The sequence below is a fragment of the Coregonus lavaretus genome (assembly GCF_964263955.1).
Source record: "Coregonus lavaretus genome assembly, chromosome: 2".
NCBI classification, from domain to species: Eukaryota; Metazoa; Chordata; class Actinopteri; order Salmoniformes; family Salmonidae; genus Coregonus; species Coregonus lavaretus.
Window position 1 is genome coordinate 5,905,393 of NC_139989.1, and position 553,592 is coordinate 6,458,984.

Here is a 553,592-nt window from a genome sequence, read left to right on the forward strand (position 1 = left end):
TTAGTGGGACTATCATTTGTTTTTCAACAGGACAATGACCCAACACACCTCCAGGCTGTGTAAGGGCTATTTTACCAGGAAGGAGAATGATGGAGTGCTGCATCAGATGACCTGGCCTCCACAATCCCCTGACCTCAACCTCAACCCATTCCAGGTGAAGCTGGTTGAGAGAATACCAAGAGTGTGCAAAGCTGTCATCAAGGCAAAGGGTGGCTGTTGAATGAGTAGGTGTGTCCAAACTTTTGACTGGTATTGTATATTGAGCATAAAAACCAACAGAATCATTGAGAAAAAAACATTAAATAACAAAAGAGAATGACAATTTTTATATACACTGCTCAAAAAAATAAAAAGGAAAACACTTAAACAACACAATGTAACTCCAAGTCAATCACACTTCTGTGAAATCAAACTGTCCACATAGGAAGCAACACTGATTGACAATACATTTCACATGCTGTTGTGCAAATGGAATAGACAACAGGTGGAAATTATAGGCAATTAGCAAGACACCCCCAATAAAGAAGTGGTTCTGCAGGTGGTGACCACAGACCACTTCTCAGTTCCTATGCTTCCTGGCTGATGTTTTGGTCACTTTTGAATGCTGGCGGTGCTTTCACTCTAGTGGTAGCATGAGACGGAGTCTACAACCCACACAAGTGGCTCAGATAGTGCAGCTCATCCGGGATGGCACATCAATGCGAGCTGTGGCAAGAAGGTTTGCTGTGTCTGTCAGCGTAGTGTCCAGAGCATGGAAGCGCTACCAGGAGACAGGCAAGTACATCAGGAGACGTGGAGGAGGCCGTAGGAGGGCAACAACCCAGCAGCAGGACCGCTACCTCCGCCTTTGTGCAAGGAGGAGCAGGAGGAGCACTGCCAGAGCCCTGCAAAATGACCTCCAGCAGGCCACAAATGTGCATGTGTCTGCTCAAACGGTCAGAAACAGACTCCATGAGGGTGGTATGAGGGCCCGACGTCCACAGGTGGGGGTTGTGCTTACAGCCCAACACCGTGCAGGACGTTTGGCATTTGCCAGAGAACACCAAGATTGGCAAATTCGCCACTGGCGCCCTGTGCTCTTCACAGATGAAAGCAGGTTCACACTGAGCACATGTGACAGGCGTGACAGAGTCTGGAGACGCCGTGGAGAACGTTCTGCTGCCTGCAACATCCTCCAGCATGACCGGTTTGGCGGTGGTTCAGTCATGGTGTGGGGTGGCATTTCTTTGGGGGGCCGCACAGCCCTCCATGTGCTCGCCAGAGGTAGCCTTACTGCCATTAGGTACCGAGATGAGATCCTCAGACCCCTTGTGAGACCATATGCTGGTGCGGTTGGCCCTGGGTTCCTCCTAATGCAAGACAATGCTAGACCTCATGTGGCTGGAGTGTGTCAGTAGTTCCTGCAAGAGGAAGGCATTGATGCTATGGACTGGCCCGCCCGTTCCCCAGACCTGAATCCAATTGAGCACATCTGGGACATCATGTCTCGCTCCATCCACCAACGCCACGTTGCACCACAGACTGTCCAGGAGTTGGCGGATGCTTTAGTCCAGGTCTGGGAGGAGATCCCTCAGGAGACCATCCGCCACCTCATCAGGAGCATGCCCAGGCGTTGTAGGGAGGTCATACAGGCACGTGGAGGCCACACACACTACTGAGCCTCATTTTGACTTGTTTTAAGGACATTACATCAAAGTTGGATCAGCCTGTAGTGTGGCTTTCCACTTTAATTTTGAGGGTGACTCCAAATCCAGACCTCCAAGGGTTGATACATTTGATTTCCATTGATAATTTTTGTGTGATTTTGTTGTCAGCACATTCAACTATGTAAAGAAAAAAGTATTTAATAAGATTATTTCATTCATTCATATCTAGGATGTGTTATTTTAGTGTTCCCTTAATTTTTTTGAGCAGTGTATAATTTAATTTTTTATTTGGCTTTTCATAACATCTTTTTTTATTAGATTATCACAGGGTAAGCACTGCCTACCCTGACTGCACTTCACTGTTTTTGAGTAAATCTGGCTTTGATAATAGCCAGTGCCTACCCAGCCACACGTCACTGGAGGAATGAGGTCATCATGCAATAGATGGGATGGATCCATCATATCTTTGAGGAGTGGGATGGCAGCTTCCTCTCGTTTTCTTCCAGTGTTCGCAAAGGGGGAAGTATAAGAGGTAATTGTACCTCTTCCATTTGGAAAGGTTTACTCCCGTTAGCACCCAATTAGTGAGAGCCCAGCTTGAAGTAGCCTTGCTTCAAATAAAATTATATGCATGTATAATATACAGGTTATGAAAATGTACTTTTATGTGTTTGTTTTTCATCACAGATAGAGAGTTCATCATAAATAATTAATCAGCCAAAGTGTGGTTTTCAGTAGGTTCTATGAATCCATTATTCTCCATTAGCAGTAGAAACTGCTTTGACATGCAGTGACCGTACTATGGATGCTTGGATTCACATTTGTTATGTTTTCAAAAGTGAAATGAATATTTCATTCAGCTTTGGGCTGTGTTGACACTTTCTTTCATTTTAAACTAAAATAAATATGACAGTCTGTGCCATGATGCTATTTCCTGCAATGCTGCCAATTTAGGCTATTTCAATGTGACCCCTCTTCCCCATCTTCCATCGGCCACTTTAGTTCACTTCTCTTGATTTTGGGACTTATTGAGTGTTTGATACAATCCCCTTCCTCCCCTGAGGAGCCTCCACTGTTATTGAGTGTTTGATACAATTGTCTACACAATTTTTTAGTAAGTGCTTTATGTGACACAGTAGGTTAAAGTCCCAGGCAATAGGACATTGTAGCCTTAAATATATTCTATTTAATTCTGTGATTGTACCTTTGAAAACGTAGTCCCACTCCCAACACTTAAAGGTAGTCCCACTCCCAACACTTAAACGTAGTCCCACTCCCAACACTTAAAGGTAGTCCCACTCCCAACAGTTAAACATAGTCCCACTCCCAATACTTAAAGGTAGTCCCACTCCCAACACTTAAACATAGTCCCACTCCCAATACTTAAAGGTAGTCCCACTCCCAACAGTTAAACGTAGTCCCACTCCCAACACTTAAACGTAGTCCCACTCCCAACACTTAAAGGTAGTCCCACTCCCAACACTTAAAGGTAGTCCCACTCCCAACACTTAAAGGTAGTCCCACTCCCAACACTTAAAGGTAGTCCCACTCCCAACACTTAAAGGTAGTCCCACTCCCAACACTTAAAGGTAGTCCCACTCCCAACACTTAAAGGTAGTCCCACTCCCAACACTTAAACATAGTCCCACTCCCAATACTTAAAGGTAGTCCCACTCCAAACACTTAAACTTATGTCTCTATTTGCATGTTCAGAGTTCAACTAATTAGCGGTCTTGCACAGTAAGTTAAGTTGGTGAGAGTGAGGTCAAGTGTTCTTGTTTCAGGTCAATTTCTTCAACTGTTGATGAACAGATTGCCTTCTGGTTGACCCCACTTCAAAGACAAACTGATAGACATCATCCCACTCTGGCTTACTGTATAATCGACATGTTTTGACTGTCCATATGACCACACAAAAGAAAGGTGCTAAGCCGTGAGAGAGCAGTGCTATTCAGCATGGGCACTGAGAGAGAATGTCTCTGAACGCAACATTGATCAGTGCCTTAGTGTCACGCTCGTCGAACAGAGATGAGGACCAAGGCGCAGCGTTGAAGGCGAACATATTTATTTATAGAATGATCACACGATCAAAACAACAAAACGATGACGTGACAGTCAATGGTAATACACAAACCAAATACGAACAAGAAACCACACCAAATGAAGCCTAACGGCTACCTAAGTATGACTCCCAATCAGAGACAACGAGCTACAGCCGTCTCTGATTGGGAGCCACCCTGGCCAACATAGAATTACAAAACCAGAAAGTGAAACCTAGAACACACATAGACTATACACACCCTGGCTCAACATATTAGAGTCCCCAGAGCCAGGGCGTGACAGTACCCCCCCCTAAAGGCGCGGACTCCGACCGCGCCCACCAAATACCACAGGGGAGGGACCGGGTGGGCACTTCGCTTAGGCGGCGGATCCGGCTCCGGGCCTGATCCCCGCTCCCTCTCCAACCCCCCAAGGTACCCCTGGTCCGGTCTGGCCCCGCTGGCCGGAGCTGGACTGCACACTGGTGGAGCGGATTGCTCTAGCTCCGGCGTGAAGCATCTGACCGGTGCCGGACCAGCCACCGGTGGAACAGGCACGGGCCGTGCCGGACTGACGACGCACACCACTGGCTTGGTGTGGGGAGCAGGAGCGGGCCGAGCCGGGCTGTCGAAGCGCACCCCTGACTTGGTGCGGGGAGCAGGAACGGGCCGAGCCGGGCTGACGAAGCGCACCACTGACTTGGTGCGGGGAGCAGGAACGGGCCGAGCCGGGCTGACGAAGCGCACCACTGACTTGGTGCGGGGAGTAGGAACGGGCCGAGCCGGGCTGACGAAGCGCACCACTGACTTGGTGCGGGGAGCAGGAACGGGCCGAGCCGGGCTGACGAAGCGCACCACTGACTTGGTGCGGGGAGCAGGAACGGGCCGAGCCGGCCTGACGAAGCGCACCACTGACTTGGTGCGGGGAGCAGGAACGGGCCGAGCCGGGCTGACGAAGCGCACCACTGACTTGGTGCGGGGAGCAGGAACGGGCCGAGCCGGGCTGACGAAGCGCACCACTGACTTGGTGCGGGGAGCAGGAACGGGCCAAGCCGGGCTGACGAAGCGCACCACTGACTTGGTGCGGGGAGCAGGTACAGGCCGGACCGTACTGGGGACACACACCACTGGTCCTATGCAGGGATCTGGAATGGGCCGGACCGGACTGGTAACACACCCCAGTACCTCTCGCCGTGCCTCTACACCTTCCACCCCCTCTTCGACCAGTGGCCCCCGTAACCTGGCGGCCTCCTCTGCCAATCCGCTGGGCCGCGGTCTCCTGCTGGCCCGTCGTCCACGGCGTTAGCCCCCCCCTAAAAATTTTCTGGGCGTCTCTCCTACCCGTGGACCAGGTCTCCATGTCCCTCGCCAGCCTTTCGCCCTTCTGCCTCAATGTCAAGCCCTTCTCTTCCTCACTCGGCTTGACCCAGTCGAGGAGGCGAAGGAGATCTGCTAGAGATCTCCCTGGCGATGGCTCCTGGACACGCTGCTTGGTCAAGTCTTGGTGGTTTCTTCTGTCACGCTCGTCGAACAGAGATGAGGACAAAGGCGCAGCGTTGAAGGCGAACATATTTATTTATAGAATGATCACACGATCAAAACAACAAAACGATGACGTGACAGTCAATGGTAATACACAAACCAAATACGAACAAGAAACCACACCAAATGAAGCCTAACGGCTACCTAAGTATGACTCCCAATCAGAGACAACGAGCTACAGCCGTCTCTGATTGGGAGCCACCCTGGCCAACATAGAATTACAAAACCAGAAAGTGAAACCTAGAACACACATAGACTATACACACCCTGGCTCAACATATTAGAGTCCCCAGAGCCAGGGCGTGACACTTAGCTATTATGTAATCTCTTTGAATACATTTAACTAGTCACCATCCACCCCAATTAAATGACAAAAGACCCCCATGTCCTGTTGTATGACTGAGGTATGCCTGCGTGGCTTTACACTCTCATCAGATTTAGAATTGGTGTCCTGTATTGGTGTCGTATGTATTTCTCCTTTTGGCCACAGAGATGTGATTTGTCTCCCAGAATGCATCATAAACCTGGGGTAAATATTCTTGCACCACATTTCCTATATTGTCACCCTGGGCCACGTACACACTATTACTCAGAAAATGTCAATTGGGCACTCAATGCAAAAGGAGGACAATTGTGGTCTTACTAATTAAATGGCTTTCAGCTTGAGGTATTGGGAAATGGTAGACTTTTTACACACCCCTGGCCCTGATCATATGTTTTTTTGTTTTCTTAATATTGCAGGTAGATTGTAACTTCCATCAATGTAATTGTCTGCATCACTTCCAATCCCCCATGTTTTTTCTTCTTAATATTGCAGATAGATTGTAACTTCCATCAATGTAATTGTCTGCATCACTTCCAATCCCCCATGTTTATATATATATATATACAGTGAGGAGAACAAGTATTTGATACACTGCCGATTTTGCAGGTTTTCCTACTTATAAAGCATGTAGAGGTCTGTAATTTTTTATCATAGGTACACTTCAACTGTGAGATACAGAATCTAAAACAAAAATTCAGAAAATCACATTGTATGATTTTTAAGTAATTCATTTGCATTTTAATGTATGACATAAGTATTTGATCACCTACCAACCAGTAGGAATTCCGGCTCTCACAGACCTGTTAGTTTTTCTTTAAGAAGCCCTCCTGTTCTCCACTCATTACCTGTAATAACTGCACATGTTTGAACTCGTTACCTGTATAAAAGACACCTGTCCACACGCTCAATCAAACAGACTCCAACCTCTCCACAATGGCCAAGACCAGAGAGCTGTGTAAGGACATCAGGGATAAAATTGTAGACCTGCACAAGGCTGGGATGGGCTACAGGACAATAGGCAAGCAGCTTGGGGAGAAGGCAACAACTGTTGGCGCAATTATTAGAAAATGGAAGAAGTTCAAGATGACGGTCAATCACCCTCGGTCTGGGGCTCCATGCAAGATCTCACCTCGTGGGGCATCAATGATCATGAGGAAGGTGAGGGATCCGCCCAGAACTACACGGCAGGACCTGGTCAATGACCTGAAGAGAGCTGGGACCACAGTCTCAAAGAAAACCATTAGTAACACACTACGCCGTCATGGATTAAAATCCTGCAGCGCACGCAAGGTCCCCCTGCTCAAGCCAGCGCATGTCCAGGCCCGTCTGAAGTTTGCCAATGACCATCTGGATGATCCAGAGGAGGAATGGGAGAAGGTCATGTGGTCTGATGAGACAAAAATAGAGCTTTTTGGTCTAAACTCTACTCACCGTGTTTGGAGGAAGAAGAAGGATGAGTACAACCCCAAGAACACCATCCCAACCGTGAAGCATGGAGGTGGAAACATCATTCTTTGGGGATGCTTTTCTGCAAAGGGGACAGGACGACTGCATCGTATTGAGGGGAGGATGGATGGGGCCATGTATCGCGAGATCTTGGCCAACAACCTCCTTCCCTCAGTAAGAGCATTGAAGATGGGTCATGGCTGGGTCTTCCAGCAAGGTCCTGGAGTGGCCTAGCCAGTCTCCAGACCTGAACCCAATAGAAAATCTTTGGAGGGAGCTGAAAGTCCGTATTGCCCAGCGACAGCCCCGAAACCTGAAGGATCTGGAGAAGGTCTGTATGGAGGAGTGGGCCAAAATCCCTGCTGCAGTGTGTGCAAACCTGGTCAAGACCTACAGGAAACGTATGATCTCTGTAATTGCAAACAAAGGTTTCTGTACCAAATATTAAGTTCTGCTTTTCTGATGTATCAAATACTTATGTCATGCAATAAAATGCAAATTATTTACTTAAAAATCATACAATGTGATTTTCTGGATTTTTTCAAATACTTGTTCTCCCCACTGTATATATACACACATATACATACACACATACACAGATACACACACACATACATACCCACATACATACACATACATATCCTTTAAAAAAAAATATATATTCCCCTTTATTACTTTCCAACCCCGCCACCCTTTCCCTACTAGTGAACAATGCTTAGGCCTCTACTTCCAGCTTATACTTACTATCTACATTTTATGGACACAGTCAATTTTACAATAATAATATTTTGTTCGTTTTTTTCTCCTGAACTTCTTCTACTCTCAACCTCTCCAATCATTTTCATGATGTCCATCCGGTTTGCTTCTATATGCCATATCTTTCTATGGACACAGTATGCTTACATTATTAGTTATCTTGTTATTGTTTGTTGTTAGGCCCTGATCATATTAATCCATACCTCGGAAATGCAAACATGGTCCCTGCCTACCCTCATGAAAAAGTACTACTGAATTACTACTCATCACTACTACACATGTCACGTTCGTTGTGTAAAGGATCGGACCAAGGTGCAGCGTGGTATGCGTACATAGTTGTTTATTTTAATAAACACAGACAAAATAACAAAATCCAACAGAACGTGAAGTTCAAGAGGCTAAACATCAAACAAGCCAAACAGAAACAAGATCCCACAACTAAGGTAGGCAACATGGCTGCCTAAGTATGATCCCCAATCAGAGACAACGACCGACAGCTGCCTCTGATTGGGAACCACACCCGGCCAACATAGAAATATATAAATTAGATTTCACACCCTGACCAACCCAACTAGAGATCTCAATGTCAGGGCGTGACAACACAAGATCTACACAAAACCTACTGGTTTTATTACTTGATTGATATTGAGATGTGTAGTAAACCAGTAGTAATTTAGATAGTAATGAGTGATACATTGGGACATTTACAGTGGGGAAAAAAAGTATTTAGTCAGCCACCAATTGTGCAAGTTCTCCCACTTAAGAAGATGAGAGAGGCCTGTAATTTTCATCATAGGTACACGTCAACTATGACAGACAAAATGAGATTTTTTTTCTCCAGAAAATCACATTGTAGGATTTTTTATGAATTTATTTGCAAATTATGGTGGAAAATAAGTATTTGGTCAATAACAAAAGTTTCTCAATACTTTGTTATATACCCTTTGGTGGCAATGACACAGGTCAAACGTTTTCTGTAAGTCTTCACAAGGTTTTCACACATTGTTGCTGGTATTTTGGCCCATTCCTCCATGCAGATCTCCTCTAGAGCAGTGATGTTTTGGGGCTGTCGCTGGGCAACACGGACTTTCAACTCCCTCCAAAGATTTTCTATGGGGTTGAGATCTGGAGACTGGCTAGGCCACTCCAGGACCTTGAAATGCTTCTTACGAAGCCACTCCTTCGTTGCCCGGGCGGTGTGTTTGGGATCATTGTCATGCTGAAAGACCCAGCCACGTTTCATCTTCAATGCCCTTGCTGATGGAAGGAGGTTTTCACTCAAAATCTCACGATACATGGCCCTATTCATTCTTTCCTTTACACGGATCAGTCGTCCTGGTCCCTCTGCAGAAAAACAGCCCCAAAGCATGATGTTTCCACCCCCATGCTTCACAGTAGGTATGGTGTTCTTTGGATGCAACTCAGCATTCTTTGTCCTCCAAACACGACGAGTTGAGTTTTTACCAAAAAGTTCTATTTTGGTTTCATCTGACCATATGACATTCTCCCAATCCTCTTCTGGATCATCCAAATGCACTCTAGCAAACTTCAGACGGGCCTGGACATGTACTGGCTTAAGCAGGGGGACACGTCTGGCACTGCAGGATTTGAGTCCCTGGCGGCGTAGTGTGTTACTGATGGTAGGCTTTGTTACTTTGGTCCCAGCTCTCTGCAGGTCATTCACTAGGTCCCCCCGTGTGGTTCTGGGATTTTTGCTCACCGTTCTTGTGATCATTTTGACCCCACGGGGTGAGATCTTGCGTGGAGCCCCAGATCGAGGGAGATTATCAGTGGTCTTGTATGTCTTCCATTTCCTAATAATTGCTCCCACAGTTGATTTCTTCAAACCAAGCTGCTTACCTATTGCAGATTCAGTCTTCCCAGCCTGGTGCAGGTCTACAATTTTGTTTCTGGTGTCCTTTGACAGCTCTTTGGTCTTGGCCATAGTGGAGTTTGGAGTGTGACTGTTTGAGGTTGTGGACAGGTGTCTTTTATACTGATAACAAGTTCAAACAGGTGCCATTAATACAGGTAACGAGTGGAGGACAGAGGAGCCTCTTAAAGAAGAAGTTACAGGTCTGTGAGAGCCAGAAATCTTGCTTGTTTGTAGGTGACCAAATACTTATTTTCCACCATAATTTGCAAAGAAATTCATAAAAAATCCTACAATGTGATTTTATGGAGAAAAAAAATCTAAATTTGTCTGTCATAGTTGACGTGTACCTATGATGAAAATTACAGGCCTCTCTCATCTTTTTAAGTGGGAGAACTTGCACAATTGGTGGCTGACTAAATACTTTTTTTCCCCACTGTACATTACATTTACATTTACTCTTATCCAGAGCGACTTACAAATTGGTGCATTCACCTTATAGCCAGTGGGATAACCACTTTACAATATGTTTTTTTTATTTAAAAAAATATTTGGGGTGGGGTAAGGGGGGGTAGAAGGATTACTTTATCCTATCCCAGGTATTCCTTAAAGAGGTGGGGTTTCAAGTGTCTCCGGAAGGTGGTGAGTGACTCCGCTGTCCTGGCGTCGTGAGGGAGCTTGTTCCACCATTGGGGTGCCAGAGCAGCGAACAGTTTTGACTGGGCTGAGCGGGAACTGTGCTTCCGCAGAGGTAGGGGGGCCAGCAGGCCAGAGGTGGATGAACGCAATGCCCTCGTTTGGGTGTAGGGACTGAACAGAGCCTGAAGGTACGGAGGTGCCGTTCCCCTCACAGCTCCGTAGGCAAGCACCATGGTCTTATAGCAGATGCAAGCTTCAACTGGAAGCCAGTGGAGTGTGCGGAGGAGCGGGGTGACGTGAGAGAACTTGGGAAGGTTGAACACCAGACTGGATGTGGCATTCTGGATGAGTTGTAGGGGTTTAATGGCACAGGCAGGGAGCCCAGCCAACAGCGAGTTGCAGTAATCCAGACGGGAGATGACAAGTGCCTGAATTAGGACCTGTGCCGCTTCCTGTGTAAGGCAGGGTCGTACTCTCCGAATGTTGTAGAGCATGAACCTACAGGATCGGGTCACCGCCTTGATGTTAGCGGAGAACGACAGGGTGTTGTCCAGTGTCACGCCAAGGCTCTTTGTTCTCTGGGAGGAGGACACAACGGAGTTATCAACCGTGATGGTGAGATCATGGAACGGGCAGTCCTTCCCCGGGAGGAAGAGCAGCTCCGTCTTGCCGAGGTGGTAATCCATCATCCACACTGATATGTCTGCCAGACATGCAGAGATGCGATTCGCCACCTGGTTATCAGAAGGGGGAAAGGAGAAGATTAGTTGTGTGTCGTCTGCGTAGCAATGATAGGAGAGGCCATGTGAGGATATGACAGAGCCAAGTGACTTGGTGTATAGCGAGAATAGGAGAGGGCCTAGAACTGAGCCCTGGGGGACACCAGTGGTGAGAGCACGTGGTGCGGAGACATATTCTCGCCACGCCACTTGGTAGGAGCGACCGGTCAGGTAGGACGCAATCCAAGAGTGAGCCGCGCCGGAGATGCCCAACTCGGAGAGGGTGGAGAGGAGGATCTGATGGTTCACAGTATCAAAGGCAGCAGACAGGTCTAGAAGGAGAAGAGCAGAGGAGAGAGAGTTAGCTTTAGCAGTGCGGAGAGCCTCCGTGACACAGAGAAGAGCAGTCTCAGTTGAATGACCAGTCTTGAAACCTGACTGGTTTGGATCAAGAAGGTCATTCTGAGAGAGATAGCAAGAGAGTTGGCTAAAGACGGCACGCTCAAGAGTTTTGGAGAGAAAATAAAGAAGGGATACTGGTCTGTGGTTGTTGACATCGGAGGGATCGAGTGTAGGTTTTTTGAGAAGGGGTGCAACTCTCGCTCTCTTGAAGACGGAAGGGACATAGCCAGCGGTCAAGGATGAGTTGATGAGCGAGGTGAGGTAAGGGAGAAGGTCACCGGAGATGGTCTGGAGAAGAGAGGAGGGGATAGGGTCAACGGGCAGGTTGTTGGGCGGCCGGCCGTCACAAGTCGCAAGATTTCATCTGGAAAGAGAGGGGAGAAAGAAGTCAAAGCATAGGGTAGGGCAGTGTGAACAGGACCAGCAGTGTCATTTGACTTAACAAAGGAGGATCGGATGTCGTCAACCTTCGTTTCAAAATGGTTGACGAAGTCATCTACAGAGAGGGAGGGGGGAGGGGGAGGAGGATTCAGCAGGGAGGAGAAGGTGGCAAAGAGCTTCCTAGGGTTAGAGGCAGATGCTTGGAATTTAGAGTGGTAGAAAGTGGCTTTAGCAGCAGAAACAGAGGAAGAAAATGTAGAGAGGAGGGAGTGAAAAGATGCCAGGTCCGCAGGGAGTCTAGTTTTCCTCCATTTCCGCTCGGCTGCCCGGAGCCCTGTTCTGTGAGCTCGCAATGAGTCGTCAAGCCACGGAGCAGGAGGGGAGGACCGAGCCGGCCGGGAGGATAGGGGACATAGAGAGTCAAAGGATGCAGAAAGGGAGGAGAGGAGGATTGAGGAGGCAGAATCAGGAGATTGGAGGGAGAAGGATTGAGCAGAGGGAAGAGATGATAGGATGGAAGAGGAGAGAGTAGCGGAAGAGAGAGAGTGAAGGGTGCGACGGTGCATTACCATCTGACTAGGGGCAGAGTGAGTAGTGTTGGAGGAGAGCGAGAGAGAAATGGATACAAAGTAGTGGTCGGAGACATAGAGGGGAGTTGCAGTGAGATTAGTAGAAGAACAGCATCTAGTAAAGATGAGGTCAAGCGTATTGCCTGCCTTGTGAGTAGGGGGGGACAGTGAGAGGGTGAGGTCAAAAGAGGAGAGGAGTGGAAAGAAGGAGGCAGAGAGAAATTAGTCAAAGGTAGACGTAGGGAGGTTAAAGTCACCCAGAACTGTGAGGGGTGATCCATCCTCAGGAAAGGATCTTATCAAGGCGTCAAGCTCATTGATGAACTCTCCAAGGGAACCTGGAGGGCGATAAATGACAAGGATGTTAAGCTTGAATGGGCTAGTGACTGTGACAGCATGGAATTCAAATGAGGAGATAGACAGATGGGTCAGGGGAAAAAGAGAGAATGTCCACTTGGGAGAGATGAGTATTCCTGTGCCACCACCCTGCTGACCAGATGCTCTCGGGGTATGCGAGAACACATGGTCAGACGAGGAGAGAGCAGTAGGAGTAGCAGTGTTTTCAGTGGTAATCCATGTTTCCGTCAGCGCCAATAAGTTGAGGGACTGGAAGGTAGCATAGGCTGAGATGAACTCTGCCTTGTTGGCCGCAGAACGACAGTTCCAGAGGCTGCCGGAAACCTGGAACTCCACATGGGTCGTGCGTGCAGGGACCACCAGGTTAGAGAGGCAGCAGCCACGCGGTGTGAGGCATTTGTATAGCCTGTGCGGAGAGGAGAGAACAGGGATAGACAGAGGCATAGTTGACAGGCTACAGAAAATGGCTACAATAATGCAAAGGAGATCGGAATGAAATGAACTAAACATCTGGGAAAGCGAGAGAGCGGGGCCTCCCTCACTTACGTTTCACTGAAACACCCAAATATAACTCTCCCAACTTCCACCTCAGAAACTATAATTGATGTAAACTACAGCGGTTCAATTTTTTCTAGGAATTGACTAACTTAGTTTATTCAGCTAGCTAACTTGGTACAGTATTCTTCCGTGAAAAACCGTCCAGGGCACCAAATCCTATGACGCCACAGCCAACTAGCATGCCAGCCTCCAACAACACGGTTTAGCACCAATACTCGGCCACAACAAACCACCAGTGTGTCAACACGCCAAGCAGATCATACGTGTCCGTGTCTAACGTTGTGGGTTAGTCCCGACAGCTTGAGCGAGTCCGTCGTCAACTTATTCAGCCAGTTAGTTAGCTAGAATAGTTAGCATACTAGCTAGCCATTGCTTTCTGCCAACGAAAAAAACCCTCCACCCACGGCACGAACACACAGAGAGAGCCAAGCTAACGTTAACTAGTCACCCATGTCCCGAATTCCCTTGAACGACTCTGGCTACCAGTATGTAAAAAACAAAACACAAATGTAGGTTTTAACTTACCCCTAGCAGCTACTGTTAGCTAGCCAAGTGCAAAGCTTGCCACTGAATTGACTCAGCCAGTTTGCGTCTGTTCTCTAGGTCGTTCCAGCTATTGTTTAGTTAGCTATCCAGGTAGCAACAAGCTAGCTACATTTCGAGCACAGTAGCTACTTACTACCTAACGTTAACGCTTCAGACAATGAGGTTAGAAAAACAGCTGAATGGTAGGCATTATTGTATGTAATTATTGTAGGCAGCTAGCTGGCGTAATTACAGGCACTCTCAAGCGTGAAACAACTATCCACAGTTGCTAATAGTTACCAGTAGCTACCCGCTAGCTAGTCCAGGTAGTGGGTTAGCTAGCCTCGTGCTTCACCGGGCTCAGACGAATACAAATTCACTACTGGTGAATACCACATATTTCCATTTAAAATCACTACATAATTCTCCATTAATGACTACTATGTAACTACTGAGCTTTTGGGTATCTACTACTTAAAACCTAAACATACCTACACAATTCCTACATGTTCATTATTGAATGACAACATAATGCCTACACATTAGTGCTGTATGCCTACTCAATCCCTATTGAATTGCTACTGCCATTGGTGTGTAGTGTTGTGTCTACTGATCACTATTGAATTGCTCCAGATCCTTTTTCATTTCCTACATAAACCCTTTTGAATTACTATTGAAAACTGACACATTTGCTATAAAATCACTATTGACATCTTCTTGGTTCACTACTAGACTAGTGCACATGTTATTTCCTCAAGTTTCTAACTATAGTTATATCATCAAACAAGAAATACTAAGATTATACAAACATAATTGCATTTTTTAAATTAAATTAATTACATATTAAATTACATATTTACACTTTTGTTAATCCCTTTGAGGCTTTGTCTTTATTCAGCTTTGACTTAACTATCTTCAGATCTTATTTTTTGTTGCAGCCACATTTCTCCACCACATAACCTTTTAGAAAATAAAGACAAGCACAAGAGACAACCAATTATAAGCCATTATCAATCATCTGCTAACAGAGGTCACGTAAGACGACACAGAAAAACATTTGATAAACAATTTTAATCTTACCAACAATGGCCTCCAGTCTTCTTATGTCGAGGGCCTCCTTGGCAACAGGTCAAAAGAGGTAAGTAGAATGGGTAAGTATACCAATATGAACCTACTGTCATTTACATACAAACACATGTACTAATTAGCTAGCATGACAAAAATTGAGGTTACATAGATACATTTCAATGGGGCTAGCAAACAGCTAGGCTAAACACGAGACGGTTTTGGCTAGCAATCTTTTTGATCTGGTAAAAAGTTATATACAGTAAACGGCTAAACAACGACATGAAGTATTCATAAAACATAAAGGAAAGTTAACCTTACAGATGGTGCCAGCGTAAGGGCTATGAAAGCCAGGATGCTGAAGGATGGATTGTCAAAAACAGTAGTTAGCTAACAACAACCAACTACTTCCTGTTTTGACTTCTTCTGCAGTCGTCAAACACTACAAAACTCTAATTGTGTATCTTGAGTAGTGCATAAACTACACATTCACTACACAATCCCTACAAGTCTATACATAGTCGCTACTGCACGAATAGGTTTTGTGTAGTAATTCAGCAGTACTTTTTCATGAGGGTATACTGCCACTGGCCAATCGATCGCTGTGGTAGAAACTCTAGCCAGCCAAAGAGCAAATACATGACTCAAATCGTTGTAAACTGTACATGTGTGAGAATAAGCAGGATGAGAGTGAAATGGGGAGGTGGTGAGAAGCCACAGAGTTCACATTTGATGCCTTCCCTCTTCTGTTTGGTTCAGTGAAAATATGAGATAGCTGCTGTTTGCAGCAAAACAGAGGTTTTGTTTTAAAGGGTCAGTGCAGATGAAAACGTGATTTTCCTGTTTAAATTTAAAAAATATTTCCACACTATGAGGTCGAAATAACACAGAAATTGTGAAAATGATGATAATGCCCTTTTTATGTAAGAGCTGTTTGAAAAAAAATCCTGGAATTTCAGCCTGTTCAGGTGGGATATAACTTTGGGCCCACATCATGACATCACAATTGTGATCTGATTATAATAGACCAATAACTGTTCATTTTGTAACACCCTGGCTCTGGGACTCTATATGCTGAGCCAGGGTGTGTTCTTTCTATGTGGTGTATTTCTATGTTGGGAGTTCTAGTTTGTTTATTTCTATGTTGGCCTGAGTGACTCCCAATCAGAGGCAACGAGTGTCAGCTGTGACTGGTTGTCTCTGATTGGGAGCCATATTTAAACTGTCTGTTTTTCCCTTTGTGTTTGTGGGTTCTTGTTCCGTGTTGGTCTATGTTACCTAGGACGTTACGAGTCGTTTGTTGTTTTTGTTGACTGTCCGTGTTTATCGCTAATGATAAATAAACATGTTCGTTCATCACGCTGCGCCTTGGTCCTCCTCTCTTAACGACGATCGTGACAGAAGAACCCACCATACAAGGACCAAGCAGCGTGTCCAGGAGCAGGCAGACTGGACATGGGAGGAAGCGCCGGGAAAGGAGATGGAGAGGTTGGCGATGGCCCAGGTGGGCAAATCGTGGTCCTGGGAGGACATGCTCGGGGGCAAAGGGCCATGGGCTAGGATTAAGGCCCTGGCGAGAGAGGAGCAGCGGCGTCAGCAGTGTCATCGTCGGACGGACGAGAGGCAACCCCCAAAAACATTTTTGGGGGGGCACACGGCATGGGCGGCTGGGCAGCAGGAGGCTGCCACAGGGCGATTTGGAGAGGAGGCCACCGGGTTTGGGGGGCCAGAAGGCAGGTTGGCGGAGCCTGGATGGAGAGCAGAGCCAACTCCCCGTACTCAGGCATGGCAGCATGAGACTGGTCAGGTTCCGGGGTATGCGGAGCTGCGTACTGTGCCACGAGTGGTCCGGCATAGTCCGGTACGTCCTGTGCGAGCACCCCGCACGTGTTGTGCGAAGGTGGGCATGCAGCCAGGACGGAGTGTGCCGGCTCAGCGCTCGTGGCCTCCAGTGCCTCTCCTCGGTCCCGGATATCCTGCGCCGGTGTCACGTGCTGTTATGCCAGTACGGGTACACAGCCCTGTACGTCCTGTGCTGATGCCTCACACATAGTGTGTGAAGGTAGGCATTCAGCCAGGACGGGTTGTGGCAGCTCTTCACTCCAGGTCTCCTATCCGTCTCCACAGCCCGGCCCGGCCTGTCCCTGCTCCACGCACCAAGCCTACGGTGTGCGTCGCCAGCCCGGTCCGGCCTGTCCCTGCTCCTCGCACCAAGCCTACGGTGTGCGTCGCCAGCCCGGTCCGGCCTGTTCCTACTCCACGCACCAAGCCAGGGGTGCGCATCGTCAGCCCGGCCCGGCCGGTCCCTGCTCCTCGCACCAAGCCTACGGTGTGCGTCGCCAGCCCGGTCCGGCCTGTCCCTGCTCCTCGCACCAAGCCTACGGTGTGCGTCGCCAGCCCGGTCCGGCCTGTCCCTGCTCCTCGCACCAAGCCTACGGTGTGCGTCGCCAGCCCGGTCCGGCCTGTCCCTGCTCCTCGCACCAAGCCTACGGTGTGCGTCGCCAGCCCGGTCCGGCCTGTTCCTACTCCACGCACCAAGCCAGGGGTGCGCATCGTCAGCCCGGTCCGGCCTGTCCCTGCTCCTCGCACCAAGCCTACGGTGTGCGTCGCCAGCCCGGTCCGGCCTGTTCCTACTCCACGCACCAAGCCAGGGGTGCGCATCGTCAGCCCGGTCCGGCCCGTTCCTACTCCACGCACCAAGCCAGGGGTGCGAGTCGTCAGCCCGGTTCGGCCCGTTCCTACTCCACGCACCAAGCCAGGGGTGCGAGTCGTCAGCCCGGTCCGGCCCGTTCCGGCTCCATGCACCAAGCCAGGGGTGCGCGTCGTCAGTCCAGCACAACCCGTGCCTGGGTCACCGGTGCCTGGTAGGGTACCGGTCAACTGATCCACTACGGAGCTGAAGCTAACCGCTCCTGCTACGTCCAGTTCAGCTCCAGCCAGCAGGGCCAGACCGGACCAGGGGCGCTATGGGGGGTTTATTGGAGGGTGGTGGGCAAGGCCGGAGCCAGAACCGCCGCCGAGGAGGAATGCCCACCCAGCCCTCCCCTGTTTTGCTCTAGTTGAGGCGCGGTCGCAGTCCGCGCCTTTAGGGGGGGGTACTGTAACACCCTGGCTCTGGGACTCTATATGCTGAGCCAGGGTGTGTTCTTTCTATGTGGTGTATTTCTATGTTGGGAGTTCTAGTTTGTTTATTTCTATGTTGGCCTGAGTGACTCCCAATCAGAGGCAACGAGTGTCAGCTGTGGCTGGTTGTCTCTGATTGGGAGCCATATTTAAACTGTCTGTTTTTCCCTTTGTGTTTGTGGGTTCTTGTTCCGTGTTGGTCTATGTTACCTAGGACGTTACGAGTCGTTTGTTGTTTTTGTTGATTGTCCGTGTTTATCGCTAATGATAAATAAACATGTTCGTTCATCACGCTGCGCCTTGGTCCTCCTCTCTTAACGACGATCGTGACACATTTGGGTAAGGGGTGGGCTCTAGACCAGTGTGTATGTAAATATCTTCAAATTTGTTTCCTAATGCCCACACGATCAGACTGAGCATTTCAAGGGCCAAAGAGGCTCAGGGAAATAAATTATACAAAATATGTTTTGCTGTTATTTTCATTAAATAAACACGCACAGTGATGTATTAGACATACAGTGAAGATTAGCCAGGCTTAGCCAGGCTGTTGAGGATTACTTCAACAACGGGTACGGACATCATGTGCCTTTCATTGCCATGATACTGACAAGCCACCTTACTCATAGACTTGTTTCGGCCACTAAATTGCCTCACACACTGGTGCCAAGAGAATGTGCTTTGTTGTGTTGATTGTTGCCCTCACATAACCCTGATGTGGCTACAAATGCAATGAAACACGGATGATTGACACCTTTGATTGTGTTTAGATCACATTTAATTTGCATTACAAAACAAATCTGTTCTCATTAATTCACATTCTAAAATCGAGCACCTATCCTTGGAGAGAGGGAAAGTGATAGATGTTGACAATTCAAGCACTCATTTGGAATTAAAAAGGTGTTGGGATCATCTCCAGTGGGAGATAAGTAATTAAAATCTGTTTTGAGAATGCTTGTCAAACATCACAACTTTAGAGTGTGGGTGTAACCTCATCTCATAAAACTAACATGGACTGAAAAGGAATACATTTACATTTACATCATTTATATCCAGAATACCTGTTTAAATAATTACAGAACAACAATTGTCTGCAAGGTTCCTCTTGGGTGCGAACCAGTGTGAATCCAGACATTTCCCAATGTGCTTTGCAGTGGGTGATCACAATTGTAAGGTGCGGCTGAGTGGATTTGTGCCAATCATAGAGGAAGTGAGAAACAAACAAACAAAATGAAACCGAGAAGTCCGTAGAGGGAATGGGAGGCAAATTGATTTCATTGTTCTGTGAAGCACAACCATGGGTTAACAGATGGTGATCTGGGTTCAGAACATTTACATTTTAGTCATTTAGCAGACGCTCTTATCCAGAGCGACTTACAGTTAGTGAGTACATACATTTTCATACCGGCCCCCCGTGGGAAACGAACCCACAACCCTGGCGTTGCAAGCGCCATTTCTCTACCAACTGAGCTACAGGGCACTACACAAAGCATACCACCATTGTGGCTCTGTTTTTTTTATCACTTTGTGTCTGTGTGTGTTCACGTGCATATGACACTGAAATAAATAAAACAATTTAATCAATCATAGTATACAAGCCTTGAAAGCCGAAGGTCACAAGTTTGTTAGCAGCTAGGGACTACAACTTTAACTCCCAAAATCATAGTGCTCTGGTCCCAGTTCCATAAAACATCTTAAGTGTTTCCCTTAAGGAATAATTTCCTCTTACCCAAGGGAATTGTTTAAGGGCGTTGCATAGAGACCCTCAAATATTTCCTTAGGTAAGGGCATACTTAAGGGGTTTTATGGTAGTTTGAAGGCATGTATGGCAGAAAGAGTATCTGGTTACCATGGAGATGGCCTGATTCACTGACAAAAAGACATGATAACCAAATTGCTTCAGAAGATAATAAACCACGTTTCTTGTAGTTTATTTTTTCTCAACTTGTTAATATTACTTTCTAGTACGTCAAGCTAGCTTACAGAGTAGCTATAGCTAACTAGCCAGCTAGCTTTGTAGCCATGGATCGTGCACCTTCCATTGTTTAGCAAAGTACAGTAGCTAGCTAGCTGGTTGATGTTTTCCTTTTGTAACCAGAGCAAATGAAAGCAACATTCACCTCCACAAATGCTGTTTACATTGATATCCATACTGAATGAAGCAGTTAAGGGACTTAATGGGCACCCTTAACTTCTTCACTTAATTTAAGGGGGAAATTCACCTTAAAATGTTTTGTACAACTGACTTAAAGTTAAGGAAACTTTAAGGGAAAAGAAAAGGGGAACATTTACTTAAGGTGTTTTATGCAACCGGGCCTTGATCCCGGATGAGCCCCCAAATGATCACACTATGCACTGTACTAAAATCCTTAATGTTAGTTAAGAGAGAGTTATAGTTCCGGTAGTTTTGTTGTGTTTCCTCCAATACACATTGACTATATAGTCAGATTACCTAAAATTGTAAGATCTGTGATGCAGGGACTATGTTTTTTCCCACACCGTGGTTCTAATTGAATTCCAATCAAGGTACTGCTGATCAGTCAAACTAATTAGAGTTGTGCACTGCAGTTTATTGTCCTACCTTGTGAAGCCTGAGGGTTAACATAGTCCAGTGATAATCATCTTAATAGGTATTTATAACGGACAGGCGATAACAGATTTAATCACAACCCTTATTTACAAACAATGCACTGTGACTGAAGTGTCAAAGCAATCTGCACACACAGAAAAGGAGGCACAATCTTATGAACATTCAATTTGTCTACTTTCAGGGGCGGATTCTGTATTTGAATAAGGATCACTATCGACAAATTATTAGCAAGATGGAGAGTAAAAGCAAAACTGAACTAAAGGTGTTCTCAAAGTTGTATAATTAAGCAATAAGGCACGAGGGGGTGTGGTATATCTCTCCCGCTACTTTCTCCTCTTCCATCCTATCATCTCTTCCCTCTGCTCTAGCCTTCTCCCTCCAATCTCCTGATTCTGCCTCCTCAACCCTCCCCTCCTCCCTTTCTGCATCCTTTGACTCTCTATGTCCCCTATCCTCCCGGCCGGCTCGGTCCTCCCCTCCTGCTCTGTGGCTTGATGACTCATTGCGAGCTCACAGAACAGGGCTCCGGGCAGCCGAGCGGAAATGGAGGAAAACTAGACTCCCTGCGGACCTGGCATCTTTTCACTCCGTCCTCTCTACATATTCTTCATCTGTTTCTGCTGCTAAAGCCACTTTCTACCACTCTAAATTCCAAGCATGTGCCTCTAACCCTAGGAAGCTCTTTGCCACCTTCTCCTCCCTGCTGAATCCTCCCCCCCCCCCCCCCCCCTCCCTCTCTGTGGATGACTTCGTCAACCATTTTGAAAAGAAGGTTGATGACATCCGATCCTCGTTTGTTAAGTCAAATGACACTGCTGGTCCTGCTCACACTGCCCTACCCTATGCTTTGACTTCTTTCTCCCCTCTCTCTCCAGATTAAATCTTGCGACTTGTGACGGCCGGCCGCCCAACAACCTGCCCGCTTGACCCTATCCCCTCCTCTCTTCTCCAGACCATCTCCGGTGACCTTCTCCCTTACCTCACCTCGCTCATCAACTCATCCTTCACCGCTGGCTATGTCCCTTCCATCTTCAAGAGAGCGAGAGTTGCACCCCTTCTCAAAAAACCAGGTGGCGAATCGCATCTCTGCATGTCTGGCAGACATATCAGTGTGGATGACGGATCACCACCTCAAGCTGAACCTCGGCAAGACGGAGCTGCTCTTCCTCCCGGGGAAGGACTGCCCGTTCCATGATCTCGCCATCACAGTTGACAACTCCGTTGTGTCCTCCTCCCAGAGTGCGAAGAGCCTTGGCGTGACCCTGGACAACACCCTGTCGTTCTCTGCTAACATCAAGGCGGTGACCCGATCCTGTAGGTTCATGCTCTACAACATTTGGAGAGTATGACCCTGCCTTACACAGGAAGCGGCACAGGTCCTAATCCAGGCACTTGTCATCTCCCGTCTGGATTACTGCAACTCGCTGTTGCCTGGGCTCCCTGCCTGTGCCATTAAACCCCTACAACTCATCCAGAATGCCACAGCCCGTCTGGTGTTCAACCTTCTCAAGTTCTCTCACGTCACCCCGCTCCTCCGCACACTCCACTGGCTTCCAGTTGAAGCTCGCATCTGCTACAAGACCATGGTGCTTGCCTACGGAGCTGTGAGGGGAACGGCACCTCCGTACCTTCAGGCTCTGATCAGTCCCTACACCCAAACGAGTGCATTGCGTTCATCCACCTCTGGCCTGCTGACCCCTCTACCTCTGCGGAAGCACAGTTCCCGCTCAGCCCAGTCAAAACTGTTCGCTGCTCTGGCACCCCAATGGTGGAACAAGCTCCCTCACGACGCCAGGACAGCGGAGTCACTCAACACCTTCCGGAGACACTTGAAACCCCAGCTCTTTAAGGAATACCTGGGATAGGATAAAGTAATCCTTCTACCCCCCCTTACCCCACCCCAAAGAAAAAAAAAACAAAAAAAAAAAAACATTGTAAAGTGGTTATCCCACTGGCTATAAGGTGAATGAACCAATTTGTAAGTCGCTCTGGATAAGAGCGTCTGCTAAATGACGTAAATGTAAATATAAATGTATATACCACAGCTAAGGGCTGTTCTTATGCACGATGCAACGCAGAGTGCCTGGATACAGTCCTTAGCCGTGGTATATTGGCCCTATACCAGAAACCCCCCAGGTGCCTTATTGCTATTATAAATTGGTTACCAACGTAATTAGAGCAGTAAAAATAAAAGTTTTGTCATACCTGTCAGCCAATCAGCAGTCAGGGCTCGAATCACCCAGTATATAAGTGTGAATATATCTCACAACTCTTGGAAAGTTAAAGTTAAAGTAATCTTGCTCACTCTGTTGATTCAGTTTGATGAGAAAAACACCATGGTGTAGGTTTGGGGTGAACATGGCTTCCGGTAATAGATGTCATACTTTCTCTGTCATTCATCAACTGATGTAACACAGTGAAGGAACACCTATTGGGTTAAATTAGGCTTTGATTGATAACACAGAATAATAAGTCATCTGGGTTCTCTGTCTTAACCCCTCCCATCACTGGTCAACATTGAAAAACATTTTATTGACTTGATAGAAACCAATATTTTCAGATCCAGCAATCACAATCCAATGGTCTGTTAATTCCAAACGCACCATATGAATAATTAAAATAAAACCTTATCAAATTCATGCCATCACTGGCAGAGGGATCTGAGATGCTATGGGACTAGCCCTGACAGGCATAAATATTACATACAGGGGGATTAATTTTTTTCCCACAAAAAATGTATTTGGCAAGGAATGAATTTGGTCAAAAGAAGAACCATTGGAAGTGTTCATTAATTGAGGCATGGTCTAATTAGATGAATTTCATGAGATCTGTACTCATGGACAAATGACAGCAAGCCTACTCTGAGCCTTTCATCAAATGTTTACAACAAACAGCTGAAAGAATGACTGGTCAGTCTCAATTGTTGTCATGATATTAGCTTTTTTTTTGCCGTAGCTGGTTTGTGTTGGGGGAACAACAAGGCATTGAAGCTGAGCGGGGCTCGGGGTCTTTCTCTGTCCCTTTGATCAATGACCAGTCTTTGGCTGCAGTACTAAGCCTGAAAGGCACTCTGGGGAAGTCATAGAGGCCTTCTGGAGAGCAAACAATTGATCAACGTACAACATAGATGCCTTCATTTACACATCTTTAGTTTGAACCATTGAGGTTTAATGCTAACATGAGCTGATGAGTGTTGCGTAAGTTCTACAAAAATTATTGTAAAGTGAGCAATATATGGAATGCCAATGTCAATTTGTGGTCCTCTGTAGCTCATCTGGTAGAGCACGGCGCTTGTAACGCCAAGGTAGTGGGTTCGATCCCCGGGACCACCCATACACAAAAATGTATGCACGCATGACTGTAAGTCGCTTTGGATAAAAGCGTCTGCTAAATGGCATATTATTATTATTATTATTATTATATTATTATTATTATTATTATTATTATTATATTATTATTATTATTATTATTATTATTATTATTATTATTATAATTTGCAATTCAATGAGTATTGTACTCTACATAGAAATATCTGCATATACATGTGTAAACCTCTAGCCTTGTTTATGCATTTAATTTGATTTCTTCTGGTCCGATGAGTTGAATTTCAACAAATAATACTGTCAAATATATAAAAAGGAGCATAGGGCAGCCTTGAGCGTTGAGATAAATCTATAAAGTTTTTCATAAACTCAAGTCATTCTACATGTACACTACTTTTCTAAAGAAATTCAGTTCCCTCCATGTCTTTATTGTTTGCCTAATAACATTTGTTTTATTGTGTTCTGACTCTTTTGGTGTGTGGATTCTAGAAATGGTTTGCCTGGTTTTCCTAGCGTAGAGCTGCACACCTTGGCCACTCAACGATGAATCTATTGATACTAAAGGCATAGATTCTTGGTACCAATATGGCAACGGTGCAATAGGTTGGGAATGTTTAATTGCCTCTGTATATGCAAGTAGCTGTTGTGGAGCTAAAGAGATTTTCAAATTATGAAAATTAGGTCAAGGAAGTGGTCAATTTACATATATTTAGTGTATGACCAAATTTCTTGGAACACAGCAAATTTCCTTCTACCTAAATGTAAGCAAAACAAAAGCAGAAAGTTGTTCAGACAAGAATATGGCCTCTGTAGCTCATTAGTGATAAAGGCAGTTATATTGTTACCCAGCATATCGGTTTCCATGAGGATGAGGACTCTAATGATATAAACGAGGCAGAAACGATGATCAGCTTGTTAGACACCCAATTGATTTGATTCTGAAAAAGACTTGAAACCACAGCAATAATTAAGCCACTTATGGTCTACCTTTTCACTTAAAAGCCTATCACAGTATGGCTAGAGCAACATTAAAAGCAACTTCAAAGTAAAAAATTAGGAAAAGTGACATGAAACATTAATGACCTAGACTTCATGTACTTCATGTTACAAATTAACATGGCACACTGCACATCAGAAAAACACCCATAACATCAGACCTGCAGAGGAGGGTATGTAATTAGACCTTGGAGTGCTCGTTACGGTTGTATAGAAACGTCCTTGGCACAAATCTAGAGCAGTTATGGTGTATTCAGTAGCGGGTTCCAATTTGATTCTGAAATTCTTTAGAATGACCACTGGACACAGCTCTTTGACATTGAGCTATCATTTACCAAAATTCTAGTCAAACTTCAAGAAGCACTTTAGCGGAAGTTAGCGTCTTTCTAACTGAAAACGATACATTTTTACTGGATTATTATGGATACCCCATTTTTTTTATTTGTCCTCTCCACACACCTAAGCAAATGGACTCTGTTCTCCCAATAGAAAGATTAAGGGTTTGAAGGAGATGTAGGCTTCTAAATGTGCACAACAGTGCATGACCCAGTTGTGCTAGTTATGACCTTGTGAGTTCAAGGCACAGCATGCTGATAATAATAATAATATGCCATTTAGCAGATGCTTTTATCCAAAGTGACTTACAGTCATGTGTGCATACATTTTTATGTATGGGTGGTCCTGGGGATCGAACCCACTACCCTGGCATTACAAGCGCCATGCTCTACCAATTGAGCTACAGAGAACCAAGGTTCCCACTGGTGTTTAGGAGAATGGATTGGAGGTCCACCTGGGACTCAATTCGAGCTCCTAGGATCGTTGACTCCACCGTTGGAAGAGAGGTTGTTATGTATGGAGAAAGAGTCTGGATGAAGGATTCTCAAAAGCACTAGCTATTTTGAGAGAGAGGAAGACAGAGGGAGAGTGGAGCATGGGAAAAGAGCTACCACAGCATTTGCAATATACAGGGGTAAATGTCATATGACCAGTTTTTACAGAAAAGAAAAACAACCTAGTTTACAATACGTACACTCCTTTCAGCTCTCTTTAAGAAAATATACATTACAATGTAACATGACCTTACTGTAGATTTGAGCAAGAGTTGATCTTAAAAGTGGGATTTTAAGAATAGCAACTTAAATAGTTGACTTCAAACTTCAAATAAACCCTTTTAAATGTATATGTTATTCAAGCAAAGTATTGCAACTGGCAAACCAGTGTTATAGAAATAAAGGTTTTACTGATCAATATTGAGGAATAAGCCATTTTGGGATCCCAGGGGTTAGAACATTAGAACCTGACATATCACCTTAAGAGGTTGCAAAAATATGTATGGACGGCTCTGCGGTTTGAGACCTATGGAAAGGTAATGAATTATAGATTACTACCATCATATAGGTTAGTGTGATTGTATGGTTTACTATAAGTGCTCAAAATAGCCCACGTTAACATATGTAGCTTAAGAAAAAAGGTTCATTAAATCAATGATTTGCTAGTAACAGATGACATTCATATTCTGACTATCTCTGAAACTCACTTAGATAATACATTTGATGATACAGTGGTAGCAATACAAGGTTATAACATTTACAGAAAATATAGAAATGCCAATGGTTGAGGTGTTGCTGTTTATATTCAGAACCACATTCCTGTGAAGATTAGAGAGGATCTCATGTTAAATACTGTTGAAGTAATATGGATGCAGGTTCATCTGCCTCACCTAAAACCAATTCTGGTGGGAAGCTGCTATAGACCATCAAGTGCTAACAGTCAGTATCTGGACAATATGTGATTGATAATTGATAATGTATGTGATATCAATAGAGAGGTATACTTTCTGGGTGATTTAAATATTGACTGGCTTTCATCAGGCTGCCCACTCAAGAGAAAGCTTCAAACTGTAACCAGTGCCTGCAACCTGGTTCAGGTTATCAGTCAACCTACCATGGTGGTTACAAACAGTACAGGAATTAAATCATCAACATGTATTGATCATATCTTTACTAATGCTGCAGAGATTTGTTTGAAAGCAGTATCCAAATCCATTGCATGTAGTGGTCACAATATAGGTGCCATATCAAGGAAAACCAAAGTTCCAAAGGCTGGGCCTAATATTGTGTATAAGAGGTCATACAATAAGTTTTGTAGTGATTCCTATGTTGTAGATGTAAATAATATATGTTGGTCCGTGATGTGTAATGAGGAGCAAACAGACACTGCACTTGAAACATTTATGAAATTGCTTATTCCAGTTACTAATAAGCATGAACCCATTAAGAAGATGACTGTAAAAACGGTTGAATCCCTGTGGATTGATGAGGAATTGAAAAATTGTATGGTTGAGAGGGATGAGGCAAAAGGAATAGCAAATAAGTCTGGCTGCACAACCGATTGGCAAACGTATTGCAAATTGAGAAATCATGTGACTAAACTGAATAAAAAGACGAAGAAACAACACTATGAAACGAGGATAAATTACATAAAGAATGATAGTAAAACGCTTTAGAGCACCTTAGATGAAATTTTGGGGAAAAAGGCTAACTCAGCTCCATCATTTATTGAATCAGATGGCTCATTCATCACAAAACCAACTGATATTGCCAACTACTTTAATATTTTTTTCATTGGCAAGATTAGCAAACTTAGGCATGACATGCCAGCAACAATTGCTGACACTACACATCCTAGTATATCTGACCATATTATCAAATCAAATCAAATCAAATGTTATTGGTCACATGCGCCGAATACAACAGGTGCAGACATTACAGTGAAATGCTTACTTACAGCCCTTAACCAACAGTGCATTTATTTTTAACAAAAAAGTAAAAAATAAAACAACAACAAAAAAAGTGTTGAGAAAAAAAAGAGCAGAAGTAAAATAAAATAACAGTAGGGAGGCTATATATACAGGGGGGTACCGTTGCAGAGTCAATGTGCGGGGGCACCGGCTAGTTGAGGTAGTTGAGGTAAGATGTACATGTGGGTAGAGTTAAAGTGACTATGCATAAATAATTAACAGAGTAGCAGCAGCGTAAAAAGGATGGGGTGGGGGGGCAGTGCAAATAGTCCGGGTAGCCATGATTAGCTGTTCAGGAGTCTTATGGTTTGGGGGTAGAAGCTGTTGAGAAGTCTTTTGGACCTAGACTTGGCACTCCGGTACCGCTTGCCGTGCGGTAGCAGAGAGAACAGTCTATGACTAGGGTGGCTGGAGTCTTTGACAATTTTGAGGGCCTTCCTCTGACACCGCCTGGTATAGAGGTCCTGGATGGCAGGAAGCTTGGCCCCAGTGATGTACTGGGCCGTACGCACTACCCTCTGTAGTGCCTTGCGGTCGGAGGCCAAGCAGTTGCCAAACCAGGCGGTGATGCAACCAGTCAGGATGCTCTCGATGGTGCAGCTGTATAATTTTTTGAGGATCTGAGGACCCATGCCAAATCTTTTCAGTCTCCTGAGGGGGAATAGGCTTTGTCGTGCCCTCTTCACGACTGTCTTGGTGTGTTTGGACCATGATAGTTCGTTGGTGATGTGGACACCAAGGAACTTGAAGCTCTCAACCTGTTCCACTACAGCCCCGTCGATGAGAATGGGGGCGTGCTCAGTCCTCTTTTTTCTCCTGTAGTCCACAAGACAAGCGTTGTAATTTTGAATTCCGTAATGAAATAGGTGAACAAAATTATTGTTCTCTGTTAACAATGACAAGCCACCGGGGTCTGACAACTTGGATGGAAAATTGCTGAGGATAATAGCGCACGATACTGCCACTCCTATTTACCATGTTTTCAATTTAAGCCTACTAGAATGTGTGTGCCCCCAGGCTTGGAGGGAAGCAAACATCATTCCGCTAACTAAGAATAGTCAAGCCCCCTTTAGACATTACAGTGAAATGCTTGACTTTTTTTTCCTGTAGTCCACAATCATCTCCTTTGTCTTGATCACGTTGACGGAGAGGTTGTTATCCTCGCACCACTCGGCCAGGTCTCGGACCTCCTCCCTATAGGCTGTCTCATCGTTGTCGGTGATCAGGCCTACCACTGTTGTGTCAACAGCAAACTTAATGATGGTGTTGGAGTCGTGCCTGGCCATGCAGTCATGGGTGAACAGGGCGTACAGGAGGGGACTGAGCACGTACCCCTGAGGGCCCCCCATGTTGAGGATCAGCGTGGCAGACGTGTTGTTACCTACCCTTACCACCTGGGGGCAGCCCGTCAGGAAGTCCAGGATCCAGTTGCAGAGGGAGGTGTTTAGTCCCAGGATCCTTAGCTTAGTGATGAGCCTTGAGGGCACTATGGTGTTGAATGCTGAGCTGTAGTCAATGAACAGCATTCTCACGTAGGTGTTCCTCTTGTCCAGGTGGGAAAGGGCAGTGTGGAGTGCAATAGAGATTGCATCATCTGTGGATCTGTTGGGGCAGTATGCAAATTGGAGTGGGTCTAGGGTTTCTGGGATAATGGTGTTGATGTGAGCCATGACCAGCCTTTCAAAGCACTTCATGGCTACAGACGTGAGTGCTACGGGTCGGTAGTCATTTAGGCAGGTTATCTTAGTGTCCTTGGACACAGGGACTATGGTGGTCTGCTTGAAAGATGTTGGTATTACAGACTCAGTCAGGGACATGTTGAAAATGTCAGTGAAGACACTTGCCAGTTGGTCAGCACATGCTCGGAGTACACGTCCTGGTAATCCGTCTGGCCCTGCGGCCTTGTAAATGTTGACCTGCTTAAAACTCTTACTCACATCGGCTACGGAGAGCGTGATCACATAGTCATCTGGAACAGCTGGTGCTCTCATGCATGCTTCAGTGTTGCTTGCCTCGAACCCTAAACCTCAACTACATCTCGTAATGAATAATGTGGAAATTGAGAAAGTTGAGGTGACTAAACTGCTTGGGGTAAGCCTGGATTGTAGACTGTCATGGTCAAAGCATATTGATACAACAGTAGCTAAGATGGGAGAAGTATGTCCATAATTAAGCGCTGCTCTGCCTTCTTAACAACACTATCAACAAGGCAGGTCCTACAGGCCCTAGTTTTGTCGCACCTAGACTACTGTTCAGTAGTGTGGTCAGGTGCCACAAAGAGGGACTTGGGAAAATTGCAGTTGGCTCAGAACAGGCAGCATGGCTGGCCCTTAAAAGTACACGGAGAGCTAACATTAATGACTTGCATATCAGTCTCGCCTGGCTCAGAGTGGAAGAGAGATTGACTTCATCACTGCTTGTTTTTTTAAGAGGTGTTGACAAGCTGAATGTACCAAGCTGTCTGTTTGGAATACTGGCACACAGCTCGGACACCCATGTATACCCCACAAGACATGCCACCAGAGGTCTCTTCACAGTCCCCAGGTCCAGAACAGACTATGGGAGGCGCACAGTACTACATAGAGCCATGACTACATGGAACTCTATTCCACATCAGTTAACTGATGCAAGCAGTAGAATCAGATTTTAAAAACAGGTAAAAATACACCTTATGGAACAATGGGGACGGTGAAGAGACACACACAAGGGTATAGACACATGCATATGCACACATTGTGATATTGTTGTATGGTGGTATTAACCATTTTGTATTGTAGATAGGCAGTGGTGTAATAATGTCATATGATGCATTGTTTTATATTTTGTTTTATATGCAATGTAAGTGCTTTAATATGTTTGGACCCCAGGAAGAGTAGCAGCTAATGGGGATCACTAATAAATACAAAACTACAAAAATATGGTACAATACATTTTTGATGATGACCACAGATTTAGCTTTCTGGACATACTATCTGTTGGTGCTTAAGAGGAACAAGGGGTCGTTAATGTGGAAATTGGAAAAGTTGGCAATGTTGTTCCACTGTGGAATAACAGATGATAACCAGGATGTGAATAGTGGTCGTAAACAGTTCCATCAATCTTCCTGTGAAGTATCCCATCTGACCTGGCTGGCAGCATTCCAATATTAGATCAAAACCATTTTTCTCCATAGCAAAATCACATTCCATTAACCAACGCAGAAAGGTTGTAGGCTTATGTACTGTCACTAAAATAAATACACCAAGACCTATCCACGCTGCTCTGTTCAGAGCACATAGGGAGCACCACAGGAAATATCGCCACCGTTTAATGTTGTTGTGTGTGATTTTAAAGGAATTACACCTTTCTTTATTAATGAGGGATTTACTGTACATTGGCTTCCATCTAGTGATGAAAGAGGCCACTGGTGTGAAATCTAAAGAAATCTTGTAGCCTGTCATTGGATTTCAAGCTTGCTGAATTGACAAATACAGCGGTGATGGTGAATTCCCAGGGAATTAGAAATGGGATGAAGGAGTGTGTGTGGGTGTGAGTGTGCGTGCTTGCGCACGTGGCAACATGTATGGCTGAATGAACGTGTGTGTATGTGTGTGTTTGCACATGACTGAGTGCATGTGTTTGTGAGTGGCGGTTTCAAATGGACACCACTCTTTTGGGGCTGAAATGGACCATGCAGACCTCCTTCCTTTTATCAATAATGTTTCTTGTTCATGATTTCCCCTGACAATGTTTCATAGGTTCTTTCCAGAACCTCTTCATTTTCAGTGTCAGTCCCAATAAGCTGTGCCATTGTCTGTCCTACACTGCTTGTGGAGGGACATACAATACGTAGCAGTCATTTTCACATTGTCACAGCACACCAAGAGAAAGAGTAGTGCCTCTTCATTTTGCTGACAGCAAAACAGAAAATAGATGGTTTAGCCAGCAATTTTGTTTACATCCCACTGGGCACACCACGTCAATTCAATATGGAAATGTGGATAATATTTGGTTGAGACGTTGATCAATGAGATTTCAACCTTTATTCACCCACTCAAAAAGGACAGGCAGAAGTATGTTGAATTCCCAATGTGTTATCATTATGGTTTCAACCATCTAAAAGCACAACAAATTCCAGTGGAAAAACAACGTCTGATTTTTGGTTTAGTTGTCACCATGTGTTATCACTGTTCAACAAAGTAAAAATGGGAATACAATGTCAGATATTTTGTTTTTATACAACAACTTAAATGTGTTATCGCTGTGCTTCATCTATGAGCACAACCAAATTACCTGAATTGTAGTTGAGATTACATTAAAAGTAGATGGTGCAAGTGATAAATGCTGTTCAAGACTCTGCAAAGATTATTATAGTAACTGTGAAAATCTCCACAGACCTGCAACCTTTGCATGCTATGTCGAACATGCATGCTTTCTATGATTACATAAGAAGATATTTTTAGTTACAGTAACCTCAAAATGTGACCATGGATGTGTTACTCTTTTTAAGGTTGAATCAATTCTGTTACATTAGTTTGTAAGATAGCCTTAACATTAGGCTATTTACTGTATTGCAAAAGTGATATTGAATTGTGTTTGGTTGTCAACACAACCAAATATCAACATATGAAGGAGATGTATCTTTTGTGCCACTGACTTAGTCTGGCTTTAATTCCAGTTTGTCTACAAATGAATAATTTATATGTTTGATTCATGTCTCCATCTCAACCAAAAATCAAAGTTAAAGCATAGGACTAAAGTGCATTTAAAGTTTGATTTGATTTAGTCCTATTCTTTGGTTGAGATGGAGAAGTGAATCAAACAAGTTAATTATTAACCTGAAGATCAAATTAGAAATCAACCAAAGCTTGAAACCTTTTTTACCCTAGGTTGAATTTAAAACAACAGCAGTTGATGACATCGCAAATGCTATATAAGCCTATGTGACTAATAAAGTATGGTTACATTTCATTTGCTCTGTTAAACCTACCCTTTGGAATGACTTCGATAGCAACAGTGAATCTATTTAGTTATTAATTAAGAGAGCTCTCAATAATAATTCTCAAGATAGCACATTGGTAGTAGTCAGTGACAAATATCAAAGCTAAGCAGGGCTGGGCTTGGTTAAAATCCTGGATGGATAGCTGTATGTAGATTACTCTCCAGTAGGAGTTGCTGCCCCGACTGTTATTTATTTCTGATAGTGGATATAACGTTGAAGATCTGACGTTGTTTCAAAGGTACAAATTCAACATATGTTCTACAAGGTTTGTCTATGTTGACAATTGGTTCCCATGATGACATAATCCTGTGGTTGAAATTTCATCCTCAAAACAAAAGTTGATGACTTTTTTCAAATCCAATCTATTTTCCACATAGATTCTACGTCACAATACGTTGACGAATTACGTTGAAACAACATTGAGTTTGTATATATAACTATTCTCATCGACGGGGCTGTAGTGGAACAGGTTGAGAGCTTCAAGTTCATTGGTGTCCACATCACCAACGAACTATCATGGTCCAAACACACCAAGACAGTCGTGAAGAGGGCACGACAAAGCCTATTCCCCCTCAGGAGACTGAAAAGATTTGGCATGGGTCCTCAGATCCTCAAAAAATTCTACAGTTGCACCATCGAGAGTATCCTGACTGGTTGCATCACCGCCTGGTATGGCAACTGCTTGGCCTCCGACCGCAAGGCACTACAGAGGGTAGTGCGTATGGCCCAGTACATCACTGGGGCCAAGCTTCCTGCCATCCAGGACCTCTATACCAGGCGGTGTCAGAGGAAGGCCCTCAAAATTGTCAGACTCCAGCCACCCTAGTCATAGACTGTTCTCTCTGCTACCGCACGGCAAGCGGTACCGGAGTGCCAAGTCTAGGTCCAAAAGACTTCTCAACAGCTTCTACCCCCAAACCATAAGACTCCTGAACAGCTAATCATGGCTACCCGGACTATTTGCACTGCCCCCCCACCCCATCCTTTTTACGCTGCTGCTACTCTGTTAATTATTTATGCATAGTCACTTTAACTCTACCCACATGTACATTTTACCTCAACTACCTCAACTAGCCGGTGCCCCCGCACATTGACTCTGCAACGGTACCCCCCTGTATATATAGCCTCCCTACTGTTATTTTATTTTACTTCTGCTCTTTTTTTTCTCAACACTTTTTTTGTTGTTGTTTTATTTTTACTTTTTTTGTTAAAAATAAATGCACTGTTGGTTAAGGGCTGTAAGTAAGCATTTCACTGTAATGTCTGCACCTGTTGTATTCGGCGCATGTGACCAATAAAATTTGATTTGATTTGATTTGATTTTTATAGTGAGGGACATGTTTGACAGCTTGAGTTTATGTCTGATTTATCAAAGTTGTAATGTATGAGTGTTATGATTAATGTGTTTCTAAAAAATTTATTGAATGTAATTTCATCCACTTTCATGTTGTCAAAATTTGACATTTTTCTATTCAAGTTATTTATTTTTATTATTATTATTATTATTATTATTATTATTATTATTATTATTATTATTATTATTATTATTATTATTATATCTATTCTAGTTATTTTTATTACTCGTCGATCATACTGATTGACAAAAGTGACTCGTTGTGTGGTACTTGGACGGAACAGAATTAAGTTAGATTTACAGGTATGAGGCTCTTTATCCACGTCTGTTCCTACCTGGCAGGTAGCTTAGTGGTTAAGAGCGTTGTGCCAGTAACCGAAAGGTCGCTGGTTCTAATCCCCGAGCCGACTAGGTGAAAAATCTGTTGATGTGCCCTTGAGCAAGGCACTTAACCCTAATTGCTCTGGATAAGAGCGTCTGCTAAATGACTAATTATTATTATTATTATTACCCTCTATCCTATGCTCCACGAAACCCAATGTCTTTCCTCTGGCAATCACAAGACTGGGTTAGGGAAAGCTTTGCCCTTGCCAGCAGCTGCAGGGGAACACCATATAGACCTCACCAACACAGACACACAAGATAAAAAGACAGTGAGTTCAATATCTGCCAATCCAACAGACAGGAAGCCATTTCAAAGGATAGGGGAAAAACCCTATGAAGCTAGGTGATAAAAGGCAGACTAGAAATGAAAGAGGAAGGGTGGATGTAGGGAGGAATATCAAATGTGTGTCTCTGGGCCAAAGTTACAAACCCTCTTACATGGCTAACAGGATATTCTACTGGGACACAGGGCTGGAATCTTATTCTGCTTGGGAGTGCCAAAGTTAATGTGTCTAAATAAAAACTAAAATGTCATATTAAAAATCTGTTCAGGTGGCTAGAATGGTATGATTAACCTGGGGTGTCCAGTAAAGGTGTTGTGTTCGAACCAAAGGCTAGCAGCTGAAAGCCTGCTAACCTGATTAGTGACTCTAATAGACACTCCTGGTGGAGACAGATGGGTGAGCTCTCTCTCTCTCTCTCTCTCTATCTCTCTCTCTCGCTCTCTCTCGCTCTCTCTCTAACTCTCTCTCTGTCTCTCTCTCTCTCTCTCTCTGTCTCGCTCTCTCACTCTCTCTCTCTCTCTCTCTCTCTCTCTCTCTCTCTCTCTCTCTCTCTCTCTCTCTGTCTCGCTCTCTCTCTGACTCTCTGGCTCTCTCTCTGTGTCTCTGTCTCTCTCTCTCTGTCTCTCTCTCTGTCTCTCTGTCTCTCTCTCGCTCTCTCTTTCGCTCTCTCTCTCTCTCTCTGTGTCTCTGTCTCTCTCTCTCTCAGTCTCTCCGTGTCTCTGTCTCTCTGTCTCTCTTTCTGTCTCTGTCTCTCTTTCTCTATCTCTGTGTGTTTCTGTGTCTCTGTGTCTCTGTCTCTCTCTGTCTCTCTCTCTCTTGACAAATGGTGGCTGCTGCCTCTGAAAGCCTAAGGTCAGGGATTCCTATTTGCAATAGAGCTGTTTCATTCTGCTTGTGTTTTGGAGGTGTTGTTGAATCTAATTCCATGTTTTTCCCACAGGGTATTTCAAAAATATCTGTTTATCAGTGGGTGATATTAAATCCCATTAATTATCCCCCTAAGTGTAATAATATTGTAATCAAATAATAATATACAAGGTGTCACGTTCGTTGATGAACGGGTCAGACCAAGGCGCAGCGTGATATGCATACATGTTTATTTATGCTGAATAAACATGCGACAAAACAACAAATGAAACGAAACCTGAAGTCCAAGGTAGACAAACAACATACCTCACACGGAACAAGATCCCACAAGTCAATAGAGCCCATAGGCTGCCTAAGTATGGTCCCCAATCAGAGACAACGAGCGACAGCTGCCTCTGATTGGGAACCACACCGGCCAACATAGAAATACACATACTAGATAGAAAACATAGAAAATACAACATAGAACATACACACCCTGACTCAACATATACGAGTCCCCAGAGTCAGGGCGTGACAGTACCCCCCCCCAAAGGTGCGGACTCCGACCGCGCAACATAAACATAACAGGGTAGGGGCCGGGTGGGCATTCCTCCTCGGAGGCGGATCCGGCTCAGGGCGTGACGACCACTTACTCTCCGCCTCCCTGTTGCGCCCCTGGTCTGGTCTGGACCTCGGCGCGCTGCTTCCCCTCTCCTTCCTCCCACGAAGTACCAAGCCCTGTCTGGACCCTGGTGTGGGAGACCCCAAACCTGGAGAGGGGCTGACATCTGGGTCTGGACTGGAGCCGCTGACTGGAGCTGGACCCGACGACGGTGGAGCGAACTGCTCTGGCTCCGGAGTGGAGCCGCTGACCGGAGCTGGACTGGACCCCGGTGGAGCGGATTGCTCTGGCTCCGGAGTGGAGCAGCTGACCGGAGCTGAACTTGGCATCGGTGGAGCGGACTGCTCTGGCTCCAGAGTGGATCCGCTGACCGGAGCTGGACTGGACCCCGGTGGAGCGGATTGCTCTGGCTCCGGAGTGGAGCAGCTAACCGGAGCTGAACTGGGCACCGGTGGAGCGGACTGCTCTGGATCCAGAGTGGAGCAGCTGACCGGTGCCGGACCAGGCACCGGTGGAACAGGCACGGGCTGTGCCGGACTGGACACACGCACCACTGGCTTGGTGCGAGGGGCAGGAACAAGCCGGGCCGGGCTGGCGACGCGCACCACTGGCTTGGTGCGAGGGACAGGGACAGGAACAGGCCGGGCCGGGCTGGCGACGCGCACCACTGTCTTGGTGCGAGGGACAGGAACAGGCCGGACCGGGCTGGCGACGCGCACCACTGGCTTGGTGCGAGGGGCAGGAACAGGCCGGGCCGGGCTGGCGACACGCACCACTGGCTTGGTGCGAGGGGCAGGAACAAGCCGGGCCGGGCTGGCGACACGCACCACTGGCTTGGTGCGAGGGGCAGGGACAGGAACAGGCCGGGCCGGGCTGGCGACGCGCACCACTGGCTTGGTGCGAGGGACAGGAACAGGCCGGACCGGGCTGGCGACGCGCACCACTGGCTTGGTGCGAGGGGCAGGAACAGGCCGGGCCGGGCTGGCGACGCGCACCACTGGCTTGGTGCGAGGGGCAGGAACAGGCCGGGCCGGGCTGGCGACGCGCACCACTGGCTTGGTGCGAGGGGCAGGAACAGGCCGGACCGGGCTGGCGACGCACACCACTGGCTTGGTGCGAGGGGCAGGAACAGGCCGGGCCGGGCTGGCGACGCGCACCACTGGCTTGGTGCGAGGGGCAGGAACGGGTCGGTCCGTATTGGGAACACGCACCACTGGCTTAGTGCGGAAAGCAGGAACGGGCCGGACTGGACTGGCGACACGCACCACTTGCTTGGTGCGAGGTGCGGTACTGGGTTCCTTTATTAACCCCCGCTCCTTCTGCTGCCTAACCAGCTCCTCTCGCTGTGCCTCTACACTCTCCTTCTCCCTTATAGCCTCCTGTAGTGCCTCCCTCTGACCGAATAACTCCTGCTCCCTCTGAACCAATAGCCCCCGTAACATGGTGGCCTCCTCTCCTAACCTGCAGACCCGCCCTTTAACGGCCTCCTGCTGCCTCGTCGTCCACACCGTGTGCCCCCCCCCAAAAAATGTTCTTGGGGTTGCCTTTCGGGTCTCCGTCGTCAGCACTCCTCCTCCCGTGAGGACTCCTCCGGGAGCCCCCACGAGTTAGGGAACAGAACCTCGTCGTCGTCGTCATCCTCCGACTCCTCAGTATAATACTGTTCCCACTCCTCTTCCCATGGTCGTAGGGACCCAATCTGAAAACCGACCGGGTGCAGTGGTCGGGGCTCTTCTCTCTCGCTCCCCGACCACCCCTTTAGCCCCCCCAAATGTTTTTCTTGGGGCTGTCTCTCGGGCTTCCTCCTCGACCGGCGTCCTCTGCGTTGCCATTGCTCCTCTCCTGCCTGGGTATCTACCTTCGCCCATGGCCCTTTCCCCGCGAATATCTCTTCCCATGACCACAATTTGCCCACCTGGGACATGGCTATTCGCTCCTCCTGGGCACGCTGCTTGGTCCTCGTTTGGTGGGATCTTCTGTCACGTTTGTTGATGAACGGGTCAGACCAAGGTGCAGCGTGATATGCATACATGTTTATTTATACTGAATAAACATGCGACAAAATAACAAATGAAACGAAACGTGAAGTCCAAGGTAGACAAACAACATACCTCACACGGAACAAGATCCCACAACTCAATAGAGCCCATAGGCTGCCTAAGTATGGACCCCAATCAGAGACAACGAGCGACAGCTGCCTCTGATTGGGAACCACACCGGCCAACATAGAAATACACATACTAGATAGAAAACGTAGAAAACACAACATAGAACATACACACCCTGACTCAACATATACGAGTCCCCAGAGTCAGGGCGTGACACAAGGTCAGGTCTAGATATTTCATTCTAACCTCTCATAATAGCAGTGTGATGCATTCTGAAGACAAGTTATAGGATGTATTATATGAAATGTTTATGAATTCCCGACCTGGGTTCATATTCAATCATTTCAAATACAGTACTTCAGCTCTGCTTGATTGAGCTTGCCTGATGCATTCGAACCAATATTAATTTTTTTACAAATGCAAACCCTACCCTCATGCCATTCCAGGCAGACTTACAACATGTTGTCTCTCTTTGTAGCAACCCACTGTGCACAGACATAATTTCAACGTCTAGTTTTGATTTACATTTGGTTGAATTGTCAACTAAATTGAATTCAACATGAAATCAACAACAAAAATCACCATGTCATTGGATTGGAGTTGGGTGAAAAAAAGACAACATTTCCTTACGTTTATGACGTTTTGCAAATCCAATTCGTTTTCCACTTTGATTCAACATCATCTCATAGACTTTTTGTGTTAAAATTACGTGAAAGCAACATTGATTCAACCAGTTTTTGCACAGTGGGATGCTTTCACCTGACTCCACATTTGCTGTTTGTATTCAACAGCCACATACCTCCCTAACATGTATTATTAATGAAATCACATAAGACAAAATATCAATTTTATTTGTTGGCAAAAGCTAAGTTAAAATGGTACCCGATGGCAAGGTCTTGAGGGCATCCCAGCTTTTATACACAAACAGCATTGGGGAAATATTAGAAATCACAACCACATTAACATTGAAATATCTCTGTGGGACCATGTCCTAATTTAAAATGTGATCATACCAGTGGCGGCTCCTGAAAAAATTCTCAGGGGGGGCAATTTTTCTGATGATTTAGGTGACCTACACACATTTTAAAAAAGATATGTCCAGCAACAACATGAAGACAGGGGCAGCATATAAGTCAATACCAGAAGCATTTATTGACTGATCTCAAAAGTGTTGGCTTACCAGGGTTGGTGGAGCCCTCAGTTTCATCTTTGCCTCGCAAAGCTAACTCAAACACTCCGCAAAACTTCACACACTGGATTAGCCGGCTGAGGATGTGGCGGTTCTTGCTAATGTCGTAGTAAATATATTTGTTATAGTGAATATGGAATATGATATGTTGAGTAAAATGTTGTGCTAAGATCTATTTAGGTCAGGAGCTGGTTATAAGTTCTGTTCCTATCCAATAACAATGGACAAAAGGGTCCTATCTTGTCAGCCTTGTCAGCAGGTGGCCAAGGACAACACCCACGCCATAGGCCTCTCAGTTCTTCCAACTCACGAGTTCTTGCTCTGAGGACACACACACACACACACACAAACACACACACACACACATCATCACTGTTAAACACACACACACACACACACACACACACATACACATCATCACTGTTAAACACACACACACACACACACAAAAATCCCCTCTCTTAGGCTGAACATTTGAAGACAGAGAACCCGACTCAGAGCCAATGCAACAGTGACAGTAGCCTGGAGGGGACCTCGCCCAACTCATCAGGACCAATCAGAAGATCAGAACTACTAGATTCAACCTACTTCATTTATTGCATAAAATGTCTGCACACAATGTTTCGGGGCTCTCTTCAGATAATAATAATAATAATAATAATATGCCATTTAGCAGACGCTTTTATCCAAAGCGACTTACAGTCATGCGTGCATACATTTTTGTGTATGGGTGGTCCCGGGGATCGAACCCACTACCTTGGCGTTACAAGCGCCGTGCTCTACCAGCTGAGCTACAGAAAGTGGATACTCATGGATGCGCATCGCAATTGTAAAATGTCAACACAATTGGAGACACCACGTCATTTTTGGAGACATGTTATTGACAGTAAACTATTGTAGATGCGACTGCTAACTAAATAAAACATTTTAGCTGGCTAGCTAATCATCTTAGCTAAATGTGGGGCAAACAATTCAGTTATTTACCGTTAATTTGAGGGATTGGGGTGAAAGAAATCGAGTTACATAGTGATACTTTACGATATACTGTATTGACAATGTCGCAATATTTTAGCGCTAGTTGGCTGTACCTGCACCAAAACACCATTATTGTTCCTTCATAGCTTGTTCTCAATCTTTTCACATTGGGAGCCAATTTGTTTTCAGCACTTTTATTTCCATGACTGATCAAAACTCGTTCTCATGGCTTTCTGATCCCTCTGCAACAGACATATGGTGCGCAATAAAATCACAGTATCGAATCGCAATACGTATAGAATCATGAGACTCGCAATGCATATATCTTATCGTGAGGTTCCTGGCAATTCTGCCAGGATGTAAAATATATGTAGCTGCAGCAATTTCTCTTATCTGATATGGTAAGTAATGGGGCTTAATGTATAGCTCCCTAAGAGTTTGACGAACGGGTCCGTGCACGCGATTCCAGATATCTTTACCTCTGAATAAACTGCCTTTATTATACCATATCCACCCTGTCCAAAGTCTCTACTTGGTCTCAGTTCTCCAGTAAACTTGTGATTATCAACACTAACCTCATCGTTGTGGCGGCGGACAGCTAGCCTGTATCCCTCATCCAGTTGAGTGGCAATGTTATTTTTTCGTTCGTACCAATTTTTGGAAAATCCTCGGGTGTAGGACTTTCCGCCTTTAGTAGAAACCTGTTGAATTATTAAATTTGGTCTGGGAGGTCCTAATTGTTTCGTTGCCAATTTATCTTCATTTGTTCGCCGACAAAAAGGAACTTCTTTCAAAGACACAATCCGCTCTTTTCTTAGTTACGTTCATGGTTACGTTACGTATGACGAAAGCGCGTAAGTGCAAGCCCTCAGACACCCATAGAGATTGTATTGAAAGCTCTGAAATTTGAAAAAAATAGATTTTACATGGGAGTCTATGACAGACTTCTGGGCGATTTTCAACCTGACTGAAATCGCCCCAAAAGGGGGGGGGAGCCATTTGAAGCACGACTTTAGCCTGATTGGACATTACAACACTGATAACTACTGTTGCCGTGATATAATTGATTAGAAAAAAAATCCCTTCCTTTTCCCGTTTGGCAGTGCGTCGCCCATATCGCCCTATTGAACACACCGCCCCTGGATCATACTCCAATAACATTCATCATACTCAATGATATTAAAATCAATCAACTCAAATGTATATTAAAAAAGTATTCAAGCTCCTTGACCACAATAAGTACTTTGCTAGTTAAATGGCTATACAGTAGTTTAACCAAACAAAAAAGTATACTTTGGGGCCACCTAGACTGAGCAGAAAAACATTGTCCGTGTTTCTATTATACAAGTGGATCATTTCCCTCACACCTTTATCCCTTTGGAGTCGTGCCCAAGGACCCATTGGAGTGATTTCATATGGGCAGTACAAGCTCCATTCTGTTACTATGTCTCTGTTACAAAGGATTCTTCTTGCTGAATGGTGGATGAATATCAATGCTAATGTATATAAAATAACACAGTCTACTGCTTTTATTAATCTCTTTCTCTCTCTCTGTCTTGCACAGTCTGTTAAATCCTGTGAGCAAAACACAACCAGTTTATGGAAATGTCTTGCTATAGTGCCATATTGCTTTTTCTACTGTACAGAGTGAGATGTAAAACCTGTCACGCCAGGGTCCTTGGGAATTGTATGCACAGTTGCCATCAATAGGAGATGGTGGTCTGGAATGTTTTGACATTTTTTGAAATGCAAAACATGCCACTGCTTTCATCAGTCAGATATGGTTTTGAGTCTTCTCTTGTTGTTGTTGATATGATTATGTTTAATCATCGGTAGAAGGGTATGAAAACATATTTGTCTAAAGCATCACATACTGTAAGTAAATAAAATATAACTTTAATGGTATGCATATGGTCTTGGCATATCTTGAAATGTATATGAGTATGCAGAATCTACTAACAGTATGTGATTTTTTAGACAAATAAGTTATCCTACCGTTGCATCAAGTGGATCAAAGCCACTATGCTCCAAACTCAGAATCTCTCCCAAGGCATATACAGTGGCTTGCGAAAGTATTCACTCCCCTTGAAATGTTTCCTATATACAACCTGGAATTAAAATGGATTTTTTTGGGGGTTGTATCGTTTCATTCATACAACATGCCTACCACTTTGAAGATGCAAAATATTTTTTATCATGAAACAAACAAGAAATAAGACAAAAAAACAGAAAACTTGAGCGTGTATAACTATTAACCCCCCCAAAGTCAATACTTTGTAGAGCCACCTTTTGCAGCAATTACAGCTGCAAGTCTCTTGGGGTATATCTCTATAAGCTTGGCACATCTAGCCACTGGGGTTTTTGCCCATTCTTCAAAGCAAAACTGCTCCAGCTCCTTCAAGTTGGATGGGTTCCGCTGGTGTACAGCAATCTTTAAGTCATACCACAGATTCTCAATTGGATTGAGGTCTGGGCTTTGACTAGGCCATTCCAAGACATTTAAATGTTTCCCCTTAAACCACTCAAGTGTTGCTTTAGCAGTATTCTTAGGGTCATTGTCCTGCTGGAAGGTGACCTCCATCCCAGTCTCAAATCTCTGGAAGACTGAAACAGGTTTCCCTCAAGAATTTCCCTGTATTTAGTGCCATCCATCATTCCTTCAATTCTGACCAGTTTCCCAGCCCCTGCCGATGAAAAACATCCCCACAGCATGATGCTGCCACCACCATGCTTCACTGTGGGGATGGTGTTCTCAGGGTGATGAGAGGTGTTGGGTTTGCGCCAGACATTTTCCTTGATGGCCAAAATGCTCGATTTTAGTCTAATCTGACCAGAGTATCTTCTTCCATATGTTTGGGGAGTCTCCCACATGCCTTTTGGCGAACACCAAACATGTTTGCTTATTTTTTTCTTTAAGCAATGGCTTTTTCTGGCCACTCTTCCGTAAATCCCAGCTCTGTGGAGTGTACGGCTTAAAGTGGTCCTATGGACAGATACTCCAATATCCGCAGTGGAGCTTTGCAGCTCCTTCAGGGTTATCTGTGGTCTCTTTGTTGCCTCTCTGATTAATGCCCTCCTTGCCTGGTCCGTGAGTTTTGGTGGGCAGCCCTCTCTTGGCAGGTTTGTTGTGGTGCCATATTCTTTCAATTTTGTAATAATGGATTTAATGGTGCTCTGTGGGATGTTCAAAGTCTCTGATATATATTTTTTTATAACCCAACCCTGATCTGTACAACTTTGTCCCTGACCTGTTTGGAGAGCTCCTTGGTCTTCATGGTGCCGCTTGCTTGGTGGTGTTGCAGACTCTGGGGCCTTTCAGAACAGGTGTATATATACTGAGATCATGTGACAGATCATGTGACACATAGATTGCACACAGATGGACTTTATTTAACTAATTATGTGACTTCTGAAGGTAATTGGTTGCACCAGATCTTATTTAGGGGCTTTATAGCAAAGGGGGTGAATACATATGCACACACCACTTTTCCGTTATTTATTTTGTATAATGTTTTGAAACAAGTAATTTTTTTCATTTCACTTCACCAATTTGGACTATTTTGTGTATGTCCATTACATGAAATCCAAATAAAAATCCATTTAAATTAGAGGTTGTAATGCAACAAAATAGGAAAAACGCCAAGGGGGATGAATACTTTTGCAAGGCACTGTATGTGAAAAAATATATTAACCAAGTATTATCCCGTTTTCTTAGCTTATGGCTAGATGCCTCTTGTATTTCAAGTCCCAAAACGACATCAACCATGATAATACTCTTCAGATGATGGGGATTGTTGACGCATCATAACCGAAGGCCTTGGATCTGCAGATGCTTGTTTCTGTTTTATCTACCAAGGGTATATCTATCCTCCCACACTATCATAACATAGTATCGTGAGATTGTAAACATTCCCGAAGAAGAACATTTGTTGAGGGCTCTACTCGTACTATGAAATCTCACCTCACCATGGGATGCACCTCAGTGAAGGAATAACATTATTTGCACGGGGGAGGAGGGAATTGAGGCTTCAGAACAAGACGATCTTGTATATTACTTCAGGGTCTTCATTCTCACGAACACATACATGCACATTCATGAACGCACACGTACACACACACACACAAAACAACAAATATTATTTCTCTCTCTCTGTCTCTCTTTCTTTCTTTCTCTCGCTCTCTGTTGTGAGAGAGACACAGAGAGAGCAATAGACAGAGACACATACACACAGAGTGGGAACATGGCCAACAACAGGCCAGAAGGTAAGCTCCGTAGAGAATTGGCTCTGTCTGTGTGACATTTGGCAAAAGTGAGAAATGTAACAGGCCATATGGCACAAACTAGAGAAGGACATTGGGAGGGTCAGAGGTCAAACTAGAGAAGGACATTGGGGGGGTCAGGGGTCAAACTAGAGAAGGACATTGGGAGGGTCAGAGATCAAACTAGAGAAGGACATTGGGAGGGTCAGAGATCAAACTAGAGAAGAACATTGGGAGAGTCAGAGGTCGAACTAGAGAAAGACATTGGAAGGGTCAGAGGTGTGTCACACTGTCATAATGTTACAGTGAAACATCAACAGGATGCTTAACACAACACTAAACAATGTTGGGCTTGAACCCACCCCTTTTAGAGGACACTTCTCTGAGTTACAGTTGACATTGACTGCACACATTCTGCATTTTTACAATTTAGTCATTTAGCAGAGCAACTTACAGGAGAGCAACTTACAGGAGCAATTAGGTTTAAGTTCCTTGCTGAAGGGCACATCGACAGATTTTTCATCTAGTCGGCTCAGGGATTTGAACCAGCAACCTTTTGGTTACTGGCCCAATGCTCTTAACTGCTAGGCAACCTGCCGCCTAACACCTAACACTAACCTTTTTACAGCGGACATGCTCACAAATGACTTATTGGATTACATGACACCATTATACTGTACTACAGTTAACATTAATTAACTACTTTCACACAGCGAGGCTCTAACGAGTAAGTACTATTTAAACCTCCCGCTTTGGGCTGGATGTGTCAATGTGTAGTTCATACATGCATAATCTATGAGCAGAATTACTGTCTTACCTGAATTAGCCACGAAATCCCTAGTTTGAAAGCGACTGTTTACTAGAAGCTGTGCTGCGCCCTTTTCCCTACATTTCCCTCCACGTGGGCCAGCCCCCTAGCAAATCGAGTTCTAGCCAATGAGCTTCAGCCCCTCGCCAATTGAGTGACAGCTGTCAAGATGCACACACAGCAGAGTGAGAGAGAGAGCAATGACGAGGTGCACATATGTGAGGTAGTAGCAATTTTCGGGTTCCACTTTTGGCTCATGAGCACTACTTTCAGAACTACTGGCTAAAAATTCTTCAAAAATACCGGAGAATCTCTTTAAACTCTGAAATCTCATCACTCTTCATTGAATACCTCGGGACTGACTGACTCCGAAGCATGACTTCAAATCTGTGTGTGGTTCATTTAAAGGACACCTTTTGTCTATCATTGGTTTCTGGTGGAAGGTTCCAAGAACAAAGGTGGACACAACCTTTGAAATACCTTTGCTACATTTAAAATGAGACCCAATCGGTTTCACACAGACAGTTTCCAACGTGTTGTAACCTTGCGCCAAATCAAAGTGACAGAGACAGACAGACTTTGAAGTAAGATCGGGAGTGAACCAATGCAATGACCTTGAACAACGTGCTATAAAGCACTCCATTGACATCCAACATGAGAGAGAGGGACTGCAAAAGGGACGGATGGTGTTGTTTAATCAAATGGTGTGCCTTTAGGGCTCTCTTTCCTTCTGCGGCTACTGGGTGAAACGTAGTGCTTGACTTGGGCAGGAGCTCACCGGAGCTCAGTACTGGCACCTCAATTGTTCTACTGCTTATGTTATTCTTACAGAATATTAGCTCAAAAGTGTTGTGGAGCTCCTGCACCTAAATATAAACAGTACTGGCACCCAAAATGTGTACCGGCACCTATTTCAGTCCAAGTCAAGCACTGGTGAAACGCTTCTCATTAGGAAGTTGGGAACATCAGTTGGGAACACAGAGCAAAGACAATGATACTGTAGGCCTTCTGAGCAAACCTGGGTTCAAATAGTAGTTGTTTTCTTTCAAATACTTTGAGTGTCTGCTGAAGCGTAGCCTGGAGTTTCAGATATGGCAGGATTTACACTTTTGGGACTGTTACATTGGTTCCGTCGCTTTAGGCAAGCTCAATCAAGCACCACTAAAGTATTCAAAATAATTAAATTACTATTTGAACCTAGGTCTACTTCTAAGGGGATTTAAGGGGAGATCCATTCTCAGTGGGGAGTACAGTGTACATTTTAGTACACCAGCAGCATCAAGCCTCACACCTTACCCTTTGTTGTCCAAAAATGTACACCGTAGGAGAGAGAATTGGTAGAGTGAATGTGTCCTTAGTATGTATTTGTCAATAGAGAAAACACTGTGGGATGTAAGCCCTGTGGGGGTGTTTGTTTTCCCCAGTCTGTCACAGTCACACTGGGGAGGGCTGTCCCTGGAGAATGTCTGAAAGGGGCGATGTCCTAGTTTATCTCTGTTCTTTCCCTCCAGAGAATCATCATAACATATTTGGATTGTTTATGGCACCAGGTAAAGCATGTGTGGTAATGCTGGAATCTAATGTGGGGCTTCAAAATCTCACTGTACATTTAGCCATTTTTGCCATCTAGTTTTTAAAAATTATTTCGTAAGATTATTTTGGCTTAATCTCTTGTCTTGGTCAGCCAACAGTGTTGATAAAAGATGCAATGCATCCATTGAATAGATTCACATTTAAAACCATGTCATTATTTTATGGATATAGCATCTAAGGCTGCACCAGTGCCACCAACCAAAGCATGTCAGTGACAACATGAACGGGAAATGGAGGTGTAGCAATGCAAGATGCCTACCCTTCAATATAATGTCAATGTATATATGTGTCTTTGAGTGAGCTTGTCTGAAGACTAAATGCTTTGATATACAGTGCATTTGGAAAGTATTCAGACCACTTTACTTTTTCCACATTTTGTTACGTTACAACCTTATTCTAAAATTGATTAAAATGTGGGTTTTTCTTACCAATCTACACACAATACCCCATAATGACAAAGCAAAAACAGGTTTTTAGAAATTTTAGCAAATGTATTAAAAGTGAAAAACGGAAATATCATATTTACATAAGTATTCAGACCCTTTACTCAGTACTTTGTTGAAGCACCTTTGGCAGAGATTACAGCCTTGAATCTTCTTGGGTATGACGCTACAAGCTTGGCACACCTGTATTTGGGGAGTTTCTCTCATTCCTCTCTGCAGATCCTCTCAAGCTCTGTCAGGTTGGATGGGGAGTGACGCTGTAAAGCTATTTTCAGGTCTCTCCAGAGATGTTCGATCGGGTTCAAGTCTGGGATCTGGCTAGGCCACGGCAGGACATTCAGAGACGTGTCCCGAAGCACTCCTGCGTTGTCTAGGCTGTGTTCTTAGGGTCGTTGTCCTGTTGGAAGGTGAACCTTCACCCCAGTCTGAGGTCCTGAGCGCTCTGGAGCAGGTTTCTGGACCTCTCTGTACTTTGCTCCGTTCATCTTTCCCTCGATCCTGACCCAGACCCTGCCGCTGAAAAACATCCCCACAGCATGATGCTGCCACCACCATGCTTCACCGTAGGGATGGTGCCAGGTTTCCTCCAGACGTGACGCTTGGCATTCAGGCCAAAGAGTTCAATCTTGGTTTCATCAGACCAGAGAATCTTGTTTCTCATGGTCTGAGAGTCCTTTAGGTGCCTTTTAGCAAACTCCAAGCGTGCTGTCATGTGCCTTCAATTGAGGAGTGGCTTCATAAAGGCCTGATTGATGGAATGCTGCAGAGATGGTTGTTCTTCTGGAAGGTTCTCCCATCTCTACAGAGGAACTCTAGAGCTCTGTCAGAGTGAACATCATGTTCTTGGTCACCTCCCTGACCAAGGCCCTTCTCCCCCGATTGCTCAGTTTGGCCGGGCGGCCAGCTCCATGAAGAGTCTTGGTGGTTCCAAACTTCTTCCATTTAAGAATGATGGAGGCCCCTGTGTTCTTGGGGACCTTCAATGCTGCAGAAATGTTTTGGTACCCTTCCCCAGATCTGTGCCTCAACACAATCCTGTCTCGGAGCTCTACGGACAATTCATTCGACCTCATGGCTTGTTTTTGTCTCTGACATGCACTGTCAGCTGTGGGACCTTATATAGACAGGTGTGTGCCTTTCCAAATCATGTCCAATCAATTGAATTTACCACAGATGGACTCCACATCTCAAGGATGATCAATGGAAACAGCACCTGAGCTCAATTTCATGTCTCGAGTCTGAATACTTATGTAAATAAGGTTTTTCTGTTTTTTATTTGTAATACATTTGCAAACATTTCTAAAAACCTGTTTTCGCTTTGTCATTATGGTGTATTGTGTGTAGATTGCTGAAGATTATTATATGTTTTAATCCATTTTAGAATTAGGCTGAATGTCAAGTGTCAGTGTGCAGCGGTAGGAAGGAGTCAGGCGCAGGACACAGAACTGAGTAAATAACGAACTTTACTCGGAAAACAACAAATCTAATAAAAATAAAAAATCTAATAAAATATATACAACTGTTAAATTCAAATGTTTAGGTTAGTTGATTGAGAACCCAAGAACAGGATCTCTCTCAGGTGACTATTCAAGTTCTGACAAGGCCCCTGCCCTGCAAGTCTCTAGCTAGAGGGTGGTATGACTGCAACTGTCACCACTCCACTGCTACACTATAAATGTACGTTCGGTTTCCAAAATAATATTCGTAAGGTAGCATGTTTACAATAAATCTATCTCACACTTAAGAGACAGCATGGGCATACACTAAGCCAACTAATGAGGCCCTAACAGAGGCTTTGACAAACAACAAATAAGACTTGCAATAATCAAGCAGGTGATGAGATAATTGCTTCCTCTATATAAGTCAGTCCATGACCTAACTTTCCATCAAGGGGAGAAAAAACATGCAGCCCTTGTACTTTCTCATTTAACGCAGTGGCACTCTAGTGCTGAGGCTACCAGATTGGAACATACCATATGTTATTTAAAGGCTTCTCTTAGGAGGACACCTGAAGTGCTCAGATATCTATTTCATCTGATTTTGCCTGTGGTAAATCAACACAGTGGTTTATCATGCACACCCTATTTTGGAGTCTACTCTATGGTTTTGTGTACACCCTTCCAGAAAAACCACATGATTTCACATGTGGAAAATCACATGAGTTCACATGAAATTTCAAATGAAATCATGTGAAAAAGTGTTTTTGGAACACTTCACATGTGAACACGTTTGCACATGTGTAGTTTCATGTTATCACATGTTGCTTTACATGTTGTAACATGTTATCACATTAACTTCACATAAGATCACACATGATCACATGAAAACATGTTTTTGGAACCCTTCACGTGTTCACATGTGAAATTCATGTGTTTTTTCCATAAGGGCAATGTGAAACTTTTATGACCTTTAGTATACTCTAAGAAGAACACAGCTACACCAACATTGACAAACATGAATGGTTATAAACTCTGACCTCTGATACAAAGTCATCCTTCACAAATACACGAGGAGGAGGCAGAAACAGGTAGTTTTTCTGCAAGGTGTGTCATTCTCATGCTCAAGCCTCTTCTCCTACTGTGTACAGATTCACAGTCAGAGTAGAGCTTTAGAGTTTTATCAGAGCCCTGTCCCACATTCCTTCTCTCCTTTTTATCTTCTCTCTCATTCACTTTCTCTTTCTCTCTCTTTTACAGGCACTGCAGTCCCTACCCCACATTCTTTCTCTCCTTTTTACCTTCTATCTCTCTCTGAAATCATCCACTAGCATGGGATGGCAGTATACATGTGCAGTTCTGACATGGTGGAAAGCCATAACCCCAGTTTTAATGAGGCCCCAAAGGACCTAATGTCAGGGGCCTAGGGGCCCACTCCATCTCCAGACTCTCCGACCTCTCTGCAAATAGAGCAGAATAGACACACACTGTTTTTACATGTGTTATTTGAGAGGCCAGGTGGAAAAGAAACTAGTGGTCAGTGGCATTCAGTAAACGTCAAATCAGACCTATCAAGACTGGGCAACAATATAATTGGGCAAGATTGTATTTAATTAAATGAAAATAGTTGTTTTTCTTTCTTTCCATAGTTCTTCATTTCTTCATTTTAATAGAATTCAGTTGGAGAATCTATGGCTTCCACCATGTAATAGCATAGGAAAACTGTCAATAAAATGCACGTGTATTGAAAAGAGTCAACTGGTTTGCCTCCGAGCATTCCAATTGGTAGGAAAAGATACACTGCGAATTTCTTGTTGACCATGACAGGTTGGGAATTCATAGTGACAGATACATGTGAGTTATGTGTGTAGACAAGGATCCGGAAGCGCAAACGTCAAAGCCATTTTGTCATGTTAGCCTTTGTGAGTGAAGAGTGTTCACACTTATAGGGCACGTACAGCCATTAAAATGGTCACATTGTCATTCACAATGGATATTCGCATGAACTCGACACAGACAAGGGATAAGAGGGGCTTTAATTATCAAAGAATGATTGAGTAGCTGTGATGAGATATTTCAACATCACTGCCTTGACTTTGCTATATGATACAGTCATATGAGTTGTCTTAGAGATAACCACTCATTGTGACCTACTAGAGCAGAGTTTTTGTTCAATCTCCTGAAACTAATACGGTAATGAAAATTAATTCCAATGTTGTAATTTACCGAAGGCCAGAATGAAAAATGCCTTAATCAATAGAGGGCTTGCTAATATAATATGTATGATATTATTCACAGTTGATTAAAGTTCCCATACAGGTTGTCAGGTGTGAGTTGTATTGGGTTAACAGTGTCTCCCATATAACTTCCTATAACTGCCTACTGATGTAGGATCTTAATTGGATCCAGTTTGCTACAGCAGGAAAATAATCCTGCAGCAACAGGAAATGTTAATTGTTATGTGGATTATAATTAATGGACATTTCTTGTAGAGGTTGATACATTTTTCATTTGGGCAAAAAAAGTCTGACATTTTAAAGTGGAAATTACAAACTTTAGAAGCCTTTTTAAACCTTGAATACACTACAAGTTTGCATTTCCTGCTGTGCAGGAACAGTCTCAGCAACAAAAGAGTGATAAAATGAAGATCCTAATTCTGTACTGTTCTACACACTGCCTCATTTCAATGCAGCAATTCACGACCGTTTCCATGAGAAATTTGAAACCATTGCTTAACATATCGATTTTGTTTCTTAATTAAAATGGCTGTTAACCCATAATGGCACAGCAGTCCAATATTTCGCACCCTGGGGGAATGAGTCATTTCTTATAGTTGAAATTAACACAAATCAGTATACTCTAATTAATTTGAAGGGTTTGTGTGCTTCCTGAAGGCAGTTATTGTACAGATTGGTATTCAAGGGTCCCTGGTCGCTAATGGCATCCTAATCTGTCAAGATTAGACATGTGGGTCATAAAGTTTATAAAAAGTAAATGGAGAGAGAGTGGAAAAGAAACCCAGCACCTTCCGGTTATTATAACGTTTGTATTTTTGTACATGTCATATTCTGTTTGAAATGAAATGGTGAGCATACTAAAACGTTGTTGAGAAGATGTATAGCCACTAAAGCAGACTGTATGCTACAAGATTTATGTATGATACTTAAGTTATGATGACTATATGATGTGATTGCAAATAGGCCATGGCACCTGTCTTCACTATTCATGATAATTCATGTCTGTTCATGACGGATGGCTTCTTATTCTACATGTCACACTCAAAGGCACATCTGAGTTGTGCAAATTGGAAGGACACACTCATACACATGCAATACGAATGCACAAACTGTCTCTGCTACTATTGAAAGGGGGGAGGGGGTACACAGTGGATATTCCCCATGTACAACACAGTACATCACTTTCACTCACTGTGGAACAGCATGCAACTGAAGAGATTACAGGATGATTTTGCCATTGCCAGGGAAGTCAAGCTTCGGGCAGAAGCTGTCCATATTTTCATGCACCCCAAAGATCTGAGAGGGCACAAAGCTTTTTCTCGCAATCTAGAGTCATAATCATTATGCTTAATTCTAAGTAAAAAATATGTATATTATTCTACATATCTAAGCATACCTTTTGAGCTGTCTGTATCTTCCTGACTGGTGGTTTTTTTTTTTTTCTGTGCATCTCTGCTCAAATCTGGGTAAAATATTGAAAGGAATGTGAGTCTTATTCAGTACATTAAGTTATTGCTTGCTTTTCTAAAGTCTACCAACCTTGCCAACAGGCATGCCAGCTAAGATAGCTAGCTACTCTAACATGATTGATAGCCTGAAAAGGCTACTTGGGAGCTAGTTAAGAGGTTTGGAGATTGAGAACCTCTCTCGGCTAGCAGAGAAACAACAACAACAACAAAACACTTTTTTTAAATGTTTTTTTTAAAACAGGACAAATCTGAGGGTGCACGTGCCCCTGTGCCCGCTATGTGCATGACTCCTCTAGATATTTTATATCTTAAACTAAGAACTCATACAACCAATACTAACCACTCACTTGCATAGATTATCTTTCTCTCTCTCTCTGCATCCCTCCTTCCCTCTCTCTCAGAAGTCTTCCTTCCACACTAAGTAAACTTCTTTCTTAAGTGGATGCCATTGGATGGGTTTCAAATTGATGGATTATTTTTAGTCTGAAAGCAAAACTGCACAAGGGATTGGACAAACCCCATTTTAAAAGCTTTGCCTGAAGTTAATGCATTCAAGGGGGAGATAATGCCACTGTATTATATGGGAGGGATTTAGGCTGAGGCTTTTAGCTCTTATTTATAGCTATGTAATGTCTTGCTCGAACTTGAACTTGAGGTTATAGGAAGTTATGACTAAACCAGTGACACATAACATACTAAACTACAGTTTTGCTCAAGGCTTTGGATTTGTATTCCAGGTGCAGTAATGCTTTGCTTGCCTCATGCAGAGCCCTGGGTATGTTCCAATGACGCTTTCTTACAGCCTCCTACAGATACTGGCCTTTTGAGGAATGTTTTACAAAATATGACTCAGAACAGAAGGACATTAAAGCACTAAGACAATAAGGTGGACTATCCCTTTAACCCTTGGCTTGGTTACTGATCAAATGGGTGCGATTACAATACACTGAACCTAAAATAAAACCTACAAAATGTACTTTATTAGAGTATTTTTTATATAATTTTGCATGTGTATAGCATAACATAATTGATCATTATCGTTGGGAAACGGATCAGCTATATGTAGACTTTCCCAAATGAACAATCTCCAGACTCCAGGATTTCGTCATGTCATTATGTCGTGGTGATGGTAATATCTGCTGTTTTAAAATAGAATGTATTTGGTTAGTTGAGGATCAATCCAAACAAACCGGAAGTGAAATTAAGTGTTATAGAAGAACATACAGTAGCTCTGAGAAAGCTCACTGTTTGTCACTTGGTTCACTAGAGGGGAACGTCAATGTCACCAACCACTTCCCTCTCAATGCACCAACCACTTCCCTCTCAATGTCACCCACCACTTCCCTCTCAATGTCACCAACCACTTCCCTCTCAATATCACCAACCACTTCCCTCTCAATGTCACCAACCACTTCCCTCTCAATGTCACCAACCACTTTTTTCTCAATGTCACCAAGCACTTCCCTCTCAATGTCATCAACCACTTCCCTCTCAATGTCACCAACCACTTCCCTTTCAATGTCACAAACCACTTCCCTCTCAATGTCACCAACCACTTCCCTCTCAATGTCACCAACCACTTCCCTCTCAATGTCACCAACCACTTCCATCTCAATGTCACCAACCACTTCCTTCTCAATGTCACCAACCACTTCCCTCTCAATGTCACCAACCACTTCCTTCTCAATGTCACCAACCACTTCCCTCTCAATGTCACCAACCACTTCCCTCTCAATGTCACCAACCACTTCCTTCTTAATATTACCAACCACTTCCTTCTCAATGTCACCAACCACTTCCCTCTCAATGTCACCAACCACTTCCCTTTCAATGTCACCAACCACTTCCCTCTCAATACCACCAATCACTTCCCTCTCAATGTCACCAACCACTTCCCTCTCAATGTCACCAACCACTTCCCTCTCAATGTCACCAACCACTTCCTTCTCAATGTCACCAACCACTTCCCTCTCAATGTCACCAACCACTTCCTTCTTAATATTACCAACCACTTCCCTCTCAATGTCACCAACCACTTCCCTTTCAATGTCACCAACCACTTCCCTCTCAATGTCACCAACCACTTTTATCTCAATGTCACCAACCACTTTTTTCTCAATGTCACCAAGCACTTCCCTCTCAATGTCACCAAGCACTTCCCTCTCAATGTCACCAACCACTTCCCTTTCAATGTCACCAACCACTTCCCTCTCAATGTCACCAACCACTTCCCTCTCAATACCACCAATCACTTCCCTCTCAATGTCACCAACCACTTGCCTCTCAATGTCACCAACCACTTCCTTCTCAATGTCATCAACCACTTCCATCTCAATGTCACCAACCACTTCCCTCTCAATGTCACCAACCACTTCCTTCTTAATATTACCAACCACTTCCCTCTCAATGTCACCAACCACTTCCCTCTCAATGTCACCAACCACTTCCCTCTCAATGTCACCAACCACTTCCTTCTTAATATTACCAACCACTTCCCTCTCAATGTCACCAACCACTTCCCTCTCAATGTCACCAACCACTTCCCTCTCAATGTCACCAACCACTTCCTTCTCAATGTCACCAACCACCTCCCTCTCAATGTCACCAACCACTTCCCTCTCATATACAGTACCTGAGTCTACATGGCTACCAGATACCAAGGCTGCCCTTGGTGTTAAATATCAAAGAGGTGATGGGGGGAAGCTCTTCTTGGGATAAGAAGGAATGTAAATGAGATTGGAGAAAGAGCAGGTGACAGATTTGTGTCCTTGTCTCTGACTGTCTTTTTCCCTTGAGATGTTTTTTGCGTTGTGGCGTGATGAATGTGCACGTGGCAAGACAGCACTGTGTTGTTGTGCTTTCTAAAGGGCAAAGGTCAGGTATGGAATAAAGGTGAATTTTATAGCCGAGGGGAAGTGTTTGTTTGGATACAGAGGATTTGATGAAACACCATTCAAGCACTGTTGAAGTATGGAGAAGTGAATGTTAATATGCTGGTGTTGTATTTGTTTTTTTTGCAACAACCTTGGGACTGAGTGCACAGCAAATACCTAATCATAGCATGCTCCATTTACTGTAATTCTCATAGGCTTTCACATGACTTGTGACTTGTTGGGTCTGTGCATATAAGCTCAGTGGAGGTGTCCTTAATGAAACTTATTTTGAGGGCAGCTGTGCCTAGAAGGGGAGAATGAATGTGATTGGTTGGATGAAAGCAAGTTTACAACAGCTGGTGAAAGTGAAATAAGGCTTGCTAGTGGAGGGTGTAACACGTGGCTTGTCATAAACAAGGTTGCTGGTTTGAGTCCCATCCCAACTCTAAACTTTAATGTTTTACATTTTACATTTTAGTCATTTAGCAGAGGCTCTTATCCAGAGCAACTTACAGGAGGAATTAGGGTTAAGTGCCTTGCTCAAGGGCACATTAACTGATCATACCAATTTGAATGACTTGCCTTAACTTAATCGTCTTTGCCCTCTAGGCAAAGCTGCCCTTAAAACAAGATGTTGAGTATCAGACGGTGTTTACAGTCTACAACAGTGCCTGAGGCTTTTAGCCGGCAGATAATTTTAAAACAATCTTTGCTGCCTTTCAGGCAAATTACCCAAATGACTTCATCAAATAACCCAAGTAGCTTTGGGAGGAACCCCACTGTTACTGTTTACACAGACCTAGGCATTTAAATGCTGTAATGAGTATCTAACACTGGCTCTGAGAGACACAGACTCTCTCAGTAAGCCCCACGAGTCCAGACATCTCTAAAACCTGATCAATGCACAGCCATGTAATCAAACAGGCTTGTGCTGTGATGGATGCCCTTATAATATATGCAATTCAAGTGTACAGCTGAGCAATAAGGATAATGTAATTTCCGAGGCCTTAAACCAAAGTCTTGTCATCAGAAAGTAGAAATATAAATTTGATAGCTTCGACTTCGAAGTTCTGTCTTGAAGCATTCTGGCTTGAAGCATTTTATTCTGCTTGAAACTGGGTTGTTGAACTGGGTGTTTTGACGAGGCCACCCTCAAACACTTAAATAAGTCTCTTAAAATAGCCCGAATACACTGAAAAGATCCGTCAACTTGGCAATGTGTGTGTGTACGCATGAAGTTGCCTCTCTTCAAACATCACTGACAGATTAAATAAGTACCTATGTAGTCTTGATATATATTGGGCTTCTTCTTCTTCAGTGCCATGATTGGAAACAGAGCAAATTTCCTGCATTATAAATGGCATCAATGGAATACATGTTAAAATAAATAAAAATTGGCCTCTTTCCAGATCTGTTGAGAATAGTATTTCCCGTCTGTGTACACTACTTCCAATTGGCCGATTTGATTTGATTTGTGTGATGTACCATGGCACCAACCCCAATCCAATAGGACAATGTCATAGGCCATTTAGGACAAACAAAATGTTACTCATAGCATGCTGATGTGGGGCTTTGGAGGATTACTATTGTAGCGTAGGCAGGGGAAGTCTTCAATCAATGACCATGCGTCTCACAGCCAAACATAATCCACCCATTGGGAAGCATACATCTGAGCTTCATCATATAAAAAAAGGGGGTTTCTACTAAGCTAACATATGTAATTATTTTAAGATGGTCATACCATGGACCATTTAAGTATTATATTTTTAATTCAGGACCCCTGTAGGTATGAAATAAATATACGCAAAAATTGTGTGATGAAACATTGAATTTGGCCTATAGAAACCTATTGAATATCACATTCATACATGGATAAACAGATATTCAAAAAATAAATAAAAAGGAAGTATGTTTTGAAGTGTCTGTCCTATATCTGAGATATAAGATTTGTATGTTATTAATTTTTTACCCATATTTAACCAATATTTATGGGGGCACAAAACTATTTCCATACTTCCATTTATTTTTTAAACGGGTCAAATTAGTTTGTAGCCCAAACCGTTCGGAGGCTACAGACGTTTTCATGAAAAGACCGGTTTTTCGGAATGTCTCCTGATCTGACAAATACTGCTGTAGCTCTGCCACCTTCCACCGCAGATTACTGAATGCCAACATCTGCGGATGCGGTGGAATGAGACTCAGACACAGATATCTCTAGTTTAATCAGACAGACTAGGGGGTTTATCTCTCTTGATACTCATCTAACGTCCTTCCAACGTCCCTCACCAAACGTCTTTCCACTACCGCACAGAACCTCTAAGAGAGGACCACAGTGAAACTTAATGGAACTCAGTCATAAAGGACAATTTAGACACCAATGAAAAACTGAACAGACATTACTACATACTGTAATGAATTCAGTAATTTAATGATCCAGGGATTGGAGGCAGAAACCCATAGCTGTACGCTGTAAACACATTGGCCAGGTCGCAGTTGTAAATGAGAACTTGTTCTCAACTGGCTTACCTGGTTAAATAAAGGTGAAATAAATATAAAAATATATAAAAAATTAAGACAAATCTCTAAACCACAGCATATGTTGGTTCAGGCCTGTTATTAAATTGCCCTCATGGACGCGCACAACACATTTTTACATTTAGCAGACGCTCTTATCCAGAGTGACTTACATTATCTATTTTAATTTTTTTCATACTGGCCCCCCGTGGGAATCGAACCCACAACCCTGGCGTTGCAAACGCCATGCTCTACATCCCTGCCGGCCATTCCCTCCCCTACCCTGGACGACGCTGGGCCAATTGTGCACCGCCCCATGGGTCTCCCAGTCGGCTACGACAGAGCCTGGATTCGAACCAGGATCTCTAGTGGCACAGCTAGCACTGCGATGCAGTGCCTTAGACCACTGCGCCACTCGGGAGACAACACATATCCCTTTACTTCATGATGTACCGTATGCAATTATACCCTGAAAATAATGATATGCAAATAAATCAAGTCAATAACACTGAAAGCCCTGACATTCAACAAGGGAAGTGTTAGTCGTATGTGTGTGTGTCTGTCTGTGTCTGTGTGTGTATGTGTGTATGTGTGTGGTGTGTGTATGTGTCTGTGTGTAAGGGTTGGTGTGAGGTGTGACCCAGGTGCGGTACAGGATATACAGTAGGCAGAGATGGTGAAACAAGGATCTTTACTAGTGGTCCCGAAGCCAGGATACAAAATAACGGACTTATCACGATAAAAGAAAGGCGGAGCAAATAAGTCTCCAAAAAACATCTGACAGCCAAAGTACGAAATACTACCAACGACTGAAACAAATAACGAAACAGGGAGAACACTTCTCAAGTACCTGTACATAGGGCTCCGATCAGACACTGAGTAGTACTGCTGGACATAGAGAAACTAACATAGAAAACTGAGCAAGGGAACACAGGGAAGTGAGGGCATAAATACACAGGTGAACAGGTAGACACAGGTGACACCAATAGGATACTGATTAGTCCAGACTGTGAGTGAGGAGGTGCCTAAGGTTGTCGGAGGATGACACCTAGTGGGTCGCTCCGGAACTGCTACCCCCTCCTGTAACAGCTGTTTATGTGTGTGTGTGTGTGTGTGTGTGTGTGTGTGTGTGTGTGTGTGTGTGTGTGTGTGTGTGTGTGTGTGTGTGTGTATGTGTATGTACTCCTACAATGCCTGAGGCACATCTAACCTTGGTGTGTATCAATATCCAGGCAAAAACTGTGAGTTTTTAAGGAGCAATCTGCAGTTGCTACATTTATTTTTAAACATGTATATTAATGTTATACTGTATACCCATTGATTCTTGAAGAATATAACTTATAATTGCCTCATGAGCTTAGTTCAACTGTCATACCCCATCAGATCCCAAAATATAAGCTTGTTTTACTCCAATATTTGTAAGCAATGTAAACACCAACGCACTCCCACCTGTTCACTGCGCTCCTCTGACACTGGCCTCACCACCCTCGCACCAGGCTCTGCATCATGGGAGACCAGGCTTTTAGCAGTGCAGCTCCCCAACTCTGGAACTCCCTCCCTCTCCATGTCAGAACCTCACAATCCATACACATATTCATATAAATCCACACTAAAGACACACCTCTTCACACAGGCTTACCCAGATTCTCTGTTGTATTTTATCCTCTGTCTAGTTCACTTCCCTGGTTAGTCTGTCATCATGTTTAGTGTTCTCACTGGTTAGGAGAGGTCGGGAGAGGTTGTGTTTTCTCTAGCAGGAGGTAAGCTTGGCTTCTTATATGGTGTTGAGTAAAGCTTAAACCATGTATTTAGATTGTAGGTAGGTATTGTAGTTAGGTATTATAGGTAGTTTACTCAGGTAGTTATTGTAGGTTATTGTAGGTAATTATTGTAGGTAAGGACTGTATTCGGCGGACCCCGGCGAAGCACGAGGCTAGCTTACCCACTACTTGGACCAACAAAGCTAGCTAGCTAGCTAGCGGGTAGCTACTGGTAACTTTTAGCAACAGTGGTTAATTGTTTCCAATGTTATTTCACGCTTAAGAGTACCTGTGATTGAGCCAGCTAGCCGTCACCATTCAGCTGTTTTTCTAACCTCATTATCATTAACGTTAGGTGGTTGGTAGCTGCTGTACTTAATTACGGCTACTGATTGCAGTCTGCCAGTTTGGCTTTATACATAGCTTGGGCTTTGTCGAGTAAGGCTTAAACTATGTATTAAGATTGTAGTTAGGTATTATAGGTAGGCATCGTGGGCTGTATATTATTAAGTAGTATAGGTAGGCATCGTGGGCTGTTGTGGGTAGCTGTTGTGTAGTTATTGTAGGTTACCTTTTGTATTCGGCGGTGCCGGGTGTAGCACGAAGCTAGCTAGCTAACTCACCTCCTGGATTAGCTGGCGAGTAGCTATTAGCAACGGTAGCAACTAAAAACAATATCCTTTTAGCCAGCTACATTCGTTCGCAGCGACGCCGTTTTTCAAACAAAGTCAACACAGCAGCCATTGCTAGCCAGCCAACACTACCAGCTGGCTGTACTGTGGTAGCTAAATACAATATCTTTGTGCTAGCTACCCAACGTTTAATCATTGCTGCGTTATGAAAGGTAAGCTTGGCTTCTTATATGGTGTTGAGTTAAGCTTAAACCGTGTATTTAGATTGTAGGTAGGTATTGTAGTTTGGTATTATAGGTAGCTTACTCAGGTAGTTATTGAAGGTTATTGTAGGTAATTATTGTAGGTAAGTATTGTATTCGGCAGACCCCGGCGAAGCACGAGGCTAGCTTACCCACTACTTGGACCAACAAAGCTAGCTAGCTAGCTAGCGGGTAGCTACTGGTAACTTTTTGCAACTGTGGTTAATTGTTTCCAATGTTATTTCATGCTTAAGAGTACCTGTGATTGAGCCAGCTAGCTGCTACCATTCAGCTGTTTTTCTAACCTCATCCGAGGCATTAACGTTAGATGGTTGGTAGCTGCTGTACTTAATTACAGCTACTGATAACAGTCTGCTGTAGTTTACAACAATTCTAATTTCTAAAGTGGAAGTTGGGAGAGTTTTACTCGGGTGGTTCAGTGAAACAATTATAGTTTCTGAGGTGGAAGTTGGGAGAGTTATATATATATATATATATATTATTTTATTTATTTTTTATTTTTTGGTGAGGGAGGCCTGCTCTCTCCTTTCCCAGATGTTTAGTTCATTTCATTCCGATCTCCTCTGCATTATTGTAGCCATCTGCTGCAGCCTGTCAACTATGCCTCTGCCTATCCCTGTTCTCTCCTCTCCGCACAGGCTACACAAACGCCTCACACCGCGTGGCTGCTGCCTCTCTAACCTGGTGGTCCCTGCACGCACCACACACCTGGAGTTCCAGGTCTCAGGCAGCCTCTGGAACTGCCGTTCTGCCGCCAACAAGGCTGACTTCATCCCAGCCTATGCTACCCTCCAGTCCCTCGACTTCCTGGCGCTGACGGAAACATGGATTACCACTGAAAACACTGCTACTCCTACTGCTCTCTCCTCGTCTGACCATGTGTTCTCGCATACCCCGAGAGCATCTGGTCAGAGGGGTGGTGGCACAGGAATCCTCATCTCTCCCAAGTGGTCATTCTCAATTTTTCCCCTAACCCATCTGTCTATCTCCTCATTTGAATTCCACGCTGTCACAGTCACTAGCCCATTTAAGCTTAATATCCTTGTCATCTATCGCCCTCCAGGTTCCCTTGGAGAGTTCATCAATGAGCTTGATGCCTTGATAAGTTCCTTTCCTGAGGATGGCTCACCCTTCACAGTTTTGGGGGATTTCAACCTCCCTACGTCTACATTTGACTCATTTCTCTCTGCCTCCTTCTTTCCACTCCTCTCCTCTTTTGACCTCACCCTCTCACCATCCCCCCCCCCCCACTCACAAGGCAGGCAATACGCTTGACTTCATCTTTACTAGATGTTGCTCTTCTACTAATCTCACTGCAACTCCCCTCCATGTCTCCGACCACTACTTTGTATCCTTTTCTCTCTCGCTCTCCTCCAACACTACTCACTCTGCCCCTACACAGATGGTAACGCACCGCCGCAACCTTCGCTCTCTCTCTCCCACTACTCTCTCCTCTTCCATCCTATCATCTCTTCCCTCTGCTCAATCCTTCTCCCTCCAATCTCCTGATTCTGCCTCCTCAACCCTCCTCTCCTCCCTTTCTGCATCCTTTGACTCCCTGTGTCCCCTATCCTCCCGGCCGGCTCGGTCCTCCCCTCCAGCTCCGTGGCTTGATGACTCATTGCGAGCTCACAGAACAGAGCTCCGGGCAGCTGAGCGGAAATGGAAGAAAACTAAACTCCCTGCCGACCTGGCATCTTTTCACTCCCTCCTCTCTACATTTTCTTCATCTGTTTCTGCTGCTAAGGCCACTTTCTACCACTCTAAATTCCAAGCATCTGCCTCTAACCCTAGGAAGCTCTTTGCCACATTCTCCTCACTGCTGAATCCTCCCCCCCACCCCCCCTCCTCCCTCTCTGTGGATGACTTTGTCAACCACTTTGAAAAGAAGGTTGACGACATCCGATCCTCGTTTGTTAAGTCTAATGACACTGCTGGTCCTGCTCACACTGCCCTACCCTATGCTTTGACTTCTTTCTCCCCTCTCTCTCCAGATAAAATCTTGCGACTAGTGACTGCAGGCCGCCCAACAACCTGCCCGCTTGACCCCATCCCCTCCTCTCTTCTCCAGACCATCTCCGGTGACCTTCTCCCCTACCTCACCTCGCTGATCAACTCATCCTTGACCGCTGGCCATGTCCCTTCCGTCTTCAAGAGAGCGAGAGTTGCACCCCTTCTCAAAAAAACAACACTCGATCCCACTGATGTCAACAACTACAGACCAGTATCCCTTCTTTCTTTTCTTTCCAAAACTATTGAGCGTGCCGTCTTTAGCCAACTCTCTTGCTATCTCTCTCAGAATGACCTTCTTGATCCAAACCAGTCAGGTTTCAGGACTGGTCATTCAACTGAGACTGCCCTTCTCTGTGTCACGGAGGCTCTCCGCACTGCTAAAGCTAACTCTCTCTCCTCTGCTCTTGTCCTTCTAGACCTGTCTGCTGCCTTTGATACAGTGAACCATCAGATCCTCCTCTCCACCCTCTCCGAGCTGGGCATCTCCGGCGCGGCTCACTCCTGGATTGCGTCCTACCTGACCGGTCGCTCCTACCAAGTGGCGTGGCGAGAAGCTGTCTCCGCACCACGTGCTCTCACCACTGGTGTCCCCCAGGGCTCAGTTCTAGGCCCTCTCCTTTTCTCCCTATACACCAAGTCACTTGGCTCTGTCATATCCTCACATGGCCTCTCCTATCATTGCTACGCTGACGATACACAACTAATCTTCTCCTTTCCCCCTTCTGATAACCAGGTGGCGAATCGCATCTCTGCATGTCTGGCCGACATATCAGTATGGATGACGGATCACCACCTCAAGTTGAACCCTGGCAAGACGGAGCTGCTCTTCCTCCCAGGGAAGGACTGTTCAACCTTCCCAAGTTCTCTCACGTCACCCCCCTCCTCCGCACACTCCACTGGCTTCCAGTTGAAGCTCGCATCCGTTACAAGACCATGGTGCTTGCCTATAGAGCAGTGAGGGGAACGGCACCTCCGTACCTTCAGGCTCTGATCAGTCCCTACACCCAAACGAGGGCATTGCGTTCATCCACCTCTGGCCTGCTGGCTCCCCTTCCTCTGCGGAAGCATAGTTCCCGCTCAGCCCAGTCAAAACTGTTCGCTGCTCTGGCACCCCAATGGTGGAACAAGCTCCCTCACGACGCCAGGACAGCGGAGTCACTCACCACCTTCCGGAGACATTTGAAACCCCACCTCTTTAAGGAACACCTGGGATAGGATAAAGTAATCCTTCTACCCCCCCCCCCCCCAAAAAAAAAATAAATAAATAAATAAATAAATAAAAAGTATAATTGTAAAGTGGTTATCCCACTGGCTATAGGGTGAATGCACCAATTTGTAGTCGCTCTGGATAAGAGCGTCTGCTAAATGACGTAAATGTGCCCTTGAGCATGGCACTTAACCCTAATTGCTCCTGTAAGTCGCTCTGGATAAGAGCGTCTGCTAAATGACTAAAATGTAAATGTAAAATGTAGTCTGTCATCATGTTTAGTGTTCTCACTGGTTAGTCTGTCATCATGTTTAGTGTTCTCCATGGTTAGTCTGTCATCATGTTTAGTGTTCTCCATGGTTAGTCTGTCATCATGTTTAGTGTTCTCACTGGTTAGTCTGTCATCATGTTTAGTGTTCTCCATGGTTAGTCTGTCATCATGTTTAGTGTTCTCCATGGTCAGTCTGTCATCATGTTTAGTGTTCTCCATGGTTAGTCTGTCATCATGTTTAGTGTTCTCACTGGTTAGTCTGTCATCATGTTTAGTGTTCTCACTGGTTAGTCTGTCATCATGTTTAGTGTTCTCACTGGTTAGTCTGTTATCATGTTTAGTGTTCTCCATGGTTAGTCTGTCATCATGTTTAGTGTTCTCCATGGTTAGTCTGTCATCATGTTTAGTGTTCTCACTGGTTAGTCTGTCATCATGTTTAGTGTTCTCACTGGTTAGTCTGTCATCATGTTTAGTGTTCTCACTGGTTAGTCTGTCATCATGTTTAGTGTTCTCCATGGTTAGTCTGTCATCATGTTTAGTGTTCTCACTGGTTAGTCTGTCATCATGTTTAGTGTTCTCACTGGTTAGTCTGTCATCATGTTTAGTGTTCTCCATGGTCAGTCTGTCATCATGTTTAGTGTTCTCACTGGTTAGTCTGTCATCATGTTTAGTGTTCTCCATGGTCAGTCTGTCATCATGTTTAGTGTTCTCACTGGTTAGTCTGTCATCATGTTTAGTGTTCTCACTGGTTAGTCTGTCATCATGTTTAGTGTTCTCCATGGTTAGTCTGTCATCATGTTTAGTGTTCTCACTGGTTAGTCTGTCATCATGTTTAGTGTTCTCCATGGTCAGTCTGTCATCATGTTTAGTGTTCTCCATGGTTAGTCTGTCATCATGTTTAGTGTTCTCCATGGTCAGTCTGTCATCATGTTTAGTGTTCTCCATGGTTAGTGTGTCATCATATTTAGTGTTCTCACTGGTTAGTCTGTCATCATGTTTAGTGTTCTCACTGGTTAGTCTGTCATCATGTTTAGTGTTCTCCATGGTTAGTCTGTCATCATGTTTAGTGTTCTCCATGGTTAGTCTGTCATCATGTTTAGTGTTCTCCATGGTTAGTCTGTCATCATGTTTAGTGTTCTCCCTGGTTAGTCTGTCATCATGTTTAGTGTTTCATCATGTTTAGTGTTCTCCATGGTTAGTGTTTCATCATGTTTAGTGTTCTCACTGGTTAGTCTGTCATCATGTTTAGTGTTCTCCATGGTTAGTGTTTCATCATGTTTAGTGTTCTCCATGGTTAGTGTTTCATCATGTTTAGTGTTCTCCATGGTTAGTCTGTCATCATGTTTAGTGTTCTCACTGGTTAGTCTGTCATCATGTTTAGTGTTCTCCATGGTTAGTCTGTCATCATGTTTAGTGTTCTCCATGGTTAGTCTGTCATGATGTTTAGTGTACTTTTATATACAGTGCATTCGGAAAGTATTCAGACCCTGTTACTTTTTTCACATTTTGTTACATTACAGCCTTATTCTAACATTGATTTAATTGTTTCCCCCTCATCAATCTACACACAATACCCCAAAATGACAAAGCAAAAACAGTTTTTTAAGAAATTTTAGCAAATGTATTAAAAATAAAAAACTGAAATATGACATTTACATAAGTTTTCAGACCCTTTACCCTTTACTACATTGTTGAAGCGCCTTTGGCAGCGATTACAGTCTCGAGTCTTCTTGGGAATGACGCTACAAGCTTGGCACACCTGTATTTGGGGAGTTTCTCCAATTCTTCTCTGCAAATCATGTCCAATCAATTGACTTTACCACAGGTGGACTCCAATCAAGTTGTAGAAACATCTCAAGGATGATCAATGGAAACAGGATGCACCTGAGCTCAATTTCGAGTCTCATAGCAAAGGGTCTGAATACTTATGTAAATAAGGTATAGCAGTTTTTTATTTTTAATACATTGTCACGCCCTGACTCTGGGGACTCTTATTTGTTGAGTCAGGGTGTGATTTTCTATGTGGTGTAGATATATGTTTAGAGTCTAGTATGTCTAGATCTATGTTGGCCGGTGTGGTTCCCAATCAGAGGCAGCTGTCGCTCGTTGTCTCTGATTGGGGACCATACTTAGGCAGCCTATTGGCACTAGTGGGATCTTGTTCCGTGTGAGGTATGTTGTTTGTGTACCTTGGACTTCACGTTTCGTTTGTTGTTTTGTCGTTGTTTATTCGGTTCAAATAAACATGTATGCATATCACGCTGCGCCTTGATCTAAAAACCAGTTTTCGCTTTGGCATTATGAGGTATTGTGTGTAGATTGATGACAAATATTTTTTATTTAATCAATTTTAGAATAAGGCTGTAACGTAACAAAATGTGGAAAAAGGGATGTGGTCTGAATACTTTCCGAAGGCACTGTACTTACTCATTTAATATGTGATTTTATTGCTTTTTATCCTGCGGATTTTCTTGTGTAAGTAAAGTGACTTTGGGTGTCGTGAAAAGCGTTTAAAATTAAATGTATTATTATTATTAGCCTCAAAACTATAATTTTGATGTCATGGATGTTCCTTGCATCCATAGCTCTGTCTATGAATTTGAGAGTGATAACATTTCTCCAGCCCAGTTATTGTTTCAACTACGGATTGACCCTTAACATGAGTCAGATTTTGTGAGGGGAGCTTGCGGCTGACACTGATGCATCATACTGGGAGCATAAATCGATCACTTCAATTACAGCTAAGGATAAATCATGGGAACACTTTATTTGAAGGGTCCATAATAAACCATTTATAAGGCATTTATAAACTGTTTGTTCACCATTTATTAATCATTACTCCCACATTTGTAAATGTTAGTAAGCTAGTTATTCACACCTGTACCGTGCCTTCAGAAAGTATTCACACCCCTTGACTTATTCCACATTTTGTTGTGTTACAAAGTGGGATTAAAATTGATTTAATTGTATTTATTTTGTCAACGATCTACGCAAAAAAAAAAACTAAAAACTAAAACACTAATATATCTTCATTAGATAAATATTAAACCCCCTGAGTCAATACGTTAGAATCACCTTTGGCAGTGATTACAGCTGTGAGTATTTCTGGGTAAGTCTTTAAAAGCTTTCCACACCTGGATTGTGCAACATTTGTCCATTGCTCTTTTCTAAATTCTTCAAGCTCTGCCAAATTGGTTGTTGATCAATGCTAGAAAACCATTTTCATGTCTTGCCATAGATTTTCAAGCAGATTTCAGTCAAAACTCTAACTCGGCCACTCAGGAACATTCACTCTCTTCTTGTTAAGCAACTCCAGTGTAGATTTGGCCTTGTGTTTTACGGTATTGTCCTGCTGAAAGGCTTATTCATCTCACAGTGTCTGGTGGAAAACAGACTGAACCAGGTTTTCTTCTAGGATTTTGCCTGTGCTTAGCTCCATTCCATTTCGTTTTTATCCTGAAAAACGATTATCCAGTCCTTAACGATTGTAAGCATACTGCTTTTTATATTTTTACCCATCTACCAATAGGTGCCCTTCTTTGCGAGGCATTGGAAAATCTCCCTGGTCTTTGTGGTTGAATCTGTGTTTGAAATTCACTGCTCGACTGAGGGACCATGCAGATAATTGTACGTGTGGGGTACAGAGATGAGGTAGTCATTCAAAATTCATGTTAAACACTTTTATTGCACACAGAGTGAGTCCATGCAATTTTTTATTATGTGACTTGTTAAGCACATTTTCACTCCTGAACTTATTTAGGCTTGCCATAACATTTACATTTTAGTCATTTAGCAGACGCTCTTACCGGAGCAATTAGGGTTAAGTGCCTTGCTCAAGGGCACATCGACAGATTTTTCACCTAGTCGGCTCGGGGATTAGAACCAGCGACCTTTCGGTTACTGGCACAACGCTCTTAACCACTAAGCTACCTGCCCCCAATAACAAAGGGGTTGAATACTTGTTGACACAAGACATTTCTGCTTTTCATTCTTTATTAATTTGTAAAAATATCTGAAAACATAATTCCACTTTGACATTATGGGGTATGTGTGAAAAAATCTAAATTTAATCCATCCAATTCAGGCTGCAACACAACAAAATTAGGAAAAGGTCAAGGGATATGAATACTTTCTGAAGGCACTGTATATCTATGTCCTTAAACATCCTGTGTTGTGTGCTTATTCTTTACCAGGTACTGCAGGAATGTCTACCAAAGGCCATCTTTTTGTGAGAAATTATACTGGTCACTCAAAACATTTATAAAGTATTCATAAAGTATAAATAGCACTCACTTTAGGGACTGCAAATATACTTTACTAATGATTAGTAAATCGTTTATTAATGTGGGAGTAATGTAAATGGTGAACACAATTTATAAATGCCTTATAAATGGTTTATTACTGACCCTTTAAATAAAGTGATACTGAAATCTGTCACAAGCCGGGCTAGAACTCCGGTCTCAGATGTGTAGAGCTGGGGGTACTACCCCTTAGCCACAGAGGAGATGTTGTAGGACCCAAATGAAACACCCAAGGCAATACTCCAGGCAAGTAGATTTAATGTTCCAAAACAGGAGGCAAAACAAAACAACTCCACGAGGGGAGAAAAACAAACTAAAGATAACTTCGAACAACTTACTAGAACTGACACGGTGGGACAAAGCAGGAGATACATAGTCAGGACGCAATAACCAAGTGAGAAACAAGGGGAAAACACACAGCTAAAATACTAAAGGGAAAACAAGGCACAGGTGACCTGGATCAAACTAATGAGGACACATGAGGAAGAACAAAGGCAGAGGGGAACACAGCTGACCTCTAGAGGCCAGGAGACGAACAGGAGAAGCAGGAAGCTGACAGGACCCCCTCCTCTAGGAACGACTCCTGACGTTCCTTCCAGAACACCCTGGCCTCAGGGTGCGAAAATCTCGGACCAACCCTGGATCCAGGATGTCCCTGGCTGGAACCCAGGAGCGCTCCTCTGGCCCGTAGCCCTCCCAGTCCACCAGATACTGCAGAGAGTTCTGGACCCTCCGGGAGTCCAGTATCCGGCGGACTGTGTAGGCTGGCTGGCCGTCAATAATCCTGGGAGGTGGCGGGGGTCTGCGTGGGGGGGCAAAGGGAGAAGACAAGACAGGTTTAATAAGTGAAACATGGAAAGTGGGGTTAATACGAAGGGAGCGAGGGAGAACCAAACGATAAGACACAGGGTTAACCTTTCTAGCAATGCGGAAAGGGCCGATGTATCTCTGGGAAAGCTTCTTGGATTCGACCCGGAGGGGCAGGTTCTTAGTGGCCAACCAAACTCTCTGACCAGCTCGGAAACTAGGGGCCGTCCGGCGGTGGCGATTAGCCTGACTTTGGTATCTCTGGGAGGTCCGAAGGAGGGCACGCCTGGCCTTCTTCCAGGTCCGCCTACAGCGTTGGACAAAGCGCTGGGCCGAGGGAACACCAACCTGCGCCTCCTCCTCTGGAAATAATGGAGGGTTGTAACCGAACTGGCATTCGAATGGGGACAATCCGGTGGCTGAGGACTGGAGGGTGTTGTGGGCATATTCAGCCCAAATGATATAGGTGGCCCAAGACGTGGGATTACTGGCCGCCATACACCGCAGGGTGGTCTCCAGATCCTGATTAATCCGTTCTGTTTGGCCATTAGACTCTGGATGGAACCCCGACGATAGGCTGGCTGTGGCCCCAACAAGCCTGCAGAAGGCCCCCCAAAACCGGGACGAGAATTGGGGACCTCGGTCAGAGACCACGTCCAGGGGAATACCAAATATCCGGAAGACATGGTTCATGAGGAGCTCAGCAGTCTCCTTAGCCGAGGGCAGCTTGGGCAGGGGGATAAACCGGGCAGCCTTAGAGAACCGGTCTACCACCACTAGGATGACGGTGTTGCCCTGGGATAGAGGAAGTCCCGTAACAAAGTCCAGAGAAAGGTGTGACCATGGCCTTCGAGGAACAGGTAAGGGATGGAGCAGTCCCTGGGGTCGCTGGCGTGTCGACTTTCCCTGGTTGCACACAGGGCAGGCCTCAACATAGACCTGCACGTCCTTCTTGATGGACGGCCACCAAAACCGCCGTCGGAGGAACTCCAGTGTGCGAGCACTGCCTGGATGGCATGTCAAGGGCGACTCATGACCCCACTGCAAGACGCGGGCCCGAACAGAGAGAGGAACGTACAGGCGACCGGCAGGACCACCGCCTGGATCGGGCTCCTGGACAAGAGCTTCTCGTACCCCTCTTTCTAGTTCCCACTGAAGAGGTGCGACGATCCTAGACCTCGGAATAATCGATGCCAAGGGCTTCTCTTGTACCTCGGGAGAGTAGACTCGAGACAGAGCATCCGGCTTGACGTTCTTGGTGCCAGGTCGGTAAGTCAGGAGGAACTGGAATCGATTAAAGAAAAGAGACCATCGTGCTTGCCGAGGGTTCATCCGCTTAGCCTGTTGGAGATATTCCAGGTTCTTGTGGTCTGTGAGCACCTGGAAAGGGTGCTGAGCCCCCTCAAGCCAATGGCGCCACTCCTCCAAGGCCAGTTTTACCGCAAGCAACTCTAGATCCCCCACGTGGTAGTTGCGCTCGGCCTCAGACAGGCGGCGAGACATGAAGGCACAAGGGTGTAATCTCCCATCCGCACCCCTCTGTGACAGGACGGCTCCTACCCCCACTTCTGAGGCGTCCACCTCCACCACGAAAGGTCTTTCTGGGTCAGGGGTCACCAGAATCGGAGCAGAAGTGAAGCGGCGCTTGAGATCCTCGAAGGCCCCTGCTGCTTCCGGACCCCAGTGAATCTTGGTCCCTCCTCCCTTGGTAAGCGTCGTCAAGGGGGCTACCACCGAGCTGAAATTCTTGATGAACTTCCGATAGAAGTTAGAAAAGCCAATGAACCGTTGAACCTCCTTGACCGTGGCAGGTGTGGGCCAATCGTGGACCGCATTGACCTTCTTGGGATCCATCTCTAGGTGCCCGGGAGTGACAATAAACCCGAGAAACTGAGTCTGAGAAACATGAAATTCACACTTCTCAGGCTTAACGTAGAGGTGATTGTCAAGGAGCCTCTGGAGAACCCGGCTAACATGCCCCTCATGCTCCTTCAGTGACCTCGAGAAGATGAGGATATCGTCCAGGTACACGAAGACGAACAGATTAAGCATATCCCGGAGAACATCATTAATCAGGGCTTGGAATACTGCGGGGGCATTGGTGAGCCCGAACGGCATCACCCGATATTCATAGTGCCCCGTGGGCGTGTTGAACGCCGTCTTCCATTCGTCTCCTGGCCGGATCCGCACGAGATGGTAAGCATTGCGGAGATCCAGCTTAGTAAAAATGGAAGCCCCTTGAAGCAGCTCAAAAGCCGTGGCCATGAGAGGAAGGGGGTATCGATTCCGAACCGTGATCTTGTTGAGTCCCCGGTAATCAATACAAGGCCTAAGACCCCCGTCTTTCTTTTCAACAAAAAAGAAGCCCGCCCCAGCCGGGGAAGTAGAGGCATAGATGAGGCCGGCTGCCAAGGACTCCTTAATGTAGGTGTCCATAGCTGCGTGCTCGGGGGAGGACAAGGAAAAGATCCGACCTCTAGGAGGGCAGCACCCAGGGAGTAGATCAATGGCACAGTCATACGTGCGATGAGGCGGTAAGGCAGTAGCCCGGGCCTTGCTGAACACTGCCTTGAACCGATGGTAAACACTGGGGACTCGGGAGACGTCAACAGACTCTTGAAATTGGGTACTAGGGGCTGAGGGACTCTGAAGCATGCAGGTGAGTTGGCAAGTGGGACCCCAGCTTAGAATAGTGCCAGTAGGCCAGTCGATCTGGGGATTATGTCTGCATAGCCAAGGGTGACCCAGGATAATAGGATACTCGGGAGAGTCAATGAGATAGAAGGTCTCCTCCTGCTGGTGTTGAGAGATGGTAAGTCGCAGGGACTGAGTCGCCTCAGTAACCTTTCCTGGTTCCAGAGGTCTGCCATCTAAGGCTGTAACTGCCTGGGGTTGAGGAAGTAGTTGGGTAGGGATCTTAAGTTCCTTCGCCAAGGTTACATCCATAAAATCACCTGCGGCACCGGAATCGATCATAGCCTGGACCCGATGCTGGTGGCCCTCCCAGGACAGAGTGGCTGGAATAGCTAGGACCGCGTTAGTAGGAGGAGCTCTAATTTTCCCCATCACAACCCTCCTGTAGCTGGGCGGGGACAGGCGTTTCCCGAAAGCTCGGGGCAAGTGGAGCGGAAGTGGCCGGCAACCCCGCAGTAGAGGCACCGACGCTCCCTCATGCGACGTTCCCTTTCGTTGGGAGAAAGCCTGGAACGGCCTAACTGCATGCTCTCCGGGGAATCCTGGGGCAGTTCAGGAGCCGGGGCAGCTCTGAATGACGGAGTCCAAACAGGAGAAACAGAGCTGCTCAGAGGAACTTGGGACTGAGACACCTGACGGCGAGCCGTTCTCCGCTCTCTTAGACGATTGTCCAGGCGGATGGCCAAGGCTATGAGGGACTCGAGATCTCCAGCTGGTTCTCGGGTGGCTAACTCATCTTGAAGGGGCTCAGATAACCCTCCCTGAAAGCAGACCCTCAGCGCTTCATCATTCCATCCGCTCCTTGCTGCTATGGTCCGGAAATCAATGGCAAAATCTGCCGTGCTTCGGGAGCCCTGACGGAGAGACAGTAGGCGCTTGGAAGCCTCCCGCCCACTGACAGGATGATCGAACACCCGCTTGAACTCTTCTACAAATGCAGCGTGGGAGTCACAACAGGCCTCCTGGGACTGCCACACCGCAGAAGCCCAGGCGAGCGCCTTTTCAGAAAGAAGGGTAATGATGTAGGCAATCTTGGAACGGTCTGTGGGAAAACTTGAGGGTTGGAGCTCGAAGGTGAGGGAGCATTGGGTGAGGAAACCCTGGCAAGAGCTTGGATCCCCAGAAAAGGGCTTGGGAGGTGGTAGTCGGGGCTCCGCCAACCGAGAAGGCCTGTCGTCACTGGGGGGTGACCTGGGGGAAGGGAGAGGACCAGGGAGGCGTTCAAAGAGCCGGCGAAGGGCACTCATCATTTCGGCCAAGAGTTGAGAATGACTAGCCATCAGCTCCTCTTGTCGGCTGAGAACGACTTCATGGCGCTGGAAAGAAGCCTCATGTCGAGTGATCACCGCCAACAGGTCCTGGGAACTGAGTGTTTCTGGGTCCATGATTGTCTTGGTTATTCTGTCACAAGCCGGGCTAGAACTCCGGTCTCAGATGTGTAGAGCTGGGGGTACTACCCCTTAGCCACAGAGGAGATGTTGTAGGACCCAAATGAAACACCCAAGGCAATACTCCAGGCAAGTAGATTTAATGTTCCAAAACAGGAGGCAAAACAAAACAACTCCACGAGGGGAGAAAAACAAACTAAAGATAACTTCGAACAACTTACTAGAACTGACACGGTGGGACAAAGCAGGAGATACATAGTCAGGACGCAATAACCAAGTGAGAAACAAGGGGAAAACACACAGCTAAAATACTAAAGGGAAAACAAGGCACAGGTGACCTGGATCAAACTAATGAGGACACATGAGGAAGAACAAAGGCAGAGGGGAACACAGCTGACCTCTAGAGGCCAGGAGACGAACAGGAGAAGCAGGAAGCTGACAGAAATCATTACATCAGATAGTTTAAGCACTGAAACAGGACTCATTTCTAATGAATGAAATCCTGTGTTAAAATGGGAACCTTTTTCTAATCTGTGAATTTTGCATTCACAGTATTGATGGAAACTTCTTTGATGAAAATAATGTTCCTTACTCACATGTACTTAACAAGAACCTGCTAATCATGAATACATTTCTTACACAGACCCATTCTGAACAAAAACGTCTGATGAGGAGATGTTTGTAAGACCCCATTGTATTCGCAATGTATATGTTGTCAAAATGAAACACAGTAAGGCTAAAATGGTACATTTGGCTCTATACTCCAGCATTTGGCTCTATACTCCAGCATTTGGCTCTATACTCCAGCATTTGGCTCTATACTCCAGCATTTGGCTCTATACTCCAGCATTTGGCTCTATACTCCAGCATTTGGCTCTATACTCCAGCATTTGGCTCTATACTCCAGCATTTGGCTCTATACTCCAGCCTTTGGCTCTATACTCCAGCATTTGGCTCTATACTCCAGCATTTGGCTCTATACTCCAGCATTTGGCTCTATACTCCAGCATTTGGCTCTATACTCAAGCATTTGGCTCTATACTCCAGCATTTGGCTCTATACTCCAGCATTTGGCTCTATACTCCAGCATTTGGCTCTATACTCCAGCATTTGGCTCTATACACCAGCATTTGGCTCTATACTCCAGCATTTGGCTCTATACTCCAGCATTTGGCTCTATACTCCAGCATTTGGCTCTATACTCCAGCATTTGGCTCTATACTCCAGCATTTGGCTCTATACTCCAGCATTTGGCTCTATACTCCAGCATTTGGCTCTATACTCCAGCATTTGGCTCTATACTCCAGCATTTGGCTCTATACTCCAGCATTTGGCTCTATACTCCAGCATTTGGCTCTATACTCCAGCATTTGGCTCTATACTCCAGCATTTTGGATGTAAGATACAAAATGTCATATGAGGCGACAGTATAGAATGTCACCTTGGTACATAAAGTGCTTTCATTTCTAAACGGTAAAACATAAATGTATGTAAATACCCTTAGATAAAAGGTGACATTCTGTTCTGTCACCTCATATGAAACATTTGTTGTCAAATCCAAAATGCTGGAGTACAGAGACATATTAAACATTTTAGCTTCACTGTCCAAATACATACGGAGGGGAGTGTAAATATTGCTATAGGCTACTTAAATGCAAATCGTTACCTAACACTATATATTATTGTTATGGCACGTTTAAGTCTTATCTGAATGTTTCACTCTGTCATGCATTTATTTATTTAACCTTTATTTAAGCAGTCATGCTGAGACCGCGGTCTCTTTCGCAGATGAGTCCTGCATGAACACATCAACAAACAACAATTACACTATACATACAGTGAGGGAAAAAAGTATTTGATCCCCAGCTGATTTTGTATGTTTGCCCACTGACAAAGAAATGATCAGTCTATAATTTTAATGGTAGGTCTATTTAAACAGTGAGAGACAGAATAACAACAAAAAAATCCAGAAAAATGCATGTCAAAAATGTTATAAATTGATTTGCATTTTAATGAGGGAAATAAATATTTGACCCCCTCTCAATCAGAAAGATTTCTGGCTCCCAGGTGTCTTTTATACAGGTAACGAGCTGAGACACTCTTAAAGGGAGTGCTCCTAATCTCAGCTTGTTACCTGTATAAAAGACACCTGTCCACAGAAGCAATCAATCAATCAGATTCCAAAGTCTTCACCATGGCCAAGACCAAAGAGCTCTCCAAGGATGTCAGGGACAAGATTGTAGACCTACACAAGGCTGGAATGGGCTACAAGACCATCGCCAAGCAGCTTGGTGAGAAGGTGACAAGAGTTGGTGCGATTATTCGCAAATGGAAGAAACACAAAATACCTGTCAATCTCCCTCGGCCTGGGGCTCCATGCAAGATCTCACCTCGTGGAGTTGCAATGATCATGAGAACGGTGAGGAATCAGCCCAGAACTACACGGGAGGATCTTGTCAATGATCTCAAGGCAGCTGGGACCATAGTCACCAAGAAAACAATTGGTAACACACTACGCCATGAAGGACTGAAATCCTGCAGCGCCCGCAAGGTCCCCCTGCTCAAGAAAGCACATATACAGGGCTGTCTGAAGTTTGCCAATGAACATCTGAATGATTCAGAGGAGAACTGGGTGAAAGTGTTGTGGTCAGATGAGACCAAAATCGAGCTCTTTGGCATCAACTCAACTCGCCGTGTTTGGAGGGGGAGGAATGCTGCCTATGACCCCAAGAACACCATCCCCACTGTCAAACATGGAGGTGGAAACATTATGCTTTGGGGGTGTTTTTCTGCTAAGGGGACAGGACAACTTCACCGCATCAAAGGGACGATGGACGGGGCCATGTACCGTCAAATCTTGGGTGAGAACCTCCTTCCCTCAGCCAGGGCATTGAAAATGGGTCATGGATGGGTATTCCAGCATGACAATTACCCAAAACACATGGCCAAGGCAACAAATTAGTGGCTCAAGAAGAAGCACATTAAGGTCCTGGAGTGGCCTAGCCAGTCTCCAGACCTTAATCCCATAGAAAATCTGTGGAGGGAGATGAAGGTTCGAGTTGCCAAACGTCAGCCTCAAAACCTTAATGACTTGGAGAAGATCTGCAAAGAGGAGTGGGACAAAATCCCTCCTGAGATGTGTGCAAACCTGGTGACCAACTACAAGAATTGTCTGACCTCTGTGATTGCCAACAAGTGTTTTGCCACCAAGTACTAAGTCATGTTTTGCAGAGGGGTCAAATACTTTTTTCCCTCATTAAAATGTAAATAAATTTATAACATTTTTGACATGCGTTTTTCTGGATTTTTGTTTTGTTATTCTGTCTCTCACTGTTCAAATAAACCTACCATTAAAATTATAGACTGATCATGTCTTTGTCAGTGGGCAAACGTACAAAATCAGCAGGGGATCAAATACTTTTTTCCCTCACTGTATCTACTGTATACAGTATACACATCAAGTACACAATACATGAAAAGCAAACACAAAACACGAAAAGCAAAACAATCATATAAAACAGACACATTCTTCAGTAAGAAGGCCCTCTAACATCCGCTTGAATTTGCATAATTACATATTATACTAATAGCTGTTTTTCTAAGCCCCACAATGTGTCTGTATTAAAACAATGAACATTCTGCTGAGTTTGAGTTTTTAGCCGAGCCTGCTTCCTTCCTCAACATTTTATTTAAATATTTGGCCCATTGATTTATGATTCCCTGTGGACAGAGCAGGTCATGAAATTGCTCCGCTACCAAAAGAATTTCTGCTGATGTAAGGGAATTTGTGAACAACATAATAACCAGCTTTATTGGTGTGGGAGGAGGGAGATATGACAGACTAATCGCTACACACACTGAACACACATGCATGCACGCACGAGTGAACACGCACGCACACGTGCACGCACACACACACGCGCACACACACACACACATACTCTCTTCAAAAGTCAGCTGTTGGTATGTCAGATATCAATGTTATGATCTGTAATGACAAGTCATAATAGCTGTCATTTCAAACGTCTGATGGCATCATCCCAATGGGTACAGACATCATTCCATCATCTAGTTTTGATTTACATTTGGTTGAGTTGTCAACTAACGTCAATTCAATGTGAAATCAACAAAACATTTCACCATGTCATTGGATTTAGGTTAAAAGTTGGGTGAAAAAATACGAAATGCCCTGACGTTGATAACTTTTTGCAATTCCAATCAGTTAGTTTTCCACATTGATTCAACGTCATCACATATTATTTATTTACGAAATGACGTGGAAACAACGTTGATTCAACCAGTTTTTGCCCAGTGGGATGTCGGCTATGTGGTGAGTGCAGCCAACCAGTGATGTCCTATTTTCGTTGAGCAGTGCCTGTATGTATTACTGGGGATTTTGCCTTTATGAATTTGTCATCAAAACAATTGGACAACTAAGTAAAGAAAATATGCATAAAATGTAATCAATTACTCAAACAAAGAAATCAATAATTTCCCTCTCCGGATATGGATCCATGTCTGAATTTCCAGATACTGTACACACCTGATTTATGAACTCTTTATGCTAGATCGTGTACATTACTCTAGTTTGACTATATGGAAATCCATTGGCCTCAATTTCCATTTCCCCAACTCAGTGTTCAGGGTAACAGTATGTCGGTAGGGGGTGATTATGCCCTAATTCTAATTAGATATGAGCTCCAACCCTGGGGTGACATCCACCCAGACACTCCCTTCAGTAATGAGTCTCCCTGGACTGGAACATCCACACCTCTTATAGGAATAGAGGAATATTAAGACAGGCCTGAAAAAGGTGGGCAGTGAGGGCAGGGGAAACAAAATAATGGAACGACTTTGGTAACACTTTACTTAAAGCTGACAGGAATAATGTTTTATTTTAAGGCATACAGTGCATTCAGAAAGTATTCAGACCCCTTGACTTTTTCCACATTTTGCTACGTTACAGCCTTATTCTAAAATGGATTAAATTGTTTTTTCCCCCTCATCAATCTACACACAATACCCCACAATGACAAAGTAAAAACAGGTTCTTAGACATTTTAGCAAATTTATAACAATTAAAAAAATGGAAATATCACATTTACATAAGTAGTCAGACCATTTACTCAGTACTTTGTTGAAGCACCTTTGGCAGCGATTACAGCATCGAGTCTTCTTGGGTATGACGGTACAAGCTTGGCACACCTGTATTTGGGGAGTTTCTCCCATTATTTTCTGCAGATCCTCTCAAGCTCTGTCAGGTTGGATGGGGAGCGTCGCTGAACAGCTAATTTCAGGTCTCTCCTGCATTGTCTTGGCTGTGTGCTTAGGGTCATTTTCCTGTTGGAAGGTGAACCTTCACCCCAGTCTGAGGTCCTGAGTGCTCTGGAGCAGGTTTTTATCAAGGATCTCTCTGTGCTTTGCTCCATAAATGTTCCCTCGATCCTGACTAGTCTCCCAGTCCCTGCCGCTGAAAAGAATCCCCACAGCATGATGCTGCCACCACCATGCTTCACCGTAGGGATGGTGCCAGGTTTCCTCCAGACGTGACGCTTGGCATTCAGGCCAAAGAGTTTAATCCTGGTTTCATCAGACCAGAGAATCTTGTTTCTCATGGTCTGAGTGTCTTTAGGTGCCTTTTGGAAAACTCCAAGCGGGCTGTCATGTGCCTTTTACTGAGGAGTGGCTTCCGTCTGGCCACTCTACCATAAAGGCCTGATTGGTGGAGTGCTGCAGAGATTGTTGTCCTTCTGGAAGATTCTCCCATCTCCAGAGAGGAACTCTGGAGCTCTGTTAGAGTGACCATCGGGTTCTTGGTCACCTCCCTGACCAAGGCCCTTCTCCCCCGATTGCTCAGTTTGGCCGGGCAGCCAGCTCTAGGAAGAGTCTTGGTGGTTCCAAACTTCTTCCATTTAAGAATGATGGAGGCCACTGTGTTCTTGGGGACCTTCAATGCTGCAGACATTTTTTGGTACCCTTCCCCAGATCTGTGCCTTGACACAATCCTATCTCGGAGCTCTATGGACAATTCATTCGACCTCATGGCTTGGTTTTTGCTGTGACATGCATTGTCAACTGTGGGACCTTATATAGACAGGTGTGTGCCTTTCCAAATCATGTCGAATTAATTGAATTTACCACAGTTGGACTCCAATCAAGTTTTAGAAACATCTCAAGGATGATCAATGGAAACAGGATGTACCGGAGCTCAATTTCAAGTCTCATAGCAACGGGTCTGAATACTTATGTAAATCTATTTCTGTTTTTTTTTGTTTTTTTTATTTGCAAACATTTCTAAAAACCTGTTTTCGCTTTGTCATTATGGGGTATGCCTGTAGATTGATGAGGGAAAAAAGTTATTTTATCAATTTTAGAACAAGGCTGTAACATAACTAAATGTGGAGGGGTCTGAATACTTTCCGAATGTATAATATGTTATGTCTCTGTACAGCCTGGTCGGCAGCTATACTTAACGTATCTCCAAGATATGCCAGGAGGTAGCATAGCAAATGCTCAACTGACTCCAAATGGCTGTTCTTTAGTCAGGTATCAAGTGATTATGGACACTTTTAACGCGTATATTGAAACAGCCATCCTCCAATGTTGAGTAACTCCCCACATTGTTCTTTCCACTGAGTTTTACAGGGTAGGGAAAAAATGATAGTGCAGTTTGACACTTTGCTCACTGGCCAGGGCTACATCCCTCTTGACTCACATCACGCCTCGGCTTCCCTCTGCACTTTCCATCCACTGTGATTTCAGATATACTTTTTCTATGTAATAAGCTACAAAAGAGAGACTTCAACATGGATAGCGATTCCTGTTTTTCAGGGTACATACCACACTGATGGTGGAACTCATTTCTCAAAAGCCATGCTCAAATACTAGATGATTATTTTGAAAGATACTGTCGTGTATTAGGATTATGCCTTTGTTAAATGTTTTAAGTGGAACCGGAGAGGACGTTAATTTTAGTATCAAGAGGGAATGTTTTAGTGTAACGCCACATACAACAGACAGGAAGTGTGTTGTAGATAGGGGAGACTGGTGATTGGCCAGAAGAGGGAGCACCCATCTTTTTGCATTGTTTATAAGTAGGGGCTAAACGAAGAAGAAGTCAGAGCGGCCATTGCAATCTGAGGCGTCGCTCTCCGGGTGGGCATGTCACCTGTAACTTATGCTGAAAGCTTGTGATCTGAATAAACCTTATGATCAAAGTTCAGTATGAGCGGACTCCTTTGTTTATCAGCAATAATTGCCAGCACTTACGCGATACGACAATACAGTATTTGATCTGTGATACTTCAGTGGGAGATTATTGCAGTGTAATAAATAGTAATGACACTGCTTCTTAGTGTACAACAGGGCTATTTTAAAAGACATGCTTTATGAGTTGTGGCAGCATGCATGCATCTTCTCTTGGTACAGTATGTCTTACTTAACATGTAGAAACCACATCCTTAGTACAACGCCAGCATTCACTTTTGATGACACCTATGTGAAAGATGATGTTGGATGACGTTGTTTAAAATGTGACTTCAGTTAAAAGTGCATTTCCCAAATCTCTGGAACCTAATTCACCAGGGAGCTGGACTGAAACTGGAATTTGATTAGAGGACTCTGCCTCAGACTAAAATGTTGCCTTGTTTAAACCTGAGGAGGTGTACAGTAATACACATAATACACGCCACGCTAAAGGTCAGTAGGTCACAAGGTTATTTTTCAGGTAAGCTGCAGAGAGTACAATTGACACATGACACCCACAGATTTACTCTGGATCAAAGCGACTGTGTCCCAGGAGAGGTGTGCCAAGTTCACTCAGAGAACTCCTAGTTCCATTGTAATGCCTTCTGAGCATTCATTAAAGAACAAAAGGACATATTTATGGTATACGGAAGCCGTGTTGGCCTCTTACCTTTTCTAAAATTGAGCTTTTAAAATGGATTGAACGCTGATCAGGAAAAATACGGTACCGTGACATGGGCTTATATCAAAAAGAATACCACTGCTATTAATATCACATGGAGAAAAAATGAACCCATAAAACCATTTTAATGTGTGCCATTGGCAATAGAGATTGGATACAGTGACTGAATAACAATAACTTTGCAACTTTGGCAACCCCAAACAATACAGTCAGTTTAATAGTAATGGGCTGTATACAAGTACAAAGTGTGCATAATACCCTTTCCAGAAATGGACACAATAAACAAATTAATTAAATGTTTCCTGGTACTAAAGACAGTCATTTACTGTCTGTCTTGGAAAGCATCGCATTAGCTATCAATCAGAAACAACAAGCCATGAAGGTGCCAAGTACCTTTATTCACATTAGCCACATACAGCAGTTTTATTTTTTGTGACCACAGTTCCCTATGGAAATAACTTCCAGATACACAGAAATGTATAAATAAATACTTCAATATTATTATATACCTTAGATAATTTGTGGCTGACAAAAACAATTAAATAAATACTTTTGGACCTAATAAAACTAAATATCTCTTCTTTCACTTTACACTATTTCACGTCAATGAAGTACAGCGTACGATCTACATCTGTTCATACCTGTTCTGATAAACTATCTTTAATACAAATATAAACACATTTTAAATATGTTATATTATAATATATAGTATCTTTATCTATATATTCTATATACAATTTCAAAGCATGACATTCTATGGATGTTGGACAAACGTAACTTGAGCTACTCCAGAAGTAGCATTGGTTACCTTCCCACATGATTCATGCAGCCTGGGATAGGATCTAAAGTTAATCTTAAGAGCGTACAGCGAAATAAAGAAAGTAGATGCAAGAAAACCGTCTTAAGTTTATCGCTTCAACCAAAGTGTTCCAGTTTAGATTCGTTTCTTGTTTAATTTTATTAAATAGTCTGCAATGTTGCTTCAATGAGAATATTGAACATTCACTGTATGTGTGCTATAAGAGGTCTGAGTCTAATTAAATTACTTGTATCATTCACGTTCATTCTAAGTAGCCTATACTGATTGTACAATATACTGTAGTTGACAAATTCAATTGCGCATCAACGTCTAAGGGGTTCTTGTGTGGTAGGTTAAAGTGCTATGTTAGTAAAGTAAGGACAACAATCACGATGCATGGACTGAACCCAGGCCGGGGTCAACAGCAGGTTCTGTAGGTGTGGGTTCTAGCCTTAGGACATGGTACCAAAGACTGGGTTATGGCGGCAGATGCTGGGGCCAAACTCATCGTAGTCCTTTTTTGAGTGACAAACTTGGAGAAACTCAGGCTGTGAAGGAAAAAAACAGAATACAAAAGCAAGGAGCAACAGGGGATTCATCTCAGTACTCAAGGCAGATCAAAAAGGTTGGATAACACCAGACACAGCATTATTACAGATGTAGGAACTTAATTTGAGCCAGTTTGCTACAGCAGGAAAATAATCCTGCAGCAACATGAAATGTGAATCATCATGTGGACGTTTTTTGTAGGGGTTGATACATTTTTCGTTTGGGCAAAGTCTGACATTTTAAAGTGGAAATAACAAACTTTATAAGCCTTTTTAAACCTCGTATACACTACAAGTTTGCATTTCCTGTTGTGCAGGAAAATTCTCATCAACAAAAGAGTAATCAAATGAAGATCCTACATCTGTAGGCTGAGTCCTGTACAGTGGGGGAAAAAAGTATTTAGTCAGCCCCCAATTGTTCATGTTCTCCCACTTAAAAAGATGAGAGAGGCCTGTAATTTTCATCATAGGTACACGTCAACTATGACAGACAAAATGAGAAAAAAAAATCCAGAAAATCAAATTGTAGGATTTTTTATGAATTTATTGCCATATGATGGTGGAAAATAAGTATTTGGTCAATAACAAAAGTTTCTCAATACTTTGTTATATACCCTTTGTTGGCAATGACACAGGTCAAACGTTTTCTGTAAGTCTTCACAAGGTTTTCACACACTGTTGCTGGTATTTTGGCCCATTCCTCCATGCAGATCTCCTCTAGAGCAGTGATGTTTTGGGGCTGTCGCTGGGCAACACAGACTTTCAACTCCCTCCAAAGATTTTCTATGGGGTTGAGATCTGGAGACTGGCTAGGCCACTCCAGGACCTTGAAATGCTTCTTACGAAGCCACTCCTTCGTTGCCCGGGCGGTGTGTTTGGGATCATTGTCATGCTGAAAGACCCAGCCACGTTTCATCTTCAATGCCCTTGCTGATGGAAGGAGGTTTTCACTCAAAATCTCACGATACATGGCCCCATTCATTCTTTCCTTTACACGGATCAGTCGTCCTGGTCCCTTGGCAGAAAAACAGCCCCAAAGCATGATGTTTCCACCCCCATGCTTCACAGTAGGTATGGTGTTCTTTGGATGCAACTCAACATTCTTTGTCCTCCAAACACAACGAGTTGAGTTTTTACCAAAAAGTTATATTTTGGTTTCATCTGACCATATGACATTCTCCCAATCCTCTTCTGGATCATCCAAATGCACTCTAGCAAACTTCAGACGGGCCTGGACATGTACTGGCTTAAGCAGGGGGACACGTCTGGCACTGCAGGATTTGAGTCCCTGGCGGCGTAGTGTGTTACTGATGGTAGACTTTGTTACTTTGGTCCCAGCTCTCTGCAGGTCATTCACTAGGTCCCCCCGTGTGGTTCTGGGATTTTTGCTCACCGTTCTTGTGATCATTTTGACCCCACGGGGTGAGATCTTGCGTGGAGCCCCAGATCGAGGGAGATTATCAGTGGTCTTGTATGTCTTCCATTTCCTAATAATTGCTCCCACAGTTGATTTCTTCAAACCAAGCTGCTTACCTATTGCAGATGCAGTCTTCCCAGCCTGGTGCAGGTCTACAATTTTGTTTCTGGTGTCCTTTGACAGCTCTTTGGTCTTGGCCATAGTGGAGTTTGGAGTGTGACTGTTTGAGGTTGTGGACAGGTGTCTTTTATACTGATAACAAGTTCAAACAGGTGCCATAAATACAGGTAACGAGTGGAGGAAAGAGGAGCCTCTTAAAGAAGAAGTTACAGGTCTGTGAGAGCCAGAAATCTTGCTTGTTTGTAGGTGACCAAATACTTATTTTCCACCATAATTTGCAAATAAATTCATTGAAAATCCTACAATGTGATTTTCTGGAAAAAAAATTCTCAATTTGTCTGTCATAGTTGACGTGTACCTATGATGAAAATTACAGGCCTCTCTCATCTTTTTAAGTGGGAGAACTTGCACAATTGGTGGCTGACTAAATACTTTTTTCCCCACTGTATATATATTGATTATATACACACATTACTACAGTAGACATTTGTGATAGTGAATATGATAACAATAATAATAATAATAATAGAACTTGTTAACCTTCCCATTTACCCCCCAAATAAATTATATGAGTATGACCATGTAGAAAATGTAGTGTGCATCTGTGTGCATGCGTGGGTGCGTGCTTTCGTACGTACGTGCATGCTCATTGTGTGTGAGTGTGTACATGGGCACTGTGTGGGGACTTACCGTAGAGGCAAGCATGGATCCTCCAAACCACACAGCGTAGCGCTGCATGTGGTGTGTGACCACCAGGACCTCCATGGGCTTGGGCTGAAAACAACAGGAAAGTAGACAGATTACCATCCATCCCCTGAGCCCAGTTTCTACCCTGCATCACAATAGCCTGGACAATGCCAGATCTGTATTGCCATCTCCTATGATCGTTGTCATGCCAAACCATAGGAGGCAGGAAGGCATGAACACACACATACCTTTATCCTTCCTCCACTGAGCTCCTCACTCAATTTGAGCCGGGCGTCTACCGACCGCTTCAGGTCTCTCTGCAGCCGCCGGCCAAAGTCTCTGAACATGGTGGAACCGCCGGACAGGACAATATTCTGCAATGTGTCAGTACACAACACGACTATAGGGTGTCAGTTTTCTAGCCCATCAAAACAATAACAACACCTTCATTCACCAGGAACTACTCAATCTGGCTAAACACACAATAATCAAGAGACAGAAAAAATACATAATTAGTGGGCGCTTATATTTGTCCTTTTTTACACATGTACAAGTATGTAATTTATACGCAATTAGGGTTAAATGCCTAGCTCAAGGGCACATCGACAGATGTTCAATATTTTTGTGCATGCTTTCTGTGACTAGTTAGGCTTCAATGTCATCACAGCATTAGGGGTTTATCACAAATTATAAACTGGGTGGTTCGAGCCCTCAATGTTGATTGGCTGACAACCGTGGTATATCAGACCGTATACCACGGGTATGACAAAACATTATTTTTTACTGTTCTAATTACGTTGGTAACCAGTTTATAATAGCAATAAGGCACCTCGGGGGATTTGTGGTATATGGCCAATATACCATGGCTATGGGCTGTATCCAGGCACTCCGCTTTGCCTCATGCGTAAGAACAGCCCTTAGTCGTGGTATATTGGCCATATACCACACCCCCTCTGGCCTTATTGCTTAAATAACAACCCTTGAAAGTTGCTGATATCAAATGTGTAAAGGCTATGCTGGTCAGGTCTCAAACCCTAACACGAGAGAGAGAGAGAGAGAGAGAGAGAGAGAGAGAGAGAGAGAGAGAGAGAGAGAGAGAGAGAGAGAGAGAGAGAGAGAGATCGAAAAGGCTCAGGGAAAACCGGACACTCATTTGACCTTAATTAAATATTGACGTTCAGCGATAATAGGGGATCAACCAGCGATTCTCCGTCATTACAGGTCGAGGGGGTTAATCGTTTGTTAACAAACTTTGGAGGCTTTGGGAGGAAATGTATCCCATTGTTTAGATTAGGATGAGCTGGAATAACCTCTGGGGCAATACAAAAAGTACCGTTCTCCATCTATTTTTCATCCCTCTCTCCCTCTATGTTTTGCCTTTCTGAAATGAATCAATTTATTACCAGTGTCAGAGGAGGAGATGAGAGCCCAGCAGCGAGCGTTTTACTGCAGATGACCACCTTTCAATTTGTGAAGAAGATGGTTTAAGCTTAAAGACCACCTCAGGTGTTGTGACTCGTGGGTACAGTTAGGATGCTCAATGAATTGTTAAATGTATTCAATTGCCCAGAAAATTGCAAGATTTGGTTCACTGGGCTATTACAAGTTCAATGACTTGTTTCAATGTTTTTTCGTAAATGCCCCTTTTTAAGGAATACCTGGAATAGTATAAAGTAATCCTTCTACCCCCCCCCCGTAATCCTTCTACCCCCCCCCCCCCCCCTGTAATCCTTCTCCCCCCCCTGTAATCCTTCTACCCCCCCCCTGTGAATGTAAATTTTATATGCAGATAAGTGGTATGGGGATAGACATGAGAGCAAGACAATTTCCACTCATTCTGTGTTTAGATTAAATATACAGTACCAGTCAAAAGTTTGGACACACCTACTCATTCAAGGGTTTTTCTTTATTTTTACTATTTTCTACATTGTAGAATAATAGTGAAGACATCAAAACTATGAAATAACACATATGGAATCATGTAGTAACCAAAAAAGGCCAACATGAATCTGCCGGTAAGATAACAAGTTGTACACTGACACCTGGTGGACAAAGGATGAAAAACTATTCTGAATCAAAATAACCAATTCTCCTAAATGTATTGCAGAGCAAGTCTAACATATTTATAAGAATCTTGCAAATCTTATTCTTTCTTAAATGAATTGTTAGACTGGAAAGATATGCGTTTCCCCCATCACACAACCCACTGCAGAATGTGGTGTTGAAGCCATACCTTATATAGAGGTCTTCTGACATCTATTGGACAGTTCATTATAACCTCGTCAACTATATCTGAGATGGGCTGCGTGAAGTCTGGGTTGGCAAACTGTAAAACACAGGAGCAGATTTACTGGGTATTAAAAGTGAATGTTTAAAGCAAGGTCCAATGCAGCTGTTTTCATCTCAATATCAAATCATTTCTGGGTAACAATTAAGCACCTTACTGTTATTGTTTTTAATTAAAATGGTCAAAAATAAACACAAATATCTTCTTAGCAAAGAGCAATTTCTCAAGCAAGAATTTTGCTAGGACTGTCTGGGAGTGGCCTTGGGAGGGGAAAACTGAAAACTAGCTGTTATTGGCAGATAGGTTTGGAACTCTTTCTTATTGCTCTATTAAGTCTATTAACTAATTTACCGCCTGGTGATGTCACCAGGCAGGCCAAAACTTCATCCCACCAAAACAGGCTGAAATGTTAGGCAATCTTTTCAAACAGCTCTTACACTAAAAGGGCATTATCATAACTTCACAGTATAATTCCAACCTCAATGTGGAAATATATATAAAACACAAGAAAATCATTTTTGACTGCACTGGGCCTTTAAATTAGAATAATCCTAAATTTGGCATCTTTATTCTGCATAACAATTATTTACCTTTTTTTTTTTTACTGATATCTTACATGACAACAATTGGTGCTTTCTTGAAGATACTCATTCCAAATGAGTAATTAACTCAATTGGATCCTTATTGGGTAACGACACTGACTGATAACGGTTGTCATGTTAGTTCTTATAGATAGTGTAGCATAAAATAAACGCTACCCATTATTCAGAATATCAATAAATACCTCTGGATGAAAGAATATTTCTGGACCTAGAAAGCGTTCATATCCAACATCTATGTGGAATTCAGATTTGCTGATGGCATTGATGCCTTTGTACTGCTTGATCCATTTCCCAGGGTCCGTGTCATATTTGGCGAATTCCTTCACAATGTCCGGACAGATGTAGCAGTACCTCTCCTAGGAAAACAAAACAACAAACAAAAAATAAACAAGTGTTAGCTTACATTGTCCATTTATGTACATAATGTAGCGTATTCGTAGGGTAGTGTCGATCGGGAGTCAAACCCGGGATCCTGCGGCTGTCAGTCCAACAACCATTACACCAATCAAAACCTCTTAAAGAGGTCACTAGGTGTTGTACAAAAGTAGCTTCACTACTATTCTCCTCCTCACCTTGACTGCCTTGGCTGTCTCCATGGACTGTTCCGGGGGGATACCCACCTCCCTCTCTCTGAGGAGCTGCTGGATGAACAAGGTGATGTCTCGACCTGCTATGGGGATGTGCTTTATACAGCTCCCAATGACGTAGCCTTCGGCCTAGCACAGGACACACAAGTTGCAATGACTCAAACAGCTAAAGTCAAGAATCCTAAATATCAAGTCAACAATAGGTTAACATAATATGATCCTGATCATGTCTCAAAGAGCTACTCTATACCTGCAGCATAACTATGAATTTGCACAACATTAAACACTTAAAGCTGCAATACGTAAATGTCTGTGCGGCCTGACCAAATATGTCAGTTATAAATCTGTCATTGTACACCAGCTTCAAACAGCTGAAAATACAATATTTTTGGTTATGGAAAAGATATTTCCCAGCGGTTTAGATGGTACAATGATTCTCTACACTATACTTGCTTGTTTGTCACATAAACTGAAATTAGGCGAACTACAAAGATTTTAGCAACCAGTAAATGGTGGAGCGATTTCTGCATAGTGCATCTTTAGTAATAGCAGGTATACCAGTGACTTTTCTATTAACCAAAGTCTATGGAAGTCTATGGAAACAAATGGGGTGTGGGCATTTAGAAACCAGCTGACAGTGAAGAAGGCGTCTGAAGAAGTCTATGAACATAGGAAATTGTGATATGTGCTGGGACTTTTACGTTAATAAGTTCCAATATATCTCAATATGGGTACAGCACTTGTTTTTCACTCTATGGTATTCTATTTTATGGTATCCAATTCGATTTTATATTATATATAATCTATAGCCATAAAGAAAAACTCCACATACAGGATCCCAGCAATCATCAAATTTGACACAGCATTTTACTCATCATAAACAACAGACATAGAACTTCATGCCACATCGCTTTTACAGAGAGGGAGTCATATATACTCAATAAGCTAAATTGGCTACTTCTCCTTGTTTCCTCTCTGCCAGCAACCCTGATTTAAAAAGACAGGATAGCAACCCTTATTTAAAAAGACAGGATAGCAACCCTTATTTAAAAAGACAGGATAGCAACCCTTATTTAAAAAGACAGGATAGCAACCCTTATTTAAAAAGACAGGATAGCAAGCCTTATTTAAAAAGACAGGATAGCTAAAAGCAATATTCCGAAGGCCCCCAGGGGAATTTCCTTCACCTGGAGGAGGGAAAAGCCACTTTGGACTGTTGAGAAACAGCATGGGAGTCTTAGGCTGAATTTACACAGGAAACCCAATTCAGATCTTTTTTTCCCACTAATTGGTCTTTTGACCAATAACATCAGATCCTTTCACATCAGCTCTTTTTTTAGAGCTGATCTGATTGGTCAAAAGACCAATTAGTGAAAAAAATTGCCCCTCAGAATTGGGCTGCCTGTACAAAGGCAGCCTAATGCACACAGGGCACAGGGGGTTAACCAAGTTTTAAGTTGAAGCATGTCCTGGGGTGGGGCCAGGTTCTACCCATGTTACAGGGCTGTTTCTATCAGGGAAGGGATGGGATGGTTATAAAACTTCCCCTTACATGCCTTTCCTCATTGGATCCTCCCATTAACCCACGATGTCCTGGATCATGCTGTATATTGACATTCCTTTGAATTTGGACAGACATACAATCAAAACAGGTCAATGAAGGAGTTAAGTTGGGCTTGCTAGTTCCTTCCACTCACAAGAAAGGCATTTCTGTTTTGTTCCCACAATAAAAGCTAAGCAACCAAGATGGCCTAGCTTTTCTTGAGGAATGACAACACATATTGAGGGGTTATAATGCCTTCATAAGGTTGGCATAACACTTCTGTCATTGAAGATTATGGCAACCCCCAATGTTGATGGACAGTTTCATTAAGTTTAACGTGACATAAGACAACATTAAGCTTTCATGACAAGTGTGATTATAAGCCTCTATGACCTATTAGGCCTGCGACCTATTATGTCATAGTGTCTTTTAACAAAAAAAACTATGGATATGCTTTTGTTACCACAGGTATGGCATGGGTGACTCCATCTCCGCTGTCAATCACGATTCCTGTCAGTGTTCGCTCGCCTACTTGTCTAGACGTCCATGATGCTGCCAGGGCCAGAACTGCCTGAAATGAACCAGTACAATCATTGAGAGACATATTTCAATGTGATTGGATTTAGGGCTGTGGCGGTCATGAAATTTTGTCAGCCGGTTATTGTCATGCAAATATTTGCCTGTCTCACCGTAATTGACCCGCAATTAACATAAACATCTTTAGAATCTCCAGGCCTCCACGCATACAAGCCGCTGATGCACGCCTTTGGAACATCTACATTGAAAAAAGTCTAATAAATCCATTTAATATACACCACCACAATAAATCCATTATTTATTTTAGGCAGGTCTAAAGAAACATTATGATTTGAAGAAAATGTATTTCAGAGAACAGAATATGAGTTGGCCTACTGTATGTTATCTGGCTATGCGCCATGCCATAGGCTGTAGTCTAGTTCATTTAGCAAACAAGATATTCTTATAAGTCCCGTGCCATTATTTTATATAATATGATTTTATAGTAAGAAGAATATAATTGAACTTGGCTGAATAAAATTGAAAGGATACTTTATATTTCATTTGAAACAGGTCCTATATGGTAGCCTAGATTTTGAATTATTTGGCTAATTTAGTTGTGAATGATACAAACCTTAGAATGTCTTAGAAATCAAAACATATTTGGGCTGCATGATGCGACTATAGGCGATAAAAAGTCGCAAAAAAAAGCTTATGCTCTGTTCCTTGCCTCAGGCTGCACACCCTGTTCTCTCATCAAGTGGGCATATTTTCAACCATCAGACTATTCTCAATGTAATCTTGTCTTTACTAATATATAAAAAATAAAAAAAATTATTTAGAATGTCCCAATATCAAATGGTAGGAACAACAGGTGGCTGCCGAGGGGAGGACGGCTCATATTAACGTACGGAAACTGCGCAAATGGAATGGCATCAAACACCTGGAACGATGTGTTTGATGTATATGATACCTTTTCACTAATTCCGCTCCAGCCATTACCACGAGCCCGTCCTGTCCAATTAAGGTGCCACCAACCTCGTGTTGTAGGAACAGGGGGCAGGGGAAAAAAGACGTCATCGGTATTCACTCGAATAGCGAATGGAGGCTGCTTTCCCAGTTTAAATCATGCCGAGGCTACTCCGGTTTTAATGCGGAGCAGCTGAGAAATAGGCCTAAATATAGTAGCAGCAGGGATCCTCCTCTTTTTAGTGGCAACCATCAAAAACTCTGGTTTCACACGGGATTGCATTTAGAAATGTCTGGGCTTATAAAAACACTTATTTCACTTCATGCATCAACCACTGTTTGAGGAGCATGCAACCTCACCGCACGAGAGGTGATATTCCGCCCAAACTCTGTATGCTACAGGCTCTCCAACCATGTTCCTGCATCTACCCAGTGCTTAATTTGGGAAACCAAGTGAAATCTGTTCGGGAATAGCGATAGTAACGAAAACACAACGAAACGCATTTAATTAACTTAAACAGTTGACAGCCCCCATCTCTGCGTGCTCGAAAAAGGAATGAAGGAGAGGAGATGGACAAATTCACTATAATTGTAGGCTAACTGTAAGCCGCCCTGCACAATCAATGAACCAACAGCATCGCCTAGGCCTATACGTTCTCTCCCAGACTCATGGATAGAAAGTTTGGAGCGTAGCATAAGGTAACCAGTCCATCCAGTATGCATAATAATACAGTCCACACTCAAAGGTGATTACTAGAATCTGTTTAATTTTGAAGTATAGGCGAGACCAATTATGTACCAAAAACATCTTCAATCTATATATGTTTTTTTTTTTTTATGTTTTTCCATCTTGCATAATATGCAGTAGGCTATTCGGCTATGTGTTGTATAATGCCACAATCATTATTTTAATTCAGGTTTATTTTTCGGCCTTTGGCTCATGTACTGTATAGGCCTATGCGTATGCATAAACTCGAATATGTGTATGGGTGTTCTACATGCAATGTCTTAAATGCTTTGAATTAATCATCACCTTATAAAGAGCTGTCCATTTCGTTCTGTTAGGCTTTGAAACAACATCCACAACGACCATGTTTTCCACTCAGTTTCAACCTGTTGTTGAACTTCTTTCTTCAAATTGTTCATCACAGTGAGGTCAAAAAATGTAGCCTAACGGTGAGTTTTAAAAGCATGATACGGTTTTAGATGATAACTGTTTGATGTGATTTTCGATTGCATTTGCATTGATGTCAGAGTGGTAAGAGGTACAATAGAGCACTGAGTACCAGGTCATTAGCGACCTGATGGTCGTTAGCAAGTTGGGTACTACCAACTAGAGGTCTTCACGGATCCACCTGTACCCGAATACCCGAGTCCGGATCCGGATTCCGGATCCAGAATTCTAAATAATGTCACGGGTCTGGATCGGATCTGATATGATTGTCATGGGTCTCGGGTATGTGTAATTTTAACTGACTTGTCCAGAAGGACCCGTACAGATCCGAACGTGACTGCTGCAGTAGAGAGAGTACTTAGTATTCTGAATGGAGTTGTTGTTATTTTGTGTAGGATGAGAAAGCTGATGCACAGCTGCAGCCTCAATTAGCCTAGCTAGCTAATGTTAGCCAGCTTAACTAGCTTCTCCCAGTTTGATGAAGTCAAGACAGGTACTATGTAATCATATCTGATGATAAATAACCTAGCTATGGCAGCCAGTAGTCTACTATAGCGGGAGTCGGATTGATTGGTTGCTGTCGCTCCTCTCTCCCTGCTCTGAATGTAATTCGCTCACTGTAGGGCCCCTATCCCGCCTGCTAGAGCGGCACCTCTCTCTCCCTCTCACACTTTATCAGCTCCAGTTAAGAAAGTAGCTTAAAACATGACTTTTCTGCTGCTTCCCTCACTCGGATCAGACCGGACCAGGTCTAGTTGTCCTCGGGTCCGTTCAGAACGGGTCTCTATATTATTATATTTTATTTATTTATTTATTTATGCATATCTGTTCTGGGTGGCAAAGCCCCAGGTCCATTTTGGAACGGGTCCAACGTTTTTGACCCGTGAAGACCTCTATTACCAACGTCTATATCCAGAGTGTATAAAAGGAGATTACCGTGACTCAGTGGTCATGTGGAATTTGTCTGCTGTTATGACTCATGACTGCCAGTGTGGCAGTAATATGGTCACCACAACAGCCCTAATTGGACCTCACTTTCATCAACATCTTTATGCATCTACTGATCTATCAAGTGTTTAAACATATATTGCTATCTAGGCTTACATGGCATGGATGGATGCTCATATCAAATACATTGTTATAATAATAAGACACGCTAAATACTTATACTATATACTACTACTGTTATCTAACCATACATGAATGGGGTCATTGGGGTATTACACCTCATTAACACTACTGATAGTGAAAAGAGAAACACAACAAGAACAGGTGAAAACCACCTCAGATCAATAGTGTGAATGCAACATTATTTCTGTTGTACCTGCACTGCGATGTACAGGCCTGGGACATTAAAGGTCTCAAACATGATCTCAGCCAGATACTCTCTGTTCTCTGGCGTGTTCAACGGAGGCTCTGTCTGGGGACACAAAGATAAAAAACACTGTACAGTCCAACTGACGCAATCTAAGAGCAATAACAGCAAAGCTATAAAATTACAATTAGGTATTACAAAAACCATGCAGCTATTGACTGTAAACGTTTTCATTTAGAAAAACATAGACTAAATTCAGAAGGGGAAATGGGTGTATTCATCGGTATTTATAAATACTGAAATACCAATATCAAAAATAGAAAAATAAATACAAATGTCTATTTCACTCCCATATGTTACGACAAACAAAATACGTGTTATGGTGTATAGTTAAGCAAAAAAGCCAGAGGGAGTGTGGTATATGGCCATTATACCACGGCTAAGGACTGTTCTTAGGCACGACGCAACGTAGAGTGCCTGGATACATCCCTTAGCTGTGGTATATTGGCCATATACCACAAACCCCCAAGGTGCCTTATTGCTATTATAAACTGGTTACCAACGTAATTAGAGCAGTAAACATATGTTTTGTCATACCCATGGTATATGGTCTGATATACCACGGCGGTCAGCCAATCAGCATTCAGGGCTCGAACCAACCAGTTTATAATGGGGTATATAATACCTTTACAATAAACTGTCTCTCACCATAAGGAAGCTATGGTCTTCAGGCTCTGCCCGTAGATACTTGAATATGATCTGCTCCATGAACTTTTCCATCAAATCCCAGTCTTCCACCATCCCATGTCTGATGGGCCACTTTGGAGACAAAAAGCCACATGGTTACAACTCAAAACCATCCCAGTGGGCGAAAACTGGTAGAATTAATGTTGTTTCCACGTCATTTCAACCATGTAATGACGTTGAATCAACGTGGAAAACTGATTGGATTAGCAAAAAGTAATAAACGTAAGGGCATTATGTATTTTTTTCACCCAACTTTTAACCTAAATCCAATGACATGGTGAAATGTTTTGTTGATTTTACGTTTAATTCACGTTGAACTAGATGTTGAACTGACGTCTGTGCCCAGTGGGACAGATCCTATGAGTAGGACCAATCACCTTGGTTGCATAGTTGGGCTTATCAATGCCTTCATCTCCTATGAAGAAATCCAAGTCATCCACTCCCTTCACAAGTCGCCTCTGTGCCTGGTCTCCTACACCGGCTGACTCCCGTATAGCGATGCCTGAAATGGAAACACATAAGGGTAACAAACAGGTGTTACATTCCTCTCTAGACCTCCCGTCCATCAAGTCGATATACATGGACAGATGACGTACCAAGGCCCATATGTTCACACAGCCATCAAGCATATTTTAGACCTCTGTGGTCTACAAAGAACAGATCAAAACAGTCTGAAACTCATTTGTTGTCCGTTCCCTTGAGAAATGAATTGATGGTAATGAGTGAAATGGCAGCTGGAGTGCAGTACCTTGCTCAAGGTTACACAGCCGTGTGATGAGATGGGAGGCTACACTGCCTTTAATTAGTGCTTTCCCGAGGCGGAGCTTGATTCAAATCCAAAAACAAAAAACCTTCAACTCCAAAACTGATGTAAATAAAGCCATCTTCAAGTTAGAAGTCAATAGTGTTTGACACTGTTGCAACATAAGCTATACAGTATACTTACAGGACGGCATGATAAACTGTGGCTCTGTGTTTCCAGCATATCCAATCTTGGTGTATCTGCATTCAAAGAAAAACAGCACAAAGTCATCATAACACAGCAAAGATTACAATGTTTTCCCCTAACCATTGTGCAAATATACAACTGAATCATTTATTTATTTTCTGTACCATGGACGAAGCAGAATGCATTTGTCAATATTTTCTCTACTGATCAATTTGCAATTAACCTTTCAGAAACAACCAAAACTTTTAGCAATAAGTTCCCTATAATAAATTCACAGCATCAGGTTCTGTCTCGACCCCAGCCTTTCTGATTAAATAAAACTTCCTGTTTAACCATACTAATTCATCATGGAGGAAAAAGTAATCTCCTCTCAAATGTATATTGTTATCCAAAACATGCAGCTGTTTAATTAATAGAGACCTCTACTAATGTACTGCCCACAGGCTGAGTTATTCATCAAGTTAATCACACCTGTGAGTTTACAGGCCTTCGGATTCAGAAAAGTTAACAGTAGGCTCCTCTAGGGCTAAAATAGTGTACGTTTTAGAGGACCCTACAGCAGTGGCCAATGGCACTGTATTTACATTAACATCTTAGCTATAGACCTAACATTACAAAGTATTTATTATTATATATTATACATTATAATATATTATTTAATCTTATTCTGAAGTAAAATGTGCAGGCAGGTGCTTTCCACTTGGGTGGCAAAGGTTGTCTTGATTGGTGGCACAACATAGCCTAACGTTAGTAAATGCCCTTTTCAAGGCAGATCACATACTGTATCTTCAGAGCAAGCGCAGCTGTTTCGAGTAAACGAACTCACCCAGTCCCACAATCTATCACGCAAGGAGGTAGAGGGGTTGCCATACTCGTGTTGACGATTGTCCTATCGATACTAGAACACCATAGATTATTTGCAACAACTGTATCAGCTAGTTTAAATACAATGTATCATTAAAGGTTGGCTACACGGCTGATTGAACTGCCCCGTGCTCGCTTATTTCCCTGTAACGTTATTTCTATTACAGATTCTGCATTATATTGACCAGATACTCAAGTGGACACTCTAACAATGAAAATAAATGTCTTCAAAAATGGAAGGCAGTTGGGAGGAGGCAAGATTAGGTGGGACCATTCTAGCCAATGAGAGGGCAGATACGCGCAACAACAGGCATAACTACAATATGAAGTGTTTTTTCTCAAAGTTGCCGGGATGTCACGTGTCCTATTTAAATCAGTACACTCGTAACAACCTAAGCATTACAAAACTTCTAGTCGATCAAATAAGCCATACGTAGAAAATAAGCCATTCAAATTTTTGTTAACCAAATTCGACAATCTCTCATTGACTTCCATACAAAAACTCCTTGCTTCGTGAGCGAAAAAACACAAAAACGCCACCTGCTGGAGAAGACCGCTTTTGGGCCTAGTTATCCCTCTCGCTTCGCCTCTTTCTCTCTGTTTCTATTTCTAGTAGTTTGACAGCGAGAGTACTTCCCGAGTCAAAGGGAAAATTGAAAAAATAGAAACATGCTGGCTGGCTCCGTTCCCCACTTGAGCTTAGTAGGGAATGGGAACTCGCACACCTGACCGTGAGTCAGTTTCTCATACCAAAATGCTCTGTCATGTAGAGTGATTGCTAATACAGGATCAGCTGTTAGGCTACAGAAAAAAATGTTTTATTGAAACCTGTGAAAGTATTCCTGAAAATAATGTTTCGCTAAATGATATGGCTAAGGAGTATGCAATTAAATAACCTTGTAATTATGTGAAGAAGCTGCAAAAAACTAAATGCCACGGCTCCAATGTATTTCAATACACACCGCAAGGTGGCATCTGAATCCCACTGTTTCCTCTCGCCACGAGTTGTTAGGCAACCTTGTATGTATTCCTCACGCGCCCAATGAAAAGCAGGTGATGGATATTCTGTCACACAAGCTAATAGCCTTTTATTGATAACGTTGAGATTAAGAGCAATTATACTAAACTATTTTTCATTATGTATTTCATTATATCTACCAGAGAGGCACGATAACGATCCGGTAACAATTTCAATAGCTCATCTATGCCAGATATTACGGTAAAATTCCAAAAAGCAAGGAAGACTATTTGAAAATGCGCGTTATATTTTCCTGACAACATTTTACATTTACATTTTAGTCATTTAGCAGACGCTCTTTTCCAGAGCGACTTACAGTTAGTGAATACATATTTTTTTTATACTGGCCCCCCGTGGGAATCGAACCCACAACACAACAAGCAAGAGAGGATGGCAACAACCACTACAAAAATGACAGAGAACGGTGCATAAGTATGTTGCAAGATACTCTATGTGTAAAAAAAAGTATCTAACGAAAGGTTTGTAAGAAAGTAACTTGATGTCTGTGTTACGGATACAGGTATCCTGTATGTATTTTTTTTGTTTTTCCTCTCCTTCTGCCCTAATCACAGGTGTCCTTTGTGTTCCTGATTGGTGGTTGTTGGGGTGTCCCACCTGTCCGACATCCGTTTGTCTGCTGATTGCTGAGGTGGACCAATCAGTGGACATTCCTCTGCATTGCACCACCTGTTTCTGGTTTTTCACTCACACCTCCCATTGTTTTAAAAGCCAGTCAGTTGTGTTTGCTGACAGACTCTTCTCGTTTGTGAGTATGGATACTGTGGTGTCCTGTTTTTTGTGTACGCACTCATTTGCTGGTTACTCTGTATGGTAACTATATTGTGTGTTCCTGGGAAAAGGGGGATTTAGCAAGTTGCCCTTGTGCATACATTACCCGTAGAAAGAACATTGTCTAAAAACGCTAGTTAGACCTGAGTGGACCACCCACTGTATTTTTTGTATGGTTAGCAGTAGCTTAGTGGTTCTAGATGCAGGCAAGATCAGTTTAGTTTTTTTTTACATTATTGTTTCATTCCTTGGGTCCTGCTCAGCCCTTTTTCCCAAACCTTTACCGTGTGTTCATAATAAACATTTTGTGTTTGACATTTACATTTAAATTTTAGTCATTTAGCAGACGCTCTTATCCAAAGCGACTTACAGTTAGTGCATACATTATATATTTTTCCCCCTGTGGGAATCGAACCCACACAACGCCATGCTCTATCAACTGAGCTACATCCCTGCCGGCCTTTCCCTCCCCTACCCTGGACGACGCTGGGCCAATTGTGCGCCGCCCCATGGGTCTCCCGGTCGCGGCCGGCTATGACAGAGCCTGGATTCGAACCAGGATCTCTAGTGGCACAGCTAGCACTGCGATGCAGTGCCTTAGACCACTGCGCCACTCGGTTGTCTGTGTATTTGGTTGTCTGTGTATTTTTGTTCTCACTGTTTCCATGTCACGATTCTAATTTGCATGAGTTATGTTACGGGTCTCTTTTCCATCCACCCTAGACTTTTAAAGCCACGGGGTTCGTAACAGTCTGTGACGTTATATAGACTTTGCCAGCACGTCACGTGTGCATTTCCAATCAACTGTGCACCATTCCATCAAGTCTTTCCCCAATGAACACTAGCTAACTTTTACACCAGCATACACCTAATAACTACTGTTTGTTACATTGTTTTGTCTTCAGTAACATTGCTACGAGCTATCAAACTTTACTGACACTCCATACCGGTTAACGAGTACGTAGATAACTGTTTACAATTTATTCTGTCCAACACGATCTAGTAATGTTAAACACAGACACATGGCAGTTACTTAGCTACATGCATTTTATAACTAATCTCATACTATTCTACACATTTTGGGGAGGGGGTACCTCCAGGGGTTGCAGGAAGCACTCTGGGCCCCTTATTGCGGCGCCTGCAGGGTTGTGTCCTACACTAGTGTTCTGATCTTGGTTGAAGATACTCTTTATTTTCAGTAGCGGTGGGTAAAATCACTTGGGAAGCCAAGAGCTTATCAGTCCATATAAAGAAATAACTACAGTAGTCACATAGTTGACATCTCTCCAGGTGACATAGTGGAGTTCCATGGCACCGAGGGCAGTGGGAAGACGCAGACCCTGTTCCATCTGGTGACCCACTGTATCCTCCCAGCCGACCGGGGGGGCCTGGAGGTGCAGGTCATGTACGTGGACACCGACTACCACTTTGACATGCTGAGGCTGGTGGAGGACGCCAAAGGGGAGGATGGTGTCGCGGCAGTAGAGCCAGAGGAGAGGGTGCAAGCCTGCCTGGGCCGACTCTTCGTGGTCCTCTGCTCCAGCTCGGTCCAGCTGCTTCTCACACTGCACTACCTGGAGAATATCTTCTGCAGCCGGCCCGCCCTGTGCCTATTGGTCATCGACAGCATCTCAGCCTTCTAGTGGATGGACTGGAAGAGTGTGGCCAAGCATGACGCCATCCTCAGGAAATATTCAGAGCTCCTGGCCCGGCTGCTGAGGGACTACCACATCGTGAGGAACTACGAGCACTCGGATCAGGCTGACACGGCGGCCATGACACCTGGGCCCTTTGAGCCATCCTCATCGTATTCCTCCTGGAGACGGTGGTCCTACTCCTATGCCTCAGACTTTGACAAGGCTTACCTCAGCAGGGCTTGGCAGAGGCTAGTGACACACAGGGTGCTGTTCTCCAAAGGAGAGGTGACCAAGGACAGAAACCTGGGGCCTCATGTACAAAGACTTGCGTTGAATTCATACTAAAACATTGCGTACGGACAAAGCCATAAATGTGCGTACGCACCAAAAAAATCTGATGTATGAATCTCTGCGTACGCAGCATTCCACATACATTCTCTTTGTACATCCCAATCAACGCGAAATTGAGCGCACATGCACGAGCACCACACCACACCCTGTCTCCTCCCTCAATTAAATCAATTTAAATATGGTAATTAGTCCAATTTGGCAAAAGAAACCTGCAAGAACATGGCTAAAGCAAGCAAGAAACGAAATTTCACTGAAAACGAATTAGAGGTGCTACTATCAGAGGTAGAAACAAGAAAAAATATTTTATTTGGAAATCTGTCCTCTGGAATTAATAACAAAAGAAAGAAAAAAGAGTGGGCGAGTTTGTCTGATGCCGTCAACGCGGTGGGATCTGAGAGTCGCACCGTAAATGAACTGAAGAAGAAATGGTCAGACATAAAGGTGGAAGTTAAGCGGAGAACTGCTGCGCACCGACAAAGTGTGGGCAGAACAGGCGGTGGTACAGGGACCGATGAACTTGCACCCTTTGATCAGAGAGTTGCCTCTATTGTAGGAGACACGTTCATCTCTGGAATCGTATCCGCTGATGTAGGAGACTCGGATATACTACAGGACTGCCAGCAAGGTGACTCAGATTTATTTCCTTAACTTTGATATACATAGCCAGCCACCGTTTAATTTTAAAATGCATGCAATATAGCAAAAGGTACACCAGAGATTTCACGTATCCACTGCTTTTATTGCAAATGCGTGTACCCATTAATAAGGAACAGACTCAAATTACTGTTAAGATGTGCCTGTGTTTAATTGGACTTAGGAACCGCAGGAACGTCCACTGGCACGCACTCAGAGTCCGCACCACCTGAGCAGCCAGAGCCCATTCAGTCCAGCGTCTCCCGTGTCTCTAATGTTCCCCCCAGTGCTGAAGCCCGTCCATCTGGCCGTGTCTTGACGCATGCTGTTCTGGAGTCACAACAACAAATTGTTAGGGCCATTGAAGAAATGAACAGTCACCTTAAAAATGTCACTGACGCACTCACAGAAATAAGCCATTCATTAAAATAATTGGTCAAAAAATGAACTTTGTGTCTGAGTACCATTTATATTGTCGCAATTACACGTTGACGGGCCTGAATGGCTTGTTGATTGTGCTGCACATATACTGGTCCTGGGTCAGGGTCATCTGGCGGTGCCCCCACCTCACCAAGGGGTATGCCATGCCTGTGCGCGACATTGTGCAGCACTCCACAGGCCAGTATGATGCGGCAAACCTTGTCAGGGCGGTATAACAGCATCCCCCCGGTCCTGTCAAGGCAGCGCCACCGACATTTCAGCTGCCCAATCGCCCGCTCCACAACTGACCGAGTGCGGGAATGGGCATCATTGTATCTGCGCTCTCGGTCAGTTTGTGGGTTGGTGAGGGGGGTTAACAGCCACGTCTTTAGTGGATAACCACTGTCTCCTGATGGGCAGTAATAATAATTACAGACACAAACATTTTACTTTTAGATAGAACCATACATTTAAATGCATAACTTACCAAGTAGCCACCCATCGCGCACCCTGCCAGCTTGGAGTCTCATCCCAACCATGCTGTTTGTAAGGATATATGAATCATGGGTTGACCCAGGCCACCTTGCCACAATATTTGTTAGGCGCATTTGTGCATCACATATAATCTGCACATTTATTGAATGGAAATGTTTCCGATTCACATATGCAAATTCGTCTTCAGATGGCGCCTTTATAGCAATATGTGTGCAGTCGATCGCTCCGATTACATTAGGAAAACCGGCTATCGCTGCAAATTGCGCTTTGATGTTTGGCTGGTCACCTGCATCGTATGGGAACGTTATATACCTGGTAGACAAGCGGATGATGCCGTCCCATACAGGTGGCATTGCACGGCTCAAACACGACTGGCTTATTCCTGAGCGGTCTGCCAGTTCTCTTTGGAAAGAACCGGTTGCTAGGAAACCAAGTGTAGTAAGCACCTGTAAAGGAACGGGTAATGCGTGGCTCCTCACTGTCTCTCTTTCCAAATTCGGACCCAACTCAGCGCAGAGCTCCAAGAGTATAGCCCTTGGAAATCTGAAACGGCTGATGAGCCAGTCATCGTCGTGGGCCAGAAAATCACCGTGGTCCCTAAAAACTCGTTCTCTCCGGATTTGTCCATTGAAAATGTCTTCTAATAAAGCCAAAGCTGCCATTGCTAGACGGGTTGTATCAATTTTCACATCCTTTATATATGTTCTTACTTAATTGCATAATTAATAGAATATTCTAATAAGACCCGTGTGACAATAATATGGCAAATCATTTATCAATTACAAATTATAAGCTATATCTGGCAGGTGCGATAGAACAGTTCGTAGTGTAATGTTTGCCACTTCACTTTATTGCCTCTATGAGTCGCCAACGGACAAACATCACAAAAATGTACGTACGCCAGGCCTGAAGTTTACGTGGAAGAACGCACATTCTTACGTTAATTTCACTGTTAGTACATCTGACCGTGAATGTGAAAGCTGGCGTACGCCGTGTTTTCGTGCGTACGCAAGATTGATACATGAGGCCCCAGGTGTTTTCAGCTGCATGCACCACCACAAAGACAAGAGGCGCTAAACACTCCTCCTTCTGTGTAATAGAAGGGGGTGTTCAGTTTTTATGAAGATGTTGTTGAACTCATTTGATTAAATTCAATTCCAATTCCGGATGTGTTCAACTGATAGAATAATCATTTTGAAGCTACAGCAACTTTTAGTGATTTTATTTCTTATATTTGTTAGATTATTTTAAATCCACCAAATGTGGATGGTTATATTGGATGTTATTTCGGGTTATTTGTAGTTTTTTTTAAGAAAGGAAAAAATAAGAAAGTAAGATAGGGCAACTGTTATACACAGTTGCAAATGTTTTGAAAATAAATCACACCAATAAAGTTCTGAGAACTTGCTGTTAATAGGAAGTATTCCTCTGGTCTGGTCCGGAATGTCCGTAGTATGTCAAAGGGAAGTCTATTATGTTATAAATCCTGTAGCAAAAACGTGTCTTTGTTTACACACACTCCCTCCCTCTATCCCTACCTCGGACGCATCCACCTCCACTACGAACGGTAGTGATGGATCGGGATGGGCCCGTACCGGGGCTGAGGTGAACAGAACCCTCAGGTTACTGAAGGCCCTGTCAGCCTCAGCAGACCAGCAGAGCCGGGACGGCCCACCCTTCAACAGAGAGGTGATGGGAACTGCGACCTTGCCAAAGGCCCGGATAAACCTCCGATAATAGTTGTCAAAGCCAATAAAGCGCTGCACCTCCTTTATCGTGGTTGGAGTCGGCCAATCACGCACGGCTGAAATGCGATATCCCTCCATCTCTACACCTGAAGTGGTAATGCGGTATCCAAGGAAGGAGACGGACTTTAGGAAAAACAGACACTTTTCTGCCTTGGCATAAAGGTCAGCACTTTGCGAACAAGGGACACATGCTCGACGCGCATAGTGGAATACACCAGAATGTCATCGATGTAGACCACTACACCGTGACCAAGCATGTCCCAAAACACCTCGTTCACAAAGGACTGGAAGACGGATGGAGCATTCATCAAACCATACAGCATCACCAGGAATTCGTAATGCCCGTGGTTGTGCTGAATGCTGTCTTCCACTCGCCCCCCTCTCGGACACGCACCAGGTTGTACGCACTCCGGAGATCTAATTTTGTGAAGAAGCACGCCCCATGCATTGACTCGATTACAGATGGAATGAGGGGTAGAGGATAACTATAACATATTGGCCCCTTGTTCAGTGCTCGGTAATCAATGCAAGGGCGCAGACCTCTGTCTTTCTTTTTCACAAAAAAGAAACTTGAGGTGGAGGGCGAAGTGGAGGGACGTATGAACCCCTGGCGCAGGGACTCGGAGACGTATGTCTCCATCGCCTCTGTGTCAGCCTGCGATAGGGGATATACATGACTCCTGGGAGGTTTATCGCACAATCCCCCGCCCGATGAGGTGGTAATTTGGTCGCCTGCGTTTTGGAAAACGCTTGTAGCTAGCAGGTTGTCCAACCGGATGGCCATGTCCACCAGCTGGTCAAAAGTCAACATTGTATCCCGGTAGGCTAGCCCTCATCGTACGTCCTCTCGCAGGCTGCACTAGAAGCTGTCGATGAAGGCCCGCTCGTTCCACCCGGACCCAGCCGCTAGAGTACGGAACACCAGGGCAAAGTCCTGCGCGGTCCTCGTCCCCTGCCTCAGGTGGACCAGCTGCTTGCCCGCCTCTCTACCTTCGGGCGGGTGATCGAAGATGGCCCGGAAGAGGCGAGCGAACTCCCCGTAGTTGTCCAACGCGGCTCCTCCCTCACTCCAGACCACGTTGGCCCACTCCAGGGCTTTCCCCGAGAGGCAGGAGATGAGGGCGGACACCTTATCCCGCTCCGATGGAGCCAGGCTGATGGTGGAGAAGTATAGGTCCAGTTGCAGGAGGAATCCCTGGCAGCGGGCAGCTGTCCCGTCATAATCCCTAGGTCGGGATATATTAATTCCTCTGGTTGCTGGGGTGTGGGTGGCTGGATCCGGTCGCTCAGTTATGTGCTCTTCTCCTGCTGACTCCATGTCTTGGTGTGTGATTCTGTGGTGGGTGATTTTAAAGGAGTCAGGTGCAGGAGGGTAAATCCCAGAATAAAATAGTTCATTCCGAAGGCACAGCGGTACGCAGCAATGCGTCAAACACTCCAGTGCGGAATCAGTCGCACTGGGAAACAACAAGGCACACGGCTGAAATATCCCGGCGATACAAAAATACAAGGAGCTCCACCGAGCTCAACTAACCTCCACAATAAACAATCACACACAAAGACAAGGGGGCAGAGGAAACACTTATACAGGTACTGATGACGGGATATGAACCAGGTGTGTGTAATAAACAAGACAAAACAAATGGAAAGATGAGATGAGGAGCGGCAGTGTCTAGAAGGCCGGTGACGACGAACACCGAAGCCTGCCCGAACAAGGAGAGGAGGCAGCTTCGGAAGAAGTCATGACATTTACTCTGTAGCGATAGCTGTAGGTGAAATATTCTCATGAAAGCCTATAGGCCTGAAATATTCAATGTAATGTTATATCAGTTTCCGCACAGTAAATCCCACATACAGTAAAACCTTTAGGGATGAGCATATTTGACAGAGACAGAGAGAGTTTTCACAGACAGTTCAAGGGTAGAGTGGATGGAGCAGAGCATCTACAGCTCAGTAATCCAGATTCAGGTTTAGTCTGGGGTACAGTAAGTGTTAACCAAACTCACCCTGTATAGGACTTCCTTAATCTCTATTCTACTAATCTTTTAGGGTGATAGTTTTACATTTTCCATGGGCTGTTGGTCTCCCATTTTGATGCACAACATAAATTCCCAGGTTCAGTGCTAGCTTGTAATATGGGGAGTGCTTGGTCAAACTAGCAAGCACTGCTATTTAAATGGGATGTTCGTGTTCAAGCAGGACAACTCTCACCCTACCCAATTATCGTTTGACACCCAGCCAGCATCCCATATTGATGCCATAGATAAACAACAAATTACACAGTCATTGTCAGTCACGCATCCCGTGGAACCAAGGCTAGTAGCTCATTGACGGAGCCCAGCTGTACTGTACATAATAGCAGGGTTTTGTTCCCTCCCTGTGGATCATTGTATTGTTTCACGGCTCTCTGTTCTGTAAGGCAAGCCTTACATAGTAATTAGGCACTGAATGGTTTGTTATTACTCAAAGAGGAGTTGGTAAAAGTACCCACCCACCCCTCCTCCAACCAGCAGCAGCTGTTCACTCTGGTACTTCATTGTCCCATGTCATGTGACCAAGGTTATTATAGTTTTTTATTTAATATTCGTTCTTATTTCTATTCGTTTTGAGATTTTATTTGAAATTCAGTTTAGTTTAAGTTAGTTTTCAGACTTGATTTACTAGTTTTTATTCATACTGAACAAAAATATAAACACAATATGTAACATGTTTCATGAGCTGAAATAAAAGATCCCATAATTTTTCTATACATACAAAAAGCTTATTTCTCTCCAATTTTGGGCACACATTTGTTTACATCCCAGTTAGTGAACATTTCTCCTTTGCCAAGATAATCCATCCACCTGACAGGTGTGGCATATCAAGAAGCTGATTAAACAGCATGATCATTACACAGGTGCACCTTGTGCTGGGGACAATAAAAGGCCACTCTAAAATGTGCAGTTTTGTCACACAACACAATGCCACAGATGTCTCAAGTTTTGAGGAAGCGTGCAATTGTCATGCTGACTGCAGGAATGTCCACCAGAGCTGTTGCCAGATAATTGAATGTTCATTTCTCTACCATAAGCCTCCTCCAACGTTGTTTTAGAGAATTTGGCAGTAGTACGTCCAACCGGCCTCACAACCGCAGACCACATGTAACCACGCCAGCCCAGGACCTCCACATCTGACTTACTCACCTTTGGGATGGTCTGAGACCAGCCACCCGGACAGCTGATGAAACTCAGGAGTAATTCTGTCTGTAATAAAGCCCTTTTGTGTGAAAAAACTCATTCTGATTGGCTGGGCCTGGCTTTCCAGTGGGTGGGCCTATGCCCTCTCAGGCCCACCCATGGCTGCGCTTGTCACGCCCTGGCTCTGGGGACTCTTATATGTTGAGCCAGGGTGTGGATTGTCTATGTTGAATTTTCTTTGTCAGGTTCTAGATCATGTATTTCTATGTTGGCCGGGGTGGTTCGCTATCAGAGGCAGCTGTGGCTTGTTGTCTCTGATTGGGTACCATACTTAGGCAGCCTGTTTGGCACTTGTCTTTTGTGGGATCTTGTTCCGGAGAGGTTTGTGTTTGTTAACCTTAGGACGTCACGTATCGTTTTGTTGTTTTTGTATTTGTCATTAAGTACTCATTAAAAGATGTACGCATGTCACGCTGCGCCTTGGTCCGGTTCTTACGACGATCGTGACAGCGCTCCTGCCCAGTTATGTGAATTCAATAGATTAGGGCCTAATTTATCTACTGTAACTCAGTAAAATCGTTGAAATTGTTGCATGTTGCGTTTACATTTTTGTGCAGTTTCAGTTTGATAAAAACATTTCTATGTTGTTTTTATATTATTTAGTTTTAGTGTTAGAAAGTAGCCTATGTGTGGGAGGCTAGGACACATTTATGTGTTGTAGGCCTATAGTTATTTTTTTTGGGATGTCACTTCTTGCCTTTGGGGGAAAGTCATACATAAGGTGATGGGCCAGGACATGGGTTTGGTTAGGTTTAACTATAAATCGATCCTAATGTGACTTGGATTTAAAAGGATAAGCTCCTAGACTGGATAAGTGCCATGTTTATAACAATCCAATGCTTTTAAAACTTTAGTAGTAGATGTAAGAAAAATCAAGTACCTTTAACTTTATCTGACAGAAATAGCGAGGAAAAAACAACAAATGAAGTCATGGCACATTTGAAGTTCTGTTTATGCAGTGGAGGCTGGTGGGAGGAGCTATAGGAGGACGGGCTCATTGTAATGGTTGGAATGGCATTAATGGAACGGAGGCACGTGGTTTCCATATGTTTGATGTGTTTAATACTGTTCCATTTATTCCTTTCCAGCCATTACAATGAGCCCATCCTCCTATAGCAGGGGCAGAAATCAGATCCAGTGCCACAGGGCACAGCTTTGAATAAACAGCCATCCTTGCCTGCCAGAACTGAAGAGGTGACTCTGTAAACATGCCACCCTTTACCTCTTCCAGAAATTTCCGCAGCTCACACGGGCAGGGCTCTACAGTGTGACCATTTTACTCTCATATATGGCTAAATAGTTTGCTGTGCTACCTGGATTTTTTATTTAGGAGCACCAGTGTGTCTAGAAAAATTAAGGATTCTAGCTTTATTACCTCAAATATTTTTCATTGTGCTCCTAAATTTATTTGTGTGAGCCTACATTTTCCAACTTAGATGCGCACATGCTCCTTGTAAAAAATTTCAGCGTAGAGCCCTGCACGGCGCACTTAGTGACCTCAGACACAATCTTCGATGTGAGGAAGCTATATTTCTGAAGCACTGTGGTCGAGATCCCTGCTGGATTCATCGTGATGGCATCTTACTGGGGTCCTGCTGCTCCATGGCTGTACTCTCTGATTTGCTGAAGTACAAAATATTCTGCTTCCCTCATCAGTGGCTCCATCTCTGTTGAGCGAAGTGCTAGAGGAACACTGGGTCCATCTGGCAAGCTGCTGCAGGGGTTGGCTGCCAGAGGAGGTAGTATGCATGCGAAGCACTCACGCAGTGACTTCAGTTGGACCTGTGCCAACTGTTTTGCAACAGTAGTTGACTGCAAGTGTGCTTCAAGGTTCAGAAGGCACAGCACGGCACAACATTAGACAGCAACTGGCTGTCAGTTTCAAGTTGATCGGTGTGGATTGCGAACGGCTCCAGCAACTTCACAAGGTGCTCTAGCTTGGCCCAGTCACGCTCTGCACTCGCCCTCAGATTTCTTCCCTGTTAGCTAGTGATAGCTAGTGATAGTGATACACAAGCTAGGCCTATTTGAGCATTTACCCGCCAGATTCAGAAGCTCGAAAACCCCATAAAAAAAAGCTTGAAACTTTAAAATTGTATATTCTGAGAGCATGACAACCATGTTCTATGTATGTTTGGTTGAACATTGATGGAATATTCTTCTAACTCTAAGAAAACTGGACACATGAATGTTCTTGCATTGTCCCTTAAAACGCTTCTAGAAAATACCAAACACTATCTTTTGGTATTTGTTTCATTAGTCTATTGTTGACATAGTCCCAAAATGTTTTGCTTGTCAGCATTCAAAATACAGAAATCATCCCTGTGTGATGCATTTTGCGAGAACATTGTAACCACCTTCTAGATAAATTCTGCTTGACATTCATGGAATGTTCTCCTAACTTTAACACCAAAACATGCTAAGAAGGTTCAGCAGCTTTTTCTCCCCAATTTCATGGTATCCAATTGGTAGTTACAGTCTTTGTTCCATTGCTGCAACCCCTGTACGGACACGGGAGAGGCAAAGGTCGAGAGTCCCAACCCAACCGAGCCGCACTGCTTCTTGACACAGTGCCCACTTAACCCGGAAGCCAGCCGCACCAATGTGTCAGAGGAAACACTGTACACCTGGCGACTGAGTCAGCGTGCACTGCGCCCGCCACAGGGGTTGCTAGTGCGCGATGGGACAAGGACATCCCTGCCGGCCAAACCCTCCCTACCCTGGACCAATTGTGCGCCACCCCATGGGTCTCCCGGTCGCGGCCGGCAGCGACAGAGCCTGGACACTCAAACATTAGGGGAACATTACGGGTAAGATTACAAAAATGTTCTCTCTCCCTATAATTGTTAGCTGGGAATGTGTTGTTGTTTTTTATAGCATTTGCTGGCTTATATACAGTGCATTCGGAAAGTATTCAGACCCCTTGACTTTTTCCACATTTTGTTATGTTACAGCCTTATTTTTAAATGGATTAAATTGTTTTTATTCCTCATCAATGTACACACAATACCCCATAATGACAAAGTAAAAACAGGTTTTTAGAAATGTTTGCAAATGTATCTAAAATAAAAAACAGAAATATTACATTTCCATAAGTATTCAGACCATTTACTCAGTACTTTGTTGAAGCACCTTTGGCAGCGATTACAGCCTCGAGTCTTCTTGGGTATGACACCACAAGTTTGGCACACCTGTATTTGGGGAGTTTCTCCCATTCTTCTCTGCAGATCCTCTCAAGCTTTGTCAGGTTGGATGGGGAGCATCACTGAACAGCTATTTTCAGGTCTCTCCAGAGATGTTTGATCGGGTTCAAGTCCGGGCTCTGGCTGGGCCACTCAAAGACATTCAGAGACTTGTCCCGAAGCCACTCCTGCGTTGTCTTGGCTGTGTGCTTAGGGTCGTTGTCCTGTTGGAAGGTGAACCTTCGCCCCAGTCTGAGGTCCTGAGCGCTCTGGAGCAGGTTTTCATCAAGGATCTCTCTGTACTATGCTCCGTTCATCTTTCCCTCGATCCTGACTAGTCTCCCAGTCCCTGCCGCTGAAAAGCATCCCCACAGCATGATGCTGCCACCACCATGCTTCACCGTAAAGATCGAGCCAGGTTTCCTCCAGACGTGACGCTTGGCATTCAGGCCAAAGAGTTTAATCCTGGTTTCATCAGACCAGAGAATCTTGTTTCTCATGGTCTGAGTGTCTTTAGGTGCCTTTTGGAAAACTCCAAGCGGGCTGTCATGTGCCTTTTACTGAGGAGTGGCTTCCGTCTGGCCACTCTACCATAAAGGCCTGATTGGTGGAGTGCTGCAGAGATTGTTGTCCTTCTGGAAGATTCTCCCATCTACAGAGAGGAACTCTGGAGCTCTGTCAGCGTGACCATCTGGTTTTTGGTCACCTCCCTGACCAAGGCCCTTCTCCCCCGATTGCTCAGTTTGGCCGGGCGGCCAGCTCTAGGAAGAGTCTTGGTGGTTCCAAACTTCTTCCATTTAAGAATGATGGAGGCCACTGTGTTCTTGGGGACCTTCAATGCTGCAGACATTTTTTGGTACCCTTCCCCAGATCTGTGCCTCGACACAATCCTGTCTCAATCAAGTTGTAGAAACATCTCAAGGATGATCAATGGAAACAGGATGCACCTGAGCTTAATTTCGAGTCTCATAGCAAAGGGTCTGAATACTTATGTAAATAAGGTATTTCTGTTTTTAAAAATCTAAAAACGTGTTTTTGCTTTGTCATTATGGGGTATTGTGTGTAGATTGATCAGGGAATTTTAAAAAATGTCATCCATTTTAGAATAAGGCTGTAGCGTAACAAAATTTGGAAAAAGTGAAGTGGTCTGAATACTTTCCCGAATGCACTGTATACACTGGCCTTCAACTTGAATGTCCCTCAGCATGAATGATACAATTGTGCATATTCATATTATCAGACATGTTTGAAATGTTCATTAATAACCCATACTCTCCTTCATAATCAATATTCACAAGGTGTTGCTCTTGGCTGTAAAGGCATCACCTTGATTCTAGTTTGCTGAAGCACCAGTAACAATACTAGTTCACAAAATCCCACTCAGAGGCCGGATAGCTCAATCCTTTTTCAGAAAATGTGAATACATTTTGTCGGCACAAGCTATCAATCTATTTTTATGTAATGCACGTTACATGATGCCACACAGGCTCAATATCAAATGAATTATGCCACACAGGCTCAAAATAAAATGGATTATGCCACACAGGCTCAATATAAAATGGACCCGAACCCCAAATTATCAATTTGTTTACCTACTGATTGTAACAGGGTCCCCATGCCCACAATAAACCGGCAGCCTCAAAGACCACGACAGCACAGCAGTCTTTAACTTTGGTTCAGAAAACCAAATGAATGCCTAGCGGTGCACAAATAGGAGACAGTTCCTCTTAATTGATTTATTTATTGCTGTTGATTTTCTGTTTGTTCTTCAGCAGTTAACAAAAGGCTTGATGCCTGGGGAGGACTTATGGTTCTGAATGATATCATTTAGTAGTCCAAGCCTGGGATTAAGAAGTAGAATTGTTCAACAACATATCCCTAATTAGAAGACATGAGACCAATGATTCTTAGTTCATTATTTGGCTGTGTGTTTAGTTGTAAGACAAGTGGGTATGGTGTGTATGTGTGTGTATGTTTTATTTAGGCTTTGAGAAATAGTATAATATAAGGTAAAACATAATGGAAGTTGCCACCTAACCTAACTCCATGAAATCCAAAGTGAATGGTCTTTAGTCTCCTATGTGGCATTCATTCGTCTTTCCATCTCTGCAATTACTGACTGTTTTAAAAATAATAACAGATGGCAAAGTTGCAATATATTATATGCCGTTTAGCAGACACTTTTATCCACAGCATCCTACGGTCATGCATGCATACATTTTATGTATGGGTGGTCCTAGGATTTGAACCCACTACCCTGGCGTACAAGCATCATGCTCTACCAACTTATATACTGTAGGTACAAAGGACCGAAGTTACCATGGTGTTAATGTTTCATGAATAAAACCTCACTGCAGTCATGTATCAACGCAGAGTAAAAGTTGACATTTGTGAGGATGGATACACAAAGAATACAATCAGTATATTCTACTAGCCACTGCCTAAGCTAGGCTATCTGGCGGGTGTGAGCCAGTGGTAACCACAGGGTTGCTTCAGCAGAAGAACTCCAGCTGGGGTAATTTGTAAATGTATTGTCCAAGTCACAGGAGGTTGGTGGCACGTTAATTGGGGAGGACGGGTTTGTGGTAATGGCTGGAACAGAATAAGTTGAACGGTATCAAATAAATCAAACACATGGTTAGATGCCATTCCATTCTCTCAGTTCCAGCCATTATTATGAGCCGTTCTCCCCTCAGTAGCCTCCACTGGTCCAAGTCTCTCAAATGTTAAACCACTGCAGAATGTGACACAAAGAAGGGCTAATTAAGACCAATAGATTGGCGCATGTTCAATTATGAATATTTTGTTCTTTTCAATTCTCAGGTTTCAAAGGGCTTGGGTTGTATAGGGAGACGGGGCTCCATTAGGATTGCATAATATGACAGGGAAGAGAGCGGCGCGGTCCCCTTCAAGGTATATACAATTGAGCTTGAAAGAAGAATGCCTCGCATTAGCAATTCAAAATGAATCCCATATTGTATCAAAATATCACCTCCCTGAATTAATTAGAAATTATTTGGGATGGCAAAACGTAACATTCGAATGAACCTGTAGCTTGAGCTGGGCTGTATAATTGCAACAAACCCAGCTAACAATTTTAGGGAGAGAGAAAGTTTTTGTAATGTTACCCGTAATGTTACCCTAATGGTTGAGTGTCCAGTTTTCTGTTAGTTAGGGGAACATTCTATCTCTGTTAGCAAAAACTTTCTGAGAACCTTTTTAGCATGTTTTGGTGTTAAAGTTATGTCAAGCAGAACTTATCTTGAACATGGTTACAATGTTCTCAGAATATAAAACATGAATTTTATTGACACGTTTTATGGGACGTTGTAAGAACTTTCACGTGTCCAGTTTTCTAAGGGTTAAGAGAATATTCCATCAACGTTCCACCAAACATACACAGAACATGGTTGCCATGTTCTAAGAATATAAGATATTAATGTTCTAGACATGTTTCATGAGAACGTTGCAAGAACATTCCTGTGTCCAATTTTCTGAGGGTTAGGACAATATCCCATCAACGTCCCACCAAGCAAGAACATTTCTGTGTATCAGTTGTTAGGACGTCGCCTGATGGTCCCAAATAAAATGTATCCCAAAATGTTTTATTTCATTACACCTTGTTAGTATTGCCAAGCCCATCAAGGCCCTGATTTGTGAACCATTCACAACTTTTTTTGTCTCTTGGCAACATTAGGGATGTTCACAGTGCTTTTAACATACAGTGTTTTCTATGTTTGACACACGATTATGTTCATTTACACAATTATTATTATTCAACATGTTCTCCCCTGGGATTTGAACTCACAACCTCTTGGTTCACAGCATTCAGGTCTTCCTGCTACACCACCATGGTTGTGTCAGTTATCACTTCATTTGACTATTCTCTCATCATTTATTTGATTTATTTATTTCAACAATTTAAGGGCTTTCTGTATAGTTGTCTAATGTTGGTAGGGCATATTAACCTGTTTTAAAGATATTCCTGGATCACTATGATCAACGCAAGTATTTATTGAGTGTACTTTTAACAGAGCTGAGATTTACTTCAAAGTGTATTCACCCTATTGCTTACACCTATCAAGTTGTTTCAGATCTACACAAGTGCAGGGAGGAGGGGTTAGGGTTTCTTCAGGACAGGGCCTAACTATACTGGCCCAATAAGCAGATGCTCTAGAGATATCCCTTATTGGGACAGTGGTTAGGGTGTTTGTCATTGGTGCTGGTGGCCTGGTTTGAGACCCACTAAGTAAGTTACCCTACTCTCACCTTTTTAGCAGTATATGTTAATGTAATTATTTGGCAACAGTTACAACACACCTTAATGATCTAATTAAAATGAGTTTCTCATTGAAAGATGGGAATCTGTAGAATTCTAGATAGATGAGCATCTCAAAGAGAACTCTATCATCTTTCTGAAATCCACACCACATATGCAGTACCATGTAGAACAAACGTGTCTCTGATAAGGAATCACATCAGCTCTCATCATTGCATTTCTATCTGGAACATTCCTAATGTGTTTCTGAAGCATGGCCCAGGTGGTAGTGTTCAGACAGAAACGTACTCAGAACATGGTGGCCATATTCTCAGAATATCAGAAATGTGTCTATTTACAGTAGCATGTCTCTCACATTTGGCATTTAAGCAATGATGATGCCAGTTATACCAAAACAGTACACAACACAGAGTTCCATCTTCAAGTTTTAATGTGAACAACAACAACAACAATTTGCAACAGAATCACTTGGGACCAGTGTTGGGGGTAATATTTTACTTTAATGAGTAGTGGAGTAATATACCAAGTTACTGTCTTCAAATATTGTAATATTATTAGTTACTTTTCCAAGTAACCCGTATATTACTTTCAGAAGCATATCTCTACAAGCGTGTTACATATTTTTAAAGCCTTGTCACATATTTTTAAAGCCTTGTCTCATGCTAATGGCATTCATCGTTTAGGCTAACCCGTTTCCAATAGGCTATCATAAAGCCAAAAATCTAAGAAAGATGGCAGCTGTGTTGTTATACCGCTTAATATTTTCCTTGTGGAAATGCTGCCATTATTTTTGAATTAATCGAGGGAAGAAAGAGAACATTTTAGTCAAATGCAAACTCAGCAGTGATCTCTTCATCCAGAAACACCACATCGAACATGAAAATAATCTGGAGGTTGTGCACAAAGGCACAAAGATGGTAGTTACAGAAATGTGTGAAAGATAATCTGGAGGTTGTGCACAACGGCACAAAGATGGTAGTTCCAGAAATGCATGAAAGATGAGAACCCCACCCCACCCACCCATCACACACACACACACACACACACACACACACACACACACACACACACACACACACACACACACACACACACACACACACACACACACACACACACACACACACACACACACACAAAGTGAACAGTTGGGAGTTGGTGCCAATTTCATTTTAAAACATTTCCTTGGTGTTAAATACAGTCTGTGAACAAATGTAATAACATGTAAAAATTGATGGTTCGGATTACGGAATGCCAAGGTCATATTTTTCCATATTCTGTTCCAGTTAAAGGGTTGTTCAGATTCAATTAGCTCTGTGGACCATAGTTTTGTAAAGGCTAGCTCAGAATGAGCTTTCCAAAAGTAGTTGATATATTACAGAGATCAGTCCTTTCAGGAGCCCTGATAATCTATTTATAAATCCCATCATTGGATGGTTCGGTAGTTGGGTTTCCCAAGGGACTCCATAGGCCATCATAGCTGACTTAAATTGTAAATATAGAAAAAAGGAATTGCTTGGTAATGTGTATATATCTTTCAAATCTTGGAATGTTCTCAAACCATTACTGTCCATGATATCGGTAAGGGTACGGATTCCACATTTGGACCATTGGGGGTATGCAAAAGGCCGCCCTCCAGATCACAAGGCATTATTGTGAAATATTGGAGTATGGGCATGCCATTTTAATTCCCAGTTACATTGTTTTTCAATTTTGTAACAAATAGAAATTGTGTGCGCAATAATAGGACCAATGCGTAGTTTACATTGTTCAAGGGATATAATTTATAAGTGAAGACCACCTCTTCCAGGGCAATTGAAGACACCACATTTCTCTATATACTCAGCAAGAGGGCAGAAGAATCATGTTTAAACCAATTTAGAATGGGGCGAAATGCTACTGCCTGGAAATACAATTTAAAGTTTGGTATGGATAGTCCTCCTACATCTTTCACTCTTTTTAATTGTGTTAATTTTATCCGGGATCGTTTACCTTGCCATATACATTTTGAATCCGTACTATGAATATTATCCCAATAGCCAGAAAGGGGAGCCATAGGACGTATTGAACTACAGAAATTCAGCCGTGTCAATATATTCATTTTGACAATAGATTTTCTCCTGGTTAAAGCAACTGCATATATTATTCGATCTACTGAGGTCGGATTGAATTGATGGTTTTATCTAAGGAAGTAAATATATCTATCTCAAATATTTAAAATGGGCAATATTTAGGATTCCATAAATAGAGATGGAGTCCTCCATCGGGGTCTTGAGAGGCAGTAGAGCTGATATGGTTAGATTCATTTTCTAACTTAAGAAGCTGAATTTATCTTCAATGCGTTTGGGAGCGATTAAGAAACATTGTGTAGATATAGTAAAATATCATCTGCGTATAATGAGATGAAGTGATAAGTAGATTTTAGTAAAATGTGTTTTATTTCCTTCGATTGATGAATTGCCTGGGCCAGCGCTTCCATGGAGAATAAGAAAAAAGTGATCGCCTTGTCTGCTGCTTCTAGTGATTCTGAACTGAGCAGAGCAGATATTGCCTCATAACTATGCCTGAGGGATTGCAATATAGTATTTTAATCATATGAATGAAATTGGAGCCAATTCCCATATGTTCCAAAACAGACCAGAGATATGACCCTAGTCTATCAAAAGCTCTTTCCGGATGAAGCATCTAAGATATGTAATAGTCTACGGAGGTTATCCGAGGATAAACACTTTAACAAACCCGCTTTGGTCTGTCTCGAGAAGGGACGATAACATTTTTTAATGTAACTTCCTGACAGGGAGTCAGGAAGTAGATGCAGATGGTAAGTTCAATAATAACTACATAGCGCGTTAAAAACCAAGCGCAGCGTCTGGACATGAAAACAGAACCAATACTGCCTGATGACTGAGGTTGGTGAGGGCTATGAGAAGGGAGAGTAATCAGGGTGGTGATGAAGTCCAGGTGTGCTTAACTATGGGGAGAAGGTGTGCGTAATGATGGTTGCCAGGTGTGTGCATGGGGGTTGCCAGGACTGGTAGTTAGTAGACAGGCGACGTCGAGTGCTGGAGGGATGGAGCAGGGGTAGGCGTGACAGGAAAACTGTTTAATATCTGTGTTATTCAAAGATAGAGAACACTGGGTGGCATCCTTACCTTTTTTGAATAAAATCAAAATGAATGCTGTATGCACATCTCTCCGAAATGAACCTTTGTGAACGGCTGGCTGTATTAATAATTTTGAGCAATGGTGGACCTAATTGATTCCAACATTTTAAAATAGACCTCAGGAGGAATACCATCCCATCCAGGTGATTTGTCGTCCAGGGTAGGGGAGGGAATGGCCGGCAGGGATGTAGCTCAGTTGATAGAGCATGGCGTTTTCAACGCCAGGGTTGTGGGTTCGATTCCCACGGGGGGCCAGTATAAAAAAATATGTATTCACTAACTGTAAGTCGCTCTGGATAAGAGCGTCTGCTAAATGACTAAAATGTAAATTTGCCTGTAATCATGCTATCCAATACCCTTTTGAGTTAATTGAGAGAGATTTGGGCTCCCAGCAAGGTGGCTTCCTCTGTTGAGAGAAGAGGAGTTCTTAATTATTTTAGAAAGGACTTAGTGGGGACCTCCCGAGTAGTCACAACCGGCCGTGATCTGGAGTCCCATAGGGCAGTGCACAACTGGCCCAGCGTCGTCCGGGTTAGGGGAGGGTTTGGCCGGGGGAGCTTTACTTGGCTCATTGCGCTCCAGCGACTCCTTGTGGCGGGCCAGGTGCCTGCAGGCTGACCTCGGTCATCAGGTCAAGTGTTTCCTCTGACACATTGGTGCGGCTGGCTTCCGGGTTAAACACGTGGGTGTTAAGAAGCGGGGCATGTTTCGGAGGACGCATGACTCGACCTTCGCCGCCCGTTGGGGAGTTGCAGCGATGAGACAAGATCGAGAATAAAAAAATTAAGGACTTAAAATTGATTTTTGGGGGATTTGTATCATTTGATTTACACAACATGCCTAACACTTAGAAAATGCAAAATATTTTTTCTTGTGAAACAAACAAAAAATAAGACCAACAAAACTGAAAACTTGAACATGCATAACTAATCACCCCCCCCCCCCCCCCCAAAGTCAATACTTTGTAGAGCCACCTTTTGCAGCAATTACAGCTGCAAGTCTCTTGGGGTATGTCTCTATAAGCATGGCACATCTAGCCACTGGGACTTTTACCCATTCTTCAAGGCAAAACTGTTCCAGCTCCTTCAAGTTGGATGGGTTCCGCTGGTGTACAGCAATCTTTAAGTCATACCACAGATTCTCAATTGGATTGAGGTCTGGGCTTTGACTAGGCAATTCCAAGACATTTAAATGTTTCCCCTTAAACCACTGGACTGTTGCTTTAGCAGTATGCTTAGGGTCATTGTCCTGCTGGAAGGTGAACCTCTGTCCCAGTCTCAAATCTCTGGAAGACTGAAACAGGTTTCCCTCAAAAATGTCCCTGTATTTAGCGCCATCCATCATTCCTTCAATTCTGACCAGTTTCCCAGTCCCTGCCGATGAAAAACATCCCCACAGCATGATGCTGCCACCACCATGCTTCACTGTGGGGATGGTGTTCTCAGGGTGATGAGAGGTGTTGGGTTTGCGCCAGATATAGCATTTTCCTTGATGGCCAAAAAGCTCATTTTTAGTCTCATCTGACCAGAGTACCTTCTTCCATATGTTTGGGGAGTCTCCCACATGCCTTTTGGCGAACACCAAACGTGTTTGCTTATTTATTTCTTTAAGCAATGGCTTTTTTCTGGCCACTCTTCCGTAAAGCCCAGCTCTGTGGATGTATGGCTTAAAGTGGTCCCATGGACAGATACTCCAATCTCTGCTGCGGAGCTTTGCAGCTCCTTCAGGGTTATCTTTGGTCTCTTTGTTGCCTCTCTGATTAATGCCCTCCTTGCCTGGTCCGTGAGTTTTGGTGGGTGGCCCTCTCTTGGCAGGTTTGTTGTGGTGCCATATTCTTTCCATTTTTAATAATGGATTTAATGGTGCTCTGTGGGATGTTCAAAGTTTCTGATATTTTTTTATAACCCAACCCTGATCTGTACTTCTCCACAACTTTGTCCCTGACCTGTTTGGAGAGCTCCTTGGTCTTTATGGTGCTGCTTGCTTGGTGGTGCCCCTTGCTTAGTGGTGTTGCAGACTCTGGGGCCTTTCTGAACAGGTGTATACATACTGAGATCATGTGACAGATCAGGTAACACTTAGATTGCACACAGGTGGACTTTATTTAACTAATAATGTGACTTCTGAAGATAATTTGTTGCACCAGATCTTATTTAGGGGCTTCATAGAAAAGGGGGTGAATACATATGCACGCACTACTTTTCAGGTATTTATTTTTTTATAATTATTTGAAACAAGTAATTATTTTCATTTCACTTTTCCAGTTTGGACTCTTTTTTGTATGTCCATTACATGAAATCCAAATAAAAATCCATTTAAATTACAGGTTGTAATGCAACAAAATAGGAAAAACGCCAAGGGGGATGAATACTTTTGCAAGGCACCATATGTACTGACATATATGTGTAACTAATACATGTTAATGTTTTTAAATATATGTAAATTGTAAAGTATTTTGTCTGTAATGTCTTTTTGGTTATATGTCGGAACCTAGTAAGACTAGCTGTCGCTATTGGTGTCGGCTAATGGAGATCCTAATAAATAAAATAAAATATTTATCAGCTGATCATTACTGTGTAGCTTGTTGGCCAGTAAACAACTGGGACGATTACCATGGAAGTAATGGCTGAGTCCTACATTTACATTTTAGTCATTTAGCAGACGCTCTAATCCAGAGCGATTTACAGGAGCAATTAGGGTTAAGTGCCTTGCTTAAGGGCACATCGACAGATTTTTCACCTAGTCGGCTCGGGGATTAGAACCAGCGACCTTTCGGTTACTGGCACAACACTCTTACCCACTACGCTACCTGCCGCTCCTACTTGATGGATGGCAAATTCTGCTCTCTGTCTAATCAATAAATTAAGATCTGTCTTGACTTTGGAAAGACTAATAGCTACCTGGTCTGAAAATAATGTTTTCTGAGAATGCTCTTACACAGTTAACAACATTTCTTTAATAGTTATTCAACCTAGATTCAAATGCAGTAGCATAATTTTTTATAAAACCTTTGGTGGCATCCCTAACAATCCGGGGGTCATCGACTGAATTTTAATTTAGTTCAATTTTAAATTGTTCACAGAATGTAGGATTTTGTAGTAATGAAACGTTTAAACGTCATCTTGTGGCTTTTTTAGGAGATTCAAAAATTAGAAGTTGGCAGTAGTAAGCATGGTGGTCAGACAAGCTCATGGCGAATTTATATTTTCTTGATTAATGAAAATAGAGGTGTAGATAATAGTATGAAATCGATTTGTGAGAATGGTTATTGTCTGTATGAGTACAAAATGTACTCTTTTGCTTTAGGATTAAGTGCTTGCCAGGCATCAATGAGGTTGTAATCAGAGAGTATACAGTGTGCTGGAGAGCCTTGGTTATGTGTGGATAGTAGTCAGTCTTAAATTTGTCCCGCATGTCCAAAATGTCATTCATGCCTGTCCCAATAACGAAATGGATTAAGTTAATTCAAATAATATGTTCAGAGAATCCAAAAACTTAGGATCATAGGAATTTGGAGCATACACATAAATAAAGGCACATTTTTTTCCATTATGGATACATTTAAGGAAAGTGATTCTTCCTTCTTGGTCTTCGCCTTTACCCAAGATGGTAGTTTTGAGTTTTATATATATCATTATAAAAATACCTTTAGTTTCGTTTGGGGCTGATGAAAAAGCAGCCAGTTCGTACAAATGGTTCTCTATTCTATGTTAGTCCTTTTGAAGCAGGTGTGTATCTTGGAGCACTTGCTATATCAACATGGCTTCTTGCTAGGATATCAAGACAGCTGGAACATCTAATAGGATAGTTTAGGACTTTCAGATTCCAAGACAGAATAGCTAGCTTTGCCATTGTAAAAAAAAAAGAATGTACTATTAATGATCTCATTGTTATCTTTAGTGTTGATAAGCCCATGGATGTGTAACAAAAAGCAGGACCCACAGGGAAACCCACCCATTGGTCATTCCCCACCCAGAACTCCACCCATGTGAACCATAGATAACACTGTATGTTAAAAGCACTGTGTGAGTATCCTTGCCAACAGACACAGGAGCTATCAGTGGTTCACCAACCAGGGCCTTGACTGGCTGTGTAATTAATATTTCTTTGGACACATAAATGTTCTTCCAACGTTCCCATGAAAAGTGTCTAGAACAATAATATCTCATGTTTTGAGAACATGGCAACCATGTTCTCTGTACGTTGGTGGGACGTTGATGGAATATTCTCCTAACCCACAGAAAACTGGACACATGAATGTTCTTGCAACGCTCCCATGAAACATGTATAGAACATTAATATCTTATATTCTGAGAACATGGCAACCATGTTCTGTGTATGTTTGGTGGAACTTTGATGGAATATTCTCCTAACCCACAGAAAACAACAACAAAACACTGTGAACTGTTTGAGTCCTACCCCCACTCAACACACTTAGACGGGCTCTCATGGTAGAGAAGAAGCACACTTTCATTGACACAAATGCACACACACACAACTGAGGACATAAAAGGAGGATATAAGTGAGCTCTGTGGGACTCAGCGAATCAGTGAAGCACTGTCCTATTAGACAGTGGAACCTCTTTCAACCCATGAAGCTCATTTCCTCCTGCACCTGGACCAGTCTGGACTTCCTCCATCCCATCCTTGACCCTCAGAGAGCATCCCACTAATCAGTGAGAAAAATAAATCTAACGAAAAGGGCTGAGCAGAATCAATGGATATAGTAACACTATAGTATCTTTGGCGGATGTTGAATGTATGGGAAGCCTTATTTGTCCCCTAAAGGAAGTTGATGCATGGTGATTTAATGTAATTTTACTAAAAATAAATGGATGCCTTATACCGTGCTATAAGTGTGTGTGTGATACCTTAATGTTTAATAATCAACTTATAATATGTTATGCCATGTACACTCTTCATAACTCTATCAGAACTCCCACAGTTATTTTTATTTTTATTTTTTGTCATTTAGCAGACGCTCTTATCCAGAGCAATTAGGGTTAAGTGCCTTGCTCAAGGGCACATCGACAGATTTTTCACCTAGTCGGCTCGGGGATTAGAACCAGCGACCTTTCGGTTACTGGTACTATGCTCTTAACCACTAAGCTACCTGCCGCCCTAGTATCCTAATACGTTTCTGTAGTATAAGACAAAATGCAATTAATTATGTTATGCATTCCTGCCAGCTAGTAGAGTAGACAGTTTATGTTTTGTATTTCAAATTAATGTCATTTAGCAATAGACATTACCAATAATAATCTATTCCACAATGTGATAACTCTGAGAATAAGGACTGTTGTAGCAATAGATATAAAACAATTTACTGACTTGTCTGCAACCATAATAACTTAACACAAAATAACAGTTATGTTGCCTCTGTGCACTGTTGAACAAAACCAGCAGATATTAATCGAAATTGAGAGAATGCACGGCTAGGCGAATAGAATCCCATCCACTCTATTTAAGAACTCCAGATCCATGTTTTGAGAGTTCTTGGCTGATGACTGAGAAGTCTCTTTACCTGGATAGTGCTCCAATGTATCATTCCGCAGGGTCAGTGAGAGTTTTTTCATAACATGTATTACGCGGTCTGACACAAAACGCTACAATTTACATTTGTTTTTATTTATACCTTTGTATAAGCTTATTTTTTTATACATGGTTTATTCCTGTTGGACCATTATTTGATCTAACACGTCTTACTTCATGTTTAATTGGACCTATTTCCGCGACAAACGTTGACAGGCAGTGCTCAGGTCTATCCTAAACATGGCCACCATGATGGAGTAAAGCGTCAACTTTAAATTTCACATTTTTAGAAGAAAACTTATACATTTTCTGTATTTTGACAGGAATGTTTCAACGGAAAAAATTATATCAATCATCTTATCCATATGAAATCCTTGGATAAAGTTTCTTGTTGGATTTAATACTGGTTTAAGTTGTCTGGAAGCTGGAAAGGAAAAAGAGAATTGCATCAATTCCGTAAGCGTTTTCTTTTCTCTCGATAGTTTTAAAGCTTTTACAAACCTTTTGTGGGATTTTTCAAGTTGTGGATCTATTTTAATTGGAATCATTTTGCTGCGAATAATTGAAGAAACGAATGAGATGTATTTTATCATTTTTATGCGTTTTCCAGTGGAAAGTGAATCTTGGTGGTCGAAGGGAGAGTAGTAATGTTCACTGGTTGACGTACTTTTTAAGAAGCCAAGAAACTGAAGAATACATAAAGGGATATAACAGTTTTATGTATGGTTTTGAGGCGCCGAAAGTGCACCGGTCATTTCCCCCATATTTTTGAATTGGTGGATGAACGAGTTAGCTATACCCCCAACCCCACTTATACTAAACGAAAGTATTACATTTCTCATATGGCTTTAAAGGTCATGAAGGAAATACATCTAAACTTCTAGTTTATAAAAGGTAAGTTGTAATGTATATCTCGACATTTTACTCATAGTTGTGTGTTTTCAGACGTGCAGAGAGAACCAGCCACCTTCAAGATTTCCGTGTGGCCAATCATGTCACCGTAGAGCGCTCGGTTTGTTATAATTTTGATGCTAATATGGCCTTTGAAGAGCGCCGCTTTTCGCTAAAACAATTTCGTACTTGAATTCAACTTAACGGCCGCCAATTCAGCATTTAAATTTCAGTTTTAATATGAGACTTTAACCCTATGGTTTGGCTACTTACTCAAGAAGATCAAACAATATCAGTGTTTGGCAGGGTTGTGACTATCAAATGATGCTGTCAAAAAGTTGTGTGTTTACAGAGCTTTGAACAACGTACGTTCAATCCCAATGACCACTCTTGAACTGCACCTATGGGTTTTGACATAAGCATAATAGAGCCTGAACGTTCTTCAACTCCAGTCCAGGATATTTGGTGTACATGCTTTCATTCCACGCCTTTAGTAACACCTGACTTTGCAAGTTATGGCCCAGACTGAAGATGCATGATTGGTTGACAATTTTAATCAGGTATTGGTGATGGGCTGGAATAAAGGCTTGCACACCCAGTAGTTCTCCAAAACTTAAATTGGAGAACCACACGTGTTATGGCTCTTGATAGGACATGAGGAGAGTCCAGCGTTTGTTATAACCATGAATTGCAATATATTTTCTCAATAACTATGCACAACTCTTGGTGTGGTTTTTGTCATGTTTCTTATGCATTCAACCTCAAGACAGTACTGCATGCAGATCCTTCCATTGACAACCAAGGAATCCAGTTGTTATTATAGACAGAAGTGCAGCTGATTTTATTCGATATGGTCGTCTATCTCAAATCAACGAATAAGCAGTGTTACCTACCTAGTGACGTACAAGTAGTTTCAAGTTGTAATGTCATGTGCACAAGTACAGTGAAATGCCTTTTTTGCAAGCTTTCAACCCAACAATGCAGTAATCAATATAAATGTAGTACTAAAAATAACATAGTACAAAAACACACACGAAATAAGAACATGAGATGTAAGCTAGCTATATACAGGGTCAGTTCCAATACCATATTTCCAATGTGCAGGGATACTGGAGTGATGGAGGTAGATAAACTACATGACCAAAAGTATTTGGACACCTGCTCGTTATACATAGTGTGCGACTCTCTTTATTTATTTTTATAGCTTACAGTTTATTCTCTGTTAGTCAGCACCTCTACACTAAATAATGTGCTCTGGGTGTGCGCCAGCTCATGCTTTTTATTAAACACCTGCTCATCAAACATCTCATTACAAAATCATGGGCATTAATATGGAGTTGGTCCCACCTACCTTTGCTGCTATAACAGCCTCCACTCTTCTGGGAAGGCTTTCCACTAGATGTTGGAACATTGCTGCGGGGACTTGCTTCCATTCAGCCATGAGCATTAGTGAGGTTGGGCGATTAGGCCTGGCTCGCAGTCGGCGGTCCAAATCATCCCAAAGGTGTTCGATGTGGTTGAGGTCAGGGCTGTCTGCAGCCAGTCAAGTTCTTCCACACTGATCTCGACAAACCATTTTTCCATAGATCTCGCTTTGTGCACGGGGGCATTGTCATGCTGATACAGGAAAGGGCCTTCCCCAAACTGTTGCCACAAAGTTGGAAGCACAATCATCTAGAATGTAATTGTAAGTTGTAGCGTTAAGATTTCCCTTCACTGGAATTAAGGGGCCTAGCCCAAACCATGAAAAACAGCCCCAGACCATTATTCCTCCTCCACCAACTTTGCAGTTGGCGCTAGGGTTGCACGATATTGGAAATAACTGACATTGCGATATTTTGTTTTTCTGCGATATATATTGCGATGTGAAAAAATACAGGAGGTATGTATGATCCACTGGGAAAAATGCAGTTTGCAAACAGCGACTTTTCAGGTGGAAGTCCTGATTAATAAAGTGTACGGTCAGACTTATGTAGGGCTCTGTTGTCCGGCAGGACCACAAGTCCGTTGTTGCTGTATAATATTCCACTTGTGACAGCTCTGTTTCAAATTGTGCCTTGCATTTCTCGTACAACTCTGGGATGGCAACTTGAGAAAAATAGTTGCGTGATGGCATTACATACCTCTTGTCAAGAGACCGGATCATGTTTTTACAACCCTCTTTGGTAACCGTGTTAATTGGTACCATGTCTTTGGCGACGTGAAATGTTATTGAATCTGTGATTTCTCTCTGCCGTTTGGAACCTTTCTCGTATGGTGTAAAACTGGCAAAGGCATCTGAAATAGATTTTTGCTTTGGAGGGCATTGAGATGCTTTGCACTCGTCATACGAAGATTTGTGGTGCCGCCTTAAATGATCGAACAAATTGGTCGTGTTGCCTTGTTTTGTGGCAACAATTGCAAGGCACTCTCGACAAAGTACCTGTTTTTGGTCAACATCATCCTGTCTGTAGCCGAAATAGTTCCATATAATTGACGATGGATTTCTTTTTGCAACCAAATTCTCAATTTGTCTTTTTATGCCTGTTCCTCGCTCATCATTTCGTCACGTGCAAGCAGAGCCTGCATGTCAACCACATGCAGCAACGAACTCCGTGTTTAAAATAAAAATAATACTAATAAATTCTGTATCCAATAACCCATAAATCTGAGTAAATTACATTATATCAGACAGATATAATGCTAGTTTAACATAAAAAAAATATATATTGTGTCTTGTTTACCTTACTAAATCGCACGTTCTGCGATGTGACTATTGCGGATGCATACATCGCAATGTCGATGCTGAAACGATATATCGTGAAGCCCTAGTTGGCACTATGCATTGGGGCAGGTAGCGTTCTTCAGGCATCCGCCAAACCCAGATTCACGCTTGTGTGTCCTACCACTTCGCGGCTGAGCGATTATTTCTCTTAGATGTTTCCACTTCACAATAACAGTACTTACTGTTGACCGGGGGCAGCTCTAGCAGGGCAGAAATTTGACGAACTGACTTGTTGGAAAGGTGTCCCACGTTGAAAGTCACTGAACTCTTCAATAAGGCCATTCTACTGCCAATGTTTGTCTATGGAGGTTACATGGCTGTGTGGTCGATTTTATACACGTCAGCAACGGGAGTAGCTGAAATGGATGAATCCACTAATTTGAAGGGGTGTCCACATACTTTTGTATATATAGTGTATATATGAGCCAATTTAGCGAATAGGATTCGTTATCTGTAATGGTTATGCTAAATTAGGCATTGTTGGGATATAGATAAAATCACACAAAATCACTGCCTTGTGTTCTAAAAACAGATTTTATTTATTTGAGCGCCCAAAAAAATCAAGCGAGTACTCGAACAGTCAAATGTCAAATGCCCATCCTCCTGGTGACACAGGGAAGTTAGTTTGGGGCTTCACTCCAATAGGTAGAACCAAGAATAACAAGGTGATGTCTCATTTCATATTGAACGATTTTTGTTTCTGTGCCACAGCATTATGTAAAAGGTTCTGCATGGTCAATCCGACGTCTGCATTGGCCGTACAGCATTTACTGCGACGCAGCCTCCGCAGACGTCAGGGCTTTCATACTTCTTGCGCTTAGGGGAGCAGAGCTATTGTCAAGGAAGTGAGTTTGTGTTTATACAGGACGTACCGCCCCCACCTACTGTCAGCCAATCATGTCAATGTTTAGCTATAAGGAGCCCTCCACATTGTTACAAAACGAGAGACGCAAAGCGATGCGGTACAGAGCTTGATTTGGCCTCTGCATGCCTCCAGAGGTTCCGCAATTTCGTCACACACTCCATACGAAGCCTCCGACCACATTTTTGGATCAAGCATAAATTGGATTTAAGACAGTAAAGAGCTTAGGAAAATGTTATGAGAAGCTATGTGCATTGTTTGTCAGTGAAGGAAGACTGAATGCTGTAGACAGGTAAGAGTGGAGGACAGTGTGCAGAAAGCGAGAGGAAGAGGACTGTGTCAGAAGTGAAGGACAATGTCAAGGAACACACACCAGGAAGCTTTTGTTGATAAGAGTTGAGAACATCAGTTGTCACTTACAAACTTCAAAACAGTGTTGTCCGTGTTCCAGGTGTGATGCCATCGTCATTAAAATGTGAGATGTCTGACTTGGACACGTTGGCTTAACGTTATGTGTGAATGTAGACAGTTTGTGGCTATTGTTTTAAGGAACTTTGAAGGCTGGTTTCTTGGATTCAAATTAATCTTTGTTTGGGAAACCGATCCTGAAGTTTTCATAACTGTCGTGTGAAAGAGTGACAGGATGGAATGGCAGGGACATTCAGAGAAGATCCTTGAATATAGGACATGGAATGGCTCAATTAATCTTCATTTCACCACAGCAAATGCAATCAGTCTGAAACATGTCATGGTACTGTAGTGCTTACTAGGAACCTAGCGAAGATGAGAGGGCTGGAAAAAAGTCAGTCCTCCCTGACATGATGGGTCACATTACCCCACTTCTTATGCCCTGAATATTTGTTTCGGAGACCATTGGGCCACACAGGTGAAGTCTGAGGCTGCGTTTACATGGGCAGCCCAATTCTGATATTTTTTCCACAAATTGGTCTTTTAACCAAGACACATCAGATCTTTTTCAGAGCTGATCTGATTGGTCAAAAGACCAATTAGTGGAAAAAAGATCAGAATTGGGCTGCCTGTGTAATAGCAGCACGAGGGTTTCAGATTTGAGCTTGATTTTTGCTAAACTCAAAGGACAGCTTAACGTCAATAAGGAAGATTATTTAATATCACTATTTTCACTGTTTGAAGGGTACCTATTACATAAGGACAAAATACCACCTTCAAAACACATATTTCTATGTCACTTACAGTGCAAATTCTGTCTGGGCTCCATATAAACAACATAACTATATCTGTGAGGCTGTTATGACACCAAAAATTATAAGCAGATTATGTTGTGCTTGGTAGCTACACTTAATGGGGAAGATTAACCTATCAGTTGGAGAAATTAGTCATCCTCAGGGTGTCAGATAACTTTAAATATAGGCTATGTAGTGGATTCCAGCAAATCTTTGAAAGGCATAAAATGACATTCAGGAAGCCTTGAGTTTTAAAAATGTGCATGCTGGTCTTCCATTCTTAAGAGCCTATAGTCTGTTGGCATGTTCGCAGAAACGGTATGCAAGCTGTTGTGGCAGTGATGGTCGTGGTTATTAAATTAGCTGAGAGAACCGTCAGCACCCACTTAGCTTCTTGCATGCCACTCCTAGTCCTACTAATGCTTGTGCAACCTTTGCTGCGTTCAGTAGGAAGAAATGGGTGATTTTGAGGAGCCTGTTTAGGAGGGTTCAACGTTACATAACTTTTAGGTAGACGGTTAGGCCTATAGTGTAGAACAGGTGTTATGGTCTGTAATGTGCACTATGAGTACGGTTACATGCACACAATAATGCGATTTATTGTGGATAGTCAGATTAATATAATAGTTCGATTAAAACGTTTACATGCTTTGCAAGAAGAATGATTTCCCTAATAATCCTGTTTTACATGGACACATCTTGAAGTCAGGCTACCTGATAGCACTCTGATAAATGCAAAAAATGACCAAATCAAAATAAACGTTATTCCACAGCGACCATGTTATTTTAGGGAAGCATATTTCAGTCTGAGTTCGAACATAAAAGTTTGTATGTGTGAACTACTTCTAAGAGGCATACAGTCAGTTGTTCTGAACTCACTTAACTCGCGCTAAAGAGGGTGGCTCGCTCGGCTGGTGGTAGCGCATGCACAGATAAAAATACACTGCTGGAACATCGATTAAGGTGTTTTATATGTCCTAATAATTTGAAATGTTGCTCAGAAAACTAGGTGTTTTAATCGGCGTATGTTTACTAAGATTTTAATCTCACACTGATTTAAGATAAGCAGAGTAAGGTGTTTACATGACTTGCATAACCTGCCTACTGCCATAATCGGTTAAATATCTAATTATTAGTGTGCATGTAAACGTACTCTGTCTCATAATTGTGTCAGTTCTATTCATTACATTTGACTGCAATGTTCCTAACATTTTGTTTCACTTCACTGAATACATTCCAGAACGTATCCAATAAGAAATTATTTTGTTTTTACATTTCAAATATTTGTTCCTACAATGAACACAACAAACTTATCCTGACCATCCTTCACGACAACTTGACAAATTACAGCACTTAATACATAAACAAAGATTTTTTCCCCCTAAGTTTGTGGAATAGCGTTTACTCTCCCTGTGGCACCGACCTCTTTTGTTGGCCAAGCCTACAACACTACCTCAGATAAGAGCTGTGCAGACTGAGCCAAGGAGGAACATGAGCAACATTACTGCACTCTGATTGGCTTGGAGGCTACAAACAGATGCAGATGGGGGTGTGGCTGACTCGAGCTACACAGATTCACAAGGGTGAGAGAGGGGTAGAAAAGGAGGGAAGAGGGTGTGCACTGTGGGCTACAACGGCAAATGAGCAGGGCCAAGGCAGCCACGTGTCCCGAGCAAACCACATACACTACATGACCAAAAGTATGTGGACACCTACTCGTCGAACATCTCATTACAGTCGTGGACATTAATATGGAGTTGGTCCCCCCTTAGCTGCTATAACAGCCTCCACTCTTCTGGGAAGGCTTTCCACTAGATGTTGAAACATTGCTGTGGGGACTTGCTTTCATTCAGCCACGAGCATTAGTGAGGTTGGGAGATTAGGCCTGGCTCGCAGTCGGCGTTCCAATTCATACCAAAGGTGTTCGAATTGGGTTGAGGTCAGGGCTCTGTGCAGGCCAGTCAAGTTCTTCCACAACGATCTCAACAAACCATTTCTGTATAGACCTCGCATTGTGCACGGGGGTGTTGTCATGCTGAAACAGGAAATGGCCTTCCCCAAACGGTTGCCACAAAGTTGGAAGCACAGAATCGTCTAGACTGTCATTGTATGTTGTAGCATTAAAATATTTCCCTTCACTGGAACTAAGGAGCCTAGCCCGAACCATCAAAAACAACCCCAGACCATTATTGCTCTTCCACCAAACTTTGCAGTTGGCACTATGCATTGGGGCAGGTAGCATTCTCCTGGCATCCGCCAAACCCTGATTCGTCTGTCGGACTGCCAGATGGTGAAGCGGGATTAATCAGTCCAGAGAACGCGCTTCCACTGCTCCAGAGTCCAATGCCGGCGAGCTTTACACCACTCCAGCCGACGCTTGGCATTGTGCATGGTGATCTTAGGCTTGTGTGCGGCTGCTCGGCTATGGAAACCCATTTCATGAAGCTCCCGACAAACAGTTCTTGTGCTGACGTTGCTTCCAGAGGCAGTTTGGAACTCGGTAGTGAGTATTGCAACCGAGGACAGACGATTTTTACGCTCTTCAGCATTTGGCAGTCCCGTTCTGTGAGCTTGTGTTGCCTACCACTTCGCGGCTGAACCATTGTTGCTTCTAGATGTTTCCACTTCACAATAACAGCACTTAAAGTTGACCGGGGAAGCTCCAGCAGGGCAGAAAGTTGACGAACTGACTTGTTGGAAAGGTGGCATCCTATGAAGGTGCCATGTTGAAAGTCACTGAGCTCTTCAGTAAGGCCAATCTACTGCCAATGTTTGTCTATGGAGATTGCATGGCTGTGTGCTTGATTTTATACACCTGTCAGCAACTGGTGTGGCTGAAATAGCTGAATCCACACATTTTGAAGGGGGTATCTGTCCTTAAATGTGGGAACCCATGTTTTTATGCTCAGTGATGTCCCAGAGATTTTGCTGTTGGGAGTGGGAATGGGTCTGTGATGTGAGGTGGACACTTTGAAATGCCAACACTCAAGTCATAAACGTGTACATATCCACTTCCGTTTCTGGTGCCATAGGCAAATAGCCTACCCTTCAAGCAGGCTCATGTTTGTGGTCTGCCCAGCGATGGTGTGAGGCTGAACAGCAACTTGCCTCTAACAGTGCATTCGAGACCTAGTAAAACCCTCTGGTTAAATCAACATTAAAATAAGCTGGTTCAAACGCACAGCAGGGGACCCTGCTATTTATTTTTTTATTCTCTCCACCCCAGCATGACTGTGCTTGACAAAATGGCTAAATTAATTTAAGCAGTAGAGAGCGGCGCTGCCACGCAGAGCACGGAGAGGTCCCCCAATGCCAGGCTTCGCACAGCTGGTCTCGACGACATTACAGATGAGTCAACGGCCTGCTTTCTTCCTTTCCCCTCTTCCTTAGCTCTGCTAAATCGACACTGGACTGTCCACTGTACAGTTGTGCCTTTCAACAAGCAGTTGTTGTAGTTGCTATTGGCCATTTTCTCAGTTATTAGAAGTGGAGACTAGATCTGCTGTAATCTGTGGTAGTTGTAGGTGGCCTAAGTGGTGGTAAACAGAGTTAATTTGCTAGTCAAAGTTGAGCGGGAGTGCTGTGACAGTGACAGCCATCCTGGCCCCTCTCCTTTGTGTTTCTGCATGCTTTGCATTGTGAGGTATGTGAAAGAAAGTGGAGTTGTGTAACTTTTGTGTTGTTACACGATGTGTTGTAACTTTTGCACAAGCATGCCTGATTCAACTAGTCAACTAAACATCAAGCTCGGGCTCCCGAGTGGCGCAGCGGTCTAAGCCAACTTGTAAGTCGCTCTGGATAAGAGCGTCTGCTAAATGACGTAAATGTAAATGTAAGGAACTGCATCTCAGTGCTTGAGGCGTCACTACAGACCCCCTGGCTCGATTCCAGGCTGTATCACAACCGGCCGTGATTGGGAATCCCATAGGGCGGTGCACAATTGGCCCAGCGTCGTCTGGGTTTGGCCGGTGTAGGCCGTCATTGTAAATAAGAATTTGTTCTTAACTGACTTGCCTAGTTAAATAAAGGTGAAATAAAATTGAAAAAAAATAAAAGCTCTTGGTTAGTTGAATCAGGTGTGCTGGTGGTGGAATCGAGCAAACGTGGAATGGCTGGGCTCAAGCGCGGGTCCAAGCGGGTTAGGAAATGGGATGCGTTGCATTGAAAAGATCCTTATGTCATCAAATTTTGGCATTCGTAGGCAATATCAATGTGCCTACTAGTGGACAATTTTATATATAGTACCAGTCAAAAGTTTGGACACACCTACTCATTCCAGGGTTTTTCTTTATTTTTACTATTTTCTACATTGTAGAATAATAGTGAAGAAATCAAAACTATGAAATAACACATGGAATCATGTAGTAAACAAAAGTGTTAAATACATATATTTTATATTTGAGATTCTTCAAATAGCCACCCTTTGCAAACTCTTGGCTTTCTCTCAACCAGCTTCATGAGGTAGTCACCTGGAATGCTTTTCAATTAACAGGTGCGCCTTGTTAAAAGTTAATTTGTGGAATTTCTTCCCTTCTACATGCGTTTGAGCCAATCAGTTGTGTTGTGACAAGGTAGGGTTGGTATACAGAAGATAGCCCTATTTGGTAAAAGACCAAGTCCATATTATGGCAAGAACAGCTCAAATAAGCAAAGAGAAACGACAGTCCATCATTACTTTAAGACATGAAGGTCAGTCAATGTGGAAAATTTGAAGAACTTTGAACGTTTCTTCAAGTGCAGTAGCAAAACCATCAAGCGCTAAAAGGAAACTGGCTCTCATGAGGACCGCCACAGGAAAGGAAGACCCAGAGTTACCTCTGCTGCACAGGATAAGTTCTCAACATCAACTGTTAAGAGGAGACTGCGTGAATCAGGCCTTCATGGTCGAATTGCTGCAGAGAAACCGCTACTAAAGGACACCAATAATAAGAAGAGACTTGCTTGGGCAAAGAAACACGAGCAATGGACATAAGACCGGTGGAAATCTGTCCTTTGGTCTGATGAGTCCAAATTTGAGATTTTTGGTTCCAACCTCAGTTTCTTTGTGAGACGCAGAGTAGGTGAACGGATGATCTCCGCATGTGTGGTTCCCACCGTGAAGCATGGAGGAAGTGTGATGGTGTGGGGGTGCTTTCTGGTGACACTGTCAGTGATTTATTTAGAATTCAAGGCACACTTAACCAGCATGGCTACCACAGCATTCTGCAGCGATATCCCATCTGGTTTGCGCTTAGTGGGCCTATCATTTGTTTTTCAATGGGATAATGACCCAACACACCTCCAGGCTGTGTAAGGGCTATTTGACCAAGAAGGAGAGTGATGGAGTGCTGCATCAGATGACCTGGCCTCCACAATCAACCGACCTCAACCCAATTTAGATGGTTTGGGATGAGTTGGACTGCAGAGTTAAAGAAAAGCAGCCAACAAGTGCCCAGCATATGTGGGAACGCCTTCAAGACTGTTGGAAAAGCATTCCATTCCTCATGAAGCTGGTTGAGAGATTGCCAAGTGTGCAAAGCTGTCATCAAGGCAAAGGGTGGCTACTTTGAAGAATCTAAAATATATTTTGATTTGTTTAACACTTTTTTGGTTACTACATGATTCCATGTGTGTTATTTCATAGTTGTGATGTCTTCACTATTATTCTACAATGTAGAAAATAGTAAAAATAAAGAAAAACCCTTGAATGAGTAGGTGTATTAACTATTGACCGGTAGTGTACGTGCATGCATGCATGCATGCATGCATGCATGCATGCATGCATGCATGCATGCATACATACATACATACATACATACATATATACATACATACAGTGCATTCGGAAAGTATTCAGACCCATTGACTTTTTCCACATTTTGTTACGTTACAGCCTTATACTAAAATTGATTAAATAAATCAATTTCCTCATCAATCTACACGCAATACCCCATAATGACAAAGCGAAAACAGGTTTTTAGAAATGTTTGCAAATTTATTAAAAATAAATTATTTACTTAAGTATTTAGACCTTTTGCTATGAGACTCGAAATTGAGCTCAGGTGCATCCTGTTTCCATTGATCATCCTTGAGATGTTTCTACAACTTGATTGGAGTCCATCTGTGGTAAATTCAATTGATTGGACATGATTTGGAAAGGCACACACCTGTCTATATAAGGTCCAACAGTTGACAGTGCACGTCAAAGCAAAAACCAAGCCATGAGGTGGAAGGAATTGTCTGTAGAGCTCCCAGACAGGATCGTGTCAAGGCACAGATCTGGGGAAGGGTACCAACACATTTCTGCAGCATTGAAGGTCCCCAAGAACACAATGGCCTCCTTCATTTAATGGAAGAAGAGCTCTTCCTAGAGCTGGCCAAACAGCAATCGGGGGAGAAGGGCCTTGGTCAGGGAGGTGACCAAGAACCCGATGGCCACTCTGACAGAGTTCCTCTGTGGGGATGGGAGAACCTTCCAGAAGGACAACCATCTCTGCATCACTCCACCAATCAGGCCTTTATGGTAGAGTTGCCAGACGGAAGCCATTCCTCAGTAAAAGGCACATGACAGCCCGCTTAGAGTTTTCCAAAAGGCACCTAAAGGACTCTGACCATGAGAAACAAGATTTTCTGGTCTGATGAAACCAAGATTGAACTCTTTGGCCTGAATGCCAAGTGTCACATCTGGAGGAAACCTGGCACCATCCCAACGGTGAAGCGTGGTGGTGGCGGCATCATGTTGTGGGGATGTTTTTCAGCGGCAGGGACTGGAAGACTAGTCAGGATCAAGGGAAAGATGAACGGAGCCAAGTACAGAGATCATTGATGAAAACCTGCTCAGGACCTCAGACTGGGGCGAAGGTTCACCTTCCAACAGGTCAATGACCCTAAGCACACAGCCAAGACAACGCAGGAGTGGCTTCGGGACAAGTCTCTGAATGTCCTTGAGTGGCCCAGCCAGAGGCCGGACTTGAACCCGATCGAACATCTCTGGAGAGACCTGAAAATAGCTGTGCAGCGACGCTCCCCATCCATCCTGACAGAGCTTGAGAGGATCTGCAGAGAAGAATGGGAGGAACTCCCCAAATACAGGTGTGCCAAGCTTGTAGCTTCATACCCAAGAAGAATCGAGGCTGTAATCGCTGCCAAAAGTCCTAAGTAAAGGCTCTGAATACTTATGTAAATGTGATTTTCTGATCTGTAGTGACGCCTCAAGCACTGCAGTGTCTTAGGCCTCCCGAGTGGCGCAGCGGTCTATTTGTGTATACAAAATCTAAAAACCTGTCTTTGCTTTGTCATTATGGGGTATTGTGTGTAGGTTGATGAGGGTGAAAAAAACAACAATGTAATCCATTTTAGGATAAGGCTGTAAATGTAATACAATTTTGAAAAAGTGAAGGGGTCTGAATACTTTCAGAATGCAGTGTGTGTGGATGGATTTCAGTAGAAGTCCATTGTCTCATGGTGTGCTCAAATAGGGCACATTACAATACAGGTTGTGTGTTAAGAGAAAATAACGTCCTGTTTGGTTTCTTTTTATCTGCTTTGGTATTTGATTGTTATCTTACCTAGCAAGACACATTTTGTATACCCGCAGCTCCAATCCGATGTCCATGGTTCAATAAATAAAGTAATCTCTCTCTCCCCCCCCCCCCCATGCTCTCCATCCTGGTCCTCAGAATGTCATCAGAGGACAAGAGCCTGGATCCATCTGACTACGGACCGTCTACTCCCCTGAGCAGCACCCCCTCAGACAGCCCCTCCCCTGCCCCCACAGACAAGCGCCCCCGCGGCCGGCCTCGTAAGGATGCAGGATCCGGCATACCCACACCCAAAAAGAAGTAGGTCCCTCTGCGCTCTAACCTTGGTGTGATGCTTAGTTGTTATGCATGTACTGAGGGTTGACGCCTTGGCTAATGGTGTCGCCCTCTGTGGTTTCATTGGGACCTGTGGCATTTGGCAAGTCTTATGATGTTCTACTGGATGTATTTTACTAAGCAGTTTGATTGTTTTTGGGGGTGGGGGGAATCTGCATTTTGGGTGGTTGTGAGTTGTAAAGGTAGAATTAATTATTATCGTAGTGGATAAAAATGCCTTAAAGTCTACCGACAGATGTCTCTGGCTGGTTCAGGTTTATTACTTACTCAACTCATGCAATTCTTCAGTAATCTTGCCATTTCTTTCCAAGCAGACCATTTATTTTTATTTTGAATTGCTAATACTCATTCACATCATTCACACAGTCCCCTCGGAACAGTTGATGTATGTTACTTAAACTCTGAAGCATTTATTTTGGCTGCAATTTCTGAAGCTGGTAACTCTAATGAACTTATCCTCTGCAGCAGAGGTAACTCTGGGTCTTCCATTCCTGTTGCGGTCCTCATGAGAGCCAGTTTCATCATAGCGCTTGATGGGTTTTTGTGACTGCACTTGGAGAAACTTTCAAAGTTCTTGAAATGTTCCGTATTGACTGACCTTCATGTCTTAAAGTAATGATGGACTGTCGTTTCTCTTTGCTTATTTGAGCTGTTCTTGTCATAATATGGACTTGGTCTTTTACCAAATAGGGCTATCTTCTGTATACCAACCCTACCTTGTCACAACACAACTGATTTGCTCAAACGCATTAAGAAGGAAAGAAATTCCACAAATTAACTTTTTAAGAAGGCACACCTGTTAATTGAAATGCATTCCAGGTGACTACCTCATTAAGCTGGTTGAGATAATGCCAAGAGTGTGCAAAGCTGTCAAGGCAAAGGGTGGCTATTTGAAGAATCTCAAATATAAAATATTTTGATTTAACACTTTTTTTGGTTACTACATTTACATTTTTTTACATTTTAGTCATTTAGCAGACACTCTTATCCAGAGCGACATACAGTTAGTGAGTGCATACATTTTCATACTGGCCCCCCGTGGGAATCGAACCCACAACCCTGGCGTTGCAAGTGCCATGCTCTACCAACTGAGCTACACGGGACTACATGATTCCATATGTGTTATTTCATAGTGTTGATGTCTTCACTATTATTCTACAATGTTAAAAATAGTAAGAATAAAGAAAAACCCTTGAATGAGTAGGTGTGTCCAAACTTTTGACTGGTAGTGTACATCTACAGAAATAAGACAGATCCTGCTTCTGTTGCCAGTTTGAGTGTTTGTTTAATAGCATACTGATTCCGTGAGCACCAAGCCTCACGCCACATGTCAAGTAAACAATTTCACAAATGTAGCTGTTTGTAATCTTTGCTCTAAAGGCTTTACACTTTGTTTCGATAGAGCAGCCTCTCTGGTATTAGTTCTAATTTAGTGTTTACACTGTTCCAAATTGTCCGAAAAATAATATTTATAATAATAACGCACCTTTTTCTTGATCTCGTTGTTGTTGTTATTATTATTATTATTATGATGATCATAAGTAATGTCATTATCATTAGTAGGCTTAGTATAGCAGCCTTGTATAACCACAATTGAGCTGTAGGCCTAAGAGCACATCCTGTTTAGTCTTAATATCGTAACTTACTTAGGCCTATATTTTAATACTTATATAGGCTACTGAATCAATCATTCATTCGTTGTTCATGTCCTTACACAGCATATGAGTCATTAATGATTTGAAATGCAATCAAGCATTTTTAGTTTAAAAATAAAGCGAGCCTTGAATAATTAGCTTAAACAATAAATAAATAAATGGTTCCATTTCGGAAATTGCGTTCACGAATGAATACGACTGTTTTTAGTCTTTGCTGTAATAAAGGCTTAACAAAAAAACAGTACAACAGACTCTCTGGTATGCTTACTTATTTAGTGTTTACATTGTTCTAAAAAGGACAGAAATTATATTTGTATCTACACAGTACCTGTTTGGCACACATAATATTTACGCAGCGCTTGCTCCTTACCTTCAAGAAAAAGATCTCCAGTATTTTCCACAACTTGTCAAATTTATTCCACACATCTGACTTTCCCTTTACCTCCTGAGCAACCAGTAAACATTCCCCCGTTTTCGAGTTTTTGTCACGTCCTCAGCATTCATTTACCTGTCACGTGTTTACGGTTTTCAGAGTTTGTTATAACCTATTTATTGATGTGATTATGATAAGCTATAGGTCAGGCCCTATTGTGCCCTATTCAGACAGGATTTGTTTTACTGGGGGAGGTCGGTTCATGTAATTTATGTGTACGAGCACAAAACACTACATCTACATTTTAGTCCTGTCCGAATCTGCCATGTCAGTAATTTTTACATCGCAGGAGAGTAACAATTCCAGCCAGAATAACCTACTGTTTTTTGGGGGGAACTCCAATGTCCTCTGATAATACTAGTCCCGTGCGAGTCGACATCCCTCTGTTTTGAGAGAAATGTCTGTTTGTTAGGTGTTGCTCGCGGTTTGCCCAAGAAAACAATAACTGATTCGATAAATTGAACTAAGTGCTGTGCATAAGCTATATATGAATCGCCTACATGTAGCCTATCAACTTTCACAGTGAATGCTTTTGTTTATAAGTTTTGTGTGTATGAATGGAATATTGCCAAATGTATCAGTAAAAAATATTGAGCCTAATAATGCAACCTTTGCTGTTAATAGATCGCAAAGCAGCGTTCAACTGACCTAAACGTTTGGAAATGATAAGTTAAATTTCTCATCCATAGCCTTAAAACGCATCTCAATTGCACTGTTTAGCTCACCTCTGAAGGCTGGGGGGCATTTAGGTCGCTAAAATATCCTAATGATTATGATCATACTTCTTCAATTCAAATATTATGGCGACACTATACCGAAGATGGTTTGGTATGGTTTAGAATCTTGGGAACCAAGCTCGAGCTGTCAGTGTGGCCCTATCACCTGGACATGTTGAAATACTGTATCTTCATGCCTAGAATAAAAACCTCCAGGCTTCCGGCATAACTGTCCATTTATTTAAAAATAATGATCACAGGGTGCAGTTTGGGGGAAAAAAACTAATCCTGTCTGAATCGTCCGCTGGAATAACAGACATTCTGGAGTAATATTTTACAAAACCAACGTTCTCAAGTAAAACTAGTCCCGTGCGAATGCATACGTGTCACGTAACAGAACTTCTGTCAGAAATGGCTGTAATTATGTTGCAGCTTCAGCAACACGGACAGCGTGATAAACACTTTGATGTTCTGTGATGGACGCTGCAGCAGGAAGGAGAGAGAGACAATGGGTGCTAGTCACAGTCACTCGCTGTCTTTCTATTTTTTACACAGCGCAGCAGGTCTGAGCCTGGCCCGGCACAATCAAATCAATTGCTGGTCGGACTCCCTCTGGTCATTTGTGTGTCTTAATTATTTAATCAGTGTGCTTAATGTCAAAGTAGAATGACGTTTTTAGAAATGTTTACCAATTAATAAATGAAAAGCTCAAATGTATTGAGTCAATAAGTATTCAACCCCTTTGTTATTGCATGCCTCTAAGTTCAGGAGTAAAAATGTGCTTAACAAGTCACATAATAAGTTGCATGGACTCCCTCTGTGTGCAATATTAGTGTTTTAACGTGATTTTTGAATGACTACTTCTTCTCTTTACCCAACACATACAATTATATGTAAGGTCCCTCAGTCGAGCAGTGAATTTCAAACACAGATTCAACCACCAAGACCAGGGAGGTTTTCCAATGCCTCGCAAAGAAGGGTACCTATTGCTAGATGGGTAAAAATAGAAAAAGCAGACTTTGAATATCCCTTTGAGCATGGTGGAGTTATTAATTACACTTTGGATGGTGTACCAATACACCCAGTCGCTACAAAGATACAGGCGTCCTTCCTAACTCAGTTGCCGGAGAGGAAGGAAATCACTCAGGGATTTCACCATGATGACTTTAAAACAGTTACAGAGTTTAATGGCTGTGATAGGAGAAAACGGAGGATGGATCAACAACATTGTAGTTACTCCACAATACTAACCTAATTGACAGTGTGAAAAGAAGGATTCCTGTACAGAATAAAAATATTCCAAAACATGCATCCAGTTTGCAACAAGGAACTAAAGTAATGCTGCAAAAAATGTAGCAAAGCAATTCACTTTTTGTCCTGAATACAAAGTGTTATGTTTGGGGCAAATTAAACACATTACTGAGTACCACAATCCATATTTTCAAGCATAGTGGTGGCTGCATCATGTTATAGGTATGCTTGTAATCATTAAGGGGAATTTTTCAGGATAAAAAAGAAACGGAATGGAGCTAAGCACAGGCAAAATCCTAGAGGGAAAACCAGGTTCAGTCTGCTTTCCACCAGACACTGGGAGATTAATTCACCTTTCAGAATGACAATAACCTAAAACACAAGGCCAAATCTAAACTGGAGGGGCTTACCAAGAAGACGGTGAATGTTCCTGAGTGGCCGAGTTACAGTTTTGACTTAAATCTACTTGAAGATCTATGGCAAGACTTAAATGGTTGTCTAGCGATGATCAACAACCAATTTGACAGAGCTTGAAGAATTTTGAAAATAATAATGGGCATATGTTGTACAATCCAGGTGTGGAAATCTCTTAGAGACTTACTCAGAAAGACTCACAGCTGTAATCGCTGCCAAAGGTGTTGTTACAAAGTATTGACTCAGGGCTATGAATACTTATGTAAGTGAGATAATTCTGTATTTAATTTTTCAATACATTTGGGAACATTTTGAAAAACGTTTTCACTTTGTCATTATGGGGTATTGTGTGTAGATGGGTGAGAAAATATATTTAATACATTTTGAATTTAAGGCTGTAACAACAAAATGTGGAATAAGTCAAGGGGTGTGAATACTTTCTGAAGGCACTGTAGCTGCCTCGCACAGGGGAACACTGGGGCATTCGCTTTGAGATTGAGTAACTAACGTTCCTCAAATACACACTCTGCTGAAATAGGCCAGATTAGCATGGCAACTGACACCGCAGGTAGTAACACCACAGGGCCGACGAGCTGCTGGCTATATGCACGGTAACACCATATGTACTCTGCCATGGTGGTGACTGCTTAACGGCCTTTCTGTATTTTCAGTTTGTTGCCTATAGCCCTTCAGATGCATAGTATTGGATGGAAAATCCGACTGAAAGTCCGCAATCCTAAAGTTATTTTTGCCCCGTCACTTGGTTTGGTATAAAGCTGAGGGATGGGGCTGGAGAAATGTAACCACACTCAAATTCATGAGCTATGGATGCAACCGACAGTCATAGTAATGATTGGGTCCGACAGCTGTACTAAGCTAATGAGGTATTTCTAAGGTATTTATTATGTATATTATTTGAAATTGCCATTGGACAGCTGGAAATATCCCATATTGTGCCTTTTTTAAACGCCTCGGCGCTACTTAGTGCTATTGAAAACTCAGGACAGCTTGGTTGGCCTAGTCAGAATGTCACCTGGCTGATTATGGACCATAAATGCATGGCTCGTGTTCAAATGATGTCATCACTGACTTCCTGGAAAATGTGTGTATGGGTGACACTGTGCTCCTTGCCTGTTTGTCCATTAGCATTCTTCTATACATACAGTGTAATGTATACGCGCCGCTGTATGGTGTTACTGCTGTTATGTGATCTGTCTGCCACTTCCTAGAGGCTCTGTTCCAGGTAGTCCTTGTTTTTCTTCACAAGGGGTGTGTGTGTGTGTGGGCGGGCATGGAGCGTGGGTGTGGGTGTGGGTGCGTGTGAAACAAATACACGCTCACACAGAGGTGATAGTAATACGCCCCAGATGGGGAATAAACAACGTATCCTTGAATAACAATGAGTTATAGGGCTCAATCTTTATCTGAATTATTGCCTTGGCCTTTTGCAACTCATACCTTTCTTTTTATGTCAGAAATGACCAAGCTTGATTTCTATCTAGAAGAACCCTTTTTCAGAGGAAATTGCACAATTTTTCTGCCAAGGCTTCGCTTCCCTCTTCCTCCTCATAGCCCCTATCTTTTTTTGAAGGCAAGCTTGTCCCTAGACCCACTGTGCTTGTGTCACTGAAGTGTCTCGGTTTTAAATATATTTTTTTACAAAGACTGCAAGAGCTTAGAGTACCTCCTTGAGACTGCTTGCATAACCTAATGGCTGCTGCATGTGTTCATTTCTCCTGTCACGGCAATGCCCAAGGGGTCTGGGCAGTGAATCACCAAAACTGTTACCTGACCGTCTAAATGGCTGGCATGGTTTGTTCGGAACAGCTGTCAATCATGAGGGTGCATTACAAATAGCTTTGACAGAGATACTTATTTGCAATATGGACACCAATGGCTCCTTATAATTTTGAAAGGTATACCAGAGCATTAGTATTTCTTAAACGTAATTGGTGGCATGGACTCATGTCAGCAGTGAAATAGGGGTGGAATGCAGTTAGTTGATGGCTATCAAAGAATGTGATTTAGTAAATCTCAAAATACACCAGACAAGGAACCCTGGTTGTTCCTGGGTCTACCGTTACTGTATTGTATAAGGGGCTTAATACACATTCAATATCTTGGCCTTATGGATGTATCAATACAATAGCCACATTACATTTGGTCCCTTTAGTGGTCAGACCTAGTCGCCATTGATGTTAGCCTAAAAAACCTCCATGCTCTCTCACAAGCACAGTTAGATATCCTCCTGCTGTCGAGGCAGTGTTTGTTGTACTTTAGCTGTCTGACAAACTCACACTGACAAACGTGAGCTATGTCTCTATGCCTCTGTGTCGCAGTAGTGCACAGTAGTAGTTTTTGTGGTTGCCAGATCTCAACCTAGTTTCTGAGCAGGAGTTTAAACAAAAATCCTAGGACTACTTATTTGCAATACTGCTCTTGCAGGTAATGAATAGGTTGAAGGTACATTTAATTGACCGTTGTTTGCTTTTGGTTGGAGGGAAGAAGGAATGTCCTGTGATGAGTCAGCATATCAGAGGTTTCTAGCACCTAGCATTGCGTTTGTTTGAATCTGGTTTAGCCAATTGCTTGGAAATGTAAAAATGGAGAGGAAATGATTAAATGGCATGCTGGGAAACATCAGCGCTAATGAGAAGGGGGTGTGCCCCAGCCCAGCCAGGAAGTCCATGCCAGGATTTCGCCACTGCCTTAGGAGCTGGAACTACTTGCAACAACAGCATATTATTTTTTTTGCCTCTCTTTCTCTCTCCCTCTCTCTGTCCACCACTACCTGCTCAGTTTCTCACTGTAGTAGAATTGTGGCCTTAAGTTTCTGGATGTGTGTAAAAAAACAATAAAAACTAAACTTCAAAATCATATTTCTGTTTTTGTTCAATACCACATGCTTTTGAGTGGTGCAAATGTGAAAGATTGCATGGAATTGCAATAAACAAGAGTAGCACTTTGCTTGGTCCTGTATTGGTGTTTCTGTGGGGGGGCTCTGTTTATGTGAACCAGTAAATATTAATTTGAATTATTAGCAGAATAAGACTAACGGTAGCCTGAACTTAGAAAATTGTAAAATGCCTCTACTTTATGAACACTACATTGACCCATATTGGGGTAAAGGTGGCTGATGATGACGATGACAAGCCTACTCCTGTAAGACTGTAACATGACAGTTTTCTAAGAGTTCCTCTTGGGCCATATGACCGAGAGATGGATGCTACACCGGTCCCCTTGGGCTGGGCCATCTCTTTGGGACCATCCTCACCCCCTCTTGTCTCTCTGACTAGCGGGTGGTTAGAAAAATGGTATTGTTCAATAGGTTTGCACAAAATTGACAATTCTTTGGGGCTTTTGGCATTGAAAAGAGGGTAAAACAGACATAGAAACACACACATTGAGCATTTACATGTCAGTTTACCATAGCCTTATTGAGGATTGTCGCTGTAGAGGGGATGAAGGATATTTCTTTTGGCCGTTTTTCTGTGCGAGTGTCACCTTTTAATCTCAGACCGGACTGCAGCATGTGGAAGGATCTGCCTTCCCTGCCTTATCTGCCTTCGGGTTACTCATTAGCCAACATTTCATCACTTGTTTACCTCTGTGATGTATGGGAGTTACAACGGGTACATGTAAAATCCATTTAGGTACCCCCGCTTGGCAAAACCCGTGGATTCTTGGAAGTGGGAAGTCAACATAGCCATGATAAGATGTATTGTGCAGTGCCTGTCTAACAGTAAGCATCACTGTACTTCTGTTTTTCTTCTCGTGGCGTTGGGCATTGTTTGGCTTCATGCATGGATTACCCAACGAATCCCTACGAGGACGTTGAGAGGCTTTTTTATTTGTATTTTTTATATCAGTCTTCTTGTCAGTCACTTGACACTAGAACATTAATTGTCTGGTGGTTGCATACATTGACCGATATGTTTCTTGTGACTTAAGATAAGGGTCCTTGCATTCTTTTTGCAAACATGGGTTACTTGACATGGTTGCTGTTCTAGCCAGGGGTTAAAATGGACCACTGTTCCACCACCATTGGAAAAACAAAACAGTAACCGCTAACTTAAACTGTCAATTGGAAATCCCTCAAGTGTGATCCATTCTATGGGCAGCCGCAGCTCCACCACCTCCTGAACTGTCATTCATGTCCAACATATTGCTAAAATAAGTACCCTAGAAAACCTTCCCTTCCTCATATATTTTCCTTCATGACTTAAAGGTCTGGTCTGGCTTCCACCATTCCACTTCCACCAATAAGTCCTTTTACTTAATCTGTTTGGGACAGATTTGGAGACAACCTAAAATTAACACCCGCCACCCGTCAGATTTTGTTATTGTAAAATGTCTATTTCACCAGCCACAGTGCGTTTTTGTTTCATAGCAGGTACATTCATCGCACAAAGTCAAAGAACTATGAATCCTATATAGCCTATAGACTGTTCACAAAAAATGTAAATGAAATATTAAACATTACTTTACATTTTAAGCATTACTTCTAACTAGTAATACATTTTATTGTTTTAGAAACATTACAAAGCATTCTCAACTAACTTAACTAAATCTACCTGCTGTGGAGACAACCTTCCTGAGTATAACTGAGAATGTTGTGCAGTGACCATGTCAACCATAGCAACACCAGAGTGTTGCTCAAAACCTAAACAGGTATGTTGGTTGCCATCAGCCATTTTAGAGGAGTCGTAGACTTGGTGTTTGCGGTTGGCATGAATCTCTGACAAGTAAAACCAGTACCATGCAGTGCAGGCTGTATGAAAAATGCTGAACAGTGGGTAATGCTACTAGTTACTATGCTTGGTGTGGAAGGGAGACCTGGATTAAACCAGTTCCAGGCCACAATGGCCTTGCATTTTCAATGATGTAGGTCATTGATCAGAGCACTGGGATTCGGTTGCCGACGGCAGCGTCAATAGCGTTGTCCGTCTGCATCCCAGAAACCCAACCCTGGTCACCCGATGCCTCAGCCCCTGACCTCGCCACTGCATCGTGCCAGGGAGAATAGGCTGCAAAGCCTCACGATTGTTTGCAGTGGAAACCCAATATTTCCCACCACAAACCTTATGTTTGGGTGGTTTACTTTCGAGGCCGCTAGTTGTTGCTTTTGCCGTCCAATGAGTTTTGCCTTTGAAACAGCTTATTGCATTGCTGGAATGTTTTTTTTTCTTCCACTGAGCACAAGCCAGGAAATGTCTTCCTTTGACGTGAATGTCCCGGTTTCTGATTCTGCTTTTGCTTTATGGTGGTTAGGCTGCTTCAAAAGAACCTATGTTATTTGGACCAGCTCAGGCTTAGTCATAGTGTTCTGAATCGGTCTACATCTAGGCTAGTCCTTCTAAAGCAGGTGTGTCAAATTCATTCCACAGCGGGCCGAGTGTCTGCAGGTTTTTGGTGTTTCCTTTCAATTAAGACCTAGACAACCAGGTGAGGGGAGTTCTTTACTAATTAGTGACCTTAATTAATCAATCGAGTACAAATGTGGAGTGAAAACCTGTAGACACGTGATCTAAAGGATAAGGCCCTTTTGGCCCGGGTTGTAGGCTTTGAGTTTAGTGAGCCACACTGGTCAGTACTCTGAATAGCACCTCTTTGTTCTTGTGCAACACAGAGCGAGCGAGAGGGAGCGAGCGAGAGCCAGAAAGTGCCAGAGCTTTTTAGAAGCTTCATTTGCACAGACCCACCACGCATGAGCTGTTCTAGATAGTCCAGCCAAGTTTTCAGAACTAGACAGAGGTGTGTGTGTGTGTGTGTGTTTTTCTCTCCCTCCAGCTTTCTCGCCCTAGTCCTCTGCCCAGTCCTATCCCCCTCTCCACTCCAGGGGCTTGTTTTGGATGTCCTGGTTTGGTGCCCTGGTTTCCATTGCATGTTCGGTCTGCTACCACCACAGGGTTCATGACACTGGGTTTGCTTGGTAAAGGGAACTGATATGGGCACCAAACCCCTCTCTCCCGGTTCATGTGGGAATCATGTAGAAAATTCGGTCAAGTGTCAATTTCTTTCACTGTTATTTAGACTTTTTCTGAAGAATTAGCCTGTCACAAAACATCTTGTAGTCACTGTTTAGAAAGGATTTTGGGCTGTAATTGCAATAGTTGCTGGAAATGTTATGGTCACTGCTAGTGGAATAATTTAGATTTGATCTTTCATCTTTATATTTTACACAGACCCTGAGACTGTTGTGGCGTGTCTACTTACTAAACTTATTTCAAACAATTATTCCCTGTTATTGCAAGTATTAGCTTATTTTCATTGTTTCCCAATCTTTGCTTTCCTATAAATGTACTTTTGCTGGGCTTGCAGCTCGGGCCTCGATAGTAAGAAGCTCGACCGGTCACCAGCAGCTGAGCTGTAGCCGTGGGTGGAGCGATGCGTCCCATTTGGCTGCTATGTGTCAGTCTGTAACACCAGTGTTGACAGTGTTGGTTAGGCCTATTACAGACCGGGAGGGAAGGGGAGTGGTGAGCTGTGGACTCCACTGCTCAGTGCTCCAGAGAGACGCAGAGAGAAGTGAACAGAAACAAACCTTGGTCCGGCACACTAACAAATGAAATGTTACTGAAACAAACACGGAGGGAGCTTTCGCTGGAGTCCAAATTTGAGATGAAGTTATTGGCAACAAGTATCCTGTTTTTTAAAGGGCTTTGAAAATATATACACTACCGGTCAAAAGTTTTAGAACACTCATTCATTCAAGGGTTTTTCTTTATTTGTACAATTTTTTACATTTGTAGAATAATAGTGAAGATATCAAAACTATGAAATAACACATATGGAATCATGTAGTAACCAAATCAAAATATATTTTATATTTGAGATTCTTCAAATAGCCACCCTTTGCCTTGATGACAGCTTTGCACACTCTTGGAATTCTCTCAACCAGCTTCACCTGGAATGCTTTTCCAACAGTTTTGAAGGAGTTCCCACATATGCTGAGCACTTGTTGGCTGCTTTTCCTTCACTGCGGTCTGACTCATCCCAAACCATCTCAATTTGGTTGAGGTCGGGGGATTGTGGAGGCCAGGTCATCTGATGCAGCACTCCATCACTCTCCTTCTTGGTCGAATAGCCCTTACACAGCCAGGAGGCTTGTGGTCCTCTGTAGCTCAATTGGTAGAGCATGGCGCTTGTAACGCCAGGGTAGTGGGTTCGATCCCCGGGACCACCCATACGTAAAAATGTATGTGCACATGACTAAGTCGCTTTGGATAAAAGCGTCTGCTAAATGGCTTATTATTATTATTATTGTCCTGTTGAAAACAAATTATTGTCCCACTAAGCCCAAACCAGATGGGATGGCATATTGCTGCAGAATGCTGTGGTAGCCATGCTGGTTAAGTGTGCCTTGAATTCTAAATAAATCACAGACAGTGTCACCAGCAAAGCACCCCCACACCATCACACCACCTCCTCAATGCTTTACGGTGGGAAATACACATGCGGAGATCATCCGTTCACCCACACCGCGTCTCACAAAGACATGGCGGTTGGAACCAAAAATCTCCAATTTGGACAATTCGACCATGAAGTCTCCTCTGAACAGTGGATGTTAATGTGTCTGTTACTTGAACTCTGTGAAGCATTTTTATGGGCTGCAATTTCTGAGGCTGGTAACTCTAATGAACTTATCCTGTGCAGCAGAGGTAACTCTGGGTCTTCCATTCCTGTAGCAGTCCTCATGAGAGCCAGTTTCATCATAGCGCTTGCTGGTTTTTGCGACTGCACTTGAAGAAACTTTCAAAGTTCTTGAAATGATCCATATTGACTGACCGTCATGTCTTAAAGTAATGATGGACTGTCGTTTCTCTTTGCTTATTTGAGCTGTTCTTGCCATAATATGGATTTTATCTTTTACCAAATAGGGCTTTCTTCTGTATACCCCCCCCCCCCCCCCCCCACCTGGTCACAACACAACTGATTCGCTCAAACGCATTTAGAAGGAAAGAAATTCCCCAAATTAACTTTTAAGAAGGCACACCTGTTAATTGAAATGCTTTCCAGGTAACTACCTCATGAAGCTGGTTGAGAGAATACAGTGTGCAAAGCTGTCAAGGCAAAAGGTGGATATTTGAAGAATCTCAAATATGAAATATATTTTGATTTGTTTTACACTGTTTTGGTTACTACATGATTCCATATGTGTTATTTCATAGTTTGATGTATTCACTATTATTCTACAATGTAGAAAGTAGTAAAATATAGAAAAACCCTTGAATGAGTAGGTGTTCTAAAACTTTTGACCGGTGGGGGGGGTGTGTGTGTGTGTGTGTGTTTTTATATATATTTATTTATTTTAAGATGAATATGTCACTTTTTGGGTGACCTGACCAAATTCACATAAAAATTTGACTTATAGATATGTAATTCTCATTGAATGCAAGTTTAAGAAGCGGTAGATCTGTTCTATGTTCGCTATTTCTATGCTTCCCGTTTTTGCATCTTTTACTTTTGGCATAAATGACTGAAATCAGCTCAAAGTGATTTTAATTACTATATCTGTTTGGGATTCTTGCAGTCACACTGACTTTACGGGCTGTTCCTCTTTGCCACACTGACTTTACAAGCTGTTTGTCTCTGCCACACTGACTTCACGGGCTGTTCCTCTTGCAACAAAGCTTGCAGACTTATTTTTTTCGTAAATTTCTATGATGTTGAACTCGAAGGCTGTTTACCTGTTGTTGATGCCTGTAATACTGTTCATCCTCATTCGGTGAGGCAGACCTGAGTAACAATATTGCTCCTCCTTGAGCAGAGCCTGAAAGGCAGATCAGATCAGTGACTGTTTCCTCTCCCTGTGTGTCTCAGGGGCCGTAGCAGAGGCCGAGCCCAGGCTGAGGATGAAGACAGCATGGACGGGACGGAGACTGCCGAAGCCGAGAACACGCAGGATATGGGTGAGTTGACTGTCTTGGTCGTCATGGAAATGTTTGTGTGTGTGTACATACCTGTATCAGTGTGTGCCTCTTGTTTTGTGTGTGTGCACCTTCATGCGCGTTCATCTTTTAATATTTGCGTGCTGTTGTCTTCATACATGTGTGCTTGTTTAGGCTGCTGTCACTGATAGTGGGGTGATGGTATTCGGGGGAGATTTGATCATTTTATCGAATGCCTCTTTCATCATTAAGACTTAGTTCTTTGGAGCTGTTGCACGACCACTACCTCCTCAATACAGACCACTACCACCTCAATACAGACCACTACCACCTCAGTACAGACCACTACCACCTCAGTACAGACCACTACCACCTCAGTACAGACCACTACCACCTCAGTACAGACCACTACCACCTCAGTACAGACCACTACCACCTCAATACAGACCACTACCACCTCAGTACAGACCACTACCTCCTCAATACAGACCACTACCACCTCAGTACAGACCACTACCTCCTCAATACAGACCACTACCACCTCAGTACAGACCACTACCACCTCAGTACAGACCACTACCACCTCAGTACAGACCACTACCTCCTCAATACAGACCACTACCTCCTCAATACAGACCACTACCTCCTCAATACAGATTGTTGCCTCTCAGTACAGACAACTTGAAGGGTATCTACCAGTCTTTTTGTTGCATGTTGCGCCACCCTCCCCCCACGTCTTTTTGAGGTATCAATTGCTAAATGGTAGATGACTAAAGGCCAGTTCATACTTGTATGTCCACAGAGCCAAAATGTAGGCCTAATCGCTGGCTCGTTATGGGATGTTTACAAAGCCATCTACAGCTGCTGTCTGCAGGGGTCTCGCCGGCCCACCGTGCACTTCCCCAAACATTTCTAACCCGATAGCTCTGTGGATGCGGCTTTGTAAAGGCAGAACGTCCTTGGAAAACAAGCTGCCATTCGGAGAATGCATTATGTAAATCAACTGCCAGAGGGCGGTCTAATATTTGAGATAGAATGTGGTCAACTCCCCTGTTGGCGGTGTTGTGTTGGTTCGCTTATCGCTGCTGGCATTTGGTTGACCTGTAAATGACTTCACAAGCTTGGCAAATGCCACACAAAGAGGAGAGAAATAAAGTCCAAATCATTTTAACTGCTTTTGTGCTGCTGTCACAGGGTTTCCTTTCTCCTCCATGATCACTAGGTTTAAAGCCTATCCAAACCTTTCACCTGTTTGTGGTAATGGTAGATAGGGGAGGAAGAAATGAATTGTATTGAGACCCACGCCTAGTCATGGTGATTTCCCTAGTTTTCCTCAATGCACGATGAGACCAAGGCTTCAGAGGACTAGTCAAAGCCTAATCTTGGGTCGAAGACGATCACACCAGCAAACATCATTAGCATCACTTGATCTGTTCCACTTCTAAAAAGTGACCTAACCACATTTGCTGCCAACCCTTACCAACGCACGAACAGACGCACGCCCAACCCCTTTCCAACAAGGGTGGCTTAAAGTTCAAGGCACCCCCTGTCTTTGAATGACTCAATCATGCTCCCCCCCCACAAAAGCCTCTTGCCGGAGATTAATTTCCTAGTTATTAATCGAAATCCATGGTCTGTCAAGGCTTTTGACGTGGGATTTTCCTAGGTGGAATGCTTTAAGAAAAATAAACAGACATAAAAACGGAAAATAATTTAGGCCGAGTCAGTGTCAAAAGGGCAAATTAGGTCCCTTTTCTACTTGTACCCCACCTAGTTGTCTCCCTTTGCCCAGAATCTGCATTAGAATATTGGCCTATCTTGTTTGTATTCCTTCTTAGTTATGCAGAGTGCTACCAAAGACCAGGGTTTGCTTTGGCTCCAAGAATGGAGTTTTGTGTCTAAACAATACAGAAAATAAAGATGCAGTGTGTACGCTTCAGTGCTTTTGCGAGCTACAACAAGGATATTATTTTATCCCCCCATTTCCAGAGTGAAGGAATGTCGTCGCTGGGAACAAAAGAAAAGTCCTTTATCGCTCTTTTTTAATGAGTGGTTGAGAATCACGTCCGGGTCAACGGTTCAAAATAACACATTTTCGGCTTTTCAAGTGGTGCAGCAGAGCGAAAGGGGGAGCGAATGATTTATGAAAGTATTGTGAATGCCTGACTGAGGGTTGTGGATACCCTACTGTCTCAGGACTTCATTTAACCCCATAAAAAAAAAAAACAGCCAAGAAGGAAATGGATCAGAATCTGTGGGTTGTATTTCATTAGCTCTCTCTGGGAGGTCTGCCAGATCAGGCTTGAGAAGTCCGCTCCACCCCGAGACTGGGGCTCCACTGTGATCGAGGGGTGTTTTCTTTGTGCCATAAACAATTACTTAAATTCATAGTGTCCAAGTAGGGCCTTATCAAGGCTCTTGTTGTTATTGCTAAGTTGTTTTATCCAAGAGGAAATGTAACCATTTGAGATTCTCATAATTACAATGGTATTAGACTACTCATTCTGGAAAGAGGTGTGTCCGTCCAGAACAATTGCAGATCTTCATTTTGTGAATCCACATATTTCATATGTATTTCTCATGATGTTATAATTTTTAATTAAATGTTACAATTATGTAAAACCCAGAATGACAGTAACTAGCCTAACCACAAGATCAAGGTGTTAAATACAGTTGAAGGCGGAAGTTTACATACACTTAGGTTGGTGTCATTAAAACTCGTTTTTCAACCACTCCACAAATGTCTTGTTAGGACATCTACTTTGTGCATGACACAAGTCATTTTTCCAACAATTGTTTACAGACAGATTATTTCACTTATAATTCACTGTATCACAATTCCAGTGGGTCAGAAGTTTACATACACAAAGTTGACTGTGCCTTTAAACAGCTTGGAAAAGTCCAGAAAATGTTGTCATGGCTTTAGAAGCTTCTGATAGGCTAATTGACATCATTTGAGTCAATTGGAGGTGTACCTGTGGATGTATTTCAAGGCCTACCTTCAAACTCAGTGCCTCTTTGCTTGACATCATGGGAAAATCTAAAGAAATCAGCCAAGACCTCAGAAAAAAAATGGTAGACCTCCACAAGTCTGGTTCATCCTTGGGAGCAATTTCCAAACGCCTGAAGGTACCACGTTCATCTGTACAAACAATAGTACGCAATTATAAACACCATGGGACCACGCAGCCATCATACCGCTCAGGAAGGCGATGCGTTCTGTCTCCTAGAGATGAACGTACCTTGGTGCGAAAAGTGCAAATCAATCCCCGAACAACAGCAAAGGACCTTGTGAAGATGCTGGAGGAAACGGGTACAAAAGCATCTATATCCACAGTAAAACGAGTCCTATATCGACATAACCTGAAAGGCTGCTCAGCAAGGAAGAAGCCACTGCTCCAAAACCGCCATTAAAAAGCCAGACTACGGTTTACAACTGCACATGGGGACAAAGATCGTACTTTTTTGAGAAATGTCCTCTGGTCTGATGAAACAAAAATAGAACTGTTTGACCATAATGACCATCGTTATGTTTGGAGGATAAAGGGGTGGCTTGCAAGCCAAATAACACCATCCCAACCATGAAGCATGGGGGTGGCAGCATGATGCTGTGGGGGTGCTTTGCTGCAGGAGGGACTGGTGCACTTCACAAAATAGATGGCATCATGAGGAAGGAAAATGATGTGGATATATTGAAGCAACATCTCAAGACATCAGTCAGGAAGTTAAAGCTTGGTCTCAAATGGGTCTTCCAAATGGACAATGACCCCAAGCATACTTCCAAAGTTGTGGCAAAATGGCTTAAGGACAACAAAGTCAAGGTATTGGAGTGGCCATCACAAAGCCCTGACCTCAATCCTATAGAAAATGTGTGGGCAGAACTTAAAAAGCGTGTGCGAGCAAGGAGGCCTAAAAACCTGACTCAGTTACACCAGCTCTGTCAGGAGGAATGGGCCAATAATAATAATATGCCATTTAGCAGACGCTTTTATCCAAAGCGACTTACAGTCGTGCGTGCATACATTTTTTTTTGTGTATGGGTGGTCCCGGGGATCGAACCCACTACCTTGGCGTTACAAGCGCCGTGCTCTACCAGTTGAGCTACAGAGGACCACCCATTCACCCAACTTATTGTGGGAAGCTTGTGGAAGGCTACCAGAAACGTTTGACCCAATTTAAACAATTTAAAGGCAATGCTACCAAATACTAATTGAGTGTATGTAAACTTCTGACCCACTGGGAATGTGATGAAAGAAATAAAAGCTGAAATATATAATTCTCTCTACTGACATTTCACATTCTTAAAATAAAGTGGTGATCCTAACTGACCTAAGACAGGGAGTCTTTACTAGGATTAAATGTCAGGAATTGTGAAAAACTGAGTTTAAATGTATTTGGCTAAGGTGCATGTAAACTTCCGACTTCAACTAACTGTGCTAGATGTTTTAAGTTGTATGGCTTTTATAATTGGTAGAAAAACAATCCGCAAATGCTAAAAATGAGACTGTGCATTCTGCAGTCTGTGCTCTCGTGTGGTTAATTAGTGACAATGTTTTGACCACTTCATCAACCTTATCCCTAATAAACCACATGGGAGCATAGATGGCAGTGTGTGGAGTTTTTATCATTTGCTGAACATTATCTGATATCCAGCACCTGCTCAAAGTCATTGGATGTGCATATGTTCTCTTTCTCTATAGAAACAACAAATCTTAATAGAAGTAACAGTGTAGTTACTAGCCGAGGTATCAATTCTTACACAACTGATTTACCAGAAAGCAAACAAATGTTGCCCATACACGCCAACAGTGGTAGGCATTGTTGATAAATGTAATTGGTCTGTCCCATTGATGTAAAGTTTATAAACTCTAAATTATTTGGCCTGCCTTTATTTCCCCTGAACTGGTGTGTGGGCAACTCTTCAGTGAAAGAGTGCCACATTTTTGTCGCTTTAAAGGTCAAGGTAAAGGTCACGTCATCTCTTTATGCCCGGACGCGTTGTGACATTTTCGGCAATGCTTTTGTGATTTTTTTTTTTTCCTCCAGATTAATTGACTGGAGTTCACAGCCCTTCTCCTACTGAAAGGGTTGCTAGAGCTCAAAGCATTCACTAAGCCCACACAATCTCAGTGTTGTTTTTGGTAACACTAGAGCAGAGAAAAAGTTTGCAGGGTAATGTTCATTAAGGCATGCAATGGAAAATGTTTTTAAATGTTTTGCAACAGGAAAATGAGCACTTCTTATTGGACAAGTCCAGGTAGTTCTCTCAGTGAGTTTTATTCCTTTTGGTGCTTAATGAACACAACCCAGAGGTGCCAGTTGTGCTGAGCCTTTGACTGGCAGGTGAGGGGTTAGGACTAATCATTTTGCTGTTCAGCAGAACTCTGTTTTTCTTTGGTCTTAGACAATGGTTTGGAATTGTAAGCGCTCCGTGTTTGCATAGTGTGACAAATCGTGTCACAATAAATAAAAAAAATCAGACAATGTGTTCCTAAAAGAGTCCTGAGTGAAACTAGACCCGGTTTATTCTGAAAAGGTGTTGTTGTCTATGTCAACTGTGTTACCAAAGACACACGCACTGTCACCCTGGATTATGCTAGTTTGAACTCATTTGGTAGTGAACACTGCTGCCGTCCAATGGCTAAATGGTCTGTTCTAGTCAGTAAACATTCTAAAGTGCTTTAATGAGATGTTTTAAGTAAATAACAGTGTAACCTCTACCCCCTCTTTCTCCCACAGAAGTTAAGGAGCTGGTCCTGGATGTCGAGGAGATCATGGTGCCCAGCCCCGTGCCCAGCCCCATTGACGACAGACCACTCTTCCAGCGCTCCGTGTCGGAGGACTCTGCAGGATCCTCCGCCTCGACCCTGGTGCACGCCAAAGTCCGGTAAGAGGGGGAGACGGTGTGTGTTTGGAGTAGAGTAGGGATGGAGTGTGATTAGGGGAAGAGAGTGACATAGAAAGAAGTGTGTGTGTGCTAGATGGACAGAATAAGGCAGAGCAGGAGATGGCGGCAGGGAAAGGGAAAATGAGATTCCAGTAAGAGAGGCAGAGAGAGTAAGACTGACATTCTAGAATTCTCAGAGGGAGGGAGAGTGGGGGGAATATAAATGATATTGGTGAGCGAGAAAATTACTCTGACATGCTGAGTCACAGCTGTGTGTGTGTGGTTAACAGTGGATGGAGTGCAAGGCGTGTGTATATTTCTGTCTCAATGCACACACAGTGGTGGTGTTTTTGCACCCCCAACAAAATGAGTGTGGGCCGAGAGGGAGGCGGAGTGTGTGCGTTGCGAGAGAGCGATAGACAGAGTGGGAACAAGCAAAGGAAATATGGAGAGGGTATTTTCAGGGAGTGTAAAGGATGAGAGGATGTGTGTGCTTGCACGCTCGAATGAGCCACCATGGTGGGGATGGAGGACGGGGAAGGGGAAGGCGTGCAGGGAAGGTAAGCGGGGGAGGTAGTGAGGCGAGGTGGGGGAGGGGAACGAGCAGCAGAGATAATTAAGCGCTGGGGATTGTGGGTAGCGGGGAAAAGCAGGCTGGGTAAAGAGGTCTCGGGGCCCTCGGTGGTAGCCTGGCAGACTGCAGACTGCAGGGCTGCTACTGTAATTAGGAGAGAGAGCGAGATGGCTTTTTCTTTCTAGTTCCAATTTGTAGAGATTGTGCTTCCGCTAGTGTACAGTAGAGGCCCCGGCAACATGTGGAGGGATGCAGGAAGTCACACATGCATACAGACATGCACATGCACACACATCGTACACACACACACTAGAGCCCTGCACGGCCATGAATTTTAAGCCCGAGGCCTACTCATGCCCACGACGTTCAGGACCTACCCTACCCAGATTTAAGGCCCGACACTGCCCGAAATCAGAAATAACTTCCTCCGTTAGTAAATCCATTAGCTGCTCCTCTCTGTCTGTCATTCGTTCCCTGCGCACTGCTTGCTCTGCAAGCGCTTACTCATGGGGGCTCTGGGTCTGTGAGGATCCATAGCAATGGCTCCACTTTGGCTTGCCTGCTCAATGATGAGACATGAGAGAGCAGCATTTAGCTAATTTTAGTCACACTAATCTCAGACAAAACTCTTTCTGTGAAATAATCTCTCCTGTTTTATATCCATGGCCCAGTGGTGGGACCCTCTGCTATTGTCAGGGGGCTCCCATGGGCTGAGTTGTGTCCTGCAAGGTGATCACGACAGACGCATATCCCCTGAGGATGGGGTGCGCTCTACGAAGGCAACTCGATTTGGGGGGTATGGACACTGGTGCGGAGCGCACTGCATATCAATTACCCGGAGCTCCTAACGGTGTATCTGGCGCTCAGGCACTTCCCCATGCTTTTGTCGGGCCGGCTTTTGCTGGTCAGAACCAGCAATATGTCAGTGGTGGCATGCATTAATAGAGGGTTAGAGACTCTCTCTGCCTCCCAAATTTGGCTCACTCCCTATTGCTGGGGAACACTGTGCACATGCTCTTGCTTTGGGCGACGCATTGCCCCGGTTGCCTCAACTCAGGTGAAGATATTTTATTCAGGTGTGACCCTCTCAGGAGTGGAGGCCCAGGTATGGGAAATGTTCAGCCGGGCCGACGTAGATCTTTACGCATAGCGAGAAAGGTCCAGTGTCGTCTATTTTTCTCTGAGTGACCCGAGTGCTCCATTGGTAACAGACGCTCTGGTGCACTAGTGGCCTTGGATCCTCCTTTCCGTGTTTCCGCTAGTGGTTCTGATTCATCCTAAATTGGAGAGGGCGCACCGGGAGGGCTTATCATTGATTATTGTGGCTCCCTGTTGGCCCAGACTTTGTTTGCGGAGATCATTCGCCTTTTTAGGCAGGGACCTGTGTCAACTCCCATTTGCGTATAAGTGGCAAGTGTTTGAGCTCTGGTGCCAAGATAAAGGACTTGTTCCTTTTCAGTGCTCTGTGAGGGACATCCTTATGTTCCTATAGGAGCTTTTCGAGCAGGGGCGGGCATTCTCCAAGTTAAAAGTTTACATGGCCGCTATCTCAGTGTGATATGTCGGAATTGATGGAGCCTCACCTGGGGCCCACCCCCTGGTTGTGCGGTTCCTAACAGGTGTACGTCGTCTTAGACCGGTCTCTAAACCTATTGCGCCCACATGGGACTTGGCGGGGGTTTTGGAGGCACTGTGTGCGGCCCCCTTTGAGCCTCTAGAGTCGGTGGATCTGAAGATCCTCTCCTACAAAACCTCCCGCCCCTCGTGGCTTTGGCCTCGGCTAAATGTTTTGGGGACCGCTGCGTTATCTGGTACTCTGTTCACCCTGGGCAACTCTAAGGTGACTTTGCATCCAAATGTGGCCTTTTCACCAGAAGTCATGGCTATGTCCTACAGGGCTTTAGCTTTTGAGTTATTTCCCTTTTCGCCTCCTTTTGCTTCTGAAGAGCAAGGTTCCATGCCCTGTGTTCGGTGCGAGCTTTACGCACGTACATTGAACGGACCCTGGGATATCTGGTTATGTGACATGCTTTTTGTCAGTGACATCCAAGGTTTTATCGCTTGGATGTCACTGCTCCCAGTGTAGCCCATACGGTGCTTACGGCTGGGACAGGCGAAAGTAACTAGGCAGTGCGCCGTGTGCAATACCCAGACTGCCACATCTGGCGGGGTCAGGTCTGGGTGGTCAGCATGGGCCGTTTTCATTTAGTATCCATTGGGGTCGGCTTGGGGCGTCATTATATTTCCCCATAGTATGTTGTACTGAAATTGACTGGCTAAAAGGGAACGTAACGTTATGACTATAACTACTACTGTTCCCTGAAGGAGGAAAACGTGGCCCCGTGCCGCCCGTTCCTGGGCTCGGTGAAGAGCAGTATTAAATTGAAGGAATGAAACTGAGCCTTACGCTTATTACCTGTGGAAGGCGGGGCTTCCAGCGAGGTGTAGATTTCAGGCGTGATTGTAGATTTTTCTACCAAAGTCACGAGTGCGACTCCCCATAGTATGTTGTACCTTGTTTCCCTCCTTCAGGGAACAGTAGTTATAGATTTGGAATAAAGTACAGCATGCAAAGGGGCCCTATTAACAACCTGATTTTTACAAAATAAGTATCTAAATATAGGCTGCATCTCTCTAATTCCTTTTGGATTCTTTTTTTGTTTGTTTTAGCTGTCAGCATTTACCTTACAGGTTGGCAGCATGTCAGTGTATCAGATTGAAAGAATATGGCTGCTCAGTGTGTGGATGTTGTCAACCGATACTGTCTTTTATTGGTGTTTTCAACCCCTTTTGGTACGTAGGTAGAGCTTGTATTTAGCGCAGTGTTTCCCTACAACCCCCACCCATCAAAAATACTTATTTGGGTTTCAGTTTTGGGAAAAACTGGTACAGAGAGCAGGGTCGTGTTTGAAACGTTTTGCAACAGAAAACGACAAGTCACTCCCCTTTTCAGTCCATTTTCTTCAATTTGGTGCCTAATGAACACTACCCTGTGTGTCTCCTATGTGGCCCCTGCAGTGAAAAGCTGTGTGCCTTCTGCTACTGTGGCGAGAGGAGTTTCCTGGGCCAGGGTGACCTGATGGTGTTCGGCCCCACGCCGGGTTACGTGCCACTGCACATCCGCAACCGCCGAGGCAGCTCGGAGAAGGACGATGACTACCACGAAGAGGACTTCCAAGACGACGACCACGACACCAAGAGCCCAGGGCTGCGCGACGGCGGGAGGGGCCTTAAAAAGTAAGTTGCCTCAAACATTGACGTTACGTAGTTGTTGGGTAACGCAACAAGTTGTTGGGTTGGTTTACACTGCCGATTTTGCTGTGATGGTGGTGTTTATGATAGCTTGACTTGGCAATATTGATTCTCTTAGCGGTATTAAATCTCTTGAATCCATTTTGAATCGCTCAAATTCCCGTTCCCCAGCTTTGACCCAAGAGTTGCACATTTCTTGGGAGAAAGTGTTAGCTAAGTACATCATACTAGTCCAGGGTGTCATTGGGACCTAGACACGTCTTCATTTTTAACTGGCTGCTCGACTCACTGTAGACGTAATGACCGTTTCAAGGCTACACTTTGATTTCACTATTGCCATTGATTTGGTTGGAGAGTAAATGACAGCTGAGATTGCACCAGGGAAGGTGTCTATTCTACTTCAGAATTGTGTGGGTGGGATGGACAGACACTGAGACATGCACACACGTTTCTTGTAGTTGGCCACCAGGTTTGCACACATCTCAGGAGGGATTTTGTCCCACTCCTCTTTGCAGATCTTCTCCAAGTCATTAAGGTTTCGAGGCTGACGTTTGGCAACTCGAACCTTCAGCTCCCTCCACAGATTTTCTATGGGATTACTATGCTGGAATACCCACCCACGACCCATTTTCAATGCCCTGGCTGAGGGAAGGAGGTTCTCACCCAAGATTTCACGGTACATGGCCCCGTCCATCGTCCCTTTGATGCGGTGAAGTTGTCCACCCCCAAAGCATAATGTTTCCACCTCCATGTTTGACGGTGGGGATGGTGTTCTTGGGGTCATAGGCAGCATTCCTCCTCCTCCAAACACGGCGAGTTGAATTGATGCCAAAGAGCTCCATTTTGGTCTCATCTGACCACAACACTTTCACCGAGTTCTCCTCTGAATCATTCAGATGTTCATTGGCAAACTTCAGACGGGCATGTATATGTGCTTTCTTGAGCAGGGGGACCTTGCGGGCGCTGCAGGATTTCAGTCCTTCACGGCGTAGTGTGTTACCAATTATTTTCTTGGTGACTATGGTCCCAGCTGCCTTGAGATCATTGACAAGATCCTCCCGTGTAGTTCTGGGCTGATTCCTCACCGTTCTCATGATCATTGCAACTCCACGAGGTGAGATGTTGCATGGAGCCCCAGGCCGAGGGAGATTGACAGTTCTTTTGTTTCTTCCATTTGCGAATAATCGCACCAACTGTTGTCACCTTCTCACCAAGCTGCTTGGCGATGGTCTTGTAGCCCATTCCAGCCTTGTGTAGGTCTACAATCTTGTCCCCGACATCCTTGGAGAGCTCTTTGGTCTTGGCCATGGTGGAGAGTTTGGAATCTGATTGATTGATTGCTTCTGTGGACAGGTGTCTTTTATACAGGTAACAAGCTGAGATTAGGAGCACTCCCTTTAAAAAATCTTTCTGATTGAGAGGGAGTCAAATACTTATTTCCCTCATTTAAAATGCAAATCAATTTATAACATTTTTGACATGCGTTTTTCTGGATCATTTCTTTGTCAGTGGGCAAACTTACAAAATCAGCAGGGGATCAAATACTTTTTTCCCTCACTGTACATACATACACACACACACACACACACACAGAGAGACACACACATTACCAGGATGTTAGGGGGATAACCTTGGTGACCTCTGCACCCTTTATAACAATGGTCAAAGCCAAATTGGTAGGCATCCAATTATATGTGAGGCAGTGTGTAATTGATTTGGATGATCAAACGCTGGCATTTCTACATGGGGTGGGGGGGGCAGAGTGTTGCGTTGACTCCTAGCTGGACTCGCTGTACACGCTGCCAAGGAGGTAATCGAACAGGCATAGAATTTTCCATACAGAGTTGTCAGTGTTAGTTCATTAATGTGGTTGTTTTTTAAATGCAACATGGAGGTGTTGATGGTTACATCATGATTATATATGGTAGAGGCATTACTTAGCTTGAGGCGGTGGAGGCATTACTTAGCTTGAGGCGGTGGAGGCATTACTTAGCTTGAGGCTGCCACCTTGTTTTATTGTGAGCGTGGACGGGACGGAGGGGTGGACAGGGTGGAGGAGAAAAATCCATGAAGAAAGAGAGAATTTCACTGGCAGGCCCCGCTGCTAGCTTCTCTAGCCCTGCGCTCTCTCTGCTTTCTTTTCTCCCTGTGTCTCTCTCTCCCCGTGTGTCTCTCTCTCCCCGTGTGTCTCTCTCTCCCCGTGTGTCCCTCTCTCCCCGTGTGTCTCTCTCTCTCCCTGTGTCTCTCTCTCTCCCTGTGTCTCTCTCTCTCCCTGTGTCTCTCTCTCCCCGTGTGTCTCTCTCTCTCTCCCCGTGTGTCTCTCTCTCTCTCTCCCCGTGTGTCTCTCTCTCTCTCCCCGTGTGTCTCTCTCTCTCTCTCCCCGTGTGTCTCTCTCTCTCTCCCCGTGTGTCTCTCTCTCTCTCTCCCCGTGTGTCTCTCTCTCTCTCTCCCCGTGTGTCTCTCTCTCTCTCTCCCCGTGTCTCTCTCTCTCTCTCCCCGTGTCTCTCTCTCTCTCCCCGTGTGTCTCTCTCTCTCTCCCCGTGTGTCTCTCTCTCTCTCCCCGTGTGTCTCTCTCTCTCTCCCCGTGTGTCTCGCTCTTGCTCTCTCTTGCGCTCTCTCTCTCTGTTGCGCGCTCTCTCTCTCTCGCTCTCTGTCGTGATTTTCAGCTTCACGTGATCCACTGTTGACATAGACGTCCCGTCAGAAGACACCCAATCGAGCGCCTCCTCCCTCCCTGCGGGGGCGGTGACGTAATGCTCTCACCCAGGAAGGTTCCTGGCAGTGGGCCAACGTGTCCCAAGCACCCTGTTTCGTTGGAGCCCCGTGATTGGTCAGTCAGTCCAGGCCTGGCGCCGTGCCAGTTCTAGACTGGGAGCTGAAGAATGAAAACAATAACAAGCGCACCTGAGAGAACTGTTAAGGTGGACCATGTGAGAGAACTGTTAAGGTGGACCGTGTGAGAGAAGGGTTAAGGTGGACCGTGTGAGAGAAGGGTTAAGGTGGACCATGTGAGAGAAGGGTTAAGGTGGACCGTGTGAGAGAAGGGTTAAGGTGGACCGTGTGAGTGAAGGGTTAAGGTGGACCGTGTGAGTGAAGGGTTAAGGTGGACCGTGTGAGAGAAGGGTTAAGGTGGACCGTGTGAGAGAAGGGTTAAGGTGGACCGTGTGAGAGAAGGGTTAAGGTGGACCGTGTGAGAGAAGGGTTAAGGTGGACCGTGTGAGAGAAGGGTTAAGGTGGACCGTGTGAGAGAAGTGTTAAGGTGGACCGTGTGAGAGAAGTGTAAATGTGGACCGTGTGAGAGAAGTGTTAAGGTGGACCGTGTGAGAGAAGGGTTAAGGTGGACCGTGTGAGTGAAGGGTTAAGGTGGACCGTGTGAGTGAAGGGTTAAGGTGGACCGTGTGAGAGAAGGGTTAAGGTGGACCGTGTGAGAGAAGGGTTAAGGTGGACCGTGTGAGAGAAGGGTTAAGGTGGACCGTGTGAGAGAAGTGTTAAGGTGGACCGTGTGAGAGAAGTGTTAAGGTGGACCGTGTGAGAGAAGGGTTAAGGTGGACCGTGTGAGAGAAGGGTTAAGGTGGACCGTGTGAGAGAAGGGTTAAGGTGGACCGTGTGAGAGAAGTGTTAAGGTGGACCGTGTGAGAGAAGGGTTAAGGTGGACCGTGTGAGAGAAGGGAAAATGTGGACCGTGTGAGAGAAGGGTTAAGGTGGACCGTGTGAGAGAAGGGTTAAGGTGGACCGTGTGAGAGAAGGGTTAAGGTGGACCGTGTGAGAGAAGTGTTAAGGTGGACCGTGTGAGAGAAGGGTTAAGGTGGACCGTGTGAGAGAAGGGAAAATGTGGACCGTGTGAGAGAAGGGTTAAGGTGGACCGTGTGAGAGAAGGGAAAATGTGGACCGGGGACAGTTCACATGAACTAATTAGGGTCTCGTTAAGGCAGTGCTTCTCAATTATTTTCTGTTACGCCCCCCCTAGGAAGAAGTAAACATTTCGCGCCCCCCAACTCTCCGCCGCGACTGTAAATAGTATAATTTGTCTATAAAATTGTTATAAGTACACCTCTGCATAACATTGTATCCTTATTAATATTAAAGAAAACTAAAAAATAAAGTAATATAGTTCAACTTACAACAAAGAATAACTTTATTAACATTGTTTTTAGTCTGTAACAGAAAATACTTAAAGTTCATCAATTTGCCTGAAATAAAATAAAAATTTCAAACCTTATTAACTGTAAAAAAATTAAAAAAACATTTGATACTGAAAAACTAAATTAAATATAATCAATACATAATAATAAATTCAAATTGATCAGCAACATTAACTCAGGAGCACAATATATGAAACACTTTGACCTATAAAACTAAAATGAATAAAACAATTTGTGCTGATTTTTTTTTTATAAAAATGAGGAAGTCTGGATTAATGGCTACAATGAGCACATTTTGCAGTGCACAGCTTTTCGAAGCGGGGTTTGAAGCATTACATTTACATTTACATTTGACATTTTAGTCATTTAGCAGACGCTCTTATCCAGAGCGACTTACAGTTAGTGGGTGCATACATTTTCATACTGGCCCCCCGTGGGAAACGAACCCACAACCCTGGCGTTGCAAGCGCCATGCTCTTCCAACTGAGCTACACGGGGCCAAGCATGATACTGCAACTCTCAGCTCCTGCTCAATGTTTAGCTGGGACCTGTACTTGGTCTTCAGTACAGCAACAGCAGAGAAGCCAGTCTCACAAAGATAAGATGTTGCAAAAGAGTGGAGACTGCCTCTCTACACTCAGCCAGAATTCACTGTGTCTGTGATGTGAACCTCAGTCTCAATGTGGAGTCAGACGTCATATCAATGAACTGGTCCTCCTCTGCAGAGCTGAAACCAGTTGGAGCTGGTGCATTGAAATGATCTCTCACCCAGTCATATTGGGAACTGTTTTCAGGGAAGTACTTTTTAAAGAATCCCATCAGTGATGAAATATGCTCCTTAATATATGGAATCACTGAGGTGGCATCATAGTCAGTAGTGTCAACAAATTCATGCAGGTTCTCGAATGAATCAGTATTTCCTTCATGAAGTCGCCTGCCCCACATTGCAAGCGTTCGAGTGAAAGAGCTGATCTTGTCTGTGACCTGAGGTGTTTATCTTTCCCTTGAAGCTGTAGATTTAGTTCATTTAGCGTTCCAAATATGTCACTCAGGTAGGCCAGTTTTGCCAGGAAGTTCTCATCACTAAATTTTTCTGCGAGGTCATACTTGTGCTCCTGCTCCAAAAACATTCTTATCTGCTCTCTGAGCTCAAAAACTCGGGACAATACTTTTCCTCGTGACAGCCACCTTGCTTCACTGTGAAACAGCACAGCTTGATGTTCAGCTCCCATCTCCTCACAGATAGCAGAGAAGACTCTCTTGTTTTTAGTGGTCTGGTGATTGGGGTGTATCAGCGTGATTGGGGTGTAATGTCTTTAAGTGACGCCTTAATTTATTTGGCTTCATGCTGTCCGCTGCCAACATTTTTAGACACAGTAAACATACCGGTCTTTCCTCGTCTCCCACCGTAGTCGCAGTGAAGCCAAGCGCTACATACGCTTCGTCATATTTCCTTGTATTAGCTTTCGGGAGACTTACGTTTGTCTCATCTCCGTCTCTCTCCGCCTTTATTTTCATCCCTGTTAAATATTTTTCCATGGTGTCTCTTAAGGGTTTGTTATCTGCACTTCATATCTCCTGCTGTGTGCTCTTGTTCGGTGCAAAAAAAACCTACTTCCTGCGGCAAAAAAAAAGCATGTTCCCCGGGGTCACACGCGCCCCCCCTGGCATCGCTCCGAGCCCCCCCAGGGGGGCGCGCCCCACTATTTGAGAAGGACTGCGTTAAGGGGATCTAATTGAAAGTAGCTTTGACTGACAGGCCCAAAGTAATCACAGGCCTAATGAAACACTGTTCTGTCTAATGAGAGGCATCTGTCCCAGGGAGAGCGAGTAAGACCACGGTGTATTTACACTATTTACGCATGGAGACAGCACATTTATCGAGCACCAAGGTGGGAGATGGGCTTGGTTTGGATAAGACAGAAAAATTGGGGTTGCGTTCACTACGCATGAAAAGGAACAAAATGGGTAGGTACTATCTGAAACGTTCCTTTTTATTTTCCGCTGCACAACGTTTTGAAACGTTTTCTTACGGTGTGCCCTGCTGAATATGACTTGGCTTCATTTTAAAGCCTCATGGATACTCAGTGGTTGGACGCTTAAGCAAACAGTTTGGCCCGACTCAACAAATAGTTTTTTGATTGAACACTATGATTCTTTATGGTAAATTAACACATGGAAAAGCTGTTGATCACACGAATAAGCTGCTTATACAGTTAATTCGGAAAGTATTCATACCCCTTGACTTATTCCACATTTTGTTACGTTACAGCCTTATTCTAAAATGGATTAAATACAAATCTACACACAATACCCCATAATGACAAAGTGAAAACAGGCTTTTAGAAATTTTAGCAAATGTATTAAAAATTAAAAACAGGTACCTTATTTACATAAGTCTTCAGACCCTTTGCTATGAGACTCAAAACAAATATTTAACCTTTATTTAACTAGGCAAGTCAGTTAAGAACAAATTGTTATTTGCCTACCAAAAGGCAAAAGGCCTCCTGCGGGGATGGGGTCTGGGATGATAAAAAAAAAATATATATATATATATATATATATATATATATATATATATATATATATATATATATATATATATATATATATATATATATATATATATATATATATATATATATATATATATATATATATATATATATATATATATATATATATATATATATATATATAGGACCAAACACACATCACAACAAGAGAGACAACACTACATAAAGAGAGAAATTCAGCTCAGGTGCATCCTGTTTCCATTGATCATCTTTGATGTTTCACAACTTGAATTGAGTCCACCTGTGGTAAATTCAATTGATTGGACATGATTTGGAAAGGCACACACCTGTCTATATAAGGTCCCACAGTTGACCGTGCATGTCAGAGCAAAAACCAAGCCATGAGGTTGAAGGAATTGTCCGAAGAGCTCCGAGACAGGATTGTGTTGAGGCACAGATCTGTGGAAGGGTACCAAAAAAATGTCTGCAGCATTGAATGTCCCCAAGAGCACAGTGACCACCATCATTCTTAAATGGAAGAAGTTATGAACCACCAAGACTCTTCCTATGGCTGGCCGCCCGGCCAAACTGAGCAGTCGGGGGAGAAGGGCCTTGGTCAGGGAGGTGACCAACAACCCGATGGTTACTCTGACAGAGCTCCAGAGTTCCTCTGTGGAAATGGGTGAACCATCCAGAAGGACAACCATCTCTGCAGCACTCCACCAATCAGGCCTTTATGGTAGAGTGGCCAGACAGAAGCCACTCCTCAGTAAAAGGCACATGACAGCCCGCTTGGAGTTTGCCAAAAGGCACCTAAAGACTCTCAGACCATGAGAAACAAGATTCTCTGGTCTGATGAAACCAAGATTGAACTCTTTGGCCTGAATGCCAAGCGTCACGTCTGGAGGAAACCTGGCACCATCCCTACGGTGAAGCATGGTGGTGGCAGCATCATGCTGTGGGGGTATTTTTCAGCGGCAGGGACTGGGAGACTAGTCAGGATCGAGGCAAAGAGGGATGGAGCAAAGTGTACAGAGAGATCCTTAATAAAAACCTGCTCCAGAGCGCTCAGGACCTCAGACTGGGGCGGAGTTTCACCTTCCAACAGGACAACGACCCTAAGCACACAGCCAAGACAACGCAGGAGTGGCTGTCCCTGAATGTCCTTGAGTGGCCCAGCCAGAGGCCGGACTTTAACCCGATTGAACATTTCTGGAGAGACCTGAAAATAGCTGTGCAGCAATGCTCCCCATCCAACCTGACATTGCTTGAGAGGATCTGCAGAGAAGAATGGGAGAAACTCCCCAAGCTTGTAGCGTGATACCCAAGAAGACTCGAGGCTGTAATCGCTGCCAAAGGTGCTTCAACAAAGTACTGAGTAAAAGTGCTTTGTTTAATTTAATATTTCTAAAAACCTGTTTTTGCTTTGTCGTTATGGTGTATTGTGTGTAGATTGAGGGGAGAAAAAAACAATTTAATCAATTTTAGAATAAGGCTGTAACGTACCAAAATGTGGAAAAAGTCAAGGGGTCTGAATACTTTCCGAAGGCACTGTATCATTCACATCAATCCCTCACCAAAAGGCATACTAATTTCCAATGGAAAAACAAAATAAAAGTCCAATGTTTGGGGCCAAAAGATCTGCATATGATCAATTGTCTACAAGACGCATTCATAACCTCCTGAAGGTTATTTAGCTTTTGAAAGCAGCAGCGTTTTCACGCCAAACATGCAATTTACATGCAAATATGCTCTGACAAAGATGTACGAGCCACAGCTGAGCAAAATGAGAGTGAACACGAGAGGGAGAGAAAGTGGAGGAAAATGGATAGGAGATTGCATATTAGGCTTTTTGGCTCTGGCCTACGAGGCCAACCCTCATTGCATCCTTCACCACCAAATCCTCCATTTGGAATGCTTTCCCTTTTTAAGGTTCAATCTGAAATTTGTTTTTGAGCCCAACGGCAGCCCTGCAACCTCATTTGCTATAAAGCTGAGGGATGGGTCTAGTACGGCAGTGTTTCCCAACGACGGTCCTCGAGTACCCCCACCAGCACACGCTTTTGTTGTAGCCCCAGACAAAAACACCTGATTCAACTTGTCAAGGGTTTTGATGATTAGTTGAGAAGTAGAATCAGGTGTGCTTGTCCTGAGGCCACAACAAAAATATGTACTTGAGGACTGGAGTTGGGGGAAACACTGTAGTAGGGAAATGTCAAAACTCTTAAATTCATAGATGGAGCTTTTGATGCATGGTTTGGTTGCATGTGAGAGAGGGAGCCAAAGCCCATCAGTGTTTGATCGTCCTCCATCCTCCTCTCATCCCCCCCATCCACAGCTTAGATTAACCTTAATGTGAGTGTGTTCATTAGGCATCAAATGGAAGAAAATGCACTGAAACCCTAATCTGTTTAGTTGCATAGTGTTTTAAAATGTTTTCCGTTGCACGCCCTAATCAACACAACCCTATAATATAGTTATTTTTATTAAGGCGTATACAGATGTTGTGGTAGGGGGAGGAGGAGTATACAGTAGCCTTTCATCCCCAGTACCCTACTGCTTCCCGGCGCTGGGAAAAGAGCTTCCTCCACACTGCCATTCCCCAAATTATGGAATAGGCTTTATCCGGTGGGGATGAGAGAGGGAGAGATTGTGTGTGTGTGTGGGCTCGAACAGCTAGTTCTTGTGCATTAGCCAAGGGGCAACTTCTGCCCTGATGCTTTCTTACTGAGGGAGAGAATGGTGGTGATTTACAATGTCAATAAGCAATACTTGTCCTTGATACAGTGAAGGGAAATCTTAACGCTACAGCATACAATGACATTCTAGACGATTCTGTGCTTCAACTTTGTGGCAACAGTTTGGGGTAGGCCCTTTCCTGTTTCAGCATGACAATGCCCCCGTGCACAAAGCGAGGCCCATACAAATATGATTTGTCGATCGGTGTGGAAGAACTTGACTGGCCTGCACAGCCCTGACCTCAACCCCATCGAGCACCTTTGGGTTGAATTGGAACCTTGACTGCGAGCCAGGCCTAATCGCCTAACATCATTGCCCGACCTCACTAATGCTCTTGTGGCTGAATGGAAGCAAGACCCGCAGCAATGTTCCCAGAAGAGTGGAGACTGTTATAGCAGCAAAGGGGGGACCAACTCCATATTAATGGCCATAATTTTGGAATGAGATGTTCGACGAGCAGGTGTCCATATACTTTTGGTCATGTAGTGGATCTTAACGGGAAGAAAAAAAAAAAAATCCATATCTACTCTCGTGCGGTTTGTTGATCACACATTCTGTACCGAAGCGCTCATATGGGCAGCAATACGAGACAGCGCAGAGAAGGGGGGGAAATGTTATAGCGGTATTTTTTACATGCATCGGCGAGACGTGCTTTGATAATGCAACCTATGGATTACAGAATAAAGTTAATTTTCATGCAAGTCAGGATTTTGGGTTTCAGTGGAATTGGGACAATAGAAAAATACCCTAGGCTCTATATAAGGCTACTATGTGAGTCTGGATTGAGGCTACATTATAGCATGCTAAATGTTTCTGATCAGTGATAGATGAGCAAATGAATAAATTAGCTACCACTTCCACTTGTCCAGCCAGAGATCAGTTAACTAAACATACAGACAGATTCAGTGAAAAAAAATCGTCACAGGCTTTTGGTCGGAAGTAGGACATGCTACTACGCGAGTGAAGAGCAAAATCCACTTGTATGATATGCTAGCAAAATGTTCTAATCAGCTAATATATGATCAAACTAAAATAAAGATGATCATGAGCAATGTTCCCTAAAAATAAATTTGGCACTGAGCAAATTTCAGGTCTGCTGAGCGCAAACTTGAACGTTGTGAAAATTCTCTGCAACTTCCACTGTGAACACTGCGGCTGTACCCACTTTAAGTTACAATTGTAACAGTGGCCAAGTAGGCTACTGTGGCTATTTGATCATAATGTAGGCCTACCAGAGTGGCCTAGCGTCAAAACAATGGAGAAAATGTATTAACATGGAAATAGCTGTTCTATCATTCAGCCTACAATAGCAGCCATTTTCTGGTGTTCAATGTAGGCCTACATTCCATGAGAGGGCTTGATATTAACCTGTTTATCCACTTGTCCTTCAGATAAGGAGGTGACTGAACATGTTTTAGTGTTTGATGCAAGAAACCACTTTACAAAATAAAATGTATTATTATTTCCTTACCATGATTATAGAGAATCAGACAAATCATGATACCCTCTGCCTATTGGCTACTTGGCTTATTCAAGCCTGTCTCAAAATACAACACTGCCCCTTTAAGACGAAATTTTTTTATTTACCTGACTCGCTTTTCAAAGAGGTCTAGAAATGTACACGTTTTGTGCTCTTGTAGGAAGCAATCACTCCCTTATTGCTATGGCTGGCTACAAATTATCTATAACTGGGCTAATAACTCACTAACTAGCAAAGGATATGAACAAAATGTGCACACGTGGCTACATGCAGCTTTTGCTTTGATCTCAAAACAAGTGCATCTACTCACAACCACAGTCCAGTTCAAAGTAAATGGCACAGATCCATATATGGTAATGGTCTATTTGCATATAGGCCTACTGCAGCTCTGATTGGTTATGCCGCACAGGTCTGTGTATAGTACAGGCTGAGTCTTGCGCAATAGAATCCTACTCCGATGCCTTCTGCCTACAACAAAATCTCTTGCATAGTTAGTTTTGTTTCAGTATTTTGCATTGAATGTGGCGCCATTGCGTTGATCCGATCACAATTGCCACAGTAAAGGGAAACGTTGATAGTGTTAACTAACAGGGAAAACAATCAATATAGCCTACTGTTTTCTAGAAACCTGGCATTTTTTCGGATTCGGGCTCATTTAATTTCTGTGATGTGGGACCAGGCCTGGGCTTGGGCTTCAGCTCACCGGGCTTGGGTCGGAGTGGGATCGAATTTTCAGTTCTGATGAGAACTCTAAACTGCATTAAGGTCTTTTGTGCACTCTGGCAGTGTCAATTATGCGTGTGCTTTGAATTTCTTTCGACTTTGTGTGAAGTAAATACACTAGGCTAAAGGTTTCCATGCGACAACCTGTTTGGCAAAAAATAAAATGGCAAATATTTCAATCTGCTGCTGCACATGTTGTGTATTTTGTGGAATTGCAGTAGTGCGACATTGGGGGAAATGTGAAGAGTAGTCCTGGGACAGTCCCGGGATCCCGGTTACCCAGGTTTTAATCCCTACTATGGACTGCCACAAAGCTATCCCCATAAATTGGATTCCAGGCTCTCTCGTGGTTCTTTTTCTATTAGCCAGTTTGTTCTTTGGTGCCATACCTGATGTTTAGTAGTGTTAGGGTAGGTCCTTTGTCTGTCCTTTTCATACATTTATGCCATTTACATTTCAGTTTGACTGCTATGTGGGTGAAAATAAACTTGACCATGAACATGACCTGTCCCCCCGCCCCCCTCCCCAGGGTCAGCTCTCCAGACAGTGGTCTTCACTCCTCCTCGGCACCCGGCAGCACGGATCCCTTCGGCGAGGAGCCAGCCCCTAAGTTCTGGGACAAGCTGGGTCAGATCGGCCTCCCCGACGAGATCAACGTCCAGTCCCTGTTTGACCCCACAGGCCAGTGCTGTGCCCACCTGCACTGTGCCGCCTGGTCCGAGGGGGTGTGTCGCGGCGAGGCCCAGGACTCACTGCTTTACGTGGACAAAGCCATAGACTCAGGGAGCACAGAGGTGAGTTGTAACAGACAATCCATTGGGGTGTGGGTGTTAGGATTCAACTGTGTGTGTGTGTACATGCACATGCCCCCGATCTCTTTAAACCAAGTGACCAGCAAATCAGCAACGCTTTCTTTGTGAGCTCTGTATTTGTGTACATTCCCAACAACAAGAGAACGACTGATATGAATTTTTTAGGGCCGATACTGATTTTTGGGGGTCAAGAAGGCCAATGGCCGATTATTATAGGTCAATATTCAATATCATTAAACTTGAAAATGTTTGTAAAAAAAATTTTTTCCCAGAGACAGACTGACGTCAAAAAATGTAACTTTGCTTTTACCAATCTAACTGCATAACATAATGGTCATCATTTTATTTGAATGGTAAACTGGGTAAATTAAGATGGCGTAGGCCTACTCACAATACAGGTGAATGCATATTCCATTAGGAGTGTGTGCCTGCATTGAGTTATTGAGCTTATTTTGGCTGATCAGTGGAGTCTATGACAAACAATCGGTTTGCCTGCTGATCAACAACATTTGCAAAGATTCAGCACTCCAGCATGTCACGCTTTATGGACGGACGTGCTATACTGTAGGCACTGCTGTTAGTTTGAGAATATAAAATAACATACACTGCTCAAAAAAATAAAGGGAACACTTAAACAACACATCCTAGATCTGAATGAATGAAACAATCTTATTAAATACTTTTTTCTTTACATAGTTGAATGTGCTGACAACAAAATCACACAAAAATGATCAATGGAAATCAAATTTATCAACCCATGGAGGTCTGGATTTGGAGTCACACTCAAAATTAAAGTGGAAAACCACACTACAGGCTGATCCAACTTTGATGTAATGTCCTTAAAACAAGTCAAAATGAGGCTCAGTAGTGTGTGTGGCCTCCACGTGCCTGTATGACCTCCCTACAATGCCTGGGCATGCTCCTGATGAGGTGGCGGATGGTCTCCTGAGGGATCTCCTCCCAGACCTGGACTAAAGCATCCGCCAACTCCTTGACAGTCTGTGGTGCAACGTGGCGTTGGTGGATGGAGCGAGACATGATGTCCCAGATGTGCTCAATTGGATTCAGGTCTGGGGAACGGGCGGGCCAGTCCATAGCATCAATGCCTTCCTCTTGCAGGAACTGCTGACACACTCCAGCCACATGAGGTCTAGCATTGTCTTGCATTAGGAGGAACCCAGGGCCAATCGCACCAGCATATGGTCTCACAAGGGGTCTGAGGATCTCATCTCGGTACCGAATGGCAGTCAGGCTACCTCTGGCGAGCACATGGAGGGCTGTGCGGCCCCCCAAAGAAATGCCACCCCACACCATGACTGACCCACCGCCAAACCGGTCATGCTGGAGGATGTTGCAGGCAGCAGAACGTTCTCCACGGCGTCTCCAGACTCTGTCACGTCTGTCACATGTGCTCAGTGTGAACCTGCTTTCATCTGTGAAGAGCACAGGGCGCCAGTGGCGAATTTGCCAATCTTGGTGTTCTCTGGCAAATGCCAAACGTCCTGCACGGTGTTGGGCTGTAAGCACAACCCCCACCTGTGGACGTCAGGCCCTCATACCACCCTCATGGAGTCTGTTTCTGACCGTTTGAGCAGACACATGCACATTTGTGGCCTGCTGGAGGTCATTTTGCAGGGCTCTGGCAGTGCTCCTCCTGCTCCTCCTTGCACAAAGACGGAGGTAGCGGTCCTGCTGCTGGGTTGTTGCCCTCCTACGGCCTCCTCCACGTCTCCTGATGTACTGGCCTGTCTCCTGGTAGCGCCTCCATGCTCTGGACACTATGCTGACAGACACAGCAAACCTTCTTGCCACAGCTCGCATTGATGTGCCATCCTGGATGAGCTGCACTACCTGAGCCACTTGTGTGGGTTGTAGACTCCGTCTCATGCTACCACGAGTGAAAGCATCGCCAGCATTCAAAAGTGACCAAAACATCAGCCAGGAAGCATAGGAACTGAGAAGTGGTCTGTGGTCACCACCTGCAGAACCACTTCTTTATTGGGGGTGTCTTTCTAATTGCCTATAATTTCCACCTGTTGTCTATTCCATTTGCACAACAGCATGTGAAATGTATTGTTAATCAGTGTTGCTTCCTAAGTGGACAGTTTGATTTCACAAAAGTGTGATTGACTTGGAGTTACATTGTGTTGTTTAAGTGTTCCCTTTATTTTTTTGAGCAGTGTTTATCGTATCGGCACTTAAGTACTGTGATAATATCGTATCGTGAGGTCCCTGGCAATTCCCAGCTTCTAGTAGCTGCTGCGATTTATCTCTCAGTAGAACTATCTCATTAACACAATGTAATGTGGGGGGCAGGGGAGGCCACATTATAGGTAATTAAGGGACTCTATTTTAGCTTGTACTTTGCTGTCTTGAAATTGACTGGTGGTTGAGGCAAAATAAAACTCTGAACTAATACAATGACTTCATTGAGGAAGTGGAAATGTTGGACTTGCCCAACTATGATGACTTATTTGGTGGCGAGCACTTTCTTGCTGTTCACTCTGCAGTCTGCATGGTCAGATAGATTTGGTGACAACGATGCTGCTTTCTACAAGCGTTCTACAACTACACTATTAGTTTGTGTATCTTTCTGTCTGCAAACTACTGTCTGCTAGTTTGTCCTTTCATAGCAAGTTTTGGTTAAAATAAATTGTTAGCTGCCAATCGCTTGTTAGCTGGCTAGCTAGCTTGCTTAATGTACTAAGAGTCAGCGCAAACATAGCTAGCTTATACAGCCTGGTACCAGTGCTGGTGTAGGCCTAGATAAGAATGTTTGTGCAACGGTATTTATGAAAATGAGTGAGTGTGAGTGTGTGTGTGCCAGCTCTAGGGGGCCCTGTTAAAGGTTGTCCCTGGCACTACAGCAAGGCTCATTGGGGTGTAAAGCAGAAAAGGTCACGGAGCTCAGGAGACTGCACCTCTGAAGGTTAACACACTGTGACAAACCACACACTTTTATTCGCACATGTGCACTCGATGCACCGACACCCTGCTCTGAAAGTCAAACACAGGCACACGCACACATTGCTGACGCGCGCACTACCCACACACACACTGCTGACGCACAAACTACCCACACTCACGGCATCCTCACCTCCATATCATGTTCGCCGGATTGCATTTACATCCTAAATCAGCAAAACAATTCTAAATTTGCTCTCTGTGTGTGAGCCTGTGTAAAGGAGTGAGCCTGTGTACAGCGCCTTCAGAAAGTATTCATACCCCTTGACTTATTCCACATTTTGTTACAGCCTGAATTCAAAATTGATTAAATATACTTTTATCTCACCCATCTACATACAATACCCCATAATGACGAATTGAAAACATGTTTTTAGAAATTCTTGCAAAGTTTTGAAAATGAAATGGAGATCTCATTTACATACGTATTCTCAACCCTGAGTCAATACTTTGTAGAAGCACCTTTGGCAGCAATTACAGCTGTGAGTCTTTATGGTTTTCAATTTGCCCATTTATTCTTAAAAAAAAAAATCAAGCTCTGTCAAATTGGTTGTTGATCATTGCTAGAAAACCATTTTCAGGCCTTGCCATACATTTTCAAATAGAACATTCACTGTCTTCTTGGTAAGCTACTCCAGTGTAGATTTGTGTTAGGTTATTGTTCTGCTGAAGGTGAAAGCAGACTGAACAAGGTTTTCCTCTAGGATTTTGCCTGTGCTTAGCGCCATTCCGGGGTTTGTTTATATCCTGAAAAACACCCGTCCTTAACGATTACAAGCATACCCATAACATGATGCAGACACCACTATGCTTGAAAATATGGAGAGTGGGACTCAGGAATGTGTTGTACTGGATTCAGGACAAAAAGAGAATTGCTTTGCCACGTTTTGCAGTATTACTTTAGTTCAGGATGCATGTTTTAGAAAAAATGTATTCTGTACAGGCTTCCTCCTTTTCACTCTGTCAATTACGTTAGTATTGTGCAGTGAACTACAATGTTGTTGATCCATCCTCAGTTTTCTCCTACCACAGCCATAGAGGCCCACAGTGGACGTGTCATAATACCCATAAAACCTAGCGGTCAAACGGGGAAATGATTCCAATCGTTTTTCCATCAATCATTCTTTCCGTAAGGGATTTTAGAAACACTTAAATTAAGGGCTGTGTTTCGGGTAGGCTTACCCTGGCGTGACGTTTTGATAACCGTGTAAATCTCTCTCGGACCAGGTGACATTTTTGAATCTGTGTTTGAAATTCACTGCTCGACTGAGGGACCTTACAGGTAATTGTATGTGTGGGGTACAGAGAAGAAGTAGTCATTCAAAAATGATGTCAAACACTATTATTGCACACAGAGTGAGTCCATGCAACTTATTATTTGACTTGTTAAGCACATTTTTACTCCTGAACTTAGAGGCATGTAATAACAAAGGGCTTGAATACTTATTGACTCAATAAATTTTTTGTGTACTTATTGACTCTACGTTTCAACTTTTCAGTTTTAATTCATTTGTAAAAATTTCAAAAAACATAATTCCGTTTTGACATTATGGGATATTGTGCCTAGGCCAGTGACCAAAAAATCTAATTTGAATCTATTTTAAATTCAGGCTGTAACACAACAAAATGTGGAGAAAGTCAAGGGGTATGAATACTTTCTGAAGGCACTGTATGTGTTAGCCTGTGTGTGTATGTGTGACAGAGAGTCAGCCCATACACTAGTATCTTTGTGTGAGTATCGTATGTATGAGAACGTAGGCCTATCCTATGGATGAATGTGTCTAACTACACATAGTGTAGGCCTATCTACTGTACTGTATGTGTGTGATAGATATTGTGCTGATAGCACTAGAAACAGAAACAGCATTGTTTTTCAGCAGAGGCGGCATGCAGGCGGTTGGTTGCCTAGTCAGAGCTCTCCCTCCCACCACTGGTATTCTGCCCTTGATGTGTGAGGTGACAGCGTCTGGCAGCGAGCCATGAAAACCCCAGGCATTAGGACAACAGGATAACCTTTCAGCCCCTTACACTGTAGCCCTGCATTTAAGGTGCTAACACCTTATCTGCTGTTGAAGTGCCAGATGTTTAGAGGAAAGATAATGTCTGACTGACTCATTGATAAGATGAAGCAAATTTGTCTGCCAACACGACACAGGCCTGGTTCTTCTTTCTATACTATGTGTAACAGTGTTTTGAATTTGTCTATTGAATTTTTATAGACAATGGGATATTTCATAATTTTGCTAGATATTTAAATGTTAAATCGACAGGTTTCTAAGTTTAACTCAGTTATTCTACTCTCTGTGCCTGAAAGGACGGGGCTATTACCCTTTTCACACTACTGAGCTGACTATCCAACATAGTGGCTGGAACCACCCTGGAAAGGACAATGTGAAAAGAACATTTCCAAACCAGTACGGTTTGGGTTGGCACAAAGGTGGGAAAACGGCTATGTGATACCAGTCTGGTCCAGTCCCCATAAGGCGTTGTTCCATTCTCAGTGGCACTGGACCAGATATCCATCCATTGCAATTCCTCTCAGGTTTGCTCCATTTGGACGGTAGCCATTTTGGCTCTTTGTAGAGTAGGGAGGGTTTGGAGGGGTGGGCCACTATCCTTCTTCCTCAACAAAGCCTATTTCGGGCTCAAACATTAATCGGTATGGCAAGATGGAAACTCCCTTTTTTTTAATGACATTTTTCAATTTTTGCTTGGAGTGGATTAGGAAAGAGAACCCCGAACCACACTGTAATGTGATTACAGCAGTCGTGTTTAATTATTATTTTCAACAAAGCGACAGAGGATTATGGTTTGAAGAGAGGGGGTGACATTATTTTGAAGGGGTTACTTTTCTCTTCATTACTCCCTATGTAGTCTCGGAGGAGTTGATGGGATGAGTTAATGAGCATAAAAATAGAATTATGGAACATTGACTTGAATGGGAATGTCTGTTCTATTCATTGTATTTCTATGGTAATACGTTCTTGTCTGGGTCGTCCCGCGCCAGGATTGGTCCCGTCTGTGACGACATCCCACAGAATATCCTTCCCATGATGCCCCAAGGAAGCCGCTGGTGCATGGGCGGTAATTGCCCAACGCTCGGTGTAAAAATGTATTTGCAGGTTTTTGCATGTTGGTCCCCCGGCCAAGGGTTTCTAGAACGAAGGGGAGGGAGAGGGAAAGAGAGGAAGAGGGAGAGGGAGAGGAAGAGCGAGACGGGTAGAGAGAGTGAGCAACATAAAAGTGCTGACTTTAGTCATTTTGACTTCAAGGCCCCATTCTTTCTCTGCTCCTGACAGCTTTCATTATTCAAAGACGAGCTCTTGTTCTCGGGCCGCCATTTTAAACGTCAGTCTATATTCCGGTGCTAGTGCAAGGTTCGCTCGCCTCGTACCAGAGCACTTCATTTAAGCAGTCTTTTTTTACCATAATAGCAATTCTCTTCTATTACCTAGGTCGGCTTCAATTTCAACCTGGGTTTTGAATCCAATATGCATTTTGCTTCTTAATTTCAGTGACGATGCCTGATGAAAACGAATGAGAGATTTTATGTGGAAAAGCACCAATGCTTTTTAGACTGGGAGGGGTTAGAGCTAAAATTTGTCAATAACTTGCGATTGTCGTAAGCACGCGTGAATTGAATTTTAAAACTCTTTTAAGCTTTTAGTAAGTGCCAAAACGGGGGTAAGTGCTTAGTTGGACGCATTCCATGAAGCAAGTGTAGATCAAGCATAGGGCCTCCAATGACGGTGTCTGACTAAAACTGAGCAGCTAAACTTGGGGTCTTTTCAGGAGGATGCAACTATGCAGAATGTTTAGATAGAAACGTATTGTTTGGAACAGATATGATTGTCTGTCACTGTTTTGCAGTGCTGTGCATACTGTAAGCGCCTTGGAGCATCCATCAAGTGCTGTGAGGAGGGCTGCTGCCGCTCCTACCATTTCCCCTGCGCCGCCGCTGCTGGAACGTTCCAGGACCTGCGCCGACACACCCTCCTCTGCCCTGATCACCTCCAGCTAGCCTCACAAAGATGTGAGTATAGACCCTGTGTTGCACTGGGAGAATGATAACTAGATTTCACTATAGATGTCTAGTAGACAAAAGGCCAACTCTAGACACAACACAAGGCTTATGATAAGTGACATAATATTTATGTCAACTGGCAACTCTTATCTATTCTGATTCTAACTGAAGAACCAACTCTAACTGATTCCACAACTGATATTTCCCTTGGTCAGAAGCAGCCATGATGACATGCTGCAGAATCAGTGTCACGTAGGTTTTATGAAATTCACTCCGTCTTGCCAAATCACCCTTTTTATGTTTTAGACAGTATGTTAAATTGTCAAAGTGATGTTACTTTCTCATTGAATGAAATGTCTTTACACATGATGATTCCAGAAAAATCTGGAGAAAAAATGTAAGCAGTCTTTAAAAAAAAACCATAATAGCAATTCTCTACTATTACCGAGGTAACAATTCTTTTGACATAAACAGTTGCATTCATGAGTTGTACTTTGGGATCTGCCCTTGTCTCACCAAACACCTCTATAGCTCAGCCCACGTTAATCACACAGACTGATGCAGAAGAAATGGACGAATCCAATGGTACAACCCAGAAGTCTGTACCTCAAACACACAATGTTTAAAAGGGGTTAGAAATCCAAAACACGCAGGCATTACTCATTGGGTTAATATGATTTTCCTCCTTACCTACAGCTAAAGAGGAGGTGAAGTGCTTGTTGTGTGACAGTGCTGGAGACCTGCAGGACCAACTCTTCTGCACCTCGTGTGGGCAGCACTACCACGGGGCGTGTCTGGACGTGAGTGTCACCCCCCTGAAGAGGGCCGGCTGGCAGTGCCCCGAGTGCAAAGTCTGTCTGACCTGCAGGTAATGGTCCACTCTGTAGCATAACGTACCATATGCATGCTTGTATGCGCTAGAAGCCATTGCGCTAGAAGCCATTGCGCTAGAAGCCATTGCGCTAGAAGCCATTGCGCTAGAAGCCATTGCGCTAGAAGCCATTGCGCTAGAAGCCATTGCGCTAGTTAGATGTGTGCTAGTAGCCATTGCGCTAGTTAGCTGTGTGCGCTAGTTAGCCGTGTGCGCTAGTTAGCCGTGTGCGCTAGTTAGCCGTGTGCGCTAGTAGCCATTGCGCTAGTTAGCTGTGTGCGCTAGTAGCCATTGTGCTAGTAGCCATCATGTGGTGTTGTCACCCTCCCGAGACCTGAAGTAGTGTCGCCCAACCAAGACAAGGGCATGATAGGGTAATGGCTAGCAGCCAACCAAAGTGCCATTGTTTGGCGTTTGTGTCACATAGCTGACTAACAATGAAAAAGTTGTTGTTTAGACGGTTACCTAAGTTGACTGAGTTGACACCAAATGGACCCCATTCCTAACTCTGTCACTCCCATGAGCCATAGTCCACTCACCATTCATCCGCATCCCGAGTGGAAAAACTCCATTAACTTTTGAGATTTCTATCAGGGATAGCTATGAACGAATAGGAAAAAATGTCTGGTTCTGCACCCAGCTGCATATAGCCAGCCGACTATATATGTTTTTGTGTTTCAAAGAAATCGAAAAAAGAGAATTGAGCCATTGGGGAGTCAGTTTCGAGCTTGTTGGAGTTTTCTGAAGGGTCTATAGGAAGATAAAAGGGGAAAAGAGAGAGTCTTATTTTTTTTGCATGTGGAATTAATAACAACTGTATTTTGCAGGAGCATGGGAGCATTAAAAGAAAAGATAAGAGAGCTGGGGAGATTTGTGTGCATACTGTGTTTGATCAGCCCCAAGCTCCCTACACATACAACCAGCCAAGCAAAGTCAATTCCTTCGCAAGGCTGTCTGCTTTAATGTAAACTGTTTTTCTTTGTGGAAGGGTGTGTGTTGTGTGTGTGCTGTGGAGGTGTGTGTGTGTTGTGGGAGTGTGTGTGTGGTTGGGGGGACTAGGTGTGTGTGGAGAGGTATGTGCTTGTGAAGGAGTCACATTTTGGGGGAGTATAGTAAAGAATAGATGAAAGACGGGGATGACTAAATCTGAGAGCTGATGATTCAAAGTGCTCCAGGAGTGGAGAGTTGAAGCCAGCAAATTAAGTAATCGAAAAGCAAAAGAGCATGACCTACTGGTGTCTCTTTTGAAGGCAAGCTTTTAAAGATTTTTATAGAGTTTGCTTAACTCTGAAAGTGTTGATTTCATGGAAGTGAGCTCCCCTACCAAGACCATGTTTTTGGTAGCGTAATGATTAGCACGCTAGCCTCTGGGGAGTGAAGTGGTGTTGTTGATTTGAGATGGAATCCTGCGTGTGACATGCAGGTTTATTTCCATTGCATTGGCTTGTCATGGGCTGTCAATCATGGACAGAATGTAACAGAAGCTCTTTATGTTGAGGGAGATCACATTTGAGATTATGTGGGCATTGAAAGCCTGCTGCCTATATGTACTGTATATATTAATGAGGCCTACTGTAAAGCCTGTATATAGGGATAAGAGGCCTACTGTAAAGCCTGTATATAGGGATAAGAGGCCTACTGTAAAGCCTGTATATAGGGATAAGAGGCCTACTGTAAAGCCCGTATATAGGGATAAGAGGCCTACTGTAAAGCCCGTATATAGGGATAAGAGGCCTACTGTAAAGCCCGTATATAGGGATAAGAGGCCTACTGTAAAGCCCGTATATAGGGATAAGAGGCCTACTGTAAAGCCTGTATATAGGAATAAGAGGCCTACTGTAAAGCCCGTATATAGGGATAAGAGGCCTACTGTAAAGCCCGTATATAGGGATAAGAGGCCTACTGTAAAGCCCGTATATAGGGATAAGAGGCCTACTGTAAAGCCCGTATATAGGGTTAAGAGGCCTACTGTAAAGCCCGTATATATGGATAAGAGGCCTACTGTAAAGCCCGTATATAGGGATAAGAGGCCTACTGTAAAGCCCGTACATAGGGTTAAGAGGCCTACTGTAAAGCCCGTATATAGGGATAAGAGGCCTACTGTAAAGCCCGTATATAGGGATAAGAGGCCTACTGTAAAGCCCGTATATAGGGATAAGAGGCCTACTGTAAAGGCCGTATATAGGGATAAGAGGCCTACTGTAAAGCCCGTATATAGGGTTAAGAGGCCTACTGTAAAGCCCGTATATAGGGTTAAGAGGCCTACTGTAAAGCCTGTATGTAGGGATAATAGGCCTACTGTAAAGCCTGTAAATAGGGATAAGAATCCTACTGTAAACCCTGCACCATGGTGTTGAGCTGAGCTAAGCTTCCAAGGAGCTAGGATGGGAGAGAGTTGGAAAAGATCAGTGAAAATATAGAGTGCAGTTTTAACAGATGGGGAGCTGGGGAATTGGTGGGGGGAGAGGGATGGGGGCCAGGGGGTGTTGGTTAGGCAGCAGCACTCAGAGTGATATAGGGACGTCTCTGTGTGTGTGTGTGTGTGTGTGACTCCACTGCACAGCTGTAAATATCAGATGACGTTCTCATTCAGGTTGGATTTGTGTCATCTGAAAAACAGGCTACTGGGATTTGATAGATCTCTGGGCTCTAGCCTCTTTCCTAATACCATAACCCCCCACCACACACACACGCCATAAATCTTACATTTAGGTCTCTTGATTTATTCTTCAAACAACATTAATGCATCCAAAATCTGCCACGGAGGGACGGTTCTCGATGGCGGGTGCCGTTTTAATGGTGCGTTTGATTGGCTGGACCAATTTAGAATCTTGAAGTTCAGTGAATTGTATTCTATGAAGGAAACGTGATCTTTTCTCGTTCCTATAAGTTATGTGTACCAGGTAATGGAAAAAGACGTAATGTTCACAATGTGGTGTGTGAGATCATTTGTGTGTTATAAAATGTACTGCATTGAACATAATCAGTGAGAGGTTTTTTACCCCCGATTGACAAACCTAATTTGAGTTCCCAACTGTCTGGCTGGCTTTCTTTTCTTCCTCGTACTTTATTGATAAATGAATGTAGTTCCTTGTCTAATTCCCAAACACTGATAAAGAGCCTATAGACACTGTGAGACCCTGGAGGACCAGACTCAATAATCCCTCTCCTGAACCACACAGATAAATACCAAAGTGACACTTGGACAAATGGTTTGGGTGTCTGTCTTTGCGGTTGGGAAACACAAACCCTGGTGCTGTCCATACTACAGTACTCCCATGCTATTTTTCTCTCTAGTCTAGGGTGTGTGGGTTACATTGGGTGTGTATTGGGTGTGTGTCGTATATTATTGTGTGTGTATAATCTTTCTCTTTCCTGTGTGTGTGTTGCAGGAACCCGGGGGAGGACAGCAAGATGCTGGTCTGTGACACGTGCGATAAAGGCTATCACACCTTCTGTCTCCAGCCTACCATGAAATCCATCCCCACCAACGGTTGGCGGTGCAAGGTAAGAAACACTCCAAACACTTTTCACAACACGGAATATCGTCTGGCAGAGACAGGAGAGTATGTATGTATATAACGTGCTGTCAATTTACCTCACGGGGGGGGGGGGGGGGGGCGGACGGACGGACGGACGGACGGGGGGCTCTGAAGGAACGCGAGTGAAGCTCTTGTCTTCCGGCTGTTTCACCGTACCCCCATTTCTCTGTCTCTCTGTCTCTCTCTCTCTCTCTGTCCCCAAAGAGTCTCCCAGCTGTTTTTATCCGGCAGTTGAAAATAGCTTTTGGGGCTTTTAGTGCCTTTTTGGGCTGTGGGGGGGGGGGAGATACAGCCCTCAAACATGGGCAATAGCTTTTGGGGCTTTTAGTGCCTTTTTGGGCTGCAGGAGGGGTGGGGGGGGAGATACAGCCCTCAAACATGGGCAATGAAGTGTGTTTCCCCCGGCTTTGCAGTGGGGGCACGCAAGCATGCAGGCTTTCATCTCCACTATTGTCATAAAGGGAGATTCTGGGCTTAGTGTGGTTGCTAAAATGGAGGGAGGAAATACTGTGGATACATAAGAGTAGAGTGCCAAAAGCTGAGATGGCCCCCAACCCTTTTACCTTACTGTAAAGGGGAACAGTTTTTCTTATTGCATTCTGGAAGACTCGGGACATGTGAGGATTTCTTAGTTTCAATCTTTTATCTTTCAAAACAAAATGTAGGTTTTCATTCACCCATTTTACTTAGTTGCTGTGTGGTACAAAGGGGAGTAGTCTAAAATGTCTCCCCAAGACCTGCACTGCTGCTGTTTTGTATCCACATTTTATTGGAGGAGAGATTCCTCATGTTGCTCCATTTTTAAAGGGAAAATACACTCAAGAAAAACAATTGTAAAAAATATATACAGTGCATTCGGAAAGTATTCAGACACTTTTTCCACATTTTGTTACGTTACAGCCTTATTCTAAAATTGATTAAATAATTTTTTCCCCTCATCAATCTACACACAATATCCCATAGTGACATTTTAGCTCATTTGTTAAAAAACAAAAAACGGATACCTTATTTACATAAGTATTCAGACCCTTTGCTATGAGACTCGAAATTGAGCTCAGGTACATCCTGTTTCCATTGATCATCCTTGAGATGTTTCTACAACTTCATTGGAGTCCACCTGTGGTCAATTCAATTGATTGGACATGACAGAGCAAAAACCAAGCCAAGAGGTTGAAGGAATTGTCTGTAGAGCTCCGAGACAGGATTGTGTCAAGGCACAGATCTGGGGAAGGGTACCCAAAAAATTCTGCAGCATTGAAGGTCCCCAAGAACACAGTGGCCTCCATCATTCTTAAATTGAAGAAGTTTGTAACCACCAAGACTCTTCCTAGAGCTGGCCGCCCGGCCAAACTGAGCAATCGGGGGAGAAGGGCCTTAGTCAGGGAGGTGACCAAGAACCCGATGGTAACTCTGACAGAGCTCCATAGTTCTTCTGTGGAGATGGGAGAACCTTCCAGAAGGACAACCATCTCTGCAGCGCTCCACCAATCAGGCCTTTATGATAGAGTGGCCTGATGGAAGCCACTCTTCAGTAAAAGGCACATGACAGCCCGCTTGGAGTTTGCCAAAAGGCACCTAAAGGACTCTCAGGCCATGAGAAACAAGATTATCTGGATCTGATGAAACCAAGATTGAACTCTTTGGCCTGAATGCTAAGCGTCACGTCTGGAGGAAACCTGGCACCATCCCTACGGCGAAGCATGGTGGTGGCAGCATCATGCTGTGGGGATGTTTTTCAGCGGCAGGGAGACTAGTCAGGGTCAAGGGAAAGATGGACGGAGCAAATTACAGAGAGATCCTTGATGAAAACCTGCTCCAGAGCGTCCAGGACCTCAGACTGGGCCGAAGATTCACCTTCCAACAGGACAACGACCCTAAGCACACAGCCAAGACAACGCAGGAGTGGCTTCGGGACAAGTCTCAATGTCCTTGAGTGGCCCAGCTAAAGCCCGGACTTGAACCTAATCGAACAACTCTGAAAATAGCTATGCAGCGACGCTCTCCATCCAACCTGACAAAGCTTGAGAGGATCTGCTGAGAAGAATGGGAGAAACTCCCCAAATGCAGGCATACCCAAGAAGACTCAAGGCTGTAATCGCTGCCAAAGGTGCTTCAACAAAGTACTGAGTAAAGGGTCTGAACACTTATGTAATTTTATTTTATTTATTTATTTATTTTCATTATGGGGTATTGTGTGTAGATTGATGAGGGGGAAAAACAATTTAATCCATTTTAAAATAAGGCTGTAGCGTACCAAAATGTGGAAAAAGTCAAGGGGTTTGAGTACTTTCTGAATGCACTGTATATATATTTTTTTTTATTAGTCCACTGTTGAAACAGTCCCAAAATGCTTTGCATGTCAGCAGTCAAGTTTTAAAAATATTGGACTTTCAAGAAGCAAAGTGTCACCGGCTACATCATCATGATGATGCAAAACATTTTGGGACTGTATCAACAGTGGACTAATGAACAAAATATTGTTTTTGAGTGGAATTTCCCTTTAACATTTGAATGAAGAATTCTGCCTAATTTCACTGTAAAGGGTTTGCCTTAGGTCCATAGACATCCATGGTCATTTTGACCCTTATTGAGATACTGCCAATAGAAACCCACAATTCTCATTGACATCCGCATTGGGGTGAATTTACAAGTCTCGCTGCGTGTGGAGGCAGGACATTGAGACGTAATCTGAGCTAATCCATCATTTTACATCCGATGGAGGGATGAAGAGGATGGATAGATATGTCTCTGATCCCATTCCTCTGATCATCAGCTGGCCACCAGCTCTACCTCTTTCTCTCTCTTTCTTACTCTGTGTCTGTCTGTGTGTTATTAATCCCTGTCTGTCTCACGGTTACAGCACACTGCGCTGCCAAGGCAAATGTAGTTATCCGAGGCCTGCTAGCGCGCGCACACACACACCTCCTCTCCCCCACCTTATCCCCATCTCTTCCCAAATCCCAGTCAGGCACTTATTTTCTTCAGGATAGACGTGGGGCCACTCTCTCTCCCTCCTTCCTTCCTTCCCCTGGCCCACAGGGCCACTCTCTCCCCCCACTGTTGGACATGAGCTGGCCACTGGAGCCAAGCCATAGGGGTGGCTTGTCTCTAATAGGCCAGTGGGGGTCTGGACTTTAGGGTGTGTGGGTGGCGTTTGGTAGGTTAGGGGGTTGTACAGAGAAGCTTTAGATTGAGCTTGTTCCTCCTCACCCCTGAAAGCTCGGAATACCACTGCTCCTTTTGAACGCTACTTAATGAGCCTGAAGTGGTACTTTTGAAGGTGTAATGTAATTTCCACCTGGCTGATCATAGGCTCATTGCAAAGGAGGCATATTTTTTATATGGGTTGGGAAATGTATGTTAATTATTATCTTTGCGTAATCCAATAGTGATCACGTGTTTTGAAATGGCTGTCATAAAGATGTTGTGTTTTATCCGTTTTAATAACTGACATAATGTAAATGGCAATCAGTTTAATCCTCTGATGTGACATTTTCAACCAACATTTAAATAGAACAGTTTCATGCTTCATAACAAAGTGAGGTCAGTTGGCAAAAGTTTAAAGGTGGTTGGCAGAAATAAACACACTACTTTCTATGGTATGCATTGTCATTCTGGTGCCATGTACAGTGCCTTGCAAAGGTATTCCTCCCCCTTGGCGTTTTTCCTATTTTGTTGCATTACAACCTGTAATTTAAATGGATTTTTATTTGCATTTCATGTAATGGACATACACACAATAGTCCAAATTGGTGAAGTGAAATGAAAAGAATAACTTGTTTCAAAAAGTCAAAATAATAAATAACGGAAAAGTGGTGCGTGCATATGTATTCACCCCCTTTGCTATGAAGCCCCTAAATAAGATCTGGTGCAACCAATTACCTTCAGAAGTCACATAATTAGTTAGATTGCACACAAGTGGTCTTTATTTAAGTGTCACATGATCTGTCACATGATCTCAGTGTATATATACACCTGTTCTGAAAGGCCCCAGAGTCTGCAACACCACTAAGCAAGGGGCAACACCAAGAAAGCGGCACCATGAAGACCAAGGAGCTCTCCAATCAGGTCAGGGACAAAGTTGTGGAGAAGTACAGATCATTAAATCCATTATTAAAAATGGAAAGAATATGGCACCACAACAAACCTGCCAAGAGAGGGCCGCCCACCAAAACTCACGGACCAGGCAAGGAGGGCATTAATCAGAGAGGCAACAAAGAGACCAAAGATAACCCTGAAGGAGCTGCAAAGCTCCACAGCGGAGATTGGAGTATCTGTCCATAGGACTACTTTAAGCCATACAGTCCACAGAGCTGGGCTTTATGGAAGAGTGGCCGGAAAAAAGCCATTGCTTAAAGAAGAAAATAAGCAAACACGTTTGGTGTTCGCCAAAAGGCATGTGGGAGACTCCCCAAACATATGGAAGAAGGTACTCTGGTCAGATGAGACTAAAATTGAGCTTTTTGGCCATCAAGGAAAACACTATGTCTGGCGCAAACCCAACACCTCTCATCACCCCATGAACATCATCCCCACAGTGAAGCATGGTGGTGGCAGCATCATGTTTTGGGGATGTTTTTCATCGGCAGGGACTGGGAAACTGGTCAGAATTGAAGGAATGATGGATGGCGCCAAATACAGGGAAATTCTTGAGGGAAACCTGTTTCAGTCTTCCAGAGATTTGAGACTGGACGGAGGTTCACCTTCCAGCAGGACAATGACCCTAAGCATACTGCTATAGCAACACTCAAGTGGTTTAAGTGGAAACATTTAAATGTTTTGGAATGGCCTAGTCAAAGCCCAGACCTCAATCCAATTGAGAGTCTGTGGTATGACTTAAAGATTGCTGTACACCAGCGGAACCCATCCAACTTGAAGGAGCTGGAGCAGTTTTGCCTTGAGGAATCCCAAGAGACTTGCAGCTGTAATTGCTGCAAAAGGTGGCTCTACAAAGTATTGACTTTGGGAGGTGAATAGTTATGGACGCTCAAGTTTTCAGTGTTTTTGTCTAGTTTCTTGTTTCACCCGCAACATTTTTTTGCATCTTCAAAGTGGTAGGCATGTTGTGTAAATCAAATTATACAAACCCCCAAAAATCAATTTTAATTCCAGGTTGTAAGGCAACAAAATAGGAAAAATGTCAAGGGGGGTGAATACTTTCGCAAGCCACTGTAGCGAAGCATTCTATAGCCACTGGGTGTTGTTGAAATGTATTTTTCAAAGAATGTGTTTTCACATGTAGTTTTGTCACTCCAAACTTTGGTTGTTGACCATGGAAATCTAAATATTTCAGTGTGCAATGAATCCATATGTAGAAGTGTAACTAATGTATCATGTCTCTGGCCTTCCCTCTATCTCCAGAACTGTCGGGTGTGTTCTTTGTGTGGGGTCAGGCTGGCGGGCCAGTGGGCCCACAACATCACACTGTGCGAGGGTTGCCATGGGCAACCGGAGGAGCCCGCCCCCACCCTGCAGTGCTCACTGTGTGTGAGGGGCCAAGGCCCCGGTGACGCCCCTGGAGACGCCCCTAAAGACGACCACCTCACCTGCCGCACCTGCAAGAGGTACGCTTCATTCTGTCGCCGTGATTACTGTTGATTATGTTAACGTCCCCAACACTGCTGATGGATGCCGTGCAAGACAATGAGCTGATACACAGTAGAACTACAATATTTATTTAGTATGTGATTAGCCTGTTCCCAGATCTGTTAGTGCTGTGGTCATTGTCATGTTTGGCATGAGGGGTCCTACAGCACAAATCTGGGACCAGGCTTACATGTACCAGTCTGTGGTAGGGATGGGCACAGTTATTTTAATATCCGAACAGACGTTAGTATTGAAATACTTGCAAGAGTATTCATTTTTGAAGAAAAATAAATCATAGGCCTATTTTAACAATGAAAAGGCTTTGTCTAAATGTAATTTAATTATCTATGTGACATTCCAACACACAAAGATATACCATGACATTTGAAATTCTTAATTCAATAAAACAAGACTGTAGTTATGACGTGCGCCCCATAAAAATACGTACCGTAGTCTACACGGGTTTCACTCGTTTGTTGTTATTGTTGGCCATTCAGTTGCAAGCAAGCGGCACCCAAGTCGCGCATGCTAGGCAGCAAGCCAGTTCCCAAGTTTAAGTAATCCGGATATCCGAAAACATGTAATGATATTATTTGAATAGTGAAAGTATTTCAAATGCCCATCCCTAGTCAGTGATATATACTGTATATGCCACATGGGGCCTCTTTCAGTGTCCCTGTGTACGCAGGTTGTATCATCTGTCTCGTTACGTGTGATTGAGCTATTTATTGACTAACGATGTGGATTTGACACCCCGCTGTCGGGGTCATCTAATGAATTGGATTATAATATGGTTTACAGCTAGAGACTGTCACACAGCCAAAGTGTTAGCTAATATGTCAGATGGATTATAACTGAATTGGTTTTCAAGCTTTACAGACCGGGAAACTTAGCATTACAGTGTTGTAGCCCAGTAGGTTAGTTTAGTTGGTTTTTCACATGTTTCACAGTGTACAAATGGTCAATACCAAATGGAATCTCCAGGTCAGCAACTGGCCCAGCGATCCAGCCAATCCCGGTCACTTAAAACGTTGAATAGGTAGATTAATGGCTACGTGGGCCTCTATACCAACTACTATTATTAACCAATCACTGAGCTGGATTTGGCAGCTCTGCTGTGGGCTAAGGTTTTTCCACAACAGAGCGATTGTTGCCCACGGCGACCACTGGGAGGTCGTTACGGCAACCCAGAGCTCATGCAGTTGGCGGCATGGTGATGCCTTTGTGATGAGGGGTCGTGTAAGTAAAGACCACTGTGGCGAATGGATTGGTTATCCAGGTCCAGCAAGTCGCCTTAGGGTCAGCCAATATCGTTCACCGTAGTGGACACTTCCTGCCGTCCAGGGAAGTAAATAGGAGCTGCAAACCCCTAGGCCCCAAACTTAAGTCTGGACCTCGAAGCCAGTTCCACTGCATTTTTTCATTGTTCCTCTCTAATCAGGGACTGATTTTAGACCTGGGACAACAGGTGTGTGCAATTTAATTATCAGGTCGAACAGAAAACAAGCAGGCTCCGGGCCTCGTAGGGTAAGAGTTAAGGACCCTTGGCCTACAGTGGCTTGCGAAAGTATTCACCCCCCTTGGCATTTTTCCTATTTTGTTGCCTTACAACCTGGAATTAAAATTGTTTTTTGGGGGGGGTTTGTATCATTTGATTTACACAAGATGCAAAATATTTTTTATTGTGAAACAAACAAGAAATTAGACAAAAAACCAGTACTTGAGCGTGCGTAACTATTTAATACTTTGTAGAGCCACCTTTTGCAGCAATTATAGCTGCAAGTCTCTTTGGGTATGTCTCTATAAGCTTGGCACATCTAGCTACTTTCAAGTTGGATGGGTTCCGCTGGTGTACAGCAATCTTTAAGTCATACCACAGATTCTCAATTGGATTGAGGTCTGGGCTTTGACTAGGCAATTCCAAGACATTTAAATGTTCCCCTTAAACCACTGGAGTGTTGCATTAGCAGTATGCTTAGGGTCATTGTCCTGCTGGAAGGTGAACCGCTGTCCCAGTCTCAAATCTCTGGAAGACTGAAACAGGTTTCCCTCAAGAATTTCCCTGTATTTAGTGTCATCCATCATTCCTTCAATTCTGACCAGTCCCTGCCGATGAAAAACATGCCCACAGCATGATGCTGCCACCATCTTGTTCTCGAGGTGATGAGAGGTGTTGGGTTTGCGCCAGACATAGTTTTCCTTGATGGACAAAAAGCTACATTTTAGTCTCATCTGACCAGAGTACATTCTTCCATATGTTTGGGGAGTCTCCCACATGCCTTTTGGCGAACACCAAACGTGTTTGCTTATTTATTTTTTAAACAATGGCCACTCTTCCGTAAAGCCCAGCTCTGTGGAGTGTACGGCTTAAAGTGGTCCTATGGACAGATACTCCAATCTCCACTGTGGAGCTTTGCAGCTCCTTCAGGGTTATCTTTGGTCTCTTTGTTGCCTTTCTGATTAATGCCCTCCTTGCCTGGTCCGTGATTTTGGTGGGCGGCGATGTTCAAAGTTTCTGATATTTCTTTATAACCCAACCCTGATCTGTACTCCACAACTTTGTCCCTGACCTGTTTGGAGAGCTCCTTGGTCTTCATGGTGCCGCTTGCTTGGTGGTGCCCCTTGCTTAGTGGTGTTGCAGACTCTGGGGCCTTTCAGAACAGGTGTGTATATACAGTGGGGAGAACAAGTATTTGATACACTACCGATTTTGCAGGTTTTCCTACTTACAAAGCACGTAGAGGTCTGTCATTTTTATCATAGGTACACTTCAACTGTGAGAGACGGAATCTAAAACAAAAATCCAGAAAATCACATTGTATGATTTTTAAGTAATTAATTTGCATTTTATTGCATGACATAAGTATTTGATCACCTACCAACCAGTAAGAATTCCGGCTCTCACAGACCTGTTAGTTTTTCTTTAAGAAGCCCTCCTGTTCTCCACTCATTACCTGTATTAACTGCACCTGTTTGAACTCGTTACCTGTATAAAAGACACCTGTCCACACACTCAATCAAACAGACTCCAACCTCTCCACAATGGCCAAGACCAGAGAGCTGTGTAAGGACATCAGGGATAAAATTGTAGACCTGCACAAGGCTGGGATGGGCTACAGGACAATAGGCAAGCAGCTTGGTGAGAAGGCAACAACTGTTGGCACAATTATTAGAAAATGGAAGAAGTTCAAGATGACGGTCAATCATCCTCGGTCTGGGGCTCCATGCAAGATCTCATCTCGTGGGGCATCAATGTTCATGAGGAAGGTGAGGGATCAGCCCAGAACTACACGGCAGGACCTGGTCAATGACCTGAAGAGAGCTGGGACCACAGTCTCAAAGAAAACCATTAGTAACACACTACGCCGTCATGGATTAAAATCCTGCAGCGCACGCAAGGTCCCCCTGCTCAAGCCAGCGCATGTCCAGGCCCGTCTGAAGTTTGCCAATGACCATCTGGATGATCCAGAGGAGGAATGGGAGAAGGTCATGTGGTCTGATGAGACAAAAATAGAGCTTTTTGGTCTAAATTCCACTCGCCGTGTTTGGAGGAAGAAGAAGGATGAGTACAACCCCAAGAACACCATCCCAACCGTGAAGCATGGAGGTGGAAACATCATTCTTTGGGGATGCTTTTCTGCAAAGGGGACAGGACGACTGCACCGTATTGAGGGGAGGATGGATGGGGCCATGTATCGCGAGATCTTGGCCAACAACCTCCTTCCCTCAGTAAGAGCATTGAAGATGGGTCGTGGCTGGGTCTTTCAGCATGACAACGACCCGAAACACACAGCCAGGGCAACTAAGGAGTGGCTCCGTAAGAAGCATCTCAAGGTCCTGGAGTGGCCTACCCAGTCTCCAGACCTGAACCCAATAGAAAATCTTTGGAGGGAGCTGAAAGTCCGTATTGCCCAGCGACAGCCCCGAAACCTGAAGGATCTGGAGAAGGTCTGTATGGAGGAGTGGGCCAAAATCCCTGCTGCAGTGTGTGCAAACCTGGTCAAGACCTACAGGAAATGTATGATCCCTGTAATTGCAAACAAAGGTTTCTGTACTGCTTTTCTGATGTGTCAAATACTTATGTCATGCAATAAAATGCAAATTAATTACTTAAAAATCATACAATGTGATTTTCTGGATTTTTGTTTTAGATTCCGTCTCTCACAGTTGAAGTGTACCTATGATAAAAAATTACAGACCTCTACATGCTTTGTAAGTAGGAAAACCTGCAAAATCGGCAGTGTATCAAATACTTGTTCTCCCCACTGTATACTGAGATCATGTGACAGATCATGTGACACTTAGATTGCACACAGGTGGACTTTATTTAACTAATAATGTGACTTCTGAAGATAATTCGTTGCACCAGATCTTATTTAGGGACTTCATAGCAAAGGGGGTGAATACATATGCACGCACCACTTTTCCGTTATTTTTTTTTTTGAATTCTTTGAAATACGTTTTTTTTTCATTTCACTTCACCAATTTGGACTATTTTGTGAATGTCCATTACATGAAATGCAAATAAAAATCCATTTAAATGACAGGTTGTAATGCAAAAGTATTCATCCCCCTTGGCGTTTTTCTTATTTGTTGCAAGGCACTGTAGACCCTCACTTGAAGTGCTGTTTTAGCTAATTTTTATTGGCCAAAAAAAACTGGCCAGTTTTACATTGTTATTGTGGCTAGTTTTAACAGTAGTTTTAAGACCAGCTCTTGGAGAGGGCTGAAATGGCCATTCTCTCAGAGGCCCCTCATAAGTACTTCTAAGCATACTCACATTATGAGTAGGGCTCACAGCCAGTTCTCTAGTAGTTATCCAGAAGTTCCCCAAACATAGTCAAAAGTATTGCCGTTAATGAACTGCATGTTTCATTTGCTTAGTGCTTACACGTCACGCTGACTCAGCAAACTAGCTCTTCTTGTCAGTTTCCCCGCTGAAACTCACACTGGTCTGTCTTTTGAAGTAGCCAGAGCTCAGGAATCGCAGGCAATACATGGGCTACACATACATGTCCTCTGTCTCCACGACGATGACCGTATTATAAGCAGCGCCTGTCTTTTTACTAAAGAAATTCATATTGTATCCCCCTAGAGTCTTAAGGGCCCGGGTCTGAGTTTCTACTAAGCTAGCCTCGTTGAGAACCAGGCTTCCCTAATGCATATCTCTAGCTTAAACAGACAGATTTTGATGGGGATTTTTTAAATTGTAATTATTATTCTTTGAGCCGAGCACGCTTGGCATTCTCTCATCCAGCTTCACCTGGAATGCTTTTCTAACAGTCTTGAAGGAGTTCCCACATATGCTCAGCACTTGTTGGCTGCTTTTCCTTCACTCTGCGGTCCAACTCATCCCAAACCATCTCAATTGGGTTGAGGTCGGGTGAATGTGGAGGCCATCATTATTCTTTGAGCCAAGCCGCGCATCATTTATTTGCTCGGCACTGAAAAGCCAACTGACATTTACTCCGGAGGTGCTGACCTGTTGCACCCTCTACAACCACTTTGATTATTATTTGACCCTGCTGGTCATCTATGAATGTTTGAACATCTTGAAGAACGATTTGGCCTTAATGGCCATGTACTCTTACCTCCACCCGGCACAGCCAGCAGAGGACTGGCTACCCCTCAGAGCCTGGTTCCTCTCTAGGAGTTTTTCCTAGCCAACGTGCTTCTACATCTGCATAGCTTGCTGTTTGGGATTTTAGGCTGGGATTCTGTATAAACAATTTGCGACATCATGTAAAAAGGGCTTTATAAATACATTTGAAAATGTGTGCATTTCTCTATATGCCAACAGTCATAACCATTACAGATAACAAATCCTAATAGCTAAATTGCTACATATACAGTACCAGTCAAAAGTTTGGACACACCTACTCATTCCAGGGTTTTTCTTTATTTTTACTATTTTCTACATTGTAGAATAATAGTGAAGTCATCAAAACTATGAAATAACACATATGGAATCATGTAGTAACCAAAAAAGTGTTAAACAAAGATTCTTCAAATAGCCACCCTTTGCCTTAATGACAGCTTTGCACACTCTTGGTATTCTCTCATCCAGCTTCACCTGGAATGCTTTTCCAACAGTCTTGAAGGAGTTCCCACATATGCTGAGCACTTGTTGGCTGCTTTTTCTTCAATCTGCGGTCCAACTCATCCCAAACCATCTCAATTGGGTTGAGGTCGGGTGATTGTGGAGGCCATTATTATTCTTTGAGCTGAGAAATTATTTATAAATATATTCTCCACCAGTCTCTCCCTTTACCTCATTGCCTCAAGCCTCACGAGCTGGGCATAAAAATACATTTAAAAAATAATAAATAAATAAAATGTTTTATTATTCTTTGAGCCAAGAAATTATTTTATTTATTTAAATATTTATTTATATATTGCTAAATATATTAATAAATACATATTTAAACATATACATACATATTTAAATATTTAAATAAATAAAATTTCTTGGCTCAAAGAATAAAAAAACATATTTTATTTATTATTTTTTTAAAATGTATTTTTATGCCCTCGTGAGGCTTGAGGCAATGGGGTAAAGGGAGAGACTGGTGGAGAGAAGCAAGGCAGAGTAAGCAGGGGAGAGTGAGAGACAGGGAAACACAGCTGGGAGAGCAAACCCACACCACAGGCTTAGAGACCCTCTCTGGGAGAGCTGCCATGGAAGCTGACTGACTGATGAGGAACCCAACCTGCCTGGCTAGAAAGTTTTAGTCATACCTAATGCTTCATGGTGGATGTCCAATAACTGCTGCTGGTGTAAATAATGACTTACTGAGTTGGTGAAAACCAGCTTCACATGTATGACAATTAAAGTTACTGTTATGATGAAGCATGTGATTGTTGTACGTTCCAGTCATAAGTATTTATTGCGTCATCTTAATCACGTCAGGTTGAAGTAATGTAAAGCTGTTTTGTTTATTTAATGGTGTTTGTTGGTTCTCTCTCAGGTGGCTTCATGGGGAGTGTGAGAAGCAGGCAGGGGGTGACCCAGACCTCCACCCACAGGCCGACTACGTCTGCACCGTCTGTAAGCAGGTGGAGAGCGACATGGTGGAAACCCCGGCCAGCCCCATCCAGGAATCCACAGAACCAGAACCAGAACCCACTATGGGTAAGAAACACACACAGCTGTATACAGCTGTCATTTACCTATGTAGAAAACTACCGTTATCTTGTGTGTCAGGTGGGTACTGGGACAGCAAAATATAAATAATTTCTGTGCAAATGGACCAAGCCAGTATTGTTTTGTCTTATTGTTGACTATATGGAGTAGTGCTCTAGTCTGGTTCACTATGTGGAATAGTGATCTAGTCTTGTTGGCTGTGGAATAGTGCTGTAGTCTAGTTCAGGGATGGGCAACTGGTGGCAGCCCAACATTTTATTTTTATTTATTATTTAACACATTTTGGGAACTCACTAACTGTTGAGTTAGAATAGTAGAATACAAAAGGTGCAATTTCGAAATTGATTCGTAAGTTAGTCTAGACTGCTATCTAAACTTGAAGTAATCATGGTCGCATTACCGACTGGGGGGACCGCATTGAATTTGTTGGTCACTCTCACTCAAATATATTAACTGAAAACATTTCTTTCCACCCCATGGCAAAATTAGTAGAATTGCATGAAGTTAGTTATTAAATTGCAAAATCTTCTCTCCGCCCCATGGACCAATGTGTAGAATTACAGGGAATGAACTCAGTTTTTTTTTCTTTCTCCGCTGTCAAGAGGGGGGCGGGGGCACTACTGCGGCCCCTCCATAATGAATTCTGAATTTTTTTGTGCCCCCACTCCCATGACAGTTGCCCGTCCCTGGTCTAGTTGACTACGTGGAATAGAATTGTAGTCTTGTTGACTGTGCAATAGTGATGTAGTGTTGTTGTTGACTATGTGGAATAGTGCTGCAGTCTAGTTTAGGAATGGGCGTTTGGCATTTTTTGACTGTTCGAATACGCGCATGATTTATTTGCTTGGCTCTGAAAAGCCAACTGCGGAGGTGCTGACTTGTTGCACCCTCTACAACCACTGTGATTATTATTTGACCCTGCTGGTCATCTATGAATGTTTGAACATCTTGAAGAACGATTTGGCCTTAATGGCCATGTACTCTTATCTCCCCGGCACAGCCAGAAGAGGACTGGCCACCCCTCAGAGCCTGGTTCCTCTCTAGGAGTTTTTCCTAGCCAACGTGCTTCTACATCTGCATAGCTTGCTGTTTGGGATTTTAGGATGGGCTTCTGTATAAGCAATTTGCGACATCTGCTAATGTAAAAAGGGCTTTATAAATACATTTGAAAATGTGTGCATTTCTCTATATGCCAACAGTCATAACCATTACAGATAACAAATCCTAATAGCTAAATTGCTACATATACAGTACCAGTCAAAAGTTTGGACACCCCTACTCATTCCAGGGTTTTATCTTTATTTTTTACTATTTTCTACATTGTAGAATAATAGTGAAGACATCAAAACTATGAAATAACACATATGGAATCATGTAGTAACTAAAACTGTGTTAAACAAATCAAAATATATTTTATATTTGAGATTCTTCAAATAGCCACCCTTTGCCTTGATGACAGCTTTGCACACTCTTGGCATTCTCTCATCCAGATTCACCTGGAATGCTTTTCCAACAGTCTTGAAGGAGTTCCCACATATGCTGAGCACTTGTTGGCTGCTTTTCCTTCACTCTGTGGTTCAACTCATCCCAAACCATCTCAATTGGGTTGAGGTCGGGTGATTGTGGAGGCCAGGTCATCTGATGCAGCACTCCATCACTCTACTTCTTGGTAAAATAGCCCATACACAGCCTAGAGGTGTGTTGGGTCATTGTCCTGTTGAAAAACAAATGATAGTCCAACTAAGCACAAACCAGATGAGTGGCATAACGCTGCAGAATGCTGTGGGAGCCATGCTGGTTAAGTGTGCCTTGAATTCTAAATAAATCACAGACAGTGTCACCAGCAAAGCACCATCACACCACCTCCTCCATGCTTCACGGTGGGAACCACACATGCGGAGATCGTCTCACAAAGACACGGCGGTTGGAACCAAAAATCTCAAATTGTACTCATCAGACCAATGGACAGATTTCCACCGGTCTAATGTCCATTGCTCGTGTTTCTTGGCCCAAGCAGCTCTCTTCTTATTATTGGTGTCCTTTAGTAGTGGTTTCTTGGCAACAATTCGTCCATGAAGGCCTGATTCACGCAGTCTCCTCTGAACAGTTGATGTTGCAATGTTTACTTGAACTCTGAAGCATTTACAGTTGAAGTCGGAAGTTTACATACACTTAGGTTGGAGTCATTAAAACTCGTTTTTCAACAACTCCACAAATGTCTTGTTAACAAACTATAGTTTTGGTAAGTCGTTTAGAACATCTACTTTGTGCATGACACAAGTAATTTTTCCAACAATTGTTTACAGACAGATTATTTCACTTATAATTCACTGTATCACAATTCCAGTGGGTCAGAAGTTTACATACACTAAGGTGACTGTGCCTTTAAACAGCTTGGAAAATTCCAGAAAATGTTGTCATGGCTTTAGAAGCTTCTGATAGGCTAATTGACATCATTTGAGTCAATTGGAGGTGTACCTGTGGATGTATTTCAAGGCTTACCTTCAAACTCAGTGCCTCTTTGCTTGACATCATGGGAAAATCAAAAGAAATCAGCCAAGACCTCAGAAAAAAATTGTAGACCTCCACAAGTCTGGTTCATCCTTGGGAGCAATTTCCAAATGCCTGAAGGTACCACGTTCATCTGTACAAACAATAGTACGCAAGTATAAACACCATGGGACCACGCAGCCGTCATACCGCTCAGGAAGGAGACGCGTTCTGTCTCCTAGAGATGAACGTAGTTTGGTGCGTGAAGAGCAAATCAATCCCAGAACAACAGCAAAGGACCTTGTGAAGATGCTGGAGGAAACGGGTACAAAAGTATCTACAGTGGGGAGAACAAGTATTTGATACACTGCCGATTTTGCAGGTTTTCCTACTTACAAAGCATGTAGAGGTCTGTCATTTTTATCATAGGTACCCTTCAACTGTGAGAGATGGAATCTAAAACAAAAATCCAGAAAATCACATTGTATGATTTTTAAGTAAATAATTTGCATTTTATTGCATGACATAAATATTTGATACATCAGAAAAGCAGAACTTAATATTTGGTACAGAAACCTTTGTTTGCAATTACAGAGATCATACATTTCCTGTAGGTCTTGACCAGGTTTGCACACACTGCAGCAGGGATTTTGGCCCACTCCTCCATACAGACCTCCTCCAGATCCTTCAGGTTTCGGGGCTGTCGCTGGGCAATACAGACTTTCAGCTCCCTCCAAAGATTGTCTATTGGGTTCAGGTCTGGAGACTGGCTAGGCCACTCCAGGACCTTGAGATGCTTCTTACGGAGCCACTCCTTAGTTGCCCTGGCTGTGTGTTTCGGGTTGTTGTCATGCTGGAAGACCCAGCCACGACCCATCTTCAATGCTCTTACTGAGGGAAGGAGGTTGTTGGCCAAGATCTCGCGATACATGGCCCCATCCATCCTCCCCTCAATACGGTGCAGTCGTCCTGTCCCCTTTGCAGAAAAGCATCCCCAAAGAATGATGTTTCCACCTCCATGCTTCACGGTTGGGATGGTGTTCTTGGGGTTGTACACATCCTTCTTCTTCCTCCAAACACGGCGAGTGGAGTTTAGACCAAAAAGCTCTATTTTTTGTCTCATCAGACCACATGACCTTCTCCCATTCCTCCTCTGGATCATCCAGATGGTCATTGGCAAACTTCAGACAGGCCTGGAAATGCGCTGGCTTGAGCAGGGGGACCTTGCGTGCGCTGCAGGATTTTAATCCATGACGGCGTAGTGTGTTACTTAATGGTTTTCTTTGAGACTGTGGTCCCAGCTCTCTTCAGGTCATTGACCAGGTCCTGCCGTGTAGTTCTGGGCTGATCCCTCACCTTCCTCATGGTCATTGATGCCCCACGAGGTGAGATCTTGCATGGAGCCCCAGACCGAGGGTGATTGACCGTCATCTTGAACTTCTTCCATTTTCTAATAATTGCGCCAACAGTTGTTACCTTCTCACCAAGCTGCTTGCCTATTGTCCTGTAGCCCATCCCAGCTTTGTGCAGGTCTACAATGTTATCCCTTATGTTCTTACACATCTCTCTGGTCTTGGCCATTGTGGAGAGGTTGGAGGCTGTTTGAGTGTGTGGACAGGTGTCTTTTTATACAGGTAACGAGTTCAAACAGGTGCAGTTAATACAGGTAATGAGTGGAGAACAGGAGGGCTTCTTAAAGAAAAACTAACTGGTCTGTAAGAGCCGGAATTCTTACTGGTTGGTAGGTGATCAAATACTTATGTCATGCAATAAAATGCAAATTAATTACTTAAAAATCATACAATGTGATTTTCTGGATTTTTGTTTTAGATTCCGTCTCTCACAGTTGAAGTGTACCTATGATAAAAATGACAGACCTCTACATGCTTTGTAAGTAGGAAAACCTGCAAAATAGGCAGTGTATCAAGTACTTGTTCTCCCCACTGTATATCCACAGTAAAACAAGTCTTATATCGACATCTGAAAGGCCGCTCAGCAAGGAAGAAGCCACTGCTCCAAATCCGCCATAAAAAAGCCAGACTACGGTTTGCAACTGCACATGGGGACAAAGATCGTACTTTTTGGAGAAATGTCCTCTGGTATGATGAAACAAAAATAGAACTGTTTGGCCATAATGACCATTGTTATGTTTGGAGGAAAAAGGGGGTTGCTTGCAAGCCGAAGAACACCATCCCAACCGTGAAGCACGGGGGTGGCAGCATCATGCAGTGCGGGTGCTTTACTGCAGGAGGGACAGGTGCACTTCACGAAATAGATGGCATCATGAGGAAGGAAAATTATGTGGATATATTGAAGCAACATCTCAAGACATCAGTCAGGAAGTTAAAGCTTGGTCTCAAATGGGTCTTCCAAATGGACAATAACCCCAAGCATACTTCCAAAGTTGTGGCAAAATGGCTTAAGGACAACAAAGTCAAGTTATTGGAGTGGCCATCACAAAGCCCTGACCTCAATCCTATAGAAAATGTGTGGGCAGAACTTATAAAGCGTGTGCGAGCAAGGAGGCCTACAAACCTGACTCAGTTACACCAGCTCTGTCAGGAGGAATGGGCCAAAATTCACCCAACTTATTGTGGGAAGCTTGTGGAAGGCTACCCGAAACGTTTGACCCAAGTTAAACAATTTAAAGGCAATGCTACCAAATACTAATTTGAGTGCATGCGAACTTCTGACCCACTGGGAATGTGATGAAAGAAATAAAAGCTGAAAGAAATAATTCTCTCTACTATTAATCTGACATTTCACATTCTTAAAATAAAGTGGTGATCCTAACTGACATAAGACAGGGAATTTTTACTAGGATTAAATGTCAGGAATTGTGAAAAACTGAGTTTAAATGTATTTGGCTAAGGTGTATGTAAACTTCTGACTTCAACTGTATTTGGGCTGCAATTTCTGAGGCTGGTAACTCTAATGAACTTATCCTCTGCTGTAGAGGTAACGCTGGGTCTTCCTTTCCTCTGGCGGTCCTGGTGAGAGCCAGTTTCATCATAGCTCTTGATGGTTTTGCGACTGCACTTGAAGAAACTTTCAAAGTTCTTGAAATGTTCCGCATTGACTGACCTTCATGTCTTAAAGTAATGATGGACTGTCGTTTCTCTTTGCTTGTTTGAGCTGTTCTTGCCATAATATGGACTTGGTATTTTACCAAATAGGGCTATGTTCTGTATACCCCCCCCTACCTTATCACAACACAGCTGAATGGCTCAAACGCATTAAGAAGGAAATAAATTCCACAAATTAACTTTTAAGAAGGCACACCTGTTAATTTAAATGCATTTCAGGTGACTACCTCATTAAGCTGGTTGAGAGAATGCCAACAGTGTGCAAAGCTGTCAAGGCAAAGGGTGGCTATTTGAAGAATCTCAAATATAAAATATATTTAGCTTTGTTTAACACTTTCTTTTGGTTACTACATGATTCCATATGTGTTATTTAATCGTTTTGATGTCTTCACTATTATCCTACAATGTAGTCTCCCGAGTGGCGCAGTGGTCTAAGGCACTGCATCGCAGTGCTAGCTGTGCCACTAGAGATCCTGGTTTGAATCCAGGCTCTGTCGTAGCCGGCCGCGACCGGGAGACCCATGGGGCGGCGCACAATTGGCCCAGCGTCGTCCAGGGTAGGGGAGGGAATGGCCGGCAGGGGATGTAGCTCAGTTGGTAGAGCATGGCGTTTGCAACGCCAGGGTTGTGGGTTCGATAAAATAATGTATGTGCTAACTGTAAGTCGCTCTGGATAAGAGCGTCTGCTAAATGACTAAAATGTAAATGTAGAAAATTGTAAAAATAAGAGAAACCCTTGAATGAGTAGGTGTGTCCAAACTTTTTACTGGTACTGTATATTCAGTCAATTAAAAAATCTATAAATGCCATTTACGATACATGTATTGAAACCGTAATATCAACTGGTTATATTATATCATGGAAGGCAATCTTCAAAAAGGTAGCAACCTCAGTAGTGGCACTTGCTTGTAGAAGTCTATGTCTGTGCACTGACACAACCTTGTTTTGTTAATTTAGCAGACAACGCTCTTCTTTTCCGAGCCCTTATCAAAGTAAAGACACCTATTTTATAGTAAAAAGAGCATGATGTAATATAACAGAATAAAATAAAACCAAATATTTTTCCAAATTAAATAAGTTGCCAGTGCGTAGTGATGTGCATCTCGCGTTTGGAACAGATATTCTCAGAGTGATCATTTGAAATGGGGCTCAATTTGGCGAGTTGAAAGACTATTTGTTTTCAGGGTTACAAACACAAATCTGTGTTCTATTCAATATACAGACGTTTGATTTAGTTTATTCTGCCTGTTCTTTGGAATTTTCTAAATGGATTAACAATTCCACATTGAACAACGCATGGGGATTAATTACGGCCGTGAGTAGGCCTAGGCTTAATGATTCTGATGAAAATATGCTTGTTGTATTTATCAAACAGTTTTTGCATATTTTCACTGTCTGTTTTGTGGGGTTATAGACATAAATGGCTCTAGCAGTTCGAAGTAGCCTAAGGGAAAAATTGACGGGACGCAATTATTCCAAAACGGCAGAGCTTGTTGTTGGAACACATATTTCCCTACTTCAGTCAACCAGTCCTTTTTGAATTTCTGATAAAACTGTCATCATTTGGCAAGGAATGTAGTTTGTGCATCCCATCAGATATTTCTGTAGGCCTAACAGGAGCTTGTGTAGAGGGAGCGGTCGGAACGCAGTTGAGTTTTTTATTTATTTATTTCACCTTTATTTAACCAGGTAAGCCAGTTGAGAACAAGTTCTCATTTACAACTGCGACCTGGCCAAGATAAAGCAAAGCAGTGCGATAAAAACAACAACACAGAGTTACATATGGGGTAAAACAAAACAGAAAGTCAAAAAATACAACAGAAAATATATATACAGTGTGTGCAAATGTAGCAAGTTATGGAGGTAAGGCAATAAATAGGCTATAGTGCAAAATAATTACAATTAGTATTAACACTGGAATGCTAGATGTGCAAGAGATTATGTGCAAATAGAGATACTGGGGTGCAAAATAGCAAAATAAATAACAATATAGGGAGGAGGTAGTTGGGTGGGCTAATTTCAGATGGGCTGTGTACAGGTGCAGTGATCGGTAAGGTGCTCTGACAACTGATGCTTAAAGTTAGTGAGGGAGATAAGAGTCTCCAGCTTCAGAGATGTTTGCAATTCGTTCCAGTCATTGGCAGCAGAGAACTGGAAGGAATGGCGGCCAAAGGAGGTGTTGGCTTTGGGGATGACCAGTGAGATATACCTGCTGGAGCGCAGACTACGGGTGGGTGCTGCTATGGTGACCAATGAGCTAAGATAAGGCGGGGATTTGCCTAGCAGTGATTTATAGATGGCCTGGAGCCAGTGGGTTTGACTATGAACATGTAGTGAGGACCAGCCAACAAGAGCGTACAGGTCACAGTGGTGGGTAGTGTATGGGGCTTTGGAGACAAAACGGATGGCACTGTGATAGACTACATCCAATTTGCTGAGTAGAGTGTTGGAGGCTATTTTGTAAATGACATCGCCGAAGTCAAGGATCGGTAGGATAGTCAGTTTTACGAGGGCATGTTTGGCAGCATGAGTGAAGGAGGCTTTGTTGCGAAATAGGAAGCCGATTCTAGATTTAACTTTGGATTGGAGATTCTTAATGTGAGTCTGGAAGGAGAGTTTACAGTCTAACCAGACACCTAGGTATTTGTAGTTGTCCATATACTCTAGGTCAGAACCGTCGAGAGTAGTGATTCTAGTCGGGTGGGCGGGTGCCAGCAGCGTTCGATTGAAGAGCATGCATTTAGTTTTACTAGTGTTTAAGAGTAGTTGGAGGCTACTGAAGGAGTGTTGTATGGCATTGAAGCTCGTTTGGAGGTTTGTTAACACAGTGTCCGTTTGAAGGGCCAGATGTATACAAAATGGTGTCGTCTGCGTAGAGGTGGATCTGAGAGTCACCAGCAGCAAGAGCGACATCATTGATATACACGGAGAAAAGAGTCAGCCCAAGAATTGAACCCTGTGGCACCCCCATAGAGACTGCCAGAGGTCCAGACAACAGGCCCTCCGATTTGACACATTGAACTCTATCTGAGAAGTAGTTGGTGAACCAGGCGAGGCAGTCATTTGAGAAACCAAGGCTATTTAGTCTGCCAATAAGAATGCGGTGGTTGACAGAGTCGAAAGCCTTGGCCAGGTCGATGAAGACGGCTGCACAGTACTGTCTATTATCGATCACGGTTATAATATCGTTTAGGACCTTGAGCGTGGCTGAGGTGCACCCATGACCAGCTCGGAAACCGGATTGCATAGCGGAGAAGGTACGGTGTGATTCGAAATGGTCGGTGTTCTGTTTGTTAACTTGGCTTTCAAATACTTTCGAATGGCAGGGAAGGATGGATATAGGTCTGTAACAGTTTGGATCTAGAGTGTCACCCCCTTTGAAGAGGGGGATGACCGCGGCAGCTTTCCAATCTCTGGGGATCTCAGACGTTACGAAAGAGAGGTTGAACAGGCTAGTAATAGGGGTTGCGACAATTTCTGCGGCTAGTTTTAGAAAGAAAGGGTCCAGATTGTCTAGCCCAGCTGATTTGTAGGGGTCCAGATTTTGCAGCTCTTTCAGAACATCAGCTGTCTGAATTTGTGTGAAGGAGAAGCGCGGGGGGGGGGGGGCATGGGCAAGTTGCAGCGGAGGGTGCAGAGTTGGTGGCCAGGGTAGTGGTAGCCAGGTGGAAAGCATGGCCAGCCATAGCAAAATGCTTGTTGAAATTCTCGATTATTGTAGATTTATCGGTGGTGATAGTGTTTCCTAGCCTCAGTGCAGTGGGCAGCTGGGAGGAAGTGCTCTTATTCTCCATGGACTTTACAGCATCCCAAAACTTTTTGGAGTTAGTGCTACAGGATGCAAATTTCTGTTTGAAAAAGTTAGCCTTTGCTTTCCTGACTGCTTGTGTATATTGGTTCCTAACTTCCCTGAAAAGTTGCATATCGCGGGGGCTATTTGATGCTAATACAGTACGCCACAGAATGTTTTTGTGCTGGTCAAGGGCAGTCAAGTCTGAGGAGAACCAGGGGCTATATCTGTTCTTAGTTCTGTATTTTTTGAATGGGGCATGTTTATTTAAGGAAATTACTTTTAAAGAACAACCAGGCATCCTCTACTGACGGAATGAGTTAGTGAAACATTGACGGGGTTTAGGTAGGAGAACTGTGTGATGCTTGGCTTGGTTAAATTTTTGTTGTGCCCCGCAAATGCACATGTAGAAATGGAACACCAGAGTCAAAGCAAATTAATGTTGTCTTCAAGACAACATTTCTATCTCTGGTTAAAGATCGAGTTTGACATCCGTTCGAGTACTTGATTACTCATGCCCATCCCTAGTCTAGTTGTTGACTATGTGGAATAGTGCTTTAGTCTTGTTGTTGACAAATAGGGCTGTAGTCTTGTTGACTATCTGGAATATTGTTGTGGGCTTGTTGACACTGTGGAATAGTGCTGTAGTCTTTGACTTAGTCAACAAGACTACAACACTTTTCCTTGATGTGGATTAGTGTTGTAGTCTTTGACTGATTAGTGTTGTAGTACTGTTGACTATGTGGAATAGTGTTAATGTCTAGTTGACTGTGGAAGAGTGTTATCGTCTAGTTGACTGTGGAATAGTGTTGTAGTCTCATTGACTATCAGAATAGTGTTGTCTAGTTGACTGTGGGATAGTGTTGTAGTCTTGTTGACTGTGGAATAGTGTTGTAGTACTGTAGACTATGTGTAATAAGGTTATTGTCTAGTTGGTTATGTGGAATAGTATTGTAGTCTTGGTGACAATGGAATAGTGTTGTAGTCTTGTTGACAATGGAATAGTGTTGTAGTCTTGTTGACTATGGAATAGTGTTGTAGTCTTGTTGACTATGGAATAGTGTTGTAGTCTTGTTGACTGGAATATTGTAGTCTTCTTGACTGGAATAGTGCTGTAGTCTAGTTGTTGAGTATGTGGAATAGTGCTGTAGTCTAGTTGTTGAGTATGTGGAATAGTGCTGTAGTCTTTGACGTAGTGGAGAATGTGTGTAGTCTTGTTGACTGGAATAGTGTTGTAGTCTTGTTGACTATGTAATAGGGTTATTGTCTAGTGGACTATGTGGAATAGTGTTGTAGTCTGGCTGATTATGTGGAATAGTGCTGTAGTCTTGTTGTTGACTATGTGTAATAGTGCTGTAGTCTTGTTGTTGAATATGTGAAATAGTGCTGTAGTCTTGTGGTTGACTATGTGGAATAGTGCTGTAGTCTTGTTGACTATTTGGCTCGCGCAAACAATGAACTGGCCAGAACACATTTTTTGGAAAATAACTAATTGGGTTTGGGGTTTTGTGAAATGTTTTTGGATGATGCAGTTAAATTCTGCCGATACTCGAAAAGAAGGTCCACACAGCAATGTCTGAATCCCTTCCATCCACTCCATCTCTCTGAGCCAGGCAGCAAGTGGTGGGAGAGAAATGCATCAATTACTGGCTTCCTGTATTCACAGAACCAGCTGGTGACCTATCATGGGCTGGCCCCACCAGCTAAAAGCCAATCTGATTTCCCTCGAAGGCATTATTACCAGGCCTAATGAAAATGGACCCTGTTCCCAGCCCGCTTGGCACCCAGATGAATTGTGGCGCGGATTTGTTGTGATTTCCCCCTTTCTTCTCCTCTCCCTGTAGCCACTCATCACCCTTCTCCACTGCCTTTGTACAATGTGTGTGTGGGGGAAAGAGGAGGATGTGAGGGAGTGTGTTAGTGTGTGCAAGTGGGATACACATGTGTGTATGCAAACGCATCAGTGTGTGCATTTGTGTGCGCGCGCATATGCATTGGCCCAATGTTCCCCCCCAAAAAATTTAGGCACTGAGCAAATTTCAGGTCTGCTGAGCGCAAACTTGAACATTGTGAAAATTCTGTGCAACTTCCGGAACGTTTACTGTGAACACTAAGGCTGTACCTGCTTTAAGTTAGTGTTAACAGTGGTCAAGTAGGCCACTGTGGCTATTTGATCATAATGTAGGCCTACCAGTGGCCTACCATCAATAACAATGGAGAAAATGCATCCCATAACATTTTAACATTGGATGCCCCCCCCCCCCCCCCCTCTCTCTCTCTCATACATCTCTTTCTGCGTCTACGACAGTGGTTCCCAACCTTTTTTGGTTTCTCTACCACAACTGAATTTTGAAAAATGTAGGCACACAGAAATTTAGGAGCACAATGAAAAATATTTGAGATATTAAAGCTAGAATTCTTAATTTTCCTAGACGCACTGATGCTCATTAAAAAAAATCCAGGTCGCACAACAAATATTTAGGCGCATATACGAGTAAAATGGTCGAATGTGCACACTCGCTACATGTAGCTCTCGCTTTGATCTCAAAACAAACGCATCTACTCACAACCGCTCATGCTGTAAACACAGTCCAGTTTAAAGTGAATGGCACAGATCCATATATTGCAATGGTCTATTTGCATATAGGCCTACTGCAGCGCTGATTGGTTATGGCGCACAGGTCTGTGTGGAGTAAGGGCCTGAGTCGTGCCTGTCAAAGCAATAGAATCCTACTCCGACGCGTTCTACCTACAACAAAATCTCTTGCATAGTTTTGTTTCGGTATGTTGCAATGAAAGTGGCTAATATTGTATTGGTTCGATCACAATTCCCACAATACTTTGTGCTTCTCTGCGTGTGCTGATATTTATTCTGTACGGCAGTCCCGGGGGAGCTGCACACGCGTGCAGCTTAGAGGGAACATTGCATGGGCCTACAGTGCATTCGGAAAGTATTCAGACCCCTTGACGTTTTCCACATACGGTACAGCCTTATTCTAAAATGGATTAAATAAATAAAAATCCTCATCAATCTAGATACAATACCCCATAATGACAAAGCGAAAACAACTTTCTACAACTTGATTTGTAGTCCACCTGTGGTAAATTCAATTGATTGGACATGATTTGGAAAGGCACACACCTGTCTTTATAAGGTCCCGCAGTTGACAGTGCATGTCAGAGTAAAAACCAAGCCATGAGGTCGAAGGAATTGTCCGTAGATTGTGTCAACGCACAGATCTGGGGAAGGGTACCAAAACATGTATGCAGCATTGCATGTCCCCAAGAACACAGTGGCCTCCATCATTCTTAAATGGAAGACGTTTGGAACCACCAAGACTCTTCCTAGAGCTGGCCGCCCGGCCAAACTGAGCAATCGGGGGAGAAGGGCCTTGGTCAGGGAGGTGACCAAGAACCCGGACCCACTCTGACAGAGCTCTAGAGTTCCTCTGTGGAGATGGGAGAACCTTCCAGAAGGACAACCATCTCTGCAGCACTCCACCAATCAGGCTTTTCTGGTAGAGTTGCCAGACGGAAGCCACTCCTCAGTAAAAGGCACATGACAGCCCACTTGGAGTTTTCCAAAAGGCACCTAAAGGACTCTGACCATGAGAAATAAGATTCTCTGGTCTGATGAAACCAAGATTGAACTCTTTGGCCTGAATGCCAAGCGTCACATCTGTAGGAAACCAGGCACCGCTCATCACCTGGCCAATACTATCCCTACGGTGAAGCATGGTGGCAGCATCATGCTGTGGGGATGTTTTTCAGTTGCAGGTACTGGGAGACTAGTCAGGATCGAGGGAAAGATGAACGGAGCAAAGTACAGAGAGATCCTTGATGAAAACCTGCTCCCCATCCAACCTGACAGAGCTTGAGGAGGATCTGCAGAGAAGAATGGGAGAAACTCCCCAAATACAGGTGTGCCAAGATTGTAGCGTCATACCCAAGAAGACTCAAGGCTGTAATCGCACCCAAAGGTGCTTCAAGAAAGTACTGAGTAAAGGGTCTGAATACTTATGTAAATGTGTATTTCAATTTTTATTTGTTATACATTTGCCAACATTTCTAAACCTGTTTTTGCTTTGTCATTATTGGGTATTGTTTGTGGATTGATGAGGAAAAAATACAATTTAATCAATTGTAGGATAAGGCTATAACGTAACAAAATGTGGAAAAAGTAGAGGGGTCTGAATACTTTCCGAATGCACTGTATGCATGACTTTACATGATGACGGGATTTTTTTGTCGTAGCCATGGGCCCCTCTTTTGTGGAATCAGGCTGCCAGCAGCAGAGTGCTGGGCCCGGGCCAAAACAGGCCAGACTGCAGAGTACAGTGAGAGGAAGCAATCATCCTCTCTCTCTGTTTGTTCTTTTCTTTCTCTCTTTCTCGCTCTCGCTCGCTCGCTCTCTCGCTCGTGCTCGCTCTCTCGCTCTCCTTTTCCTGTCACATGTCCTGGCGCCTACAGACACAGCACCACATCACGCTCTATACACGACGGTAGACTCATAGGCCTACACTTGTAATGTTTAACACTAATACAGTAATGTTGCTAATGCATAACTCATTCTGGGGGATGGTGTCGCTCAGTCAGAGCAGAGTTTTCGCTAAGCCCTCTTTTCACACTTTCTATCCTGTTGGCTCTATTATTTCTCTACTGGTCCTCTCTCACTTTCTTTCCCTTCCTCTCTCCGGTCGTCTCAAGCTTTCTCCCTCTAACCTGTCTCTCTATCTAGCTAGTGCAGCTGAGGCTATGGTGTTGTGTGTGGCACTGTGTGTGTGTTTCAGTGTGATTGGAACTTCAGAACCATTTGTATTTATGTTTTACCACTCCAGACAATGGGAGCACTTGCCTCAATGTCAAGGGTCTGATTCAAGCAAGGGCCTTTTGTTGCAGGGTGTGTCCCAAATGGCATCCTATTCCCTATGTTGTGCACTACTTTTGACCAGGGCCCATGGGGACTATGATCAAAAGTAATGCGTTATTTAGGAAGTGGGGTGCCATTTGGGACAGAGCCAAGTACAGACCGCTCCCATTGTATTACATGAGCTACATCACTCTAGTGGTAGTCTCATCTGCAGCTACCAGAAATACAATGCAACAGTATTGACTTGTATGAGAGGTCGAGTAATAAAAGGAGAATTCCTACAAATTCTTACCAAAAGTGAATCTTTATTGTGAACTGTATAAAGAACACAACGTGTCACTGTCAACCGTATGATTGAAGCTGCAATGAGACACGACTAGTATAGATAGTCTATAGATACTTTTGTATATATATATTGTATATTGTGGTCCTCTGTAGCTCAGCTGGTAGAGCACGGCGCTTGTAACGCCAAGGTAGTGGGTTCGATCCCCGGGACCACCCATACACAAAAAATGTATGCACGCGTGACTGTAAGTCGCTTTGGATAAAAGCGTCTGCTAAATGGCATATTATATTATTATATTATATATTAGCATGTGGACACCCCTTCAAATTAGTGGATTTGGCTATTTCAGCCACACCCGTTGCTGACAGCTGTATCAAATCGAGCACACAGCCATGCAATCTCCATAGACAAACATGAGCAGCAGAATGGCCTTACTGAAGAGCTCAGTGACTTTCAACGTGGGGCACCTTTCCAACAAGTCAGTTTGTCAAATGTCTCCCCTTCTAGAGCTGCCCCGGTCAACTGTAAGTGCTGTTATTGTGAAGTGGAAACTTGTAGGAGCAACAATGGCTCAGCCGCGAAGTGGTAGGCCACACAAGCTCACAGAACGGGACAGCCGAGTGCTGAAGCACGTAGCGCGTAAAAATCGTCTGTCCTCGTTTGTGACACTCACTACCAAGTCCCAAACTGCCTCTGGAAACAACGTCAGCACAATAACTGTTAGTCGGGAGCTTCATTATATGGTTTTCCATGGCTGAGCAGCCGCACACAAGCCTAACATCACCATGTGCAATGCCAAGCGTCGGCTGGAGTGGTGTAAAGCTCGTCGCCATTGGACTTTGGAGCAGTGGAAACGTGTTCTCTGGAGTGATGAATCACGCTTCACCGTCTGGCAGTCCGACAGACGAATCTGGGTTTGGCGGACGCCAGGAGAGCGCTACCTGCCCAAATGCATATTGCCAACTGTAGGAGTTGGTGTAGGAGGAATAATGGTCGGTGGTTGTTTTTCATGATTCGGGCTAGGCCCCTTAGTTACAGTGAAGGGAAATCTTAACGCTACAGCATACAATGACATTCTAGACGATTCTGTGCTTCCAACTTTGTGGCAACAATTTGGGGAAGGCCCTTTCCTGTTTCAGCATGACAATGATCCCGTGCACAAAGCGAGGCCCATACAGAAATGGTTTGTCGAGATCTGTGTGGAAGAACTTGACTGGCCTGCACAGAGCCCTGACCTCAACCCCATCGAACACCTTTGGTATGAATTGGAACGCCGACTGCGAGCCAGGCCTAATCGCCCAACCTCACTAAGGCTCTTGTGGCTGAATGGAATCAAGTCCCCGCAGCAATGTTCCAACATCTAGTGGAATGCCTTTCCAGAAGAGTGGAGGCTGTTATAGCAGCAAAGGTAGGTGGGACCAACTCCATATTAATGCCCATGATTTTCGAATGAGATGTTTGACGAGCAGGTGTCCACATACTTTTGGTCATGTAGTGTTGGTGCTCGTTCTATAATTAAGCAATAAGGCCAGAGGGGGTGTGGTATATGGCCAATGTACCACGGCTAAGGGCTGTTCTTATGCATAATGCAACGCAGAGTGCCTGGATACATCCCTTAGCCTTGGTATATTGGCCATATTACTATTATAAACTGGTTACCAACGAAATTAGAGCAGTAAAAATACATTTTGTCATAATCTCGGTATACGGTCTGATATACCACAGCTGTCAGCCGATCAGCATTCAGGGCTTGAACCACCTAGTTTATAATATATACTGAACAAAAATATAAACGCTAAAAATAAAGACTTCCATTGAAACCAGTATGCTATTTCTCTCATGTTCTATTGGTTTGTCCAATAGGCAAAGGCACAATCCTAGTCATATTAGCAACCCATGCTATACGGATGACAAATACACTGCTCAAAAAAATAAAGGGAACACTAAAATAACACATCCTAGATCTGAATGAATGAAATAATCTTATTAAATACTTTTTTCTTTACATAGTTGAATGTGCTGACAACAAAATCACACAAAAATTATCAATGGAAATCAAATGTATCAACCCATGGAGGTCTGGATTTGGAGTCACACTCAAAATTAAAGTGGAAAACCACACTACAGGCTGATCCAACTTTGATGTAATGTTCTTAAAACAAGTCAAAATGAGGCTCAGTAGTGTGTGTGGCCTCCACGTGCCTGTATGACCTCCCTACAACGCCTGGGCATGCTCCTGATGAGGTGGCGGATGGTCTCCTGAGGGATCTCCTCCCAGACCTGGACTAAAGCATCCGCCAACTCCTGGACAGTCTGTGGTGCAACGTGGCGTTGGTGGATGGAGCGAGACATGATGTCCCAGATGTGCTCAATTGGATTCAGGTCTGGGGAACGGGCGGGCCAGTCCATAGCATCAATGCCTTCCTCTTGCAGGAACTGCTGACACACTCCAGCCACATGAGGTCTAGCATTGTCTTGCATTAGGAGGAACCCAGGGCCAACCGCACCAGCATATGGTCTCACAAGGGGTCTGAGGATCTCATCTCGGTACCTAATGGCAGTCAGGCTACCTCTGGCGAGTACATGGAGGGCTGTGCGGCCCCCCAAAGAAATGCCACCCCACACCATGACTGACCCATGGATGTTGCAGGCAGCAGAACGTTCTCCACGGCGTCTCCAGACTGTCACGTCTGTCACATGTGCTCAGTGTGAACCTGCTTTCATCTGTGAAGGGCACAGGGCGCCAGTGGCGAATTTGCCAATCTTGGTGTTCTCTGGCAAATGCCAAACGTCCTGCACGGTGTTGGGCTTTAAGCGCAACCCCCACCTGTGGACGTCGGGCCCTCATACCACCCTCATGGAGTCTGTTTCTGACCGTTTGAGCAGACACATGCACATTTGTGGCCTGCTGGAGGTCATTTTGCAGGGCTCTGGCAGTGCTCCTCCTGCTCCTCCTTGCACAAAGGTGGAGGTAGCAGTCCTGCTGCTGGGTTGTTGCCCTCCTACGGCCTCCTCCACGTCTCCTGATGTACTGGCCTGTCTCCTGGTAGCGCTTCCATGCTCTGGACACTACGCTGACAGACACAGCAAACCTTCTTGCCACAGCTCGCATTGATGTGCCATCCTGGATGAGCTGCGCTACCTGAGCCACTTGTGTGGGTTGTAGACTCCGTCTCATGCTACCACTAGAGTGAAAGCACCACCAGCATTCAAAAGTGACCAAAACATCAGCCAGGAAGCATAGGAACTGAGAAGTGGTCTGTGGTCACCACCTGCACAACCTGTTGTTGTCTATTCCATTTGCATGTGAAATTTATTGTCAATCAGTGTTGCTTCCTAAGTGGACAGTTTGATTTCACAGAAGTGTGATTGACTTGGAGTTACATTGAGCAGTGTATAAACGCAACATGTAAAGTGTTGGTCCCATGTTTCAGAAGCTGAAATAAAAGATCACAGCAATGTTCCATACGCACAGAAAGCGTATTCCTTCAATTTTGTGCACGGTGAGCATTTCAACTTTGCCAGGACAATCCATCCACCAGACAGGTGTGGCATATCAAGAAGCTCATTAAACAGCATGATCAATACACAGGTGCACCTTGTGCTGGGGACAATACAAGGCCACTCTAAAATGTGCTGTTTTGTCACAACACAATGCCACAGTTGTCTGAAGTTTTGAGGGCGCGGGCAATTGACATGCTAACTGCAGGAATGTCCACCAGAGCTGTTGCCAGAGAACTGAATGTTCATTTCTCTACCATACGCTGCCTCCAACGTCATTTTAGAGAATTTGGCAGTACGTTCAACTGGCCTCACAACCGCAGACCATGTACAGCAGGGCTCCCGAGTGGCGCAGCAGTCTAAGGCACTGCATCTCAGTGCTTGAGGCGTCACTACAGACCCCTGGTTCGATTCCAGGCTGTATCACAACCGGCCGTGATTGGGAGTCCCATAGGGCGGCGCACAATTGGCCCAGCGTCGTCCGGGTTTGGCTGTTGTAGGCCGTCATTGTAAATAAGAATTTGTTCTTAACTGACTTGCCTAGTTAAATAAAGGTATAAATAAAAAATAACCACGCCAGCCCAGGACCTCCACTTCAGGCTTCTTCACCTGCGGGATCATATGAGACCAGCCACCTGGACAGCTGATGAAACTGAGGAGTATTTCTGTCTGTAATAAAGCCCTTTTGTGTGGAAAAACTCATTCTGATTGGCTGGGCCTGGCTCCCCTGCCCAGTCATGTGAAATCCATAGATTAGGGCCTATTGAATTTATTTCAATTGACTGATTTCCTTATTTGAACTGTAACTCAGTAAAATGGTTGAAATTGTTGCATGTTGCATTTATATTTTTGTTCAATATAAAATAATATATGCCATTTAGCAGACGCTTTTATCCAAGGGATCTTACAATCATACATGTATAGATTTCCGTGTGGGCGGTCCCACATTGAACTAACATTCTTAACTTTTTCTCTATGAGAACACATCCCGACAGCATAATCAAATTATAGCAGTAGAATGGAAGTGTGAAGGGAATCCATTGAACAGTCTTGTGCCTGTCTGTGCTCTGTGGTGGTGCTGAGATGTACGGCTCTCTTGGGGGGAGGGGAAGGGGGGAACATCTCAGGAGACAGTGGCGGTTCTGCCACAAGTAAAAAATAACTCCCCGGGCTCAGCCAATAGGATGCTCTGGCCTCGTTGCTCTCTTCTCCCATGTGTGCTAGCCGAGCGTAGATGGCGGTCATGTATTCCCCATGGTGGCAGCAGCAAAGAGACAGAGATGGAGAGATGCTGGTGTATTTACCACTAGAGTTGATTAAAAAAGAAAGTATCCATCTCTCCACCCTATGAACTCATGAGTCTTCCTTTTTTACAAGGAGCATGTGTGCGCCTAAATTGAAAAATGTTGGCGCACAAAAATAAATTTAGGGGCACTATAACAAATATTTGAGATATTAAATATAGAATCCTTAATTTTCCTAAGCGCACTGGTGCTCGTAAATAGAAATTCCAGGTGTCACAGCAAAATATTTAGGTGCGTATACGAGTAAAATGGACGCGCACTATAGAGCAATGTTCCTAAAAAAAGAAAAATAGGCACTGAGCAAAATGTCAGGTCTGCTGAGCGCAAACTTGAACATTGTGAAAATTCTATGCAACTTCCGCAGAGCGTTTACTGTGAACACTGAGGCTGTACACGCTTTAAGTTAGTTTTAACAGTGATCAAGTAGGCTACGGTGGCTATCTGATCATAATGTAGGCCTACCAGAGTGGCCTACCATCAAAAACAATGGAGAAAATGCATCCCATAACATTTTAACATGGAAATAGCTGTTCTATCATTCAGTCTACAGTAACAGCCAATGTGTGGTGTTCAATGTAGGCCTACATTCCATGAGACCTAAGAAAAAAACATGCAGGGCTTGACATTAGGGCTGTGGCGGTCATGACATTTTGTCAGCCGGTGATTGTCAATCAAATAACTGCTGGTCTCACTGTAATTGACCGTTAATTAACATAAACACATTTAGCATCTTCTGGCTTCCACGCATAGCCTACAAGCCACTGATAGAGACCTTTGGAACATCTACATTTTAGTCTAAATCCATGTAATATAGCCTCACAATAAATCCATTATTTATTTTAGACCGGTCTAAAGAAACATATGAAGAAAATGAAAAAACAGAATAGTGTACTCTGAGTTGTCCTTATGTTAGGCCCTGATCTGGCTATGCCATATGGCTGTGGGCTGCACTAGTTCATTTAGCAGACAAGATTTGCTTAGAATTCCGTGGCTTTATTTTATAGTATGAAGAATACCATTGAACATAGCTGAATAAAATAGAAAGGATATTTTCTCCAAAGGATTTGAGGGAGTGCGCACATGCGGCTATTCTGTGTTGAGCGGTTAACAAAGAAACATGTACTCCTATATGCTTAATTTAGAGTTAGTTATGTAACATTAGATGTGATACTAATGTTGGGCTATACAGTGGAGGAAAAAAGTATTTAGTCAGCCACCAATTGTGCAAGTTCTCCCACTTAAAAAGATGAGAGGCCTGTAATTTTCATCATAGGTACACGTCAACTATGACAGACAAATTGAGGAAAAAAAATCCAGAAAATCACATTGTAGGATTTTTAATGAATTTATTTGCAAATTATGGTGGAAAATAAGTATTTGGTCACCTACAAACAAGCAAGATTTCTGGCTCTCACAGACCTGTAACTTCTTCTTTAAGAGGCTCCTCTGTCCTCCACTCGTTACCTGTATTAATGGCACCTGTTTGAACTTGTTATCAGTATAAAAGACACCTGTCCACAACCTCAAACAGTCACACTCCAAACTCCACTATAGCCAAGACCAAAGAGCTGTCAAAGGACACCAGAAAGAAAATTGTAGACCTGCACCAGGTTGGGAAGACTGAATCTGCAATAGGTAAGCAGCTTGGTTTGAAGAAATCAACTGTGGGAGCAATTATTAGGAAATGGAAGACATACAAGACCACTGATAATCTCCCTCGATCTGGGGCTCCACGCAAGATCTCACCCCGTGGGGTCAAAATGATCACATGAACGGTGAGCAAAAATCCCTGAACCACACGGGGGGACCTAGTGAATGACCTGCAGAGAGCTGGGACCAAAGTAACAAAGCCTACCATCAGTAACACACTACGCCGCCAGGGACTCAAATCCTGCAGTGCCAGACGTGTCCCCCTGCTTAAGCCAGTACATGTCTAGGCCCGTCTGAAGTTTGCTAGAGTGCATTTGGATGATCCAGAAGAGGATTGGGAGAATGTCATATGGTCAGATGAAACCAAAATATAACTTTTTGGTAAAAACTCAACTCGTCGTGTTTGGAGGACAAAGAATGCTGAGTTGCATCCAAAGATCAACTCGTCGTGTTTGGAGGACAAAGAATGCTGAGTTGCATCCAAAGAACACCATACCTACTGTGAAGCATGGGGGTGGAAACATCATGCTTTGGGGCTGTTTTTCTGCAAAGGGACCAGGACGACTGATCCGTGTAAAGGAAAGAATGAATGGGGCCATGTATCGTGAGATTTTGAGTGAAAACCTCCTTCCATCAGCAAGGTCATTGAAGATGAAACGTGGCTGGGTCTTTCAGCATGACGATGATCCCAAACACACCGCCCGGGCAACGAAGGAGTGGCTTCGTAAGAAGCATTTCAAGGTCCTGGAGTGGCCTAGCCAGTCTCCAGATCTCAACCTCATAGAAAATCTTTGGAGGGAGTTGAAAGTCCGTGTTGCCCAGCGACAGCCCCAAAACATCACTGCTCTAGAGGAGATCTGCATGGAGGAATGGGCAAAAATACCAGCAACAGTGTGTGAAAACCTTGTGAAGACTTACAGAAAACGTTTGACCTGTGTCATTGCCAACAAAGGGTATATAACAAAGTATTGAGAAACTTTTGTTATTGACCAAATACTTATTTTCCACCATAATTTGCAAATAAATTCATAACAAATCCTACAATGTGATTTTCTGGAGAAAAAAAATCTCATTTTGTCTATCATAGTTGACGTGTACCTATGATGAAAATTACAGGCCTCTCATCTTATTAAGTGGGAGAACTTGCACAATTGGTGGCTGACTAAATACTTTTTTTCCCCCACTGTATGTATCTTCTTCTCCCAATTTGATATCCAATTGGTAGTTACGGTCTTGTCCCATCGCTGCAACTCCCATACGGACTCGGGAGAGGCGAAGGTCGAGAGCCATGCGTCCTCCGAAACATGACCACGCCAAGCCACACTGCTTCTTGACACACTGCTCGCTAAACCTGGAAGCCAGCCGCACCAATATGTCGGAGTAAACAACGTACAGCTGGGGACCGAAGTCAGCGTGCATGCGCCTGGCCCTCCACGAGTCGCTAGAGCGCGATGGGACAAGGACACTGCGATGCAGTGCCTTAGAACGCTGCGCCACTCGGGAGGCCCCTATACGTTAAATGTTTTAATACATTCTAAGGCTGCATGATGCAACTCTAATGTTGATTTGAAAAAAAGTTCCATTAAAGGCATGAGCTCTGCTTTGTTTTTTACGCAGCCTGTACACGCTTCATCAGTCTCTCATTCACAATTTGACGAGCACTTGATAATGCCTCGAATTTCCTGGCTGCGTCCCCTTTGTGTGGCAGTAATGCCCCCCAAAAAAATCCATGCCTTTTGCGGCCAGTGGCCGGTGTGTCCTTGGGCTGAATATAATAATTATAATTCACTTCTCCCGGCTGCCTGCCGAAGCACCTCTCACTCACATGGCTCTCCGTCACGTGATCAGTTTTTTCTCACAGGCTACAAGTGAAGACAGACACACTTAAATAGCAAATGGAGGACGCTTTTCCCATGGTTCATTTTCATGCCAGCCAGGTAGGCATTACTCCTGTTGTAAAGAGAAGCAATGTGCTTAATATAAGGAAAGTTGAAAAATAAATATAGGCTAGGCCTATAGAAAGCTGAAGGATCCTCTTTTTAATAGAGGCCATCACTCTGTTTTCTCACGCAATTGCGTAGCCTATAGAATTGTTGCGCAACATGAGCTCATCGGCTCTCATTAAGTGTTTGATTAGATTTTCGATTACTTTTGCATCGATTTCAGAGTGATTAGAGGGACCAGGCAGTTAGCAAATTTGTTAGGCTACTAATGACCATCAGCAGCATCAGAGCTTGGAGAAGTCTAAATACTGTGATCACATGTAATTTGACTGCCGTCATGACTCGTGACCGCCGGTATGGCGGTAATACGGTCACCGTAACAGTCCTATTTGACATTAACCTGTTTATCCACTTGTCCTTCAGACAAGTAGGTGACGGAAAATGTTGTTGTGGTGTTTGATGCAAGAAACCACTTTACAAAATAAAATGCATAATTATTCCCATACCATTATTACAGAGAATCAGACAAATCATGATACACTCTGCCTATTGGCTACTTAGCTTATTCAAGCCTGTCTCAAAATACAACACTGCCCCTTTAAGATGAAAAAAGGTTATTTGCCTGACTCACTTAGATGGCTAGAAATGCACATGTTTTAATGATATTTAACTGGGCTAATAACTCACTAACTAGCAAAGGATATGAACAAATGTGCACACATGGCTACATGCAGCTCTCAATTAATCTCAAAACAAGTGCATCTACTCATGACACTCATGCTGTAAACACAGTCCAGTGAATGGCACATATCCATATATGGCAATGGTCTATTTGCATATAGGTCTACTGCAGCTCTGATTGGTTATGGTGCACCGGTCTGTGTAGAGTACGGGCCTGAGTCGTGCCTGTCAATGCGATGGAATCCTACTTAGATGAGTTCTGCCTACAACAAAATCTCTTGCGTAGTTCGTTTTGTTTCGGTATGTTTAATTGAAAGTGGCTAATGCGTTGATTCGATCACAAATCCCACAGTAAAGGGAAAAGTTGATAGTGTTAACTAAGGTGGAAAACTCCAGAAAGTTGAGTGAAGTTCAAAGCAGCAATGCAAAGCCTAAGACTTTCATTGCAGGCCAAACTAAGTGGGATTGTTCGAACTCCTCTCTCTCGATTCGCTGGGATTTTTTTTTTCTGCCTGAAACCATCGCCTTGGTGTTCTAACAAGAGTGGGTCCTTGTAAACGGGGGTTGTCATGGTGACTCCTCCCTCTTTGGGTTTTATTGCATGTGCTGCTGCTCCTCCAATGCGAAGAGAGTGTAGGAAAGGAGAGGAGGAAGAAAGGAGGAGAGGGGAGGAGAAGAGGGAAGGAGGAGAGACAGAAATGGAGAGTTGGGGGCGGGGGGTGTTGGTCAGGGTGAAAGGTCGTTGCAGGGGAAATTAACTAGATTGTTCCAAAATTAGAAAGAAATTGATGGGCACTTTACCCCAATTGTCTTTTTTGCATTGAGATGTAGACCTAGATTGTAGATGCAGTGAGTCCTAAAGAGTCTTGAAATGAAGCCTATCATGTTAATATTTCTTTATTTCATGCATCCCTTCCTTAATAAACAATTACTATGCCCTGAAGTCTTCCTATAGTGGATGGAGTTAATGTGAATACTAGAATGTAATCCGATATCACTGCTATACCATGATGCAATGTGATGTGGAGAAGCATTACATGATTGTCATCGGGGAGGACTTGGATCAAACTGAGAATTGTCAATTCAATTAGGCAGTGTTTATAGAGCGAACACTAGGTATTGAGTTATTGAACCAGCTGGGGTTTGGGCTTTGGGATGGGGAGGGCAGGGAGTTGCAGTACCTGGGAGGAAGATGTTCCCTAATTAACTTGAGGTTAGAGCCTAATTGGAAGCGCTGTGAATTGTGGGGCCTCATTTTCCCATTGTGCTACAGTCAAAACGGGGGGACTTTTTCTAATGAGAAATACCTTTTGATGCTGGCCAAAGTACTAGCACCTTTGGAAATGAATAGCATTCTCATAAAGTCCTTTGTCTCATGGCCAGATTTTCAATAGGACCAAATCTAACTTGCATTTATCCAAATTGTCTTGATTACTCTCATAACACAGAGCCAATTTTTCAGTTCTTTTCAGTGAGATCTGGATGGAAGCCTAGTTGTTTTGTGTGAGAAGCAGAGCTGTCAATCAAATTGTGACTTTTAGTTTTTATTTCCTGTCTTCCAGATGTCTTTATGGGTGTGGTGGAGGAGGAGGTGTCGCTGGAGGATGAGGTGTGTCCAAGCCCTCAGCTGGAGGATGAGGCGTGTCTTAGTGGTCAGCTGGTACAAGAGGCCTGTCCGAACTATCAGCTGGAAGAAGAGGCGCGTCGTAGCGCTCAGAAGGAGGAGGAGGAGGAGGCGCATCGTAGCGCTCGACTGGAGGAGGAGGAGCGTCCCGGCCCTCGGCTGGAGGAGGAGGGGCGTCCCGGCCCTCGGCTGGAGGAGGAGGGGCGTCCCGGCCCTCGGCTGGAGGAGGAGGGGCGTCCCGGCCCTCGGCTGGAGGAGGAGGGGCATCTGGGCCCTCGGCTGGAGGAGGGGCGTCCGGGCCCTCGGCTGGAGGAGGAGGGGCGTCCGGGCCCTCGGCTGGAGGAGGAGGGGCGTCCGGGCCCTCGGCTGGAGGAGGAGGGGCGTCCGGGCCCTCGGCTGGAGGAGGAGGGGCGTCCGGGCCCTCGGCTGGAGGAGGGGGCGCGTCCCGGCCCTCGGCTGGAGGAGGGGGCGCGTCCCGGCCCTCGACTGGAGGAGGGGGCGCGTCCGGGCCCTCGACTGGAGGAGGAGGGGCGTCCGGGCCCTCGGCTGGAAGAGGGGGCGCGTCCGGGCCCTCGGCTGGAGGAGGAGGGGCGTCCCGGCCCTCGGCTGGAGGAGGGGGCGCGTCCGGGCCCTCGGCTGGAGGAGGAGGGGCGTCCGGGCCCTCGGCTGGAGGAGGGGGCGCGTCCGGGCCCTCGCCTGGAGGAGGAGGCGCGTCCGGGCCCTCTAAAGGAGCCCAAAGAGGCTCCATCAGGTACAGTATAGAAAACCATGTCATATACTGAGTGTCCAAAACATTAGGAACACCTTCCTAATATTGAGTTGCTCCCCCTTTTGCTCTCAGAACAGCCTCAATTAGTCGGAGCATGGACTCTACAAGGTGTCGAAAGTGTTCCACAGGGATGCTGGCCCTTGTTGACCCCAATGCTTCCCACAGTTGTGTCAAGTTGGCTGGATGTCCTTTGGGTGGTGGACCATTCTTGATACACATGGGAAACTGTTGAGCGTGAAAAACCCAGCAGCTTTGCAGTTCTTGACACACTCAAACCGCCTGGCAACTACTACCATACCCCGTTCAAAGGCACCTAAATATTTTGTCTTGCCCATTCACCCTCTGAATGGCACACATACACGATCCATGTCTCAATTGTCTAAAGCAGGGCTGCCCAACCCTCTTCCTGGAGATCTACTGTCCTGTGGGTTTTCAGTCCAACCCTAATTTAACACACCTGATTCTACTTATTAGCTGCTCAACAAGACCTTAACTAGCTGAATCAGATATGCTAAATTAGGGTTGGACTGAAAACCTACAGGACAGTAGATCTCCAGGAAGAGGGTCTAAAGGCTCAAAAATCATTATTTAACCTGTCTCCTCCCCTTCATCTACAGTGATTTGAAGTGGATTTAACAAGTGACATCAATAATATTTCATAGCTTTCACCAGGATTCACCTGGTCAGTCTGTCATGGAAAGAGCAGGTGTTCCTAATGTTTTGGTGCCCTTGTGTATGCTTTAAAATCACAATAACAATGTCTAAGTATAACTTCCCCCAACCACTTAGTCTCCACTTGCTTTAGGTGTGACTTTGGAAAAAGATCAGCGCAACATCCATTCAATAAAGCATGATAAAAAAAACAAGCTTGTGCTCTTATTTGATTTTGCTTTCTCTGTTCCAGGTGCTGAACCGGCGCAGGAGATTCAGGTGACAGTTACCCTGACGGAGGGCCGGGAGTCTCCCCAGAGGTCTGGAACTCTAGCGGACGTGTCACCATTCGCCTCCCAGATTCCATCCTCACCCGTGGACGATTTCCAACAGGAACTGGAAATATCAGACTCTTTACAAACGGGAAAAGGTGCAGCGCCCGAGGAGGCATTACCCTGTGATGTAGAGGGGGAGGAGACCAAATCGGAGGACTCAAAAACCACTTTAGTCACGCCCACCAAAGAAATATCCCATGAGCCTTTGGAGGAGACTACCGAGGAGGCTCCTGTAGAGGAGGAGGAGCCTATGGAAGTAGCACCTGTAGAAATGGAGCCTTTGGAATTGGCTGCAATGGAGACTACTGTTGAGGAGAATGTTCTGGAACCCATGCAGGAGGTGCAGGATGCAGTTGCAGAAAAAGCGGTTGAGGAGAAGTTGCAGGAGTTAGAGAACGAGGAGTTGCCTCAAAGTATTTTGGACGAGGGGGAGGTGTTGCTTCCAAATATATTGCCTGTTGTAGAGGATACAATCAGAGAAAAGGAGCTTAGTCCCATGGCTGAACTGCCTGAACTGGAGAGCACCGTAGACATGGATACTACGGTAGAAATGGATATCATTCCCGCCAGCGACCGCAGCTTCTCGGAATTCAGCTCGCCGAGGGGAGAGGATAAAGCCCCCAAGGCCTCCCATAGAATGTCTCCCGAGCTCTCGCTCATGCTGATCCAGTCCCCCTTCCCTACAGAGTCCTTCCCCAAGGAGGCCAGCCCTCCTTGTGTTCAGGTCCAAATCCAGGCCCAGGCTCCGCCACAGGCCCAGCCTCATTCTGGATACAGTGCTAGTGTGCCTCCCACCACCACAACCTTTTTTCCCTTAACTCCCAAGATTGGCATGGGGAAGCCTGCCATCTCCAAGAGGAAGTTCTCCCCTGGGAGGCCAAGGGTGAAGCAGGTAAGGCTGTTCATCTATTTGTTTCTGTCTCTCGTTTCTTACAGGAAGGTTTCTTGCCCAAAGCTGTATTGGAAAGTTTAAAACTCTTGGAGAAGGTCACATGCTCCTCAGTAAGGCCTGGAGCTCCTCTAGCAGCTCTTTAGTACATCTACCAAGTCTGTAGCACCTCTGTAGCTTTTCACAGATGTCCACGCTGATGTTGTGGATTCAGAGGGGTTGGGTTAAATGAGAAAGACACATTTTAGTTGAATGCATTCAGTTGTGCAACTGACTAGGTATCACCTTTCCTTTATAGCCATTATGCCATCTGTAGTTCTTCTAGCTGGTCTGTAGCCATTAACAGACCTTTTTTTAATTTTTATTTCACCTTTATTTAACTAGGTAAGCCAGTTGAGAACAAGTTCTCATTTACAACTGCGACCTGGCCAAGATAAAGCAAAGCAGTGCGATAAAAACAACAACAACAGTTACAAATGGGGTAAACAAAACATAAAGTCAAAAATACAAACAGAAAATATATATACAGTGTGTGCGAATGTAGTAAGTTATGGAGGTAAGTTCATCTAGCAGGTCTGTAGTTCTTCTAGCAGGTCTGTAGTTCTTCTAGCAGGTCTGTAGTTCTTCTAGCAGGTCTGTAGTTCTTCTAGCAGGTCTGTAGTTCTTCTAGCAGGTCTGTAGTTATTCTAGCAGGTTTGTAGTTATTTTAGCAGGTCTGTAGTTATTCTAGATGGTTTGTAGCTGTTCAACTAGGTCTGTAGCTCTATCCGAAGGCCTACGGTTCTTTTGAAGGCTCCTAGTCCTCCAGAAGCCTCCTTCCTCCACATGAGGACTTGCTTGATAGTTGTGCAGACAGACTGCTCTGCTGTGGTGGGAGTTTTGATCCTCTATCTGATCCACAAATCGTATCCCCTTTCTCTGTAATTATATTCCCTCCTTCCCCATTCCCTCTTGTTGCTCAGATTAGTGCCAGTGTGGAGTGTGTATTCGTTAATGTTGAGAGGCTCTGGCTGCTTTCTCTCTCACTCTCTTGCTTTCTCGCTCTTTTGCTCACTATATCTCTCTTTCTTGCTCTCTTTTGCAATCTCTTTCTCCCGCTCTCCCTCCCCCTCTCTCCTTCTCTCCCTCCCCCTCTCTCCTTCCCTCTCCCTCCCCCTCTCTCCTTCTCTCTCTCTCCCTCGCTCTTGCTTTCTTTTTCTCTCTTCCTCTCTTTCTATCTCTATCTATCGCTCTCTCACATAGCTGAGTATAACCCAGAGCAGTTGGGGGAGGGAGTAGCGAGGGCGGAGGTCTGTGCCAATGGTTTGATGCTGGGGAGGAGGAGGGGGGAGACCACATAAATAAGTATTTTTTGGAGGTGTTTTAATTCGTATAGGAACTCATTGAGGCGTGAAGCACGACACCAGCCCATTTCCACCAAGCTGAGGGGAGAGGGAGGACGCCTCTTTAAGGCCAGCCAAAGCTGTCTCAATTTGGTTTCTCTGTATATCTAAGCCCAATAGGCATCTATAGACTCAGAACTTGAAAGCCTTGAATGACGTTTGCCTTTTCATTATTGTTATTATTTGTATATATAGAGGTCAATGTTTGTTGTTTTTTACTTGGATTTGTTTTGGATATAATATACTTTTTTATTTTATTTTTAGGATGCATCTGTAAGTACTCGCATATAAAAGAAGTCACCTTGCTTCGACTTTGGGCAATACTTTTATTTTAATAGTAGATTTCAAGTGGATTCCTGTGTGTGTGTGTGTGTGTGTAGCACATCAATACAGAAGTTGCTGAGCTGAAGTTTTAGTCCATACTTTTTATTTTATAGTTTTTCCCTCTTATCTCAGGAGGATTACTGTTTCCAGTATAGGATAATTTACAGGGTTTGCTTCCATCGCTAGGATCAGCTGGGATTTCCTGTGTGTGTAGTGTGTACCTGCTTGCCTGCCTGCGTGAGCTGTACTGAGCTTTTGTGTGTGTGTGTGTGTGTGTATGTGTGCTTCAGTGTTTCCGTTAGGAAAATGTGGCGTTGGACATTTGACCGGAAGCATTTTAATTTATTTGAGAAATTTACCGGACCATATGCATTTGGTGTGTTACCTGATAAGGGCGTCCACCCACGGTGTTCAGAATGACGGAAAGTACGATTCAATTATGGTAATTCAACTTAACAGAACATGCAACTCGAGGATGCAACGGCATGCGTCCTTCTTAACAAATTCTGATGTGCACTTTAAAGATGTTAGAATAACTGTCCACATTTACTTATCCTCAGCCAACAAGACGAGTAATGAAGAGCAAAATTACTAGCCTATGTCGATCTACTGTCCCCCATAGTACTTTTTTGGTCAGGTTGTCGTTCACAGTAGTCTACGTGTTAATTAATGTCTTTTCAAAAATGCAATTGGCAAGAAAACACCATTGTAAAAAGCGCACTGCACATGCAAACACCCAAGCCAAACACCCAAGCCATAAGACTCCTGAACAGCTAATCATGGCTACCCGGACTATTTGCACTGCCCCCCCCACCCCATCCTTTTTACGCTGCTGCTACTCTGTTAAGTATTTATGCATAGTCACTTTAACTCTACCCACATGTACATATTACCTCAACTACCTCAACTAGCCGGTGCCCCCGCACATTGACTCTGCAACGGTACCCCCCTGTATATATAGCCTCCCTACTGTCACTTTATTTTACTTCTGCTCTTTTTTTTCTCAACACTTTTTTTTTTGTTGTTGTTGTTTTATTAAAATAAATGCACTGTTGGTTAAGGGCTGTAAGTAAGCATTTCACTGTAATGTCTGCACCTGTTGTATTCGGCGCATGTGACCAATAAAATTTGATTTGATGTGACAGAGATTAAAATATCCGGTAGAAAGACGGGAGATCTAAAGAAGCAACAACTATACTGAACAAAAATATAAACGTAACATGCAACAATTTCAAAGATTTGACTGAGTTACAGTTCATATAAGGAAATCAGTCAATTTAAATAAATTAGTTAGGCCCTAATCAATAGATTTCACATGACTGGGAATACAGATATGCATCTGTTGGTCACAGATACCTTAAAAAAAGGTAGGGTTGTGGATCAGAAGACCAGTCAGTATCTGGTGTGACCACCATTTGCTTCATGCAGCGCGACATCTCCTTTGCATAGAGTTGATCAGGCTGTTGATTGTGGCCTGTGGAAGGTTGTCCCACTCCTCTTCAATGGCTCTGCGAAGTTGCTGGATATAGGCGGGAACTAGAACACGCTGTCGTACACGTCGATCCAAAGCATCCCAAACATGCTCAATGGGTGACATGTCTGGTGAGTATGCAGGCCAGTTTTCAGCTTCCAGGAATTGTGTACAGATCCTTGCGACATGGGGCCATTCATTATCATGCTGAAATATGAGGTGATGGCGGCGGATGAATGGCACGACAATGGGCCTCAGGATCTCGTCAAGGTATCTCTGTGTATTTGATAAAATGCAATTGTGTTCATTGTCCGTAGCTTATGCCTGCCCATACCATAACCCCACCGCCACCATGGGGCACTCTGTTCACAACGTTGACATCAGCAAACCGCTCTCCCACACGGCGCCATATACGCCACCTGCATTCATCCGTAAAGAGCACACTTCTCCAGCGTGCTAGTGGCCATCGAAGGTGAGCATTTGCCCACTGAAGTCGGTTACGATGCTGAACTGCAGTCAGGTGAAGACCCTGGTGAGGACGTCGAGCACGCAGATGAGCTTCCCTGAGAAGGTTTCTGACAGTTTGTGCAGAAATTATTCGGTTGTGCAAACCCACAGTTTCATCAGCTGTCCGGGTGACTGGTCTCAGACGATCCCGCAGGTGAAGAAGCCGGATGTGGAGGTCCTGGGCTGGCGTGGTTACACGTGGTCTGCGGTTGTGAGGCCGGTTGGATGTGCTGCCAAATTCTCTAAAACGACTTTGGAGGCGGTTTATGGAAGAGAAATTAACATTAATCTCTGGCAGCAGCTCTGGTGGACATTCCTGAAGTCAGCATGCCAATTGCGCGCTCCCTCAACTTGAGACATCTGTGGCGTTGTGTTGTGACAAAACTGCACATTTTAGTGGCCTTGTATTGTCCCCAGCACAAGGTGCTCCTGTGTAATGATCATGCTGTTTAATCAGCTTCATGATATTCCACACCTGTCAGGTGGATAGATTATCTTGGAAAAGGAGTAATGCTCACTAAGAGGGATGTAAACAAATTTGTCCACAACATTTGAGAGAAATAAGCATTTTGTGCATATGGACAATTGCTGGGATCTTTTATTTCAGCTCATGAAACATGGGATCACTTTACATGTTGCGTTTTATATTTTTTTGTTCAGTGTATGTAAGTGTGTGTGGGCGGTTTAGCCTAGCTCCTTGGCATGTTTTTGTTGTGTAGATGAGACCGTGGCGCTTAGTTTCATTGCACCCCCCCCCCCCCATTGACTTGATTTGAGATAGGTGGAGAGAAATGTTGTGGTTTTAAGCTGGAGTCATTTCAGTATACAGTGTGTGTGTGTGTGTATAGATAGATAGATAGATAGATAGATAGATAGATAGATAGATAGATAGATAGATAGATAGATAGATAGATAGATAGATATCTATCTACACACACACACACACACATATACATATACACACATACACACATACACATACACATACAGTGGGGAGAACAAGTATTTGATACACTGCCGATTTTGCAGGTTTCCCTACTTACAAAGCATGTAGAGGTCTGTCATTTTTATCGTAGGTACACTTCAACTGTGAGAGACGGAATCTAAAACAAAAATCCAGAAAATCACATTGTATGATTCTTTAGTAATTAATTTGCATTTTATTGCATGACATAAGTATTTGATCACCTACCAACCAGTAAGAATTCCAGCTCTCACAGACCTGTTAGTTTTTCTTTAAGAAGCCCTCCTGTTCTCTACTCATTACCTGTATTAACTGCACCTGTTTGAACTCGTTACCTGTATAAAAGACACCTGTCCACACACTGCGGCAGATAGCTTAGTGGTTAAGAGCGTTGTACCAGTAACCGAAAGGTCGCTGGTTCTAATCCCCGAGCCGACTAGGTGAAAAATCTGTCGATGTGCCCTTGAGCAAGGCACTTAACCCAAATTGCTCCTGTAAGTCAAGGCACTTAACCCAAATTGCTCCTGTAAGTCGCTCTGGATAAGAGCGTCTGCTAAATGACCAATTTATTATTTATTTACTCAATCAAACAGACTCCAACCTCTCCACAATGGCCAAGACCAGAGAGCTGTGTAAGGACATCAGGGATAAAATTGTAGACCTGCACAAGGCTGGGCTGGGCTACAGGACACTAGGCAAGCAGCTTGGTGAGAAGGCAACAACTATTGGCGCAATTATTAGAAAATGGAAGAAGTTCAAGATGACGGTCAATCACCCTCGGTCTGGGGCTCCATGCAAGATCTCACCTCGTGGGGCATCAATGATCATGAGGAAGGTGAGGGATCAGGCCAGAACTACACGGCAGGACCTGGTCAATGACCTGAAGAGAGCTGGGACCACAGTCTCAAAGAAAACCATTAGTAACACACTACGCCGTCATGGATTAAAATCCTGCAGCGCACACAAGGTCCCCCTGCTCAAGCCAGCGCATGTCCAGGCTCGTCTGAAGTTTGCCAATGACCATCTGGATGATCCAGAGGAGGAATGGGAGAAGGTCATGTGGTCTGATGAGACAAAAATAGAGCTTTTTGGTCTAAACTCCACTCGCCGAGTTTGGAGGAAGAAGAAGGATGAGTACAACCCCAAGAACACCATCCCAACCGTGAAGCATTGAGGTGGAAACATCATTCTTTGGGGATGCTTTTCTGCAAAGGGGACCGGACGACTGCACCGTATTGAGGGGAGGATGGATGGGGCCATGTATCGCAAGATCTTGGCCAACAACCTCCTTCCCTCAGTAAGAGCATTGAAGATGGGTCGTGGCTGGGTCTTCCAGCATGACAACGACCCGAAACACACAGCCAGGGCAACTAAGGAGTGGCTCCGTAAGAAGCATCTCAAGGTCCTGGAGTGGCCTAGCCAGTCTCCAGACCTGAACCCAATAGAAAATCTTTGGAGGGAGCTGAAAGTCCGTATTGCCCAGCGACAGCCCCGAAACCTGAAGGATCTGGAGAAGGTCTGTTTGGAGGAGTGGGCCAAAATCCCTGCTGCAGTGTGTGCAAAGCTGGTCAAGATCTACAGGAAACGTATGACCCCTGTAATTGCAAACAAAGGTTTCTGTACCAAATATTAAGTTCTGCTTTTCTGATGTATCAAATACTTATGTCATGCAATAAAATGCAAATTAATTACTTAAAAATCATACAATGTGATTTTCTGGATTTTTGTTTTAGATTCCGTCTCTCACAGTTGAAGTGTACCTATGATAAAAATTACAGACCTCTACATGCTTTGTAAGTAGGAAAACCTGCAGTGTATCAAATACTTGTTCTCCCCACTGTGTATATATATATATACACACACACACACACACACACACACACACACACACACACACACACACACACACACACAATACCAGTCAAAATTTTGGACACCTACTCATTCAAGGGTTTTTCTTGATTTTTTACTATTTTCTACATTGTAGAATAAAAGTGAAGACATCAAAACTATGAAATAACACATATGGAATCATGTATTAACCAAAAAAGTGTTAAACGAATCAAAATATATTTTATATTTGAGGTTCTTCAAATAGCCACCCTTTGCTTTGATGACAGCTTTGGACACTCTTGGCATTCTCTCAACCAGCTTCACCTGGAATGCTTTTCCAACAGTCTTGAAGGAGTTCCCACATATGCTGAGCACTTGTTGGCTGCTTTTCCTTCACTCTGTGGAACTTGTTCAGTTTGTCTCAGTTGTTGAATCTTATGTTCATACAAATATTTGCACACCTTTTTTTGGACTGAATATGAGGCAATTTAGCAGTTAGGATTTGTTATCTGCAATGGTTATGATAAATGAGGCATTGCGCACTGTTGCCATATACAGTTGAAGTCGGAAGTTTACATACACCTTAGCCAAATACATTTAAACTCAGTTTTTCGCAATTCCTGACATTTAATCCTAGTAAAAATTCCCTGTCTTAGGTCAGTTAGGATCACCACTTTATTTTAAGAATGTGAAATGTCAGAATAATAATAGTGATTTATTTCAGCTTGTATTTCTTTCATCACATTCCCAGTGGGTCAGAAGTTTACATACACTCAATTAGTATTTGGTAGCATTGCCTTTAAATTGTTTAACTTGGGTCAAACGTTTCTGGTAGCCTTCCACAAGCTTCCCACAATAGGTTGGGTGAATTTTGGCCCATTCCTCCTGACAGAGCTGGTGTAACTGAGTCAGGTTTTTAGGCCTCCTTGCTCGCACACGCTTTTTCAGTTCTGCCCACAAATGTTCTATAGGATTGAGGTCAGGGCTTTGTGATGGCCACTCCAATACCTTGACTTTGTTGTCCTTAAGCCATTTTGCCACAACTTTGTAAGTATGCTTGGGGTCATTGTCCATTTGGAAGACCCATTTGCGACCAAGCTTTAACTTCCTGACTGATGTCTTGAGATGTTGCTTCAATATATCCACATAATTTTCCTTCCTCATGATGCCATCTATTTTGTGAAGTGCACCAGTCCCTCCTGCAGCAAATAACCCCCACTGCATGATGCTGCCACCACGTGCTTCTTGGTTGGGAGGGTGTTCTTCGGCTTGCAAGGAGCCCCCTTTTTCTTCCAAACATAACGATTGTCATTATGGCCAAACAGTTCTATTTTTGTTTCATCAGACCAGAGGACATTTCTCCAAAAAGTACGATCTTTGTCCCCATGTGTAGTTGCAAACCGTAGTCTGGCTTTTTCATGGCGGTTTTGGAGCAGTGGCTTCTTCCTTGCTGAGCGACCTTTCAGGTTATGTCGATATAGGACTCATTTTACTGTGGATATAGATACTTTTGTACCTGTTTCCTCCAGCATCTTCACAAGGTCCTTTGCTGTTGTTCTGGGATTGATTTGTACTTGTTCCACCAAAGTACGTTAATCTCTAGGAGACAGAACGCGTCTCCTTCCTGAGCGGTATGACGGCTGCGTGGTCCCATGGTGTTTATACTTGCATACTATTGTTTGTACAGATGAACGTGGTACCTTCAGGCGTTTGGAAATTGCTCCCAGGGATGAACCAGACTTGTGAAGGCCTACAATTTTTCTTCTGAGGTCTTGGCTGATTTCTTTAGATTTTCCCATGATGTCAAGCAAAGAGGCACTGAGTTTGAAGGTAGGCCTTGAAATTCATCCACAGGTACACCTCCAATTGACTCAGATGATGTCAATTAGCCTATCAGAAGCTTCTAATGCCATGACATCATTTTCTGGTATTTTCCAAGCTGTTTAAAGGCACAGTCAACTTAGTGTATGTAAACTTCTGACCCACTGGAATTGTGATACAGTGAATTATAAGTGAAATAATCTGTCTGTAAACAATTGTTGGAAAAATTACTTGTGTCATGCTCAAAGTAGATGTCCTAACCGACTTGCCAAAACTATAGTTTGTTAACAAGACATTTGTGGAGTGGCAGAAAAACGAGTTTTAATGACGCCAACCTAAGTGTATATAAACTTCCGACTTCAACTGTAAGTGTATGGCATGGAAAGAGCAGGTGTTCTTAATATTCTGTATACTCGGTGTACAGTGCGGTTGAAGTCGGAAGTTTACATACACTTACAGTTGAAGTCGGGTTTTCAACTGTAAGTGTATGTAAACTTCCGACTTCAACCGTACTGTACACTGAGTATACAGAATATTAAGAACACCTGCTCTTTCCATGCCATAGACTGACCAGGTGAATCCAGGTGAAAGCTATGATCACTGTATTGATGTCACTTGTTAAATCCACTTCAGTCAGTGTAGATGAAGGGGAGGAGACAGGTTAAAGAAAGATTTGTAAGTCTTGAGACAATTGAGACATGGATTGTGTATACAGTGCATTCGGAAAGTATTCAGACGCCTTGACGTTTTCCACATTTTGTTACGTTACTGTCTTATTCTAAAATTGATTAAATTGTTAGTTTTTTTCATCAATCTACACACACTACCACGTAATGACGAAGCAAAAAATGTTTTTAGATATGTTTGCAAATGTATTAAAAAATAGTAAACGGAAATATCACATTTACATAAGTATTCAGACCCTTTACACAGTACTTTGTTGAAGCACCTTTGGCAGCGATTACTGCCTTGCTTCTTCTTTTGTATGACGCTATAAGCTTGGCACACCTGTATTTGGGGAATTTCTCCCATTCTTCTCTGCAGATCCTCCTCAAGCTCTGTCAGGTTAGATGGGGAGCGTCGCTGCACAGCTAATTTCAGGTCTCTCCAGAGATGTTAGATCGGGTTCAAGTCCGGGCTCTGGCTGGTCCACTCAAGGACATTCAGAGACTTGTCCCAAAGCCATTCCTGCATTGTCTTGGCTGTGTGCTTAGGGTCATTTTCCTGTTGGAAGGTGAACCTTCACCCCAGTTTGAGGTCATGAGCGCTCTGGAGCAGGTTTTCATCAATGATCTCTCTGCACTTTGCTCCGTTCATCTTTCCCTCAATCCTGTCTAGTCTCCCAGTCCCTGCCACTGAAAAACATCCCCACAGCTTGATGCTGCCACCACCATGCTTCACCGTAGGGATTTTATTGGCCAGATGATAAGCGGTGCCTGGTTTCCTCCAGATGTGACGCTTGGCATTCAGGCCAAAGAGTTCAATCTTGGTTTCATCAGACCAGAGAATCTTGTTTCTCATGGTCTGAGAGTCCTTTAGGTGTCTTTTGGCAAACTCCAAGCGGGCTGTCATGTGCCTTTTGCTGAGGAGTGGCTTACGTCTCTACCATAAAGGTCTGATTGGTAGAGTGCTGCAGAGATGGTTGTCCTTCAGGAAGGTTCTCCCATCTCCACAGAGGAACTCTGGAGCTCTGTCAGAGTGACCATTGGGTTCTTGGTCACCTCCCTGACCAAGGCCCTTCTCCCCCGATTGCTCAGTTTGGCTGGGCGGCCAGCTCTAGAAAGAGTCCTGGTGGTTCCAAACTTATTCCGTTTAAGAATCATGGAGGATCTTCAATTCTGCATAAATTTGTTGGTACCCTTCCCCAGATCTGTGCCTCGACACAATCCTGTCTGTCTCTGAGGTCTACAGACAATTCCTTCGACCTCATGGCTTGGTTTTTGCTCTGATATGCACTGTCAACTGTGGGACATTATACAGACAGGTGTGTGCCTTTCCAGATCATGTCCAATCAATTTAATTTACCACAGGTGGACTCCAATCAAGTTGTAGAAACATCTCAAGGATGATCAATGGAAACAGGATGCACCTGAATATCGAGTCTCAATATCGAGTCTCATTGCAAAGGGTCTGAATACTGATGTAAATAAGGTATTTCTGTTTTTTATTTGATAAACATTTGTAAAAAAAAAAAAAATGTCATTATGGGGTATTGTGTGTGGATTGATGAAGACATTTTGTTATTTAATCAATTTTAGAATATGGGCTGTAACATGATATCCCGCTTTGAAGTTTGCCAAAAGTAACTTAAAGGACGCAGACCATGAGAAACAAGAACTCTTTGGCCTGATTGCGAAGCGTCACGTCTGGACGAAACCTAGCACTTTCCAGAAAGTCAGTTCGTACATTTTCTGCCCTGCTATAGCTGCCCCGGTCAATTGTAAGTGCTATTATTGTGAAGTGGAAAATGTCTAAGAGCAACAACTGCTCAGCCGTGAAGTGGTAGGCCAAACAAGCTCACAGAACGGGACTGGCGAGTGCGCAAGCTCGTAAAATCGTCTGTGCTTGGTTGCAACACTCACTACCAAGTTCCAAACTGCCTCTGTAAGCAACGTCAGCACAATAACTGTTAATTGAGAGCTTAATGAAATGGGTTTCCTTGGCCGAGCAGCCGCACACAAGCCTAAGATCACCATTTGCAATGCCATGCGTCGACTGGAGTGGTGTAAAGCTCACCGCCATTGGACTCTGGAGCAGTGGAAATGCATTTTCTGGAGTGATGAATCACGCTTCACTATCTGGCAGTCCGACAGACGAATCTGTGGCGACAGTTTGGGGAAGGCTCTTTCCTGTTTCAGCATGACAATGCCCCCGTGCACAAAGCGAGGTCCATACAGAAATGGTTTGTCGAGATCTGTGTGGAAGAACTTGATTGGCCTGCACAGAGCCCTTACCTCAACCCCATCGAACACCTTTGGGATGAATTGGAACGCAGACTGCGAGCCAGGCCTAATCTTCCAACAGCAGTGCCTGACCTCATTAATGCTCTTGTGGCTGAATGGAAGCAAGTCCCCGCAGCAATGTTCCAACATCTAATGGAAAGCCTTCCCAGAAAAGGGGAGGCTGTTATAGCAGCAAAGATACCTCCAAGTTGGCTGTCGTAAGAGGATAGAGGGGCTTACCACTACACCACAGATGGTTAATATCGCTGCAAGATTAGGAAGACGGTTAATCTTCTTCTTCCACACAATATTAAATACTTAAAGGGAAAATCCACTCAAACTATCCCTCATGCTCCAGTGTTCTTAGTCAATCGCTCCGTAGACTGCTCTGACCTACTGTTGAGTGGTCCAATATGACCTGCATTAGGGTACGGTATCCCGGGGTATTTCGACATAACCTGAAAGGCTGCTCAGCAAGGAAGAAGCCACTGCTCCAAAACCGCCATAAAAAAGCTATGGTTTGCACCTGCACATGGGGACAAAGATCGTACTTTTTTGAGAAATGTCCTCTTGTCTGATGAAACAAAAATAGAACTGTTTGGCCATAATGACCATCATTATGTTTGGAGGAAAAAGGGGGTATTTGCAAGCCGAAGAACACCATCCCAACCGTGAAGCACGGGGGTGGCAGCATCATGCTGTGGGGGTGCTTTGCTGCAGGTGGGACTGGTGCACTTCACAAAATAGATGGCATCATGAGGAAGGAAAATTATGTGGATATATTGAAGCAACATCTCAAGACATCAGTCAGGAAGTTAAAGCTTGGTCGCAAATGCGTCTTCCAAATGGACAATGACCCCAAGCATACTTACAAAGTTGTGGCAAAATGGCTTAAGGACAACAAAGTCAAGGTATTGGAGTGGCCATCACAAAGACCTGACCTCAATCCTATAGAAAATGTGTGGGCAGAACTGAAAAGGCGTGTGCGAGCAAGGAGGCCTACAAACCTGACTCAGTTACACCAGCTCTGTCAGGAGGAATGGGCCAAAATTCACCCAACTTATTGTGGGAAGCTTGTGGAAGGCTACCTGAAACATTTGACCCAAGTTAAACAATTTAAAGGCAATGCTACCAAATACTAATTGAGTGTATGTAAACTTCTGACCCATTGGGAATGTGATGAAATAAATAAAAGCTGAAATAAATCATTCTCTCTACTATTATTCTGACATTTCACATTCTTAAAATAAAGTGGTGATCCTAACTGACATAAGACAGGGAATTTCTACTAGGATTAAATGTCAGGAATTGTGAAAAACTGAGTTTAAATGTATTTGGCTGAGGTGTGTGTACACTTCTGACTTCAACTGTGTATATACACTGCTCAAAAAAAATTAAGGGAACACTTTAACAACACAATGTAACTCCAAGTCAATCACACTTCTGTGAAATCAAACTCTCCACTTAGGAAGCAACACTGATTGACAATACATTTCACATGCTGTTGTGCAAATGGAATAGACAACAGGTGGAAATTATAGGCAATTAGCAAGAAACCCCCAATAAAGGACTGGTTTTGCAGGTGATGACCACAGACCACTTCTCAGTTCCTATGCTTCCTGGCTGATGTTTTGGTCACTTTTGAATGCTGGCGGTGCTTTCACTCTAGTGGTAGCATGAGACGGAGTCTACAACCCACACAAGTGGCTCAGGGAGTGCAGCTCATCCAGGATGGCACATCAATGCGAGCTGTGGCAAGAAGGTTTGCTGTGTCTGTCAGCGTAGTGTCCAGCACCATGTGCTCTCACCACTGGTGTCCCCCAGGGCTCAGTCTAAGATGTGCCAAATAAATTCTCTCCAGCTGGGTTTTGCAAAGTGGCTAACTTTAGCTTGCAAGGTCAAGCTTCTTGGTAACAGCAGCAGATACCATCCCCTCCTAGATTAAGATCCCTGCTGTCTATTATATGGTTTGTGCGAGCTGCAACCTGCTTTTTAAGATACTTGCATAACTTTATGAGCTGGGTTGTCTGTCTTAGATATAGCCCCTGGTTCTCTTGACTGCCCTTGACCATTACAAAAACATCCTGTGGCGTACTGCATTAGCATCGAATAGCCCCCGCGATATGCAACTTTTCAGGGAAGTTAGGAACCAATATACACAAGGAGTTAGGAAAGCAAAGGCTAGCTTTTTCAAACAGAAATTTGCATCCTGTAGCACTAACTCCAAAAAGTTTTGGGACACTGTAAAGTCCATGGAGAATAAGAGCACCTCCTCCCAGCTGCCCACTGCACTGAGGCTAGGAAACACTATCACCACCGATAAATCTACATTAATCAAGAATTTCAACAAGTATTTTGCTACGGCTGGCCATGCTTTCCACCTGGCTACCACTACCCTGGTCACCAGCTCTGCACCCTCCGCTGCAACTTCCCCATGCCCCCCCCCCCCCCCCCCTCTTCAAAGGGGGTGACACACTAGATCCAAACCGCTACAGATCTATATCCATCCTGCCCTGCAGCATAAGCATCTCCAATCCAAAGTTAAATCTAGAATCTGCTTCCTATTTCGCAACAAAGCCTCCTTCACTCATGCTGCCAAACATGCCCTCGTAAAACTGACTATCCTATCGATCCTTGACTTCGGCGATGTAATTTACAAAATAGCCTCCAACGCTCTACTCAGCAAATTGGATGTAGTCTATCACAGTGCCATCCGTTTTGTCACCAAAGCCCCATATACAGTGGGGAGAACAAGTATTTGATACACTGCCGATTTTGCAGGTTTTCCTACTTACAAAGCATGTAGAGGTCTGTAATTTTTTATCATAGGTACACTTCAACTGTGAGAGACGGAATCTAAAACAGAAATCCAGAAAATCACATTGTATGATTTTTAAGTAATTCATTTGCATTTTATTGCATGACATAAGTATTTGATACATTAGAAAAGCAGAACTTAATATTTGGTACAGAAACCTTTGTTTGCAATTACAGAGATCATATGTTTCCTGTAGGTCTTGACCAGGTTTGCAGACACTGCAGCAGGGATTTTGGCCCACTACTCCATACAGACCTTCTCCAGATCCTTCAGGTTTAGGGGCTGTCGCTTGGCAATACGGACTTTCAACTCCCTCCAAAGATTTTCTATTGGGTTCAGGTCTGGAGACTGGCTAGGCCACTCCAGGACCTTGAGATGCTTCTTACGGAGCCACTCCTTAGTTGCCCTGGCTGTGTGTTTCGGGTCGTTGTCATGCTGGAAGACCCAGCCACGACCCATCTTCAATGCTCTTAATGAGGGAAGGAGATTGTTTGCCAAGATCTCGCGATACATGGCCCATTCCATCCTCCCCTCAATACGGTGCAGTTGTCCTGTCCCCTCTGCAGAAAAGCATCCCCAAATAATGATGTTTCCACCTCAATGCTTCACGGTTGGGATGGTGTTCTTGGGTTTGTACTCATCCTTCTTCTTCCTCCAAACACGGCGAGTGGAGTTTAGACCAAAAAGCTCTATTTTTGTCTCATCAGACCACATGACCTTCTCCCATTCCTCCTCTGGATCATACAGATGGTCATTGGAAAACTTCAGACGGGCCTGGACATGCGCTGGCTTGAGCAGGGGGACCTTGCGTGCGCTGCAGGATTTTAATCCATGACGGCGTAGTGTGTTACTAATGGTTTTCTTTGAGACTGTGGTCCCAGCTCTCTTCAGGTCATTGACCAGGTCCTGCCGTGTAGTTCTGGGCTGATCCCTCACCTTCCTCATGATCATTGATGCCCCACGAGGTGAGATCTTGCATGGAGCCCCAGACCGAGGGTGATTGACCGTCATCTTGAACTTCTTCCATTTTCTAATAATTGCATCAACAGTTGTTGCCTTCTCATCAAGCTGATTGCCTATTGTCCTGTAGCCCATCCCAGCCTTGTGCAGGTCTACAATTTTATCTCTGATGTCCTTACACAGCTCTCTGGTCTTGGTCATTGTGGAGAGGTTGGAGTCTGTTTGATTGAGTGTGTGGACAGGTTTGTTTTATACAGGTAACGAGTTCAAACAGGTGCAGTTAATACAGGTAATGAGTGGAGAACAGGAGGGCTTCTTAAAGAAAAACTAACAGGTCTGTGAGAGCCGGAATTCTTACTGGTTGGTAGGTGATCAAATACTTATGTCATGCAATAAAATGCAAATTAATTACTTAAAAATCATACAATGTGATTTTCTGGATTTTTGTTTTAGATTACGTCTCTCACAGTTGAAGTGTACCTTTGATAAAAATTACAGACCTCTACATGCTTTGTAAGTAGGGAAACCTGCAAAATCGGCAGTGTATCAAATACTTCTTCTCCCCACTGTACTACCCACCACTGTGACCTGTACGCTCTTGTTGGCTGGTCCTCACTACATATTCGTCGCCAAACCCACTGGCTCCAGGCCATCTATAAATCACTGCTAGGCAAATCCCCTCCTTATATTAGCTCATTGGTCACCATAGCAACACCCACCCGTAGTATGCGCTCCAGCAGGTATATCTCACTGGTCATTCCCAAAGCCAACACCTCCTTTGGCCGCCATTCCTTCCAGTTCTCTGCTGCCAATGACTGGAACGAACTGCAAACATCTCTGAAGCTGGAGACTCTTATCTCCTTCACTAACTTTAAGCATCAGTTGTCAGAGCACCTTACCGATCACTGCACCTGTACACAGCCCATCTGAAATTAGCCCACCCAACTACCTCATCCCCATATTGTTATTTATTTTGCCAATTTGCACCCCAGAATCTCTATTTGCACATAATCTCTTGCACATCTATCATTCCAGTGTTAATACTAATTGTAATTATTTTGCACTATGGCCTATTTATTGCCTTACCTCCATAACTTGCTACATTTGCACACACTGTATATATATTTTCTGTTGTATTTTTGACTTTATGTTTTGTTTTACCCCATATGTAACTCTGTGTTGTTGTTTTTATCGCACTGCTTTGCTTTATCTTGGCCAGGTCGCAGTTGTAAATGAGAACTTGTTCTCAACTGGCTTACCTGGTTAAATAAAGGTGAAATGAATAAATTAAATTAGTAGTAAATATTTGCATGCGCTCTTTAGCATTTACTTAGTATCCGCTATGGGGATTCCCTAGTACTTGTTAGCATTTTGTTAGCATTCTGGTAAGTGATGTTTTGGGGACTTCTTTATGTACCCCCCAAAAAATTGCGCCCCTGGTGTGCACTACCAGTAATATCGTGTGTCCTGGGATGGCACAGGCACGGTGTGAAGGTATGGAAATCCGGATACCGCCCAACCCTAAACTGCATGGTGATTTAGAGGGTCATGTCTTGCGTTAAAGGTAGGCTCAACAATATGACATCATCAGACAACCAAATTCAAATCTGCCAGGACTGGCACTTTTTGTTCTTCCTAAGTTGTGCCATCCCTAAAGGCGTGGCGACATAACAAGCCAATAGTTGCATGTTATCGTTGTTGATGACTGTGAGCATGAAGTCTGCTCAAATGATGTCTTATTGCTTTGTCTACCTTTAACGCATAATATGTAGAATCGGATGGGGTTGCTTAGGAAGTCGGGTAGTATGACGATATTTGTGACTACAGTATGTCATACATGTTTGAGATGGAAGCTGTGAAGAAAGTCTATGTACTGTCACATAGAGCAGACAATCTCTCCAAATTCCAACTCTCCCCCTTTCACTCTGACTTTGGTCTGCTTTGGATTCAGCCTTACCTTTTGAGGTCCGTTTATACTTTGCAAGTGAGCATACTGTATTCACAAGCATGTGCTTGAAGATGCAATGATCATGTTCTATTCAGTATCTATGAATGCATTCAACTAATACATCCCCATTCCATTGCACACTCATTCTCACACACACTGTACAGAATCTACTGAAATTTCTCTCGCTTCCTCTCTCAAAGCTTGTCTTTTGCACACTGCCACCTTTAACCCTTTGACGCGTACGATCACATATTTGTGATCATTGTTGAGTGGTCCCTGCAGCGTACCATCGCAAAAATGTGATTGGAACAGTATCAACAGAACATATGACTCAACAAATGCATCTAAACAGCATTGTGTCTGAAAAGCATCTAAACAATGTTGCTCTGATGGGAAATAAAGGTCTTCACAACTTAATTCCTCAATTTTACATTTTATTGTAAAAGATGAATGCGAACTTCATCATCCAAGCATCACACGCAACACATTCAAACTCATTCCATAAACCAGTCTAAATAACAGGTTATGCTAGCAAAAAAAAACAACGTATGTTAGTGACCTAACAGCTAGACTTGTTTACAATGTACCACATCTCTGGTGAGCACTAAGGAGAAATGTGATATTGTTTAGAAAAGAGATGATGGCAGGCATGTTTGGTTGTTTGACATGTTAAAACTCCCTAATCCAAGAATTCCATTCAGTATAAGACGCAAATAAACAAAGTCAAAGATGGCTGCGCCCATTGTCTGAAAAATATGAACTTATTTTGGCCACTTTTCAGCATATTACAAATCTTCGATGTACTTGTTACAGTGTATATAAGAACTGGAGCACATGACTTGACAAGTAGTTTACTGTTTTTGACAAACACAAAGCAAATAAAATGTTATCACCTCACAGATCATCACCACAAATACAAGCCTACTGCCAAGCCTGACCGTAGTGCAGAACAGGGTTGCCAGATTTGGTTTAAACCATTTAAGGGGAGTTTGTGGGGAGCTTAATTTCATTTGTGGGTCCATGGGGGTAGAAATGGGGAATGTATTGTGGGGGAATATGGTGCAGGAATTATTACTATGATGTGGGATTTATCAATAAATGGGGGGCAAACACAGGAGAAATATATAAGCTAAATAAAAGTAAAACTCCTAGAAAGTGGGGTTGAGCTGGCAACCCTGAGTAACGATAGTTATAATCTAAGTCAGTCGCGTGAATCATCCCTTCACCTCGTTTTGTCATAACATCTTTGGTCTGACACACATAGCTGGCATTTAGCTTAGCATTAGCTCATCATAATCAGTATAACCTTCCAAAAAGTATTTTACACACCTCGTGTCCATTACAATCTATGCAAGAATCGGGATGCATGATTTGTCACCAGTACTTGAAAACGTGAATAAAACAGTAAATACATTATGCTCCATACATACAGTGTGCTACAGTAGAAACGACAACACGATATACAGAAACTATAATGATAACGTAAGAAGGCATTTACTTTGATAGGAACGCACGCACACATGTCCAAAGTTGTTATTATTAGTAAGGAAAACAACAATGAAAGCAATGCAGGCGCCAGCCGGAAAATGTGCCGGGGAAAAAGTTGGTGCAGGTTCTGTTCTGACTGGAGATGCGCAAATGTCTGCATACTTGATCTGGGGAAGTGCTTGGGCTCTCGTCAGAGAGAAGTTTATCCGGCTCAGTAACGCATCAAACATAAATTGTCTGCAACAGTGAAATGGGCTACTTCTATGTGAATTAATGAGGAGGCGGAACACACCTCAATTCAAACTGTTAGAAAATAAAACTTGTTAGAAGATAATTAGAAATTGACAAGTTCAAAGAACCTATAGATAATTAGCAGGCAGCGTGTCTTGGTTTGAGGGTAGCGCTGGTTAACTGTCCAGTTGCGTAATAATCACATTTTGGAATAGTGAGTGCATTCTGACATTACTCGCATAAAAAAACTGCCCGCTGCGGCGACCGTTAGAGATATTTGGAACTCACACGTGAAAAGGTTCTCATGCTTAATTCCCACAGTTTCATTAAAGTGCTTGACACAGAAATTGATGTTTGGGACAAATGTAAGCTGAAGATGGAGAAAAAAAATGCAGGAAGCGAGTGGAGAGAAAAATCTAACCCATGGCTGTGATAAATTATTAATCGAGCTGAAATGATTTCGCATTGCAAAAAAATGATAATGGAAAAAGCCCTCTGTGATTGTGTGATTGAGCTTAATTATATAGCCTCTCGCCGATTAGCTCATTAAACAAGCTAAACGCCTCCCTGTGACAATTTAATCTGAAATTCCCTGACGACGGTGGCTGTGTTTATCTCGACAGCAGCGGCGGCGTCACGCTGACATAATCATCACTTGTTTTGTAAACAAGCAACAGGCGGCTCCCGTGGCACCCGGCAGGCCTGACACTGGATAGTGTGGAGTTGTGGACCGACTGTTGCAGAGTGCTTGACTAGACGTAGCATTATTGGAAGCAGTGGATGTGCAAACGTACAATGTCTCATCTTCTCTCCGACTATTGAACTTGACCCTCTTTTTGCTGACATCGATATTGAATCTTAGGGTTTTCCACAATCTCCCTTTTGATTGGAACCGATTTCCAAATTGAATTGTACTGAATCTCGAAATTGAGGTGAATTCAGCTTACCCTCCTCCTCTCATGTATAGGATCTGTCCCAAACGTTTCATATCTCACTGGTTTCTTGGCTTTTTTTTATAATGTCATGTATAACCTTTTATTTTGTTGCTTGGTTTGCTTTGTTTGACATTTTTATTTGGCTATTGCATTTATGTTGCTGCATTTTGTCCCCTCCCCTCCCACTCCCAACCCCTCTTCCTCCTACCCCCACCCCTCCCCCAATCAGGGTGCATGGAGTAACCGTAGGGCAGTGAGCCCTCCCTCTTGGTCCCAGCAGGACCCCTCAGAGGGGGGGTGGGACGGCCCAAAAAACAGGCAGCTGCAGGAGGCGCCCGTCTGGAGCATGAGAGTGGTAAATGGAGTGCTCTTATGATGTCCATGTCCAACCCCCCCCCCCTCCCTTTCACTCAGTGGTTTAGCCTGGCCAGGTGGGGACAGGTTAGGACGTGACACAGCACATGGTGCCACCTGCAGAGATGTAGTAAGCATTTAGCTTTGTTAGCATTGCCGGGACAACAGGAATCCCAGACTGATATTAGAGTGAAACAAACGTGAAACAGAGCTCAATACAGTCTGGATATCCAGGCTACCCCAGACCCCTCTGTCTGTCACCCCCACCGCAACCCTTTAGTCCTGACATTGTGACATTAATCCACTTTGACGCTAACGCTCCACAACAAGCTCCTCTCTCGCGCACGCTCTGATGAGTTCATAAACTCCACTGTTATGTCGTCCTGTCTGAGCTAACAAGGTAAAGATAAAACTCCTTCACAACAGCTGCTTCACAACATGGCTCAATTATTATACTTCAATCTATCACTGATCTGAACGACGTGTGGTCTCATATCAGTTACAGTATATACACACTTCATACCTCCCTCTCGCTCACTCGTGCGCGCTTGCTCCTCTTTTCCTTTCACTCCTTTCTCTTTCCCTGTCTCTCCTCTCTTTCTCTCCTTCCTCTCTCTCCTTCCTCTTTCCATCTCTCTCCTTCCTCTTTAACTCTCTCCTTCCTCTTTCCCTCTCTCCTTCCTCTCTCCCCTCTCTCCTTCCTCTCTACCCTCTCTCTTCTTTCTCTTCCCCTCTCTCTCCTTCCTCTCTCCCCTCTCGTATGCCATGTCTCCTCTTATCTAATTCTGCACTCTTTCTTTTCTCTGTTCCATTCCCCTCTTCCTATTTCTCCATTCTTTGTTACTGTTTTGCTCTCTCTGACATTCTCTTCCCTCCACACACACACACACAAACTCCTCACCCTCTTGTCTCTCTCTCCTCACACTCTCTCCCTCCTGTCTTGCTCTCTCCTCACACTCTCTCCTCTCGCTCCTGTCTTAATGTCTCTCTCCCCCCTCACTCTTTTATCCTGCCCTCTCTCTCCCACACAGGGTCGTGGTTCTGGCTTCCCTGGAAGGCGGAGGCCCCGCGGGGCCAGCCTGTCTGGGCGCGGGGGCCGCGGACGCTCCCGAGGACTCAAAGTCGACACCATCCCCGCCGTGACCCCTGTGGTAGGAGCCCTCACCCCCCCCTCCACCGCCTCCCTCCATCCCCTCCCTCTCTCTGCCCTCCCTCCTCCTCTGCATATATTAATAAAACAGTGGCCAAATGTGCTTAGCTTAGCCTAGAGAGCGCTCTCATATTAGCAAGAGAACAGTACACTCAAGCACGGAAAGCTTTTGGCATGAGGGGTGGTAGGGAGGGAGGAGGGGTGGTGGGGAGAGATGCTATTTTATATATGGCGGTGGGCAGGGAACTGACAACCACCCACTAAAAACTGTGGGTGGTTGATGCGGAAAATGTGTTCAACATGGATTTATATACTATACATTGTGGGCACCTTTAAGGTAGACACAGAAAAGGTGTCAATTCTGTGTTGAGTGTACGAGCTAGATAGTTAGATTTTAGGTGAGAGCGCGCGCACACACAACCTTACACACAGTCTCCCCCTTACACACAACCTCCCCCGACACACACAATCACACCTTCTCCCACCGAGCAAACATGTCTTGGCCTGGTTGAGTGTTATTGGAATCCAATCCAATACGGGAGGTAGGTGGTAGGTAGGAGTAATATTGTAACCAGATCTGTTCAGCCAGCCACTAGGCAGCCTGCATGTTGACACTTGGGCGGCATGGTAATGCTGAGATGATGAACCCTGCTGCCTGTTTGTCACTGTGGATGACATAATAATATATTGACACACAGTCTGGAGGTGTGACAGCTGGTCACATGAGAACGTCTTCCATGTCCTAGACGTAGATCAGGCCTATTCCTGGGAGATATTTTCTACCTCAATTGAAAAATACTGTATGGGACCAAGCGCTATTTAATTTTTTATCTCAACTTTACAGATTTTAAACACAATCTTACCATCTGTTTTAATTTCAATCTTTTTTCTAATAATCTGTTAATCAACCCTTGCTTGTGTGTGTCCGTACATGTCTGTGTCCGTGTGTGTGTCTCCAGGCCAGCTTTGTGGAGCAGCTGTACGCGATGAAAGAGGAGGAGGAGAACGCCATGCACAACACTGTGGTCATGTTCTCAACCTCAGACCACTTCACTCTCAGACAGGTCAGTACCATTATACATCACTGAAACGATAGAGCATTGACACTTTGTGCCATCAAAGTCCCAGCTTGTGTGTCTCTGTGTGTGTTGCTTAAAGCTGTGTATCTTAACTCCCCTCGCTGTCTCTCTACTGTCAAATCCTTCTTGTCTTCCTTAGAAAAGGCTCTGTATAGCAGTGGTGACTGGTCACTTTAATAAGGAGGACAATAGGACGCTTCCTCCCTGGTCAAGCTGCGTCTGTTGAATAGGCCTAAAGCCTGTTAACAATGTCTCACATACCCAAATACTGTACTGTACATTAGGGCTGTCCCCGACCAAAACCAAATCTTGGTCGACTGAGAGTCGTCCTGTTTCGACCAATCGAAATGTTTAACCTTATTTTTCCATACATAGACACACACCCTGTGTTTGAATAAAATCAGCTAGATATGCACTGAGCTTGTCTGATGCTTTAAGCACACTATTTGATTAAATATTGTCATCATGTTCATGTTGTCTCGCTCTCCTCCCTACTGCAGCGAAAAGGTACCACAGCACAGCAAGTGTTTATTGCACTGTCCGTGCTGAAGCTGCAACATCATTTCAGCCATTTAGTTTCTTACTTGTTTCTGACCGAAAAGTTATGTTACCGAAATCCCTAATTTGTTTAGGGAAAAACATTCCCTATACCCTCAAGGGAAAAACATTCCCTATACCCTCAACCCTTGCTCCCGTTATGTGAAAATTGTCAAAGACTCCAGTCACCCTAGTCATAGACTGTTCTCTCTGCTACCGCACGGCAAGCGGTACCGGAGTGCCAAGTCTAGGTCCAAAAGACTTCTCAACAGCTTCTACCCCCAAGCCATAAGACTCCTGAACAGCTAATCATGGCTACCCGGACTATTTGCACTGCCCCCCCACCCCATACTTTTTACGCTGCTGCTACTCTGTTAAGTATTTATGCATAGTCACTTTAACTCTACCCACATGTACATATTACCTCAACTACCTCAACTAGCCGGTGCCCCTGCACATTGACTATGCAACGGTACCCCCCTGTATATATAGCCTCCCTACTGTCACTTTATTTTTACTTCTGCTCTTTTTTTCTCAACACTTTTTTGTTGTTGTTTTATTCTTACTTTTTTGTTTAAAATAAATGCACTGTTGGTTAAGGGCTGTAAGTAAGCATTTCACTGTAATGTCTGCACCTGTTGTATTCGGCGCATGTGACCAATAAAATTTGATTTGATTTGATTTGAAACATGTAAGCATCGCATGCATGTGACCAATGGGTCCTGACCTATAGCCTATCATAAACACATCAAGAAATTGGTTATAACAAACTCTGAACACAGTAACACGTCACAGCAAAATGGAAGTCAGATCTGTGGAAGACATTTGACTTAATTGTAGAAATTACTGGAGATCAAGAAAATGGAGGCTATAGGAGCAAGCGTTCCATGAGTATTATGTGTGTCAAACAGTTGCTGTTAGATTATTACATTTTTTTCGGACCATTTGGAACAGTGTAAACAACACTAAATAAGTGTACCAAGAGAGACGGTTCTAACGAAAAAAATGAAAAAGCCTTTATTACAGCAGACTAATTTAATTTTAAAACTAAAATGCTTGATTGCATTTCAAAGCATGAATGTCTCGTATGCTGTGTGCTGGCATGAATGAATGAATGATTGATTGATTGATTGATACAGTAGCCTATATATTGAAATATAGGTGTAAGTAAGTATTAAGACTAAACAGGACGCGCTCTGAAGCCTATAGCTCGATGCTGGCTATACAATGCTGCTATACAAAGCCTACTAATGATAACGACATTATTTATTATTACAATGATGACCATAATAATTGTAACAATAAGAAAGAGATCAAGAAAAAGGAGGGTATAGGAGCGAGAGCTACATGGTAAAGCCTTTATTACAGCGTAGCAAAGTTTATAAACAGCCGAATCTGTAAAATTGCTTTATCCAAAATGTTTCCGTTGCATGAGGCTTGGTGCTCACGGAATCAGTAGGCTATTAAACAAACACTCAAACAAGCAACATAAGCAAGATCTGTCTTATTTCTGTGGATATATATGGATGATTTATAAAGCCAGGCACATTTAACAGTTAGGCTATTGATTATAGACCTAATTAATTTGGAGTTTCCCCTCTCCTCAATTTTCTTAGACAATTAGGCTAAGGCAAGGGTTGTTTCCCCGTCTGTGCTGCTGCTGCCTCCGCCACATTGTTCTCAATCCCAATATGCTGGTTAACTTTGATATTATGCACATAGCAACATAGGGAAAGGCGCCAATTCTACGGCGCACTGAAGATTGTTTCAGAACCACTGACAGCGACCATATCCAATGCGGGAAAAAGCGCATTTGTTATAAAATAATATTCCATTTTTTAGTGTTGCACCATTCTTTTTTACATAACATAACCATAAACAATTTCAATATCACATGCCTTAGAGTGATGGACTGTGCCTTCCCCGTGGCCTCCGCAATGGATTAGTCCACTGAGACAGGCGTGAATCAGACACGTCTTGTGGACCATGAAAGAATAAAATAATAATTGCAACTGCTCGACTAAAGAAATCTCGGGCAACCAAACAATCGACTAAATGGGGTCAGCCCTACTGTACATATTTGAATATGCGTGCGGATGAAAAAATACTTCAGCTATTAGAGACGATCATTTTGTATGATGATGCTATTATAGTCTCTTCTTGGCCTTGTTGGACAGCCTGTTTACTAGAACTCTCTCATTTTCTCTGCCAACTTTTTACCCTGATTTGCATCTGGCCTGTTTTGGAGGTTGCGACCTCTCCTCGCGTGTGCACAAACACACACACACACACACACACACACACACACGGACATGCTCACGCGCTCGCACACACACACCCCTAAGACACAGATGAATCCTGCTGTGAGGTAAGGCTCTTAAGAGGCGCTGTGTCATGGAAGAAGAAAGTATCCCGAGTCACGCTGCTTGTTACTGCGTGTTTATGTATGCCCGGGAAAGTGTCCACATTATTGTTGAGACATTTAACTTTCTCTTGTTTTCTCTCCGTTTTATGTTTGCCTGTTATTTTCCTCACAACTTATGCGCTCTCTCCTTCCACATCCTTTTCTCTCACTCCCCTGCTCCCTCTCTTGACCCCACCCCCTCCATATTTCTCTCCCTACCTCCTTCTTTCCCTCTGTCTACTTCCCTTTCTTTCTCTACTCTCCCCTCTCCCCTCCTCCCCCTCTCTCCCTTCTACAGGACATGTGTGTGGTGTGTGGTAGTTTTGGCCAGGGGGCAGAGGGCAGGTTGCTGGCCTGCTCCCAGTGTGGCCAGTGTTACCACCCCTTCTGTGTCAATGTCAAGGTGAGCCCTTCTATTTCCTATACCAGACCTACAGTATCTCTCAAATGATTATCCACAACCAAGGATGTATACAGTGAGGGAAAAAAGTATTTGATCCCCTGCTGATTTTGTACGTTTGCCCACTGACAAAGAAATGATCAGTCTATAATTTTAATGGTAGGTTTATTTGAACAGTGAGAGACAGAATAACAACAAAAAAATCCAGATAAACGCATATCATTTTTGAAATAAATTGATTTGCATTTTAATGAGGGAAATAAGTATTTGACCCCCTCTCAATCAGAAAGATTTCTGGCTCCCAGCTGTCTTTTATACAGGTAATGAGATTAGATTAGGAGCACACTCTTAAAGGGAGTGCTCCTAATCTCAGTTTGTTACCTGTATAAAAGACACCTGTCCACAGAAGCAATCAATCAATCAGATTCCAAACTCTCCACCATGGCCAAGACCAAAGAGCTCTCCAAGGATGTCAGGGACAAGATTGTAGACCTACACAAGGCTGGAATGGGCTACAAGACCATCGCCAAGCAGCTTGGTGAGAAGGTCACAACAGTTGGTGCGATTATTCACAAATGGAAGAAACACAAAATAACTGTCAATCTCCCTTGGCCTGGGGCTCCATGCAAGATCTCACCTTGTGGAGTTGCAATGATCATGAGAACGGTGAGGAATCAGCACAGAACTACATGGGAGGATCTTGTCAATGATCTCAAGGCAGCTGGGACCATAGTCATCAAGAAAACAATTGGTAACACACTACGCCGTGAAGGACTGAAATCCTGCAGCGCCCGCAAGGTCCCCCTGCTCAAGAAAGCACATATACAGGCCCTTCTGAAGTTTGGCAATGAACATCTGAATGATTCAGAGGAGAACTGGGTGAAAGTGTTGTGGTCAGATGAGACCAAAATCGTGCTCTTTGGCATCAACTCAACTCGCCGTGTTTGGAGGAGGAGGAATGCTGCCTATGACCCCAAGAACACCATCCCCACCGTCAAACATGGAGGTGGAAACATTATGCTTTCGGGGTGTTTTTCTGCTAAGGGGACAGGACAACTTCACCGCATCAAAGGGACGATGGACGGGGCCATGTACCGTCAAATCTTGGGTGAGAACCTCCTTCCCTCAGCCAGGGCATTGAAAATGGGTCGTGGATGGGCATTCCAGCATGACAATGACAAAAAGCACACGGCCGAGGCAACAAAGGAGTGGCTCAAGAAGAAGCACATTAAGGTCCTGGAGTGGCCTAGCCAGTCTCCAGACATTAATCCCATAGAAAATCTGTGGAGGGAGCTGAAGGTTCGAGTTGCCAAACATCGGCCTCGATACCTTAATGACTTGGAGAAGATCTGCAAAGAGGAGTGAGACAAAATCCCTCCTGAGACGTGTGCAAACCTGGTGGCCAACTACAAGAAACGTCTGACCTCTGTGATTGCCAACAAGGGTTTTGCCACCAAGTACTAAGTCATGTTTTGCAGAGGGGTCAAATACTTATTTCCCTTACTAAAATGCAAATCAATTTATAATATTTTTAACATGAGTTTTTCTGGATTTTGTTGTTGTTATTCTGTCTCTCACTGTTCAAATAAACCTACCATTAAAATTATAGACTGATCATTTCTTTGTCAGTGGGCAAACTTACAAAATCAGCAGGGGATCAAATACTTTTTTCCCTCACTGTATATAAACACTGCAGCGTTTCCACTAAATTTTGCATGGCATGGGGGCCCCCCCATTGATTTTGATGGCATAAGAACACGGCATAAGCCATGACACAATGTGTAGAATTGCAGGAAACTAACTTCAAAATTGAAAAATATAGAATGTACCCACCCCCCTTTAATCTCTCCCCCTGAAAAAAAAAAAGCATTCAATAATTGGGAGCCTCAGACTCACGCACACATTTTCTTCAACATCACGCCTGCCTCTGCCAGCCAATCGCACCCATCCCAGCTAACACAGTGATTAGCCCGATTTGATGTTAGCAGCACCGCGACGCACTGGCGGAAGCTAATGGACGGGAATGATGGAGACGGCATTATTGATGGCCCCTGCTAGCTAGCGAAACGGCTAATTGCCCTCGGCAGCCAAGCGCGCTCAGCAGCACTTAGTGTGACTGACTGTACATTTCACTCACGGCTATACACATTGGCTGCTTGGTTGTAATTTTTATTCATTTTTATTACAAGGCTAGTAAAAGAGATATGTACCCGTTATTGACAACATGGTGAGAATAAGTATCTTTTGTGGCAGCCGTTTCGGTCTGCCGGATCCAATGGAATCGGTGGCCTACTGGCACAAAGTGGTGTTTAGTGGTGCTTATAAGAACTAAGCCATGATACAGTTAGGAGTGATTGGGTAATGATATTGGTTAACTGTTTACTATGCAATCTCTAAATACCTCACCCAGATTGAGTACTGAAATAAAAAGCACTTATAATGGAGATGCCCATTAACTATGCTTTTTAGTCTAGGAGTATGTTTAATCTGGGTGGCTAAACTATGCAAGTGGAAATCGACCCACGTTCGACCAACGTCAGCTTTATGTGGTATCCTATGGTATTTGTTGTCTGGCTTTCAGCACATAATGGGTGGGGGAGGAAGGTCTTTCTCGAATTGGTTTGATCCTCCCTCCCCCTCCATGGTTTATTGGCTAATAAATACCTGTGTGTCCCTTTTGACAAATAGCTCAGCAATGACCTTTAACCTGGAAGATGTGCTGCTGGGAACTAGAGATTTGATTATTCCCCTGCTATGTAAATATAGAACACACAACCATTAGTCAATATGCTCCATTGAAATGGACCTTAAAGGGGATTCCTATCCCTGCCTTGCCCCTTTATCCCCTCTCTGACCTCTACCTTTGCCCCCTGTGCCACCAGATCACCCGGGTGGTGCTGAGTAAAGGCTGGCGCTGTCTGGAGTGCACGGTGTGCGAGGCGTGCGGCCAGGCCAGCGACCCGGGCCGCCTGCTGCTGTGTGACGACTGTGACATCAGCTACCACACCTACTGCCTGGACCCACCCCTGCAGACGGTGCCCAAGGGCAGCTGGAAGTGCAAGTGGTGTGTATATGTCGTGACTGCTGCTAATCATAGAGCACAGCACAGCCAATCAAAGCATCAGAGCTTGTCTGGCTGCACCAATGATGCTGTCTAATGTTTTTAGAATGAAGATAATTTGTTTTTTTGTCTGTCTCTATTCTTTCCCTTAGTATCTCATCTGTTGATATCTCTCCATCTCTATAATGTATCTTCTCATCCATCTCTCTCTCTGCGTCTCTCTCGCTCTCTCTCTGCCTCTCTCTCGCTCTCTCTCTGCCTCTCTCTCGCTCTCACTCTGTGTCTCTCTTGCTCTCACTCTGCGTCTCTCGCTCTCACTCTGCGTCTCTCGCTCTCTCGCTGCGTCTCTCTCGCTCTCTCGCTGCGTCTCTCTCGCTCTCTCGCTGCGTCTCTCTCGCTCTCTCGCTGCGTCTCGCTGTCCCTGATGTTTTTCCTGGAGAGAAGTGGCTTCCTCGCTGCCCTTCTTGACACCAGGCCATCCAGATGCACTCACACCTGCCTGTTGCCATTCCTGAGCAAGCTCTGCACTGTTGGTGCCCCGATTCCGCAGCTGAATCAACTTTAGGAGACGGTCCTGGCGTTTGCTGGACTTTCTTGGGCGCCCTGAAGCCGCCTTCACAACAACTGTACCTCTCTCCTTTTAAGTTCTTGATGATCCGATAAATGGTTGATTTAGGTGCAATCTTACTAACAGCAATATCCTTGCCTGTGAAGCCCTTTTTGTGCAAAGCAATGATGACGGCACGTGTTTCCTTGCAGGTAACCATGGTTAACAGAGGAAGAACAATGATTTCACGCACCACCCTCCTTTTAAAGCTTCCAGTCTGTTATTCTAACTCAATCAGCATGACAGATATCTCCAGCCTTGTCCTCGTCAACACACTCACCTGTGTTAATGACAGAATCACTGACATGTTGTCAGCTGGTCCTTTTGTGGCAGGGCTGAAATGCAGTGGAAATGTTTTTTGGGGATTAAGTTCATTTTCATGGCAAAGAGGGACTCTGATCACTCTTCATAACATTCTGGAGTATATGCAATTTGCCATCATAAAAACTGAGGCAGCAGACTTTGTGAAAATTAATATTTGTGTCATTCTCAAAACTTTTGACCATGACTGTACATCAACATTATTTTTTCTCTCTGTCACACGTTGTTGATCTGTAGCAGAGCTTTAGCAGCTGTTTTCAGCCGCGATAGGGAGGGATGTCCCCCATATTAGGCATAACATCAGTCCCTAATCCCCAGTCAAACAACACTCTGTTGACACTGCAGCGAGACGCATTCATTCAGGACTTTCCTTGGAGCCCCGCCAGTGACATATATTTATTTTTAGGGCAGCTGTTTTCATGGTGGATGATCCATACACACACACACACACACGTGACAAATGTGTGCGTGTGTGGTATATATCAGATAGCGTAACTGAAGTGGGTTATTTTGAAGTTCATAGTAGGTTTGTGTGTCTATGTTTACCCTCAGGTTTGCTTGGATGAACAGTATTTACACTGCCTTCAGACAGTATTGACTTATTCCACATTTTGTTACAGCCTGAATTCTAAATGGATTAAGTAGATTTTTTTTCTCACCCATTAAACACAATTCTCCATAATGACTAAGTGTAAACATGTTTTTAGAAATGTTTGCACATTGTTACGAACCCCGTGGCTTTAAAAGTCTAGGGTGAATGGAAAAGAGGCCCGTAACATAACTCATGCGAATCAGAATATTGCCAAGGAACATTTAGAACAAAATACACCGACAACCATAAGCTACCGTCAAACACAAAATGTTTATTATAAAACACACGGTAAAGGTTTGGGAAAAAGGGCTGAGCAGGACCCAAGGAATGAAACAAAGTCATAAACCCCTAAACTGATCTTGCCTGCCTCAAGAACTACTAAGCTTACTGCTAACCATACAAAAATACAGTGGGTGGTCCGCTCAGGTCTAACTAGTGTGTTTAGACAAGGTTTTCCTACGGGTAGTGTATGCCCAAGGGCGACTTGCTAAATCCCCCTTTTCCCAGGCACAAACAAACAATATAGGTACCATACGGACTAAACAGTTAACGAGTGAGTACACAAAAACAAGACACCACCGTATACATACTCACAAACAGAGTCTCTCTCAGAAAACACAACTGACTAGCTTTTAAAACAAGGGGATGTGTGATATGATTGGGTTAGAAAACAGAAACAGGTGGTGCAATCAGGAGAAATGTCCACTGATTGGTCCACCTCAGCAATCAGCAGATTAACTGATGACTGACAGTTGGGACACACCAACGACCTCCAATCAGGAACACAAAGGACACCTGTGATTAGGGCAGAAGGAGAGGAAAAACACATACAGGATACTTATATCCGTAACACATATTTATTAAAAATGTAATACAGAAATATATATTCACATCCCTTTATGACACTCCAAATTGTGCTCAGGTACATCCATACATTTATTTGGCTCATCCTTGAGATGTCACTACAACTTGATTGGAGTCCACCTGTGGCCAATTCAATTGTTTGGACATGGTTTAGAAAGAAACACACCTGTCTATATAAGGTCCCATAGTTGACAGAGCATGTCAGAGTAGAAAATATATCATAAAGTCCAAGGAACTGTCCGTATATCTTCGAGCTAGAATTGTGATGAGGCATATATCTGGGGAAGGGTAGACACTAATTTCTAGAGTGTTAAACGTTTCCAATAACACAGTGGGTCTCCATCATTGGGAAATTGAAAAAATATGGAACTACCCAGACTCTGCCTAGAGCTGGCCGTCCGACCAAACTGAGCAACCGGGCATGAAGGACCTTTTTCAGGGAGAGGTGACCAAGAACCCAATGACCACTCTGACAGAACTACAGAGTTCCTTGGCTGAGTTAGTCTACAGAACTTCACCAATCTGGTCTTCATTGGAGAGTGGCCAGACGGAAGCCACTCCTGAGAAATAAAGCACATGACAGCATGCCTGGAATTTGCAGAAAGACTGCAAGCATAAGGAAAAGATTCTCTGGGCTCTTTGGCATGAATGCAAAGCGCTATGTCTGGAGAAAACCAGGCACAGCTCATCACCCGTCAAACACCATTCCTACCGTGAAGCATGGTGGTGGCAGCATCAGGATATGGGGATGCTTTTCAAATCAAATAAAATTTTATTTGCCACATGCGCCGAATAAAACAGGTGTAGACATTACCGTGAAATGCTTACTTACAGCCCTTAACCAACAATGCATTTATTTTTTATAAAAAAGTAAAATAAAGCAACAACAATAACAAAGTGTTGAGAGAAAAAAAGAGCAGAAATAAAATAACAGTAGGGAGGCTATATACAGGGGGGTACCGGTGCAGAGTCAATGTATGGGGGCACCGGCTAGTTGAGGTAATATGTACATGTGGGTAGAGTTAAAGTGACTATGCATAAATAATTAACGGAGTAGCAGGAGCGTAAAAAGATGGGGTGGGGGGGGCAGTGCAAATAGTCCGGGTAGCCATGATTAGTTGTTCAGGAGTCTTATGGCTTGGGGGTAGAAGCTGTTGAGAAGCCTTTTGGACCTAGACTTGGCGCTCCGGTACCGCTTACCGTGCGGTAGCAGAGAGAACAGTCTATGACTAGGGGGGCTGGAGTCTTTGACAATTTTGAGGGCCTTCAGCGACAGGGACTGGAGACTGGTAAGGATAGAGGGAACAATGAATGGAGCCAAATACAGGCAAATACTTAATGAGAACCTGCTTCAGAGTGCAAACGACCTTAGAATTGGGCAAAGATTTACATTCCAACAGAACAATGACCCCAAGCATACAGCCAAAGCAACGCTGGAATGGCTTCAGAACAAGAATGCGAAAGTCCCATTTGAAAGTCTGTGGAAAGATTGCTGTTCACTGCCACTCCCCATCTAATTTAACAGAGCATGAGATAATCTGCAAGGAAGAATGGGACAAAATCCCCAAATCCAGATGTGCAAAGCTGATACAGACATACCCAAGACGACTCAAACCTGTAATCGCTTCCAAAGGTGCTTCTACAAAGTATCGACTCGGGTGTGAATACTTTTCTGTATTTCATTTTCAATACATTTTCAAGCATTTCTAAAAACATGTTTTCACTTTGTCATTATGGGGTATTGTATGTAGATGGGTGAGGAAAAACATATATTCAATCAATTTTGAATTCAGGCTGTAACAACAAAATGTGGAATAAGTCAAGAGGTGTGAATACTTTCTAAAGGCACTGGATGTGTGTGATACAAGTGCATTATCTTTGGACACGTCTGTGTTGGGATGTATGCTAGATATACTGGAGTCACTGCGATTGTATGTGTGTATTTCACCCCTGCTTATCCTCGCCCCCTCACGCCACCCTCTCTCCCACCTGCCGTAGGTGTGTCTCCTGTACCCAGTGCGGTGCCACATCCCCCGGCCTGAGGTGTGATTGGCAGAACAACTACACCCAGTGCAGCCCCTGTGCCAGCATGGCATCATGCCCGATGTGCACGCGCAGCTACCGTGAGGACGAGCTCATCGTGCAATGCCGCCATTGTGACAGGTGGGCAGTGCTCTCTCTGCCAGGCCAGATGCCACCCGAGAATGATTTGGTGGCACTAGGACCTGGCAAGACTGTAGATATAGCATGTTGGCATCCAGCGTCCAGTTTGTCAAAGGCAACAGTCCAAAGATCTACTACATTGTAATTTACTCATCGTAAAGCTTGATGGGGTGGAACATATCGTTGCTGTAGCAACCGGGTTAATGCATATCAGAGTCTGTGTGAGTGAGTGCATAGATAAGTGCTTGTTTATGTGTCTTTGTGCACCTGTCTCACTGTGTATTTACACTTGTATATGTTCAAATTGCATGACATATACAGTGGGGGAAAAAATGTATTTAGTCAGCCACCAATTGTGCAAGTTCTCCCACTTAAAAAGATGAGAGAGGCCTGTCATTTTCATCATAGGTACACGTCAACTATGACAGACAAAATGAGGGAAAAAAAATCCAGAAAATCACATTGTAGGATTTTTAATGAATTTATTTGCAAATTATGGTGGAAAATAAGTATTTGGTCACCTACAAACAAGCAAGATTCTTGGCTCTCACAGACCTGTAACTTCTTCTTTAAGAGGCTCCTCTGTCCTCCACTCGTTACCTGTATTAATGGCACCTGTTTGAACTTGTTATCAGTATAAAAGACACCTGTCCACAACCTCAAACAGTCACACTCCAAACTCCACTATGGCCAAGACCAAAGAGCTGTCAAAGGACACCAGAAACAAAATTGTAGACCTGCACCAGGCTGGGAAGACTGAATCTGCAATAGGTAAGCAGCTTGGTTTGAAGAAATCAACTGTGGGAGCAATTATTAGGAAATGGAAGACATACAAGACCACTGATAATCTCCCTCGATCTGGGGCTCCACGCAAGATCTCACCCCGTGGGGTCAAAATGATCACAAGAACAGTGAGCAAAAATCCCAGAACCACACGGGGGACCTAGTGAATGACCTGCAGAGAGCTGGGACCAAAGTAACAAAGCCTACCATCAGTAACACACTACGCCGCCAGGGACTCAAATCCTGCAGTGCCAGACGTGTCCCCCTGCTTAAGCCAGTACATGTCCAGGCCCGTCTGAAGTTTGCTAGAGTGCATTTGGATGATCCAGAAGAGGATTGGGAGAATGTCATATGGTCAGATGAAACCAAAATAGAACTTTTTGGTAAAAACTCAACTCGTCGTGTTTGGAGGACAAAGAATGCTGAGTTGCATCCAAAGAACACCATACCTACTGTGAAGCATGGGGGTGGAAACATCATGCTTTGGGGCTGTTTTTCTGCAAAGGGACCAGGACGACTGATCCATGTAAAGGAAAGAATGAATGGGGCCATGTATCGTGAGATTTTGAGTGAAAACCTCCTTCCATCAGCAAGGGCATTGAAGATGAAACGTGGCTGGGTCTTTCAGCATGACAATGATCCCAAACACACCGCTTGGGCAACGAAGGAGTGGCTTCGTAAGAAGTATTTCAAGGTCCTGGAGTGGCCTAGCCAGTCTCCAGATCTCAACCCCATAGAAAATCTTTGGAGGGAGTTGAAAGTCCGTGTTGCCCAGCGACAGCCCCAAAACATCACTGCTCTAGAGGAGATCTGCATGGAGGAATGGGCCAAAATACCAGCAACAGTGTGTGAAAACCTTGTGAAGACTTACAGAAAACGTTTGACCTGTGTCATTGCCAACAAATGGTATATAACAAAGTATTGAGAAACTTTTGTTATTGACCAAATACTTATTTTCCACCATAATTTGCAAATAAATTCATTAAAAATCCTACAATGTGATTTCCTGAATTTTTTTTTTCCTCTCATTGTCTGTCATAGTTGACGTGTACCTATGATGAAAATTACAGGCATCTCTCATCTTTTTAAGTGGGAGAACTTGCACAATTGGTGGCTGACTAAATACTTTTCCCCCCCACTGTACATGTACATATTAAATTGCACGTATAAAGTGCATATGTAAATGTATCTGATCGTCTTCTCCTTCACATCTCAGGTGGATCCACGCCTGCTGCCAGGGCCTGAACACAGATAAGGATGTAGAGAATGCAGCAGATGATGGCTTTGACTGCACCATGTGTCGAATGCACGCTCTGCCTTCACAGGGTAAGACTCCAGACCTAGCCCACACACGGTGAAAGCTATGTGTATGATTATAAGCCAATACCTTACAAGGTGAATGGTGAAAGCTATATAAAGTGTGTACAAGTCTTCATCAAATTAACGGGAGCCGATTTGGTAGAAAGTTGCTGTAAATACACCCCTTTGCATCATGACTAGTTGTAGTGACTTGAGCTGTGTACTCATACTAACTGCACTAACCATACTATTTGTGACGTAAATTGAGTATGTAGTATGCTTATTGGTCATAGTATGAATATAGTTAGTATGCCAAAAGTTCCCGGATGTTGTACTACATTCGCCAAAATACGAAGTATACAAGCATTGGACACTATTTACATGCTTTTAGGGCCCATAATGCAATTCTTCAGAAAATAGGCGTGGCTTCACAACATTTTCAGATTTGAAGAAAATGGCAGAAAATATGCAGCCGAAGTCCGACGAGAGAGGATACAAATTCATTGCTTTAACTAATTATGACAAATGTTAAGGTGTAGAGCAATGTAATAAAGTAATTACTTTTCAAATAAGTTTCGTCACACGTTATGTTGGCTGACAATTTGTTAGCTACTCTAGCCTTACGAATCGCATAGCATATCATTACAGCAGTTGCTTGTACTGTATGTACCAGTATGGTAGCTAGCTACCTAACGTTAGTTGGCTACTAATACATAGAAATTGCCAGTATATTAACTATATGCTATCTAACTAACTACCCAACGTTTATTGACTTGATTATTCACGTCATTCTTAGCTTAGCTAAGTGGTGTAGTCGCTGTGCGTTCTCAATGGACATTGTTAATGAAGTTGTAAGATGTCTAGCTAGTAATTTGTTATGCTAACAGGCTAGCAAGAAGTTGCATAGCAACAGCATCAACTTCCGGTAGACAGGTGAAGCTCTAGTACGCTCAACTGAAAGTATACCGTTCGTTTACAGTATACTCAAATGTATTAATAGTATGTAGTATACTCGTTAAGTATGTAGTATACAGTATGTTAGTATAGGTATTCGAACACAGCTTAGTTGTACATCCTATGTGTAAGGTCTTAAATGTACTGTAGTGTACAGTGTTCCCAAGCTCATCTCAATGAACACAACCAGCTCCACTCAATTAGCCCAAAGGCATCCTCTATTTTTGTTAATGGGACCAGCCTCAGCCAAATATGGGCTGTTCATTATGACAGCAGATGGCTAGAATTAAAAATCAAGCTGCAGCCTGTTCACTCATAATTCCTAAAATTGGGGACAGATTTTACCTCAGAGAAAATAGAGAGGGAGTGATGGAAAAAGGGAGGTAGAGATAGTCTTATTTAAATAATGAAATTAATGAATTAAATCTCAATTATATAATTGAATAACGTAAAAATTAAAATAAAAAAAGTATTCTTTACATTTGGTGGCAGCTGTAGAATCCAGTGGTTGCAGTTTGATGCATTTATTTGTTTCATGTACATATTACTGCCGTGTATGACTTCAATGCACTGAAATCTAAATCCTCCAAATCCCTTTGCATATTTGTCATTCAGGCAAAGTGGAGGCCCTCCTATCTGACGGCTGCGAGGCCCCGATGGTGGCCCAGATTGTGACTAAAACGAGAGAAGCAGGTAATCCAGCTCTACCCTGATAAATCACGGTGCCATTTATCAAGTGGTGTGAATGAAATGAATCATTACTTTCTTTAAATGTTGTCGCTCGTTGAGTGTTGGACTCGCTAACATAATATCCACGGTATGAGTATTTGTAAACAAGATGGTTAGCACATATGGTTTTAGACATGTACGTGGGAGGCAGCAGGGAAAAGTGAATCACTCATGAGTATTGCACTTTGTATCTTTCTTGTATAACAAACAAACTTGAGTTCACAACACACGCTTGGTAGATTGTTTAATGAACCCCTCCTCCATACCTCCAGACATCCAGAAGACATACACCCAGGACGGGGTGTGTCTGACCGAGTCTGGCCTGTGCCAGCTGCAGAGCCTGGTGGTGCCCTCTTCCTCGACCCGCCGAGGGCAGAACAGGCGGCCCAAACCCAAGCTCAAGCTGAAGATCATCAACCAGAACAGCGTGGCTGTGCTCCAGACCCCACCATACCCCCACTACTCAGAGCTGTCCCGGGATGGGGATGGGTACATGGACGACAGCCGAGGTAAAGACTTCTAGGTGTTCACGATGGGTTGGCTGGGGGTATCCCACTTTGAGCGGTCCGGGGGCTCCATCCTCGGCTAAAAGGTTATACAAATGTTTAACAAATAGAGGCTTGTTCAAATAAACCCCATTATTGGCGTTTTGAGAAGTCTTAAACATACATTTAAATTTGTTCTTGTAGATTGATATGTTTGAACTGGGATGAAAAGCTCAGGTTTTCTCTTCCGCATTGGCCAGGACCGGAACATTTTCTAAGGATAGACTTTTCAGTTAGATTTTCTTGGCCTTTCCTTTTGAACGGTCAAAAGGAAAGGCGGATGTTTGCCAGGAAACAACGTTCCCTTCATCTCTAGATTTAGATGCACAGAAAACATAAGGGCAAAAAAAAAGCAATGCTTGACTTCTGCACTGGAACCTATTTGTCGGAAAGAGGAGGAAAGAGATGGAAAGAGGAGGGAAACGGAGGAGGAAAGAGATGGAAAGAAAGGGAAATGGAAGGGGGAAGGAGGGCAGGCATATAATGAATATGACTTGGAGAGAGAAGAAAGGCTTTTGAAAACAGCAGTCAGCAAATTATACCTGAATTGGCATTTTGGTGATGAGAGGAAGCTGGCCGGGGCTAACTGAATTAATCCCCAGCCCATTCATCAGAACCTGGCTCTCAGAGTGCAAGCAAGGGCTAATGATGATATTAACCCTTTCCTGCTCACTCTATATTTGGTCCTCTATATTTAGCTCACGCAGCGGGCGAATTTTCAAGCCTTGCCTAGAGGGAGCTTTTCAGCAGCTGCTTGACACGTCACATAAAACTATGTTATAATGTTGTCATGACTGTACATGCGTTTATGACAATGCACATAAATATAGAAAGATTAAATTAACCTTGTTCTGAAGTGTGAAGAAGTATATATCAGCATTTACAGTGAACTATGGTTGTGATCAGGTACTAGGGACAATTTTGATATGTCTGTATGTGTTATAGCCAACCACTCTAAGTGCAGTACATGTACCTCATGAAATATGAATGAAAAGTCAGCCTTAGACTAATCATGTGTATATACAGTATGTACATTTGTGCATTTCCCATATGTAAAAGATATATACATCAATCATTAAACAAATCCTGGAGATGCCACTCATTTGCATTTATAATCTGAGAAATACTGTTAAAAGGGTTATCTCTAAAATGGTTTAAGTGGTTCATTTTGAATTCCAACATTAATGTACATGTGGCTCCTCATCCAGATGTCTTACTCTGACACCAGGCCCACCAATATGGTAGATCCATCAAAGATGCATTGAGGGTTTTGTGGGTCAGTAGTATGTGTAGGGCTGGGTCATGTTCATTAAGAACCAAATGGGAGCAATAGAGCGGGATTATCAAGAAATTCTCATTTTAGTTTACCATTGCAGAAAGTGTTTTCCGTTGCGTGTCCTAATGAACAAGACCCTGGTCTGTGGTCCTGATTTTAGTGACGTGGTTGTGTTCCATTCCAGAAGGGGACCTCCTGATGGACTATGACATCAAGTCGGACTCCAGTCTGGAACGGGAGCCCGTCGATGACGACGCCAAGGGGGCCAAGGGCGCCGACGGCAACAAGAAAAGGAAGAGGAAACCTTACCGGCCCGGTAAGTTTAACATTCAAAACTTTGTCCATAGGCCTCCCGAGTGGCGCAGCGGTCTAAGGCACTGCATCGCAGCGTTAGAGGCGTTACTACAGACACAGGTTAATTCCCGGGCTGTGCCTCAACCGGCCGTGGCCTGGGAGTCCCATAGGACAGTGAACAATTGGCCCAGCGTCGTCCGGGGGAGGGTTTGGCCGGTGGGGCTTTACTTGGCTCATCGCGCTCTAGCGACTCCTTGTGGCGGGCCGGCTGCCTGCGGGCTGACCCCTGTCGCCAGTTGAACAGTGTTTCCTCCGGCACATTGGTGCGGTTGGCTTCCGGGTTAATTTGGCGGGTGTTAAGGAGCGCGGTTAGGCGGGTCGTGTTTCGGAGGACGCATGACTTCGCCTCACCTGAGCCCGTTGGGGAGAAAAAGGGGGTAAAATACAAATAAATAAATAAAAAACGTAAACTTTGTCCATGTTTGAGTTTAAAACTGAAATGTGTATTTTGGCTCTGCGACAGCACAGCATAAACTGTACATATACAGTGGCTTGCGAAAGTATTCACCCCCTTGGGATTTTTCCTATTTGGTTGCCTTACAACCTGGAATTAAAATTGATTTTTTGGGGGTTTGTATCATTTGATTTACACAACATGCCTACCACTTTGAAGATGCAAAATATGTTTTATTGTGAAACAAACAAGAAATAAGACAAACAGAACTTGAGCGTGCATTGTCCTGCTGGAAGGTGAACCTCTGTCCCAGTCTCAAATCTCTGGAAGACTGAAACAGGTTTCCCTCAAGAATTTCCCTTTATTTAGCGCCATCCATCATTCCTTCAATTCTGACCAGTTTCCCAGTCCCTGCCGATGGAAAAACATCGGCAGGGTGTTCTCGGGGTGATGAGAGGTGTTGGGTTTGCGCCAGACAAAGCGTTTTCCTTGATGGCCATAAAGCTCAATGTTAGTCTCATCTGACCAGAGTACCTTCTTCCATATGTTAAGGAAAGTCTCCCACATGCCTTTTGGCGAACACCAAACGTGTTTGCTTATTTTCTTCTTTAAGCAATGGCTTTTTTCTGGCCATTCTTCCGTAAAGCCCAGCTCTGTGGAGGGTACGGCTTAAAGTGGTCCTATGGACAGATACTCCAATCTCCGCTGTGGAGCTTTGCAGCTCCTTCAGGGTTATCTTTGGTCTCTTTGTGGCCTCTCTGATTAATGCCCTCCTTGCCTGGTCCGTGCGTTTTGGTGGGCGGCCCACTTGGCAGGTTTGTTGTGGTGCCATATTCTTTCAATTTTTTATAATGGATTTAATGGTGCTCCGTGGGATGTTCAAAGTTTCTGATATTTTTTTATAACCCAACCCTGATCTGTACTTCTCCAGAACTTTGTCCCTGACGTGTTTGGAGAGCTCCTTGGTCTTCATGGTGCCGCTTACTTGGTGGTACCCCTTGCTTAGTGGTGTTGCAGTCTCTGGGGCCTTTCAGAACAGGTGTATATATACTGAGATCATGTGACAGATCATGTGACACTTAGATTGCGCACAGGTGGACTTTATTTAACTAATAATGTGACTTCTGAAGGCAATTGGTTGCATCAGATCTTATTTAGGGGCTTCATAGCAAAGGGGGTGAATACATACAGTGGGGAGAACAAGTCTTTGATACACTGCCGATTTTGCAGGTTTTCCTACTTACAAAGCATGTAGAGGTCTGTAATTTTTATCATAGGTACACTTCAACTGTGAGAGACGGAATCTAAAACAAAAATCCAGAAAATCACATTGTATGATTTTAAAGTAATTAATTTGCATTTTATTACATGACATAAGTATTTGATACATCAGAAAAGCAGAACTTAATATTTGGTACAGAAACCTTTGTTTGCAATTACAGAGATCATACGTTTCCTGTAGGTCTTGACCAGCTTTGCACACACTGCAGCAGGGATTTTGGCCCACTCCTCCATACAGACCTTCTCCAGATCCTTCAGGTTTCGGGGCTGTCGCTGGCCAATACAGACTTTCAGCTCCCTCCAAAGATTTTCTATTGGGTTCAGGTCTGGAGACTGGCTAGGCCACTCCAGGACCTTGATGCTTCTTACGGAGCCACTCCTTAGTTGTCCTGGCTGTGTGTTTCGGGTCGTTGTCATGCTGGAAGACCCAGCCACGACCCATCTTCAATGCTCTTACTGAGGGAAGGAGGTTGTTGGCCAAGATCTCGCGATACATGGCCCCATCCATCCTCCCCTCAATACGGTGTAGTCGTCCTGTCCCCTTTGAAGAAAAGCATCCCCAAAGAATGATGTTTCCACCTCCATGCTTCATGGTTGGGATGGTGTTCTTGGGGTTGTACTCATCCTTCTTCTTCCTCCAAACACGGCGTGTGGTCCCAGCTCTCTTCAGGTCATTGACCAGGTCCTGCCGTGTAGTTCTGGGCTGATCCCTCACCTTCCTCATGATCATTGATGCCCCACGAGGTGAGATCATGCATGGAGCCCCAGACCAAGGGTGATTGACCGTCATCTTGAACTTCTTCCATTTTCTAATAATTGTGCCAACAGTTGTTGCCTTCTCACCAAGTTGCTTGCCTATTGTCCTGTAGCCCATCCCAGCCTTGTGCAGGTCTACAATTTTATCCCTGATGTCCTTACACAGCTCTCTGGTCTTGGCCATTGTGGAGAGGTTGGAGTCTGTTTGATTGAGTGTGTGGACAGGTGTCTTTTATACAGGTAACGAGTTCAAACAGGTGCAGTTAATACAGGTAATGAGTGGAGAACAGGAGGGCTTCTTAAAGAAAAACTAACAGGTCTGTGAGAGCTGGAATTCTTACTGGTTGGTAGGTGATCAAATACTTATGTCATGCAATAAAATGCAAATTAATTACTTAAAAATCATACAATGTGATTTTCTGGATTTTAGTTTTAGATTCCGTCTCTCACAGTTGAAGTGTACCTATGATAAAAATTACAGACCTCTACATGCTTTGTAAGTAGGAAAACCTCAAAAATCGGCAGTGTATCAAATACTTGTTCTCCCCACTGTATGCACGCACCACTTTTCTGTTATTTATGTTTTAGAATTTTTTGAAACAAGTTATTATTTTCATTTCACTTCACCAATTTGGACTATTTTGTGTATGTCCATTCCATGAAATCCAAATAAAAATCCATTTAAATTACAGGTTGTAGTGCAACAAAATAGGAAAAACGCCAAGGGGGATGAATACTTTTGCAAAGGCACTGTAAGGCATCATTAAAGTGTAAGGGACACCAATGCGCATGGAAGGGTCCCCTTCCATAGGTCAGCACAGACCCTGGATCAGTTTTGTCTCTGAACTCCTGTGGGTTGAGGTTCAGATCGGGGAAAATGAAGCTGTTCTTACAGCAGCTCTTAGGAACATCTTATGTGTAGCCCCATTAGGAGAAATGAGAAGATGGGAGAGGGGATATTGATGGGGATGAATGGACAGGGGGAGAGAGAGAGAGGGAAGGAGAGTGGTGGATGACGGCGGTAGGAAGAGAGGGGGATGGAGAGAGAGGGAGGGAGGGATGGAGGGAGCAGATTTATGGGAGATGGAGAGAGGATGTTGATAGGGATGAATGGACAGGAGGGAAGAGAGGCGGAAGGAGAGTGGTGGATGGCAGCTGGAGGAAGAGGGAGAGAGGGATGGAGGGAGCAGACTTATATGAGATGGCGAGAGGATGTTGATAGGGATGAATGGACAGGAGGGGAGAGAGGGAAGGAGAATGGTGGATGGCAGCTGGAGGAAGAGAGGAGGAGGAGGACGAGGGCGAGGGATGGATTGATGGAGGGAGGGAGAGCGAGGGATGGCGGGAGAGCGAAGGATGGCGGGAGAGCGAAGGATGGAAGGAGCAGACTTATCCGAGAGGTTCATTGACTGAAATAGCACGGCTGCACACTCTCTGGACCTTTAGAGAGCAGTGCACCGTGGGATGCTTCTTAAAGGCTCACTGTGTGAAATTGACAGCCATCCCTCAGCTTTATACAAACCAAGTGGCGGTTCTACCGTTTATTTTAATTGTATTATTATGGAGTGGGCCTTTCAAGTGGAACTTACAGCATTGTAGCAACATAAAATATTAAAATCTGTTCATATACACTCCCAGGAAGGGTGACATTTAAAAAAAAATATATATATATATATATTTTACATTTTCTGAAAAGCAAGCACTTATATATCCTCTTTCAATTGGGAACTTTACAGTCCTATTGATCAAACAATCATAAAAAGGTAGGCTATCTTTCCCTATATGCACATCAACAATAACAAGATCAACAACTAATGCTAGCCAGAGCAAGATGAGCTAAAATCTAATGAATGAACATTAGATAAACCCTCTCAAACTTTTTCAGCTAGTTGGCCGTCAAAGTTGCACTGATAAACAATGGGGAACATCCTGCTCGTCCTTCTAAGGTTTGCCTGCCAATGCATGCGTTGTCCCAACCAAGCACCCAAGCTTACTGGCTAAAGTTGGCTAGCTTGCTAGCTAGCTACTTCCGACACAAATGAGAGAACACGTCACTCTGGCCATTTTACTTTCCCTAGCAGAGCTGGTTAGGCTGTTTACATGTTATCTGGAGCGTTCATCACTTTTTGCCTGCGTTTACTGACACCGATCATATTCAGTGGGTCTTGCTCGTTTGTAAATTCATCAGTTATTCTGCGCTCTGCCACACTCAGACGAGTGCTCTGAAATCGGATTAGATAGCTAGCCAGAGTGAATTTGCGAACTCAATAGATATGCTAACTGGATAACAGTCAATTCAGCATAGCTAGCAAAGCAATTCACATTTCTTGCTAGCTAACCAAATGACACATGCATCACTAGCTGTGCAGCCACACAAAAACGATACGAGGGGGGAAAAGTCAGTTACTCACCTACTCCTCCATTGACATGACGTCCTCCTAGCATCTAGCTAGCTATCTAGCTAACGTTAGGCTCTGTGTTTTTAGCTTGCTACATAAATAGATACGCTAGCATGGCCTAAATAACATTCATCTGTTTTTGTCCAAAAATAGTGAGTCATTGAAACTGTGCATCCCGAATGGAGGCAGCAAACAATGTACCAGGCCAGCTGTGATTTACAACCTGATAGCAATATTTTTTGGACTACCAAGAAATGTGTTGGTGAATTACATTAATCATGCATTGAACTGCATCCATCTATTCTGCCAACAATATCTTAGTGTACGTCATGGAATGTTGAGTCAAATAGAACCTATTTTTAAAACCTCTTATAAAGTTGGTTTTTTAGCATAAACTGGGAATTTGATATTTTTTACTGCAATTATGATTGTCTGTTTCTTATCTGCAAAGTAGTTAAAACGCTGTCAGTTCCACTTTAAAGGGGCAATATGGAGTTACTACATCAATTTTGGACTTAAACATTAGATGTAAACCCATTTGATTCTTGAAGAATATAACTTAGTTCAACTGACACACCCCATCAGAATCCAAAATTTAAGATTATTTTACAATTTTTTTTGTAAACATGGTAAATGTAAACAAACACTATAGCCTCAAAACATTGTTAAAACAATATTTTTTCTATCATGGATGGTCAATCCTTACATCCTTATCAAATCTAATGTTATTTGTCACATGCGCCGAATACAACAGGTGTAGGCCTCAGTGAAATGCTTAGTGAAGCCCTTAACCAACAATGCAGTTTTAAGAAAAATAAGTGTTAAGTAAAAAATAGTTAAGTAAAAATTAAAAGAAATAACAAATAATTATAGAGCAGCAGTAAAATAACAGTAGCAAGGCTATATACAGGGGGTACCGGTACAGAGTCAATGTTAGTCGAGCTGGTTAGTCGAGGTAATTGAGGTGATATGTACATGTAGGTAGAGTTAAAGTGACTATGCATAGATAATAAACAGAGAGTGGCAGCAGTGTAAAAGAGGGGGTGGGTACAATGCAAATAGTCTGGGTAGCCATTTGATTTGTTTTTTAGTCTTATGGCTTGGGGGTAGAAGCTGTTAAGAAGCCTTTTGGACCTAGACTTGTCGCTCCGGTACCGCTTGCCATGCAGTAGCAGAGAGAATAGTCTGTCTAGGGTGGCTGGGATCTTTGACCATTTTTAGGGCTTCCTCTGACATCGCCTGTATAGAGGTCCTGGATGGCAGGAAGCTTGGCCCCAGTGATGTACTGGGCCGTACGCCCTACCCTCTGTAGTGCTTTGCGGTCGGAGGCTGAGCAGTTGCCATACCAGGCAGTGATGCAACCAGACAGGATGCTCTCGATGTTGCAGCTTTAGAATTTCTTGAGGATCTGAGGGCCCATGCCAAATCTTTTCAGTCTCCTGAGGGGGAATAGGCTTTGTCGTGCCCTCTTCACGAATGTCTTGGTGTGTTTGGACCATGATAGTTTGTTGGTGATGTGGACACCAAGGAACTTGAAGCTCTCAACCTGCTCCACTACAGCCCCGTCGATGAGAATGGGGGCGTGCTTGGTCCTCCTTTTCCTGTAGTCCACAATCATCTCCTTTGTCTTGATCACGTTGAGGGAGAGGTTGTTATCCTGGCACCACACGGCCAGGTCTCTGACCTCCTCCCTATAGGCTGTCTCATCGTTGTCGGTGATCAGGCCTACCACTGTTGTGTCGTCGGCAAACTTAATGATGGTGTTGGAGTCGTGCCTGGCCATGCAGTCATGGGTGAACAGGGAGTACAGGAGGGGACTCAGCACGCACCCCTGAGGGGCCCCCGTGTTGAGGATTAGTGTGGCATATGTGTTGTTAACTACCCTTACCACCTGGGGGCGGCCCGTCAGGAAGTCCAGGATCCAGTTGCAGAGGGAGTCGTTTAGTCCGAGGGTCCTTAGCTTAGTGATGAGCTTTGAGGGCACTATGGTGTTGAACGCAGAGCTGTAGTCAATGAACAGCATTCTTACGAAGGTGTTCCTTTTGTCCAGGTGGGAAAGGGCAGTATGGAGTGCAATAGAGATTGCATCATCTGTTGATCTGTTGGGGCAGTATGCAAATTGGAGTGGGTCTAGGGTTTCTGGGATAATGGTGTTGATGTGAGCCATGACCAGCCTTTCAAAGCACTTCATGGCTACAGACGTGAGTGCTACAGGTCTGTAGCTGTTTAGGCAGGTTACCTTAGTGTTCTTGGGCACAGGGACTATGGTGGTCTGCTTGAAATATGTTGGTATTACAGACTCAGTCAGGGACATGTTGAAAATGTCAGTGACGACACTTGGAGTTGGTCTGCACATGCTCGGAGTACACGTCCTGGCAATCCGTCTTACTCACATCGGCTACGGAGAGCGTGATCACACAGTCGTCTGGAACTGCTGATGCTCTCATGCATGCTTCAGTGTTGCATGCCTCGAAGCGAGTATAGAAGTAATTTAGCTCGTCTGGTAGGCTCGTGTCACTGGGAAGCTCGTGGCTGTGCTTCCCTTTGTAGTCTGTAATAGTTTTCAAGCCCTGCCACATCCGACGAGCATCGGAGCTGGTGAAGTACAATTCAATCTTAGTCCTGTATTGACGCTTTGCCTGTTTGATTGTTTGTTGGAGGGCATAGCAGGATTTCTTATAAGCGTCCGGGTTAGAGTCCCGCTCCTTGAAAGCAGCAGCTCCACCCTTTAGCTCAGTACAGATGTTGCCTGTAATCCATTGCTTCTGGTTGGGGTATGTACGTACAGTCACTGTGGGGACAACGTCATCGACGCACTTATTGATGAAGCCAGTGACTGATGTGGTGTACTCCTCAATGCCATCGGAAGAATCCCAGAACATATAATAATAATAATAATATGCCATTTAGCAGATGCTTTTATCCAAAGTGACTTACAGTCATGCGTGCATACATTTTTACGTATGGGTGGTCCCGGGGATCGAACCCACTACCCTGGCGTTACAAGCGCCATGCTCTACCAATTGAGCTACATATTCCAGTCTGTGCTAGCAAAACAGTCCTGTAGCTTAGCATCTGCGTCATCTGACCACTTCTTTATTGACCGAGTCACTGGTGCTTCCTGCTTTAGTTTTTGCTTCTAAGCAGGAATCAGGAGGATAGAATTATGGTCAGATTTGCCAAATGGAGGGCGAGGGAGAGCTTTGTACGCGTCTCTGTGTGTGGAGTAAAGGTTGTCTAGAGTTTTTTTTCCTCTGGTTGCAATTTAACATGCTGGTAGAAATTAGGTAAAATGGATTTAAGTTTCCCTGCATTAAAATCCTCGGCCACTAGGAGCGCCACCTCTGGATGAGTGTTTTCCTGTTTGCTTATGGCCTTATACAGCTCATTGAGTGCGGTCCTAGTGCCAGCATCGGTTTGTGGTGGTAAATAGACAGCAACGAAAAATATAGATGAAAACCTTTGGTAAATAGTGTGGTCTACAGCTTATCATGAGATACTCTACCTCAGGCGAGCAAAACCTTGAGACTTCCTTAATATTAGATTTTGTGCACCAGCAGTTGTTTACAAATATACACAGACCGCCACCCCTTGTCTTACCGGAGGCGGCTGTTCTGTCTTGCCGATGCAGCTGTATGTTATCCATGTCGTCGTTCAGCCATGACTCGGTGAAACATAAGATATTACAGTTTTTAATGTCCCGTTGATAGGATATTCGTGATCGTAGCGCGTCTATTTTGTTATTCAATGATTACGTTGGCTAATAGGACTTATGGTAGAGGCAGATTACCCACTCGCCGTCGGATCCTTACAAGGCACCCCGACCTACGTCCCCGATATCTCAGTCTCTTTCTCCTGCGAATGACGGGGATTTGGGCCTTGTCGGGTGTCTGAAGTAAATCATTCGCGTCCGACTCGTTGAAGAAAAAATCTTCGTCCAGTACGAGGTGCATAATCGCTGTCCTGATATCGAGAAGCTCTGTTCGGTCATAAGAGACTGTGGCAGAAACATTATGTACAAAATAAGTTACACACAACGCCAAACAACACACACAATAGCACAATTGGTTAGGAGCCCGTAAAACGGCAGCCATCTCCTCCGGCGCCGTTATATCTGTATATGAATTTTAGAGTGGTTCGATTTCTACAGGCCCATCCCTCAGTTTTTACCAAAACAGAGGTGAGGTGTCCTCTTTATTGTTTCAACTGCGAACTGACTGTGGAAGAGGGCTCTGTAAAAAGAACATTGACTCATATACTCAAAGGGATAATGTCCTTCTTAAAAAAAACACCCGGAAATTGTATTTTTATATATGACCTTTTCATTTGCCTATCTCTCTCTCTATATATATATATATATATATATATACACAGTGAGGGAAAAAAGTACACTGCTCAAAAAAATAAAGGGAACACTTAAACAACCCTAGATCTGAATGAATGAAATAATCTTATTAAATACTTTTTTCTTTACATAGTTGAATGTGCTGACAACAAAATCACACAAAAATTATCAATGGAAATCAAATGTATCAACCCATGGAGGTCTGGATTTGGAGTCACCCTCAAAATTAAAGTGGAAAACCACACTACAGGCTGATCCAACTTTGATGTAATGTCCTTAAAACAAGTCAAAATGAGGCTCAGTAGTGTGTGTGGCCTCCACGTGCCTGTATGACCTCCCTACAATGCCTGGGCATGCTCCTGATGAGGTGGCGGATGGTCTCCTGAGGGATCTCCTCCCAGACCTGGACTAAAGCATCCACCAACTCCTGGACAGTCTGTGGTGCAACGTGGCGTTGGTGGATGGAGCGAGACATGATGTCCCAGATGTGCTCAATTGGATTCAGGTCTGGGGAACGGGCAGGCCAGTCCATAGCATCAATGCCTTCCTCTTGCAGGAACTGCTGACACACTCCAGCCACATGAGGTCTAGCATTGTCTTGCATTAGGAGGAACCCAGGGCCCAACCACACCAGCATATGGTCTCACAAGGGGTCTGAGGATCTCATCTCGGTACCTAATGGCAGTCAGGCTACCTCTGGCGAGTACATGGAGGGCTGTGCGGCCCCCCAAAGAAATGCCACCCCACACCATGACTGACCCACCGCCAAACCGGTCATGCTGGAGGATGTTGCAGGCAGCAGAACGTTCTCCACGGCGTCTCCAGACTCTGTCACGTCTGTCACATGTGCTCAGTGTGAACCTGCTTTCATTTGTGAAGAGCACAGGGCGCCAGTGGCGAATTTGCCAATCTTGGTGTTCTCTGGCAAATGCCAAACGTCCTGCACGGTGTTGGGCTGTAAGCACAACCCCCACCTGTGGACGTCGGGCCCTCATACCACCCTCATGGAGTCTGTTTCTGACCGTTTGAGCAGACACATGCACATTTGGGGCCTGCTGGAGGTCATTTTGCAGGGCTCTGGCAGTGCTCCTCCTGCTCCTCCTTGCACAAAGGCGGAGGTAGCGGTCCTGCTGCTGGGTTGTTGCCCTCCTACGGCCTCCTCCACATCTCCTGATGTACTGGCCTGTCTCCTGGTAGCGCCTCAATGCTCTGGACACTACGCTGACAGACACAGCAAACCTTCTTGCCACAGCTCGCATTGATGTGCCATCCTGGATGAGCTGCACTACCTGAGCCACTTGTGTGGGTTGTAGACTCCGTCTCATGCTACCACTATAGTGAAAGCACCGCCAGCATTCAAAAGTGACCAAAACATCAGCCAGGAAGCATAGGAACTGAGAAGTGGTCTGTGGTCACCACCTGCAGAACCACTTCTTTATTGGGGGTGTCTTGCTAATTGCCTATAATTTCCACCTGTTGTCTATTCCATTTGCACAACAGCATGTGAAATGTATTGTTAATCAGTGTTGCTTCCTAAGTGGACAGTTTGATTTCACAGAAGTGTGATTGACTTGGAGTTACATTGTGTTGTTTAAGTGTTCCCTTTATTTTTTTGAGCAGTGTATTTGATCCCCTGCTGATTTTGTACGTTTGCCCACTGACAAAGACATGATCAGTCTATAATTTTAATGGTAGGTTTATTTGAACAGTGAGAGACAGAATAACAACAACAAAATCCAGATAAACGCATGTCAAAAATGTTATAAATTGATTTGCATTTTAATGAGGGAAATAAGTATTTGACCCCCTCTCAATCAGAAAAATGTCTGGCTCCCAGGTGTCTTTTATACAGGTAACAAGCTGAGATTAGGAGCACACTCTTAAAGGGAGTGCTCCTAATCTCAGCTTGTTACCTGTATAAAAGACACCTGTCCACAGAAGCAATCAATCAATCAATCAGATTCCAAAATCTCTACCATGGCCAAGACCAAAGAGCTCTCCAAGGATGTAAGGGACAAGATTGTAGACCTACACATTGTAGAGCACATTAAGGTCCTGGAGTGGCCTAGCCAGTCTCCAGACCTTAATCCTATAGAAAATCTGTGGAGGGAGATGAAGGTTCGAGTTGCCAAACGTCAGCCTCGGAACCTTAAATGTCTTGGAGAAGATCTGCAAAGAGGAGTGGGACAAAATCCCTCCTGAGATGTGTGCAAACCTGGTGGCCAACTACAAGAAACGTCTGACCTCTGTGATTGCCAACAAGGGTTTTGCCACCAACTACTAAGGCATGTTTTGCAGAGGGGTCAAATACTTATTTCCCTCATTAAAATGCAAATCAATTTATAACATTTTTGACATGCGTTTTTCTGGATTTGTTTGTTGTTATTCTGTCTCTCACTGTTGAAATAATCCTACCATTAAAATTATAGACTGATCATGTTTTTGTCAGTGGGCAAACGTACAAAATCAGCAGGGGATCAAATACTTTCTTCCCTCACTGTATAGTTCCTTGTCTGAAGTGTCACAGCAGTAGGCCACATCCCTGACTAGTGGATTTTCCACCTGCTAGATGTTGCTTCCATATCTTTTAGTGAACTGCACTCATATTTTTTCCTGATGGGATGCTTGTTATCCCGTCTGGACTTAAACATTTTGTCGCAGTAATGAAGTACACTGGACTGAATTCTGCTCGCTTGGCAGAACTCTGTTCATGACACACACACACACACCACAGCACACACACACACACCACAGCACGCACGCACACACACCACAGCACACACACATACCACAGCACGTACACACAATATCCAACAATTAAATGTCCCTAGAATAGAATACCTTCAAAGTGTCCCACACTTGAGTGTTTTAACATTAAAGGTTAGACTTGTGTGTCTGCGGATGTGTGTTTGAACATGTATTTTCCTTAGACGTGAAGGCTATGTGAATGTTGATATACGTTTTTGTCTATGTGCATGCCTGTTCCTGCACACATTTGTTTGCCTCTGCATGTGTGGTATGTGTAATGTATGTCTGTGCATGTGTGCATTCCGAAGTGTGTGAGAAGTGTCTAGACAGGCTGCCCAATTCTGATATTTTTTCCACTAATTGGTCTTTTGGCCAATCACATCAGATCTTCTCACAGCAGATCTTTTTCAGAACTGATCTAATTGGTCAAAAGATCAGAATTGGGCTGTATGTTAAATTGCAGCCTGTGTAGTGTATGTGAATGTCTATGCCAGAGAGCCACAAGCTCTCGCCCATGTCAAGTAGCTGGGTTTGACAGGGTGGGAGGGAAGGAGAGATGGATGGGGTGGGGAGAGGTGGAGACGGGGTGTGTCTCTCCTGTTTGCCAGGACACTTGTTATGAACTGTCACAGTAGACAGAGAGGCAAGTGGCTGCAGACATTCTCACAAATAACATACCAGTATCACACAAATAACAATCTTTACTGCGACATTTAAGATTGATTACAAAGCTATTATTATGAGGTATACTGTGGCGTTATTACTTGATTGTGAATCACTTTCATAGTATGATTATTGTCTTAATCTAAGATCAAAATACAAACATTATTTATGTTAACTGTATTATAGTTGTTACAAGACTTCATTGCAAGATTAGAGTTGTTTTTCATGTTTATAATGGTGTTAAAATGTACATTTTAGTCATTTCGCAGACTCTCTTATCCAGAGCGACTTACAGGAGCCATTAGGGCAAAGTGCGTTGCTCAAGGGCACATCGACATATTTTTTTCTGTAGTCATCTCAGGGGTTTGAACCAGCAACCTTTTGGTTATTGGCCCATCGCTCTTAACCGCTAGGCTACATGATGCTGTATGTTTTGTAATTTGGCTATTTTAAACCTAGTGTATGATTCCTTACTGGTGGTAATAGAATCTCATATATTGGTGTTCTTATTTAGCACAGACACCGAGAGTTGGTTCTCCATTGAGTGCTCTGAGTAGGACCTCTCGTAAGGTGGCGGTATCCTGGCAACTCTGAATTCAAACGGCTGTTTCCTCTCTTCTCCCTACACATAAATCATAAAAAGTCTCCCCTCTCTTGCTCTGAGGCAGCTTAAGGAAGGCTGGAAGGCTCTGTTTGTCTGCTTCCAGACCAAAGGGGCTTCTCTCTCAATACCAAAGCTGTCTAGAAATAGGCTCACCTGAAATGCTCCCTTCTTTCTCCATCTCTATCTCTGTCTCTCACACTCTCACAGTCTCTCAGGTCTAGTGGCTAGGAGTTCCCCAAACGCTCTTACACACTCACTCTCTTACGTTTTCTCTCTCACACAGTCACACACTTTAATATATAATAGAATAATATGCCATTTAGCAGACACTTTTATCCAAAGCAACTTAGTCTGTAACTCATGCTCTCTTTCACTCTGGTCAATACACAATGACAGTCTCTCGCTCAATCTCACTCACTCACTCACTTCACTCACTCACTCACATCTCCCCTCAGGCTCTGTGCTCATAGGTCACTGAGTAATTAAGATTAATGCCAGGGATTGGACTGAAAGACCCTCCTCTCATGTCTGACATAATTAGGGCCCCGGCGTCATAAATCACTGTCTCATATATCTCCTCCCTCCGACTTGTCTCCCGGCTAGGTATTGGAGGGTTTATGGTCCGCCAGAGAAGCAGGATGGGACAAGGTAAATCCAAACGATCCCTATCCAGGAAATACTCAACAGGGTCATTACCTGAGAATCCAATGTGCAAAGAGGAAGGTAAGCACATGGAATAGTCCCAAAAGTGCAAATCCCACTCATCTGGCACTCCAGGCAGACTCAAATCAAACACTTAACCCAGTAATAAGGGGGTTCCCTGAATGTTACTTTGAGGTTGTGACCTCCTGTCTGTGTGTTGCAGCGTGGAACAAGACGGAGAGTACTCCAGTGGAGGAGACCCCACTGGTGCCTGAATGTCTGGAGAAGGTCAGGAAAAGATACCGCAAAAAGAGAACCAAACTGGAAGAGGAGTTCCCTTCGTACCTGCAGGTGACTTTCAATCACATGTACACTAATGATATCCGTATTGGTCTAAAATGTTCATTTTGATTCTGTTATCATAGACTGTCTTATTGAGCGATTTATAGGAAAAGGTCACCGGTACAATATGCATGAAATCACCTAAACAAGCACAGAGGTGCTTGTGTGGCTACATTATCTTTGTACAGATGTAGGATCTTAATTTGATCACTTCTGTTGCTGAGAAGTTTCCTACACTGCAGGAAATGCAGATGAGCTTCATGATTTACAAAAATGAACTGAAAGCCTGCACTAACACACAGTTAGTTATATTAACAGTATTGCACTTTTCATGTAGCCTAATTTTGGCCAGATAATAGCCTAACTACCGATCAAGCAACATGGACTAAACTTAAAAATTGTTGCTGCGGGATTATTTTGCTGCAACAATTCTGGTCAAATTAAGATCCCACATCTGTATGAACCATTTTAGCCAATACGTCTTAGCCTAATTGTCCCTAATCATCTTCTTGTACCACATTAGAATAGTGCATATTCTATAAGACATCTCCAAGCATTTACCAGTAGCAACTTTATTTCACCACCCAGTTAAACCAGCACTTCATAAGTCGCATGTTGCCCCCTTCTCAGATGTATTACCGTCATGATATTTAAAAAATCCCTGAAGCGTCTCAGAGAGACGTTGCCCTCTCTGTGCCACGCCACACCTTTAAAAGACCCAGCATGCTCAGCGTTCGGGGGAGCAGCCATCCGTTAAGTGCACCAGCTGTCACTTTGGGCTTTCTTGTACGCCACGCTTAAAATTTTTATTTAAAGTTCCTCACCAGAGGAACGACTTTAATCAATTATTTAAATACCCGGCACATTAGCCTTTTTAATGTTTTACCACAGCAGGGAGCAGTCACATCGATATTTCTGGAGCCGTTAGACATGTTGGAAGCGCTAGCGACTTACTTAAAAACGTAGCGGCCCAGCCAGCGGTACAACGATGTGTCGCCACTGAGTTCAGGCTTTCTGTGAGGTTGTGTGTACCCATGTCTCTGTTTATTTGTATGCGTTTCTGTCTGTCTTTTTTTAGTTATATTTGTTTACAGTACAGGTATAGGGCAATTCTCATATAGGAATCACATCCTATCCAAGATAAATTGATTATTACAGCCACTAGGTTTTACTAAAATACAGTTTTTTTTATCACTATAATTAGCGTCTAGTTGCTATATCAGTGATTCGAGTCCACTTTCTATTTTTGTGGATCTATGAGTTGACTTTATATGGTTGCATCTTTATATGGTATTGTGTGTTTCTTAGCTTCTATGTAACTGGGCCTCTCTAGAGCGAGCATGCATGTAGCTCTAGCCATGTCGCTGTCACGTTAGATCCCAGGTGATCGCTGTCACTGTACAGTAGGAATCTAGATATACACTCTATTTCTGTGTGTGTCTGGATAACACTGGGGCCTATAGAGTGCTGCAACACTGGAGTCTGGATAACACTGGGGCCTATAGAGTGCTGCAACACTGGAGTCTGGATAACACTGGGGCCTATGGAGTGCTGCAACACTGGAGTCTGGATAACACTGGGTCCTATGGAGTGCTGCAACACTGGAGTCTGGATAACACTGGGTCCTATGGAGTGCTGCAACACTGGAGTCTGGATAACACTGGGGCCTATGGAATGCTGCAACACTGGAGTCTGGATAACACTGGGTCCTATGGAGTGCTGCAACACTGGATTCTGGGCCTTGAGACCATTCAATGAATTATTGGGTTAGCAGTAGCGTAGCCCGATTTAAAACTTTGGTTTATTAGTAGCTTTACTTAACGTTCAGCATGCATTGTAATTTCAAATACTGTTCAAATCTAGAATTCATAACTGGATCCCACCTTCTGACACCAGGGCTGCGTTTACACAGGCATCCCAATTCTCATCTTTCGCCCAATTATTGGCAAAAGATCTGATCTGATTGGTCAAAAGACCAATTAATGGCAAAAGATAAGAATTAGGCTACCTTTGTAAACGTAGCCCAAGAGACAAACTTGCTTCCTGTCATGTTTTGTTAATGAATGTGTTCTCTGTTTTCTGTATCTCATGGTCACTTTCTCATTGTTTGTGTGGTATGTTAACAGGAGGCCTTCTTTGGGAAGGAGCTGCTGGACAAGAGCAAGCAGAGCAAGCAGAGCAGGCAGGCGAGCCTGGTGACCACAGGGTTCTGTGAGGAGAACTCAGGGGCCCATGCAGGGAGCAAACCCCCCAACGCCAGCTTCCTGGACCCCTCCTCAGGGGCCCATGCAGGGAGCAAACCCCCCAACGCCAGCTTCCTGGACCCCTCCTCAGACCCGCTGCTCAGCGCTACCTCGACCACCACACCCATCAGCAAAGCAGGAGGACTACGTATGTTCACATCTCTCTTGCTCCTTATTTTAGATGAACACTTTCTCGAGCTGTCACTTTCTCTGTCTTACACACACACACACACACACCGACGCATTCACACACACAGACACAGAGAGGTTTGTCCTCAAGAGGTGAGCTGTCATGTTGAATCTCCTAAAAGTTCATTGTATTCTACATGCAGAGAAAATTTGTTTCTCCAATATGTTTTTTTGCTTTCTCTAAATCAACCCAGTCTCAATGACATCTTTCTAACAAACCTGAGCAGAATGGAAAAAAGTGGCCTTGTATTAGTTTGGGTACCACCACCCACCCCCCCTCCTCCTCTTCTAGATGAACAGTAGTATTTCCCTTATGTTTTCCGGGAAGTGTATTGTTAAAGGTTGGAAGTTACCGTGGTTTCTTACACCATCCCCCATCAACATTCATCCTGTCTGCTCATCTTAAGTTCTCTTCTCCACGTCCACAATCATTTACACTCTTCTCCAACACGCTATGAAAAGTGCTGCAAGTTGCCTACTAGGAACACGCATAGCGACAAGAACACACTGGAGACTAGCAAAAGGAAGAGCTAGATTAACAACAGGTTCTTTTTTCAGATTTCCATTTGCGTTAGCAGAGCGTTTGGTTTTCTACATTGTTTTCAATAGACTTATTCACTTTCATAGCGAAACAGCCAGAGTTGTTAATCTCTAGTACAGGGGTCTCCAACACGTAAATTGCGAGCTACCAGTAGCGCGCAGCCCACCTATGAGTAGCTCGCCAATGTATTCTGAAAGAAAGTACATGCGTTTTTGTCATGTGTTCCATTGCAAACTGTCATAAAAATAAAGCTACTTTATAATCCCACCCCTGGGATAAAAAAAAAAGCCAAACGTAACACAATATCTGCCAATTCATTTCCTGCAATTATTGCCCGTCTGTCTGCTTGGTGCGCACGTTAGTCTATTAGCGATGCTAATGATAACCGCCATTTTGTGGGTAGACAGAAAGACTTTCCCCATAAAACTTCTCAATGAAATGTAAACTGCAAAGTAGGCTTACCTGACAGAACTAGGCTATATCATGATTATTTGTATCAATTGGGTGGCCATTGTTTTGCAAACTGTGCCATGACATGTTCTGCAGCAGTAGGCCTAACAGCAGAAACATGGCTAGACCGACACATTCCTCTCTTGCTAGATGCGCAATTAAAGGGGAATTATGCAAAATATACAAATATAAAAAATTGCAAAAAGCTATTTCAGACCTAAAAAAAGGTATTCTGAGGTTTAAGCATTGACATGGACTCAACATCCATTTTCCTTGTTTCTCTATGAATAATTGGTATATTGAGAGTAAAAAACTGAAACAAATCCAAAACCAGGAAAAATAAAACTGAGAAAACAGAACTAGGGAAATACAAAATTAAACGGTTTATTAACCATTATATTGACAGAAAACACATCTCTTGTACACCAAGGACCCGGGGAAGAGTTGCAGGGTAGAAGAAAAGAATGTGCCTATTTGAAAGCTATAAAAAAAATGAGTAGCTCGCGACATGTTACATTTTTTAAAAGTAGCTCTCATGCCTGAAAAGGTTGAAGAACCCTGCTTTTAGTATCATTCAGAATGCAATTTGCCCCCACATTTGTCCACTCTGCTAAATTCCCTCTCTGGTCATTTGTAGCAGAGGGAAGCACACTAATCACTTGGAAGATTTGCTTGTTTTGAAGACATTCACCAGCTTTTAGTTTGAATATGATCCTTGGACAGTGTTAGTTCTCTTAGATATTAAGGAAACCATATACTGTACGCCTATATACAGTGCATTTGGAAAGTATTCAGACCCCTTGACTTTTTCCACATTTTGTTATGTTACAGCCTTATTCCAAAATTGATTAAATTGTTTTTTTACCTGATCAATCTGCACACAATACCCCATAATGACAAAGCAAAAACAGGTTTCTAGACATTTCTGCTAATTAAAAAAGAAAAAACAAACAAACAATGAAATTACATTTACATAAGTATTCAGACCCTTTACTCAGTACTTTGTTGAAGCACCTTTTGCAGCGATTACAGCCTTGAGTCTTGTTGGGTATGACACTACAAGCTTGGCACACCTGTATTTGGGGAATTTCTCCCATTCTTCTCTGCAGATCCTCTCAAACTCTGTCAGGTTGGCTGGAGAGCGTGGCTGCACTTCTATTTTCAAGTCTTTCCAGAGATGTTTGATCGGGTGTTAAGTCCGGGCTCTGGCTGGGCCACTGAAGGACATTCAGAGACTTGTCCCGAAGCCACTCCTGCGTTGTCTTGACTTGACTGTGTGTTTAGGGTCGTTGTCCTGCGGAGATGGTTATCCTTCTGGAAGGCTCTCCCATCTCCACAGAGGAACTCTGGAGTTCTGTCAGTGCCATAGGGTTCTTGGTCACCTCCCTGACCAAGGCCCTTCTCCCCCGATTGCTCAGTTTGGCTGGGCGGCCAGCTCTAGGAAATGACTTGGTTCCAAACTTTTTCCATTTAGGAATGATGGAGGCCACTGTGTTCTTGGGGACCTTCAATACTGCAGACATTTTTTGGTACCCATCCCCAGATCTGTGCTTCGACACAATCCTATCTCTGAGCTCTACGGACAATTCCTTCGACCTCATGGCTTGGTTTTTGCACTGACATGCACTGTCAACTGTGGGACCTTATATATCGGTGTGTGTCCAATCAATTGAATGTACAACAGGTGGACTCCAATCAAGTTGTTGAAACATCTCAAGGATAATCAATGGAAACAGGATGCACCTGAGCTCAATTTCGAGTCTCATAGCAAAAGGTCTGAATACTTAAAAGGTATTTCGGTTGTTTATTTTTAATAAATGTGTCATTATGGGGTATTGTGTGTGTATTTATGAAGAAAACATTTAATTTAATCAGTTTTAGAATAAGGCTGTATGTAACGTAACAAAATGTGGAAAAAGTCAAGGGGTCTGAACTTTCCGAATGCATTCGTAAAGTATTCATACCCCTTCACTTTTTCAAAATTTTGTTAAATTACAGCCTTATTCTAAAATGGATTAAGTTCATTTTTCCCCCTCATCAATCTACACACAATTCCCCATAATGACAAAGCCACTCATGGTCGTTTATATAATCTATATCTCCCTTAGGGGACCTTTCGGAAGCCCTGAGCACGGATGCAGATCTCCTGGGAATGCTGTCGGGTGATCTGGTGAAGACGGGGCATGACTCAGGTAGACCACTCCCCTCCTCCAAAATATCAGCCTGCACTTCTTGTCTCCTCTGCCCACTAAACCACACTGTCACTAGCAAGGTCAACGCCATAAACAAACACCTGTGGCATTTCTCTGTTGCATCTTTACTTATGATTTGGCATTTTCCTTCACTTGTATTGTATTGCACATTGAATAATACTCTTTGTTTGCAGTGCCTCCTCTAGCCAACCCTTCTGTCTGTGTGCATTATTTTTGGTTTGCTTTCGAACAGTTTACTTGAAAGGCCTGTCTTGATGCCTGCATATTTGAAAGACAACCAATACTATTCAAACCCATGTCTGTGCTAGGACTTGTCATGATAGTTGTTGATATTATGTCACTACTATGATGAGATGGTGTACCATCACATTGGGCCGCTTCAAGTAAAGTGGTAGCAATAACATTAGCATTTTATCACACCTGCTTTTCTCCCCCTCAGTTTATAATCATCTGGTTTTGGGTTCCTGTAGGTCTTGATTTATGCCCTTTCCAGGTCGACAGCCCTCCCTCTCCGTTTGGTAAGAGAAGTCCTCGGGCCCGTCTGGCCGCTTAGGAGTAGAGCTGCCCCCCCCCCCTCCACTTCTCCCACTCCTGGGCTGCTTTGGCCCCCCCCTCTAACACTTTCTACGCTCACTGCGTTTGCATGTCCTTCCTTCTCTCTTGATCTGTGGTCTGCGCACCCCACTCCTCTCTCACGCTGTAGCACTGAACAGTCTCTTTGACTAACTACTGCAGTATTACTAACCACGCACCAATCGGCATGTCGATTGACCAATCTATGGACTGTTCAGTGATATTGGGTGAAAAAAGGAATAGAGGTGAAAGCGATGAGCTGTCCTTGAATGTTTATTTTTTAATACAAATGTCATATTTTTTATGTCATTCAGTTGGTTTCATTTGATATGTTTTAGTGTTTACTATCTCTTCACCCCAGCTGAGTTTAAGTTGTGTGGGTTAAAAAGTGAGCTTCCTCTAGTCATACAATGTAACAAAGTTTGAACTGAATGACTCCACGTGTCTCACAGTTCAGGCATTCCATGGAGCAGTTACCTGAGTAGCAAAGAGTATCTTATTTATCGAGCCTTCCTTTTTTCTCTGTCGCCTTGAGTCTGCTTTGTTTCACAAACAATGTATTTTATCTATCCAGTTTTGCAGTATTGTATAGGGATTTCTTTTTCATTTTCCACCCTTCTATTTGTCAGAGAGATAGTTTTTTCTTAAATAATGTGTCTTACGAGAACGCCTGAATGCCCTGAAGCAGATGACTAGTTTTATCAAAACAAATATAACTTTAGCCTTTATTCATTTATTTCAGCCCATATGCAGTATCTGCAGTCTCCATGCATCTGTTCCCATATATCCAGTTCATTTAAGGTCACAAGCAAAGTAGCTTTTTCCAACAACAAAAAACATGGCAAACTAGTCGAGCGTGCGCCACAGTAAAATGTGCGTGGACCTCAGACCCTCTCTGATGTTGAAGACAGCGGTTATGATGATTCATCATTGCAATCTCCCAGAACTTTTTTCATCGATTTAAGCCCTTGTTTATTCTAATGTGGGCAGGATCGGAACTGATGATGAGGGTAGTGTGGCAATTTTTTAAGACACCCACCCCCATCCCCCTTTCCACACTGTCGAGCAGGCAACACAAATTAATTTATTGCTATTCTTGGAAAATGTAGTTAGGGGAAGACGAGGAAGAAAATGCATGGAGAGCTTATTTTACCACCATGACATGAAGGATCAGCGCTCTCTCGCCTCGCTTCAACTCCTCTCTCTCTCCTCGCTACCTCCCTCTCTCTCTCTCTCTCTCTCTTTCTTTCTTTCTTTCTTTCTTTCTTTTATTTAGTTTTTTTTTCTTCTCCTCCTCTCCCATTACTCAGACACAGTTCTAAAATAAATTGCCCGTCAACTCTGATTTACTCTTTGGTGGTGTGACAGCTTTCAGGTTTTATTTTTTGGTTGGGGGGTGGGAGGCAAGTGGGTTGATTTTTAACATAACAGTGGACTGTGTGGGTGTGTCTGTGTGACCACCCTGTCCTCACCATCCTTTTGTCCTCTTCTGCCATCCCCTAGCTGGTCTGGACATGGCCCCCATCCCTGATGATCCCATTGGGCCCTGTCAGGGCTCTACAGGCCGGGGGCCCAGTGCTCTACAGGAGGAGCCTCTGGATGTCATCCTGAGCCCAGAACTGGACAAGATGGTCGCAGATGGTAAGGCGGCCATGTTGAATTCTGACTGTCTACCGGATATGCTGCTTAATAGGTGTCATTGGTGAAGAGCAGAGGTTTAAATCTCCAGGGCTTCAGTGTCTGTTTTCTCCTCCCACTAACTGATCTATTGACGTATAATTGGCCAGAGAGTTGCACACCACCTGGTTTCCTAGGTCTACATCAGTACATGGATTTAGGGTCGGTTTCCTAGACGCAGGTTAAGCCTAGTCCTGGACTAAAGCATTAGCAGAGAACAATCTCCATTGAAAGCGCTTTTTTTAGCCAGAGCTAGGCTTAATCTGTGTCTGCGAAACTGCCCCGAAAAGGCAAGAATGAAAAATAAGTATTTCTTCCTAGAGTTCCGTACCTCTGTTGCGTATGCGCTGTACAGTATCCACCACATGGAACAACTGTGGTGTATTTAGAAGGCATGGTGGTCAAATCAAATGCCACATTACAAAATCATGGAAAGCTAAGTAAATAATGTTTGCTCAGTTTAACTGACATTCCAGCAAAGTTAAGATTTGACAAATAGGTAGGTCTACCCTATTTCCTTGACAGAGATTTATCCGCCCAACTTGTTCACAGTGTGTTATAACTGCTTAGTGGCTTTCTAGCTCTGTCAAAAGCAACGTTTGGCCTTACACATTGACACAACCAAAGCCATGCTGGTTTTAGTTGCGGTTGATGTGTATTCCTGAGACCTGCAATTTGTTTTGATTATATTTTTGTTTGATCCCTGGTATTTGTTCTTTACTGGCATGCTTGGTTCAATCAAACTAGCACTGTGGATTAAGTTTTTGTGTGTATATATATATACAGTTGGGAAAAAAAGTATTTAGTCAGCCACCAATTGTGCAAGTTCTCCCACTTAAAAAGATGAGAGAGGCCTGTAATTTTCATCATAGGTACACGTCAACTATGACAGACAAAATGAGATTATTTTTCTCCAGAAAATCACATTGTAGGATTTTTAATGAATTTATTTGCAAATTATGATGGAAAATAAGTATTTGGTCAATAACAAAAGTTTCTCAATACATTTACATTTACATTTTAGTCATTTAGCAGACGCTCTTATACTTTGTTATATACCCTTTGTTGGTAATGACACAGGTCAAACGTTTTCTGTAAGTCTTCACAAGGTTTTCACACAATGTTGCTGGTATTTTGGCCCATTCCTCCATGCAGATCTCCTCTAGAGCAGTGATGTTTTGGGGCTGTCGCTGGGCAACACGGACTTTCAACTCCCTCCAAAGATTTTCTATGGGGTTGAGATTTGGAGACTGGCTAGGCCACTCGAGGACCTTGAAATGCTTCTTACGAAGCCACTCCTTCGTTGCCCGGGCGGTGTGTTTGGGATCATTGTCATGCTGAAAGACCCAGCCACGTTTCATCTTCAATGCCCTTGCTGATGGAAGGAGGTTTTCACTCAAAATCTCACGATACATGGCCCCATTCATTCTTTCCTTTACACGGATCAGTCGTCCTGGTCCCTTTGCAGAAAAACAGCCCCAAAGCATGATGTTTCCACCCCCATGCTTCACAGTAGTTATGGTGTTCTGTGGATGCAACTCAGCATTCTTTGTCCTCCAAACACGACGAGTTGAGTTTTTACCAAAAAGTTATATTTTGGTTTCATCTGACCATATGACATTCTCCCAATCCTCTTCTGGATCATCCAAATGCACTCTAGCAAACTTCAGACGGGCCTGGACATGTACTGGCTTAAGCAGGGGGACACGTCTGGTACTGCAGGATTTGAGTCCCTGGCGGCGTAGTGTGTTACTGATGGTAGGCTTTGTTACTTTGGTTCCAGCTCTCTGCAGGTCATTCACTAGGTCCCCCCGTGTGGTTCTGGGATTTTTGCTCACCGTTCTTGTGATCATTTTGACCCCACGGGGTGAGATCTTGCGTGGAGCCCCAGATCGAGGGAGATTATCAGTGGTCTTGTATGTCTTCCATTTCCTAATAATTGCTCCCACAGTTGATTTCTTCAAACCAAGCTGCTTACCTATTGCAGATTCAGTCTTCCCAGCCTGGTGCAGGTCTACAATTTTGTTTCTGGTGTCCTTTGACAGCTCTTTGGTCTTGGCCATAGTGGAGTTTGGAGTGTGACTGTTTGAGGTTGTGGACAGGTGTCTTTTATACTGATAACAAGTTCAAACAGGTGCCATTAATACAGGTAACGAGTGGAGGACAGAGGAGCCTCTTAAAGAAGAAGTTACAGGTCTGTGAGAGCCAGAAATCTTGCTTGTTTGTAGGTGACCAAATACTTATTTTCCACCATAATTTGCAAATAAATTCATTAAAAATGAAAATTACAGGCCTCTCTCATCTTTTTAAGTGGGAGAACTTGCACAATTGGTGGCTGACTAAATACTTTTTTCCCCCCACTGTATATATATATAACATTGCAGCAATGTAATAAGCATTTCTTTGTCTTTTTCAGGTGCAATTCTCAGTAAACTCTACAAAATCCCAGGTTTGTGATTTTGATATTAATCTTTTCAGGCCCATTGAGGCCCAACCTTGATTGTTCTTCTGAGAGTTGTTCATTCATTTGTCAGAGATGATCAGTTCTATATAATTGAATGATAACTGTTTGGTGGTTTAAAGTATGTGCGTTCACATAATCTATTTTGTTGCCATCACCCCCTACAGAGCTGGAGGGGAAGGATGTGGAGGACCTCTTCACAGCGGTCCTGAGTCCCAGCACCAGCCAGCCTCCACAGCTGTCTCACCCCCAACTGGGCCACCCTGGGCCCAATGGACCTGGAGCCATGGCTCTTCCAAACACAGGTACCTACCACCACCACCACCCCAAGCCTCTTGGAGAATTGTATTTGGTCACTGAAAATGTTAATATAATCTACTATTGACTGTAAAGATCTGTGTATATGAATGAATAACCATGGGCATTTATTAATCATTGAGGAGCACGTATATTTATATGCATTTCATGTTCACGTAATCAACAGGACATGTGGATGTACACTGAGTATACCAAACATTAGGAACACCTTCCTAATATTGAGTTGCACCCCCCCTCCCCTTTGCCCTCAGAACAGCCTCAATTTGTCAGAGCATGGACTCTACAAGGTGTCAAAAGCGTTCCACAGGGATGCTGGCCCATGTTGACTCCAATGCTTCCCACAGTTGTCAAGTTGGCTGGATGTCCTTTGGGTGGTGGACTGTTGAGCGTGAAAAACCCAGCAGCGTTACAGTTCTTGACACAAACCGGTGCACCTGGCACTTATTACCATACCTTGTTCAAAGACACTTCAATGTTTTGTCTTGCCCATTTCACCCTCTGAATGGCACACATGCACAATCCATGTCTCAATTGATTCAAGGCTTAAAAATATTTATTTAACCTGTCTCCACCCCTTCATCTACACTGACTGAAGTGGATTTAACAAGTGACATCAATTAGGGATCATAGCTTTCACCTGGTCATTCTGTCATGGAAAGAGCAGGTGTTCTTAATGTTTTGTATACTCAATGTATGTATGGAACTACTTATCTGACATTGTATCTATGCTCTCTCTTGCAGGTGACGGTGGGATGTTCCCCCGCATGCCAATTATAAACGGCATGATGGGGCCCAACCCCCATTTTCCTCCAACTCCCATGATGCCCGGCGGCACAAGCCCCTGTGGCCCGGGCAACTTCTCACCCATCCACAGAATGCCTTTCCCAGAGAATATGAGGTAAGAGCTGGCATAGCAGGAAGCTGTTGTACCCCACCGGCGTATTACTAGAGTATTGCTTTCATCTTTAAGACAACTGCTGGAAGGCAATCAGTTGGCTGCGTTTTTATTTTTTGACTTACCTATTGAGTTTTCTTGACTATGTTTTCTTCCATTGTTTTGACTTCATTGTAGTTCGCTTTAATTTATTTAAATGTTTTAATAAATAAAATTTTTTTTTTTATACTAAAGCCCAAACTACATTTGCTTCTAGGTCAACCACATTGTAAGTGACATACAAAGTGCAAACATAATGATAATGTGCCTCTAGAATGCCCTTCAAGCCGAGTATCCAACAATGCAATGGTATAAGTCAATATAATGTGTAACCAGAGGGCTCCTTCTAGGGACAAGAAGTTTAGCCAGATGGGGGGTGACATAGTGGTTCCATGGAGCACCCCTGGCCCCGTCCCCCCTCCGGAGGGAGAGACAGACACTATGTCCAACGCACAGAGGAGCACGCTCAAGTGGGAGAAGGAGGAGACTCTGGGCGAGATGGCCACTGTGGCCCCAGTCCTTTACACCAACGTCAACTTCCCCAACCTCCTAGAGGAGTTCCCAGGTCGGTACAGAATTTTTGGTTCTTTAAAATTCTAAAGTGTGAATTATTTTTTTAATTATTAAAAATAAAATAGCTCAGAAGTTGTCACACCCATTAAAAGGTTGAATATTGGGAAAACGAGTCTGGAAAAGGTACTCTACTTGGCCTTATTGCATGTGTGTCCTAGAGCTATACGTTTTAGCTCGTCTTTTTTCTATACAGACTGGGCTATGAGAGTGAAACAGATCGCAAAATTATGGAGGAAAGCCAGTTCCCAGGACAGGGCCCCATATGTGGTAAGTTTGTTTACGTCCATGCTGGGCCATGATGCACTGCACTTATTTTAATCAGCAGTTGGTTTTCCTGATTGCTGAAGAGACGTTTGTATAAACCTCTAGACAAAATCCATACATTGAAGTAGTATTGAAGAAATAAGGCAAATCTTTTCCAAAACTTCCAACGAAAACAGAGCCCTAGTCCCAATCAAAAATTATTTATTTCTACTTCACCAGAACAACATTGTTATTGACTTAATCCACAAACCTGATTTGAGATTTTGATTGAATGGGGCCCTATACTTATTGGACTGATGAATGAAAGGAAAGCAGCCAATCACTGACGAAATGTTCAAGTTTGAACTAACTTGTAAGCTCGAGGCCATTAGGGAGAAGGACGGTATTTGTTTTCTGATGGCATTATAATCCCAAGAGCTCTCTCTCTCTCTCTCTCTGTCCCTTCTCTCATCTTCGTTCTGTTTAAATGTTGTGTCTTGTAAGTTTTCCAACTTTACAGATAGTCATTTGAGGGGTTTTCAGGACAGTTAGATTTTCTCCATGATGACATTACATTCAACAATACTCTGCATGTCAATTTATTGGGGGGAATGAGATGGTTTCTTTACCTTGTATTTTTCCCCCAAGACATTCAGAAAAAAATTAAATAATAATTATTATATATATATATATATATATATATATATATATATATACTACCGGTCAAAAGTTTTAGAACTCCTACTCATTCAAGGGATTTTCATTTATTTTTACTATTTTCTACATTGTAGAATAATAGTGAAGACATCAAAACTATGAAATAACACATATGGCATCATGTAGTAACCAAAAAAGTGTTAAACAAATCAAAATATATTTTATATTTGAGATTCTTCAAATAGCCACCCTTTGCCTTGATGACAGCTTTGCACACTCTTGGCATTCTCTCAACCAGCTTCACCTGGAATGCTTTTCCAACAGTCTTGAAGGAGTTCCCACATATGCTGAGCACTTGTTGGCTGCTTTTCCTTCACTCTGCGGTCCAACTCATCCCAAACCATCTCAATTGGGTTGAGGTCGGGGGATTGTGGAGGCCAGGTCATCTGATGCAGCACTCCATCACTGTCCTTCTTGGTCAAATAGCCCTTACACAGCCTGGAGGTGTGTTGTGTTATTTGAAAAACAAATGATAGTCCCACTAAGCGCAAACCAGATTGGATGGCGTATCGCTGCAGAATGCTGTGGTAGCCATGCTGGTTAAGTGTGCCTTGAATTCTAAATACATCACCGACAGTGTCACCAGCAAAGCACCATCACACCTCCTCCTCCACGGTGGGAACCACACATGCAGAGATAATCCGTTCATCTACTCTGGTCCTCTGTAGCTCAGCTGGTAGAGCACGGCGCTTGTAACGCCAGGGTAGTGGGTTCGATCCCCGGGACCACCCATACGTATAAAATGTATGCACACATGACTGTAAGTCGCTTTGGATAAAAGCGTCTGCTAAATGGCATATTATTATTATATTATTACAAAGACACGGCATTTGGAACCAATAATCTCACATTTGGACTCACCAGACCAAGGACAGATTTCCACCGGTCTAATGTCCATTGCTCGTGTTTCTTGGCCCAGGCAAGTCTCTTCTTCTTATTTGTGTCCTTTAGTAGTGGTTTCTTTGCAGCAATTTCACCATGAAGGCCTGATTCATGCAGTCTCCTCTGAACAGTTGATGTTGAGATGTGTCTGTTACTTGAACTCTGTGAAGCATTTATTTGGGCTGCAATCTGAGGTGCAGTTAACTCTAATGAACTTATCATCTGCAGCAGAGGTAGCTCTGGGTCTTCCATTCCTGTGGCGGTCCTCATGAGAGCCAATTTCATCATAGCGCTTGATGGGTTTTGCGACTGCACATGAAGAAATTATCAAAGTTCTTGAAATGTTCTGTATTGACTGACCTTCATGTCTTAAAGTAATGATGGACTGTCGTTTCTCTTTGCTTATTTGAGCTGTTCTTGCCATAATATGGACTTGGTCTTTTACCAAATAGGGCTATCCTCTGTAAACCCCCCCTACCTTGTGAAAACACAACTGATTGGCTCAAACGCATTAAGAAGGAAAGAAATTCCCCCAAATTAGCTTTTAAGAAGGCACACCTGTTAATTGAAATGCATTCCAGGTGACTACCTCATGAAGCTGGTTGACAGAATGCCAATTGTGTGCAAAGCTGTCATCAAGGCAAAGGGTGGCTACTTTGAAGAATCTCAAATATAAAATATGTTTAGATTTGTTTAACACTTTTTTGGTTACTACATGATTCCATATGTGTTATTTCATAGTTTAGATGTCTTCACTATTATTCTACAATGTAGAAAATAGTAAAAAATTAAGAAAAACCCTGGAATGAGTAGGTGTCCAAGCTTTTGACTGGTACTGTGTGTGTGTATATGTGTGTGTGTGTGTGTGTGTGTATATATATATATGTTTGTGTATATACAGTGGGGAGAACAAGTATTTGATACACTGCCGATTTTGCAGCTTTTCCTACTTACAAAAAATGTAGAGGTCTGTACTTTTTATCATAGGTACACTTCAACTGTGAGAGACGGAATCTAAAACAAAAATCCAGAAAATCACATTGTATGATTTTTAAGTAATTCATTTGCATTTTATTGCATGACATAAGTATTTGATCACCTACCAACCAGTAAGAATTCCGGCTCTCACAGACCTGTTAGTTTTTCTTTAAGAAGCCCTCCTGTTCTCCACTCATTACCTGTATTAACTGCACCTGTTTGAACTCGTTACCTGTATAAAAGACACCTGTCCACACACTCAATCAAACAGACTCCAACCTCTCCACAATGGCCAAGACCAGAGAGCTGTGTAAGGACATCAGGGATAAAATTGTAGACCTGCACAAGGCTGGGATGGGCTACAGGACAATAGGCAAGCAACTTGGTGAGAAGGCAACAACTGTTGGCGCAATTATTAGAAAATGGAAGAAGGTCAAGATGATGGTCAATCACCCTCGGTCTGGGGCTCCACTCCATGCAAGATCTTACCTCGTGGGGCATCAATGATCATGAGGAAGGTGAGGGATCAGCCCAGAACTACACGGCAGGACCTGGTCAATGACCTGAAGAGAGCTAGGACCACAGTCTCAAAGAAAACCATTCGTAAAACACACTACGCCGTCATGGATTAAAATCCTGCAGCGCACGCAAGGTCCCCCTGCTCAAGCCAGCGCATGTCCAGGCCCGTCTGAAGTTTGCCAATGACCATCTGGATGATCCAGAGGAGGAATGGGAGAAGGTCATGTGGTCTGATGAGACAAAAATAGAGCTTTTTGGTCTAAACTCCACTCGCCGTGTTTGGAGGAAGAAGAAGGATGAGTACAACCCCAAGAACACCATCCCAACTGTGAAGCATGGAGGTGGAAACAACATTCTTTGGGGATGCTTTTCTGCAAAGGGGACAGGACGACTGCACCATATTGAGGGGAGGATGGATGGGGCCATGTATCGCGAGATCTTGGCCAACAACCACCTTCCCTCAGTAAGAGCATTGAAGATAGGTCGTGGCTTGGTCTTCCAGCATGTCAATGACCCGAAACACACAGCTAGGGCAACTAAGGAGTGGCTCCGTAAGAAGCATCTCAAGGTCCTAGAGTGGCCTAGCCAGTCTCCAGACCTGAACCCAATAGAAAATCTTTAGAGGGAGCTGAAAGTCCGTATTGCCCAGCGACAGCCCCGAAACCTGAAGGATCTGGAGAAGGTATGGAGGAGTGGGCCAAAATCCCTGCTGCAGTGTGTGCAAACCTGGTCAAGACCTACAGGAAACTTATGATCTCTGTAATTGCAAACAAAGGTTTCTGTACCAAATATTAAGTTCTGCTTTTCTGATGTATCAAATACGTATGTCATGCAATGAAATGCAAATTAATTACTTAAAAATCATACAATGTGATTTTCTGGATTTTTGTTTTAGATTCTGTCTCTCACAGTTGAAGTGTACCTATGATAAAAATGACAGACCTCTACATGCTTTGTAAGTAGGAAAACCTGCAAAATCGGCAGTGTATCAAATACTTGTTCTCCCCACTGTATATAGGCGTGTATGTATGTATGTGTGTGTGTGTATATATATATATAAATAAAGGGAACACTAAAATAACACATCCTAGATCTGAATGAATGAAATAATCTTATTAAATACTTTTTTCTTTACATAGTTGAATGTGCTGACAACAAAATCACACAAAAATTATCAATGGAAATCAAATTTATCAACCCATGGAGGTCTGGATTTGGAGTCACCCTCAAAATTAAATTAAAGTGGAAAACCACACTACAGGCTGATCCAACTTTGATGTAATGTCCTTAAAACAAGTCAAAATTAGGCTCAGTAGTGTGTGTGGCCTCCACAAGGCTGTATGACCTCCCTACAACGCCTGGGCATGCTCCTGATGAGGTGGCGGATGGTCTCCTGAGGGATCTCCTCCCAGACCTGGACTAAAGCATCCGCCAACTCCTGGACAGTCTGTGGTGCAATGTGGCGTTGGTGGATGGAGCGAGACATGATGTCCCAGATGTGCTCAATTGGATTCAGGTCTGGGGAACGGGCAGGCCAGTCCATAGCATCAATGCCTTCCTCTTGCAGGAACTGTTGACACACTCCAGCCACGAGGTCTAACATTGTCTTGCATTAGGAGGAACCCAGGGCCAACCGCACCAGCATATGGTCTCACAAGGGGTCTGAGGATCTCATCTCGGTACCTAAAGGCAGTCAGGCTACCTCTGGCGAGCACATGGAGGGCTGTGCGGCCCCCCAAAGAAATGCCACCCCACACCATGACTGACCCACCGCCAAACCGGTCACGCTGGAGGATGTTGCAGGCAGCAGAACGTTCTCCACGGCGTCTCCAGACTCTGTCACGTCTGTCACATGTGCTCAGTGTGAACCTGCTTTCATCTGTGAAGAGCACAGGGCGCCAGTGGCGAATTTGCCAATCTTGGTGTTCTCTGGCAAATGCCAAACGTCCTGCACAGTGTTGGGCTGTAAGCGCAACCCCCACCTGTGGACGTCGGGCCCTCATACCACCCTCATTGAGTTTGTTTCTGACCGTTTGAGCAGACACATGCACATTTGTGGCCTGCTGGAGGTCATTTTGCAGGGCTCTGGCAGTGCTCCTCCTGCTCCTCCTTGCACAAAGGCGGAGGTAGCAGTCCTGCTGCTGGGTTGTTGCCCTCCTACGGCCTCCTCCACGTCTCCTGATGTACTGGCCTGTCTCCTGGTAGCGCCTCCATGCTCTGGACACTACGCTGACAGGCACAGCAAACCTTCTTGCCACTGCTCGCATTGATGTGCCATCCTGGATGAGCTGCACTACCTGAGCCACTTGTGTGGGTTGTAGACTCCGTCTCATGCTACCACTAGAGTGAAAGCACCGCCAGCATTCAAAAGTGACCAAAACATCAGCCAGGAAGCATAGGAACTGAGAACTGGTTTGTGGTCACCACATGCAAAACCAGTCCTTTATTGGGGGTGTCTTGCTAATTGCCTATAATTTCCACCTGTTGTCTATTCCATTTGCACAACAGCATGTGACATTTATTGTCAGTCAGTGTTGCTTCCTAAGTGGACAGTTTGATTTCACAGAAGTGTGATTGACTTGGAGTTACATTGTGTTGTTTAAGTGTTCCCTTTATTTTTTTGAGCAGTGTGTGTATGTATATATATATGTATATATATACACATACCGTGGGGAGAACAAGTATTTGATACACTGCTGATTTTGAAGGTTTTCCTACTTTCAAAGCATATAGAGGTATGTAATTTTTATCATAGGTACACTTCAACTGTGAGAGACGGAATCTAAAACAAAAATCCAGAAAATCACATTGTTTAATTTGCATTTTATTGCATGATATAAGTATTTGATACATCAGAAAAGCAGAACTTAATATTTGGTACAGAAACCTTTGTTTGCAATTACAGAGATCATACGTTTCCTGTAGGTCTTGACCAGGTTTGCACACACTGCAGCAGGGATTTTGGCCCACTCCTCCATACAGACCTTCTCCAGATCCTTCAGGTTTCGGGGCTGTCGCTGGGCAATACAGACTTTCAGCTCCCTCCAAAGATGTTCTATTGGGTTCAGGTCTGGAGACTGGCTAGGCCACTCCAGGACCTTGAGATGCTTCTTACGGAGCCACGCCTTAGTTGCCCTGGCTGTGTGTTTCGGGTCGTTGTCATGCTGGAAGACCCAGCCACGACCCATCTTCAATGCTCTTACTGAGGGAAGGAGGTTGTTGGCCAAGATCTCGCGATACATGGCCCCATCCATCCTCCCCTCAATACGGTGCAGTCGTCCTGTCCCCTTTGCAGAAAATCATCCCCAAAGAATGATGTTTCCACCTCCATGCTTCACGGTTGGGATGGTGTTCTTGGGGTTGTACTCATCCTTCTTCTTCCTCCAAACACGGCGAGTGGAGTTTAGACCAAAAAGCTCTATTTTTGTCTCATCAGACCACATGACCTTCTCCCATTCCTCCTCTGGATCATCCAGATGGTCATTGGCAAACTTCAGACGGGCCTGGACATGCGCTGGCTTGAGCAGGGGGACCTTGCGTGCGCTGCAGGATTTTAATCCATGACGGCGTAGTATGTTACTAATGGTTTTCTTTGAGACTGTGATCCCAGCTCTCTTCAGGTCATTGACCAGGTCCTGCCGTGTAGTTCTGGGCAGATCCCTCACCTTCCTCATGATCATTGATGCCCCATGAGGTGAGATCTTGCATGGAGCCCCAGAGCGAGGGTGATTGACCGTCATCTTGAACGTCTTCCATTTTCTAATAATTGCACCAACAGTTGTTGCCTTCTCACCAAGCTGCTTGCCTATTGTCCTGTAGCCCATCCCAGCCTTGTGCAGGTCTACAATTTTATCCCTGATGTCCTTACACAGCTCTCTGGTCTTGGCCATTGTGGAGAGGTTGGAGTCTGTTTGATTGAGTGTGTGGACAGGTGTCTTTTATACAGGTAACGAGTTCAAGCAGGTGCAGTTAATACAGGCAATGAGTGGAGAACAGGAGGGCTTCTTAAAGAAAAACTAACAGGTCTGTGAGAGCCGGAATTCTTACTGGTTGGTAGCTGATCATATACTTATGTCATGCAATAAAATGCAAATTAATTACTTAAAAATCATACAATGTGATTTTCTGAAATTACAGACCTCTACATGCTTTGTAAGTAGGAAAACCTGCAAAATCGGCAGTGTATCAAATACTTGTTCTCCCCACTGTATATATATATGTATGTGTGTGTGTGTGTGTGTGTGTGTGTGTGTGTGTGTGTGTGTGTGTGTGTGTGTGTGTGTGTATATATGTGTATATATGTATGAGTTTTTAAACCACTCCACACATTTCTTGTTAACAAACTATAGTTTTGGCAAGTCGGTTAGGCCATCTACTTTGTGCATGACACAAGTAATTTTCCAACAATTGTTTACAGACAGATTATTTCACTTATATAATTAACTGTATCACAATTCCAGTGGGTCAGAAGTTTACATACACAAAGTTGACTGTGCCTTTAAACAGCTTGGAAAATTCCAGAAAATGATGTCATGGCTTTAGATGCTTCTGATAGGCTAATTGACATCATTTGAATCAATTGGAGGCGTACCTGTGGATGTATTTCAAGGTTTACCTTCAAACTCAGTGCCTCTTTGCTTGACATCATGGGAAAATGTAAAGAAATCAGCCAAGACCTTAGAAAATAATTGTAGACCTCCACAAGTCTGGTTCATCATTGGGAGCATTTTCCAAACGCCTGAAGGTACCACGGTCATCTGTACAAACAATAGTACGCAAGTATAAACACTATGGGCCCACGCAGCCATCATACCGCTCAGGAAGGAGACGCGTTCTGTCTCCTAGAGATGAACGTACTTTGGTGCGAAAAGTGCAAATCAATCCCGGAACTACAGCAAAGGACCTTGTGAAGATGCTGGAGGAAAGAGGTACAAAAGTATCTATATCCACAGTAAAATGAGTCCTATATCGACATAACCTGAAAGGCTGCTCAGCAAGGAAGAAGACACTGCTCCAAAACCGCCATAAAAAAGCTACGGTTTGCAACTGCACATGGGGATAAAGATCTTACTTTTTGGAGAAATGTCCTCTGGTCTGATGAAACAAAAATAGAACTGTTTGGCCATAATGACCATTGTTATTTTTGGAGAAAAAAGGGGGCTTCTTGCAAGCCGAAGAACACCATCCCAACCGTGAAGCACGGGGGTGGCAGCATCATGCTGTGGGGGTGCTTTGCTGCAGGAGGGACTGGTGCACTTCACAAAATAGATGGCATCATGAGGAAGGAATTTGATGTGGATAAAACAACATCTCAAGACATCAGTCAGGAAGTTAAAGCTTGGTCGAAAATAGGTCTTCCAAATGGACAATGACCCCAAGCATACCTCCAAAGTTGTGGCAAAATGGCTTAAGGACAAGAAAGTCAAGATATTGGAGTGGCCATCACAAAGCCCTGACCTCAATCCTATAGAAAATGTGTGGGCAGAACTGAAAAAGCGTGTGCGATCAAGGAGGCCTACAAACCTGACCTCAGTTACACCAGCTCTGTCAGGAGGAATTGGCCAAAATTCACCAAACTTATTGTGGGAAGCTTGTGGAAGGCTACCCGAAATGTTTGACCCAAGTTAAACAATTTAAAGGCAATGCTACCAAATGCTAATTTAGCGTATGTAAACTTATGACCCACTGGGAATGTGATTTTAAAAAATAAAAGCTGAAATATATAATTCTCTCTACTATTATTCTGACATTTCACATTCTTAAAATAAAGTGGTGATCCTAACTGACCTAAGACAGGGAATTTTGAAAAACTGAGTTTAAATGTATTTGGCTAAGGTGTATGTAAACTTCCAACTTCAACTGTATATGTATGTATGTATGTTTATATGTATGTGTGTATATATATATATATATATATATATATATATATATATATATATATATATATATATATATATATATATATGCACACAGTGGGGAAAAAAAGTTTTTAGTCAGCCACCAATTGTGCAAGTTCTCCCACGTAAAAAGATGAGAGAGGCCTGTAATTTTCATCATAGGTACACGTCAACTATGACAGACAAATTTAGAAAAAAAAATCCAGAAAATCACATTGTAGGATTTTTAATGAATTTATTAGCAAATTATGGTGGAAAATAAGTATTTGGTCACCTACAAATAAGCAAGATTTCTGGCTCTCACAGAGCTGTAACTTCTTCTTTAAGAGGCTCCTCTGTCCTCTACTCGTTACCTGTATTAATGGCACCTGTTTGAACTTGTTATCAGTATAAAAGACACCTGTCCACAACCTCAAACAGTCACACTCCAAACTCCACTATGGCCAAGACCAAAGAGCTGTCAAAGGACACCAGAAACAAAATTGTAGACCTGCACCAGGCTGGGAAGACTGAATCTGCAATAGGTAAGCAGCTTGGTTTGAAAAAATCAACTGTGGGAGCAATTATTAGGAAATGGAAGACATACAAGACCACTGATAATCTCCCTCGATCTGGGGCTCCACGCAAGATCTCACCCCGTGGGGTCAAAATGATCACAAGAACGGTGAGCAAAAATCCCAGAACCACACGGGGGGACCTAGTGAATGACCTGCAGAGAGCTGGGACCAAAGTAACAAAGCCTACCATCAGTAACACACTACGCCGCCAGGGACTCAAATCCTGCAGTGCCAGACGTGTCCCCCTGCTTAAGCCAGTACATGTCCAGGCCCGTCTGAAGTTTGCTAGAGTGCATTTGGATGATCCAGAAGAGGATTGGGAGAATGTCATATGGTCAGATGAAACCAAAATATAACTTTTTGGTAAAAACTCAACTCGTTGTGTTTGGAGGACAAAGAATGCTGAGTTGCATCCAAAGAACACCATACCTACTGTGAAGCATGTGGGTGGAAACATCATGCTTTGGGGCTGTTTTTCTGCAAAGGGACCAGGACGACTGATCCGTGTAAAGGAAAGAATGAATGGGGCCATGTATCGTGAGATTTTGAGTGAAAACCTCCTTCCATCAGCAAGGGCATTGAAGATGAAACGTGGCTGGGTCTTTCAGCATGACAATGATCCCAAACACACCGCCTGGGCAACGAAGGAGTGGCTTTGTAAGATGTATTTCAAGGTCCTGGAGTGGCCTAGCCAGTCTCCAGATCTCAACCCCATAGAAAACCTTTGGAGGGAGTTGAAAGTCTGTGTTGCCCAGCGACAGCCCCAAAACATCACTGCTCTAGAGGAGATCTGCATGGAGGAATGGGCCAAAATACCAGCAACAGTGTGTGAAAACCTTGTGAAGACTTACAGGAAACGTTTGACCTGTGTCATTGCCAACAAAGGGTATATAACAAAGTATTGAGAAACTTTTGTTATTGACCAAATACTTATTTTCCACCATAATTTGCAAATAAATTCATTACAAATCCTACAATGTGATTTTCTGGAGAAAAAAAAACCTCATTTTGTCTGTCATAGTTGACGTGTACCTATGATGAAAATTACAGGCCTCTCTCATCTTTTTAAGTGGGAGAACTTGCACAATTGGTGGCTGACTAAATACTTTTTTCCCGCACTGTGTGCGTGTGTATATGTGTATATATATGTGTGTATGTATGTATGTAAATGTATGTATGTGTATATATAATATGTATATGTGTGTGTGTGTGTGTGTGTATACACATATATGTATATATACACATATATATATATACACATATATATGTATATATACACATATGTGTATATATATGTGTATATATGTATATATATGTGTGTATATATGCACGTGTATGTATATATATACACGTATATGTGTATATGTATGTATGTATGTAAATGTATGAATATGTATATATGTGTGTGTATATGTATGTGTATATATGTATATATATGCACGTGTATATATATATATATATATATATATATATATATATATATACACATATATGTATATATACATACACACAATTGTGTTACAAAACCATCTGTAATAATTAGCTTTATCATTGTTCAATGGGTCAAGTGATTGACCGGTCGAAAAATGACAAAATAGACCCTTTCTTCCAGCAAAAGGCACGCGATAACCGGGCAGCGCTGCGCATTAACAAAGTTCAGATGTCCAACGATACGCTGAAGAGACACCAGAATCCTCACCAGCAGCAGCAGCCGTTGACTGATCCCTTTGACCCCAATAGTGTCCCCATGGACGCTGAGATGCTCTTCAAAGATGCACTCAAGCCCAAGGAGTCTGAGCACGAGCAGGAGTGGAAGTTCAGACAGGTAAGAGTACCTTTAGAGTTAAAGTGTGCTGGAAATGGAGGGAGGGGGGGGCATGAAGCATGGGGGCACTGTAAAGCTGGGTTTCTCAATGACTATTCTAGGAGTTGTTGTCAATTCATTTGGCCTTCATTTCTTTTATGTAAATGTAAATGTTTTTTGTTTAAATTGAGTCTGAGGGTACGAAATTGGATGCATGATTGTGGGGCAATTGCATGTATGCCTTTTAGACAATTAGGAAGTAATTTGTTTAGTTTCTTCCTTGGCAGGCGTTCAGACAGCCAAATGGGATAAGTGGGATTTTATTCCTGCATGTTGAGAAACCCTGGTGTGAGACAGCAGTGTGTGTTTTTTTTGTGTGTACATGTATTTTATGACGCCATAATACACCACCATAACAATCAAAGTATCGCATGTCAGGGGAATTGTGAGTGGGAGCAAGGTGGTGAGATTGAAGATAACAACCTGGGGGCATGAAACCATTTTTTCTATTTAACTTTATATATGTGCATGGTTGAGTGAGTCATTTTTAAACAATACATTTGGCGTTCTCATACAGTCTACTAATTCTTAATTTGCATTGAAAAGGGAGAGTTAAATCAGATGTGGGGACCGCTTAAGAAGCAGCAGGAAAAGGTCCCAAAAAGCAAAGCCATAAAATCAACAAATAAAGACGTCCTTTTTGGACATTCCAACCAGGCAACTATAGCTGCAGGAGGTGGAAAAATGTCTCTGGTAAGATTCCCAAGGCGAGGCACTGTTCTGGTATTCGTCTGCCTAGAACCAATAAAGAAAAATTTACAAGGTGTAAGAAAAGCAAAATGTAAAATGGAGTTGTAGGGAGAAAAGCTTGGTTAACTGGTAAAATCTGTCCTTGGCCCTGAAAAACACAGTAACAGCCTCCAGAAGCTTTTTTTCATGACCATATTACATACACCCTCACATTGTTTCCTCTTGCATGGCTTAACAACACAGGCTAGACCCATTCATATTGAAAAAGCATTAACTTTGTTGTGAGTGAGGGAAAGAGAGCATTCTTAGCACCATGTCATCATAAAATTTCAAATTCAACCCTTTCAAAAAGGCTTCATTCACTGAAGTGCCTCCCCTCCTTCCCTCCCCTGCTTTTCTTGTTTCCATGGCAGCAAATGAGACAAAAGAGCAAGCAGCAGGCGAAGATCGAAGCCACTCAAAAGCTGGAGCAGGTGAAAAATGAGCAGCAACAACTGCAGCAGCAACAGCTGTTTAGCAGTCAGTCATGTGGAGATACAACACCTAATAGTGGCAACCAGAGCCCCATGACGCCTCAGCCCAGCAATGGTGGTAAGTCTGGAAACTCATCCCCTCTGCAGCCAATAGCGTCTGGACCCCAACTCCCAGTCACGCCCACCTCCGAGTCACAGGATGACGTGTTCCTCAGACCACAGCTCCCACCTCCGTCCTCGAGGACGCCCACCCAGGAGAACTCGTACCCCCAGCAGGGACCATCCTCCCAGCCCCAGTCACCACAGATGTTCTCCCCAAGTTCCTCCTCAGGCTCCCGGCCATCCTCGCCTTGGGACCCCTACGCCAAAATGGTGGGCACCCCGAGACCACCCCCTGGGGGTGGCGGATCCACCACGCCCCAGCGGAACTCTTTGTCAAAGATGCAGGAAAGGGGAGGGAGGCCTTCCCCGGCACACGAGTCCTTTGGCTCGCCCACGTCTGGTAATGCTGACCCCTATGCTAAGATGCCAGACACCCCCAGGCCACCTGACCCGTTTGTTAAACCCATGGGACCCGCCAGGGTGGGCCCTTCAGGACTCGTTGAGCAGCAGCAAAAGCAGCAGGTCAGGCACATAATGAGCCCTCCCTCTGGAGGAGAATCATTTTCCAGGATAGGGGGCCACCGAGCTGAGGTCTACCAGCGCATATCTCACAACCGCATGATCCTCTCAGACCCCTACTCCAGGCCTTTGCTCACTCCCATCCCCGGCAGCAACGAGTCGGGCTCCGTGCCGGTGTTCAAAGCCCCCATGCCTCCCCAGCAGTCCCAGCAAGAGCCCTATGGTGGCCCTATGCCTGGGGGACTTGGACGAGGGCCATCTGATGGCTTTCCCCAAGGACCACAGGCCGACCCCTATGCCCAGCAGCCTCTCACCCCCCGTCCGCCCATGGGGGAAGGGTTCCCCAACGAGCTCAGGATGATGCGCCAACCCCAGGAGGGCCATTTCTCTCAACCCATGCCAATGATGAGACACCCTCACAGAAACTCATACGCCCAAGCACCATCTGCCCCGAGGCCAGATAATTCCCAGCAGATGCCTGACCCTTACGCCCAACCGATAGGCACCCCCAGACCTCCCTCTGATGGCTATGCCCAACCTCCCGGCACCCCAAGGCCACACTCAGATCCTTCATACCTGCAGACGCCACCTAGCCTTCATCTAGACCAGTTTCCCCAGCAGCACCCAGCCAATCGCAGACAGTCTCCATCTCACTCCATGGATCCTTATGCCTCCATGCCAGGTACCCCCAGACCAGCCCCAGGGGATAGATTTCCCAAATCCCCCGCTAATCAAAGGAACATGGACCCTTATGCCCAACAACCCGGTACCCCTCGGTCCTCCAATGCCATTCTATACGCACAGCCCCCTGGAACCCCAAGACCGCTCCTCACCGACCCTTATGCCCAAGTTCCAGGGACGCCCCGGCCAGGAGCTGGTCCTGACGCCTTCAATCGACTAGGCTCCAGACCGACGCCCATGTCCCAGCTCCCAGCTGACCCCTTCTCCCACCAGTCTCCAGGCAGGATGCAGGACACGTTTTCCCGTCCAAGTGCCCCAGGCTCTCAGACATCTAAGCACCCGGAAATGTCGGACGAAAGTTTCTCTCTGCCGCAGTCGAATCATCACGGTGGTCAAACGCCGATTCACAACCACTTTGAACAGGGTCCAATGACACCTTGTGCTCAAGCTTCAGAAAGGCCAGCCCATGATATTACCCAGTTGAGCAGCAACACTGTTGATGCTCAGAACAGCATGCAGCCACACCTGGGAGACACTGAGGAGAAGCTCAGACAGGTATTTGCATTTAGTAAAGAAGCAATGACACTGCCACATGGATAACACTTGAATTGAAATAAAGCCTTCTTCTGTTTGCATAGTTATTAGCAGGTGATTAGTCATTCCCAAGCCAATATGACAGTGCAACATTAAATAATTGTTGCTTCTCTATAAGTACCCCTAAAATGCTAATGAATGAATAGTTGCATGATGCAAGATTTATTTGTTACTTGCTAATGTGTACCATGCTTGCCCCCCCCCCCCCCCCCCCCGGCAGCGCCAGAGACTGCGCCAGCTGATCCTGAGGCAGCAGCAACAGAAGTCTGCCATCCTGCAAGAGAAAGGACTACGACAGGAAGCTGGTGGTGCCCCCGATGCGGCGACACCCCGTCGCTGGTCACAAGAAGATCCCACCCCACAGAGCGACATGTTTGGCAGACCACCACCCCCTTACCCAGGACCCATCAGGGGCGGTCTCCAAGTTCCTGGGGGTCAAAGGTTCCCTGGTACCTTCCTAGGGGACCAGCGAGGACCCTTCCCCAACGAGGGCCAGTTTGCGATACCCCACTTCCCCAGGGACATGGGCAACATGGGCTTGAGGCCCCAAGGAATGAGGTTAGTCGAGTTTGACAGCATAGGTATACATAAACTCTGGCCCTTGACACTTTTTTTTTAATGCACAAGGCCTTTACCACATTTAAATGCAGCTGTATATTTGTATAATGCTACACATTGGTGGTGGATGAGGTGAGTTTCCCCCTACTATGTAAAGCGCTTTGAGTACCTCAGTTGGTAGAAAGGCGCTATATAAATCCAATCAAATCCAATACATTATAATTGTTTTAAAGAATATGTTGCTCCTCTTGAAACGATTCAATTAATGAAAATATGTTAAACATGCATTGTGGAATGAAGTGGCATTTTTGAAGTGCTACTCACTGTGTAATCTTCCTTATTTGTGTGTAGGGAGCAATCATCAGCAATCAGTGACATTGTGTTCTGCCTTGTTCATGGATTAGCATTTGCCAATGTGGTTTTCATCTTTTCTTCTCTCAGGTTTGGATTTCCCCCCGGCCATGAGCAACATTTCCTCAGGCCCCCTCATCAGATGCCCGGCGGGCCCATGGTCAATAACATTCCAACCCAGATGCGACGGTCCCTCTCTGTGGACTTTTCCGGGGGGGGCATGGAGGGCATGGGGGGCAACCCCCAGATGGGGCTCCCCCAGCACTTCCCCCCGCGGGGCCTTACCGTCCAGCAGCACAATATCATGGGTCAGCCGTTCATTGAGCTCCGCCACAGGGCCCCTGAGAACAGGATGATGATGCCCTTTGGGCATGGACCTCCCAACGTCATGGACCCCTCCAACCAACTCCAGAGACCACCCCAGTGCTTCATGGTTGGCCAGGAGATGGGCTTCGCCGGGAACCAGGGACCAAGAATGATGGATCCCATGATGGGCAGACCTTCCCAGGGATCGGTCGGCCACATGCAGATCTTGGCTAGTATGGAGAACCTGCACCAGCAGCAGACTGAAGTGCAAGTGACCACTGGGCAGCAACAGCATCCTCCACTGAATAGGTCACTCAGCCACCCTGTCACTAGTGAGTCACTCAATGCAGAGCCATCTGGTATGCTCTTGCCTGGGTCTAGCACCAGTCAAGCGGAGGAGACTCAGATACCCAGTGGAGACGGAATCGACGAAAACTTGGACGCTGACGACTCTGCAGTGAAGGACCTCGAAGACGTGGAGGTCAAAGACCTGGTCGACCTGAACCTGAACCTCGACCCGGATGATGGTAAAGACCTGGACCTGGGACCCAACGACCTGCACCTCGACGACTTCCTCATGTCGGGGAAGTTTGACCTCATCGCCTACACGGACCCCGAGTTCAACCTGGAGGACAAGAAAGACATGTTCAGTGAAGAAGATCTGGACCTGGGTGACCCCATGGAGGACCACCAACAGGGAGAGACCTCGGACCTCCAGAAAGCCCTGTCGCAGAAGAGGAACACCAGCGGAGACTGCACAGCCACCTCGTCCCAATCCGTAGGGAAATCCGACAATGTTCAAGCGCACGGCCAAATCAGACTGGAGGCCAACAAATCGAAAGAGACCTTGGACATAGTCAAAACAGAAGAGCCGATCAAAACGGAGGTCAAAGATGGACACATGCAAAACCAGGACCAGCCACCCTGCAGTGGCCAGATTAATTACAACAGAACCATGACTAACCAAGAGGGCACAGGGCTGTATGAGCAACCTGGACAGACTGGCTCGGCTCCGGTCCTCTCCAGCCTTCTGGTCAAAGAGAAACTGGAAGACACTGGGTTAGGCCCAAACGGCTCTCCTCATCAAGGGAACATAGCTGCCCAGCCGAACCAGGCCACTGGGCTACACCCAAACACAGGCATGCTGATGCTATCTAAGCAACATGCCCAAGACAACAACAGGCTCAATCCCAGTGTGGCTATGGGACATCGGGTGAACCCTGCGTTGGTTCAGAGTAGGCTTTCAATGGGAAACCCAAACCACATCCTAGTGGGAAACCACAGCTTCGGGGCGTCAGCCAACCAGCAGGTGGAGCTAAACCTAGCCATGGTGGGAGCCGGTCAGCAGCCCATTGCCCATGGCCTGAACCCCCAGGGCCAGCAGGGCTCCTCGCTAGAGCAGGCCGGCCCACAGAACAGGCCTCTGCTGCTGGATGAGCAGCCCCTCCTACTGCAGGACCTGCTGGACCAGGAGAGGCAGGAGCAGCAGCAGCAGAGGCAGATGCAGGCCATGATCCGACAGCACTCCAGTGACTCCTTCCCCAACATAAGTAAGGGTAATGAGCTTCAGATAGACATGTGATTGCTGTTTTGGTGATCCGTTTAATTTAGTCACACACATTACCCCTCTACATTTATTATTATTAGTTATTTCCAGAGTGTATTCAGAACAGTCCTCTGGGGGTTTTGCAGTCATTTTGCATGATCATCCTTTTTGGTAGATATGTGGAAAATGAAGCCATTTTCGTTTGAGACAAATGCTTTTTTTTTTAAAGATTTCGAGGGCAAAAAAAGAACTTTGCATTCCCCACATGTAAATTGAGGAACAGAATGTTGGACATAATATTTCTTGACAAGAGACACTTTTGGGAGTCTTACTTCACCAGCGTTCCATCCATAATTTAGATGTGGCACTCGTGAGGGATGGATTCTTTAAAAATGGCTTAAAAAGAGGTCAAACCTTAAAGGATAAGTTACTTTTTACAACCAAATCTCAATTGTTGATGTAAATGGCATGTTATAGAAGGGTCCAGACACCTTTTTTGTGATTTCACTTGTTTTTGAGAAACGTATCCCAAACAGCAAATCACTTCCTCGTCTTCGTTGAATACTATGGGGGCCCTGAAAAACATGAACCAAGGCTCCAAGAACTCCCAAATACTACAAAGCTCTCAGTATATTGAAACAGGTCTTTAGATGTCGTACACATGAAATTGTCATTTCGAACTTTATGCATAACATTATATTCAATTTTGTTGCGACTCGAGCAATATCTCGCCGTCCATTCTACAAGTAACTGCCAAAATAAAGGAAACACTTGAGTAAATGAGAGCTACAAAGTATATTGAAAGCATGGGGTGCTTCCACACAGGAAGTTACAGACAGTTGTAGAATCTATGCCAAGGCGCATTGATTGAAGCTGTTCTGGCGGCTCGTGGTGGCCAAACACCCTATTAATATACTTTGTTGGTGTTTCCTTTACTTTATGTTGGTGTTTCCTTTACTGTCAGTTACCTGTAGCAGCAGGCTACACTGAGAATGGAACAGCTGGATAGGGGAAACGTCTGGAGTCGCACAAAAGGGAATATAACGTTGCATTTAAAGTTCAGAATGACACAATTTATCTAAAGACCTGCATCACTACACTGAGAGCTTTGCCGTTTCTAAAAAATATATATTTTTGGAGCCTTTGTTCGTGGTTTTTCAGGGCCCCCATACTACACAACGAGGATAAGGAAATGTGCTGTTTGGGGTAAGTTAATCAAAAACAAGTGAAATCACAAAAAAGGTGTCTGGCCCCTTCTATAACATGCCATTTACATCAGAGATTTGGTTGTAAAAAAAGAACGCCTTTTAAAAGGAGGTCAAACCTTAAAAGGAAGTCAACTACAATTAAGTGGATTTGTCAAAAGATTACTGACTTTTTTGTTTTTGTTTTCTTCTTTAGCAGACTTTGATGCCATCACAGACCCGATCATGAAGGCTAAGATGGTGGCCCTGAAGGGAATTAATAAAGTCATGGCTCAGAACAGCATGGGAATGCCCTCAATAGTCATGAACAGGTAAGGCAAAAGCTTCCCCAATGCTAGCTTTGAGTGTTCGTGCTAGGTAATGTTATTTAATTGAAAGGGTAAAACATGATTTAATGTTCCCTAAACCAATCTCATTGTCTTTGTGGCAGAGTTCAGCAGACGCCAGGAGCCCATGGACCAGATACTGTTGCCACTCTGCCTCAACGTGTGCTTGGACAGGTAAGCATCGTGAATCAACCACTATCTGTCTATCAGACTGTCATATGTTTCATATATTATGCTAGGAAAAAAAGGCCCCATTTATCATTTGTTAATTGTCTTCGCAGGACGGGAAGTTGGCTCCACAGATGGCGAGACCGAACCCCCCAAATTTTGGACCTGGATTTGTCAGTGAGTGGACAACCCAAAGTTTTTCAATTTGCATTTGATTATGACATCCTCATTCACTTTAACCAAATTATTAATCATAGACCCATTTGGTCTCTTCAGTATTTAATTTGTTGACCACCATATCCAATCCAGGGTCTATTCGATTTCACCTATATGTCTTTTGGATTTATGTATACATCCAAAGTAAAAATGGCACCTAACCCATTCTTGTCTCACGTCTCTCAGACGACCGCAAGAGGAAGCAGTACGAGGAGTGGCTCCAGGAGACCCAACAGCTCCTGCAGATGCAGCAGAAGTTTCTGGAAGACCAGATTGGGGCCCACAGGAAATCCAAGAAGGCCCTGTCAGCCAAACAGAGGACGGCCAAGAAGGCTGGCCGTGAGTTCCCTAAGGAGGACGTCGAGCAGCTGAAGCATGTGACAGAGCAGCAGAGTGTGGTGCAGAAACAGTTGGAGCAGGTAGCTAACTAAATGTAGCAGGGTTCTTTGCTGGCATTTCATGTTGAGGTTTTTGAAAATATTCAGATCTTGGATTTGAGTTATTTCTTTAGTCTCTTGATTCTACATCTTTACATGGCATTATCTGTAACATGATTGGAAATCATGAGTGCTTAAATAATGTAAAGATGCAAGGTTGTACATGCTGTCATCTGTACAGAGCTGTCATGAGGTGGAAAAGAGAAGGATCTCATCTTAAGCCACCTGAATCATTTTTTTATTTGATTTATTAGGATCCGAATTAGCCGACACCAATGGCGACAGCTAGTCTTATTGGGGTTCGACACATAACAAAAAAGACATTACAGACAAAATACTTTAAAATGTACATACATTTAAAAACATGAACATGTAGTGTGTGCGTGTGTGCATCTATCAGTTACACAAACAGTGCATTCGGAAAGTAGACAGATCCCTTGACTTTTTCCACATTTTGTTACATTATAGCCTTATTCTAAAATGGATAAAATATTTTTTCCCCCTCATCAATCTACACACAATACCCCATAATGACAAAGCGAAAACAGGTTTTTAGAAATGTTTGGCAAATGTATATAAAAAAAAAAAAACATATACCTTATTTAACTTAAGTATTCAGACCCTTTGCTATGAGACTCGAAATTTAGCTCAGGTGCATCGTGTTTCTATTGATCAACCTTGAGATGTTTCTACAATTTGATTGGAGTCCACCTGTTGTAAATTCAATCGATTGGACATGATTTGGAAAGGCACACACCTGTCTGTTTAAGGTCCCACAGGTGACAATGCATGTCAGAGCAAAAAAAAGCCATAGGTCGAAGGAATTGTCCGTAGAGCTCCGAGACAGAATTGTGTCGAGGCACAGATCTGGGGAAGGGTACCAAAACATTTCTGCAGCGTTGAAGGCCCCCAAGAACACAGTGGCCTCCATCATTCTTAAATGGAATGAAGTTTGGAACCACCAAGACTGTTCCTAGAGCTGGCCACCCGGCCAAACTGAGCAATCAGGGGAGAAGGGCCTTGGTCAGGGAGGTGAACAAGAACCCGATGGCCACTGACAGAGCTCCAGAGTTCCTCTGTGGAGATGGGAGAACCTTCCAGACGGACAACCATCTCTGCAGCACTCCACCAATCAGGCTTTTCTGGTAGAGTTGCCAGACGGAAGCCACTCCTCAGTAAAAGGCACACGACAGCCCGCTTGGAGTTTGCCAAAAGGCACCTAAAGGACTCTGACCATGAGACACAAAATTATCTGCTCTGATGAAACCAAGATTGAACTCTTTGACCTTGCACCATCCCTACGGTGAAGCATGGTGGTGGCAGCATCATGCTGTGGGGATGTTTTTCAGCGGCAGGGACTGGGAGACTAGTCAGGATCGAGGGAAAGATGAACGGAGCAGAGTACAGATAGATGCTTGATGAAAACCTGCTCCAGAGCACTCATGACCTCAGACTGGGGTGAAGGTTCACCTTCCAACAGGACAACGGCCCTAAGCACACAACAAGACAACGCATTAGTGGCTTCGGGACAAGTCTCTGAATGTCCTTCAGTGGCCCAGCCAGAGCCCGGACTTGAACCCAATAGAACATCTCTGGAGAGACCTGAAAATAGCTGTGCAGCGACGCTCCCTATCTAACCTGACAGAGCTTGAGGAGGATCTGCAGAGAAGAATGGGAGAAACTCCCCAAATACAGGTGTGACAAGCTTGTAGCGTCATACACAAGAAGACTCAAGGCTGTAATCGCTGCCGAAGGTGCTTCAACAAAGTACTGAGTAAAGGGTCTGAATACTTATGTAAATGTGATATATTTCAGTTTTTAATTTAACACATTTGCAAAAAAAAATTGCTTTGTCATGATGGTGTATTGTGTGTAGATTGAGATTTTTTTATTTGATCCATTTTAGAATAAGGCACTAACGTAACAAAATGTGGAGAAAGTCAAGGTGTCTGAATACTTTCCGAATGCACTGTAAACACAATCCATGTCTCAATTGTCTCAAGGCTTACAAATCTTTCTTTAACCTGTCTCCTCCCCTTCATCTACACTGACTGAAGTGGATTTAACAAGTGAGATCAATACAGGGATCATAGCTTTCACCTGGATCCACCTGGTCAGTCTATGGCATGGAACGAGCAAGTGTTCTTAATGTTCTGTATACTCAGTGTACTGTATATGCCAACATTGCACAACAATGCCTAATTTATCATAACCATTGCAGATAAAGAATCCTAATTGCTAAATAGCCTCATATACAGTACCAGTCAAAGGTTTGGACACACCTACTCATTCAAGCAGAGGTAACAGAGTAGGTGTGTCCAAACTTTTGACTGGTACTGTATATTCAGTCAATAAAAAAACAAGAATGTAATTCATTTTAGAATAAGGCTGTAACGTGACAAAATGTGGAAAAAGTCAAGGGGTCAGTACATACACACAACAAGTAGGTCACATGGGGGAGAGGCTTGTGCCGTGAGGTGTTGCTTTATTAGTTTTTTTAAACCAGGTTTGCTGTTCACTTGCGCTATATGAGATGGAAGGGAGTTCCATGCACTCATGGCTCTGTATAATAGTGTACGTTTCCTTGAATTTGTTCTGGACCTGGGGACTGTGAAAAGACCCCTGGTGGCAAATCTGGTGGGGTAAGTGTGTGTGTGTCAGTGCTGTTTGTAAGATGACTATGCAAACAATTTGGAATTTCCCACACATTAATGTTTCTTATTAAAACAAGAAGTGACGCCGTCAGTCTTTCCTCAACTCTTAGGCAAGAGAGACTGGCATGCATAGTATTAATATTAGCCCTCTGATTAGTGAAGAGCAAGACGTGCCACTCTGTTCTGGGCCAGCTGCAGCTTAACAAAGTCTTTCTTTGCAGCACTTGACCATATGACTGGACAATAATCAAGATAAGATAACTAGAGCCTGCATTACTTGCTTTGTAAATAGATTCTTTCAATCTTTGAGGGCTTAATTTAGGGTTTACCTCGGGCCTTTTGGTCTTCAGCTCCCACATTCCTTTGAATTCCATCTTATAGATCTTATAGATTTTCTCTTGAAGTTAAACACTTGATGTCGGCTCAGTTATCAACTCTTTGCTTTGTATTCCTGTCCCCTCAGAAATGTGATTACAGTGGGGGAAAAAAGTATTTAGTCAGCCACCAATTGTGCAAGTTCTCCCACTTAAAAAGATGAGAGGCCTGTAATTTTCATCATAGGTACACGTCAACTATGACAGACAAAATGAGAAAAAAAAATCCAGAAAATCACATTGTAGGATTTTTAATGAATTTATTTGCAAATTATGGTGGAAAATAAGTCTTTGGTCAATAACAAAAGTTTCTCAATACTTTGTTATATACCCTTTGTTGGCAATGACACAGGTCAAATGTTTTCTGTAAGTCTTCACAAGGTTTTCACACACTGTTGCTGGTATTTTGGCCCATTCCTCCATGCAGATCTCCTCTAGAGCAGTGATGTTTTGGGGCTGTCGCTGGGCAACACGGACTTTCAACTCCCTCCAAAGATTTTCTATGGGGTTGAGATCTGGAGACTGGCTAGGCCACTCCAGGACCTTGAAATGCTTCTTACGAAGCCACTCCTTCGTTGCCCGGGCGGTGTGTTTGGGATCATTGTCATGCTGAAAGACCCAGCCACGTTTCATCTTCAATGCCCTTGCTGATGGAAGGAGGTTTTCACTCAAAATCTCACGATACATGGCCCCATTCATTCTTTCCTTTACACGGATCAGTCATCCTGGTCCCTTTGCAGAAAAACAGCCCCAAAGCATGATGTTTCCACCCCATGCTTCACAGTAGGTATGGTGTTCTTTGGATGCAACTCAGCATTCTTTGTCCTCCAAACACGACGAGTTGAGTTTTTACCAAAAAGTTCTATTTTGGTTTCATCTGACCATATGACATTCTCCCAATCCTCTTCTGGATCATCCAAATGCACTCTAGCAAACTTCAGACGGGCCTGGACATGTACTGGCTTAAGCAGGGGGACACGTCTCGCACTGCAGGATTTGAGTCCCTGGCGGCGTAGTGTGTTACTGATGGTAGGCTTTGTTACTTTGGTCCCAGCTCTCTGCAGGTCATTCACTAGGTCCCCCCGTGTGGTTCTGGGATTTTTGCTCACCGTTCTTGTGATCATTTTGACCCCACGGGATGAGATCTTGCGTGGAGCCCCAGATCGAGGGAGATTATCAGTGGTCTTGTATGTCTTCCATTTCCTAATAATTGCTCCCACAGTTGATTTCTTCAAACCAAGCTGCTTACCTATTGCAGATTCAGTCTTCCAGCCTGGTGCAGGTCTACAATTTTGTTTCTGGTGTCCTTTGACAGCTCTTTGGTCTTGGCCATAGTGGAGTTTGGAGTGTCTGTTTGAGGTTGTGGACAGGTGCCTTTTATACTGATAACAAGTTCAAACAGGTGCCATTAATACAGGTAACGAGTGGAGGACAGAGGAGCCTCTTAAAGAAGTTACAGGTCTGTGAGAGCCAGAAATATTGCTTGTTTGTAGGTGACCAAATACTTATTTTCCACCATAATTTGCAAATAAATTAATTAAAAATCCTACAATGTGATTTTCTGGATTTTTTTTCCCTCAACTTGTCTGTCATAGTTGACGTGTACCTATGATGAAAATTACAGGCCTCTCTCATCTTTTTAAGTGGGAGAACTTGCACAATTGGTGGCTGACTAAATACTTTTTTTCCCCATCCTCCTCAGCAACACACACAGCACACAAAGCTTGATTGCTGAAATACAATTGCTACTTTTAAAGAACTGTTTGGTTTCTTGAGAATCAAGGGAAACATTAAGCCCGAAAACAAACCTTTTGACCTTTTCTTAGCTAATTATTTCCAACTTCCGTGACCTTTTCACTGTGGCGAGGCGCGAGACAGAACCACCACTGGAGAACTAAGGCATGATTTATTCTGTGACGTTAACACACATCCTCCACTCTCAGTCAATATTTTCACAAGGCTTTTTTAACAAGAGGTTTTACTATATTCTATATATGTTATGATTATGCTATTTACCTTGTATTTACTTGGTAATGGTTCAATCTGATTTATTGTGGATTAATGGAAACAGTTACTGTATCAATATGCATTATCCCGTTCCAGGTAGTTGCCAATTTTATGGAGGTATTTTGAATAAGTAACAGAAAATAGCATTTGATCACACTGTTCTTTCTGTGATTGCCAGATAAATACCAGTTCTAATTGGATTGTATAGCAAAGCAGTGCCTAAAAATGTCTCTCAATACTGTCTTGCACTGTGAAGAATTGGGTGGGAGAACCTTCAGTCTGCTCACAATTCTCTATCCTTTCTTTTTCCCCTTTTGTGTTATTGCTCTCTGGTAGATTCGGAAACAGCAGAAAGACCATGCAGAGCTGATAGAGGAGTACCGTGTCAAGCAGCAGCAGCAACAACAACAGCCAAGTCTCCAGGCTCCTATGATGCCAGGGATGCCACCCATGACAGGGATGCTAGCTCAAGCAGCCCCTATGATGCTCAGGGGACCCCCTTTGGGCCAGCCCATGATGGGGCCCATGATGACAATGCAGACCCACCCCGGCCAGCCTAACCTTGCCTGCATGCCCAACATGCCGGGCTGGCACCCCGGGGGAGCCCCAGGACCGATGGGAGACCCGGGTCCAAAAATTCCAGCTCAGATGCCCCCTGCCAGCCCTGCCCAGCTGCCCCAGCCCCAGTTACCACCCCAGGTCCAACTACCACCCCAGCCTCAGCCACCACCCTCAATGGTGCCTGGAGTAAAAGCCACACCTGCAGGCAAAGGAGCAGGAGCCCAGGGAGCCAGCGGAGGTAACGGTGGTGGTGGCGGCAATAGCCTCGCTGTGAAATTTGATGACAACAACCCATTCAGCGAGGGCTTCCAGGAGCGCGAAAGGCGGGACCGCCTAAGGGAGCAGCAGGAGAGACAGCGGGTTCAGCTGATGCAGGAAGTGGACAGGCACCGGGCCATGCAGCAGCGGCTGGAGATGGAGCAGCAAGGCCTGGGTCCTGGTCCCGCTGGGCTCCCACTCGGCTCCGGAGCTACTAACCCCGGTGGGGATAGCCTGGCCCACATGCCATTCTACAATACTGATCTGCCCCAAGACTTCATGCAGCCCTCTAGGCCTCAACAACAACAAGCACCACTACATCAGGGGCAGCTAGGTCCCATGTACCCCCAACAGGGCAACGGGGCCTTCATGCCAGGGGGCGAGCGCAGGCCTATGCCCGGGACTGGGGCTTTTGGTGGTCCCGAGATGGGTCCCAATTTCCGTCCCAAAAACCCCATGCTGCAGGGGCTCAACTTCCCCTCGGGACAGCCCCGTCCTGCCGGATTCAGAGGCCTTGGGATGAAGCCCCAGGGTGGGGGCGGAGGCGAGGGACAGGGACCACTGTTCGGAATGAACTCATCCACCCCCCTGCCTCCCAACTACCCCGGCTCAGGCCAATCCTTGATCCAGCTCTACTCCAACATCATCCCAGAGGAGAAGGTGAAGAAGAAGAGGAACAGGAAGAAGAAGAGAGACTCTGTCGACGACGCAGACTCGGTCAAGACACCATCCACTCCCCACTCGGACCTCTGCTCCCCGCTGACGCCCTCCCGCGTGTCTGACACCTCATCCACCCGGAGCCTCAGCATTCCCGGAGAGCAGGATCTGTCCGATCTTTTCCTCCCAGTGGGGTCCTCGGGTTTGGCCCCTTCTTCGGAACTGGAGAGGCAGCTCTCAGGCAGCAGCTTAGCCCAGGGTGGCTGCTCCAGCATGGGCTCAGAGAATGACCGGGCCTCCCTGTTTGACGAAACCCTCCAAATCAAGCTGGAGAGGATAGAGACTGAGTGCAGAGGGGCCGCGGCGGCCAACGAGGGGTCTGGCTTGGGGCACGTTCCCCGAGCCGTCGGGACAGTAAAGGTGGAGGAGGGAAGCGAGGGGGGGCTCTCTTCGCCCCTCCACGGCGCAAAAGGTGGCGACACAGGGAACAAGCTGCTTATGCACCTGTTGAAGAACAAGAGCACGCCCAATGCCAACCAGACCCCTCCCACACAGCAGATGTCCTGTGACAAACTGCGCTCAGAGCAGGAGGCATCATCAGACCGCAAAGCCACCGCCAGGCCGGCATCCACCGCCAACAACATGGTGAGAAGGGAAAGACCACAGACACTATAGTATAGCATAGGTTACTGCATGTTCTATCTGAAATCGAAATATTTGGGTACAAAATTGGCTAAGCAATTGCTATACAGTACTACATTCCTAATGAAAACCGTTTGTGTGTATAATAGTAGCTCACCAACCTTGTCTCGTTGTAATTTCCCAGACTCCCCGACGCAGTCTGCTGACAGGAAGCATAGAGCTAGAACCCTCGGTGCTGGAGCAGGGCAAGAGGAAGCAGCAACGCAACAAACGGACGCCCAAAAACGGGGCGGAGAAACCACCATCGTGCTACAAGAGGAGGAAGAAGGAGGAAGAGGAGAGGCAGATTGGTTATTCCAGTACTGACGCTCTGATGACCCAGCTCAAACAGGTACAGGTCATAGTAGTCAGCCACCAAACAGTGTTGAATGTGCTGATTAGCTATTGTGTGTTGATTGGCTGATTGGTCTGGTCATGTTGCCAGGCACAAAACATAAAACGAGAGTTTTATTTAGTACATATTTCCATATTTTGATCATGTTTTATACATTTGATTGATGGTGTTAAATGTTGCACGTGTGTGGTGCCGCTATGTGCAAATTAGCACTCAGGCTGCTGATTTTGTAGATTAAAGTGTATCTATCTTTCTCTGCAGTTGCTTAGGTACAAATGTGGGTGTTATTTTGCTGTTAGCACACCTCATAAATCACTGTCATCTTAATATGTAATTACTTTAATTTAGGTGGAATTGAATGGTCAGTGGATTTTTAAAGAATCACTCGACATTTGTGAAAGGCATAAACCGAAGATTAAATGGAAAAAAAATGCATTATTCTTAGTTGACTAATAATAAAATAAATACATTGTATGTCATTCAAATTATGAGGAGAAATACCATGGGTTATCCAGTGGTGAACCTTTCACAGGGGCACAGTAAAATGTTTCCCCAAAAATTCCCAAGCTGCATTTTGTCTAGACCGCCTACGTCTCAACTACACTTTAGATAACCATCTAGGTTAAAATGACTTCAGTTATTACACCCCCCAAAAAAGGTAATTAGTAATAACCGTCAAAAGTTGAAATTCAATTTCTAGAACTAATTTTGATCCTGTTCAGTGCTTACCTCGAAATTTAAGCAGTGAAAAAGCCTTTAAAATACAGTACCACGTACAGCGTTCCATCTGCTCTCACTAACCTTTCTTCCTCTCTTCTCTTCCTCCACGTCCACCACCACAGCAGCTTTCCCTGCTGCCCCTGGTAGAGCCCCTGATGGGGGTCAACTTTGCTCACTTCCCCCCCTTCGGCAGCGGGCAGCTGAACGGGGAGAACAGGCTGTCAGGCTCCTTTGGCAGCGCTTCGCTGGGTGGCGTGTCAGACTACTACTCCCAGCTCATCTACAAGGTGAGATCACTAATGTATGCACATCCATCCCTTTTACAGGTGGAGAGTACAAAAAAGTACATAATAGGGAAAGGAAAATATTTCCTAGAAAATAATGGATAGCCGCACACTGTTGAATGCGTCTGTATACTCTAACACATTTCCCTAGTTGGATCCAGTTACGACGTTGTGTGCTTTGCCATTTTGTAGCAGAACAACTTGAGCAACCCACCCACCCCTCCAGCATCACTCCCTCCCACGCCGCCCCCCATAGCGAGGCAGAAGATGGTCAACGGGTTCGCAACGGCCGAGGAGCTCACCAGGAAAGCTGCAGTCTCAGGTGGCCATGATGGTAAAGTGGGACTCAAAATTGTCTAAATCCTGCTGTGCCTCACTTCTTTGGAGAAGTAATGCTGTAGTAATATTGTAGCTAATATTAAAGAGTGATCTAAAAATGTATTAGATATACAGTGCCTTCGGAAAGTATTCAGACCCATTGACCTTTTCCACATTTTGTTACGTTACAGCCTTATTCTAAAATGGATTATAAAAATAATAATCCTCAGCAATCTACACACAATACCCCGTAACGACAAAGCGAAAACAGGTTTTTTGAATTTTTTGCAAATGTATTAAAAATAAAAAACAGAAATACCTTATTTATATAAGTATTCAGGCCCTTTGCTATGAGACTCGAAATTGAGCTCAGGTGCATCCTGTTTCCATTGATCATCCTTGATGTTTCTACAACTTGATTAGAGTCCACCTGTGGTAAATTCAATTGTTTGGACATGATTTGGAAAGGCACACACATGTCTATATAAGGTCCCACAGTTGACAGTGCATATCAGAGCAAAAACCAAGCCATGAGGTCGAAGAATTGTCCGTAGAGCTCCGAGACAGGATTGTGTCGAGGCACAGATCTGGGGAAGGGTACCAAAAAATGTCTGCAGCATTGAAGGTCCCCAAGAACACAGTGGCCTCCATTATTCTTAAATGGAATAAGTTTGGAACCACCAAGACTCTTCCTAGAGCTGGCCGCCCGGCCAAACTGAGCAATCGGGGGAGTAGGGCCTTTGTCAGTGAGGTGACCAAGAACCCGATGGTCACTCAGACAGAGTTCTAGAGTTCCTCTGTGGAGATGGGAGAACCTTCCAGAAGGACAACCATCTCTGCAGCACTCCACCAATCAGGCCATTATGGTAGAGTGGCCAGACAGAAGCCACTCCTCAGTAAAAGGCACATGACAGCCCGCTTGGAGTTTGCCAAAAGGCACCTAAAGACTCTCAAACCATGAGAAACAAGATTATCTGCTCTGATGAAACCAAGATTGAACTCTTTGTGTCATGTCTGGAGGAAACCTGGCACCATCCCTACGGTAAAGCATGGTGGTGGCAGCATCATGCTGTGGGGATGTTTTTCAGCTGCAGGGACTGGGAGACTAGTCAGGATCAAGGCAAAGATGAATGGAGCAAAGTACAGAGAGATCCTTGATGAAAACCTGCTCCAGACTGGGGCGAAGGTTCACCTTCCAACAGGACAATGACCCTAAGCACACAGCCAAGACAACGCAGGAGTGGCTTCATGACAAGTCTCTGAATGTCCTTCAGTGGCCCAGACAGAGAACGAACTTGAACCCGATCGAACATTTCTGGTAAGACCTGAAAATAGCTGTGCAGCAACGCTCCCCATCCAACCTTACAGAGCTTGAGAGGATCTGCAGAGAAGAATGGGAGAAACTCCCCAAATACAGGTGTGCCAAGCTTGTAGCGTCATACCCAAGAAGACTTGAGGCTGTAATCGCTGTCAAAGGTCCTTCAACAAAGTACTGAGTAAAGGGTCTGAAAATGTATGTAAATGTCATATTTCAGGTTTTTATTATTTATAAATTAGCCCAATTTTCTAAACACCTGTTTTTGCTTTGTCATTATGGGGTATTGTGTGTAGATTGATGAGGGAAAAAAACAATTTAATCAATTTTAGAATAAGGCTATAATGTAACAAAATGTGGAAAAAGTCAGTGTCTGAATTCTTTCCAAATGCACTGATTATATTTAATATATCAAAAATCCCTACTGGGATTGCAATGGAAAAATACACATTTCTGAGGTCTGAAAATAAAAGGAACAATAAAGGTTTTATGTCCCTTTCTCTCTATAGTGATCAAAGGTCTGGAAGCCAAGCAGCTGCCTACAGCATTCCGGACAGAGGAAGACCTGCTGGCCCATGTCATCACCCAGGGGCCCAAGACAGTGGATGTACCCGCCTCGCTCCCCACACCACCCCATAACAACCAGGAGGAACTCAGGTGAGCCCTTGGAGGACTTGCAAATCCACATTTACATTTACATTTCAATGGTAGTCAAGATAGTTCCTTCCTGGCTTCTGAGGGAGTAACTGTAATTTTGCATCTGAACGGAGAGTGGAGTATTAAAGACAGACTTATACCCTTCTGAGCCGAGCCAAGCTGTACTGTGCTGGCCTGGTTACATGAAGGAGCCCAGTGGTTGAACTAGTTTCTCTGATTCTGTGTACGTCCCAGGAACCAGGACCATTTTGTGGACAGGGACACCCCTGATAGCTTCGTCCCCTCCTCGTCCCCCGAGAGTGTGGTCAGCATGGAGATCAGCCGCTACCCCGACTTGTCAAATGTCAAGGAGGAGCCCCCCTCTCCTTGCTCCTCCCCTGTCATACCCATGCTGCCTAGCTCCAGCGGGAAAGGTAAGAATCACACATACACTCCTGACTGAACTAGAGCTACAAAAATCCAATCCAATTTTATTAATCACATGCTTCGTAAACAACAGGTGTGGACTAACAGTGAAATGCTTACTTATGGACCCTGACCAACAATGCAGAGAGTAATAAAATAGAGAAATAATAGAAAAGTAAAACACATAATAATTAAAGTAATAATAGATACATATAGAGTAACGATAACTTGGCTATATATACTGAACAAAAATAAACGCAACATGCAACAATGTCAAAGATTTTACCTGCGACAACTCTGGTTGACATTCCTGCAGTCGGCATGCCAATTGCACGCTCCCTCAAAACTTGAGACATCTGTGGCATTGTGTTATGTGACACAACTGTGGCCTTTTATTGTCCCCAGCACAAGGTGCTCCTGTGTAATGATCATGCTTTTTAATCAGCTTCTTGATATGCCACACCTGTCAGGTGGATGGATTATCTTGGCAAAGGAGAAATGCTCACTAACAGGGATGTAAACAAATGTGTGCACAGAATTGGAGAGAAGTAAGCTTTTTGTGCGTATGGAACATTTCTGGGATATTTTATTTCAGCTCATGAAACATGGGACCAACACTTTACATGTTGCGTTTTATATTTTTTGCTCAATATACAAGGGGTACAAGTACCGAGTCAATGTGCAGGGGTACGAGGTATTGAATGGTCCGTGGATACTAGGAATAAAGTGACAGATAGTAAACAGTAGCAGCAGCAGCAGCAGCAGCAGCGCATGTGATGAGTCAATGCAGATAGTCCGGGTGGCCATTTGGTTAACTATTTAACTATTTATCAGTCTTATGGCTTGGTGGCAGAAGTTGTTCAGGGTCCTGTTGGTTCCAGACTTGTTGCATCGGTACCACTTGCGTGCGGTAGCAGAGAGAAAAAATCTATGACTTGGGTATCTGACTATTTTTAGGGCCTTCCTCTGACACCGCCTGGTATAGAGGTCCTAGATGGCAGGGAGCTCGGCCCCAGTGATGTACTGGGCCGTACGCAGTACCCTCTGTAGCGCCTTGCGGTCAGATGCCAAGCAGTTGTCATACCAGGCGGTGATGCAGCCGGTCAAGATGCTCTCAGTGGTGCAGCTGTAGAACTTTTTGAGGATCTGAGAGGCCATCGCAAATTTTTTCAGCCTCCTGAGGTGGAAGAGGTGTTGTCATGCCCTCTTCACGACTGTGTTGGTGTGTTTGGACCATGATAAATCCTTAGTGATGTGGACACCAGGAACTTGAAGCTCTCAACCTGCTCCACTAGAGCCCCGTCGATGTGAATGGGGGCGTGTTCGGCCCTCCGTTTCTTGTAGTACACGATCAGCTCCTTTGTCTTGCTGACGTTGAGGGAGAGGTTGTTGTCCTGGCACCATACTGCCTGGTCTCTGACATCCTCCCTATAGGCTGTCTCATCGCCGTCGGTGATCAGGCCTACCACCGTTGTGTCGTCGGCAAACTTAATGATGGTGTTGGAGTCGTGCGCAGCCACGCGGTAGTGGGTGAACAGGGAATACAGGAGGGGACTAAGCATGCACCCCTGAGGGCCCCCTGTGTTATTTTATAGTTATGTTGAGTCATAAGAAGTTTTGCTTGTTAGTAATACTAATCATTAAGTAGCCATTGTATGGGTAAATATCTTTAATAATAATTCTCAGGCCAGGGTTGTACAAGCATAATTTGTGTTAGTTCCTCTAATATTAGATTGTATGGTTGTTCCCCTCAGGGACTGAGATTAACCAAGAGGTCAAGACTGAACCCTCAAGCTCCTTCTTTGGGTTCGGACAGGCTCCCTCCTGCTCCACAGCTGGCCTGGTATCCATAGCTATCACCTTGAATCCGGTCGCAGCGGAGGTGAGTGGTTAAACGCAACTGTAAACAACACATTTTGACTATTATAGTTGATTTGATCTTAGACACATTTTCAGCTAGAGACTAAATGGCAGTAGACATACTGAAAACATACATTTAAATAAACTACTGGGTAACCAAGCCAGACCATATGCAACACATACAAGATAGACAAAATGGGTTGTCTCGCATAGGGCTGTTGTTGTATTGACCACCACTGGCTATGAACTTATTTGACCTCCCTGACCCTTCCGAACCTGCAGAACATCCCTGGCATGGTGGCTGCGGTGGCCGACCTGCTGTGTGTGAACATCCCCGTTAGCTACGAGGTGAGCCGCGGCCCCGAGCGTAGCTCCCTGGCCCTGCTGGCTGGAGTCCAGGTACCTCAGATCCAGGGCATGGACCCCCACCACGCGGCCATGTTCCCCCAGCACCAGCAGCCCTCCACCATGAGGTTCCTGAGACCCCCCGGACCGCCCAACCATCAGCCACCTACCAGCGCTGGTCAGTACACACCAGCAATCAAACTTTAATCTACTGATAGTAACAACTGATAGTGATGGGAGAAATAGGGTTTCTGGCCCACAGAGCTAGTAAAATCATGGTGGAACCATAACTTTAAGTTAAACTATTTCGCAGCAGTCTCTCTTACTCCATTTTAAAGGAAAGATTCAACCTTTCCATTGCGTGAGGATTGGTTGATTTCTAGTTTAAGTATACGTTTTAAGTATAAGCAATTTCAACACTCTTTTTCAGTTTGTACTAGCTATTTTTGTAAATCACTTTTCGCTTAGTAAATTACAGGAAAAGAAGCACTATCATTAACTGATTTTCCTGTTACTTTCCATAAAAACAATTGTCTGTTTAGAAAAGATTTTGAACAAAGAGCTAGGCATGGAAATACCAGTCTGTGTATGAGCCAGAGCCCTCTGATACTCTGAGGATAGTCCTATCTAGCCTTTATTGATCATGTCTGAGATTTGAAGTAAATGAAATTCTCTAATGATTGGGGAGGATGAACCTGTTAGCTCTCCTGTTAGGTCTTCGGTTCCAGACTTTCAAAGTATAATATGTCAGAGGTCGTCTAATTTTGATTTTGAAGAAGCCCTTTGAAATGACCCCAAAGCAATCGTAGTAGCACTCTGTTTCATTACCGGTCTTTCACCCAGGTGTTTTTATTGACTAATGGATGTTGAAATGGCATGTTTTGTAGGTTGATACATTTCAGTTGTTTGTGTTTTAGGTACGGCTGCCAGGGGAGACGGGCCTAAACCCCTGTGGTGCTGCCACTGCAAGGTGCTGGTTCTGGGAAATGGAGTCCGCATGTCCACCAAAGACCTACCCTGCAGCAAACGGGTAAGCCCCAGATCAGTTGTTGCTCGACTGAAGCAAGGATTGTTAGTTAATTTGAACACGTTTAATCATTTGAATTGTATAAGCCTGAAAGTAATTCCTATTGTATCTACAGTGAACAGTATCAGTTTGGTTGCTGAGGAATGAGATTTATCTGAGCCAAAATGTCCAACAAAAGGAATGAAATAAAGAAAAGCTAAGGCCTGCTTTTATGAACTTATCAACCCCTCCTCTTTGCCTTTGGGATTGACAGTATTTTTTTTGCGTTATAAAAATGTGTCACCATTTGCTCTTAGTTCCTCCAGGCTCCCTTATGTACCATCCATATAAAGAGCTCAAGAGCTTGAGGTCAAAGTATACTTTGAGGACTTCAAAGTATGCGACCTGCCTCAAGTCCTCCCTTAGGGGGGCATGTAGAAAACGGTTGCCTTATTATGCTAATCCCCGCTCCCTTTGGGGAAGTAACGATCCGCCCCAGAACAATTACCAGGTTGCCCGCCTGACCCCAGAGGGACCACTGCCACGACACACTTACTTATTTACCACGGGATGAGTCGAGATGGCTCGAGTTGAGCAAGCGGGTGGAGTATGTAAATGCAAGGATGTTTAAATCAGGAGTTACCTTTGATGTCTTTCTCCTCCTCCCGCCAGCTCACACACGCACACACACAATATGCAAATGTCCCGACTCTTTATGGCGTCAACACAAGGTCTGTGGCACAGCAGGCTCTTTGATCCATAGATTCCCATGTGTAGTAATCTTGAGGATCACTTTCAGGAGTGCATATAGGGTAGTAGTTGTTTCTGGACAGTGCCTGACTGCGTGTCTCATGCATGTTCCGGCAGAGTGGCCTTGTCTGTGACCTGGTCATGTTCATTAAGGCAAAACGTTTTGCAACGGAAAACAAAAATTAGCGTGTCTAATTGCACAGGTTGTTAGTACCTGCATGTTTCACTGTTTCAGAGCCGTTTCGTACTTTTTGTACATGATGTTGACTTGTCTCTGCTTTCCACAGGAGAGACCGGACCGGGCGGGGGGCAGCATGGTCTTCTGCAGCCATAACTGTTTCGTCCTCCACGCCACTGCCACACAGTCCAAAGCCACGGACAGTAAGGTGTGTATCTCTAACTGTACTTAACTCTAGTTCTCTTTTGCTCTCTTAGCTTTTTGAGAGAACCTCACTGATACCAGTATGGTATGTAGACAATTTGTACAGTCGTGAAAATCCTGGAAAAGTCCTGGAATGTTTTTAATGGTGTTTTCCAGGTCTGGAAAAGTTTTGGAAAAGTCATGTAAATGAATTTCATAGTTTCTGTTAATGTAATGTATTTAGGCACAGTTTTTAAATATTTCATCAATGGAATAAAAATCGACATATCAGCCAGGATCGGAATGACACTTTAGTGCATCTGTGTTTGCACGCATCACCTGCACCTCCCGAGTGGCGCAGTGGTCTAAGGCCACTAGAGATCCTGGTTCGAATCCAGGCTCTGTCGTAGCCGGCCGCGACCGGAAGACCCATGGGGCGGCGCACAATTGGCCCAGCGTCGTCCAGGGTAGGGGAGGGAATGGCTGGCAGTTGGTAGAGCATGGCGTTTGCAACGCCAGGGTTGTGGGTTCGATTCCCATGGGGGGCCAGTATGAAAAAATAAAAATGATGTATGCACTCACTAACTGTAAGTCGCTCTGGATAAGAGCGTCTGCTAAATGACGTAAATGTAAGACGAGTGGGCCGTTGCTCAAGGAGAGAGAGACAGTCGGGCATTGCATTAGCAGGTAGGCCTAGCCTATAAAATATGATAGAGACAGACTAAAACTAAGGTCGATGTCCGCGCCCCCGCAAAAATCTTATTAGCATAATACAAAAATTAAAGTTTCCTGATCTTTCTTATATCTCAGATATAGGACAGACAGTTCAGAACAAACTTCCTTTAGATTTTTGGGGGGGACTATCTGTTGTTCCATGTAAAGGAATCTGTTGTTCCATGTAAAGGAATCGGTTGTTCCATGTAAAGGAATCTGTTGTTCCATGTAAGGGAATCTGCTGTTCCATGTAAGGGAATCTGCTGTTCCATGCAGTGAATCTGCTGTTCCATGCAGTGAATCTGTTGTTAAATGCTTTTGAATGGGCTAATAGCAGTAATGCCAAAAATAATTTTATCAAATAATTCTTTCCTATTTTTTTGTACTTCAAGGGGTCTTAAAATTCAAAATCAAATAGCAAAATGATCCTTGGTATGACCTTAAAACAATTCCATATAGCTTAGCCCCCCGGCTTAGAAAAAGCTTAGACTCTTATGGGTTAACTGTTTAGCTATTATTAGCATGTAATGTTTTCGTCATGTCCCAAAAAACTTTCCACCGACACTTGCAAATAAGGCCATAAAAACTTTCTTTACTTTTTTGAATGATTCATATGTTTAATTTAACTATTATTTTTGAAAAAATGAATGATTCACTTCGCCATTATTTGGGATTCGTTCAATTGCGGTGAATCTAATAATCTGAATCGAAATCATTTGTGAATTGTGAACAGTAATTTTAGGAAAAAATAGTAGATGTAGCCTTTCTTTTGGATTATGTGGCTTCAAAACTTGTTTATTAGATACTTCTAGTTGATTTGGATGTATGGGACATTGCAACTCAATATATGCTAGTCAGCCTGCAAAGTAAACACTTCTAAGGTAGCTAAGATAAATATGACTAAACTAGAAAAAAGTACATTTCCTGAAGAAAATGTGTGGGCTTGCTTCAGCTGAATAAAAATATTTGCAGCCTACTATAGCCATTTGATCTTTGATATATTGAATGAGCGAATTATTTCAAAAGGCATCAAACGTGTTCGGTTGTAATGTTATACATCAAGGGTGGTCAACCATTCTCCAGGAGAGCTAATGGCTTTTATTCCCCTCTAACAAACCACATTTTAGAAATTAGCTGCTCAACCGGACCTTGATAAACGGGCTCTGAGGTGTTTGAGCAGGGCTTTATCAAAAGCCTGCACACTTAGTAGCTCTCCAGACTGAGGGTTGACCACACATGTTTTATACAGTTGCCTAACAGGTATTCTACTGTGGGGGGTTAAGTACCTTGCTCAACGACAGGAGATGGTACATGGGATCAGAGAGCAGCCTCCCAGTGTCTATACCACATCACTTTTTCATACGTACAGTCGTGGTCAAAAGTGTTGGAATGACACAAGTATTGGTCTTCACAAAGTTTGATGCTTCAGTGTTTTTAGATATTTTTGCCAGATGTTACTATGGTATACTGAAGTATAATTACAAGCATTCCATAAGTGTCAAAGGCTTTTATTGACAATTACATTAAGTTTATGCAAAGAGTCAATATTTGCAGTGTTGACCCTTATTTTTCAAGACCTCTGCAATCCGCCCTGGCATGCTTTCAATTAACTTCTGGGCCACACCCTGACTGGGTTTTTGTTTGTCCACCCGCCTCTTGAGGATTGACCACAAGTTCTCAAATGGGATTAAGGTCTGGGGAGTTTCCTGGTCATGGACCCAAAATGTTGATGTTTTGTTCCCCGAGCCACTTAGTTATCACTTTTGCCTTATGGCAAGGTGCTCCATCATGCTGGAAAAGGCATTGTTCGCCACCAAACAGTTCTTGGATGGTTGGGAGAAGTTGCTCTCGGAGGATGTGTTGGTACCATTGTTTATTCATGGCTGTGTTCTTAGGCAAAATTGTGAGTGAGCCCACTCCCTTGGCTGAGAAGCAACCCCACACATGAATGGTCTCAGGATGCTTTACTGTTGGCATGACACAGGACTGATGGTAGCGCTCACCTTGTCTTCTCCGGACAAGATTTTTTCCGGATGCCCCAAACAATCGGAAAGGGGATTCGTCAGAGAAACTGACTTTACCCCAGTCCTCAGCAGTCCAATCCCTGTACCTTTTGCAGAATATCAGTCTGTCCCTGATGTTTTTCCTGGTGGTGCCCTGATCCCGCAGCTGAATCAACTTTAGGAGACGGTCCTGGTGCTTGCTGGACTTTCTTGGGCACCCTGAAGCCTTCTTCACAACAATTGAACCTCTCTCCTTGAAGTTCTTGATGATCCGATAAATGGTTGATTTAGGTGCAATCTTACTAGCAGCAATATCCTTGCTTGTGAAGCCCTTTTTGTGCAAAGCAATGATGACGCCATGTGTTTCCTTGCATGTAACCATGGTTAACAGAGGAAGAACAATGATTTCAAGCACCACCCTCCTTTTAAAGCTTCCAGTCTGTTATTCTCACTCAATCAGCATGACAGAGTGATCTCCAGCCTTGTCCTCGTCAACACTCTCACCTGTGTTAACGAGAGAATCACTGACATAATGTCAGCTGGTCCTTTTGTGGCAGGGCTGAAATGCAGTGGAAATGTTTTTTGGGGGATTAAGTTCATTTTCATGGCAAAGAGGGACTTTGCAATTAATTGCAATTAATCTGATCACTCTTCATAACATTCTGGAATATATGCAAATTGCCATAATCAAAACTGAGGCAGCATACTTTGTGAAAATTAATATTTGTGTCATTCTCAAAACTTTTGACCACGACTGTACATAGAGACGTCGCCAATTGTTGGTCATGGAAATGTTGTTAAGTCATGGAGAAGTCATGAAGAAGTATGTCCAAAAAAAAGTCCATCTGTCAAAATGTGTATGAAAGTTGGTATTGTTATAAAAGTTTGGACTCTGTAGATGTAGTAGAAATATTTGACTCAAAAAGTAGTCAACTTAAAAATATTTCTCAAGAGACTGGAACTTGTGAATTTAGACTTTTATTATTTGCATAACAAAGCCGAGCTTGCTCCATGGAGCAACTGCTTGCCCTGAACCGGAGCGCTCCTTTTATACAGACACAAATGCATAGTCACACTGATACAACATAGTTACTCTTCCCTATGTGAATGAATAACATCTTTCTGTATCACATGTTGGCTACTCACGAGGGCTTCTTGCGCTTCTCTAAGTGGGGCCTCTGTATCTTATTAGTGGCATGACTCAAAAAATTATGTACATACGTACGTTAAAGAACAATCACACTCTGTATTGACTATATTCACTGTCCAGGCATGCATCTGGAGTACAAAGTATCAATCATGTTCATTCTGTTTTACCTTTATCATTTCATAACACATTATAAAACATATCAATTAATACTTAAACATGGTTTAAACATGTCATCCATAACCCATTCTCAACCACATACATTTAAGCATTTATAATTTACCATCCTCCCTGGCCCTTGAGATTATGTGCATGTGGCTATGTGTGAGGTCATAAGCACAAACAAATGTTAACACTAGTTCCATTGTTACTCCAATCTCCACACAGCCATCACGAGGAGTTGTATCTCCATCACATGTCATTGACATACCCAGACCAGCTGCAGGGAGTTTATGAAAAACACATAAATGTCTCTGCTCTGTATTAACCCTTCAACTGGTTCTCAATCCATAAACATTTTAAGGCATATAGGTGTTTAATTCTACAACATATGTACTTGAAAATCATCTATATATATTCCCCCCTTTGGGACTTTCTAAGTCCCAACCAATAAAACAAAAGATAACATAAAATGAGTGTAAGCATGTGCATATACTTATTCTTAGCCTTGCCATCTGTGGTTACATTTTATAAGAATATATATTCAGACCAATGTATCTTCCTCATTGTCTGACCCATCCTGATGAGGACAAGGAGCCCAGTCAGGTATTGGTTACAAGTCTTGAAGGTTTCCCTCTAAGCTAACCTCCAATTGTTGCTGTTGAGCTTTGTAACCATTGCTCCCCTTTTTGTTTTGTTGTATTTCCAATATACGTGGTAGTATCCTAACACATCAAAATATATAAGAAATAAATGCAACTTTGTTTTAACCATAATATCTAGGACATGTTAAGAATGGTGTCAACATCTTTAGCTTACATAACCTTTTTTACCCATATCACAATTATTATAACAATCAAAATAATCAATATCTAATCCATTAATTGCAATGTCAACATCATTAGTTATTAACATATTAATAACTTATTCAAATCAATCAGTCACCTTATAATTCATAGTCATTATCAGATTAATTACCCAAAACAAATTTAGAATGACAATTCTTAGTTATTCACTTTGGTTCCATCATTCAAAGTTAAATCTCTCACCTTGGCACATATTGACACTGGCAGAATGTATATTTATACTATCATAATTCTAGCATTAACTTCCTCATAACAAGAATTACAGCAGATCATTATCTTAATACATTCCTAGTCTAAATTACTATACATTTAGCAGTGTATAATACCTCCTTAATCAACATACTACCTTAACTAACACTCCCTTACTCTACCGGCACTCAATCTTCTGGCGTCTTCATTATGTTCTTCAGATAGCTTCATAGTTCATCTTGGATTGCCCATGGCAATGTCCCAATTCCAATGTCACACCTGAGCCGCCCCACCTCCACCATCATTCTGTTTTGTCAATTTGCAAACCAGTATACCCAAACTACGAAGAACGTTGCATTGGCATAGACCTCTCTCTTCCTGCTCACTCCACATGGACTCCTGTCACATTCTTGAGAGAAAAGGCACAAAAGAGAAGGCAATTGATTGCTTTGATTTGATGCTGGATTCAGGTCTCCTGGCAGAGGTGGTGTCGGACAGGAACGTCTTCAGCGCCTTTGTTGTTCCTCTTCAGCCGGGTAGAGTTTTTTTTATTTTTTTATTGAGGTTCACACCGCTCTGGACCGAATCATTTCTACTATGCATTACAACACCATCTGTAATAACGTCTTGAATGTCTGGAATCTCTCGGTGGTCTGGAATCTCTCGGCGGTCTGGAAGGTCTTGGAAGTCTCGGTGGTCTCCTAGTCATCAGTTCTCTCACTCTGGTACAATGGTTTAGATGATACCCGATCACGCTCCCCTCTATCCGTACCGCTGATGGTGTAACCTGGACGATGATGTATGGACACCTTTAGCTGCTAACCTTCTCCCATCACTAGGGTCTCCGGATCAGCCAGAGTCCCTCTCAATCTATCGACATCGGTCTGCGATGAGTGTCCTTCTATCAGCCTACCCATAGGGAAGCTCGGAGTTACTGCTGCAAAGACACAAGCACAGACACACACAAAAGACAACAATGCTACCCAATGGCTGAGGTTGGAACACTCCTATAGTGGGAAACATGGATCTAAGCATCTGTCTCCACCACTTTTACCATCATTAAGGTAGCCAACAACACCTGGTACAGGCCCCTCCACATAGGGTCTTTCCAGTTCTTTCTTCTGTAGTCTTTTGCCATCACATAGTCTCCAGGGCACAGAAAATACTCAGATTCTCCTACTCAGTTGGGCAGAGTTATCTTCACCCATGAACAGAAAATCTTAAGAACATTGTTAGGTTAGGTGAGACACAGCATGCTACTTATGTCCTCTCATACGTCAAGAGAAGCCTTGAAATTATGAAGCACACCTGCTTCCAGCTTGTTGTAGTCCACTTATTTCATGCCTCCTATCACAAAAACAAAAAAGATTTAACCTAACCCATAACACATTATTACTACTGCTCATATCCTTAATACACCTTGCATATTTCCCCACAAAACCATTATAAAACATTAAAACCTCTGTAAGCCCAACTTCCCCCCTTGGACACATGCATCAACAATATTGCCTATTAAACCAAAAATAATAACTAAACTGAAAATGACAACCCTTGAGCATATCTTTACTTAACTATATCCCATAACACTATTCAAGGAATACCTCTCCTTCAGGACTAACTCTCTCACTTCATCCTTGTCCTGTTTGGACTAATATATATATAGGATTTTGTCCAAATTATAAACTTCTTCACAATTATCCTTATTATATCTAACCCCCTAATATAGCATGCCTCTAGAATTTATAGTGCGGGTGATCAGGTCACACTATAAAGCCAGGACAGATTTCAGAGGTCATTGAAATCATTCAATGAATTGTTTCATCCAATAATATACTACTCATTAATAACCATCAAGACATTTCATAAATGTTGTATCCCGAGTGTACAGTAAGTCCTTAGTACAGCTCTTTTCAAAATAAATCACACATATTTACTTATCACTCAGTAAATAAAACCCAACTTACATGTGTATGCCCCTTTAAGATATTTCACTTCCATCCCGTCAAAAAACCCAAAATAGAAATCAAAATCCTATACAGAATAACATTTCATACTAAGTAGTTTGTTTGTGGTTATTCGAACACCATATAGTAAAACAATAAACAAACAAAAATGGCCAGGCCTTATTTATTTTGATAGCTCCCTATGACAACCTAAAAATAAAACTACTTGATTTTACTAACTAGTTCCACCCTAGCCTACAGACTTTTTTAACATCCCAATGAGATATAAAAAAATCCCCATGTTCCTGGAAGAGAAAGTATACATGTCGTTAACATATAATCAACAATCCAAAGATAGTAATTACACACAAAACATCATACATCTATCCCCAGTCCTATCTCATCAACAATCATTGGTATCAATCTCACTCCTTTTTAGTAATTTAAACATCGCAAACTGTTGCATTTATGTTTATTTTATTTTATATAAACCTATTGTTTCATAATCCAAAACCCATAAAAAGATGTCTACTTAATCCATCAGGCCAACAGCAACAACTACCTCCCATCGTTCAACGTACTATAAACAAATTATCGTTATCTGAAGTAATAAACCATCGTCATAACTCACTGCTGTTTAAACAAACTATACAATGTCATAATAAAATTATCAATTATCAAATATTGTTCCTTATTCAACTATCGAGACATGTTCTTCATTAGTAAATCGTCTCCACAAAGCAATACTACCTAATAACATATTCTCATTCTCCTAAATAGAAATAATTACTTCTATTAAACAATCCCATTCAACATCAAGTCAACCTGTCTCATCACCCAATTAACCTTTTTTTTTAAACCCTCTACCGCTAATTTCCCTCATAACGGTACCTCAACAGATGACAAATTATTTTATATTTATAGTAAAAACCAATAAAACATCCAATTCACCAATATGCAATTTTAATTACCATGTTATCCTATCCGACATGGATTGGTAGGACAACATCTTTCCTATAATGTTATCAATGAAACCAGTAATTCACATCAATAGCATCAATGTAAAATATTTGCTTTCTGTCCCTTACTGGATTCGAACCAGGGACCCTCTGCACACATCGACAACATTCACCATCGAAGCACCGTTACCCATCGCTCCACAAAAGCCACGGCCCCCGCAAAGCATCTACTTCCAGTTCATAGAGCAAGTGACGTCACCCAACGAAAACCGCACTAGCTCTCACCGCTAACTAGCTAGCAATTTCCTGCCGATAATATTCAACCTCCTACAACATACGCGATCCTTGTACACCTAACTTAACCCATAATGTCCCTTATAACGCTCTCACGTTTCAGCAAGCCCCAATGTTTAACACCCGCAGACAAAAATGGAAATTCTTCCATTTTTACTAGCAGACCTAATAAAACACACTTTCAAACAGCGTTCTGCATTTACCTCTATCATAGGGTTTAAAAACGAACTTAACAACATTAACCATCCTAAATTGCCGTAGTAACGTCATGTTTGGTTCAGTTTATCTATTACCATATAAGACATTCACTTCTCCATGCGTCGTAAACTATATCCTATTTCTCTTGTAATCAACTAAAATCATAGCCACGCAATTAAACCATCACTCCGCCATTACAGAATGAATGAGATCTATTCAACCATCCTTTCTAAGTAAGCTACAAGTAACACCAAACACTTGCTGTAGTTTACCATCATATATTGAAATCATCCATTTATCACGATCCAATTTATTTATAAACATATTCCACCATTGTCACTCGTTTAATCTAGCAAAACCTTATTCAATGACAAAAAAATTACTACCATGTACTCTCCTCTCCATACCCGTTAACATTTTTACATGTTAGTCATTTAGCAGATGCTCTTATTCCAAGCGATGCACAATTAGTGAGCTCATACATTTTTATACTTATACTAGCCCCCCTTGGGAATCGAACACCCAACCCTGGCGTTGCAAGCACCGTGCTCTACCAACTGAGCTTCAGAGGACTACAGATGAGCGTATAGTGCCTTTTTCTGATAATGTTATAATTGTAGTCTATTGCATTACTTTAGTTTAAAATATAAGTTTGTTTATTCAACAAATCTAGAACCCACTATAAATTGGTGCTATTCACTCAGCATAATAGCCAAAGCTCCTTGCATCCCCTGGTTCACGTAACGAAAATACATTATCGTTCTAGAATTCACCAACTATTCGCATACATCACTGGTGTCACGCAAACTATAGAATAAAGTAATAACAATTAGAATGTGTCAAATAAATGTTTTCCATCCAACTATTCAAACTTGCTTCAAATATATCTTTCAGCTCGATACAGTCAAGCAAGTACGACTCTCTTTTACCCGGAAACTAGTTCATGGCATTAGTAAAGTCTATTCACATCCCAACAATAACTAATAATATATTTATATTCATATTATTAAAATACCTTACTTTCATTCCAGTCTACCTAAACAATTCAAATTATGGCCATAACTCTATCGCAATTGCCAGTCCGCTATTTAAATGTATGTAACTGTCCTTTCTGATTAGACTATAGACACTCCTCCTTCTTTCCCGTTGAATAAGTGAGTCCTTCAGTCTGAAAAGACGCAGGCTGCTAAATCGTCCAGTCTTATCCTGACTGTTCCATCAATCGAAACAACCCACAACCATAGTTGAACTATACTTAGAAAACCTAGACTCTGATCAGCGATGCAGAATCTATGCTTTATTGAAAAGACAAGTTAATCCTCCTTTATTTCAATGATAATGGTCAGTAGTTTTAGTATCTGGCACATACCACACTTTATCAGAAAATAGCTTTGAAGGACACAGATCTCACACGCTCAACGTAAACAACTTAGCAGTCAACGAGTCAAACCCCACATTCATTGATTTGGAAACAGATCTAACGACCTAACCAAATGAATTATATTTTCCCCTAATATACTAAAATTCCATGACTATATCACCTCTGCTTCTGAAATAATAGATAGTTTATTATAATGCTTAATTCCACCACATGCTCTATGTACTTTCTCCCATCCCCACGTACGTCTGTACGTGTTTGGGCGTGCAAGTCAACACCTATAATTTTATCCAATGACTTGTAATAAATTACACTCCCATAAAATTCATTATATTCTAATATATTCACATCAACCAAACCATTCATGTTACTAATACTTATTTATTGCCACAAATCAGTTAATCACAATCTAGTCTCAGCGGAACGAACAACAAATTACCCAAATCCTTTCCCTCAGTCATAGAATCCTCCCAGAATCATATATGCTGGTCACTATTCCCTGATCTTACAAAATTCTATGACAGGCATTGTTGTACGAAACTCCAAGATATCATTTACAAGAAAAGCTTATTATTCCAACGTATTAGGGGTGTAACGATCCATCTACTACATCGATGTATCGATTTATATTCCTATGATCCAACTACATCGATCTGTGCTCGGCGAGTTGGCCTTTTGGACAACATATATCAATCTAACATCGTTTTAAAATGTAATAAATCGATTGTATCGATACTAGGAAATAACCCATTGGATTTAAGCACGTCAGACTTTATATGGATGTTTTTTCTTAGCACTTTTAATGATAAAGGCTTTAAACATTACTCGATTCAGTCTGCCTATCCGTGACGTCATCGCCCCGCGCCAGCAGCAGCGCAAAGGCGCAAAGACAACAAAACATAGCATGGCGGACGACAGAGGAGAAGCCGACGAGCGAGAAATTATCAAGCCACCATTGCGGTCCTTACAAGAAACAGGAATCTAGGAAACTTCACCTGCACTGTCCAGTATCCAGGTATTTATTTCAGTCACACTGGTTGAATTTTTGGCTAAAAGGTTACTGAATCGATTTCAAGTCACTGAATCGTTTCGGATCGTATCGTTCTAAATGAACCAATATCGTCCTTGAATCGTATCGACAACCACGAATCGTGATACAAATCGAATCGTTGTTAAAACGAATCGTTACACCCCTACAACGTATATATAATTATCATACACACCTCTATATCTCATCATTCAAACTTCAGAGTGCGACTAATTTACACCATTATACCACTCTTATTCCATATTTATACAATGTTGTTCTCAAATGTGCTTAATTACTATTTGTATAACCTACAGGAATATTTTATTCTATCAAAGGGCCCAAATGTGGAATGTTAACCCTATCCTAGTTATTATTTTTACTATAGTCAATTTATCATAATACTACATCACCTCTAAAGTTTCCAAATATAATGTCAGAAACATACCCTAAAAGATTGATCAAAATACAATGCATAGACGTCATATGATCACACCGGTACACGTGACCTGTTCCTCCAACAGGATTTATTCTACCCCTCCTGGTAACGTGAATTTTCTACACTCAGTTGGTCAATGAATATCCACGCACCATTTATTCTGAGTGAGATTGGGCACGCCCTTTCTCCATCAGACAGAAGCTTCAAACAACCTCAAATATATTTCCTTTCCTTACAGAAAGGCTATTTACTTGCAGGATTTCTGATTATTCTCACTCACACAGATGAGCAGCCACTTGTGCCCAAATGAATCAGACAGTTGAATGACTCACAGCCGCCCAAGCAAACCATTCACCCCATACGAGATGAGCAGACCTACTCTATTTAACACTTTCTCTATATTTTGAAGCCCTTGTGGCTATTTAACCCGTTCACCTTCTCAGGATGACCTAACTTTTTTACCTGATCAACCCTGCCTAACTTTAGCATCACCACAACACAGGATGATGCCCCACCTACCCGAGCAGACCTCTAACAATGAATTCCTCATTAGAGCGGTAACCGTAGGTCCCAAATTTAGCTAGCCACCTGCCTGTTCAGCCCTCTGGAGCGCTAATTTTAGCTCTCCAAAGCGGTATCCACAGGATTTCTATTTATTTAGACACACCTGGACTTCTACTACGCTTTCCTAAGCGACCTGTAAATTCTGCCCTATTTTTTCTGATACACTTCCTCGACACAGAAAAATAAGCGGTATTACACAGGATTTCTGCCTACCTAAGCAGCCTATAAACGATACACTTCCTCGACACGTTTATAGCGGTATTCGCAGGACTTAACATGTTATTGTCTGATCGCTCAACCAGATGGACAACCGCCCGTGCCGAAATGACCCAGACAAAGCGATCAGCAGGATGAATCAAATCAATCAAATCAATCAAATCAATTGAACAGACGGTTCAGACGAACAACAGAGTGACATCGACATGTATTCTTAAATTCAAAAGCTCCTAGTCTCTAATTTTCTGGTTCTTAAATTTGGAGAGACCTACTTGGTATTTCTGCAGCTGATGCCGTGCCCCGGATCGGACCACACAAACGTTATACTATATAAGTAAGAACTTGGCTTACCTGTTAAAAGCGGCCGCTTTTGTTTCGTTTCATAACTGCAGATGTACACCGTCTCTGGCCCCTGTTGTCAACTCCTGGCAAGCTCGCCAAATATGTAGTAGAAATATTTGACTCAAAAAGTAGTCAACTTAATAATATTTCTTAAGAGACTGGAACTTGTGAATTTAGACTTGTATTATTTGCATAACAAAGCCGAGCTTGCTCCATGGAGCAACTGCTTGCCCTGAACCGGAGCGCTCCTTTTATACAGACACAAATGCATAGTCACACTGATACAACATAGTTACTCCTCCCTATGTGAATGAATAACATCTTTCTGTATCACATGTTGGCTACTCACGAGGGCTTCTTGCGCTTCTCTAAGTGGGGCCTCTGTGTCTTATTAGTGGCATGACTCAAAAAATTATGTACATACGTACGTTAAAGAACAATCACACTCTGTATTGACTATATTCACTATTCAGGCATGCATCTGGAGTACAAAGTATCAATCATGTTCATTCTGTTTTACCTTTATCATTTCATAACACATTATAAAACATATCAATTAATACTTAAACATGGTTTAAACATGTCATCCATAACCCATTCTCAACCACATACATTTAAGCATTTATCATTTACCATCATCCCTGGCCCTTGAGATTATGTGCATGTGTGAGGTCATAAGGTCATAAGCACAAACAAATGATAACACTAGTTCCATTGTTACTCCAATCTCCACACAGCCATCACGAGGAGTTGTATCTCCATCACATGTCATTGACATACCCAGACCAGCTACAGGGAGTTTATGAAAAACACATAAATGTCTATGCTCTGTATTAACCCTTCAACTGGTTCTCAATCCATAAACATTTTAAGGCATATAGGTGTTTAATTCTACAACATATGTACTTGAAAATCATCTATATAGATTGCATGGAAAATGAGTGGATTTATGTGTTCATGTAAGCACAGTCAAAAAGCAGGTGGAATTTTTTTACATGGTCTAACAATGACCAAAGCTGGGCAAACATAGATGCCATTACTGAGAGGTATTTTCATGAGACTTTTCATTGGATTGCTAATGAGTAAACTCTCTTTCGCAGCCAAACATGTCTCCTCTCTTGCCTGAGTCGTCGGTCAAAGAGAGCCCATCCAAGGTGCTCCACCAATATAGTAACAACATGTCCACACTGGACGTCCACTGCCTGGCCCAGCTGCAGCCCAACCAGTCGCCCTCCTCCAGCACCCATCTCATCTCCTTCCCCGCGGAGAAACCCAAGCCGGACACCCTCAAGGTGACGGTCAAGCTCAAGCCAAGGCCCAGGGCGGTCCACTCAGCTAGCGGGGGATGTGATGACATGTCGCCGCCGCGCCACCACAAGCGCTGGAAGGGCCTGCGTTGGCGCAAATGGAGCGTGCACATTGTTGTTCCCACTAGGGGCACCCTACTGTCCTCTCTGCCCGGTGAGGAAGAGGTGGACGAGTTGCTGAGGAAGCTGGGTGCCTCTCTGCGTCCCGATCCCCTTCCCCGTGACCTTCGGCGTTGCTGCTTCTGCCACGAGGAGGGTGACGGCATGACGGACGGGCCCGCCCGGCTCCTCAACCTGGACCTAGACTTGTGGGTGCACCTCAACTGCGCACTGTGGTCATCGGAGGTGTACGAGACGCAGGCGGGCGCCCTGATCAACGTGGAGCTGGCGCTGCATCGGGGCATGGCGGTGCGCTGCGCCTACTGCCAGCAGACGGGCGCCACCAGCCGCTGCCACCGGTTGCGCTGCGCCAACGCCTACCACTTCACATGCGCCCTCAAGGCCCAGTGCACCTTCTTCAAGGACAAGACCATGCTGTGCCACCTGCACCGGCCCCGGGGCATTGGCGGCGGCGATGGGAGAGGAGGTGACAGGGCCGTGGCGCCCGCCGCTACCCACCACGACCACGAGCTGCGCTGCTTCGCAGTGTTCCGCCGTGTCTATGTGCAGCGCGATGAGGCGCGGCAGATGGCCAGCATCATGCAGCATGGCGAGCGCCGGCACACGTTCCGCGTGGGCAGCCTGGTGTTCCACACTGTGGGTCAGCTGCTGCCCCAGCAGATGGCCGCCTTCCACTCGGCCAACGCCATCTTCCCCGTAGGCTACCGGGCCAGCCGCATCTACTGGAGCACGCGCCACGGCAACCGCCGCTGCCGCTACCTGTGCTCGGTGGAGGAGAACGAGGGCCGGCCAGAGTTTGTGGTGCGGGTGATGGAACAGGGCTACGACGACCTGGTGCTCACCGGCGCCTCACCCAAAGGTAAGGGGGGGGGTTTGCAGCAACAAATGTCCAGGCAGTCCCCCTCTGTTTCAATGTCCAGGTAGTCCATCTGTTTCAGCAAATGTCCAGGCAGTCCCCCTCTGTTTCAATGTCCAGGTAGTCCATCTGTTTCAGCAAATGTCCAGGCAGTCCCCCTCTGTTTCAATGTCCAGGTAGTCCATTTGTTTCAGTCGTTTGAATGTCCAGGTAGTCCATCTGTTTCAGTCAGTTTTATTTTTTATTAACTAGGCAAGTCCATTAAGAACAAGTTCTTATTTACAATGACGGCCTACCAAAAGGCAAAAGGCCTCCTGCGGGAACGGGGGCTGGGATTTAAAAAATAAAAATATCAATATAGGACCAAACACACATCACAACAAGCGAGACAACACTACATAAAGAGAGACCTAAGACAACAACATAGCATGGCAGCAACACATGACAACACAGCAAGGTAGCAACCCAACATGGCAGCAGCACAACATGGTAGCAGCACAAGACATGGTATAAACATTATTGGGCACAAACAACAGCACAAAGGGCAAGAAGGTAGAGACAACAATACATCACGCGAAGCAGCCACAACTGTCAGTAAGAGTGTCCATGATTGAGTCTTTGAATGAAGAGATGGAGATAAAACTGTCCAGTTTGAGTGTTTTTTGCAGCACGTTCCAGTCGCTAGCTGCAGCAAACTGAAAAGAGGAGCGACCCAGGGATGTGTGTGCTTTGGGAACCTTTAACATAATGTGACTGGCAGAACAGGTGTTGTATGGGGAGGATGAGGGCTGCAGTAGGTATCTCAGATAGGTGGGAGTGAGGCCTAAGAGGGTTTTGTAAATAAGCATCAACCAGTGGGTCTTGCGATGGGTATACAGAGATGACCAGTTTACAGAGGAGTATAGAGTGCAGTGATGTGTCCTATAAGGAGCATTGGTGGCAAATCTGATGGCCGAATGGTAAAGAACATCTAGCCGCTCGAGAGCACCCTTACCTGCCAATCTATAAATTACGTCTCCGTAATCTAGCATGTGTAGAATGGTTATCTGAATCAGGGTTAGTTTAGCAGCTGGGGTGAAAGAGGAGCGATTACGATAGAGGAAACCAAGTCTAGATGTAACCTTAGCCTGCAGCTTTGATATGTGCTGAGAGAAGGACTGTGTACTGCAGGGTTCTTCAATTCCGGTCCTCGAGGGCCGAAACACCTCTGTTTTTCATCCTCTCCTTCTAATCAGGGGCTAATTCAGACCTGGGACACCAGGTGAGTGCAATTCACTACCAGGTAGAAATAAAAAACAGAAGTGTTTCGGCCCTCCAGGACCGGAATTGAAGAACCCTGGTGTACCGTCTAGCCATACTCCCAAGTACTTGTATGAGGTGACTACCTCAAGCTCTAAACCCTCAGAGGCATTCTTCTTACCAAACCACATTACCTTTGTTTTGGAGGTGTTCAGAACAAGGTTAAGGGCAGAGAAAGCTTGTTGGACACTAAGAAAGCTTTGTTGTAGAGCGTTTAACACAAAATCCGGGGAGGGGCCAGCTGAGTATAAGACTGTATCATCTGCATATAAATGGATGAGAGAGCTTCCTACTGCCTGAGGTATGTTGTTGATGTAAAGTGAGAAGAGCGTGGGGCCTAGGATCGAGCCTTGGGGTACTGCCTTGGTGACAGGCAGTGGCTGAGACAGCAGATGTTCTGACTTTATACACTATACTCTTTGAGAGAGGTAGTTAGAAAACCAGGCCAAAGACCCCTCAGAGACACCAATACTCCTTAGCCGGCCGACAAGGATGGAATGGTCTACCGCAGTGGTCACCAAACTACGGCCCACGGGCCGGATACGGCCCGTCAGCACATTTGGCCCGGCCCTCTGAACAATACCAGAGACGCTATCGGATTTTTTTCCTATTTGGCCTCCAGAAAAAACATCCTAGGCCCGGCCCTGTCAAAGAGAGAACGGAATAATGGCGAAAAGGTTAGGTAAGAGAAAAATTGATTCAGAATGCAGGGTATTTAACCTGCAGTGGACAAACGATTATTTTTTTGTTCAATGCAAAGAAAAGGCTGTTTGTCTCATCTGTCAAGAGACGGTGGCGGTATTCAAAGAATACAATCTTCGCCGACACTATGAATCCCGTCACAAAGACAAGTACGATAGCTTGCAAGGCCAAATACGAGCAGACAAACTCTCAAAGCTAAAAAGTGGACTACTATCTCAGCAGAATACATTTGTACGCCAAGCTCAGCTGAACCAGGCATCCGTTCGGGCCAGCTTTCGGGTTGCTAAACTGATAGCAAGCAGCGGTAAGCCTTTCACTGACGGAGAGTTTGTTAAGAAATGTATGGATGCTGTCGCGGAGGAGGTGTGTCCCGAGAAGAAAGATGCATTTAATGCCGTAAGTCTGTCGGCGAGTACAATCACCAGACGCGTTGAAGAAATCGGGAGTAATGTATATGCCCAGCTGCAGCAGAAGACGAAAGAATTTGACCTTTTTTCATTAGCACTGGATGAGAGCACGGACGTGCAAGACACAGCGCAACTGCTCATTTTTATTCGTGGAGTTAGCGCAAACTTTGAGATATGCGAGGAGCTGGCAGCCCTCCAAAGTCTCAAAGGGACTACAACGGGAGAGGATATTTTTGACAAAGTGTGCCAAACCATGGAGAAGTTGGACCTGGACTGGTCAAAGCTAGCTAGCATCACGACTGACGGGGCTCCTAGCATGGTGGGCGAAACTCGCGGTCTAATAGGACGCATGAACCGGGAGTTGGAAAAAAGGGGTCTCACCGCCCCGCTACGAGTCCACTGCCTAATTCACCAGCAAGCACTGTGCTGCAAAGTGTTGACGTGGGATTCTGTAATGAAGGTTGTGGTGTCGTGCATAAACTTCATCAGAGCAAAGGGACTTAAACACAGGCAGTTCCAAGAATTCCTGTCTGAACTGGAGTCTACGCACGGAGATGTGCTGTACTACACAGAGGTCCGATGGCTGAGCCGGGACAGAGTTTTGAGGCGTTTTTACGAGCTGCTACCCGAAATTAACGCATTTCTTCATTTAAAAGACAAAACGGTCCCAGAGCTGATCGACCCAGAATGGAAATGGCACCTCGCATTTTTAACAGACGTGACAGAAATACTTAACAGCCTTAACTTGCAGCTACAAGGCGAGGGGAAACTCATTTGCGACATGTATTCACACATAAAAGCATTTGAGGTGAAATTAGCGCTGCTTTTGGAACAAGTGAAAAAGCGCAACTTCGTCCATCTTCCTGCTACCCAAAACCTGTCGACAGAGAACCCAGCGGTCCCGTTCCCAGCTGAAAAGTGCGTGGAAGCACTGGAAATGCTGAAGGCGGAGTTCGGTGTGCGATTCAGTGAACTACATGTTCATGCAAAAGAAATCCGTCTTTTTCAGAACCCCTTTGTTGCCGACATTGATGAAGCCCAGCCTTCATATCAGTTTGAGTTGGCTGAGTTACAGAACTGTGATGTTCTGAAAGACGCATTCAAGCCCAACAGTCTCATTGACTTCTATGCCGCCCTCCCAAACGACACATATCCAAACATCAAAAAACACGCAATGAAAATGTCCACAGTTTTTGGCAGCACGTATATCTGCGAGAAAACCTTTTCTCGCATGAAACTGCTGAAAACTCCGATGAGATCAAGATTGACAGATGAACATTTGCATCAGTGCTTGAGACTGGCTGTAACTAGAATGGAACCTGATATTCAACTTCTCACCAGCCAGATGCAGGCCCACAGTTCACACTGATGAACATACATAGGTAAGCTCACTTTTCTGACTTGAATGAGTCATTCTGAGCATAAACAAATATAATCATAATAAAATCTACTGGGATAAAATCCATCTTTACAACCATACTGGTAGTGAAATGTATTGTGCTGTGTAGGTGCTGTATCACTTAGTTCAGTTTCTCAACCTGCTTCCTTTGTGGTTTTCACAGGGAAGTTGATGAGAGAGAGCTGCAAACAGCGGTGTCTACAAGCCTACTGGAACCTACAAAAGGATTATAAGGAAGGAACACAAGAACTTTAAGAGACTGCTCATATGTGTCAGAGAGATTCTGCTCTGACAACTGAGCTGAACTTTTATCTGTTAAGATTGTGCATGGCACAACAGAAAGTTAATGTTCCATGGCTTTTTTTTCTATGAAGAACCCAGAGAGAGTTATTTAGTTATTATTTATTTCATAAATAGTGTTATTTATTTCCTGTTTTTTCTGTGAAGAACTCAGAGAGGGTTATTTAGTTATTATTTATTTCATTAATAGTGTTATTATTTGTTTCCTGACTTTTTTTCTGTAAAGAACCTGGAAAGGGTTATTTGGTTATGTGTGGCTTTCTGGAAAACAATAAATTTTTTAAGCTCCCCTACGATCGTCACACTTTTTCTGTTACAAACTGACACCGGCCCCCCATCAGAGAAGGGAAAAGTTATGTGGCCCTCACAGGAAAAAGTTTGGGGACCCCTGGTCTACCGTATCAAAAGCTTTGGCCAAGTCAATAAAAATAGCAGCACAACATTGCTTAGAATCAAGGGCAATGGTGATATCATTTAGGACTTTTAAGGTTGCAGTGACACATCCCTGAGCAGAAACCAGATTGCATACCAGAGAGAATACTATAGACAGTCAGCTGAATATTGACAAGTATTTCCAACACTTTTGATAAACAGAGCAAAATAGAAATTTGCCTATAAATTAGGATCATCTTGATCTCCCCCTTTAAATAAAGGACGCACCATGGCTGCCTTCCAAGCAATGGGAACCTCCCCAGAGAGGAGAGACAGGTTAAAAAGGTCAGAGACAGGCTTGGCGATTATAGGGGCTGCAACCTTAAAGAAGAAAGTGTCTAAACGATCTGACCCAGATAGTTTTTTTGGTGTCAAGTTTAAGGAGCTCCTTTAGCACCTCGGACTCTGAACGCCTGCAGGAAGATACTTTGTAGCGGGGCAGGGGAAAAAGAGGGAGGAGCATCGGGGCTAGTCGCATTAGAAGGACTGGGAGATGAGGAAATGTTGGACGGGCAAGGAGGGCAAGGAGGCATGGCTGAGTCAAATAGGAATCCTGACTTAATGAAGTGGTGATTAAAGAGCTCAGCCATGTGCTCTTTGTCAGTAACAACCACATCATCAACATGAATGAGCATTAACAGCTGTGAGGAGGAGGGTTTATTCTCCAGGTCTTTAACCATTTTCCAGAACTTCTTGGGGTTAGACCCACAGAGAGAGAACTGCTCCTTAAAGTAACTAGCTTTAGCCTTCCGGATAGCCTGAGTGCACTTATTTCTCATTTGCCTGAACGAGAGCCAGTCAGCCTGAGTAAGCGTGTGCCAAGCCTTTCGCCAAATGGAATTCTTGAGGTGGAGTAACTCTGCCAGATCACGGCCGAACCAGGGTCTGAACCTGTTTTTAATTCTCTTTTTCTCTATGGGGGGCGTGTTTGTTAAAAATACCACTAAATATATAGAACAGAGGGGATCAAGCTGATTCTATACCAATTTACAGAGGCCAGGTCATGAAGGAAGGTTTGCTCATTAAAGTTTTTTTAGCAAGCATCTATGACAAATCAGGACAGGTCGTTTCACTGAGTAGCCATTATGAACACAGGCTGTAAAACAGTGATCACTAAGGTCATTACAGAAAACACCAGACTGATACCTATCAGGATTATTTGTGAGGATAACATCAAGGAAAGTAGCCTTTTCTGGGTGTTTGGAGTCATACCTTTTTTAGGAGGGCCCATTGCTTTAGGACTTGTTCAGGTGGTTTAAGCATGTCCCAGTTTAGGTCACCTAGCAGGACAAATTCAGACTTAGTGTAAGGGGCCAGGAGAGAGCTTAGGGCAGGTAGGGTACAGGCCGGTGCTGATGGTGGACGATAACACAGTCAACAAAGAGCTATTTGAAAGTTTAATGCTTAAAACCAGCAAATGAAATTATTTGTTTATCCCATATGTAACTGTGTTTTTATCGCACTGCTTTGCTTTATCTTGGCCAGGTCGCAGTTGTAAATGACAACTTGTTCTCAACTGGCTTACCTGGTTAAATAAAGGTGAAATAAAATAAATAAATAAAATAAATATAAATTGAAGGTAAAGATTGCTACTCCACCACCTTTGGTGGAAGCGGGAAGCGGCACAGGTCCTAATACAGGCACTTGTCATCTCCCGTCTGGATTACTGCAACTCGCTGTTGGCTGGGCTCCCTGCCTGTGCCATTAAACCCCTACAACTCATCCAGAATGCCGCAGCCCGTCTGGTGTTCAAACTTCCCAAGTTCTCTCACGTCACCCCGCTCCTCCGCACACTCCACTGGCTTCCAGTTGAAGCTCGCATCTGCTACAAGACCATGGTGCTTGCCTACGGAGCTGTGAGGGGAACGGCACCTCCGTACCTTCAGGCTCTGATCAATCCCTACACCCAAACGAGGGCATTGCGTTCATCCACCTCTGGCCTGCTGGCGCCCCTACCTCTGCGGAAGCACAGTTCCCGCTCAGCCCAGTCAAAACTGTTCGCTGCTCTGGCACCCCAATGGTGGAACAAGCTCCCTCACGACGCCAGGACAGCGGAGTCACTCACCACCTTCCGGAGACACTTGAAACCCCACCTCTTTAAGGAATACCTGGGATAGGATAAAGTAATCCTTCTACCCCCCCTTACCCCACCCCCCCCAAAAAAAAAAACTTTGTAAAGTGGTTATCCTGAGTGGCGCAGTGGTCTAAGGCACTGCATCACAGTGCTAACTGTGCCACTAGATCCTGGTTCGAATCCAGGCTCTGTCGCAGCCGGCCGCGGCCGGGAGACTCATGGGCGGCGCACAATTGGCCCAGCGTCGTCCAGGGTAGGGGAGGGAATGGCCGGCAGGGATGTAGCTCAGTTGATAGAGCATGGTGTTTGCAACGCCAGGGTTGTGGGTTCGATTCCCATGGGGGGCCAGTATAAAAAAATATGTATTCACTAACTGTAAGTCGCTCTGGATAAGAGCGTCTGCTAAATGACTAAAATGTAAATGTAAAATGTTATCCCACTGGCTATAAGGTGAATGCACCAATTTGTAAGTCGCTCTGGATAAGAGCGTCTGCTAAATGACGTAAATGTAAATGTAAATGTTTGGAAGATCTGTCTTGCCGAAAAAGGTTATAACCAGAAAGGTTAACGTCAGTGTTCAAAACACTCTTTCTTAACCACGTCTCAGTAATGACCAACACATCTGGATTGGAGCTTTGAACCCACACTTTCAATTGATCGATTTAAGGTAATAAGCTTCTTATGTTCACGTGCAGAAAGCCCAGGCTTTTACGAGAGCTTAATGTCCAGGTAGTCCATCTGTTTGTCAGTTTTAATGTCAAGGTAGTCCATCTGTTTCAGTCAGTTTTCTTCCATTAGGTGCCTTCTGAACATGACCCAGTTGACCTCACTTATGAATATCCCGTCTGTGTTATGTTGTAGGTGTCTGGGACAAGATTCTGGAGCCTGTGGCTGAGCGGCGTAACGAGTCTGGAACTCTGAAACTTTTCCCCGTCTACCTCAAGGGAGAGGACCTGTTTGGATTCACCGTCACTGCCGTCACCAGGATCGTGGAATCGGTAAGCGCAGAGATGGCAAGAGAGAGTAAAATGAAAAGTCTGAGAGAGTTGAACGTTTTAGGTGGGTGTATAGCTAACCCAGTTTAGTTTTGAATGTTCTTCTCCAAGGCCATTGGTTTGGGCAAATCGATAGTTTTTTGTTAAAAGCGCCAATACAAAATAGCTTCAACTCCATTAAGTGCTTTAAAGGAAAAGGCTTTCCACAGGCACTAAGTACTTTGATGGAGGTTCTCCATCAGACACACTTTTTTAGAATCTGGCTTTTCAGTTGATTATGAAAGCACTTTTTCAAATCGAAGGTTAAGTGGTGTAAGAGATTTATTTAAACAATTCCCTGTAGGAAAAACAGTTCAATATATCCACTTACACATCAGAATGGAAACCTGGAATGTACTATTGAGTGTTTAAATTAAGTTTAAAACTTGAGTGCAGCTTGTAATTAACACGTTTGGTCATTATAAACCCTCATAAACCACTTTTAAATGGAAAAAAATATTGTTTTTCATTATCTGTGCTTGTGCGTGCATCTCCCAGCTCCCTGGAGTGGAGGCCTGTGAAAGTTACACTTTCCGTTTTGGACGCAACCCTCTAATGGACCTTCCCTTGGCCATCAACCCAACTGGCAGTGCCCGCTCGGAACCCAAGACCTGCACCCATGTCAAGAGGTTGGTGTTAAGGTATTCTGTATGATTTTACACTTAAGTTCCTGCCATGTTTGTTTCGGCCACTGTTTTAAATCTCTGGAAAACTTTGTCTTTGTTCCATCCACAACAAGGTGTTCTCTTTTGATCTCCCTCTCTTCTTCAATATCCTCTTTATGAATGTTTTTCTTTAGCATCACTTCACAGATTCCTAGTTAGAGGAAACGAGTTATGAGGTTCCATTGATTTAAATCAATGTAACAAAAACTGCTTTCCTCCATCACTCTTTTCTTGTGAAGTCATCATCCTTCATTGTCACTTCCATCTTGTATGCGTCACTGTTTTAGTGCTATATTAACACATCATTCAGTTTGTTAAATACTGCTAATGTTAAGCATCCTTTTTTCCTGGAATTCTACTTTCTTATGAAGCTAGATGTCGGTATCCCTGCTAGAAAGGGATCTGCTCTTAGCCACACAATAGCTGCTTCTCCACCCCAATAACTAACTCCTGCTTGTTTCTCGTTTGGTGAAACTCTTAGGGCCGCTTTCCCGGAGGCCCAAATTAAGCCTATTACTGGACCTTAAAATGGACCGTCTCCATTAACAATGCCAGTTAGGAGTGGGTGTAATCTGGGTCCAGGAAGCCAACATATACAGTCCCACCCTCCATTCACCAATGTCATACACATAGAAATAGAATTAGGCCTACTACAAAAGTAGTACTGTAATTCTAACTTCCTGTTGTGGAAATGCTTCAGGGTGTCTCGTCTGTTTTGGCTCCTCCTCTTCCTGTAGATCTCACACTTTGTCCAGCACCGGTGGCTCCTCTAAATCCATGCAGACGGTTGGCAACGTGGGTGTGGCGGAAGCACCAGAAGAGGTGACCCCCAAGCAGTTTGCATCCGTCCCCTTCCAGTACCGACGCATGAAGGCAGAGTGGAAGAGCAACGTCTACCTGGCGCGCTCCCGCATTCAGGTGGGCACCTTTGCCACTCTGTGCTAGGGCTACATGCGGCCTCTACACATCACTGATGCAGATTCAATATACTTCTCTAACTTATTAGAAACGTGTCAAGCGATTTTGTTTTGATGCACATTGATTGGGTTATGACTGATATGTCATCATATGATAGCATTCATAGTGGTTGTTTGCTTTCAAAGTCGAGTTCAGTGTTTGAGGTGTTGACCCGCACTGTGTCTGTCCTCTGGCAGGGGTTGGGTCTGTACGCCGCCAGGGACATTGACTCCCACACCATGGTGATTGAGTACATCGGCACCCTCATTCGCAACGAGGTCGCCAACCGGATGGAGAAGATGTACGAATCCCAGGTGAGTTTAGATAGTCAATGCCATATTTTTCCGACAAGACTAGATACACTACATGGCCAAAAGGATGTGGAAAGTCACTGAGCTCTTCAGTAAGACCATTCTACTGCCAATGTTTGTCTATGGATATTGCTTGGCTGTGTGCTCGATTTTATACAAGTTTCAGCAACGGGTGTGGCTGAAATAGCCGAATCCACTATTTAAGGGTTGTCCACATACTCTTGGCCATTTATCCGGCCTCTTAAAAACAGTGTCTCCAGAAAGTATTCACACCCCTTGACTTCTTTTCACATTGTTGTTACAGCCTGAATGTAAAATGGAATAAATACCTACACCCAATAACGTCAAAGTGGAATTATGCTATTTCTACATTTTTTTAAATTATTTAAAAACGAAAAGTTTAAATGTTTTGAGTCAATAATACATTTCATGGACTCACTCTGTGCAATACATGTTTATCATGATTTTTGAGTGACTGGCTCATATCTAAGGTCCCTCAGTCGAGCTGTGAATTTAAAACACAGATTCAACCACAAAGACCAGGGAGGTTTTCCAATGCCTCGCAAAGAAGGGCACCTATGGATAGATAAAAAATAATTTACAAAAGCAGATATTGAATATCATTTTGAGCATGGTGAATCAATATACCCAGTCACTACAAAGATACAGATGTCCTTCCTAACTCAGTAGCTAGAGAGAAAGGAAACCGCTCAGGGATTTCACCATAAGGCCAATGTTGACTTAAAAACAGAGTTTAATGGCTGTGATAGGAGAAAACTGAGGATGGATCAACAATATTGTAGTTACAGTGCATTCAGACCCATTTACTTTTTCCACGTTGTTACATTACAGCCTTATTCCGAAATGGATTAAATAGTTTTTTCCCCTCTCAATCGACACAATACCCCATAATGACAAAGCAAAAATAGGTTTTTAGAGATTTTTGCAAATGTATATAAAATAAAACTAAACTGATATTACATTTACATAACTATTCAGACCCTTTACTCAGTACTTTGTTGAAGCACCTTTGGCAGCAATTACAGCCTCGAGTCTTCTTGGGTATGACACTACAAGCTTGGTACACCTGTATTTGGGGAGTTTCTCCCATTCTTCTCAGAGAAAGGTTGGATGGGGAGCGTCGCTACACAGCTATTTTCAGGTCTCTCCAGAGATGTTCGAACGGGTTCAAGTCCGGGCTCTGGCTGGGCCACTCAAGGACATTCAGAGACTTGTCCCGAAGCCACTCCTGCGTTGTCTTGGCTGTGTGCTTAGGGTCGTTGTCCTGTTGGACGGTGAACCTTCGCCCCTGTCTGAGGTTCTGAGCTCTGGAGCAGGTTTTCATCAAGGATCTCTCTGTACTTTGCTCCGTTCATCTTCGCCTCGATCCTGACTAGTCTCCCAGTCCCTGCAGCTGAAAAACATCCCCACAGCATGATTCTGCCACCACCATGCTTCACCGTAGGGATGGTGCCAGGTTTCCTCCAGACGTGACGCTTGGCATTCAGGCCAAACAGTTCAATCTTGGTTTCATCAGAGCAGAGAATCTTTTTTCTCATGGTCTAAGAGTCCTTTAGGTGCCTTTTGGCAAACTCCAAGCGGGCTGTCATGTGCCTTTTACTGAGGAGAGGCTTCTGTCTGGTCACTCTACCATAAAGGCCTGATTGGTGGAGTCCTGCAGAGATGAATGTCCTTCTGGAAGGTTCTCCCATCGCCACAGAGGAACTCTGGAGCTCTGTCAGAGTGACCATCGGGCTCTTGGTCACCTCCCCCGATTGCTCAGTTTGGCCGGGCGGCCAGCTCTAGGAAGAGTCTTGGTGGTTCCAAACTTCTTCCATTTAAGAATGATGTAGGCCACTGTGTTCTTGGGGACCTTCAATGCTGCAGAAATTCTTTGATACCCTTCCCCAGATCTGTGCCTCGACACAATCCTGTCTGTCTCGGAGCTCTACAGACAATTCCTTCGACCTCATGGCTTGGTTTTTGCTCTGACATGCACTGTCAACTGTGGGACCTTTTATAGACAGGTATGTGCCTTTGCAAATCATGTCCAATCAATTTAATTTACCACAGGCGGCCTCCAAACTAATTGTAGAAACATCAAGGATGATCAATGGAAACAGGATGCACCTGAGCTCAATTTCGAGTCTCATAGCAAAGGGTCTGAATACCTATGTAAATAAGGTATTTCAGTTTAATTTTTTATAAATTTGCAAAAGTTTCTAAACCTGTTTTTGCTTTGTCATTATGGGGTATTGTGTGTAGATTGAGGATTTCTTTAGTTAATCCATTTTAGAATGTGGAAAAAGGGAAGGGGTCTGAATACTTTCCGAATGCACTGTATTCCACAATACTACCCTTATTGACAGAGTGAAAAGAAGGAAGGCTGTACAGAATAAAAATATTCCAAAACATGCATCTAAAGTAATTCTGCAAAAAATGTGGCAAAGCAATTAACTTTTTGTCCTGAATACAAAGTGTTATGTTTGGGGCAAATCCAATACAACACATTACTGAGTACGACTCTCCATATTTTCAAGCATAGTGGTGTCTGCATCATGTTATGGGTATGCTAGTAATTGTTAATGACTGGGGAGTTGCTTACCAAGAGAGTGAATGTTCCTGAGTTACCGTTTACTTAAATATATGGCAAGAACTGAAAATGGTTGTCTAGCAATGATCACCAACCAATTTGGCAGAGCTTGAAGAATAATGGGCAACTGTTGCACAATCTAGGTGTGGAAAGCTCTTAGACTTACCCAGGAAGACTCACGGCTGTAAACGCTGCGAAAGGTGCTTCTACAAAGTATTGACACAGGGGTGTGAATACTTATGTAATTGAGATTTCTGTATTTCATTTTCAAAATATTTTAGAAAAATGTCTAAACATGTTTTCACTTTGTCATTATGGGGTGTTGTGTGTAGATGGGTGAGAGTCAATTTAATCAATGTGGAATAAGTCGAGGGGTATGAATACTTTCTGAAGGCACTTATCTACAAGACGCCAAGAGAAGCATGGCTATTCTGTATCTTACATATTTGATTTGATCTTGCTGTGCTGCAGAACCGTGGAGTCTACATGTTCCGCCTGGACAGTGAGCATGTCGTCGATGCCACCATAACCGGCGGACCAGCAAGGTAGGAGTTTCTACGTTCGGAATACATCATTTGACCCCCACTTATGTTACATTTCAATGCTTCGTAAATGTGAACAAGCACAACAAGCAGAGGTCAAGCTAGTCATGTCGCTAGCGTGTAGGAAAGTTGTTTACTCTTGGTATCATCCTCAGATATATCAACCACTCCTGCGCCCCCAACTGCATCGCAGAGGCCGTGAGCTTGGAGAGAGGTGATAAGATCGTCATCAGCTCCTGCCGTAATATCCAGAGAGGAGAGGAGGTAAGATATTTTCCTTTCATAAGCAATATTACTTAATATTGGGAGTAGAGACTGAATTAATTGCACTGTAGCTACGTCAAACATCAAGCATGCATAGATTTGTGCAAGGTTTGCACATTTTTTTGACCTAGTTAAACTTCATGTAGATAGAGCTGTATTGAACTGATTTCTCTCTCCCTCTTAGCTGTGTTACGACTACAAATTTGACCTGGAGGACGACCAGCATAAGATCCCTTGTCACTGTGGTGCGGTTAACTGCCGGAAATGGATGAACTAGAACAGAGACAGAGTTGCGGCAAAAGCGGGCAACGACACACACATGCATTCCTTTTTGTCTTATAGGCTTGTTGGTTCATACGCTGGAAAACATTACTTTAAAAAAAGACAACTTAGAGGGAATTGAATGACCGCAGAACTGTTAGAGAAGACTAGAGGGGGAAGAGGCAGAAATACTTTTTATAAGGCTGTGAGCAGAGTCTTTCTCTCAGCAAAATAGAATGGAGATGGATTTTTGTTAATATAAAAAGTGTGAGAGGGTAGTGGGTAAATGGGTTGAGTTTTGTGCTGGCCACCGCCTTATTTAGTTATCGAGAGGCAGGTCCTCCGGATTAAGAAATATATAGTTACAGAAATGTAGACGCCACTGAACAAGGAATGTACAGAGAGGACTTCCTTAGGGACAAAGCTAAGGGAATATTAACTTGCACTAAAACAACAAAATTAGTTGAATACTTGATTCCATGAGTCAGTTTGTTTTTGATTTATGTAAAATAAATATTTTTTTGTATTTATCAAATGAAGTTATTTTTTTAAAATGAGGAGCAAGTCACCGGCAAACTGCTGCCCAGGTTATCCGTCTAATCAGAACGTGTTACTATATACAAAGTGTAAATATTTGTAAAAAATAAAAATAATAAAAAAGTTAATCACCCAAATGCTACCTTTAACTTCATGGCTGTTTGGGTGATTCTTTCGTTTTTTTTTTTTTTTTCAACAAAAAAGTATTTAAGAAGGATATCATTGAGTTTCTCCTGTATAAAATTGTGTAAAAAAGTCCAGAGTATTTTGGTTGTATTTTGAATGAATACGTTTTCAGTTTCTTTAATTTTCCGTTTACGTCAATTTCTGTTTGCATTGACACGCGCAATCAAAGAATTGCAGCGCGCCAATCACATTGAGACTAATGTGACATCCTAACCTTAGTTAAATCAGATATTAACGTAGAATTAGAGAACTGTGATTTTAGGTTGGAAATCACCCACACCATTGTGCTTCTTTAACTGTATCATACGCACAGTAGTCTCAGATTTACCTCATGCAGTTAATTAACATACGGACACGTGTTAAATATATAATGCCTTTCACTTACCAGTTGAAGGAGATTCCATTATGCTTTTGACATAACATTTGTGTTTTGTTTACATTTCTTTTGAGGAAAACATGCTGGCTAGTTGAGAAAAATATGGTATGATTGACTCAATCACAATCTGAATCTGGTCCTAGCATTTTGCTGACCAGTTTGAAATGAAGTTTTCATTTGTGTGCACAAAAGTCGGCATATTCAGTGTCATTGTAATAAACAGTACATGGCATATGTTTTAAACTTTCAGAAGAATCAATTGTACATAATTTTCCTTAAATGGTTGTAATGAAATTTGTTTCTTGGATTTTCTCCTCGTACAATATTCAGACATTTTAACAGTGTTTATTTTCTTCGTCCTGTATAGTAGCATCTAATGTTTTTAAAAAATGAAGCCTTTTTAAAGTATACAGAGTGATGGGTTTTGGAGTTTGTGGAATCAGATTTAGGATCATTTACAACAAATAAAATATTTTACATCTGAAATTTGCCATTTCCTTTATCTCAATTCTGTGGGAGGAAATGGACCAAACTTTGTCAGCCAAGTAAGAATTTAAATCAATCAATTGCAAATTAGTCAAGGGATGTTCATACTTCAATTAAACATTTATTTGGTTGCCTCATTTGCAAGATAATTACTAAACTGCACAGTATACATAAGAAATGACATTTGGTTAAGAAAGAAAAAAAAAAAAAAACTTTCCAAACTTGTTCAACCATCATAGCTCACTAGAACAGTGCAGGACAGACGGCGAGTATGGATGACTTTGCTAGTATGATGGGCATTATCCAAGACCGCTACATACAATAGGAAATTGAAGACTATCCCTGTATTGTGCATTTCTATTTACCCTATTCAACATGATTTCCATAGACTGCACACAATGTCGATCACTTGGTCAATATACCTGATGTAGTATAACGTAGAGCTAATGCAGTGTAGCCCAGGCTGAATCAGGTTAGTTACAACTGGGGTTGGAGCAAAAACCTACAGGAGGGTAGCTCTCTAGGAACAGGGTTGGAGAGCCCTGCTCTAGCCTATCAACAGTTTCAAAGAAGTTGCCTTGCACAGTTCAAGGGTATGATGAATACATTACTTCAAACAAAACTCCAGTGATGAAAATATTTGTACAATAGAAAGTTTCTACCAAAGAAAATGTAACTAAATACAATTAAATACTGTATGTTCTAGCAATTCAAGTGGAACTGACAGCATTGTAACATGAAATCTGTTCGTATACACCCCCAGAAAGATTATTTTTTACATTTTCTGATAAGCCAGCACTTAAATTTGATCATTTTCATAAATTCATAGAATGTTTGGGAATGACGTATAGTAAGGCATTTGTGAAAATTTATTATTATTATTAAAATTCTATAGCAATATAGAGTGGGAAAGCGGCCATGCTTTTAGAGAATTAATAGACACTAGAGTAAATAAAACCATCTGTCTTGTCCAGGACTGGAGTCTACGCAGACCAGTGCGCCATAGCCAATCAGAGCTATTTATTTTTATTTTACCTTTATTTAACTAGGCAAGTCAGTTAAGAACAAATTCTTATTTACAATGACGGCCTACATGGAAATAATCAATTTGCCACGTGGGCCTTCCATCATTCACTTTGAACTAGACTGTTTACAGGCAGTAGCAACAGCGCGACTTTAGATCATTAGAACGCATTTGCCAAAAGCCATAATACACTAATGGATTTCTGCAAATATGTAAATACCACGGGAGTCCTCTTACATTTGGGAACTTCACGGTCCTATTGATCAAACAACCATGAAAAGGTAGGCTGTCTCTCCCACGCAGTTATGCACATCAACAAGGGGTGTGTTTGTAAATTCACTCTGGGCGTTGTCAGATTGTCTGTTCGTAAATTCAGAGCGCCAACTGGCCGAGGAGTAGGGTTGATCCGAGGGTTCTGACCTCACAACGGCAGTCAAGCACCCAAGCTAACTGGCTAAAGTTGGCTAGCTTGCTACTGTTGGCTACTTCCAGAAAATGAGAGAACACCTCACTCTAAGAATACCTCATCTAATGTGGTATTCTCCTACATTAATTTCAAATTTCCACAAACTTCAAAGTGTTTCCTTTCAAATGGTATCAAGAATATGCATATCCTTGCTTCAGGTCCTGAGCTACAGGCGGTTAGATTTGGGTATGTCATATTAGGTGAATATTGAAAAAAGGGTCAGGTCCTTAAGAGGTTAAGAAGGAATATCATAGTAACGACGTTGTTGGCTATATACCACAAACCCCTGGGGTGCCTTACTGCTATTATAAACTGGTTTCCAACGTAATTAGAACAGTAAAATGTAATGTTTGTCATACCCATGGTATACCACGGCTTTCAGCTGATCAACATTTAGGGCTAGAACCAGGTTTATAATTGTAATTATAAACTGGGTGGTTTGAGCCCTGAAATCTGATTGGCTGAAAGCCATGGTATATCAGACCATATACCACAGGTATGACAAAATATTTAGTTTTACTGCTCTAATTACGTTGGTAACCAGTTTATAATAGCAATAAGGCTCCTCTGGGGTTTGTGATATATGGTCAATATACCATGGCTAAGGGCTGTGTACACAAACTCCAGAGACAAATGTATAATTCTCCACATTTATCCTAATGTCAGTTTCATTGAGGACTCCTTACACGCAACGTAGTTTTAGCCCAATTTGGCTGCAAAACCGCGAACATGGCAACACTTGGTCACTCACCCACTCCTCCAATGGCATGACATCTTCCTAGCAGGCTAACTAACGTTAGGCTCTGTGTTTTTAGCTTGCTAAATAAATAGATAGATACGCTAGCCTATTAGCCACGTTGCGACTGACTTGTTCATTGCCCTTGCTAGGTTGATTGTATTGACATTCCCAGCCTTAGTTACATTCGTCCGTTTTTGTCCAAAATATTTAGCCATTGAAACTAACAGTGCATCCCGAATGGAGGCAGCAAACAATGCACCAGTACAGCAATATTTTTTGGACTACCAACAAATGTATTGGTGAATTATATTAATCATGCATTGAACTGCATCCATCTATTCTGCCAACAATGCCTTACTGTACGTAATGGAATTTTCTGTCAAATAAACCTTTTATAAAGTTGGTTTTGTAGCATAAACTGGGAATTTGATATTTTTGACTGATATGATTGTCTGTTTCATATATGCAAAGTAGTTAAAACGCTGTCAATTCCACTTTAATATCAGATTGTAATAAGTACAGAATAAAATACAGTTACTCTAAAACCAGGGTCCTAATACTTAGTAAAGTTCTTAGTAAACACTTTTGGGACTTAGACAATTCAGAGGAAATTGTAATATTGTATAATGCAAGACTGCTGTGCAAATTGGATAAAATTCATTTAAAACATGATATTAAAGAAAAAAATCACTTGCATGATACATTGTAAAACTATTCTCTAAAACATAGGACAAGGAATAGATTGTTCTCAAGGAAAAAATAGAATACTAATTTTCAAGAGGGGAAGTCGGACGAATGGGGTTGAGACTATAGTACATACAGCATACCCACAGAGCTCCGTACTTACTCTGTGCACTTCAGGGAGGCTGGAACCAGTTTTGAAGACACAAACAGCATTTGTTCTCCAAGTCTTCAAGAACACAGTCCGCATAATTAGTTCCATCCCTCTCTTTCCTTGTCGCAGCAGCAGTGTGCAGTATTCCCCCCCATCCAGAGGGGGGCAGTCAGTGTCTGGAATGTTACTAGTCGTGGCGTATCAACATCAGCCCTCCAACTGCCACTGCTGGGACTGGGAGCCATCACAGATCGCCATGGCAACGTATCCCTTGGGGCTGATTGTGTCGACCACGGCCAGGCATTGGCCCACTGAGACTTGATATAGCCGGTTGCTCTTCTGGAGAGGGTTGGAGGAAGACGGGGCCATGTGTTACATGGAGGGAGAGGAAAGCCATTGGAGACTTTATAGAAGCGTTTTCTACTGATACCAACACAGCATTACTGTACCAAATAAAAGGAGGCTAGTGCAGTAGCCCAGAGCCAACTGGCGGTAGCAATCATCATCATGATGCCCCATGGTACCAGCCAGTATAAAAGCCACAGTAATACTGTACTGTATTAGTTATATCAGTACTGGTCTTGTGGTGGTAGCAGTCATTACTATCTGCCTATACAGATATGGGCCCAATTTGTGATTGAGCAACAATGTGGTTGAGCGAGTGAGGGCAGGGGGTCTAGCTAACTCACCCCCAGGGTCCACTGCTGGGAGCCCCCTGAGCCGTGACACTTCATGAGGCGGGGCGGGTCAGACGAGCGGATCTCGGACATGTCCAGACACAGCAGGCCAGTCAGGATCAACTCGTGCTCCTCATCATAGGCCCACTCCTAAGGAGGGGAGGGACAGAGGAAGGTTGGGTATGGGGAAGTGGGAGGGGTATGGTGAAGTGGGAGGGACAGAGAAAGTGGATGAGTGGGGGGTGAGAAAGGCCAAAGGATGATATAGTGTCCAGTGTCTTCAGAAAGTATTTACCCACCTTGACTTTTTCCACATTCTGTTGCGTTACAGCCTGAATTTAAACTGGATTAAATGTAGATGTTCTGTCACTGGCCTACACACAATACCCCATAATGTCAAAGTGGAATTATATTTTTCAACATTTTTACAAATTAATACAAACTGAAAAGCTGAAATGTCTTGAGTCAATAAGTATTCAACCTCTTTGTTATGGCAAGCCTAAATAAGTTCAGGAGTACACATTTGCTTAACAAGTGACATAAGTTGCATGGACTCACTGTGTGCAATAATAGTGTTTAACATTTTTTTTTTTTATGAGTACCTCATCTCTGTACCCCACACATACAATTATCTGTATAGTGGTGGCTGCATCATGTTATGGGTATGCTTGTAATCGTTAAGGACTGGGGAGTTTTTCAGGATAAAAAAATAAACTGAATGGAGCTAAGCACAGGCAAAATCCTAGAGGAAAACCTGGTTCAGTCTGCTTTCCACCAGACACTGGGAGATTAATTCACCTTTCAGCAGGACAATAACCTAACACACAAGGCTAAATCTACACTGGAGTTGCTTACCAAGAAGAGCTGTTCCTATGGCAAGACTTGAAAATGGCTGTCTAGCAATGATCAACAACCAACTTGACAGAGCTTGAAGAATTTAAAAAAGAATAATGTGCAAATATTGTACAATCCAGGTTTTCAAAGCGCTTAAGAGATTTACCCAGAAAGACTCACAGCTGTTATCGTTGCCAAAGGTGCTTCTACAAAGTATTGTCTCAGGGGTGTGAATACTTATGTAAAATTAGATATTTCATTTGCAAAAATGTATAAAAACATATTTTCACTTTGTTATTGTGTGTAGATGGGTGAGAGAAAAATAAAATGTTTAATTCATTTTGAATTAGGGCTGTAACACAACAAAATGTGGAATAAGTCAAGGGGTATGAATACTTTCTGAAGGCACTAAGGAAGATGGTCAAATGTGGTATAGACCCGAGTGAAGAATGTCAATTCATTGAATAATGCCTTTATTCCATTACCGAAACACCATAACCTTATGGGTATTTAATCTACATTTAATTCTTGAATAAATCAATTGAAATGGCAGAATTTTAACTTTACATACTCCCAATATTTATGAAAAACAAAAAACTACTTCCCAATATAGAACACTTCATTTTCGGATGTGTCAACATTTCAATCCTAACTTGTCAGCAGACAATTTCACAAACAGTTCACAGCGGAAGTTGTTGACCTCATCGTATACCCGAAGACTCAGTGCCGCAGAGGGGGAGGGGTTCAAATGGAACGAGAGAATACAGAAAGCGAGAGAGCGACCCGTATGTGGGAGAGAAAGAGAGCAAGAGGGGGAGAATGCGTGTCACAGTGCAGAACTGCAGTAGCTTCAGCCTCTGCTGAACTTCTACCCGACACACACAGGGAGTGACTCACTCTGCACCATTTTTACACACACAGGAAAGTGGAGGAGCCTAATGGAACAGTCGTTTTCAGTTGAATGCAGAAAAGATAGATGGCTCTTCCAGTAAGTGTGCACAAAACTCTGTGACCATGAAAGACCCTGGAGTGAGAGGATGTACTGGTACAGTTCATGTACATCCAGCTTACAAAAGTAATTGTGGTCCTCTGTAGCTCAGCTGTTAGAGCACGGTGCTTGTAACGCCAAGGTAGTGGGTTCGATCCCCGGGACCACCCATACACAAAAAAAAAACAAAAAAAATGTATGCACGCATGACTGTAAGTCGCTTTGGATAAAAGCGTCTGCTAAATGGCATATTATATTATTATTGTGGCCAGAAACAACAGTTGAAATAAGGAAATAAAAGCATATAGTAGAAATATTAAGAGATAGGATGAAATATAACTAATTTCACGTTCTAGCCCGAACCCTTATAACCCTTGTCCACGGCGCTGACTAACAGAAGTGTCAAAAAGAGGCCAGGCTCGTGTTAGGGTTCTATTATCACTGTAGAAAGTCATTAGTCATAGGCTGGCATCATTACTAATGACTTGTGTTGTCATAATCATGACTCCCAGTGTCACATAGCAGACAATATGATGGAGACGCGAAGCAGAGTCAAGTGCTATGGTGCATTCAAGACAACTAGGAACCCTGAAAAATACGAGGTCAATTCATGATGTCAGAGCTCTAGAAAGAGACCCGAGTTGGATGACCATTCAAAAGTATTTTTCAGAGTTCCCAGTTGTTTTGAACGCGCCATTAGTTTACCTGTTCTAGGTTGTGTGTGTCACAGGTCCTCAGCACCACGGCACCCCCCTTCTGGCTTGGCCTCCCCTGAGCCACCAGACACTTGTCAGCCTGCAGGTTCCGCAGCTAGAGAGAGAGAAAGGAGAAGGGAGAGGTCAAAGGTGATGTCTCACTAGTTGTATTCCAGGTAATGTCCATTGTGGCACAGTTGGTAGAGCATGGCGCATGCAACACCAGGGTTATGGCAATGTAAGATCTGATCATCTGCGCAGTGCTACTGCAAAAAATATGACAAGGAACATGCCTATAAACTCAAATAAAAATACATTGATAAATACCAAGTGAAGTTACTTCCAGAATATGCCGCTGAAATGCACAACATACCAACACGCACCCACCAGGGCGGCAGGTAACCTAGTGTATAAGAGCTTTGAACCAATAACCGAAGGTTACTGGTTCATATCCCAGAGCCGACTAGCTGAAAAATCTGTTGATTTGCCCTTGAGGAACGCACTTAAAAGCTAATTGCTCCTGTAAGTCGCTCTGGATAAGAGCGTCTGCTAAGATTTAATAATAATAATGCCATTTAGCAGACGCTTTTATCCAAAGCGACTTACAGTCATGCATGCATACATTTTTGTGTATGGGTGTTCCCGGGGATCGAACCCACTACCCTGGCGTTACAAGCGCCGTGCTCTACCAGCTGAGCTACCCACCTGAATCTAAGAGACAAGAACATTTTCAAATGTTGATAATGTCAATGCCTTGCACCAACTGCCTCATTGCTAAGTTCGCCTATTTCCAAAACTTTATATCTTCAGAAACCAAGCATTTTGAGAATTCACCTATGAATGTTCTCTCTGGGAGACTGATGTAGCAGAGCTGTCAGTTGTTTGACTTGCAATACATAACTCTCGTTTTCTATTGGTCTTTTTGAAGCAGGATAACTTTTCTATTCCTGAGTTCTGAGCCTCTAAGTGGTGTGTCTGTTTAACCTGGGGGCTCCTTAATGTCTTGTGCAACACCACATTGCCCCCTGCTGACTGGATATGGCATTTCTTCCATTTCATTCAATAAGAAAAACGTAAAAAGTTGCAGTATGTAATGTTGTATTGATTATTTTTGCTTTCCCTCCGTTTTTGAAGAATGCAACACAGAAATACCTGAACAATCTTAGAAATGCTTTCTTACCTTATCATATGAACCCCAAACAACCACAGGCAGGAACGTGGGATATTGTTACATTGTTTACAACTTCTGAGGACTACTTGTCCATCAGGAAGCAGCTGCTGTTTATACACATTGAAGGTGCATCACTCACAGTAAACAAGCAACTTCATTTAAATTTACAACTATAGATCTACCATAGAGGGCTATTTGCATGTGAAAGATGTACAGAATTACAGCTTAAATCGAAGAGAACATACATTCCATTCTTTTTCATTTCAGGCTTAATTTTTTTGCCTCAATATGGCGGGGGTTGACCGCCGACAACACATGGCTCTATTGTTGAAAAACAAACCATGTGAAAGAGTAACTATGTAAAAGTTATGGCAGAAAGTTGTCATGGTTGCCAGCTACTTAAGACAAAATCCGGGGAGGGGGCGGAGAGAGTGATGTATCGATAAAAGAAGACCAATTGGCCTCCTTTTGTTACACTAAATTGCAAGTGCAGTGCTGAAGTTTGAACAGTGTTATTCTGAGGCATGACGTAGCGTACAACATGTAAGTGAAATTACTATTTATATGGTGGACAGTGGCATAGCTCTAGCCTGGTCCCAGATCTATTTGTGCTGTATAGCCAATGGTTGATGCGACCATTGGCTAGAAAGCACAAACTGATCTGGGACTAGGTTAGCATAGTTCAACTTTACTTTAGTGGGTTAGTGGAGAGAGTGAGTGGTTTAGAGTAACGAGGGGGCGGGGCTTTTAGCCAGCTGGCCTATCTTACCCGGCCTCTCTGCAGCACTTTGGGCCGGCGGAGGCCTTTGTTGACGAACACAGGCTGCTGAGGCTTATTGTGGGGTGAGGCCACCTGCATCTCGGGGTAGATGGTGTCCAGGTACCACTTGAAAGAGCGGCACTGCAGCCGTTGGCGCACCGCCTGCCGCTCGCTGATGTCACCGTAGGCACGCTCCCGGAGCTCCGGCCGCAGGTTGAAGTACTGCTCCTGATTGGACGAGACAAGACAGGAAATAGGTGAGATTGATGACACACTCAGTTGATTGCTATTGAAACATGAATTGCCAGTCCACAATGAAAATAGCTGCATCTCTGTTGTCTGTAGAAGCACATGGTTTAGAGGGCAGATCAGGCTCTAAAGTTAGTTTGTAAACAAACATTGTATCTGAAAACTGAATAAACCTGAAACGTACAAACCACTAGCTAATACTGTAGCGAGACAAGTCTTACAGAGGTAAGATTCAATTGGGCTAAGCAATAATAAAACCAAGATGTTTACCTTATTCCCTTGATTGAGAATCTGCTTGATATATCCTGATTTAGGCCAGCTGTTTCCATAGAAACAAAGCCTGTCCCAGTCTCTGATTAGTGTGGTGATGGAGAAGCCACCACCGGCCAACCCTAACCTCATCTTAACCCTCTGGAAGATTTCAACTGCTTGGAACATTGCTACACTACTCTGCTGTATTAAGAATTCAGAGTGGGGTAAGGCAATTTTTGAATCACACTCTTAGTTCAAATGTACTGTATATCATTTCAAAGTGGAAAGAAACAAATGGAAGTTGAGGAAAGAGCACAGAAGAGACTACACGGCAGCGTCCATAATCTTCCCGGAATCAGTGGCGCTCTCTCGTGGATGCCTTATGTGCCCCTAAGGCACCAATATGTCTAAGTAATAATGATTAAGTAATAACTCATAATATTCAAAGCCTCTGTGCACACTGCTTAGTTTGGAAACAATAACAGTCCACACACTGAGGGGAAATGATGAGAAAGCAAATGCAGACTCACTCATTGTGAGACGATGAGGTGTGTGAATGGGAGATCACAACGCAATTAGCTTACTTTCCAATTTAGGTCGGCTATTTTCAGACCGTGGAAAGCAAATTATAGCTCTCCTTTGTAGCTTGGAAAGGAACAAACACCACTGTGCTAATAAAGACATGAAGCTGAGAGTGATTAGAAGAAATGGTGAAACCATCAGAAGTTTATTTTGCTTATGGCCATAGACGGCTTGGGGGCTATAATAGAAGCCTCTGGGAAAAAATAGGATGTGAAAAGGGATTTCTTCAGATCAGTGGTTTTCAGTCTAGGCTATTACCTGTTACAGGCCACCAGCATGGAATGGGTGACTTTTAGGACTGAATTTCAATTGTGTGTACCAGGGTTGGGCGATATGGCCAAAATATCATATCACAATATTTTTGACGGTGTTTTAGGTTTTTGAATAATACAATTTGTAAATATTCTTTATGAGCAGTGCATGGCCCTAGGGTGGCAACACATTCTAAGTGTTTTTAAATGGGGCTTTCTCCATTCTAATTGTTTTATACTGTTCAATCAAACTTGGATTTGGAATACAGTGGGCACTTTGAATACATTGTTGTTTGACACGACAACGAATGAAAACGCCAGTGAGAGGTTATTGCAACAGGGTAGGAACCAAAGTGTTGGTCAGTGCTCTTACTTGATGTAGCTAAAATATTCATGCTTAAACTATTCCTCTGATTTAGAATATACCGTTGCACAAACATGCTGATCTAGGCCTACACCAGCACTGCTATCAGGCTGTATTAGCTAGCTACGTTTGCTCTGACTCAGTACATTTAGCTAGCTACCCAGCTAACTAGCGACTAACACAATTTATTTTAGCCACAACTTGCTAAGAAATGACAAACTAGCTGTTTGCAGACAGAAAGATACATAAACTAATAGTGTACTTCTATCTAATAGTGTAGCTTCTATTTTCAGGCCATCAGACTCTTAAAGTCATCACTAACTTGCCTCTGCCCAGTAACCTGCCCTGAACCTTAGACATTGTCTCTACCCTGCACCTTAGAGACTGCTGCCCTATGTACATAGTCATAGAACACTGGTCACTTTAATAATGTTTACATACTGTTTTACCACTTTATATGTGTATATACTGTATTCTAGTCATGGCTCATCCTATAGAATTACTGCTGTACACACCGTTTCTATTCATATACTGTCTATACACACACACACACACACACATCATTTACATACATATATGTATTTATATTCTGGACTCTGACATTGCTCATTCTGATATTTCTTAATTTCTTGTTTATTTTTTAAACTTTTGGATTGTGTGTAATGCTATTGTATTGCTAGATATTCCTGCACTGTTGGAGCTAGAAACATAAGCATTTCACTGCACCTGCGCTAACATCTGCAAAACTGTGTACGTGACCAATAAACATCGATTAGATTTTTATAGAATGCTTGTGGATTTATATTAACAAGCAAAAAGTGGAAAGCAGCATCGTTGTCACCATCTTGTTGCATCTGCAGCATTGACCATGCAGACAGTCACTGCGAGTGAATGGCAAGTGAAGTGGTTGTGACTCGTGGTAGAGCATTCTCCTTGAGTGACAGGGGGCGGGGCTTGGTGTGTGTGGAAGGAGAAAGGGAGCGAGACGACTCGGCGGAGTGGCATAACACATTAAACAAACCAAACATTGAAATACCATTATACAAGGTAAAGTAAACACCCAAACGGGTCCATTGCATCAATACCGGTATATAGTAAATTATAAACTGGGTGGTTCGAGCCCTGAATGCTGATACCACGGGTATGACAAAACATTTATTTTTACTGGTTGGTAACCAGTTCATAATAGCAATAAGGCACCTCAGGGGTTTGTGGTATATGGCCAATATACCACGGCTAAGGGCTGTATGCAGGCACTCCGCATTGCATCGTGCATAAGAACAGCCCATAGCCGTGGTATATTGGCAGGTAGCTTAGTGGTTAAGAGCGTTGTGCCAGTAACCGAAAGGTCGCTGGTTCTAATCCCTGAGCCAACTATGTGAAAAATCTGTCGATGTGCCCTTGAGCAAGGCACTTAACCCTAATTGCTCCTGTAAGTCGCTCTGGATAAGAGCGTCTGCTAAATGACTAATTATTTATATATACACACACACACACACCACACCCCCTCGTTCCTTATTGCTTAAATACGCCCAGCCTTAGCATGTACTACTACTCCGTACATGTACAGTTGAAGTCGGAAGTTTACAAACACTTAGGTTGGAGTCATTAAAACTTGTTTTTCAACCACTCCACTAATTTCTTGTTAACAAACTATAGTTTTGGCAAGTCGGTTAGGACATCTACTTTGTGCATGACACAAGTAATTTTTCCAACAATTGTTTACACACAGATTATTTCACTGTATCACAATTCCAGTGGGTCAGAAGTTTACATACACTAGGTTGACTGTGCCTTTAAACAGCTTGGAACATTTCAGAAAATGATGTCATGGCTTTAGAAGCTTCTGATAGGCTAATTGACATCATGTGAGTCAATTGGAGGTGTACCTGTGGATGTATTTCAAGGCCTACCTTCAAACTCAGTGCATCTTTGCTTGACATCATGGGAAAATCTAAAGAAATCAGCCAAGAACTCAGAAAAAACATTTGTAGACCTCCACAAGTCTGGTTCATCCTTGGGAGCAATTTCCAAATGCCTGAAGGTACCACGTTCATCTGTACAAACAATAGTACGCAATTATAAACACCATGGGACCACGCAGCCATCATACCACTCAGGAAGGAGACGCGTTCTGTCTCCTAGAGATTAACGTACTTTGGTGCGAAAAGTGCAAATCAATCCCAGAACTACAGCAAAGGACCTTGTGAAGATGCTGGAGGAAACAGGTACAAAAGTACCTATATCCACAGTAAAACGAGTCCTATAATGGACATAACCTGAAAGGCCGCTCAGCAAGGAAGAAGACACTGCTCCAAAGCCGCCATAAAAAAACCAGACTACGGTTTGCAACTGCACATGGGGACAAAGATCTTACTTTTTGGAGAAATGTCCTCTGGTCTGATGAAACAAAAATATAACTGTTTGGCCATAATGCCCATCGTTATGTTTGGAGGAAAAATGGGGACGCTTGCAAGCCGAAGAACACCATCCCAACCGTGAAGCACGGGGGTGGCAGCATCATGCTGTGGGGATGCTTTGCTGCAGGAGGGACTGGTGCACTTCACAAAACAGATGGCATCATGAGGAAGGAAAATTATGTGGATATATTGAAGCAACATCTCAAGACATCAGTCAGTAAGTTAAAGCCCACTTATTGTGGGAAGCTTGTGGAAGGCTACCTGAAACTTTGACCCAAGTTAAACAATTTAAAGGCAATGCGATGAAAGAAATAAAAGCTGGAATAAATCATTCTCTCTACTATTATTCTGACATTTCACATTCTTAAAATAAAGAGGTGATCCTAACTGACCTAAGACAGGGAATTTTTACTAGGATTAAATGTCAGGAATTGTGAAAAACAGAGTTTAAATGTATTTGGCTAAAGTGTATGTAAACTTCCGACTTCAACTGTACCTTGTATTCATCCATCCATACGTGGGCCAGGCGCAGGGAGTTGTGGGCCATGGTGTCCTGACCTCCGGGTGACCCGTAGGGCCGCCGTTTACGGAATATATGACCAACCCGCGAACAGGGGATGATCAGGAGCTGGCCCCCACACATCCAGATCTGAAGAAGAGAAAGGGAGAGAAAGTCAAATGCAGTGTATGAGCACATATTCAGCAGTTCTAAAAATATTTGGATTCTTGGTTAGAGCGCTAGCACACTTCATCTAAGCTATATTGTATGCATGTTGTGAATAACTTCCTACTGTAGACCACACACACACATTCATGACTTTGAGCTTCTATATCAAAAACCTCAAACCCCTTTTATTTAAACCATGCGGGAGCGCATAGACTCTACGGCCAAGTATACTACTATGAAGACGACTCCACAAACTTGTTGGATGCATTAGCAGTTTGTTTTGGTTGTGTTTCAGATTATGTTTAATTTATGTTTCGCATTACCTGTTCTTGGTGAGCATGTTTTGGGGGTATGACCTTTGTTCTAACTTTCTCACTCATCATTATTCATGGTTCATTCATGATCATCCGTAATCACAGTAGCATCTACATTACTGTAGAAGTGTTCAGAAACATATTCTATTCTTATTTACAATAAAAGTGACAATTATTTACCATTCATTTCTATTGGACATAACATAATCCGAAACAACCAAAACAAACTGAAAATGCATCCAACAAGTTTGTAGAATCACAAACTTGATGTTGTCATTGTGTGCTAGGAATATGGGACCAGAACACTAAACCTTTGACTACTGTAATATACTATAAGTGAATTTGTCAAAATACTTATGACACCTTCAAAATGGGGGGACTACATACATAAAGTGCTTTCATTTCTAAACGATAGAACAGATATCTACGAAAATACAAATAAAAGTGACATTCTGTATTGTCGCCTCATTATTTTTTATCAAATCCAAAATGCTGGAGTATAGAGCCAAATTAGACGTTTTAGCTTCGCAGTCCAAATAAATATGTGGGGAGTGTATAAAATCTGACCAAACATCAGCTCCATTGCAATGTTTCACATACAGTGCATTCGGAAAGTATTCAGACCACTTCACTTTTTCCACATTTTGTTACATTACCGCCTTATTCTAAAATGGTCAATTCAATTGATTGGACATGATTTGGAAAGGCACACACCCATCTATATAAGGTCCTACAGTTGACAGTGCACGTCAGAGCAAAAACATTTACTTTACATTTTAGTCATTTAGCAGACGCTCTTATCCAGAGCGACTTACAGTTAGTGAATACATATATATATTTATTTTATACTGGCCCCCCGTGGGAATCGAACCCACAACCCTGGCGTTGCAAACGCCATGCTCTATCAACTGAGCTACATCCCTGCCGGCCATTCCCTCCCCTACCCTGGACGACGCTGGGCCAATTGTGCGCCGCCCATGAGTCTCCCGGTCGCGGCTGGCTGCGACAGAGCCTGGATTCGAACCAGGATCTCTAGTGGCACAGTTAGCACTGCGATGCGGCGCCTTAGACCACTGCGCCACTCAGGAGACACAAAAACCTAGCCATGAGGTCGAAGGAATTGTCCGTACAGCTCCGAGAGAGGATTGTGTCGAGGCACAGATCTGGGGAAGGGTACCAAAAAATTTCTGCAGCATTGAAGGTCCTCAAGAACACAGTGGCCTCCATTGTTCTTAAATGGAAGAAGTTTGGAACCACCAAGACTCTTCCTAGAGCTGGCCGCCCGGCCAAACTGAGCAATCGGGGGAGGAGGGCCTTGGTCAGGGAGGTGACCAAGAACCCGATGGTCACTGACAGAGCTCCAGAGTTCCTCTGTGGAGATGGGAGAACCTTCCTGAAGGACAACCATCTCTGCAGCACTCCACCAATCAGGCCTTTATGGTAGAGTGGCCAGATGGAAGCCACTCCTCAGTTAAAGGCACATGACAGCCCGCTTGGAGTTTGCCAAAGGGCACCTAAAGGACTGAAACAAGATTCTCTGGTTTGATGAAACCAAGATTGAACTCTTTGGCCTGAATGCCAAGCGTCACGTCTGGAAGAAACCTGGCACCATCCCTACGGTGAAGCATGGTGGTGGCAGCATCATGCTGTGGGGATGTTTTTCAGCGGCAGGGAGACTAGTCAGGATCGAGGGAAAGACGAACGGAGCAAAGTACAAAGAGATCCTTGATGAAAACCTGCTCCAGAGCGCTCAGGACCTCAGACTGGGGCAAAGGTTCACCTTCCAACAGGACAATGACCCTAAGCACACAGCCAAGACAACGCAGGAGTGGCTTCGGGACAAGTCTCTGAATGTCCTTCAGTGGCCCAGCAAGAGCCCGGACATGAACCCGATCTAACATCTCTGGAGAGACCTGAAAATAGCTGTGCAGCGACGCTCCCTATCTAACCTGACAGAGCTTGAGGAGGATCTGCAGAGAAGAATGGGAGAAACTCCACAAATACAGGCGTGCAAAGCTTGTAGTGTCATACCCAAGAAGACTCAAGGCTGTAATCGCTGCCAAAGGTGCTTCAACAAAGTACTGAGTAAAGGGTCTGAATACTTATGTAAATGTATCTGTTTTTTATTTGTAATACATTTGCAAACATTTCTAAAAACCTGTTTTTCTTTGTCATTAATAATAAAGAATAATAATAAGCCATTTAGCAGACGCTTTTATCCAAAGCGACTTACAGTCATGTGTGCATACATTTTTACGTATGGGTGGTCCCGGGGATCGAACCCACTACCCTGGCATTACAAGCGCCATGCTCTACCAATTGAGCTACAGAGGACCTCATTATAGGGTATTGTGTGTAGATTGATGAGGGGGGGGGGGACAATTGAATCAATTTGTAATGTAACAAAATGTGGAATAAGTCAAGGGGTCTGAATACTTTCCGAATGCACTGTACATAACGTTTCCTTAGTGAAGTCATATACTGGACTCTCTTTTCAAAACAGGGTAACATGGCAAGATATGAGAATGCAGTCTTGCCAAGAATCTTAAACAGGACTGGAAGAGAAATGTCCAACTCTGATGTGGTAAAAGTAACTAAAAACGCTGAGTCGAGAAAGGAATTTTTTATGTTGGAGAGATTCATGTAGCCAAGTCAATATGTAGTTGCTAGCCTGCTGCAATCCAACTCAAATGGACCAAAGCGTAATATGGAGAAATACACTTGCATTGGCTGTCAGTTATAACATTTGATTTAATTCTGTATTTTTCTTAGGGGAAGAAAAGCTTATGAGTTTGCCGAGGCAAAGTCTTAGACGAAATTAGCCAAAATGTGGGTAAATAAATCAAGTGTCTTGAGCTTATGGCGAGTGGTTGACATGTCATAGCTTATTTGACCAGGTGCATGTATGCTCCCCACCTACTTTATTTGGCACCCCTCCTAAAATGGGAAAAATATGTTCAATTGAAAGGGTGGGTGTCACTTTGGGAGCAGCTGTACCTTGCATAAGAACAACATGTAGCAGAAATGTAGTGTGTGTGCATGATACAGCGAGTAGAAGTGATTGTGTGCATGTGTGGCCCTTTTATTTACCCGGAAGGAGATCTCAAGGTTCTCGCCGCCCCAGATGTCCATGCCGCTGTCGTACTGGCCCAGCTCGTTAAAATACTTCCTGTCCATGGCAAACAGACCACCGGCCATGGTGGGGGACCTGGGGGAGGGGGAGTGAGAAAAGCAGAGTGTGAGTCAGCACTCTAGTTACTTCAGTATCCTTTAAAGTAGCACTAGCAGTGCAAACACTAATATGTGAGAAAACAATGCCTCTGTATCTCCTAGTCAGGCTAAAAGTTAGGCTGCGACCATATAGATTTTGAGTCTGAAAATTACTGATTGAGACAATGGTTTTTCAATAGAGTAATCTGTTTGACAGATAAGACAAGAGATGATTGTCCATCAAAACAAATAACACAATATGTCGGCCTTTGTGCGTATGCAACTCGTCCGAAAATAATTGACTTGAACTTTTGACGATGACAGACCATGATGAATGCGTATCTGTTTACATGTGTTTCTGTGTGACCGTAGCCTTAGGCTTATGTGCTTATGTAAAGCCCAGAATGCAAGCATGTGAGAGAAACAGAGAGAAATCCAAAGGGGTGTCCGAGAAGCCCATAAGGCTAAACCAGCCTACACCATAGTAATGGACTGAAAGCACTCAGGCTCTTCAAAACATGGATCGATTCAGTCATTAGAACCAGGCTACTAATTAGCTTTCACATGACTCCATACATAAGGGGGATGGGAACACTACGCTACAGCACATGGCTTTTATTGATAACAGGTGCATGAAGGGAGGCCACTAAAATCTAAATGGGGGTAAAAATGAAAAGAAAAAAGAAGCCATTCCAATCGATTTGAGCATTAACCCTTTACACTCGAGGGAATTGGCCTATATGGGTAGGGATAAATGTCAATGTCTCTTAGAGAAGAAATATGAAAAGCATATGCATAACAATGGTAGCAATTGAAAGGGAACAGTTTAGAGATTATGGGAAAATGATTAGACCAAAGTTGAGTATACAACAGTTCACCTGACAACACTTGATTACACTGTTGATTTTATGTCCATTTTACATGTACTGTACATTTCGCTGCATTTGTTGATAACGAAATCTGAAAATACTCTGGATACATGCGGTAACATGATAATAATATTCCTGGAAAATGTGGGGTAGGTGCAACATAAGACAAAGAAATGACAAGGGTTTGAGTGAGAGGACTAACTGGTGTCTCCATGTGTCTACACACCTCTCCAAAGTGTGCTCAGTTCTTAAGTAATTTCAATGCACTTGTATGACTAAAAGAAGAGTTTAACTATAAGGTGCTTTTTTGAGCTCTCTTAGCTGTGCTGTTGAAGAACTAGAGAAAGCACACTTGTAGTTGTTTTGAACACAACCCTGCATCCCTGACATCACACAATTACTGCTGTTTTTTTACACAATCCAAAAACGGTCCATTATAAATCGCAATCTGGGTCAGGTGGGCATTATTTGAAAGCCTGTTCTATTGCCAAAATGACTAGCTAAGTTATAAAATACGATATTACAGTGTTAGGCTTACACAAGGCAATTCAGGGAAACAGATCATAATTCTGCGCATTGAAAGGAGTCATAAGTGCATTCAGGTGTGTGTGCCACAGCTAATTTTCTTCACAATAGATAAACATTGGCTCATTCAGTTCAGAACAACCCAGGGTATGACGACATGTTATCTTGTAACTAACTGTACATCAAAACATAGTGATCATAAACGTTGACACTGTATATGACATTACCTTTATGATATGGAAATGTTAAGTGCACATTTGGATTCACAGGTGTTTGGCTTGCTTATGTATGACATCAAAGCGGTATTTATTATAATACTCAACGTATCATCTTTCAAAATACATAGAGTCCTCGTAATTTGCAGAGCCAGAGCTCTGAAGTCATGTATAGCATGTTCCTGTACAGCCACTACATCCCAATTTAGGCGTTTCAGTGTCCAAACCTGCCATTTTCAACCCATATACGGTTGAAAATAATAGCATAGGGCAGGCAACTAAAACAACATTCAAGAGTAAAAAAAACACCCTAAAAATTGGCTGTACTGGTTCCTCTGCATCTATAATGTGTCAAACCTAGCTTGGAGTTTGCACTTTTGGGACTATTCCAGTCCACAGCTCAACTTAGAGAGTATTGGACATGTGTTTGAACTCAGGTTGATAGGTTCTAAATTCTAGATGCCTATTAAACCAGAGGCTGCCCCCGCTCTGAGGATAGGGGTCACCATAAAATACAGCATTTAATGCCCTAAGTGACATTGCTGGGGATAAGGCTGATGGCTGTAATTCAGAGCAATATACTGTAGGCACTTTAAAGTGATAGCGACGTCTACTCCATGGTTCACTTCACTCTGGCTTATGTTTTGACCAGGGCCCAGGAACTCGGAGGCAGCTGGAGAGAGAACAGAGATAAGGATGAGTGTATAATGAGTGTCTTGTCTTTGGAACGGGGCAGATTGGAACCTCTCAGAGGAATGTGTCTGTCTCTCCATATGCATGTCTGTCTATTAAACCTTTAAACATAGAAGTCGTTCGCCTTATCCTTGGGTTCAGCATTTTCCACACCTTGAGCAAATCAATTATTCCCGACAAGGTCTGGTTGGTTTCCCACCAGGAGGTTACCTGATGGCACCCAGTGCTCCGTCAGGGCTGTTGAGCTCCGAGGCGGGCACAGGGTCCCACTTGAAGTGTAGCCCCCAGTTGAAGCCCCCCCGGACGATGGGCGAGGGACTGTAGGCCAGGGTATCGGCGCTAATGATGTCGATGACGGGACACACCACCGTTTTGCGGTCCCGCTGGATGGGCGCCAGCAGGGGCTGCAGCCATGCCTCATTCACCTCGCAGTGGCTGTCCAGGAACACCAGCACCTCCCCTTCAGAGAGGAAACATCAATCAGGAGAGAGGATGGAGAAGAATGGGGAGAGTGAGAAGGTGTGGCTAGTGTGGATGTATCCGAGGCGTGATATCGTCAATGGTTCTTAGATCAGTGGTTCTTGGGGCTAAGGGTATACATCTACAGGAATTTGACATTTGCGCGCACACACTGTTCACACACACTGTTTGGTTCCTCTGTAGCATGGTCCCCCATCATACTGCCGTTGATCATAATACAACACTATTACTTCCGTGTGGAACTTGATGGACAACATACAGTAAACATAGATATTTTACCTGCATCAGCGGGCATATGTTACATTAGTGAAGAGTTATGGTTTCGGAAGGGCTCACCGGTGGCATGAGAGGCCCCGATCATCCTCCCTCGGATCAGTCCTTCTCTCTTCTCGTTGCGGACCACCTTGAACTTGCCCTGGAGGTTGTGCTGGACATAGGTGTCTAGGTCTTCCTTCAGGTCAGCTGTGGTGGAGGGACAGGACAGGGGCTTTCAGGTGGAGCTCCGTTGAGTGATCTTTATTTATCCTTCATTTATACAGGTAGATCCTATTGAGATCCAAGATCACTTTGACAAGGGTCTAATGAGGAGATTTAGATGGACTGGTCTGACTTTATTTACACACAGGCATTCAATAACGTCAACACAATACAGTAGCCTGCATTTGTTCACCAACTAGGTAATGAAGCATGCACACTGTAGACAGACGCACACATTCCACGACAGCATCCAATCATTTACTGGGTCTTGTTATAGTCTGCTTCGCTCCGGCGAGCCTGAACAAATCCAAGAGTTCACGTCCTAAATAGAGATACAAAACTGGAATGAGCAGCTTGCCTAGTTCACTGCTGTCATCCACCAGTATAATCTCATGCAGCAGGTAGGCCGGTGTGCGATCCAGGACGCTGTGCACGGTGCGCAGGAGGGCGGAGAACGCCTCGTTGAAGAAGCAGATCACTACGCTGGCTGTGGGGAGGGACAGAGGATAGATCCTGTCTCGGCACCTGAGAGACAGAGAGGGGGTGGGCGATGCCATCAGCACATATTAGCAAACCACTGGGTGTCACAACAGGGACCATAGACATTGCATCATTCTATCTGCCCCATTATGGTGTCTGTGAGAGCATGGGCAGCACCATTGAGGCCATCTCCATTTTGAAGTAGTCCATTTTCTTCTTCTACTACTACTTCTATGAGTTGGTAAACAAACTGAAAGGGTGCACACGGCCATCTAGAGTGTGTTGTTTGAACAGGTATAAAGCCAAGGTTGCCGATTTACACCTGCAGTTATGGAATGTTTCCTCAATAGTATAATTCATTGGCTGATCCCTCCTGGTGACCTGGATGGAATTATGTGATCCTTCCTTAACCCATAGGAAGTCTCACCCAGTTGACTGCTTCAAAATGGTGAAAATTCTCAATGGCACTGCCCATGCTAAAACTGTATTTTGGGCACTAGAGTCCTGTCTTTGACAGGGACAAACAACATAACTAGGGTCTGTATTCACCATCTTTAGTAATGGAATGCATAAAACACTCATGCTGTTTCACTGTGAAGCTTGTAGTGAAACATTTTGATCATTACGGTCACACCTACAGAGCTTTCCTCAACCTTGTAAAATCCTTGCCCCTTGGAAACGTTAAGTCTTTACCCTTTGCTCCTGTAAAATAGTATGCCTTAACTACTCACTCTCTGCCATATCCTAACATGTCTGCAGAGTAAGCAGGATTTACAAACTCTCCTAAAACCACCTGATTCTACCAATGATTGTCAAGACTGACCAAGCCAATTCATGTTTGCATTTACAAGCAACTCATCGTAACACACAACATGTGGGAATACTCCAACCTGCAGGTCTACTTGTTAGCCTCGGATCAGTGCATCTCTAGACAGATGCTTTTGCTTGTCTTTGGATTTCATAGGGGCTACAGGGCAGGCAGAGAGAGATTGACATGATTTCCCATTTAGCCTTTGGCTACCATTACCCTTCATGATGGCTTGCAAAGTGCTGCGTCACTGTCAGCTGTTCACTTTCATCGAGTCAATAAACCCAAATATATGCCATACACACACTCACACACTGTCGCTCTCTCACTCACTTGTCATCCCTAGTGTCAGGGAGGTCTCGGTGGTAGCCCAGTCGATTGCTGATAAGTACATTGAAAGCGTGCTTGTGATAGCCCGTGTCTCGAACCTCCTGGTCTTGCTCATTAAAAATCATACCTGAAGAGGAAAAGATAGGATGGGGAAAAAGGATGCAAATGGCTTCAATCGTTAAGAATAGTATGGGTGCTTGTGGCAGTTGGTCAGTATGAGTATTTTATTGATGCATCCACTAATGGGGTGGGTAGGCTGGTCCATGTTGCCATGGTAACACAAGCAGCCTTCATCCTGAGTGTGGTAATGCTTTGCTTAGTAACTCTGTGCAACCATGGAAACAACTCACTTACCAGCCATCTGAAGGCCTCACTCCAATTCAAAGACACTTCAAACATGCCTTTTTATTGCTGCAATGCACCATTTATGTGTTTCTTCGCACCTGCTTCGGACAGTTAAAAAATAAAATAATAATCACTCAATGCCAACCGAACTTGCTCAACGATAATCCGTAATGAGTTATGGTTAGCTTGATTGTTCCTATGTTTCTCACTGTCCAGCTCCAAATGGGCATTGACACATAAAGGCATTGTGGAATAGCCTAGGCTAGACTTTGGAGTCGATCGTTTTCACATCAGTCTGACTACCTGTTAAATGTTTCATTGGTTGACACTACAAACGTCCCTTGGGGACCAATGAATAATACAGACTGTCAAAATGTCCTAACCTTTCGAGAATCTGTCATGACTACGAGTGCGCTTGTGGAGCTTTGAGAGCTCATCATTCCAGATGTTTGTGAAACTCTGAAGGCAATGCAGTCCATAGGAGCTGGTTATGATGCAGTTCACATGAGCTTTGTTAACAAACATTTTTAGATATTCTTCTAAGCCAGCTCCTTTATAAACTCCTATCATAACATTCCTTCTCACGTACACCCCTCTTAAGTTCTGTATATAGATGAGAGAGAAATCATATTTGACCAATAGGGGCCGTTTTCAAGTTTCATGCTTTGAAGGGCTTACTTACCCATCTCCGGAGAGAGATCGGCCTGTTTGTTGCCTCTTGCTCCTGCTGCAGGGATTGCCTTGATGCCTTGCTCTGGCCCTCCTCCAGGGCTCCTGGTGAAGCGGGACTGGAAGCGGTGGGACTGGGGCCTCTGGACGGGCACATTCCTGAAGGAGGGCCGGCCGCCATCCTGGCCCAGGCTGAAGTAGAGGAAGAGCAGGACGGACCAGGTCACAGAGGTGAAGAGGCAGCCATAGCAGAAGTAGCGCAGTGTGACGCTGCCCATGGTAGCCCTAGCATCGTCTGTGGTCCATACTCATGCCCCTGTCGAGGAAACCAGAGAGACAACACGGAAAAGGTCTAGATAAGGGATGGGCAACTCTGATGGAGCTGGGGGCCACAAAAAAACGGAACTCATCATGAGGGGCCGTACTGGTTCCATTTTAGCGCCCCCCGTGACAGTGAAGAGAAAGAAATCGCACGTTTTAAAGTTAATTTCCTGCAATTCTGCACATTTTGCCATGGGGCGTAGAGAAAATGTTGCCATTTTAAACCATGTTTGCTGCAATTCTACACATTTTGCCATGGGGTGGAGAGAAGATTATGCAATTCTATAACTCACCTCATGCAATTCTACTCATTTTGCCATTGGATGGACAGAAAAATGTGCACTTTTACAGCTAATTTCCTGCCATTCTACACATTTTGCAATAGGGTGGAGGCAAACGTTTGCAGTTTTTAATATGACAACTGATGATCAATGGGCCCCACACCGGTCGGTAATTCGACCATGCTTACTACAAGTTTAGATAGCTGGCTGCTAGACTAATATACCAATCTAAAAGAATTTAGCTGACATGGGCTAATTGAGTGACTGCTGATGCACAACCACATTTCGAAATGGAAAAAAAGAATACACAAGGTGCTAACTCTCAACAGTATGTTGACATCACGACTTAGTTCCTAAAAAAAATAACCAAAAATTAAATAGAATAAATAATAATAATAATAATAATATTGGTCTGCGGGCCTACAAAAGGGGGGGCACGCAGGCCGCCAGTTGCCCATCCCTGGTCTAGATGGAAGCTAATGGTTCAGCATACAAGCAGTTCTGCTGTGCATTGAGTGAGTTCTCAGAAATGATTGAGCAGATATGAGTTCATTGAAGTTTCTATGAATAGCCTGAACTTTATAGACAAACACATGAAAGGAAGAAAAAAAGTTATCCAGCTGAGGATTTTACTTAGACACAAAACGCTCTGGAAACGCACAGCTATTTATAACCCACAAACATCCAGAATAATTTACGCCTTCCTCTTTTTGTTCATCTCTGGCAGAAAAACAAGGAATTTCAGATATGTGCGTTTCAACCAGTCTGGTTGAAAATTTGTGCGCTTTTGGCACTACATTCAAACAGATTTACAAATCTTAAGAGTTACATTGAATACAACAAAAGAACCAAGCCTGGGGGATTTGAGCCATCACAATTTATGTCAGATGAGGACAGCAGGGTTGAAACAAGGTGAGTCCTCTGAAAAACAGACTAAGGCCTAAGCATGATTAATTGGTGACAAGATGCACACGGACGTCACAGTGTTGTTTTGCTGTGGAACTTAGTGGCTCGTTAGTCAGACCAGTGAAAAGGAATGAGGAGAAACACAGCTGAAAATGGGAAGATGATCAGAGATGTGAGAGGAAAAAGACAGAGAAAGACAGAGTCATTAAGAAGGACATTTGGGAGAGATAGAACAAGTGTAAACCCATAGATGGATAAATATGGAAGAAGTAGCACTGCATGTGATGAAAGGATTAGACTATTAAATAATAGGCCTACATATTACAGAGCAAGCAGTAAAGCTTCATTGACAACTATTTTTGCTTTGTAGCACCTACAGATGGAAGATGATGGAGTCTTAAAGGAGGACTGGGTTAAAAGGCCAAAATGTCATACATATACCAACTTTGATTAATTATTTCTCAATTATGCTTTTAGATACAAATGTCAACCATCCTTCCTCCAAAGGACTATATGGTTTACATTTTGTGAAAATCCCCCAAATCATGGTATTTTATTTGTCCTGGTTTCGTGAGGAATCACTCATTAGGCCTAGTTGAAGTGGACAGACTGCGCTATGGTAAGAAGCTCACACAGTCTGCCAAATGTTACGGGAAAGACACCAAGTGCAACATGCTTTATGGCATACCCATTGCCAACCTCAAGAGGTGAGCCATGTGGCTTGGGTGATCTAGTGGTTAGTGCCACCACTCACAGCCCACATGTAGCCTATACTGCCCCACTGCCTTTTGACCAAAGGAAATACATTGTTTTAAAGAAGTGGGAATTGGTTTTTGCATAAGCACATCTAGGTGGTACCAAAGTATGAGAAAGAATCCTAATACTTTCTACTTTCGTAAATAAACAAAGGAAATTAGGCTTAATGACATGCACCAATGCACTAGTATCACCTGCTAAACTAGTTTATATTTCTGCAGTCAGCAGTATAACAAACATTTTATAGGTTAGCTAATGTCAAAATGTTGATAGCTGTTTATTTCCCAGAAAAAAAACAGAACGTTATAAGGACAAAGGTCTTTTAATTTCACCAACAAGTTAACCATTAACCACACACATCACTCACAAATGCATGAGAGAATGAATCCCAAAAAGTTCACATGAATAGTTAGGCCAAGATTCATATACTAGGCTAAGGCTAACTAACACAAAAACTATGGTACTCAGCAAAACAAGTCTGTTAAACACATCAATGATTAGCCTAAATGTAAAACCAAATAGGCCTAGTTCAACAGGAAAACCCTGAGCTCCTGTTGGTTTCAAGTGAGCTGACCTGAGGCTGGGGTGACCTGCCACTGATTTAACAAACCAGAGATGATTCAGGAAAATACTAGATTGTTCTTTGCTAAACTAAACAGTCGTATTTTAAAAGTATAAAAACAATGAACCCGCTTCAGAATAAACCAGTTAGTAAGGTGATCTAGGCTATGATTTAGGCTTGCTAGATGACCATTCGAGAGCTTGGGACTATAAGATTCTATCTGCAAAAAGATGATTGGCTTTAAAGTTCCGAACCCTAATTGGTTTGAATGGTGTCAGAAATACTGATCTAGTATCATTTTGAATTTAACAACATGAATTGGGGTATTTAGAGTACTATATAGGTAGAGAACATTGAACAGAACAAGGCTATGTCAATAACTAAATTTTGACAAAAATGCAGATAGAACCTTTAAGTCCCAAACTCTCGAATATCAAAATACACACTCATCCTACTCACTGATACCCTGCATTTTTTAATGATCGCCTGGATCTGATGACGTTGCAGAAACATACAACAAAAATATCACAAAGTAACTGGAGACAAGTCGTCCTGCTAAACCATGATGCCAAGGAGGAGAGGGGCACTACCCGCTATGGAGATAAGCTGCCAACTGACCCCAGATCCTGCTTCTACGGACCTATTTATGCCCATGGCTTTTTCAGATGTGACTGTTGCCATGGCAGGGCTAGGAACTCAATCATTCTGCTCACCCTTCTATAGGCCTACTAGGTTACTTTATAAATGAGTTAATAATCTAAAGTGCCATCTAGGATAACAATGTGTGGCTTTTACTTAATTTAGCCTAATCCCGTACACAATTAATTTTTTAATTAGTACATTTCGATCTTCAGCCATGTAACATTTGCAACATGCTGAAAAAATTGGTATATTTCTAAGTGTCTTACTAGACACCAGGACACCGAAGAGCCCACTCAGTTTCACACAGAGCACAACAATGACATCGCCACTCCAACACAAATTCATCAGAGGGACCAAGCCGGGCTGGGAGGGGACTATGAAAGGGAAAGTTCTAGAATTTGAGATCTCTGAGACACAGTTAGGAGATAAGCAGCCTGGCTCTGGTTCCTAACCCCCTGCCCTGCCTAGGGCTGCTATAAAAGACATTGAGCCCAGCAACACGAGAAATTCAATATTTCATCAACAATTAAAACACCAGTGGGGGAAGGCTTTACCCAGGGAAGCCTGCCAACCTGCCTCATTATCTAATAGTGACTCTTGAAGGGACATCTAGGCTATGTGCATGATAACATTTTGTTTAAATCCAGTTGTCCTATAATCCTATATGGATTAACAGATTCTGCATCAACAAAATACATTTTGACTGGTCATTGCCGTTATTATAACGTCCTTCTCTGACATTGTCTGTCAGCGTGCACTGCAGGCATTGGTCTTCGTAATGTACCTTGCATGTCATGCTTAGAGTAGCATCTCCCATATGTTCATGTTTTTGATTCAATGTCAAACCACCCCATGCTTTAATAAATAAGGCAAGAGACAGACTTAAAGCGAAGTCTTTTGTTGTGGTCACAGACATGGGAAACTAAGGACCTGCCCTTGAGCTCTGACAGCTGGTCAAATAACAGGACTATCAACTGGATACCGCTGTCCCATTAGGCTGTCTGTGGGTCAGGGCTCCAGACTGTCCCATTGATCCATGGCTGAAGAAGGGGCCAGTGCAAAAGAGCTGCTAACTGTAGCCTAAACGTTAATGAGCATCAGCGCACGTAGCCTAGGCCTAATGCTACTTCAGGACAGTAATTGAGGCCTGGATGCTCAATGCTTGGTCACAAATTAGGCAAGTTGCTCTCTTTACACTTTCTAAATGGAAAAGGCTTAGATATTGTGTGTGAAAGAAGTGGAAAGGACACTAACTTTCGAAATGACTCTGCCTGAATTTATTAACAAAAGCAATATCCATTTCAGAGGAGTGCAGGTGTTTCACACGAAGGAGGAGTTGATTGCTTTTCGAGCCCAGAGTTTCTCAGCACTTCAACTTGAGAATAAGGGGACTGTAAATTAAAGTTGGCACCGAGCTAAATGGGATTCCTCAGATGTAGCCACAGTGGTCCAGAGGGACAAGGCCGTTTTAAATTGTACCACAGAAAAGAGAACAGAGCCTTGCTAATTCAGTTCCCTTCTGGTTTTAATGTAGAAAATGGGACGAGCAGCACAAGTTCAAATATACTTGCAGTCTCTTTCTCTGGCATAGCCCCGTCACACACACACCACACTTTTACATGAATAACAACTTTTCAAATATGCTGAACTGGCCCCATTACAAAAGATTAAACGCTGGAAGAAAAAAAACACAGATCTGGTCTATAATTAGATCTGGTCTATAATTAGCCACCTGGAGCCTTTCTCCAGCTGAAACAATAACCGAGGGGCTCATGCCATTAGTATAATCTGAAGCTGCCATATTGCAGCAGTGATTTGGACTGTATGGCTGCCCGGATTTCCTGACGGGCCACCCCCAGGTGGTGAGGGTAGGCAACAACACATCCGCCATGCTGACCCTCAACACGGGGGCATGTGCTTTGTCCCCTCCTGTACTCCCTGTTCACCCAAGATTGCGTGGCCGCGCACAACTCCATTAAGTTTGCCGATGACACGACGGTGGTAGGCCTGATTACCGACGACGATGAGACAGCCTATATGGAGGTCAGAGACCTAGTAGTGTGGTGCCAGGACAACAACCTCTCCCTCAATGTCAGTAAAACAAAGGAGCTGATCGTAGACTACATGAAATGGAGGGCCAAGCACATCCCCATTCACATCAATGGGGCTGTAGTGGAGCGGGTCGAGAGCTTCAAGTACCACATCACTAAGGACCTATCATGGTCCAAACACACCAACACAGTCGTGAAGAGGGCAAGACAATGCTTCTTCCCCCTCAGGAGGCTGAAAAGATTTGGCATGGGCCCTCAGATCCTCAAGAAGTTATACAGCTGCACCATTAAGAGCATCTTGACTGGTTGCATCACCGCTTGGTATGGCACTGACGCTCTTGCACTGGCTCTATGCACACTCACTGGACTCTACTCACACACTCACTATACCAACACACACACACACACACACACACACACACACAGACACCATTGCACACTCGCTGCTGCTACTCTGTTTATCATCTATCCTGATTACCTAGACACTTTTACCCCTACCTCCATGTAAATATTACCTCAACTACCTGTACCCCAGCACATTGACTCAGTACCGGTACTGTATATAGCCTCGTTATTGGTATTTTGTGTTACCATTTCCTTTTGTTATGCTAATGTTCTTACTTTTTAACTCTGCGTTGTTGGGAAAGGGCTCGTAAGTAAGCATTTCACAGTAAAGTCTACACCTGATGTATTCGGCGCATGTGACAAATAACATTTGATTTGACTATCGTCAATAGGCCTAGTGCCATATCTATTGAATATCATGTTACTGCAGCATAAATATTGAATCATATATTGCGATACTATTATGCCATTGAGGTTATGTAAAACGAATGTTAAAAACCTATTGTGATCATGTTTGATAGCATTTACTCTGAACTTCCGGTTGTGTAGCCTACCCTCTACTTAACTGCAGTAATGGTTCAGTCCAAGCTGGGTAGGGCTCTGTGTATGTATTTAGCTGGGCCCAGATAGGTTTTTGGTTAACAGCTTGTTCTGAGGTTGTGGAGACTTTGTATAAACTTATTATTTATTTGTTCTAATTAATTAAGCTTTCTTTTGTCATTCTCATATCCCGGGATCCTTAATGTTACATTTATTCATTCTTATTTTTGTAACTCTTTAGGTTAATAAATCCACCACCTCTTTTGCACTGGACCTCTGGCATTCCGTTTCCATCCTTCTCCATGCACCATCATCTTTAAAAGATAATCCAGTACCAACTAGACAAACACATCCCCCAGTGGTGCTACTGGCGTCCCCACAACTGGATTAGATCACACCCAACCAGGGAAAGAGCAACAGACTAGTGCCCATGCCAACTGGTTTATTTTTCTGTATAGTTTTTTGTATTATAATACATGGCTGCTTTTACTAAGCTTGATATCCTTAGTTTGAGGTCTAAAATATGAGCGTTTTAGTCATGTAGATCTGGCTTGTCAGCCATCGTCATTGTGTTTTTACAGGCAGGTTCAACGCATCTATGGCATTTTAGCCATAGAGGACGCTAGAACACATTCGGTGTAGCTAACGTAGCTAGAATGTATACGCTAGTTTACTGATGTAGCTAGCACTCGCAGAAACTTTACTAATAGCTTGTTCTTATATGGTAGCTAAGCAGAATGCATGGGTGCATTCACTAATCTATCTACAAGTAGTTAGTTAACGTTAACTAAAGTTGGCTATTTTGCAAGGTCAGCTAACAAGCTAGCTAGACTAGCTAGTTGGATAACGTTATAGTTAGTTGCCAGGGATCAAGGGTGAACTGACGTTACAGTAGCAAGCAAACTAGTTGAGTTCGCTATTAGCTGCTAATATGCATAGCAATTTAGCTATATCTCTCTTCAGCTATAGCAACACTGATTGGCAAACTTCTAGTTGTTAGCTAGCATGCAATACAATACATGCTAGCAAGTTAGTTACTACGCTTTAGCTAACACATGAGTTGACATTTAATCTTGGTCATTCATTTCAGTGATCACACCAATCAATAAAACAATAAGCAACTAACGTTAGCTAGCTTTGCTGCCCGCTGGCTATTTAGCGCGAGCCCTGAAATCGCCTGTGAGCGAGACCCGAGGCAACTCGAAGGAAGATTGGCATGCCAACATTTCTGAAAATAAAAGTGTCATATAAACTTACGATGATGCACTTGCTTCTTGGCCATCCCAATTTGTCTATGCTGGTGTTGCAAATTCCGTTGGCTAGGTAGACGGCGTCAAGACCCAAGTTATACCTCCCCACCGTTAGTACACAACAACCACCCTCGTGACACAGAACTACATCCCATTGATCCCATCCAAATCCTTTTCTAGCGGCTTAACCATTCTTTTACGTTGGCTTACAACAACACAATACACCACGTAAAATAGCTATAGCTAACGTTAGCTAGATACCCTTTTCTGATGCACTACCTTGGAGTGCAGTCTCTCTTACAGTGAGTGGGTCTGTGCCGCGGCGGTAATAGTAGGAGTTCCTACAACTGGATTACCCAATCAGATATGAGCAATTCACTCAGTTCAGACCAATCGAAACTCGAACAAGCCTGCAGTCAACTAGTGTGAACCATAGAGATAGATAGAGGATTCATCTTTGTATCTGTGCCACTATATTAATTTTACATTTTAGTCATTTAGCAGACGCTCTTATCCAGAGCGATTTACAGTTAGTGAGTGCATTTTTTTTCTTCTTCATACTGGCCCCCCGTGGGAATCGAACCCACAACCCTGGCGTTGCAAGCGCCATGCTTTACCAACTGAGCTACACTGGCCCTTTTTCCAGTACTGGACACACTGACGTTACGCACAGATGCGCGAGACTCTTGGCGGCAGTAAGAAAGCCATAGCCATCTGCGCCCATTCAACATAGATTTACGTTTTTATTACTTCTAAGCAAAATACTTTTTTTACGTTCTCATATGCTTACAATGATGTTTTGATTCTTGCTTGAACAGTCGCTAAGACTACATTTGGTTGTAATCTTTGCAAAATATCTATTTTGGATGCAGCAGTTGTTAGCTAGAATGCTAACGCTCATTGATATAGGCTGTAGCAAAAGCTAGCCAAAGAGCCATTTTACTGGTTGAAGTATTTTTTAAGTATAATGCCGTTGATTTTCGATGATGACACAAACATTATATTAAGCAGGACAGTCATACGAGCCTTAAAATCGAATTATAATCCACAAGTAGTGTGAAATGCACTCATAAGCAACATGTAAATAGAGGCTTTTTCTGCTGGCGTTCTTAAAGACCTCCCCCTTGTTCTGCCACCAATTTGCGCACATCGCCCTCGTGCGGCAATGTTTGTAAACACAGAAAGTGGTCTATAGCGATCAGCGTCTCGTCAGCAACACTAAAATTGTAATTCCGGGTCACGGAATTTCTAAACATTTCTAAAAATACGTTATCTACGTAATACTACAAAAGTGTCAATGGCCTGTATTTATTCATGATATATTACAAATAATTGTCTAAACATTAACAATGATTAATATTTGTTCATATTTAAGTGACATTTGCATTACGTTTGGGTTATAAAACATGTTCCAAGGTCAAATAAATACCATCAATGCAAATCACTGTATATGAAATACATATTAGCTTATAGAGCAAAAACTATTCTAGGTGTCACAGTAAAAGTATTGTGGGGAATACTCAGTAAGGCCTGTAGAATCCATATATGGTGTCATTTCATGGGGCACTGAATAATATGGAGTGTTGCTGACATTTTACTCCACCCATTCCATTGGCCACAATGTGAATCCACTGTATATACATATGGGCTTATTAGAGAAAAAAAATATGATTTGTGCCAATGTAAAAGTGGGGTTTGGGAGTACTCAGTAGGGTCTGTAGAATCAATTTATGGTGTCATTTCATGGGGCTCTGAATAATATGAAGTGTTGCTGGACTTTTACTCTGGTCAAATAGCTTACAGTGGGGTGCCTGGACACTATATGGTACAAATATAGCACTGTACAGGAAAAACTATTATTTGTGCCGATGTTTCATTCTTAAGTTTTTCTTTCAGTAATTGCAGTGACTTGACTTCATCAGAATCTCAAAAGGTATTTGTGCATTGTTCAGATGTTATGTTTCTCAATACTGATGTATTATTATTGGCTAATTATTCCCTGTGCACCTTATATGCGACAGTATTATGTAATGATAATGCAAGTCGCTCCCTCTCTGGAGCTCTATTTTTTTTTTAGATAAATTATTTTCTGAGTGACTGAAATGCATAATATCAAAAGTGTACTACACATTAAGGATTGGGCTCTTTAATCTATCCTGCAAATAGGCCTACCCATGACACCTTTTTGAAATACCTACCACTTCTCTCCGAATAGACCCTATCCCATTCATCATGAGTCAATGTAAACACACCTTTATTTGGAGTGGTATGCCTGAACCCTCCAAAATGTGCCTAATCTGAAAAAACACATTTGAGTGTATCCTCGCTTATTTCGACTTCAACCTCTCCAGTTACATACTGCTCATCTGATTCAGTTGTCATAGAGCTTACGATTTCCTCATCTGAGAAACCTCTACCACAACATTCTGTCTCTAAGTGGTAGTATTCATTACCAATATCTTGTGTGTCTGAGATTTGATTGAGCTGCACCACTGACACTTCTTCAAACGAACTCTTGGCTACATCAGGATGAAAATCAGACGCAGGTTCTTCATCCTCAAACGTGTGTACATTTGGCATATTAGGTGGCAGTCTGAGGGTCTTCTTTGAGCAGTTGACATTCCCTAATTTAAACTCTCCACAGGCAATAGGTTTTGAACCTGAGCCTCATTTACATTCTCTGTTTGTACCATTTTGTTTCATTTCACCTTGTTGTCACTAGCAATAGAATGTATACAGTGGGGAAAAAAGTATTTAGTCAGCCACCAATTGTGCAAGTTCTCCCACTTAAAAAGATGAGAGAGGCCTGTAATTTTCATCATAAGTACACGTCAACTATGACAGACAAATTGAAAAAAAAAATCTCCAGAAAATCACATTGTAGGATTTTTAATGAATTTATTTGCAAATTATGGTGGAAAGTAAGTATTTGGTCACCTACAAACAAGCAATATTTCTGGCTCTCACAGACCTGTAACTTCTTAACTTCTCCTCTGTCCTCCACTCGTTACCTGTATTAATGGCACCTGTTTGAACTTGTTATCAGTATAAAAGACACCTGTCCACAACCTCAAACAGTCACACTCCAAACTCCACTATGGCCAAGACCAAAGAACTGTCAAAGGACACCAGAAACAACATTGTAGACCTGCACCAGGCTGGGAAGACTGAATCTGCAATAGGTAAGCAGCTTGGTTTGAAGAAATCAACTGTGGGAGCAATTATTAGGAAATGGAAGACATACAAGACCACTGATAATCTCCCTCGATCTGGGGCTCCACGCAAGATCTCACCCCATGGGGTCAAAATGATCACAAGAACGGTGAGCAAAAATCCCAGAACCACACGGGGGGACCTAGTGAATGACCTGTAGAGAGCTGGGACCAAAGTAACAAAGCCTACCATCAGTAACACACTACGCCAGGGACTCAAATCCTGCAGTGCAAGACATGTCCCCCTGCTTAAGCCAGTACATGTCCAGGCCCGTCTGAAGTTTGCTAGAGTGCATTTGGATGATCCAGAAGAGGATTGGGAGAATGTCATATGGTCAGATGAAACCAAAATAGAACTTTTTGGTAAAAACTCAACTTGTCGTGTTTGGAGGACAAATAATGCTGAGTTGCATCCAAAGAACACCATACCTACTGTGAAGCATGGGGATGGAAACATCATGCTTTGGGGCTGTTTTTCTGCAAAGGGACCAGGACGACTGATCCGTGTAAAGGAAAGAATGAATGGGGCCATGTATCGTGAGATTTTGAGTGAAAACCTCCTTCCATCAGCAAGGGCATTGAAGATGAAACGTGGCTGGGTCTTTCAGCATGACAATGATCCCAAACACACCGCCCGGACAACAAAGGAGTGGCTTCGTAAGAAGCATTTCAAGGTCCTGGAGTGGCCTAGCCAGTCTCCAGATCTCAACCCCATAGAAAATCTTTGGAGGGAGTTGAACGTCTGTGTTGCCCAGCGACAGCCCCAAAACATCACTGCTCTAGAGGAGATCTGCATGGAGGAATGGGCCAAAATACCAGCAACAGTGTGTGAAAACCTTGTGAAGACTTACAGAAAACGTTTGACCTGTGTCATTGCCAACAAAGGGTATATGACAAAGTATTGAGAAACTTTTGTTATTGACCAAATACTTATTTTCCACCATAATTTGCAAATAAATTCATAAAAAATCCTACAATGTGATTTTCTGGATTTTTTTCCCTCATTTTGTCTGTCATAGTTGACGTGTACCTATGATGAAAATTACAGGCCTCTCTCATCTTTTTAAGTGGGAGAACTTGCACAATTGGTGGCTGACTAAATACTTTTTTCCCCCACTGTAAATGTGTCACAGTCCTACAGGTTTGACAGTCCATCATTGTTATGGTCTTTGAAGCAGTTGAATTCTTAATAATCACCTGCTAATAATCGGTACACTCTTAGAAAAAAAGGTGCTATCTGGAACCTAAAAGGGTTCTTCGGCTGTCCCGATAGGAGAACCCTTTGAAGAACCCTTTTTGGTTCAAGGTGAACCCTTTTGGTTCCAGGTAGAAAGAACCATGTAGAACCCTTTCCCCAGAGGGTTCTACATGGAACCCAAAAGAGTTCTACCTGGAACCAAAAAAGTTTCTACCTGGAACCAAAAAGGGTCCTCCTACGGGGACAGCCAAAGAACCCTTTTGGAACCCTTTTTTCTAAGAGTGTATTTGGCACTTCCATTAGTGCAAGGCAAGAGTTCATGAAAGTCGTGGATGGAATGGTGTTTTATTTCACACTAGGGTAAGCTAAAAAATTTTTTTTTACGGTGTTTAGTTTTTTCAACTGATATTCAACACAAAAACAGTCAATTAATGTATTGTTTTGGAATAAATATAACAATCAGGATTAAATTAAGGCATTACAAGAAAGACTGCGTAATAACCAGCAGGCTGTTCGACACAGCCCCCCTGAAAAACGGAACATATTTAGTTAGTAGAACCCAAACTGAGTATTTTTCACCCCAGTTTATTTCAGACAGGTAGTAACATTTTCTCTTTACCAGTGTATCGTCTTGCAATGACTTAAATATGAAATCACATTCATATGCTTTTGGGCCACATATTTTGACAGTGACAACATAACGTTCTAAAAGGGTAGCTGTCCATGGTGCTGTTATGTGTCTCACAGTTCAAATGTCAACATAAAGCTTCCTATGACCTAGCTTTTTGTTCCAACTCAACCGTTTTGGTTTCTAGAGACTGTACTGAGTAGACTGGACCCTTTAAGCTGTTTGACCTCAGTAAAAGTCCAGCAACACTCCGTATTATTCAGAGCCCCATGAAATGGTACCATATATAGATTCTACAGACCCTACTGAGTCCTCCCCACCCCACTTTTCTTAAACATTACATTTCAAAATTGCATCCTTGAACAATAGCACCAGTAAATAAACAAGAATCTGATAGATTAATTATTAATGACTAATTATTACATTTACATGAAGAGAATCTCAGGCCAACTATCCGCCACCTCACTCATGACCTGCAGAATAGTTTGGTTCTCGAAATGCTTTTAGCAGAGAAGGGCGGATTTGCAAGTTGGTGGGAGGTCATTGTTGTATGTTTATCCCCAACAATACAGCCCCAGATGGTACAGTAACTAGAGCACTGGCAGGTCTCACTGCATTACTTAAAGAATGGGCTGAGAACTGGGGGGTGAATACATCAATGACTGGTTGGTTTGATCAAATGTTTGGTAAATGGAAAACTATTGTTGTAACTATTTTAGGCGCGGCAATCGCGTCTATGGGTATGCTTGTTCTTTGTGGATGTTGTCTTATTCCCTGTGTCCGAGGGTTGGTGAGCGAGGCGCTGGAGAATGCAGTATCACAGCAGATGGTGAGCTATGGCCCAATCCCGGACTCCGACCAACCGAATGAAGAATATGACCCACCAGGCTTGTTGGAGGACGACGACGATTCAGATAGTTTGAGACTGTATGTTTTCCTAGAACTATAAATCTCTAGTTTAAAAGTTATTGTAATGATATTTTGTGTATTAAAGTATTGTTTTAAGTATGATGTACTAGTTAACCGATGTTGCAGGATGTGATGAAGCAAATATTCTTCACTATAGGCTTAGACTGTTGTTTCCAGATAGTGGGTAAACAGGTTAGGTACCATTGCTAAAGAGTAACGTTACGCTTTTAATCATGGGGTAACCCTGATGAACCTGTATTGAATGAGACAATTTTTAATGTTTTTATATGCAAACCAACTTACATGCTTCAATGTGTGTGATTCATTTCTATAACAACATATATTTTGTGAGTATGTGTGTAATATTTAGTCAAAGGGTGGATTGATAGATGAATTATTAATGACTAATTATTACACCCTGAAACTGTGTGAAATGTGTTAGAATGTGTGAGTGTAGGACCAGTAAAGACTATGACATTGAGCTACTATTTAGCAATGTGAGTAAGAGTTAGACCAGACAACAAAGGACAAGGAGAACTGTCTACAGGCAACTGAGAAACCAAGATAACTGAGGAATTTAGGGAGGAGAGATTGTGTGTGTGTGTGTGTGTGTGTGTGTGTGTGTGTGTGTGTGTGTGTGTGTGTGTGAACTGATGGTCAGGAGAGCAATTATAAAGTGGAAAACTACAGCCTGCTTACAGAGGGGAGGGATTTTTTCTCTGACGTTGTTGTAGAAACATTTGACTAAGAGATAATCAACTCAAAGAAATATCTCTAAAGACACAGGAGCCTGTGAATTCAAGAATTAGACCTTTTATTGCATAACAAAAAGCCTGAGTTTTTTCTCCATGGAGCAACTGACTCCCTCTGGCCAAGATGTCTCTTATATAGACACATATAGAAAAAAAACATGCATACAGTCCCAACTTTTTTTTTAGTTCTGCACTCTGCACCACCCCTCTTTTTTCAACGTCCAGCTGTTACACATTATCCACTCCAAAATGTCATGAATGCCCTTTCCCATATGCAGCCTCTCATTCTATCATTTTATTGGCTACATGACTTGGGCCCCTTCTTAAAACACTAATGTACTGCACACTGTTTAAGAGCCTCTGTGAAATAACACATGTATTCATTTAAAACATAGCATACACTTAATGTCTATATTTCTTATTTAAGCATGTTTCTGAATTATACAATATCAACCATGTTTATTACATTTTACCTTTGGCATCTCCTTACATGTGCCATAATGATACATAAAATAATCCTACATATCCCCCCTATGGGACATTCCAATATTGTCCCAAATAATACAAAGATTAATTGCAAAATATATGTAAGCATATGCATTTACTTATTCTTAGCCTTGCCATATTTGGTTTCACTTCACACGCATATATTTAAACCAATATATCTTCCTCCTCACTTGACCCATCCTGATGAGGACCCATAGCCCAGTCAGGTATTGGATACAAGTCTGGAAGGTTTTCCTCTAAATTAACCTCCACATTTTCCTGTTGGCCTTTGTAACCATGACAGGCCCATCCACCCCCAGGAACAACACCATACAGACATTCAGGATTCCCAAATGGACAGTCCATTGGTCCTCCTTTAACATTACAAGATTTCCCATATTTATTAACATACTGTCCTGGAGCTCCCTGAACTGGGTGTATTTCTTTGGCTGAAATAGTAACATTTGTCTGTACAGTCATTTGTTTTACTGTGGTTTGAATCAAAAGTGATTTTAACAAAGGTAGTATACAACAAAACACTACTCCCATTACTACAAGTGATATTCCTATCATTATTGCCATTTTTGTAAACATTGAACCCCATTTTCCCAAAGTTAATTCCATCCAGTCCCAAACATGAACATCATACCCAGCATTATCCTTAACCTCTTTTCGTAGTCCCTTGAGTTTAGTCATTGCTTCCGTGAAAGAACCATCCGGGGCAGTATTATTGGGAATAAAAGTACAACATTCATCTCCAAACATAACACAAACTCCACCTTTCTCCGCTAATAGCCAGTTTAGAGCCTGCCTATTCTGCCATGCCATTCTACTGGTAGCCTGTACTTGCTCTCCTAAAGCTGATAATGCAGAGTCTGTGTAATTAATAAACCTTTGTTGATTATAATAAATATAATTGATCCATTCTAGGTTTTTGTTGGTTGTAATCCAGACAAATATTGATTCAAATCCTGCTTTAATTTCATCTCTGGCCTTGTATTCATTTGGAATTCCTCTGGGTTGACCTATTGCATCCAAATATACACTGGGGTCATGTTCATATGATCTTTTTACCCTTTTATTATCATTCTGTGCATCCCTATTTGTTGTTTGGTCTACCTCCCACTCTGATATAACCACCTCCTGAAGCATTTGTACTCTAGCACATACTCCCTTCCATCCTTTAAGCAAAGTAGCTCTAATACTTTGTCTTCCACATACCCAAAAGAAATCTGCCACTGCCACCGATTGATCCTCATAAGGAGAAATCAATGGCATTGCCAGTGTCTGCTTCTCACATTCCCCAGAGTCACCCGGCCCTCCATTTGTAGCTATTACCCCAGTACTTGATCCTGCTGCCTGATAAACTGCTCTGTGAGGGGTATCTGCATTCCAGGACATATCATTATTTAGGTGCCATGTGGTCTCACACTTTCCCTTAAATTTTCCCAAATCGTGCTCCCCATCTGTTTTATTGTAGCATTCATAATTTAGATTATAGTCTATACGGTATTTTTCCGGTGCTTCCATTTTTCTGGGCTCTATTCTGATATCTAATTTTTTACACCACTCTCCCCATCCTGTTTGATTATAGAATCTGTAATGATAGGGATTTCCCAAAAATGATAAACATTCTGCAGGACAGTAGGGCCTTTCTCCTCTTTTAAGATGACAGTAGCTTCGTTGGAAGTTAGCACAGTCCTTGTAACTGTGTGGACTTGGTATTACTATCAATTCTTTTAATGGAGAAGGAGCACATACTAAACAATCAGTTTTTCTATTAATTATTTTAGCTGAATATTGTGCCCATTTGTACCAATCATTCTGCATTGCTCCCTCCCATAGCCTTTCTATTTTTTGAGATGCTATTATTACTTTCGGTATTACTGTTGGGGCTGAGGTAGATTGTCTATTTTCCTGACTTCCCCAGTTTGTTAAAGAATCCCATACATTTTGAAAAAATCCATTTGTTTCTATTTTTTCTAATCCTGTCTTTGTTAGTTCAACTGCTATAGTACTTAGTGGTCCTTGGGTAGTGGTCATAGTTACCTTAACTATTTCAGGTTCTTCCTCCTGTCTAGATTGGTGTTTGGAAATAGGATCAATGTCCATTGTTGTTATACTATTTCCTTCTAACCCTTTAACACTATCTATTTCCAATATGTACTTTGCATTATTATCTTGAGTCAATTCCTTAAAGGTAATTTCCCAACTAATGTCTCCTTTGTTAACTTCTATTTGGCAGCCATATTCATCCCAGATTGCTTCTCCTCTTGTATGATGTTTAGCCCACCCACAAAGTGATTTCTCCGGCAGAGGTTTTATCCTACGTATTGAAAAGGATCTTTGAGTTTCTTCAACTGTCAGTACTTGCGCTGGAATAGAAATACTAGTTCGAGCTATCCCCAATGGTACATGTTTTTTTATTCTATTCTTCAATCTAACTTTAGGGGCCAATTTCTTAAGTACTGATGGAATCATGAGATGTCTAGCTTGTTTTATATCCATTATTTTTCCATGTCTATTTGCTTTTGGCTCAACTTCTACACAATTATATTTTTTACATTTTATTCTAAACATTACATATCCCTCAATCTGACACTTCCCCAATCTAGGCCATCCTGTATACGACACTTGTTCTTTGTTTACAACAGCAATTCTTCCTGGCTCAGTAAGACTATCTCTAGAATATTGTATAGTAGTAGGCAGACCCACCACCATCTCTCCTAGGTTAACTGCTATTACCGTTAGAGCAATTCCACAGTTCTTAAATTGTCGGAGTTCATGTGAGGGCAGAGAAGTCAATTGTGGGAAAGTCTCTTTCCTTAACAGCAGAGGAGTCTCTTCCCTCAATGGTAGAAAGATCACTTCTTCCTCCTTCTCCTGTTGTCCCTCCACTCCCTGTGTGTCTGCTTGTGTTTGGGGGATCTGCCATGGCAGGCATCCCATCAGAAGTATTCCCCAAATCATCAGGCCCCACCTCCCGACTCTCCGGATTTTCAGGTGGAAGTGCCTGTTGTCCTTCAACGTTGGCACTTGGACTCGTGCATGCTTCTTCTTCTTGGACTCCATCTGGTGCCTCGACATCCTCCTCTTCCTCATGGCTCGCCGATGGCAGACTGGTTCTCCTTGGGACCCTGGTGCAGTGGTTTAGATGGTACCACGTCGTACTTCCTTCCACCTGTACTGCTGTGGGCGTCGCTCGGATCACCGTATATGGTCCTTCTCTCCTGGGCTCGTTCCACTTCCTACGAAACACTCGGATGTAGACTTGATCTCCTGGAATCACCGGTCCTGGCTCCTCTGGTCCAGGCTCCGGTTCTCGCCCTTTTTCCTGGAGATAGATCACTTTATGTATAGCAGTTAGTTGTCTTACATATGCTTTAAGTTCCATCTCTAATTGCTCCAATGAGGGTCCTTTGTAGGGCCCTCTTAGACCTGGCACTGGCATGGGTCGACCCGTAAGCATTTCATGCGGGGTTAGATGCGTATTTCTGTTAGTTTGCATGCGATAACTCATCAATGCTAGTGGTAGTGCATCCACCCAATTGAGTTTTGCACTAGCACAGATTTTATTCAGTTTAGCCTTGAGGGTGCCATTAATTCTCTCAACCATCCCCTGAGATTGCGGATGATACACACACCCTAATCTTTGCTTAATCCTTAGCTGCTGTAATACTTGCTTCACTGTTTTCTGAATAAACGCTGATCCATTGTCCGAACTGATTTCCGTTGGTATTCCGAATCTGGGTATTACTTCTCTGGTTAGAAATTTGATTACTGTTCCTGATCCTAGATCTGCTGAGGGTACCGCTTCTACCCATCTACTGAATCTATCTATGATCACTAGCATGTACCTTTTGCCATTCACCTTTTTTATCATATCTACATAGTCCATGACTAAATGTCGAAATGGCCCTTCAGGAACCGGTATGTGCCCTATAGGTGTTGTTATCCCTTTCCTTACATTGTTTTGTGCACACACCTCACATCTTGCTAATGCCTCATCTATTGTTGCCTGTAGGTATGGAGACCAGTATCCTTGTTTTTTTATTTTCCTTACTATTTCCCCCCTTGCGCAATGGTCAAAACCATGCGCATCAGTTATCAGTAAGTTGAGCAACACAATGGGTGCTACTATGGTACCTTCATGTGACCTCCATAATCCCTTCACATCTTTGGTGGCCCCTCTTTTGTGCCACATAGTCTGTTCATAAGGTCCTGCTCTTTCCTGCATCCTTATTATATCGTCTGGCTGTGGCATGGATTCAATAATGACCATTGGTGCTGTTAACACTGGGACGGTGCATCTAGATGCCTTTCTTGCAGCTTCATCAGCTGCATTGTTTCCTTTAGTTATAAATCCTTTTCCTTTTCTATGCGCCTGACATTTCACTATCGCCAATTTAGTGGGATACATTAACGCCATCATTAATTCCACAATCTGCTCGTGGTGTTGTATGGGTGTACCATCGCTTTTCTTGAACCCTCGCTGCTTCCAGACTGCCCCAAATAGATGACACACCCCATGTGCATATGCTGAATCAGTATAGATATTAACAGTTTTTCGTTTCCCTAGGATGCAAGCTGCAGTGAGTGCTTTTAGTTCAGCCAACTGGGCTGAGCATGGCTGTGGACAGCACTCTGCTATCACCTCTTTGAAACTTTCTCCTTGTTTTTGCACCACTGCATAGCCTGCGTGATTACCCACATGATCTTTATAACAGGATCCATCAACAAAATACTCTTCTATGCACTCTTCCCCTAGGCTGGACAACGGGGTTGACTCTAAATCTGGCCTTAGTCGAGTAAATGTCAATGAATCTGCCACACAGTCATGTGCTTGCCCCTCAAACTCTAAGGGGATTCTTTCAGCTGGGTTTACTGTACTGCATCGTTTAATGGAAACATCTGGATAGGTCAATAGAGTCAAGTATTCCAAAGTTCTAGCATTGGTAAGGACAAACTTCCCTTGTTCTATTAGTTCCACTATTTTATGGTGTGTATATATTATTACCGGGTATCCCATAGTAATTGTGGACGCTTTGTCATATGCATATTGTAATGCAGCTAGACCTTGATAACAGGGTGGATATCCCTGGGCAACAGAATCTAGTTTAGAACTATAATACGCAATAGGTTGTTTTCGTCTTCCACTGCATGTCTCTTGCATAAGTACCGCTGTTGCATACCTATCACATCTATTTGCCACATACAACAAGAATGGTTTTGTGTAATCTGGGGCTGCTAGAGCCGGAGCTGACTGTATTTCCTTCTTTATTGTTTCGAACGCAGTCAATGCGTCAATGTTCCATTCCAGGCTTGCTCTAAGGTCTAGTTGTCCTGCTTCTTTCATGATTTCTCGTAGAGGAGCAGTTTTAACTGCATACTCCTCTATCCAGTCTGAGCTGAATCCAGTCATCCCTAAGAACGTCATCATCTGAGCAACTGTTTGAGGTAGTGGTGCCTTGCTGATTCCTTCCAATTGTCCTGGTGCTATTGCCTTTGTTCCATGTGCAATTGTTCTTCCTAGATATTCAACTTGGGATTGGCAATACTGAAGTTTCTTTTTTGACACCTTGTGTCCTCCTTCTGCCAGTCGCTTTAAAACCTTTATAGAATCAGCATGGCATTGTTCTAAGGAGGTAGCGCAGATCAACAGGTCATCCACGTACTGGATCAATGTTCCTTCAAGTATTAGATCTTCTAGATCTACTCTTAACACCTGATTGAACAAATGAGGAGAATGCTTAAATCCCTGTGGAGTTCGAGTATACGTAAATTGTCTACCTTTGTAGGTAAATGCAAACAAGTGTCTGCATTCTTCCGCCAGGGGCACACTAAAAAATGCTCCACATAAGTCAATCACTGTAAAGTACTTTGCTTCTGGGGGAACATTGGTGAGTAGCGTATGAGGGTTTGGAACATCAGCAGGCCAATCTTGTACTATTTCATTTATGGCCCTTAAATCATGTACCAGCCTCCACGTTTTCCCATCTGCTTTAAGGACCGGCAACAAGGGTGTATTACAACAACTTTGTGTTTCTATTAGTACTCCTGCTTTTATCAGTCCTTCAATTGTGCCACTGATGCCCTCTTCTGCTTCAGGTTTGATATGGTATTGAGCCCTCCAAGTGGGCTTAACATGTGGCTTTGTTTTGACAAACACAGGACTTGCCGATTTTACCAATCCAACATCTGTATCATGTTGTGACCATACCTCCTGAGGTATGTTTTTCTCCATTTCCTGTTTTAGCTTGTCCTCCAATTCTGTCACCACCCCTAGCTGTGTTAGCTGTTGGGATGTAACTTCCACTGCCCTGGGGTCCCCAGTCATTATTGTAGTATGGTGTATCTTGATTAAGGTTTTATCTTCCGAGTGATAAATCAGTGGATTTTCTGTTTTGTTCCATTGAATTGTTTTTGCTCGCATCATCATGGTGCCCAAATCCTTAGCCTCCATTCCCTTGTTCACCAGCAAGGTAATGTGTGGGACAGCTTTAGAAACATTATACCATTTTGCCACAAAGTCTGAGCCATCCATGTCCGTCACCTCCATTGCTGCTCCTTGATTTCCTATAATTATGTACTGAGACATTATAGGTACTGATTTCCCATTTGTATTTAACAACCACAGTTGCTCTAAAAGATCATCACGATAGGGATCATATTGCATGGTGCAGTGAAATTCTGACTTTCCTCTTTCCGCTTCTGGTATCTGAGCCTGAATAAACCTACCCCATTTCTTTACTACTCTATCTACTTCTGTCTCAATATCCCCTAACCAATAGACATTGGCTGTATCCTGTTTCATTACCATTTGTAAGTTCAACCCTGCCCTTTCTATAATTACTCCTTCAGAGGAACATCGAATTTGTATACCCATTTTGCATAGGGCATCTCTTCCCAATAGATTGACAGGGGTGTGTTCTGATACAAGTATAGGGAGGGTTGCGGATTTGTCATCCGCTGTCAGGCGAACTGGAGCTGTCATTGGAATTAACTGCGTTTGTCCCGAGAATCCTATAGTTTTGGCATATTTGCCAGACATGGGGAGGTGAGAGGCATAATTTGGACTTACACAAGTGTAAGTGGCTCCAGTATCGACCATCATTGGTGTGCCTCTGTTCTCTATTTGAACCTGCAGCATAGGTTCTTGATCAGCTTGTGTAGTTAGTACTGTAAACTGACCCTCCCCGGTAGGATTCTCTGGGCACCCCTAGTACCCCTGATTAGGCCCAGCCCATGGATTCACAGGACCTTGGATTTGTTGCTGATTTTGTTGCCAGCCGTCAGGTTGCTTCCAATTATTTTGGTTTTTGTTCCCCTGTTGTTGCCAGGGTTTTGTGGGGCAGTTTCGTCTGATATGCCCTTGCTGCTGGCATCCCCAGCAAATTCCAGGTTGCCCTTGTGGGCCCTGATTTCCTCCTTTTTGATTATTTTGCTGAAATTTTTGTTGTTTATTGTTATTATTCCATTGCCGGGGTTGTTGTGCATACACATTCACTACTGGTACTGTGGGTTGTACTTGGGCCTGTGGCGCGGGAGGCAGATATGGCCCTCCTGGAGTAACTGCAGCCATCATTCCTGTTTCATTCACAGGTGCTGCTACTGGGGCCTGGATTTTCTTCTTCCCTCTGTTTGTCAGTTCTTCCAATTGGAGTTGAGTCAGTTTCCTCTGAATGTCTCTCCCCTGCTCCATAAGTCTCTGTTCATCCTTTCTGTGTTTTTCTACTGCATGTATCACATGGTCACAGAATTCTTTGTGTGTCTTTGAGGTTAGTCCCACCACATCCTCCAGCCTGCTTCTTACAGATTGGGGCATTGCCTCTATTATGGAGTTTCGGAATAGAGTTGTCATCAGTGGGTCCCCTTCTGGATCTCGTTCCGTTTCCAGTCTCCATCGTTTCATCTGTTCATGTAGATAGGCAGCTGGATTCTCAGTTTCTCCCAGTGTCCCCCCTTTCAGTGACTTGGGGTCAATTCTCGCCGGGTATTCCAGTCTTAGTGCTTGCCAGACTTCGGGGCGGTGTGAATCAAAGTCCATCCCATCTCCTTGTGGGTCACTCACTTCTCTACTCAGGTCACTGTTCCCCAGTATATCCTCCATCTTTGCCTTTCCAACCACCCTCGCCAACAGTGCCTTCAGATCCCCCACAGCCAGCAGTTTCCCCATGGTCTGTTCCTCAAAAATCCTAATCCATTTTCCCGCCCCATTATGCAAATCTGGCAGACGGGCAACCAATCCTTCCAGGTCCTGTGATCCCCACGGAGCATAGTGAGCCTGGCTACCTTTTATCAGAATTGGATATTGTCCCTTATATTTTTCAGGCCTTCTCAATGTTCTCCTATTGCGCAATCTTTCTTCTCTTACGCCTTGATTGCAATCTCCCCACATGTCAGCTGCTGCTCCCTCCTCCTCTAGCTCTCTGCCTGTATGCTGTCTTACCTCACTTTGCTCCCTTTTTTTTTTTTCTTTTTCTCTCAACAATCGTCTCATCCTGTCCATTTCTCTCTCTATTTGTTCGTTTGTTGCTTCAATTTCTGCCATTTCTTCATCTGAGAGTTCTCCATCATCTCTCTTCGTCATTTTCATTCTTCCCAATGCTTCCCTCAGTTCTCCATAGCAGTCCAATCTATTTGGCTTGATTTCTGCCCTTCGCTTGATTCCTTCTGTTTCCTTTGAGTCTTTTTCCATCCTTTGGGAGGATGCAAACAAAGGTCTTTCTTCTTCCATTTCTATTTCTCCTTTTATCGATACTACTCCGGACACCTGGGGATATTGTCCACCAACATATGGTGGGGGTCCCAGAGACCAATCTGCTTTCTTTTTGTTTGTTTTCTCATCATCTTTTTTCAACATGTTTCTGGCTTCTCGCATGTTCTTTAGCAATCCTTCTCCTTCCAGTTTGAACATGTTGAGTACTTCTTTTTCTCTTTCTTTTTTGACGCTTCTCTTCTTTCCTGTGTCTTTTGTTTTATGGTTCTTTATCAGTGTTTCCATTTCCTCACACACCGAGACATCAAATGTTCCTCCTTCTGGCCACTTAGTGCCCATTTTCCTGGTGCGTTTCTCCCATTTTTCAGATGTTTTCGCTATCTCTTCCTTGCCCAAGGGATACCTGGCACTCAGTATCTCTACCGCCGTTCTATTCATATTTATGGCCTATATTTTTTAACTTCCTTTTTAATCTATTTTAGTATTCCTCCTATTTATTTATTCTTATATTAGTATTGTTTTTATTGTTAGACTATTTGTGCTTCTTTGATTATTGTTTGGTTAGAACTTATTTATTATTCATGGGCATTTGACAGTCTCCTTATATCATAATAATATTTCCTGATGTCCACTTTTGTGTGGACACCTCATAAATCTTTCTCTTCCTAGTGTTTTTTCCTTAGCTTTAAATCACTCAGCTATATTCTTAATGTAATAATAAAATGACTTAACCTGATGTCCACTTTTCCTTTGTGTGGACAACTCATAAATCCTTCCCTTCCTAGTGTTCTTCCTTAGCTTTAAATCACTCAGCTATATTCTTTATGCAATAATAAAATGACATAACCTGATGTCCACTTTTCCTTTGTGTGGACACCTCATAAATCTTTCTCTTCCTAGTGTTTTTCCTTAGCTTTAAATCACTCAGCTATATTCTTTATGCAATAATAAAATGACCTAACCTGATGTCCACTTTTCCTTTGTGTGGACACCTCATAAATCTTTCTCTTCCTAGTGTTTTTCCTTAGCTTTAAATCACTCAGCTATATTCTTTATGCAATAATAAAACGACTTAACCTGATGTCCACTTTTCCTTTGTGTGGACACCTCATAAATCTTTCCCTTCCTAGTACAGAGATTTTCACACTCACTTTCACTCTCACCCTCTCACTCTTTCACTCTCGGTGTGAGACCGGGTGCGTCCTTCCTACCAGGCCACACTCAAGTAGCGGTCCAGGAAAGGTGCGCAAACCTTTCTCCACCCAACACAGAGATTTTCACACTCGCTTTCACTCTCACTCTTTCACTCTTTCACTCTCGGTGTGAGACCGGGTGCGTCCTTCCTACCAGGCCACACTCAAGTAGCGGTCCAGGAAAGGTGCGCAAACCTTTCTCCACCCAACACAGAGATTTTCACACTCGCTTTCACTCTCACTCTTTCACTCTTTCACTCTCGGTGTGAGACCGGGTGCGTCCTTCCTACCAGGCCACACTCAAGTAGCGGTCCAGGAAAGGTGCGCAAACCTTTCTCCACCCAACACAGAGATTTTCACACTCGCTTTCACTCTCACTCTTTCACTCTTTCACTCTCGGTGTGAGACCGGGTGCGTCCTTCCTACCAGGCCACACTCAAGTAGCGGTCCAGGAAAGGTGCGCAAACCTTTCTCCACCCAACACAGAGATTTTCACACTCGCTTTCACTCTCACTCTTTCACTCTTTCACTCTCGGTGTGAGACCGGGTGCGTCCTTCCTACCAGGCCACACTCAAGTAGCGGTCCAGGAAAGGTGCGCAAACCTTTCTCCACCCAACACAGAGATTTTCACACTCGCTTTCACTCTCACTCTTTCACTCTTTCACTCTCGGTGTGAGACCGGGTGCGTCCTTCCTACCAGGCCACACTCAAGTAGCGGTCCAGGAAAGGTGCGCAAACCTTTCTCCACCCAACACAGAGATTTTCACACTCGCTTTCACTCTCACTCTTTCACTCTTTCACTCTCGGTGTGAGACCGGGTGCGTCCTTCCTACCAGGCCACACTCAAGTAGCGGTCCAGGAAAGGTGCGCAAACCTTTCTCCACCCAACACAGAGATTTTCACACTCGCTTTCACTCTCACTCTTTCACTCTTTCACTCTCGGTGTGAGACCGGGTGCGTCCTTCCTACCAGGCCACACTCAAGTAGCGGTCCAGGAAAGGTGCGCAAACCTTTCTCCACCCAACACAGAGATTTTCACACGACCTCAAACACAGCTTCTCTCCTCAACACAGAAAATGAGCTGTTATCTGCAGGATTTTCTTATTATTCTCATTCATATAGATGAGCAGCCACCTGTGCCAAAATGAATCAGACAGTTGAATGACTCACAGCCACCAAGTAAACCACTCACTCACATAAGATGAGCAGACCTAGTCTTGGTTAACACTTTATCAAAAAGTTTAAGCCCCTGTGACTATTTAACCTGTTCACCTACTCAGGATGACCTAACTTTTTTTTTCCTGATAGACCCTACATAATATTGACATCATCACAACACAGGATGATTCACTACTTACCCGTACAGACCTCTAACAAAGAATTTATCATCAGAGCGGTATCCGTAAGTAATCTTGTCTGTTCAGGCCAATGGAATGCTAATCATAGCCCCAAAGCGGTATCCACAAGATTTCTATTTATAGCCCCCTAAGTATTACATACCTGGACTTCACTACTACGCTTGTCTAAGCGACCTGTGAATTCTGCCCTAATTTTTCTGTTACACTTCCTCAACACAGAAAAAGAAGCGGTATTACCCAGGATTTCTGCCTACCTATGCAGTCCTCAAGACGATTAACGTCTAAAGCGGTATCTGCAGGACTTAATCTGTTATTGTCTGATCGCTCAACCAGCCGTACAACCACCCGTGTCGAAATGCCCCAGACAGAGCGATCAGCAAAATGAATCAAATGAATCGACCGAATCGAACAGACGCATCAGATGAGCAACCGAGTGACCCCGACGATTGAACGCACGAGTTGAGCAGTCGAATCAAACAGATCAATCAGACTGTCCAACTCAGCAACCCGAATGAGACAGATTAATCATCCAACCTGACCACAATCTATCAAATCTCAATGGATTAAACAGAATTTGTAGCAGGATGAACAATTGAATCAGATGTTTTGAAAAGAAAACGGTTCAGACGAACAACCGAGTGTCATTGACAAGTATAGGACGCGTCAAACCGTCGGTTTAGTCAAACAGATGCATTCATACCGACCAAATGATCAACTCAACCGAGACAGATAACCCACCCCACTCAACCACAATGACTGACCCACCCCAACCCAGGCAAACCTATTTATACTATTTTCTACTTATTGCAACCCTCGAGGCTTTTTTATAATTTAGCATGTATTTTAAATTCAAAGGCTCCCAGTGTCTAATTTTCTGGTTCTTATATTTAGAGAGACCTACTAGGTTTTTCTGCAGATGTTGCCGAGCCCCAGATCGAACCACACAAACTTTTATACTATATGAGTAAGAACTTGGCTTACCTCTTAAAAGCGGCCGCTTTTGTTTGTATGGTCCGTCCAAGCCGTTTCACAACCGCAGATGTACACCGTCTCTGATCCCTATTTTTAAACTTCTGGACAAGCTCGCCAATTATGTTGTAGAAACATTTGACTAAGAGATAATCAACTCAAAGAAATATCTCTAAAGACACAGGAGCCTGTGAATTCAAGAATTAGACCTTTTATTGCATAACAAAAAGCCTGAGTTTTTTCTCCATGGAGCAACTGACTCCCTCTGGCCAAGATGTCTCTTATATAGACACATATAGAAAAAAAACATGCATACAGTCCCAACTTTTTTTTTAGTTCTGCACTCTGCACCACCCCTCTTTTTTCAACGTCCAGCTGTTACACATTATCCACTCCAAAATGTCATGAATGCCCTTTCCCATATGCAGCCTCTCATTCTATCATTTTATTGGCTACATGACTTGGGCCCCTTCTTAAAACACTAATGTACTGCACACTGTTTAAGAGCCTCTGTGAAATAACACATGTATTCATTTAAAACATAGCATACACTTAATGTCTATATTTCTTATTTAAGCATGTTTCTGAATTATACAATATCAACCATGTTTATTACATTTTACCTTTGGCATCTCCTTACATGTGCCATAATGATACATAAAATAATCCTACAACGTGTGCATATAAAAATATTGTACGACCATTTTGTTTTAGAATTCTCAATGAATAAATCTCTGACTATGCAGACCGGGACTCTGTCCGTTACTTAAATCCCAAAAGACTTACAACCTTTTGGGAGACGCACAGAGACACTGAAATAGTTTGTTAAATAATTCACATAACAGCTTGGTCCTTCGAGCCGGATTCCAATACCTGCCTCTGTCATTCCAGGTAACTCTGAAAACCGTCGACGGGCGAATGACACATTCGTAAATAGAAAGTTCTGCCCTTTGACATTAAGGGTTAAGACAGGCCAGAGGACACCTGATTAATGACAGAGACGGTGACGGAATCCAAACCTACATTGAATCTCGGCTGCAAGGATAAGGTCAGTAGTCTTTATTCATTACTTGGTGAAATTGATTTGAGAACTTGCTAAAATATTGACTGAGGGTAACGTCATAATTTAAAGTAGCAAATTGATCAATGCGTAGCCATTTTAAGGTAGCCAATTTAAGGTTGTAGCCGGTAGCCGATTTAAGGTTGTAGCCAATTTAAGGTTGGTGGGTCCGTAACGATTCACGGTAATAGGCCAATTACCAAAATAAACTACCCTGTATTCAGAGAACCTGTAGTAGATTATACAACAGTAATGTTCAACAAATAATCCGGGATAAAGAAATACAGGGAGGGGTGTACACCAGAAGGAATTAAAATAGCATGTGTGAGAAATAGAATATTAGTAAAGTCAAAAGTCACAAACAACTGTAGATTTTGCCGTAACTCTATCCGTTTCATGAAACTGGAGCCTTACAAACTCCGGGTTACCGATGGTGTTAACCAATAATCATGTAAGGTTGTATACGTGTGTTACGGATACAGGTATCCTGTGTCTTTTTGTGTTTTTCCTCTCCTTCTGCCCTAATCACAGGTGTCCTGTATGTTCCTGATTGGTGGTCGTTGGGGTGTCTGCTGATTGCTGAGGTGGACCAATCAGTGGACATTCCTCTGCATTGCACCACCTGTTTCTGGTTTTTCAATCACACATCCCATTGTTTAAAAGCCGGTCAGTTGTGTTTGTTGTTAGAGACTATTTTCCGTATGTGAGTATGGATACTGTGGTGTCCTGTGTTTTGTGTGCGCACTCATTTGCTGGTTACTCTGTTTGGTAACTTTGTTAGACTATTTTCAGTATGTGAGTATGGATACTGTGGTGTCCTGTGTTTTGTGTACTCACTCATTTGCTGGTTACTCTGTTTGGTAACTTTGTGTGTTTCTGGGAAAAGGGGAATTTAAGCAAGTTGCCCTTGGGCATACATTACCCGTAGGAAGAAAACTGTCTAAAAACACTAGTTAGACCTGAGCGGACCACCCACTGTATTTTTGTATGATTAGCAGTAGCTTAGCGGTTCTTGAGGCAGGCAAGATCAGTTTAGGTTTTTTTTACACTATTGTTTCATTTGTTGGGTCCTGCTCAGCCCTTTTTCCCAAACCTTTACTGTGTGTTCAAAAATAAACATTTTATGTTTGACGGTAGTTTATGGTTGTCGTGTAGTTTTTGTTCTCACTGTTCCATGTCACGATTCTAATTTGCATGAATTATGTTACGGGTCTCTTGTCCATCCACCCTAGACGTTTAAAGCCACGGGATTCGTAACAACGTGTGAGACCTAATATTTGCTCAAAAGTCACATCTATGAATAATAACTAGAGTACTAGGGTACAATAGGGGGGTCAAGGGACCGAAGGGTGGAAGACCAGGTCCCTGAGGAGACTTGAACCCCATGACAAAAGTCCAGTTAGGAGCTGAGCTCAGGAGGGAGTCAGTATGAGTCAGGAGATGAGAGTGTAGGAGGGGGCCAGTACCCACTGATAGCCTTACCTAATCTATTGGCAGGGAAGAATGGGCCCCAGCAACCGAGCGGTAGAAGGAATGACCCACCCCAAAACAGGAATAGTAAGGTTTGGGCTGCCGTTAGAGGGCAGTGGGTTTCGGGGGATGCCCAGAGGGCACTTTTGCCAGGGGCCGATCACGGAGAGTATGTTGGGAAAATAACTGAATTGTGTAATAGCCTCAGAGAACATTACCATCGTCATGCAGACTTCTCTAAAGTACATGAGTGTAAACAAGAGGATAGTGAGACTGTCAGCCAGTACTTAGAGAGAGTTAAAGATGTGTTTAACGCAAACAGTGGCATACCCGAACCAGACCAGAGACAGGGGAATGATACGCCCTACCATCAGCAATTAAAAATATAGTGTTCCTCAGTGGAATGAGACCAGAGATAAGCAGGACCATTAAAAATACTTTAATAGGGTGGAGAAAAGCACAGCAACACATATTGAGGTTTGCAGTTTACCAAGAGCAGATTGGGAGAGACCTTAAGGGAGTGCCAACTCTCGGAGATAGTGAGGCCAGAAACAAAGGGGCAGTGTCCTGGAAATCACAGTCTGTTTTGTTTTTTTCAGTTCTGCTGGGAGTATATTTGATGAAGGGAATGTGTTAAATTAGAGGCTAGAGACTTCATAAAATAATAATTTGAATAATAATTATATATTAACTTGCTCACCCAAATGTAGACATACGTCATGGGTGAGACATAATTAATATAATATTGTACAAAGCCAATTTGGGTTTCCATTAAGGAACGTCAATCACTACATTGGATATTAATACTATGGAGATATATTCAATATATGCTGGTCAACTACGGCATGTGTTTGGTGTTATTTGTAGCCTACTTAGAAAGGACAGTTACCTGTATCTGCTGTATTCTAAACAATTACAGATTGGGGGTTTCATAAGAGGTGGCTATAATTTTAGTTGATAACAGAGGTAATTAGATTTGAGAAAGGTTGAATTACATTGTTTAAGCAAGAATGGCATTAAATTCATGCTTTCTAGTTATGTGTATACAAATATGTTATTTGTTTTTGGTGGTGTGTGGATAGAATTTACTAATGCCAGGATTTAGTAAACGAAGCAGAGAGATGTAGTGAGAGCAGTGGAAGGGATACCCCACCCTAAGACGGGGGTACACCAGTTCAGAAGAGATATGGAAGGGCTGACCGCCAGCTTTAAGCTGAATACAGGGGAACTAGAGAGGGCAGTCAGACAGATAGAGCTAAAGGACTGGGTGGCAGTGAGAGGAAACTGGGTTCCCGGAGATGGGAATGTGCCGGTTCTAGAGTGGGCAGCAGGAGGGGCTTATGGAGATAAATTGGCACAACTCTGTGATAATCTGAGAGAATATTGTCACAGACATGCCAACTTCTCCAAAGTCCACGAGTGTAGGCAGGGAGACAGTGAGACTATTAGTCAATACCTAGATAGACTGAGAGGTGTGTTCAGTGGGCTAATAGATCCAGGACCAGGGGCGGCACAAGAGGGTCTGTATCACCAACAGTTAAAGATTGCCTTCGTAAATGGAATGAGACCAGAAATCTCTCAAGCAATAAAAAACTGGGGCACGGCAACCTTAGCTGAAGTTAAGCGTTATGCAATCCATCATGAGCAGAATGGAAAGGAACGAAACAAGAAAAAGGAAGTGAAGGGAGCTGAGTACCTAGTGGCAGCCCTAGGGGAGATGGGAGGTAGGAGAGACTGGAAGGACCTAGGAGAGAAGAGAGGTTACATTAGCAAAGACAGACAAGAAGGAAACGGTAATAGTGGAGACAGGAGTGAGTGGAAGTGTTACAATTGTGACAAAATGGGACATTTTGCTAGAGAATGTGAGGAACCGTGTAGTTACTATGCAAGGAAAGGGCACCAATTAAGAAACTGTAGGCAGAAGGGGAAGAGAGAAATCAGGAGTCCTCATGACCTGGCTATTTTGGTTTGTTGTTTTTTAATTGGGGTTTTCAAATAAAAAACAACACACCTAGTATGATGTTTATAAAGCCTTGTTATTTTGATTTTAGGGGGTTTTCAAAAGGTCAAAGGTGATAAGTCTTAAAGGAGCACACACAGTGAATTTTATGGCATTTTTCTGTTTTGACTGAGTTTAGGGTATATATGATTTCTTATGAGAATAAATGTAATGAGGACTTAATGAACACTTGGGATAAGTAACATTTATGAAATATTTAGGATGATGGTAATGTTTAGTATACTATGGGATGGAACAGTTCGTTGAATGATTTCAATTGCCTCTGAACTCTGTTTTGACTTTCTGGTGTTAATTGATCATCCACACTGGTAAATTCTAAAGGCATGAGAGGAGGACTTTAAGATAGTTTATTTTACCAAGTTGAAGGTAATTTATAGTACTGTGAAAAGTGTGAAGAAATGTATAATTTGGTAATAATATATATGATTCGAACCATAAAATAACAAGAGAGAGAGAGCTTTCCCTGAATGAGGGATACCTGTTGCTAGTCAATTGTACTAATCTTGGATTACTTTTACGGGATAGAAGTAAGTTGAGGTATTATCAAAATGTTGTCAGCAGGGTTAAAACACTTCTCTGGTCCCAGTCAGCTGTCAAAAGAGGAGGTTTCAATAGATAGAGATCTACTTATAGAGAGCAGATACAGTAGGGCCCCAATTAAGGAAGTTCACAGATGGGTGAAGCAAGGCGCAGTAAATAAGGAAGGAAAATGGGTCAAAGACAGCTTACCAATTCTCCCGAAATTACTGTTTAGATATGCTGCAATATTGACACACGGGCAGAGCCATGTGTCAATGGGAGGGATGGATGATAGAGCAGATTAGATAACACTTTGTTGCATATGGGATTACTAATTATAAAACTTTTGTTCAAGATGTGTTATCTGTGCTCAAAATAATCACCAGGGCAGACAAAGGGCACCTCAGGGTGAGAATCCTCCGGCTAAGTACCCCTTCCAGCAATTGGAAATTGATTTTATAGAGTTATCACGGAGTGAAGGGAAGAAATTTTGAGTAACCCCAGATAAAGATGGGTTATCCCCCTTTGAGAAAGTGTTTGGAAGACCTTACAGAATGCCACAGTTGGCAGGACCAGAACAGGCAGACATAGAACTAGAGAATACACTAGCAGAACACATGAGAAAATTGTTCGTTAACCATACCCGTATGTCTAAGAATTTGTGTCCTACAGGAGAATTAAAGGAGAAGGTGATTCATAGTATATAACCTGGAGACTGGGTGTGGATCCAATCGTTGAGGAAAAAGGATTGAAAGCAGTCACACTGGGAGGGACCATACCAAGTCCTATTGGTAACTGCCTTCGCTATAAGAATACAGTGGGGAAAAAAAGTATTTAGTCAGCCACCAATTTTGCAAGTTCTCCCACTTAAAAAGATGAGAGAGGCCTGTAATTTTCATCATAGGTACACGTCAACTATGACAGACAAATTGAGATTTTTTTTCTCCAGAAAATCACATTGTAGGATTTTTTATGAATTTATTTGCAAATTATGGTGGAAAATAAGTATTTGGTCACCTACAAACAAGCAAGATTTCTGGCTCTCACAGACCTGTAACATCTTCTTTAAGAGGCTCCTCTGTCCTCCACTCGTTACCTGTATTAATGGCACCTGTTTGAACTTGTTATCAGTATAAAAGACACCTGTCCACAACCTCAAACAGTCACACTCCAAACTCCACTATGGCCAAGACCAAAGAGCTGTCAAAGGACACCAGAAACAAAATTGTAGACCTGCACCAGGCTGTGAAGACTGAATCTGCAATAGGTAAGCAGCTTGGTTTGAAGAAATCAACTGTGGGAGCAATTATTAGGAAATGGAAGACATACAAGACCACTGATAATCTCCCTCGATCTGGGGCTCCACGCAAGATCTCACCCCGTGGGGTCAAAATGATCACAAGAACGGTGAGCAAAAATCCCAGAACCACACGGGGGGACCTAGTGAATGACCTGCAGAGAGCTGGGACCAAAGTAACAAAGCCTACCATCAGTAACACACTACGCCGCCAGGGACTCAAATCCTGCAGTGCCAGACGTGTCCCCCTGCTTAAGCCAGTACATGTCCAGGCCCGTCTGAAGTTTGCTAGAGTGCATTTGGATGATCCAGAAGAGGATTGGGAGAATGTCAGATGGTCAGATGAAACCAAAATAGAACTTTTTGGTAAAAACTCAACTCGTCGTGTTTGGAGGACAAAGAATGCTGAGTTGCATCCAAAGAACACCATACCTACTGTGAAGCATGGGGGTGGAAACATCATGCTTTGGGGCTGTTTTTCTGCAAAGGGACCAGGACGACTGATCCGTGTAAAGGAAAGAATGAATGGGGCCATGTATCGTGAGATTTTGAGTGAAAACCTCCTTCCATCAGCAAGGGCATTGAAGATGAAACGTGGCTGAGTGTTTTAGCATGACAATGATCCCAAACACACCACCCGGGCAACAAAGGAGTGGCTTCGTAAGAAGCATTTCAAGGTCCTGGAGTGGCCTAGCCAGTCTCCAGATCTCAACCCCATAGAAAATCTTTGGAGGGAGTTGAAAGTCTGTGTTGCCCAGCGACAGCCCCAAAACATCACTGCTCTAGAGGAGATCTGCATGGAGGAATGGGCGCAACAGCAACAGCAAATACCAGCAACAGTGTGTGAAAACCTTGTGAAGACTTAAAGAAAACGTTTGACCTGTGTCATTGCCAACAAAGGGTATATAACAAAGTATTGAGAAACTTTTGTTATTGACCAAATACTTATTTTCCACCATAATTTGCAAATAAATTCATTAAAAATCCTACAATGTGATTTTCTGGATTTTATTTTCTAATTTTGTCTGTCATAGTTGACGTGTACCTATGATGAAAATGACAGGCCTCTCTCATCTTTTTAAGTGGGAGAACTTGCACAATTGGTGGCTGACTAAATACTTTTTTTCCCCACTGTAGCTGAGAGAGCCACTTGGGTCCACGTTACCCACTGCAAAAAGGTAGGCCCACATACCAACACCGTTGAACACACACAGAGTTAAAGAGAAGAACTGTACCACTAGGGTTCGGGGGTAAACTCTGTTAACGAAGAAACCCTACCCCGACCTTTCATCACTGTGGGGTGTTTATAGAGGTGTGGGTATGGGGAAGTACCAGGCAGGTGGGTCAGGGACAGGATTGGGATGGCGGTTTTGGGGATTTTGGGGGACTCAGAGCTGCATCATCATGTTAACCATATTATGGATTAATCCAGGTCAACCTAAACAGGGAAATTATGAACAAAATAATACCAAGGCACTGATTCGATCTCGTCGAAATACTGAAACCAAGAAAGACTATTGGGGGAATGATTATTTTAATAGTTAAAGTCAGTTTAGGACAAGATGGGGGATTCAAGATACCATTCGACTTCTCCCATGAAGAGATAGGAGGTTTTGGAGGCTTTGGTAAGAAGGGGGCGTGTACAAGAAAGTTAGGTCCTAGAAGGTATGTTAAATACATTTGCACTGGGGAACGCTCATGTCCTTGGGCAAGGGTGTTTAAACATACCTGGGGAACATACTATGAGAATGGAATGGACGCAGTACACCGATGGGGAATTAAACAAACCCATGATAAATGTAAAATGGAACTTGTGATAACGGTAAAGTCAATTATGCAAGATGACATAGCAAGGAACTATTGGGCCTGTGTTGATGATTTCGGGGCAGATATATGTTTGAGGTTCATTTTTCAGGAGAGAAATTAATCTTCCACCCCTGAGACAGAACAGCAGGTATATCTAATGTTATCACCAGAGGTACCAAAAAACTAGTCTAATTCCCCTTGGAAGGCCCTCAGAAGGAATCATAAATAGCACTAAACCACCAAGGGTAGAATATTTCCTCTTGCAGGAAATGAACCGAGGTGTAGTAGAAGGAATTTCAAATGAGAACTTCTGGGTAAGGTGGATGAACTACACAGCTAGGGCGTTGGGTCAAACTAATTGTTATGCCTGTTCAACAGGTAGGCCAACCCTTGTAACTGCACCTATGCCTCAGACCATTTTCTCTTGTGTGATAGATTTGGGATCAAACCAAACCTCACCTAATTGTTCTGATATTTAAATAACCACTCTTAAAAATGATAATACTAAGGCACCCCAATTCACCATGAACCCCGGAGATTATCAATGTTATAGACACCAAAGTAATGCGAATCACAGATCAAATTGGAGAAGGGTTTACAACAACGTTTTTAATTACATCTATAAAGGTTCGTTAATTAGACAGGGGATGCAGTGAAGAGAATCTCAGGCCAACTATCCGCCACCTCACTCATGACCTGCAGAATAGTTTGGTTCTCGAAATGCTTTTAGCAGAGAAGGGCGGATTTGCAAGTTGGTGGGAGGTCATTGTTGTATGTTTATCCCCAACAATACAGCCCCAGATGGTACAGTAACTAGAGCACTGGCAGGTCTCACTGCATTACTTAAAGAATGGGCTGAGAACTGGGGGGTGAATACATCAATGACTGGTTGGTTTGATCAAATGTTTGGTAAATGGAAAACTATTGTTGTAACTATTTTAGGCGCGGCAATCGCGTCTATGGGTATGCTTGTTCTTTGTGGATGTTGTCTTATTCCCTGTGTCCGAGGGTTGGTGAGCGAGGCGCTGGAGAATGCAGTATCACAGCAGATGGTGAGCTATGGCCCAATCCCGGACTCCGACCAACCGAATGAAGAATATGACCCACCAGGCTTGTTGGAGGACGACGACGATTCAGATAGTTTGAGACTGTATGTTTTCCTAGAACTATAAATCTCTAGTTTAAAAGTTATTGTAATGATATTTTGTGTATTAAAGTATTGTTTTAAGTATGATGTACTAGTTAACCGATGTTGCAGGATGTGATGAAGCAAATATTCTTCACTATAGGCTTAGACTGTTGTTTCCAGATAGTGGGTAAACAGGTTAGGTACCATTGCTAAAGAGTAACGTTACGCTTTTAATCATGGGGTAACCCTGATGAACCTGTATTGAATGAGACAATTTTTAATGTTTTTATATGCAAACCAACTTACATGCTTCAATGTGTGTGATTCATTTCTATAACAACATATATTTTGTGAGTATGTGTGTAATATTTAGTCAAAGGGTGGATTGATAGATGAATTATTAATGACTAATTATTACACCCTGAAACTGTGTGAAATGTGTTAGAATGTGTGAGTGTAGGACCAGTAAAGACTATGACATTGAGCTACTATTTAGCAATGTGAGTAAGAGTTAGACCAGACAACAAAGGACAAGGAGAACTGTCTTCAGGCAACTGAGAAACCAAGATAACTGAGGAATTTAGGGAGGAGAGAAACTGTTATGTGTGTGTGTGTGTGTGTGTGTGTGTGTGTGTGTGTGTGAACTGATGGTCAGGAGAGCAATTATAAAGTGGAAAACTACAGCCTGCCTACAGAGGGGAGGGATTTTTTCTCTGACGTGTGCATATTTACATTTACATTTTACGTCATTTAGCAGACGCTCTTATCCAGAGCGACTTACAGTTAGTGCATACATTATTCTTTTTTTTTCTTTTTTTTTTCTTCTTTTTTTTCATACTGGCCCCCCGTGGGAAACGAACCCACAACCCTGGCGTTGCAAACACCAACTGAGCTACCTCCCTGCCGGCCATTCCCTCCCCTACCCTGGACGACGCTGGGCCAATTGTGCGCCGCCCCATTGGTCTCCCGGTTACATATAAAAATATTGTACGACCATTTTGTTTTAGAATTCTCAATGAATAAATCTCTGACTATGCAGACCGGGACTCTGTCCGTTACTTAAATCCCAAAAGACTTACAACCTTTTGGGAGACGCACAGAGACACTGAAATAGTTTGTTAAATAATTCACATAACAGAATCATAAAATCAAAATAATGATTTATTATTGAAAATGTTAATTGTATATTTTTTAACAGTAGGCTATTATTATGTTATTTAATTTGCTTTTTATTTTTATTTTTATTTAACCTTTGTTTAACTAGGCAAGTCAGTTAAGAACAAATTCTTATTTACAATGATTTAAGCTCTTACCATTTCTCAATGTGCTCCACCTTATAATATTCGTTATCTTATATAAAGTAGTAATTCTATTTAGTTTAGATATTTCCCACATGCAGTTATAATTTTTTAAAACATAATTGTAACATTATGCACTATTTAAAGCTGCAAAAAATATTGATTTCGTATTATACACCTATCGTTTTAATGTGGACTTTTATTTTGAAGGCAAAATACGAAAACCAGAAGTCTTAATGTGGATAGGATCCAGCTAGTGTTGCTGCCATGACGCTAATATTATCATGTGACAGCATGGGCAGCGCCATTGAGGCAATCTCCATTTTCTTCTTCACTATTGGCTGATCCCTCCTGATGACCCGGTTGGACATGACTCCAACAGGGTCACCAGAGGGATCAGCCAATGAAGTTCAGCCCTCCTGATGACCCGGTTGGACATGAGTAACATTTTTTTTTCTTACATTTTAGTCACTTAGCAGATGCTCTTATCCAGAGCGACTTACAGTTAGTGAGTGCATACATTGTCATACTGGCCCCCAGTGGGAATCAAATCCACAACCCTGGTGTTGCAAACGCCATGCTCTACCAACTGACCTACTCATGACTCAATTAAGTTGGAAGTCCCACCCAGTTGACTACATTAAAATGGTGGAAGCCCTCAATGGCGCTGCCAATGCTAATACGGCCTTTTGGCCACTAGAGGCCTCTATCATTCTCTATGGTGTGGACCACTGAGGTGAGGACAAGCGGTTTCCTTCAGACAAAACATTTTAGGTGAGAGCGACCCCGTTTGTACAATGTAAGAATTTTATAGAAAGACGATATTTATAGAAAGTGCTGTAATTTCTAAACGGTTCACCCGATATGGATGAAAATACCCTCAAATTAAAACTGACAGTCTGCACTTTAACCTCATAGTCTGTATAATTTCAAAAAGTTCTGGAGTACAGAGCCAAAACAACCTGTCGCTGTTCCAATACTTTTGGAGCTCACTGTATATGATTGTAGCTCTACCTTGCCTCAGATGGGTTAGGTGGACTTTTCCCCATATTGCTTACACCTATCCAACCCTCACATATCTACACGCTGGGTGTAGGTAGGGACTAAACTAGGCATTTTTCTGGACCGAGTCATAACAGGTAATGGAAAATGACTCCTAATTTGTAACTTCATGCAATCTTCAATATTATTTAGGCTATAATCTTGTAGAATGGCTGGGCAGGGAAGCAAACCAAGGTCGCTGGTGTGAAAGGGAAACACCCTATGCATCCCGCCAATTGGTGGGAATTGTAATTTCGCTCATATAGCTACACTGCCCTCTCCGAACGGGAAGGCACGTCTCGTGCTTCGACTACTCAGACACCTCACACATCCCAGGCATGCCTTCCGATGGCCATATGGTCACCAACCCACTTCTGACACCAACGTAGCGAACAGTGGGACAGGGAAGCAAACCCCAGGTTGCTGGTGTGAATAGCAAACACCCTTCGCATCATGCCAATAGGGTTAGCACACTTTGTGGGAATTGTAACGTGTCTCATATAGCGAGGTTCACTAAAATATTTTTTAAGTTGCCTGCTATTAAATCACATCACTCTAGGTATAAATTCAACAATGGGTGGATCTCAATATTAACTGTATTTGTATCCTTTCATTCTACTAAACTGATCTGAAAACAGGTGAAAGCTAAATTAATTCATGTTAAACTTGTTCCTATTCATGAATTGTGTTTGAGTTTCGAACAGGCCTTTCCGGCCAAACCAGTAGAGATGAGGAAGATGTGACAAGGAGAGGAAGACACTTTGACTATTGAGATGCGCCCCATGTAGACCAAACTATCGTATCAAGTGTAGTATTCCATTGAGACCACATGGTGGCCATATTGGAGAGGCTGGGACTTTGATTATGATGATGACTGCAGATCATAATTTGAACTGTAGGGCCTCCATATGTTGGCCATTGCATAAGGATTGTGAACAGAATCAGTCTAAAGCTTATTAGGTGGTGTAATATGATGGTGTACGTCAAGAAAATCGAATACTTAAACTTTTACTCAATTATTGGTCAGTCGCTTCCTCATGCTGCTGCCACAACGTAAACACAGCCATGTGACAATTCCGAGCTGCGCGCAAAGCTTGACGCACCCACTGGCACGAGTCCCACGATGAGCCCGAGCTGGTACCAGTGGCCACTGGCCAACTAATGTGCATGCGTACTTGTCTCTCCACTGTGAAGCGTGAACCCATCAAATCCGCTCTGGGAACGTAAGTCTGCATTTGCATTATCATACGACCTTCCTTGTTTCAATTGTGGATTTACTCTTGCAGTTTGTTGTCGTTTATTTTATGCCAAGTGAATCGCAGTCTGCGCGTTTTATTTTTTTGTCAGGTCTGATATAATTGATCTCAAGCCGATACATTTAATCAACACACGAGTTGAGTGGAGTACACGGACCTACTTGCCATAAGGAACTCTGTCAGAATCCGAATAATGTTTTTGCAGTGATTGTTTTGGTATCATTCACCACACTCCCACTGTTGTCAGTCTACCTAGCACGAGAGTAGCCAAAGTAACGATTTAATGAGTCCAGTTGTTTAGAGAATTCTAGAAGAATATGGGAAGCACAGCAAATGACTCCAAGAAGAGAGACGTGAAGAAGACACCGAGAAAGAAGAGGACACTTCGACTGAATATGCCCGTAAGTCTTTTCTCTTCAGAAATATTAATTGGTGGTCATTTTTTGGGGACGAAATGATAGCCTATTTACTATGTATGCTCGCTCGCGCATGCTCTGAAGTTGAGCATGTAGCCTACACGTGGGCGGGGTTGTGGTATGCGTTTCCTTCAGTGAAATATACTGTTGCAACATTTTGCTCTCTATAGTGTTTCTTTTGAATGTGTATACAATGTATCCGCGGTAAACAATGCCTGGCACGGAATCTGTGGCATATGTCATGCAGAAAATAGATTAACACAACACACATGCTTAGTTATCTCCATATTTATGATTTAGCCACATTTTTTGCATTGTGATTCCTGGCTTCTTCATGCTGAGTGTAGGCTACATTTTATGAACCATATTCAATTTTAGTTAAGTCCATGACCAGAAATGTACATTTTACAGTATGCACAAAGCCTTTGTTTCTATTCAGGGCCATTTATAATAATAATAATAATAATAATAAATGTATAGCCATCGTGACATAACTCGGTAGTAGTATACTCAGAGCTTCCTCTTCGGCTGTAGGGAGAGGGAATGTAAAATCTGAATTCAGTTTGAGGTCAGCAGTCATCGTGAGTCATTCCAAGTCAGTATGATATCAGCTAGACCAACTGCACTGCACATACAGTACCAGTCAAAAGTTTGGAAACACCTACTCATTCAAGGGTTTTTCTTTATTTTTACTATTTTCTACATTTTAGAATAATAGTGAAGACATCAAACTTATGAAATAACACATATAGAATTATGTAGTAACCAACAAAGTGTTAAAACAAATCAAAATATTTGAGATTCTTCAAATAGCCACCCTTTGCCTTTATGACAGCTTTGTACACTCTTGACTGGTAGTGTATATCCTGTAATTCTAAGTTTACTGCTGATGTGACCGGTGACAATAGTTGGTGGAGGAGATACTAGGGATGTCTCATGTTTATGTGCACACACAGACACATACATCTACTTACAGTGAGGGAAAAAAGTATTTGATCCCCTGCTGATTTTGTACGTTTGCCCACTGACAAAGAAATGATCAGTCTATAATTTTTATGGTAGGTTTATTTGAACAGTGAGAGACAGAATAACAACAAAAAAATCCAGAAAAACATATCTAAAAAATGTTATAAATTGATTTGCATTTTAATGAGGGAAATAAGTATTTGACCCCCTCTCAATCAGAAAGATTTCTGGCTCCCAGGTGTCTTTTATACAGGTAACGAGCTGAGATTAGGAGCACACTCTTAAAGGGAGTGCTCCTAATCTCAGCTTGTTACCTGTATAAAAGACACCTGTCCACAGAAGCAATCAATCAATCAGATTCCAAACTCTCCACCATGGCCAAGACCAAAGAGCTCTCCAAGGATGTCAGGGACAAGATTGTAGACCTACACAAGGCTGGAATGGGCTACAAGACCATCGCCAAGCAGCTTGGTGAGAAGGTGACAACAGTTGGTGCGATTATTCGCAAATGGAAGAAACACAAAAGAACTGTCAATCTCCCTCGGCCTGGGGCTCCATGCAAGATCTCACCTCGTGAAGTTGCAATGATCATGAGAACGGTGAGGAATCAGCCCAGAACTACATGGGAGGATCTTGTCAATGATCTCAAGGCAGCTGGGACCATAGTCACCAAGAAAACAATTGGTAACACACTACGCCATGAAGGACTGAAATCCTGCAGCGCCCGCAAGGTTCCCCTGCTCAAGAAAGCACATATACATGCCCGTCTGAAGTTTGCCAATGAACATCTGAATGATTCAGAGGAGAACTGGAAGAAAGTGTTGTGGTCAGATGAGACCAAAATCGAGCTCTTTGCCATCAACTCAACTCGCCGTGTTTGGAGGAATGCTGCCTATGACCCCAAGAACACCATCCCCACCGTCAAACATGGAGGTGGAAACATTATGCTTTGGGGGTGTTTTTCTGCTAAGGGGACAGGACAACTTCACTGCATCAAAGGGACGATGGACGGGGCCATGTACCGTCAAATCTTGGGTGAGAACCTCCTTCCCTCAGCCAGGGCATTGAAAATGGGTCGTGGATGGGTATTCCAGCATGACAATGACCCAAAACACATGGCCAAGGCAACAAAGGAGTGGCTCAAGAAGAAGCACATTAAGGTCCTGGAGTGGCCTAGCCAGTCTCCAGACCTTAATCCCATAGAAAATCTGTGGAGGGAGCTGAAGGTTTGAGTTGCCAAACGTCAGCCTCGAAACCTTAATGACTTGGAGAAGATCTGCAAAGAGGAGTGGGACAAAATCCCTCTTGAGATGTGTGCAAACCTGGTGGCCAACTACAAGAAACGTCTGACCTCTGTGATTGCCAACAAGGGTTTTGCCACCAAGTACTAAGTCATGTTTTGCAGAGGGGTCAAATACTTATTTCCCTCATTAAAATGCAAATCAATTTATAACATTTTTGACATGCGTTTTTATGGATTTTGTTGTTGTTATTCTGTCTCACCGTTCAAATAAACCTACCATTAAAATTATAGACTGATCATGTCTTTGTCAGTGGGAAAACGTACAAAATCAGCAGGGGATCAAATACTTTTTTCCCTCACTGTACGTGGAGATATATGTTAAGTCAGTATTGTTAGCGATATTGCTGTTATGCAAAATCCCAGACCTTGGCAAGAGGGATGACCTTCAAATCAGTGATGCTGATGTTAAGGCAAATTCACGTCATGGAACATTCTGTGACTCATCAAGGGCCCTTCCTCATGGATCTCCAAGCTCACCATGTGTTATAAAGGAAGTGGTCACAGATAGCTTATAACCAATGACCTGCTGGGCATCCATCTGCACTCCATCATCAAGATGGTGTTTTATTTTTGGCGCAAAAGAGCAGAAGGCTTGATTCTGCTCTTTCTGCCCTTGTGGCCTGTTTCTCTGTGATCTGAAATGGTTGTCCTAGTAGAACTACAGTCGTGGTGAAATGTTTTGAGAATGACACAAATACTAATTTTCACAAAGTCTGCTGCCTTAGTTTTGATGATGGCAATTTGCATATACTCCAGAATGTCATGAAGAATGATCAGATGAATTGCAATTAATTGCAAAGTCCCTCTTTGCCATGAAAATGAACTTAATCCCCAAAAAACATTTCCACTGCATTTCAGCCCTGCCACAAAAGGACCAGCTGCCATCATGTCAGTGATTCTCTTGTTAACACAGGTGAGAGTGTTGATGAGGACTAGGCTGGAGATCACTCTGGCATGCTGATTGAGTTAGAATAACAGACTGGAAGTTTTAAAAGGAGGGTGGTGCTTGAAATCATTGTTCTTCCTCTGTTAACCATGGTTACCTGCAAGGAAACACGTGCCGTCATCATTGTTTTGCACAAAAAGGGCTTCACAAGCAAGGATATTGCTGCTAGTAAGATTGCACCTAAATCAACCATTTATCGGATCATCAAGAACTTCAAGGAGAGAGGTTCAATTGTTGTGAAGAAGGCGTCAGGGTGCCCAAAAAAGTCCAGCAAGCGCCAGGACCGTCTCCTAAAGTTGATTCAGCTGCGGGATCGGGGCACCACCAATGCAGAGCTTGCTCAGGAATGGCAGCAGGCAGGTGTGAGTGCCTAGTGTCAAGAAGGGCAGCAAAGAAGCCACTTCTCTCCAGGAAAAACATCAGGGACAGACTGATATTCTGCAAAAGGTACAGGGATTGGACTGCTGAGGACTGGGGTAAAGTCATTTTCTCGGATGAATCCCCTTTCCGATTGTTTGGGGCATCCGGAAAACACCTTGTCCGGAGAAGACAAGGTGAGCGCTACCATCAGTCCTGTGTCATGTCAACAGTAAAGCATCCTGAGACCATTCATGTGTGGGGTTGCTTCTCAGCCAAGGGAGTGGGCTCACTCATAATTTTGCCTAAGAACACAGCCATGAATAAAGAATGGTACCAACACATCCTCCGAGAGCAACTTCTCCCAACCATCCAAGAACAGTTTGGTGACGACCAATGCCTTTTCCAGCATGATGGAGCACCTTGCCATAAGGCAAAAGTGATAACTAAGTGGCTCGGGGAACAAAACATAAACATTTTGGGTCCATGACCAGGAAACTCCCCAGACCTTAATCCCATTTGAGAACTTGTGGTCGATCCTCGAGGCGGGTGGACAAACAAAAACCCACAAATTCTGACAAACTCCAAGCATTGATTATGCAAGAATGGGCTGCCATCAGTCAGGATGTGGCCCTGAAGTTAATTGACAGCATGCCAGGGCGGATTGCAGAGGTCTTGAAAAAGAAGGGTCAACACTGCAAATATTGACTCTTTGCATAAACTTGATGTAATTGTCAATAAAAGCCTTTGACACTTATGGAATGCTTGTAATTATACTTCAGTATACCATAGTAACATCTGACAAAAATATCTCATAACACTGAAGCAGCTAACTTTGTGAAGACCAATACTTGTGTCATTCTCAGCTTTTGACCACGACTGTACAGTGTAATTAATGTACAGTAGATCACTTAATCTCTACCTTTTTGTTTACAAAGTTCTGCTGCACAAGCTTCCAACATATCTCACTTCTCTATTAAAGTATAAAGATACAGGGCACCAAACCCGCTCACAGGGTTGGTTAACTCTTGAGGTCCTTCATGTCTCTACCAACCTAAGTAAATCAGTCTTCAGTTTTAACATGCTCCATGTTTAGAATAATTTACAAACCTCCTTACATCTTGAACCCCTGCCAATTGGTCAGTTTAGAACACCAATGAGAGATTAATTCACTGAGGTTTGCAAGTGTTTTGGTTGATTGTGGTGGTTTATTGCTCTATCCTGTGGTTTCTTTTTTTGCTGTTTTATTGATTTATTGAATTATGTTTGAGAGTTGTTTGTTCTCAGTGCACCATTTGAGAATGAGACTATGGTCTCAATTGGGCTCCCCTGAATAAATACAAAATACAGTAATGGTGTACCAAGCTAGTTAGATTGACTTAATACACACCCCCTCCCCCCACCCAGATCCACACCAGGAGGCAGTAATGGAGCAGGGAAGAGGGCTTTATTGGATTAGGGAAGAGAGCTTGGCTTGGAATTCATCCATATTCTTTAGCTCTTCTTCTTCTTCTTCTTCGGTAGTTTCTGGACTGGGCCTGTATGTGCTCCAGATCACCGACCTTTGGCCATACCCTTCAGACAAGCTTGATGAGTTCTACAGGTACTTGTGATGTTTTTACCTGACGTCCAAGGACTGTCACACCTGGTAGTGGAATAAGGAAAAATCTTAAAATTCCATTGGTCAGGAATCTGATGCTCCAATTGTTATTGGTGATGACAATAGAAGTTCCCACCGTTTTAGTCTATCTTATCTTCCTATGTGCCACTATGCTATTTCTATGATATGCCAAGATAAATATACGAAACCAAATGTCCTACATTTGTGGAAACGGTAAGAAACTCTGCCCCGTTTTCATAGACATGGGAAATGGTTTCCTTTTGTGTTTGTCGTTGAATAACAACAAAAGACGTCCATTTGAATAGGTCTGCCTGCGTATCCCTCATCCATACGTGTAGGTCCACTTATAATGTCGAACTGTAGTGCAGTATGTTGACCAAACAAATGCAGTAGTGTTGATTTTGAGAAGTTACACCCTGATTTGTGTGATTCACTGTTAACGTTAGATTGACTCTGATGCCGTTAAGGCTGCTTGACACAAGACAATGTCACTCTTGGGTTTATGTCAATTCTATAGTGTAGGCGTAAAGAATGCCCCTCTTTCTCATGTGCAGTGCTGGGCAATGGGCTTTATACGTGACACCAAACGTGCTTAGGAGACAGTGGATCACCTTACAGCTAGTGATAGTAATCTGATTTGTGTTTTATCCATACAGCTATTTTTGAAATACCACTGGCACATACATTTAGCCTACAACATATCTGAGGTATGTTTTCTTCATTTGCAGGAGTATGCTCATGTGTTTTGTGAATCTCATAGACTGTGCTCAATGGACATGGTATGGCTCGGATAGGAGGGGAAGCAGTGATATCTGTCTTACAATGGAACATGTTGGCAACGCTTACTCTCTTTGTTTTCAGCTGCTGGTGATTTTAAGCTAAGAGCAAACAGAGAAAGGGTTATTTCTTATTAAATGTGATAATAATATTATTGATCAGGCTTTGCACAGTGCTGTTGTATTTTTGGAGTGGAGAAGTTGTTTGGTAGGAGCATGGGTTATCTCCAATGCATCTGGGTTGGTCAATATTTAGGCTACTATCGACAGACTGATAATGCAAGCCTTGTGAATCGGATGCAAATTTCATGAGACCCCCATTTTACATTATGGTCTGGATAAAAATGTAGATGTGCATTTCTCCTTTTTCTCCTTTTGAAATGCTTTCGTTATTCTATTGAAAGGAAAAAATTAGTTCTAATAGAATGAATGAATTTTTACTTCTCTGATCATACAATTCTCTGTCATACAGTATAACAGTACATATCAAAAGTATGTAGAAAAATAGATGCAGGCCTGTATACGTACATATACACTCCTCATGGACAATGAGTCCACAATGGACCATGGTAACAATAATCACCTCTCTTTTGTTGTATTGTGTCTTGACAATAGGCCGGTGCAGTGTTTATGGCCATGCCTCTGTGCATCAATAGACACATATAATCCTGCAGCTGAAGACTGACAGCCTATGAAATAGGAATGTGTTGGCCGCATTGGGGAACTACTTGTGGAAATTTGGAATGGTGTAATGTTGATTCTGTGTTGTTGGGTTAGTCTGCATTGGAAAACATTTGACTGCACCAAATACTTTTGTTTTTTTAAATACTTTTTTAAAGGGGTGTGTGACGAATCCTTTTGTAAAGAGACATTTGAAGTTCAGGGGCTCTCGCCAGACCAATCAAGCGTCCACTGAAGTTCTCAAAACGAGGGATGGCGTTCAATTACAATTGATAACAATTGAAAATGAACGTATGTTGCACTAAAAGGCTGTAGGCTATTTTGTAATCCCAAGGTTTTGTTTTCCATACCTGGTATTTTTGTCAGTTCCATTCCATTTTATCCACACAGTGAGGTACACTACCGTTCTAAAGTTTGGGGTCACTTAGAAATGTCATTGTTTTTGAAAGAAAAGCAATTTTTCTGTCCATTAAAATAAAATCAAATTGATCAGAAATACAGTGTAGACATTGTTAATGTTGTAAATGGCTATTGTAGCTGGAAACAGCTGATAAAAAAAAAAGAAAAGAAAAAAAAAGAAGGAATATCTACAGAGGGCCATTATCAGCAACCATCAGTCCTGTGTTCCAATGGCACGTTGTTTTTGCTAATCCAAGTTTATCATTTTAAAAGGCTAATTGATCATTAGAAAACCCTTTTGCAATTATGTTAGCACAGCTGAAAACTGTTTTAAAGAAACAAAAAAACTGGCCTTCTTGAGACTAGTTGAGTATCTGGAGCATCAGCAATTGTGGGTTCGATTACAGGCTCAAAATGGCCAGAAACAAATAACTTTCTTCTGAAACTCGTCAGTCTATTCTTGTTCTGAGAAATGAAGGCTATTCCATGCGAGAAATTGCCAAGAAACTGAAGATCTCGTACAACGCTGTGTACTACTCCCTTCACAGAACAGCGCAAACTGGCTCTAACCAGAATAGAAAGAGGAGTGAGAGGCCCCGGTGCACAACTGAGCAAGAGGACAAACACATTAGAGTGTCTAGTTTGAGAAACAGACACCTCACAGGTCCTCAACTGGCAGCTTCATTAAATAGTACCCGCAAAACACCAGTCTCAACGTCAACAGTGAAGAGGCGACTCTGGGATGCTGACCTTCTAGGCAGAGTTGCACAGAAAAAGCCATATCTCAGACTGGCCAATAAAAATAAAAGATTAAGATGGGCAGTCTGAGATATGGGGGTGATAATAACAAATGGCAGCTTTTCCTTGTGTTGAGTCAAAAACAGTATTTTGGAGAATAAATCTGTGATTACATATTATTGTTTCTTTGCTATGAGGTTTGGCTTGGGGGAGAAAGGGGTCATCCTCTGACTTCATCAAATGTCAGATTAGAACCAAGTCTAAATCTTAGGGTAATATTATTCTGTTCCACAGAATGTGCTCGTTGAATTTGCTCATCTCCAGTCTCGAACATTCATATATAGACCTACGTCCTGCAGTGTTTCACAGTTGTAAAGCCCAAAATGATGGAAACACTGAGATGATGATACAAATTCTGCTTGAGGAACAAGTGTTGAGAAAGCTACTATAGGAGGAGCTTTGGAGTCTCTGCCTGATTTTGAACTCCCATGAACAACATCCGAAACGAGAACAGTGGTTTATTCAAATAATATCTGTGGACTTTGATACAGTGTGGTGTGATTGACTAAGGGTTTAAAATACTTTTGAAGAATTTGAGGCGAGGTTAGTTCAGCTTAAACTGTTTGGAGGTTAAACAATTGGCGTCTATTAATAGCTGTTACCCACAATAAACAAAGGTGGCAGTTTGAACTTGAAGGGCTTGACGGACAAAATGCATTGGCCACAGCACTTTCTTCTTATCAATGTCTTCCAAACTGGCAAGTGAGTTAGTATTCAAAGAAGGAGCCTCTTTCTCTGAGAATGACTCATCTAGGCTGGCAAATGAAAGGGTTTGTTAAAAAACGGAGGAACTCAGAAGGATAGAGTCAGGGCATAATTGAAAGCCAATGATGGAATGGAGTTGAGGCAATTCATTTTTCCTCCATTTGTAAATGAAGACATTTCCCCTTCAATAACTACAGCTCATGAACATAATGGGGGTTGTGTGTTTTTCAAAGCACTTAACCGATTTTGATTTAATCAAAATAGGGTTCGGACGATTTTAGATGATTTAAATCTAATATCATGATATTTGACATTGACGATAAATTGTAAAGTGCAAGACGATATATCGTGATGTTAAAGACTATACTCTATTTGCAGTTTTATCAGTTAGGCTGTATCAATATGTTGAAAATTAAGTCTAAATGAATTAACTAAGCCGTATCTTTTCTGCATACTAAGATTATTTAATGAGAATGCGACTATAATATAGTAAATAAGCACAAATTGCACAGTTTTTGGAATGATCTAGGCATTACCGGCGCAGAACGATCATATCGGATATCGCAATATCTGGAGTAGCATATCGTAGAAGAGGTCTCCCAAATATCACCCAACCCTATAAAGTCAAATGTGGCATAACCCTATTCCCAACCTTAGCATGACATTTGTTTATGAACGATTTCTGAAGCATTTATAGAGCCCCCATAAAGGCTTTACAGAGGCTTAATTAAAAAGTTATGTTTAGTTTCGAGTGGGACCATTATTTTACAGTAGCTGTCATGCCTGTGAATTGTTGTTGTTCTTTTATGCCACAGATTATCCATTATATTGACCAGATACTCAAGTGGCCACTCTAACAATGAAAATAAATGTCTTAAAAAATGGAAGGCATTCGGGAGGAGGCAAAATTAGGTGGGACCATTCTAGCCTCTTCCACTCTGACTGGGTGTATCAAGCATGGCCAGAGAGGAAGAGGCAATGCGAGCGGGATTACTGGGCCCAAAATCTGTCTTCTCCAGCAGGTGGCTTCTTTTATTTTATTGTTATTTTTCTGGGCTCACCAAGCAAGGAGTTTTTGTATGGAGGTCAATGAGGATGTTGAATATGATTAACTAAAAATTTAATGGCTTATTTGCTACGTGTGACTTTTTTGATCAACTAGAAGTTTCGTAATGCTTAGGTTGTTACGAGTGTACTGATTTAAGTAGGACACGTGACATCCCGGCAACTTTGAGAAAAAACACTTTATATCAGTGTTGTGCCTGTTGTTCACACGCGTATCTGCCCTCTCATTGGCTAGAATGGTCCCACCTAATCTTGCCTCCTCCCGACTGCCTTCCATTTTTGAAGACATGCATTTTAATTTGTTAGAGCGGCCAATAGCGTATCTGGTCAATATAATGGATAATCTGTGGCACGAAAGAACAATAACAATCTGTTGCTATGTTGATGATTGACAGACACTGCTCCTCCTACCTCTGTGACCGTGCACCCCTCGTAATGAAAAGCTCAACTCTCTAATTGAAGAGACACATCACAACATGGAAACGCTGACTCCAAATAGAAGCCCCATAGCTCGAATGTGATCTGCGCCTCCACATAATTATTGGCATTACTCAATGCAAGCATTGCGATTTTGACATTCGAGGTGTGTTTGTTATTTTTACTAGACACAGCCCATTACTTCTAGACACAGCCCATTGTAGTTTAATTTTGAATAAAAAAATGCATGGGGTCATTGCCCGCCGTTGGTCAGTCGCCGGGATCGGCTTGTAAAGTCGTCCGCATGCTTCACAGCCGAAACAGTTTGGAAGAGTTTGTGCATATATTATGACAACGTTTTTGTTTGTTTTGGACTTCGGTGAGGGTTTTTTCGGCTGTTAGGGCACACTGCATTTTTTTATGGCGGCAAGCCAAAGTTCGGATCCGAAGTCTACGCCCCTTCGTCGGTGATTGGTCAACTGTAGGGATTCTTCAATAAAGTCTTTGTTGTCATTCAACGAGAGATGACTTGTTTTCATGCAAATTTTTTCATTGACAAATACTGTACCAAAACATCTTAGTTAGATGTAAAATTGCGCGACTAAGATCTACTCGGTAAAAACGTCAAGATTAATGATAGATTTCTTGAGTTATCTTAGATTCATTCTGACTATTTTGAGGAAGTGTATACTGGCTACGGCGTTTCAAAATGGACAAAAAGTATTATTGCCGCTTTTTTCTTGTTTTTCATGTGGAGGTTTTTTAAGGGAGTATGTGAGCACGCTCGTTCGACTCGGCTAGCCGCCAGCCGAACAGAAGCATGCTGACACCTTAACAACAACCACACTATACGATAAAGGCTCAACATTTCTGACACTGGCAGAACTTTATCAGAGCCTACGACTGCACGTAGTGGTACTTAATCGGCAGATCTAGACCCTGTCACACTGAACGAGCCAAGATGTCCGACAATTGTTTACGACCTAAGAATTTGCCCACAATGTAACATTTGTCTGGGACTGCAAAATCATGGCATAAGACGGCTACAATCGTACAGTCTGTGCAGGCCTTAGCCAGTTATTCATTAGCTGAGTCATCCAACTACACTCAACCATAGAGAAGAGTAGGACAGAGGATTGATGGAGGGGAGGGAGAGGAGGATGAGGACTAAGATCCTTCTTTATCTCTCTCCCCTCTGAGGTTCATCAAATAGGATTTGTAAGCGCTTGAGGCAGCACTTTTGTTGACTATCTCATTACAGCATAGCTAAGTACTCATTATGAAACACTGGACTAGCCTTGCGCTCAGGGAAAGGCTGCTGTTTAGGCAGCTAGACTTTGAGTGTGATTTTTAGAGCTCAAACAGATTAGCATCACTGGCGATTGGTTTTTCTCTTGATCCCGAGAGGCGGGGTTTCTTTCAGACTCTGCTTTTCAAGACTGGAAGAGGAAGGTCAATGTGAGCTCCTCTCTTGGGGGAAGGAAGTTTTTCTCCACTTGTCATTCTCCTCTTGCCTGCATGTAGATAAGAACACGCAGTGGTTCAGGAACATATGCACAGCAGAGGGGATTTTGCTGGTCGTTCTGCACTTTGGGAGTAGAAGGTAAATTAAAAGTGTGTAAGTGTTGGGCTGGAGTTGGGTTTGTTTTCTAAGAGACATGCAAAGAGGTGATGGTGATTGGAATGTGAGCTTGAGAAGAGAAATCAAAGTCCTATGGGAATATTTGTTACAAGGTTCTATTCGTTACTTGCTCAGAATATGTAGTAGCTGGATCCACTGTAGTAGCTGGATCCACTGTAGTAGCTGGACCCACTAAGACTGTGATTGTTTAGTAGAAATGGAATGAAAGCACAAAATCACAGATTCACAGGGTATTCAATTTTTTTGGAAAAGTTGCATTATCTACAATCCTTTAATTGTATATGTATTTTTTAAATACGCACGTGATGCAAGGTGCAATATAATAAAATCCAGACTAAGAACTAGGCATTTATTATCAGTGTGTAGAGTTTTAGATAAACTAAGTGCACAGTGTACAATTCAAGCCTTTCCTGGATTTCATGTGGCCTTCAGCAGAGTGGTCTAACTTGGAGTTGTGTCTTGGGCTGTGTTATTTCTGTTTTAAGAGTGTGTACTGTAGACAGCAGATACCAAGAGGGGGTCTGGCACAGGCATCAAGGTTCAACTGACAAACACTGTCTCTAGATTTGAGATAAAGATGAGGTGGGGACTCGGATGAGTGCAAGGTCAACCAATCTGGACCAGCTGGGAACAGCATGTCGTGTGGTTAAGATCGCCTGGTCCCTAGTCTGTTTGTGCTGTATTGCAAACTGTATATGACCCTGGACCACTCTGGCAAGACAGCACAAACAGATCTGCGACCAGGCTAGGGTTAAGATGCACACACTCCAGATATGGTAAATTGACCTTGTGTGTTTGATAGAAACATTTTCATTTGTTTAATTTTGGATGGACTTCTTAGCAGAGATACTGGAAAAAATATATGTTTGGAGGGCAAACTACAGAGCGAGAGAGAGGGGGTGGGGGGGCAAAGAGGGGGGGATTGGAGTAAGAATGAGACTGAAGTGAACAGTAGGATAATACTTATTTTTCTTAAAACTGCATTGTTGGTTAAGGGCTTCTAAGTAAGCATTTCACTGTAAGGTGTTGTATTCGGCGCATTGGTTCAATCAAGATTGGACCTGTCAGTCAGTTGTCATCGGCAACAGGGAGGGATTTATACACAAAAAATGTATACACAAAAATACACAAAAAATGTATGCACGCATGACTGTAAGTCGCTTTGGATAAAAGCGTCTGCTAAATGGCATATTATTATTATTTGTAATAAGGAAAGATTTGTTCTCCTGACACAATTCTGACCATTGAGTGGTAAGAATGTTTCTCAAGTCCTACATGTATTTTGCAGATCAGTAGGCATTAGGGTTTGCATAGCTTGGTGTCTCAGGGAGAGTTGGGATATGCAAAAAAAACACATTTCCAATTCACATGCGTATTAATACACGCTTGTACAGTGAGGGAAAAAAGTATTTGATCCCCTGCTGATTTTGTACGTTTGCCCACTGACAAAGACATGATCAGTCTATAATTTTAATGGTAGGTTTATTTGAACAGTGAGAGACATAATAACAACAAAAAAATCCAGAAAAACGCATGTCAAAAATTTTATAAATTGATTTGCATTTTAAATTAGGGAAATAAGTATTTGACCCCTCTGCAAAACATGACTTAGTACTTGGTGGCAAAACCCTTGATGGCAATCACAGAGGTCAGACGTTTCTTGTAGTTGGCCACCAGGTTTGCACACATCCCAGGAGGGATTTTGTCCCACTCCTCTTTGCAGATCTTCTCCAAGTCATTAAGGTTTCGAGCCTGACGTTTGGCAACTCGAACCTTCAGCTCCCTCCACAGATGTTCTATGGGATTAAGGTCTGGAGAGTGGCTAGGCCACTCCAGGACCTTAATGTGCTTCTTCTTGAGCCACTCCTTTGTTTCCTTGGCCGTGTGTTTTGGGTCATTGTCATGCTGGAATACCCATCCACGACCCATTTTCAATGCCCTGGCTGAGGGAAGGAGGTTCTCACCCAAGATTTGACGGTACATGGCCCCGTCCATCGTCCCTTTGATGCGGTGAAGTTGTCCTGTCCCCTTAGCAGAAAAACACCCCCAAAGCATAATGTTTCCACCTCCATGTTTGACGGTGGGAATGGTGTTCTTGGGGTCATAGGCAGCATTCCTCCTCCTCCAAACACGGCGAGTTGAGGTGATGCCAAAGAGCTCGATTTTGGTCTCATCTGACCACAACACTTTCACCCAGTTCTCCTCTGAATCATTCAGATGTTCATTGGCAAACTTCAGACGGGCATGTATATGTGCTTTCTTGAGCAGGGGGACCTGGCGGGCGCTGCAGTATTTCAGTCCTTCACGGCGTAGTGTGTTACCAATTGTTTTCTTGGTGACTATGGTCCCAGCTGCCTTGAGATCATTGACAAGATCCTCCCGTGTAGTTCTGGGCTGATTCCTCACCGTTCTCATGAACATTGCAACTCCACGAGGTGAGATCTTGCATGGAGCCCCAGGCCGAGGGAGATTGACAGTTCTTTTGTGTTTCTTCCATTTGCGAATAATCGCACCAACTGTTGTCACCTTCTCACCAAGCTGCTTGGCGATGGTCTTGTAGCCCATTACAGCCTTTTGTAGGTCTACAATCTTGTTCCTGACATCCTTGGAGAGCTCTTTGGTCTTGGCCATGGTGGAGAGTTTGGAATCTGATTGATTGATTGCTTCTGTGGACAGGTGTCTTTTATACAGGTAACAAGCTGAGATTAGGAGCACTCCCTTTAAGAGTGTGCTCCTAATCTCAGCTCGTTACCTGTATAAAAGACACCTGGGAGCCAGAAATCTTTCTGATTGAGAGGGGGTCAAATACTTATTTCCCTCATTAAAATTAAAATCAATTTATAACATTTTTGACATACGTTTTTCTGGATTTTGTTGTTGTTATTCTGTCTCTCACTGTTCAAATAAATTTACCATTAAAATTATAGACTGATCATTTCTTTGTCAGTGGGCAAACGTACAAAATCAGCATGGGATCAAATACTTTTTTCCCTCACTGTACATGTGTGAAATATGACAAATATAAGCTTGCAACGCCAGGGTTGTGGGTTCGATTCCCACGGGGGACAAGTAAGAAAATGTAGGCACTAGATACTGTAAGTCGCTCTGGATAAGAGCATCTGCTAAATTACTAAAATATAAAATATATTATTATTATCTGTGACCTGCTTCTGGTAGAAGTTGGGATCTGGTAGTTGTCCCATTCAGTTAACTGGGAGGTTATTTGGTACTGGGTATGTTACTCTCACAACTCCTTTATACATATATGGACTGCCAAATAATTTGGTCCTTTTGTTTGAAGAGTGACAAAGAAACGCTTGTTATAATACCCCCCAAAACTGTCACAACTGCCCTGTCGCTGTCAATTGAGTCAGTGGTCGTTTCTAGGGTTCTAAGTGTGATATTTGATTCTTACGGAATCACGTTTAGGAGGGCTTTAGCATGTTAATGAGGTTTAGCACACTGCACAATGGGACTCATTCCAAGTGGTCTTTGAGTAGCGTTGTCCATTTAAACTCTCCATTCGCAGTCTGCAACATGGAGGGAGAACTCAGAGGCATTGTGGATAAGTTTGCCTTTGATTCTAAGATTGATTCTAGTAACCGCACACAGCAATGGAAAGTTTGATGTTCTGTTGACTTTATTTCTGGGCATTAAAACAATGTTTATTTATTTCTTGAAGAAATGTGTGTGTGTGTGTGTGTGTGTGTGTGTGTGTGTGTGTGTGTGTTTATTTTGTATGACAAACACTACCAGTCAAACTTTGGACACACTTACTCATTTAAGGGTTTTTCTTCATTTTTACTATTTTTGACATTTGTAAAATAATAGTGAAGACATCAAAACTATGAAATACCACATATGGAATCATGTAGTAACCAAAAAAGTGTTAAACAAATCAAAATATATTTTATATTTGAGATTTTTCAAATAGCCACCCTTTGCCTTGATGATAGCTTTGCACACTCTTGGCATTTTCTCAACCAGCTTCATGAGGTAGTCACCTGGAATGCATTTTTCAATTAACAGGTGTGCCTCGAAATGTGTGGAATTTCTTTCCTTCTTAATGCGTTTGAGCCAATCAGTTGTGTTGTGACAAGGTAGGGGGGTATACAGAAGATAGCCCTATTATTCTTAAAGTGCAGTCGCAAAAACCATCAAGCACTATGATGAAACTGGCTCTCATGAGGACCACAACAGGAATGGAAGACCCAGAGTTACCTCTGCTGCAGAGGATACGATCATTAGAGTTACCAGCCTCAGAAATCGCAGCCCAAATAAATGCTTCACAGAGTTCAAGTCACAGACACATCTCAACATCAACTGTTCAGAGGGGACTGTGTGAATCAGGACTTCATGGTCGAATTGCTGCAAAGAAACCACTAAAGGACACTAATAAGAAGAGACCTGCTTGGGCCAAGAAACACGAGCTATGGACATTAGAACGGTGGAAATGTGTCCTTTGGTCTGGAGTCCAAATTTGATTTTTGGTTCCAACCGCTGTGTCTTTGTGAGACGTGGTGTGGGTGAACAGATGATCTCCGCATGTGTAGTTCCCACCATAAAGCATGGAGGAGGAGGTGTTATGGTGTGGGGGGTGCTTTGCTGGTGATACTGTCTGTGATTTATTTAGAATTCAAGGCACACTTAACCAGCATGGCTATCCAGCATTCTGCAGTGATACGCCATCCCATCTGGTTTGGGCTTAGCGGGACTATCATTTGTTTTTCAACAGGACAATGACCCAACACACCTCCAGGCTGTGTAAGGGCTATTTGACCAAGAAGGAGAGTGATGGAGTGCTGCATCAGATGACCTGGCCTCCACAATCCCCCGACCTCAACCCAATTGAGATGGTTTGGGATGAGTCGGACGGCAGAGGAAAAGCAGCCAACAAGTGCTCAGCATATGTGGGAACTCCTTCAAGACTGTTGGAAAAGCATTCCAGGTGAAGCTGGTAGAGAGAATGCCAAGAGTGTGCAAAGCTATTTGAATTATCTCAAATATTAAATATATTTTGATTTGTTTAACACTTTTTTGGTTAATACATGATTCCATATGTTATTTCATAGTTTTGATGTCTTCACTATTATTCTACAATGTAAAACTAGTAGAAATAAAGAAACTGTTGAATGAGTAGGTGTGTCCAAACTTTTGACTGGTACTGTATGTCATTGAAATGTACCACAGAGTATAGTACTGTATGTCTGTGTTTTTCTAGTTACTGTTTGTTTGAGACATCTTTCTCTATTGGATATAAACAAATCTAAGTTTATTGGTGTTATACACAGTTTAGCAGATGTTATAGCGTGTGCAGCGAAATGCTTGTGTTACTAGCTCCCAACAGTGCAGTAAAATGTCAAACAAGTACACAAATAATCAAAAACAAGAAATCAAGAAATGTCAGAATGAATCCAATTAACTACCCAAATAACACTGTATCAGTAATCCAAATGCAATCTATGTGTATATACACCGAAAAGATACACTGAGTATACAAAACGTTAAGAATGCTCTTTCCATGACAGACTGACCAGGTCAATCCAGGTGAAAGCTATGATCCCTTATTGATGTCACTTGTTAAATCCACTTCAATCCGTGTAGATAAAGGGGAGGAAACCGGTTAAAGGAGAATTTTTAAGCCTTGAGACAATTGTGGGTGTGTGCTATTCAGAGGGTGAATGGGCAAGACAAAAAATGTAAATGTCTTTGAAAGGGGTATGGTAGTAGGTGCCAGGCACACCGGTTTGAGGGTGTCAAGAACAGCAACGCTGCTGGGTTTTTCACGCTCAACAGTTTCCTGTGTGTATCAAGAATGATCCACCACCAAAAAACATCCAGCCAACTACACAACTGTGGGGAGCATTGGAGTCAACATGGGCCAGCATCCCTGTGGAACGCTTTCGACACCTTGTAGAGTCCATGCCCCGACGAATTGAGGCTGTTCTGATGGCAAAATTGCGACTGAATATTAGGAAGGTGTTCTTAATGTTTTGTACACTCAGTTTATATTAAGAATGATATGTACAGCAGTATATATATATATTAGCTATGACAAGAATCCAGTAAAAGGCACATGACAGCCCGCTTGGAGTTTGCCAAAAGGCACCTAAATACTCTCAGACCATGAGAAACAAGATTATCTGGTCTGATGAAACCAAGATTGAACTCTTTGGCCTGAATGCCAAGCTTCACGTCTGGAGGAAACCTGTCACCATGCTGTGGGGATGTTTTTCAGTGGCAGGGGCTGGGAGACTAGTCAGGATCGAGGCAAAGATGAACGGAGCAAAGTACAGAGAGATCCTTGATGAAAACCTGCTCCAGAGTGCTCAGGACCTCAGACTGGGACAAAGGTTCACCTTCCAACAGGACAATGACCCTAAGCACACAGCCAAGACAATGCAGGAGTGGCTTCGGGACAAGTCTCTGAATGTCCTTCAGTGGCCCAGCCAGAGGCCGGACTTGAACCCGATCGAACATCTCTGGAGAGACCTGAAAATAGCTGTGCAGCAACGCTCCCCATCCAACCTGACAGAACTTGAGAGGATGTGCAGAGAAGAATGGGAGAAACTCCCCAAATACAGGTGTGCCACGCTTGTAGCGTCATACCCAAGAAGATTCAAGGCTGTAATCGCTGCCAAAGGTGCTTCAACAATGTACTGATAAAGGGTCTGAATACTTATGTGATATTTCAGTTTTATATTTTTAATAAATTAGCCATTTCTAAAAACCTGTTTTTGCTTTGTCATTATGGGGTATTGTGTGTAGATTGAGGGGGAAAAAACCATTACATCCATTTTACAATAAGGCTGTAACGTAACAATGTGGAAAAAGTCCAGGGGTCTGAATACTTTCCGAATGCACTGTATACACTCAACAAAAATAGAAACACAACATGCAACAATTTCAAAGATTTTACTGAGTTACAGTTCATGTAAGGAAATCTGTCAATTTAAATAAATAAATTAGGCCCTAATCTATGGATTTCACATGACTGTGAATACAGATACTGTATGCATCTGTTGGTCACAGATACCCCCCCAAAAAAGTAGGGGCGCGGATCAGAAAACCAGTCAGTATCTGGTGTGACCACCATTTGCCTCATGCAGCGCGACACATCTCCTTTGCATAGAGTTGTTCAGGCTGTTGATTGAATATTGTCCCACTCCTCTTCAATGGCTCTGCGAAGTTGCTGGATATTGGCGGGAACTGGAACACGCTGTCGTACACGTCTATCCAGAGCATCCCAAACATGTTCAATGGGTGAATTGTCTGGTGAGTATGCAGGCCATGGAAGAACTGGGACAATTTCAGCTTCCAGGAATTGTGTACAGATCCTTGTGACATGGGGCTGGACATTATCCACCTGAGGTGATGGCGGCTGATGAATGGCACGACAATGGGCCTCAGGATCTCGTCACGGTGTCACTGTGCTTTCAAATTGCCATCGATAAAATGCAATTGTATTCGCTGTCCGTAGCTTATGCCTGCCCATACCATAACCCCACCACCACTATGGGGCACTCTGTTCACAACGTTGACATTTGCCCTGTACAGTTGGAGGCGGCTTATGGTAGAGAAATTAACATTCCATTCTCTGGCATCAGCATTCTAAAGGTGATTGTTGGAGGACATTGTCAGTAATGCAAACGAGATCTTGGGAACTGAGTGTGTCTAAAGTCAACTCTCTGATTTAGATGATCATAGATTATATTATTAGAGACTATATTATATTAGATTACGTTTTTATAACGCTATATGCAGTAAATGCTTCTGGAATCAAATGTTATGTTCTACAAAGGGTGGCAAAAGTATTCTGGTATGACTTTGCTGATAAATTATTTGTGAAGGCAGTGTTTTCTTTGCGGGGGTGGTGTGGGGGGCTGCCACGAGTCCAATACTAATGCCAATGTTTATCTAACGCTGGCGTTCTCTCTTTGGTCTACAGGACCTCGGCTCGTTTGCCATGCCCTTCTTGGAGGGAGATGCCGACCATGTGGATAAGGCCGACATACAGAAGGTACAGTGATGTCCCGAGCCCGGCACACCCTCACCACTACCATTTTTTTGTATTTATTTATCTGTATATGTTATGTAGGTAGGTAGGTAGGTAGGTAGGTAGGTAGGAGGTTGGTAACGGGTTGTCATGTGCCTTTTACTGAGGAGTGGCTTGCGTCTGGCCACTTTACCATAAAGGCCTGATTGGTGGAGTACTGCAGAGATGGTTGTCCTTCTGGAAGGTTCTCCCATCTCCACAGAGGAACTCTGGAGCTCTGTCAAAGTGACCATCGGGTTCTTGGTCACCTCCCTGACCAATGCCCTTCTCCCCCGTTTGGTCTGGCGGCCAGCTCTAGGAAGAGTCTTGGTGGTTCCTAACTTCTTCCATTTAAGAATAATGGAGGCCACTGTGATCTTGGGGACCTTCAATGCTGCAGAAGGTTTTTGGTACCCTTCCCCAGATCTGTGCCTCGACACAATCCTGTCTCGGAGCTCTACGGACAATTCCTTCGACTTCATGGCTTGGTTTTTGCTCTGACATGCACTGTCAACTGTGGGACCTTATATAGACGTGTGTTCCTTTCCAAATCATGTCCAATCAATATAATTTACCACAGGTGGACTCCAATCAAGTTGTAGAAACATGTCAAGGATGATCAATGGAAACAAGATGCACCTGAGCTCAGTTTCGAGTCTCATAGCAAAGGGTCTGAATACTTATGTAAATAAGGTATTTCAGTTTCTTTTTTTTTTTATACATTTGCTAACATTTCTAAAACCCAGTTTTTGCTTTGTCATTATGGGTATTGTTTGTAGATTTGTTTTATTTAATCCATTTTAGAATAAGGCTGTAATGTAACAGAATGTGGAAAAATGAAGGGCTCTGAATACTTTGAGAATGCACTGTATATTATTGTTTGGATAACCTTATTTACTATTATGTATTGATTTTTACCTTTCATTTTTTTCACTCTTTATGCGATGTGCACTGCAGAGAACACCGGAAGAAGAATTACCACAGTGAATTATTTTAGTATTTGTTTATGTGTCAATTAATCCCATAAGGGATGGGTTGCCAATTGGCGATTTGACACGAAAATCAAATGTAATTAATTAATTCATTAATTTCATTCATACTAGTGTGCACTGGGAAAATATCAATCTTTAATATTTTTGTATTTTCACCGGTTCATATCTATCTACTATTGAGAATCCAGAGATGGTTGGGGTTAATTTATAGACTGATGGTGTTGTCTAGATGTGCTTCAGCCAACTTTAATATTTTAATCTTCATCATTACCATATTAAAATGCCATCACATAATTGTAAGCCTACTGTAGCTCTAGTGGGGATTGCAGCACTGACATTGGCGTTTGGTCTCTATTTAACCTCTACGGGATCGGTGTCCCGTATATGGGACGGTTGAGCTAACGTACGCTAATGTGATTGGCATGACTGTTGTAAGTAACAGCAAACTTTCCAGGACATAGACATGTCTTATATGGGCAGAAAGCTTAAATTATTGTTAATCTAACTGCACTGTCCAATTTACAGTAGCTATTACAGTGAAAAAATACCATGCTATTGTTTGAGGAGAGTGCACAACAACAAAAAACTTATCACGGCAACAGGTTTGATACATTCACCTCTGAAGGTAAATAATGTACTTACATTTAGTAATCTTGCTCTGATTTGTCATCCTAAGGGTCCCAGAGATAAAATGTAGCATAGTTTTGTTTGATAAAATATTTTTTTTAATTCAAATGTAGGAACTGGGTTCTACAGTTTGAACCCCTGCTGTCTCTGGCTCCACACCCACCCCGCCCGGCCATCTAGATGTGTGAAAGTTAGTGTATAAGCTAGTGATCATCATGTATGACATTCCTGGGAGTTTGTAATATTACATTTTGTATTACCATATCATTTTTGTATGTTCTCTATAGTTATGTACTTGAAAATGTATCCCGTGAGAGTGAATCAAATCTGACTAACCCAGTGCACTGCTTGCTGATAATTCTATCTGATGGTGTTTGCATGTGTAGGGAAAAATACAAATAATGTCCCGTTTGGAACACTAACCAGGTTTCCATCCTTCCTTTTTATTAGAGGAAAGTACACGTCGGATAACAAATGTCATGATAGGCCTGATGGAAACAGGAACTCAGTAAACTTTCCAAATGTGGACAAAACAAAATAGACAAGGTAGGATCTTTTTGTGTAGGTGAAATGTATTATACGTGAAATGATGGTGGAAACGCTTTTATGCGCAAATATTGATATAATAACCATCATATTGAAGTAAACTTGGAGTCACGCAATGACATGTTGCGTGGTCTTCCCACTACGACTTGTCGCTAAAGCATGCAGTTTATTAGGCTACAGATGAAATAAGTTATAATGAACTTCACAGGGTGGTGAAAGTGCAAGGTGATGAGCTTGATGCTCCTTTCCAATAAATATTGAGGGTCTTGTTCTGGTGACATGATCATCGATGCTTGGCTGCTGTTTGACAAATAAAAATAATATTTTGTCTAGTATAACCTCATCATGTAGGCTATACCCACACTGTATCTGCAAGCTGTTGGCTAGAGCGCACGTGCCAATACCATAGTGGGCACACTCGCTATACAACTCAATTTGTTTTGTGAGAAAACCATCAGTAGAGTTGAAAATGTGGTGGAAAGCCATTTAACTTGTATTTTTTATTCAAAAACGTGAATTTACAGCAAAAGGTATTTTTATGTGCAATACGTCATCATGCACAGACTTTTATCCGCAACAAGTCAATTTGATGGAACGAGATCTCTGGTGGGAAAATGTGCATATTGTTTTTATTTTGCTCAATTTGATTGGGGGGGCCTGTCTCCCCAGTGTGTATGCCCCTGGTGCTGACGAAGGTGGCCTCTATATGAAACCTCCACACACAAACTCAAAGACGCACTTGCACAATCTGATACGTGCACGCACACGCACTGTACATTTTCAAATTAAGAAAGTGGCAGAGACGTCATCAGGAGACATTTTACATCAAGCCTACCTGTCAATAAAGGGACTGAAGATCTCCCAGGTGCCATGTAGAGATGGATGTCTCTACATTTGGCATTGTTCCAAATCCAATCAATAATCTCATTCACACCTGATTGTGCAAACGGCAGTGTCCTCATTTAGGTGTTTCCATTATTACTCTTAATTGGATAAAGCTACACTCTGTTCTAATAACCTGGTTTGGAATGAAGTCTTTAACTCTTTGTGTTGTTGAACCTACTGTTATAGACAGTCATCCATGAACACTGTTTTGGCAGTCTGTCCTTCAGAGGAACAGCCTAGCACCAATAGGATCAATTGAAGCCAATAGAAGCCAAACTATTTTAAGTGGATGGCAAGAGAGCTATAAGCGAGGTCTTGCCTATACAATGCTAGATGAAACTGTTGTATTGTAGACCTATACCTATCATTCTCCATTGTTTTGTTGCCAGAGTGAAGGTGTGTGTGTGTGTGTGTGTGTGTGTGTGTGTGTGTGTGTGTGTGTGTGTGTTGGAATGTTAACAACAGAAAGAGCACTGCTAGTGGTTCCCTTCTAGTGCAGTGTTTGTTTGGCTCAAGAGTCTTACCTCACCCAGAATCCTCTCTGTGTCGTCCTGTGTCTCTCACCTTGGAGCATGAAGGTCGGACCATTTTTTTCCTGGATTTGTAGCAGAAGCTACAGGGCCGACTATGAATCAGGGAAAAAAACAAGAAAACCAGTCAAGGCTGTTGAAAAAGATAAGCTGATAGCTTTTAAGGAAATGGAGTGTAGTAGATCACATTTATTAATTTCCATCTGTTGATTTCCTCCCAAGGTTTTAGTACATTTAGTACATATCCTATTTTATGCCCATGGTTTCCCATACTGATTGTTGTAACCCGAGTTGCTGAACTGTACCTAATACAGAAGAGTAGGTTTATAGCAAATAAAGGCCATGCATTGTTTCTCATATTTTTCCAGATTATTTTCACAATCAGACTAGCTCTGAAAAATATCTGATGTGGAAAGATCTGATGTGATTGGTCAAAAGACCAATTAGTGGAAAATATATCAGAATTGGGCTGCCTGTGTAAACACACACCTAGTGGTTCCAAAAGCACTCCGTGTTTTTCTAACTTTGCCATGGGAATGGCTTAAGATTTAGAAGTAGGTCAACAACATGAGGCTGCAATGTTATTTAAATAGAGTATGCCAGCATGTTTTGTAATCTCCTGATTTAAACCGCAGTGCATGTGTGACTGAAAGGCTTGTAACACCTGAACATGAGAAAGGGGTGGAATCCTATAACTTTATTTACTTCACTGATTTCTCCGTCAGAGTAATAGACCTAAGCTGCGTTTACACAGGCAGCCCAATTCTGATATTTTTCCCACTAATTGGTCTTTTGACTAATTAGACTAGCTCTGGAAAAAGATCTGATGTGAAAATATCTGATTGGTCAAAAGACCAATTAGTGGAAGAAATATCAGAATTGGGCTACCTGTGTAAACGCAGCCCTAGTGGCTTACGTTCCAAAAGTAGCACTACAAGAATGAGCAGTCCATTCAAACTACACTCACCTTTTCTTAGTAAAATGTTCTTCATATGTATGATTTAAAATCTCTACATTCTTACTGCATGACTTAAAAGTTTTGTATATGATTTGATGCAACCCTGAAGCCATCTGTGTTGTGTCCATATGCATATTCATATTTAGAAAGGCTAAGGCTGAGTCACTCCTCACATTGATTATACTGGGTGAATCTACTCACCAGCCTTTGGCTCTCATCTCTCATCGGATAATAATAATGGACTATTTGCCCTCAAGTCGGAAGCTCTGACTCAGAACGACTTGAACATTTGTAATTATTCAGCGAAGACCTGAAATGCATTTCTGGGAATCAACTTGAAATCCCAGACACACTCAGACAGTGAAACCACACTCTGCAATATTTAACCTAGTGGAAAGAACAACAGACTGTCTTCATTGCATCTCTAACTCTATTGTTTACTAAGAGGGGCAAGTTTACAGTATACTTTTTTTGGCACGTAAATTCATATTTTCAAGAAGGTCCCTGATTTAGAAATGATCCGTAGTCTTGCTAGTAACCAGTTTTCTATCTGACGAGGAAAACATTACAAGGAACCTGTAAATCAGAAACAGTATACTTTTGACATTGAACCAATTATTTTGGCTTTACAAAGTCCCTGCCTTTGAGCATTGTAGATTGGACACCCCCCATGCATGGCAAAGTGGTAGATAAAATCAAGAAAACATGTTCAACCTGGTTGTCTATCTCTTGAAACAGAGAAGGGGAGCTATTTCCTCTTAACCAGGAATGGCGTGAAATAAAAGTTCAGTCCCTTCCCTCTTCTCAGTCCCCCTTTAAATTGTTAATAGGTTCCAGCTCTGTCTAATTTGAGTAGTTGAATGTCTATATAGAATTGTACATTGGAATTTAGCCACCAAAGTGAAGGCTCCTACTCTGTGATTAAACATTGTCTCTAGATCTTTAATCGTTACTCTCTCGTCTCACTGCTGCAAAGCTGTGTTGTCGAAAGAGCGCAAAAAAGCCTTGTTACCTACAAAGCAATCAGTAAACTCTTTGTTTTCTACCTCAGGGTGATGGGAGTTGCCACTCAGCCAGCCCGACCAAAGGCTTCTTCACGCGGGGGCCCTTCAGTCGGCCCTCCAGTCCCAAGTCGGCCCCTGCCAGGACCAAGAACAGCCCGGGCTCCCCCAAAACCATATTCCCCTACCCTTCGTCCCACCAGGACTCCCCACCCAAGTCGCCTCGTCGCCTGAGCTTCAGCGGCATCTTCCGCTCCTCCTCCAGGGACTCTAACTCCACCTCCACCTCTCCCGTCAGCATCAAGCTCTTCTCCAGGGCCAGGAAAGGTAAGACCAGTTGTTCTATGTCTAACAGGGTTGGTTCTGTGAACCACGCTCATATGTTATGCAAACCTGTAGAGTTGTTATCTCCCCAACTTAATGCCTAGGTTTTAGCTCTAAGGGCTAATACAGTACTGTGGCGAGCAGGAAAAAATGGATTCAAACTCTGGTCGATCACATATGCACAGTATGTGTGGGGGGAGGGAATACAAACTACAACATGGCTCAAATTGTTCCTCTGCTGCTGTGGTAATTAGTGTTTGTGTACTTTTAGGTTGTTTTAGGATGGTAGACGGAAATGCCTGCGTTGTGTATTGGGCATGTGGTTGAGGAGGTGATGCTCGTTCCTGTAGGTTGTGGCGGGTGAACCGTGTGGATATGCTGTCCTATGGGTATTATTGTGGTATCCATCATCATTTGACATAAAAGGCATCATTTAGTTGCATTCTATCATGATTTATTTATTTATTCTATAGTCTAGAGATGGATATTGTTGTTGTCAGAGGAGATGTTCATTCTGGTGGGCTGGTGGTGAACTTGCTTGCCGGGGGGATGTACTTTTTGCTTGGCTTGCCAGCCTTTCGTCTCTCACCTCCCATTTACATTTACGTCATTTAGCAGACGCTCTTATCCAGAGGGACTTACAATTGGTGCATTCACCTTATAGCCAGTGGGATAACCACTTTACAATGTTTTTTTTTTTGGTGGGGTGGGGTGGGGTAAGGGGGGGGTAGAAGGATTACTTTATCCTATCCCAGGTATTCCTTAAAGAGGTGGGGTTTCAAATGTCTCCGGAAGGTGGTGAGTGACTCCGCTGTCCTGGCGTCGTGAGGGAGCTTGTTCCACCATTGGGGTGCCAGAGCAGCGAACAGTTTTGACTGGGCTGAGCGGGAACTGTGCTTCCGCAGAGGTTGGGGAGCCAGCAAGCCAGAGGTGGATGAACGCAATGCCCTCGTTTGGGTGTAGGGACTGATCAGAGCCTGAAGGTACGGAGGTGCCGTTCCCCTCACAGCTCCGTAGGCAAGCACCATGGTCTTGTAGCAGATGCGAGCTTCAACTGGAAGCCAGTGGAGTGTGCGGAGGAGCGGGGTGACGTGAGAGAACGTGGGAAGGTTGACCACCAGACGGGCTGCGGCATTCTGGATGAGTTGTAGGGGTTTAATGGCACAGGCAGGGAGCCCAGCCAACAGCGAGTTGCAGTAATCCAGACGGGAGATGACAAGTGCCTGGATTAGGACCTGTGCCGCTTCCTGTGTAAGGCAGGGTCGTACTCTCCGAATGTTGTAGAGCATGAACCTACAGGATCGGGTCACCGCCTTGATGTTAGCGGAGAACGACAGGGTGTTGTCCAGGGTCACGCCAAGGCTCTTCGCACTCTGGGAGGAGGACACAACGGAGTTGTCAACCGTGATGGCGAGATCATGGAACGGGCAGTCCTTCCCCGGGAGGAAGAGCAGCTCCGTCTTGCCAAGGTTCAGCTTGAGGTGGTGATCCGTCATCCATACTGATACAGTGAGGGAAAAAAGTATTTGATCCCCTGCTGATTTTGTACGTTTGCCCACTGACAAAGAAATGATCAGTTTAATGGTAGGTTTATTTGAACAATGAGAGACAGAATAACAACAAAACAATCCAGAAAAATGCATGTCAAAAATGGTATAAATTTATTTGCATTTTAATGAGGGAAATATGTATTTGACCCCCTCTCAATCAGAAGGATTTCGGGCTCACAGGTGTCTTTTATACAGGTAACGAGCTGAGATTAGGAGCACACTCTTAAAGGCAGTGCTCCTAATCTCAGTTTGTTACCTGTATAAAAGACACCTGTCCACAGAAGCAATCAATCAATCAGATTCAAAACTCTCCACCATGGCCAAGACCAAAGAGCTCTCCAAGGATGTCAGGGACAAGATTGTAAACCTACACAAGGCTAGAATGGGCTACAAGACCATTGCCAAGCAGCTTGGTGTGAAGGTGACAACAGTTGGTGCGATTATTCGCAAATGGAAGAAACACAAAAGAACTGTCAATCTCCCTCAGCCTGGTGCTCCATGCAAGATCTCACCTCGTGGAGTTGCAATGATCATGAGAACGGTGAGGAATCAGCCCAGAACTACAGGGGAGGATCTTGTCAATGATCTCAAGGCAGCTGGGACCATAGTCACCAAGAAAACAATTGGTAACACACTACGCCGTGAAGGACTGAAATCCTGCAGCGCCCGCAAGGTCACCCTGCTCAAGAAAGCACATATACAGGGCCGTCTGAAGTTTGCCAATGAACATCTGAATGATTCAGAGGAGAACTGGGTGAAAGTGTTGTGGTCAGATGAGACCAAAATCGAGCTCTTTGGCATCAACTCAACTCGCCGTGTTTGGAGGAGGAGGAATGCTGCCTATGACCCCAAGAACACCATCCCCACCGTCAAACATGGAGGTGGAAACATTATGCTTTGGGGGTTTTTTTCTGCTAAGGGGACAGGACAACTTCACCGCATCAAAGGGACGATGGACGGGGCCATGTACCGTCAAATCTTGGGTGAGAACCTCCTTCCCTCGGCCAGGGCATTGAAAATGGATCGTGGATGGGTATTCCAGCATGACAATGACCCAAAACACACGGCCAAGCCAACAAAGGAGTGGCTCAAGAAGAAGCACATTAAGGTCCTGGAGTGGCCTAGCCAGTCTCCAGACCTTAATCCCATAGAAAATCTGTGGTGGGAGCTGAAGGTTTGAGTTGCCAAACGTCAGCCTCGAAACCTTAATGACTTGGAGAAGATCTGCAAAGAGTAGTGGAACAAAATCCCTCCTGAGATGTGTGCAAACCATGTGGCCAACTACAAGAAACGTCTGACCTCTGTGATTGCCAACAAGGGTTTTGCCACCAAGTACTAAGTCATGTTTTGCAGAGGGGTCAAATACTTATTTCCCTAATTTAAAATGCAAATCAATTTATAACATTTTTGACATGCGTTTTTCTGGATTTTTTTGTTGTTATTCTGTCTCTCACTGTTCAAATAAACCTACCATTAAAATTATAGACTTATCATGTCTTTGTCAGTGGGCAAACGTACAAAATCAGCAGGGGATCAAATACTTTTTTCCCTCACTGTACATATAACATATTTTTTGGAGTGTGAGTTGGGCTGCCACAATGGGCGCCCGGGGAGCTGTTGTTCGCGGGGATTAAGTGCCTTGCTCAAGGGCACAAAGGCAGGCAATGGCATCTAGGATTTGATATCAGCAACCTTCTGGTTGCCAGCTCACTTCCCACTGGATTTCCCTAATCAGACCCAGGAGCAACATTCAGTCCCTCTGGCATCAAAATGGTCAATGGCGAAGGTGCATAAAGATGGGAGAATTCAGATATGATGTAATTGTTTGAACACTATCCACTGAGTTTGTACAGCACAATGAACTTTTTTATTTATTTTTATTGCGGGTGTCTGGAAGCTAAAATTGGGATCCTATATACTCTGCTAACGACCATAAAAAAAAAAAAGTAACTGAGAGCAATGTATAATAGAGTGAACTCAGCAAAAGAAGGAATTGGTGGTAAGTGCATGGGGGCTGCTATCTTTATGCACCTCCGCTATTGGGCCTGGAAGGCAAAACATGGGTAGACACTGGAATTACCTTATACCATGTGACAGTCCAACTTAGTTCAATATCAACTTTTCTCTCTATGGTATTTATAGGCTGGTCATTTCATAGGTCGATATATATCCGCCCCTCCCCTGGCAGAGTCATACTGCATCAGTGGGCGAGTTCGTTTTGCAATCCCCCGGTGGCCCGGGTGGGCGGAGTTTGTGCAGTTTAGACCATTCCGTTGGTCCTAAATCTCCACCCACCCGGAGCACTGGGCAATGCAAAAGTAACTCGCCTAGTGTGTGTACTGACATCGTGACTCAGCAGAGTTTGTATTTGTGTCTCCAGAGTTTACCTCACATTTGCACAAAGTCTTGACCCAGAGGAAAAGTTGCTGCTAACCCCCCCCCCCCCCCCCCCCCGAAATGTACTCTATTCCATTTGTTTGTTTGCTATGGTTCAATGACATTTGCATTTGTTTTGTCTGTCACAGTTTTTAGCTTATATTTGCAATTTTAAAAATGATCTCTTATAACTTCAAATCTCATTTGACATGGACTAAAGTGATTCCTGTTGAAATCTGTGATCTATCTCCAAGTTGTGTTGTTAGTTTTCCACTGCTCGTCGCTATGTGCTACGGTACCTGAGATGGTGTGAGGTGCATAGGCGCCTGAGCAATGGAGCAAACGGAGCAGCTGAAACCCCACTTTCAAAATAAGGGTGCAAACGTATGTTTTTGCACCCCCACTTTTTTTCCCCCCAGAAAATTATCATGATCCATTGGGTAATTTGTCATTTTCAATTATTAATGTTTATATGATATAATAACTAATAGATTGCATTTTGTATGCAGTGCTGTTATTTGTTTCTGTTCATTAAATTCGGCCTACACAATAATAAAATATGCTGCGTATAAGTAGCTCGCATGGTATGAAGTAGCCTTTATGAAAGAAAAGGTTGGAAACCCCTGCTCTAGCCCAAACTGTTGAAATATGACCCATGTTACCGGAGCTACATTTTATTATTTATATTGCAGATTCGGGGCCGTAATCTATCTAATCTATCTAGTTAGTTGAAGTTGGAAATTAACATACACTTAGGTTGGAGTCATTAAAAGTCGTTTTTCAACCACTCCACAAATGTCTTGTTTACGAACTATAGTTTTGGCAAGTCGGTTAGGACATCTACTTTGTGCATGACACAAGTAATTTTTCCAGCAATTGTTTACAGACAGATTATTTCACTTATAATTCACTGTATCACAATTCCAGTGGGTCAGAAGTTTACATACAATAAGTTGACTGTGCCTTTTAAACAGCTTGGAAAAGTCCAGAAAATGATGTCATGGCGTTAGAAGCTTCTGATAGGCTAATTTACATCATTTGAGTCAATTGGAGGTGTACCTGTGGATGTATTTCAAGGCCTACCTTCAAACTCAGTGCCCTCTATTTGTAAGTCGCTCTGGATAAGAGCGTCTGCTAAATGATGTAAATGTAAATGTCTTTGACATCATGGGAAAATCAAAAGAAATCTGCCAAGACCTCTGGAAAAACATTGTAGACCTCCACAAGTCTGGTTCATCCTTGGGAGCAATTTCCAAATGCCTAAAGGTACAACGTTCATCTGTACAAACAATAGTACGCAAGTATAACACCATGGAACCACGCAGCCGTCATACCGCTCAGGAAGTAGACGCGTTCTGTCTCCTAGAGATGAACGTATTTTGGTGCGAAAAGTGCAAATCAATCCCAGAACAACAGCAAAGGACCTTGTGAAGATGCTGGAGGAAACGGGTACAAAAGTATCTATATCCACAGTAAAACGAGTCCGATATCCGACATAACCAGATAATATTGAGAAATGTCCTCTGGTCTGATGAAACAAAAATATAACTGTTTGGCCATAATGACCATCGTTATGTTTGGAGGAAAAAGGGGGTGCCTTGCAAGCCAAAGAACACCATCCCAACCGTGAAGGACGGGGGTGGCAGCATCATGCTGTGGGGATGCTTTGCTGCAGGAGGGACTGGTGCACTTCACAAAATAGATGGCATCATGAGGAAGGACAATTATGTGGATATATTGAAGCAACATCTCAAGACATCAGTCAGGAAGTTAAAGCTTGGTCGCAAATGGGTCTTCCAAATGGACAATGATCCCAAGCATAGCCGAATCCTTATTCTAGTCCTCCTCTGTTCCTCCGGTGATGTAGAGGCTAACCCAGGCCCTGCAGCCCTCAGTATCACTCCTACTCCCCAGGCGCTATCATTTGCTGACTTCTGTAATCGCAAAAGCCTTGGTTTCTTGCATGTAAATATCAGAAGTCTACTTCCTAAGTTTGAGTTATTCACTGCGTTAGCACACTCTGCCAACCCTGATGTTCTAGCAGTGTCTGAATCCTGGCTTAGGAAGGCCACCAAAAAAAAAAAAACTTAAACTGATCTTGCCTGCCTCAAGAACCGCTGAGCTACTGCTAACCATACAAAAATACAGTGGGTGGTCCGCTCAGGTCTAACTAATGTTTTTAGACAATGTTCTTTCTACGGGTAATGTATGCCCAAGGTCAACTTGCTAAATCCCCCTTTTCTCAGAAACACACAACATAGTTACCATACAGAGTAACCAGCAAATGAGTGAGTACACAAAAAACAGGACACCACAGTATCCATACTCACGTACGAAAAATAGTCTCTGTCAGCAAACACAACTGACTGGCTTTTAAAACAATGGGAGGTGTGAGTGAAAAACCAGAAACAGGTGGTGCAATGCAGAGGAATGTCCACTGATTGGTCCACCTCAGCAATCAGCAGACAAACGGATGTCGGACAGGTGGGACACCCCAACAACCACCAATCAGGAACACAAAGGACACCTGTGATTAGGGCAGAAGGAGAGGAAAAACACATACAGGATACCTGTATCCGTAACAGTGGGAAATACACATGCGGAGATCCGTTCACCCACACCGAGTCTCACAAAGACATGGCGGTTGGAACCAAGAATCTCAAATTTGGACTCCAGACCAAAGGACAAATTTCCACCGGTCTAATGTCCATTGCTTGTTTCTTGGCCCAAGCAAGTCTTATTATTGGTGTCCTTTAGTAGTGGTTTCTTTGCAGCAATTCAACCATGACACACAGTCCCCTCTGAACAGTTGATGTTGAGATGTGTCTGTTACTTGTAAAGCATTTATTTGGGCTGCAATTTCTGAGGCTGGTAACTCTAATGAACTTATCCTCTGCAGCAGAGGTAACTCTGGGTCTTCCATTCCTGTGGCGGTCCTCATAAGACCCAGTTTCATTTCATTTTACATTTACATTTTAGTCATTTAGCAGACGCTCTTATCCAGAGCGACTTACAGTTAGCACATACATTATTTTATCGAACCCACAACCCTGGCGTTTCATCATAGCGCTTGATGGTTTTTGCGACTTCACTTGAAGAAACTTTCAAAGTTCTTGAAGTTTTCCGTATTGACTGACCTTCATGTCTTAAAGTAATGTTGTACTGTCATTTCTCTTTGCTTATTTGAGCTGTTCTTGCCATAATATGGAATTGGTATTTTACCAAATAGGGCTATCTTCTGTATACCCCCCTACCTTGTCACAACACAACTGATTGGCTCAAACGCATTAAGAAGGAAAGAAATTCGACAAATTAACTTTTAAGAAGGCACACCTGTTAATTGAAATGTATTCCAGGTGACTACCTCATGAAGCTGGTTGAGAGAATGCCAAGAGTGTGCAAAGCTGTCATCAAGGCGAAGGGTGGCTACTTTGAAGAATCTCAAATATAAAATATATTTTGGTTTGTTTAACACTTTTTTGGTTACTACATGATTCCAAATGTGTTATTTCATAGTTTTGATGTCTTCACTATTATTCTACAATGTCAAAAATAGTTAGAAAAAAGAAAAAAAAGAAAGACAAACCCTTGAATGAGTAGGTGTTCTAAAACTTTTGACTGGTAGTGTATTTATAAATCCCTTTTTACATCAGCAGTTGTCACAACTTGCTTATACAGAAACCCAGCCTAAAATCCAGAAGAGCAAGCAATGCAGATGTAGAAGCACAGTGGCTAGAAAAAACTCCAAAGGCAGGAACCGAGGAAGAAACGTGGAGAGGAACCAGGCTCTGAGGGGTGGCCTGTCCTCTTCTGGCTGTGTCAGGTGGAGATTATAAGAGTACATGGCTATTAAGGCCAGATCGTTCTTCAAGATGTTCAAACGTTCATAGATGACCATCAGGGTCAAATAATAATCACAGTGGTTATAGAGGGTGCAACAAGTCAGCACCTTAGGTGTAAATGTCAGTTGACTTTTCATTGCCGAGCATACAGAGGTAGAGGTAGAGAGAGATGTTCCAAAAAAGGTCCAGTTAACAGGACCACAAATACAAATTCCATCTAGACACCGTTGTCCTAGAGCACACAAAAAACGGTTCATAGCTCTCTCTAAACAACAGCACCACAGGTAACTTCCACAAAGCTGTGAATGATCTGAGAGACAATGCAAGAAGGGCCTTCTACGCCATCAAAAGGAAATTCGACATCCCAATTAGGATCTGGCAAAACATACTTGAATCATTTATAGAACCCATTGCCCTTCATGATTGTGAGGTCTAGGGTCCGCTCACCAACCAAGAATTCACAAAGTGGGACAAACACCAAATTGAGAATCTCCATGTAAAATTCTGCAAAAACATCCTCTGTGTACAACATAAAACACAAAATAAAGCATGCAGAGCAGAATTAGGATGATACCCGCTAATTATCAAAATCCAGAAAAGAGCTGTTCAATTCTACAACCACCTAAAAGGAAGGGATTCCCAAACCTTCCATAACAAAAACATCACCTACAAAGAGATTAACCTAGAGAAGAGTCCCCTAAGAAAGCTGGTCCAGGTGCTCTGTTCACAAACATTTTACATTTACATTTACATTTAAGTCATTTAGCAGACGCTCTTATCCAGAGCGACTTACAGTTAGTGAGTGCATACATTTTTTATACTGGAATCGAACCCACAACCCTGGCGTTGCAAATGCCATGCTCTACCAACTGAGCTACATCCCTGCCGGCCATTCCCTCCCCTACCCTGGACGACGCTGGCCAATTGTGCGCCGCCCCATGGGTCTCCCGGTCGCGGCCGGCTACGACAGAGCCTGGATTCGAACCAGGATCTCTAGTGGCACAGCTAGCACTGCGATGCAGTGCCTTAGACCACTGCGCCACTCGGGATAAACAGACCCCACAGAGACTCAGGACAGCAACACAATTGGACACAACCAATTGGGATAATTACTTGACACATTGGAAAGAATTAACCAAAAAACAGAGCAAACTTGAATGCTATTTGGTCCTTAACAGAGAGTACACAGTGGCAGAATATCTGACCACTGTGACTGACCCAACATCAAGGAAAGCTTTGACTATGTACAGACACAGTGAGCATAGCCTTGCAATTAAGAGAGGCTGCCGTAGGCAGGCCTGGCTCTCAAGAGAAGATATGCTATGTGCACACTGCCCACAAAATGAGGTGGAAACTGAGCTGTACTTCCTAACCTCCTGCCAAATGTATGACCATATTAGAGACACATATTTATCCTCAGATTACACAGACCCACAAAGAATTCGAAAATGAAATCAAATTTTGATAAACTCCCATGTCGATTAGGTGAAATACCACAGTGTGCCATCACAGCAGCAAGATTTGTGACCTGCTACCACAAGAAAAGTGAAGAACATTTGAATGTCTCTATTTCTTTGAAACTTTTGTGAGTGTAATGTTTACTGTTCATTTCTGATTGTCATTTCACTTTAGTTTATTATCTATTTAACTTGCTTTGGCAATGTAAACATATGTTTCCCATGCCAATAAAGCCCTTTGAATTTAATTGAATTGAATTGAATTGAGAGAGATTCGGGACAAGGCAGCACGTCCGGTGAACAGGTCAGGGTTCCATAGCCGCAGGCAGAACCTCAGAAATTGGATCAGCAGCATGACCAGGTGGACTGGGGATGGGGACAGCCAGGAGTCATCAGGCCAGGTAGTCCTGAGGCATGGTCCTAGGGCTCAGAGGGAGGGAGGGAGGGAGGGAGGGAGGGATATGGGAGAATTAGAGGGAGCATACCTAAGATCACACAGGACACCAGATAAGACAGGAGAATTACACCAGATAGGACAGACTGACCCTAGTCCCCCGGCACATAGACTATTGGAGACTGAGAAAGGGTATTCGACAGCACAGAAAATGTGTTTAGAATGATTTCACAGCATTCTGGTTATGTTACTGTGGTGGATGTGTGAGAATGGAAGGCGTCAGTGTCGGCAGCAGTGTGGGCGATTTGATGCTAATGGCAACACTTATGTAACACCACCAAGCTCATTCCCAGTCGCCTGCTGTGCACACACACAATCTCTCTGTCATTTTACTCACTGTTAAGGCTGGCTATTCCTCTTGCAACTATTTATTGCCCAATGTAGAACGGGAAGTACCTGCATTAGCACACTGATTTAAAGTCTCCCTTAGTGATTTTTTGCAACGACAAATGTGGCTTTGACCTTATGTAGATTCAGCCAGTTCCTCTTTCGCGCTGCAGTTTCTTTCAACCCTTCACCTTCACCTCCATTAATGTTTGGGTGGGTGTGCGTATGTATTTTCACTATTTTCTGAGACTATTGAGACAAGTAGGCAATCAAATGCAAATAAGAGTCAATCTCGACTTGTAGTTGCCATCATTGCCTTCCCCAGTGGCCCATAAAAAAAAAAAAAGTGCATTCCCAGAAGAAAATATGTGTGCACTTATTTTAAATGTATTTAAAGGGCAGGAAGCATGAGTTTTTACTCACCAAAGTAACAACACAATGTGGTCAAAGACTTAGTAACTTAGTTGTAGACACAATCTGGTTACCTAAAACTACATGTTCTGTGTTTTTTACATATTTATTAACTTACAGTGCCTTGCAAAAGTATTCAGCCCCCTTGGCGTTTTTCCACCACTTTTCCATTATTTTGAAACAAGTTATTTTTTCCCATTCCACTTCACCAATTTGGACTATTTTGTGTATGTCCATTACATAAAATCCAAATAAAAATCAATTTAAATTACAGGTTGTAATGCAACAAAATAGGGGTATTCACCCCCTTTGCTATGTAGCCCCTAAATAAGATCTGGTGCAACCAATTACCTTCAGAAGTCACATAATTAGTTAAATAAAGTCCACCTGTGTGCAATCTAAGTGTCACATGATCTGTCACATGATCTCAGTATATATTCACCTGTTCTGAAAGACCCCAGAGTCTGCAACACCACTAAGCAAGGGGCACCATGAAGACCAAGGAGCTCTCCAAACAGGTCAGGGACAAAGTTGTGGAGAAGTACAGATCAGGGTTGGGTTATATCCCACGGAGCATCATTTTAAATCCGTTATAAAAAAATTGAAAGAATATGGCACCACGACAAACCTGCCAAGAGAGGGCCGCCCACCAAAACTCACGGACCAGGCAAGGAGGGCATTAATCAGAGAGGCAACAATAAGACCAAAGATAACCCTGAAGGAGCTGCAAAGCTCCACAGCGGAGATTGGAGTATCTGTCCATAGGACCACTTTAAGCCGTACACTCCACAGAGCTGGGCTTTACGGAAGAGTGGCCAGAAAAAAGCCATTGCTTAAAAAAAAAAAATAAGCAAACACGTTTGGTGTTCGCCAAAATAACATATGGAAGAAGGTACTCTGGTCAGATGAGACTAAAATGGAGCTTTTTGGCCATCAAGGAAAACGGTATGTCTGGCGCAAACCCGACACCTCTCATCACCCCGAGAACACCATCCCCACAGTGAAGCATGGTGGTGGCAGCATCATGCTGTGGGGATGTTTTTCACCGGCAGGGACTGGGAAACTGGTCAGAATTGAAGGAATGATGGATGACGCTAAATACAGGGAAATTCCTGAGGGAAACCTGTTTCAGTCTTCCAGAGATTTGAGACTGGGACAGAGGTTCACCTTCCAGCAGGACAATAACCCTAAGCATACTGCTAAAGCAACACTTGAGTGGTTTAAGGGGAAACATTTAAATGTCTTGGAATGGCCTAGTCAAATTCCAGACCTCAATCCAATTGAGAATCTGTGGTATGACTTAAAGATTGCTGTACACCAGCGGAACCCATCCAACTTGAAGGAGCTGGAGCAGTTTTGCCTTGAAGAATGGATCTTCAAAGTGGTAGGCATGTTGTGTAAATCAAATTATACAAACCCCCAAAAAACCTGTTTTAATTCCAGGTTGTAAGGCAACAAAAAAGGAAAAATGCCAAGGGGGGTGAATACTTTCGCAAGCCACTGTACTTCCGGATATCTTCTGAACTACCCACAATGCACTATTTCTCAACTTCATATGGAGAACCGGTGCTACCTAGCTTGCTCCAGCTGGCTAACATTAGCTACTTGCCATGCTAGCATGTAATTACATTCCAGACCAAGTGTTGGCATTGATGAGCTACCATATACAGTGAGGGGAAAAAAGTATTTGATCCCCTGCTGATTTTGTACGTTTGCCCACTGACAAAGACATGATCAGTCTATAATTTTAATTGTAGGTTTATTTGAACAGTGAGAGACAGAATAACAACAAAAACATCCAGAAAAACACATGTCAAAAATGTTTTGCATTTTAATTAGGGAAATAAGTATTTGACCCCCTCTCAATCAGAAAGATTTCTGGCTCCCAGGTGTCTTTTATACAGGTATCGAGCTGAGATTAGTAGCACACTCTTAAAGGGAGTGCTCCTAATCTCAGTTTGTTACCTGTATAAAAGACACCTGTCCACAGAAGCAATCAATCAATCAGATTCCAAACTCTCCACCATGGCCAAGACCAAAGAGCTCTCCAAGGATGTCAAGGACAACATTGTAGACCTATACAAGGCTGGAATGGGCTACAAGACCATCGCCAAGCAGCTTGGTGAGAAGGTGACAACAGTTGGTGCGATTATTCGCAAATAGAATAAACACAATCTCCCTCGGCCTGGGGCTCCATGCAAGATCTCACCTCGTGGAGTTGCAATGATCATGAGAACGGTGAGGAATCAGCCCATAACTACACGGGAGGATCTTGTCAATGATCTCAAGGCAGCAGGGACCATAGTCACCAAGAAAACAATTGGTAACACACTACGCCGTGAAGGACTGAAATCCTGCAGAGCCCGCAAGGTCCCCCTGCTTAAGAAAGCACATATACAGGCCCGTCTGAAGTTTGCCAATGAACATCTGAATGATTCAGAGGAGAACTGGGTGAAAGTGCTGTGGTCAGATGAGACCAAAATCGAGCTCTTTGGCATCAACTCAACTCGCCGTGTTTGGAGGAGGAGGAATGCTGCCTATGACCCCAAGAACAACATCCCTACCGTCAAACATGGAGGTGGAAACATTATGCTTTGGGGGTGTTTTTCTGCTAAGGGGACAGGACAACTTCACAGCATCAAAGGGACGATGGACGGGGCCATGTACCATCAAATCTTGGATGAGAACCTCCTTCCCTCAGCCAGGGCATTGATAATGGGTTGTGGATGGGTATTTCAGCATGACAATGACCCAAAACACACGGCCAAGGCAACAAAGGAGTGGCTCAAGAAGAAGCACATTAAGGTCCTGGAGTGGCCTAGCCAGTCTCCAGACCTTAATCCCATAGAAACTCTGTGGAGGGAGCTGAAGGTTCGAGTTGCCAAACGTCAGCCTCGAAACCTTAATGACTTGGAGAAGATCTGCAAAGAGGAGTGGGACAAAAATCCCTCCTGAGATGTGTGCAAACCTGGTGGCCAACTACAAGAAACGTCTGACCTCTGTGATTGCCAACAAGGGTTTTGCCACTAAGTACTAAGTCATGTTTTGCAGAGGGGTCAAATACTTTTTTCCCTCACTGTACATCACATAGAAACATCGGATTTTCTGCGTTAAAAAACAAATGTTTATTCATTATGAAATTATGAAAAATATTAACATTACCCCATGAGGCCACTAGAGGGCGATTTGGTCATTTGACTGCAGGAAAGGGCTACAGCACAGGAGAGTTTGGAAAAAGAAGTATACCTAAAAAAGGTACACATATGAACATTTCAACAATTAAATCTACATTACATACATAGCTTTTGCTGAGTCCCCAACGGTTTTCAGGGGAAATGGAAAGCGGCACTCCATCTTACAGTTATTTTTTTTATTGCCGTCAAGACCAGTATGTAGGGGATCTAGTTTCAGGCTGTGTTTTTTATGCCTGCTACGTTAGGTAACATAAAGCGTGACAAATATAAACAAAATAAAAAACTAACAATAAGCAAAGGATTAAATAAATACAAATGACATCAGAACATTTTGCGTTAGTTATATTTCCTGAAGAAAATGTGTGTGCTTGCTTCAGATGTCTAAAGGTATTATTATTGTAATGAAAAAAGTTGTAATCTTTACTGCAGTAGAAGTAGCGGTGACTGTAGTAACGGTAGTATTGATTGTATAAGTAGCTGTAACTATAGTAGTAGTGACTGTGCAATTTCTAAGTAACTACCTGGTAAATACAGAGTTGTAAAATAAAGGGTTACCAAATAAGTTGTACACAGGATGTAAACTTTCTCCTCAGGAAGTATTGGTACAGGGCAATTTTCCCAGCCCTGTGGAGTGGTTTCACACACCCAGTAATGATCGAGATGGAGAAGGCAATGTAAGTGGACAGAATAACCTTCCCGAATTCTAAGTGATTTATAGAAAGGATGATAAGGATCAATGGAAGATAACTCACAACCATAGACACGATGATCACTGATTTGATTCATCATTGGGTTTGTACCCTCCCTCTCCCTCACTGTCCCCTAGTCTGGGGCGTTGCAGAGCCCAGAGGACTGCAAGGCAGCAGAACAGATTCACACAGAACACGGCTAGAAGTAATAGACCAGTGTTGTAAACGTCATGAATGTGGAAGCCAAGCAGGACCGAAGCACCATCAGCCAAACCAGCCCAGAGCACCCTACCCTGTACCTCAGAGGTTTGTACTTCAGGAAGGTTACAGGGTGGACCACCGCTAGGTAGCGCTTCACACGGATGCAGCATATGAACATGGAACGAATAGTGGTCATAAAACCATCCAAAAATCCATACACATGCAAAGTGATTTGTTTACGAAGACATATTCTTTAATTAAGGCCTGGGCATTGTTCAGGCAGTAGAGCATCTCCGACTCAGCCAGGTTGAAGATGAAGAACTCTAAAGCTAACCATCTCGCTCTGGTCGTTATCAGCCACAGAACGTAGACATTGGTGGGGAGATCCAGGATGAGGTTGAATGCGTGGTTTGCAGAGAAATGTGGCACTAACAATGAGGCGTGATCAGATAGGTTTTCTTGGGAGACTACAGAATTGGTGAGAGAAGATTTGTTCCCCTCGGAAGTATTCATCCCTTTACTGAGTGGTTCTGATGTGCGTGCTCCAATGTCCCAGTGATATGTGTAGCTGTTACAGTTACAGGACAGTGGTCCTCTGTAGCTCAGCTGGTAGAGCACGGCGCTTGTAACGCCAGGGTAGTGGGTTCGATCCCCGGGACCACCCATACACAAAAATGTATGCACGCGTGACTGTAAGTCGCTTTGGATAAAAGCGTCTGCTAAATGGCATATTATTATATTATTTAATATACTAAACTTGAAAAAGCATCTACTGCAAAGGAAACTCTACTTACTGTACAATCTTTATTCACTAACCCATTAACTTCGATGATTCATGCCTACACAACGTGTATGTATCAAAATAAAATAAGTATTTGTTTTAAGACGTATTATAAAACAGCTTAATCACTCACTGAAGTAGTACGTGACGTCAAAGTATTGATACGCCAAGCCTTGACCAAAACAACAAACATGGCAGACAATTTCTCTCGCCTCATATCCATAACCAGTAGTAACCACACACTTCAATTAAATGTATCCTGAAAGTAAAAGACTAATCTAACATTTCCGCTCCCCAAATACATTTTACATTTTAGTTATTTAGAAGACGCTTTTATCCAGAGCGAGTTACAGGAGCAATTAGGGTTAAGTGCCTTGCTACCTGCTGCCAATAACATTGTCGCCGATGTGGACTTGCTAGCCAGCTACAGGATTTGAGTTATCTCAGCCGTTTTCTAATAAAACAACTCAGCTAGCGAGTTAATTTGCAACGCTAGCTGTACTCTGAGCTTACCGGTATGCAGCTGGTTAGCTAGCTATGATTACACCATGGTCAACAATTGGCGACTAGTTAGTTTTCAGACAAATATATATTCAACATAACTAGTTTATGCACTGACCACCACATTTGTGACAGACCGGCTCGTTTCAGTCTTATGTAGCAAAATTTGAAATTGTGTTTTTTACATTAGATAAAAGTAGAGACTCAGAGCTAGAAAAGTGTATATCATACAATACAGTTGAGGAACAATGGGAAAGTAATTCTGTTGTGAAAGTTGATCAACTTGTAACCTCACTTTTGAGAAAATGGCCCTTGAATCTTTTGGTAAACCTACTGGAGAGCTCTTCTTTGTCTACACCCATTCAGCATCGTTCACACCCTCTTAAGCCGTAGCCCCACACATCTCTTTAAGGATTCACGTGAGGCCATGCACTAAACAACCAAAGGTTTCAAGACTAAAGGCTGGTTTATACTACGTCTATCGACAGTTGTCGCAGTGACATCATGAGCATTCTATTTTTGTCCGACATCAAACTTGTCGTTGTCGTTATGAAAAAGTATAAACACAAAAACTACAGGCTGCATGACATCAGCAACCTGGTGGTCCAAAATAGCATAACAAGTGTATTTTAACACCAATAAATCCACCCTTTTAAAAATGAATTTAGTATATATCAATCTAGCAATCCAGGCAACTAAAAGTAACTTTCTAAACAATGTTTTGGTTAGTTTCTAGCTTGTTAGCTAGCTAGCTAATGTTAAGTTAGCTTGCTAGCCAGTTCAAATAATGACCATATCATATAGCTGACAACGTCTTCACTAGCTCATTTGTCTTCATTATTACAGGAAAATAAACTCACAACAAGGTAATTATTTACAAGTTAATGGCGAGCCAATTACAGAAAATAGCTTACGGTTGTGAGTGTGATGAAGTAGCTCGACCGCCACCCCGAGCGCAGGGTGAAGGCAGCGTTCGCTGCGTACGAGGAGCTGAACATGCCCCTCCTTAAAAAAGAGAACCCCAACATGCGGCTGTCGCAGCTCAAGCAACAGTTAAAAAAGGAATGGATGAAGTCGCCAGAGAACCCCCTGAACCAGCGCTTTGCCAACTACAACGCAAAGTGAACCAACTCCAGCAGCAGCTAATACAAAACTGTTTACTTATGCACATTGGACCTTATAATGGAAGATGCCCCAACCTATAATTATTCCCCCATTATGAATGTGTTGCTGGAAAAGCTGCACTCATTCCCTAGGAAGGACCTCCGATGCAAGGAAGCACTTTAGGACTTCCGCTTGTTTCATTCAGATTTGACAAGGAAAAGCCCCCCCCCCCCAAACCAATGTTCCTGCTGATTTTATTTTACTGTGCATGCCCACTTATGAAGCATCTCAGTGGTTTATGGATTTTATTCCCACTATCAGTTTTTGGCACTTATGTTGAAAAGGGATTAAAGTCATTTATTTCAGTTCACAATACACTAACATATCCAATTGTTTCTGAGAATGAGACTACAGGTATGTGGTCTGCACTCTTGCCTATCGTAATCGCCTCCATTAACCTCTAATGATGATGATGACTATGTCGCTTTGGATAAAAGCTTCTGCTAAATGGCATTATTATTATTATTATTATTATTATTATTATTATTATTATTATTATGTAAAAGCAGGGCATTCTACCAGAGACTTTTAGAACTTGGACACTGTCTCGTTGGCCTAACGTTATATCCTAATTTGACTTTGGTGCAGGTCATGTTCTTCACATTACCGTCGCTGGTAAACACATACTATAGCAAATAAAATCAGAGTTGATTTGTCACATGCACAGGATACAGAAGGTGTAGTGAAATGGTTACTTGCATAGTAGTCTTTTGTTTAGACATCTAGCTAGCTAGCTAAACAATGAACCATAATCCCAACTCATAACATTACTACAGTGAGGGAAAAAAGTATTTGATCCCCTGCTGATTTTGTACGTTTGCCCACTGACAAAGAAATGATCAGTCTATAATTTTAATGGTAGGTTTATTTGAACAGTGAGAGACAGAATAACAACAAAAAAGGCAGAGGGAGATTGACAGTTCTTTTGTGTTTCTTCCATTTGCGAATAATCGCACCAACTGTTGTCACCTTCTCACCAAGCTGCTTGGCAATGGTTTTGTAGCCCATTCCAGCCTTTTGTAGGTCTACAATCTTGTCCTTGACATCCTTGGAGAGCTCTTTGGTCTTGGCCATGGTGGAGAGTTTGGAATCTGATTGATTGATTGCTTCTGTGGACAGGTGTCTTTTATACAGGTAACAAGCTGAGATTAGGAGCACTCCCTTTAAGAGTGTGCTCCTAATCTCAGCTCGTTACCTGTATAAAAGACATCTGGGAGCCAGAAATATTTCTGATTGAGAGGGGGTCAAATACTTATTTCCCTCATTAAAATGCAAATCAATTTATAACATTTGACATGCTTTTTTCTGGATTTTTTTGTTGTGATTCTGTCTCTCACTGTTCAAATAAACCTACCATTAAAATTATAGACTGATAATTTCTTTGTCAGTGGGCAAACATACAAAATCAGCAGGGGATCAAATACTTTTTTCCCCTCACTGTACCCTGCATGAATCTGCAGGTAGCTAACCAACCAGGTTCAATGTTAGCTAGCTAACATTACGCTATAACTAGAAATACAAAATGGCTCTGAGATACGAATAATATTACTACACAGATCATACACTTAACGTTAGCTAGCGAGCCAGCCAGCTAACGTTATCTAGCTAGCTAACAGTACGCTTTAACTTGAAAGGAAAATGACTTTCTGACAAAATTTGAAACGTATAATATCAGAAAATGTAGCTAGCTAGACAATCTTACCCGTATACATGGATGGACGCTTCTCCCTCTCTGTCACGGATGCCATTGTTGCCCTTAGTTTGAAGATGTAATCCGGAGACAGGTGTTTTATACAACAGCCTTCTGTGTTCTCTTTTCAACTCCCTCTGCATATTTTCAATCAAACGCCACTATTTTCTCCATCTCCTAAGCTATCATACTCTAATTCCACCAGCATTTCACTGATTTCAAAACTCGGTCCTCCAGAAAGTGGAGAACAAAACTTTTGCAGTTCTACTACGTGATATCTTTCAAAAAAGCTGCGTTAGAAATGATGACCTACACATACTGACCAGCTCATGTTGTAGACAGAAGCGGGCTACATGGCAGACCAATCCGAACTCATCTCTCGGCATGTCCAGCCCATCCATTATCTCAGCCAATCATGGGTAGCGGGAAGGTTCCTGTCTTTTTCCGTGGCTAAACCAAATAGACACTTAATTTAACAATTGTATTCGTATTTACAGATGGCATAGAAGTTTGTTATTAATGCACATGAAAGTCCACATGTTCCAGAATGCATTTCTGCTAAAAAAACACATTTTCATTTAAAAAACATTTACGTTCAAATGCCTCTCCTGTGAAGTAGTGACGCGCGACATACACCTAGTTTCCTGAAACAAGTCACATTTCGGAGGATAACTGACTGAAATCAAAGTTGATCTACTATATTCACCTATTCCTCTATGCTGAAATGTAGCTAGCTAGCTATCATGCTAGTCCACTGGCCAATAGTCATTTTGTCCTGGGAGCTTTATGGGCACATAGGCTGCTACAGGAATCAGAGCGCCACTGTTTATGCAACTTTAAACATATATAATATTGCCACATTTGACAAGATTGATAATCTTGCGACAACAAACAACTCTCTAAAACTTGATATTTCTGAGTACCCTTGTTTTCAGTGTCTGTCAGAGGGAATGTAACTAGACTCGTGGCTACCGCTGCATGTGGGGAGCTGGGTTCTAACGCGAATCGACTCACCATTGGCCAGTGAATGCTCTGGCCATGGCTGCATGATGTCAGTCAGTGGATTGGGGGAACACATTTTTGTAGCATAGTGACATGGCAACGGTCAGAGGAGTGGTAGTGGATACGTTAATGTGATTTTGTTTTTGCGGAAAAAATTTCTTTTCATAGCAAGTTTTCACAAATTAAATGTTGGGATCCATTTTATAAGCGCATTAATACACTCCAGATTGTGCCTTCGGCCTCGTGCCTTCTCAGAATCGAACACAATGCTTCTACAGTAAGTTACTGTATGTTCAAAATCAAAATGTTGAAGAAATATTAATCTCAAAGAAATGTTAACCTGGATCGGTGAAATGTTCTGTCCTCCTGCTGTTTTAAAGTGTGTTTAATAATTACCCTTTATATACACACCCCACAGCTAAGTCTAGCTACATTATATTTCTGAACCATAACGCCAAAAACCAAATGTACACCAAAAGTATGTGGAGGCCTGCTCGTCGAACATCTCATTCCAATATCATAAGCATTAATATGGAGTTTGTCCCCCTTTTGCTGCTATGACAGCCTCCACTCTTCTGGGAAGGCTTTCCACTAGATGTTGGAACATTGTCCTCGGTTGCAACACTCACTACAGAGTTCCAAACTGCCTCTGGAAGCAACTTCAGCACAATAACTGTTTCCATGGCCAAGCGTCGGCTTGAGTGGTGTAAAGCTCGCCGCCGTTGGACTCTGGAGCAGTGGAAACGCGTTCTCTGGAGTTATGAATGATGCTTCACCATCTGGCAATCCGACGGACGAATCTGGGTTTGGCCGATGCCAGGAGAACGCTACCTGCCCCAATGCATAGTGCCAACTGTAAAGTTTGGTGGAGGAGGAATAATGGTCTGGAGCTGTTTTATATGTTTCGGGCTAGGCCCCTTAGTTCCAGTGAAGGGAAACCTTAATGCTACAGTATACAATGACATTCTAGACGATTTTGTGCTTCCAACTTAATGGCAAGAGTTTGGGGAAGGCCCTTTCCTGTTTCAGCATGACAATGCCCCAGTGCAAAAAGCGAGGTCCATACAGAAATGGTTTGTCAAGATCGGTGTGGAAGAACTTGACTGGCCTGCACAGAGCCCTGACCTCAACCCCATCGAACACCTTTGGGATGAATTGAAATACAGACTGCGAGCCAGGCCTAATCTCCCAACATCAGTGCCCGACCTCACTAATGCTCTTGTGGCTAAATGGAAGCAAGCCCTGCAGCAATGTTCCAACATCTAGTGGAAAGCTTTCCCAGAAGAGTGGAGGCTGTTATAGCAGCAAAGGAGGGACCAAGTCCATATTAATGCCCATGATCTTGGAATGAGATGTTCGACGACAGGTGTCCACATACTTCTGGTCATGTAGTGTAGTGTACTATACAACAAATAAACACGACTTTCAGTGGAAGCTTTTATTGAAGGGGTCTCTTTTTTTTTTTTTTTTTACGGTGAAGCATATACAGTATATGATTGTACATATAATATATCTATTAGGAGAGATGATAATATCTATTAGGACAGAAACTATCGAAGTTCAGTAGAATAATTTCTTGAGTATCAAGCAATCAAGATTACATTCAAAATAAATACATTTTCAAGGCCAGCATACAGTGAGTTTCAACATTAGAAAATTACATTTGAAAGACCGGTTGAATACAAGACATTTACAATTCCATTATTAGATTGATGATAAGTCATTATTATTCAATAATTCTATAATATGCATTTTTTTTATTCACCACACACAATATGATTACAATCCATTAACACACAATATATAAATGCAAATGCAGTACACAAATGAAATTAGCTACTCTCAAAACAATTACAACTAATTATTTTCAATCAGGATAATAAATGTAATATTAACCTTTACGTTAGCGTTAGGTTCCAAAGGTCTTTTGTAATTAATTTCTGTGATGGTATAGAAAACTCACACAAGACAACAACTTGTACCTAGTAATTAAAGGAGCTACATGCAATTAGCAATAGATTTGAGTTCCTTGTGTAAAAACAAAAAAGACTTATGAATGCCTAAAATTGCGTAGCACTACTTTTTTACCTTATCATACTCCAAAAATCACCTGTTGCAGGGACGGCGTTTAAATAATTATGTTTATCTCATAGAATTGTATTCCTTTACTACTGGCGATATAGCATTAACATTTAGCACTATTTGTATGTAGAAATGCTACATCTAGCTCATATAAAGGAGAATTTTGCCTTGTTACAAACAAATGTCTACTTTTGAGCCCCCGATATTTTATTATTATTTTTTTTTGAGAAACCAAATAGCGATTTCATTTCCTCATCCTCATTGTGCGGTACGGGGGCTCTGAAAAATCATTAACAAAGGCTCCAAAAACACACATATACGTCCTTTTAGAAATGGAAATCTCTCAGTATATTGATGCAGGTCTTTAGATGTTGTACTTGTATTTGGGTGTTTTTGGAGCATTTGTTAATGTTTTTTTCAGAGCCCCTGTACTGCACAATGAGGATGAGGAAATGAATCACTGGTTGAGGTTAGTTTCTGAAAAACAAGTGAAATCGTAAAAAAAGTGTCTGGACCCTTCTATTACATGCCATTTACATCAAAAATGTAGATTTGGTTGTAAAAAAGAAAACATCTCCTTTAAGGGAGATCTCTTCAGGGACCCCTGATACATGGCAGTTTCCCAACCCTGTGCAAGTAGAGGAGGGGCTGCACAAACCCAGAGACCACAATGATGGAGAAACAAATGGAGAATGCCAAACCAAGCTTACTGACTTCTAAGACATTCTGAAGTGGAATTGCTACTATCATAGTAAAATAATTCATCAGCATTGCCACCATGATAATTACAATTATCCGAAAGGCCCTCATCTTCATGTTGTTTATCCCTTCTCTCTCCCTGTCTCCTTCCCCCGGCCCAGGGCGTTTCAGCGCCCTGAGAATAGCCAGGCAGCAGAAGAGCATCACAGAAAACACAACCAAAGAAAACCCCAAAGTAAAGTAAGTGATTGCAAATTGGGATTCATCAAGCATATGCACAAAGCAGGACCCAAGCACCATCAGCCAGACCAGCCCAGAGCACCCCACCCTGTATCTCAGGGGTTTGTACTTCAGGAAGGTTACAGGGTGGACCACCGCCAAGTAACGCTCCACACAGACACTACACTGGAAAAGAGGACGACCAGTGCTGATGAATCCTATGCAGAAATGACTAACGCTCAGTACAGCACCATTCATTTGGAAGTAAATGTAGATTATAGTCAACAGGCAGCTCAGGCAGAAGAGGATCTCAGACACGGCGAGGTTGAGAGTGAAGAAATCTGAAGCCACCAACCCTCCTGCTCCGGTCACTATCTGCCACAGGACGTAGAGATTGGTGGGGAGACCCAGGAAGAGGTTGACGGCGTAGGCAACAGTGTAAATGATACCAATAGATGGATAGAGAGCGTATTTGGTGAGGAGAGTAGTGTTGCTTTCTATGGAGGTGTTCATCTCTTGCAGGTGCTGGGTACAAAAAATAGTCATGAAATAACTTCCCAGTTGTTGAAGCAAGTTGCTAGCTAGCTAATTGAATAACCCTTGTAATTACCAGACTTGTATTGTTAATACGGTAGTTAGCTTAGTGGGTAAGCAGGTAGCTTAGTGGGTAAGAGCGTTGTGCCAGTAACCGAAAGGTCGCTGGTTCTAATCCCCGAGCCGACTAGGTGAAAAATCTGTCGATGTGCCCTTAAGCAAGGCACTTAACCCTAATTGCTCCTGTAAGTCGCTCTGGATAAGTGCGTCTGCTAAATGACTAAAATGTAAATGTAAAATGTAGTTATTAGGGCTGAGTATTGGCAGGGACCTCACAATACGATTTGTATCACGATATATATACATAACGATTTGATACATATTGTAACAATTTGATACATATTGCGATTATATATGTATCACAATTCTATATGTATTGCGATTTAATTCTGCCATAGGGTGACATTATGGTATTTTAAATCATGCCAGGAAAATGTTTTACCTGAGTAATCTGTTTACAACTCCTCAAAGTCAGATATTATCAGTTAATCTACTGTATGTTAATGGTTTTAACCAAATATCAAATATTAGGATTCCAAATAAATAAAATGAGCTTTTACATAAGTAAAATCTAGGTACATTTTAGACTGTAAAATAAAAAAGCCAACAAAATGTAAGACAACGGAATGTAAACATTAATGTAAGTTAAACATCTAGCCTCTACAAAATCAATCCATTTAAAATTAAACAATTATGAAATTCAGACATTTCTAACCTGGATTGTCGGAGCAGTCTTTTTTTCCGTAAGGTTGTAGTAGTAGTGTCCGAAGTGTAATCTAGACATCCAATACTCTTACCAGCACACCTGTGTATGTCCCCTCACTACAAAAACAAGTTTGTTAATTGTCCAGAAACTGATTTGCAAAAGTAAGAACATGAGCAAAAACTATTTGCCTAACTTTCCAGTCTGGTATACTTCTACAACAAAGCTCACATACAGTTGTAGTCGGAAGTTTACATACACATTAGCCAAATACATTTAAACTCAGTTTTTCACAATTCCTGACATTTATTCCTAGTAAAAATTCCCTGTCTTAGGTCAGTTAGGATCACCACTTTATTTTAAGAATGTGAAATGTCAGAATAATAGTAGAGCGAATGATTTCTTTCAGCTTTTATTTCTTTCATCACATTCCCAGTGGGTCAGAAGTTTACATACACTCAATTAGTATTTGGTAGCATTGCCTTTAAATTGTTTAACTTGGGTCAAACGTTTCGGGTAGCCTTCCACAAGTTTCCTACAATAAGTTGGGTTAATTTTGGCCCATTCCTCCTGACAGAGCTGGTGTAACTGAGTTAGGTTTGTAGGCCTCCTTGCTCGCACACACTTTTTCAGTTCTGCCCACAACTGTTCTATAGGATTGAGGTCAGGGCTTTGTGATGGCCACTCCAATACCTTGACTTTGTTGTCAAGGTACAGCATGATGCTACCACCCCCGTGCTTCACGGTTGGGATGGTGTTCTTCGGCTTGCAAGCCACCCCCTTTTTCCTCCAAACATATCGATGGTCATTATGGCCAAACAGTTCTATTTTTGTTTCATCAGACCAGAGGACATTTCTCCAAAAAGTACGATCTTTGTCTCCATGTGCAGTTGCAAACCGTAGTCTGGCTTTTTTATGACGGTTTTGAAGCAGTGGTTTCTTCCTTGCTGAGCGGCCTTTCAGGTTATGTCGATATAGGACTTGTTTTACTGCGGATATCGATACTTTTGTACCTGTTTCCTCCAGCATCTTCACAAGGTCCTTTGCTGTTGTTCTGGGATTGATTTGCACTTTTCGCACCAAAGTACGTTCATCTCTAGGAGACAGAACGCGTCTCCTTCCTGAGCGGTATGACGGCTGCGTGGTCCCATGGTGTTTATACTTGCGTACTATTGTTTGTACAGATGAACGTTGTACCTTTAGGCATTTGGAAATTGCTCCCAAGGATGAACCAGACTTGTGTAGGTCTACAATTTCTTTTCTGAGGTATTGGCTAATTTCTTTAGATTTTCCCATGATGTCAAGCAGCAAGGCACTGAGTTTGAAGGTAGGCCTTGAAATACATCCACAGGTACACCTCCAATTGACTCAAATGATGTTAATTAGCCTATCAGAAGCTTCTAAAGCCATGACATCATTTTCTGGACTTTTCCAAGCTGTTTAAAAGCCACAGTCAACTTAGTGTGTGTAAACTTCTGACCCACTGGAATTGTGATACAGTGAATTATAAGTGAAATAATCTGTCTGTAAACAATTGTTGGAAAAATTACTTGTGTCATGCACAAAGTAGATGTCTTAACCGACTTGCCAAAACTATAGTTTGTTAACAAGAAATTTGTGGAGTGTTTGAAAAATGAGTTTTAATGACTCCAACCTAAGTGTATGTAAACTTCCGACTTCAACTGTATACAACAACCATACAACACATGACGTTCAGTAGAAGCTTTTATTGAAGAGGTCAAATCCAGAGGTTACAATCAAACACGTACAGGTAAGTGCCAAAATAATAAACACAAATATAAAGTAATCTTAATTGGGCCACCATGAGCCAGAACAGCTTCAATGCACCATTGCATAGATTCTACAAGTGTCTGGAACTCTATTGGAGGGATGTAACACCACCTTTCCACAAGAAATTCCATAATTTGGTGTTTTGTTGATGCTGGTGGAAAACGCTAGCTCAGGCACCGCTCCAGAATCTCTTCTTCTTCGTGTGAATTTCCCGCAAACTAGATGCTGTGTTGTGGCTTTTGCAGGTCGGTGTTCGGATTGTACATTTTGGGCACAAAAAAAAGGGGGAATGGGGAAAATCTTAAATTGCACCACCATCTAATCCTGCACCTATACACCCAAAAACCCACTACCCCATCCTACTACTTTGGCGCTAAACAATCCTACAGGATGGAACCCCTTTTCTCAAAACTCCCTCTAGACCTTCTGCACTAAAATCTCTCACACCCAAATATGTATCTGCTGCTGCAACTACCACATCTATCTTCTGTGATTTCCGCTCCATCAGTGCAGTCCAGTTGATCACAATGGCTATAAACGCAAGAAATCAAACTTTACTAAAACTCATCCTCTCTGAATCTCTCTCTTCAGCCCTACTCACTGGGGGGCTCCCAATCGAATCACTCACCCTTGTGCTATCCTCTACTCTCTTCACTGCCTCAGCATTGGAAACTTTCTGCCCCAGAACATAGGCCCTCACAGAATAGCGAATATAACCTAATCTGACCTTATCAGCTAGAAACTCTGTGTCAAAGCTCAACAAGACAGACAGTGTATTTTCAATCTCGCCATTGCCACCGGGTCTACATCTCTCCAAATGGCGGGCGTCACAAATACCAGGAATATTATTTTTCATTTGATCCACCTCTACACTCAACGCTACCACACTGAGTGGCTCTCTGCTCCGGAGAACAAATCAAGACACAGGTTTATTTTTTTACATCTTCTTTGATAGGACTCTCATGGCAAACGCTGGAAGTGTCTACCACACCTGTTGCCGCAGGTACTACATACATTTTTGAACACAATAACAACCAATCTATTTACAGACATGTACATTGTTTATCACAGTGTATAATATATAAATATAAAATATTTGAGAAGTTTGACCAACTAGGTAGAGCAGAAGGAGTGAGTACAACAGAAATACAATGTTTACATATACAGTTGAAGTCGGAAGTTTACATACACTTAGGTTGGAGTCATTAAAACTTGCTTTTCAATCACTCCACAAATGTCTTGTTAACAAACTATAGTTTTGGCAAGTCGGTTAGGACATCTACTTTGTGCATGACACAAGTAATTTTTCCAACAATTGTTTACAGACAGATTATTTCACTTATAATTCATTGTATCACAATTCCAGTGGGTCAGAAGTTTACACACACTAAGTTGACTGTGCCTTTTAAACAGCTTGGAACATTTCAGAAAATGATGTCATGGCTTTAGAAGCTTCTGATAGGCTAATTGACATCATGTGAGTCAATTGGAGGTGTACTTGTGGATGTATTTCAAGGCCTACCTTCAAACTCAGTGCCTCTTTGCTTGACATCATTGGAAAATGAAAATAAATCAGCCAAGACCTCAGAAAAAAAGGCTAGACCTCCACAAGTCTGGTTCATCCTTGGGAGTAATTTCCAAACGCCTGAAGGTACCACGTTCATCTGTACAAACAATAGTACGCAAGTATAAACACCATGGGACCACGCAGCCGTCATACCGCTCAGGAAGGAGACGCGTTCTGTCTCCTAGAGATGAACGTACTTTGGTGCGAAAAGTGCAAATCAATCCCAGAACAACAGCAAAGGACCTTGTGAAGATGCTGGAGGAAACAGGTACAAAAGTACCTATATCCACAGTAAAACAAGTCCTATATCGACATAACCTGAAAGGCCGCTCAGCAAGGAAGAAGCCACTGCTCCAAAACCGCCATAAAAAAGCCAGAGTACGTTTTGCAACTGCACATGGGGACAAAGATCTGACTTTTTGGAGAAATGTCCTCTGGTCTGATGAAACAAAAATATAACTGTTTGGCCATAATGACCATCATTATGTTTGGAGGAAAAACGGGGTGGCTTGCAAGCCGAAGAACACCATCCCAACCGTGAAGCACGGGGGTGGCAGCATCATGCTGTGGGGGTGCTTTGCTGAAGGAGGGACTGGTGCACTTCACAAAATAGATGGCATCATGAGGAAGGAAAATTATATGGTTATATTGAAGTAACATCTCAAGACATCAGTCAGGAAGTTAAAGCTTGGTCTCAAATGAGTCTTCCAAATGGACAAGGACCCCAAGCATACTTCAAAAGTTGTGGCAAAATGGCTTAAGGACAACAAAGTCAAGGTATTGGAGTGGCCATCACAAAGCCCTGACCTCAATCCTATAGAAAATATGTGGGCAGAACTGAAAAAGCGTGTGCGAGCAAGGAGGCTTACAAACCTGACTCAGTTACACCAGCTCTGTCAGGAGGAATGGGCCAAAATTCACCCAACTTATTGTGGGAAGCTTGTGGAAGGCTACCTGAAACGTTTGACCCAAGTTAAACTATTTAAAGGCAATGCTACCAAATACTAATTGAGTGTATGTAAACTTCTGACCCACTGGGAATGTGATGAAATAAATAAAAGCAGAAATAAATCACTCTATACTATTAATCTGACATTTCACATTCTTAAAATAAAGTGGTGATCGTAACTGTCCTAAGACAGGGAATTGTTACTAGGATTAAATATCAGGAATTGTGAAAACTGAGTTTAAATGTATTTGGCTAAGGTGTATGTAAACTTCCGACTTCAACTGTATCACCTTCATTGGTTTTTGTGTAAGGGGAAAGCAATGGTCACTTAGAAATAGAATGAACCGAAAGGCCTAGACACTGCATATGCTCCCAATTACCACCTTCATTGATCAATGTTTCCATCCAGAAGGATCTTCATCAGGTCAGAAAAGGTGAAATTAAGCTCTGATTCATAAAAAGTTGTGCTTCCGCCGGGACAATGGGAATTTGCATTGGGTCTCGCATTGGTTAGGGCAGCACTCACTCTGTCTGTTCTACCTCCTTGGTCTGACCAATACATCCTAAGCTCTCACCAGCACATCTGTGTATTTCCCCTTACAACAAAAATACGTTTGTTAATTGACCAGAACCTGATTTGCAAAAGTAAAAACATGATCAAAAAACATTTGCATGCTCATATGCTTCTACAACAAGGCTCACATATACAACAACCATACAACCCATGAAGTTCAGTAGAATATTTTATTGAAGAGGTCAAATCCAGAGGTTACAATCAAACATGTTCATTGAACTTTGCAAAACAAACATCTCATATACACTGAGTATACCAAACATTAAGAACACCTTCCTAATATTGAGTTGCACTCCCACCCCCCACCCCCCCTTTTGCCATCAGAACAGCCTCAGTTCGTCAGGGCATGGACTCTAGAAGGTGCCGAAAGCATTCCACATGGATGCTGGCCCATGTTGACTCCAATGCTTCCCACAGTTGTGTCAAGTTGGCTGGATGTCCTTTGGGTGGTGGACCATTCTTGATAAACACAGGAAACTGTTGAGTGTGAAAAACCCAGCAGCGTTGCAGTTCTTGACAACAAACCGGTGCGCCTGGCACGTACTACCATACCCCCTTCAAAGGCAATTAAATATTTTGCCTTGCCCATTCACCCTCTGAATGGCACACATACACAATCCATGTCTCAATTGTCTCAAGGCTTAAAAATCATTGTTTAACCTGTCTCCTCCTCTTCATCTACACTAATTGAAGTGGATTTAACAATTGACATCAATAAGGGATCATAGCTTTCACCTGGATTCACCTGGTCGATCTATGTCATGGAAAGAGCAGTGCACAAAATCTGCACTAAAAATCCTATTCTAGGCTACTGTTTATATTGGAAATACAGTTAATCTTTGCAGTGTCTTGAATTGGAAAACAAATGGTAAAATACATTACTATGAATGAACATGGCAATTATGGGACATAAAGTTATGTAATTGTCTAGTATAAGCAATGTAAGAGCAAGAGCTTCCGGTATAATAGACTTGAAGTATGTCAGATACCAGTAGTGTCCTTTCACCTAGCACACTTACAAGGGAGTATGTCTGATTACACTAGTGCTCCTGCTGAAGCAAACACACCAATAACAGTAGAGTTCTTGTTTTCAGCAAGCACACTAATAATAATAAAAAGTATGTCAGATTGCAGTAGTGCGATTTTAACAAGCACACTAATCTGCATCATCAGACAGTCGGACAATACTACAAGATCTGTTGCATAAGGCCAGGTTGACATCTTACAGAGAGCATAAGTGGTCAATACCACTGCTCCCTCTCTTTCTCTCACTCCGTCTCTCTCTTACACACACGCACATGCACTCACACACACCAATGATACGCACACACACACACACACACACATATACAGTGGGGGAAAAAAGTATTTAGTCAGCCACCAATTGTGCAAGTTCTCCCACTTAAAAAGATGAGAGAGGCCTGTAATTTTCATCATAGGAACACGTCAACTATGACAGACAAATTGAGGAAAAAAAATCCAGAAAATCCCATTGTAGGATTTTTTATGAATTTATTTGCAAATTATGGTGGAAAATAAGTATTTGGTCACCTACAAACAAGCAAGATTTCTGGCTCTCACAGACCTGTAACTTCTTCTTTCAGAGGCTCCTCTGTCCTCCACTCGTTACCTGTATTAATGGCACCTGTTTGAACTTGTTATCAGTATAAAATACACCTGTCCACAACCTCAAACAGTCACACTCCAAACTTCACAATGGCCAAGACCAAAGAGCTGTCAAAGGACACCAAAAACAAAATTGTAGACCTGCACCAGGCTGGGAAGACTGAATCTGCAATAGGTAAGCAGCTTGGTTTGAAGAAATCAACTGTGGGAGCAATTATTAGGAAATGGAAGACATACAAGACCACTGATAATCTCCCTCGATCTGGGGCTCCACGCAAGATCTCACCCCGTGGGGTCAAAATGATCACAAGAACGGTGAGCAAAAATCCCAGAACCACACGGGGGGACCTAGTGAATGACCTGCAGAGAGCTGGGACCAAAGTAACAAAGCCAACCATCAGTAACACACTACGCCGCCAGGGACTCAAATCCTGCAGTGCGAGACGTGTCCCCCTGCTTAAGCCAGTACATGTCCAGGCCCGTCTGAAGTGCATTTGGATGATCCAGAAGAGGATTGGGAGAATGTCATATGGTCAGATGAAACCAAAATATAACTTTTTGGTAAAAACTCAACTCGTCATGTTTGTAGGACAAAGAATGCTGAGTTGCATCCAAAGAACACCATACCTACTGTGAAGCATGGGGTTGGAAACATCATGCTTTGGGGCTGTTTTTCTGCAAAGGGACCAGGACGACTGATCCGTGTAAAGGAAAGAATGAATGGGGCCATGTATCGTGAGATTTTGAGTGAAACCCTCCTTCCATCAGCAAGGGCATTGAAGATGAAACGTGGCTGGGTCTTTCAGCATGACAATGATCCCAAACACACCGCCCAGTTAACGAAGGAGTGGCTTCGTAAGAAGCATTTCAAGGTCCTGGAGTGGCCTAGCCAGTCTCCAGATCTCAACCCCATAGAAAATCTTTGTAGGGAGTTGAAAGTCTGTGTTGCCCAGCGACAGCCCCAAAACATCACTGCTCTAGAGGAGATCTGCATGGAGGAATGGGCCAAAATACCAGCAACAGTGTGTGAAAACCTTGTGAAGACTTACAGAAAACGTTTGACCTGTGTCATTGCCAATAAAGGGTATATAACAAAGTATTGAGAAACTTTTGTTATTGACCAAATACTTATTTTCCACCATCATATGCCAATAAATTCATTAAAAATCCTACAATGTGATTTTCTGGATTTTATTTTCTCATTTTGTCTGTCATAGTTGACGTGTACCTATGATGAAAATTACAGGCCTCTCTCATCTTTTTAAGTGGGAGAACTTGCACAATTGGTGGCTGACTAAATACTTTTTTTCCCCACTGTACACACACACACACACACACGAGTGGTCCGTATATCTAGGCCACTGGAAGTCCGATTTAGACCCCTGGACCTGCTGGAATTTTGTTTTGATGGAGTTGTTTTTCCAGAGATAACAAGGGTCTTCTGCAGAGACAACATCATGCCCTTGATCGGTGTACGGATCATTGTTCCCACTGGAAAAACTGGTTGCAATGACGTCAAGACGTCATGTGCCATTTTTTTGCCCACTAGGTTATATATATTGTCACAGGACTGTATAGAAAGCCTGAATGTAGATTGCACCTGGTAATGAAGTGCATAAAGGTTTTTATCTACCATGTGTGTACTGTACATTGCGAAGTGCCAATCTTGGTAGATTTGAATGTTGTTGATGTCTGTGAGAAAGAAGTCCCCTGCTTTGTATGATGATGTCATGTTCATGAGTCTACCTTTAAACAACAACTGTACTGGAGATTCTGCAGTCCCATCCAACTGCTACTGGGCCAGTGGTCCTAGGATACCTCACACTGGTGAGTGTTGGAGGAGGCCATAGGAAGGTGCTGTCAAACAACCATGAATCCGTCCTGTCACCGTGCTTTCAGTCCAGACACATTGTGCCATCTACTGGCCATGTCAGTACAGTATACAATAACGTAACTGTCCAGTGTTTAAGCAGGTGCTGGAGATGACGTAATATGTTCAGCAAAAGGTAAGAGAAGATTCTGTACACTGGTCCATCTACCCATGTGTTTTAAGGATGCAACATTTCAACCTTCAAACTGAGGTATGCAGGCTATCAGCAACCAATGTTTTGTTGAAAAGGGCTAGATTGGAGAATGTAAGCTAGAGAAGGAAGATGAGGACGAGGACCAGCTGATCATGTTAGAGGTAGAGGTTAGAGTAGATCATGCTAGAGACCGAGGTTAGAGTAGATCATGTTACTGGTAGAGAGGTTAGAGTAGATCATGTTACTGGTAGAGAGGTTAGTGTAGATCATGTTACTGGTATAGAGGTTAGAGTAGATCATGTTACTGGTAGAGAGGTTAGAGTAGATCATGTTACTGGTAGAGAGGTTAGTGTAGATCATGTTACTGGTAGAGAGGTTAGAGTAGATCATGTTACTGGTATAGAGGTTAGTGTAGATCATGTTACTGGTAGAGAGGTTAGTGTAGATCATGTTACTGGTAGATAGGTTAGAGTAGATCATGTTACTGGTAGAGAGGTTAGAGTAGATCATGTTACTGCTAGAGAGGTTAGTGTAGATCATGTTACTGGTAGAGAGGTTAGTGTAGATCATGTTACTGGTAGAGAGGTTAGTGTAGATCATGTTACTGGTAGAGAGGTTAGAGTAGATCATGTTACTGGTATAGAGGTTAGTGTAGATCATGTTACTGGTAGAGAGGTTAGTGTAGATCATGTTACTGGTAGAGAGGTTAGTGTAGATCATGTTACTGGTATAGAGGTTAGTGTAGATCATGTTACTGGTAGAGAGGTTAGTGTAGATCATGTTACTGGTAGAGAGGTTAGAGTAGATCATGTTACTGGTATAGAGGTTAGTGTAGATCATGTTACTGGTAGAGAGGTTAGTGTAGATCATGTTACTGGTAGAGAGGTTAGAGTAGATCATGTTACTGGTAGAGAGGTTAGAGTAGATCATGTTACTGGTAGAGAGGTTAGTGTAGATCATGTTACTGGTATAGAGGTTAGTGTAGATCATGTTACTGGTATAGAGGTTAGTGTAGATCATGTTACTGGTATAGAGGTTAGTGTAGATCATGTTACTGGTATAGAGGTTAGTGTAGATCATGTTACTGGTATAGAGGTTAGTGTAGATCATGTTACTGGTATAGAGGTTAGTGTAGATCATGTTACTGGTATAGAGGTTAGAGTAGATCATGTTACTGGTAGAGAGTCTGCTTCCTCAGTTTTTATGATGGCAATTTGCATATACTCCAGAATGTTATGAAGAGTGATCAGATGAATTGTAATTAATTGCAAAGTCCCTCTTTGCCATGAAAATGAACTTAATCCCCCAAAAACATTTCCACTGCATTTCAGCCCTGCCACAAAAGGACCAGCTGCCATCATGTCAGTGATTCTCGTTAACACAGATGAGTGTTAACACAGACAAGGCTGGAGATCACTGTCATGCTGATTGAGTTAGAATAACAGACTGGAAGCTTTAAAAGGAGGGTGGTGCTTGAAATCATTGTTCTTCCTCTGTTAACCATGGTTACCTGCAAGGAAACACGTGTCGTCATCTGTGCCTTCTTCTCCAAGAAGCTCAGCCAGGTGGTGATCGGGAGCTGTTGGCTGTAGTCAGAGTCCTGACAGTGGCTCGAGGGGGCGAAACACCCTTTCCTCGTCTGGACGGACCACCGTAACCTGGAGTACATCCGGGCAGCGAGGAGGCTGAACCCTCGCCAGGCCAGGTGGGCCCTATTCTTTAACCCGGTTTGAGTTTACTCTGTCATACATCCCGGGTACGAAGAACGTGAAGGCAGACGCGCTGTCAACACTGTACAACACAGAGGAGAGGCTCATAGACAACTCCACCATACTCCCTTTATTGTGGCGCCGGTAGTATGGACGCGGACATAGAGCGAGCGGTACGCACAGAGCCATCTCCACCTCAGTCCAGCTGGGCTGTAGTACGTGCCGTCTCTTGTCCGTGACCATCTGATCTATTGGGCACACACGTCTCCCTCTTCTGGTCACCCAGGTATCTGGTCTGATGAAACAAAAATAGAACTGTTTGGCCATAATGACCATTGTTATGTTTGGAGGAAAAAGGGGGTTGCTTGCAAGCCGAAGAACACCATCCCAACCGTGAAGCACAGGGGTGGCAGCATCATGCTGTGGGGGTGCTTTGCTGCAGGAGGGACTGGTGCAGTTCACAAAATAGATGGCATCATGAGGAAGGAAAATTATGTGGATATATTGAAGCAACATCCAAGACAGTCAGGAAGTTAAAGCTTGGTCGCAAATGGGTCTTCCAAATGGACAATGACCCCAAGCATACTTCCAAAGTTGTGGCAAAATGGCTTAAGGACAACAAAGTCAAGGTATTGGAGTGGCCATCACAAAGCTCTGACCTCAATCCTATAGAAAATGTGTGGGCAGAACTGAAAAAGCGTGTGCGAGCAAGGAGGCCTACAAACCTGACTCAGTTCCACCAGCTCTGTCAGGAGGAATGGGCCAAAATTCACCCAACTTATTGTGGGAAGCTTGTGGAAGGCTACCTGAAACGTTTGACCCAAGTTAAACAATTTAAAGGCAATGCTACCAAATACTAATTGAGTGTATGTAAACTTCTGACCCACTGGGAATGTGATGAAATAAATAAAAGCTGAAATAAATCATTCTCTCTACTATTATTCTGACATTTCACATTCTTAAAATAAAGTGGTGATCCTAACTGTCCTAAGACAGGGAATTTTTACTAGGATTAAATGTCAGGAATTGTGAAAAACTGAGTTTAAATGTATTTGGCTAAGGTGTATGTAAACTTCCGACTTCATTTGTACCTCTGTGTGGACTACGTGTGTGTGTGTTTGTATAGCCTATGCGTCACTGTGATTCTCTGTGTGTACCGAGTGACCACACAACAGCAGCAGCAGCTCCCCCTAAGCCCTCCAGCAGCAATCCCATAATCACTCTCCCCCTCACAACCCCAGTCGCTCGGCAACCGTCAAATAAACAGAGCGTCCCCGGCGAGCTTCCTCGCGCGTGGAGCAGCTGACTGGCCAGTTAGCACTGGAACAGGAGAGTGATGCCAGGGTGTCACAGAAGTACTTATCTTAGCGGCGTGACAGTCACAACATTCTCAGAGTCAGTGTATACGCCGTACCTCCCAATTAGCCACATGACTGAGCTAAATCTCTGCACACTGTCCAGAAAAGGGATTCCATCATGGCCCCCTCCATCTTAGGGCAGGAATGAACGTACACTACCCTGCAACTCTGCTGCTGAATACTTGCTCCAAAGGCATATCTAGATAAAATGCTTGCCAGATTACAGTGTATTTGTATTTCCAAATTCAGGCACTGTTTTTGCTCTCTGTTAATTGCTAACTCGTGGAGGGCAAACTGAAAGCATAAAGAAAAGCATCGTACGACCTTAGAAACGCTTGGACCTTAGAAAATGCTTGTGTGTTGTGAGAAATGACAGTTCTCAGCCACTTTGCGAGACGTGCTTTAGAGAACATAGGGAGGACAAGGTTTAGTCGTAAATGGGTGCAAGTCACTATTAAGTATGTGAGTACACTAAAACACCCCTCAATCGTTCATATTTTAAAATGTATTTTGGGCTGCTGAGCTGAGAAACATGCTTTCACACATACATGACAATATGTGTGTGTTCTCTTGGTGTGTGTGGTCATTTGGTTTTGTGGTTAGCCATTCTGTATGATTGTGTAAGATATGTAATCATGGAATTGTGGAAAACCTACCCTTACAGTCGGCCTGGATAGGACTGAGCGAAATGGCCAAAATATCATATCACAGTATTTAAAAAATATTGGACGATATGACGGTATTTGACCTTTATTTTTAAATAATAAAAGTTCTAAATTAGCTGATTATGTTGGGATTGTGAGTCTGGGTGCAAGTCACTATGAAGTATGTGAGTACACTAAAACACCCCGCAATTGTTCAGATACATACGTTCTAAGTGATTTCAATGGGTCTTTCTCCATTCTGATTGTTTTATACTGTTCAATTCAACTTTTTTCTGCATTTTCTGCATTCATTTTAGATTATTTCCACGTAGGGGTGCACAATATGGGCAAACAATCTAGGCCTTATTTTTAACCAAATGTTGCAATTGCGATTTGACTTGCGATTTAGAACAAAACACTTGGGTGAACTGTTGGAATCATGGAAATAGAATGATTATTCAAATTCAATAGTTATAATATAATAGTGGCCACTTTGAATACAGTGTTGTTTGACATGACAACGAATGAAAATGCCAGGGAGGAGTTATTGTGACAGGGTAGAAACCAAAGTGTTGTTAAGTGTTTCTTAGGGGACCCTATAATCTTTGGCTACATTTAATGTTGTCTCTTAGCTACTTGATGGTCCTCCGTAGCTCAATAGGTAGAGCATGGCGCTTGTAACGCCAGGGTAGTGGGTTCGATCCCCAGGACCACCCATACGTAAAAATGTATGCACACATGACTGTAAGTCGCTTTGGATAAAAGCGTCTGCTAAATGGCATATTATATTATATTATATATTGATGTAGCTAACATATTCATGCTTCGTGTATTTTTCTTTGATTTAGAAGATACTGTTGCACAAACAACATGCTGATTTAGGTCTACACCATCACTGGTATTATCAGGCTGTATAGCTAATTACGTTTGCTCTGACTCAGTACATTTAGCCAGCTAACTAGCGATTAGCATTAGTGGCTAACAAGATTTAGGCACAACTTGCTAAGAATAGACAAACTAGCTCTATACTGAATAAAAGTATAAACGCAATATGCAACAATTGCAACGATTCTACTGAGTTACTGTTCATATAAGAAAATCAGTCAATTGAATTAAATAAATTAGGCCCTAATCTATGGATTTCACATGACGGGTCAAGGGTGCAGCCATGGATGGACCTGGCCCAGCAAATCAGAAAGCGTTTTTCCCCACAAAAGGGCTTTATTGCAGACAGAAATACTCCTCAGTTTCATCAGCTGGTGAAGAAGCCGGATGTGGAGGTCCTGGGCTGGCGTGGTTACACGTGGTCTGCGGTTGTGAGGCCGGTTGGAGGTACTGCCAAATTCTCTAAAATGACATTGGAGGCGGCTTAAGGTAGAGAAATGAACATTAAGTTATCTGCCAACAGTTCTGATGGACATTCCTGCAGTCAGCATGCCAATTGCACGCTCCCTCAAAACCTGAGACATACAGTGCCTTTGGAAAGTATTCAGACCCCTTGACTTTTTCCACATTTTGTTACGTTACAGCCTTATTCTAAAATGGATTACATTTAAAAAATCCTCAGCATCTACATACAATACCCCATAATGACAAAGCGAAAACAGGTTTTTAGAAATGTTTACAAATGTATTAAAAATAAAAAACAGATGCCTTATTTACATAAGTATTCAGACCCTTTGCTATGAGACTCGAAATTGAGCTCAGGTGCATCCTGTTTCCATTGATCATCCTTCAAATGTTTCTACGACTTGATTGGAGTCCACCTGTGGTAAATTCAATTGATTGGACATGATTTGGAAAGGAACACGCCTGTCTATATAAGGTCCCACAGTTGATGTGCATATCAGAGCAAAAACCAAGCCATGAGGTCGAAGGAATTGTCCGTAGAGCTCCGAGACAGGACTGTGTCGAGGTACAGATCTGGGGAAGGGTACCAACAAATGTCAAGAACACAGTGGCCGCTATCATTCTTACATGGAAGAAGTTTGGAACCACCAAGACTCTTCCTAGAGCTGGCCGCCCGGCCAAACTGAGCAATCGGGGGAGAAGGGCCTTGATCAGGGAGGTGACCAAGAACCCGATGGTCACGCTGACAGAGCTGGAGAGTTCCTCTGTGGAGATGGGAGAACCTTCCAGAAGGACAACCATCTCTGCAGCACTCCACCAATCAGGCCTTTATGGTAGAGTGGCCAGACGGAAGCCACTCCTCAGTAAAAGGCACATGACAGCCCGCTTGGAGTTTGCCAAAAGGCACTTAAAGACTCTCAGACATGAGAAACAAGATTCTCTGGTCAGATGAAACCAAGATTGAACTCTTTGGCCTGAATGACAAGCGTCACGTCTAGAGGAAACCTGGCACCATCCCTACGGTGAAGCTCGTGGTGGCAGCATCATGCTGTGGGGATGTTTTTCAGCAGCAGGGACTGGGAGACTAGTCAGGATCGAGGCAAATATGACTGGTGCAAAGTACAGAGAGATCCTTGATGAAAACCTGCTCCAGAGCGCTCAGGACCTCAGACTGAGGTGACGGTTCACCTTCCAACAGGACAACGACCCTAAGCACACAGCCAAGACAACGCAGGAGTGGCTTCGGGACAAGTCTCTGAATGTCCTTGAGTGGCCCAGCCAGAGCCCGGACTTTAACCCGATCTAACATCTCTGGAGAGACCTGGAAATAGCTGTGCAGCAACGCTCCCCATCCAACCTGACAGAGCTTGAGAGGATCTACAGAGAAGAATGGGAGGAACTCCCCAAATACAGGTGTGCCAAGCTTGTAGCGTCATACCTAAGAAGGCTGTAATCACTGACAAAGGTGCTTCAATAAAGTACTGACTAAAGGGTCTGAATACTTATGTAAATGTTATATTTTGGTTTTTTTCCGCAAAACATTCTAAAAACCTGTTTTTGCTTTGTCATTATGGGGTGTTGTGTGTAGATTGATGAGGGGGGAAAAAAACAATTTTATCAATTACAGAATAAGGCTGTAACATAACATTTGAAAAAAGTCAAGGGGTCTGTGGCATTGTGTTGTGAGACATAACTGCACATTTTAGAGTGGCCTCTTATTGTCCCCAGCAGAAGCTGCACCTGTGTAATGATCATGCTGTTTAATCAGCTTCTTGAAATACCACACCTGTCAGGTGGATTAATTATCTTGGCAAAGGAGGAATGCTCACTAACAGGAATGTAAACAAGTTTGTGCACTAAATCTTGGAGAAATAAGCTTTTTGTGCGTATGGAACATTTCTGGGATTTTTAATTTCAGCTCATAAAACATTGGACCAACACGTTACATGTTGCGTTTTATATTTTTGTTCACATTACACACGGTGTATCACATTTAACAAACCAAACATTCAAATACCATTATAGAAGGTAAAGTAAAAACCAAAACCGGACCGAGCATCAATACGTAAAATGCGGTATACCGCCCAGCCCTAGGCCTGGAGCAGAGGTGGAGAAAGTATCACAAGAGGGAGAGAGCAAGAAAGAGCGGACGGGGGGCGGCAACAGAAAGAAAGTAAGGGAGATAATGTGACAGATTTAAGCATGGAAGAGATTGAGAGATACAGTGGGGAGAACAAGTATTTGATACACTGCCGATTTTGCAGGTTTTCCTACTTACAAAGCATGTAGAGGTCTGTAATTTTTATCATAGGTACACTTCAACTGTGAGAGACAGAATCTAAAACAAAAATCCAGAAAATCACATTGTATGATTTTTAAGTAATTCATTTGCATTTTATTGCATGACATAAGTATTTGATACATCAGAAAAGCAGAACTTAATATTTGGTACAGAAACCTTTGTTTGCAATTACAGAGATCATATGTTTCCTGTAGGTCTTGACCAGGTTTGCACACACTGCAGCAGGGATTTTGGCCCACTCCTCCATACCTTCTCCAGATCCTTCAGGTTTCGGGGGTGTCGCTGGGCAATACGGACTTTCAGCTCCCTCCAAAGATTTTCTATTGGGTTCAGGTCTGGAGACTGGCTAGGCCACTCCAGGACCTTGAGATGCTTCTTACGGAGCCACTCCTTAGTTGCCCTGGCTGTGTGTTTCGGGTCGTTGTCATGCTGGAAGACCCAGCCACGACCCATCTTCAATGCTCTTACTGAGGGAAGGAGGTTGTTGGCCAAGATCTCGCGATACATGGCCCCATCCATCCTCCCCTCAATACGGTGCAGTCGTCCTGCCCCTTTGCAGAAAAGCATCCCCAAAAGAATGATGTTTCCACCTCCATGCTTCACGGTTGGGATGGTGTTCTTCTTCCTCCAAACACGGCGAGTGGAGTTTAGACCAAAAAGCTCAATTTCTGTCTCATCAGACCACATGACCTTCTCCAATTCCTCCTCTGGATAATCCAGATGGTCATTGGCAAACTTCAGACGGGCCTGGACATGCGCTGGCTTGAGCAGGGGGACCTTGCGTGCGCTGCAGGATTTTAATCCATGACGGCGTAGTGTGTTACTAATGGTTTTCTTTGAGACTGTGGTCCCAGCTCTCTTCAGGTCATTGACCAGGTCCTGCCGTGTAGTTCTGGGCTGATCCCTCACCTTCCTCATGATCATTGATGCCCCACGAGGTGAGATCTTGCATGGAGCCCCAGACCGAGGGTGATTGACCGTCATCTTGAACATCTTCCATTTTCGAATAATTGCGCCAACAGTTGTTGCCTTCTCACCAAGCTGCTTGCCTATTGTCCTGTAGCCCATCCCAGCCTTGTGCAGGTCTACAATTTTATCCCTGATGTCCTTACACAACTCTCTGGTCTTGGCCATTGTGGAGAGGTTAGAATCTGTTTGATTGAGTGTGTGGACAGGTATATTTTATACAGGTAACGAGTTCAAACAGGTGCAGTTAATACAGGTAATGAGTGGAGAACAGGAGGGCTTCTTAAAGAAAAACTAACAGGTATGTGAGAGACGGAATTCTTACTGGTTGGTAGGTGATGAAATACTTATGTCATGCAGTAAAATGCAAATTAATTACTTAAAAATCATACAATGTGATTTTCTGGATTTTTGTTTTAGATTCCGTCTCTCACAGTTGAAGTGTACCTATGATAAAAATGACAGACCTCTACATGCTTTGTAAGTAGGAAAACCTGCAAAATCGGCAGTGTATCAAAGACTTGTTCTCCCCACTGTAGATGGCAACAGAGGTAGAGAGAGGGGAGAGGGAGTCATGCAGAGGAAAGAAAGAGAGAGATGCAGCAGAGAGAGAGAGATGCAGAGAGAGAGAGAACTAAAGAGAGACTAATTTGACCCCATGAGAGGGACAGGGATGCGATATGTAATCAGGGATGCGATATGTAATCAGCGATATGTAATGAGTTATTTACCCTGCTAAGTAGATTTGGGTATGAAAGTGTCCTACTTATCCAGCAGTGTGTGGAGTGACATCACACTGTGTTATTATTCGGTATCATGAGGGATTTCTCTTCATGTTTACATTCTGTATGACTCATCTTGAAGTAGTAATTCTGTGTTGTTCCTCACTATCCTATCCGTGGTCATTAAGTCATTACATGTTAAGACCTGATGACTAAGTTATTTTATCAGCTCTCTGCCCATAAATACTGTTCTGTGGGGTGTCTGTAATGTCCTAATAACGTCTAGATAACATCTGCACAATGTCACTGCCCAGTCCAGGCAGCCAACCAACAACATTCCACAGCACAGTACGAGGTAAGGCCTTATCGGGGGGGGGGGGGGAGAGGAGTCTATTTATTAACGGTGGTTAGACTACTTACCATTCTCCCTTCTCAATACAGATATCAAGTTATTTGACTTACAAGGAGAGCTTAGTCTTGGTTGCCATGGAGAGAGGTTTTGACAGGTGTTTGTGCTCATTGGAGATTGGCTAATCATCCTATAGGGGGAGGGCTCAGGCCAGGGACTTTGTTAGCATTTTCTAACTCTTTTGCTTATAGCACAACCCATAGTTATACTCTGTTGTTGTGGCCTCCCGAGTGGCGCAGTGGTCTAAGGCACTGCATCGCAGTGCTAGCTGTGCCACTAGAGATCCTGGTTCGAATCCAGGCTCTGTCGTAGCCAGCCGCAACCGGGAGACCCATGGGGCGGCGCACAATTGGCCCAGCGTCGTCCAGGGTAGGGGAGGGAATGGCCGGCAGGGATGTAGCTCAGTTGGTAGAGCATGGCGTTTGCAACGCCAGGGTTGTGGGTTCGTTTCCCACAGGGTGCCATTATGAAAAAAATAAAAATAATAATGTATGCACTCACTAACTGTAAGTCGCTCTGGATAAGAGCGTCTGCTAAATGACTAAAATGTAAATGTAAGTCAGCATGTAGTGATTGAGAAAGGGATCTTTCTCTGGTGCATATCTGGACAGGTTAAATCAAGCGCGGCTAAAGTTTTAGAAAGAAAACAAACCCTGGTCTGGTACAGTCCTCACATAGTAATTTTGTTCTTAGTATGTTGCCATACTCTGCATTAGCATGCAAGTTCACCAGGTTCTCACTTCAAACCAAGCTGGGTTAGAGGCAGCTTTGACAGACGGGTAGGTAGAGCACCACCACTGTAAATTCTTGTGTGTTTTAAGAGGTTTTATTAAGAGGGTGCCAACAGGAGAGTAATTAGCATGGACTAGACTGATCTGGATTCTGTCCAGAAACACAAGGTGACCTACAGCAGCCAGCAGTTAAGGTTGCCATAGAATTCTGCAGAATTGAAACCCCCCCCCGTTATGAATTTATTGAACTATTATGTTCATGTTTTCCCATGGGCCCAGTGCTGCAGGGTTAGTACTGGATTGTGATAAAGTAAGGGACCTATACTGTGAATGAACACTATAATGGTAAATGTCATGGCTTGAAGCCATGACGCAAGACAAGTGATAACAAGACACACACATTTTTATCTGCTGAATGTGTACCAACAGTACTTGAAAGGATTCCGAGCTAAATGTCCAAGCGGTCAGGCAAAGTCAAGGACATTTCCCCCTCTCACCCTCTTTCCCCTCTCTCTTTGGCCTATACTCCTAATTGCATTTCGGTTCAAAAAACGAAAGTCATGGGATTTTGGGGCGGATTAGTTCAACCCCGTTCACAGGAAACAAATATTTTTTCGGACTTCAATAAGGTTGTTTGGGAGATTTACTGGCACTTTAGTGCCCCTCTAAACAGGAAATAACAGGGCAGAGACATGGATATGATGGACACTTATACAAGCCATTTTACTTTGTCACAGTTTTCTGGGGTTGCAGTGGGCATCAATAAGGGGATGGGCATTTGGCAATTTCAGTTTGGTTTCAGTAGGTTATTCCTGATCCCTTTGTCGTCAACATTAATTATGGACTTTGGCTCCCAGGTAGGAGGTATAAAGAGCTTTGTGGAATTATAGTGTTATAATGTTACGGCGTAGCTTTGTTGTTGCTTTTTAATTCTCTCTTGTGACTTCACTAGCCCCATGGTGTTTACAATACAACTGGCTTTGTGTGGTCGCTCCCCTCCTGTGGAGTTTTCCAGAACGATGACTGCGTTGACGAAACAATCTGCTCCCCCTCTCGCACGTGCCCCTGCTCCAGCCAGTGTTCATTTGAGCATAGACTTCCCAAAGAAAGAATCAACAGTCTATCAATATCACCACCCTCAAAAAAGACTGCTCCCTACACACAAACCAAGTCAAGCTTACCTCAGATAGTCTTTGGCATATCAGGGGCTGAGAAAAGAACAGTAGCTCTGAGGCAGTGTGCTGCACTTCCATGCAGAATGCTCAACCTTTTGCGAAAAATTATGAAACGAACGAGTCCCCCCACAAAAACGCACACAAACACACTCACACAGTGAGGGTGCAAAAGTAGCTACTGTGTCATCATGCTTAATGTCTCCAAAGCTTTGGGTTTTTACAAAAGCGTTATTAGTGATGATCTCCCTGAACAAGATTGGTGGTCTTGTTCAAGTTAAAAATCCTCGGGACCACCCAGGCTTTACCTATGACTATCTAGGTAGTTCCCAGCACCCCTTTCCGTTCTCACACTAACCTGTGGTCTGTACCTTACAGGTATTGATGCGTATCACTGGGGCGTCGGCTTTAGTCCATGCATTAATGTGTGTGAGTGTGTCTTTGACCCTTGGATGAAAAATATGACATATCAGTGAACATCCATCGTATTATCCCTCCTGATAGTAGAACTCAACAGAGGCACTTCTGTAATAAAACTACGTTATATTGTTAGGTACCTGTTATTAACACTGGCACATGCCAGAGAAACACTATGCAGTAAAGTTGTGTGAGAGAGATGGAGAGTTCTGGAAGAACAGGAGAGCTTGAGCAGCGGGGGGGGGGGGGGGGGGGGGGGGTGGTTCTCTTGGGAAGTGTGTTTAAGAGGAATAGCCACTACAGAGCTGAAGGAGATTTATATGAGACCAGCTTTCCTCTGGGGGGTGACGCTTTCAGCCTGCCTGCCAGCCTGCCTGCCTGATTTCTTTCCTGGCTCCCTTCCTACTGTGTTTCTACTGTGAACTATCTGGCTGGCTCAAATCTCCAGTCTCTCCACACTGCCTATATTGGAGAGAACCCCTGGGATCATCTACTTGGATTGACACTACTCAGTACTGTCCTTGGATCAGTTTGGCATGGCTCCTAAAGGAAGATTGACCCAGCTTGTTTCAAGTGTGGATTCTGCAAGAAGGGGAACATTGATGCTTGAGTCGGGTCTTGTTCAGGCTTGATTGAATCATATCGCCTATTTAGTCGGATATGTTCTACTTGGGTTTATACGCTATACTTGTGCCCCATGAAGCGATTCGGGAGCCTGAGGGCGAGCAAAAAGAAGAAGGAGCTGGACAGACGGACAGGGAGGAGGCAGTCCGAGCCCCATGACCTCTTGGGAAACAGTAAGCGTGCAGCATTTGTATACACACTAATACCAATATGTACTTAAACAGTTACAATAGATGTGTTTTAATAGCCTAAGTTTGTACATGTAATGCCAAAACTGCGGCAAGTCTTCAGAAAAGCTCAGTGAGTGACTGTGTGTGTCACGACTTACGCCGTCGTCACCGGCTTACTAGCTGCTGCCGCTCCATATATCATCATTCCATTTGTCTTGTCTTGTCAATTACACACACCTGGTTCTTATCCCCTCATTAGTCTGTGTATAAGTGTTCCCTCTGCCCCCCTTGTCCTTGTGGGGGATTGTTATTTGTGAGAGTAGTGTAGCTCGGTGGAGCTACTCTCCCTTTGTATTGCCGGGGTAGATATTTCCCCTGTGCCTGTATATTTGTTGGAGTATTCCGTACCGTGTATTGCCAGGGTAGATAGTTTCCCATGTGCCTGTTTCCGTGTGTCGCTATCCAGCGCATTTGTGTACGACGGAATAAACTCTGTATTCGGTGATTTACCCTCTTGCGCCTGACTCCTTCTATCACACTCATCACAGTGTGGGAGTGAGTGTGCGAGTTTGCTTGGATCTAACATAAAGTCCACTGTCTTCTCAAGGAGCTGGCTTGATGACTGATGTGATACTGGAAGGCTTCAGAAGCTTAGGATGTTGTAATGTCACCAGGGTGTTGCTAGCATGAAAAGCCAGAGAGAAAGATAGTTTCTATTAAGAGTGAGAAAATGCCAGTGAAACAACTAAGGCATTTCAGTTATCCGTTACAGTAACATAAGGGAAGAAAATTGTTTTATTATGACACAATTTGAAAAACGCATTCATGGGCCTGATCTCGACTCGGGGAAGTGCACTCTCACTTTGGGCCACGCTGGCTGGAGAGCTAATTTCCTAGAGTGCCTGCAGTTCGTTCTTTGGATGGATACTGAGCTCTATTACGTCCTTTCACCGTGAGGAAATTGTACACTACTTACACACACACACACACACACACACTTATTTTTACCATCAGGGAATGGAAGATGGTTCAGATTAAGTATTGTAAACTAAAACCAACTACCATTTACGTAATCACCATGGCTACTCTGCGGTCAGTGAATGAGAATGGAGTGACAGATTACAGTGTGAAGGCCAGAGATTACAGCAAGACTTCTGGGGATGGCCAAAATTTTAAGCCACATTTAGACCGCACAGACAGTTGCTATTTTGCTCTGTTGACGTTATGCTGAGGATTTTTTTATTCACATTTAAAAGTGGAATTCCTAATGTTTTGTGTACAAACAAGAAATATACATAAAATGAACAGAGCAATACAGCATAGATTTGATTAATAATGATATCCCTTTTTCCTCATTAGCTGCCTTGAAATGACTCGACAGCTCTGAAGTTCTTAAAACGTCATGACGATCTCCTCAAAGTCTGTAAATATGTCAAATACGTTTCCTGGTAGATGTGAGATATGTCATCTAGTCTTGTCATCTATGCTCTTTCAAATAGCATCCTCAACAAGTGATAAAAACACAGAGAGCTTTTAAAGAACCTTTTGGTTCAACTTCACCCATCGAAGGGCTGACATTTGAACATATTGGCCTATTTCCTGCCTTGGCATTGTTGATGGCAACACTCTATTATAGGAACAAAACGTGTTGTGTTCATTAGGCACCAAACAGAAGAAAACAGCAAGGAACAACCTGGACCTGGAAATGCTTGTAGTTATTTACAGTAGTTCAGCATCACATACTGCATACACTGATTCTTTCTTTACAGCCTTTCTTTACAGCTTGTAGTTTTATTTTCCAATAGAGGATGATCATTTAAAGTTAAATCTTTGACTGTCCATACTTTGGGTGGGGTGATGGGATGCCATTACCCTGACTGTCTAAGCCCTCACGACAGTCTGTTTGTTTTCACAGATTGCAGTTTGATGAAATCTGCATTTAATCCAAACTGGCAACCAGGTGTTTTCAGAGAAATTAAAGCGGAGTTTCGTTTGACATGGAGGAATGCAGTTGTTTTCTGATGTCATTAGGTGGCACTGTTGACTTCTTTTTAGAATTCAAATGTCTTCCTTTTTCAGATCAAGCATCAACAGCGGTGAATACATCTTTCGTTGAGTTTTCCCAAAATCTTTGCAAATGATTACAGTTTATCCCGAGTATATTGGTGCAAGCCTATGAAAAAGGGTACTGATCAATGTTTAGTATAATGTGGTCAGGGTATTTGCACTCTTTAAAACTGCACCTCTTTCCTGTCTGGCTGTTGTGTGCAAAGCTCTTTGAGGAATGACATTGGTGGACATAGCAAGTCAGATTTCCACCATTATGAAAACATAGTGCCATTGATTGGTTAGTCAATCCATCAATTTATTGGTCACCTCCCTACTTATGATTACATAATTAAAGTAATTATAAAGTCACTATACAGTGGTTATAGAAAGTCTTGAAGGGTCTGGAAAGGTCATGGGTAATAGTTTGTTGCCCCCGCAGCCATAGAATGTAATTAGAGGCTTTCTTCATTATCCAAATGATTGTCTAGCTCAAACCAGTAACACTTCTAATACTGTAGGTCTGAATGGGTGACCATTGACCACTCATCCAAATGATTGGATGTCAAGAATAAGTAAGCAGTATTTCTCCCTTGTAAAACACTGAAGGTGTCACATGGCCGTGTGTGTGTGTGTGCTTGAGAAAAGTGTAAACCTAACTGTCCTATTAGGTTCTGTTTTGGTTTATGCTCCCCCGCCCACCCTGAAATGCATGCTGGTACACCCCGCTGAATGCTCTCGCCTCTCTCTGTCACCTTACATGACACTGTCGCAGATGGAAACTCCCCAATAGCGCTCTCTCTCTCTCTCTCATACGCACACACTCTGTTGCCATGGTTTTCTCACACCATGACATCCCACAATGCAACTTGTTGATTATATGGCACTGTGATCTAATGAAACCCAGGGGTTATTTGACTTCTAAGTCGTTAGTTTTTTTTCTTCTAGTTTGTTTTAAGTGTGACACTTTAGGCATGTTGTTTATCATAGCAAAAATTGATTACAATGGATTACAGTTAAATGTAGACCACCCACACATCCCTGCTAATCCAAATGGATTGTGAGCTGTCAAATAACTAAACAATTGTCTCTTTCAGTCAGTGTGTACTGTGCCATTCTATTTTATCAGCTGGCGAGTGCGTCAGGGGAACTGTGCTTATTTATTTATCTCCATCTGCTTCATGAAGTAACAGTGACGGGAGGGTATATTACTTGACATTTTCACCGTTTTTACAAGTTATTCAAGTATAAATGACCAAAGTTACAATAGATTGCCATAGATTTTCTGTTAATTACCCAAATTACTGAAGATTCCGGTAACTTTGGTAAATTACCAGTAGCTTTGCAACACTAACAGTGACACATCAAGTACCAAATACAAATATAACGGTGCTATGAAGATGCAGACAAGATAATCACAAATAGCTCTTCTGCTAGCCAATGAGTTCAACAACATTTTTAATGCATTGAAATGAGTTGTTTTACACCTGTCCAATTTCAAGTGTATGGTAACAAAAGGAGACTTTTGGTAGACTCAGGGATTGAGTGTTTTTCAGTCATAAGTGTTACTTAAAGGCAAATTATGCCAAAATGGAGAGCAATTTTCTTGTTCAAGTGAATAATTCCAGCTCCTTAATTGCCTGTGAAGAGGACACTTGAAACCTGCCCTTTGAAGTGTGTGAAGTGCTCTGTAGTAGAGTTCAATTGGTGCCACTGCTATTCACATGAATTAACTGTTCAATTGTTTAATGTGTTTATAATGTATGTTATAGTATGTTTATAATTCCATCATAGTGTGATGATTTAGTCCAAATGCTTTATTCACAAGAATGTCCAATTCCACATCAAACAAATAGTCTATAACTTATAAGGTAGAGATGCATGTAATTTATTGGCATTTTAACTACAAGATGTCACAAGAAGGTTATGATGCCTACAGATACTACAGTGAGAGAGTGACATAGGGACATGAATGCAGATATAAAACCTGAGTGAGAGATGGGGGTAGAGATGTTGACAGACAGAGAGACATGGGGGGCAGCAAGCTGTCGTTTCTGTCAGACAAGCCAGACACATGCTGTGAGAGTGTGAGGCTAGCAGATGTTTCATAGATCACACAACCATGGCGAGAAGAATTTGAGATTAGTCGACAAATGGAAACCATCATAGCTCAGTAAAAATTATTACCTACATTTCCAGTGGTTGCCTTGCTGCATAGCAGACAAGCTGTAATTTCAACTGTGCAATTAACCTCAAGGATCGGACCCTTTTCTTCAATTTTCGCCTAAAATGACATACCCAAATCTAACTGCCTGTAGCTCAGGACCTGAAGCAAGGATATGCATATTCTGCAGCTAACAAAAACATATGGAAATGTCTGCTCTACCCAAAATTACAACCAAATAATTGCAGCATTACCGCAAAAATGGAAGAGGAAAGTGGAAGGAGGAAAAAGTAAGGAACTTGTCTGTCGGCCTTGCATTAAAGAACATAATTGGTTAAAGAAAATTGTGATAAATAAAAAAGTATACCAGTTTCATTTAAGGACCAAAAGATTGACAGCCGTCCCATATAGATTGCAAAATAGTTGGGAAGAGATTTTTGATGTACCGATTCCATGGCATACTGTTTATGAACTGATACGCAAAACGACGCCGGATTCAAAACTTATATTTTTTCAATTTAAATTATTATATAAAACTCTTGCTACCAATACAATGTTATTTGTATGGGGGATACAATCTTCCCAGCTCTGCAGATTTGGCTGTGAAGAGACCGAATCATTAGATCATTTGTTTTGGTACTGTCCTTTTGTAGCTTGTTTCTGGACACAGGTCCAGGAATGGCTGAAGGATTGCAATATTTGCATGGAGCTGACCCTGCAGATAGCACTACTGGGTGATCTGAAAAGTCATAGTCAATCGATCAATAATATAATAATACTTTTAGCAAAGATGTTTATTTTCAATTCACAAACTGTAGAAACAATGAGAATAGAAAGACTTTTGTAAAACATCACAGTACAGTTGAAAAATATATGGCAAATAGAAATCCAATATGGATGGTGTTAAGAGATACAGTGAGGGAAAAAAGTATTTGATCCCCTGCTGATTTTGTACGTTTGCCCACTGACAAAGAAATGATCAGTCTATAATTGTAATGGTAGGTTTATTTGAACAGTGAGAGACAGAATAACAACAAAAAAATCCAGAAAAACGCATGTCAAAAATTTTATAAATTGATTTGCATTTTAATGAGGGAAATAAGTATTTGACCCCCTCTCAATCAGAAAGATTTCTGGCTCCCAGTTATCTTTTATACAAGTAACGAAATGAGATTAGGAGCACACTCTTAAAGGGAGTGCTCCTAATCTCAGCTTGCTACCTGTATAAAAGACACCTGTCCACAGAAGCAATCAATCAATCAGATTCCAAACTCTCCACCATGGCCAAGACTCCCTCGGCCTGGGGCCCATGCAAGATCTCACCTCGTGGAGTTGCAATGATCATGAGAACGGTGAGGAATCAGCCCAGAACTACACGGGAGGATCTTGTCAATGATCTCAAGGCAACTGGGACCATAGTCACCAAGAAAACAATTGGTAACACACTACGCTGTGAAGGACTGCAGCGCCCGCAAGGTCCCCCTGCTCAAGAAAGCACATATGCATGCCTGTCTGAAGTTTGCCAATGAACATCTGAATGATTCAAAGGAGAACTGGGTGAAAGTGTTGTGGTCAGATGAGACCAAAATCGAGCTCTTTGGCATCAACTCAACTCGCCGTGTTTGGAGGAGGAGGAATGCTGCCTATGACCCCAAGAACACCATCCCCACCGTCAAACATGGAGGTGGAAACATTATGCTTTGGGGGTGTTTTTCTGCTAAGGGGACAGGACAACTTCACCGCATCAAAGGGACGATGGATGGGACATGTACCATCAAATCTTGGGTGAGAACCTCCTTCCCTCAGCCAGGGCATTGAAAATGGGTCGTGGATGGGTATTCCAGCATGACATTGACCCAAAACACACGGCCAAGGCAACAAAGGAGTGGCTCAAAAAGTAGCACATTAAGGTCCTGGAGTGGCCTAGCCACTCTCCAGACCTTAATCCCATAGAAAATCTGTGGAGGGAGCTGAAGGTTCGAGTTGCCAAACGTCAGCCTCGAAACCTTAATGACTTGGAGAAGATCTGCAAAGAGGAGTGGGACAAAATCCCTCCTGAGATGTGTGCAAACCTGGTGGCTAACTACAAGAAACGTCTGACCTCTGTGATTGCCAACAAGGGTTTTGCCACCAAGTACTAGGTCATGTTTTGCAGAGGGGTCAAATACTTATTTCCCTCATTAAAATGCAAATCAATTTATAACATTTTTGACATGCGTTTTTCTGGATTGTTTTGTTGTTATTCTGTCTCTCACTGTTCAAATAAACCTACCATTAAAATTATAGACTGATCATTTCTTTGTCAGTGGGCAAACGTACAAAATCAGCAGGGGATCAAATACTTTTTTCCCTCACTGTACATGCAGACAGGCATGCAGGCAGGCAGACAGACAGACAGACAAACAGACAGACAAACAGTCAGACAAATAGACAGGCTGTGAAGTAATGGTTGCTGACTGGAACCAATAGGCCTTGTTGATGAGGTTCAAAGTGGTGCAAGGGGAGGCGAGGGGGAAGGTTAATAGATCTGACATGGGGGCGTGCAAAGGTCACGAGCGCTCTCACTAGACGGAAGGCTTCAGAAAGACAGTTGAGAAAGATAAAGAGTGAGTCCGCAATCCTGTTTTCCTTTCTGTGTGAAACATTGTATATGGAATTCCCTTCACTCAACGCAGCCTGCTGGCTATGCTCAATCTGTTCAAACTCACAAACAACAAGGTTTCTGTTCGAGTGAGCATTTGAACATATAGCTTTTCCCCCACATCCTACCATCACACATTAATACTTTATTGGCATCCATTCAGGGGGAGTTTTCTGTGTTGACAGTGAGCGTTAACCAAAACTGTAATCCGAGCAAAAGTAATCATCGAGTTACCCCCTTGGCTTGTATTGTTGATGTAACACCTACGTGAGAATTGCTATTCATTGACTACAGCTCAGCATTCAACACCATAGTGCCCTCAAAGCTCATCACTAAGCTAAGGATCCTGGGACTAAACACCTCCCTCTGCAACTGGATCCTGGACTTCCTGACGGGCCGCCCCCAGGTGGTAAGGGTAGGTAACAACACATCTGCCACACTGATCCTCAACACGGGGGCCCCTCAGGGGTGCGTGCTCAGTCCCCTCCTGTACTCCCTGTTCACCCATGACTGCATGGCCAGGCACGACTCCAACACCATCATTAAGTTTGCCGACGACACAACAGTGGTAGGCCTGATCACCAACAACGACGAGACAGCCTATAGGGAGGAGGTCAGAGACCTGGCCGTGTGGTGCCAGGATAACAACCTCTCCCTCAACGTGACCAAGACAAAGGAGATGATTGTGGACTACAGGAAAAAAAAGAGGACTGAGCACGCCCCCATTCTCATCGACAGGGCTGTAGTGGAACAGGTTGAGAGCTTCAAGTTCCTTGGTGTCCACATCACCAACGAACTATCATGGTCCAAACACACCAAGACAGTCGTGAAGAGGGCACGACAAAGCCTATTCCCCCACAGGAGACTGAAAAGATTTGGCATGGGTCCTCAGATCCTCAAAAAATTCTACAGCTGCACCATCGAGAGCATCCTGACTGGTTGCATCACCGCCTGGTATGGCAACTGCTTGGCCTCCGACCGCAAGGCACTACAGAGGGTTTCCACCTCCAACGTTCAAATAAACCTACCATTAAAATTATAGACTGATCATTTCTTTGTCAATGTACAAAATCAGCAGGGGATCAAATACTTTTTTCCCTCACTGTAGAAAAATATCTAATTTAGCGCTGGTCTGATGCATGCATCTCTAACCTAGTTAGCTGAGAGTGATCTTACTGTGAGCTCAGAGGACTGTGAGAGACATCATATTTGCCAAAAGTGGTTCAGCCTTTTTAAATGAGATTTGGATGACGTGTTGTATTGTCTTGCAGAGGACAAAGCAGAATCTGCTTTAGAAGAATATTGTTCATCCGGCCAGAATATTGTTCAGAATATTGATTTTGACTTCTAAGAGATAATTTACACTTAAAGGAAAATGCCACTCAAAAACTATATTTTAGAGGACTAATGAAACAAATACCAAAAGATAGTTTTTTGCTGGAATTTTCCTTTAATACATCACAAGAAGTTCTCATTTACATGATTCATGCAGTTTATCCAAAACTCTTTGAAATAGTTACACTCCTGACTTTATGGAGAAGGCTATTATGACCTTAAGAGTATTCCAAAATATCATTAGTTACATAGCTAAAATGTGGGTAGACAAACATTTGATTTTGGTGTGTCTCCCTCCCTCCATCCCTCTCCTCATAATGCTTGCTTCCAGCCTGGGAAGCTGTGTATACTGGTCCACAGCCTATTGGCTTTAAAAGGAACCTCTCCTGTTCCTCTTGCAGTTGTGTGTAGCACTGACCGAGAGAATGAATGGCTTGGTGTAGGACAAAGTGATGTCCAGTCTGCTGTGTTAATGGGGTTTTAATGCCTTACTGCTCACCAATGGAGTTTACTACTAATGCATTCTCCATAGAGCTCAGACAGCTCTGTGAATCAATCTCTAGGGTTCCAGCAGATGTTTGGAAAGCTAATGGCATGGCTTAAGTAGTATGTAGGAAATTACATATTTATTTATTAATTGACGCAAGATCATACACACACACACTCTTACAGGTTTCACATTAGACCTCATTGTCATGCCGTTCACGTCTTCCGCTGGGGAGGACTACATTTCACCTTACAGTACCTAGCTGTATTTCACCCTACAGTAGCTAGCCGTATTTCACCCTACAGTACCTAGCTGTATTTCACCCTACAGTACCTAGCCGTATTTCACCCTACAGTACCTAGCCGTATTTTTCACCCTACAGTACCTAGCCGTATTTTTCACCCTACAGTACCTAGCCGTATTTTTCACCCTACAGTACCTACCCGTATTTCACCCTACAGTACCTAGCCGTATTTCACCCTGCAGTAACTAGCCGTATTTCACCCTGCAGTAACTAGCCGTATTTCACCCTGCAGTAACTAGCCGTATTTCGCCGTATTTCACCCTACAGTACCTAGCTGTATTTCACCCTACAGTAACTAGCCGTATTTCACCCTGCAGTAACTAGCCGTATTTCACCCTACAGTAACTAGCCGTATTTCACCCTGCAGTAACTAGCCGTATTTCACCCTACAGTACCTAGCCGTATTTCACCCTACAGTAACTAGCCGTATTTCACCCTGCAGTAACTAGCCGTATTTCACCCTGCAGTAACTAGCCGTATTTCACCCTACAGTAACTAGCCGTATTTCACCCTACAGTACCTAGCCGTATTTCACCCTACAGTACCTTGCCGTATTTCACCCTACAGTACCTAGCCGTATTTCACCCTACAGTACCTAGCTGTATTTCACCCTACAGAACCAAGCCGTATTTCACCCTACAGAACCTACCCGTATTTCACCCTACAGTACCTACCCGTTTGGGAACTCTGATTTGGTCAATTTGTTTTGTTTTTGTTTGTTACGATGGTTTCAGGCAGTTTGTTTCGAGAGCATTTTTTTTTTGGGGGGGGGGGGGGGTAGATGGAAGTGTCACTCCTGGAGTTTGGCCTTGTGACCCCAATTCTGTGTTCCAATGAACAAACCAGATCCTAATCCTATCATTTATAATAAAACATGAATATGAATCTACTAATCCAAGGCAAGTAGAGTGTGGAATGGAGCGTTATTATCATTTACTGTCAAATATTCAGTGACGAGTGCCAGATGTGCAGGGCTTGCATTTTTTCCCAGAGAAGCCTGTAAGCGCACGCAATGGAAAATATTTTGCAACAGAAAAGGAAAACAAGCGTTTCTTATTGGACAAGACCAGGTAGTCTTGTCCGTTCTCTTTCGCTTGGAGCCCAATAAACACGACCCAGGGAATGGCAGTGTAAAAAAGCATTGGGTATGAAACGAGGCAGATAAAGCCTTTGCACTCTGGTAAAGTGGTCGGCTTGACGCCTCCCCAACGAATCCTGCAGCAAAAGGAAATTTGAATTATTATGTGGAATATAATTAATTGACTTTTTTGTAGGGATCGATTTCATTTTTTGTAAGGGAAAATTCGAAGTGGAAATTACAAACTTCAGTAGCCTTTTTAAACCTCAAATACACTACACGTTTAAAGATGCACTATGCAGAAATCGCTCCGTCATTTTCTGGATGCTGAAATTGTAATAGTTTGCTTAATTTTAGTTTATGTGGCAAAACAAACAAGTATAGTGTATATACACTCTGGTTCTTCCTCTCCTGTGGCGGTCCTCATGAGAGCCAGTTTCATCATAGCGCTTGATGGTTTTTGCGACTGCACTTGAATAAACGTTCAAAGTTCTTGAAATGTTCCGTATTGACTGACGTTTCTCTTTGCTTATTTGAGCTGTTCTTGCCATAATATGGACTTGGTCTTTTACCAAATAGGGCTTTTATTCTACAATGTAAGAAATAGTAAAAATAAAGAAAAACCCTTGAATGAGTAGGTGTGTCCAAACTTTTGACTGGTACTGTCAAAAGTTTGGACACACCTACTCATTCAAGGGTTTTTCTTTATTTTTACTATTTCTTACATTGTAGAATAACTATGAAAACACATATGGAAACATGTAGTAAGCAAAAAAAGTGTAAAACAAATCAAAATATATTTTATATTTCAGATTCTTCAAATAGCCACCTTTTGCCTTGATGACAGCTTTGCACACTCTTGGCATTCTCTCAACCAGCTTCACCTGGATGCTTTTCCAACAGTCTTGAAGGAGTTCCCACATATGCTGAGCACTTGTTGGCTGCTTTTCCTTCACTCTGCGGTCCGACTCATCCCAAACCATCTCAACTGGGTGGAGGTCGGGGGATTGTGGAGGCCGGGGGATTGTGGAGGCCAGGTCATCTGATGCAGCACTCCATCACTTTCCTTCTTGGTAAAATAGCCTGTTGAAAAACAAATGATAGTCCCACTAAGCCCAAACCAGATGGGATGGCGTATCACTGCAGAATGCTGTGGTAGCCATGCTGGTTAAGTGTGCCTTGAATTCTAAATAAATCACAGACAGTGTCACTAGCAAAGCACCCCCACACCATAACACCTCCTCCTCCATGCTTTACAGTGGGAAATACACATGCGGAGATCATCCGTTCACCCACACCGCGTCTCACAAAGACACAGCGGTTGGAACCAAAAATCTCCAATTTGGACTCCAGACCAAAGGACACATTTCCACCAGTCTAATGTCCAAGCAAGTCTCTTCTTCTTATTGGTGTCCTTTAGTAGTGGTGTCTTTGCAGAAATTTGACCATGAAGGCCTGATTCACACAGTCTCGTCTGAACAGTTGATGTTGAGATGTGTCTGTTACTTGAACTCTGTGAAGCATTTATTTGGGCTGCAATTTCTGAGGCTGGTAACTCTAATGAACTTATCCTCTGCAGAAGAGGTAACTCTGGGTATTCCATTCCTGTGGCGGTCCTCATGAGAGCCAGTTTCATCATAGTGCTTGATGGTTTTTGCAACTGCACTTGAAGAAACTTTCAAATTTTCTGGATTGACTGACCATGTCTTCAAGTAATGATGGACTGTCGTTTCTCTTTGCTTATTTGAGCTGTTCTTGCCATAATATGGACTTGGTCTTTTACCAAATAGGGCCATCTTCTGTATACCCCCCCCCCCCCCCCCCCCTACCTTGTCACAACACAACTGAATGGCACAAGCACATTATGAAGGAAAGAAATTCCACAAATTAAATTTTAAGAAGGCACACCTGTTAATTGAAATGCATTCCAGGTGACTATCTTATGAAGCTGGTTGAGAGAATGCCAAGAGTGTGCAAAGCTGTCATCAAGGAAAAGGGTGGCTATTTGAAGAATCTCAAATTTATTTTGATTTGTTTAACACTTTTTTGGTTACTTCATGATTCCATATGTGTTATTTCATAGTTTATGTCTTCACTATTATTCTACAATGTAGAAAATAGTAAAAATAAAGAAAAACCCTTGAATGAGAAGGTGTTCTAAAACCTTTGACCGGTAGTGTATATATATACACTACCAGTCAAAAGTTTGTTGTATTGAGAAGAAATTTGTCAGTGAACACCCAAAATAGCACCTTACAGTTCAAGACTCTTCTTTGAGTCATAAAAGTGCATTGAAATTACGTAGGAACTGTGCACACTTTGGAGAGGTACGTGGCCACTTGGAGACAACAGTTAGACCTTTCACTCAAATTTTTTTGTCTTACTGTATGTTGCACCTACCCCAGATTTTGCCATGAATATTCTTATCATGTTACTGAATGTATCCAGAGTATTTCTAGATTTCATTATTTACATTTACATTTGAGTCATTTAGCAGACGCTCTTATCCAGCGCGACTTACAGTTAGTGAGTGCATAAATGTTTCATGCTGGCCCCCCGTGGGAAACGAACCCACAACCCTGGCGTTGCAAGCACCATGCTCTACCAACTGAGCTACAGGGGACCATTATCAACAAATGCGGCAAAGTACAGTAAATGTAAAATGCACATAAAATCAACAGTGTAATTTTTGGATTCAGTCTTGTGTCAGATTAAATGTTTTGTCCTCACCTTTAGTCTAATAATTTTCCCATAATCTCCAAACTGTTCCATTTTGATTGCTACCATAGTTATGCATATGCTTTCCATATTTCTTCTGTAAGAAACATTTCAATTTAGCCCTATCCATGTAGGCCAATTCCCACGAGTGTAAGGGGTTGAAAGTCTGGTTAAGTGCCTAGAGAGGACTGTATTGATTCTGCTTGGGCTCATCAAGGAAGATGTACTGCATCATCTGCATGTCAATAAGGTCCTGTTAGATTAGAACCGCTGGGAGTAAGAGTTGATTAGTGGTATCTACTCCCTGTAATATTCCTGTTTTGTTGGATAGCCAGAAAGGAGGATGTGTGTATGCCATGAATTTGATGAAAAGGTAACTAGTATAACAGTAGCTCATTAGTATAATATGGACTTTCTCATCGCACTTGACTGTTTAAATGGTGTGCCTGTCAATTATTTTCAAACGTCTTCTTGAATATCTCTAAGGACTATGTTGTTATAAATTAAGATGTCTTTTGATCTAGCTCTGTCCTTTTGAATTCGAAGTTGAAAGGTGATCGTCCCTCCTGGCTTTGTTATAGTGTTCAAATGCTTGCTACAGCAATAAATGATCCTCTCTGTGTTTAAAAAAAATAACTTTCCAGCTATTTTTCGCCACGAAACTCCATTAGTGCTGATGCAGAGTTACGTAATCTTCTCTTAATCTTCTGAATAACCTACAGGATGACTTTGACTGTATTGGTTGAATGAGTTCACAGTCGTGTTGCACATACCAGAATATTGCATACAAAAAAATATATAGAATTGACAGGAGAATCTGATTAACATGAGATACAGCATCTGTCTCACACCTCCAAGCTCTGTCCACATCACCAAAACAATGTCTCAACTGGCAAAAAGGCAGCACTACAGGTTTATTCCCTATCTATCTTCTTCTCAATCCTTGCTGAATGTTCAATCAGATAACACCCTATCTGTGGCTTCTTGCCTAGTGGCACACTGTATTTTCAGCCCAAGGATGCCCATCGCCCCTCAGACATGGTAGATTACAGCAGAAAGAGCCTCAGGTGTTTTTTATACTGAAAGTCTAATCAACCTCTTGTACCCGTTCTCCGTTTCTCCATAGCCTCCGGGATCTCCTCACCCCCCTTGACTCCTCCGACGCAGGCCGCAAAGCAGCCGCCGGCGTTCCCGCTGGAGGCCTATCGGAGCGAGCCGGAGAGGCTGGAGGCACGGATGCGCTCCTACTCTTCCCCGCCGGACACCGGGCAGCGCTTCAGTCTACGCTGCTCCAAACCACCCATGACTCCCTCCGCCCCCATCGCTAACTCACGATCACAACCAGTGAGTACTACCCCACTGCTAAAACACTAGTTGAAATAGGGTGCATCTCAATAGTCTAAAGCAGATTCCTCTTCCACAACTGCACTGATCTGACCACACAGGATAGGCAAAAGCAATACTGCAATGGTTGGTTTTCACCTCTCCTTTCAGATCAGTGCAGATGAAGGAAAGGAGAAAAGGAGAGGAAGCCACTTCAGCCTATTGAGATTCACCTATTAAGTCAGTTCTGGTGGCTGGCCACTTCAGCCTATTGAGATTCACCTATAAAGTCAGTTCTGGTGGCTGGCCACTTCAGCCTATTGAGATTCACCTATTAAGTCAGTTCTGGTGGCTGGCCACTTCAGCCTATTGAGATTCACCTATAAAGTCAGTTCTGGTGGCTGGCCACTTCAGACTATTGAGATTCACCTATAAAGTCAGTTCTGGTGGGTGGCCACTTCAGACTATTGAGATTCACCTATAAAGTCAGTTCTGGTGGCTGGCCACTTCAGACTATTGAGATTCACCTATAAAGTCAGTTCTGGTGGCTGGCCACTTCAGACTATTGAGATTCACCTATAAAGTCAGTTCTGGTGGCTGGCCACTTCAGACTATTGAGATTCACCTATAAAGTCAGTTCTGGTGGGTGGCCACTTCAGACTATTGAGATTCACCTATAAAGTCAGTTCTGGTGGGTGGCCTCTTCAGACTATTGAGATTCACCTATAAAGTCAGTTCTGGTGGGTGGCCTCTTCAGACTATTGAGATTCACCTATAAAGTCAGTTCTGGTGGCTGGCCACTTCAGACTACTGAGATTCACCTATAAAGTCAGTTCTGGTGGCTGGCTCCTCCCGTTATATGCATGGTTGGGTGGTCCACACCACAGCTAGGCACATTAACATATGCATTTACATTTACATATTTTGTCGCTTCATGCAAATTATATTGTCATCCCTTTAACGTCCATCTAATTTTATATTTATCTAACTAACATAGAATACCAAGGAGATGCATTGTTTGATAGTGAATTTAGAGTCTGTTTTGTCTCTGTGACCCATGAGAACTACAACAGTATGCTGCTGGAATCTCTGCCCTTACTGTGCATCCTATCCCGCTGGGCACAGACATCAGTTCAATGTCTAGTTTGAGTTGTCAACTAATGTGAATTCAAAGTGAAATCAACAATACATTTCACAATGTCACTGGATTTAGGTTAAAAGTTGAGTAAAAAACAAAAAACGAAATGCCCTTATGTTGATGACTTTTTGCAAATCCAATCAGTTTTCCATGTTGATTCAATGTCATCACATAGATATTGGGGGGTTGAAATGATGTGGAAACAAAGTTGATCCAACCCGTTTTTGCGAAGTGGGATCCCTCTCTGTCGCTGCCAGGTGATGCACCGGTTTCACTCAGCTAGTGGAGAGACACTAGCCTGGTCCCAGATCTGTTTGTACTGTCTTGCAAACTTCTATGGTCATTGGCATGCTGTTTGGCATGGCAATGATCAGAGGAGTTGGCAAGATGGCTGGATGAGGCTAGAGAGCCACTGTATAACAACCACAATAGTAAACAACTTCTATCTAGAGAAATCTCAAAGGTCTCATCTCTGTATCTCTCTCTCATGCATAACTTTGCACATTCCATACTTCACCGTTTAAATATTACATCGATAGGTCCAGCACCAAAGTTTTGATTGAGCATGGCACATTATAAATTGTGAAGTGTAACTCCGAAGAATGTGTCTTGTCATTTGCATACAATTTCATTAATCACTGAATTAACATTGTCTGCCTGGTATCTTAATTTGTAATCGGAGGACACTCAGTTCAGTTTTGTCTTGAAATTAGGCTAATCAAGAATATGTGAAAAATGTTAAACAATGCCTTCCTCTGCTTAGATGTCGCTTGCATCAACCAATGGTTGCGTGCCGCGTCATCGACTGACAGATTGCTAAAACATATGATGTGGTTAGCTGATATGTACAATACCTATCCAGGCGTTGTAGGTTCTGGCAGGCGTCGGCAACGCCTGGGCAGAGGAGCGCGCCCATTGTATCTTTCACTGCGACTGCAGCAAACTGGAATGTTCCACTTTTACTTGAACAGGAGATTGGTAGCATGCATCCTGTTTTACGTCAAGCGTCGGCACGAAATTACGGGATGTAGGCTACCTGTGAACGCTCTCTAGTCTACTAAAATACGGTTACTCTACCCTTTTTACCAACACCGAGCAAGAAAGAAAAGACATGCGTCCATGAAAATCACCGGAGCCTTTTATGCGCGAAACGGTTGGACTGTGTTTCTCGTTTTCGTGTTGGCACCGCACAAGAAGAGAGGAGTTTCTCATGCCCGGCGACTGTCAAATCAGTAGCAGTTCGGAAGGCTAGTTGCAACTCGGGAAGGCTACATTTTATTAGCGAAGCTTTCTGCTTGTTACATTGTATCCACATTGTAGTTGACAACCGTTACTTTTTCTACGACCTACTAGTATTTCATAACAGACTGCGCCCCGGTCGCTGCTGCCCGCGTTGCCTGTGCAGGGTTGTGGAGTGAAAGAGGAGAGGGAGCGGGAGGAGTCAGTCGGTCAATTGACTACCTCTACTTCTTGTCCACAGGTCCACGGTTTAACTGAAGGCATGCTGGAGAAACTTGATCTAGAAGATGAAGGTAAGCCTCTTTGCAAACTTTTTGGACATTTATTTTCAACTAGTAGATCCGCAAACCCATTCATAACCTTTATTATGCCAATTGACAAGGTAATGCGTCAGCCAAATTGATCTGTGAATGATCTATGATATCTATGTAATTAGCCTAAGCTACAGTTCACGAAGGCGATGTAGCCCGTTGATTATTGGTCAATTGAGATCTCTGGAAAGTACATGATGCCTTCAAGTCATATGTCATGCCATCAACGCATTTAGTGGTCATTTTATTTTTGGCTAACCAATCCCACCCATCTAATGGATCATATTCCCATTATTCTAGTGGTGTAGCCTGATAATCAAAATATGGCATTTAAACAAACAAAAAAACTTTTTAGTGCATACATGTACTGCATTGTGAATATATCATAGGTGGAACCGAACTATATACCGTCTCTGTAGCCCATCATGTCAATGTATAGAAGCTTTAGTGGATGGGGACGAATGTCATTGTGAATGTGAAAGGGATATGTTAGGGGGGAACTTGTTTGCTGTTATCCCTGCTAACCTGTTGGCTGCCTCCCTCAGTCCAGCCACAATGTGATGTTGCAGCTTGGCAGCTGTCCCAGAGACAGTACAGCTGCAGCATGGATAGTGTTACCCCATAGCTTGACAGTGGTATGTTAATGAGTTTAGAATGCTGAATCCTAGTGTTTATACCAAATAGCATCTCAGCTTCGCTGTAAATACCTGATAAAATCTGAAATGCACTACAGAAGAGCTTGAACAAGGAGATATGATGGTGGATACTGACAGGGCAGTGCTATTCTGCCTTGAATAAGGGAGCTTCATCTAGATGTTTGTGAATATGACTGACTTCACCAGATGTGTTTACCATCTGACGTTAAATGAAATACCAATTACATTAAAAGTAGAACTAGAAAAAACAGCCACCATCTACCCACCTAGGCAGCTACCCTAAACTTTACATGGGACTGAAATATAATATGTATGCCACTTATCAGACGCACTTATCCAAAGTGACTTATAGTACAGTGAGTTCAGGTCACTTGACACGGTCTTCAACACATTGGGCAACATTTTCATGTTTAATCAGTAGCCTATTGAGTTGACAGGTTGTCAAATAAGAAATGATTAGATGAAAGCTATGCTGGCTATGCCCATTCATAGAGGTGCTATCTAGTGGTTGATTACTTAATAGTCCCCTGTAGCTCAGTTGGTAGAGCATGGCGCTTGCAACGCCAGGGTTGTGGGTTCGTTTCCCACGGGGGGCCAGTATGAAAATGTATGCACTCACTAACTGTAAGTCGCGCTGGGTAAGAGCGTCTGCTAAATGACTAAATGTAAAAATGTAATTACCTTTGGATGGGTAGAACTGCACAGACCTGAACACTATAATGTTACTATACCTTTAATTACAGAAAATACTTGTGAAATTATCATCATTGTACCATTATTACATAACATTCCATTCTAATGGAAATAGCCTAGATATACTCTGTAGAGGTTTACATAAAGGGATCAACACCAGACATCTGGGTTTTCACTAAATCCTATTTACACCATTTGTGGGTTTTTTCCCCCATTTTGTTTTTTAAGTTAAGCCACAAATATGAGACAATCATCATTCAGTAGGCTGTGAGATGGCAGGCTACTGCTGCCTTCTTTCAATGTTGGTAAAATGTGAATCATCAAGGCTCTTCAAAACAACAAACGGACCATTCTACAGTAATTCAATTCTCAGCATAGCCAACATGGCTGCTTGCCAGAGTGTCAAGCCTGTGCTCGGGTAAATCGAAATACTCAGACGCTCAGAGCAGTTTTACTAGGAGATTATTGGGGCTGTTTAGGTGGGGGTGTGATCGTGAGGCAATAGCTTTGGGCAGCAGCCATAGCCATTGTGTTAAGGGATTTTGGAAGTTGGTATGTGCATTGTGCGCTCTATAAAAGCTCTCTGTTTGATACCCTAACCTATAGTGGTTTAAGTTCCGAGGTTTCCCAGAGAACACACTCTCTATATTTTATTGATAACACAATACATATAAATGCTAAATTTTTTGGGAGGCCATTCTGACTACAGTAGGGTTGTCTTAAACCAGGTTGAGGTAGTCTCAATCAAATACATCTCGTTCCTCTCAGGTTTGTAAGGCTGCATTCTCCTGCTGCTCTGCATAGCAAAGGAGCAAAGTTTAACAGAGCTATTTAGGGATTGTTGGGTTGTGAACATCTAGGACAAAGCAGATGGAAGAGAGATTATCATGATTATTATTAGATTCATTTCAAGTGGCAAAACGTACATGGATATACAGTTGATTCACATTCCTTTTTAGGCGTTGACTGTGGTTTAGCAATGCTACATGCGGCATCGGGCTCGGATCCCCGGGTTGTGATATGTATGGTCCTGGGCTGTGACCATCGGCAGAGGTGTCGACACAGCTCCTTCACCCGTCATTAGAACCGACAGGGCGAAAGCCATGGGAGTGGAGCTGTCGGTCTTACGCATTGACCTGATACACCGACACAGACAGCGAGCCGCCACAGCAGCAGACGCAGGTGTACAGACGGCACAGCAGTTAGACGGCAGCGTCGGTACAAATCACAGGCAGAATGTCTGGCAACGTCCAGACAAAGTAGGCCAAATCGTCTAGACTCCTTGAGGAGACATTTTTGGGAGGGTGAGTGGGGAGCATGGCTGCTCCTTCCAACCACAGAACAATCGACTGCCCTGTTGTCTCGAGAGCTTAACAAAAAAAATATGTTTAGTGTATCTGAATAGTACAGTGAGAATTACCATGGCAACCTGCCCTGGAGATTGAGTCAGACTAGTCAGCAATTAAAAAACTTCCAGTCTCTTAGTTCATTGAATATACCCTTTAAATTCAGGTCCTTTCAGAAGAAAGGCGATATCAGACACCGAGGATATCTCACACAACAATGTAGTGGTTTTGAGAGATTATATTTTGTAGCCAAATGAAAATGCCTGGGAAGTCATTTTCTCCATGTCTTCTTCAAAGAGAATATGGAACTGGGATGTGCATAGGGCAAACCATGAATCGGTGCATCCCTTTGACCTTCTCATTACTGGTCAAGGCATCAGGATTTCCATTGTTGTTCCATTCCTAGTATTTTGTTTATTAATGATTTCCAGGTAGAACATTGAATTAATGCTTGTGCATATATGTGCTTTACTTTCAGCTGTTGAAGAATCCGAAAGTGATATCTACATGCGCTTTATGAAGTCACACAAGTGCTACGACATTGTTCCTACCAGCTCTAAGCTTGTGGTTTTTGACACTACTCTGCAGGTAAGTGCTCTGTCTATTGAACATCTCATACTGTATAAAGACTTCTGTCGCAAAACATTGTTCTGTAGTCCCGCCTGCTAATAATGTTCTATCTAGACAGGTGGTCAATAGCAACATTTTGTATTTGTTGTTTTATCGACTGTAGTAACTTTAAACGCAATTGCGTCATGGCTTGAGCCATGATACTATGTCTCCGGTTACTAATTGATCTGCTTTGTTAAACATGTAATCTCCGTTATGGTCTTGTGTTGGAAAGTGGTACAAATGTCTTTATGGAGTATTTAACTGCAGCACAAAAATGAGCTGGAGACTTACTCCTCTGGCCAGAATAGACTATTATGATATCCTCTCTGTGATTGGAAGGCATCTTAAGTCTATTTCAGTTCCTCTTTCTTGAAGATTGTCACACATTAAAACCCCTAGTAATCTCTCCCACTGTTTTATCTTCAAAAGCACCAGCTAGAAAAATGTGCGACCTTGTGACTCGATAGGCATCTGCAATTAAAATGCTCTATATTTTAATCCAGAGAAGTGTTATCTCTGATCCACCATGTCTCTTGGGGGTCTGATCCCTCCATGGTTAGAACACACTACACTTCAGTCTACAGAGATGTCAGTGAAAACAAGGAAGCAGTAAGAAGGCTTTAATGAAACGGCTACAGTCCAGCAGTCACAACAATGGAGAAGATCAACAAACACAACCGTCCCCAACACCTCAGTCAACCAGCTTGAACCTGTTCTTCATTAAACATCAAACCACAACTATTACAGCAGACAGTGACCTTTGATCAGTGCGCCAGTCACAACAATGCAATATATATATATATTTGTCTAGTACACCAGGCCCTGTCTCGACATCACAGTTCAATCAGAGCGCAACTTTGTATTTTTGTAAACTTTTTATTTTGTTTTACTTTCATACTGTTGTGATGTATTTTCCCAAAACCCTTCTCTTATGTACAGCCAAATGAACTGTAAACGTGTTACTGATATTACATGGGAAAGAGTAAAAACCCACTGAAGGTGTTGTAGTTTCCGCCATCTTCAAAGACTTCCCTGTTAGCACTGAGCTGGGCGTAGACACTGTCTCCCACCTCCAGCTCCACTACGGCTGCATTGCTGGCGAAGTCTTGTGCAGGTCCGGAACCAACGTCCCACGAGGACACAAGCATCTGGCTGTTCTTCCTCAAAGACACGACAGCATTGGCGTTTCCACTGTAGAACATGGTGTAGCGGAAATAGTACACTCCTTTGACCATGGCTGTGAAGACACCTGTAGCAGGGTTGTATCCACTGCCGAAGTTGGAGAAGACTCTTTTGTACTGTAAGGGTATGTCAGTGGTGAAGGGTCCGATGTTCCCAGAACCAGACGTTCTTAGTGCTGCAGAGAAGGCCACCTTTGGCTGACCAGCTGCTATGTCCTTCTTTAATGTCTTCAGTTCTTCTTCCTGAGCTTTGTTTGTACTTTTCAGTTCATCCACCTGGCTCACGCTGGCTTGTAGCCTGGTCTCCACAGCTACTAGTTTCTGGTCCATGGTTCCTAGTTTCTCCTTCAGGACAGCCAGCTCTCTGATAAAGGAGCAGGTGTCAGGCACACAGTAAGACAAACTGGTCCCCGCCTGGTCCCCCTCACCTTGTGCCCCAGACAGTGTGAGGCACAGAGACAGTATTAGTAGGACGACAACTCCCTTCATTCTTAAAACCTTTTCTTGTCAAGACAGGTCAGTTCTGTGTAGTCTTTTAGCTTGCGTAGTTCTCTTTATATGTCAAGTTTTATAGAGGGTTTGGCAGGAAAAGTTGAAGTCTTCAGGAACTCTCTGCAGCCAATGAGGGGGTTATTTTTCTTTATATAGGGAATGTATTTGGCATGTGGATAAGGAAACTAAGATAGGAAAATAGGCCGTCCCTCCCCCTTACTGGAATATACTTTTATTATTGGTTGGATAAGTGGTCAGTCCTTGCCAGGGTTGAGAAATATCAGAAACTTTGCCGAAGTTCCAGAATTGTCAAAAACAATGTTTCCCGTAAATTGATGGAAAACATTGTGAATTCATTATTTAATGTTTTTCTGGAGGACAACTTTATTAGGCTATTTTATCAAGAACAAAAAAACGTGACTATACAGTCCACTGTACACACAGTATACAGTTGACTTTGACATGTGGATTAGGAAACTAAGATAGGAAAACAGGCCGTCCCTCCCCCTTACTGGAATATAAAAAAATTTAATGATTGGAAAATAGGTCAGCCCTATAGCTCTGATCACATCCAAGTTGTGACTGCTAGTAGTTGCTTATCCGATTCCCAATCTTTAATTGAATGCTTGTCCAGACCAGCAGCCCAGAACAATGGAAGATTAAAGTTTCCATGTGAAGGCTAAAGAAACCTTCTCATTATGGCTCCACGGCCTCATTAAACTTTAATGTCTTAAGATTACGCTTTTACAAATGCCAAAAGAAAAGCAGTGACGCTCTCATAAATGTTTTACATTGCCTGGAGACAATGGGGTTTAATAGCATGCTTGTGTGTTCATTTCCAGACAGTTAGCATTGGAGATGAATGCCTCACAGCCTTTTAAAAATTCAATTTGAGAGACAACCATGCATTTGTCTTTGTAGTGGGATATTATCATCTGTGGTTTCACTTTGCGGTGTCATGGTTTTAAGTCATTTAGTGTCTTGGGATGTGCAGTACAATGATATGATATCAGTAGGATTACGATATTGCCAGTTACCTGCTTCCCCGGTTGAGCTCTTCACAATGAATGCCCATGGGAATTCATTCTAATGAGGAAATGGTATCTGTTCAGCATGTCTACACAAGCCCCTTACGACTTTACGTAGTTATTTTACCCCCAGCTGAGGTGAATGGAGTCATGGTACAGTATGCATCCAGTCAGTCAGGTAGATGTGACTCTGGCTTAGATATACAAAGATCTAAACTAGAATCTTTGATTATATACCATCTTGAATGAGGACTCCTGTTCTATTCATTCTATTTCTTTGCATTTAATTCTATCCGATAGCTGAATTCCGGATAGATAACCTTTGAAAAACTGGGCCCAGGGGGCATTATTCTCATAATGAAAGTAGATAGATGGAAAGATTAGATACTCAATGGTCCTGAGAGGGAAATTGTTTCCGCTGCCTGTTGGTTACAGAGAACAAAAGTCAAACCACCAGAACAACACACAGCAGTATTCTTTTTTTGTGAAGAAACGCCACAGTACTGTGTACCTGCCCCCAGTTAACAGGTCCTTGGTAGCCTACATCTAACCACACAGTGGCTAGCGGTAATGGGGAGGAAGCCGTGAGTGCTAACTGACAGACAGACACAGCCAGGGAGGTGTGATGAAACCCTGCCCTGCCCAGAAACACACTCTTTAGGGGGGATATGCTGTGTTGACTGACCCACCTACTGGGAGCTTGGTAGGCAGAGGGGGCTGGGAAGTGGTGGAAAACGCTGCTCTATTCCACCCACATTATAAAATACCTGTTTAGAAAGTATTGTAAAAATATTGTTGTTTGTTCTTTTTGCCTGTAGGTAAAAAAGGCCTTCTTCGCCTTGGTTGCCAACGGGGTGCGGGCAGCCCCACTATGGGAGACTAAGAAGCAGAGCTTTGTTGGTAAGTGGAAAAAGTTTAGTTTTTTCCAGTCGAAGGTTACTGTATTATTTTCCATACATAGTGAACAGAATGGAACCAAATCAACTTCTTAGGGAGAAATTGTCAGTCTGGGAAGAGGGAAAGATGAGGGTATCACAACTATAAAGAAGAGGGGAGGTATAGAAACTGAGAGGTGATGAGGAAAGTAGATCAAATTATATACTCTGTCCAAAATAGAAAATGTGGGTGTCCCCGCCATAGTCGTCCCCTCTGAAACGGAGCCCTGCCTCCTTGGCTTTTTAAAAACCTGTTATGACAGTCGTGTTCCTTCACAAAGACGTCCTGCTGGGCTGGCCTGTTCCCTCCCACAGCAGCACAGGGTTCCTGTGACTCACCAGTCTGTCTCAGGAGCACTGAGGAGAACTCAGTCAGTCTTAAAGGAACACGGGCAGTACAGTGGAAGAGTTGTGCAGGAGGACACAGCACAGGGAACACTGTGTCCAATGGTTTCACTTTCCACTGCGGGAGGGCACTGGTGACCTGTGTTCACACACATATTGAAATCAGTCACACACATCCAGTACATCCAGGAGATGCACTGAAAATTATGTAACACAGGAATCTCTCTCTAGCCTAAATCTGTTGGATCACTCAGACATCATGGCAAGCAACATCCATAATACCCTCCCCCCTAATATAATCATTGCCTCGTCTCTTTTTCCCCCCATAAAATCCCCAGTCCCCTCGTCCTTAGACCCCCCCCCCACCCCACTTTTATGTTTATGCTATCCCTCCCTTCTACCCATCCTCTTAGTAACGCTTCCATCTTTGCACTGTACGTCCCTCTCCTCATCCCCCTCCCCCCTTTCTGTCTCTGCTCTATCCATCTTTTCTCTCTCTCCCTCATGCACTCGTTCCTCTCCTCCTCTCCTCTGCCTCCTTAACCTTTAAATTACGCTTTGCTCCATTTCTCTCCATCCTTTCAGTCGGCTCTCTCTTCCCTCCATTTTGACTCCTCATCCCCTCTCCTTCCCCTCAAGAGGCGGGCTCCTCTCGTCTCCTCTCCTTGTATCTGGGCCAGCGTCATGGAGACTGCTATAAATACTGTTCTCTCTCCTCTCTAGCCGGCTCTGAGAGCAGACACAGACAGGCAGACCATTTATAATGAGCCATGGGCTACCATTCACTAGTGCTAATTTGAGATGGCAGCAATTGACACAATAGTGTATTCTTACCGTATTGGTCTATATGTTTTTCAACAATGGAATCAAGGATACATTGAACAATAATGCTATGTGCCCACCTATGGTTAGGGGACATCCATATTGTGTAACTGTCCCGGCTGCATCACTAGGATGTGACTGTAGAGCCTGATGTCTCCCTGGAGCCTCACACACACATTTTTTATTTAACTAGGTAAGTCAGTTAAGAACAAATTCTTATTTATAATGACGGCCTACCAAAAGGCCTCCTGCTGGGACGGGGGCTGGGATTAAACAAATAAATATATATAAATATAGGACCAAACACACATCACAACAAGCGAGACAACACTACATAAAGAGAGACCTAAGACAACAACATAGCATGGCAGCAACACATGACAACACAGCATGGTAGCAACCCAACATGGTAGCAACACAACATGGCAGCAGCACAAGACATGGTACAAACATTATTGGGCGCAGACAACAGCACAAAGGGCAAGAAGGTAGAGACAACAATACATCACGCGAAGCAGCCACAACTGTCAGTAAGAGTGTCCATGATTGAGTCTTTGAATGAAGAGATGGAGTTAAAACTGTCCAGTTTGAGTGTTTTTTGCAGCTCATTCCAGTCGCTATCTGCAGTGAACTGGAAAGAGAAGCGACACAGGGATGTGTGTGCTTTGGGGACCTTTAACAGAATGTGACTGGCAGAACGGGTGTTGTATATGGAGGATGAGGGCTGCAGTAGGTATCTCAGATAGGGGGGAGTGAGGCCTAAGAGGGTTTTATAAATAAGCATCAACCTGTGGGTCTTGCGCCGGGTATACAGAGATGACCAGCTTACAGAGGAGTATAGAGTGCAGTGATGTGTCCTATAAGGAGCATTGGTGGCAAATCTGATGGCTGAATGATAAAGAACATCTAGCCGCTCGAGAGCACCCTTACCTGCCGATCTATAAATTACGTCTCCGTAATCTAGCATGGGTAGAATGGTCATCTGAATCAGGGTTAGTTTGGCAGCTGGGGTGAAAGAGGAGTGATTACGATAGAGGAAACCAAATCTAGATTTAACCTTAGCCTACAGCTTTGATATGTACTGAGAGAAGGACAGTGTACCGTCTAGCCATACTCCCAAGTACATGTATAAGGCGACTACCTCAAGCTCTAAACCCTCAGAGGTAGTAATCACACCGGTGGGGAGAGGGGCATTCTTCTTACCAAACCACATTACCTTTGTTTTGGAGGTGTTCCAAACAAGGTTAAGGGCAGGGAAAGCTTGATGGAAACTAAGAAAGCTTTGTTGTAGAGTGTTTAACACAAAATCCGGGGAGGGGCCAGCTGAGTATAAGACTGTATCATCTGCATATAAATGGATGAGAGAGCTTCCTACTGCCTGAGGTATGTTGTTGATGTAAAGTGAGAAGAGCGTGGGGCCTAGGATCGAGCCTTGGGGTACTGCCTTGGTGACAGGCAGTGGCTGAGACAGCAGATGTTCGGACTTTATACACTGCCCTCTTTGAGAGAGGTAGTTAGCAAACCAGGCCAAAGACCCCTCAGAGACACCAATACTCCTTAGCCGGCCGACAAGGATGGAATGGTCTACCGTATCAAAAGCTTTGGCCAAGTCAATAAAAATAGCAGCACAACATTACTTAGAATCAAGGGCAATGGTGACATCGTTTAGGACTTTTAAGGTTGCAGTGACACATCCATAACCTGAGCGGAAACCAGATTGCATACCAGAGAGAATACTATAGACATAAAAAAAGCCAGTCAGTTGATTATTGACACGTTTTTCCAACACTTTTGATAAACAGGGCCAATAACAGTTAGGATCAGCTTGATCTTCCCCTTTTAAATAAAGGATGCACTGTGGCTGCCTTCCAGGCAATGGGAACCTCCCCAGAGAGGAGAGACAGGTTAAAAAGGTCAGAGACAGGCTTGGCGATGATAGGGGCTGCAACCTTAAAGAAGAAAGGGTCTAAACGATCTGACCCAGATAGTTTTTTTGGTGTCAAGTTTAGGAGCTCCTTTAGCACCTCGTACTCTGAACGCCTGCAGGGAGAAACTTTGTAGGGGAAAAAGAGGGAGGAGCATCGGGGCTGGTCGCATTAGAAGGACTGGGAGATGAGGAAATGTTGGACGGGCAAGGAGGCATGGCTGAGTCAGTCCTGACTTAATGAAGTGGTGATTAAAGAGCTCAGCCATGTGCTCTTTGTCAGTAACAACCACATCATCAACATTAATGAGCATTAACGGCTGTGAGGAGGAGGGTTTATTCTCCAGGTCTTTAACCGTTTTCCAGAACTTCTTGGGGTTAGACCCACAGAGAGAGAACTGCTCCTTAAAGTAACTAGCTTTAGCCTTCCGGATAGCCTGAGTGCACTTATTTCTCATTTGTCTGAACGTCAGCCTGCGTAAGCGTGTGCCGAGCCTTTTGCCAAATGGAATTCTTGAGGTGGAGTAACTCTGCCAGATCACGTCGAACCAGGGGCTGAACCTGTTTTTAATTATTTTTTACATAAAAAATCAAGCCCACTTGTCCACTCAACTGAGAGAGCGAGAGAGAAAGACTGTGTGAGTGTATGACACGCACAGATGGGCTTTACTAAGAATCAAGCCCTCTCTGTTCCACTCCACTGTTCCGTCTCACCCCTAGGCTATACTGACCTCAATGAGGAGGGTGTGTGGTGTGTAGAGAGAGAATGTCCCATCTAAATAAGCCCATCTATTTCACTCTCTCTCTCCCTATCCTCTCCCTATCCTCTCCTTATCCCTTATCCTCTCCCTATCCCTTATCCTCTCCCTATCCTCTCCTTATCCCTTATGCTCTCCCTTATCCCCTCCCTATCCCATATCCTCTCCCTATCCTCTCCCTATCCTATCCCTTATCCCCTCCCTATCCCATATCCTCTCCCTATCCCTTATCCCCTCCCTATCCTATCCCTTATCCTCTCCCTATCCTCTCCTTATCATCTCCCTATCCCTTATCCTCTCCCTATCCCCTATCCTCTACCTATCCCATATCCTCTCCCTATCCCTTATCCCCTATCCTATCCCTTATCCCCTCCCTATCCCTTATCCCCTCCCTATCCCCTCCCTATCCTCTCCCTCTCCCTTATTCCCTCCCCTATCCTCTCCCTATCCCTTATCCCCTCCCCTATCCTCTCCCTATCCCCCTCTCCCTGTCCCCTATCCTCTCCCTATCCCCCTCTCCCTATCTCACACATTGCTCTTCGGTTCCACCTGTCCCTCCCTCCCTCTCCGCTGCTCCTCTCTTCTTTCTTTTGTCTCTCTCTGTCAGTACCAGTGAGTGTATGTGCTTGGACAAATCCAACACCTGTGCAACGTGAATAATCACTGCAATTAACAAGACCACTCCTCCTTTTTCCCTCTCTCCCTCCATCTCTCCCGCTCTCTCTCTTCAGGAATGTTAACCATCACAGACTTCATCAACATCCTCCACAGATACTACAAGTCTCCCATGGTACGTGACCCCTCATCAGACAGATCCGAATGAGTTCTGGGTCATGTTCATTAGGGCAATGGAAACAATGTACAAATATTTTCAGACGGAAAACCAAAATGAGTGTTTTCTCATTGAGCAAGTCCAGGTAGTCCCTCCCAGTTTCAGTCCATACTACTGAACACGACTGTGGTTTGAAATGGTTTGACTGTATGGCTTCGGCTTCCTATTGTCACCACAGCCAGCGATGTGAACTGACTGGACAGCAGTGATGCAGTGGGAGGCTGGGAGCTTAAACAACGCCTCCATCTCAGGCACTGTATGTTCTGTGTCATGGAGCTTTACAGGCAGAGTGGAGAGAGACGTCATCATTAATCATCAGGTCACGAGAAGTTGGTGCTTCTGCAGCGCTGTCTCTCTGTTCTGACCCAGGGCTTACACATTTTGCCCTGTACATATTTCACACATACACACACACACACACACACACACACTCCCTCTCACTCGCTCTTTACTGTCTCTCAAACCAGCTCACCCACACTTCCCCACCCACACTGATTATAGTCAAGTATAGCACACACACACACTGAACTCTCTCACACTCACTACAGCAGATGTGCCAACCAGCTGACTGCAGTAGGCGGTAGTGTAAATACCCTGCATTGCTCAGCTCAGCTGTGTTGTGTAATGAGAGCCACTTCTGTGTAGCTGTTTTCTAGGAGTTCTCCCTGGTACAGCTAAAGCTTAACTCCATAACAGCAGAGTGCAGTATTATCATATTTTTTTCAAGAGAGGCCTGGTCAAAATAGCAGCACAAACAGTTACGGACAATGACCAATGATTTTCAGTTGGAAAATACATTTGACATAGCATGAATTAATAGTAAAAAATAAAATGTGTCGGTCATAATGTAATTTGACTCAATGGAAGCATTGTCAGTGGTGAGAGTAGGGAGTTTTGGTGCTCCAGTGTTACCTGAGTGGTCACTCCTGCATATTACACACATTATAGAAAGCCCAGCTAGTGAGGCTAGCTCTCTTGGGATATTCTCTGGCCCAAATACTCATTGGTATTTATTAGGCCAGGAGACGGTGACATAGTGTGTCGTCACCCTAATGGCTATTATTAGAGATAATCCATAGTCAAGAACAACCAATGCAGTGAAGCGTTTGTCAATCCTTCCATATCATATTCATGAGGAACTAGTTAGTGCCTCTGTTATTGGCTAAGACTGAGAGATCACTCAGAGATAGTGTTGCCAAATTCCGGTATCTTTCCAAAAAATTGCCAGGTTTTCCATAAATCCCAGGTATCCTCCAACTGGGATTTATGGAAAACCTGGGAATTTTGTAAAAGATACCTGAATTTTGCAACCCTACTCAGAGATGAGTCACTGTTCCTCTAGTCTGGACTGACAGACGAGTGGGCTGCCCAACGGCCTTTAGTTTGTTTGTGGACTTTTGGAGTGAGTTTGTGGTCAAGCTGACACGCACACGCACACGCACACGCACACACACACACACACACACACACCAAGTCCTGGATCAGTAATTTTATGATTGTGAATGCGATGTGGCTGCTGTTTACAGAAGAACAGAAAAGGCCTTCGACTATTGTATTCTAATTCTCTCTACTTCGTCTGCCTAAGGGTACTTAAAGAGCCGATAGAGCTCATAGGCCATTTGGTCTGTCCTCCATCCACCTCGCTAGTCTGTCACACAACCACTTGAAAGAATAAAAGCTTCAACGACACGCATTACCTAGCAAATCCCCAGCTGTTCATATTCGCCTCATGGGCTCAATGTAGCCATGGGTACCATAGAAAAGGCCTTTGTTTTTGTAATGAAGTCATTGAGGACCTACTACTCTCTCCCTCCCTCCCCCTTCCTTTCTTTGCTGTTGTTATTCATTAGCAGCGGTTCTCATAACTGTCTTGTTTTACATCAGAGAGTTCTGAGGTGGACCCGATTTGAGACCCCTCTAGGGAACCTTCCATATCAGACTTATGCATATTGATGAGGAAATAGTCAGTGCCTCTGTCTTTGGCTGAGCGATAACTCGGAGATAGCGGTGCCAAATTTTGGTAACTTTCCCACCTGTTTGATTTTTCATGACGTCATGTGTTTTTTTTCTCTTGAGAGAATTGCTGTGATTTATATATTTATTAAGTTATAATTCTAACAAAAACATTCTAAATGTAATACTATCTGCCACGTTTAAATCATGGAAAGAATGTTAAACATCACTAATTGTTGAATGTTCTGTCTTATAGGTACAAATCTATGAGCTGGAGGAACATAAGATTGAAACATGGAGAGGTATGGGGACTTTCCAGCAACTTTCCAGTTTCAAAACAACCCATTTTATCAGTTGTTCAACAGATGATAAAGAAATTGATTTGATAGTTTGATGCTTTTTGTTCTTCCTGTTTCTGTCCTGTAGAGCTCTACCTACAAGAAACCTTTAAGCCGTTAGTGAACATATCACCCGATGCAAGGTGAGCCTGTTCCGCATTTCTTATACATGTCACCTGCATTTCATATGTCTTTATTTTATGATGGAAGTTCAAATAAAACACATTTATGTTGGGGTGAAATTAACCTGCAGATCTATGAACAGGATAGCAATGATCTGTTCATGATTAACTTACAGTATACAGCCCATTGGGAGCGCTTTGCTCATCATTACATAGAGGGACTTCCATTGGGTTTAATCAGTCCATTATACGAACAGTCCATATTCATCTCAGTTGATTGAGTAATCTAATGTGAAATCTAATTTGTCTTCTTTTTTTTTTTTTCACATCATAGTCATAAACTTAGAATTGTATTTCTATGGTCATAAGCACTGCAAATTAGCCTGGCTTCCTCACTCAGTTTAGAATTTACAGGTAGCGTTGTAGGTAGTAATTTACTGTCAATATGCTCTCCCAGGTGGAGTTTCATGTATGCCGTACGTTCCCTAGATTTCTGGGAAAAGGTCTGGTGCTTTCCCCTCGTATTGTTGTTCCCTGCTCTGCGACACAGAGACTTTCCCATCGTTTATTTCCTTCACTCTGAATAATTCAAGGTCCATTTCGTGAAAAGACATACGGGCCAGACTCTTAAAAACCCCTCTGCTTAAAATACCACCTAGGGTACTCGACTACTGCATCATCTCAGGTTAACCAACAAATGCCTCTGGTTTGGGTTCTGGCTCCTTTTTTGGAGAACACCAGCGTCATTGAATTGCTTAATGACTGATTCAGCTGTCTTCATGGTTTGGTTTTCTGATAGAGTATTTGGTTTGAGTCTGTGAAGGAGAGATGGAAGGAGAGCAACGGGGAGAGAGAATGAGAGCACAACTTTTTGCCTTCCTAGTTAGCCCCTTGATTCTGATGACTTCCTGTGTGATTCCTGGTCTAATGCGTATGGATACTTTGTGTTTGCACATCATCTGGTCAATTTGCTTGAGCCTTTCGCTGAATCAGGTCCACTTAGTGTTTTATGGCGCCTCTGTTAGGTACTGTAGCATTTCAATGCAGTACTTAAAAAGGTAGCCTAGACTGTGAACCTGTTTTTCTGGAGACTCGACCACAACGTGCTGTTTTAAAGATGGAGACGATTGATGGAGAGAGAGTCAATGTATCAACACCCTCTGTCTTGAGTGCTTTATTGGCAAAGACAGGTTGTCTGTGTTATTTTAACCCAATCTTCTCTTGATCCCCCCCCCCCCCTCTCAGCATATTCGATGCGGTGTACTCGCTCATCAAGAACAAGATCCACCGGCTGCCCGTCATCGACCCAGTCAGCGGCAACGCACTTTATATCCTCACGCACAAGAGGATCCTCAAGTTCCTCCAGCTCTTCGTAAGTCAATCTGGATGGATGAAGCATGGGCTCTCTTATAGCAATAAACACACAGTGGGTGGGAACTTAAGAGCATGCTGCCCCCTGTTGGATCTCTGCGGGATTGAAGGTAACACACTCTGGAAGCGGGAAAATCGAGGGGAAGGATGTGATGAGAGAAAGAAAAGGAGGAAACCTACAAAGGCAGGATGAGGAAAGGATAGAGAGGCTGTCCTTATCTGATTCAGGAGAGGATTAGTTTAATCCAGGGGTGTCAAACTCATTCCATGGAGGCCCTAGTGTCTTTCAATTAAGACCTAGACGACCAGGTGAGGGGAGTTCCTTACTAATTAGTGACCTTAATTCATCAGTCAAGTACAATGGAGGAGCGAAAACCCGCAGACACTCGGCCCTCTGTGGAATGAGTTTGACACGTGGTTTATTCTATCTGACTTGCCTGGGATGATCTCAAGTCTAGCGATGAGAATGTAACGACTATATAATGTAGTTACCAGTTTCAAATCCATTTATTCAGGAAATGATTTTAAATTCATTCAATCGGTTCGACTGCTGGAATTCAAGGAGGATTCCTTAAATTCCTATGAATTTAATTCAATTTAGTTGAAATGACTGAATTGGTTGCGTTAAGGTAGTACTGAAGCAGGTTGCTGGATAGAGAAGCAGTCTTGTCTAGGTGAAGGTGTCTGACCTGTAGAAGTGAGTGTGAAATGTAAACCATCTCTGCATAATAAAGTAGACCACAGGAAAGACGTTAGGAAATATGAACCTACTTGACATCCGTCTGTCGCGGGTTAGGAGAAGGTGAAAGGAGATACCTAGTCAGTTGCACAACTGAATGCATTCAACTAAAATGTGTCTTCCGCGTTTAACCCAACCCCTCTGAATCAGAGCGGTGCGGTTGGCAGCCTTAATCGACATGCACGTCATCGGTGACCAAGGAGCAGTTGTTGTTGGGGGTTAATTACCCTGCTCAAGGGCAGAAAGGCAGATTTTTTTCCCACCTTGCCGGCTCGGGGATTCGAACCAGTGACCTTTTGGTTACTGACCTAACGCTCTTAACTGCTAGGCTACCTGCCGCACTAAGAAGTGATAGACCAGAGGTGATTGCACACACACAGGAATAGACAGACAGAATACAAGACCGACAGACGGACATAGAGAATATGAGACAGATGGACTGAAAAAAAGACAGACATTCATGGTAATATGAGCAGGGCACGCACGAAGGTCAGACAAACCAGACAGACATATGAAAAATGGGACCGGTAGACTGATAGAAAGACAGTGCTGACACACTACATTAGACAGTCAAATGGAGGTGAAACCAGTTTAGTCCTAAAGTGTCCTGTATCTCAAGTTCATGTTCATTAGGTCACGCAACGAAAAACCTATTACAACATTTCGAAAAGTGTTTCTCATTGGACATGTCCAGGTAGTTCTGCCAGGTTTGTCTGTTTTCTAACATTTCCAAACGTTTTCTCCCAGGTGTGTGAGATGCCTAAGCCTGCCTTTATGAAGCAGACCTTGGAGGAACTAACCATTGGGACCTACCACAACATCGCCTTCATCCACCCTGACACACCCATCATCAAGGCCCTCAATATCTTTGTGGACCGGAGGGTGTCCGCACTGCCTGTGGTGGATGAGTCAGGTGTGTGTGGAAAGGCTGAGTGTGTGTGTGCGTGCGCGCGCTTCAGGCTGAGCAAACGTGGTAGTGTATTTGTATTTATTAGGGATCCCCATTAGTTCCTGCCAAAGCAGCAGCTACTCTTCCTGGGTTCCAAACACATTAAGGCACTTACATCACACATAAAATAAAATATAAAACATTATATCATATAACATTATTACACCACTACATATCGACAATACAACATTTATAATACCACCATACAACAATATTACAATGTACGTGTGTGTAGAGTGCGTGTGCTAGCGTGTGTGTGTCTCTTCACAGTCCGCGTTGTTCCAAAAGGTGTAGTTTTTATCTGATTTTACTGCTTGCATGAGTTACTTGATGTGGAATAGAATTCCATGTAGTCATGGCTCTATGTAGTACTATGCATTTCCTGGAGTCTGTTCTGGACTTGGGGACTGTGAAGAGACGTCTTGTGGGGTATGCATGGGTCTCTGCATGTCATTGATGTTAGCTCTCCATGTACATTTAAGGGCGAGCTGTGCTGCTCTGTTCTGGGCCAACTGTAATTTGCCTATGTCCCTCATTTTTGCACTTGACCATATGACTGGGCTGTAGTCCAGGTGCGACAAAACTAGGGCCTGTAGGACTTGTTTTGTTGATAGCAATGTCAAGAAAGCAGAGCAACACTTTATTACGGACAGACCTCTCCTCATGTTCGCTACCGTTGCATCAATATGTTTTGACCTTGTCCGTTTACAATCCAGGGTCACACCAAGCAGTTTAGTCTCAACCTGCTCAATTTCCACATTATTCATTACAAGATTTAGTTGAGGTTTAGGGAATGGTTTGTCCCAAATAGAATGCTTTTAGTTTTTGAAATATTAGTACTAGCTTTTTACTTTAAGTGTTGCAGTGATTTCACTTGCTGTGGTAGCTAATATTGAGTCATCAGCATACATAGACACAGGCTTTACTCAGTGCCAGTGGCAGGTCATTAGTAAAGATTGAAAAAAGTAAAGGGCCTAGACAGCTGCCCTGGGAAATTCCTGATTCTACCTGGACTATGTTGGAGAGGCTTCCATTAAAGAACACCCTCTGTGTTCTGTTAGACAGGTAACTCTTTATCCACAATATAGCAGGGGTTGTAAAGCCATAACCCAAGTTTTTCCAGCAGCAGATTACGATCGATAATATCAAAAGCTGCACTGGAGTCTAACAAAACAGCTTCCACAAGCTGACTATTATCAATTTATTTCAGCCTTATCAGTCATTTATGTAAGTGCTGTACATGTTGAGTGTATGGTTTTAGTGAAGTTGGATTCTGAATCTCTTTTGGTTTTGATCTTTTCAGGAAAAGTAGTGGATATCTATTCCAAGTTTGATGTCATTGTAAGTAATCCCTTTTTTCTTTATTTTTTGTATCCCTTTCCTTAACACTTCATCAAACACCTGTTTAAAAAGTTGATTAAGTTGTTGATTAATATTTATTATCATAAGTGAACATTCAGTTGTTTGTCTTTGCTGTGTGTAGAACCTTGCTGCTGAGAAGACCTACAACAACCTGGACATCACAGTGACCCAGGCTCTGAGGCATCGCTCGCAGTACTTTGAGGGCGTCATGAAGTGCAACCGGCTCGAGACACTGGAGACCATCGTGGACAGGATAGTCAAAGCAGAGGTGAGATTGACTGACACCACACACACACACACACACACACACACACACACACAACTGACCTTCAAAACCCTCTCCTGTCACAGTCTCAGATATGGTAGCCTAATAATACTACTAATACTAATAATAAGCACCCTCTCCTTTTCTTTTGTTTGCTCCCCCTTTTCCCCCCTCGCCTCCTTTTCACTTGTCCTCTTCCCCTTTCTCTTCCCCTCCTGCTCCTTTTCACCCCCCCCCCCTTTTCCCCCTCGCCTCCTCTCTCGTCCCCAGGTGCACAGACTGGTGGTGGTGGATGAGAATGCCCGGATCGTGGGCATTGTGTCCCTGTCGGACATCCTACAGGCCCTGGTGCTCACCCCCGCAGGTATAAACACCCAGCGTTCCTCCTAATCTTTTTTTTTAACGCCACCCTGTCCTGTCCTGTCCCGTCCTGTCTCCACCCCCCCACGATGGGGCTGGCTCCCATCACCGGAATGGTATGAACCAGTCTTGTGTCAATACATGCTGTATGTTGAATGCTTTCAGATACTTGAGCTGCACTTCATTTAGTTTACCCGGTACAATGGAACCTTTTGAATAGTCCCAAAACTCCCAAGCCATATCAAGCGCACCTCAAATGTGTAAAGTATTTGACTCATGTGTTTAACCCAGGTCTAGTCTGGGTTGACTGAGGCTGTGGGATGTGACTGTGGTTTCTCTCTGGGGTATTGGAGCATGCTGGATGAAGGTACTGACAAGGGGACCACGCTACATGGAATACACAGGGTGTGCTTGCTCACACATAATCAAGCTTGTGTGTTTTTAGTGTTTGTGGCCAAGGGTGTGTCTGTTTTTGTGCTGTGTACAATTATATGTTCTAACATGAGTGAGAATGTTCCTTCAGTGCGCGTGAGTGTGTGTTCTCGCGCCCCATGTCATGAAGGCTGAGTGATGAACAAGTAGCAGGCCCTACCATTTATCTCTCCATGCCCCACCCTCTCCTCTCCTTCTGTTCTCTATCTCCTCCCTGATGGATCGCGTTGCTACTACTTCCCCTCCTCTCATCCCTCTTTCCCTCCTCTCCTCATCCCTCTTTCCCTCCTCATCCCTCTTTCCCTCCTCCCCTCCATCCCTCTTTCCCTCCTCCCCTCCATCCCTCCATCCCTCTTTCCCTCCATCCCTCTTTCCCTCCATCCCTCTTTCCCTCCTCCCCTCCATCCCTCCTCCCCTCCATCCCTCCTCCCCTCCATCCCTCCTCCCCTCATCCCTCTTTCCCTCCTCCCCTCCATCCCTCTTTCCCTCCTCCCCTTCATCCCTCCTCCCCTCATCCCTCCATCCCTCCTCCCCTCCATCCCTCCATCCCTCTTTCCCTCCTCCCCTTCATCCCTCCTCCCCTCCTCCCCTCCATCCCTCCTCCCCTCCATCCCTCCTCCCCTCATCCCTCTTTCCCTCCTCCCCTCCATCCCTCTTTCCCTCTTCCCCTCCAGCCCCACTGTCCGTTCCCAGTCTCTATACATCAGAGAGACTCATCTCTACATGTCAACACATTTCCCCCCTGCTACAGCCAACCAGACATCTCTCCATGCCCCACCCCACCCTCTCCTCTCCTTCTGTTCTCTATCTCCTCCCTGATGGATCGCGTTGCTACTACTTCCCCTCCTCTCCATCCCTCTTTCCCTCCTCATCCCTCTTTCCCTCCTCCCCTCCATCCCTCTTTCCCTCCTCCCCTCCATCCCTCTTTCCCTCCTCCCCTCCATCCCTCTTTCCCTCCTCCCCTCCATCCCTCCTCCCCTCATCCCTCTTTCCCTCCTCCCCTCATCCCTCTTTCCCTCCTCCCCTCCATCCCTCTTTCCCTCCTCCCCTCCATCCCTCTTTCCCTCCTCCCCTTCATCCCTCCTCCCCTCCATCCCTCTTTCCCTCCTCCCCTCCATCCCTCTTTCCCTCCTCCCCTCCATCCCTCTTTCCCTCCTCCCCTCCATCCCTCTTTCCCTCCTCCCCTCCATCCCTCCTCCCCTCATCCCTCCTCCCCTCATCCCTCTTTCCCTCCTCCCCTCATCCCTCTTTCCCTCCTCCCCTCCATCCCTCTTTCCCTCCTCCCCTCCATCCCTCTTTCCCTCCTCCCCTTCATCCCTCCTCCCCTCCATCCCTCTTTCCCTCCTCCCCTCCATCCCTCTTTCCCTCCTCCCCTCCATCCCTCTTTCCCTCCTCCCCTCCATCCCTCCTCCCCTCATCCCTCTTTCCCTCCTCCCCTCATCCCTCTTTCCCTCCTCCCCTCCATCCCTCTTTCCCTCCTCCCCTCCATCCCTCTTTCCCTCCTCCCCTTCATCCCTCCTCCCCTCCATCCCTCTTTCCCTCCTCCCCTCCATCCCTCTTTCCCTCCTCCCCTTCATCCCTCCTCCCCTCCATCCGTTCCCAGTCTCTATACATCAGAGAGACTCATCTCTACATGTCAACACATTTCCCCCCTGCTACAGCCAACCAGACATGAGTTCAAATAGTAATTTTCTTTCAAAAACTTCAGCTTCGCTTGATTGAGCTTGCCTGGTGCACTTCAGACACGCTTAATCAAATTGTCAAAACATTTCTCTTTACACAGACTCTACACTTTCAGTTCGTTTAGCTGGTGCCTCATTATGTTCATGTTAACATTTAAGCTAGTTTTATTTGGCCCTTGGGATTATTTGGAGAGCTGTATCAGTAAACATTGTGATTAATCTCAAATGGCAAGAAGTAACATCCAATGTTGCTGAGGTCTAGAATCTAACACAAAGCAGAATTCTCTCTCTCTATATACTTCTCCTAATAAAGATCTGTATTTGAAGTCTGCCCATTTGGCACTCAGAGCTTTTCCTATCTCTGAGCAAACTGTCAGAAAAGCCACAACACCTGGACTTGTCCAATAACAAACCCTCATTTTCTATTGCAAAATTCTGCTGCGTCACCTAATAAACACAACCCCGGTTTTCAGCCTGTCAGAGAGATGAGGGAGTTGTGCAGGCATTGGGTTGACTGCTGCCGCTGTATAGCTAGATGTAGAACACTGCATATTAATGATCTGCTTGGGGAAGTGTGGGTAATATTAACACGCACAATGTGTTTAATGTTGGGAACTATAAACTGGGTGGTTTGAGCCCTGAATGCTGATTTGGCTGACAGCTGTGGTATATGTAAGGGTAATCAACGAGGGGCTATGAGTTCTATGGAAAATAATGAACGACGTAGGTGTGTTCCACGACGCGCTAGCATTATTTTCCAGAGAACGCATAGAGCCCCAAGTTGATTATCCCTTTTATACCATGGCTATAATTGAACACATTTGCCACTAGCAATTTGTTAATTTGCCAGTACAAATGTGTTCAACATCCACTGAAGTTGCTATCAAGTTTACTAGATGGCTACAGTAGTTGCCATGGTAACCAAACAACCAGACTTGCTAGTTTAGCTAACCAAACCATCAGTCCTGGCTTGCTATTATGAAAATCCAATTCAACAATGCCAATAATGTTTTCAATTTGACTTTTGCTTTCAAAAGAAGCTCAAGCATAGAACATGTAAGAATAAACTAAAATTATTGAATTCTACCGTGCAAATATACAGTGCGTTATAGGGAAATAATGCACACTCTAATGACGTTCAAGCCAATCAGAAACAAGTATTCAACAATGCCATGGTATAACAGACCATATACCACGGGTATGACATGTATTTTTACTGCTCTAATTACGTTGATAACCAGTTTATAATAGCAATAAGGCACCTCGGGGGTTTGTGGTATATGGCCAATATACCACGGCTAAGGGCTGTATCCAGGCACTCCGCGTTGCGTCGTGCATTAGAACAGCCCTTAACTGTGGTATATTGGCCATATACCACACCCCCTCGGGCCTAATTGCTTAATTATAACGTGTGTATACATTTTTACATTTACATTTTGTCATTTAGCAGACGCTCTTATCCAGAGCGACTTACAGGAGCAATTAGGGTTAAGTGCCTTGCTCAAGGGCACATCGACAGATTTTTCACCTAGTCGGCTCGGGGATTAGAACCAGCGACCTTTCGGTTACTGGCACAACGCTCTTAACCACTAAGCTACCTGCCGCCCTATACATGGTATACATGGTATTCAACAGCAAGGCAAAACCTCACATCTGAGTTAAGACAATTGCATGAGACATTTTAAAGAGGAACACAGAGATGCCGCCAACAATCCAACTGTAGGTCTCTCCTGAGCAGCAGCAAAATTATAATCACAAAGATTTTGATTTGGGTAGACATGATGAGAGATCACCGCCAATTACGGCCAAATAGATATAGCCTCATGCTTAATTGAGATTATCTTATCCAATTGCATTACTCAGGGAACAACCATGTCTTAATTTAGCATGGGAATGCTAATTACACTTGATGAGAGCAACAAAAATAGATTTCCACTGCTAATTGGTCATGCACACATCTCTGAATGCATCTGCATGAGCATGGACAAGAGCCTCTGAGACACTCTTCTCTTTCTTTCTCTCTCTCTCTCCAGGTATCTGCAGGAAGAACAGTCAACCACAACCAGAAGTAGAGTCGGAGGCAGAACCAGAGGTAGAGGGAGCGGCAGATACAGAACTACAGGAAGAGGCAGAGGCACCACCAGAGACATTGGTAGTGGCAGAACCAGAGACGGAGGTACCACCAGAAACATTGGTAGAGACAGAACTAGAGGCTGAGGCAGTGGTGGCTGAACCAGCGACTGAGGTAGAGGAGGTGGTGAAAGCTGATGCTGAGGTAGAGGTGGTGGCGAAAGCTGATGCTGAGGTAGAGGAGGTGGCGAAAGCTGATGCTGAGGTAGAGGAGGTGGCGAAAGCTGATGCTGAGGTAGAGGAGGTGGCGAAAGCTGATGCTGAGGTAGAGGAGGTGGTGAAAGCTGATGCTGAGGTAGAGGAGGTGGCGAAAGCTGATGCTGAGGTAGAGGAGGTGGCGAAAGCTGATGCTGAGGTAAAGGAGGTGGCGAAAGCTGATGCTGAGGTAGAGGAGGTGGCGAAAGCTGATGCTGAGGTAGAGGAGGTGGCGAAAGCTGATGCTGAGGTAGAGGTGGCGGCGAAAGCTGATGCTGAGGTAGAGGTGGCGGTGAAAGCTGATGCTGAGGTAGAGGAGGTGGCGAAAGCTGATGCTGAGGTAGAGGAGGTGGCGAAAGCTGATGCTGAGGTAGAGGAGGTGGCGAAAGCTGATGCTGAGGTAGAGGAGGTGGTGAAAGCTGATGCTGAGGTAGAGGAGGTGGCGAAATCTGATGCTGAGGTAGAGGAGGTGGCGAAATCTGATGCTGAGGTAGAGGAGGTGGCGAAATCTGATGCTGAGGTAGAGGAGGTGGCGAAATCTGATGCTGAGGTAGAGGAGGTGGCGAAATCTGATGCTGAGGTAGAGGGTAAGGCTGAGGTGGTGGTGGTAGAAGCTGAAATCAAGACCAAGGTAGTGGAGGTTAAGGCTGAAACTGAGATGGAGGCTGAGGTGGAGGTTAAGGCTGAAACCGAGGCTGAGGTGGTGATGGCAGAGGTAGAGGTGATGGGGTTTAAGGATGAAACCGAGGTGGAGGTTAAAACTGAAACCAAGGCTGAGGTGGTGATGGCAGAGGCTGAAGCAGAGATGGTGGTGGAGGTTAAGGCTGAGGTGGTGATGGCAGAGGCTGAAGCAAAGGTGGTGGTGGAGGTTAAGGCTGAGGCTGAGGTGGAGGTTAAGGCTGAAGCTGAGGTGGTGATGGCAGAGGCTGAAGCAAAGGTGGTGGAGGTTAAGGATGAAACTGAGGCTGAGGTGGGGAATGCTGAGGCAGTAGTGGAAGTAGAGACTGAAGCTGTACCCAAGGATGCTGGGGAAGGAGAGGCAGAGTGACATCCGTGGCAGTCTCTACACGCCGTGCATGACTGACCTGCCATGACACGTGACGCTGCTGTGAGAGGAAGTTGACTCAGGAGGAGGCGCGTCATTGGCCGGGCTGAGGAAGAGGTTGGATCTAATTGGTGGGATGGGTGGTATAGTAGAAGTGTGGCACTCTGGCTTACTAGGGTCCTGATGGGTAGTTTTCTGTGATGGGAAGACGTGGTCACATGGGTGACTGACTCGGGCTGACTAACCAGGGATCACTTTACTAGAAGGTCTGGGGAGGCGGTTGTGCCTCCCCTCTCTCCCTCCCCCCAACGGCCACCCGTTTCTTAAGATTGTGGACTATCACACCCTTATACTTTTACCTCTGGAAATTCTGTGGCACACCTAAAATGTCCCTATTAATTGATTTAGTGGAAATCACCTCCATCTCATCCAAACTGCTATTTTCTGTGACAAATGTTTTTTTATAGATTAAATAGGGTTCATCATAGTTCCTTACTCATGATGATTAATGTGTGTGTACCTAAGAGTGCCCAGTGAATCCATGCTAGAAAGAAAAAAAGAAATGGTGAAATAGGTCATTCGTTTTGAACCGTTTGGGTTAGAGATGATTGGTTTTCTGCATTGTAAAGATGCCACCACCAACACAAAGCCATGCTTCCTATATTGTTCTATTGCAGAGCCTGGACAGGGTCATGGTCTCAACCATGAGCACACAAATTGTTTGAATATTAGTATTTTAAGCTTATTTTTAGTTCCAGGGTACTTCTTCTACATCTTTATCATGATTATGTCTGCTCTCCTCCTTCAGGGAGCTTTGAGTTGTTGTTTTTTGCTTTATTTGCACAAGGTTTTGTGAACTTAACACAGGCTCTCTGAAAACTATACCAATCCCCCCTGCTACTTATGATGTCCCTATGACAGTGGGCGGAGCTCGCTGTCCTGTCTTTAACGTCATTGGTGCCTTTCGTCCCCACCAGCTATTGGCTGAGAGAGAGCGGGAGAACGTGTTAAAACTGAATGTGAGCGTATCCAAAACCAAAAACATGGATGATATATCACAACTAGCTGATGTTGAGATCATTTTCTAGAATCAAAGTTTGTCTGTTTATATTCCTGAAAAGTTAATTTTGAAATTATGCTGTAAAGATAGTCAAAGCTTTTATTTATTTATTAAATAGTATTGTCTCTGTGCTTAACAACTATTTTAGGTGGAAGAGCATGAAAGTGAGGTGATAGTATGATGACTTTGTTGTTCAATGCTTTTGAAGAAGCAGCAGCTGCCTATATCCAATATATCCAACAGTTCTCTTTACTTCTCCAGTTACTTGGAGGCATGCAAGATATATTGTACTCTGTATTGATCATACTGTAAATATAGAGAAACCTTCGTACTGAGGGGACTTTTTTTTTTTGTGTATACAATGCCGTAAGATCATGTTCTGTCATTTACAGATTTTTTTTCTTGTGGTTTAGGTTGTGGAGTATATTGTTGATAGTCTCGATAAGGGGTTTATCCATTGAAAATGTATAGAACTGGATGAGTACGACAATATAATGGTAATACATATTGTACATTTCAGTTATTTTATTTTTTACTTTGCTGTTTGAAAAAGTAATAAAACGTACTACTGAATCTTTTTATCTGGTGTGTATGATTGTGGTATTTAATGTTCTAACATAATGGCACCACCTAGTGGCACAATGGTGCAAATGTTGCCTTGAACTAGGCTACACGAAGGACCGACCCAGATCATGGAAGTTGATGCATTTTCAAATATGCAATTTTTAGTCTGCCTGACTGCAACAAATAGAAAATCCCAGCAAACTTTGAAGAGCTCAAATAATAAGAAAGAGGGAGACAACTAGGCCTAACCTACAGTGCATTTGGAAAGTATTCAGACCCCTTGACTTTTTCCACATTTTGTTACGTTACAGGCTTATTCTAAAATAGATTAATTGTTTTTTTTCCTCATCAATCTACACACAATACCCCATAATGACAAAGCAAAAACAGGTTTTTAGAATGTGAAATATCACATTTACAAAAGTATGCAGACCCTTTACTCAGTACTTTGTTGAAGCACCTTTGGCAGCGATTACAGCCTCGAGTCTTCTTGGGTATGATGCTACAAGCTTGGCACACCTGTATTTGGGGAGGTTCTCTCATTCTTCTCTGCAGATCCTCTCAATCTCTGTCAGGTTGGATGGGGGGCGTCGCTGCACAGCTATTTTCAGTTCACAAAAGATGTTAGATCGGGTTCAAGTCCGGGCTCTGGCTGGGCCACTCAAGGACATTCAGAGACTTGTCCCGAAGCCACTCCTGCGTTGTCTTGGCTGTGTGCTTAGGGTCATCAGGGTTGGGGAGTAACGGATTACATGTAATCAGATTACGTGTAATCCGTTACATGTAAGGGATTACAAAAAAACGGTAACTGTAATCCGTTACATTACCAGCAAAAATATTGTAATCAGATTACAGATACTTTTGAAAAACTAGATTTCTTTGAGGATTACTTTTAAATTATTTGACACTTCTCTGTTTTCTCAATGACATTCAAATCAGCATTGAAAAAAGGTGCAAGTTTAAGTTTGTTCCACCTGAACGATTCTGACCACAAGTCAGAGACCACTATGATGACACACCAAATGTGTTTGATGGATCGCGGGAAAAGAGCAGGAATAGGCTTTTATAGGCTACAGTCCAAGATACAGTGGGGGGAAAAAAGTATTTAGTCAGCCACCAATTGTGCAAGTTCTCCCACTTAAAAAGATGAGAGAGGCCTGTAATTTTCATCATAGGTACACGTCAACTATGTCAGACAAAATGAGATTTTTTTCTCTCCAGAAAATCACATTGTAGGATTTTTAATGAATTTATTTGCAAATTATGGTGGAAAATAAGTATTTGGTCAATAACAAAAGTTTCTCAATACTTTGTTATATACCCTTTGTTGGCAATGACACAGGTCAAATGTTTTCTGTAAGTCTTCACAAGGTTTTCACACACTGTTGCTGGTATTTTGGCCCATTCCTCCATGCAGATCTCCTCTAGAGCAGTGACGTTTTGGGTCTGTCGCTGGGCAACACGGACTTTCAACTCCCTCCAAAGATTTTCTATGGGGTTGAGATCTGGAGACTGGCTAGGCCACTCCAGGACCTTGAAATGCTTCTTACGAAGCCACTCCTTCGTTGCCCGGGCGGTGTGTTTGGGATCATTGTCATGCTGAAAGACCCAGCCATGTTTCATCTTCAATGCCCTTGCTGATGGAAGGAGGTTTTCACTCAAAATCTCACGATACATGGCCCCATTCATTCTTTCCTTTACACGGATCAGTCGTCCTGGTCCCTTTGCAGAAAAACAGCCCCAAAGCATGATGTTTCCACTCCCATGCTTCACAGTAGGTATGGTGTTCTTTGGATGCAACTCAGCATTCTTTGTCCTCCAAACACGACGAGTTGAGTTTTTACCAAAAAGTTCTATTTTGGTTTCATCTGACCATATGACATTCTCCCAATCCTCTTCTGGATCATCCAAATGCACTCTAGCAAACTTCAGACGGGCCTGGACATGTATTGGCTTAAGCAGGGGGACACGTCTGGCACTGCAGGATTTGAGTCCCTGGCGGCGTAGTGTGTTACTGATGGTAGGCTTTGTTACTTTGGTCCCAGCTCTCTGCAGGTCATTCACTAGGTCCCCCCGTGTGGTTCTGGGATTTTTGCTCACCGTTCTTGTGATCATTTTGACCCCACGGGGTGAGATCTTGCGTGGAGCCCCAGATCGAGGGAGATTATCAGTGGTCTTGTATGTCTTCCATTTCCTAATAATTGCTCCCAAAGTTGATTTTTTTCAAACCAAGCTGCTTACCTATTGCAGATTCAGTCTTCCCAGCCTGGTGCAGGTCTACAATTTTGTTTCTGGTGTCCTTTGACAGCTCTTTGGTCTTGGCCATAGTGGAGTTTGGAGTGTGACTGTTTGAGGTTGTGGACAGGTGTCTTTTATACTGATAACAAGTTCAAACAGGTGCCATTAATACAGGTAACGAGTGGAGGACAGAGGAGCCTCTTAAAGAAGAAGTTACAGGTCTGTGAGAGCCAGAAATCTTGCTTGTTTGTAGGTGACCAAATACTTATTTTCCACCATAATTTGCAAATAAATTCATAAAAAATCCTACAATGTGATTTTCTGGATTTTTTTTTCTAATTTTGTCTGTCATAGTTCACGTGTACCTATGATGAAAATTACAGGCCTCTCTCATCTTTTTAAGTGGGAGAACTTGCACAATTGGTGGCTGACTAAATACTTTTCCCCCCCACTGTATGTATGTATGTATGTATGTATGTATGTATGTATGTATATATATCTATATATATATATATATCTATATATGAATATCACTTAAATGCCTCATGAGCTTAGTTCAACTGTCACTCTCCATGAGAACCCAAAATAAAGCTTTCTCCAATGTTTGTAAACATTGTAAATGTAAACGAACACTGTGTAGCCTCATAACATGGTTAAAACAATCATTTTGAAATCATGGATGGTCAGTCCTTGCATCCATAGCTCTGTCTATTAATCTGAGAGTGGTTGCATTTCGCCAGGACCATCCCTCAGCTTTTTACCAAAACAGAGGTGGGGCACCGTTTTGTTATTGTTTCGTCTGTGGATTTGTCCTTTAAACAGCTGCATGTTATCAAAATGTCAAAGTGTCACCAACAAAAAGGTAAACAATAGGCCTATAGCAATTGCAGCATATGGCATTCCTTTTTCCACATGTAAATAGCCCTTTTCAGTAGTCCTCAAAGCATGCCATTCCATGAGTGCAGTATTTATTTTTGAGCCCAATCAGTCCTCCATGACAACAAAATCAAGAACAACAGAGTAGGGCTGGCTAATAAGTTCCAAACTTCTTCCATTTAAGAATGATGGAGGCCACTGTGTTCTTGGGGAACTTCAATGCTGCCAAAATGTTTTGGTACCCTTCCCAAGATCTGTGCCTCGACACAATCCTGTCTCAGAGCTCTACGGACAATTCCTACAACCTCGTGGCTTGGTTTCTGCTCTGACATACACAGTCAACTGTGGGACCTTATATAGACAGGTGTGTGCCTTTCCAAATCCTGTCCAATCAATTGAATTAACCAAAAGTGGACTCCAATCAAGTTGTAGAAACATTTCAAGGATGGTCAATGGAAACAGGATGCACCTGAGCTAAATTTCAAGTCTCATAGCAAAGGGTCTGAATACTTATGTAAATAAGGTATTTCTGTTTTCGTTTTGTCATTATGTGTAGATTGATGAGGAAAAAAAATAATTTCATCCATTTTTAAATAAGGCTGTAATGTAACAAAATGTGGAAAAGGTCAAGGGGTCTGAACACTTTCCGAATGCACTGTAGAATCTTAACCTGTTTAAAGGTCTTACATTGGCTATGGAGCGCGAGGTCACACAGTCGTCCAGAACAGCTGGTGCTGTCTTTCATGGTTCAATGTTGCTTGTCTCAACGAGAATAGAAGGCATTTAGCTCATCTGGTAGATTCGCGTCGCTGGGAAGCTCGCGGCTGGGTTTCCCTTTGTAATCCATGATAGTTTGCAAGCCCTGCCACATTCGTAGAGCGTCAGAGCTGTTCTAGTAGGATTCGATCTTAGTCCTGTATTGACGCTTTGCCTGTTTGATGGTTTATCAGAGGGCGTAGCGGGAAGTGTCCGGATTAGTGTCCAGCTCCTTGAAAGCAGCAGCTCTGGCCTTTTAGCTCAGTGCGGATGTTGCCTGTAATCCATAGCTTTTGGTTGGGGTATGTACGTGTGGTCACTGGGGGTGTCGTTGTCGATTAACTTATTAATGAATCCGGAGACTGATGTGGTAAACTACTCAATGTTATCAGATGAATCCCGGAACATATTCCAGTCTGAGCTGGCAAAATAGTCCTGTAGCTTAGCATTCGCTTCATACTTCCGTATTGAGCAATGGTATTTTCTGTTTGAGTTTTTGCTTGTAAGAAGGGAGCAGGAGGATAGAGTTATGGTCTGATTTGCCAAATGGAGGGTGAGGGAGGGCCTTGTATGCATTTCTGTGAATGGAGTAAAAGTGATGTACAGTTTTGTCGCCTCTAGTTGCACAGGTGACATGCTGGTAAAAATGAGGTAAAACCAGCGAGATGTATATCCATTTCCTCGTTCAGCCATGACTCTGAGAAATATAGGATGTTACAGTTTTTCAGGTCCCATTGATAGGATAGTTTCGAACGGAGCTCATCCAGTTTGTTCTCTAGTGATTGCACGTTCGCCAATAGAACAGAGGGCAATGGCAGTTTATTTGCTCGCTGACGTAGTCTCGTCAGGATGCCGGCTCACCTGCCTCTCTTTCGCCATCGCTTCGTCTTTCGAATCCCAGGGATTAGGGCCTGGTCCAGAGTAAGCAGAATGTCCAGAGCTGCCAACTCGTTGAAGTCAACATTTTCGGTCGTAGGAAATGATGGCGGGGACATTATGTACAAATAAAGTTAAGATCAGTGTAAAAAAAACACAAAATAGCAGAATTGGTCAGACTGCTGCTATCCACTGCAGCGCCATCTTGCACAAAGCGCGATCTTGCACAACGCTGGCATGGCAGGCCTTTAGCTAAGAATGATTAAGCTGTCAAGCCACTGCTTTGGAGCCACTCAGAGACAGTTAAGGCAGAAAATATGGGTATCACATGCCACATGGTCTGGTCTTCGTGCCAACCATGGCACAAGGTCATTGGGAGTGCTGTGTGGCGCTGGAGCCGTTGGATTAGAGTCAGTAGGGTGAAGCGTGCTGACTCAGACTACACACTCTTCAGCTAGTAGAGGGAGTGATAACGTCATTGACTCCTTAATGTAGCTAAATATGATTGGCTTTTTGAAATACATTATATTACAAGTCAAGAACGTTTCCAATCATATCCTATATGTTTTCTAGATGACGCCAAGCCATTATATACTGAACAAAAATATAAACACAACATGCAACAATTTCAAAGATGTAACTGAGTTACGGTTCATATAAGGAAATCAGTCAATTGAAATCAATTAGGCCCTAATCTATGGATTTCACATGACTGGGAATACAGATATGCATCTGTTGGTCACAGATACGTGGATCAGAAAACCATTCCATATCTGTTGTGACCACCATTTACCTCATGCAGCGCAACACATCTCCTTGGCATAGAGTTGATCAGGCTGTTGATTGTTATCCCACTCTTCAATGGCTTTGCGAAGTTTCTGGATATTGATGTGAACTGGAACATGCTGTCGTACACATTGATCCAGAGCATCCCAAATGCGCTCAATGGGTGACTATGCAGGCCATGGAAGAACTGGGACATTTTCAGCTTCCAGGAATTGTGGACAGACCCTTGCGACATGGGGCCGTGCATTATTTTATTTATTTATTTTTTGTCATTTTAGCAGATGCTCTTATCCAGAGCGACTTACAGTTAGTGAGTGCATTATTTTTTATTTTTTATATTTTTTTATACCCCCTGTGGGAATCGAACCCAGAACCCTGGAGTTGCAAACGCCATGCTCTACCAACTGAGCTACATCCCTCAGTTATCATGCTGAAACATGAGGTGATGGCGGTGGATGAATGGCATGACAATGGGCCTCAAGATCTCGTCGCGGTATCTCTGTGCATTCAAATTGCCATCAATAAAATTAATTTGTGTTCGTTGTCTGTAGCTTATGCCTGCCCATACCATATCCCCACCGCCAACGTGGGGCACTCTGTTCGGCAAACCACTCGCCCACATGTGTAGCTCAGTTGGTAGAGCATGGCGCTTGCAACGCCAGGGTTGTGGGTTCGATTCCCACGGGGGACCAGTATGAAAATGTATGCACTCACTAACTGTAAATCGCTCTGGATTAGAGCGTTTGCTAAATGACTAAAATGTAAAATTATGCCATACACGTGGTCTGCGGTTATGAGGCCAGTTGGACATACTGCCAAATTCTCTAAAAACGACTTGGAGACAGCTTATAGAAGATGTATTTATATTCAATTCTCTGGCTACAGCTCTGGTGGACATTCCTGCAGTCAGCATGCCAATTTCACGCTCCCTCAAAACTTCTGACATCTGTGGCATTGTGTTGGGTGACAAAACTGCACATTTTAGAGTAACCTTTTATTGTCCCCAATACAAGGTGCACCTGTGTAATGATCATGCTGTTTAATCAGCTTCTTGATATGCCACACCTGTCAGGTGGATGGATTATCTTGGCAAAGGAGAAATGCTCACAAACAGGGATGTAAACAAATTTGTGCTCACAATCTTTGAGAAAAAAGCTTTTTTGTGCGTATGAAACATTTCTGGGATCTTTTATTTCAGCTCATGAAACATGGGACCAACACTTTACATGTTTCGTTTATATTTTTGTTCAGTGTATATACAGTGGGGAGAACAAGTATTTGATACACTGCCGATTTTGCAGGTTTTCCTACTTACAAAGCATGTAGAGGTCTGTCATTTTTATCATAGGTACACTTCAACTGTGAGAGACGGAATCTAAAACAAAAATCCAGAAAATCACATTGTATGATTTTTAAGTAATTAATTTGCATTTTATTGCATGACATAAGTATTTGATCACCTACCAACCAGTAAGAGTTCCGGCTCTCACAGACCTGTTAGTTTTTCTTTAAGAAGCCCTCCTGTTCTCCACTCATTACCTGTATTAACTGCACCTGTTTGAACTCGTTACCTGTATAAAAGACACCTGTCCACACACTCAATCAAACAGACTCCAACCTCTCCACAATGGCCAAGACCAGAGTGCTGTGTAAGGACATCAGGGATAAAATGGTAGACCTGCACAAGGCTGGGATGGGCTACAGGACAATAGGCAATCAGCTTGGTGAGAAGGCAACAACTGTTGGTGCAATTATTAGAAAATGGAAGACGTTCAAGATGACGGTCAATCACCCTCGGTCTGGGGCTCCATGCAAGATCTCACCTCGTGGGGCATCAATGATCATGAGGATGGTGAGGGATCAGCCCAGAACTACACGGCAGGACCTGGTCAATGACCTGAAGAGAGCTGGGACCACAGTCTCAAAGAAAACCATTAGTAACACACTATGCCGTCATGGATTAAAATCCTGCAGCGCACGCAAGGTCCCCCTGCTCAAGCCAGCGCATGTCCAGGCCCGTCTGAAGTTTGCCAATGACCATCTGGATGATTCAGAGGAGGAATGGGAGAAGGTCATGTGGTCTGATGAGACAAAAATAGAGCTTTTTGGTCTAAACTCCACTCGCCGTGTTTGGAGGAAGAAGAAGGATGAGTACAACCCCAAGAACACCATCCCAACCGTGAAGCATGGAGGTGGAAACATCATTCTTTGGGGATGCTTTTCTGCAAAGGGGACAGGACGACTGCACCGTATTGAGGGGAGGATGGATGGGGCCATGTATCGCGAGATCTTGGCCAACAACCTCCTTCCCTCAGTAAGAGCATTGAAGATGGGTCGTGGCTGGGTCTTCCAGCATGACAACGACCCGAAACACACAGCCAGGGCAACTAAGGAGTGGCTCCGTAAGAAGCATCTCAAGGTCCTGGAGTGGCCTAGCCAGTCTCCAGACCTGAACCCAATAGAACATCTTTGGAGGGAGCTGAAAGTCCGTATTGCCCAGCGACAGCCCCGAAACCTGAAGGATCTGGAGAAGGTCTGTATGGAGGAGTGGGCCAAAATCCCTGCTGCAGTGTGTGCAAACCTGGTCAAGACCTACAGGAAACATATGATCTCTGTAATTGCAAACAAAGGTTTCTGTACCAAATATTAAGTTCTGCTTTTCTGATGTATCAAATACTTATGTCATGCAATAAAATGCAAATTAATTACTTAAAAATTATACAATGTGATTTTCTGGATTTTTGTTTTAGATTCCGTCTCTCACAGTTGAAGTGTACCTATGATAAAAATTACAGACCTCTACATGCTTTGTAAGTAGGAAAACCTGCAAAATCGGCAGTGTATCAAATACTTGTTCTCCCCACTGTATGTGTTAATTAACCCTCTCCTTGTTTCATACCCTGTCTGTCTCTGTTTTTGTGTCCGGATATAGATATGAGCTCTGAGGTGCTTGACTGCTCAATGCCCCAGTACAACAACAACCTGGACACTCCTCTCACTGACATTCCATTCGTTTGGAACCTCAACACAGAGCAGAAGCAGGTCAAGGAGAAGGAGAAAGGGCCCTGAACTAAGCTCACCAAAGAGCAGAAAATTGCATGTAAATCCTAGTGATCAAATCACAATCACAACTGGATCATGTTCATCAGGACACACAATAAAAACATTTTTACAATTGTTTTGTAACGTAAAATTGTAACTGAATTTAACTATTTCTAATAATTTGACAGATGTCAAACTATTACATACATGGCTAGATGTATTGCTTTAAGGTGCATGGAATCACCTCACCTAAGCCAAATAGACCTATCAAAAATGTACAGTCACATTTCCTTCAAGCAATACAACAAGGGACTTTGGCCCCAGGACCAGGTGTTTGGTAAATGATAAGAAAGTGCTCCCTTTGGAAAAGGGTATATACAGTATTTCAGAAATGCTCACTGGGTAATGGCGTGGCTTGAGTTCAGTGACACAAATATGGTGTACTGGGCTACACTGCATTTATAGCAGGTGGAATATTGAATTCAAAAACATGTTCTGTATGTGCTCCAAAGGCACAATAGATTCAGCTCTCAGTAGATTCAGCTCTCAATAGAGGCAGCTCTCAATAGGTTCAGTCCAAACTTTGAACGTTACGAAAATCTCTGCAGTATACATGTGGCCCAACTTTCCTCTTGTTTTATGACTACATTAGTTTGATTAGATGTTGAATGTCCATTTTTTTTCTTCATAGGATTAGGATGTTCTGTGTGAAGGTGTAATACTGACCAGGATGTTCATAAATAGGTGAAAGATCACACTGTTACTGTTGAATGTACATTAACATGACATATACCTGTTTTTCTTGAACTGAATATTGCCAATATTATAGTTCAAACACAAGGTGGCAATATAAACTCACTCTATGAAAGGTTTATTTCACATTGTTTGAATGGTGATTCGTTCTTTACAAATTCCAACCTCCCCAAATGAGAAATTACAACTCAAAGATTTATTGTATACAATAATAATAATATTTTATATAATGTAATATTGCCTACTCACAATCAAGTCTGTGATAAGCTGGCTTACTCCTGAATTTGGTTCCCAATTAAATATGAAATGGATTAAGCAATAATGCAATGAAATACTTTGAATAATCTAGTGTTTCAAACCCTCTTAAATTTTGATCAGATAGAATGGTTACTAAAGATGATTTCAACATTGATATGTAAACATGTTATTCTCTCTCTTTCTTGTTCGTTCGTTGTCTGATAGTGTACAGTTTGTGTGGTGTAGTAGTAGTGGGTAAGGCTAGGAGAGTGGTCTGGAGAGCTGAACCTAGGTCAGTTGATAAAGGTACTCACTTGAGCGTAAATAAATAAATATTGCTAGACCAGTCTTCTTTTATTAATGTATTAAAAATAGTATTTTGACTGTCATTAGCATGACATTACATGTAATAAGCATGAATATGACTGATATCAGATTTTGCCAACTGACTTAACACTTGGTTTAATGGTTAGCTAGCTAAAAAGTAAGGCACGGTTAGATTGCACACTGATGTATGTAACATGATAGAGTTCTGTCATTTTATACATTTGCTATCATGACTTCTTGTGACATACACTACCACACTAATACTGTACAACTAGTGCAGTGGAACTACAATGTTGTGATGGTGGGCTCAAGTAAAGTGTTACCACAGTTTGGTGCAATGTTGGGCTGTACTAATTCTTACTCCAGGCCCTTACAGTGCACAGTCTCGGTATAAGTGATTCTGATTTAATTATCATAACATTAGCATTGTATCACAATATATATATATTTTTTTATAGACCGATAGGCCATAATGCTGAAGATGTAAAAACATATAGTATTGCTTGGCTGAATGGTATTAAGTAAGTATTCAACCAGGACAAAAATAGTCAATTCTGGTATTCCACTAGCCTACACATTGGATTTACACCCTATATAAAATGGATACAGTACAATGTTAGATTCTAAATCATTTCACAAAACCATTTTCCCTCTTTCTATCAGAAAAAAAATCCCCACACCCACTCTAATCTGACCAGCTCCACCAGATCTCAGATTCACACTGCTGTGATATTGTGTTTCAGACTTGCTGCAGACACAACCTTTTCACCTGCAGCACCCGCACCCTGAGAGAGAGAGAGCTGAGGAGTTTGAGCCAGGGCTTCAGTTGAGGAATCCCCCCAGACACACTCTGTTAACAATGATGGGAATAAGCACCTGGCTGTGCATGTTTGTGTCGGAAGTAGCACAAACTCTCTCTCTCCATCTCCCATCCTTGAGAAACCCTATAGCAACCCTATAGCCAGCCAGGAAATGAATAGGACCACAACACAGAGAGAGAGAAAAGACAGACAGGGAAAGAGAGGGGAAAAGGGAGGGAGAGGGGAAGAGATGGAGTAGAAGCAAATAAAGGGAGACAAATGGCAAGTGAGATGTAGAAATGAAAGGAGAGTGCAAAAAATAAATAGGTTGATGTGAAATGTGTCAATGATATAAAGGAAATTGAACGAAAGAGTTAGAAAAAGACAGATACAGATAGAGAAAGAGACAGGGAGAGAGAGAAAGAGAGCGGGAGAGAGAGAAAGACAGAGGGAGAGAAAGACCCAGATAGACAGATAAAGCCATTTCAGTTGAGGATTGGGTATTTCCCACAGTTTGGAGCTCGAGTTAGGACTTGAAAAGCAGGTTGCGTGCAATGCTGAGGGACTCCCTCAACCTAATTAGGAAAGGCAGAAAAATAGTTCCTCCCAGGATATACGTTGCCACGCTACTAAGAGGACGGATAAAGTGATTTTCCCAATCCCTTCAGGATACAGGTTCACTCCGAGCCTCCGCCTCCGGCGCATTCCGACATACAAGTGACTTTCACCGTTCCCACAAAATTCCCATTTCGGGAACGCTTCCTTGAAGAATGTTTGGTATTCCTTGTAGTTTAAATATTTTGCCTGCCTTTGAGTGGTTCAGCGCAATAGCATCTCTTTGCCACAAAGGTTGGTTTTGATATTGGAGTTGAAAGTTGTGATGTTAGAGTAGCTCTCTAAGGACTGGAACATTGACGGTTGAAATTTCCCCATGGGTATAGGCCCTTTACTTCTCAGTTGGCATAGTAGTACCCTTCTTCTCCTCACTGTGTAGTGTATTACAGTACCATTGTGAACAGTTAATATTGAGAAGCTGTTTCATAACAGAATGATCTATTAATTGTTGGTTGCATGTTGTGTACTCTCTCTGGGTTGACTCTCAGACAGTATACTGCCCCTGGAATTCACTCACTCTCATTACCTTGTTGTGCTCTCACTTCTACCCCTGAAGATAACACGGCAGAAGGGCATTTGGCACTTTTCTGTCTGCTGTACGCTCTGGTGCCATGATTAATTGCTACCTTCCCTTTTTCTCCAGTGTATCGACGGTTAAAATAATATCGTTTTTTTTCTTCAACTATTTAGCATTTGTTTAGATTATTATTTGATGTGTGAAGTTAACTGTCTTGTGGCTGAGTGAGAGTTCATGAGAGTAGTTATTGAATAAAATGATCCTTTTTTTTAGGTAAAGAAATATAGCCATTTATTAAATAATGGCAAAGTTACAATATCTATAATAGCAAACCACTTACAATGCATATCCAATACATAGCTTCAATCTAATGCTATTGTGAACATTTGAACAGAGACAATGTGCCCACTGATTTGGTCGAATCGGTTGAATCACTGTTTTTCAAGTCAGCAAAATGACTTCATAGCCTAAAGGAAGATACTATTTTTTTCAGCTCAAGTGTGGCTGAGCTCCCTTCCGCTTTTGCATTTACTGGTGACCATCGCCTGAGACTCAATACGAACTACTTCATGACTATCAATACACGGAAAGTGACATCAACGGTTTCTAAGGAAACTCAGACCCTAACGTCTCTTTGGTCTCATCCAATGTCAGGCACTAATGAAAACAACACACAACACCTGACTCTGAGGACCGGTTTTCCCCGACACAGTTTAAGCCTAGTTCTGGGCTAAAAAGTGTTTTCAGTGGAGATCCTCCATTGAGAGTCGTTTTTTAGCCCAGGACTAGGCTTAATCTCTGTCCAGGAAACAGGTCCAAACAGTTTGGCTCAGTTTGACAATGCTCTTACAAGAGTGTCCTGAAAGATTCTTAAAACAAGAAATAAATAATTTGTATAAAAGGTTTCCATATGATCCACAAAAACAGTTAACACAGTTTTGTGTAGTGTCTATGTTTTGTTTTCTATGTGTTTCTTTCTAGATCGTTTATTTCTATGTTGGCCAGGGTGGTTCCCAATTAGAGACAGCTGTGGCTCGTTGTCTCTGATTGGGAACCATACTTAGGCAGCCTGTTTTGCACTTGTCATTTGTGGGATCTTGTTCCGGAGAGGTTTGTGTTTTGTTAACCTTAGGACTTCAAGTATCGTTTTGTTGTTTTTGTAATTTTGTAAAGTACTCATTAAAAGATGTACGCATATCACGCTGCGCCTTGGTCCGTTGCTTATAACGATCGTGACAGAAGATCCCACCAAAACAGGACCAAGCAGCGTGTCCAGGAGCAGACAGCCTGGACTTGGGAGGAGATCCTGGACGGGAAGGGATCCTGGACTTGGGAGGAAATCCAGGCCGGAATGGATCGCCGTCCATGGGAGGAGACTGTGGAGGTGCGCCATAGAGAGGAGCAGCGGCGCCAACCGTGCCGACGTCGGACACGCAAGAGGCAACCCCAATACATTTTTTGGGGGGGGCACACGGCTTGGACGACGGGGCAGCAGGAGGCAGCTACAGGGCGAATCTGCAGAATAGGAGAGGAGGCCACCAGGTTACGGGGGCTATTGGTCATGAGAGAGCAGGAGTTAGTTGGTCAGAGGGAGGAACTACTGGAGGCGATAAGGGAGAAGGAGAGTGTAGAGGCACGGCGAGAGGAACTGGTTAGGCAGCAGAGGGAGCGGAGGTTTATGAGGAAACCCAGTCCCGCTCCTCGCACCAAGCAAGTGGTGTGTTTCACCAGTCCGGTCCGGCCCGTTCCTGATCCCCGCACTAAGTTAGTGGTGCGTGTTCCCAGTACGGCCCGACCCGTTCCTGCTTCCCGCACTAAGTTAGGGGTGCGTGTTCCCAGTACGGCCCAACCCGTTCCTGCTCCCCGCACTAAGTTAGTGGTGCGTGTTCCCAGTCCGGCCCAACCCGTTCCTGCTCCCCGCACTAAGTTAGTGGTGCGTGTTCCCAGTACGGCCCGGCCTGTTCCTGCCCCTCGCACCAAGCCTGTGGTGCGCGTCGCCAGCCCGGCCCGGCCTGTTCCTGCCCCTCACACCAAGCCAGTGGTGCGCGTCGCCAGCCCGGCCCGGCCTGTTCCTGCCCCTCGCACCAAGCCTGTGGTGCGCGTCGCCAGCCCGGCCCAGCCTGTTCCTGCCCCTCGCACTAAGGCTGTGGTGCGCGTAGCCAGCCCGGCCCGGCCTGTTCCTGCCCCTCGCACCAAGCCTGTGGTGCACGTCGCCAGCCCGGCCTGTTCCTGCTCCCCGCACCAAGCCAGTGGTGCGCGTCGCCAGCCCGGCCCGGCCTGTTCCTGCTCCCCGCACCAAGGCAGTGGTGCGCGTCGCCAGCCCGGTCCGGCCTGTTCCTGCTCCCCGCACAAAGCCAGTGGTGCGCGTCGTCAGCCCGGTCCGGCCTGTTCCTGCTCCCCGCACCAAGCCAGTGGTGCGCGTCGTCAGTCCGGCCCGTTCCTGCTCCCCGCACCAAGCCAGTGGTGCGCGTCGTCAGCCCGGTCCGGCCCATTCCTGCTCCCCGCACCAAGCCAGTGGTGCACGTCGTCAGTCCGGCACAGCCCGTGCCTGCTCCACCGGTGCCTGGTCAGGTACCGGTCAGCTGCTCCACACCGGAGCCTAAGCAATCCGCTCCACCGATGTCCAGCTCCAGCCAGCGGGACCAGACCAGGGGTGCTACGGGGGGGTAGCTAGAGAGTGGTGGTCACGCCCGGAGCCGGATCCGCCTCCGAGGCGGAATGCCCACCCAGCCCCTACCCTCTTGAGTTTGTGTGGCGCGGTCGCAGTCCGCGCCTTTGGGGGGGGGGGGGGTTACTGTCACGCCCTGGCTCTGGGGACTCTTAAATGTTGAGCCAGGGTGTGTAGTGTCTATGTTTTGTTTTCTATGTGTTTCTTTCTAGATCGTTTATTTCTATGTTGGCCAGGGTGGTTCCCAATTAGAGACAGCTGTGGCTCATTGTCTCTGATTGGGAACCATACTTCGGCAGCCTGTTTTGCACTTGTCATTTGTGGGATCTTGTTCCGGAGAGGTTTGTGTTTTGTTAACCTTAGGACTTCACGTATCTTTTTGTAATTTTGTAAAGTACTCATTAAAAGATGTACGCATATCACGCTGCGCCTTGGTCTGTTGCTTATAACGATCGTGACACAATGCGCACATTGCACAGTTTCTCTACAGATAAATCATATCCAGCCTTAACTGCGATTTAGTAGGGAGTTGTAGTTTCCAACAGGCCAATTTTCTACATAGTTTAGCGCATAAAACGTTGTAATTAACTACAATGACCATAATCCATTGTGCATCTACTTGTCCAGCGTGTTTCTTTTAAAGCCAATTTACACTTGATCTGGGAGTGTGGTTCTGAGGCTCCGTACTGAGGGTGTGACGCAATTGCGGAGCCTCCGGAGGCTTGCAGAGGCCAAATCAAGCTCCGTGCTGCATTGCCGTGCGCCTCCCAAATGTTGTAACAATGCGGAGGGCTCCTTATAGCTCCGCATTGACATGATTGGTTGACGGTAGGTGGGGGCGGTACATCCTGTATAGACACAAACTCACTTCCTTGACAACAAACATGGAGAACTTTGATAAAAGGCTATCAGAACAAGTTCACAAATAAAAAACATATTTATGATACTGTACCTCGTGTAGGGATTTCAAAGACACAAAAATGAGTTTGAGCTCCTAGAAAGATATCGAGGAGTTAATGGGGATAGATGCGGTAAAGAGGTCAATGGAATGCAGACCATGGGGGATAGGACCCTGGATTGGCGCACATTGAACAAATCTGTTCTAACAGCAAAGTGGATATTTCTCAAATCCGTCATGATTGATGTAATGTAACAGGCCCACAATGTGGTTACTAAAATCAGATTTGGATATATTTGGTTGTTTTCGCTGCATAACATTTAGAAGCTGTCCCTTTTCTGGTTTAGAAAAAGTGACTGATAAATGCTAACTCCCATTTGTATAAGCTGGTAGCATAGCTAGCATACAGAAGTTGGTGTTGGTAGTCAAAGTCGTTTTTAACTGTAATGCAGTTGATTGATGATGATGACATGAGCATGTATTGGGGTTGACATCCATACAAGCATTATACTCCTATTTGTACTTCAACATAGTGTGAAATACACATACATTATAAACAATAGCCTACATTCCCCCTTAGGAGACTGAAAAGATTTGGCATGGGTTCTCAGATCCTCAAAAAGTTCTACAGCTGCACTATCGAGAGCATCCTGACTGGTTGCATCACCGCCTGGTATGGCAACTGCTTGGCCTCCGACTGCAAGGCACTACAGAGGGTAGTGCGTACGGCCCAGTACATCACTGGGGCCAAGCTTCCTGCCATCCAGGACCTCTATACCAGGCGGTGTCAGAGGAAGTCCCTCAAAATTGTCAAAGACTCCAGCCACCCTAGTCATAGACTGTTCTCTCTGCTACCGCACGGCAAGCGGTACCGGAGCGCCAAGTCTAGGTCCAAAGGGCTTCTCAACAGCTTCTACCCCCAAGCCATAAGACTCCTGAACAGCTAATCATTGCTACCCGGACTATTTGCACTGCTGCCCAACCCCCACCCCCCTATTTTACGCTGCTGCTACTCTGTTTATTATTTATGCATAGTCACTTTAACTCTACCCACATGTACATATTACCTCAATTACCTTGACTAGCCGGTGCCCCCACACATTGACTCTGCACCGATACCCCCCTGTATATAGCCTCCCTACAGTTATTTTATTTTACTGCTGCTCTTTAGTTATTTGCTTTTATTTTTTTTACTTAACACTTTTTTTTGTATTATTCTTTAAAAAATGCATTGTTGGTTAAGGGCTTGTAAGTAAGCATTTCACTGTAGTGTCTACACCTGTTGTATTCGGCGCATGTGGCAAATAAAATTTGATTTGATTTTAAATGTAGGCTAATTTTGCTGGGGGACAATGGGGAGATTCGGGATGGAGATGCAGGTGGAAAAACGGTGCAGACTTTTTACTTCAGGCTATCTTGGTTGAGCTCCTATGTCAAGCACCGGGAAACGGACACCAACATCTCTTTTTGTTTAGCCAGTTGCTTGTAATTAGCTGGATGGCTATAGAGATTAGCCCTGAATCAGTATGACTGGAACGGTGCAGACCAATGTATTGGATGCGTACGACAGCTGCCCAAAGCGCAAGAAGTATGAATTCTCTGACTTCTGCAGAGGCCGCATTGCAGTAAATGCTGTATGGCCACTGCAGAAGTCCTATTGACCATGCAGAACCTTTCATGCCTGCAATGGAAGAGGCAGAAGAATGCGCGATCGTGAAGGGATATAGAGCGCAGCTGTTGCTTCGCAAGGCATCTCTACCTGAAAATACATTACCTATGTGATTGATAGTTGTTATTCAGAAGTCATAAAAGTATGCCTTATTTACTTTGAAGAACTACAAAATAGTGATTTTGTAAGACAGCATAATATGAAGCAGCTCTATAGAGATGAGATGATGGCTTGGAATGAAATAATAGTCATCAGAGAAAACAAATGTAATATACATAACTGAAATATTTTATGAAAGTAATGTGAATACATTATGGTTAATAAGTGATGAGCAGTAATGAGCAGTCACTACCATCATGGGACTTTTATTAATTGTTTTATTCTGTGTTTTTACAGTATTCAACCCAAATAATCAAAACCGAAATCCGTGATTATTGTTTTATGATGGAACCGAAACCAAACTGACCTCAAAAAGCACTAATCGGTCAGCCCGAGTGTATGTGAGGCCTTTGTGTCACGTTAAAGGGATAGTTTACTTGAAATACAAATTATTATGATTTTGCCAGTTACATTTTAGTCATTCAGCAGACGCTCTTCTCCAGAGCGACTTACAGTGAGTGCATACATTTTTATTTCTTCCATACTGGCCCCCCGTGGGAATCGAACCCACAACCCTGGCGTTGCAAACGCCATGCTCTACCAACTGAGCTACACGGGGCCCACCTTGGCTGTGTTCATTTGTATTTCGAGTAAACTACCCCTTTAACGCGACACAAACGGCTAACATTGCTCTCACTTCTTTTTAACATTGCTCTCACTTTCAGGACTGAGAATCTATTCTTGTTTTGGAGCCTTATTTTAAAATGGATTATTTTTATAAACCAAATAAAAACATACTGTGACCAACGTTAATTGTGGTTCAATTCCTATAAAGGAAAAATGTTGTTCATCCTGCAAAATCGGTTAACTGATGATTAGCTGCAGCAATATTTATGAATTTTTAAGCACAAGTTTCTGAAATTGTATTAATTTTTGTCTGTACAAAAAGCAAAACTAAACGTACTCCTGTTCTCCACTTCCATTTCTAACCCTGAAATTAAACACGGTCTTAAATTATGTCACAGTCATCAGTTTTCGATACCCGTGAGTGCCCCAAACAGCCCTCGATGCCAGCAATTATCTAGCTATCCACACATCTACCAACCCCACAAGCAAAACTGCCAACTAAAAAACACCACATCTTTTTTTTCCACATGATTTAAAATTCTCCTTCTTCTTCTCTGCAGCTCTAGTATTTCATACATTGAGTGTGTGGTATTCTTTTCAACAGTGAGAGCACTGGACACAAATTAAACTAATTTCACAGTTCCATGCGGGATGTATCTCCCACACTGTTTCCCTCCCATGTATCATGTTGATACAGTATGTTGGGATTCTGTGGACTGGGGCTAAATCCTGCGGGTGTAGGATGCTGAGAGGGGTTATTGCAGCATAATTTGGAACCAGCGCTGGTTGTCCAGGGAGATATACAGTAGTAATTAGACTGTTGGCGTTGGATTAATCCAGATCATTATCTTGATCAATAGCGGTGATCATCGTTATCAGTGATATGATGACTACCTGATGATGATGATCATTATCATCGTCCTATGTAGCAGCTGTAACAGCAGCAGATAGGCAGGTAGAATAGAGAGGAGGGATTGCCATTGGCTACAGGCATACACCAGGGTGCGCTTTGACGCTAGCGACCTCCAACTGAGTCACTGTCACACTTCACAGCTTTGTTCCTTTTCTTAGGTAATTATTACTGTAATACTGCAATGGGAAGCCATGATAAATACCACTGATGTGTGTGTGTAGTATCCAGTGTATTCAACACACGCGCGCACGCACACACACACACACCTTACTGCACTTGAGTGTATGGAGCTCTTGTTGTCTTCCATACTATACTGTGCAGTTTGGAGATAGACTCGATGAATAGCACTCATAGTATGCTAAGTAAACCACTCTCGTTTTATACAGCATGTTAAAGGGATAGTACACCCAAATTACACATGTACATATTTGTTTTATTTCCTTGTTAGCAATCTAAGGACAAAGTGCTTTTTGGGTTTGTTTACGTTGCCAATGCCACCATCCCGCTAATGTTAGGATTTTCTAACCAACAACCAATGGAAGTCAATGTACCTAATATTAGCATGTTTTACATTTCATGCCCAAGTCATCTCAAAGTAACTTCATATGCAGTTGAAGTCGAAAGTTTACATACAACTTAGCCAAATACATTTAAACTCAGTTTTTCACAATTCCTGACATTTAATCCTAGTAGAAATTCTCTGTCTTAGGTCAGTTAGGATCACCACTTTATTTTAAGAATGTGAAATGTCAGAATAATAGTAGAGAGAATAATTTATTTCAGCTTTTATTTATTTCATCACATTCCCAGTGGGTCAGAAGTTTACATACACTCAATTAGTATTTGGTAGCATTGCCTTCAAATTGTTTAACTTGGGTCAAACGTTTCAGGTAGCCTTCCACAAGCTTCCCACAATAAGTTGGGTGAATTTTGGCTCATTCCTCATTGACAGAGCTGGTGTAACTGAGTCCAAAAATAACGATGGTCATTATGGCCAAACAGTTCTATTTTTGTTTCATCAGACCAGAGAACATTTCTCCAAAAAGTATGATCTTTGTCCCCATGTGCAGTTGCAAACTGTAGTCTGGCTTTTTTATGGCGGTTTTGGAGCAGTGGCTTCTTCCTTGCTGAGTGTGCTTTCAGGTTATGTCGATATAGGACTTGTTTTACTGTGGATATAGATACTTTTGTACCTGTTTCCTCCAGCATCTTCACAAGGTCCTTTGCTGTTGTTCTGGGATTGATTTGCACTTTTCGCACCAAAGTACGGTCATCTCTAGGAGTCTCCTTCCTGAGCGGTGTGACGGCTGCGTGGTCCCATGGTGATTATACTTGCGTACTATTGTTTGTACAGATGAACGTGGTACCTTCAGGCGTTTGGAAATTGCTCCCAAGGATGAACCAGACTTGTGGAGGTCTACAATTTTTTTCTGAGGTCTTGGCTGATTTCTTTAGATTTTCCCATGATGTCAAGCAAAGAGGCACTGGGTTTGAAGGTAGGCCTTGAAATACATCCACAGGTACACCTCCAATTGACTCAAATGATGTCAATTAGCCTACCAGAAGCTTCTAAAGCCATGACATCATTTTCTGGAATTTTCCAAGCTGTTTAAAGGCACAGTCAACTTAGTGTATTTAAACTTCTGACCCACTGGAATTGTGATACAGTGAATTGTAAGTGAAATGATCTGTCTGTAAACAATTGTTGGAAAAATTACTTTTGTCATGCACAAAGTAGATGTCCTAACCGACTTGCCAAAACTATAGTTTGTTACCAAGAACTTTGTGGAGTGGTTGAAAAACAAGTTTTAATGACTCCAACCTAAGTGTATGTAAACTTCCGACTTCAACTGTAATTGATATCAGTTTTGTGAACAAACTGTGGTTTATGGAGCTAGCCCTCACCCATATATTAGCAAGATTGGTAGGCTATCACCTCTTCGTGGTTTTTGTTTAGGTCAATATACAGTTACTAATCCATACAATCTGTATGTGCTGTTCAAAACTGCCTTCACTTCCTTCTGGATAGAGAAAACCGTTAGTTTATAAAATATTTGGGATCTTCATTGCAGTCAAAGAACGTGATAAATGTTAATTCCAGAAACATCACACACAAGTCTGCTCTGCATGGGGCGTCTGGGTTTGATCAGACATTTTCTTGATGATACAGGGCAAAGTACCAAATTACAGTATTGTTGTCACTGACATTGCCATACTTGAGAAGTATTTGAGTATTTATTGTATTAAGTGCAGTAAAACGTTTTATTTTTCCATATGGAAATAATGATTCTTCCATTTGTTATGTGTTACATTTGCTATTTTCATTTCAATCCGCAGCTTTAGGAAGACATCTCATGGACCTGTGCTCTAATGAGTAAAAGCAAATTAATACAGTATGTAGCTATGATTATTGCATATAGGATTTCTATTTTTAGATAGAAAAAAAGACTATAAGTTCAAGAGGATGGAAGTTGAAAAGAGAATGACCTGATCTGTTTAGCCTGATAAGAGCTGTGGGAAAATAAAAAAGCTGCCAACCAACATTTTTTTTGGAGCTTCCTTTGTATGTTCAACTTTAACAGTCTTATCACACAATCGTCAGAAACAGAATAGATTTATTTGGTGGATCCTACAACCCTTAGTTAAGATACTATATGCAAACTCCATGGCTTCCTTTTGGCTTCTATGCGACTGGAAGTTGCAGTCTAATTAATCTCAACTCACAATAAATTGATATCTTAATCCTAACCTTGTAACCTCCTGAACAGACCGCTGCTTTTCTATGGACATAGCTAATCAGGAGGTACCATGAGAGTAGTTAGACATCAGGAGGAACCAACCAGAGACCATGGAAAACCAGCTCTATCCAATAAGAACCTTAAAAATATCAGCGACGCCCTCATGTGTCTCCCTGACAGATAGAGTCATGCCTCAGTGTCTGTCTATGCTGATCGGAAATCAACCCTCCCATCGGAGTAGACTTGGGCCGTTATCTGATACCAGGTGATCGATGCATGTCTCTCTTGGGCGGAAGCAGCAGCAGACAGATTTAATGTCTCAGTTTTTTTGTTCAACCCCCATTCTCTATGCTGTACCATATGTCTGTCTGGGCTTAGCTTTAGCCAATTAAGAAATACAAGCCAGGAAAAGAAGGGGTGAAACAGAGTGGGATAAAGATAGTGACAAAGATGTATGTATGCAAAGACGTATGCAAATAAAATTGTATTGGTCTCGCACACAGTTTAGCAGGTGTTATTGCAGGTGCAGCGAAATGCTAACGTTCCTAGTTCCTATCAATCAATGCAGTACATGTCAAACAAGCACACTGTAATAAAAAAGTATTAAAACATTTGTACAGCAGTAGATATGTAAACATCCAATAAACTTTGATTTGATTTATTAAAGTGACCAGTGTTCAATGACTATGTACATAGGGCAGCAGTCCCTAAGGTGCCTGGTAGAGTACTCGGTGGTAGCTGGCTAGTGACAGTGACTAAGGGGCAGAGTAGGGTACTGGGCAGAGGGCAGGGTACTGTGCGGAGGCCGTCTAGTGGTGGCTATTTAACAGCCTGATGGCCTGGGGATAGTCTCTCAGTCTCAGCTATGATGCACATGTACTGTCTCCGCCTTCTAGATGGTAGTGGGGTGAACAGGCCGTGGCTCGGGTGGCTGAGGTCCTTGATGATCTTCTTGGCCTTCCTGTGACATCGGGTGCTGTAGATGTCCTGGAGGGCAGGCAGTGTGCCCCCGATGGTGCGTTGGGCTGACCGCACCACCCTCTGGAGAGCCCTGTGGTTGCAGACACTGCAATTGCCGTACCAGGTGGTGATACAGCCAGACAGGATTCTCTCAATGGTGCACCTTTAGAAGTTCATGAGGGTTTTAGGGGCCAAGACAAATTTATTCAGCCTCCTTCTTCACCACACTGTCAGTGTGAATGGACCATTTCAGGTCATCAGTGATGTGCATTCCGAGGAACTTGAAGCTTTTTAACACTCTCCATTATGGCCCCGTCGATGTGGATGGGGGCGTACTCTCTCTACTGTCTTCTGTAGTCCACGATCAGCTCCTTCGTTTGTTGATGGAGAGGTTATTTTCCTGGCACCACTCCACCAAGGCACTCACCTCCTCCCTGTAGGCCATCTCGTCGTCGTTGGTA

The 553,592-nt window shown here is 43.3% G+C and overlaps 7 protein-coding genes and 1 pseudogene across 11 annotated transcripts; 5 read left to right on the forward strand and 3 right to left on the reverse strand.

Moving 5' to 3' along the window:
• Positions 1-81,690: 81,690 nt before the first annotated feature.
• LOC311146375 (actin-related protein 3B-like) lies at positions 81,691-96,597 on the reverse strand. Its single transcript, XM_084182868.1, has 12 exons — positions 96,400-96,597; positions 95,571-95,626; positions 95,002-95,126; positions 94,586-94,696; positions 93,887-93,982; positions 90,367-90,474; positions 88,346-88,489; positions 87,956-88,129; positions 87,118-87,210; positions 85,133-85,258; positions 84,888-84,971; positions 81,691-82,660 (listed from the first exon to the last, which is right to left on the reverse strand). Exons 1-12 carry the CDS (start codon positions 96,441-96,443, stop codon positions 82,565-82,567), a joined length of 1,257 nt encoding a protein of 418 aa, XP_084038994.1. The 5' UTR covers positions 96,444-96,597; the 3' UTR covers positions 81,691-82,564.
• A 549-nt stretch (positions 96,598-97,146) lies between these two features.
• LOC311099925 (DNA repair protein XRCC2-like) lies at positions 97,147-102,903 on the forward strand (annotated as a pseudogene). Its single transcript has 3 exons — positions 97,147-97,168; positions 99,535-100,196; positions 102,814-102,903. The product of its transcript is annotated as a DNA repair protein XRCC2-like (transcript).
• A 20,059-nt stretch (positions 102,904-122,962) lies between these two features.
• Positions 122,963-223,223, forward strand: LOC311099936 (histone-lysine N-methyltransferase 2C-like; the record flags this gene model as incomplete). Its single annotated transcript, XM_084140653.1, has 14 exons — positions 122,963-123,815; positions 136,299-136,460; positions 149,789-149,877; positions 155,596-155,743; positions 159,336-159,554; positions 171,699-171,963; positions 178,816-178,978; positions 179,666-179,837; positions 183,233-183,347; positions 188,744-188,946; positions 195,937-196,100; positions 221,276-222,088; positions 223,011-223,077; positions 223,151-223,223. Exons 2-14 carry the CDS (start codon positions 136,300-136,302, stop codon positions 223,221-223,223), a joined length of 2,652 nt encoding a protein of 883 aa, XP_083996779.1. The 5' UTR covers positions 122,963-123,815; position 136,299.
• A 19-nt stretch (positions 223,224-223,242) lies between these two features.
• On the forward strand, positions 223,243-353,518 carry LOC311148977 (histone-lysine N-methyltransferase 2C-like). The gene is made up of 49 exons (XM_084186032.1): positions 223,243-223,984; positions 243,835-243,960; positions 244,991-245,110; positions 246,069-246,173; positions 249,428-249,532; positions 252,412-252,593; positions 256,973-257,137; positions 259,137-259,246; positions 260,789-260,866; positions 261,175-261,411; positions 262,908-263,039; positions 276,871-276,990; positions 277,133-277,260; positions 279,378-279,642; positions 282,783-282,866; positions 283,358-283,405; positions 284,964-285,101; positions 287,554-287,586; positions 287,766-287,903; positions 288,658-288,814; positions 289,201-289,415; positions 289,617-289,690; positions 300,829-301,041; positions 301,627-301,773; positions 302,184-304,100; positions 304,360-304,697; positions 305,139-306,904; positions 308,302-308,416; positions 308,536-308,605; positions 308,713-308,776; positions 309,002-309,234; positions 314,624-316,408; positions 316,590-316,796; positions 317,642-317,806; positions 317,996-318,137; positions 319,946-320,093; positions 320,328-320,506; positions 322,253-322,380; positions 322,641-322,881; positions 323,621-323,733; positions 324,747-324,845; positions 338,359-339,544; positions 347,016-347,152; positions 347,687-347,817; positions 348,591-348,771; positions 349,008-349,124; positions 352,186-352,259; positions 352,412-352,520; positions 352,705-353,518. Exons 1-49 carry the CDS (start codon positions 223,343-223,345, stop codon positions 352,795-352,797), a joined length of 13,500 nt encoding a protein of 4,499 aa, XP_084042158.1. The 5' UTR covers positions 223,243-223,342; the 3' UTR covers positions 352,798-353,518.
• On the forward strand, positions 341,485-343,937 carry LOC311148985 (general transcription factor II-I repeat domain-containing protein 2-like). The gene is made up of 2 exons (XM_084186039.1): positions 341,485-343,331; positions 343,512-343,937. Exon 1 carries the CDS (start codon positions 341,507-341,509, stop codon positions 343,316-343,318), a length of 1,812 nt encoding a protein of 603 aa, XP_084042165.1. The 5' UTR covers positions 341,485-341,506; the 3' UTR covers positions 343,319-343,331; positions 343,512-343,937.
• A 947-nt stretch (positions 353,519-354,465) lies between the features above and the next one.
• LOC311148993 (polypeptide N-acetylgalactosaminyltransferase 11-like) lies at positions 354,466-384,728 on the reverse strand. 2 transcript variants are annotated; one of them, XM_084186050.1, is made up of 12 exons: positions 384,417-384,728; positions 376,769-377,071; positions 375,745-375,868; positions 374,482-374,648; positions 373,983-374,108; positions 373,377-373,626; positions 370,745-370,862; positions 367,170-367,322; positions 362,565-362,783; positions 360,635-360,739; positions 358,120-358,257; positions 354,466-357,769 (listed from the first exon to the last, which is right to left on the reverse strand). In XM_084186050.1, the coding sequence occupies exons 2-12, from the start codon at positions 377,031-377,033 to the stop codon at positions 357,638-357,640; spliced, it is 1,797 nt and encodes a 598-aa protein (XP_084042176.1). In that variant the 5' UTR covers positions 377,034-377,071; positions 384,417-384,728; the 3' UTR covers positions 354,466-357,637. The 2 variants fall into 2 exon arrangements, with proteins under 2 accessions (XP_084042176.1, XP_084042177.1); XM_084186051.1 differs by lacking the exon at positions 384,417-384,728 and adding an exon at positions 380,041-380,181.
• Positions 384,729-416,633: 31,905 nt separating this feature from the next.
• LOC311105671 (5'-AMP-activated protein kinase subunit gamma-2-like) lies at positions 416,634-540,795 on the forward strand. 3 transcript variants are annotated; one of them, XM_084147888.1, is made up of 17 exons: positions 416,634-417,131; positions 436,771-436,842; positions 442,447-442,723; positions 501,661-501,878; positions 504,476-504,527; positions 507,719-507,828; positions 511,372-511,453; positions 516,069-516,127; positions 518,379-518,424; positions 518,549-518,603; positions 519,828-519,954; positions 521,440-521,605; positions 522,945-522,982; positions 523,125-523,271; positions 523,539-523,632; positions 527,776-527,918; positions 539,201-540,795. In XM_084147888.1, the coding sequence occupies exons 1-17, from the start codon at positions 417,048-417,050 to the stop codon at positions 539,204-539,206; spliced, it is 1,776 nt and encodes a 591-aa protein (XP_084004014.1). In that variant the 5' UTR covers positions 416,634-417,047; the 3' UTR covers positions 539,207-540,795. The 3 variants fall into 3 exon arrangements, with proteins under 3 accessions (XP_084004014.1, XP_084004012.1, XP_084004013.1); XM_084147886.1 differs by lacking the exon at positions 539,201-540,795 and having other exon boundaries at positions 416,635-417,131; positions 527,776-530,753; XM_084147887.1 differs by lacking the exons at positions 416,634-417,131; positions 436,771-436,842; positions 442,447-442,723; positions 539,201-540,795 and adding an exon at positions 487,308-487,764 and having other exon boundaries at positions 527,776-530,753.
• On the reverse strand, positions 508,456-509,631 carry LOC311105694 (complement C1q-like protein 2). Its single transcript, XM_084147913.1, has one exon. The coding sequence runs from the start codon at positions 509,520-509,522 to the stop codon at positions 508,821-508,823; it is 702 nt and encodes a 233-aa protein (XP_084004039.1). The 5' UTR covers positions 509,523-509,631; the 3' UTR covers positions 508,456-508,820.
• Positions 540,796-553,592: the final 12,797 nt, after the last annotated feature.

What these genes read in the sequence shown, in the direction of transcription:
- LOC311146375 (XM_084182868.1), bottom strand. Translation starts at nt 96,443, where the DNA reads ATGGCAACCCCTCTACCTCCTTGCGTGATAGATTGTGGGACTGG. An exon ending in ACAGTTTATCATGCCGTCCT is followed by an intron (nt 95,127 to 95,570) that starts GTAAGTATACTG and finishes TTTCCATTTCAG; the next exon opens with GCATCGCTATACGGGAGTCA. An exon ending in GATCCATGCTTGCCTCTACG is followed by an intron (nt 82,661 to 84,887) that starts GTAAGTCCCCAC and finishes TTTCCTTCACAG; the next exon opens with CCTGAGTTTCTCCAAGTTTG.
- LOC311148977 (XM_084186032.1), top strand. Translation starts at nt 223,343, where the DNA reads ATGGAAGTAGCACCTGTAGAAATGGAGCCTTTGGAATTGGCTGCAATG. An exon ending in AGTTCCCTTCGTACCTGCAG is followed by an intron (nt 277,261 to 279,377) that starts GTGACTTTCAAT and finishes GTATGTTAACAG; the next exon opens with GAGGCCTTCTTTGGGAAGGA. An exon ending in CTCAACGTGTGCTTGGACAG is followed by an intron (nt 308,606 to 308,712) that starts GTAAGCATCGTG and finishes TTGTCTTCGCAG; the next exon opens with GACGGGAAGTTGGCTCCACA.
- LOC311148985 (XM_084186039.1), top strand. Translation starts at nt 341,507, where the DNA reads ATGGCGAAAAGGTTAGGTAAGAGAAAAATTGATTCAGAATGCAGGGTA.
- LOC311148993 (XM_084186050.1), bottom strand. Translation starts at nt 377,033, where the DNA reads ATGGGCAGCGTCACACTGCGCTACTTCTGCTATGGCTGCCTCTTCACC. An exon ending in CGGGGCCTCTCATGCCACCG is followed by an intron (nt 373,627 to 373,982) that starts GTGAGCCCTTCC and finishes TCCTCTCTGAAG; the next exon opens with GGGAGGTGCTGGTGTTCCTG. An exon ending in ACACACACAACCTAGAACAG is followed by an intron (nt 358,258 to 360,634) that starts GTAAACTAATGG and finishes TCCCCTCCTTAG; the next exon opens with GAGTGGGCCTATGATGAGGA.
- LOC311105671 (XM_084147886.1), top strand. Translation starts at nt 417,048, where the DNA reads ATGGGAAGCACAGCAAATGACTCCAAGAAGAGAGACGTGAAGAAGACA. An exon ending in CACTTCGACTGAATATGCCC is followed by an intron (nt 417,132 to 436,770) that starts GTAAGTCTTTTC and finishes TTTGGTCTACAG; the next exon opens with GACCTCGGCTCGTTTGCCAT. An exon ending in ACTTGATCTAGAAGATGAAG is followed by an intron (nt 504,528 to 507,718) that starts GTAAGCCTCTTT and finishes CTTTACTTTCAG; the next exon opens with CTGTTGAAGAATCCGAAAGT.
- LOC311105694 (XM_084147913.1), bottom strand. Translation starts at nt 509,522, where the DNA reads ATGAAGGGAGTTGTCGTCCTACTAATACTGTCTCTGTGCCTCACACTG.